The sequence below is a fragment of the Larus michahellis genome, chromosome 9 (genome assembly GCF_964199755.1).
Source record: "Larus michahellis chromosome 9, bLarMic1.1, whole genome shotgun sequence".
NCBI classification, from domain to species: Eukaryota; Metazoa; Chordata; class Aves; order Charadriiformes; family Laridae; genus Larus; species Larus michahellis.
In genome coordinates, this window is record NC_133904.1 from 4,125,371 (window position 1) to 4,599,930 (window position 474,560).

General features: G+C 41.6%; 6 protein-coding genes across 29 annotated transcripts; 4 read left to right on the forward strand and 2 right to left on the reverse strand.

The window, feature by feature from the left end:
• Positions 1–5,612: 5,612 nt before the first annotated feature.
• On the reverse strand, positions 5,613–36,365 carry ASB7 (ankyrin repeat and SOCS box containing 7). Of its 6 annotated transcripts, none has more exons than XM_074600977.1 (6): positions 36,199–36,365; positions 35,258–35,352; positions 29,710–29,796; positions 25,138–25,398; positions 17,438–18,043; positions 5,613–7,164 (listed from the first exon to the last, which is right to left on the reverse strand). In XM_074600977.1, exons 4-6 carry the CDS (start codon positions 25,346–25,348, stop codon positions 7,025–7,027), a joined length of 957 nt encoding a protein of 318 aa, XP_074457078.1. In that variant the 5' UTR covers positions 25,349–25,398; positions 29,710–29,796; positions 35,258–35,352; positions 36,199–36,365; the 3' UTR covers positions 5,613–7,024. The 6 variants fall into 6 exon arrangements, 5 of the variants coding, with proteins under 5 accessions (XP_074457078.1, XP_074457079.1, XP_074457080.1 ...); XM_074600978.1 differs by having other exon boundaries at positions 35,169–35,352; positions 36,199–36,359; XM_074600979.1 differs by lacking the exon at positions 36,199–36,365 and adding an exon at positions 35,489–35,518.
• A 156-nt stretch (positions 36,366–36,521) lies between these two features.
• Positions 36,522–53,679, forward strand: LINS1 (lines homolog 1). Of its 7 annotated transcripts, XM_074600053.1 has the most exons (8): positions 37,057–37,675; positions 38,249–38,321; positions 40,881–41,424; positions 41,524–41,613; positions 42,787–42,928; positions 43,197–43,787; positions 47,108–47,288; positions 48,263–53,672. In XM_074600053.1, the coding sequence occupies exons 3-8, from the start codon at positions 41,017–41,019 to the stop codon at positions 49,197–49,199; spliced, it is 2,349 nt and encodes a 782-aa protein (XP_074456154.1). In that variant the 5' UTR covers positions 37,057–37,675; positions 38,249–38,321; positions 40,881–41,016; the 3' UTR covers positions 49,200–53,672. The 7 variants fall into 7 exon arrangements, with proteins under 7 accessions (XP_074456150.1, XP_074456152.1, XP_074456153.1 ...); XM_074600049.1 differs by lacking the exons at positions 37,057–37,675; positions 38,249–38,321 and adding an exon at positions 36,522–36,642; XM_074600051.1 differs by lacking the exons at positions 37,057–37,675; positions 38,249–38,321 and adding an exon at positions 36,688–36,751.
• On the forward strand, positions 52,047–102,251 carry CERS3 (ceramide synthase 3). 2 transcript variants are annotated; one of them, XM_074600056.1, is made up of 11 exons: positions 52,047–52,176; positions 67,272–67,454; positions 69,339–69,456; positions 71,485–71,603; positions 75,336–75,393; positions 76,287–76,337; positions 77,566–77,658; positions 77,934–78,062; positions 79,804–79,910; positions 81,321–81,477; positions 98,050–102,251. In XM_074600056.1, exons 1-11 carry the CDS (start codon positions 52,172–52,174, stop codon positions 98,179–98,181), a joined length of 1,152 nt encoding a protein of 383 aa, XP_074456157.1. In that variant the 5' UTR covers positions 52,047–52,171; the 3' UTR covers positions 98,182–102,251. The 2 variants fall into 2 exon arrangements, with proteins under 2 accessions (XP_074456157.1, XP_074456158.1); XM_074600057.1 differs by lacking the exon at positions 52,047–52,176 and adding an exon at positions 57,934–58,060.
• A 16,199-nt stretch (positions 102,252–118,450) lies between these two features.
• ADAMTS17 (ADAM metallopeptidase with thrombospondin type 1 motif 17) lies at positions 118,451–305,924 on the forward strand. 2 transcript variants are annotated; one of them, XM_074601294.1, is made up of 24 exons: positions 118,451–118,589; positions 119,299–119,660; positions 129,768–129,933; positions 145,870–146,042; positions 157,461–157,544; positions 158,132–158,289; positions 164,011–164,054; positions 192,215–192,320; positions 212,212–212,352; positions 213,666–213,816; positions 228,282–228,383; positions 230,077–230,222; positions 235,377–235,543; positions 238,243–238,370; positions 249,064–249,184; positions 251,715–251,789; positions 257,615–257,695; positions 264,289–264,446; positions 268,742–268,901; positions 270,874–271,009; positions 282,727–282,931; positions 287,273–287,425; positions 302,949–303,126; positions 305,459–305,924. In XM_074601294.1, exons 1-24 carry the CDS (start codon positions 118,520–118,522, stop codon positions 305,608–305,610), a joined length of 3,417 nt encoding a protein of 1,138 aa, XP_074457395.1. In that variant the 5' UTR covers positions 118,451–118,519; the 3' UTR covers positions 305,611–305,924. The 2 variants fall into 2 exon arrangements, with proteins under 2 accessions (XP_074457395.1, XP_074457394.1); XM_074601293.1 differs by lacking the exon at positions 251,715–251,789.
• Positions 305,925–330,009: 24,085 nt separating this feature from the next.
• Positions 330,010–339,837, forward strand: LYSMD4 (LysM domain containing 4). Of its 5 annotated transcripts, none has more exons than XM_074601511.1 (3): positions 330,010–330,074; positions 331,816–332,103; positions 336,175–339,446. In XM_074601511.1, the coding sequence occupies exons 2-3, from the start codon at positions 331,831–331,833 to the stop codon at positions 336,721–336,723; spliced, it is 822 nt and encodes a 273-aa protein (XP_074457612.1). In that variant the 5' UTR covers positions 330,010–330,074; positions 331,816–331,830; the 3' UTR covers positions 336,724–339,446. The 5 variants fall into 5 exon arrangements, with proteins under 5 accessions (XP_074457612.1, XP_074457611.1, XP_074457614.1 ...); XM_074601510.1 differs by having other exon boundaries at positions 330,051–330,109; positions 336,175–339,837; XM_074601513.1 differs by having other exon boundaries at positions 330,051–330,078; positions 336,175–338,370.
• A 1,345-nt stretch (positions 339,838–341,182) lies between these two features.
• Positions 341,183–432,242, reverse strand: MEF2A (myocyte enhancer factor 2A). 7 transcript variants are annotated; one of them, XM_074601509.1, is made up of 12 exons: positions 431,820–432,242; positions 395,018–395,216; positions 389,032–389,235; positions 367,736–367,867; positions 367,533–367,670; positions 364,200–364,419; positions 363,958–364,017; positions 353,639–353,829; positions 351,973–351,996; positions 348,186–348,312; positions 343,346–343,472; positions 341,183–342,843 (listed from the first exon to the last, which is right to left on the reverse strand). In XM_074601509.1, exons 2-12 carry the CDS (start codon positions 395,069–395,071, stop codon positions 342,468–342,470), a joined length of 1,653 nt encoding a protein of 550 aa, XP_074457610.1. In that variant the 5' UTR covers positions 395,072–395,216; positions 431,820–432,242; the 3' UTR covers positions 341,183–342,467. The 7 variants fall into 7 exon arrangements, with proteins under 7 accessions (XP_074457610.1, XP_074457603.1, XP_074457604.1 ...); XM_074601502.1 differs by lacking the exon at positions 367,736–367,867; XM_074601503.1 differs by lacking the exon at positions 367,533–367,670.
• Positions 432,243–474,560: the final 42,318 nt, after the last annotated feature.

Below are 474,560 nucleotides of genomic sequence, written 5' to 3' on the forward strand. Positions count from 1 at the left end.
GCTCACTAACCATTAAATCGCTCACACAGAGTAGAAAAGGAACAGACTCAAATACTCATGCAGATTATTTGATATTAAGGACATTCAAACTTCTGAGCCCAACAACCCACATACCAAACATTTCTGTAAGATCAAAAGCCACATTTTCTGCTCTCACACACACAATCCCACATCTAAACTTCATCCTCCTACCAAACATCCCGGTCACTTTATTTTCAGACTGACTGCTCTCTAAAAATGATTTGGTTTTGCTTCCTAGCGGCTATATTAAAACCCATTATGAGATGAGCAATATCCAGACAGCTCGGGGATGGATCTCAGGTTGAGCTGCTTAAGAGAGGCAAGGCTTGGAAGCCACGTTTCCATAACCCACGTCCTGCAGCTGGGCACTCTCTGAGGTTTACAAATCAAGCACTAGATGAAGCTGAATCTAAGCTTCTATTATCCCATGCAAATGCTATAGTCGGGTAGTAACAGATGAGAACCTAAAAATCACACAGAATTGGCTTGTAGCTGAACAGGGCAGACATGTAACTTTTCCCAGCCTTATTTTCGGCTAAGACATACGAGTGACGAGGGCAGCTCTAACCGTTTCAGCCAACAAGATGCTACTCAGATTCGCAACCTACTATTCTAAACACGTTGTGAACGCAGACTGCTGGCTGCGAGCAAGCTGCATTCAGCAAAGAACAGAAGAACCTGCTGTTACACTGACGTATATAGAATTTAATTTGCTTTAAAATTAATTAAGCCTTTAAAATAAAATGAGTTTACATTTTGCCACAGATCTACTGTAACTAATCTGCTGTATTTGAGACTAAGGAGGTACTTTAAGTTTCTCAAGACAGAAAATGGACAATCAAACTGAAATGTCTCTCACCAACTCAGGGCTAGATATCAAAGCATTTAAGCAACTCCATCAAAACAGGCCATGTTTTTACGGGGAAAAATAATAATTGTCTACTGGTTGCTTATAAATTTGGCCCCAACTACAGAATCTCTCTTAGTTCTCCTTCACAAAGTGTTTTGCAAACACTTGAGCCAAAAATAGTCTCCTCATTAGGCCATAAAGCAAGGAGCAGGACTGCAAGCTGGCCATCCAAAGCAATTATTTGCTCTTTCACAGTAGATTAAACGTTGAGTAACCACCACCTTCAGTGGAGTTACAATGGTCTAAGTCAGAAACGAGGACAGGATTTAGTAGAATATGTCCGTTAACTCTTAGTTACTTGTGACAAAACAGGAGGAGATGATCATCTGATGTATTTGGAGAGTACTAAAACTGCAAATAATCTCTTATTTTGCCAAGTCAGAAGAGTTATGACGAATTTTGTGGTCTTTAACACATAATAGATGTTATTTGCTGTACGTCAGTTGTTACAAACTTACAATTTTCTCTTAAAAGCATTTACCCTTGTATAACTTCCTGCCTATAAGCTTGCTTTCCTTCACCTTTCCCAGACCTTTTAGGAATACTTCACGGATGCTGAGGGGTCTGCAAAACACTGCATCAGATAAGTCAAAGCCCGGGAAACGCCCGCTCTCTGTAGCACCCATGGCTCTCAAACACACTTGTTACAAGACGACACAAACTCCACTATCCAGAAAAACGTAGCAGGTTTAGAGAGGGCATAGAAATGCTTTCGGATCCTTTACAAGCACCCCTGTAGATGTGTCAAACATCCTTCTTGCAAGCATGAAGACAAGCCTTAACAGCATTTAGAACTTACCTGGGACCTCACAAACAGCAGTCAGCAGCACTAGAGATCCCAGATGTGGAGGAAACAGCTGGAGTTCCGATTTCTTCACTTAGACAGCTGGAGATTTCCCAATAAAAGTCAATGCAGCTTTCGATCCCAACTTTTTGCTGTTCCAGCTGCACGTTGTGGATCCCTGGGGAATGCACTGGCTGAGGAATTCCTGGTAGCACAGTTTCATAAAGCCATGTATATATCTGGGTTGTTTCTTATCATCATGGGATTAAATCCCGTGTTGAGCTTTACTTTGGGTAATAACGTTAAGTCAAGAAGTAGAATAATACAGAAGAGATTCAATATGCCAGTGATATAGGAAAAGAACAAACTTCAGCCTTTCAATACTATTCCCGTTTCAAAGAACAGTATAAAACCTTCGAGGGGGTGGCACCCCAACCAAAGCAGAGCGGAGAGACTAGAGCAAAGAGAATCTAAATGCTTCAGCCCAGGCTGTTTGGGGAAAGACATGGCAGAGCCTGTTCTTTGCTCGTTTTCATCACCTCCGTTACCTTTGCTTTCAAAGGTACAAAAATTTTGTTATACGCTATGGTAAAAAAAAGTGGTTTCCCATATAAAATAAGTACGCTTCCTTATCGCACGTTGATACCAATATACGGGAAGATTGTGTATTCTGAACATGTCATTTGTCAACAGCTTGTAAATCAGGTTTTTTTTTAAGTAGTCACGTTAGTCATTAACTGTTCTAAACTTAACAAGTGAACACTCAAACAGGAAATATGATACATAAACAGGAACGAAGTCTTTAACACAGCATTAAGTAAATACGCCAGTCAAAGGCTGGCCAGTCTGTTAGTAACCACCATCAACAGTTCTAAACACAACTGTTGGTTGTACAGCGTAGGTTCTCCCAGCGATGTTTGTATAATTTGCTATTGAGCAATGGAAAACATCTTTTTTTTCCCCCCTGCTACCCATTAGCAGTAATGTCTTTACATCTAGGACCCTAAAAATTTGGAGGAGGAGACAAAATCTTACTGCAACTTCTGGTTGTACGTTGCTCTCATGACTGAAAACAAATGCTTCCCGTTCCCATCTGTGTGCCAAGAACGTTCATATACATCCCCCTTATTCAACTTTTATCAGTAGTAAATGGACACCAAACAGACTCAACTGCACAACGTGACCCCTGTTTGGTCCATTTTTGTATCTTAGTCAGTACATGAACTTGAGGAGGAAAGGTGAACCTTTTGGCAAACCCTGAGTGGCTGCACTGGAATCTGAGCAGGGAAAACCCAATTACTCATAGCTAAAGACCAGTTTGTTCTCCCTTCCAAAGTCCTGCTCTAGAGCGAGTTTTATGCTCGTATTTACTGCCAAAAAATCACATCAAAATTCATGAGGCATCCAAACTCCTATTTGCGAGGACAAATTTGAGTACCAAACGCATACGCAGCATCACGTGCATCGGAGAAGGGAAAAGGAGGAGAAGAGACAGACAAAGATTGAGAGAAAAATGTGTAAAGTGGTATTATGTTATTAAAACATTACATTAGAAATAAACAGAACATAAACCCAAAAGAAGGTTTTAACGAGGTTTAACTTTTTTTTTTCTTTTTCTTTTTAAATTCGAATTGACCCAAAGCAAAAACTTACATTGCAAAGGAAGAACAAAATACATGATGATATTGGTAACGCAGCGTTGCATGGAAGCCAGAGTCGTGGGTTGGTTGCAAGTTGCTCTTCTCACAATGTCATTGGGGGCTCTCGACAGATTAAACGGAGAAAGGTAGGATCCAATTTTTTCATCTAGCCCAGCTCCACCCTGGTGAACAGGCTACATATTCTCTTTTGCCTCCAGGTATTTATCTGATGAGTTTGTCCAGATGTGGTCTACAACTGCCAACCAGAGCCAGAAAACTGAATTTTCCACGCTATCCCAAGGAAGCCAAGAGTTATTCCAAGCATGAGTGATAATGAATTAAAAAAAAAACAACAAACAAACCCAAAACAAATAAAAAAACCCCACTCAAGAGCTTTTCAAACTAACAAGTATTGTCTATAATGTAAATAGTTTAGAAATATGGTAATTAAATAATCTAAAAAACACTCTTACTCTGCTGTACATTTATAAACATAAATATTTACAAAAACTTTCTGCTTTGTTTTAAAGGATGAGGTTTGCAGTTTGTTAGTGATCAGAGTCTTTTACTCATATTGATTCTTTGGTGTATTTGCCAATTTTTTAAGGTTTATTAAAAGCGTTCAACTGTGAATTTTAAGGTAATGGAACCAGGCTACATAACAAGTCTCTATTACGCACTTCTCCTTCCACATTCTAGTCCGAATGAAAACCAAAGTTCAGTTTGTTCTTCAAAGCATTTATGCACAATATTTGAAATAATAATAATTAAAAAAAAAAGACCAAATTCCCCATTATTGAAATTATTGATTATCAACGAATAATCAGACTTCACTCGCACTCGCGCACATGTACAACTTCAGATAGCGGACAGGACTATCAGGAAGTTCAGAGACACACAGGTGCTGCGGTGCTTTGCAGAATCAAGGTCAGAGAAACCAGCTACAAGAGATGGCTTAGCATCGTAAGAAAGGGCGAGGGCTTCCCTCCACCCTGGGGAGGGGAGAGAGGGCAGGATGAAAATTAATTTAAAAGAACGGCTTTTTACTGGCCTGAAATGTAGGTGTGTTCCCTTTAGACGTCAGTTACTTAGAAGAAATAACCAAAAAACAAACCTCAAACAATAAATAATGGAATTACACATTTCTTCATTAAATAGCATTCTTGTTACCAACAAAGTCTTCCATAATGTTCTTCAGTCACAGCAACAGACAGAACAAATAATTTGCCTTAATATAGATTGCAACTAAAATATACTCTAGATTACCTTAGAAAATATTACTGCAAAAATTCAGTGGGGAAGGACATTGGTTTAGACCAACTTACAAATGTAGTGAACAATACTAAGTATTTTTTTTTTAAAAAAAAAAAGAAAGCAATTTTAAGGTTCTGATCTCATGTCACAAAACTGAAGATTCACGCTGAAAACCCGCCAGTCGATTCTTAACGCCTGTCCTGTCTCAGTACTGGAGAGCTTAAAGACCACAACAGCTGATCTTTCCGAGGAGGTGACAGACACCATCACGCACACAAGCTCACACGCACACCCCACCCACGCTCTCTGGTTGTCCCCGCTACAATGCCACCAGCACTCCATACAACCTGGAGGAAGCACTCTAAAGCTCTCCTGCCCGGAGGCGACCACCGCTCGCACGGCGTGGTGCTAAGGTTGGAGGTACTTGCTGGCTCACGCTGTCGAGACGTGAACTTTTGGTCACTCTTCACAAGCAGGCTGGACTTGAACCGATACGAGGTGGAGATAAAAAGGTTCAACATCCCATTACCAATCCTCTGAGCCATGAATCCCCAAAATCACTTATTGTTTGGAAACCTGATGCAATGCCAGGCACAATAGGGAAGAGATAATCCTCCTTGCTCGCCAGAGTTCCGGTGCATCCATTATCAGTGATAAGGTTTGTGCTCGAGGAATTGCAGTCCAGGGTTATAAGATACTAAAAGGAACTAGCACAGTTAAATAATATGAGTATACCTGCTTCACCTTGCTTTTCATATTTTTAATATTAAATATTTTGAAAGTGACAGTGTTAAACTTAAAAGCCATCACCGTTCCTTTCATCTCCCCCCTTCCATTGGTATAATTGGTACAAAAGCACTCCTGATATTGGAGAGGCTCTTCTGGAGCCAGTAGGATGGCAAAACAAAAGTAGGGGACACTGGCAAGAACCTTACGACGATTCCGTAATCCCTTGAAAATAAAGAGAGTGAAACAACTGCACATTTTGGCCCAATCTTTTTTTGATAGCAAGAACTTCCTTTTTTTTTTTTTATGATCGGAAACAAAACTCTTCAACAGATCTTTTTAATACCTAGGATGAGAAACACATTCAGTAGCCGAACTTCAGTACTCCTTTCAGTTGCTGCTTTCAGATTAATTGCAAAATTTAAACTTTCCATATTGAATGGGGGTCGTTAGTGGACAGATAAAACGCATTAATAACTTACGTGCACTTCCCGCTCTCTAATGTGAAACAAACGGAATTTTAGAGCAACTAAAAAAAAAAATAAATAAAAAAATCCATAACTGCCTTTAAAATAAAAGGGTTTGGCCAATTTCTGTTTTTTGTTTTTGTTTTTTTTTTTTTAAGTGGACACAATTTGGTTGAGAACCTGTAGATAAAATTTCAACTGAAAGTGAAATAAAGCAGGTTATACATTCATGAAATTCAGGGAGTAATAAAGGAACAGCAACCGCCGCCTGACTTCAGCAACGTCAGGTCTCCACTGCAGCGAGGCAGCAGCTCCTGCTCTCACACATCAGGCACGGAGACTGCACGAGGAATGGCGGGGGGGGGGAGAATCGCACATAAAGGGAAAATACATCAGTAAGATTATTGCACAGGAGGCACTGTATGAGAAACAGAATACATTGGCTTCAAAAAACCTAAATTTGTTTACTCTTAAGTTAATGTAAAAAATACAGAGGCCATGCCTCTCTGTAGTGTACTGTCACTGTTAAAAACAGACTTAGAAACAGCCGCCCATTTAACAGGGAATGTCAGGAAAAAAGAGGGCCTGAATTTTATGGGCATCCCAACTACAGTAATTAGGAAAAGAATATCAAAAAAGCCAATGTATAGACCCTCAAATTGAATAGGGTAACTGCATTTTTTCTTTAATTTCCAAATTCTATCACAGTACCCTAGGACATGTTGATTATCAACTCTTCCCTCGATCCTGCAAAAACATACACCCTGGCAGAGACGAAAGTCCCAACAGACAACAGGGCTCTGAAGGTCTTTCTATTGGTACCCTTTTACCCTTTTGCAGGACTGGTGCCTTGATTTCCAAACTATTTTCTTGAATAATAGCTCAGCGTGCCAATTCAAACCAACCGCTTCCCTTGAGAGGCTACCTTCCATCTCCACTGCAAGTCTGCACACTTAATGTGAAAACAAACAAACAAAAAGCCAACAGCAATTTTTAAAATGTCATATCGTATAGAAAGCTTGGACCTTGTAAACTTGGACCAAGAAACCAAAAATTAAGACCTTCTAGCATGTGGTATAAAAAACCCAAGGAAGTGTATACCTGCCTTCTGACTTCACAGAAAAATCAGAATTTGCATAGGATATACTTTGTGCAAGGCAACAAGCCTCTTCAGTATCTGGAATATAACTAATCTTGCTCAGAGTTCTTGTCTTCATGGATATCAGATATCATCAAATTTGTGTTTTAAGTAGTCTTTCATGACCTTGGCAATCGGTAGTTCATCAAGTAGTTTTAGGTTTTGAAGGCCTATACACTGACGGATTTTAATTCGGCATAGATCTTGCAAGTTTCTGGGCTGTCCTGAAAAGACAAAAGGAACACATAGAAGTAAAATGATCACATTTTAAATGTAGTTTAAGAAAGCATTTACTCAGTAAAATCACAGATGTTTGCTGTTTTCTAAGAGGCAGAGGGAAGGAAAAAATTACAAGGGGAAAAAGGGTGGAAGTTAATACCTTTCTAATGAACAATAACTCAATGAAATCAACGGATGGACCCTAAAAACATTTTTTACACACACATAATTTTACTGATGCCAGGTTAGAGTGACATTATCCATGTGAGGATTCTCATGAGGTGGCAACATACGCTTATGCATTGTAGAACAGCGTAACTCCTCCATTTAACTCTTTGTGGATTATTTTTTTTTCTATCCTTTTAACACCTGGGGAAAAAAAAAAACCCTCAGTCTGGCTTTTTTTCCAACATTAAGACAAAAATGTCTACATTCCACTGTAACAGGACTGGGCAGTTTCCTTAGAGAGCGAGGATTTATAAAAGTTATTCAAGGATTGCGTGGCAGAGCTAAAGATTGTCTTTCCCTTCTAATGAAAAGACGAAGCCTTTAGGCTCTGGATGCAGCCCCAACCTCGTCAAACAGAGAGAGATGAAAATATGATTACCCGCTATTCACAGAGGAAAAGCTTTTACTGACACCACACGAACTTCAGAATTTCTGGCAAGGGCTTTCCAAAATCACTGGTTCCTCTTCAAACTCATTCTTAACAGGCAACTGTTCAAAGTCAGACACCTTGACAAACAGTCCCCCATGCAACGTATCGTAAGAAAGATTAATCTAGCCTTGTATCCGAAAGAACCCAGCAATGGATCCCAAGGAAGAAGAAAGAAAGAGCAGAACAACAGACATTGAGAAATCCTGTCCCAATATCCCCTTCCAGCTTTCAGCACCGGTGCCTTTGGGCCTTCCGAAACCAGAGATTGCACACAGATCTGTGTCTTTAATAGCTGTGAACGGCCTGCCCTTTGTAAATCTCTTTAATGTTTTCTGAACCCATTCATACTTTCAGTATCCAAAACATCCTGTGGCAACAAATTTCACAATATAATTAGGCGTTGGCTGGAAAACTACAAAGTGCTTTTATTTATTTTAGATCTGCTTCCTGATCGCTTCATTGCGTGCCTACCATTCTTTGAGTTACAGAAAAAAATAACGAATAATTGTTCTCACGCCAGTCGTGATTTTACATACCTTCATATTATTCTCCATCCTCCACTCACGCTCGGTACCTCTTCCCAAAGCTGAAGACATTTGCTCTGTTTAATAACCTCCCACCATGGGAACTACTCCAAACCTCTGACCAAACTAGCTGCCCGCCTTTGTGCTTTTTCCCCCCATTCTGCTATATCTTTTTTGAAATTACCCAAATAACACATCGAGGGTGTGCTAGTCAATATTTTGATCATCGACTTAACTATGTCATGGCCTGGAGACAGAAAAAAAAAAATTAAAAAAAAAAAAAAAAGGCACCTGATGGCCGTCCGAGTCAAAATACTCGGCACCATGAACAATGTAGGTGCTTACGCTGGTATCAAGATAATCTGTCGCCAACAGAGCAACTTATTGCAGTCTTCTATTATCCGTATAATCGTTAATGGTAAAAGACAGTGCTCGCTTTTGCAAAGAAAGGCATGGTGATTTTACTGAGCTGACTGCTTGAATCAATCATTTCTTTAAAAAGCAACACAAAACAACAAAAGTGACTTTAAATAACTTAGATGGACGTTTCCAATTAGCTTTCCTGAGCTGCCACCAATTAAGCAGGACGTTTTCGAAAGAGGAAATGCCTTCCGTACGGGGCTGCGATGCGGGCGGGCTCTACGGTGGACAGTGGATGCTGTCAGCTCACCGGGCACAAACCTGTTCGGAGGAGACGGGAGGGTTTTTCTTGCCCGAGTCAGCCCCAGAGCTGGCTTCGGACCCCTTCCCTTCTTCCATCCTCCTCCTCATTCAGCAACAAACCTTCTATCAGCTAAAGACACTGACATTATGAGTTTATTAGACTTTCCTGGTAAGCACAGAGTAAAGAGATTATGAAACTATTTCCTGTTTTCTACTTGGGGCATTTTGTACATGGTTTCCGTTACCCTTTATAGGGAGTTCCCCCTTTTTTCTCCCTGCACAGGTTCTCCTGTAGAAATGGGCTGACAGACAGGTATACACCGGGATTTATCTTAAGCACTAAAATTATCCGAGGTAAGCTAGCAGAAGTAACACATGAAAATAGTCACAGCCTGTTTTTAAAGAAATAAGATTTGAAATTAAAGAGCATGAAAATTTGAGTTCCCTTCATAAGTTTAAAATACTTTTATTACACTTATCCCCACGGTACCTGAATGTCAATTTATTTTTAATTATCCGCTTCAGCCATGACTTAGAATACAGATCATTTGTTACTTTGTCCACTGGTGGTTTCTTCTTAGCAACTTTTTTTTTTCCACCTGAAGGAATGAATTTATATAACTCGGATAACAGCTTCAGGGAAAGAAAAGTTACTTTTGGTAAGAAACCAAGCAGAGGAATCTCTATGGTGATAAAGAAATAGTTCTAATGCTTTAAATGTGAATGCAAACAGGGTTCAGAAAGGATGTACCTTTCCAAAAGTTAACTGCAAATAGCAGTGTTAGAGGGTGCAGAGAACTACAGATCTTTATGTGTATTTTCTGTGTTAGAGTACACAATAATACAGCTGTGAGACACTGATTTCTGGTTTCAGAAATGAATGCCTTTTAATTAACATCCTACGGGTTTTTTGAGAACAAAATGGAACAGACAACTTAAAATACCCGGAAGAAATTGGTCATCAGTTAATTCAAAAAGACCCGATTATCAAATGTATGACATTTTCCCCTGATAAGCCTAAAAATATTTCCTGGGAATGTGTTAACAATGGACATCGCCAGTGTTAAGCACCAGTTGCTACATCTAGTGGCTGTTAGTGTCTTAGGTCACGCCTTGCAAATTCCAGGGTTATTAATGCATTTGTGATTTATTAGAAACGGTGTCTAGAACACTTACTCATTCTTGGTTGCATCTGAATGAAAAGGAAAAAAAATAAAGGATTACAGACCGATGTCAGTGAACCTTGGTTTGGCAAATGAAAAATGTTATTAGTAATTTGGCAGAGTAAGACAAGTTAAATAATGAATAAAGTTCTGTTTAAAAACAATTAGGAAGTAGCAACTTTGGTTATATCCTACATCACAAGTCTGTAAAGTTATTTATGCAAATGAGCTAGAAAGGAAGAGAGTTAGAAAGAAAACACAAAAAACATGAAAGGTAAGTTTGACCTAATCACCACCATCACGCAAAGCAGTGATATAAAACTACTGATTGCCTTAAAAAAAACCCAACACATCCCTGCTCCGGTCTCAAAGGGACACCTCGATGACGGCAGTGCCGTTGTTCTGGAGCAGCCGGGTTATCGTTGGGCTGTTTTACAGCCCCAGTTACCATCAGGACAGCAAACACCTAACGCTGCCGTAGAGCTGAAGGTTTTGCTCACGTGTGTTCATCGGAACAAGTTAGGTAACTTCAGTCGATTTATTTTGCAGGTTTTATAGTGGTAATCAAATAAATGAGAAGTATTCATTACAGGGAAAAAAAAAAAAAGAAAAAAAAAAAAGAGACGTATCTTCCACAGCTCGTGCTACGTGCTGTAATGGAAAGCAGAAATCCCCACCACGGCGCTTCCTGCGCATAGTTTCCCAAACACGACAGAAAGGTTTCTTCCAAACAGAAGAAATGTAAAACATAGGGTTATAAAATAAAGAGGAATTGCTTTGTGATTTTTTTTTTCCTCTCTCTAGAGGTAGCAGACTTCAGTATGTACAAAATATAAACATTTTCCTAACTCAGTCCTTCAACTGCTAACACAGTAAGTTCCTGGGCTTCCCCCTCCTTAAATAATTAATAATTATTTTACTTAAATAATGAAATAAACCTTTCAAATTATTATTAATTGATTGGCCTTCTCTGGTAAAGCAAGGGGAAAAAATTGCACGTTTTACCAGCAAGAAATTATTACAATTAATCCTGAATTTCCACTCAATACTCCATTCCTTTCCTTCCTGCAGTTTCACGATTTTTCTGTTATTCTATCTGGGAGTTTGCTGGTTTATCCCAGAGACAGACAAGACTTACATTTAGGATTTACTACTTATACAAAGAACAGTATGTCATCGTTACAAATGCTCCGCAGCTTATGCATTTAAACCTGTGCCTGCCCCTTTTTCCTACGCAGACCATGCCCCCTAAGAAATAAAACACTAACTCGCTAACAGGTCGATATTTAAGGATCATTAAGGTGTAACATTAGACCTTGTACCTCCGAGAACACTGTCGGGACCCTCACCCAGTTTTAGGCAAGTGTTGTAAAGGCGGAAAGGGGGAATCCCTACCACTTTCCTCCGCTGAAGATGCAAGAGCATCTGCGCAAAGCACAAATCATGAACTGACCCGTTCTCTTACCCAAGAGAAAACTTAGGAGTAACTGAAATTAATACGCTTGTAGGCTGCGAGAAGATCCTCTCTGATGTATTGTTCTACCCACTTAAAAAAAAAAAAAAAAAGTACTTTTAAAAGCAAACAATCAGTGTCATTGATTTGAAGTGGATAGGCAGTTTTTGAAGAAGTTAAAAAATGAAAAATAACATCACTGATACATTTGAGAAGCCGCCCACAGTTTTCTCTGCAATATTAATACATTTCTCTAGAAAAAAGGCTTACAGTGGTATTTCTCAAACTGAGCCTCTCCCTCCCCTAGGAATTGTGAAAGGCTGAAAACAGTAGCAAGAAACCATTGGGTACTTTCTTTTTAGCTGCAAAGGAAACTTAAAAATAAAAGTTTTGTGAGACATTAAAAAAAAAAAAAAGTGGAAACCAGGCTGACGTATGGCTGGCAGCAGCTCAGTTCCTCTAGACTACTGGAATAAGTATTTATATCTGCAGATAACTATTAAATCCATCTCTTATTTCACAACTGTGAAGGAACTCTGTTACTGCCAACAATTTAATTTAGTTATGATTTTGTTGCCCTTCACCAGGCGAGAAACACATCGACGAGGATGCACAAAGAGGATGATACCAAAAGGATGCCATCACCTTGCAAATGGCTGTTGCTGAGCCGAACGGGAATTCAGCCGTTCACTGCAACAGGAGTCGCCCTAGGCTTGGGAAATGCATTCCCTTGTACTCCGTAAAAAACAACTGCAGAATTAACTCGAGAGGATATCTGGTTTCCCAGCATTCAAAATGCCAGAAAAAGCTAGTATCAAGAATCTATAGGTCTGAAATATATTAATATAAGACACGCAGGGCTGAATTTAGAGAGAAAGAGAATGACAGAGAGTTGATGGAGAAAGTGAACAAACTCCTTGAACCGGAATCTAGCAACCAGACAAGAAGCGCTTTTAAATCTTTTTAACTGGATAGCATACAAGTTATTTTAAAAGTTCTAGTTTAATTTTGTGTTCAGTACGCCTCCGTTAGAATACTTGAGCTTGAAGTATGTTTTCATTGCTCGCCGAAAAATAGTTCTCCACAATGAGTTTTAGATGTCTATTAAATTTCAGTATTTCTGGCACAGAAAATATGTACCAAGGAGGAGTGTATTTTGGACTGAAAATTTATATATGGAAAAGCAGACTGCCAGTAAAGCTCAATGTTAAGTATAACAGGTGTATTTAGCAATGAAATCAAGATTTGAATGCGCTTGTATAAGATTTTTTTTTTTTTAAATATTTTGTAACGTTCCTATAAATTCAGTCTTACTGAAATTGCTATGAAAATTCACCTAAGAATTTCAATACCATAACGTCTATCTATTTTTGGTAGACAGTAAGTAAAGTGCTTTGAACATAAAGACAGGTTTAAGCTGCACTGTTGCACTATTTTTATATTATAACAGAGTACAGGTTAGGTGTGCAAGTGCGGGGGGGTGGTGGCTCTACCTTACGTACCACTTGTAGAAATTTTAATTATTTTTTTTTCCCCACAGGCCTCTTCAAAAAAACCTCTTCCAAAGTATACGTCTGTGTATAGATATATAAAAATGACTCAACTGCTTAACACAGTCAGTCAACTGCACTCTGATTTAGTAGCTACACTGTCCAAGATCGCACAGTTAAACAATTATCTGAAAGGTACCTTCCCTCTTTCTAGAAAGAAAGAGCAGGCTATGTCTGTATAAGGGTATCAAAAACTATTTAACAAACAGGTACCTGTAATCTGCAGAAAGTAATCATGATTCAGATGGTATTTGTTTATCGCTGATTCAGATAAAATGAAAACTATAAAATAAGCCTCTTGCCCTAATTCCCTGCATAACTCGGGATGACAAAGCAGACCACATTCATTAGTGCAGGACTCCAGCAGCACCCAAGGAAGCAGACAAAGCTCGCAATTCCAGTAAAGTTCTTCTATGTTATAACAAACATGAAGATACTGTTTCCTTTGCAATTATCCGCGTACTAAAATATGTAGAAATCTACTTAATTCACTATGACATTTCCGTATTCATAAGAGTTTAAACTATGCAGAGACCCTTCTTAAAATGTTCTTCCAGTAAAACTAAAAAAAAAAAAAAATCCTACTGAAAAGTTATCTTTATTTAGCAAAGGAATAGAGACGAAGAATGTATAAGGATTTCCTTAACAGTACTTTTGTCTCAATTTTTCTGCACATTTACGCTGCTATATAAATCTAAACACAAATTTACACTCTCTAGTCAAAGCCAAAGATTTGCCCTTTGAAAAATAAAAAAAAAAAAAAAAGGAATGCAGATGAAATATTTGTAGTTTAATTCATTTAAGGACCTTTAGATCTTGTTCCAGATCTGCAGTTAGTTCTTTGATACCTGTTAACACACATGCCATATTACACTACCGTGGCCGTCTCCATTTACGCAGCTATTTGCCTCGACACAGACAAGCAACTCGCAGAGCTACTCATAGACTCTCTTGTCCGCAACATTATCTGAAGAGTGATTAAATTAAATGAGAGCTACGGGGAGGGCGAAGGGTTCAAGCTTTTTTATTCCCCTTTTTGAGATCATAATTGAATTTCTAGTATCTTAAAGTTTATTTAAACTTTTAAGTATTTTTCTAATACTCGTATTTTTTCCTACCTCTGATATTCTCTTTTTAAGTTTTAATATTCTCAAATCCCATTCAACTTCACCTTCAACATAAATCATTCCATCCGTGACTGTAATTGCATATGTTAATTCTGTAGACATATACGCTACCAAAAAAATAAAAAATAAATGTCTATATGTATCTCTATCTTCATATATATATTATATACATGCATCTCTATTTTAATTTTGCATTAGTGTATTCCAAGCTTAACCATCCACAGTCCTGACGAGAAGTTCAGATCTCATAAAACTGAAGCATTATACTGAAGTACTCCAAAACAGCTCTTTATCAGACTATCTCAGGTACTACAGTGGTTGCCAATAAACGGTTTTTGGAGTAGGAAACTGTAATACATATATGGAAAAGGAAGGTGATTAATAAAATCATTGCGTAATTTTCACCTTCAATATTGTCTTTTTTTTTTCCACAGGGAGACATCACTCATTTTTCTATTGCAAAAAAGGAGGGAGGAAAAAAAAGTGAAAAAAAAATAAAAATAAAAGGAATAAGACATGAGTGACTGTCTAAACACCAAGTCAACAACAATGAAAAACTTTGTTGTTCCTAACGTCCAGCTTCGTGCTTAAATAGTGAGACACAACTAGAGAATAACTTCCTCTTGGAATTATTCTAGGAGCAAAGGAATCTCTACCTGTAACCAGGAAGAATATCAGACCTTCAGGGTCAAACCCCAAAATCCAATATCTTCTTGCAGACTCTCAGGGCCAATACTGAGTATTTCTGAGAGTTGGTTTCTTGCCTGTTATTCACAACCGGGCACCTGGGCTAAAGGCTGCGATTATTACCGATTACAATACCTACCAAAACAAAAAGAAATTCACATATGATGTTTTCTGAAGAACTGAAAATGTACAAATACGTTTTCCGAGTATAAAAAAAAAAAGCTACTTACATGTAGACTGCTAAATAGTATCCCACTTATACGATGCATGCAACTGCTTTCACTTGAAGACACAGATCAGTTTGATAACTTTCCTAATTCACATATATTAACCTTTAAGCTTAAAAATATTTATCTACTGCAAAAGTGAAAAGTAATTCCTGTTTTACTATCAAATATACTCTTCAAAACTTCCGATGCACATATAAAACTTACAGCTATGGATTTCTATATAAAAGAGTTGGTAAAACATTCAAATAAACAAACCAGAAACTCCCGTTAAGTCCTACGACCCAAGGCACTGTTCCCAACCACAAGAGATAATTTCAGGAAGCCTTCCGCTAGAAGAATTCTCTAAAAATTTTGTAAATTTTTCTTCTAGTAAATATAAATTGCAATAGACTCAGAAACAAGATTCTTCCCCGAAGTGCTACAGCGTGAGATCTCAACAATTCCCCCTACAGAGCCTGGTCTAATTGGAAACTCCACTACCAAAATCCCAGCTCACTCTTTAGCCATTTCTTCTCTCCTACACCACCTTACTAAAGCGATTATTCATGAAAACCGTGGAAGACAGTGTTTGGATATTTATAATAAGGGCAACAGAGTCTGTTTACAGCTGTTTGTAAACATATATTCATTATAATTTTGCTGCAAAGTACAAAGCTGAAGTGTTTCTGTCAGCACTAGTCCTCCCTGCTTTCCCAGTTCTCCCTCCATCAGCACAAAACCGGGATAGTTCCAACACTGTTACATTAGCCACAAATTTAAGCGGCTTTTCTGTAGCAGAATTTACTTCTCACTTAACATGAAACCCTTAAGGTACGGAATCTGCACCCTAAAAGTGAGTTACAGTACCGGTTTCCAACTTTCTGAATTAGTCTTTAGACATTGAGGAAACACGGAAGCGGCCTGAGCCTTTCTGCTTACCAACGCATCCTAAGCCCGTGAAAATTTGGAAGTTTGAATATTGTATCATCTACTAATAACCCTGATAGTGCTAATATAAAGTCAGAGGCTTCCAAAAAGGAAACTAGAAAGAAAAGTGTTTGAATGAGAAGGGGAGGGCAAATTAAAATCTATTAGTTGCTTGTATTTCTTACTATCTACTTCTACCTTTCCAAAAATTCTCTCTTTAGGTCTCAGACAAAAGCAAAAACACCACCACAAATCACAAAGACAAAAATGAAACTCGAAATGCTTATTTGTGTCAGCTACTGACAATAGATCTCAGCTGATTCACCCCCAGTCCACAAGGAATTTCGGTTTCTTTACAGAGTACATGGGGTGCTTTTTTTTCATTAAAAACCACTACGTCCAAAAAAATAAAAGGCTCTGTAGGGGAAAAAAGCCTATATGAAATACCCCATCCTCTATAGCACAAATATCATCCTAGTAGGATGACAATTTATCAGGCCATCTTAACACATTTGAATTAGCAAACTCCTGCTAATTGCTAATCAACAATTCCTAAATGCTTTAGGGAATACTGTAATTATGAAACACTATTACAGCATTCCATGTTGAACGGGAGAGGAAGAGAAAACTTTCAGTAGATCTTATACACCAAAAACAGATAATCAAAAGTGACCAGAATATTAAGAGCCTAATACTCTTTTTAAATACCAGAAGTCACGATGAGTTAAAATCTCTTGCATATTTCAAAGACATCAACAAAATCAAATCAAAGCTACACAGCACATGAAACCCCTCCAAGTCGCAGGAATGAACTATGCCATTTTGTTGTCTGGTGCAAGGGAGAGCAGGAGAGAGAATGTGGGAGAACACAAAGCAGCAAAAACTCTTTTCTGCCCTAGTCGTAGTGCCAGATGAAAAAGCCAGCAACTGCAGAGTATTTGCACGATGATTAAGAAAAGAAAAAAAAAAAAAAAGACACTGAAAAAACCCAAACAACAAAACAAAACCCCAACCCCCCAAACATCTTAAGTGCTAAGGCCATTAATAAAATGCGATTTTACAGTTTGCTTTTTAAAAATGACTGCTCCCTGTAGATATTTAAACAAAACTAATTTAAACGAAATATACTTAACATTAGCACCTTTGCTGAGTAAGAGATTCCCAGTATCACAATCCCTTCACCTTCCCAGAAATTCTCTAGCGCATTTAAATAGCATCAAGGGGCAGAGAGGAAGCATTTTTTTTTTCTGGGGCTAAATTCAAAGAAGGCTTTTAGAGGACACTGTGTCCTGTGATTAACTTCTCTTACATACATACTTGTCACTTCTTGTAAGAAATCCAGACAGGGTCGGCTACTTCCAGAAATACTTATTGAAACAGCCAGTGGGGTCTGTCCTTCATAGTTCCTTGTGTTAGTGTCTGCTCCGTAATTATACAACATTTGTGCACAAAGCACATCATCTCTAAGAGCAGACAAGTGTAAGGGTGTCTGTCCGTCTTCCAAGCGACCCAAGTTTGTATCCGCCCCTCTCTGAAGGAACATTCGGCAGTAAGAGTGATTGCTTTTGATCACAGCGTATCGTAACAGGAAACCATTTTGAATGTCGATGTTGGCATTGTGATCCAGGAGGATTTTCACACAGCTTGACCTCTCCCGGATAATGGCCAGCTGAAGCGGTGTAGTACCTTTATCACTGAGCGGATCAACCTCAGCCTTGAACTCCAAGAGGAGTCTGACAAATGAGTCTCTGCCATAGTGGGCTGCTACATGGAGGGGAGTCCAACCATCGTTGCTTTTTGCATTAATAATGTCACTTCTATATTCAGATTCCAACATCAAGCGCGCAATCCTCGCTCGGCCATGCATGGCTGCATAATGCAGAGCAGTGAAGCCTCCAATTAAGTCCTTAACTGTGGGATCAGCTGAAGTTAAAATAAAATTAAAAAATAATTAGAAGGCATTACAGTAATCCAGTGCTGCAAAGAAAAAAATAAATAATCAAACGGTTGAATGTTAGTCTTTTCAGGCATAGCACGACAGGATTTTTTTGTACTTCAAACTAATTCTTCCTTTCATGAACATGCTATTTTTAAGAAAAAGTTAAATTATATATTTGAGAAAGTCACACCAAAAAAAAGACTTTGTCTTTCATATACATGTGTTTCTATTTGACAAATAGTTTTCCACATCTTCCTAGCACTCTTAGGCTAATTACTCGAATCTCTCTGTCCATCCAGTTTTCCTCCAGCTCTACAATATTACATTTCTTTCTCAATGTTCAGCTTTTTTATTTTCCCTTGTGTTGCTTCTTGGTCTTAAAAAGAAGCATGTGTAGAAACATCTGCTGTCCCAAACTGCGGATGTTTTGTGGTCTGGCAGGATTCTATTGTTTTTAGGGTGTAATACTGTATTAGGTAAAATGTTTCTCTGTGGTCTGCAGGATTTCCAAAGCATGTAGGATATATGTTATTTTAGATTATCTTGATAAAGTCTGTTTTTAAAGATGATGAATCTGTTCTGAATTTATAGTTTTACAAAAATTTAAGATTTTACAAGAATGTAAGCATCCACTTATGGAAAAAGTCAGGAAAAATGTTAGTGCAGAGTACAAGTGAATACAGAGATTATATTTTTCCCCCCAACACGGCACAAAAACTCAGTTTGATTTATGAATTTAAACATTTAAATAAACAAATCAATTTACTTCATTTCCTCAATACACCCGGACTTCAAAAGCAAGTGACTATTCCCATGTACCAAATTAATTACCAAAAGGAAAGGCGCCTGCCTCGTTAACGTTTCCCAGCTAGAGAACAAGCCAGGCTGCGAGGTTTCTCCTTCCACCATCTGTAGGTGCTGCCTGGCGGAGGCTAAAAGGCACAAATTACAGTTTGGAAGTTTGAGGCACTTTCCTAAACTAAGGCCCCTCGCTGGTAAAGAGAGATACTGTCTGCACAAGACATTAGCCTTAAGTTGACATGTTTTCGGTATTCCTGTGTATCTACTGAAACAACTGCTGGGGTCTGGCCTTCACAGTTGCTTGTGGTGGTGTCCGCTCTGTGACCATACGACATTTGTGCACAAAGAACATCGTCTCCAAGTGCAGACAGGCACAAGGGTGTCTGTCCACCTTCCATAACCTTGGCAGCCCTGTCCTAGCATCCTGGCACGTTGAATTCTTTTTCATTTCCTCATCTATACATACTGCATTTAGAAGAAAAGTAACAGTGGTCTAGAGGGGAAAAAAGAAAGAAAGGAAAGGAAAGGAAAAAAAAAGGACATTGTGACCACACAGGTTTCAAAGACACTTGCCCGAAGGCTGGAAACACCGAATGCTCACACACATTGCTCAAGAGAAGCACTTGCTCTCCTGTACTCACATAGAGAGGGCAGAGTTCTCTGCTCGGTTGCCACCACACTCAAAAAGGGTGAGAGTCTGCATCTCAAAATTCAGACTAACTGTAAGTTCACAATACAATGTAAATTGCAAGCGAGATTAGTCTGAACGCATCTGAACACACAAAGGTGCTAACACAAAACAACAGGAATAAGCTTCCCAGTATGGACCTACTGTGACCATATCCTGATAACACACAGAGATACATATCATACCAAAATATAATATACTAAATAAAAGGAATGGCAAGAAAGTGTACAGAATACAGCTGCAAAGGTGGTCCAGTAACTTTAAGGATTTTTTAAAATTTAAAGTGAAGAGTGAGGGTAGGAATACAAACAAACAAAAATAAAAATCCAACACATAAACTAATGCAGCCTGACTCTACAGAGAAATAAAATGTGAGAACTGCCTCTAGCATATAGAATAGGAACCTAGAAATAACAAGAGAAAGATTAAGGAAAGTTTAGTCCCTTAGTAGTGACAGCCTTCCTAGTCTTCTGTGAAAAGCAGAAGTTTCAGGACTCTGTCAAGTTGCACTAACCTGAGTTAAAGTAATTGCTGAAGCATCCATAGGTGGGCAGGAAAATGAAGTCAGTGACTGAATAGGTGGTTCCTAACCTCCACTATGATGAGAAGTCCAAAATATAGTAAAGAATCAGTACAACCCACAAAGTCATTAAAGACAAAGATACTATTTCAAAGTGATTGTCGCTGCTCCCAGGGTCTCTTTCTTTGCACTGCTCAGACTATTCTAGATTATTTCCTAGTGATAAATAAAGTGAGTAGCGTAAGCACGAGAATTAAGACGCAGAGGGATGATACATTCTGAGAGGCAGAATTAGGGAAAAAGATGGACATTAATAGAAAGGAGACAGCAGCAGCCAGGGCCATTTTCCACAAAAAAAAAAGTTAAAAAAAATAATTCATGTTATGCCTTCTCTCTTCTACACTGCATAGGGCATGCAAGTCAATCACTTCTGCCCCCCAAACTGAGGGGCAGGATACTGCCACTAGCTTGTTTAGTCTATGCTATTTCCAAATTTAACCAGACATGCCCCAACTTTTGTGTGTGCATATATATGCATTTTTAGACAAGTTGTTGTAATCCAAACCCAACAATGCACTCGCAACATAAGGATGCCCTTTACCTATGGTTTTAAGTAACTTTCTACACCTTCCCTCCTCCCAAGATTTCATCGCTTTTGACCACTAAAGGGAACCAAAAAAATACTAAGTCATGTAAGAGAAAATGTCTCAACAATAGGGGGAAAAAGCCTCTCAGTTGGGCAACTAAGCAACACAAACAACTAACCTTCCAAAAGTAAACCCGGTAGCAAAACCTCACGATAAGAATATTCTAATTCCTATTAAGATTATGCAGTTGTAGTGAGCTAATAATACCAGTCTTCCCCTTGATTGGGGAAACAATTTTAACAAGAGCAAAACTTTGCCTGTTGTTATTCATTCAATGTTTTGCTGCCATCTCCTGGAAAGCTTTGGAACTTCACAAGGGCTTTTAGCAGAAGTCGGACGCGCATGATGCTGCACGCAACTTCCATCCATTCAGTCCTTGTGTTAGTAGAAGTGACGCTACAAGGCTGATGTTGCCTTAAGAACTTGGGTTGTTGGGGTTTTTTTGTTTGCTTTTTATATGGCTTCGGTACTGGCATCATGGTGTAAAGTAACTCCCTGCCCCTAGGGCACAAGCAAGGTAGAAATGAATTTGGAATGATTCTTCTAGCTTCCCTTTCAGAATTTACAAGGGGGGTAAAAAAAGTACCTGGTACAAGCATATTTAACTAGGAAGGGATGGAGGCAGCACAGCACTTGCCAGCATTTCTTTATCTTGCCTCCATTCTGACCACCATCAATTACAGTTATTTCTTCTCAAGCTTCCCATTAATTTGGGAATAGCAGAACCTAGAAATAGGAACAGCTGCATTTGGTCACTTCTAACATTCTTAAATATATGGCTTAACACAGTGGCATAAACCTTTAACTGCTTATCAAGGGTACCAATTTACTGCAATTAATCTCACCTGAAACTGAAAGTTTGCAATACTGAATGATATTCAGATTATTTTATTTCATATTGAAGTTGGGCACCTAAACTAGTCATTTAAGCTCTACTGTTAATGAAACTCTTTTCTAGTACTGTAATCTATAGGATACATAGATTCCTCAACAAGAGTCTAATATTTTAGAGTTTCAATTTACAGCTCAGTGAAACAGTTTCCCTTCTTTCATGACACCTTCATTAGGTCACCGTATCATAGTCTAACTTGGGAAGCCAAGGAAGCAACGCTTCTGGCTTCATAAAGTACTTCTATTATTTCAAGCTTACTTCCCCCAACTAGAGCTTAATTCTGACCACAAGGTTTAGAAACATGGCTACATATAACTTCTGTTTTGAATTTTCTAGGACAACATTGATACAAAAGACCTCCAGGAAAGCATTACTGTTCAGACACCGAAACACTTTATGAGCTTATTTAGGGGGATGAGCATTTGGCATTCTCTAGTTTCTCCCAGATTCTGCATGACCCTACTGAAATTTAGATACCTTGCAGCCAAGACTAAAAATAAATAAATACGTCTGTTTGGCTGCTTCCTTCTGTTACTCTTCAATTTTTAGGAGCTTTAGTAAATCATTTATTCACTTTAACACAAGTAACCAGAAACCATCCTGCCCAATTAGTCTTGAGAAGATACTGCCAAGGGACAGCTAACTAGACACTTTCAAGACTTTAGCTGGTTGTAATGTTAACGGTGATGTTGGGGATTAATAAAACATAGTTCTTGTCCAGCGCTGGATTGTCTGTCTCATGTCATTTTGAAAGTAAAAAAGCAAAAAAAAAAAAACTACGCTAAAGGGGGAAAAAAAAGGTTGTTACACAAAAATCCAAGATTACTAAAAACTACACTCCCTATTTTTGTGTTGCTTTCCTGTTGATCTTTGTTTCTATGGACAGAAAGAGCTGGCTTCATAGAATCTTCACTTTATTAAAAGAAGACAAATACACTATGAAAGTAAAATTTACTGTTTTTCATGAAAACTAAGTTTATGCATGGTTCCGATCAACTTTCTGCATTTCATCACTTGCTAAAGAGTATTTATTATCTGAACCTACCACTTCTGCATCTAGTTGGTATTTCTGCTGGCTTCACCCTTTAGTCTGGACTGGGTTTTTTATACATTTTCCCCATCTATCCGTGTCTCCTTGCTCAGCAGATAATAAAAAGCTTCCACCTATTTCACCACCTCCACTCAAATCAGCCATTCTGCATGCACAACGCTCTCTCATGGCTCTTTTCTTTGATGGTGAGCAATGATGGAAGAGAAATAAAAGAGCAAAAGCAGGAGGCGGCCAGGTCGCGACTCCCATAAGAAGCTACCTTTTATTTCCAGGTGAGTGACCAGATTCCTTCTCAGCCCCTATTAGCCAAACTCCATCCCCATCCCACTACCATTCGAGACTACCTCAGTAGTCTTCCAGCATCTCAGATCCGAGGCACAGCACTGTACCCTCAGCAACAGCCCAGTGCTGTTTTCTCGTTCATGTACTACGAAAATATTTCCAGCTCTGCTTCATCATCTCTCTAGACAGCCACAACTATCACCACTTGCTTCCCACTAACATCTCTTCCCTCCAGAACTCCATCCACTCCCTCTGTAGTCGGTTCAATAGTTTGTTTGCCATAAGATTCACACCAGAAAATTACTTATTCCTTCACCCCAGTATCATTTTGGTCCATAGGGATGAAGCTCCAACATCAAAATAATCCACTTCTTCAGGAGGAGGAAGGTGGAGACTGTGTGAAGAAAGGTATACACAAACTTCTCACTAATGAGGCAGGCATGATTAACTTGGCTTTTAAGAGTTAGCTCATTCGCTACTTAATAGCTCATTTGCGACATTATTATGTTTTAAATACTCATTATCTTTTACGCCTCTGTTTTGAGGGAAAACAAGGCAAGGCACAAAACAGTGCCAATTTTCTGAAGCAAGGCTCAGCTACAGGAAGGCTGCTGTAGATGACTAACCCTCACACTATTTGTTACTCAACTTTCGAGTCCTGGTGATTAAACGCTATACTGCTTCCAGAACAAGGATGTTTCATTACAGGCAGTTTTCACGAGGCATCAGATTCAGCTGGTACTTCATATAGGAAAGAGTAAGAACAAAAATAAAAAACAAACACTGCATCAGCAGCTACTTAATATCAAAACTTATATAATGAAAATACATTGGAATACATAAGGGTTGGTTGGGGTTTGTTTTTTTTTCAGATCATCTTCAAGTTTACAGAGCTAAACCCAACATATTTCAAGACTTAGAGCCTAAAAATTTTGAATTATGAAACTAAAGGCTTGAGATTATCCACATATATTACATTTAAAAAGTAGAATTTAAAGTTATTTATCAGTGCAATTTGGTAACTTCTCCCCACCTTCCAATAAGGACATGAGGGTCTGCCAGTATGACATGGTTAGAATCTGCAGCAGGTGTATCAATGGGGCCCAGTTGTTCAGGCTGTATTTCACTATTCCTCTTAAGGAACATACCACTAATTGTGGAAATACCACAACCTATTAATGGCATTCAATTTTAAGGATGATCCATACATCTGACAAATACGGCGATACACACAGGGGGCCCATATGGCCTCAGGTACGTAAAGCATCAAAAAGGTAATTTCAGTTTCCTCAGGACTGGAAACATCTTAGTTCATAATTCCTTTGTGATAAGAACAGCACCAAAACAGAGGATGCTATTCTTTTAAGAGCACTAATCAGAATGTGGAGAACATCTATTGATTCTTATTTTTCCTCTCCAGTAACACATTAAAAGATTAAGACTATCCATTTCTAAAACTTTAGGTGGCCTCGAAAGAATATACAGCAAAAAGAAATTCTGACTGTACCATTTGAGGGGTAATAATCATCACCCAAGCGAGTATACCACTTACATCAACAAAACTCAATCAGTTCTTGAAATACAGCTTCACTACGGATGGATGCAGGAGAAGTATAAACTCAACCGGACTAGCTGACACTAAAGTCCTTGCACAAAGACTACTGTTTCCATAAAGTTTAGCAGACTACGTTAAAGCCAGTACTGAAACTCAGTCTTTAATGGGACTTGTTAACTTGCTTAAGAATTATAAAACAAACTGCCCTAGGATTTCAACTCAAGGACCTGCCTTCCTCTAATAACACCATCTGACAGAGAATAAAAGCACTCACTATAAGCGAGTGCTGTGAGTGCATTTAATTTTATAATAAGCCCTTCTGCCCCATTTTCATAACGCTTATTCATTCTTTGAACAATTCCTAGGCAATTCAGAAAAAAAACCAACCACCCATCAAAAACCCCCCAAAAGTAGTAAGGTTTTAAGATATAAAGCTAATCTATTACCTCATTCACTGAGCATGCATCAGAAGGAAACAGAGATGAAGTACTACTCCAAAGAAAGAAAAAAATAATTTTAAAAAAATAATCAGAAGTAGTCTGTCTAACCAGCTGTCTAACCAGCGCTGGAAAGAACCACAATGGAAACTGGGATAGAAAGCTGTGAGATGGGTATTGAGATTTTTCTCTCTAGGCAACTCACCTCCATGTTCAAGAAAAACACGGACACATCTCTCTTTCCCTCTTGCTGCAGAGAAATGAAGCAAGGTCCAGCCATTGGCATCTCGACCATTTGGAGAATATCCTTGCTCCAGCATCTTGCGCACGGTGTGAACATCGCCAGCAGCAACTGCAGCCTGAATCTGCAACTCTTCCTGTAGCTCAGGGTTTCTCCGACAGTGATGGTGTAACATCCTAGCTGAATCTGGCTTTTACAGAAGCGTCATGAGGTCACACTAGTTACCTTGAATAAATATATACCATTAATAAATTAGGATTGGGACCAGGATCTAGAAAAAAATTCAATACTACTGGAGAAACTGGCTGCTCACGGCTTGGATGGGCGTACGCTTCACTGGGTAAAAACCTGGCTGGACAGCCGGGCCCAAAGAGTTGTGGTGGATGAAGTTAAATCCAGCTGGTGGCCGGTCACAAGTGGTGTTCTCCAAGGCTCAGTAATGGGGCCTGTTCTCTTTAATATCTTTATCAATGATCTGGACAAGTGGATCGAGCGTACCCTCAATAAGTTTGCAGAAAACACCAGGTTGGATGGAAATGTTGACCTGCATGAGGGTAGGAAGGCTCTACAGAGGGATCCGGGCAGGCTGGATCGATGGGCCGAGGCCAATGGTCTGAGGTTCAACAAGACCAAGTGCCAGGTCCTGCACTTGGGTCACAACAACCTCATGGAACACTACAGGCTTGGGGAAGAGTGGCTGGAAAGCTGCCCGGTGGAAAAGGACCTGGGGGTGTTGGTCAACAGCTGGCTGAATATGAGCCAGCAGCATGCCCAGGTGGCCAAGGAGGCTGATAGCATCCTGGCTTGTATCAGGAATAGTGTGTCCAGCAGGACTAGGGAAGTGATTCTACCTCTGTACTCGGCACTGGTGAGGCCCCACCTCGAATACTGTGTCCAGTTTTGGGCCCCTCACTCCAGGAGGGACATCGAGATGCTGGAGCGTGTCCAGTGAAGGCCAATGGGGCTGGTGAGGGGTCTGGAGCACAAGTCTGGTGAGGAGCGGCTGAGGGAGCTGGGGGTGTTCAGCCTGGAGAAAAGGAGGCTGAGGGGAGACCTTCTCGCTCCCTACAGCCCCCTGAAAGGAGGGGGTAGCCGGGGGGGTTGGTCTCTTCTCCCAAGGAACAGGAGATAGGACAAGAGGAAATGGCCTCAAGTTGCACCAGGGGAGGTTTAGGTTGCATATTGGGAAAAATTTTTTCACTGAAAGGGTTGTCAAGCGTTGGAACAGGCTGCCCAGGGAAGCAGTTGACCCGCCATCCCTGGAGGTATTTAATAGACACGTAGATGTAGTGCTGAGGGACATGGTTTAGTGGTAACTTGGCAGCGCTAAGTTAATGGTTGGACTTTATGATCTTAAAGGTCTCTTCCAACCAAAATGATTTTATGATTCTAATGAAAAACAATGCTAAGATTTACTCTCTGTATGCAGAGCAAAGTCATCTTATACATAGGATAAAAAAAACCAAACGCTCTCACTGTTGCTAGCAAAATCACAGTACATGGTTCACATCACTGAACTGCAAAAGAAAGGGACACTTACAAATTATAAATAGCAAACATTTTCTTCAGAAATGACAGGATCAAACAACAGTCCACAATTAAAGCATCTGAGCAATAAGCAAAATGAAAAATCTCCAGAACCCAACGTATTTTTAAAAATCACAACATGGTTAGTATCACTAACTCCAGAGATACTGGTTAAACAGATGATCTAAACTGTTGCATGAAACAGCACTGAATTGCTAGAGCAACTGAACTATGGTGGTGTTTTGTTTTTTTTTCCCTAGAAATATATCACTTTTAAGCTTCAGTGAAAATATTTTCTTTTTACTAATATAATCTTTTCCTGTGACCTACTGCACATGAATATTAGTAACACTAATGCGCAAACTGAAAACTTTACTTTTCTTATTCCTTTTTCTCCCTTCCTTTTTTGTTTTTTAAAATCAGAGTCTACTGTCGGTATTTTGGCTCGTGGACTTCTTTATTAGTACTTAAAGACTGCAGAGGACCTCTACATTCCAAAAATCAAACACAAAGATGATAATATATGAGACTGAAAACACGTAAGTGCAGTTAATATAGCCCTGTCAAATACCATCAGAAGATATACCAGAACAATTAAATTTATAATTACCTTGATACAGGTAATTTACAAGGATATGAAAGAGCTGGGCCAAAAGGCTATCTAAAATAGCCACTGTAAAAGAGATGAGATACAAGCACACATTGGGAAAGAAAGAAGTACTTTCTCCATGCGCTGTTTGTAAAGTACTCATCTGCAGTTCTACTTGCTACCTAGCTGGGGACAAGAAAAAAATACAGGTATTTAGGGATTCTTCCACAGTACACAAAGTCTGCTAAGCATTTACATTTTCACATACGTTGTGTATCATATCCCATTAACAGGCATTCCTAGAATGGAAAGGAATATCAGAAGAAAGAGAATAAAAGCAGGCTATTAGAAAGGCAATGCTCAACAATAGGAATCTCAGAAAATATTCAAAAACTGTTGCAGTGGATATTAACACAGAACTAGAAGATAAAAAGGAGAAAGAAAAATGTATTTAGACTTCTGTAAAGTTAATCAAGATTAAAGTACAAGGAAAAGTTCTAAAGACAAAAATGAATTTTAAACAAAACTCAAAATTTACAGTAACCTTGTTTTATTAGGATGTCAAGCCACATCACCACCTAAACCTTCTTTTACGTAAATATCATAAGGATTTCCAGATCCTCATGATTCATAGGTCATTCAAAAGACACTGCAATCAACTCCCTATATCCCACCAGGTGCTTGTCTTCCTGTAATCCAGATATACACACAGACAAAAGCCAAAACATCACTCATTGCCATCTTTCTAGGTAAAGGCATATTCGTTCTTCTATACCCTAGTTGTGCCCATTGCAAAGAAGTTATTTATCTGCTTCTTGGATAGATGTAAACTCAAAATTAACAGGTAGCTACAACGACCCTACTTACATTGCAAATATGGAAATTCCATACAGCAAATGCCTGTCTTTGACATTTATAAATGCTTCAATTTACCATGTATGGCAACAATCACTATTTCAGCATAGGGTTATGAAAGAAGACTTTTTAGCTCAATAGGTTATACGTGGCTTAAGTACTGGCTTTGTTTTGTTTTATAGTATGAACTCTATTATCTGACACTGGAAGAAAAGGGGATTTACAAACTGGCAACTGCTAACTCAATAGTTCAGCTTTTGCAGCATATTCCAAAATCAAACTTGGTTAATCTGATGACAATGGAAGTATTTCTATTGACTCTAATACGCTTTTGCTAAGTTCTTTTCTAAACTCCAATTAGCACTTTGCAACACGCTCACCTATAAGACGGTGAACTTGACTTCGTTCTGGATCACACCACTAATAGTACTGTTAATGAAATTCCAACTACATGAACAAAGTCTTTCTTTGGAAAGCTGATAGTAGAAGCTGACTGATAGTAAGTATGAGCCAGGGGAAAATCCTTAAAAAAAATAAAATAAATAAAAAAAAAAAAAAATCAGTGTGCCCCTTTAGCCCTACTTTCTGAATGTGTACAAAAACAAGATATGAAAACTTTTCTCTCAAACTGAGAATATTTAATCAAAAGTTAATATAAAAAAACTTTCTACTGCCATTTTTACATTCCCTTCTTGTAAAGGGCTAATACTTGCAAGATCTGATGTGATCCCGAAAATCTGAAAATTAAGGTCAAACTAGTTGCTCAAAATGCTACAGGAAGACAGGATGATTAAACAGATAAAGAGAAATGGGATTTCTCATTTAACGGGACAGCAGTATCCCCCCTGCAAATAACTATGAAGACAGTTGGTTAAGAAAAAGCAAAGTGCTTTATATCACACTTTTCAGCTGGTGGGTATATTTGTAATGCAGCATTATAAAAAGTTGGCACTGGCCCCATATGTTGCATGTGACTAGCAGAGCATATTCAAATTAGCTAGTACTAAAGTACATAAGTACTAAAACATACAAAGCAAAAGACAAAAGTCAGGCATAAGCAGCTCCTTTTATCACTTGCACAGTTTCTGTAAATATCTACTCTTCTATCTCACCCCTACGGCAAGCAATGAAATTCAAATTACAAGAATACTGAACTGTAACAATAAAGGTTTCAGGATAGTTCCAGGTACACACCAGCTTTGAAAACATTTTCACTTCTGCTCCATAGATCATTTAAAATTCCTCTTCACAAATCCCCATTTACAGCATCAATCTTTGGAGAAGGAAGGGAGGACTACTGGAAGTCATTAGCCATTTGGCATTTAATATTTAATGTTTTGCAACTGTAATCAATCTCATTCAGAACACAGTATGCATTTTGATAGCTACATATTGGCTTTCTCCATGCAACTGAAAAAATGAAATGAAGCAGAGGGGAGGGAAAAAAGTACCTTTACATTCTCGGTTGTAGTGATTATATAGTGCCGCGAAAATGGAGGACAACAGCAGCTACTTAATTGATTTTGCAAGTACAATGGGATAAATACAATGTATTCCTGAATTACCTTGTTACTCTTTGATGGATGTGCCACTCTTCATTGTCTTCACTACTCATAATCACGTGTGCCCATGCGTGTCAAAACCTGCTACCCCTTAAAACAAAAAATAAATAAAAATTTCTTAGTTGCAAAGAGTAAAAGTGAGAAGTTTACTTATTTTTGCTTTGTACCTGTGCTAGAATGCTACATTGTAATGCAGTAATGCCAGAAAAGGCCCTGAAGTGTGTTTTCTTTCATTATCAGACAGTCCTCCAGAGGTTGGGGTGGAGAGAGTTTGCTTCTGCCAGATGAGGAAAAGGCTACAGAGAGTATTTTATAACAAACAAGAGAAACGAGAGATGCAATTGTATTTCTGGAGTAAACCTTGAAGGAACAGTCTAAACTCTTCTCTAAGGACTACGCGTATCTGCTCCTGCCGTGGAACAAGAATGGATGCAAAGGTTACAGTAGGTATTTCTGCCTGACTGCTCAATATCTCCCTGCAGGAGCCAGATGCCAGGAAAAAACTTCAGGATCCATTTAGTTTCTCCCAACCCATTTTTGTGGTGTTTTTGGTTTGGGTGTTGGTGTTTGGTTTTTTTTTTTTTTTTTAATCTCCACCCCATCTCTGCTTCCCTATCTAAAGAATAAAACCTCACAACATAGAACATTGATTTCTGTGTCCTTCAACTGGGCTTCTGGCATCACCAGACAGTCATGTCTCCCTCACACAACAAGTCAGGCTAACACACACTGCATTCCACAAACATAATACAAGCAATATCACCACCTCAAAAACCTCCCCTCTTTCCTTCATATATAAAAAACCGTCCTTTCAGTATCAAAGTTTGCTGAACTCCAGTTACAACCTCTATTCAGTTTCCTTCTTCAGACTAGCCCTCCTTATCCTCCTTCCTTGTGACCTGCAGTTAACAGGATCAGTCCCAACATCTGACCATTTCTCACAGAGCTCATACTAATCAATGTTATTTCATTAATTCTTTGTACACCTCTGTCTATCTGACCTTTCGTTCACTTTGGCTGCAAACTTCTTGTGACAGGACCCTTTTATCACGTGTGAGCGCTGCAATAATAAAATAAATAATAAAAGCATTAATTACTTCATCACATAGCAGATCACACAAAACCAACAGTGACTTGTTTCTCCTGCAAATGTGTTGCACCTGAACAATTATATGAACTGTGCAGCTTTTAGCTTGAGTTAAAATTTCTGTCACTTAATGCAACATAAAATCTTGCTTTCCTCATGATAGCTCAGAAGAGGAGGATGAAAAAAAGCTCTTTTCATCCCTCTTATGCACATTTTCCAAGAGCTTTGCTTCCCAAGATAAAACATACAAGGTCTGCAGATACGCTCACAGCCCTGCACAAAATTGCACTGCCATGACCTAATTTGATCACATTTCTAGCCTTGTTTCTTTGCATAGATGATCAGTCGTTAGTTCACCTTTTTTTTTTATTTTTGCATGATTTTCACTTTAAAACCCACACATTTTTTATTAGCTGATGCAAATTAGAATTGCACTGACTTCACAGACTACAGACAAGGTAACAGATTGCTCCACTAAAAAAGTAACAAGCTTTTTTCCCCCCAAAGGAAAATTAGCTGCATATGGCAAGAGTAAGATCTGCAACTTTAATAAAAAGAAGTCATATTTAGTGAAAGTAAAGCTCACTCACTCAATGACTTAACGAAGTTTGCTTAAAATACTAATAATTGTAGCAGAAGTAGCGCACTAAATAAAAAAGCCAAACACTTCATTATCTATTGATAATGTCTCATGTTGTCAAAGAGATCTTAGACTTTTCTACATCAATGTGTCACTTCATTAAAGTCATTGCAAACACCATGTGGAAAATTAATTCCGACATATGTATATATTTACTTTAACGAAAGTTCAAGGTTGGTTCTAAAAGCCAAACCTCATAATACAGTATTTTGCTCATTCAGATGAGCTAATAGATAGACCTGATTCCTGAACTGTAAGATTACACATCCAAGAGCAGAATAAGGACCGTGATTTACAGATGTTAGCCTAACCCTATACAACAAGGAAAGTGTACCATTACACACAGCATTTAATATCTAGCATAGACCTAATCAGCGTAGATCCTAGTTGCTGTAGTTGAACTATTACAAGACATTAAAATCAAATAAACAAAACCAAAATAAAAAGCCCTGTGGAATAAGGACAATCACATTAGCATGCATTATTCTCACAACCCACTTCTCCCACCCATTTCAAAACTCCAACAAGCTAAATGTGTTCTCACTCAAATGGCATTTTAAAAATGGTCAATATGTGTTTGACAAAGAAATGAAATGCGACTGTCGTCTTCATATGTTGCTCAGCTTCCTATTTCAGCAGCTCTTCAGAGAGGAGAGTCAGGCAAACAATCACTGTTATTTGTGTTCTCATATCACAATGGTAAAGTTTGCAAATAACATGTGAAATATTAAAATTTCACAGAGCCTTATAATCCTGAATACATTTTCTGCTAGATGTTCTGCACTACATCCCAGACAGACATCAAGCGAGGTATCCAAGTGGCTGAGATGAAAATCACCAAGCAACACATGCGAATTGCTGGGTCTGAAAGCAATGAGTTAACACCGCATGAATCCAAAACATTGCAGAGGAACTGCTCCTTCAAAGGAAAGAAACCTTCACTCTTCATAAGTGGTCATTAGAAGTTACACATTTTTCGTCAGAGCTTCTGTAACGCCATCTTATAGCTTGGACGTACTAAATTTAAAATAACTAAGAGAGTTAATCTAAAAGTCCTCCAACTTCAGGTGTTTATAGCACTGCACGATGCTGACTGATGGTGTTATATACTAATAAGCAGCTGTTGTGTTGTTACATTCTGCAGGTGGCTGAAACTGAAGTACAGAGGTATCATTTTACCATTATCCATTTCACAGAGAGATAGTAAGGGCTGACTTTTGGGCCTGGTGGAGAATTAGTGAAATCACCCAGCTCAAACTGGAGAGCAAAAGAAGAGACCTCACCTTCAGCAAGCACTGGTAACGCATCAGCTATTAACCATCCTCAAAATTCCCACCTGTGCGCTGGCAACCTTAGGCACAAGCAGAGTCCAGTGAAGAAAATACTGCAAATCCTTCCAAATCAAGGACCTCAATGCTAGTGCTAAAGCAAGGCCTTACGGATCTCTTTCAGTAGAGAGTGCCGCATCAGGTTCGCACAGCCTCAACTCTCCTCCCTCAACATGTGCGCTGACAACCTGCAGGGAGCGTGTGCTCTGCAGCATGCTTGGAGATCCTCTTGTACCAAGCATAAAACACAATCTCTCTTCTGACTTACAGAGCTGCTGTTTCTAAGTTTTAACCAGTAAAAGTTGAATGAAAGCTCAGCCTTAGAAGTAAGTAATAATTCATAGCAAGTGTTAATGCATGAGATTTATGTATTTTAACACGACTCGATGTCACTAAAGAATCCAAACACCAATATCTCATAGAATGACAGAAGCAGAAAGCAATGGATAGTTCAAACCACATTAAAACAGCTACTTCAGTCGTAGCTCGTAGCACAGCTGATCAACAAAATGAGCGCCACTTACGGAGTTTAATTCATTCAACAATCTCTGGAAGACTTGTATTTGCTCTGTATTTCTTTTTAACATAGCCTAAAAGAATCCAAGTGGACAAAATTCATTGGATGACTTCAGTGGATAAAGCAAGTTTTTCACTGCGATAGTATCATTCTGTAAGCAAATGCTGGACAATGAAAAACAACCTCTCAGACAGAACGTTTCCTTTAAGGATTTAGAATTCACAACAAGGCAAAAAAAACCCCAAATGAGTATATAGCCTGAAGATTAAAAAAAAAAAATGGATGTGAAACTTTATCTAAGGGGCTAGCTATACTTGCAATATCCTGAATTTCTTCCAGAGATCAAGAGCAGGACTTCAGCGTATCATTTATCTCTCTCCCTTGTTTTGACCATGTGCAAATTTCTGCCAGAAGCTAATTCCCCGATTCCTGCGAACTCAATTCTAGTCTCTGTATCTGAATCAAACTTTGCTGCACTGGCATTTCACATTAGGAAAGAGTTTCACAAATCTAATGAAAATTTACATTTCCTTCCGTTAATAAATCCCAAAGATCTTATGACTTATCAGCACCAAGAGGTGTCCTGTTTGTAGCTACATTAACGCAAGCCCTGATGTTAGATGCACCGGATGGGTTGTAAAGAAAGTGTTGTAATAAACCAACTTTGGATGACACAAGTGTGTCATAACTGTACTGGTAAATTTGTACAAATGTGCATCCGTCTCACCTATTAGCATAAAAATCCCTCCTGCAATCACACTGGGCATGTTCCACTATTACTCGTGGCTTTGCAGTATGCCATCAAAATAACATGGAATATTTCTTCCCTGTACTTCCAAAATGCATCTCAGAATTTGTTGCACTTGGGTTACTGGGGGATTTCCTATTTAATCCTTGATGCATAGCAGACACTTTTTATCATACGCGAAGGACACCTATATTAGAAAAATGATCCACCCTTGACAAGACTGTTGGCAACAGGTACTGCTCTTTCCCCTGCAACTAATGCTAAAAAGTAATTTATTGCTGACAATAAAAAACATTCTGATGCAGTCAATGACATCTCTGATAACGTGACAAAGACCAGAGGGACCTACATAGAGGATATATTTGCCAAAATAACATAAACTCATCTACATTTTTAAAAGATTAGAATGGATTCAAGACAGACTTTGCATTAAAAGAATGCGCAGAAACTCCATTATTTGGAGCACACAAACAGTAGGATGCAGAAAAAGGCGAACTGACATCATTCACCGCCCCACTCTCTCTCCTTCTAGAACGCATCTCTTCATCTTACCACGTAAAACAAGCAATTCTCCCTACGAACTGCTCTCCCCCTGAAACCAAACCTTCCTCCTACCAGCAGGATTCAGTTTTGATGACTCCTTTAATTTTTTCCCTTAAGCACCTAACAGCATTATCTCCTTCTGTGATCTCAACCCAAAAAGTACGTACTTGAAAACAAACACCATCCAATGAAATGAATTTCAATTTTTGCAGCTCCGTTATAATACAAACACCCACACAAAAGTTAGGTACGACTAAACTAATACAATGCAATTACCATGACCTACTCAAATATAGATTTTAGAATAAGAACAGAAATAAATCCAGTGTTGCGCCCTTAAATTTGTGAAAAGGCTTTAATAAAAGACCCTTTTTTAACTACTGGGGGTGAAGTAACTTTAAGTGACCTTCCTGAGATGAGGAGGCACAAAACACCATTAAGTAGCAATTCATAATCAAAATAATGTTTGCAGATTAAATTTAGAAAATGACAAATCATTACAAGAAGAGGAACCATACTTCAAATGGGCTTCAGAGCTTTCAAACTTTTAAAGCTCGATAGCAAGTAGGTTTTAAGAGAACAAAGAAATCTAATGCTACCTATTCAAATCCATCAAAAACACAAGAGGCCTCGGTCGCATCCAAACCACGTGTCTAGGATGATTCTGAGAGTCTACATGAATTATCACCTTTCTGGGGTTTTTTTGAGTGCCGTTTTCTCTCTTCAGTCTTACTTTGTTCTTTGGAGCTACAATTTTTAATTCTCCTTTAAGGCAGCTTAAACCTGAAAAATAAAAGTAGAACTGAGCCACACACTGTCATAAAAGAGAGTAATGGAGAACAAAAATGGTTAATACCAAAGCAATAGTGGGTCAAAATAGGAAGAGCCTTCAAAAATTAGGAAGGAAAGGGTTATTTACCTAAATCGGGATCTTAACTGGCAAAGAAGGGTGCTCTCTCAGGATACTAAAGAGTTTGGGAGGGCAATAACGGCAGGACCGCTGCCCTGTCAAGGCAGCTCCTGAGGGAACTGAAGTAAAAGATAAGTACCAAAGGATGGGACAGGAAGTAACCCAGAAAGCAGAGCTGCTGGGAAATCAAAATCACTCCCGTGCAGGAGTTCGTGCTTCAGGGACCGTCAAGCGCCGACACACACACACACACACCCCGACACACACACCACACAACAGCCGGCCGAGCCCCGGCGCAGAGTTTCCAGGCCCGGCGGCGGGGAAGCCAAGCCCGGGCGCCGCCGGGGGTCGGGGAAGCGCTCCGGAGGGGCCCCAGGGTCCTCACCCACCGCCCGGGGAGCCCCCGACTCCGCCGGCAGCGGGCCCGGCGCCGGCCGGGGTGGCCCGGAGCCCGCCCCCCGCCGGCTCTGGGGGAAGGAAAGCCGAGCCGGCGGGGGGGGGGGGGGGGGGGGGGGCAGCACCCCCTCCCGATGGGGGGGAGCCCCCTCGCAGCCCGCCGAGGGGGAGCGGGACGGAGCAGGCCGGCGGCGAGCCGGGCCAGGGGAGCCGACGGGCAGCGGCGAGGGGAGGCCCCGCGGCGGGCCATGGGGTCGCGCCTCCCCCCGCCCTCCCCTTCCCGTGAGGGAGCCCGGGGGCAGACGGGGCTCCGCGGCCGTTACCTGTCTGCCGCCGGCGGGGGGGCGTGTGGGGGTTCCCGGCGCTCACCCATGCGCTGCCGCCCCCCGCGCTGGCGGCGGCGGCAGGGCGGGGGGAGCGGCGGGGCCGGCGGCGGGAGGGGGCCGGGCCGTGTGGGGACACTTTGCACCGAGCCGCCCCCCCCACCCCCCCTGGCTGGCTCCGCGGGGTCAGCGGGCAGGGACTGACCCCCGCCGCCGCCAATCCCCTGCCGCCGCGCTGGGCCCGCCCCCAACCGCCGGCCGCCGCCAATGCTGATTGGGCGCCGGGCTGACGGCGGCTCCGCCCATGTCCCCTCCCACTTGCCGTAAAGGCTCAGGGGAAGGGGGAGGGCTTTGCGACAGGGGAGGCGGGGGGTGGTTGCGGCGGCTGCCGGCGTTTGGACGGAGGAGAGTTGTGCCTTACGGCGTCCTGTCTCCCGGGGGCGGGTGAGTCGCGGCGGTTGCCTAGCAGCGGTCGCCTAGCAGCGGGGGGGGGCGGGGCCGGGCCCGTGAGCGCGGCGGCTCGAGGTGACTAAGCGGGGCCGCGGGCTTCCAGGTGGGGCGGGGCCTGGAGGGGGTGGTCGCGCGCCTTAGGGGGGGAAGGGGCGGGGCTTGGGCCGTGGCGGCCTGAGGGGAGCTCTGGGCGGCCTGAGGGGGAGCCGGGCTCTTAGGGGGCTCGGGGAGGGTTGAGGGGGCTCTGGCGGGGAGCTGGGCTTTGTCGGGGCTCGAGCGGCCTGAGGGTGCTCGGGGCGGGCTGACGGGGAGGTGAGCTCTGACAAGGAGCCGGCCTGAGGGGGCTCGGGGCGGGTTGAGCGGGGTCGGCGGGCAGGCGAAGGGCCGCCAAGGGGTTTAGGCGGGTTGAGAGAGCTCGGAGCGGGCCTGGGTGGGTGAAGGAGTGGGGAGCTGCCCCGGTTGAGGGGTGGAGGCGGCGCTGAGGGGAGCGGCGGGGCAGAAGGCCTCTGCTAGCCGTCAGGCCGGCGTTGTGGAGGCTGACGGGCCTTCTGGAGGGACGTATGGAGGAGGGCCTGCAGGCCCCTCTCTTACCTGGCGGAGGCAGCACTGTGCTGGGCTTTTCCTCGCCGTTCCCGGGCGATACTTGCGCCGGCTGTTGTGGGGCGGTGGTTATGCTCTCACCCCGGCTCCTGGTCGGGCTGGAGGGTGGCTTTTAGCGAGGTTTTCCTGCCACTAACCTAGTGCTGTCATTTCTGAAGCGCCGGTGTGAGAGGAGCCAGTGAGGTCAGATTGGGTCTGTCTAGTCCTATCTCTGGTGGCTAAAGATGCTCACAGAAGAGCAGATCAGGCATCGGGCACGTTTAGGTATCAAAGTTAACATTCAGGGATTGGATAGCTCGCAGCAGAGGTTATTTGCAATCTTTGGAAGGAAATTACATTATTTTAGAGGCTTTTACGGTGTTTCGTCATTAAGCAGAAGCATATTTATTGAGAAATGAGCCTACGAAGTCATTGCAAGTAGTCCAAGGTATATTTTATTTCTTGACTGGTTCAACCATTGCGTTGTAATGAGATCTAGAACCTTCAGACTCATACCCAACAGTCGTGGCCTGTGGTTTCATTTTGCTTTATCTGATTTAATTTTTTAAAGAAAATAGGGTTTTTTGATAGCTTGTTTTCTCCCAGTTGCTACTTGTGCAATGTTGGTCCAGGTAAATCAGTGCTTTCTATGACTTTGTGCTAAATTAAATATCCCACCCAGGAGAAATATACATATTTTATAATTCCAATTTAGGATATTCTGGAGGCGTTCCCAGCCACTTAAACTTCCCTTGCTTTGTTTCTGATGGTCCTTAAACCTTACAGGCTTCAGCTGCAATCTCCAGTTCTTTGTTTCCTTTTCTGTCGAGTTTTTTCTCTCATTCTGTTTGCAGCTCCATGTGACTTTAGTTTTGCTATTAAAGCCTAACTAAAGAAGTCATGAAAATAATGTATAGCAAAATATTTATTTGTGGGTTTTTCTGTATAGCTTTCCTTTCTGTCTTTTGCCTGATCAGTCTATAGATAATGCTTTTAAAACTGTTTCATACTCTTTATGCAGGAGTCTGGCACTGTGAGGCATTACCTTAATTGGTTTTAGGTGCTGTCATGAATAACTCAAATAAATAATACAAGTAAGCGTTGGAGTTTGTCATTTCCTGTGTGTGACTGTGATTGCTTTTCTTTATTCTTCAGCTTTGAGCTTTTCACTGTGCTCTCTTACCATGTCTGAAACAAATTTAGTGATTGTCTGACATTTTCCCCCTCTTTGAAGTACTTGTCTTCAAAATAAGCCCCCTCATTTAACTTCCTTTAAAGATTTCTATTCATGAACCGTTGTCATATGTGAGTGAGACATATCTTATAGATGTTTTTATAAAGTGTTCTTCTAATTAATGGTGTAATATAAATGTATTATGGTAGAATCGGGGAAAGCGTAACCAGTATCACGTGGTGAAGGTAAAATCTCATAGTGCATGTCCTAGAGGAGTTCTGAATCTCATCTGCCTTAACAACCTTGCTATATCATATGAATGTGCCCAGGAGAGATCTGTTCATTTACCATGTAGGATGATAATTCAAGTTGATCTTGGAACACAGAAGTAAATGCATTGAGATAATTTTACTTTATTAGGGGTTCATTTAGGAAGAAATGAAACTCAAAGATAGGAACAATAGCTATATAAAATATTCAGAGTGATTTCTGAAGAAATTTTACAAGGTTTCAGGTCATAAATTTCCACCTGAAGTAGAATTCCAAATAGATTCTGCAAATGAAGAAGAAAATTACTGTCTGAAGTATCAGATTCATTCTTAACATCTAAAATGTGGATTATGGGGAAAGGATGAGAGAAGGGTTCTTAGTTCTGTCAGATGAGGAACATTTTGGAGTTGTCAGGTCAGCCATTGCTGAATATGTCTTTAAAAATACCATACCAGATTGAAGGGTAGATCATTCCTGGTAGGCAACTTCTTATTGTCTAATTTTAAACTATCTTCTAAATACTGCCCAATGGTAGAAGAAGTGAGGAGTCTGGGTAGCATATCTTGGTCTATCCCTAGTCCTTTGCAGCTTTGGGAAACCATTTTGTCAATGCATACTTCAGTTGCAGTTAAAAAATCAAATTATAAAAATGAAGGTGTAATTATCAATGTTTTACAGTGTTTTAAAAACTTCTGAAGATTATAAAGTAAAAAAAAAAGTCTCATATACTAAATTCTATAGTTTCATTGTTTTCTAATATTCTGCTACAAAGCAATAATAATTTAAAATATTTGGTGTGATGATAAATGCAGGTGTAATTGATACGTAGATGGGACAACATTTAGAATTTCTTACCAGCTGGGAAAATGAGCTGGGTTCTTCCTTTGGTAAGAAAGGGGAAATGTAGCATTAAATAAAAGCCGACTATAGACAGATGGCTTCAGGAGTCTACCTGGTTGATTATGCCAGACTTAAAAGATGGGAATCCAACAAACAAGCAAAAAGAAAATTCCTATAAACAACATAAGCCCCACTCCTAACTTTGCAGTAGATAAAGGTAATGAATTCATTTTTGTGTTTTGGTTTTGTTTTTTTTTTTTTTTTAATTAAAAGGATTCTGGTTAGAGAACATGTTAAAACTGTCCTAAAAAGATAAATGTTACAGATTAGCATCAGTCTTAATATAGATCAAAAAGAAACCCTGATGTTCTTAAATATATCCTTTTTGTTTTCTGGGGAGATAGGTTATATGTCTAGCCATTTACACAGTGGTTAGAAAATTGTGGGTACTTAGGTGCTCAGACTTTAAAGAGAGATTTCAATTCTTCTTTTTAAGCTGTAGTGAATATTCCAGTGTTGTGATTGGAAGATATGTTCCATTGACTTTGTGATAAAGTTTGGGGTTTTTTGTACCTTTCCCGAATATGGTTAAGTATTTTCATTGGCTCTTAAGTTTTACACTGTGGTTTTTAAGTATTTTTTAATTTTAAACTTCTCAGTCACTGGGCCCTTGAGACCAGCCCTGTGGCATTGTTTGTCCTTTGCATTGTCTGAAAACCTATTTTGGGTTTCAAGATTTAGATGCTCAGAACAAGAGTTCTGCACATGTAGACATAAGGGAATTCTTTGTTCCTCAATACTAAATTCTCCAGTTCTCCCCTCCTGTATGTTCACACTACTCACCTTGAGCCTATGCGCAGCCGAAGATGAGACTTCGCCTTTGGTTTCAGTTTTTTTTTTCTGGGAGGTGTTGGCATACCCAGCCTTAGTGTAGTGGAGCAATAAACATTGCCAGTTCAGGTGCAAATTTTCAATTGAAATTTTGTCCCTGTTTTTGGAGGAATCTGTCAGAAAAGAAACGAAGTTTTAGCAACATAGAGAAAGATTTGATCCAAGTTCTCATATCTTTCATAAGTAGTCCCTAGTAATAATTATCTTTGGTTTTGTTAGTTCCAGCAAGTCAATGTTGGTGTCAGTAGTGTAATACTGGAACTGTAAACTTCTTCACCACGTATCCATTCTTGTATCATTTGAATGTCTCACTGGGACAGTTTTGGGCAGCTATGACTCTTGCTGTTTTTAAACAGTGAATTTATATTTTCAAAATAAGTTAAATAATGGTAGTATGAACTCTAAAAATGTGTGTTATTCTTTTGTATCTTTCTAGTTACCCTGTTAAGTTCAGTAATAGCAAAATATTTATTTCTAGGTAACTTAGAAGAGAAATGCCTGATAGACCTTCTATTTCTCTTGCTGGATAAAAATAACTTGGAACCTGATTTGCAGTGGCCGTGGATAATCAGTGAAAATATACAGCATTTTCTGGAATATTGAATGTTCTCATAATGAAGATCTCTCTTCTGCAGCAGATGTATAAGGACGTACTGGTAGGCATTCCACTAGCAAAGGAAAGCCATCATTATACCTCTTTACTTAATCTGTGTATTGAGCAGTCACTAGAAAGAGATGAATCATGTAATGGGATGCATCTGCTGTCTACTAATGGTGGTATTAGGAGCCATCAGGACACTGATACGTCAGATGCGGTTGTCCCTACAACAGATGATATATCAAATAGCTTTGCAAACATGAACCCCTCATTCTGTCCACGAGAAGTGATGCTGCTTCAATTAACCTTGATCAAGATGATGGTTGCTAAAGCAGAGTCCCAGGAAATTGAATTCAATATGAGACAGAAGTACAGTGAAATCTTTGTCCTTCTTCTGAAGGAGGCAAAAATTGACTCAAAATTGGTAAGCTTTTATAAACTTCTGAAAGATTTTTGCAAAAGGAGGGGTGTGGAAAAAAAAAGGAACATGCCTTAGATACTTTTTCTTTCTATGTGTCTACAGATTTGTCTGCTTGGTAGTTATGATCGGCTGTTATCTCACATGGCTTCAAAAAGTTTAGCATCTCTAGTGTATTTCCAGCTGAAGGAAGAGGTAAGTATGGCATAACTTTTCACAGCTTAAAAAATGACTTTTTGAGTATGTGCCTTCAAGTTGTTCTATTTAACTCCAGAGACAACCTTTTATAGTGTTTATACGTCACAAAAGCAGTCACTATATGACTACTGTAAAATCTAAAAGTATTTCCAAAGAGGTTAATCTCCTAAGTAGACTCACAGAGTAAGATCAGAACTGCTCCTTTCCTCCATCTGTTGCCTGCGCGTCTACTCTGCTCCATCCAGCCTTCTGAAAGGCACATCTCCAGTCTGCTGATGGTTCAGCATACAGACTGTTAGTCCCCTCAAAATGCCACGCTGTTTTGTTGAAGTTTGTTTAGCTCCAGTGTCAGGAACAATGTGAAGGTTGCACAAGGCAATACTATGTGATGTCTTACGGGGCTTTTGGTTGTAAGTGATGGATAGGAAAAACATGTAATAAATATTCCAAAAGAGTATTTCAAGTGTGTTTGGAGGGGTATAGAGAGAAAGGAGATAGATGTGCAACAGAAGTTTGTAATGAGAGGTGGAATGTCTTTCTATATAAAAATCTGGAGTTTTATGAAACTGTTTAAAGGTAAAATGTGTCTAGATGACAAGAAATATTTTCTTTAAGGTTGTAAGACAAGTGTTTCAAAAACTCAATAATCTACACTATCAATATTTTTCCAGTTATGTGATATCTGTTAGGTGATGCAGTAGATAAAAATAGGTAATAACCTATTGAAAGTTAATCAAATGCTTTTCTGTATTTTCTTCTTTCAATATTCCAGTTACTCGAGTTGTTGTTTTTCTTTTACTTGCTGTATATTGTAGCCTCCATGGTAGCATCTCTGAGCATGAGAAATATGTTTGTAATATTTCTTGCAAAGTTGTCTGGGTATTATGAATTCAGGTATTGTCTGTCTATAGTACATGGCATTAGGAGGTTTGGTTTTTCCTTTCCGGACAATACAGATAACTTCTATTGCATGTGTATGTGATTTCACGTTTGTAAATACAGGCCTATGTACTTAAAAGGCTCTGGACAGATATATTGTTTCTACCTGTGTTTTGTCTATGCCTACATTTGAGTCTTTTAAATGTACAATTTTAAATCATTGTATTATGGTTTAATTTGCATAGCAATTGTAAAGCATACGTGATTGTTTTTTTGAACTAATTTTCTTAGAACGCATTAAATGTCACCTGGCTCACCTTTAGTTTGAAGACTCTCTCAGGATTCCCTGTGAATACCCAGGTGGCAGAATGTCTGTGGACTCTTGCAACTGTTATCAAGGTCATACTGAAAGATAAAGTTTTACCCAAAGCAGGTATTGTAGCAATGTTATGATGGTATCGATACACGTGTGCCCACTAGGGGGAGGAATGTTACTTGTAATCTCATCTAGGTTACATCTAGCCTGTCTAAAAACCACTATTTTTTCGTTATAAAATGGGTGACAAAGTACTGTTAAAAATGTAGTGGTTTAAACATGCTTAAAAACTGAGAATAGTCACAGCCACCTGTCTTCTGCTTACTTGTTGATTTAGCTGACTGTATTACACTCCAACTCCGTAACGTTCTTCTTGTTGCTGTAGGTATTTTGAAGAAGTTGTTGGCTCCTCTTGATGCTGTGCTTGAAGGATTTTATAATTCCATTCTGTTCCATCATTTTGACAGTCACCACTATACTTCACCGTATTCTGAAGCTGCAAACAATTTGATCAGTTTTATAGATCTGCTTGAAGCACTTCTGGCTTCCAGAATTGAATTGGAACTACCACTCAGATGCCAGAGAGTATTATTTTTGAAAGTTTCTTATGTCCTGAACCTCATTAGCTCATCAATTCACTATTTAATCAAGAAGAAGTTCATTATGCTCCTTAAAAAATGTGTCCTTTACAAGTCTAGAGAAGATGCCAGAAGTGGATCACTCCTCTTACAAAACCCATCTTTATGTGAGGATATGCTTGCACTGAGTGATGCTGTTCTGCAGGTTGTGAATTTGACTTGGCTTAATCAGATCCCGCTCAGTGAAAAGGTCAGCTACTTTGGAGGCAGCGAAGCTGCTCCTGGGGGTGATACTCAAGGTGGTTCTGACCAAACTGTTCTTAGAGCCTTAAGTCTGGTTGTGCTTAAAGCACTGGAATTCAAGTTTCAGAACTCTGCTACAGAACCTGAAAACAAAGGTAATAGTCTCTTTTAGTTTTGTTCATTAAGGAGCAAGAGTTCTAAAGCTTTCAGATTTTGTAGTCATAGCTCATTAAGACTGTAAATAGAATTCAGCTGGATTAGTGGTGGTGGGAGGGAGGGACAAGAAGACCCACCCAGGAAATCTGCTATCACTGTGTCTTGCCTAATTAGTTGTCTCCTTGGATTTTATCCTCTCTTTAGCCGTGCAATATGGGGGGCTTGAAACAGCTACATTTGGGATTGGAAACTTTTCCTGTTATGAACATGTGTTAATATCTGAAATAGTTGAGCCAGATTATGAACACCAGGCTCTTCTCTGTTTGGAAAAGGAGAGAGCCCATAGCACAAGTATCTACCCTATTCGGGGTGGGGAACTAAGAGGTACTGCAGGTAACACTTTCCTGTTTTCTAACGTGCAGGTAGAACTTTAGTAGTGTTATGTACTTGTCTTGGTTGAAGGTACTAGGCATTACTGTCAGACAAGTAATGTAATAGGGCAAAAACAGTGGTAGTAGAAAAGGTAAAAATAATGAAGCTAGAAAGTTAGAGACAGGAAAATTATGTGACTTGGCAGAGTATAGTGGTTGTGTTCTTCACCCTGATTTACAGGTCTAGTCCTTTGAATTAGTAGATGTAAGGCATACTTCTCATACCTGCTTACGTGAGTATGTTTATTCTATTGAACAGATGAATTGGATTATTAGTAGAACAGATCTGGCTCTTGTGCTAGGGCTATGCCACAAGGCAGGTAGTGGGATGGCATGGGAATGCTGTGTAACTTGCATTCCTGATGGAAGAGAATGCATTGCTGTGTCACACTGGTAGCTAGTTAGTAGTCTTCTCCTATGCTGTAATGAAGTGTTGGGGTGAGGCTTTTTGCTTGAGAGACACTCCTGGAATCCCATCTTCCCACTTGCCTCTTTACCTCTGAGAGGCACATGATGCACATCTTCTGATGCTAAACCATGTGAACATGGATGTGCAAATCCTATGATCAAAGCAGCTTGCTGTCCCTGGATTACAGGCTTCATGGCAGAAGTGGAGAGGCGGTTCTGAAGCAGTGTTTCTAGGCAAATACAAGTGAAAATGTGTGTTCCTTATGTCAGCCGATTGATGATGTGGCAAAAAGTAAAAAATTATTTATTTATTTTTGAACAAGCCCAAAAGTTTACAGCATTTTAAATATATTGAGGCATTTTAATACAAGTTCTAGATGTTAATGTTATTTTACTTTTTATATGTCTACATTATATAGCAAGCATAAAATCAATTTTTAATTCATCTGACTGTGCAAAAGAGCTATGGACTTCTGTAAGATAGCTTCTGTCACTTTTTCCGGATTTTGGAAGATGTTTTATTTGTGATGCCAGTTGCATTCTTAGATTAGAGTTTTATAAGTATTTGTAGAGAATATTTTACTTATGATCCACCTTCTGAAAAATGTATAGAGACTGAGATTGTCTAAGAACAAGTGAATAGGAAAAATGTAGGTTAAGTCTATTAGATGTCTTTGGGAAAATTTTCTCAAAGAAAAAATTCTCCTTTCTTTTCTAGATTCATGACACAAAAATGAGTTCTCTAATTAGATTCAAATACCTCAACTGTCAAGAGGAATTTCAAGTTGAAAGGGATGGTGCTTCTATTCTGGTGACATTAAATTAAGTGGTTAAAACAAGCACCAAAATGCTTTAATATGCTAACTTCCCTTCCGGGTACCTGGTTGATCTTATCTTTTTTTTTTATTAACATGAATTACAGTGGCTTAACTTTAATTTATTTCAGTTTTGAGAGTAATTTCCAGATAGCTTTGATTTATAGGGAAGAATTTCAGTCTGAATAGTAACTATTAGTAACAAAGATTATCTTCTGTTCCTATTATTTACTAAGAGGAAAAGCAAATCTTAAAGTCGAATATTAAGGAAAACCACATAATGATGTGGTAAGTAAAATTGATTCCCATGTTGCAGGAAATTTTTCAAAAGCAGTAATCACTGTTTTATATAAATGATGCAACTGTGCTCTTCAAGCCATAGTGTATGTCCAACAGAATTAGAGTTTTTACTTAAGGAGTGCCTGTGGGGTAAAGATATATGCCATTATATCTTTTCTGTTTTCTAAACATTGAACGTATGCTGTGTTACATGAAAAACTGCTACCTGGTACCATGCTACTGTATGTCATTAGTATTGAAGAGACAAGTTTCTTGACTTAAGGGAAAGAATCTGTGTGTCACATGAATACAAAGTTATTTTTAAGAGTAAGCTAGTGCTCTAAAATGGCTTAAATTTTTGAGGTGCTCTTCCCACCCAGGAATGCAGAGTTTAGAGGGAGGGGAAAAACAGATTTGCAGGAAAAATGCTGCTTACATTAATCCTCTCATGAAGGTACCTTTATCCCAAGCCTGTATGTATGAAAACATTCATCGTCTATGAAGAACTCATTTTATAAAGAATATGTCTATACTACAATGTTCATACTTTGTTTTATTGTAGAAATGACAATTTATTCCCATCAACTACAGATCACTGCAGTGAATTTCTACAGTGAATCGCACTGGGGGATGGGGGTGTGTTAGCTTCAGTCCTATCAAAACATTACAGTTATATTATATCATGTGTGGAGAAGTACCTGAGATGAAATCTCAGCAAAGTGCTCTTATTGGATCATGGCACTGACTTGATTGCAATTCGCCTTTCTTCAGTTTGTGGTGTACCAGTGAAGCTACCTAATTGGGTTGCTAAAGGAAAGTACAAATCCCAGCTGTGTAGGTATAGTCACATTTTTGTAGGTTTCCTGATATGTACAAATTTTTGGAGGTATAATTTTATTCATTAGCCTGCAAGCTTTGGTGTGAGAGGATTCACCCTATTGTACCTAAAACTTTTTAGGTCACCTCTGATTATTCTTCCTTGAACTCCAAGGAAATTAATGCTGTTAGAGGAATAAATTGTGTCCTTAAGTTTTATCGGTATTGTGGGGGAGAAGGGGGAGGAGTCCTGTACCTGAGTAAATTAATTTTCTGCAGGTTACTTACAATTGTTAACATTGGCAATTAAAATTGATACAATTAGCCATTCATGTTGAATTTAAGGTCAGATAACTGCTTATGGTTTTCTGCAAAATATTTCTTGATTTATCTGGTACCGAGAAGCAAGAATTAATCAATAAAATTTGATGCTGTGTTAAATCAGTTGAGCTAAGGAATGATAAATACATTCATGAACTGCGATGCGCTATTAACTCAAAAAATAAAAATTGGATGTTGTTTAGTAACAAAAAATATATATCAAAATTCATGGTTACTTCTTTCTTTCAGGATACTTTCAGAGTTCCATGTCCCAGCTGTTGATATTCTGGAGGAGTCATCTGAAGTCTTCCCCACAGTCTCACCCAGTTGTACATCACTGTGAATGGCTCTCCTTGATTTTTATAGAGCAAGATGATGATATGTGGGAAGCTGCTAAAGCTTTATTACTCATTTATTTAAAATTTGATAGGTTAGTGTGCATTTATTTGACAGAACTATGAAAAATTGTAATTTAGTGAGGTGGTTATGATATACATAACTTTTCCATTGATTACTTTTGCATGAAGAAAAAATATTTTTAATAATTAAAAAAAAAAAACAAACAACGCTGACCTCAGGACAATGTAATATTGTGTGGCATGAGAGCAGTTAACTTTGCTGATAATTTGAATAAGTTTTTTTTGGATTGAAATGAGGGAGTTGTGCAAGTGTTTCCTATTAAATACTTTATCATATCCTGTAATTCAGAATAATTGACTTAACAATCTAAAATAGTGGTTAGGCATAGATAAAAGGCAAGACTGTTTTCTTTCAACGCTGAGAGTTTGGAAAGAATGTGATATTATAATTAAACTTCAAGAATTCTGGGACTTCTGTCAAAGTAGCCCTTTAAGGATTGGACAAGCTAGTTGGTAAAACTGTTACTGCTAATAGCTGAACTGTGTTCTTCATGAATTTGTCCTGGACATTCACTGCTTCATTGTTGTTTAAATTAGATAAAATATTATGCTAATATATAAAAGGTCCCTCAAGCTTCAAATATGAAGATATGGCAAGTAGTATCTTAGGTAAACACAGTTCTTCTTAGACACCTAAATAAAAGTGGGCTGCTTTTTTCCAATGTGCTTGGCATCCTGAAAGTTAGTCTGTGTTCAGCTTTACAAAAATACTAAAACAACAATTAATGTATTGTAAGCATCTTTGTTTATTCCAGAATGTTTCCTAAGGAGGAGTGCTATTTAAGAAGTCCTGGTTTAAGTGCTTTGGCTTCCTAAATTGTCTGATCTACCTCCACTTGCCTTCATTCTAACATCAAAACTTCTTTTTTTGTTTTTACTTTTTGGCAAAATCAAAAAAGATCAATTCCATTTTCTGGACATACCTGGTTTTTATCAAACTGTAAACTTCCATTGAATTTAATCAATTTTATGACTTACTTTTCAGGTTATGGCATGATGCTGCTGATACCTTAAGCCAAAAAGGGGAGGAAACCTGGAACTGCCTTACGCATGCAAGTGGATATAATCCTCACTGTATCTTTTTATTTTTTCTAGAAAAGATTGCATTTGATTCCACGGTACTACTAGATTTTTTGATTTCATCAGAAACTTGCTTTCTGGAGTACTTGGTAAGGTACCTAAAGCTTCTTAGAAAAGACTGGCAACAGTTTGTGGATGTCTGTAACCTTTTTGATACCAAACATGGCACTTTTCAATCAATTTCTTCTGTCAAGTCACTTCATCAAGAAAAACAAAGCTATATGACTGATGAGAGTTTGCAAAATGCTTGTTGTGAACAAGAACCACAGACTTCAGTATCTTTGGCTTCTTCTCACAATTACTTTGTGTTTACAACAGAGCAAGGTGATAATGAAGTTGCAGAGTCTAACCAGTCTAACTCATTGATATGCACTGATAGTACATCTCTGCTGGGTTCTCTTCAAAGCCTTGTTAATTATGACAGCTCAGATGACTCTGAATTAGAATCAGATGGAAAAGAGTGCTTGGTAAACACAAAGCAGGTGCCTTTAAATAATGAGAGCAAGACGAGGATAAGGGAAACTGGATGCACCTACACAGATGATAAATGGAACATACACAAGTCTGAAATGTTGCCGCTGAAACAAAAGGGATCTAATAACTCATCCTGTTTGACTTGCATGGCGTCCTCGGATGACATCATTCCAGTAAGAATAATGTTTTACAAGTCAACAAAATGTTTGGAAGAACTGCAAAAAGCTATTTCTAGGTTGCAGAGAAGAAATCTTTTCCCATATAATCCATCTGCATTGTTGAAACTACTGAGCCACATTGGGAAGATCAGTGAGAATATGAATCCCCAATACCCAAAGAAGTGTACTAGTGATTATTTTTTTAACTAGTACACTAGTGGATGTTTCCATTACATTAATGACTGCTAAAGCTTATGCCTCTTGCACCTGTCAGTGTATTTAACCTGAAACAGGATAAACGTGTGTGACACCTTTAAAAATCTGCAGTTGCACTCAGTGATATGACCCATTACCTTGGGGTCCTAAGCTTATTCATGCTGTGTATGTCAGTGTACGCTATATAAGGATTAATTGTTAGTTATTCAAAATTTGATGTGAAAGCATATCAACAACATATGATACTTAAAGTATTGTCAATTATACTTAATGTCATTCTATATATGAAGTCATTGCCAGATTGGTAGTGATTTATGGACTACAGTGCAGTGTTAATGCAACACTTGACTGCTTAGAGGTTGAGCTAAATAAAATATTTTAGTTGGTGAAAGTTTTGATGTTTATACCATGAGTTCTGCATCTGTGCTTTTAAGTGGACATTCAGATGTGCTACCACAATAACACATGCCACACTTTTCTTGGCTGTAGTGCTTAACTGATGTCTAGGATGTACTTTTTAGCTGTTACTTTTTGCCTGATTTAATCAGCAGTGTTGTCATTTCACTGAAAATTGCATTTAGTTTTTCTTAATATTAATGGTATATTCCTTTAATTGAAAGGTAGGTGTGGGACTGATGCATGTATTGCGTATTTACAGAGCATTTTAGTGGAGAACTGTATGTAAAATCAAGCTTAGGTAATGCAGCAGAATTCCTTGTATCTATTATATATTTTGTATAAGTATAGAATATCTACTTAGTAAACTTGTTAAATCAGAAACAGATAACTAGAAATTAAGTGTCTGCAGTGCAGTGACATGGATATTGAATTTAAATTCTTATACTTACATCTTTTATTAGATCTAATTTGAATAACCTGAGAAGTAAGTGTCTAAGACTTTGCCTGGGGAGAGTTAGTTTAGAATAGGATCTAAAACAGTGTGTGTGCTTAGCAGGAAGCCATCTAATGTTGGTGTGCTTAATGTGCAGCGCGTAATGATCTTACAAGGGTTAGGCAATGGGAAAGTACTGACAACAGGGACTACTGTAAAAATTTCAGACCTCATCAGAATTGTAAGAAGCAGTTTTCCTTTTAGGATCATCTCTTGAAGGTAAGTGCTGTATTCTCATTGAGAACCAAGTAAGCTCTATCTTCTTTTTAAATAGCTATGTAGTGTTAAATTAAAATAGATACTGAGTTAAGATGAACAGTCTCTGGAGCAGGTGACTCTGACCCCCAAACCTCCATGTCCATATTCTAGATTAGTCTTGAGCTCTGAACTGGTGAATCAACGCTGCTGGTAGGGGAAGAAAACCAGGTGAAACTTATGGGATAATTTAGCTAGAAATCACAGTGTTCTCAAGAGATGCTTAAATGGTGTGAATTCTCAGACAGAGAGATTTGAACATCAGTCTTACTGTTTCAGGATGACAGCTGTAGTCACTGGGCAGCTCTATAGGAAAGAGTGATCCCCTTCACTGGCACGTAGGAGATCTGAGTATTCTGTGCATTCGTTGTGAGTTGTTTTCTTCCCGAGGGAACTTGTGCATGGGAGTCAGTGAGAATGTCAATGAATGGAAACTTTTCCATTCATGCTTATAGTTACTTCAGTTAAAACCTAACCTCTGAGTTGCCCAGGGCAGAAGAATGCTTGGTTTCTCTTTACTGTTTGAACTTGGTTATGCTCTAGATGCTGAGTTGCTCACTTCTGTCACGAGTAAAATGCCTCTGGGCATGTTCAAAGATGCAACTCTACACAACTTGGGAACTTTTCAGCTCAAACAAGGGAACTGCCTTTGGCAAGGCAGTTGAGCAAGAGTTTCTCAAGATCACAATTTTAAACGTAGGTAGATATTTAGATTTCAGTGAAATCCTTTCCACTATCCTCACTTCTTTTCTAATCTAGCCTTTGCTGACTAGTTTATTTTAATTGAGTAACTTCATTGTTTTCACTGAACACAGTTCAGCATTTCTTAGTCTATACTTTGCCAGTGGGAAGTATCTAAATTACAACAGTAAGTCTCAGACAATGATAAGATAAGCAGGATGGGAAAGGTAGAATGGGGAGATTAGTTTGGTTTTGTTAAGTGCTAGTTGTCTTGTTTGTCAGTGATTACTACCACTATAAAACCTTTTTTGAAGTAAAAGCTTAGACATCTCAGAACAGTGTGTAGAACTTAGCAAAAAGTGTACGAGCCATAATTTTTGATTTTTGAATACAGCAAATCCAATTGCACTCCAAATGTGTTTAATTCTTACAGGCATGAAGTTGATTGTGTGCCCAGTTGCTTATTAATAGTGATCATTCCCACATGTTTCACTTCTCAGAAAGCCATTGTTTTAATTCTCAGAATGTTTTAGTGATAAAAATGGGTAAATGTGGTTTGTATCTGGCAACTTTAATGCGTTGATATTTTACCAGTTATGAACTGTAGGACCTGAGATGGAGTAAAACTGATGTGAGTCAACTTTTTTTTTCATTGCGCACAAAATGAGCGTGAGCAGTGAAGGTAGCTGCTAGTTCTATGGCTACATTCAAAAAGTCTAGCACAAACAAAACACTTTGCAAAAATAATTTGTATTTTAATCCATTGGTGAGTATGTAAGGTGGGTGGTTGGAGGGTTTTTTGGTCTTGAGTTTTTACTATCGAAATCTCTTAGGCGGAGCTGTTATTTCATTTGCTAGAGCAAATTAACTTATCTGCAGAACCTGTTACCAATGTTAAATTAGAACTTCTGAAGCAGGCCAATTGTACTATTACTAGGAGGATGATAGGCCTCACCTTTGGATATTGATATCTAACAACTTTCCTTTTATTATTTCAAAGCAAGACACAGAACAAATCAGGTGACCTGTCTGGAGACAGTTTTCTGTTCTATCCTGAAATGTCCACAGTCTCCACTTATGTCTGTGCAGTTGTTTTGAGGAGTTTACCTTCAACATCAATAGAATAAATTATGCTTTAATGAGGTAAGCAGTTAGCACTAGAAGTTGCTTACAGGATGCGCTTTTTAAAAAGCAATGTTCTTGAACTGGAATATTTGTAGAGCTTGATTGCAATTACAGCTGAATCCAGGTGGTTCCTTGCTTGTGGTTCTTCGGACTGGATTTCCTCCAATATTTTTATGACTGCTCTCCAGTCTAGTTTTAAGACTTGTAATACGAGTTTTAATCCTGTAATACAAGAATAAAAACCAACCTTGAGAATTCTTATGGTACTGTTGTAGAGCTGGGAACAAGGAGCCTTGGTTTTTCCTGGGTTTATCACTGCAGGGTAAGTATTGTTTGTACTTTTTGGAAAGTCAGTCTGGGATGGTGTCTGAAGTCAGTGTCAAGTATTTATCACAGCCTTTCACTGTCAGTAGGAGTGAAAATACGGTGGTCATTACAATTTTACTTCTGTGTATTTTCCTTTAAAGAGTTGTCCAAATTAATTTGTAAATTCTTGTTGTATTTTGTACAACTCTTTTAGACTACCTGGTTCACTCTGAAATCTTGTTAGAAGCCAATTGTGTGTCAGAATGGATGACAGCAGTCTTTTACTATCACTAGCTCAACAGGCATGGACCTGGAGTTGATTGAGTAGTATCTCAGGGTTTTAAGCTTTTCCAAGTCATTGTCTTTTTAAAATGTTGTGCAAATGAGTTTATTGCTGATAACTGTCAGAGACACTCTTTATTAGACAAGCTGCTTTGATGCTGGTTTACATACAGCAAGGAAGGAAGGAAGGAATACAACACCACATTTTGTGGTAAAAACCTTGCATGGAGAATTAAAATGTCCTTAATTATTTCTGGTTCCTACTCACCTGTGCTGCAAAACATGAGTTCATCAGTCAGCAGTGTCATTTCAGGGGGAAGATCTTAAAAATTGTGAAATGTTCAAAAAAAGTAGCACACGCGGCCTCAAAAGTAATTGCACTGCTGAATGTTGGCTCCCTTTGTGTGCATGTGTCCTGAAACTGTCAGGAGTTCTAGCTGCTAATTGTACTTGCTGACTATTCTGCACATCTCATCCTGATGCTAGGGACCTGAAACCTGAAAGATTTTCTGTGGACCTTCAAAGAGTTTCCAAATGTCCACAGCTACTTTGAAGTAACTAATAGCTACATAGAAAACAACGGATAAGCTTTTAAAGCCTGTTTTGCAAACCAGCGCGTACTGATTAAGTAAAAAGATTTGCTGCAAAATGATAAAATGCTGTGTGCTTATTCCTACATTCACAATGTTTATCCTTCGCATGCTAGCTTTATCTTCAGTTGTAATCTTTTGGAGTTTGACAAAGTCTGTTCTTAAAGTAACTTTGTTACTACATGCTTTTTATAGCTATTTCACGTAGGGGTTTAACTGAAACAGAAGTTAATGCTTTCTGCAAACTTACCTCCAGTACTTGGCTTCCTTGATAGTATTTATATTCTTCAAGAAAATCATGTCTGAAATGGTGTTCGGTTTCTGCTGAAACTGCTACCAGCTGCTGCGAGAATTCGGCAAAGGTCCTTATGCAGCAAATATAAAACTCACCCAATTTTTTTAAAATTATTTATCTCCTCAGAGAAGAATCTAGTACTTGGTCATCTTCAACAGAACATTGGTCCCTCTAAAGGGGACCGTTCGTTCAAGGCCAGGCTTGACGGGGCTCTGAGCAATTTGATCAAGTTAAAGTTGTCCCTGCTTACTGCAGGATGGTTGGACTAGATGACCTTTAAAGGTCCTTTCCAACCCAGCACATTCTGTGATGATTCTAAAGGAGTGTTTCCTCACCTAAACTAAAAATATTGACTAGTTGATGCCAGTGTTTTCTGAAATTTTCACTCATGAGCTGGCGCGGAGGGGGAAATTGCTGGCTGTGAAGCATCAAAGGGTTTGCCTTTCAGTTTCACCAAGCAAATGTCCATATTTTGTGCTTGTGTTCTGTGTGGATGGATAAAGACTGATGCTCGAAGAATCTCCTAGTGATGTAATCAAACAACATTTGCAGCGTTGTCTCTATGTGCAAGTGTTACAAGTTTTTGAGGTTTATTTTTATATGGTTGTTAAAGCAGTGCTTCCAGCTCCAAGGATCAACAAGGCATCTTTTTTTAACCCTATATTATTTGGATTGTTGGAAATTAATTAAAAAAAACTCTCTGAAGGAATTGGTTGGACTAATTGTTAAATCTCTAGTGTTCCAGCCAGAATATTTTATATGTTAGTCTTCTGCATCTTAAAGTAGTAATTGCACATGGGAGTTTTGAGTGCATTAACAGTGCTGTATCTGGGGTGGAAAGGGTGAACTATACAAGTCAAACCTTAGATACAGTTGTTCTTGCTAAGATTTTGTGAGTAGCATGCAAGCTTTAACACACTGCTTACTATAAATGTGAGCAATCAAAGTTACTCTTCTTGCTAATTTACTCTTTCAAACATATTAGAATATACTTAGTAAAAGTACCTTATATAGATATGCGGTTATATTTGAATTGCTATAGTGTTTCTGGTTATTAGAAAGGTGAATTTGACAAGTATGGACAAGATGATGCTAAATCAAGAGGAAAGAAAAGCATCTTCTCACCAAGGATGATTTAAGATAAAACAGACTAGGATTTTGTGTAAAGAATGCTGACCAAACTGTAACCAGATGAATTCACTAAATCACATGTACATCTGTGTGCCTCTGGATATGACAGCATTCTTAATTGCTGTCCTGGAGGCTTATTGATACGCTATATGATCAGTATTTAAATGAAATACAGCCAAGAGTTTGTGACAGCTTGAAAGAGAGAGCATAATTGTGGTATTTGTATCCCTTAATTGCAAAGTGTGCGAGAGAAATTGGTTAGAAAGCAGTCCTCAGGTAATGCCAATATCTTTTCCTGGAGCCTTTTTTCTAAGGCATATTTGAAGCCTATTAATGATCCTGTTCTTTGAATTTTAGTGAGGAGATGGCAGCTTGGGTCAGCAGTAGAGTTTGTTAGGGTTCCTTCACTTCTCCACTGTCTTTATCCTTCCAGTATTACTATAGACACCCGCTTTTTATCCAATTGTCATCTTCCTTCTTGTTAAGGCCTGGATTCTCAAAGTATTGAGTTTTCTAATTCTTGTTAAAATTCACAGGAAGCAAGTTCTGAAACAATACTTTAAAAATATTTAAGCCTTTTGAAGATTTCAGCCTATGTGTTTACATTTTCTGTATTCCTGATTTAGTCCTGCAATGGCATTCATGTACAATAAGTATTTATTACCTTTAATGCTTGCTGTGTTCAAAATCGGGTATCTAGTCTTCAATTATGACAGGTGGCATTATTAATTAATTAGAAATGAACCCCTACTTACCTAAAATTCTGTATGGGTTATGAATCAGGTCATACTTCCTAGTAAGAAAGGTCTTGAGGAGAAAGGTTTTTGAGAGAATGTGAATGGACTTCTTCATCCCTTTTATGTAGGGGAAGGTTGGTATATTAGGAGAAGATACGAATTCATGTGAAGAAGAGGAGCTTAACTTTTAAAGTACAGATTGCAAGATTATGAGTTATGATATTGATGTCCTTGAACATGTGACTTGAAAGGATTTATTTTCAGATACGTGTTGATTCTTGAGGGGCAGAAAGTATAGGAATACCAAGTTTTTTTACCTTAGTCTTGAAGGAATGTCAGATGGCAAGCAGATGGGTTTCACTTGGTGGTAAAACAGAATTCAGAGTCCTAATTATTATTAGATCAAATTGATTCCTCGTTCTTCTCTGTGTATACATATGACTGAGATTTGATTAACTGCCATTGAGATAATCAGTTAGCAAAATTATTAAGTACTAATAGGCAATGTATTTAAAACATCTGTGGGCTCTCCAGGTGAATTTTAATATTTTTCTATAAAGGAAAACAAAAGAAACCCTTTGTATTTGTGGGCTTGGTTTCTTGTGGCTTTTTTCTTCTTCCCCCTGCAGGTGCCATCATACACAACACCTCTGAGTTTAGGAGATTAAGATTTAATATAGTCTCAAAGACTTGCCAAGAGGGTTTTCCCTGTTGGGAAACTTAACTAATACTATAATCTTTCTTATGTAACTGATTAGATGCTCAGGTGAAAGCTCGCATCCACTGTCAGGATTCACTGTAATTTAATATATGTGTTTAACTGGCTGGAAAACAGAAAGAAGTGACTTTAGTGAATTTTTCTTGGTTCTATTTTTTTTTCTGAAAACTTATACATCATTTCCAGTGATATGTGAAATAATTATTTGGGTCAAATACGTGTCTCCGTTATTTACTTGCATTTAATTGTTCTATGACTGAGTAGGTGTTATGCTGCAAGTAAGGAATAGTAATGTGTTGTGTTTTTTTTTTCTCTGAGAGACATACAGACTAAGATGCTTTTTGTTGTTTGGGTTTCTTTTTTGCAGCATTCAAATTTAAGATACCTGAAAGGTAAGTAGTATCAAAGTGCAGTGATAATTGAAAGGTCGGTGGGCAGCTTTGATCAAGAGGGTATGGTTAGCTTGTTATTTACCATATAATATCTTTAATCTTGTAATAGAGTCCTATGTAGGTGGTGAGTGCTACCTAACAAATTCTCCTCAAAAAATACGGAAAGGCATTTTTCCCATTTTATTATTTGTAGCAGCCCCAGATTTCCCCCAGTCAAACAAGCATGGTTTTTTGCAATTTAGTGTAACAGTGAAGAAATTGTGGATTAAGGCATAATAAAGAGGTGTTTCTGCCAATTACCTATTACATTACTGGCACAGTACTAGCGAAGTGATAGATGAATCAGCTTGCTCTAGGCTTTCCTAATTGGCAAAGTGTTCCTAAATGTTCTACTTAGTTCATACTAGTGGTTCAGGTGTGGGAAAGTATGGAGATAATTTAAAGCAACAGCAAAGCCATAATACTACCTTTCTGAAATAATCCTTCATGTTTAATATTTCTCTGGTGCATTGGTTTATTGAATACTGCTCCCACTTTTATGGAAGGACTGAAGACTTGCAATAGCTGCAAAATATAATATCTAAAAAAAAAAAAAGGCAACTATATGAACAAACCCACACTTCTCTCTGGAGGGACACGAACAGCATCCAAATATTGTCTGGGTTGCGTATTCTTTTATTGCAGTCTTATGGATTATGATGGAAGTTTCAATACACTCAAAAGGAGTTGTGGAAATTAGGGCTGGGTGGAGAACCTCTCCAGTGTTATTTACATAGACACCATCTGTGGCTTAGGAAGTCTGTGAGATCCAAACTACTGATGGCTGGGGGGTATCATCAGTTACTGTTTTGTGTTTGTTCTGTTCTTGTACTCTTCCATAGCCATCTGTGATTAGCTTCCTTCAGAGACAGTATGCTAGGCAAGGTGAAACTTCGGTTCAACTGTGACATGTCTGTTCCTATTTCATGGGTTGCTGTTTGACTGCAAGCAGGAAGAAAGGGCTAAGGGTTCTCTGCTCCTGGCTTGTCGGTGAGGTTTTCTTGTTCCTTTTGAGCAACATTAAGGTGTCCTGCCCATTAGAATGCTAAGTAATGCCAACACTTCTGCATCCTGTTACTTATTATTTGAAACTGGAGGGAGTTGGTAAGGAGTAGATTTCAGCCTTATTCCTTCGTCATGGAACTTAAATTAATTAATTAAAGATCACGTAGGGTTAAGTAAAATTTCCATGTTCATATGGTATCTCTAACCAAACATATATGTGAATGTTTCCCTCTGCTTTAGGAATTTCAAAAATTCTACTTTATATCTTCTGAGGAGCTGGAACACTTTGTGTAAAACACCTAGTTAATTGAAGGTGGAAGTATTCCTGAGGCTGGTCAGTAGGAGCGGAAACCTTTCTCTAACTTTATTTGAAAACCCATACTTCATCTAATAGTGCATCTGAAAACGTGAGTGTGAAGTGATGCAATTGGGGTTTCTCTTTCTGCATGATCAGCAGGCGCGGCATTCTCCCGTGCATGTATAGAGCAATATAAGTTGAGACAAACTCTCATCGTGCAACAAAATACCATGTGACTTCAAACATTTCTTCATCTACTATGTTGAAACAAGCACAAGGGAAGGCACTCGGCATTACTACTCCCAGGTTTCACTGACTGGATACATATGACATCAGGATAGCCTTCAGTCAGAAATCTTGAAGTGCAACTTTGCTGGGTGGGTCTGTGAAGAATTTGAAAGAGTTCTGTAGATTGGGCGTGTTTACCTTTGACAAAGTAGTGAGCGTAATGCCTCTTCCCTGCTAATGTGCTTATGTTCTCTTTGACTGCAACATCATAAAGGTAGGAATTTCTTTTTCTTTCCTTTTTTTTCCTGTTTTTTTTTCTTTTCTTCCCCTACCTACATCAGATTATGGTCTGAATCGTTCGCATGTGCTGGTCTCTAACATTGCGTGTTTTACACGGGAAAATTAGAGTAACTCTTTTGATAGTCTTCAGATAAAGAGTGGGATAGGTGTTAATGAGACTTTATTTCTTGCTACTAAATATTCCAACCTATGAGAACTGCTTTTTATTTTAAAGAAAAGTAGTACAGGTTACAGTAGTCACTTTGCTTTTCTGCTTCTTGTATCATTATTCTATTAAGTGCTTTTAAGATCACTTCTTTCTGAACTGGAAGGGAGGAAAATTTATTAACAGGAAAAATAATGTTAGCTAATGATGTAAGTGATTGCATAAAAACCTTTGAATTTAAGTTGCTTGAAAAAGCTAGTTCTAATTTTGTTCTGTAAAATGCTAAGAAAAAAATGTTCTGTAAGAAATTCAGTTTAACAGAGGTTTTAATTACGCTTACCTGTTGAAGATGTGAAGAAGCTAGGGCTTATAAATAATACATATAAACAAGCTGCCAGAAAGGGTTCTTTCATAGTAATGCTATAACATTCAGATGGAAGAACCCTGTTCATTTTTTCCCCTCTTACTTTTTGTAATGTCTACCTATTTTATCTAGCTTCTTAGCTTGGGTCAGATCTTCAGCTGGGATGCCAGTGTTGATGAAAAGGCTATGCTGGTACACCTTTAGGTGAAGGTGTCTCTCTTGCATTTGTTAAGACATGAAAAACATGCGAAACAGTGGCTGAAATAATGAAATAGTAGTTATGTTCTGGCTCCTCCTTTAGTTGTCTCTGTGGGTGGAGAATGTCTGGCAGGTTAAACTGCAAAGGAGGGGATAACCTACGGGAGGAGAACTGAGAACAGTGGAGTGCAATAGACTTGGTTTAACTGCTGTTCAGGGTGGTGTAGAGATCGTTAATGTCAATGTACATGTTTGAGCCCCTGTGTGTACATGATAGCTGAAGACCCTGTTTCAGGAAGGTGCAAATAGGACAGTTTTCCAGAGTGCGAATGCACCAGCCCTGTCCCTTTCCCTACCTCCCAAGGGCTAATTTAAAACTTTGAGTCATCCACTGTGCAGGTGGAGAAGCCAACAACCTCTGCCTCTGTACCCTCAGGTCCTCTCTCTGGTTCCTTACTATTCTGCTGTCTTCACATGTTTTGTGGTACTGTTGTACTTCTACTAACGTGCTTATCCTGGCCACTGTGTGCCCATATGCTGCTCTGTTCTTCTCTGCCCTTAACCCTTAACTTAAATAAGTGACCAAGAAGGCTCACAACTCTGGTAAAATCTCCATTATATAACTTAGCATTTTAAGTTAGGCTTCAGACTTTTATTTCAAATAAAATTTTGGTAAGCTACAAAAAATAATCATTTTTGCATCTTTCCCTAATAGTTACAATTTGAAGAAAACTGTTGTACTTAAAAAGGTTTTTCCTTACATTGTGACAAGTGTTACTAACAAGTTCTTGAAGCAACCGGTATTGTCCCTCTAGGTCTGTTTAAAACTTCTTATGAATTAAGCATCTGTTAACAACCTTGTAGTCTGGATAGAGCACACTTTTAAAGAACTATTTTTTTAACTCAAAATTATTGCAGATATTTGAGTTATTTCATAGCTCTTTATCCAACACTGTCAATGTTAGGATTTTTAAAGCTTAAAATCAGACATAGTTTGCACTGTAACTGTACAGTGGGAGAACTGTATTTCACTTTCCTCGGCTGCCTGCAATCAGGTAAAACCATTTTAGCTGGTCAAAAGTGATTTACCTTTAAGTAGAGACAGCATGGTAACTTTCACCCAGAAAATGAATTCTTTCAAATGGTTCTGGTTATCTTTCCCTCAGAGAACAGAGAAAAATATAATAAAACTCACTTGCCACCTTAATTGAGAATTATTCAAAGTGCCTGTTACAGTAGTAGCCAAGTTACAAGGTAATATGATAGAATAGTAAAAGACGTAAAATACTCTTAATTGCCCTATAACTAGGCAGTTAAACTGTTTACAGTTGAGATTTTTACAAGATAGGGAGTAAACTTGCAGTGAAAGGTCTCATAGCAATCTTAATTCAGATGTTCTATGTGTATGGAGTATTTCAGTGTTTCATCATAAGAACCTCTAATTCCAACAGCTCTCTTATTCTGTGCTGCCACTGCTTCTACAAGATATCGTCCTTGATGGGTGAGGTATCATTCTTGCTGTGGCTCAGGTTGTGTGGAATTTAACTGGAATCGTCTTTTCGCATTTGGATGAACAAGATGAGAAAAGAAAAGATGCAAAGAGATGGTAGCATCAACCAAATATCCTTCATTCAGTTCTTTCCTCTGCAGACCATAGTTCAAATCCTTTATGCCAATTAGGTGCAAAACACTGTTCAATCAAATGTAAAAGACGGTGCCAAGAAGGAGGAATAAGCAATGTCTCCAACTGGCAGACACTTACAACTAACTAATAACTGATGCCTGAATGAATGTGTTTGGAAAAAAACAGTGGAGGTCAGGGCTGCTCTTATGGCCTTAGGGACTAATGATTATTTTTTTTTTTAGCATAAAAAATTATTAGTGGAAAAGCTAATCTGGCATTGCATCCTGTGATTTCTCGAACTTGCAAGTTGCAAATATGTCCAGAAGATGTATAAAGCAGCTGTTGTACATTTGAAAATCTGTATGGCATGATATCAACTGTCAACACTTGCACGAATGCTAAACTATTAACAAGTTATTGTTTGTACTTACGGGTTTTCTTGATTTTTATTAAAACTCACTTTTCTGTGCAATTGAGATTTTTTTTTTTAAAAGGTATCTCTTAGGTAGTGCTTCTACTGTCCTCAGTAGGAAAAAGGCTGCACAACTGTTAGGAACAAAATGCAGGTCCCCTATTTTGTCACCTGTTTAATGGTGGTGATGGCAGTTGGGATTCTTTAACAGCATGATATCTATTTTTAGCAGAACACAAATCTGCTGCTGAAACTTGTGTGTTAACTGTTGCATGTATTAGTCTTAAGCAAAACCAAAACCACCCAAGATATGGTGGATCTGATCTTTATTTACTCTTTTAAACCACTTGGTTTAATGTTGATGAGTAATAGCCTGGAACAGCTTTGCTCTCTCTTTTGATATCTATGAGACTTGATTTTTTTTTTTTCCCAACAGTTGTTGCACCAGCTTGACCAGCTCTACCAAATGGGGAGAGAAATAGGAGAATTACGTTATTCTTGCTTTTTGCTCATTTCATTCTTTTCCTGTCGTGCCTCCAGTAGACAGTCTAATAAGATGCTTAGAGAAACTAAGGTTTCTTTCGCTTGCATGTTTTTGTTAGCGAATTTTGGGTTTTCTAATTTATGCAGTAAATAAGGATAAGAAATTCTCGCAATCCTTCAAAACTGAGTATTGCCTTCCCTTCGTTCTGGTTTTCGAAATTCACTTTTTGCAAGCGAGAGCTTTTGCTTGGAGAACACAATCAAAGCTTTGGCTCTCTTTCTTTTTATTCATTCCCCAGACTGCAGCAGCCAGAAGTTCCACTTCAAAGCAGCTCCTGAATTTGTTTTTCAAAATGTAGCCATGTAGCTTTTCTCAAACCAAAATTTGTCCTTTATTGCTTAATGGCATTAAAAATACCAGATTTTTTTTTTTAACTGACTATATCAAGGATCCAAGGAACAAAGCTTTGAAAGAAACTTCACACTGGTACTTCCCAACTGTGTAGGCTCTCCTTTAATTATAAAGGATGTAGTTCCTGAAGTAATCATTCCTGATTTTCTTGTTTCGCACTAGCCCATTTAAAACTAGATTAGCCTACAGAGGAGATCCTTCCTTAGCAAGGAGGTGATTAGATTTCTTCATTTGGAGTATTTAATTTCCATGATGCAGGTGAAATTTCCAATTTTCTAAACCACCTTTTTTATTGTTAGACTGACTTCTAGAGCGAGGGCAACAAATCTAGTTTTGTCAACAAAAATAATACCGGTGCTGCTGGTCTATGGATAGGAATCTGTGAAGAAGCAGGGGTGGCTTGGGTTTTGTTTTGTGTGGTTTTCTTTTTTTTTTCACCCTACGTTGGGCAGAATATGGGTCACTTGGCTGTTGTCACTTCTCACTCAACACATTTTACTGCTTGTTTGGTGCTGTTCTGAGCAGGAAGGAAAAAAGGCTCTGAGCTCAGCACTCTGAGGAACAGGAGGTTCAGGCTGGGTAGGCTTTCAAGTTTCTTGTTAGAGCTGGTCCCAGATCAGGATAAGCTGGGCCTTTGCATCTGCTGCCCATTCTTTGGAAGCAGAGTGTGTGTGTGGGGAGGATAACAACTTGTGATAGTTTACACAAACTGAAAAGATCAGCTGCCTTTGAAATCCAGCATCTATGGCCTGATCCCAGCACTGGAACTGGTTGCCACCACTTGTGGTTACACTGGAACACGTGCCTTTGTGTAGTAGCAAGCTGCTGACAAAAGTTAAGTGTACTCTAGTTTTACGCTGATATACTAGGGAAACAAACTTGGGTCCCAAGGAACTGCAGTCATAATGCTTCTCGGAGGTGACAATTTCTCGGCAGCGTAAAATGACGCTGTTGCAAAACACACTCCACTGACCCAGTTGATAAGAAACTGGTTCTTCTGTTTCCCACCCAGATTTCAGGCACTATATGAGGAAATGCCTGCGCCATCACTGCTCATAGCCCCTGGGTGGCAGAAGGGACAGCTGAAAGACTTCTAGCTATTCATTAGTCCCTTTCACAAGAGGACCTGTAGTGGAGGCCTTCCCTTTCCCACCCATGCTATGGGCGCTTGGAAGAGGTGTTCTCAGTGTAAGGCTGTATGGCCGAGGGGTTACTGGCCTTCCTAACCTGTTAGGATTTAACAAGTTGCCAAAATTCTTTTGGTTAAAACCAAAACTAAACAGTAGAGACATCACTTAAAATATGTATAAGTGCTTGAGGTTGGTCTATATGTAATATGCCAGAAGAATAGCTTTTGTGGAGACCAAAACCTTTTTTTTCCAGAAAAGGTTGCATGCAAACAATAATGGGAAAATTTTCTCACCTGTGGTACTGGCAATGTGCCTTTAACCTGATGCGGTCTGAAAGCAGGGTTTGCTCTCTCTGGCCGTTCAGTCTCTGCCTGGTGAATTGATACAGATGTGGGATTGAGGGTTCTGAGTAGTCACTCTGGCAGAATTGTCCCAGGCAGCTGGTAATTGGAAGGAGGAGAGATTAGCAAGTGGCAGCTATGGTTTTTCTAACAGACAAAGCTTGCTAGAGACAAATGACCTGTGTGCTCTCTGTCTGTCTCCTTTTCTTCATCCTCTGGCCTCTTCTTTCACGATTTACACAGCCATTGTTTAGGATCAAAAGGATTCAAAGTAAATAATTTAGAATGAAGTGGTCAAGTTGTAATGTGGAGAGAGCTGATAATGAGGATTAGCATTTGGGACAGTGGTTGCTGAAAGCGGTGAGTAAACCATAGAGCTGGATTATGTCTACGTGTGATGCTGTGGGAGCATTGAAAGAACCTTTTTGCAGAGGGTATGGGATAATAGATGGGTTCATCTTTTGTTTAACACTAATTTTAATTCTAGGAGGTAGAAAATATGTATTTGTGGAGAAGGAGACAATAAATAAAGCTAGCACTGAGTTATTCCTGGTTGGTTTGTCTTGGGTGGTGCTGCCTGAGATGGAGACTTCTGTCAGGTATCAGCTTCCTTGTCATCCAGAAAAACATACAAAGTGTGTGTGTGTTTCCTGAGAGATTTCTCAGGAAGCTGAAAGGACCACGGCTTGTTTGTAGTACAGGAGAAGAGAACCTTCTTTGATGTATGCGACAAAATAGTATTTTTGGAGTTCCTGTATGTTTCAGGATCTCCGTGATTTGAGGAGGGATAAAACTACTTAATCACACAGCTACAGCTGTCAGCCATTTAAGAGCCAAAAGGACAGAAAGAGAAACTGTAAAATGCTCGGGTTGCTGCTGCCGAGGTGTGTTTGGAAGGACATCCTCACCATCCAGGTACCTTATGATAAGAACTGAAGCTGAAGGGAGACAGGAAAAAAGCCCAACTACTCAAACAGCTGCTATTAGGAAGATGGAAATCTCCAAGATTGCCCAGGGAACGGCCTGATTTGCTGCAGTGAAAACATAGGTTAAATGTAGGGTGAACATCCAATTTAAAGGTAATAAAACATAAGAATAGGTTGCAGACAAATGTGGAATCTCATCAACAGTTTTCTAAGAATTACTTGGACAACGTTCATCAGGGATAGTCTAATCCCCTGTGTGCCGGGCAAGATTTGGGAGAAATACAGGGGATTACACAAGAAGGAGTTTCAGAGAACCCACCTTTCTATGAGGCAGGTCTTCGACTGAAATCCATGGACTCTTCATCAGACCCCAAATTCCCCGAATTCCCTTAAATTTTAAGATTAAGCATATGCTTATGAGCTTAGTTTAATAGAGATCTATTAACTAGTTTAAGACTTGCGAAGGTAGTTATACAGTAAGGCATCCATGCGTGGAAGGAAAACGTGAATTAGTGAGATTCCAATAATCCAATATGAAAATATGCACTATAGAGTTCTTGTAGGATTCAAGTATTTTGGGTGCATATTTAGTCACAACACATCTCACCATAGTCCAGCTGTTAGTGCTCTTTCTGCTGTGTAATAATAGACTGGCCTGTTTTTACTACAGTTACAGTTTGTGATAGTTTGCAATGCACAGTCTAGTTTAAAAATATACACGTATTAGGAAACAGAACTGTGTAATGAGTCTTTCCCCTGGTCTTCTAGGGCCGTTTGTCTGCAAGCCTTTCTGTCTGACCTAAAATGTCATGTTTCAAAGCCCTGCTTCATTATCATGGCGCCTGGTAGCTGTAGTTAAGGGTCTGTTAGCAGCCCCATTATAAATCCCTACTTCCAGGAGTTTATAATTCAGCAATAAAAAATTGCTCTAGGCTGAGACTTGGCATATAAAGTCTTGGTGCAGGAACAATTGTGATTTCTCCCTCCTTTATTTTTGCATTTGCTTATACACACACAATTCATTCAGTAAGTTTTTACTGTCCCCTTTTGGCACTTAAAAAGATTAAATGGCAGGGTTATTAATATTTTAATACTGACTACTGTGCTTGGCCAGTAAATTGATTCACAGTGTCTGTTAACCCAGCTCTGTTTGATGGATATGAGTCGCTGTTTCACAAACCTGCTGCAAAACTTCAGCTTAGTGGAAACAGCCCACTGTGGATCGTGGCGATTGTTCGTTAGCTATTGATTAAAGTGGGCTTCAGAGCCAGCCGTGTCCATATCTGGAAAGCCAGTTTCGGTGCACTAATCTGGGTATCCTCATCCAGCATGGGTGGAAGCTACGTCTGGCTGCAGGCAAAGCTAAACTCCTGTGGCCCCCGCCCAAATGCAGAGGAACGTGAAAAGGCCTGAACAATTGTCTGTCCTAAGCATGATTTGATCTTATCGCTTGATCCAAATATATTGCTGTGAGATTTTCTGATGGGATGTCTAACGCTTTGAGGAGACTTGGTTGATATTCTCCCAGCTCAGCTGTTTCTTCATTGAAACTATGGTTCAGTGAAACCAGTTATTTCCTTGTATTTTTTTTCTGGTTTACGGGAAATTTTAGTATGAAAAAAGTCATTTAAATTTATTATTCCTAGAAATTATAGAAAAATTACTTATTTCAGCCTTATGGAAAACATTATAGTGACTTCTATTTTTATTCCATTTTAGAATATTTTTGTAGGATATAGAACATGATTGTACTGTAAAGTCCTTACAACTAAATGAGGAATAACAGAAATTTCTAAAAAATATAATGTAGAATACAAAGGTTAAAAATTAGTCTTTTACAAAAATGAAATGTTTTGTTTTAAGTGAAATATTTTTTTTTCTTTCAAGAACTGATTTTAGACATTTTGTTCTGATCTAGTATTTGGTCACAATTAAATCATAGTATTTCCTGAAAATCCGAAAAAAAGCTTGCTGTGCACTAGTGTTTGCAAAATCAGGATCAAGGTGCATGTTGCTGTTAGCATATTAAGCAGCAGTAATTCAACAGCAAAATGTCTTCGTTATTACGGGACTGAGTCACACCCTGGACTTTCTCATTTCTTTTCCACCCTTCCAACCACTTATATTTAATTTATGAAGGCAGCCTGGGGAAAATCATTCTCGTTAGTATCTTTTGTGTATTGTTCTGATGGATTATAAATTATTATTGCAGAAGATTTGACCAGGTACTAAGCAGTCTAATGGGAATGACTAAAATGAGACAGCAGGTTACCTCTTCCCCCTGCAGATTTCAAAGGCCCTGTATTGGTTTATACCAGCTCAAAATTTGGCTCTATTATTTTATCTTCTGCTGAATTATAATCCCACCTGCATGCTCTAAATCAAGGGGTTTTCAGCTTCCTGTAACTGATTTTTTTCTTTTTTTTTTTAATTTTTCCTGAGAAAACTGACTTTATTGTCTAGGTCTGTTTGCTGTTGATTTATTCTGGGGACACCTGAGCATCTCTACAGTGCCTGCAGGATCTCTGTAGAGTCCCTCTGTTGGACCTGCAATACCACCGCAACCCATGTGGGCCACGATACCTTGTTCTTTTGGGACCTGAACATCATCTGCTATTTGCTTGTACCTTATCTTTAGGAAATGTCCTGCCAGCTGGGAACCACTATTCTATGCCACAAGGTTCAATATGTTTTATTTCAGGCACTTCCTTTTTAACATGTCAGGAATAATTGTCAATTATCTCTTCATTTGCTTAGCATGGCGCACATATTAAAGACGCTCAACAGCTGGTTCTGGTGGGAGAATATATGGATGCCTATCAATTGCACATGGGAACATTTTGTAGACCGTGATGGACTTGTCTTTCCAAAACCACATCAATTATATGCCACAATACCATGTGCTTTTGTATTGCTGATTATCCGATTCTTCAGTGAAAGGTAAGAAACATGAACACATTTCATGCTAATGTTAATACCCATTAATGCTAAAAAGTTGTTAAAAATAGGATATCTTTAGATAAACGTTATTAAGTTTTTATAAAGGAGGATTAGTTGGTGATTTGCTAGAAAGATCTAGTGCAGATAATATGGCAGGTGAAAAATTGGGAAATATTTTCACTATTAGGAACACGTGGCTGAGGCCAATCTAGAAGGAAAAGATTTCTATCTAGAATCATAGACTTGTCAGGGTTGGAAGGGACCTTAAAGATCATCTGGTTCCAACCCCCCTGCCATGGGCAGGGACACCTCCCACTAGATCAGGTTGCTCAGAGCCCCGGCCAGCCTGGCCTTAAAAAATTCCGGGAATGGGGCTTCCACCACCTCTCTGGGCAACCTGTTCCAGTGTCTCACCACCCTCATGGTGGAGAACTTCTTCCTAACATCCAGTCTGAATCATCCCATCTCTAGTTTTAATCCATTCCCTTTAATCCTACCATTACTATGTTTAGCTTATCTAGAACACCATTTGGATAATTCTAATTATCTCCTTTCGCTAGAAATACAATTAATACAAACCCATTTGGATTTCATTTTGCTTTTTCTCCTTTGGTGGATGGGTAGAGGTATTTGTCCACCAAACCTCTCCTTTCGTTTGGTCCTTCACCAGAACATTTGTGTGAGGCTGATAGATCCCAGGTGTTTAGCTGTAGCAAAACTAGGCAGATTGGAGGGATCTCAAAGTTTCACATGAACATTTTATGCAGATCTAGTAATGCTGATTCCTTATTTTTCTCACTTTGGCACTGAAAGATGGATTCCTCCAACAGCTGGAATCTTGTGGGACAAGCAGAGGTTGGCTCCACAGAAGAAAGCTACAAATACATTGAGATTTGCAGTGCTTTGACTAATTTATTTGTGTATTTTTTGCTTGACTTTCTTTTTTTTTTTTTTTGCTCTAAAGAATGTGATTAGTAGGTTTTTATAATTATTTCAGGATAGAATGAGGAAATTTGGAATGTCATAAGTTGGACAGACTTAAAACAGAACCAGATACGATCATTCATATTAGAGATCAAAAGTAATTTGGGTCATATGTTTATAACCATTCACAGTGTCTCCTGAGTAAATGCTTACCCAACTGTGTCTCACTGCGCTGCTATTGGAAATCATTTGTGTGAATAATTAGCCCACACATCTGGCCTGCAGCGAATCTGCCCATGAATAAGGAAAACTGACTGTTGCTATGAGTAATAAGGAATCAATTGCTGATATTAGCGGGAGGGAGGGGGGCGTTTTCAGAAAAAAAAAAGCCTGTCTGAGTAGAAGAGTGAAGCATTTGGCATGCTCTGCAGCAATTTGTATCGGAAAATGGAAGAGAAAGAAAAGCCTTCAGTCTCTGGGGGAGTTGCTGTGTGCCACAAGCTGGAGGCCGCAAGCAGAATCCAGTGTCTTGAGCAGTGGTAGCCCTGTGAAGCAATGTGCTAAGTGACTGTCTGACACTAGGAAAAAGTATCCCAGTAGCAGCTCATGTGGAGACAGCATCTGTCCTTGTTTCACTCTCCCTAAACTGTTGCTTAATGCCAATCATAGAATCATAGAAAAACACAAGGATGCAAAAATCAGGATCTTTCCTTTAGTTTTATAGCATTTCAGGACCACAAACTTAAGTCCTTGGGTCTGCTTTTTTGCATAACTGCTAAAATGCTATGGTTCTGTCTTGGAATGAGCTAGAGAGAGATTCCTTTCTCTCACAGTGCACCGTCATATCCTATGGCAGATTAAATTGCTTCAGATTTATTTTCTTCATAGCCTGGCATGAAAACAGCTAAGGTCTTGTAACTGTGTTGTATTTTTAAAGTTTTTCACGATATGTCTTTTCAGATATGTTGCTATACCTCTAGCAAAAGCCTTAGGTATAAAGAATGTAAGACGTGTGAAGCCACAGCCTAATCCTGTTTTAGAGAGTTATTTCCGGGAGTGCTCAAAACATCCATCCCAAGTAAGGATTCTCATTCTTATAAATTAGTTTTGGTTTTGGAAAACCCCACCCTTACTGTTTGAATCAGCTATCAGCAGTGACATCATGGGATGAGTTCCAGCTGATTGACAGATGACTTAATTTATTTGGGTTTTTCTTGCTGTTCTGCTGACAAGGGTATATGGCATCCAAAACAGAAAATATGTTTAAGATGTTTAATTTTCTGGCATGCTGTTCGAGGTTAGACTGTTAATAATATTTGCAGTGAAGATCAGTGTTCCATCTTTAACTCATTCTGTCTGGAGAAAACATCAGCTGACATCTGTTGTTGGAAAGTGGTATCATATTTATTGCAAGCAATAATATTGGAACACTGGCATGGAAGCCTTTTGATCTGTTATATTGCTGCACACTTAATCCTGGCTTATGTGAGAAAATCTTTCTAGTACCTTGCTTTTTGTTTTTAAAATTGAACAAGAGAAAAATAATAGTCAATGTTTACTATCTCAAAAAATGAGGCACCTTGATTGTTGATGGGAAACAGGTACTTTGCTGTGAACGCAGTGTCAGCAAGTTCACTTACCTAACTACAGTTACCAAACAGTTGCAGTGTTACTACATTGTTTTTGAAAATAAGTATGTGTTTTCTAGTAATAAGGGATATTGGTAATTATTGGTACATGGAACTTCGCTTTCTATCCCTAACTCTGCTATCATATCACTGTGGCTTTTGGCTGATATCACCAGGAACAGACGTATTTGCGTTCACATATAAGCTCTTCTCTATCTGGGCAAGTATCCCAATCTCTGTTTCATACCTTCCTTCTGCACGAGTACAGTTTGACAATTAATCTCTGAAAGGAGGCACAGCATTTCTATACTTGTTGGTACATGGGAAGGATTCAGGCTTCCTCCCTTAGGTGTCCAGCTTGGGGACCACTGTGCTTGGGAAAGCACACAGAGGCCTGGCTGGCAATTGAGGGTGTCTCGGCTCCATTGTCTGCCAAAACAAAGTCGTCATTCCTGCATGGCAAATAGAGAGCTCTCAGGCCAGCAGGATGGGCTGAGCACAGAGGCTGTTTGCACTCCTGCGCTCCCTGGCAGCTGAGGTGCCTTTGCTCACATACCAGAGCTTTCCCTGAGGGTAGGAGACCAACTGAACTAGACTTACCTTGGTGGAGGCAGCGCTGCTGCCACCCACTATTTGCATACTAGACTTGCAGGGAAAGAGCTTCCCCAGGGGTGGGTCGAACAGATACCTCCACTCCTGCAGCAGCAGGGGAGGTCAGCCCGCACCTTCTGCGCTTGGGATGGAGGAGAGGGAGAAAACCTGCAGGCTGCTGCACCCAGGGTACTGAGCACCCAGCAATGCAAGAGTCATGCTGCCTTGTGCTTAGCACATGCTAGAATGGCAGAGCCACTTCACCTTCAGAGCACACATGAAGTAGAGACACCTGACTGCACTTGAATAACTAGGTGCATTTCTAGGCAATGCTCTAGTGCTAATTTATTTTTGGTTGTCAAAAGGCAGTCTGGATGTTGCTCGGTAAGATTAAACTGACTTGCCCTGTACCACAGAAGGACATTAGTTTTGAGAACAGAGCTTAGGTCATCTCAATTCCAGGCCTGGATCTCACCTGAGACACTTATTTAAATATAATAATTATAATTAGTAAGATATTAGATACACTGTCCATGTATGTTGATACCTGGCACTTTCCCCTCCAGCCCAACCTCTTGCTTAGCAGTAGAAGTTGCATCTTGGAAACAATCAGAAGCCACCAGAAAGACAATAGCACAGTTTGTGGATCTGTACATTTCATGCCTGCTTTATTTATGTAATTTAGTGTCTCAAAAATCCAGGGTTTCCCTGAGTGCCAAAATTAAACCAGGAAGCCTGCTGCAGGGTAAATGCCCATAGATATTTAATGTTAGTAATATTTTTAAATTAAGACCTTACAACAGTGCAAAGATGATCTGTGAACTACAAAATTAATGAAAAGTACAGTGGAGTACAACTTGTTGCTAACACTATTCCATTTTTTGCAGTCAGAGATTCAAGGCCTTGCCAAAAAGTGCAACTGTACAGTCCGTTTGGTGGAAAAGTGGTTTAGGAGACGGCGAAACCTTGAGATCCCAACAGTGCTTCGGAAATTCCAGGAAGCTTTGTAAGAAAAGACAATGATTTTGATTATTTTGGATTTTACTGTTTTGAAAAAAATGATTTGAGGTCCTCAGGTGCCTTTTAAGGGCGACTCGCTTCCAGAAAGCTGGGTCTGTCTGATGAGGGGTTTGGTTTGTGCATACACAAACAAATTGAAAGGATCTAGTACTGTTTCTCAAAATGGTGTGACTTTAAAAGATTAGGTTAACAGTTTGTCCTGAAAAAAAAATCACAAAAATATTTTACAGTTTTCTTCATTGTTTAATAATGGACTTATTTGTACACGCCTGCTACATAGTGCTTTATGAAAACATGCAGAGAATAGGAAAACGCTTTTCTGTCTGCCAGTAATCATAACGGAACAAAAATGCTTACTCAATCATTTTGTGTATATACCCATGCTGTCATTTTGGGATGCTATTATGTGTATGGAAGTCAGTTCAAGAGCAGGAATCTTGCCATCTAAACTAAATGATAGGTGTCACAGCTTGAACGAGGGGTACTGTGCAAAACCTGCAAAAACACTGAGTGGGCCATTGAGCAATTTTGAGTGGTAATAATCAATATGTAAAAAGTTTCAAAACCTTCTGCATATAATTGAAAACTGGAAAAGCATTCAAGAGTCTGATCTTACACAAATGTGTGAGAAATTCTGTGAGCTTAAACATATTGCTATTGAACTATTCCAGTGTCGTCCAAAACATCATACAACTTGCAAATCCCCAAATGGGCATAGCGTTACTTACATAGCTCATCCCTTTTGGATACTGAAATTGACTGAACCAGTATAAAACACTTTCCTAATGTCCTGTGTATTTGGATTTTTGACTAGCCTAATTACATTCGCAAAAATTCACACGACTATGTGTGAATTTGTAACCTCTTTTGTGTAGATTAGCTTAAGGAATGAGACTTAAAAGTACAGCTACAGAACTCAAAGTTGAGTACTTTAGTAAGATTATTTTCAGTGTGAATCAATATGATAATAATTTGATGTCCTCTGTTGGACATAAATCCAGTTGGTAAATATAGATGTGTTGCTCTGAATCCTCACTGTTGAGTAAACTGTCCTGGCAAGCTGACATCCATGGTTTATTTCTACTGTTGTTTTGTGGATCAGTTAACTTTGTTTTACTAGTGACAATAAGATTTCCTGCTATTGATAAAAGACCTACCTCACATGGATGCATGTCTCTAGTAATACGTAGCCAAAGACTAAAATTAAAATTTGCTTGGCAGCTTGAGTGAGAAAGAAGCAAACAGACTTCTCTTCTGCAATTTTGTGAACCTTGCTCTGCTCTTTGTCAGTGAATTTAATTGAATATAATTCTCAAGGCAACAAATGAGGAACAGAATTATTCCACGTTAATAGTCTGTTAAGAGCATTATGAAATTTTTGAAAGCCTGCAATCTCCAGGATCATTTTTCTGCATCACAAGGAAAATCTGATGAGCCAGATCTAAAGCCATGCTTAAGCTATTAATGTGCCCAGTTAAGCAACACTGGGGTTTGGAAAGGCCTTTGCATGAAACCTTCACTGCCTTAAAAGACTTACCAGCCTTTAACTTCACCTACAGAATTCTTTTTTGTTAGACTCAATTGAAGAGAAAAGATTCCTGAAGTTAAGTAAGAAAATCCTCCTGCATAGTTGTTGTTTGGTGTTCTCTCTGGTGGCCAGGAACTCGGGTAAAATTTGGTGAATTTAGATGAGTTTTACTTTAGGTTTTGTTCACCAAATTCATAAAGAAGCTTGGCTAAATGCAAAATGAGGTAGTGCTCTGGCAGTCTTGTGTGCATAATGAGTTCATCTGAAGCACTGTTTATTGCTAAGTGCATTCAATATGTATTTGTAGTGCTGGGGACTAATGGCACAGTCCTGTTAGGTGTTCTGTGCTTTGGATCGGAAAATCACTTACACTTTACATAGAATCTGTCCTCCTACATCCACTGGACTACTTGCTTGAAATACGAGGCAGGAGGGCAGAATCAGCCCCTGTGTAAAAAGTCTGTCCCGTGCCATGGTGGTGTTTTTCATAGCATCTCTTGGTTAACTCTGAGCCAGGTAATACTTGTGGGTTCCACTCTCCCTTTCCGTTTGCTCTTCTTATTTCCACCACATACCTTTGAATTTTTCTGTCTGCGCAGTGAATGTTTTTGAAGTATTGTTTTCAAATCACCTGAGGAAAAATGCTTTAAAGGTGAAAAGTAAAACAATTGTTTATTACCAGTGTATCAAGTGGCAATTTTATAATTGTTGCCTTGGCTTCTTCCGCAGGCGTGAGACGTATTATCTTGTCTAGCCTCTGCCATTCTATTTCCTCATCTTTTGTTTGCTTGCTTCCCCGTAAAATGCTGGCTCGGTCTTTGAACATCTAACTCTTTTACCTTGGGTTTCAGCCTCCAGGTAATGTAGGGCTCAGAAAGGAGCATCTGCTTTTACCAGACAAGCTACCATCTTCTCTCATGTGTCACTTCATTAATGTTTGCCAAAGACCACAATCTAATTTTTATACGTCTCTCAATCCATTAGTACAATGTTCTTCTTGAGACTCTCACTCCTCCTTTTTTAGCAAATTTAGCTTTTCTGGGAGGCAGTTTGCTTTTCCCCTCTGGGGTACCTCTTGTTCTACAAAATGTTCTCACAGGGTTTGTGGCCATGTGCTTGTCTCTGTGATCACGACCTTTCTCACCATGTGAAGTCTCACGGTGTTTTCCTACTGATCTTGAAGAGCTGCTCTGGGAAAGGTCAGGCCTGTTCCTGTCAAGGAGGAGAGTGGAAAGGAAGAAGTTTTCCATCACCTGTAGAGGTGGGAGTGGGAACGCTCTGGCTGAGTCTCCAGCCGCACCCAGTCCCAGGGACAATACCTCCCACGCAGGCTCCAGAGTCATTACAATGCTGATTGCTGGCTCCAAATCACAGCATCCTGCTCTGACATATAAAAGCAACAACATAGTTTCGGTTCACTAAGATACACAAGAACTTTCTTCCCTTGCCGACTTACCAGTTCGGTGGTTAAAACCTGAAAGTTTTATCTGCCTTGAAGAATATCCATTTAAGTCACAAAAACCTTAGATCACACTAATGCTGGCAAACTTAGTCAAAGATTGATGTTCATAGTTAATTCAGACCTCTCTAGTAAGACATAAACTAATCCAGTAGTTGTTGTTAAAGCTTCATAGGGCTCCCCTATTTTCAACAATCAGTGTTAAGACAGATCAAAAGAAATTAACCCAGCAATTAAAACAAGTCAGTGTTGGTGCTCACAGTGTTCACAGTGTTTGAACTGATTGGAAAGTACGTGCCACGTGGCTGAAAGTCCTTCTGGAGTTAGGGAGCTGTGAGATGTTCTTAGTCCAGTGTGCGTATTCTAGAGGGATTGATATAGCAGGAAAGGTTGGTGTTATCAAACTTAATCTTTAGGGAACCTAGTACGTTTGCTGTGACTGTTCTCTTGATCATGCCTAGCTGGAAAATTACTGCTGTAATCACAATCAAGATATCTGTATTGAGATAATGTAAAATAACTTACTACTTTAGCAATTAGTCAAAGCTTAAATATTTAATTATCAATAATTCAGATGTAGTTACTACGTGACAACCCTTAATGTAGAGTGTGAGGGCACGTTTATGTGAAGATTGTATGTGGTATGCAATGATTTGCAGTAATTCTGGCTCAGGACAATATCTATAAAAAATATAATGCTTTGTTCTTATTTTTTCACTTTAATTTTGCAGCTGGCGATTTTCATTCTATCTTACATCCTCCATTGCTGGATTTATATTTCTGTATGATGTAAGTTAATTTTCTTGAAAGAATTGATATTCTTGTATTTTTAACAAAGTAAGGACTGATTTCTAGATCTTCTTGAAGCCCATTGAAAGACTCACTGGTTTCAGTGGCTATTTGTGTTCTGATCTTTGAATGTAATCTAGATGATAGGCTGCAATATGCACTGAGAATTTTTCTTAACTTCTAAATTATCTTTTGAACTTCAATGATAATTTATGAGTAATCAGTATTTTTAAGGAAAGATTTAAGAAGTCATACAGATGTTTTTACAACATGCCCTGTTAACACCTACAAATGTATTACATGGCCGTGTTTTTCTCAAAGGGGGCCATAAACTTTTTTCTGGCAGCATTTCTGGGGGTCACAACAATGGTGTAATTCACGGCTATTTATTGAGGTGCTGCTGCTGAGTCAGAAGTTGGGAATAACAGAGAGAGTGCTGCTTGTAACTATGTGAGCACTGCCTGGGGTGTCACTAATGCTTCTCCTGAGCAGCAGAACAGTTCTCAGCGTGTCTGCATTCATCTGGCTCTTCTGCCCAAACACTGTTTATCATCATGAACCAGTGGCGTGTGTGGCTGGTAAACACAGCAAAATCTAATCACTGTGGCAACATATCTTGAGTAATTGCAGTAATAAAACACACACCCACTGCTTTAGATGATGAAATGATGAACTGGAATGTTTCAGGTGTCCTGAAAAGAAGCCAAAAAGCTTGGACCAATATAATAAATCTGGGATGTAAGATCCCTTTAGAAATTGGTGGGGAACAGTTATCAAGACTTATAGCTTCTTAGCTTGCTTCACTTAAAGAAATTTTAAGTATTGAAGATTTTGAGTTAGGATGACTTATTGTTGCTCAGCTGATCAGTCTCTGAATCATCTCTCTTCCCCAGAAACCTTGGTTTTACGACATATGGCAGACGTGGGTTGGCTATCCGTTTCAGGTGAGCTTTTTGGCATTGGGCCGTTGGCCTTGAGGCATTCCAGGTATTTCCCCATTGGAAGGGGTAATCCGCAGAACTCCCCCTCCCAAAGGGCACACCTGGAGAGGTGTGGCACCAAAGCCTTTTGCTCTTCTTTGGTACCTCCTGCTGACTGTTGCAGGACTTCTCAGTGATCTGCCTGTGCTGCAACTCAGCCCTCCAGCCAGACCGCTCTTATTTCCACCCATCACAGGTTACCAGTTTCGCACAGCAGATGCCATCTGTGTTACGGGTTTCAGGGCAGAACCCCTCAGCTTGCACCAGACCTGAGGGTGCTTCGAGGCACTGCAGAATAGCATTATGCAGAGGGTTACACCGAGCAGCCCGAGTGCCGTGTGCCTTCTGGGCCCTATTGCTCAGTAGTGCAGGTGGAGGGAGCTCTGCAGTGATTTGGTTTGGCATAATGTGAGTCCCTGCTCTGGGCATCGCTGCTCAATACTCTGGTTGTTCCCATGCCCCCATGAGGCTCTCGTTTCTTCCTAAAATATTTTACTAATGGTCCCATAATAGATGACTCCGAGCAAACTGCCTTCTTGCCCACCTGCCAGAGGTTCTTACGTGCTCCCCACTCCTATTTTTATAAATCTCTGACCCATCACACTGCCTTCTTATTCCTGCCTTAGTCAAAGGGCCAAGAATAAAAAGAATCTTGCCTCCCAGCCGAGTTTTCCCAGCTTCTCTTGCCCATGGGATCTGATAACCAAGCCTACTTCCTGCCACCTGGGAAACTTATTGAACCAAGGGAGCAGCCAAGCTCAGCATCTAGCCCTAAGCAGATGCATAGGATTTTAGCATAAATAGCTGATATTTTAGTCATGGGATGTGTGAATGTTTAAAATGTTAATTGTTCACCAAAATGGAGGGCTTCGTTTATTTGCAGTTGTTTGTAATTAAATGCAGAAGCACTCTGCGTGTAGTTCTCTGACAGAAACATAGAAAAAAGCACGCTGAAATTCAGAGGTGGGGGAGGAACTGTAGAAACTGAGAGTTTGGTCTGAGTAAAGGTTAAAATATTTGGCTCCCAGAACATCCTTCTTAATGAAGCCCAGAACAGGGATTTAGTTTAGTTTAATTTTTTAAGCAAGACTCAGCAGAGGAGCAGAAAAAGTGAGGAAAGGAAAAAAGAAGTAATTTCACTTGGCATTCACTTTTTGCTATTCTCAGTTAACTGTGGTTTTCTTCATCACAGACTCTGCTGCCATCCCAATATTGGTACTACATGGCTGAGATTGGTTTTTATTGGTCTCTCTTATTTACACTTGGGATTGACAACAAAAGGAAGGCAAGTGGTCGTACTTGTTTGTCGCTTGAACCTCTGTTTCTGGGGGGGGGGGGGAAGAGTGTCTAATAAGGAAAAGCACTGTCTTAATACTTGGATTTAGTGTAGCCACATGAGGGCAGCATCAGTCTGTCCCTGGTACACCTGCACACATCCGTGCTCTCTGGCTGCCAGGGCATCTCTCTCTGTGTGACAAGTCTTGCTTGTCACTTCATCCGCTCGGAGAGCCTAAAGGGCTGTACTTGCTTGCATCTACCTCTTTCTTCCCTCCTTCACAGGATTTTCTGGCTCATGTCATTCATCACTTGGCAGCCATTGGGTTGATGAGTGGCTCTTGGTGTGGCAATTACGTGCGTCTTGGAACGCTGGTGATGTTTGTGCACGATACCGCAGATTTCTGGCTCGAGGTAACCCTGCCCTCTATCTTTTTGTTTGTTTTGGGTTTTTTGTTGGTGTTTCGGGGTTGTTTTTTTTTGGTTGTTGCCCAGGTTATGTTCAGTGACATCTTTTTGCCACAAGGTTCGTATGATCCCTTCCTATCCCCACAGAGACAAGGCTTCACAGATTCATAAATTGTAAGATAAAAAAAGGGCTTCTAGGTAGTTTAAGCTGATACTCTGTTACAGAATCCATTGTGAGAGAAAAGAACAGAAGAGAAGTTCTTCAGTACAGAATGGGGACTGGAAATACAGCTGCCTCCCTGGATTATTCTTGTTTTACTGTTAAAATTAGACCAAGTTGTCTAGCCTGTGAACAGTTTGGCATGATACCAATTCTCAAGCAAATTTAGCAGCCAAAATTTTGGCTAATTCTCCAAACTGGCTTAATTTTGTCAGCATTCACAGAACTGTGGTGACCCAAGGGGTACATCTACATTATACGCTATACACTTCTGGCTGAAGACACTCAACTTCTCCCTGAACGAGATATCACAGGTATCTAGTGGCAGAGGAAAAGTTTCTTCCCCTGGACTGAAGGGGAAGTCCCTTCTCTGAACTGAATATCAATGTTTAGAAATGTTTAAGATTCAGTGTCTCATTCTGCACACAGCACTGTGGTCATAGAGGCTTGCTGCTGGGTTTCTTGGAAGACAAATGCATGCTGTGTTTCCTTCAATAGAGTTATCCTGGTTTTATAACACCATGATTGAGAGCATAGTTTCATCACCTCTTTTGGTGGACGTGCCAGTGTAAGCAGCCCTTATAGGCTGTTTTCTGTTACTGTTTGTTTCTGCTCCTGATACTCTGTCTGTTACATTGGAACAACTAGTTGGGGGGTCGTGCAGTTGGGATTGGTCCAGATCAAATGTGTACCTACCAGGATACTTTTAATCCTGAGCTGCTCTGTGGTTCAGTTAACTGTGTGGCCTTACAAACAGTTGAACTGACAACTGGTAGGACAGCACTCAGACAGAAACTGAAGTTGGGTATCAGAATTATCTAATTCAGCCCTGCCACTCAAAAAAAAATAATTAAAAAAAAATAATTCATCAAACCGCTGTTTAAAACCTAGGCTTGGCACCTGAAGCTTTGCTCACACTTGAGAATAGCTGTTTCATTCAACAGTGCCCAAGGTGGTTCCAAAATGAAGCATTGAGAGTCACACAGTTCAGCTAGGGGAGAAGCGGTGACTATAATATGCATTAGCGGGATAGAGACCAGCACTGGGATCTCCAGCTCTCAGAAAGGAGAAGACAGAAGCTGAATTAGGCACAGAGAAGGGTCAGTAACGCACATGCACCGGGGTGTCTGTGTATAAGGGGTCACTGCCGCTCCTGAGCGTGCAGATGTGGCCAGCAGCTTCTCTTTGATTCAGCCCATTTTGAGTCTGGTACAGGCATGAGGGATGAACCTCTGTTTTCAAGAGCACTTTGTGTTTTCATGACACTTTTATATTCTGATCGGAGAGCTGTTCTTTAGGCCTTTGATACAGAATCCTTTCCTTTAAGATAAAAGGAGAAATATAAACGAAGAATCTGTTTTGATACTGCTTTATTAGGTATCAGTAAAATGATTGCTTTACATGTCAAACAGGAAGGAAATTTTCTTCCTGCTCAGGTGGAAGATGAGTCCTTGTTTATGAAAATGCAGAAAGGAGCTTATTTCAGAGAATATTTGTAATATGTTTGATGGTTTTTATTCATTGCAGGCAGCCAAAATGTTTAATTATGCTCACTGGGAGAAAACATGCAATATGCTCTTTATCATCTTTTCTATTGCATTCTTCATCACAAGAATCATCCTGTTCCCCTTCTGGTAAGTAATGTTTAACGTAGCCACAGGCTTTTATTTCATTCCCATTTCCACTGAGAGGTTAGTATTGGTTGTGATGGGAAAAGGAAAGGAATGGATTGTACTTTAAAGAGCAGAAGCAGAACTTTCACTGTTGGCTATTAAAAGCCAGAGAGAAAAGTTGACAAAAACTGTTATTTTCTTTAGAAATTTAATTTAAGTAAAAATAGCTTTTAGATGAACCTCTTGAAAATATGCTAACTGAAATAAAGGCTTTTATGTATTTAACTTATTTTCATAAATGCTAGTTAAATGCTATGAACTCCTGCATTTTCAAGGGGATTGAGCTACTTAACTAGGAGAAATAATTTTCCCTTTCATTCCATCCCTCCTGCTGTACCTGCAAAGTTAGAGTACAGTGTAAATCCTATAAGACTGTAGTTAATTTTTGTAGTGCCTTCTTTTTGCTACGTAGTCCTTGAGTAGTACCTCACCTCACTTGCTCACATGAGGAACACTCAGAAAAGTTAAGGTGAATCAGTTAATTTATGAAGCCAATGCAAATAAATCATAACTTGCTAAATACTTGCATGATTCTGGAGTGCTATGGTTTAAGATGCTTTGGAGTATCCACAAGGGTGCTTAGTGTGCTTAATGCTTAACATGTTTAGCTTTTAAAAAGCGTTTAATGTGTTTCACATCCAGAGTTTCATTGACTTGCTCTAGTTTGCCTTCATGCCCCTCCCTGGATGTGGACAAACCCTTGGAGACTCAAACTGGTTAAATTAATAGTTCTGAACATTGATCAACACAAGGTTTTAATTTCCTGTAGTATTTTCTTTCAGAAATGCTGATGTCTTTTACTTTCTTGTTATTTTTTGATTAACTATACAAGTGATCTCCAATCATTTTGCTTCACTGAGTTTCTTGTTCTTGAGCTTGGAACCAAGACGTGATGAGATTAAAGGGACTCAAAAAGCCTCAAATAATATAGAAGTAGTGAAGTCTGAGGATGGACAAAACTTATGTTAATTAACAAAAAGCCCTGTTGCAAAGCCTGTAGTATCTTCTCTGGAGTGTGGATTTCAGATTAGAAAGAATTTCCATTAAAAAATAAATGGCATAGACAAGCTCTGAGTTGCATAGTATCTAGACCACACAGAGCTCAAGATGAAAAAGAATGGGGTTTTTTTTTTTAACTTTATTTAGAATACTTTCATGCAAGACTCAAATTTCTCATCATCTGAAGTCTGTATTTCAACGGAGATGCATAATCTAATTAAGACAGGGCTTGTTAATTAATCTGTCATCTTTGCAGAGCTTTTTAATATTTTGTGGAAATAGTTAATCAGTCTGGAATGTGAAATTGCAAATAGTTGTTAATAGCGTAGAGAAGAAAAATTGCACCATAACAGTGACCTTTATTTTTTTTAGGATTCTTCGTGCCACGTTGTATCAACCTACATACTACTCCACAACTCCTGTTATAGCATATTTTTTATTCAATGGACAGCTATTGATCCTTCAAGGCTTGCATTTATATTGGGGTTACTTAATTTTCAAGATTTTGAGAAGGTTCCTTTGCTTAAAGGTAAGTGACTTTGCTTCTGCGGAAAGATGTGCAAAGTATCAAACATTTGCAAATACCTCTAATAGATTTCCTTGGAATTTCTTACTCTTTTCCTGAACTTTTGTGTCAGCATTTTTGATAAGGGTCTACAAAGTATAGAGATGCTCAAATGTGCTTTCTACCTCTCCTTGTCACACCTGAGGTCATAGATTAGAATATCAAAACTTCAGGTAGAGCCTTTTCTTCCCTGTATCTGATGTTTTACTCTGATAGTAAATAAGTGAGCTGTCCCAAAAAATGAATCCCTAAGATGGTGCAGAATTCTTTAGAAATTCCTGTGTTCTGAGTGAAAGCAATCTTTTCTCACTGGACTCTCTAGGGGCACACCAACAAAGGAGATGAGAGTTGAGTGATGAGAACTTTAAATACTACAGAAAACTTGTAGTCAAAGTTCTTTGGGTTTGTCTAAATCTGAGGTCAGCTATGCTTGAACACTGGGTTTGGATTAAGAAAACTGTATGAAGCTGATCTGGTATTATATTATGACACAATGAAATGCTGTCATACTCAACTGGAGTTGAGAAACGGTGCAACTCTGGTGCTGCCATAATCTGCTTTTACCTTGTAGAGAAAATCCATGTGGGAAAAAGCTATAAAGAAAACCTTGCTGCAATCTAGGTTGTCTTTGATTGTCTGTAGTGATGTTTTCTCAAGGTCTCTTGCCATGAAGTATGCGGTGGGGTGCAATGTTGATAGGACATTTAGCAAAAAGCATTTAGAAAAGGACTTTGGAGAATATCTCTTTAGACTGGGCATAAGCATTGACAGGTATGTTTTCCTAGTTAAGGTGAAACTTAAGTTGTGCTATTGAAAAAGGTATTTCTTTTGAGGATCAAGACGAAAAAATTTGAGCTGATTCTGTCCTTTTATCTGAAGCAGTTAATGTTGTGAAGCATCTTAAAGTGAAATATTCCTTTCTACCCGTATTAATTGTTTTTTGATAACAGAAACCATCCTACAGTTCTTGGAGTCCCTCAAACCTTATGCAAGTAGACAGCTGGATATCATAGGGAGACCAAATGTCTTCCCTAGATGAAAACTGCAGTTACAAACTCAGCCCTTGTTAGACAGCAAACAGCTGTACGTAAGGGACAAATCTGTAGAAGGAATGGCTTGCACTGTTCTGCTTCTAAAATATGCTTCTATATTCTCTAAGACACTGAAAAGCTTGTATTTCTTGCATGTCACTTATCTCTGTTAGATTAATTGCAAAATTATTTCTGGCCTGGCTTAGTGAGTGTTAAAGTATTTTACTTCTCATTTTCTTCTTTGATTTTTGGCCTTTTCTCTGCACTGTCCTCATACAGCTCTTGTGGTGAAATCAAAAGGGACATCCCTCTGCCTTCCAGCTGAGGAGGAGGAAGGCTTTGGCATAGTTCTCATCCACATTGGTTGAGGTTATGAGTACAATGCAAGAAGGTCTTCAGATACAGGGGTGAAGAGGACATGACTAGGCCAGCTATATAAGGCTATTCTGCCCTGCCTGCTTATATGCCTTTGTAAGGGGCAGAAATGTTTTATTTTGAGATAGGAGATTTTTCATATTAGTCATTGCTAAAAAATGGAAAAGCATCAAGCCTTCATCCCTGCCCTGGATTTTTGATTCCTTATACAGCTCTCTGAGAAGACGGTTTCCAAATAACACTTTTACAGTGGTAGCAGCAGCAGCCCTAGCCCTTTTCAGTCTGTATGACTTCAGCTGGCTCGCATGTGCAGCCTGTTTTCCATAGCAGTGGCAAACTTGGCTGTGAAAGCAGCCAGCACCTCCAAAGCTGTAAAGCCAACATTGAAAAGAATGGTGTTTGCAAGGCAGCATTTTTGTACCGACATATTTGTTATAGACATACTCCACACAAATAGCTGTTGCTATTTTAGTGAAATACCAGTCAACCATCATCCTTGTATTAGGAGGGTTTTGTTTCTCTGCCCAAGAGTCTTAAGTTTTCATTCAGAAAACAAGTAATTTCTGACATTTTTCTTGAAGTGAGTTAGCTACTTCAGATGGAAAAATGAAGTCGTCATGTAACTGGGAATAGGGACTGATGTTGTTGTTTAACTGAAGGAAGCACTGAACATAGGAATGTTTTCAGTGTCCTCTGTGCCTTGAGACACCCTGTGTTCGTGGGGTCAGCAGCAGCAGTTCACAGCCCCTAGCATCCTTCCAGGGGCAGGTGTCTCCCCCGATTATAACCTTCTGGACCATGTCATCGTACTGTCTGAAAGTTAATGGGCATGAATGTATTTATTCTTGGTGGGAAGTGCTGTTGTGCCTTGTTGAAGGACAGGTTAAGGGATTTGTCTCGATCAGACGTGAAATGTGTGACTTGGTGGGGAACGTAAGCAGGAGGGCCCAAGTCTCTAGGAAGTCACGTGCTCACCAAGTCCCCTCTGCTGTTATTCAGAGGGTGGCACAGAGCTGTGTCACAGCTGTGAGTCTAGGTTCAGTAGTCTTCAGATTGTGGCAGGAGGCTTTGTTAGGCAGGAATTAATAGAGAAATGACATTGAGTGCTGCAGCCTTGTGAGCTTGTAGGTTCTTCCATGCTTTACTCTTCCCCCTCAGGAAGAGATGGCTTTCGTCTGAGACTGGCTGGTCAGGAGCTGTTCATCTCAGGCATCACCTCCCCTCTGTGCTAATAAAGGGGACCATTATCCTCATTCCTCTGGGATAACTGCTCAGCTGACTGACTTGCTTCAGCAAAAAAGGACTTGGACTAAAAATCTTGTCATTTTCCTCCTCCCAAATACAGCAGCCAGAGAATAATAGAAATGAGGAAAAAGGGAAGAAGGGAGGAGATGATTTTGCTCTGTCCCTCTGTGTCCTATTTTCTCAGGCATGGGAGTCTCTGTCACTGGAACCGGTGGCAGAGAGCAGCGCTGGTGTCCAGGCTCAAGGGACTTGTTGCCACTTTTTCCCTGGCCCAGTCCTCCAGAAACACCCTAACAAGGGGGAAATCTGCATTGACAATCTAAGCTGTGCTCAGCTACTTTGCATTAAGAGCTCTTTTATTTTCTATGGGAGTTAACTTGAGAGGATGGGAGTATTATATTTTTCAAATCAAAGATTGTTCTTACTTCTGGAAAATACAAAAATACCCAAAAGGAAACCCAAATGTCCTTTGTCATATGACATTTTGTGACCTTGTATATGAGGAAGGCATACGCACGCAAGAAAAGCCCTTCAAGGTCAGACCTGTAGCTGTGTATCTTAGATGAGTTCTGCTGTGAGAGGAAGAAGGATGTTTTTCAGTATAATTTCTTTTCAAGTTAGGTCAGGCAATTGCAATGTTGGCTGTTGGCTGCCATCTTGATGTCCAAGGCCTTTTGTTGCTAGGAAACTCCTTGTGTTTCTGTAATATTGTTCAATTACATGGTTAAATTACCCACTTGTATCAAGTTTCAAGCACCACTGAAACATGTCTAGTCATCATGTCTGCACATATGAGAATATTTTAGGAAAATTGAAAAAACATATAGAGAAGTATGTACATATGCACTGATTTAAAATATCTCGCCAGGAAAATCCCATGGAGATTAAACATTTTACTTCCAAGGTCAGAAAAAGGGAGCGAATGACAGCAGCTTATAGCCACATTATTATGACAAATTAAGATGTAAAATATATGTTAAAACCATTACACTCTGAGTTAATGTTTTGAGACTACAGTGTTTTAAATCTTGAAAAATATGTGTAAGTTGTAGGAAATGGGCATGATGTCCACATGACTCAGATACTTCAGGGCTGATGCAAAGTCCACCAACAGCAGAAGGTAATGGCAGGTTTTTAATGGACTGTAATGTGGCCAGGAATATGTTTTCTTTCTCTCTTAATTGTTTTGTCACCATCAGACTCCCTTCAAGTAAGACAATGAGCTTACTAATGATCAGCATTATCTAGGAGTCATCAGCTGCTGTTTTATTTGATTCACCATGGTTCTTGCTTCTTCCTGAAGCAGAGAAGACCTTATAATGCTGTAGAGCAGGCTTTTTAACTTGTCACTCATATAAAAAAAAAAAAAAAAAAATTAAAAAAACCAAGCTGGGTCCCACCTAAGTGTCTTCAATATTCCTTTGTTATTTTGTACTTGGTAACCAGGCTTTTTAAAGATTTTGTTTGGGTGTATCCTTGTTCATGGTTTGTTCATTCCTTATTTGGTCCAAATTCCCAAAGGCACAGTGAGACTTAGCGTTTGAAGAATGACTAATGACAGAGTAGTGGTAGCTGAAATCGGTAAGAAAATACTATTTTGGGGTTGAAATGAGAGCTGTGAAATACTTGTTAATGATACTTCTGCCTTTTCCAGCAATCGTTCTTCTACTTCAACATTTTGTTCTGTCTCATACCGAGAAATCTCTGTTAGTTCAAGTTAACTTTTTCTTTCATTCTTTCTTACCTACTGATACTGGGATGCCAGTAGAGTGCTTGCCATGAAAGTGGTTAGCCATATAAAGACTCCTGAAATCAGTTACTCCCTTTTCTGTATCAAAAGCAGATATACTACTAGAACTGTATCCCTAAAAGTGTGCCCATGGACTAGAATACTTGCCTTGTTTTAATATTAATGTGTAGGCAGGGTCTGTATTCCTTTGGAACACAGACATAATATGCTCTTATAAAACATTCCCTCACTACTTATATTGAAGAGTAATGATTCTTTACACCTGCAGAGGTGCTGGCCTATATTACTTTCTATCTTGTTGTGAATTTATCTCTTTAAAGACTTGCTATAACCCTTTGTATTAGTTTTTAAATTAAGTTATATGGTTCCCAGAGGCTGTACTACCTGTTCCTGACGAGTGCCTTGAGCTGAGTTTAGTCTGAGGCTATTCAGGCTCGCCTCAGCTTCTGCAGAACTTTCCTTCCCTGGAATCTTCTTATTATTTTTCCTCTTACTTTTTTGTGCTTGATCTGTTTGTGTCAAGCAGAACTTTTATTTTTAAGAATTCATTTGAATCGTATATTTATTTTGTAACCACATGGGTCCTGGGAGGATGGAATTTCAAAGCTGAACTTGGGTGAGAATTTTCATGTGAATTTTCTTGTTCATAAAACACAGGTCCACAGCATGTTGTTTGAAGCAATGGGTTGGGTTTTTGTTTGCAGTTCCTTAAACACTTCACCATGGAAGTACAGACTTCTGAATAACAAATTTAAGCCCCTAGGACTTGCTTTGTTTTCCTTAGTTACCTTTAGAATCAGATCTATATCCTTTAAAACTAGACCATAGATCCACAGTGGTTAAAATCTACTGGTTTACCTTTATTAAACGAGAGTCACTCTTCAGCCTCCGTTCACCCAGGAGTGCTGTGACTGCGAGCACTTCGCTGTTCTGACAGCTGAGGCAGAGCTGACTTTCTCACTGAACTGTGCAATAACTTGAGATATTTAATCCTAAACAGAAACCTTACTTTTAAAACTACAGAGAGGTAAAAAGCTCTATGTAACATGAAAGTAGAATGGCCTCTAAAGAGATTACACTTAAGTCTTTTGTGGCAAATAGAATCGGATCCAGTGTTCATGTGCCTGAGCCATGTGCTGTTTGGTGTGCACTAAACACACCACAGGTGAGCTGAGCCTGATTGCTCCCAGCTAATAAACTCTGACTTTTAACTGCAGCTGTGAGGGGTCATCAGATGACCCTGATCATGCACAACAGTGCTGAGCTTGCAGCATTTGCTGGGATGTGAAAATGAAGCATGTATATTCAGTTCTGGCAGGCACAGCAGTTTATTGGATTCCTAAAAGTCAGACTTCCAGCTGATTATTTTTTTCTTCTTTCTAAAGCAGTAAAAAAAAATCTATTTTCAGATCAGAAAATGAAATTTCATGAGAATTAACACATTCAGTGAGAAGTCATTAATTTCAGAAAACGTCATTCTAGAGGAGCTAAACATGGGACAGGGTTTAGTTTCCTAAACTAGAGGCATTTAAGAATTTTTTGTTTTCTTTTACTGACATGTTTTGTTATGCCTGTACTGCACCCTTGGCTATCAGACAAATGGGCATGCTTGCCTTAATTCCAAGCAGTCGTTTTAAAAGCAGTAATATGTTTTAGAGGATAATGATAACGCAGTTAGTTACAATGTCATGACTCTCTGGGACTGGGAAGTTGTGGAAAAGCTGTGACTGGAGATCTTGTGGTTGCTTTCTAGACTGGTAAGGGCCAGTACACACTGATGTCCTGCTTCGGAGTTTGAACTAGATTAGCAGGAGTTGCCTTTTCCCTGTTTTAAAGGAAAATGGTTTATGGAGAAGTTGAATTTGTTGGTTCTCAACAGATAAATATTTATAGCAGATTTTCTTGTGAGGATAGCTTATTAGGGGAACAACATAAGACAAACGAAAGTTTTTTGGTTTTTTTTTTCTCTTAGAGATGAAAACTAGTCTATCTGGGAACCTTCCCAGTTGATCCAAATTACTGCCTTTGGGACATGAGCTTTTTAATAGCCTGGAGATGGGAGGAAGCCAGCCAGGTCAGCAGCATGAAGGCTCGTGCCCTAGTAAAGGGAAATTACTTCCTGTTACGACTTTCTTTCATCTGCGTATTTCCCATTCTGCTACAGCAATCTAGCTAAGCTCAAGGCCTGGCTACATGTCTCACTTTATGCTGCCAAATTCATCTGATGGAGGAGGGGTGAGAGGCAGGCAGGAGAAAGCTTAAAAGAGTAAGAGGTTTGCTGGCTGGTGTTTACAATGATAGGCAAAAAGGAGAAAAGCCGCTGTATGCACGCTGGGGAGCTCTGGAGCCCTACCCTTACTGGGGATTTGAAGTCAAGGCTGACCTCAGTAATGTATATTGTCAATATTGTCAAAGTATGTAGCCCAGCAGAGTCTGTGGAAGAAGAAAAGCTACCAGTTCTCTACTGCGATGTGTTACGTGCCAATCCAAGAGCACTGTCTGGTCTCCTTTGCCTCCACCAGTTCATTTCCTGGCACTGTGAGTTAAAAAGCAAATTGCTATTTCGATTTACTTTTTACTCCAAGTTATGAAAGGGGTGAGCAGCTGAGCAATGACTTCCTGGGAGATACGTTATACTATATGCCCAAATATAATTCTCAGATTTCAAAACAGCAGAAATGTTCTTTGCATTTTTTTAACAAACTCTGCTTAGAATGCCCATAATTCCACACCACCTTTCACTAGTAGAGTAGAGTTTAGAAAACATAAGTTAAGGACTGCTGAGATCATTAGGGAGAATTAAACTAATGAGAAACTGAAGAAAATAATTTCCAGGCATTTGATCGGAATAGATGGGCTCATGAACCTATGTTGGAGTGGGAGCGTTAGGACAAAGTGCCATCCCACAGCCCTGTTACGCACACAGAAGACTACAGGAGAGCAGGCTCAGTCCTCTGGCCGCAGTCCAACAAACTGGGTGTGCGGACGCTTCCTCTGCCTCTCTGGCATTAGTTGTGCCGTAAATGGGGCTGTGTGGGCCTCGTCTGTGCTGCAATAAAAGTCTGCTCGTTCCAAAGCTGCTGGGTTTGACTTCAGTAGGAGCTGCAGTTGACCGCTGCCTCTAAGAATAGAAAATCAAAACTATATGTAATTCTGAAAGCGAAGCTTCCTGCCCTGGCCAGTTCAGCAGAAGTCTGTGGTGTTGGTGCAGGGCCAGGTTCTCAGCTGGTATAAATGAGCATGGCTCAGCTTGAGTCAGTGGGATTGTGTTAGTTTTCACCAGCAATGGATCTGGCCAAACAAGCACCTCCGCCCCCCTCTCTGCATGTACGTCTGACACGAGGCAACTCTGCTTGTAGTAGAATCCTGATCCAAATGACTCTCTTCATGTGGAAGTTCCTAATTCAGAGAAGAGAAAAATGTTGGTAAAGCTCTTGCTTTAAGATTAATTGGCTTACCTTGCTGTTCACAGAAGGGCGTTTGCTGACAGTTTTTCTGGCTTCCCTTGTTAACTGCTCATACCTTCTAATTTTCTAGCAGGATACTTATGAAATGTTCTATTTGTTGCTATATATGCATCTATATAAAAACTATATATATATAATAGCGTGCATATGTATTTATTTTTTCAACTGCCAAAATCAATTCACAAAGCAAACCCTAGACCTTCTACAGAACTTTTGATGCCTTCATTTACTATTTTTAATATATGCTGCAGAGGTTTTAATTGTGACTTTGTTACGAGTTTTTGTTACGACTTTGTTATGAGGTAAGTAATTCTCACACTTTCAGAGGGGTTCACAGTACTGCAATCTGCTGAATCAATTAAAAAAAAAAAGGGAGTGGGGAAGAGCTTGAAATAAAGCTAGTTAATGATAGATTAATATCAATTGAGAAAGGAAGTTGTCTTATCTTGTATTTTAAGAAAATATTTCCCTAGGAGGACCTGGGAGTGCTCCATGATCATTATATGCAAAGAAGGAAGAAAAAAGGAGCAGTCTGTCTTCCGTAACACAATTTATTAACTTTTGATCAGGCACAGCACGCTGCAGAGTTCCTATTGTTAGAAAAGGAGAAAAACAACCTGATCAGTCCATCAGTCTCATCAGGCAGTGATGGCCGTGAAGCATGTGGAGGGTAGGATTTGTCTCATGTAACTTCAGCTCAAGTTCAAGGATCCCTCTGTCATCAGTGGAGGAAGAGTGGTGTCTCCAGTGTTGTCACCCCAGCAGTGGTGGGGCAGGTCACCCTCTGGGGAGACCCATTTTGCTTTCTGTTGGTTACGGAGCAGTCCTAGATAACAACCTTTGAGCACTTACCTGACTTTCAGAATGCTGAACTTCAGTGAAGTAAATACCCCACCAAATGCCTTAAGCACACAAGTGTCAGGGACTTCTATTGCTATTTAAAAAACTTCATTCATTAGGTACTACTTAAAGTATTCCGTATCCAGCCTCAATATAGGGCGTTTAGAAATACTATATTGAAAGGATTTTAGGTATTGTGATATGAATGTAAGATGAAAAGACATTATTTCTTAGGTATGTGACTTGGGAATTAGATTGATAATGTTTAAGAATGGAGATAACCTTTAGATATACCACACAAGGAATGGAATCCCTCCCAACAATGAAAGCAGAGAAACGAGCACCTTAACGGACTTGTTATAGAGAAGCGCTTGTCATTTACATGGCTGTATACTTTGTGGTTTCAGGTTAGTTTAATAGCACTATAAGGCTTCTGTAGGAATATTCTTTAGCAGCTGTGTTGTTTCAAAACTTTCATTTTAAGTGCAGTATCATACCTCACTGAAAAAAGTCCAAGTGTCTGATCAGCTGTTTTGTAGCCAAAAAAGCATTTATAAGGAATAAAAGTGCATGTTCTGATAAAAGTTCATACCACTGAACTCTTTGGCTTAATGCAAGTTCTGTCCTAGGGTAAAAAAAAGTTCACTAAAGAGAACAGCATCAAATGCCTATTATATTGTTCTTTGTTTCGTTGCCAACTGTGGATTTAAAATTGGAATAATTCAAAAAGCAGTGGGACATTATGACTCACTCAGTACCTCCTGGGCTTTTGACATTATCGTAAAGCCGCATACACTTGAGTGCAAGGTTTAGTTAGTGGATTTCAATAACACAGCGAGCAGACTTTATTGAAACCACAGAGTACCTGATTAACTGTAAACAATGATTTATTCCTTCTGAACAGTCAGGGTATTATAGCTCCAGTTACAGGTGTGTTATGCTGAGTGACAACATGAGTGATATTTTTTTTGAGGTTAAATTTATTCCTTCAATCAAAATCAGGGACATGTTCTAATAGTAACATCTAGTTTTATGAGAGTATTCTTTTCAATATTTGTGGAATTAGTGTAACTTTTCTTTTCATTTGGTTTTCACACCCCTTCTGTGAGTTCCCTCTGAAAACTCTCAGTGGAAAGCTTGGGGAAAGGGTATTACATAGAAGCAAGAGATTGAATAAGAGGAGTTTTGACCACAAGATGTCCAATACAATTAATCTAGAAAGTCTGCATCTTCATTTAAAAACTGCAGAAAGCAGAGTCCAGCAGCACATCTTCCACTGAAGAGCAACATTATTTATGTTATCTAGTGTGTATGAGTTGAAAAGGGAAATATATTTTCCAATAAAATCTTCCAGGCTGAAAATATAGAACAGTTTGCTTGAATCCAAATGTATATTGCCTAGTCTCCACAGGAAAGTAAAGATGTATTAAGTCATATGTCAGCTGAGTTGAATTATTGATGTTGAATTAAACATGTTGAACTCAGAGATTCATCAACTTTATAGTATTATTTGTTAGAAAAGTACCCCCTTCTATCTATTTGGACTGACTTTTTATTATCTCTCATGTTTATTATCTCTTTTATTTGAGTCAGTGGTTGCTGACCTGACTAATAGCTTTCATCTTTGTACTGCAAGCTGTTTCCATATGTGCAGGTGCTGTGGAATTTATTGTCTTTACATTGAAAAATCAAGAGTTAGTCAATATGTTTGTAGATACATAAATGAAAATATTCTTAAGGTAGAATTAAGGTATAAGATTTAGGACGTTCGGATTTGAATGTAAGATAGATTTAAGAGTCAGGAAATTCCAACTAAAGGATAAAAATAAACACTTGAAAATCCAAAAATCAAAATTTCACCAAATCAGAAAATACATAATTAGAATTTCAGAATCAGCTGTGAATTGTCTTTATATATATGTACCTGGTAGAAGAAATTCAGTTAACTGTGTGCATGTAAATTATGCTTAACTTAAAAGGCCCAAATGTAAATCCTTAAGCCCCGCCATCTTCATGGGCGACCTGGCTTCCCTTGTGCTCATGATATCCAAGAGGCTACCTGTGGACTCAGTGATTATGCAGAACCATGCAGCTGTAATCCATATATGAAAAAAATGGAAGAAATATGTCTTCTGTGGCACCTATTAATTACAATAGCTTATTCCTGTGTAAGCACATGACCTGACCTATCTCAGGTGCAGGTCATTCTCAGGGTCAATCTGTGATGAGCTGACTGATGGCCTGACTGCAGTATGTGACCTCTGTTATCTGGAGAACGAACAGACCAAGCTGTGTTACACTGTCAGCTGGCATTCTGTTGGTAGAGTTAAAAAGTTGTACTCCCAAATAGGTGCAGTTAAGTTACATGAACATGCTCAGGGTGACGCAGTCATTGGATCCTATGGAGACACTCGCTGTCTCTCTATAGAGTCATAGGCATCTTCCCTGTCAGTGTCCCAGAGCGCCCAGCAGGGATTGGGTATGTCAGTCTGATACAGTGAGTGGGAATGGGGAAACTGGTCACCAGTCTGTGCTGCCGCTTTCCTAGCAGCAGGAGTGAGCTCAGCTTCCAGGATTAACTGGGTTTAGTCTTGTCCAGGCAGGGGCAAAATTGAAATCTCCTTATGCTGCTGAGAAATCCTGAGTCAATGTTGATCCACCAGGTGTGTTAGGCCTGGTAAATCTCCCACCCCACACACACAGAGTTGTACCAGTCAGAGAGAACCCGAACTGATACGGAGCCTGTGGTAAGGCTCAGGAGGCCTGTATCATCCGCTTTCTTTCAGCCGGCTAGCTGAAAAAACAAACAAACATCCCCCATGCCACCATGAATTTATGAAGTAGACACTACACTATTGCCTTCACAATGCCAACAGAACTTATTGCATGCCTCCTGAAAAGTATGTGCCTTTGTCAGGGAGAACCAGGGAGAAGCTGGATTGGAAGCTGATCAGTGAAAAAAATGTTACAGCAACTGAACTTCACTGCAGAAACCCCTTCTGCTCAGGTGTCTCTCAGCCAGATTCTTTTTCTTTTTCTCTATGCTGCCTCAGTAGGTATTTCTGTTTCAGAGCGTGTCATTACAGTAACAGCTTACCTTTTGGGACCTCGGCTTGACAATCTGCAGTAAGCCACGCTGACCCAACGATGGGTTTGCTGACAACTGCCTTTCCCCTTCTGAGAAAGCAGAAGGCACGTTGCTAAGGCTTCCTCACTGTTTACGGGATTGATCCACATTGCTACAATACCTTTTTTGTCTCTCTTTTTTTTTTTTCTTTTATATCACCTGGCAGCATTTGTCCCTCTGCTCGTACACTTTTCACCACTTTAACCATTGTGTAGCAGGTACGAAACCCTGGCTGCATGGCGACCTCAGCATGCGTATGGAGAAAGATGCTATGTGCCCAGTAAAGGAGGAAAGGGTGGCGTCCGCCCAGTCCCCCTTCTCCAGTGAGCTTCAGAGGGTATCACCAGCATGTAGGGACTGGAAACCCACACTTCATCTGCCTTCCAGCACAGCCGTGTCCCTCTCCTGATGCTCTCTTCAGCTGTAGCAGAGAGTGCAGTGCCAAGAGCCTGTCAAGAGGGAAGTGATTTGAGTACTTTATTGAGAGACAAACTTGCACAATTAGGAGTAAATTCTTTGTTAGTTTAGATGGAGATTTGACCAATGTTTTTCTGCTTACAAAAGGCTGGTAAGTCGCCTATGGAGTTTGCTAGTGTCTTAATTTCAAGGGGTCTTTTTCCTTGGTGGAGTCTCTTGGAAGGTCCTTTCCTGTTCATGTAATAAGATGCGGTGCTAATGACTTGAATGATACATGTTCTAATAGCAGTGAAATGCAAGAAGCCAAAACTACCTTAACAAATACGGTTCATTTCACTAAAAGAGGCAGACTGAGCAGCAGGTGGAAGGGTTAAACAAAAGGAAAAAAGATTATAAAAGTTTGCGGCTTTGGCTTCACTACAAATGGCTCTCTTGCAGACTTTATAGCATTAGTGTTGCTTCTCATAAACCTTGAAACCATTCATCCATTTAGAAAGATTAAATTGGTTAGTCATCCAGAACATAAAATATACACATCCATTTTGTCTGTTACCTTAAACCATCTGAAGTCGATGCCATTAAACCAAAGCATTGAGTATTAATGATGGCCTCTGTTGTGGTATTTACAGTTTGCCAGCTCTTGCGTTCCTGATAGTATATTCATCTGTTGTTGCTCAGGGACAGTAAGAGCAGAGCCTTTGAGTTGGAAAACACAAGTATAATATATGATGTGAGGAGCTCAGAGAAAACATCTTGGTATTAAAGCAAGGAAAATCCTATAAATGTTACAATTTTTTTGTTATTTTAGAAGGTTGAAGTTAAGAGGCACAAACTTCACTCATGATATCTTAATATATTTATAATGGTCTGTTAAACAGTTTGCCAAGATAGTTTTGTTTGGTTTTCTAGTTATGGATGAAGCTATTGCTATTTAAAGTTCTGTTCTGTTGTGACTACTGTATTTCTGTCACTTAAGCTAGACAAAAATGGCCAGGCCCTTATACAGCAGGAATTCAGAGAGGCATTTGGTCAGGAAGCAAGTTTGTGATTAAAAATATAATAAAAACTTAGATTTGATTTAGCAGCATTTTTTTTTCTTGATTAATGTCAGGATTTCAGAAGTAGTACTCTTTCCCAGAATTAAGCGAATTTACAATGGTTGCTTCAGACTACAAAGCAAGTAATTCCTGCTGCTTTGAAATACGTAAGACAGTATCTCAAATGCAGGGATTTCCAGTGTGAGGGAAAAAACACTTACATGTTTTTCAATTACTACATCTAGGGCCTTTAATGAGAGCATCCAGCTTGACAGCATTAAAACTGGGAAGCAAATCCTATCCGAGTTTGCAGTTCCATGCTGGAAATGCCAGCTCATTCCTATAGGAAACAGAAGCTGATGTCACCTATCAGCTATCATTCAAAGCAAAGTAAATTACTGGCTATTCTTAAGCATGTGCTTGAGTACCAGCAGCTTCTGTGGACCGTGATGAGGTACTCAAAACGAAATACGCACTCGCGAACTTTCCTGACTCAAGACTCTCCACACGGAGCACAAACACTCTCCTCCCCCGTCACTCCCCACGTTTCAGCCTCAGCCAGGGACGGCTCCAGAAGATGAGAGCACTTCCAGTGAGTGGCAGATTCTGCATCAAACACTGGACTTGGGTTTAGTTTGCTTTTTTTTTTTTTTCCTGAAACATTCCTCGTGGCAAAAAAGTATCGAGGCTCCCCCCACACCCTCAACATTTGTCTTTTACTGCAAATACAAGTTACAAAACTACCAGGAGCAAGAGAGGTGATCTGAAAGAAGCAGAACCTCATAAATTGTTTGTGTGGGAAAGGCTGTCTTTCCTTTTCTCTAACTGATGGCATGCCAAGTTTATTTTACAGTATTTACAGTAAGATTTGTTTGTTTTGATACCCTTTGCGTGTTGTTAGGGAAAAAGCAAAAGAAAATCTCCAGGAAGTTTATATGATGAGACAGAGTTTAGGCTTTAATTTTCTTTCTAGTCCTATACGTTTTATTGGAAGCGTAATATATAAAGGGTTATGAGATTGCAATTGGGTGAGTTATTACTGAGCTGTCATTTATTTTCTCTGTATGAATTTGCTGCTTAAGACAGGCATCAGACCAGCAGGCTAAGAAAGTGAAATTGTTAGTTCACTCCGAGAGCAGATACAGGATGGGCAGGAGCAACGCTGGTTTCTCCTTTCTGTGCCTCATCACTGACTGTGGCACATCACTCCAGGAGCAGGAAGAACGTGCAGTCTCTGCCTGTTTAGCTGAGGTCCAGGCAGATGACAAGGAGAAGAAAATTATCCATGATGGAGCGGTCCTCGGTGGGGCTGTACAGGCAGCCGATGTCTGCAGAAGGGCTAACGTGCCTGCCAGCTCCAGCACGCAGCTCTGGGGGCAATTACTCTGTTAGGAAGAGAAGCCTCCAGTCTACATCACTGTCTCCTGAATCGCTGGCTGTTAAAATTTGGGAGTTCCCATTAACAAACTAGATATGCTCATGCTAATGGGTAAATTGTCAGCCACGGTGTGAGGGCCCAAGTTTTCATCCTGAGCTACAGGGAAACTCCTGGTTTTAAGTGAGAGGTGGTCTATTAAACCATGAGGAATGGGAATGGCTATTGTCCTTCTCTTCCAACACAAGAACTAGAGGGTATCGTGTGCGTCTACCAGGTGATATCAGGTCTAATAGGCACCTTCCAAGTAACGAGAAGAGATAAGCAGTGGCAGCTACTAATCACACATGAAACTGATGGAGGTGTCTTAGGTGCCCGCTTTGATCTCATTTCCATTCTCAGTCACCGCTCAGGCAGAAGTGTTTATTTGATTTACAGCATCTCTCACTAGAGCATTCTACCCTGAGTCTGCAGAGCAGGTCATCGGTTGGGATGGAAAGTCCTTCCAGGGAGGCAGGTGCTGTTCGTGTGAGCTTGTTGCACTGAAAGGGAAGTAGAGGCGTCTGGTTTTAATGTGGAAGCCTCGATTGTTTGAACCAAACTTCTGAACACGTTGTAGGGTCTTGGGTTATGGTAGGAGTTGAGAAATAGGAAAGTAATGGTATATTTTACATACCGTGCCAAAAAGCACAGAATTGTCTTGCCTCTCCCTAACCTTTGCTGTGAAATACGGGGTAAACACAATGTCTTTCCTCTGTGTGGAGGAAACATGCATTACCAAGTGCCATGTTTGACCGTCTGGGGATGGATTATGGTTGCCAAACGTTAGAGGCTGTTCCTATGGAGGATGTTCCTCCGAAAATCCCTGGGAAGGGATTTTCGGAAGGGCAGGCTGTCTCACTGACCCCATTTCATCCCTGCTAACGGAGCAGCCATCTCCTCCTCCCTGGCAGATCCTTAGCAGGATGACGTACCCAACGTGTATACGATAGCTGTGCAGACATGGCCTCCCCTTTGCAAATGTTGACGTGATGTATACACCATCAAGTAAGGAAGAATATTTTAGGGTCAGTAAGTCTCTCCGAGCAAAGTTAATACCAGGAGATGCTGGCACAACTAGTCACTGTTTAGTTTACACCTGTCAGAAGCAGGCAGCCTCTCAACTCCTGTGTTTGGGCAAGTGTGTTCATCATATTTAGCGTTTATGCAATGTTCTTTTCATCTTCCCCACGCTTCACCACTGTTAATTAATCGCACAGCACCCAGGGATTAATAGTAACGCTTTACAAGGGAAAGTGGAAACGAGCAAGAAGAGGTCAAATGACTGGGCCAAGGTCATGGAAGAAATTTTGTCTAAAGAATGTTACCTTCTGCAAAATTAAGGTGGCGTTAACTGGTCTCTCCTTGGATGTCAGCCTCCATTTTTGGGGAGGGCGTGTTTCTGGGGGGCAGTTTTGATAGTCTAGTGTATTTAGAGCTTCCCTGTCATTTGTTCCCTTTAGCGCATTTTTTTTTTTTTTTTCCTGAGGCAAATGGAGGACACAGGAGTTTTGCCTTCAGAGGATGATGGGGAATTTCCAAGAAAGGAATTAAATTTTCTGGAACTTCTATGCACCGTCTTTTCATCTTGTAATTACAAATGGGGGCACCTGACTAATGAAATTAATTGACTGTTTTTTCAAAGCCATTGCAAAGATCCAGATGCACAGTTCATGTTAAAAATAAAATATTTGCTTGTCTGGCACCCATAGGCCTTTTTAGAAGGTCCAGACTGCTGGACTGATATCCAGACTGATAGTAGCAATCTGGTAACTTATCTGATAGTAAACACTGTAAGTATAGAATATGCTCATGGCGCTTTCTTTTCCCTAGGACTTGAAAGATGACCGGAGCGATGAAGAGGAGGAAGATTCTGTTACAGATAATGAAGAGGAGTCCACAAAAAATGGCAACAAGAACGGCTGTGGGTCAAGCAAACATCTCCTGAACAGCAGTCACCACTAGCTCCCTCCTGCCTTACCTCCTGCAGGGATTTCTGCTCTGTTTTTAACCCAACCTACAGGATAGAATTTAAGTCAAAAGGCTTATGAGAGACTGTGATTGATTTATTGTTGGCTACTGGACCTGGAAAAAAGCCCAGTTTAGAGGGGAGGGAAAAGCTGCATAACTTGACAAAATGTGTTAATGACCCACTTTCTGAATCGTTGCTAAGTGTTTGGAAAGGTGTGTTTGGACACACTGACTGTTCCACTCTGACAGTGCTCAACAAGGTCAAAGCTCAAGAGCATCAGATCTTTTAGCGTCCTATTGATTCTAACGTTGGTTTTCATTCCGATACAAGGTAGATTTCACCAGGCAGTTTAATTCACAGATGTCTTGTGGTAGGTAGGTAGGTAGGTGGTGTGAACTCCATTAGGAACCAAAATTACTCAATGTGGGAAAAACTTGACGATGGTGTGCAGTGACTGGCATTTTAGTCTTTACTTGTCAGTTTAAACCCTCATCAAAATGGCTATTTTTTGTGGGTTAGATCTCATTTCCTGGAGGCCAGTGAAAGCTAACTTGGAGGAAGTCGAATTATTTGCTTGTGAAGAGCCCACTTCACTGCAGAAGTATAGTCTTTCTCCAAAATATGCTGTATGATAGCTCAAATACTGTGTTTTAAGATTTACCTATCAAAAAAGTCACTTTTACAATAGCAAAACTCAGCCCCAGTTCCCCATTGAGCACCAGGTTTCACAAATATCTTTCATCTCAGTCATTTTGGCCCAGTGTTAGAAGAGAAGATGCAGTGGGGAGGGAAGATAGTGAGTGAAAATTGGGTCTTCTCACAAGTTCTTTTGCCCTTTTTTTTTGTCTTCAAAACTGCTGAACACCTCCTGCTCCTGACACACCTACAGCCCAGGAGATTAAAAATACCTCTCATCCATTCCCTTCTCGTGAGCTTGTCTCACGCAGCGGCACTGGATGACTGGCTGCTCAGGAGCCAGTCTGCTAAATTCTGGTTTGTGGTTCCTGTGCGTGTTCACTGCAGGTAGCTGGGCAGCGGGGGAGCATGGGGCTAGCAAGGAATGTCACATCCCCAGGGCCGTGTAGTCATTTGACGTCAGGATCTGTATTTCCATCTCTGCTCTTCTTGAAAATTGGGAATAACATCAGCTGGAGCCAAACTTGCCTGTGAGTATGTGACTTAGGCCACATACCGTTGTTTATGCTGCAAGAAGTGGAGGAACAGTGGATGTTTTGTCAGCTCCTCTTACCAAAAGTGCCTCTACCCTGCGTTTGCATTGTTGTTCTAACAGCAGTACAGAGTGCAGCAGCGTTTCCAGTCCTGGGGCTTTCCGAGGAGAGCCCAGGCCTTCTAAACAGGGTGGTACCAGTCTCATTTCCAGATGCATTTAGCTCGAAAGGTCATAAATGATTTGTGTCATAAGTTTTAGGGGTGAGAGGCTCTCCGCGTGGTTCTACAGTAGCTGAGATCATCTGGTGAACTAAATCCAGTAGCTCGATAGAGACCGGGGGACTGCTGCTAAAACAGCCTCAGTGCAGAGCCTTTGGTTGGGAAAGGCTCTTTTCCCCTTAAGGCTGCTCGGGCAGGAACTCGGCAACACACGGGAAGCACTATATGGCTGACTTGTTTTCTCAAGATTTTCTTGGCAAAGGGGGATATAATTCAGTGGAAGAATGGGAAATGTTTGGGATCTCAGATATGAAGAGTGAAGTGTTTTCTGTGCAGTTACAAGAAACCGTAGGAGTACTTTGTTACCCAGGCTGGTAGCATGAAAATACCTACATACGGTCTGTTGAACTAGGATGTGCTTAATTTTTATCTATATTTTGGACCTTGTAATATCCCGAATGGTTGCGTTTTACTACAAGGAGAATTACACCGAGAAAGGAGTACAGCCTACAGCTTCTGAGCGGGATGGGAAGCGTACAGTGGTGGGACTGGACTCCTGAAGTAGTGCTGCTGGGGCTGAGTGGGCAGAATTCCCTCAGTAGTTGCTGTAGAGCAGCGTGCGTCCTTACATCGCTGTGGAGAATACCTTAAATACTGCAGCGTGGGTTTATTGGAAGTGTAAGTACTTATTACATCACCTAAAGCAACTGGTGAGCTTGGCAGGGTCACGGTTGCTTATCGGGGCCTGTTTATTGCCTACATGAAAAGAACTGGCTTTTCCTAACAAAATGTAGAAACCCGACGTCTTGGAGGCTTTACACTCCCTTTGAGAGCAGTGGAGACAAGGATGCTTCCTACAAGACATAACGGGGGTTTGGGAGATGGCCAGGGTATTGTCATTTGGTTTTGGTGCCAGAAAGCTTTCCTGCTATGACTAGGAGAGGAATTCAGCAAAGGAAACAAAGAGCGATGTTGTCACAGGAGCGAGCCTCTGAACAACTACTGAGTTTTAAACTGGAATTTATAGTCTCGTTGAGGCCAAATCCTGCCCTTCCTGCTCGGACAAGTCTCCCACTGAAGCCAATTAACTCGATTGGAGCTTTGCCTAGGAAAAACGTTGGAGCGCAGTATCCAACCTGATTACAAGACCTGTTGTTTTAAATCGATGTGAAACGAGGGTCTTAAAGGAAGAGTAAAAGACAGACAAATATATTCAAACGTAAAAAGTTGAGGCAAATTTTGGGCGAGTACAGAAGAATATAGAAGAAAATAATGTCCTGAAGGTGAAGATTAAGTCTAAGCACAGTAAACAACCGAACCAGTACGTCACAGTGCAGTGAGGGGGTGGAAGGAAAGCAGGCCGTGGGAGGCCCTTCCGGGGTGCTGCTGTCACGGCCAACCAGAGCGATGAGACCTAAAAATTCTGAACGTAAACCACGAGGTACTGGAGATAGACACCCAAAGCACAGAAAGAAGCGGGAACAGATTGTCACAGTGGGACTGAACACGTGTCCTGCGTTAACATCAGATTTGTCATTCCTGAAGTTACACGTGTTTCATCTTCCACTTCTTACTGATGGAAACTGGGAAACAAGAAGCCGAGGTCATGGGGAACACGATTCATGCTAAAGAAATTAATGTCATGGTGCTTCAAGATTTTGAGTCTATTTGGTAAGGGCACTTTTTTTTAATGTTATCGTGAAAAGAGTCTCAAAATGCCAGTGCAGAACAATTGTAGGCCACGTATACGAGCCCAGCTGACGGACTCTGATGCATTATTTTCACCATTTCACAAAATGGGTCCTGGTTTCATGCTTGGACACTGTGCATCTGGTTTTGCTATGTCACTTTGATCATGGCAAATTATTTATGACAGAATTGCAGAATGAAAATGAAATCTTAGTCCATTAGAATCAACGGAAACTCTTCTGTTCCATTTAATTTCTCTGGATTTTGTTCAGGTCCTCCTGTCCGTGTATCCTCTGCTGCCTCTGTACTTGGTTACCACGTAGATTTACCCCTCTACTCTGGATTTGATTTACAGATCTCCTCTACTCCACAGAACTCATTTTGCCAATTTGTATCATTCAGTATAATTACCTTTTTTTGTTCTTAATGCCACTGGATTTGTCTGGTCAGTTATGCTACACGCTATAAATAAATATTTTTTAAAAATAGGTATCTATGTAAGGATTTCTTTGTTTTCCCCACCTTGCGGTCTCCTCTCCTCTTTCCATTCCCTCCCAGCTTTCCAATGGGGGCCCATTTGGGAACTAATTCCTTACTCTTCCGAGTTTTTCCCCTTGCCTGGAAAAGGCTGGATGACCCACCCCCTTCGTAAGGTAACCCGCGATTGCTGTAAATGAACTTCCCTTTTTTTTTTTTTTTTTTTTTTTCCCCCCTGGACAATTCAGGAGTGGAGAGGAAGCAAAAGTAACGGGTGCATCATCCATCACTTGTGTTATTCAAGATTCATGCCTTGACTAAAGCACTGGAAAGTGGTCCTCTGTACACCGGGAACTACTCACTCCAGAATGACAACACGCTTTTGTATCTTCACTCGCTTGGGTTTTGTTGTGCGTATTAGGGCTGCTTCTGAAGTTACGTGTATTTGGGGAATGCTGGAATAAGATGGAAATACAGAGATAACTCTTTTTTTCCCAGGAGCGCTTATGTTTATAGATAGGCTGAGGAGCTGTTGCCTGTTTGATTGCCGTGGGATTACTGCCTGAACACCTCATCAGAAGCGCACCGGTGACAACCTGGACGTGGCTCTTAAGCTGGCAAAAGCAGGAAGGCTCTACAGAAAACAAGGGAGCTGTGCTGATTTGTGCTTGTTTTAAGCACAACAAAAAGAGCTTCTACAAGTATATTGGAAGCAAAAGGAAGACCAGAGAAGTTGTAGGCCCACTGCTGAATGAGGCAGGAGTCATGGTGACGGAGGATGTGGAGAAGGCAGAGTTACTGAATGCCTTCTTTGCTTCGGTCTTTTCTGCTCGGCCCAGCCCTCAGGAGTCCCAGGCATTGAATAAAGTAACAGGGAAAGAAGACGACTTCCCTTGGGTTGAGGAGGAGCGAGTGAGGGACCAATTAGATCATCTAGATATTCACAAGTCCATGGGCCCTGATGGGATGCACCCGAGAGTGCTGAGGGAGCTGGCAGAAGTCATTGCTGGGCCGCTCTCCATCATCTTTGAAAAGTCCTGGAGAACAGGCGAGGTGCCTGGGGACTGGAGGAAAGCCAATGTCACTCCAGTCTTCAAGAAAGGCAAGAAGGAGGAGCCGGGGAACTACAGGCCGGTCAGCCTCACCTCCATCCCTGGAAAGATGATGGAACAGCTCGTTCTGGGTGTCATCTCAAGGCATGTGGAGGAAAGGAAAGCTATCAGAAGTACTCAGCATGGATTCACCAAGGGGAAATCATGTCTGACTAATCTGATAGCCTTCTACGATGGCATGACTAGATGGATAGATGAGGGGAGGGCGGTAGATGTGGTCTACCTTGACTTAAGCAAGGCGTTTGACACGGTCTCCCACAGCATCCTCATAGGGAAGCTTAGGAAGTGTGGGTTAGATGAATGGACAGTGGGGTGGATAGAAAACTGGTTGAAAGATAGAGCTCAGAGGGTTGTGATTAGGGGCACAGAGTCTAGTTGGAGACCAGTGACGAGTGGTGTTCCCCAGGGGTCAGTACTGGGTCCAGTCCTCTTCAACATATTCATCAATGACCTGGATGAGGGGATAGAGTGCGCCCTCAGCAAGTTTGCTGATGACACCAAGCTGGGTGGGGTGGCTGACACACCGGAAGGCTGTGCCGCCATACAGAGAGACCTGGACAGGTTGGAGATCTGGGCAGAGAGAAACCTTATGAAGTTCAACAAGGGCAAGTGTAGGGTGCTGCACCTGGGAAGGAACAACCCCATGCACCAGTACAGGTTGGGGGCTGACCTGCTGGAGAGCAGCTCGGTGGAAAGAGACCTGGGAGTCCTGGTGGACAACAGGATGACCATGAGTCAGCAATGTGCCCTTGTGGCCAAGAAGGCCAATGGCATCCTGGGATGCATCAAGAAGAGCGTGGCCAGCAGGTCGAGGGAGGTCATCCTCCCCCTCTACTCTGCCTTGGTGAGGCCGCACCTGGAGTACTGTGTCCAGTTCTGGGCTCCCCGGTTCAAGAGGGACAGGGAACTGCTGGAAAGGGTGCAGCAGAGGGCTACAAAGATGATTGGGGGACTGGAACACCTCTCTTATGAGGAAAGGCTGAGGGATTTGGGTCTCTTCAGTCTGGAAAAAAGACGGCTGAGGGGTGACCTTATCAATGCTTATAAATACTTAAAGGGTGGGTGTCAGGAGGATGGGGCCAGGCTCTTTTCAGTGGTGCCCGGGGACAGGACAAGAGGCAATGGGCACAAACTTGAACATAGGAAGTTCCACCTAAACATGAGGAGGAACTTCTTTACCCTGAGGGTGACAGAGCACTGGAACAGGCTGCCCAGAGAGGTGGTGGAGTCTCCAACTCTGGAGACATTCAAAACCCGCCTGGACATGTTCCTGTGTAACCTGCTCTAGGTGACCCTGCTCTGGCAGGGGGGTTGGACTAGATGATCTCCAGAGGTCCCTTCCAACCCTATGATTCTATGATTCTATGATTCTATGAAAAGCTGCTCCGTGTTTCTAATTCTTTCCATTTCTGCCTCCCCGATCAGGAAGATCACAGAGGTTCTGACTTACCATCTCCTCCCACGGGCAAACAAACATACGGGAAGGTGTTTTAGCCCAAATAATGAACTGCAGCAGAATACTTTGGTTTTGTTATCTGAATTCATTTTTTTTTAAGCTTGTGAGTAAAGCTATAAAGTAGATGGAAAACAAATCGAACAGGGACATGTGAGTTTTGGCTACAAACAACTTGCAAACTGTGAAGAACGAAAAAAAATCTTGCTGATTTAGAAAGAAAAACACCATCTCCACAGGCACTTCCCCCAGCTGTGGGTTTGAAGAACAGCAGATAACCAGCGGGCAGAAATGCAAGTCCGCGCTGAGAATGAGGACACAGCCCGGTTGTGAAAAGGCCAAAGCGAGCCGGTTGCTGGCTGTTGGCTGCCCGAGAGCTGAGGAGCCTTTTTATGTGGAGCTGCACGTGAGCCAAGAACGTACCTCTGAGCCGATTTTGTTGGTCGTGTCCAAAATCACCGAAAATGTCTGTTCCCGTTTTCCAGACAGTTTTGTGGGTTCTCTCCTGTCTCTTTCTCACCTGTTGAGTTTGAGCTTTGGCTGCCCAAGGCATGGACCTAGTATGGAGGTAGATGAACACCTCTGATTTGTTGAAGGTCACACGAGACATCTGTGTTCCCACTGAAAATGTGATTTCTGCTATGAAATTTATGAAATCTACTCGATGTCCATGCTTTAGAGACAGAGTAACCAATGTGTGCCAGACAGTACGGAGGCACTGCGAGTGACCAGCGCCACAGAGAGAGAGCTGACCTTTCCTGAGCAGAGCTTCGTGAAGAAGGAGAAGAAAAATCAGCAGAGGGCATGGCCAACTCATCACACAAGTTCTTCTTACAGCCATAGGTGTGAAAGGCTCATTTAAAGGCTGCTTCCTCCAGCTCTTTCATGGGGAGCACTTTCTCTCACTCTTGTCTCCATATTCCTGCGTGGTGCTACTTGCTTTATAGAATCATAGAAGTTGACAAACGAGGTCAGAGCAGCCATCGCCCACTTGTGAGAGCAGCCAGCACCAAAAGCTTGAGAGGTGGACAGCAAAGCAGCAGCCCCGGGAGACACCTCTCCCACTCGGGTACGAGGCAGAGGTAGGTTCGTGCTCTGAAACACGTTCCAGGGGAGGAAGGCTGTTACCGCCAACAGTTGCAGCTCTGGATGTTCTTGCCACGCACGTGTACAACAACCAGCTGCTCTGTGCTGCAGGGGTCGGGCACACCCTGAGTGCGGAACTTGGATCATTTCTATGAATTCCCATGGCCTGGCTCACGTTTGCCATCCAGCTTGCCACCCGCAGCTTTTTGGTCACCTGCGTGGCTGCTGAACCTCCTCATCAGAGGGTTCTCCATGCCCCATCTCTGCTCCAACCTGTAGCGGCAGCAGTGTTACACGTGCTGCCAAGGTAGCACACTTGCCTGCTGAGGTGTACGCTCTTTGGTATAGCACACACGAGAGGGAAAACTTCACCAAGTACTGGGACGTGCTGGGGGAGAGGGAAAACCATTGGCCAGAAAACTAGGACTCCTGAAGAAAAAATAATAGTTTCACTTTCTATCCTGTCATCCACGTGTGTTAAGATCGTAAGCAGCAGAGAGGAGGTAAAGCCCTGACATTAATCCCTTGTCAAAGGATGGGATTCCCAGTCGAGGAAATGGAGGTGATCAAAGCAATGTAATCTTCACCCTGGCTGGCTACAGAGAACCTCAAGTAGGGCTCTGGGAGTTTGTTTAACTGAAGTACCCTCTGTGGGGTTACTTGAAGTTTCCAGCTTAATAGAAGACAAGGCTGGAAGCACAAGTCTAAGCTTCAACATCTGACTCTGCAAATACAAAGTCATAACAACCCATGTAGGATAGTGGTGTTGATGTTCCGATAGTCTGAAGATTTATGAAAATATCTTCTATTTATTCAGCTGGAAAGAGCCCTGGTCTTCTGGACTTTTGTTACCCCATAAAGCATTCAGAGGAGACCCCATAATCATTTCAAAGTCAGAAAAATTAAGTGGAATAACAAGTAAAAACCCTGTCCACAGTGACTTTGAAGTGCAAGAAGCATGTCCTTATAGCCATAGAATATTACCCTGCTTTGAGCCAGGGTGGGAAGAAACAGCTCCCAGGCAGTTGTTTCAGGTGGTGAAAAGTCCATATTTTTCCTACCACAAGAGATGCTGGTCTAAAAAAAGTTGGAGTTGATCAGTGAAACAGATGATTAAATTCCCACTGAAATTCACAGGAGCTTTTCCCATGATGCTGATGAGAACAGGATCCAGACCTCAAGCGACCAGCTAAAATGATAAGGGCAGCATGGCGCTGCGTTCTCCAGCCATCAGGGCATGGCCTCAGTGTTTCCTCCTCCCATAGCCCAGGGGAAAATCCTCCCTGGAAAAGGAGATCTTCTGTCTGCAGGACACTCACCTGAACACAGCTCTGCCTTTGCCTTGGCCCAAACTGGGCACGTGTCTCTTGAAAGACACGGCTGGGACAGTAGTCCCTCCCCCGTCAAGCCAGAAGCTTCCCGTTCTGCAAGCAGTCTGCCTCCTCTCCTTCTGCGCCCTTCAAAATCTCAGCAGAGACTGGGTCGCTGACGCTGAAGCCTGCGATCCAAGGCCAAATTTCCCAGTAAGAGGCAAATGACGAGCTGTGGTCACCGTGACCACCTGAGCGTGTGAGTGCTGAGAGCGCTGCTGAGCCGGGGGAGAAAAGGCAGCAGAGAGAGAAACTGGAGCAAAATGGCTGTGGTGACACAGCAACAGCTTAAACACAGAACTGACATCACCAAGAAGCACAAAGCAAAGCAGTAACAAGGCTAGGAAGAAAAAAAAGCCCCAGGAGGAGGAGGAAAAAGACAGTAGTTTGGTCATACTGGGGATCAGCCCTTTGCAAGCAGCAGAGGCCAGCTTTGACTGGACGCCGAGATGAACTCTGTCACCGGGACAACTCCTCGTCCCTGAGCACCAGCAGTTTCAGACTGAGCCCAGCCGATGAGCTCCCGAGGCAGGAGCAAAGGCAGCAGGACCTGGGAAACGCTTCTTTTGAAAGTTCCCAGTGCGCGAGCGAGGGGACAGGGAGGGACTCAGCTGGGGCCGGGCCAGGGCAGCCACACGTGAAGGCCAGCAGACCTGCAGCTGTGGCAACGACCCTGTGGTTCACCTGCAGTTGCTGGACAAGCCTGACTCCCCCTTGAATCTCAGCGTTGGTTTTGTGCTTTTCCTGGCCGATTGATACTCCACAAGAGCCCTAGACGAGTCCTGGAAGATTTGCGTGTTTGCTTTCTATACCAAGGAGCAGGAGACAGCTGCTAAAAGGCCCTTCTAGTGCCAGCACATCTGGGTAAGTTTCTTGGTTTATGTCACGGGCTGCGTACAATGCAGGAGAAGTCCTAGTGTTTCAGCAGAAGAATCTGTGGGAAGCAGGAGCTAAATCTTATCGGGTTGTGCTAAATCTTATCAGGCTATGCAAATCCTACCTAGTTCCTTTGCTATTTTAAAGGAGGAATTATTCAACAACCAAAGAATGTTTCATACATTTCCCTATTGCAAGGGGCAGTGAGGTCAGACAGCGGTTGCATGTTTGGATCTTTTTTTTCCCCTTTGAATATTTTGGGTCCCGCAAGGACGGCACTTGAGCGGCGAACAGGCCGCTGTAGCAATAGCCCCTTTTGCCTGAAGTGAGGACCATCCTGTGACACACAGTACACAGCAGGGCGTGCACAGCATTCACTGAACTCGGAAACTGCCCCACGCACCCACTTCTGTGCTGCAGCTTCCCCTCCTGCACCCAGTCGTGACCCTGCTCTGGCATAAAATCCAAGCAAGAGTGAAGCTGGGATGCCTACCCCTTCTCCTGCCCTGGCACGCGTGGCTGAAATGAGGGAAATCGTAAACCAGCACCGCCACGTTTCTGCACCGTGAAAGGCCAATATGGCTGCTCCACCTTGTGTGGGCAACGGTTTGGGGTTTTTTTAACATTTAGAGAATTATACAAACCAAACATTGGCGCTCAGCCACAGCTTGTGGGGTTAGTCCCGCATCTTGACGGATGCAGGGCGCCAGCAGCAACAAGGCAGTGGAGCTGCCAGCCGGGGCTGAGCATCCTCGTTCCGGGCCACGGAAGGGCCACGCTCCTATCACTCAATGTTCGGGAGAGGAAGACGAATTCCTGCTCTGTAACACAATGCTGAGGACGGAGAATCAGAGAATGGTTCAGGTTGGAAGTCACCCTAAAGATCATCCAATGCCACCCCCTGCCCTGGGCAGGGACACCTCCCAGGCTGCTCCAAGCCCCGTCCAACCTGGCCTTGAACCCCTCCAGGGATGGGGCAGCCACAGCTTCTCTGGGCAACCTGGGCCAGGGGCTCAGCGCCCTCCCAGCCAAGAATTTCTTCACAATCTCTAATCTAAATCTACCCTCTTTCCGTTTGAAACCTCTCAGTTTCTCCGTTTTACCCATCACAGAGGATTTTACTGCCTGCCAGGGGCAGAGACGCTCCTCTGTCCTGTCGCGTGGTAGAACCGGGGGTGCCCGTGTGAAACGCGCGGCGAACAGCGCTGCTGGTCCCCAGGCGAAGGCAGCCGGCACCGGGCAGGGAGGAAACGCCTCGGATGCGGGAAGGGAACGTGCCTCGGGGCTTGTCGCCCGTCCCCGGCCGGCGGGTCCCTGGGGCTGCGGGGCTGCCTGTGCCCGCCGCGGGTCCGGGCGCCCCCAAACCCGCCCGTGTCGGGCACGCGGCTGTTGCGGGCGGGGCCCACGAGGTGGCGATGGCAGGACACCGCTCCCCGCTCCACCGCCGCTCCCACGCAGCGTTTTTGTCCGCCTTCCTTTGAAAGATACCGATTCTACGGAAGATGGGGGTGCAAAAGCGTTCCTTGCAACCGGCGCTTCCCACTCGGCCGGTCTCTGCCCGTGAAACAAGTGTCTGGCACAGCCCCGGTAAAAACGCGCTGCAAATTGTACCGAGGGCGAGCGTTTGGGACCAGACCGGAGGACCGGCGTGCCCGTGTCCCCAGGGCTGGCACCTACCTGGGTGCCACCAGTGAGCCTTTCCCCGGCGGTGCAGCGCTCTCCTGCCGAGTCCCCTGGGACCAGAGCTCTGCCCGGTGTGCCCGGGGGTAGGGGCTGGGGAAGGAAAGGTGTTAAACCTCCGGCTTGGCTTTACTGCTTGGACTTTTTTTCATTACCTATTTAAACTACATATTTATCAAGCCACAGCGTCTGCAGCTGCTAGTAAGTGAAGCGTCTTTCTCACCTAGATCTTTAAGGTCTGTTAATGCAAATAAGGATGATAAAACTCTCGGAATAACGAGGGTTACGCTGCCATTCCACCTTAGGAGACAGACTCTCCACCCCAAGCTCTGTGTTTTGCACCTTCACCAACAAAAAGCAAAGCTCTAAGGGTAGAAGGGTTTGGGCCGGGCTCAGTGTGTGCATGTGCAAGGAAAGGAGCAGTGGGACGTCACCTCCCAACCACAGAAGGAGGTGGAGACTGAGGAGCATCTCACATCCTTTAAATCCAACAGGGGTTGAGCATTATGGCCAGAGCAACCCGAGGATTTGTGAATACCAAGAAGTAGCTTTGTGTAAGAAAAAACCCCGTGAGCATGCCCTGGGAGGGCACCCTACAGCATGTACTAACCCCAGCCGTGTTCAGCCTGCCTGCCTGGTGCCCTCATCACGGGAGGATGGGGGTGCCCAAGGACAGCCTGCCCCCAGAACTCGGTCCATCCCCACACCGCTGAGTGGGTCGACCAGAGAGAGGGAGAACACCTGTGCTCGTGGGCTGAGGGCTGTGAACAGCCCGCCCTGCATCACCTGGCAACACCTCCCCACCAACAGCTTTTACCAAGGCAGAAGGAGGAATTAATCGGGTGCTGGCTGTGTGCTGGAAAAGACAAGGTACAAGGCAAGCTGCTCAGTGACTGGGGGCTACAGCACCCTGGCAGGTACGATGTGCAGGGGCACGGACTTAGCTTTTGGGTTTTGCACTCCAAGAACGTTGCCCCAAAACACTTCCAAAACCATCGCAGTGCGCTGGCAGGAGGCACCACTGAGAAGTGCTCTCTATAGAAAGCTGTGCCCAAACTCCCTTAATGCAAATAAGTAGCGGCTACTGCAGCCCCAGGTTGAAGAAATCGTTAAGCAGTGTTAAACGCTGGACAAAGTGGGCTTTTTACAAATGCAGAGCAGAGAGACAAACAATTAAGACCAAAATCTAGCAGTTATAGGAGTTTTCCCCCTAGAAACCTAGCGGAGGGGCACAGTGCACACCTCCTCCCTTACTGCTGGGTTCCTGCCCGGAGGAAGTTTTGGGTTTGGGTTCCATGAAGAGCGTGCAGAGGAGCCCGGCGGCTCCATAGCTGTGCTAAGCCCTGGCTGAAACAGCCCACTGAGCCGAGCACACAGCCTGTGCACCCCCACGCTCCCCTCGAGCGTCAGCAGGAGAGAGAGATCTGTTGGTCTAAACAAGGTTCTTCAATCCCATTCTGCACAACCCTCGTCGTCAGGCTGCGCTCAGCTGTGGCTGCGGAGAGAGCTGGGAACCGGTTTGCTTTGATAGCGGAATGAAGTGTCTCCTTGAGCTCCCTCCGTGCGTGGCTGAGGATGAGCAGGAGGCACTCGGGAGCTGTAGACTGTGGGTGGCAGCCCCCCTGGTTCCCACCTGACCCCAGCTCTTCTCCAGGTTCCTCTCTCAGAGCCAGGAGGCAGCTGGATTTGGCTTGACTGTCCCAGCAGAGACTGGAGCTTCGAGGTTGCCTGCCTGGCACTCGCTGTGCCTGGGGTTTGCCATGGGCAGGTACCCAGCTGTTGGCACAGTTTCCTCCATCACAGCTCACAGACGGTGCCGGTGGGACGCCTCACTGCCAGCAGGTTAATTGAAACGCATCTCCACTCACTCCTGTGGGTGTCCAGCCCAGAAAGCCCGAAAGCAGGCAGTTATAAAAGTCCTAGATTGACGCTAATATTTTGCTTTTATGAACGAATACTTGCAACCAAGCCAAAGTCAATTGCCAGCTCTGTTGGGAGAGAGGATCTAGCATCAGAGGAGGATCCCGATTCTGTTCTTGGTTCACTGTACGACCTTGCAAATAATGACAATATTGGCCCCAAATGGACTGGGATGAGGTATTGGTGGCTGTTGTTGATTAAAGAGCAGGATGTGTTTCAGACTCCAGAAGGGTTGCTCCCTCCAGACCTCGTGCTGGCCCTCCGTCTGGCCGGTTCTTACCTAGGGACTCCGAGCAGACTTTGCTGACGTGGGCAGTTGGGTTTCCTTGAGGCTGCGGAGGAAAAGGCAGCCCTTGCTGTCGCTTAGAAGAGCGTGACTCGCACAAGTGCTTATCAAAGTGCACGGCATTACAGCTGTGGCAGTGCGACGGTCACGGCGCATCCTGCCTGCCCTGCTCCCTTCTCCCCTGAGAACAAAGATGCTTTTGCTGCTTTGGGTCAGCTCAAGAGCCCAAAATGTGGGTCTCTTTCCCCAAATAGGTGCTCCAAGTGACCCCTAGACTAGACAACTAACATAGATAAGCAACACCAGTTGACCAAACGTACCAGTTTGCATCTCCAGGTTGTGGAGCTCACACTAAAGGCTGTGGGACAGCATGTGCTGGATGCTGGGTGCCCGCAGCTCCCTCCCTGCTGGGGGTGTTTGTCCCCCTGGGACAGCGTTGGGGAATTTGCTGACTCAAATGGTGGGGAGGGATCACCAAGACTGAGTGGTCTCGAGGGGGAGAAGTGCAGAGCAGCCAAGTCTGGGGAGAAGGCTAGCAAAACTGTATTGTAAATTTTTAAAAGCTCCAGGCAGCCAGAGGTTTTGGGCTGTGAACTCTGCACTGCTTCTGACGGTGGCGTTACAGTAATGCTTCTGCACAGCTCTGCATCCAAAATGGGAGCAACCAGGAAAATTCGCACAAACTTGAGTGAAATATTGGTCCTGTGGGGAAAAGTAACTCTGAATGCTGTTGCGTTGTTGGTCCTATCACTGCTCATGGCTAAAAAGTGGAGGATTTTGATTGATGAATTTGTGTAAAAGTTAGTTCAAGTGGTTTAACGAAGCTTTGAGGGCAGCTTGGGAGCAGCTTGAAGATGAGACAAAAGAAGAAGGTTTAGACTACAAAAGTCCAGAGCAACAATTACCTGAGCACACGGGCTTGGGGCTGTTTCTCAGACCCAGACTGGGGGGCTGCAGGACACAGTCCTTCCTCAGCTCTGTGCCACCATCTAGTGGAGCTTGTGCTTGGAGGACAACCCTCTCCACCGTGGCACGTTCCCCCCGCTCGTGGCCCTGCAGCTCTGGAGGGCTGTGCGGAGGGGCACCCCAGCCCTGCAGTGTCTGCTTGTGGCGACTGTGGGCCCCCTCGCTCTCCAGGGCCGGGAAAGTGCCTTGCTGGCTGGAGGAGAGCCGACTCCTGTGCCGTGACCCACCTCGGAGCCCCTGCCACAGCGCTTGACGAGGGCCCCTGACCCCTGGTAATCCCTGCTCGTGGGGATATTGAGTTTTCTGTTTGCTTTGCAAGTGTAATTGGCCAAGACGCTGTGAAGGGGGGAGAGGGTGCTCAAGGGAGAGGTGTTAAAGAAATAGGAAAACATTATCAAGAGGGTTTTAAGCCGGCAGTTGCCCTTATTAGTACTTTCATGATGGAAAGAAGCCACTTTAGGTCTGTGCAGTTGCACTGGGCCACCACGTCCAGGCCCCTGTAGACATCCACGCTGATGGCTGTATTGTCTTGTGCATCCCTTCGGCATCACCTCTGTTTCTCTTCCAAGTCATGCACCACCTTCTTGGCTTACAAATCTCCTCCTTGGGCTTCTTGTGCCCTGCTGCAAGGAATGTGCAGAGAAGGAGGAGCCTTATATGACATATTTGATTTGGGGGATGATCCTCACCCAAGGCAAGTGTTGGATACAAATGGAGATGTTTGAGAAGAAGGGGAATGCCAGATGTGGGATATGACCAGCGAAAGGCCCATGCCAGGGAAAGAGGGAGGTGGTGCCTGCAGGAAGGGCTCTGCTGTTGTCAATGCCAAGCATTCAGAAAATCTGCCTTCACACCAAAAAAAGAGATCAACAGCATCATTTTTTGAAAAAGGATTATTTTAAACAAACCTAGGATTGCGAAGCTCTTCATTTGCTCCTAGGCAATAAGCCTCTAGGCTTCTCGCAGCTCACATTTCCCAGCCTGTCATGGGGTCAAACACAGAGTGATGGAGTTAAATGAGAAATCAGTCTCGTGATTGCAGGAGCCAAGGCCTGTAGAGGAAAAACCCAAACAAACCATAAAACAGAACAAAAGAAAGTGCCAGCTATTCCCAGGTTCCTGATAACATCATAAGAGGTGGCAACGCTGGACTTCATAAAAAGCCTTGCTGAACTTTAGGGTCAGCCGCAAAAAAGGACAGCTCTTTCCTTTGTCCATTTGTTCCTGCATGCCTGGGGAGTGACGTGTGGCTGATTATTATTGCCTGGGTGATGGCTATCTATGCGCAGCTCTCAGATACCAAACAGACCCCGGACTAGCCTCGTCTCTGTTTAAAAATCCCAGTGTGGTCTGGATGGAGGTGGTGGTACACTTAGCTTTCTGATCTCTCTACGTGAAGCACTGCCGGCACTGGAGGAGTGGATTCTCCTGGCACCCTGCAGCTGTGTTGGGAGAATTGGGAGCACATTCTTTTATATTCCTGGCTTTTCTCACCCACAGTGGCATGTATGCGATGTCATTTTCTGCTCCTGACAGTGTTGCACCCCGATCCCTCCAAACATTTGTGCCAAGGCAGCAAGATGCCCCAGGAGGTTTTGTGCAGACAGTAGTGGCACCAGTGCGGCGATGTAGTGAGATCTCCACTCTCACCGGGGCAGGCATGAAGTGACCTGGTATTTCAGGAGCCCATTCCTCGACCCCTATCCCACAGGAATATTTTTCTTCTCTTTTCTCTGTATTCCATGGAAATAGGATGTTTTTCCCCATTGCAGCTGGGTGAAACTGTGAGGCCCCTGGAGACAGGCAGAGGGGAAGTGTTTAGAGAAAAGATCTCCAGGGAAAACCTCGTGCAATGCACTCGCTGTTTGTGAGACAAGACGCATCTCAACCAAAGCACACTCCCTGTGACAAAAGGGAACCCTTGTCAGCCCATGAATAAAGCTCCCTGCTAGGAGAAAGAAAGGAATAGGTCTCCTGCCATGGACTTACCTGAACTGAAGCCGGCTGCGTGCTCCTATGAGGACAATAGGTGCTGGTGGCTCCGCTCTGTGCCTGGACACCTCCAGTATCACAGTCGCTTTTCCTTCTGCTCTGCACTGCCAGGAGCTCAAGAACAGGCTGTCCATTTTCAGCCAGACTTGACAAGATGTCCCAGAGAGAGTTTTTCTCTTGAGGGCTCGGGAGAATTCAGGCTGCTGGAAGGAAAAACCTCATAAGTGTCTTTGCTGAGAGCTGCCTCAATGGTACTAGATCCTGGAGACTCCACATAGAATCATCTAGGTTGGAAAAGACCTTTAAGATCATCGAGTCCAACCATAGGAAGTGAGTCCAACATGAAGAAGCACAGCCTTAAACACCCTCTGTCCAGGGAAGCAGCTTTAATCAAACCTCTAGCTCACTGTGAAAAAACGATCTGTAGGAAACCCACTTCTGGCACCTACAGAACTACTTCTTCATATTTGGTTGATTGTTTTAAATGACAAAAGAGCTCTTCTTGGTCCCTACCTGTCATTAAGCTGTCTCTGGCTTCTTTGGGGGAGCATTTGCACGGGTAACAGCAGCACCCACCCAGTCGTGCCCGACCATCCTGGCCAAACTCTGCAGCGCCAGAGCAGGTGCAGCAGAGGAGGAAATCCCCGCTGCCCAGAGACCCAGCCAGGCGAGGAGCTGCAGGGGGAGAGGGGAAGGCATCGGAGTGTCCCAGGCAGGAAAGCATCACCTGTGAGGCTGGGACTGCCCGCTCAGGACCAGGACGGGAAGGGTTTGGAGAAGGGGTGGTTGGAGAGAAGGGAGAAGGCTGAGTAATGGCTAAGTTAACCCCTCGCATGCTGGCATTTTCCAGGCGGCGAGCCAAATGACTGCTGGGGAAGATGTATATAACACATGTCTGCAGTCTCCAAAGGGTTATTAACTGTGCAATAATGGCCATGAAACTTGGCTTCCTCAACGTACTTTTAAAATTGCAAAAAAATAAAACACGAGTTTCAGAGGGGGAGAGGGCTTGTTTCCTAGAAACCACGGGGCCAAACCCCCTCTCTGTGATGGTGAAAGGAGAAGAAACCCCCACCACCCCCCGGGCTGGGGGCAGGGGAGAAATGCAATCACCACGACAGGACCACAGCCTGCTCGTGCCACACGTGTTATCCTTATCAGTAACAATTTTGAGGCATTTCTGAAAAGCTCATGGTGTTAAATTAATAAAGAGAGCCCGTGTCTCACTGGAGCTTTGGGATTTGGATTCAATAAAAACACTGCTGCTCCTAAGACAGTTTCCTCCTTTGTTGTGTGGGTACCTCTGCGGGGGCTTGTCCCTTGCTCCTGGCTCCAGCCCCTGCCAACACCAAGGCCTGCCTGTGATGTTGCCCCTGTTGTGGGGTGTTGCAGCCTCCTGGGCCCCTGCCCAGACACTGTGCGACTCCCCGATGCTCAGCAGGGACCAGCCCTACCCCGATGCAGTCTGTGCTGGCCAGCCCAGCCACCGAGCGAGCCCTTCCGTGCAGTAAGTTACAGACTTCTCTTTATTAGTGCCCCTCTTCCCCCACACTATTAAATTTATTCTTTCACTGTATCGTTATTATTATTTTGGCACAGGCCTTTGGAAGGTGGGAGAAAGGGTCTACTAAAAAGTTAAGCAAATCTAAGGCCCTTCATCAAACTGTTTTGAGGGAAGAGATGAGGCACCAGGTTTGGTCCCTCAGCAAATGAAGACGGCTGGTGGTCTGGGTTTAAACATGACTGTTCAGGGCTCAGGCCAGATTTGGCAGCTCACAAATCAAATTGCCTCTTGGTTCTCAGGAGTGGAGGATTGCCACGGGTGGAAGAGCCGTGGGGGAGCTGCTGCCCAGAGCTGCTGTGCCAGCCGGGGCCCCAGCCTTGGAGGGAGGCACTGAAATTGTTGGTTCGCAACAGGTCAGGAGAGTTATTCAGGCTCTGAGGTTTTGTTTTAGCCGTGTTATGCTACACTACTGACATAGACCAAGGCAGTCCCAAACTGAGTTTTTGTCTCACTTGAATGGGTTCTGGGCCAGTCCTTTTGCTTTAGTAACTTACTCCTTGTTAGAGACCAGACTGAGCCTTGAAAGAGGCAGGAAAACACAGAGCTGTTAAATCTCACCTGATCTCATGTTAAAAAAGTGAATTTGAGCCATGGGTCTTGGCTTCACTCAGATTTTGTCTCCTGGGAGCTGGTTGCAGGTCCTCAGTTTCGCTCTTGCTGCTGACTGCTGGTAAGGTCCTCCAAGTGCCACCGCACTGGAGAGACGAGGAGCTTCCCCAAGACCGCAGCGGGAGGTAGGACATCTGCGTGCGCTCATGCCCATATGGTGCTGCAGAGGCCCCGTGCAAGATAGGTCTTTCTGAGGTGCTACGCCAGCCCGCCACGTGCCGCAGGGTGGCCCTCGGTGCCCTGGAAGAGCACAGCCGGCAGGGTGAAGGGCTGGAGGCAGTTCTAGGATTCTGGCTCTCAAACAGCCTCTCTACTTGTCACGGGAGGAGATCGCAAAGAAAACATGGTTCTTGTTGCCGGTCCAATGCCTGAAAGAGAGAAAATGGTGTTAACCCACTCATCTCTCTTACCAGTCCTTTTCCTAGATTCAAATGCCCCTTTTCTTAGCACTACTCCTGTTGCCTTCACTTGCAGGGATGAGCATCCAAATCTAATTCCCCTCGCTTGCGACTCAGAGCCATTACCGCTGTCAGTACAACTCTGGACAATTCTTGTGTAAGTGCTGCACGGAGATCTGCCAGAGTCATTCACACTCTTTTATGGGTCTTCCTTTGAATTCTTCTACAATTTCAGTAACAAACTTGTAGATTTTTGCAGAAGTTTAGACTCCGGGATGCTGCTCTGCTGGGCCACAGCAGTTTAAAGCCGCCAACATATCGGGCCTTTACTGCTTTCCACAACTCAGTCACGCCAGGAGCACAGGATCCGATCCAAAGCCCACCGAATGCAGCGGAAATCTTTCCACTCTTGGAAATCACCCTACTGCTTTCAACAGCCCCTGGACCAAGCCGACTTCTCCTGACCCCTGGGCAGCTGAGGACACACAGGACGTGCCCAGACCATCAGGTAGGAAGAAGCTCTTATGGCTGCAGGATCTCAGGAAAATGGTTGCGCCTGGGTGAGGATGTGTCTTCCCCACACAGAGTGGCAAGGGAAAGGGAGTTGGCAGGTAGCTTCCTCCTTGTCTTCCTCTCCCAAACTGCCCTCTTAGGTAGCTTGAACAACTGGTCCTCCCTGCGTTAAATTAGCGTCCCATTCTTGTCCACCACTGTAAAAATCAATTTTTAGATCTGCTGAGCTTTGTGCACTTGTTTCTTCTTTTCAGACATGTGATGAGTGCTTCCGGGAGTGTCACTGCCTTAAATCTTTGTGCGTTTGTATATTGCTAACCTTGGTTTTTTCCTGCTCTTCTGAGTCCTGGGGTCAGTACTTCAGACGGCAGTGGAAGGACATGAAGGGATGGGTGAGTTTTTCAAGCAAGCTTCTGTGTCAGCGTCTAAACCCTTTTGAGTGGGGAAGACGGGGACATGCAGGAGACAGGGATATGCAGGAGACACGCCGGAGGAGCCCACCTGCCAGCTGCTTTTTGCCAGCCCCACCATGCCTCTCGCTGGGCTCCGTGGGCACCCACCCAGTGCCGGGTCTGCCCCCGCGCCCGCCCATTCCCACCCCGGACAGGGGGGGCCCTGCCCCGGCGGGGCCCTGCCCGGGGGCGCGGGCGGGGAGGGGGGCAGGAGAGGGCGCCCCCTGCCGGCCGCCCCAACCCACGTGCACCCCCCTCCCCGCCCAGCCCAGCCCAGCCCTCCGCCCGGCGCCTTCAGCCAATGGGAGAGGTCGTGGGCGGGGCCCGGCGGGAGCCGGCGCCAATGGGCGCGCGGGGCGGTGGGGAGGGGCGTGGCCGGGCGCCCACCACGCCGGGGCTGTCGGCGGCGCCGATTACTTTTTCCGAGGGCGGGGAGGGCTCAGTCCGGGCCGCGCTGCCGCCGCCGCCGCTCCGCGCTGGGCCCCGCCGCTGCCATAAAATGTTTGACGGCTGCCTCCTGCCTCTCGTCTTTCCCTGCCTGCTGCTTTGGGGACTGGACGCCGGCACAGGTAGCGCTCCCCTTCCCCCGGCGTCCCCCTTCCCCGGCAGCGCTGACAAGGGTCGGATCCCGGTCGGTCCCCGGCGGGGCGGGCGGTGGGCGCCGGCCCGGACCGCAGGGCACGCACCGGATCCCCTGCGTGGCCGCGGTCCCAGTCTGCAGGATGAATTGCTCCAGGCTTTTGTATTTTCTTTTCCTGTCCTCTCGCCGCTGCTGCTGTAACGTTTCATGTGGAAAGCTGCTGACTGTCCTTGGCTGCGGCTTCGGCTTGCTCTGCTTTTCCCCTTCTCCCTGCAGATTTTTATTGGGGTTGGTGAAATGCGATGCTTGTGTCTGAACTCTCTCTATATATATTTTAATGATACAAGTAGTTTTAGCATTTGCTTTATTCCTCTCTTCCCTGCACATTTTTGCCTCTAATATATATATATATGTGTGTGTGTGTGTGTGTGTGTGTATATAGAGAGAGAAATAAATCCCTTTCTTCCGCTGGCTCCATTGTCTCTGCAGCCTGTTCACAATTTCCAGTGCATGAATCTCAGCGCTGAAATCCGAGCGCAGGGCTGTCCTGCCCCGGCAGGACGGGGCGTCCCGGCGCGGGGGTGGACGGGGGCACCGGAGGGGTACGGGGGGGTGCGCCGGCGGGGCACGAAGCCCCCGGCCGCCCCGTCGGGCCGCGGGGGTGCGAGCGCCTGAGCCTCTCTCCTTCTCGCCTGCAGCTGGCGGAGCGGAGCTGGAAGTGGTGATCCCGGAGCGAGTGGCGCTGGAGAAGATCCACCTGCTGCCGCCCGCCGTGCGAGGGGATCGCGGCGGCCCCCGGCGCCGGCGGGCGCTGCCGCGGCAGAGGGCGACGGCGGAGGCCCTGCTGCTGCGCCTGCCCGCCGCCGGCGCCGAGCTCTACCTGCACCTCCGCCGCGACCTGCGCTTCCTCGCCCGGGGCTTCGTGGTGGAGCAGCGGCGCGGGGAGGGGCGGCGGGCGCCCGGCTCCCAGCGGCCCCCGGCGGAGCGGCTCTGCTTCTACACGGGACACGTGCTGAACCGCAGCGACTCCTTCGCCTCTCTCAGCACCTGCGCCGGGCTGGTACTGCCACCCCGACCCGCCTCCCCTCAGCGCGGGCCGCCCCCACCGACCTTCCCCCGGGGCTGCGGCCGGACCCTCCGCCGCCCCCGCCGGGCTTCTGTCAGCCCCGGAGCTGCCCGACCCGCTCCCAGCTTGGGGGAGGCGGGAAGCGGCCGTGGGGCCCCCGCCCGCTCCTCACCTCACCTCGGCGCGGTGCCCTTCCCGCCCGCTCCTCACCTCACCTCGGCGCGGTGCCCCTCCCGCCCGCTGCCCGTCCCGTCCCTTCGCCTCCCCGGGCGCTTGCGAGCGTCTCTGGTGTCCCCCGGGAAAACTTTCCTGTCAGTCCCGGCTCCTTGCGCTGGGAGATGTCCCCAGCTGCCCCGACTGAGTGGCCATGGGGCCCGTGCCCGCGCCTCGCCTCAGCGCGGTGCGCCTCCCGCCCGGCCCCTCGCCTCCCCGGGCCCTGGCTAGCATTCGCCGCCGACACACTGTGGGTTTTCTGTCCGCCCCGGCTCTCCGCCGTGTGGGAGCTGCCCCGGCTTCAGCCGTACCTCAGCCACAGGCCACTGTGGGTGGGCGGGCAGCAGGGCCTGAGGGCGCTGTAGCGGAGCATCCTGGCTGACGGGCCCTCGTCTTGTCACTGTACCCCTGCCATCTGGCTGGTGGCTGGGTCCCGCTGTGGGGGGATTTGGTTGCCCGCCCGCCTGTCTCAATCCTACAGCTCCTCGGCTCTTCAGCCAGCCCTTTCCACCCAGCTCGTGCGGTCGGTGTTGGTGTGTGTGGGTGTTTTGTGGGAGCTGTGTTGTAGGGACAGCTGGTACTCCGGCACAGCCATCCCGCTCATTTTCCCACCTCATGAATCAGGGTTTCTCTCCCTGAGGTTGTCACGTTTTCTGGTGGCTCTGCAGGGCCTGTGTTCTCATCTGAGCGTCCTGCTAAGAAGGGGTGATCTTGCATGGGAGAGCCTTTCTGTTTCTCAGTGGTGAAGACTTAGATGTTTAAGGTGATGTCTAGTTTGTAATTATTGTTGATAACTTGAAAGTACTTCAGAAAGTCACTGGGGCATTAAGCATACGTATTCCTGGGATGTGTGCTTAACTTCTCGGTACAGGCCTATTGATGGAGATTTTGTTTTAAACTTTGCAGTGAGAAGCACTTCATGTGCTCTGCGCTTGGGGCTCAGGCCTTCATTCCTGAGCCATTTGAGGGCGCTGTGCCTCAGGTTTGGGGGGAAAAAAAATAAATAGTGGCTCTGAGATGCTGAGTATTTGAGTGGCCCTGTAAATTGAGCTTTATATCACCAAGGGCCTTCTCAGAGTTTAAAACTGATATCTCCAGTTCAAGCTTTAAATCACTAACAGCTCTACGCTTTTGTCACTAGGCACGTTTTGTTAATCCCGCTCATGAAGTGCTGGGCTTCCAAAGCTACCTACTCCAGCAGAGCTGAAAAGCACAAACAGGCAGAGAAGGAACCTTTTTAAAAAGAGGAATGTAGTTGTAGGCACAGTATTAACTGCCTGAGATCAGGGAATGGAGGAGGGGGAGTGGAAAAGATTGGCGATATTCCCAGTAGAAAAGTTGGAAAAGAAACAAGACTAGTTAGTCTTTGTTCATTACTCTGCAAATATAAGCTGCAATATTGCAATATCCGTTTGTATCATATGAATTCTAAGCAACAACTAAATTGACATAACTCAGGTAGATGAACTTGGGATCAAAAAGTGGCAAAGCTGCTCATTTGTGGCACCTCTTGGGGACCAAGGCCAATACTGCTGCATGTGTAAGTGGCAGCATTGGTAAAGCTCTGCTCACCTTTGCCTGTGGATCTGGTCCTGAGGGTGGTGTGGGCAGATGTGTTGAGGGAGATGTGTTTCTGCATGTTGGAATACTCCTTTCCTGTTAGGGAAATCTGTTCACTTACTCTTCATTCAGATAATCGCCAGGAATGGGAAAAGGGCTAAAAGCAGGTGCATGATACATACGAGTGAGTTAAGGTTTATAACACCCTTGTGAACTAAAAACTAGAGAACAGAAAACTGAAGCGTCTTTGGGATGAACCTAAACTTAGGATGAACCTCATTAACTTAGGATGAACCTCATTAACTTTTGCAATTGTTTGATTAAATTGATCCACGTCACCGTGTAGATAGACCTTCTTATTCTAGCTAAATGGACCTTTTTGTCTTCTTAGTCTATTCTTAAACATGAAACATGTCAGATCTTAGCCTGCTTTCAGTGTTTACGCAGCCTTTTGCAGTGACCACACTAAATCAGCATACCTGTAGTGAAATCTATGCAATTTAGTGGTAAGATGTTTTCTGGGATCAGAGGAATTAAGAGTTTGCCTCAAATTATCTAGGAAGTCTTGAATCTGCCATGAGTGGAACTGAGATCAGGTGACTCTAGAGCCCAAATTTTTTGCCTCCTAGTCTGGCAATTTAAAATATCAAGACCATCACTACAGTGGGTTTTGAATTTTCCCATTGCTTCCTTAATCCCTGTTTTTAGCAGAAAGAACAAGGCTTTGCCCTCATCAGCAGCACAGCTTCACAGGTGGGGGATACGGACAAGGCCTGCATGCTGGGCTAGAAGAAAGACCTTGGTACTGGAAACCTTGCAGCCTATTTATCCTGGCATTTGTCTTCTGAACAGTGCTAGCGCTGCAGTGGGAGATTTCCTGAAAACTCCAGTGTGGGAGTGCTCGTTGGACTCAAACTGGATGATCAGGACATCTCGTTTGAAAAAGATGGTTGCTGAGAAGTAGAGTAGGTAATAATACTGTATCCTGATCTCCAGCTGGCTCAGACTTTGTTGTAATCGTATTCCTCAACTATGCCATAAATCACACAAAAAGTGATATAAAATGATCAGGGCAAGTGGAGTTCTAATAAAAACAAAATCCTGACACAGTGGCATGAAAACTGAGCTACAACCAGACCGAGCAATTGCTTCCTGGTAATGATATCAGATTCACAGTGTGGCACCTAGAGGTTGTGTTTTGTTTTTTAAACTCTGTTTGCAGATGCTGCTGTTAACCAGCATGTGGTCTGTTGTAGTTTCCTGCTTCAGCTTGCAATTGCATTGAGAAGGGTGGCCGTACCCTTGTAGCTACGTGAGGCTGTAGCACGTTTAGGACCGGTGTACCTAAGGTCTCATCTGCACAGTTAAAGTTCCGCATGTGAGGATACTCCAACCCTCATTTTCCTTTTGAGAGCCTGGGATTTGCAGTGTAGACAAGAGGTACCATGTTCCTGAAAAGCCCTACTGCCTTCAACTTGGCAGGACTGTATTCCGTCTGGGGCACGCAGTTGTGTGAATACTTCGATTCTGACCACGCTGCAGGACTTAACTGTCCTTTCCTGGTGCTGGGGAGACACAGGTAGGAGCAAAGTTCTGCAAATCGACTGACCAACACTAGAAGACAGTAGGCAGTACAGGAAATTGCCTCTCTTTTGGAAAGTTCCGGCTGTGTTACCTTGAGTTGACTTGTGTAGTAGACCAAGGTCTCTGCTTCTAAGTCTGAGATCAGTTCCTAGATGACATATTGTTAGGTCTCCCTCCAGCAAGGAAATTCTATTTTGCTCGAGACATCTCAGAACTACTCATCTATTGCTTTCAGGTGCAATTTCACAGCGGCGTTTTGACTGTTGCCCTCTGTGTGCTGCCCTTACCCTCTCTGTCAAAGTTTGGCAGAGCAGTGTTACCTTCTGTAGAGCTTTTTTGACTGAAGCCTGGAGAGCACAGTAGAGGAGGCCTTTTCAGCACCCTGTATTTGTGCTGTGATTGCAACATGCTTTCTCTGAGTCCTAGCAGGTCTTATCAGTCCTCTGGACCCAAGATAAGAGAGGTAGGCAGGCTTCTGTGCCTTTTGGGGAGACTTCTTCCACAGTTGTAATGTGGGATTCCCGAAGACTTCGTTTGATGTATTAATTTACTTTTTTTTTTTTTTTCGTACTAGGGTCACTTTCACATGCTGAAGTGCTGGACTGCTATCCACTCTGTTGGACTGCAACGTCAGTACCTTAAAATTGGTGTAGACTTCTTGTATTTCTTGTACCTAAATTTTTGAAACAGTTACAGCTTTAAGAGGCTCATGGGCTCATGTTAAAATGAGCATTAGATTTTGACTTAGAAATGAGCTTGAAAACTCTTGTCTGTTCAGGAACCTTATCTGAAAGGTGAAAATCACTGGGATACATTTAGAGGCAGATGTTTAATTAACTTCTCTTTTTCATTTTGAAATCTGGAATCTCTGACTTTGGGTTCAGGACTGCCTTTTGACCTGTCTCTAGTTAAAATGGATTGTGCTTCTCAAGTGAGATAAGAGAAGAGGTTGTGTCTCCCTCCTGCTCAGGCTCGTTCATTTAACTTTTTCACACCATGTCTTCATCTCCTTTGAATTCACTGAGACTTCCTTGTGCAGACTGCATCGGTGGAAGTGAGTGATGCACATTACAAGGGCTCATGAAATGAGAACAGTGAGGTTCTCATTACAGGATGGAATAGAGTAATTGAAGCTACACTGTAAGAAGTACATGCTGGAAGTTGGGAAGCCTTAAACATTTTGTAGCATAGTCTCATTCAATCTACAGAGAGGAGAAAAGGGCTTCTTTTCTTCCAAGCTTCATGTACGTTTACGTTTGTTAAACCTCATGCAGCTCCTGGTGCACAAATCTTCCAGCTTGTTGAAATATTTCTGAACGTTGGCTCTTCATTCTGGTGCATCCTCTTCACTTGTTACCATCCACAAACTTTCTGAGGGTGTAGATGTAGACAAGCTTTGGCAAGTACAGGCAAAGAGAGATGATAGGGCATCCATCTGTATTTTGTGTCAGCCAGGTGTTTGCTTTTTTCAGGAAGGCTGGGTAGAGATGCTGTAAGTCTGATGGAAGTGGTAAGAGAAAATGCTGATTATTATAAAGTCATGACTCTGCATTTGGGTACTAAACAAGGTTAAATGCCAGAAATGCATTTCTCAGCTAGCTGCAGTAACTGGGAAATTCTGCCCCTGCTATTGCCCACATTGCTGGTCACCAATGATGTTGTGGGACCAGATACAAACTGTTTGGATGCATAGCTGCTTCTAGAGTCTCTGAACTCCCACTGATATCCAGGTGGGCGTAAGTGCCTACGTAGGATGTCTCAGTGTGGTTTTGGATCCAATATGGAAGGTCAGTCAGGGCAAAGAAAACTGAGTAGGTTGGACTGCAGCCTCCAGGGAACGAGCAATAACTCAAAGGACTCCTAGTGAAACGGTAGATCCGCTCTGTCCTTGGGGAAAAAGAGGAAGAACAGAAGAGGCATGGTCTGTTGGTTTTAAGCCTGGCTCTGGTTATCAAGAGGAGAGTGAGCGATGAAGATGGCACTTGTAAAGAGCACTGGCCCTGGTGGTTTGTTCTGTTTCTTAGGTGCTTTAGATTGGTGAATTGTCACTGGGGAGGGTATTTTACTTTCTTCATTGAGTGTAGAGGGAGACGATGCCTGGTTTAGAGCAGACATCTGAGGCTCGGCAAGCTCAATCCCTGTCCAGTGGTAGTGAGTGTTTTCTGTGTGCAACAGGGCGGTGCTGCCCTCCAGGTGACTGCAAGAGCCTCCGCTGATATGGGATGCAGGGCAGTGCAGTCATGGTAGGATTATAAGATGATACGATATCCCCTGAGGAAACCTTCAGCTCTGCTGAATTCTCTTGTCTGGGAGAGGAGCTGTCTGGCATTCATCCACAGCTGGTCCATGAGCTGGAAAGTTAAACCTCTTAAAATTACCATGCTGGGTTTCTTTGTGCTGGGATTTTCTTTCCCCTTCCACAGTGGATGAAAGGGAGAGCATGTTGTGGTCTCCTTGTTTAGCAGTCTTGGAGGCTGGGGCAGGCTGGGACAGGCTGGGACAGAGGTGCAGCCAGATATTCTGCATGTGATCTGCTCTCGGACCTGAGTGTAAACCTGAAATGACACTGGAGCAAGACCTAAGACTCTTGTTTTAAATTTGCTTGAATTGCACTTGTAAATAACAGCTAACTTAGAGGCGAAGCATGGTTAATAAGGACAGGACTAAAAGCCACGTGAAGTTTATTAAACTGTATTTGTGTTATTTTTTGTTCTTCCCTTTAAATATTAACTTCCTTTTAACTTTGAGGAAATGGTTAAACTAAGATTTACAGTGCAACAGTGGAGAAATTGAGAAGGGGATGGAATCCGTCAGATGTTTAAAACTGTTCTCTTTTCAGCTTGTTCATATGTATGTAACTAATGAACACTTAGGAGAAAAAGAAAAATCTGTTAAAGATTCAGCATTTCGCATATCTTGTTCAAAGATGTTGTGAAAATAAAAAGGGCTGGAAAAACAGTGTAACTGTTGGAGAGTATTAACATGTGGGAAGGTCCATAACCATGTGCAGAGAACACTGAAGATTTGGATTCCTGTCCCAACTTAGCCCTCGAGCCATTGTAGCTCCTCCAGTACTACCAGAGGACAGAGACAGAATGGTGAAGCCAGCGAAGCAGGATGATGCGATTACAAATGCTATTTGAGTGCCAGCACTAGCAGTCCCATTATTACCATTGTAATTCCAGTGATCGGGTGTGAGGACCTTCCTCCTTTCCTTGCTGTCATTTAGCTGGAGGAAAAACTCCAGTAGCAAGGAAGATAATGTGTAGAAGAGTGAGCTACTGGTAGTACAAGAGTAGATTAAAGAACGAGCAGATTGCTTGTGTGACCAACGTATGTGTAAAACTCCGGATAAGAGCATGGGAGAATATTTTGGTGGTTTAGAGAACAGGGACTTTTTTGCTAGTGAGCAAGGTTGAGCTGACTTCTAAATTAAGGATTTGAAATATCCTTAATATGAAAGATGTAGCCACTGTTAAGCACAGTGGTGAGTGGGGCTGTAGTGGGAAGTGTGGATTATTGTTTATTTTAATGAACTTGTCAGTTTGGTTGCCTGCCTTTTGAGGCTGAAATCATTCCAGCCTTTCCTGTTAGCTGCGTTACATGATTCTGTCAGCTATATGGTCTCGTCATACCAGCTGTAAAATCCAGGATAGATTAATAATGCAGATGATGATGAACTTCTATGCCCCTCTGAATTTTTTGGCTCCTGATGACTCCTGTGTCTCAGGTGCTCTGGGATGGTGGGGGTGGGCAGCAGCTGCTTTCCCGGACGCTAAACAATACTGGGGTCTGGCACAGTGGCAGGTCCTGTTCGTACGAGCTCTCACAGTGAAAGAGGGATGAGAGGGAGTATCCCAGCTTTTGATATGCATCTCCCCAGGCAAACGTGAATTGGCAGATCCAAAGCATTTTATTTAATTAGAATGATTTCCAGAGATGTGGGAAAAATAGCTCTAACAGTTACGTGGTCTTCTGTTTTACTTCTTTATCTTCAAAATCCAACTTTTTGCTGTTGCCGAACATCACACAGACTAGAGAAGAAAAGCGTAGAGTATTTGTCTAGTGCTGATGTCTGATCTCTCTCTCATGCTGAGATTAGCACAGTGTAGTATCTGGTAGTTGGAGGATTTGAGGGAGGCAAAATGAGGAATGCATTTCTTATGGAAAAAGCGAAATAATGACCAGAGTATCGAAGTTACCAGGTCCAAAAGATCTCATCTGGGCCAACAGGTTTGAGCACTCTTTAGAACCCAACTGGCAAGTTTGGGGAAAACTTCAACTCCCTAGGAATACTTTACAGGCCCAATCCTGCAAATCCTTCCTGCTTGAAACTCTACTTGGCTTGTCAGATTAAACTTGAGATTGCTTCTTAACCTATTCCAGGGTGAAGACGCATGGCTCTTTCCCTCTATAGGTTTCACAATTCCAAACCAAATGTGAAACATAAGTCCTTTCCAATGGTTTAAATTATTTTCACACTTGATGCCAGAAAGTTGGGATAATGTCGGGTGGTGATGAAACTGACTACTTCTTACATATTTTTGGCACCAACAAAAATGGTTGGCAGTCTTTCAGGAGCTCTGGTGTGGCTTTTAGTACCATGGCACCAGATTTACAACCCTTCTTCTAAATAATTAAAACCTATATTAAAAAGGGGGGCTGGGGCTACCTCCCAGCTGGAAGATTGGAACAAGGAGGGGAAGTAGTGGAGAGCATCGTAAAGGAGGCTGGAAGAATAAGTCACTAGAGCTTTTGCTGTCTCTGAAACATTCTGACAAAGCCCAACTTGTAATTTAAATGAAGAGGCAGCCCTTTTGGAAACTGCAGGGCAGAGTGGGTCTTGTAAACAGGTATGCTTTCTGCAGGGCCAAGAAATAGTCAATTTTTCTTCATACATGGGGGCCCTTCTGGGAGATGTCAAGGCATTTGATACTTAATCACTGACCTGTCCCAAAGGGCAAGGTCTCTTTTGAAAGACCTCCAAAGAAGTGTCTCTTGTCTCTTTTGAGGCAAGGGACTAGTTGTTACCGTCATGCTTTGCAGCCGTGGCAAATAGAGACACTGATTTTTATTTTTTTATTTTTCTTTTTCCTCCCAAGTGCACTTTTGAAATTAGTCACCCTTTCTGAGAGATCCTGGTTTCCCCTGAATGTTCAGTTAGTATGGCTGTCAAAAGAGGATAGCTCTCATTTCTGCTAGCAGAAATTCCTCTTGCTAGAAGCACTAGGCCAAAGGGATTTCCTGGGTGTACGTGAGGACTGAATTTGGCAGGGAGGTGTGGAAATGTACAATATACAGTATGTATGTAATGTATATTATAAATCATATTAGTACAGTCAGCTGTTGAATATATAGTATTTGCATGTACGTGCAGAGCATTTATTTGGATGGTTGCCTGGCTGGCACAGAACACAGTGGGAGGGGCAAAAAAAACGTCTGGTCTCTCTTTGTATATATAGGATGGGTGTTAGAGGCATGCGACCTAGCAGGACCCCTTTGTGAGCTCCTTTACCTATAAGGTGTACCATAGGCACAATCTGATGCCTCCTGGCAGGACAGATGAGGCTTCCTGTTGCTAGAAGGAGAAGTTGGGTCAGACCTAGCGAGTTCTCTCCGGGGGGTATACAGCAAAGAGCTGTATTTTGAGACTTAATGGCAATACAAATAATCAGTTGATTTGTAGAATGAAAAGTAAGAAAGAAACCCTCATTGTACGTGTTCACTTTCTCCAATGTGTTATAACCTCACTGTTGATTACTAAATCCGGAGGCTTTGTTAAGTTTCAGGGTGATATCTTTCTTTTCGCTCTCTCCTTTTCATGCCAGAAAAGGAGTGGAAAAGGCATAAAAGAACCTTTAAAACTCTGGGTTGCAAGCAGAGGAGGGCTCTCCTGGGGCAGAAGCTGCCTTCCAAAGATGTTCTTGCCAGCCCTGGTGTAAGGTCTGGACTTGGTGCAAGAAAGGCAGGGGTTTAGTGCTCTGACCTGTAGTATATGGAGTCTACAGGGTCTTTCTCTTCCTTGTGTTACTTATCCTGGGGATGGTGGAAAATCTTGTAACTGGGAAGGTACAACAGTCCATTCCCAGCTTGACCTCTGAAACCCGACCCATGGATTGCAGGGAGAGCAGTGCTTACTATGTGGCCACTACTGTAGTCAAGAAGAGGTACAAAAAAATGGGGGTGGCTCTGCAAGTGGCACTTCCAACATCACTTCAATTCACTTAGTGTTGTCTGCCAGAGTGATATACATAGGCGGCCTCCTGTTTGCAGGCAATCTCACCCTTTTGCTCACTGAGATAGTAAATGCCATTTAATAACAATGCAATTCTAGCTGGCAATTAGAAAGGTGATTATGAAAGGATTTCTGTTGATAGAATTCATTTGTCCTCATGTGAGCTGAGCATCTCGTAAGACATACGTATTTATGCTTCCAGCTAGAGTGGTGCTGTAGCTGGAGGGAGAGGAAGAAGGGAAAGGAAAGGTGTTGACAAGAACCCCTACCTTTGTACATGTACAGTGCACAATGTTTCTAAATAGTACTCAGTGATATGAAAAATAAATATGAGAAGCAGATGAAGTTCTTTAGTCTGTATTACGCAGACTAAATACGATCATAATCACTTTACGTTTCCTCACACTGTAAATAATGATTGCAGTGAAGTGGTCTAGGTTCAGACTGGGTTGATAGACAAGGTTAGGATACCAAACTGATGGGGTTGTTTTCTTCTCTTTTGTGGACAGGTTGGCTATATCCAAATTGGATCAGAGCACATGCTAATACAACCAGTGAATACATCAGAGACCTCATTTAGCGGAAAAGAACACTTCATCAGGCGTAGACGATCCACAAAATCAAGCCATCCCATGAAGTCGCACATTCCTGATGAGCACTGCAAGGTTGTAGCAGGTGAGCTTGAAGTGGCTCAAGAGAACAGCCATGAGTATGCAATTATATTTTTAACTGTTATTCTGCCAGATATGTCTGTATTTTGTAATTCGAGTGTTCAGGCAGCTGGAGCTAGTGAAAAATGGTATGTGTTAATGAATCCTTCTGCTACTTCAGGCAGAAGGAGACCCATCACAAATATCAAAATTTTTAGGACCTATGCTGTACCATTCAATTTGTAAGAAGATAAATTTTATGATGGGTCAGAGTAAACTTCTGCTTTAATCATGCAACGTGACCACTGCTCAGCAAGGTATTGACAATGTTTTTAGCAAAGGTCCAGGTTTTGAAACTGAAGTCAGTGGTGAGGCGTCCTCTTTTGTCTGACTTTTCTACTAGAGTTGTGCCAAGCAGGCATGGTTAGGATGGTGATCCTTGTGTTTCAGAATGCAGAAAGGGTCACTGCAGATACTTTTGTATAATTTAATCAGAAGTATCATTTGTGGAGTCCAGCTCCAGGGATCCAGCTCATAACAGGATGAAAAGATATCTGGAGAGGGGAAGAGATGCACTGTTTCTTTTGTACAACAATCTACTTTCGTTTTCAGCTTCTCACATGTCATCATTTTTACTTCTGTCTAGCAGAGCACACCATCCGTAATAGAGTATATCAGGGTATGCAGTCAACTTTGTATTTTTTTTTTAATTGCTTTTGTATAGGCTTATATGCATTTGAAACTGTCAGATGTAGTTGAGCAAGGTAACTTTTTTAACTAGGAGCTTGGTTTTGCTTTTTCTTTCTGGTGTTTGACTTGTCAAACTTAGGCTCCAGCTGTCATGCTATAGGACTTTTTGTTTCTTTGAGTGGCAGCTTTTAAACTGCTTGCTTGAAGGTTTTGTGAGATAAATTAAACTGTTTTCTTTTAGCTTTTGCCTTGCGTTAGAGGAAAGGAGCTCAAAGAGACAGCAAAGAAACTTTTAAGGTCTCTAGCTTTCCTGGAGATGTGTGAACACAGGTTTGACATCTGAGTCCAAAATGCGATAGCAACTCGTATAGACATCCTTAGGCTAACTTTAATCTAGCTGGATTGGGTATTGAAGGAAGTACCTCTGTGACAGCAGGGAGCTTGTGTGAGTGAGGTGGTGGAGTGCTTGAGCAGTTCTTGTCTGCCATTCTGTTTTGCTGTCTGTGGATACAGTAGCCACTGAAATGCAGATGTGCCTCATGTGTACGAAGCTATTCTGGACCAAACAACAACCTCTCAAGCAATTTCTAGTGCTTTTATCCTTAAATAGCAATATGAGGTAGATTGTTTCAATGGGACTTCCTAAGAAATGGCAATGACTTGGATTTTAATTATGTGCCTGGCATTCTTTAATGCTCTGGACTCAGTTTCCAGTGTCATGCTGACACACCTTGCCAGTGTTAAGATCCTGAACTTACATCCTATGATTCTCCATGGATATAGGAGGTGCTGGTGGCATGTTCCAAATTGTCAGTCTTCAGTTGTGACCCAGCGTGACACTGTTAAAGTTGTTTTTTAAATTAAAATAAATTAAAAAAAGTCATGATTGTGGATCTGATTTTAAGCCCTAGAGTCCCCATTGGAATGGGAGAGTAATAATAAGGAGATCTAATTATTTGGTAATGATCTTCTGCCAATACTTTTCTCCTGTCTTTCATATTCCTCCAGCCAAGGCACTGCAGAAGGTCAGTACCTTTACTATATTTTTGCATTTAAAGAGTGTGTGCCTGTGAGCTGCTGCAAACTTTGCTGATGTTCTAATGCTTCGCAGCTGAAATTCTGAAAAGATGCAGCTGTCTTGCACCCTTTTTGTTCGAGTGGGGATTTTTTTGTTTGATGTTAATAATAAAACAGCTGTTGATAATATTATTTCCTACCATTTTTCAAGAGAACATGGCTACCCCTATTCACTGATCATGTCCTGTCTTCTCCCATTTTTAAAGCCAAATAGTCAGATTGTCAGCTAGTATAAACTGGCCTAGTTTTTGGCTTCTTTGGAGCAATTGAATTTTATCCTTTCTGGAAATCTGTGTGGGTAGGTTGCATAGAGGGTATTTTTTATGAACTCTGTGAAATCTCTTCTTCGGGTTTCAGTGTGTCTGTATGTTCTGTTCCTTTTATTGCTCTCCTGCCCCATTACCCCACCAATATTTTAGCTTCTGCCTTGTACTGGATGGGCTGCATGCTAAATGGAGGCTGCGGGGCAAGGCATCTACGCAGTCTTCCACTGGACTGCCAGAGGGACAAAATGGGAAGCAGGATGGCAGATTTAATGGGTGCAAGAGTAAGACTTGCTAGTATGGGAACAGTTGAGCGCTGTTGTTGGACACAAAAGGGACATGGCAACAGTGGGAGGCACAAAAGGCTTTCCTTATTTGCAACACCAGTGGAAGCAGAAGTCTGAAGGAACTAACTGGAATAGGCAGTCATGAACTTAGTTTGCCTGTATCTCTCAGTTTTTGTATCTCTCAAGTTTTGAATTTAACCAAGCCTGTGAACCAGCAGAGATGACCCGTGCTTGCTCATAAGGTTGCCTCCTAGCTGGCATTGCTTGTTGGTAAATGCTATAGCCAGGACCTTTATTTTCTCTTGTGTGGAGTTGAGCTCTTAGTAGTTCCGCAGGTTTATCATTCTCATGGGTTCAGACCAAGCCAATCTTCTTTTTGATTCTCTGAGTATGAATTCTTGGTTCTGCTTAAAGTTACAGATCCCCTATGTCTGTTTTAGAGGAGATATCAGAATTCAGCACCGTTCTGATTTCCTAACCAAGTACTGTAGGTGCTGCAGCACGGTGTTCATAGAAAATTCATTACAAAATGCTTACACTGTAAAATAAGAGAGCCATTAGTTAAAAGCTGAATTGAACCAAAATCAGTCCAGGAAATCTTCCTCATCCTTTTTGCCACTGAACCTTCTGTCTAGGGGCAGGGTGCTGCCTGTCCTCGGCAGAAGTGAAATTCCCTCCCTGAGAAGAGGGACTAAAGGAAAGGAAATTGGGGAGACACTGGGTAATAATATGGGATCACAGATGGAAAGAGGAGGTGAGTACCAAGGTATCAGAACCATAAAAATAAGACACTAAAAGGAAACGCTGAAAAAAAGTGTTTGCAGTAGCAACAACTGCTTCCTGAAGACATCTGGGGACCCACTACACGCTGCTCTTGTCTGCTTTGTGAATGTGAATAGACCCCACGGTTGCTGGGATCCTCCTTGCAAGCTTTTTCCTCCTCAGGTTGCCCCAGAGGTAGCTGACAGGCAGGTCGTGAGCTTGGGGAACATTATGGCATGAGGTACGTGGACCCTTGGTCTCACATGATGTGGTTGCCCCATGCATCAGCAAAATTAATTACATACCTGTTAGGTTCCTAATCCACGGACAGCCTGAGGAACTAGAATTCCCTACTGCAAGAAAAGTCGTTGAGAATCTCCATATTTGCGGGGCTAAGAGCACACATGCACACACTGCTACTATAGCTCAGCTCGTGCAAAGGTGGTGGCCAGGCCACATGGGCTGAGTGAGTATCTGAGTTCAGAGGCAAAGGGAGACTGGTAATCTGATGTAAAATTTATTTAAGGCTATGGATCTTGTTCTGTGACTAAGCTAGGACTGGATTTAAGGGGAGAGCATGGGCTTCTCTGACTCTTGCATGAGACCAGGATAGCTTTAATCCCTCCCCCAGCAGGTAGATGAGGAAAATCTGGGACTGTGTGATTCCCTGCCCTTCTCCGAGATCACACAGGAGTTTGCAAAACAGCTGGGAATGGAATTCGTATCCCTTGGGTGCTGATTCTTTGTATGGACCGCAGGCTGGCTATGCTAAAAAGTGAGCAAGTCACTGGACTGCTGCACAGTGGGGAGTGCTGCTTCCTCGTGCAAACAGCCACTGCTTCAAGTAGCCGTGTCATAAAATAATGAAATTGCTCATGGGCTTTGCCACTTAAAGGCAGACTCCAGAATGTTTTTCATTGTTGCGGGAAAGAAATGTAAGTCATGGTTGTTAATAGGCTTAGCACGTTAACGACCTAATTGACTCCTGTCTGGTTTGGATTAACTTTTGTGCACAAGGAGTTTAGAAACAAAGAAATTAATCCTGTCTGACACACAAAAGGTCCATTCCTAATGAAATTGTGTGGAACTGATGATCTAGGGGCATGCTTCCAGAGTTTCTCCTGGGATAGGTCTCTTTACTACGGTACTCACCAACATTGTCAGAGGGAAGGACTGATCAGATTTGAACTAGAAGTTATTTTTCACCGGCTTGTAATTTGGCTCACCCATGCTAAAACTTGGCAGGAAAGAATGGAGGTTGTAAATACTTAGGAAATATTCACATGCTAAGCATTTTAGATACACATCCTCTATTGTGAAACAACATAGACAGAAAAATACATCTTTGTGTAAATACAATCAATATAAAACAAGTATTTTTCAAAGCCACAGAATTGCCATGCTTGGGCATTTTCCAGTCCTTTGCTGCTGTTCTTGTATTTTCTGAACAAACAAGAATCACCTCTAAAGATATTTTCTTCTTAAAATGTTGTAATTCAGCGGTACCTGGTATGATCTGGGGTTAGCTGGGATTCAAATAAAATAGAAAGCATCAAATACTGAATTTTTAATGTTAGTTATTGATCATGTCATTAAAAATTTAAACAGGGCTAAATTGCTCAATGGCCGATTTCTGCAGGCAGCAATGATATATGATATATGTGATATATGAACTTAATTGATTATAAAAAAAAAAAGATGCACAGTGATGTAATGACTTGTGTGAGGGTTTGTAGGGGAAAGAAGAAAGCATTTTGAGAAGGCAAAATTAATTTAATCAAGAAATGCCATGTGTTTGAGGGGATAGAAAGCACAGCTTTCCAAGAGCATTCCTCTTGTGTTCCACCCAGAAGTGTGGTACTGTCCTCACAGGTCCCAGCCATGGGAGAGGGAAACTGAGCTGAACAGTTCCTCAGGGCTAGGTAATGCTAGCAGTCTGGTTTGGGAAGTGGTTGTTAAAATCTCTAAAACAACTCCTTTAGTCTAAGTGGCATAACATGTCCTACAGCACTTGAAATTATTTTTAGAGCTGCAGCAGAACCTTGTGGGAGCCAAATTTCTCCTGGAATAATCTGTAAAAGAGGATTAATCTGGCTGTAGTTAGGAGTGGGAAAGTACTTAGGGTCTTGCATGACTGGATCTTTGAGATTTGAATCTGAAAGTGCCTATTAATGGGTTAAAAAAAAAAAAATCCCAGGTCTGTGGATTCAGGGCTGATGTTTTAATTCCTTTGTTTAAATTCTGAAGTGCTCCAGCAGCAAAGGACGGATCCTCTCACCATGGGCCAGGTGCTATTGTTAGTCATATGATATGTGTATACATATTATTTTTATCACCTGTCATCCAGCAGGAGAAAGAGTTCAAGTCACAATGCACATTTCTGCTCAGGCATGAACATGAGCCCCTGTGAGGCAAACAGAAAACCTATTAAAAGGTTTCCAGGTGCATATGCTGTGAGGGGGAAGGAAGGAAAGGTTGGGTTTCATTTGCTCTGAAGCATGGCATCATTAGGAACATGGGAAATAGCTTCACACCAGTGATGTGAAACACTTCTTCAGTTCTCATCTCTAGACACTGGGCTGCATCTGGGATACAAGCCTGCTATCACACGCTATTCTGATTTTAAAGAGTGAGTTTGACAACTTTCTCGTCAAAGGTCCCGGACTAGTGGTCTTTCTGGAGAAAGAATGGAGTCATAGGGAGTTTTGTTTGTAGGTTTTAATACATGTAAGTAAGAATTTTGCTACAGGTTAGCCAAGTGGGGAGAGAAAGAGATCTCTTTTAATGCATCATACGTGATTTTTGCAGTGCCCTCAGGTTTGGCCTAGACCTCCATGAATAGCCTTCTCAATTTACTTGTGGGGACAAGAGGTAGCTGCAGGGCTAATCTGTGTTTCAGCAGTATCTGGGATTCCCGCCAATCTCTAACCCCATAGGAAGAGCTCATGGCAAAGGGGAAATGGGCAGACCAGAGAGGACCACAGGGAAGCTATACCATCTGCTTTATTAACCTCCTGTACCTAAGAGTGGAGGTAGAAGACACCTGAGATAGGGCTTCTTTCATTGCCGTGTGTCTCTGCAACCTTATAATATATACAATAAAGCTGTTTCTGCATGACAATATCCACCACACGCTCAGCTGCAGTAAATGGATATAGTTATGCTAACTATCATGGAACAACAGTAGTTTAACTAATTTGCTGAGATTTGGTCACATATTTTGCATGTTTCCTATGCTATCAAAGTCTCTTTTCTTGGTGAGAGAAAATACCAATGTTAAAGACAGAATCAAACCATGTTTTGAAAGCACAGGAATCTCCTTTAACCGTGTCATAAAACTTCCAATTTATTTGGGGAAAGTAAGTTCTGTTATAACTTTTCCAAAGGTCTCCAGTGATGTATTAAAGTCCCCTTACATAGAAGGGATTTGATATTAAAATATGGTCCAGGAGCATGAGAGAGAGCAGCTTGTCTTTAGAGGGAAGGTTGTTATTTCATGTTTATGATACAGACCTCATAAATTACTCTTAAATGTGGGTTTGCTTTAAACCCTTTTGTCAGTTTAAATGAACCAGTTTTCACTTAATGCAAATGTGCTGCATGGAGAGAAGCATATAGTGAAAAACAGGAAGATCAACATTTTAATTCACAAAATAACAACGTGTTGCTTCTCTGTCTAGTTACTGTTTTAACAATTGATCAAAGCTGGTAATAATTTAAATAAGCGCTCGTATGCAGGTATCAAATATAGGGAATGTTTTCCCCGAACAGGTATAAATCCTAAACACATGTTACTGCTACGTTGTATTTCCTCCTCTTTAATCATTGTCTCTTAGCTGTGTTTTCTCTGCAGGTTTGACTTGGCCTGAAATAGCAGTTATTATGGCCAAAAAACACGTGCACTAAAAATAGAGAGATGTAATGCAACCTGTATTAGTCCATATTAGGAAGCATCTGTTGAAGAATTAAAGCAAGGATTTCAACAATGGGCTATGCAGAAGATGTAACGTGATTAGGTGTTTGCACACATAGAAGTATTCCCTGTATCAGAAATTGAGCACTTTACCCATGGGAGTGTGTCTCACTTGTGTGGATAAATCCCTTGGTTTTTCCAGGTCCCTGGTCTTCCAAACAGGGAGTCTGGATTTTCCGTGTAAGTGTGTGATTGTTTCCTTATGGCTGATAAACAGCAGCCTTTTGGAGCAGCCTACCATTCAAAAGTGTCCTTTTCCATCACATGTGGCAAGTGAAGTTTTATTGCTGGTCTGTTCTGGATGAAGCCCTCAGCATGAGGGCAGCATGGATAATGTGGAGCACGAGGGACTCCAGTTTCTTCTTCCTCTACTGTCAAGGTGCAAAAGAGACAAAAAAAGAGGACATGCAAATACACATAGTGTATGGATTTCTTCCTCTGGAAGTAGAGCTGTGCTGCTCCTTCACTTGGTTCCTAATAAAACGTAGTGCTAGTTTCCATTAGAGTTTAACAAAATCCAAACTTCCAGGTGGTAGTGAGCTAGGTTGTCTGGTGTATGCTGTCCTTGTCTGGGGCCGTTCACAGCTATTCCAGTGGTCATTCTGGCTAGAAAGGCAGACAGGTGGCTCTAAGGAGTCTAAGGTACATCACTTACCTTTTAGCTGTCTCTGTTTTTTCCATATTATCATAAATCATAGCTCAGGGTTAGAGCTAGGAGTTGGGAATTGGTACTCTGTCGGCATCAATTCCTAATGTTGTTTGACCTTTGATCTTCATCAGATCCCTTGGGGTATCACTTAAAAAAGCTACCAAGTGTTGGACACCTACATGTTTGTATGGCCAAGATGGGAACACTTTGGGGCAGGTTTTGCCTCTATTCAAAAGCTCCAAGCTTCCTTTGAGGTAGTTTCTAATTATGAGTGATCAGTCATAGATGTGCCAAACTGTGAACTTGCGACTGAAGGCATAGAAAATTAGAGGTCCTTTAGACTAGAACCTCTAACTCTTAAACAGTTTCTTTATTTGCTAATTAGGGCTACTAACTCTGAGCTGGTAGTAGTACCAAGAACCTGTGGATCTGAAAGTTGCTCTATAAACTGCCAGTTTCTTTCTCAGCTGATCTGTTCCCTGTGTAGTTTGACATATCTGTATACATTAGGGATTAAAAATAACTATTATGCTACTTTTTACTTCACTTTGACCTGCTGAGCCAACACTGTTATGGGAGATGAACTTGTATTGTTTACTAGCTTTTGCAAATCACCAGAAGTAAATTGCCTGGCTTTCAAGGAGGTCCGTGCCGCCTCCCTCGAGATATAGGTGTAATGGTGAGGTCAGACTCTAGGAGGGGAGGCCCTGGTTTGGTGAGTCCCTGAGCTCTTCCAGCCTCAGTAGAAGTGATTGAGTTCAGCTTCCAAAGCCCAGGATGAGTTGGTAAGGCTGGCAGTTGTAAAAACATGCTTTGCAAGCTAAGCACGTTTGCTAAAGGCTCATTAAAATAAAATAAATCTGGAGGCCAGTGATGCCATTTTTCACAGTATAACTGCAGCCAAACATTTTGTAGTCTCTAAAGCCCTAAAGTGGATTAGGACTGTGTTTTGTGACTGGTCTCAGATCTGCTGAGTTTAAGTGGTCAAAACTGAGGAGTCTGAATTCAGAGTCTTTTGTACATCACTCCTTATCACTTGGACATAATTATATTTGTGTTATAGGATCTTCTCCCATTGCCCCAAGCAAGGTGGAATCTTTGTGTGTCTGTCACAAACAAGGGAAATAAATTCTGCTTCAGAGAATTTACAACTAGTAACGGAGAAAATCAAATGTAGGATGACAGACTGAGGCACAAAGGCTAAGAGGGAGTGGCGGAGCAGATATTTCCATTCCCACTTTAACGGTCATACCATTAAGCCATGCTCACCGTGCCTGCTTTCTGGACCATTAAATTGTCTTCTGTGTCTTACACGAGTGAGTCCGTGTTTCGAGCTGGATGGAAATCCTACAATGAAGGTGTGCTTTTGAAAGGAGACAAGTGCACATTGTTCAAGAGGTGGCAATCTTTGAGACCCTGCTGCCAAATTGAACCAGCAAGCGGACAGCGAATCATAGTGCTTATCCTGTGCTGTCTTACAGGCCTGCCATTAAAGACAAAGTCCTGATGTGTTATATTGACGACTGAGCATGTTTTTGCAGAAGAAAAAGGTTTTAACTGATGTGTCCAAGCCACAGACTAACTTGGATAACAATCCTTGCAATAAAATGTCCGTGGTGTTTTGAGATGCAGCACAGAGTTCATGACTTCTGTGTCAAATTATCGTTTGCTGCTGTGCCAGACAAATAGTCATGAACTTGTGATTTGCTATGAAAGTGGCCGTGTGAAAAAAACAAAACAAAACCCAACAAATATTTTTGGGAGTTGGATTAGGGAGCAATGGATCATTCTGCTATGCGATGATTTTTCTACCAGTTGATGCATGATTTTGTCAGCCATTCTAGTCAGAAAGAAATTGAAGGTGTATAACCATTTTGTAGCACAAGGCATTAAAAATGAGAGGGCAGCTCTCAGTCTGCAATCAGCTGTGAGTGTTGAATGAGCAACCATTTTTAATCCCTGAGCTTCAGACCACGCACTGGCATCAGCTACCTGTGGTAAATCTGAAATCCCAAGCTTTTAATAGAGGTATAAAAGTCCAGTGCACAGGGACAACTTTGTGTTGTGTCCTGGCAGAGGTGAAGTTCCCATGGCTGGAAATAGACTGGGAGGTGCTGACTGTGGTGGTGCCTCCAGTAGGGTCTGTTCTTAGTTTCCTTCTTCAGTTCTTGCTTGTCTACTCCAAGGTGGATGCCACAGAAAACGTGTCAAGGAAGCAACTGTGTGGAGCAAGGCCCCTGGAGCTGAAGTGTGGCTTTTTGTGTGTGTGTTTTTTGTTGTTTTTTTTTTTTTTTTTTCTCCTTCAGGAGATAGGTGCTTTGAAAAGAACCTCTTTGCTGTTGTATGGATGAGAGTTGCAGCTGCAAGGTAACCAATGCACAGAGCTTTGGATTTAAAGCCCACAGGAGACAGTCAAGGGATGTTTCTGGTGATGTCCATGAATTTTTGAGCTGCCCGCCTTTATGTGCCTGTGGTGATCTCACAGCTCTGAGCTGTCCTGGGAGCTGTGGTTGCTCTTATAGCTCAGGCTGTGTTAGCACATATCCTTCAGTGGGCTGACTTCTGCAGCCAATGTTTTGTCATCCTGGAAGTCTCACAGCTCTAAACCTGTTCAAAATTGTCTTGCTTTTAACTGTGAGCAACCTAATCTCCAGTCTGAGCAAACAAGGCTGCTGACTTCTATAGCTTGTGTGCATCCACCGTGGTGATGCTCTGCAGTCAGTCTTTTGAAGAAGCTGTTCGATAAGTGGTTTGGAAGCCGCTCTGCTGTCAGATACAAACATGAGGAGTAGATTGACTTAACTGTAGCATATTTCTTTTGAGGTGTTTTTAAATAACACACACTCTTCTCTATGTTTCAACCCACCACCTCTTGATCTCAATTCAAACTAAGAAAGAAGCCTGCCTGTATCCTCTTTAGGTTTTGCTTTTGCTTAGGACCTGGGATGTAAATGCTGCTGCTAACTTCCACTTTCTGTTTCACTTCTTTTCTGGGCTCCACCTTACACCTTGCCTTCTTGATTTGAAGTGAAATCAAGGCATTATGCTAGATTTGAAAATTTCTTTGAAATTAATGTAGTTTCTAGATTAAATAGCAATGTCTAAGAGACATAGATGCAGTATAAAGATTGTTTAAACACAGAATTGATAGCATTTTGAGAGGTGTTTGCATCCTATATCTAGTATCAGAGAAACTTTGTGACATCTTCTCCCTCTGATAATTCAGCAAACTTGCCCTTCCTCTGATTGGTGTATGGTTGTAGGTTAACTAGTAAGCATATACCGCAAGAACTTCCTTTCTTTAATTTCTAGGCTTGATTTGTGTGCAAGATCTCTTTTTTTCTTTCTCTCTTGCTTTGGAGAGGTGATGATTTTTATTTTTAAGTGAAACCAGTAAAACCCACCTAATGTGAGTAGCAGTGAAAGATTCTCTAGAAGCTCCTGGGGCACAAGGAAAACTAGTGTTAGCTGTTTGCCCCACTCACATGCTCTTGCCTTCTTTTTGTGCTTCTGAAGTAACAGTGTAAAGGAAAACACAGCTTGCCCTCCGTGTGAGGGTATGTAGAGATGTTAAAGGGGTCATGGGTGGAGAGAAGTTAGCAGACGGCTTCCTGAGGAAGAACCAGAGAGGATTTTTAAGGCAGCAATAGAAAAGAGCTGCTAGGGAGAAGCCTGGCCTTGCAGAAAGGACTCTGCAATTTTACTTTTATTTGTGGCTTTTGTTGAACTGCATCCAGAAACTTTCGTAGGTTTAACTAGAATGAGGTAGCTAAAATTACAAAAGGAAAGATTAGTGAAAAAAAAAAAGTGCAAGGCTATAGGAGAAGAAGTTTCTTTTCATATGAGCCTGGGAAATACTGTTGGAAGGGAGGTAGGAGGAGCAGGAAGGGACTCTGCAGTTATAGCAAGAATGTGCCAAAACCCAGACACTGCTAGACAGGGCTTTTGGTGTGTAATAGGAAAAGGTCATTTGGGGCGGTTGCTTTGGAATTGTACATCTGTCGGGTTGCCATAAAAAGCACTGAACATAAGGAGTTTTCTACTGAGGCTTCAGAAGAGCTCCGTTGTGCTTCTGATTACAGTAGGGACTATATATTTTTTGCCATTCTGAAGAAGATTGCAAAGACTGCTAGACTGCAGAATGTGATAAGATCATGTTGCTTTGTAAGTGGCTAGACAAGGAAAAGTAAAAGCCTGTAAATAAAAGCCGGCCAATGAATTTGTGCAATGTTACATCCATTTTATACTGAGGATCTGGGGTGTACTGCCCTTCTCCCATCACCTAACAGTCCTGAATTTTGTAGAATCTTTGGCCAGATAGACTCTGTAACACACTGTCAAAGTGACTGGCAAAAGAGTAATATCCCTTGTGCCTAGTCACTCCTAGCATATACGTGCTGTGTTGTAGATTGACTGTTTCAGCTCATATTTCACATCAAATTGTCTGACCTCTTAAGCAGGGAACACCTGACTCCTAAAATAGTGTGCAGTGTGGATATGTATGCTCCCCGCAATGTAAACTCCTCTGACAGGCTCCTTCCCATGTTTTATGGCCTCTTATGCCTTCACACTAACTTAACATCTGCACCACAAAATTTGTAACATCAGTTTGTTCAAATAAAGAATCCACCAAGCATTTAATCCTTGTTTTAATGGCTGATGTTTATTTTACTTTGGGGTTTCGTGTACTCATGGAGGGATTCTCTGCCCATAGTCCATAAATCATGTGGGGCAGGAGTGAGACTTCTCTGGGCTGGCTTCTTTCTGAAGTGAGGCTCTAGAGATGTGGGGGGTTTTTTTTGATACCTTCATAAAGTTGACTTACCTCAGGTATGAGTTGCAGATGCGTTTAATGAGGATTTTTACTCTTGGTTTTGGATCTTTTTCTTGTCTTCATCAAATGTCTACAATAGGGGATGTGTGTATTTCTTTTGTTCTCTTTGTGATGGTTCATCCATGTAAATGATAGTTGTGTTTTCTCCATGTGCTTGATTATGCTGGAAAATTGTTTGCATGTGTGGTAGGCAGGAAGATGCAAATAGAGACCACTCCGAAAGTATCCCTCTGGGAGGACAAAAAGAATAAAGACGAGTTAACCTATAGAGGAGCTATAGGTTAAAAAAAAAAGTTTGCAGGGCAGGGGGACACAACACATGCCACCTGTTCAAGTAGTTTGTGTTGCTTTCCCTTACCTCTTCCGTAGTGGATCATCGGTGACCACCTGAGCTTTTTGTAAGCTCCCTTGAGTCCATTACACGTTGGCCGTTTTAAGTGCTCTGTAAGCTTACACTTGGACAATGTGAGGGAGAGGATGAGAGCGAGAGCCCAGATTCTCTAAGTTAGGTCACTTTGGCTGTGTTTCTAGGCAAGCCTGTGGGGTGATAGTTTTCCACACACAACCTCTAATCCCTACCACCCAGTGGAAAGGAGCCAATCCACAGCTTGAAGTAAAACTCATGGAGGAATGGGGGCCAGAGGCTTTGTGTGAACCAAGACTACCCAGCAATTTGCCAGGAGTCCCTTTACGCTGCTGCTCTCCAGAAGTCACACCTTTCAGAGTTTTGAACAGCTGCCTTCTGCAAAGAGGTGCCAAGTTGAATCGGCAAAGCTTCGCCAATTCTTTCATCTGCCTCTGGAGGAGAGACCATCCCGGGCAATCCCATGGCAAATGACCATGGCATGACCTCTTCTCCACAGAGTGTCTGGCATAGTGGGTTGCTCCTCTGACACAAGTGTATAGGTAGGAGATTTACATCAGCTGAAAACTTTTAATTTATTAGGGGATTACCAAAATAAAAATTTGATGAGGAAGTGCTTCCATGAAGGTTCTGATTGCTAGCAGCAAGACTGGAATAACTTGCATTCTCTTCCTTTTTCTTGGATTTTTCTCTCTGGTATTTAAATGATAACTTTGAAAGTACTGCAGCTAAAGGTGCATGGCTGTGCGGAGGGAGGGATGGGTGGATGAATGGAATGGAATGAAATGAATAAGCAAACAAACAAACGTGAGCTTTTTCACAAAAGTTTGGTGAAGTCATCTCCATTCCATAGTTGGCAAATCAAAGGTGCATTCATCTTTTCTTCTTTCTGGTATCGTGACTCCATTTTATTTTATTGCCTTTCTACAGCACTTGGAAATATAAAGATTCCCTGCTCTGTGGCAGCCTTGTCATGATTGCACAGTTTTCTGTAGCTTTTTTGCAGTCCATGTGAAAACAAGCCTTGAAACTATTTTCATCTTTGCGGCTGGCATGTAGCTTCCGTTATTTATGAGCACCCAATTTTTCATTTTTTCCTTGTCCATGGGCTCCTGTCTGTCTTTTTAGACCCAGGGGGATATTTCCAAACTCTTTTTTAAAAGATTCAAATCAAATTTCATGGTTGTTCTCTCAGTTTAAAATGTTCACCCAGTGTTGACAGTTGATGCCTTGGGCAGAAAAGCATGTGCAGAGCTATACGTGATGACTGCTAGACAACTCAGAATAGGGATATGGGATGGACACGTGCAAATGTGTGTATTGACAAGACGGAAAACATGTGAATGAGCAGAAGGCAGGGAGTCCATTTCAGGTGGGCTTTGGGGGGCTTACAGCTGATGGAGTTTATCACCCTGAACACAAGAGGGTCCATCAGGGAAAACTGATGATCTGGATGTGAGTGCATTTATGAGCCTGGGAAAAAAGGGGAATTCAGGCTGAATATATGTTAAGGGAGCTGGTAAACAGGCTGTGGAAAAACAGGATCAGTGAATGCTAACTCAGATCTGCCTGCTGCAGAATGGTGCCTTGCTAAGAGAGGGCCTCAAGTTAAATCCACAGAAAATGAGAAGGGAATTCTCTGCTCTGGGAAATGAGCAGCAAGTGTAGCGTGACATGAGGTATCTGTCTGATCATCCATCACAGTCTATCCCATGTCACTTTTTCATTGAATGTTGTGTTTATGCTGTTTCAGGACCTGTTGTGTGTTCTGCTCCCTATTTCATTAGAAGAAATCAGCGCTAATACCAGTGTCACTATCTTATCCATAGTATGTTGCAGACTGACCAGTATGCAGATGTGATTTCAATGAATCTTGGCAGTTTGTTTCTTATTGCAAAATAAATTTGTTTTAATGACTTCATTTGCTTTTCTTTCATTTTACAATTGAAAACATGAATACGTTTTTTGTGACTGCAACGAAGTGAGCAGATTCAATTTCAGATCTGAACCTAATTTCTCCTTTGTTCATACCTCGGCTGCTTTGCACATCTGCCTTTGAGCTGTGAAACACATTTCACCTTTCAGTTTAGAAGAGGAAAAATTACTAATATGTTAGTCTCTTAGTTTGGAGGAAGGGAGGTTTAACTTCTGTGTTTTAATTTTTGAGTTAATGGTAGCTGACCACTGCTTCACTTCATAGTCCTTAGAATGGGTCCTTTTCACAGGTTCTTGTAACTTAAGCTTATTAAGGATCAGCTGGTCTAGGGAGTCCCCTGCTTTTGGTACGTGTACCACAATAAAGAGGCATGTGAGCTCTGCACGTAGGTGGCCAGTGACTGCAGCTGCTGGTGCTGGCGCTTGTGCCAATAGCAATAAATGAGCAAAGAAAGCTTGAGAAGGTTTTATCTAGCCTGACCTTCTGCACTTCTGGGTTTCATCCAGAGACTTCTGCAGTTGGCCAATAGTGCATGTTCCAAAACAATCTTACTTAATTTAAAATTTTTGAGACTCTATCTTGTGTTCTGTTACATTGCTCTAATAATGCTCGTAGCAAGTAACAATGCAACTAATGGAAATACTGACTCCAGGAATATCTTACAACTTCCCTGGCGAAGGAGAACCTGCAGACTCTAGAGTGCACATTGCATCCCGAAGCATGGTCTCCTATGCTAAAGTTTTCTTCAGCGGATTTTTCCATAATTAGCACTTGTTCCATTATAGTGGAATGTTACGCTCTTCACAAGCAGGATTTCCAGTTTCTGAAACTTTTGAAAGAGTATGACTTCTTCTTGGTTTGAATTACAGCTCATCTTTTACTGTTCTGGATTTCTTCTCTTTTCCCATCCTCTTTTCTATTTGCATGTAATGTGGTAGTCTCATGCAAATCTGGATACAGAGGTACAGATGTACTTGCAACAGAACCTCTTGGTTTCTTCTTTTAATAAACAAAGGACACTTTAATTAAAGGTCATTCAATCTGAATGTGCACATGAAAGTTTGTTGAAAAGAGTATAAATGTTTTATTATGATCTGACAGCCTTAATAAGTATTTTGACTTTTAGAAAAGAAGAGACAAAAGAAAATGAAATCAACCAGTGACTGGAGAGAGAGGAGAAATGCCATTCGACTTACCAACGAGTACACAGTAGAAACTCTGGTGGTGGCAGATGCTGATATGGTCCAATATCATGGTGCCGAGGCTGCCCAAAGATTCATCCTCACAGTTATGAATATGGTAAGTAGGCGCTTTACTCTCAAAAGAAGAATCGAGAGTAAACATATCATATCAAGGGTAGGTTAAAGCTGGCTTCCTTGACAGTTGAACCAGGTAATTGTTTTGACCTTGAGGTAGGAGGAAAGGTTTTGGTTTTCTTGCATTGTGTGCCTCTTCTCCCCCGTTGGTGTGATTCCCTGTATCTGCCTAAGGACATCACAATAAAAAGCTTTTTTGAAATTTTCAGTTAAGAAATATTCCATAATTGTTCAGCAGTGGTGTCTTCTACCATGTTTTTGTACTGCTGTTGTTTACCTTGGGAGAGAGTGTCCCGGAGTGGATAGATGGTCTTGTCTCACGTGTTTCTTGGGCTCCTAAAGAATTCCATGGCATGCCTGTTTCATAAGAGATACTTCTCTGTGGGTCGTTGTCATAGCAGGCAGTCAAATTGTTACTGAAGACAGCAGTCATACTGATTTCCAGCAGAAAATCTGGCTTTAAGTCAGTTAGAAACACTTTTTATCTCTGATTTTTACATAGTGAAAATGGCTGCCTCCCTTGCTGTGGAAAACATGGCAAACTTATCACCAAACTGCTAGCTCATCCCATTCTCTTTACCCCAGGACCTCCTGCGCTACATGAAGTGGCCCCGATCATACCTCTGAATAGTCGATGGAGTTGGGTTTTAGAAGCATTCTAGAAATTCTGCAGAGAATCTGCCAGGAGTGAGGAAAGCCTTTTGAAACCGCAAACTCGTATGAAGCGTGGGTGTTAATTTGTTAGCTGTCCTAGTAGCTAAGCCTTCAGTCTCAGCTGATAAGGGAACACAAAGCCTCTCACAATGAATGCTCACTCAGTCACTTGTTGGCAGTGCCAATAAAGAGATAATGGCTTAACTGATGTGGACACTTGGAAACTCTACTTAGAGACGGCAGGGGTCCTTCCAGAGGCATTTGCACAAGGAAGCCTTGGAGGAAGCGTGTATTCCTCTGCCCATGCTATTGTAACATCCAGGAACCGTTCATTCTCCTGACTACTGCTCTGTTGTTGTTCATGAGCAGCAAATTGGCTTGGGAAAAAAAAAAAGAGCGGTTCATAATAGTAATTGACTGGTCATGCGTCCCAGTGAAGAGCTGAGTGATGGATGCTCAGTGCATAATCCTGCTATGGGACAACAGCTTTTTAAGACGTCTTGTATTCCTTTCTCAACCACTGGTGTGAGGGAGCTCTCCTGTAGTGAAATGCCTTGCTGATTAAGCAGGGCATTTGTTTAACTAGCCTCTTCTGTTAACAAGCTGCTTTTCTATGTCACTTCCTCCACCTTTTATTTTTGCCTTGTAGCATGCTGTGACAATAGTCACTTAATAGGGCTTCATTGTGTCTCTACATTTATTTGGGTGGGTTTGTCGGAAATGTCGTCTTGCAACAAATCCATTCATGTCACCATCACTTTAGGGTCTACTTACTGGCTTTCTTGCATTTAAGGATGTGTTTGCTGGCGGCATAAGAGCCTTATTCTTCTCAAAGCCACGGTCCTCCACCTTTAAATTCACATACCAGCTTTGCAGTGAGCAGGCAGAACATAAGTTCAGCTCGGAGCAAATTTGCTTCTCAAGTCACTTTTTGAACTAACAGAAGTGCATATTCAGGTGTAACATATGTGTCAGGTCTGAGTTTTTCCCTTATGTCAGATGCTTGGGACCTCAAGAGGGGTGATGGGTGCTTTTTTTCTTTGCAGTGGCAGCCCAGGGGTCCTCATAAAATCTGTTCTGCACTGATTCATCAGTGAGATAACAAAAATCTGCCATTGTGCTCTACAGTCCTGCCAGGGCTAGGACAGGGCATTACGCTGTGAGGGTTTTTAAAACATGTGTCTAATCATCTATTTTGATGATCCTCGTGCCAACAGGTCAATTATTTCAGTGTAGCCATTACTGCATCTCTATGTTGTATAGTTTATCAGCCTGTGAATATTGTTAGGGTTCAATACATTGATAGACCAAGTCCTAAACAAAAGATGGCCATGAATACTGTTGTTTGTCCAGGCTGAGGAGTACTGGAGAACGTCTCAGCAACATCAGCTTGCCAGGTGTGAATATATATGTGTCGGGAGGCGCTGATAGATGGGTTGGGTTCTCTAAACCCATCTACTAAGCAAATATTGAAGCTTAGTTTCCAATGGATTTGGCTGATGGTCTTTTAAGCTAGGTTCTGATGCTGTAGTGTGAGCTCACCCCTTTATTAGACACTAGAGAGTGCACATGGAAGAGGACTCTTGGCTGAGGAACACATTTATCTGACATCTCCTAGGGTGCAAAGTCCAGCTGAAATGCTTCCCACTGTTAAGTCATTGCTCCTAGGGGCTCACCCATGTGTTTTTTCTGATGTCTGATAGGATTTGAATTTATGTTTCAGCTTTTCAGCCTTCAGAGGAGCACCAACAGAGTCTCACTCCTTTGTCTGGCCACCTACATTCCCACACTTGTAGGAACGTAATATCTTTCAGGCCTCTACCTCCATGAGGAGACTGGTTGTGAGCATCTGGCAAGATCAGAAGATACCAAGGAATAATAATAGGCAAACACGTAGATGGCATCATTGCATAAATCCTTTATTCTGAGGTTATAAAACAAGGTGAAATTCAAGGAAATCAAAGGGGATTTTAACATTCCATTTGCTATAATGAAAACTGATCTTCATCCCAACAAAAGAGGCTGAAGAATAATTCAGAAAATGTATTTCAGGGAGACAGGATAGTCATGTGGTTTAGGTAGGCCTTAGCTGAACTCGTCACTCAGCCACACTCTTTGGGTAGTGCCTGAACCAGCCATGCTGAATCTTTTGTGTGGAAGTTTCCCATCTGTAAAACTGTGATATGAGGAATAGTACAACCCTCACTCCTCAGGGCAGCATCTGTTACATCCTTCTCTGGTGCAGGATCGGTTGTGCTCTGTGTAACCACACAAACGAAGACCCTCCTGGAGGCTTGGGATCTTTGTTTCCTGCCTGCCTCGGTAGGACTTCTGTCAGCCTTCTGTGACCGTTTGTTTGGGGGGCAGGATTTGCCCCATGATATTAGGCAGTGCTTATTCAGCCACACTGCAGGATGGCGGGCTGCCTCTAAAAGAAACCAGAATGTTAATTTTGGCTTGGATGCTTGCATTTAAGCAAATAGAACATTACTGGTCAGGGGTATATTAACTTAACTCCTCTCTGTAAGCCATTACGTTTACTGTCAAACCACAAAACAAGCATTAAGAGGTCTTATTAATGCATTTTATATTTATAGACATTTTAAATAAAGTGATCTGCCTTAAAGTATTTAATATCTATTTATGTTACAAGAATTTCTGAAGGGAAAAAAAGTCAGCATTACAAAATACTGTTTTATTGCTCCCTTGGTAAATGAGAATCTTAGGGGAAAAAAAACCCACCACCTCCTCTAGAATAACAGCTAAGAAACACAGCAAGCCCCTTTTGCAACGCAGAAATAACAGGTAGTACTTCAAATAGCAAATGCTGTGTTTTCAATGAAACTCTGTGGTTCTGACCATCCCCTTGAACAGAGAATAGATTCGCACTAAAGTTACTTGTTTACTTGAAAGTCATTGTAGAGGTGCAAACTCTTCCATTTAATAAATTAATATTTGAAGTTGTAAGACAGATTTTTTTCAAGACCATGGAAGAATTTCCCTCCAAGGTACTCTGTAATGTATGAGTAGGAACAAGCACGGCTCCAGGGCTTTCAGTTGACTATTTTTAAGTCACCATCTCTATAATGAAACCTGTTCTTGTTTTCTGGCAAGGTATTTGATTCAGCGTGACTTTCCTAATGGCGATTCCTCATGGCTTTGTGATAATAAAAAAAAAAGCTGATAAAGAAGTTGTCAAATGCTACCATTTACATCTGCAGCCGCAGCAAGGCAGTGAGTTTATGGGCATGCTGGATGTAAGGACATGGACATAGAGAGATATCAGCAGAATTCTAGAAATGCAAAACCAGCTACTTAAATATATGTATGTGCTGATTTATTTTTCTAAGTTAAACTCCCTTGGTATTGAGCTTTTGCACAGTGTTTCAGTCTTTGCATTTCAGTTCTTGTCTCCCCTTTGCATCCTGCCTTTGTTCATGCCCTTCTTCAGTAGCCACCAGTGTTTAGAAGTTCCTCTAACTTCTAAAACAAAGTGCCTTTGTGGTAAAACATGCTTATTTTGCTCACCCATTCTGTTAGTCTGCATCTGGCAACTATAGTTTCTCATTGCATTTCATCCATGTGGAGGCTGGATGGATGTTCTGTTTCTTATGAGGTTCTGTGTTGCTCTTGCAACACTTCATGGCTTCATCTAAACGGAACTTCAGGTTTCTCAGCCAGCAGCTAGAAGACCAGTGCATTGGCTTTGTCTTTTCCTCTCCCCTGTGCTTCTGTGAATCTGCTCACAATAGCTGCCACTTTAGGCTTGGTTCCGGAGCAGGTTTTGAAGCATGAGGCATTCACCGCTTTCTTGCGGGAGCTTTATGCTTTTGTTTCCTCATGTGTTTTCATCTGAGAGAAATGTCCAGTAAGCCAAAAAGAATTTCTCTGTCCCAACAGACCAGGCAAACTGCACTGGCGTCTACTGTGGCTGGTGTTCATGGCTTAGGCCTTCAGCTTCCTGGAGAAAACTCTGATTCTAATGATTCTGAAGCATACGATAAATGTGGTATGAGACCGTTTGGAAAATTCTGTCCGTGGCCATAGTGTGTTTGTAAAGTTGAGGATGACTGGTTTGAGCTAGTACCTGAACAGCAAGTTGTGAATGTTGGCTCCTTGCAATTGTGCAGGGCTTATTTTGCAAACCCAAGTCCCACTCAGACTGACCCTCTGAGCATTTAGCGACAGAGATGTCTGAATTTCCAAGACCACAACATAATAATTTAAAACCTGCTTTCTGTGTGTCTGAAAACCTTAAGAAAAAGGTTGTTTGGGTTTGTTTTTTTTTTTTTTCTCTTCTAAGTGCATTTTTTGTGGTTTTGGAATAAATTACAACTGTGGCTTGGTTTTTTGCTTGACTTTTTCTGAGAGAATACAGCATGCAGCGGTAAGTTACTGTACTATGTGTTAGTTTTCCTGCAGCTGTTGCTAAGCCATGCAATTAGTGTGGAAACCCTTTGGAGCAGCAAGCAGTAACTTGAAGTTAGTGATCTTTTGGATGTCATTAAGAGGGAAAATTTTTATGTTTTTCTTTAGGAATAATACTGGTTTACTCTCTGAAGCCTTTACACTCTGCAGATCATTTTTCGTTTTGGATTTCCCCTGTGAGATATTTTTCTATGTTAAAGAAGCAGATAAAATCATTTTTATCATGCACGCATTGATGGATTTATATGTCTGTGCTCTTGGGGACTGGCACATAAAGGTTCCAGAGCTGCCACTGATAATTGGCTCCCTTACCCTGATCTGGAATTTTCATGATGGGAACAGGGATGTAAGGGAAAATGATATAAATATTTGATCGCTGTCTACAGATTTCTCTTTTCACTCCAGCAGCCCCAGGAGAAAGAGTTATGTCAACTGTATCTTATAAAGAGCCATGAATATGTACTTTTTTTATAATGTTTAATTGGGTAATTTGAAAGCTTGGCTTTAGGTGGGTGTTAGAAATCCTATAGCACTTTTCAAAACAAGTGAAAGACAACCTCAGTAACCTGACTAATGCTTCTGCTCTCCAAACGTCGTCCAGCAGCCAAGGCAATGGGGAGGCTCTCACTTGAGTGCAATGCTTAGGAAAGAAAAAAGTCAATTAACCCTCAGGGTTGCTGTTCTGAACTCCAAAACATCTGAAACACACACGTCTCCCTCCCACCGTCCACCTGCAGAGGAAGCTCTTGAGAATTAAAAAAAAGTAAACTGATGTAGTTTAGTTCCTCTCTTAGTCCAATTCCTCATGTCTAGGCTGTGCTTTATGCACGCTGGGGCAGGCCTGGACAGCTCGTGCCAAAGCTGCATTTATTCTGTCCCTTCCTTGTCAAAGCCATAAGGAGAAAGGCAGGCAGGAAGAATGCAAACAGAGGAGGAGGAGAAGGATGGTCCAGGCTTCAAGCTTTTCTCTTTTCTTTAGGGCATTCTGTGCAATAAGGTTCTGTCAGGGAAACGCAGATGAAGGAGGGGGATGTCAGAGATGGGCTTTATTCTTTTTCTTGCTCTTCTGCACTTCCCCTTCCATTTTACTGTTTTGTATGACTCTTTACCATACCTCTTTCTGTTTCCAACGCGTATTCTCTCTACTTCTGATGACTCCTCACAGAATGGAAGTCAATACAGCGTAGAAGTTCACCTGCAACAGAGGAACCAGTGCTCATGACCACGCTTCAGCCACACTGACAACTTTTCACATCCCTTCTCTTCAGCCCAGTGACCAAAAACCTCCATTGCTCTTCCAGCCAAGCTGTTTTCTGGCACTGTGCTGACGTCCTAAAACAGCAACCTTTGCATGTTGTTCCACGGCAGTGTGTGAGTGGGTTTCATGTAGCTGACGCTTGTGTTCCCAGCTGCCTTATTTTATTAAAAGGTTCTAAAATACCCCAAATATTTTTACTTTTCCCCTGTTGGAAGTGGTCACAGCAGCCTCAAGGGTGTGATGCAATTGCAGGCTCGAGGGAGGGTGGCCCACGGTATTGCGAGTGGGATGGGAGGTGTCTGTGAGTGAGTCAGTCTCTCTGTTAATGCATGCTGTCCGCGCAGCAGGAAACCTTGAGAACATCTGCACTAGGAAATCCAATTCCCCCTCCCCTGGTACCAATTATCTCAGCCACCTCGCTTGGCGCCGTTAGCTCGTGTGCCGATGATAGCCGGTTGGATGTCGTGTCTGAACAGCTTTGACACGCCAAGCTTGTGGGTGATGGTTTCCTTGTAGGCTGGGTGGGAAGGGCACAAGGTGGTCGCTGCCACGATGGAATGCAGTTCTCAGCAGGAAAGACCTATGGATTTGAATTCTTTTATTTTAAAGACACCTGGATTCCATGATAATGCATCCCTTGGGCACAACCTACCTGGCACAGACTGGTTTAACACTGGCTGCGTGCTGCCAAAATGGCTGTGAATAACCTGTGCTGAACTCGGTCTCATATTTTTTCATCAAGTCATTTCAGGTCTGGTTGTCTTCTCGCTGGGGTTCCTTCTAGCCTTAAAGACCACTATTTGAGACGGTTTGGGTTTTCATTTAAAAGGATGGTGCGTTGGGTGCAGGTGCCCTGGGGGCTGCGGGGGCCTCTGTGAGGAGAGACCCGGGGCTGCCCTGGGCTGGTCACAGCCGGTTGCAGCCGGTTCTGCAATGGCCCCACCACAGGACTCCGCCGAGCCCCTTGGCAAAGCTGGCAGTGCCCCTGTGAAAACGTATTCAAGAAAGGGGAAAAGAATGCATAGGCAGTGAGGAAAAAAGTGTGGGGAAAAATCCATGTGAGCGCCCAGGCCAGAGCAGGACGAGGGGCAGGAGGTGCTCCAGGTGCTGGAGCAGAGATTGCCCTGCAGCCTGTGGAGAGACCATGGTGGGGCAGGTTAGTATTCCCTGAAGAATATTGTGGCCTGTGGAGGGACCACGGTGGGGCAGGTTGGTATTCCCTGAAGAATATTGTGGCCTGTGGAGGGACCGTGGTGGGGCAGGTTGGTATTCCCTGAAGAATATTGTGGCCTGTGGAGGGACCACGGTGGAGCACGTTGGTATTCCCTGAAGAATATTGTGGCCTGTGGAGGGACCGTGGTGGGGCAGGTTGGTATTCCCTGAAGAATATTGTGGCCTGTGGAGAGGAGCCTGCGCTGGAGCAGGTTCTCCTAACAGGAACTGCGGCCCATGGGGATGGGCCATGCTGTAGCAGGGGAAAAGTGTGCGAAAGAAGGAGCAGCAGATAGGAGCTGTTATGGGCTGACCACAACCCCCATTCCCCATCCCCCTGCACGGCTTGGAGGTAGAGGAGTCTGGAATGGAGGAGTGAAGTTGAGCCTAAAAAAAAGTGATGGGATGAGGTGAGGGCAAGGAGTTGTTTTAATTTATCTTTGTTTCTCTCAATGCAAATTATTTTAATTGGCAATAAATTAAATTTTCCCAGGGTCAAGTGTGTTTTGCCTATGATGGTAATTGATAGGCGATCTCCCTCTCTTTACCTCAACCCACCAGCTTTTTCATCTTATTTTGTCCCCCTGTCCTGTTGAGGAGGGGTTGTGAGAGAGCAGCGAGGTGGGGTCTGGCAGGCGTCTAATCAGAGAAGCTCAAGTGCCGCATGGCTCGTTGCCTCTCAGCCTCTGTGTCTCCGTTTCGCAGTCCTATGTCTGGGCTAAATGCAAGGTCAAATCACTTGTGCAGAACTCTCTTGCCCTCTGTTTTAACTGAGAAGGCCTCTCAGTATAGTGATGAGAGTATACATATTCCGTATTCAGTTGATGAATAAGAGCTGTGTTTGCTTGCGCAGACCAATTTGCGGGCACGCTTTTAGTCTGTTTTCTTGCTAATTTGCCTGCAGATCTCAGCTCATTTTGAAAGACAAGTTTATTTGTGGGTGGAGTGTGAACAGTTCCCAGCTAAATCTATGTAGACCTTTCTGTATAAAACTTTACAGGGGGCTTTTTACTAACAGGAAAAGAAATAGAAGAATCAGTGAAGACAGATGAAACTGGAGATGTTTCTCTACTCTTCAACTTGGTTCATGAAAGAAGATTGGAAATTATAAATGTGATATTTTGACTGTGTCCTGCAGTTCTGATGCTGGACCATCTTAAATCACAGTGCTAATGTCTTCTTCAGCTGAGCTTATGATCACACTTAAAATCCTGAGAAACAGTGAGTGCAGAGTTGCATGAAACAAAACAAAGTACTGTTCCTCTGGCAACTGTCTATCCATCTCTCAGAAAAATTTTTGAACCTTCATTAAGAAATTATTTACCCCAACATGTTGGTATTTTTAGCTATTGTACTTTCTTGCCTTTTGCCAGTAATAAACGATCTACTTGGAGATTGATCCTTGTAGTTAAACAACTTGCTATTACACCTGGGTTTGCGCTGCAGCGTAATCAGCATCCTGTCGTTATCAGAGTCTCATGGGCCAGCGCTGTGGTGTCAGGCACGTTACAGTATGTTTACCTGTACACACATTAAAGTACCGATTGCAGTGCAAAGGAACCAGTCTGACTGCATTGAAGCAAGCGTCTCCCTTCTAATCCAGTCAGATCTCATGGACTCAAAAGTCTGGTTCAGCCTCTGAGGTATTCAGAGTGGGGGATGGAAGCAGAGCTAGCTGGAGCAGATCTCTGATGAGAAAGGGTCTGTCTCTTCTCTAGGTGAATTGTGTCTGAAGGCTTTAGTTGTGCTGAAGTAGAACAGCAACTTGTACCAGTCAGGCTTATTTAGCAGAGGGAAAGGTTATTGTTCCTACTAGGGAACACAAACTACCATCAACCTGGGGCTTCTTTGGGCTCCATTTAAGAGAATAAGCAAACAAAGCTTGAATAAACAAGCAAAGTAAAGCCTCTTTTGCATGCCTAGTGTATTTTGGTTTAGAATCCAATTGTTGCTGCTGCTAGCTAGGTTGGGCTCTTCTGAGATCAGTGATGGATGCAAATACAAATGCAGTCAAAGTTATCCTAAGGATGGAGAGCACTAGAGAAAAGGAAGAGGGGCTGACAGCTAAACTCACCAGCAGCTGGTTCTTGCTATGCACGTTTTACCAGTGAAAACTACCTTTTGAAGTCAGTGGTGTTTGGATCTCTCTGTGCTGCGTCTGGAGGCAGGCAGCTTGTCTCCTCTGGGGGAAAGGCAAGCACCGTTATCCATTAGGCTTAATGATAAGAACCAGTTTGCTGTATTCTCATTTTATGAGTAAAATCTTTATGGGATGGTCAGAGCTAGCAGTGATCTAGGCAAATCAAAGGCATCCATCACAGGCAAATGTTTGTTAACCTCTGTAGAGGCTGACATGAGAGGCTGACTTGATGAGCATGATGCCCCATTGACCCTCTCAGCTGAATGTCCAGGTCTCCATTTACACATAAGTCCACCATCAGAGCCCTTCTCTGCAAGTGTCAAGTTTATCCCCCCAGGTCTGTAGTGAGAGGCCTTAGCTACTCTACCAACATACCCCCGAGCTAAGCAAATAGTACCAGCGCTTGTATGCATTTGTATACCAGCCACAGGGAAGATAAATGGCTTATTGTGCTCATGCTAAAGGTCAGTGGGTCAAATACTGAGTAGCGTCTGTCTTGCAATCTGTGCCTAAATTATAGGAAACATTTATGTGTGTGCTTAAATCAAACTCCAAACACTAAAGAGCTTAAGAACACTCTTACACTGAGCACATTCCTGAGTATTTGCACAAATAGGAAAAATACCAAGCGTTGAAAACATAATATCCAAAATGTGTTCAGGTCTTGGGTTTGTTGTAGGAAGTTAGCTGAGCCTGTGTGATATTTCTAGCCAAAAGAGATGTGAGTAAGGAGTATAGCTTACCTGAGGCCAAATCCTGCCTCACGGTAGTCAAGAGTCTTTCTTCACTGATGTTGATTTTATTTTTTTTGACTGAGTAGGGAATACAATATTCATCCAAAGGTTATTATGATGTATTTTAAACCTTTTTAAAAATAAACCCCGCCCTCACCTTTTTTGATATAGTCTAGATAAAGCATTTGTACATGGAAAAATTGGTGGAATAAAATTCTGGCATCAATTAAGATCTTATGTTCTAACCTATAAAAATGAGGTGAAGCATCTGAACTGGAATGCAAAATCTGGAGAAAGTAGTAAGGTAGTTTCCGGTGCTATTTTTGTATTTCCTGAGGCTTGTGTCATTATGTGCTGCCTTATTACTATTCTCTTATATAAGATATGAAAATAACAGAGGGAAATTGCTTTTCCATTCTATTTCCTGAAGTCTAAAACACACCATTATTTCCTCTTGCATTCAGATATCTCTGATATTTAAATGCTGAAGATCCATATTAGTTGGATGCTTCATAACGTATGTCCGTGTTCCTGAGACTTTGGTTTATGTTTACGGATCCTTTGGAATATTTCTCTCCTTTGCTGCTGAGGAACCCTTTTCCTCTTGTTTATTCCATTTAAAAGCATTTCTTTGTTTTAATGTTTTTTGCCTTGAATGCTGAATCTTGCTCAGATTAGTCTGTGACAAATTTTTCAGGTGGTGGAGCCAAAAGCAGTACGATAGGAGCAAACCTACTGTGGTTTTGCAAGTGTTTTAGCTACACTGTAGTATGTGGAACTGTTAGAGTGGTGACACAGTAGCTCTTAAAAATTCTTTGTTTTGTTGAGTGTAGTAGCACAACCCATTTGGGTTTGTTTTGGGTCAGTTTTTGGAAGGATAAATGTCTAACTTTAGTCACAATTAGTCCCTTCAACTATTACTAGGTTTTGGTATTGTACTGATATACTGTGGATGTTTTATTTGCATTTTAACAGGTGTACAACATGTTTCAACATCAAAGTCTTGGAATTAAAGTCAGCATTCGAGTGACCAAACTAGTCCTGCTCCGCAACCGTCCTGTGAGTTCTAACTCGTTTTTACCTTGCTGCTGTAATTGTACTGTGATAGTCTCACAGGCAGAGCAGGATCCTTGTGCTGGGGTGGGGGGGAAAGTGGGGCAGGTCTGGACACAGGATCATAAATTGTAAGCAGTGGGAGCCACGCTACACCAGGCAGTATTAAAGGTGGGAAGTACTCCACACTATGGGAGTGAAAAGAGCCCTAATTCTTTTATTTATCCTTCCTGGTAAATCTTTGTCCGCCTAATAGTTGAGAACCAGTCTCAGGAGTTAACTGTTACAAAGATTAAAAATTATATGGCTCTGGTATCGAATATATAACTTCCAGACTTACGAGACTTGTGAATGTAGTTCTGTATTAGAATCTTATGAGTGCGGCCAGCTGATGGAGTTTGTTCTGTAGATCAAATGATGGAAGTTGGTGTGGAATCCAAAGTCCCTAGTTCACCTGCTCAGATGAAGCTGGTTTCACACTTTTCTTTGTATCACACTATGTCTTTGAGCCTCTGGTATTTCATCAGAAGTTTAACGCTTTATGTAAAGACTGTGACTGATATTTCTTTTGTATCCCTTTTTTTTTCCGAAAGGCGAAATTGTCTATTGGGCATCATGGAGAGAGATCTCTGGAGAGCTTTTGTCAATGGCAAAATGAAGAATATGGTGGGGCAAAATACCTTGGTAACAACCAGGTTCCTGGCGCGAGGGATGACACCCCTCCAGTGGATGCTGCTGTTTTTGTAACCAGGTATAGTAAGGTCTGGTTTATCAGTTTACTTCAACGAATAATGGCCCACAGTCAACGATGGGGTTGTCTGGTCTAGCAGTAATCCAAGAAAAATATCTGTTGATGATGATACATTTGCTACCTACACACTGTTTGGATGGCTCAAATGACTCCGATGAAAGTGATTTGTCTTGCGTCTGTGTATACTTAACAAGGTATGCAAAAGCGTGTCTCCTCCTGAGCGTTGTCGTGCTGAGGATACAGGCAAGACATGGCTGCAGCACAGGTGATGATATTTTTTTAACACCAGCTGGTACAAGTAGAAAAAATAGGTGAGGTTTTGGAGGAGCAAATCCATGGTCTTTTAAGTTGATTGCATACTTTAAGATGTAAATATAGAATGCATGGCTATAGAAATGATCTCTGAGTAATTAAAGTGAGCACAAAAATATAGTGTAAGATGGATGTTTTATGTGCTAGGAAAACACTACTTGCTGCCCCCTTCTTACCCAAATTTGAGACAGGAAATGTCTGTACGGCAGTTCAATATTACTCACCTCTTTCACCTTTTTTTCTCTGCCAACAATGTAAGTAGAAATGCATGGTTTTGCATAAACTGCCATTCTGATTGTAATAATCTATTGTGTAAATAGTCACATTGCAAACTATCCATGGGATTTTGGTGAGTGTTTAATAAAATAGCTGGTGAGCAGGGCACGGGGCCAGAAAAGTTCCTAAGAATGCACCTTCACAGACATGTGTGCAGTTCCCCCAAATCCTTCTCTCTCCTCTGTATTCAATGTAGTCCAGCCAAGCACTTAAGCAGATATTTAACATTTTAGACAGGGTGAATAGTTCCTTTGAAGTCAATGGGCTGCACATCCTGGTTATAGTTAAGCATGTGCTTCGTTGGATCAGAGCCTAAATAAATAACTAACATTTTTGTTAAACTCATCTGCGCATCCAGTTGTCCTGCATGACAAGCGAGGCATACAGAATCTCTTCTGATGTGCTTTAAGCATGGGGTGGAGGGAATGAGCAGAACATTTCATCTGTGCAGTCTCTCTGCAGCTTATAAAATTGAATGCATAATGTCAGGCTAAATGAGTTGGACTCAGGCATCTGAGGAAGAATGGTAGAAAGAATGTGTAGCAAGAATTGTTCAATAGATTTGCAGGGGTCTGCAGCCAGAATAGCTGGTTTGATACAGGTTTGGTTGGTCTAGAAATTAGATTCTGATTTTATCAGAAAGTTCAGGCCAGGGAGCACATTGCTGTGCATAAGAGCAGCATTTTTCCTGTTTGATACGCCAGCAGTGGTTGACCCCAAAATACATGTAGTCTTTTTCCTTCCTTCTTGCTGTGTCTTGTCATCCTTAACCCATCCTGCTTCTGCTGCATAGAGGATGCAGCATTGTTTAGAAGACTTCTGGCCCAGCAGCCTGATTCCTGCATCAGGAAAATGAGGTTTTCTACTCTTGGCTTTGGAAGTGTGTGTGTGTGTCCCTGGACCCTCCCCAGACTGTACAGATGGACCAGTGGTAGAGGATATGGGAGCAACAGCATGTCCAGCACAAGTAATTGTGCCAGAAAAAGCAGAAGCTGAATTTTCAGCAGCTGCAGCAGCTTTAGGACTAGAAACAGATTCTTTGGGGTCAACCTCTGAAGAAATCCCTCTGGTTCCAATCTGGCTCTGTTCATTTGAAACACCAAGGCACACTTGCCTTTTGAAACTTCACCTCTAACTGATGTTCCCCATGTACTCATTTGTATGCAAAAGTAGGTTACCTAGGTGGCAAGTATCCCTTCTGTGGGATTTTAATAGTATCCACCTGATTGAATTCCAAACAAGAGGCATACTATGTCTGTGAAATATGATGATCCAGTTCAGTAAATAAATGAGACAGTGAGAATAATCTGTTATAGCTCTGAAGGTCTGAGTATAGTGTTGTGGTCTCTATAATTATCAGACTTTTCTTGTTCAAATTCTGGTTTTGAACTTGCAGAAATTCAGATCTCTGGCATCTATGGATAATGTCCTTCATATTTCAATGGGCAGCTGAACAGAATAACTTCTGTCTGCAGAATCTGTGTCTCAGTGATTTTAGAAGCATGTCTTATTTGAAACACATTCCCCCTGTTGATCTTCTGTCTTTTGCATTCCGTAGGAAATCTTCAGACATTCTCACGTCTCCTGGCTGTAGGTGTTTGGGTCACTGACAAGGCTATAGGTGATGTGATAGCAGAGCAAAGAATGACACAACACTGATAGGAACAAAATTCAGAGCTGTCATTAAGGAAAGACTTGGTTTTTTCCCTGATATGCTGGTGTAGTTATTCTATTTGCAGCCTTCTCCTCCCTTCCACATTTCTCCACCTCTTTGCCTTTACATTAAATGTGCAAATGAAGCAATTCAATGTGCATTGAGGAAACTGGGCGCATAGTGCTATTAAACGTATATATGGATGGGGAAGGCATTTTTTGGGCAGATGTTTGACTGTACCAATTTCCTCTGTCCTTTAGCTTTATGACCCTGCAGGGTTAAACTGGTCAAAAGATGTCATTTGAAGGATGCTGGGAAGTGGCCATTAAACAGAATACTTCTTATTCATGTTGCACAGTTCAACTACTGTCCTTCTTTCTTACAGGAAGGACTTGAATTGCAGAATTTAGCTTAGCTCAGTTAGGTATTTTTTTCCAGTTTGTGTAAGCCAGATGGAAGAGTGACTGTAGGAGGAGTTCTGATCTCTTTTCTGGCTATTTTCATTGAACAAAACAACTGACTTCTCATTTATTTTAGAATTGTTTAAGTCTCCTAATGGGAACACTCTGCACAGTACCACAAGTGATAATGACCAGGAATTTCACAGGTCCCTAGAAGATGAGAACACATGTCCTGCTTGATTCAGTCAGTGGCTAAAAGTGAAGAGTAAATTTGCTTCACAGCTACAGCGTGTGATTTCAGTATATTATCCAAGACTTAAGGTGATAAGGTCAGATCTCAGATTTGAACTGCAGTAAGAGTTTTATTCCAACATAGCTCTATAAAAGATTCTGCTAACAAAACTATGTCTCTGTGATAAGAGACCTCTGCACATGCAATGAATATTAAGATATCTTTTTTTTATATCCTTGAAGTATCATTATAATATCATTCATGACAAGCTCTCACTTCAGAAATATAGAGGCAGTCAAGCTCAAAAATGCTCCAGAGAGAGACCTGTGATTGAAATCTTTGTAAAAGCAGATCAATTTCAGTGCCATGATGGGGCTGCCTTACCTCGCTGGTGTGACTGAGCCACAAGTGAGACAGATCTTTCTAAATGGCTTTTCAGGCCTTGGCTCCCCTCTGATTGCCAGGACAGGACTGTAGGAGTTTTCAGTATATAGGTTTTGTGGTGGGGTGGCTGCTTGCCTTTGGAAGAAGACTGAGACCCACCAAACTCATTTGTGACTAAAGGTTTGGATGTGCTTTTCTGTTTGGCTGCAGAATTTGGGGGTAAAATGTTTACAATAGGACTGGATGATTAAAGCCTAGCATTTTGATACAAGATCTTTGAATAGAAGGATGGTTTCTTTTGGACTTGTGTTTATGACAGTTTAAAGGATGTGCTGAAGAGGTTTCATACTTGCCGGCCCACATGCAGTGAATTGGGCAGCTATGTTCAGTTCTTCCTGCTGACCTGTTTCAAGTCCTTCCCTGACCGGACAGCATCCCAGCACTCCCTTTACAGAGAGGGATTGTTCGACCTCTGTAGGAGAGTCTGCAAGTTGTGCTGGATTGTTTGCAGGACCCTTTATTTTATAACACGGTGGTAATTTCTCCAGGGTGCTGCCTGAAAGTGCCAGACACCTTTCAGTGTAGAACACAAAGTGCAAGGAGCAAAATTGCTGTACTTTATTTGCAGAGCTGGCCAGCCCCTGAAGAAAGATGCTTTTCTAGCAATGGCCTCCTGCCATCTACTAATAGTTCAGCTATCTGTTGTCACAAGAAAAGCATCTGTTTGATTTACCAGTTTATATAACATAATAAGTCCTTAAATAAACCTCCGTCAAGCTAGCTCTGGGAACTCAAGCAGGCGTGCTTGTGCCAGCTCTGTCAGGAGACTGTCATTAGTCTTCTTTGGAAAGGCTGGAATGCCAAGGTGTCGAGACACAGTAAGGCTGCAGTGAAAAATGAAAGCTGGGGCTGATGTGTGGTTGTAGCTTCCGATTTTCTTTTGTTCCTATCTGATTTTTTAACACTTTGATGGTTGTTATGGTTTTTCTGCATTAAAGCATGGTTAGTTTTCAATGTCTGCTTAACAAGAGCTGGTAATAGCTGTTGTTTCTCTCCTTTCAAGCCCTTGGCAACTTGATTTGTGACTTTCAAAGGAGTTTGGTGTGAAGGCCTTAGGTTCATCAGCCACAGTCCTGGGCATTAAATTCCTTTTCCTATAAAACCTACTTTCATATTTTGCTTCAAGAAAAAAGCTTTTTTAATCTTTCTCTAAGTATTTTCTTTTGCTAAGTATTATCTTTCTCGAAGTATTTTTAATCTTCCCCCTGCCAAACTCTTAAACTCAAAATCCCACTGGGGACTCAGGCATTTCAAATGACACACTTCAAATGCACTAATACGATTCTCTCACTAGCCTCCCCACAGGGTGAGGAAAGCCATAATGATAGACATTATGGTTCCTTGTCTTCCCTTGGGTTAAGGAACTTCTGAAATGTTTTAGCACATGTGATGTTTTTCTCCAGCTCCTCTTCATAATGGATAGCACTGCAAAGCAGGTCTGGTCAAGATAGCTCCTAAAGTTTAGGTCTAAGTGCTTATTGAAATGTATTCAAACCATTAATTTAGTTATAAACTACTTTTCCTCCCACACTTGTTTTTCTGTCATGAGGAATCTCGGTTACAAAATCTCACACGAAGTGTCAGCACTTAGATGGTGAGCTTCAAGGCTTTTTATTGTATTTAATACAGCTGCATGGGTCCCTGGTTGATTTGTGGGTGCCAGTGGCATATGTAGTATCTCTTCCTGCCTTGATGAGATCTGGGGAGAGTGGTTGAGATGTGGGGAGTAACAGAGACCAAATGAAGTCTCTTGAACCTCTGTGTTGGATTCAAAACATAAAATAGCAAATCTGACTGTAATAAGTTTAGCTGAAGCCAGTTCACCTAGCTGTTACCTGGCAAATCCTGAAATTCTCTTTCTTCTTCCTTGTCAATGTCTGTCTTTCTCCATTTAGTCCTGCTTCTTTCTTGTCTTTTTCTATTCCAGTGGAAGAAAAAAAGTGAAGAACTGAGAATTTCTGGGTATATACGATTAGTCCTGTGTCTCCAGGAAGTGTCCCCAGTATCTCTTTCTCCCACTTTTAATGGTGCTGTTGCATCACAGGGTGTCTGCTCCTTTTTGTTACGGTTCTCTTGTGAAAAGAAGAGATTCTGTTTTAATCCAGTTGCTGAAGAAGTCTGACATCGTAGAGTGAGGCAGGACTCTTTTACATGCTGAATCATAAGTCTGTTAAATTGGACTGTTAAATATGGAGCTGATTCACATAATTGCTTGTAATCTTGTGGTAGCAATCAATGTTGCTATCTCTGTTGTCATCATGTAGACTGCACAGCAGTTTTTTAAAAAAACAACATTCAAACCTCAACACCCATGATATGTGAGTCATGCATCACTGCTTTTTCCCTGCCTGAAGTCTGGAGGCACAGGATACATTTCAATTCTGTTCTGTTTTTCTTTCTAGGACAGATTTCTGCGTACACAAAGACGAGCCTTGTGACACTGTGGGTAAGTCAAAGAAGTAGCGACAGTGTTTTGATAGCCAAGTCTGCTAAGAGGAGCTTTCTGGGCAATCTTTCATTCTTTGGTTTGCCTTAATGTTGCTTTTGCTATTCTGTATACCTCTGTGATGCAAATATGGATTAGTTGAGCAGGGTATGAACTATAAATAAGCCATTAAATATTAACCCCTTCAAGCACTGGAGGTCTCTGAGGTCAGGAAGTAATCTTAAGTATTTCTACTTCTGTAGAGCGGATGTAGAATTAGATGTTTGGAGATTATGTCTTTTGGTGTGTCTGTATAATGCTCCTTTCAGTGCTCTCTCACCTAAACCAAGAATTTGCTCACTACTGAATGTATTTCCAATTGCAAGAACCTGTGTAATACTCCCAGATCAAACTGGCACTCAGACACCAGAGAAGAATACCTCATTGTAGGAAAGCCAAGTTAAATCTTCTCTTCTGCCTCCTACTCCTCCTACTTCCTAACTGCCTTTAATCGTAACCAAACCCTGGGTACACAGGGTCCTTACATCCTACACATTAAATACTTTGTTTATTTATTTATTTAACATAGGTAGCAGTAACCTTCACTGTACCTGTTCTTTTAGTATTTTTTTTTTTAATCACCACAGTAACAGCAGTGTTTGCAGGCATAGCTCAACATCCTCTGTATGATGCTTGCGTGACTTTTTTTAAGACTTGCCTCAAAGTCAAGTGGCCCCTTATCCTACATTCTGTGTAAACTTGGAATGGATCCTGATTTTCAGCTGATCTTACGCTCCAGTGCTCAGAGAGATGCTCGCAGACTAGGGTTCGTTATGTGATGACAGTGGGGGATGAAGAGCATGGGGGAAAGTGCCCTGCGGGAGCTCCGAGACTACCTACAGAAGTCTCATCTCAGAATGCGGGCCTTTCCCTCTCTGTGTTGTGGACTGATCAAGTGAAAGGAGGGGAAAAAAAAGAGCTGAAAAATACATACATTTTCTTTTTCAAACACGAGCAAGGACTGGCCTCTACGTCCAAGTTTTCTTTCCAGTGGGAATCCCTCACAATGTGTTTATTCTGTGTCCAATGGAAAACACGCTTCCACTGAGGGAGGTTTTTATACTGTGTACCTGCATCTGGAGATGGCTGTGGTAAGATACAATAAAGAAGTGGGGGGAAAAAAAAAAGCAAAGCTGATGGAAGACACATGCTGTCTAAGGTCAGAGCTCTTTCCATTTTTAAAGACAGTATTTTGAAGATTTCTATTCAGGGAATGATATTACCATAGACAGCATGACTAAGGAAATATTTTTATGACTTCTTTTCTGTTCCTACAATACCCAAGTAATTTCTTGTGCTGTGACTTGCTGCAGGCTGTGGCTCCAGTGGAGAAAGTGGAAGATCAGAACAATACAGCTTAAAATCATTTTTTTCTCTTTCTAGCGTAGTTTTTTCCAAGATATTTAGAAGGTGAATGTTTCTGGGACAAAACCAGTCTGGCCTCTTTGCTCTTTTCAATCCTACTCTTCTTTCCTTCTCCCCTGATGGTTTCATTATGTGGCAGCAAAGCACTGTCTTCACTTACACGTTTTCTGTGCCCCACTGTTTCTGTTGTCTGAACCCAGAGGCAGTATGCGTTATCTCTGAGTACAGATGAAATCCTCCATCATATGATACCATCTTTTCTTAAATACTGTTGAAATAAGTAAATATTTTGATAACATCAATTTTCAAGCACTACTGCCTGTACCCACATTGGTGAGTTACTGCAGTTTTCTCAGATCATCTACAAATTTAGACCCTTATCTCTGTGTTGTATACATTGGGACCTTATTTTTAAAGTTTTCTTCAAAACCATAAAATTAGGAACTATTCCAGTAGGGCTGCAATCTGAATGAAGTCTGCCCAAGTTACACCACACACTGGTATCTCATCTGTCCCTGCCTTGAGAAATACTTCTTGTGCTTAGTGACTGGAGGTAGAGCCTTAAGAAGGCAACCAGTTCCTCTGGTCATTGGCCTGCTAAGGACATAGTGCAATATCAAATTGGAGAATGCTGGATTTTGATGTATTCCTATCCGTAAAACAGATATTTCATGTTTCTGAGTCCTTACGTGTGTCCTGAACCCATAGGACAGTATCTGATAATTATGGACAATGTGTCTGAATATATCAAATATTTGTGATTTACATAGAGATCGTTGTCTCTGCCTTCTATGCATGGGTATAGCACTGTATTAGCTTCATTCCCCTTTCTCTGCCAAAGGTATTGGATTAGTGACATAACTATGTGATTTTCCTTTACTGATGAAAGTTAGCCCATATGTAACCCATTCGTATTACAGATGTTAGACCAGAAGGGAATTTGACCTTGTTGTGTCGTTTGCATATGTGTCACAGCAGAGGAAGAATTATTTAAGGAATATACTTCTGTGGCATGGTTTGATAAAGTGGTTAGCGTTAGAATACTAAATTCAAATTGTGTGAAAGATTCTCCAGTTTTCCTCCTTAGAACAGGGAAAAATAGGTGTCAGTCATAGAGAAACAGGTTTTCATAGCCACCATTCCATGCCCTCTGTGTGTGTGTGTGTGTGTGTGTATGTATATATTGGTTATAAAAATAGCAGCGTAGCATAACACTTACTTGGGCTTAATATGAGTGCAACAATCGAAGTAGGCTGTTGCGTATTGGTAGACCATACTGGCTTATGAAGAATTATGTTGATGTTTCAGCAGTCTCTATTGTTGCCAGATTCCTATTCCTCACTCCAGCTCCCACAGGTAGTCCCCTCCAAATCATCAAGACTGCCTGCGAAAGCAAGAAGCTAGCCCAAGGAGTGACATGGCATTTGGTCTTGATGGTGATGCTGAGGTTATAGCACTCTCTAAAATTCTCTCTAACAGCAACTTGCTCTCATTTTTTGCCTTATACTTCGCTTTTATATATGAAGAACGTGGCCTCAGCAGATGCATATGTGTTTTTATACCTGCTTATGGATGGAATTGGCCATTGCAATGTGGTACACTGCCATCCTGTAAAGGAAGAAATGGCTTTCTGGTGAGCAGGCACGCTCCTAAACTAGGAGACTAAGGCTACTGCTCTATATAAGGCAGAGAATCTGGACTCTAGACTCCTGATTTCTATTCCCAGCTCTGGCACTGACTCATTGTGTGACATTTGGCAAGTCACTTACATTCTGAATGCTTCTGTCTACCTCTGTGAAATGAGGATTTTGAGTGCAAAGCTAAAGGAGATTGCATAGCCTAAGAAGTTCTCATATAAAGCAGTGTGATGTCCTTGAGTATATGATGCAATACAAGTCCGGAATCTGATGTTGCTTAGTCATGTTTAAGAGGCTATAAAGAATCTATTAGATTAAGCGTATTGAAATAAGAGGACTCAGAGCGCTGTAGGTAACGGAGTTTTTAGTGACAGTGCCTTGATTTTCTTTACCTTGTGAGAAATATGGAAGCAAAACTTTCCCTGATGGAAGTATTGAGGCTCAGCAGTTGTTCGGAAGTGGGATTATGAAGTTTAAATGGCTTATAAGAGGTGTTCATTTGTGCTCAAAAAGATCCATATTGAAAAACCTGTCTGGAATCTTTGCCTGCCATGCAGACACAGAGAGAAAACAGCAGCAGGAGGTTTGTATTTGTGTTCTGGCAGGGGCCCCTCACTGAAACCAGTTGCTCTGGGGACTTCGTTCAAATTTTCTTGGCCCAGCTGCCAAGGTAGTGTGGAAGGTTACATAATGGCTGAAACAAGCTCAAAAATGGTGAAAATATGTAGGTATGTCTTTGTGGGGTGATACCCCACTGGCTGTGTCAAGAAACAGAACCACATTTGTTTAAAAAATAGTTTATAAATGCTCATTGCCCTACTTGATTGTGTAAGTTAGCCCTAAGAACGAATGAATTCAAAAGGAGGTGGACGGAAGGAAAACAAGATGTCTGCGCGCAATACATTTGCAGCAACTGTGTTTCAACAGCCTGAGTTGCGGCACCTCCGGTGTGCTCTGCGGTTTGAGCAGGGCAGCAGGTTCACTTTGTGCGACACCAGCTCGTCACACACCAGTCACAAAGTTTGCAGTCTGCTGCTGCTTCAGACTCATCTCTCGTGATGTGACTCTAACCAGATCTGCCGTTTCCTGCAGAAAAATCTTTGTTCCAATTGAGCTGCCTCTAAGCCAGCCAAATTGAGAGTTTAATGTCTAGCTATTAATATCAGGCTGCAGCTTGGAGCCTTGCACGTTGTCAGAATCCAACCTTTCTGTGACATAAGCAGATTGAGAATGCCCCTTTCGTTCAATGTTTCCACTGCTAGTGCCAAATAAGCAGCTTTACGGTTAGTTAGGAATGATCCTGCATATTTCAAGGCAGAGCTTGGCCTTGATTCCTCAGTGTACATGTTACCCCAGATCCAAGCTGAAGCTTCCCTTTATTCAGCTAATAATAAAAGTGGGGGCACTGTGGAATTGGGAAATGGAAAATGAGAATGTGTGTTAAATATCCTTAAATTGCCCTGGTTAAAAATGTCTTTACCTCTGCTGCAGTCACATGTGCTTTTCTGTGGCTTGATGTCGGGGAAAAGAAAGCAGAGTATAGTGCATATACTGCAGATGGGCAGGTTTAGTTAAAGGAATAGCTGCCTGGAGAAAACCGAGCATCAGAGCGGAGGTGATTGAGAAACATAGTTTTCCAGACTGTTTCCACAAGCGAATGTTTTGTGAAAAACATTCCCATCTCCTGTCTGGCTTTAATTAAAGGGCTCAAAGATAATTTGTTGAGAGTCCTGAAGATTATAAACCCTTGCATAGTTTGTGTCCTTTTTCTTGAGTCTTCCAATCACTGATATGTGAATGGGGAAGTCGGGTTTTGGTTTTGCCACTGCACTGCTGGGTGACTGCACAGATGACATCCTCCTGCTGTACCTGTGTCTTCATATCTTAGTCCTTTCCTTCTTTCAAAGTGAAAAGTACTATCATAGAGAGCTGCATATTATGCTGCTATTAGCCAATGTCCCTCCCTTTGTAGCTACACTCTGCTTTCTTCTTATGAGTTTATCATAGCAAAGTGTTTCAAAATATGCCCAAGTATTGCAAATTTACTTGGTCTGTGTCTCCAAGTAGATTTGATCCCTTTTTATTCCATGTAAAACACCTGAATAAATGGCAGCATATTTTTCCCTTTTCCTTCGGTGTTTGCTTGTGCAGTCGGGTGGCCTCCTGTCCACAGCAAGTGACAGTTCTTGTTGGTCCTGCCTGTAGTGTGTACTGTTCATTTAAATCTTCCTCCCTATGTAATACTGATTCCAATCCCCTAACAGTGTCACAACAGAGAATTAATCCCCAAGGAAAGGGAAAAGACTAACTGGTTTGCTGTGAGTGGAAAAGAAAAGGAATTCTCACATTAAAAACATTTTCCATAGTGGTTCGTGTTGAATGTTTCTGTATATTCCAGGGCGGGTTTTTATTTGATGCCAGAATAAATAGAAATACCTGCTGCTTAAAACAATTCATTAGAGAAGCAGTGCCTGGCTTTAGCAAAAGCCTTGCTGGGACTGTCCTTCAGAGCAAAATCAAACTCACTTTAATGCATTAAAATTAACATACTGTAGGTTAAAATGCCCCTTAAAGAAACACTGCCAAGTTGATTTGGTGTTTGTGGAAGAAAGGGACCTCGCAGCATTGCAAATTTTTATGTCACTTGTGGCTATGTAGGGCAACAGAGAGCCAGGCTGCTGGCTTTATGAAACCAAGGGGAGCCATGGTACAGTGCAGTGGAAGACTTTTTCCCTTGCCTTTTGGTTGCTAGGGAATAAATGCGCAGCTGCACAACCCAGACAGTGCAGAACTGTGCTATTGGGCATATTCATCACTACCATCTCTCAGGCCCCACCCTACCCACAACGGCCTTCCAATTTCTTTTCACCAGCTAGCAATCTCTCCTCTTCCAAATTCCCGCTAAAAATTTGTGTGCCAAGTGACTGTAATATAAGATTGCATAAATTTTAATAGAAGCACTGGGATGAGCGCAGCCACTCAAGTAATCAGGAATTCCTGCTGCCGTAACCCTTGCTCTTCCTCACTTCAGTGTCCCATGTGCGCTTTTCCTTCTTTCAAGTTTCAGGGGCATGGCTTCAGCCAGGCTGTTTCACATGTACACAGCTGTTCACAGGCTCACAGCTAAAGACCAGAGGAAAATCCCGCTTACACTGGACTCAGAGAGAGTTTTGTTAGTGATTTCAGTGGGGTCAGGATCCTCGTCCTGTTCTTACATGTTGCCTGAGACAAGCAAACACTCCTTTGGGCCTCTGTCAAAAAACTGGCTGAGGTTTTTTCTAGAGAGACTAGTTGGTTTGGGCTACCTGGGACATCTTTGGAAAGCCTGATATCCTAAAGAGGGTGCTTTGTACTTTCTGAAAATCAGTTGACATGTCTATTAAGCTATTTGAGCTTTCAAAATCTCTGAAATATTTAAAAATCTTGCAAAAAAACCAATAGGCTATGAAAGCCAGAAAATGAAACCCCACTGAAGGTGACCACTCTGCTTTTGGTAAGACAAGTACAATGGAAAATACAAACAAAGGCCATATATACACAATCTACTGCCCTCCATCCAGTTTGCAAAAAATAAAAAAGGTGGGCTTCCCAGTTTTAACAGACTACATGTTTATTGTTAAATACATCAACTTTCTGATTGATTTATATGAAAACTTACAATGTGTGTAATGTAGTTGGTTGGGTGGAGTGCTGATATTATTTTATAGAGACTTATTTTCTCTTTTTATTGTTACAGAAAGCAGAACATTTGAATTTCATTTGCCTTTGGGTTTGTTTTGCAGCTCAGTAGTCTTGTTTAGGTTTGTCTTTATTCATTCCATATTCTAAGGGCAGTGGTGGATTCTTGGTCTCCCTAGATGAAAAATGACTGTCTTTTTGGAAGGGACGCAGTAGCCAAACACAAGGTACTGTCCTTAGTTTGGAGCTTGTATGGTCCTGTTGCAAGGTCTTTTTGTAGAAAAGAGGTCATTGATCAGTCTGTTCTATTCTTAAAATGTATTGATTTGCAAGTGCTATCAACTGAATTTCTAGTTATGTCAACTTTTTTCTTCCATCTTCTCTCTGTTGTTTCATGTCTTGGGGGCAAGAATTAACTTGTGTAATTAAAGTAGACAAAAACGTTTAGTGGAGGAGGGGTTAGTGACAGATTTTCTGTACGTTTGTCATTGTTCCGTCTTCCATGTGTCTCCAATCCCTAGTTCTGCAGTGTCACAGACCCTCAGTTGCTCTCATGATTAACCCCCTTCCCTTGCCTTTTTGCCAGGAGTCTATTTCTCTTTGGTGGTAGCTCAGAGCTCTTAGAAGCTCTTGCTCAATTTTGTTCCTTCTTCTTCTCTTTGTTCAGCTGGGCCTGGACACCAAGAGCCTCCTCTCCCCGGAGAGGCCTGGATGGTCTGTCTTCCATCACTCTAACCGCATGGCTTACCCACTGAGGTCATGGAATTTCCCTACGTTTACTACACTTTGTTTTTCGTAAACCTCCAGCAGTTCCTTATTAGTTCCTCTCCATACATCATTCTCCTTTTGTAGCCCCAAAATGTGTTTCAAGCACTTTTATTTTCCAATTATTTATCTGTCTGTCTGTCGTCTTAGTAAGCACCCATCCCACAAGATAAAACAATAGGCCTCGCAGTGGTGTTGTATGTTTGAAGCTAGCTTGTTCTCAGCAATTTGGAAGTAAACACTGTCAGCAGGGAAGAATAACACACTTCCTGCTCTGTACCTGGCCTTTCATTTCCTCCACCATTAAACTGCTATTGGTAATTAATGATCATAGATATTTAAGCTGGCTTGCTGAAATACATACATAGTCTTTGTCATCTCTAAGGCAGCATGTTCAAAATCTTCTCATCAGCTTACCACCCTGCTTTTGTTTGTTAGTGTATCTTTGCTGGTCTTAAATCTTGCTTTTCTTGTTGCTCCCTCAGACCTTCCGGCCAGGCTTTATGCCAGAGCTTTTGTCTTCCTTACTGTGACTTGCCCCAGAGGTGCTGCAGGATGTTTAAGCTTATCTTAAGTCAAAAACTTTACCTTCTCCCATGGTTTTATTGATGGCGCGTGGTAACGTGTTTTGATAAATACAAGAGAACAACTGTCTAAAATGCAACCTATTTCTGAGTAAATATCCTTCAGGCCATCACATCTCATTGTTGTACAAGGCGGGTGCTGATTACTATTTGAGTGAAAGATATCTTCGGAAAACTCACTGGCCACAAGAACTGTGTTATGGTACTTCCCCATCAGGCATCTAGGACTTCAAATCAAATCCTAGCCTAATGTCAAACCGCTGTGTAACTAAGCTCCTTTCTGTTGCCTTTATTAAAAGGAGTATGTCATGAGGGAAGATATTTGCCGTGACTTTGTTGATATTTGTTCTGATACTCTGACTTTATTCTTTCATTTCAGCTCCATGTCATAACTCACTTTATGCACTAAATCATTGTGCAGTTTGACTGGTACGGGTGCAAACATGTGCTGCATTCCACTCCAGGGCCATTTATGTCTGTGTGAAATTATATAGACATGTACACAAAGCACCTGGGAATTTCAGTCTCCTAGCTCAAAGGGCAGATACCTGCATAAGATGTTCCCTTCCCCATCTTTTTACCCCTCACCCCCTTCCTAGGTCTTTGACATGCAATCATTGTGGGGAAAAGCACTTGTTATTACACTTTAACTAAGAGTTACCAATGAATTTATGTGATAGTGTCCCTCAGAAGAAATAGAGTAGATTTTCCTGCTAGCTTGGAATAAAAAACAATCAGAAACATAAATTTATAATGTTTCTTTTCTTTTGTGTGACAGGCAATTCTTACGTTTTTGGTTCACCTGAATATACTACGCTAGAACTTCTGAATTATAATCCCCTAGGCAGTTTTCTGTCTTGATTATTTTCTAAATTAGAGATGACTTGTGGGACACTGCCGAAAAGCGAAGGCTTTGCTTATGGCTAAATACTATTTAATCATGATTTAAAGAAATCTCTGCTGTTTATCTCTGAAAGTGGTCATTGTGTTTGCAAACAGCCAAGCTGGAGGCAGAAGCCTAATTGATGTCCAGCAAAGCACACACGGCCGAACAACTGTCAAGAAAAGCTCTGGAACTGCTCCTTGCTACTGTGTGCGTGAAGCTGAGAAGCCTTTGAGGGAGACATGAGCAGAACAATCTCATTACATTAGGTCCGTGGACAGACCGTTTCTGTCTTTTGGGGTTTATAGTATTTTTGCTGTTGTCTCTCACCTCGTCCGTATAAGTAGAGACTTGCAGATTGCAGATTTTACATGCTTTCTGCACTGCTTCACCAGCTTTACACCCAAGCTCCATCCACTTCCTTTTGCTGAAGATTTGTTTCTCTAGGGGATTCTCAAAAGAATGAACATTAAAAAGTAAAATCACCTCTTGTGCTTTCATAGCTCATCCTGCTTACTCTTCTTTTATATAATATAAGGCTGTGGAAAGAGAAATAATGTTTGTTTTCTACAGTGTCAAACCTGCTATCAGTAAAATAATGATTCAGCCCTTCAACAGGTCAGAGGTTTGTGTTTCTTCTTTCCACTGCCTGGGTCTTTATTTTTACCTCTGTTTACGCGTTCCAGCCAGGTCAATTTGCTGCAGACTGCAGCCACATATTGTTTAAGAAAGCTGACGCATTTATAATTGAGAAACCTCCGAGGTTTTTCTTCTCCTCCTGTCAGACATAGATGGCTTTTATCCAGTTGACTGCTTTACAGTGCCTTTATCCTTTACTGGCTTGAAAACATTTCAGATAGTTTCTATTGTTTTATAGACCCTGTAGCTAAAAAACCAAGCTGTGTAAAAACATCTGTACATAGCTGTGCAATAGGCTACAGACACGTAGGGTAATAAGGCATGATTGCATTCATTGTAGCATTTGCTCCACTGGATAATCACATAGAAGCATTCCAGTTGCACACGGGATATGTAAGACCAAAGGAAGGAAATGAAGGATAGTTGCCTACTGTACTTTTACATTTCTTTTGTCTTGCAGCTGCCAAGACTAAATGCAATTTTGAGAGCAAGTTTTAAATAATGCAGAGATGAGATTTTACTAGTGATAACCAAGAAAACAGCACTGGGAAGTGTGCATAAAACTTCACCCCCCATCCCCAAGAAGGACGCTTGACTGCACTGATTTTCATTTGTTTTGTTTTTTTTTTTCAACTTTGGTTAACCATCTGGTAACATGACTTAGTATAATACTTAGCCTATTTTGTGGGGTGTCTAGTCCTGGAAGGATTTTGCTACACCAAGTGCACTCAGTAGATTGAAAGTCAGTTTAAGTCCTTGGAATGTTGTAGGGTTTTATTTAACAGTTCTCCCACTTCCACTGCCTCAGCACAAGCTCCAAGTCTTTCAGTTGTGATTGTGCTACACATAATGCAAATAGGAGCTGGGCATGTAACAGGACTTTGCACCACAGAATATCTTCAGAAATACAATCCTATTTTTAGAGGTTCTGTCCCACACAGTAATGGTTAGAATGCAGCAAAGCATAAGTGATATAATTGTATTTAATAGTTTCTTGACTCCAAGCTGATCAGCTGTGACTGTTTTGTGCTATAATTGTAAATGAAAAAGTGTGTAAATTTCACCTACTTGGAGGTTTCAACTGGGCCATTAAAAGGGGTATAAATGCTCTGTTGCCCATAGTGGAAGTGAATTTAAACTTTAAATGCAAATTTATCTACACCTACACCTGAAAAATCATGCCATGTAAATAAAAATCCATCATATTTCAGCGTGCCCCCTTTTTAGTCCTTTATACTTTACTGTTGGACAAGGATTCTGTATGTCAGCACCGCGAATCCTGTGGTTTATTAAATGGTAGATCATAAAACTGAGTGATCAAGGAGCTAAACTTCCTTCAGTAGTTGTTGCTTGTAGAAGCGGAACAGACATTTAGAGAAGCACCTAGGAAGTTGAGAAAGAGGATGACACAGTTACAGAAGATTAAGATGATTTACCATACATTTTTTCATTAACATGTAGGATTGTGAACCACGGCAGTTCAGGGGAATACAGGATGCATTTGCATTACAGGGATGGCAAATGTCAGGGCCCTGAGAGCATCCCCAGCCCTGCTGGGAGTTTGGCTGCTGTGCCACCTTAGGTAATGGTTCAGGTGTCCAGCTTTGAGGAAAGCACTTCAAGAAAGCTCCGCTAAGAACCTCTCCGCTCACCCTGCCTGGGTGCAGTGGGACTGCGCCTTTTTCAGTGAGGCCATTGCCTCTATTGCCTGATCATACTCAACTTCAGTGCCCCTTCCCTTTTGGAGAAGCGCCTGCCTGAGCTGTTTCCTGACAGCAAACTCTAGAGAGGGTCGATGCAGATAACAGGTAGTAATCATGTCAGCCATCTCAGCTGATTCTCTTACTCCACAGGAGACTGCGTCCAAAGATAAGATGGTAACTTCATAATTTGCTCAGAATTTATGTCTTTGGGGATAATTTTGGTCATCTTTTGGCCTCACCTTAGAACATCTGGCGTAGAGCTAATGCTCAGCTGAGGATTGGCCTGCTGAATCAGCAAATTCACATTTCTCTGTTTAATGTCCAGAAAATCCAGAAGAATTCTTTCAGCCCCATTTCTTGGTAAAGTTTAAACGGGTAGAGGTGAGCAAACTGGCCAAACAGATAAAAAGAGATAAAAGAAAGCCAACATGGTTTCTAGGAAAGGAAGCAAGATCATGGTTCAGTGACTTGTTGGAATTCTCGAAGACTCTTCCTGCCAGAACAGACAAGGAGAAGGGGGAGATGCAGTAGGCTTCACATTCCTAGCTTTTTCTAAAAGCTTGTAACGGAGTTTCATTGCAGTAGTTAGTGTCTGAAGTTTGTGGTCATGGAACATGAGAAATAACTGGTTTGAGTGGCCTGAAGAGTAAGTAGGAAAGAGTACTGATAAAAGGTCCATTGTATTTCTGCCAATTCAAAATTTTTATTTAGATACTACAGGGAACAAAGGTTGCCTCTGTGCTCGTGTCTTTTGAGAAATGGGTAGAGCAATAAGGCCAAAAAAAAGATTTTGCAGTTTTGCGCATCCTTGGGAGGGAGGAGGCACTAGTGATCAACAGTGCTGGTATACAGTGAAAGATTTAGATTTTGTAGGATCATTTTGCTTTTCAGCTGTCTTGTAGATTGCATGGGTTTCTAGCTGAGAAATTACACTGATCTTCATTAACCCTGAGTGAATACAACGTGGCACTTGTGATCAGTGGCTCTGATGATAGTCTTCACTTGTAGCTTTCTCTTTCCCCTGGGCAATTATTTATTTTGAAGAGGTATAATGATTCTCTGGGTTGGGATACAGACTAGAGAGAAATTGGTCCTTTGTTTATTTTTGCGTCCTGGTTAGATCAATGTAAGAATATGTGACTATATCTGTGCATGTGTTTGCATTTCTATATCCATTTATGTGAATGCATACACCTTTTGATAATGCCCGTTCTGGAAAAAAAATACTGTCTTTAAATGCATGGCAGAGTATTTTGAATTTCACATACCTGATTTTGACCAGATTTTCCTTGTAGAAAATACTGGAGTTTCCTCATCAAGTTCTCACCGATTTAGATAGGAAGGTGACTGTAGGAGATGGCGAAATTTTAGCCTAATTCTCACTGAGGTGTGTGTATAGATATGTTTTTTTATATATAAACTGTCCTTTGAATGCCTGGAATTTTATTTGGACACAAGCGTCCTGTTAAATACTTATATACAGGTTTAAATTTCAGGTTCAGAATCCTATAATCTGGTAGGGTGTTTGTCTGACAAGTCTTTTTACCTTTTCAATCAGCAGATAGAAATATGTTGAACTGATTTTAAAAGAAAAATTAAAAAAAAATCCTAGACCAAACCCATCAAATATCTTCCTCCTTCTGTACTGTTTCAGCATGATTTGTAGAATGCTAAGGATTTCTGTGTTTGCTTAGCTTGGAATTAGCCTTGTATTTCTACTTTAGTTAGTGGTCATGAGCAGTCAGCAGGTTGAAGATATTTGTTGGTTTTGTGTAGTTGTGTCATACATTTTTGTGTAGCTATTTTGCCTGATCTGTTTGTATTAAGGCTCTGTCTGACCATAATTAGACTGCTGGGTACACATTAATGTTCTGCTGAGGATCTATTTGTTGGTTTTAATAATGTCATCCATCAAGCTCTAGCATGTACAGCAATATTTGTGCTGTAGTAGACAAATAGAGTAAACACCGCAGTTATTTATAAGAAAACTGGCCAGTAAATTAAGAAAGTCTGTGTGGATGTTTTTATTTATTGGAAAGTTAAACTGATGGTCTAAAATGAGTCCATCAGTCTAATCAGATTTGTTGCTCTTGAAACGAGAGGAAAGTAAGAGATTGAAGTTAAATTTCTGTTTAGAATTTATATTTTGTATCTGTTTAAGAAATCTGTAGACACGTTTCCTTATCTTCGATGCCCTCGTTTGTCTTCTTTTCTAGCTATGTCTGTTTGTCAGAGAGAAAGTACCATCTCCACCTTGGTCTTGTCTGGGCCCAAGTATGGATGAAGTTCCTGACTACACCTCTATTGCCCTTTGTCTTGACTCCTGATAGGTTCTTGGAAGTCCTGCTGCTCCTTCAAATGCCTTTGGTGGCCTCTTATAAGTGTCTGTTGACTTGGACTTCAGCAAAGCAGCACTGATCACTGGAGTTGCTCTGTCCTTGCAGGTGGTTTTCTCTGTGATTCTTGCCTGGCCCTCTGTATCCAGATCGGATCCTGCCACATAAAATGTTGCTTAGGACTATTGAAGTCCTAAGCTTTGTAGTTTTCTTTCGGAGATGTCAGTTGCCTCTTGAGAGTCTGATAACTTGATTATGTTTCAGTTTCGTGTCTCTTCCTCCCAGAGAACGAATGTTCTCTGATTTGCCCCAGGTTTCTTTCTATGTCTTTCTATGTGTTTATCTGCCTCACTTCAACCTTCCCATTTCCCTTCTCCCTCTCCCGAAGGAGAAGAGCTCTCTTGCATGTTTGCTTTCTCTGTGATGTCTCTCGGAAACTGGGGACTGGAGAAGGGTGCGATGCTCTTGGCTCAGAGCAAAGGCCCTGGATTCTGAGAGCATCTGGTCCTTGCCATGCTGGGCCCTGACTCTTGACTGCTGCAGTTTGTGATGCAGTGCAGAGGTGCGTTTGCTGTGATGGTTAGATACCTTGTCTGAGTAACAGATTTAAAAGTAACTTTTGATGAAGTATCTCAGAAGATCCCTCTCTTTTATATTTTTATCTTTATTGCTTGTTACATTTTCAGACATGGGAAAACTGTAGTCCATATTTGTTCGATGAACTACTGTGTTTACAGAGATGCAGAATACCCCCTTGTGCACCAGTGTCTGTGAGCCACAACATGATCTAAACACTGAAGTAAATAAAGCTTTTTGGCTTTGCATGGAACTAAAAAAGACCAGCCTTCTGGGTGTGGAACTAAGTAAAAGAAGCCAGGAAAAGTCTTAAACCACCTTCTCCAAAGCCAGTGGTAATACTCCTCTTGATTTCAGTCAGATTTTGATCAAGCCCATCGTGATTATGATAGTGGGTACAATTACGTCAGATGTAATACGTATTCAGCTTGTTTTTTGTGAATGCCATGAAGCTGTTGATGCTGTCATTATTCTGGTGACTTTGTTGGGAACTGCATCTCATTACATGGCAGCTGACAGGAGGCCACTGGGCACTAAAGCAAGCTTATACAAAAGTACCCTATCTGCGTAGCTGGGAAGCACAGCTGTTACCGTTGCAAATTCTCTCCACGAGCCACTTACTGAGTGGGGTTGACAGCTAAAAAACCCCTGCAAACCATGGTGCAGACTCAGCACATAGTTTTTAATCAGGGACGCATAGATTTGATTCAGAACTGGAAATGTCACCCAGACAGCGTACAAGTAATGGAGAAACTTCTTGCACTTCCCAGGGGTATTTTATTTAGAAGCACGTGAGACTAGAAGAGGCGGTTCTCCCTTTGTTGGTCCTGGTACTTTAGCATAAAGCCCTAGAACAATAACATGAATACGCGTGCATGGAAATGTCCCGCTGGATCCTGCAGGATACTGACAGTAAGTTTCTTTAGTGCTGCCTGCAGGTGCAGCCTCCCCACGAGCCTCACATGCTGTCATTTCTGAATTCAGACTGTAAAGGCCTCAGGACTGGGACTGTGCCTTGACTTGTGTCCGTGAGGCACCAGGGACTCTTCTGGCTGCTGTCAGTCATCGCAAGGAGCTCAGTGGTATTCATGCAAATTTGTGCTTTCTTTCACAGGAGCTCGAGTTTGAACATGAGAGATTTCTTTTTATTATGTGAGAGAAAAAGCTCACACTGGTCTCTTTTTTAGTGAAAATTTCTCTCTAACTTGTGTTACTTTAAAGGTGACATTTTATTTTTGAGTAATTTAGAGAAAGAGGTACTAAAGAAAGTACATTCAGGACATATTAAAAACACTTCCAGCTACATTACCTCTGAAATTACTTCTCTTCTGACAGGCTGGTGCTGTGATGTGGTTATGTCTATGTAAAGTACCATGCGGGTCCTTCCCTTCCTGTGGGGTGGAAGTTGAAACAGACAGCTCTGTTTGGGAGCCCAGAGGAGAGCCCTTTAGGTTAACGGCAATTCTAACCTGATTTGATGAGTGTGTGTATGCAGTGTGTGTGCTTTGTGCTTATGTCTGTCTACCCCAATGACAGTCTTTCCCAAATAGCTTTTGAACTCATTGGCAAATTGGAGTCACATTTGAGGATATGGATCTCAGAAATAATAGGCTTTTGGAAGTTTTCTGAAAACTAGGAAGCTGACTAGAGGAGAAAGCCCTCTCCCTTTGATGCTGCCGCTGAGGGAAAGGTTGTATCACCCACACTTACATCCAAAACCCCAAGTGGAAATGCAAATGTGTAGGAAATCAAGCCATTAATTTTGCAGTAAGTTTTGAGGGTTTTTTACATTGCCACCTTCCCTTCCACCATACCATCATGCTCTACCAGAATAAATGTGTTTACTGTGGTACTGTGTGAGGAGAGAAGCAGAGCCATGGCACTGCCGTAGTCTCCTCTTTTTGCCCACCAATGTGGAAGGATCGTTTTCGCTCCCTACTGCTGGAGCAGAGGTAGTAGCCAATGCTGAGGTATTAGGGACCGGCTTCATTCTCTTGCATGGTACAAGCTTTCCAGCCCAAGATCTGACTTCGACAGAGTAACTCAACCCCATTAACATTATCAGGCAAAAACCCTGTGTTTGTCAGTTTTCTCAAGTCAGGCACTCAGCAAAGAATTAAAACAGAAGGGCTGAACCAAGAATTGCTAAACAAGTTTATCAGTGCGTGTGTTGGCTGGCAGCTTGACAGAGTGAAGCCAGGAGCTAAGACAGCCCTGTAAGTCAGGATGTAGAAGCTGTAATTGAGAAGTATCACAGAAGCAATTTGGAAAAGCATCTGTTCAGAGTTTGATTTCTGTGAATCATCCCATTCTGCTGGCCTGCTCTGCTAGTCGCCTGAGTTGCTCTTATTTTGCCAAGAGAACAGCTTGACACGCATACAGCGCCTAAAAATAAAATACGCTTTAAATATTAACATGTTTCAAAAGTATAGATTCATTCACTTTTTCAGAGTAACAATTGCTTAGTCATTCTTTAAAAACATGGAAAGAATTTAATTGAGAGCCGTGGAAGAATGCCATTCATCAGCAGCACAGGTGTTCATCTCCAAAACTGTCCTGTTCAGCAGACTGTGCTGAAACTCTCCAGACACTGAAACATTGTTCATGATACATTGCTGAATGCTGTTGAACGATTGCAGGACTGATCCTTGCTCATGAACCCACCCCCGACTAACACCACGGTAGGCTGAGATAGGCATGGCTTAGCAAAGCTCTTGAAACTGTTAAAAGTAGCTTTTAATTTATTTGAATAGCTTCATGAGTTTCTTAGTGTTTGCAATTACGAAAAAGAACTGGAACTGAATGCTGGACCCTGACTGTTAGCTCTTAAAGCAGATGCTGTTTGGTACAAAGACTCCAAATATTTTTTCTGATTTATTGCCAAGTCTGACCTTGTCTCTTCATTCTGGAAAGGAGATACTGAGGAATTTGAAGGCTCCAGGATCCCTGCTGCTGAATTCCGTGTTCCTTTTTTTTTTTAGCAGTTTCATTAAAAACTCTGATTTGATCTTTTTCTTCATTGCCCTTCGTTCTCTCTGAACTCAGGCCCTCTGTTGAAGCAGATGGCTCAGATGAGTTGCAGGGACAAACTGATGAATTCAAAACTGGAAGTCACAGAACTCATCTGAAAAAGCAAGATGAAAATTGTCTCAAAGCTGATTTTGGAACCCCACACAGTTTGCCAAGTTGTAGCTATTGCAGGTAATGCCAGGATTGTTTTCCATTTCTTGGAAGATTATAGCTTCAGATGGGAACCCATCCTGTGAACAGGATGGGTGTTAACGGACTAACATAGGCATGTGTCAGAGTGGTAAGCATGGGACATGGTAGCCCTTGGGCACTTTCCTTTCTGATGGCAGAGTTGTTTGTTTGTTTGTTTGTTTTGTTTGGTGACTTATTGATTTCCTGATAGATGCAGCTTAGGGGACACTGAAGCAATTCTTGAGTTCAGGCCTATTCCACCAAATAGGACAGGTCAAAATGAAAAAACTGAAATGTTGAAATAATTTTGATTTTTAGTAACATCTGAGAAAGTGAAAGGTGAGACTCGTGAAAGCTGTTCAGAGAAGGAACAGGTGGAGCACTCTGCTCTTGTCAAGCCATCCAGCAGGTCAGAGGCGTGGATTCATTTCTATCCCATGTCTTGCTCCTTCGGCCATTGAAGTGAAAGTTATTCACCAGCTGCACAAATCCTGAATCCAGTGCCGAGTCCTCCTGTTGCCTTGGCAGGTTGCCTGTCTTTTGCATGTTATCATGCCAATATTTGCATGCATGTGAGAAGGGAAGATCCTGCTCGATTCTACAACAGGTTGTAGAAAGGACCAGCAGGTTCATCTCTGCAGTGCAGTCTACATCTGTTTAACAAAATGAGGCCAACAGAAGACTTTCAAATCCAAATGCCTTTGAGACCCAGGCAGAAGTGACTTTCAAGGGCCAGAATCCAAATACTCTTTTACAGTTTCGTTTCATAGTTGTTGGTGATGGTGTTTTTGAGTTCACAGTCACATGTTCCTGTAGTCTTTCAAAAGCATCAGATCTCTCCTGACTTCTGCTAGATCTGATTCCTTTTTGGTGTAAGATACCCTTGAACAACCTTGTGCCCTGTGCCTGTCTCTTTTTCTTTCAATAACTTGTATCCCACTGATTTCCATTGTTTTTTTCTATACCAGTTCTAACAGCTGTGCTTTCCTATGCTATGTGCCACTTTTTTTACCCACACTAAGGCACGGGTCTCCTTGCCTGAATACTTCAATGTCCTCATCAGGCCTTGTTGCAGTCCAGCTCCTACCTTTCCTTAAGTGAACCCGTGATGCCAGAAACATATGACCCAGGGCTGTAGATCCATTTTTCTCCAGCAGTAAGTACACACAGAAGTTCTCAGAGAGCTCATCTTCCCTTCTGATCTTATCTCATGCCCTCCTTGACCCCTGCCTCCCATGGAAGTGACACCCCACTGCTTATGAGATCAAAGTCATGTTTCTTGAAGACTTCTGGAAAACCCATATTACCTCCATTTGCTACTTTTCTGTCCCTGTCTCCTCTGAATCCCTTATCTCTTCCCATCTGTCTTTCCCCCTTGTTCACTAAATTTGAATTATGCCAGGCTTCTGTATACTTCCCTGCACTATATGTTGACTCATCCAGTCAATCAGTCCCTCCCCAACTGGAGTCCTTCTCTCAGACGCACTTAGCTAGCTCTTCCTCTGCCTTTCCTCTTAATGGGAGTACAGCTGTTGTAATATATCTTACTTTGGGTAATTAAGCCCATGTATTTCCATGTGTGTGCATGAGCATGAAGACTTTCAGCACTGTGTAATGATGCCTATAAACAGATGGTGAATTAGCTGCCAGGGTTTGGGAACCTACATTCGGGAATGGTGGTTTGATTTGGACTAAATATCCAAAACTTCAGATTTAACTAGAGAAACAGGAATGCAGAAAGGAACTGCGTTTTCGCCTGTTTGAGATCTGCATTCAGCAGCAGCCCAGGCTCCTGTCGCTGGGGAGTATGTGGGAGAAGCTCTCTGGAATGTGGCTGTTAGCATATCAAAGTAGAGTAAACATGTAGATGATACCCTGCTTCCTCTGCTTCAGTTAATTAAGCCACTCCTCATGTCACATTAGATGGAGAGGATTTATTAATGTGCTGTCATCTAGGGAAGCAAGGGTTTGCTGAAAGGGAGGAGTCATGTTAATGGCATAGAGGATGTCATGCTGAACAAAGAGCAGATGTCAAATAAACAGGGTATTTCTTTTAATCTCCTTCTTTGCTGAGGTCTTAGATCCCATTGTTTTATTGTAAAAGCTTAGAAAATTAGGGCTAGAAAGAGCTTCAGGTGGTCTTTTAATGCATTCTCTTGCTCCAAGGCAAGATCAGTGATACCGTGTCACTCCTGATGGATATCTGCTCTATGAGGCTAACCAGTATACTTGTTTCTAGCTTTCCTTGAATTACTGTGAACGCCATACCTCTCCTCAGGTATGGTCAGCGTGGTGAATATTTAGGCTTGTGATCACAAATCTTTGTTGTATGGTTTTGGAAAGGAATGTGGTTTTCAAAGATGCCCATGCCAAACCTCTGGGGGTTTCCGAAGGTTGTCTGCTCTTTGCTGGCACAATGCAGTGGTAATAGCCTGTCTGGCATGTTTTTGTAGGCCTTGGTCAAAGCCTCTTCTAGGCCAAAAAGGTGTTAGAACATCTGTCATCTTTCTTCATCTCAATGCATTTGGTATCTGAAGTGACCTTTTACTAGCTTGGGTGAGGACAGTTATCCCTAAAGTCAGGAATGGTCTCGATCACTAGGGCTTTTCAACTGTCTGGGCAGCCCCTTGTACACTGGGAGAGGCTCTGCTTAAATCAGTGAATTAGCACAGTGTAAATCCAACGCAAGTAGCACTAGAATAAGGCTCTTGACATCTTGAGGAATGTCTGCATGTGGGTGAATTAGTAAAGGAGGAGATAAATGATGCATCCATTAAACTCAGAAAACCACAGGAGGGTTCCCAGGAAACATAAAAGCCCTGCAGAAAGACTGAAAGCTAAAGCTGAGAGTTGGCCATGCTGGGGAAAGGATTCCACATGTTCCATTAATTGCTGTCCTGCAGGGCAATTAAACAAAGAGAAAAAGAAGATAGCAAAAGCACTCCTTTAAGGTCTAATGATATTCAGAATCTTGCCTTCTTTGCAGGTTTACAGACATGAAAAGATCTGGTCTGATAAAGGCCTTTTTATCAGAAAGGTGTCAAGTAGGGCAACTTGCACAGACAAACCCCAGTTACGTGTCAGCTGATCTGTTTGAAAATGGGGGCAGCACATTCCTGTGCAGAGTTCAGTGTGGGATGAGAGAGCCAACTGAAAAGTTGTGATGAGCTTCAGTGGTGCCATGGCTAAGATTTGGGTATATCTGCATGAATCACCGTCATTTCACAAAGACAAAAGCTTGAATTTGGCTCTCACAAATAGACTGCTGGTCTTGTGAAATGTTATCCAGGGCCAGTTGCTAGACCCTTGGGTGCCATAGCAAGATTTCTGTACCAAGTATCTTTAAGTATTCCCAGTAGTCAGAAAAGTATCCCCTATAAAACATATCGTGTATTTCATTCATTTGTGCTATTAGGACCTTGTGTTCTGAGCAGTATTCCATTATCAGCTCTAGAAACATCACATTGTGAATATCAGGGTGAGATGTTATTTGTTAGTCTTTCAGGGTGTGTGTAATGAAAATCAAGAGATTCAGAAAGTAACTACACTTTGTGTTTCAGCTATTTATTTTTCTTGCTGGGCTTTTGGGATTCTGACAGCAGTTGTGTATACTGGAAGTGACAGTGTTTTCAGAGTTACAGGGAAGAGGAGATTTTATTGGGCACTACAGGACAACACTCAGTCCCACAGGGGAGGTGTCCAGCCACAGAGTACACTGAGTTCTGGGAAACGTGCTGCATCGCTGCAGGTCATGCTGGTTTGGAGGCAAGGAACAGAGTTTTATAGAGGTCACCTTGAAATTCAGGATAAGGTAGATTCTCCAAAGCAAGAAGAGGATTCTGTGATGATGGGCATATTTGCAACAAGTTGGCTAGGTACAGAAAGTCAGGCTCTGATGTGTATTCTCAGAATTCGTGGTGGCTTGTGTGATCTTACCAGTTACTTGAACGTTGTGTCTTAGCTCATTTTTCTATGAAGTTGTTGTAGTACTTGCCAGTTTCTCGGTGAGGCAGGGAGGAATATATACAGGGACTTGGATACCGGTTTGAAAACCTCATATGAAACCAAATATGTGCTGTAGAGTTGGAGGAATGAAGCTCACATGCCCTTAGCTACAGGTTTCTTGGGATTCCTAGGAATCGAGATCATCTTCTGCCTGCAGAAATGGCATGGGCTTACCAGTGGTCAAAAAAACTAGTGCTGGAAGCTACTTCCACTACTTTCCTCCATCATCTAAAAGGAGGGGAGTCGTATACACAATACACCTGCCTGGATGGTATTCTAGCTTAAATTCTACAGAATTGCAAACTCATTTTGAGGTCTTTTACTTTGCCTGTTCACTTGTTATCTGAGTGCCTACCCAGTCCTGTGTAGAGGGTTGTATTTGGACCAGTCTTATGTTGCCTTGTTTCCTTGATATGGTTCAACCGCCTCCCACCCTGGAGGGAATTTAAGCCCTCAGCAGGGAGTGGATGTTCTGCCATTCAACAAGATGAAGAGAATTGTGAACCAGTTTCTTCCCTGGACTCACTTTTGTCTCTTGTACAGTGCCAAGAGAATGAGACAGACAGTGAGTTATATTCTCTGTCCTTTGATTAAGTACAAACAGAGGAAAAACGGTGTCCCTGTTGTCGGTGTAGATTTCTTTCTCAGGCACATGGAGATTGAGTTTATTTCATATTTCACTTTCCCTTTAAGGGTAAAGGCAAACTTATGGGCAGGCCTATTTGAAATAGGCTATGGCTGACTTCTTGCAGTGCCTGGGACCCCCCTCCATCAGATGGTCCATGGCATCTGAAGCTCTTCTGATATAAAGACTTGAGTTCAAAATATCATGACTTGCACCAGGTACAGCACTTGGCATGGTTGTTAGCTTGTTTTCGTACCTGACTGTAGCTCTCTCTCGTGCGTTGGATGGTTGTACTATAATTCCTGTACTTGTGATTCATAATGAGTGTATTGTTTCCAGCTTGGTTTTCATTAAATACAGTGACAATGAAAATTATTGCTAAGGAAAACAGTTTCCATCCATGAATATTAAATTCTAATGGAAACCATGTTGTTACTGCAAGATTAACAGAAATTGGCATCTAGATGACTATGCAGCATTAAGCCAAATTAATCTGTGCCACTAAAATTGCATGTCTGGCTTTGAATTAGCACATTCTCATAAAATGAAGGAACATCTCACCCTGTTAGCTTCTTCTGGATAATCCCTGTAAACCAAATTTTGAACTAGAGGCTCAGTAGGGCAGTCTCTGTGTCGTACATGCTGGAGAGGGTCCTTCCATGGATACTGTTCTTTTTTTTCACCTGGATACCACTGACTTCTTGGGACCTCTGTTTATTCAGCTGTAGAACAGGGACTGTGTTATTACCTATCTTGGAGGCAGTTTAGTGGGTACTTCTTTAATGTTTTTTAAATTTTGGAACCTTTTATATATAGGCTTTATAGAAAGGAAAAGTATTTTTCATTTTTAAGTATCATAAGCACTGAAAGATTCCCTTGGTGACTGACTTGATGTGTAAATACAGGCAGGGCATCTCTGTCAGACGTATCATTGCCATTGAACGGAAAGGCAGTGCGTGAATGACTTCTAGGTTTTCCTGATTTTACTTATATGTAGGATGTTAAGAGAGGCTGCAGGAGCGTAATTGATGGCAATGTGCGATCTGAACAAATTGAAAATCGTGGGAGGATGAGAAAAACATCAGCTCAACACCAAACTAGTAATGGTGGGGAATGGGAGGTTTGCTCTGTGCATGTGGATATGCAGTGAGTCTCCATCTGTGCCAAGCAGACTTCAGGACTTCAAGTTTGGCTCCCTTCCCAACAGCAAATACATTGAGAAGAGGAAAGCTAGCCAAGTTTTAATCAAGTAAAAGTTCTGTATGCAGAGGTGGCTGGCAAAAGAAGAGATTAAAGTATTAGGAGTGCAATGAAAACAAGACATTAGAGAGTTGAAAGCTGGAGTACCTGGATAAACCACTTGCTGAGTGAGTATTCCACAGTCATCAGAAGGAAGCCCTGCGTGTTTCAAATAGGATGAAATGTGAAGCCACGCACCAGAACTGGTCTTCTTCCAGCTTTGGCTATCACTGTGGCAAGTATGTAATATCCTAATGCCTCGCTGAGCTGGTAGGATAAATGTAATCATTCCCCTTAGAGATACTGCTAGCAGAGGGCTCATTAGCTGGCAGAAAGGCCAACAGCTGCAAACTGTTTATGTATGACAACTTTTTGGAGAAATCTGAGTTTACACAGTTGCCTGTGTCCTAAGGTTTGCTGTGGAAGTGCAGATAGCTTTGCGTGTTCAAACCCAAGCACAGAAGTTATGGGCTGTAATTATGCAATTTCTCATGAGAGAAAGGAAAAAACCCTCACACTTGGTAATAGTAAAAATAGTAATTGGCTTTCCTTTCCCTCTACCACTGATGCTTCTGCTTGACTTTTTTTGATATTAAAAATAGATTTGTGGTAATTGCTGGCAGTTAGAAGTGTACCTGGAAAGATAAGGACCTTTTTCCCCCCTGAAGAAAACCACTCCCCGTCTACTTGCATGAGCACAGAAGTGTGGTTTTTTGGTTTTTTTTTTGTTTGGTTGGGGTTTTTCTTGTGTTTTAAAAAACAAACAAACAAAACCCCAAAAACCAGTTCAACTTTCTTCAGCATTTTTAATTTCCACACACTTGTCTCAGAAGTCTGGCCCTCAGACAGGGCCAGAAGCAAAATTATCCAATAAGAGAAGTTCCCCTTATATTATTCTCAGCCTGGTAGAACCACAGCATCCCAGGATTTTCACAAAGATGTCTGAATTCATGAAGGTTCTATTCCAGTTCTGCAGCCTTGAAATGCTCAGATAAAAATCTGGAATTTTACAAGGCAAACAGCAGTTTCCGTTCTTCCCAACGAAGAAAATAAATCATATTAAGGCAGGTACCAAGGCATTGTACTACTGTCATTGTTGGTTAAAGGTGTATTTTTCTGTGCATGTCAATTATATGGATCATTGTATTAGGTTTCAAAAAAGTTGCATTTGCCTTAATGGTTCAGATATATTTACTAAAGAACATACATTATGTATGCAGATCAATAGCATATTTGCCATTTATGTTATAATGAAAGAATTAATGGTAAAATGTATTGGTCCAAAAGAAAATTATAGTCTTAGGAAATAGCTTTGATAGAAAATACATATTTCAAAAACATCTTTGAGGCAGGCTTTTTCAGGCTTAAAATGTTATTTGTTATAACTGGTTTGCTCTTCCAGAATGACTCTTTATTAATAAGCTCTCAGCAGTTCATGAGCTGGACTTCTTACTGAGGTCATCTCGCGTACTGCAAAGTTGTCTGCTGTCTGCTCTTCTAGGATTACTGGTTTCCCTGCCCAGTCCACTTCTGTTCCTATATTGTCTGATCCCTGGGCTCCACTCCAACAGAATTGGAGCGGTAATTGTAACAATGTTATAATCTAATAATTGTAACAGTAAAGTAATTTTAGATTTCTACATTTTTAAATTAGTCATTGCAAATAGTATAAAATGGCCACACAGGGGTAATATCAAGCATTGAAAATAACTAATAAAAATAAGGTGACTAAGAGTCTGTAAGTGAGCCACAGTCACTTTTTCAGCCACTGGTGGATGTAGAAGTCCGCAGTCATTAGTTTTCCGCCTTTGAATAATGATACTTTTAGCACAGAGCAGTGTTACTGCCAGTCAGCTGCAGTGGGGATTAGAACCACTAAACAAAGACTTCAGAAGAATTGCCATTTGACATAATGTATTTGACATTCTAATTGATATTTAACCTCTTTTAATATATTGACAGAACTCTAGATTATTTTGCATCACCACAGCTCCCAGACATGGAAATACTTCCCTCTTCCATCTCCAAGTGACAGCAAATATTGACTCAGCCTCATTTGATGAAAGTTATCAGAAGGAGATTAGCATGAATCATTTCAAGCTAAACTGGTTTGCCTGATGGACCGCCAAGCTTGAGATGCAATACTGTTTTGTTGCTTCTCAGTTAAAACCTCGTGTGTCAGATGCAACTGAGATATATATTAGCACTGGTTAAATGGAAGATAAAGGCAGAATAATCAGGTTTAGTAGTAGGGATGAAACATTTTCAGCAAGAATCGTGCTCTGGTCGTTGCTGTTGGCTGTACTTAAAACTGCTGAAAGGTAACCAAAATGTCACTTCCTATTTAGTAAAAGCGTATTTCAGCTGAGTTGGGTCAGTGCATTATGAGCTATGTTTGCCTTGTCCCCAAGAGGCAAAAGGATCTCCAGGAGCAACTTTTGATTAGATGGTAGTTGTGCCACAGGGTCACAACTTCTGTGGGAAGCGCCTGGGCTGAGCAAGGCTAATGAGTGAAGGTGAATTCAACAGCCCTCACTAGATTTCCTCTCTGACAGCCAGGGATGAGGGTTACCAGCAGCCAATGGGCCATCACAGTTTTGTCTCCTCTGACAAGACAGTATGCTTCGGTGGAGAGGCAGCTATGGAGTGGGTTAGCTACTTGACGTGAAGCATCCTTCCTCCCAAATACCCCGTTTCATGTATGCACACTGGGAGAGCATTTAAGAACTCAAAAATGCACAAAGGCACAAATCTAAAGACGCAGAGGATTGGCTGAGTCACCTGATTGTTCCTTTTCATCTTCTGTGACTCAAATATTCATTTTTTTGCTTCCCTTTAACCAAAATCTGGCAATTCCTCTTAATCTGAGACCTTCTGCTATTGGCTTTACAATAAACTAACATTTTCCCAAACAGTATTTTTCTTCTGCCAAAAGTATTCCCAGAAATTGCTGATCCCAAGTAGAGTTGGAAGCAAAAGACTGTTATTGGTGAGGGTATTATTATTTGTAAGTCACCATAAGGGTGCATGGCAGCAGATATAAATCAGGAGAAATATCTACTTTCCTTTCAGAAATTAACCAGAAATGTTTGGTGATCTTTAAAAGAAACAAAAGGCATTTTCACAGCCCAAGACATACTGCAGCACCTACAGCTGAGATTCTGTTCTATGACCTGTTCATTAGGCCATCCATCAGGTGTGTGGACTGAGGTTGCAATCGCTTTCTCAAAGTAGCATATTAATTCCTGAGCAATTTCTTGGCGTCTTTATGAATATTCTGCGAGTAAAAAACAAGTCAGTTTAAGAATAGTGCTGAAATCCAGCCTTCTATGATCATTGATTTAAAAAGATTATATCTTGATTTCATTTTTTGCATGTGGTATGAATCTGGCCTTCCACCGTCAGCACTTTTAAAGTAAGCAAATGTTAGTGTCTGATTTCTGCACTGCCTTCGCGCTGCTGCTAGTGCTGAATGAAAAGGCCATCGCCCATCCCTTCATTCCATCCCGAATCCTCCTGTCAGTAAATATCCATATCCATATTGTTGTCAAAATTCATAAAAACAGAACTGCACTTCTTCCAGGTCCAAAGTTTTACACCATTTGCACCCTGATAAACACAGCTTTGTCAACTCTGACAGAAGGAAAAAAAAAAAAGAAAGAAAGAAAGAAAGAAAAAAAAAAGAAAAAGAGACCCTGTCTCCATTGCATGATTGTCATGATTGTGGTCTACTCACTAAAGGCAGCTAGATCCTAGCAACACCTGTGAGAACAGTATTACAGTGAGGAAATAGAATTCTTGTTTTCTGTTAAATGTAAGCAAATATATCTGCTGTGAAAAAAATTGAGAGATGTTTGTGGAAGGTCTTTAAGCTTCCCCTTCTTCCATCATGGCAGAAGGATGTCTGAAGTGGCAAGATGAACTCAGCATTTAGGTTGCTGCGTGCTATCTGGAAATGTTGTTTGTATGCACACTTGGGCTGTTTGTGTGGCTTTTGAGATGCCCGTTTAGCACTGGAGGACTTGTATAAATAGAGACATCCTTACGCTCTGTCTTTAATCTTTGTGCATAACTCCCGCTGCCTTAACTGTGGTTTCTAGGTGCCAGATGAAACAAAATCTCATCAGCAGATTGTCCTGTGCGTGGCCTGTGATGCCATCACGACATATCCAAGTACAGCGGCGCTTTCTGCGGGGGACAGTCTGGGTGCAGGAAGGGCATATGAGGACTATTGTTTTTCCATAGCAGAAGTTTCATTCCTTTTTTACTTCAGCCTCCAACCCACACAAACAGGCCTAGAGAGTACTGTGCAATTGTCCGTGGGATCAAATCCTAAATTCCACTAAGTCATAGTAGACTTCTGCCACCTACACTGGCTTTGTGACTCACCTCAAGAGTTTGCCAGCTTTTCTGACTCTGCCACTCTTTCTTTCTTAAGTATGAAAATAAGGGAAAATGTAAGATCTTTTCAGAGACTCTCTGCTTTTTTTGTTTTATTTCTTCTCCCCAGCTTTATTCTGAAAATCTGGAGAAGTCCAGTTAAATGCTTGTTAAGGCTACTTCACTGCATCTTCTAACATTGTAATATGGGGCATTAATAGACAAGCTTAGGTGAATTTTTGAGTCTGTATGGACAGTGAAATGTATTTTCCAATGAAAGCAGTGAAGGTGAGTGCATTTAACTTGCTTCCCGTCTGACAAAATTTGAGACTGATTTTTTCAATAGGCTGATGAACAAAATAGATGATTTTATGTGCAAACTGATCTAATGTTTTTCATACTGGGCACATTTTTTATCATTTTGGTTGAGTTACTGCTGTATGTTTTGAGTGAAAGAGCTGTTTCACTGATTCTGATGGGAACATTCCCTGTGCCTCTGTTGCAGGAATTGCTTACCTGGGAGGTGTCTGCAGTGCCAAGAGAAAATGTGTTCTTGCTGAGGACAACGGTCTCAACCTGGCATTTACAATCGCACATGAACTTGGGCACAAGTAAGAACTCGTCCTTCTGTTTCTTTCTTTACTGATGCCACTGTAGCATACTTTTATTTGAAGCCATACAAGTGAAATTACTAGTGTGGCATGTTTGTTGTGACTTCATAAACTAGCAGATAGATTGATAAATAACTTAATTTTTAGGAGGCTTATGTAAACATTACACTCAGCACACATAAATTTTTCTATTTCATCCTCCCCTATTTTCCATTCTATGTTTTGATTTTGAGTAACACAAAGAGGCCTCATTCTCTTCGATGATTGATAGTAATAGTTAGGGACAAATTCTGCATTTGTTTATGCCGTAACATAGGCCCACAAAAATTATACCAACTTCAAAACCTTTGAACCTGCTAAATTTTCTCTGAAGTTCAGGTGTCTATGTCAAGGATTTTAATAGTTAAATACTTTGGTAATGGCTTCACCTCTGCATGTGAAGTAATCTACTGGGGCTGAAACATCAGTGTTTTGGAAATGCCCTTAAGCAGTATTATTTGATCAACAGAAAGAAATCGTATAACTTGATTTATCAGCTCAGTCACAGCTAACTAACATGCTTTGAACACTGACTGGAAAAAACAGCAAATAACATGATAATTCCTAGTCAGACAGCAATGTGCAGAATGAGATTACCAGGTACTTTCTGCAGGTGACTTTGAAGAATTTTTAAAGCTGCCTGTAAATATCCCATGGACAGAAGCAAACAAAATTGACCGGAACTGTCACCTACATCGTCTTAGTGCAGTTAATGAGTTAACCCAAAGGTCATCATCCCCATTCACTGCTTTCCTGGCTAAGTGTAATATGCACTTACTCATAATACTTATGAGCTTTTTTCCCTTTCCATTGACATCACTCTGGTTGCACAGTGTCACATTTAGACTGTGTAAGGTATATAATTAGACCAGGAACGCATGTATACAGGGGCAAGGGCTGTACCTATGGGATTTTCAAGTACTCCTTCCTTTAGCCTCTCTGCAAGGAAGGTTGGAAATCCCACCATTGTTGCTATGGTAAGAAGTTGTGCATAAGTATTGTCTGCACCCTGCAGGACTCATACTGTTTAGGTGTCTGCTGTATCCTCCTTTCCTACAGTATTTGACAGCTAAGTCAGAGCCAATGTGTATCGTGTTCAGATTCTGGCCAATCTCATTCTATGACAAATAATTATTTTATGGCAATATATTTCAAAGTTGCATGGAGGATATTTAGGTTACTACCAAAAATGACAAGACGAAAATGAATCTCCTGTTCACCCTCCAGTGACACCAAAGGCAGCCGAGCCAAACCGAGGGTGGTTTCAGCAGAAATGAAGGACATTTGGTTTTGATTTAATTTAAATTGCATGCCAAGATGTTAAACTGAGCCTAAACTTAATAACAAATTAACCTGTGGGTAACGTTAAGGGAAATTCAGCACTCATCTTTGGATGGGCCAAGAGCAGGAGGGAAAAATAGTTGAGCTGCAGAAAATCCAGCTGTGTAAAAGAGTGAGACTGGTTTGCCCTGGTGTTTGCCAAGTTTCCCAGCAGAGCTGTCAAGCTTCCTTCTAATAATGCCTTGCGAAAAATCCACAACATAAATAGGGAATATAATGCTTTTGGATACAGCTCTCCATCTCTGCAGAAAATAGCAAACTCTATTTTCTTTTCTGAGTGTAATTTTGGTGGTAAGACCATGATGTAGTTTCTCTGCTGGTTTACTTCCTTTGCTTCCATCTTGGAAAACTATTTCAAGAGGTGGGAATGAGAGGTCTAAAGGCGTTGACAGAGAGCGGCTTGGGTTTAGTACTCTGGAGGATTTGGACAGTGAATGTGCTATTGTGCAGAGAATCTTCTGCTTCAGGAGAGTCATAGATCCAATTGTGGGGAGAGATGGAGAGCTTAAATGAAGATTACAGGTGAAGAAGAACAAAAGACAAAGGAAACTGCATTTTCTAACAGAGCTGCCTCATGAGCCACGTTACTGAGAGAGAAGAGACTAGGACAGGGTCAGGCAAGAGAGACTGGGAAGAGTACTTGAGTACCAGAGGGGCTTGGAGGGTCTGTAAGAGCCAGTCTAGGGACCTAGGGTGTCTGTGTCTGGGGAATGTAGCTCCGAGAAGGCAAGTGAGCCCGGAAGGCTCCAACTGAAGCAGCTAGCTGGGTAAATTAGAGAATCTGCTGGCAGGATTCTGGTGCCACAGGTGTTTTGGGGACATGTTCCAGTTACAATGACTTGCAATTCTCTATCACCCATTGGAGCAAGTCCTCCAGCCCTTCTGCCCCCTCTTCCCTTGCCATAACCATGCGTAATCAAACTCCAGTGTGCCAAATCAAAACAGAGGGGAAAAAATGCCGTCTGTCTCTCATCACCCAACCTGAGTATCAAAATCATCCCTCTATACTGTGATCCACCAGTGGCCTAGTTACTTAGTTCAAAGTCTGGTCAATTTACTGGTGCCTTTCTGGCCTTGAAGTCAACAGTCGTCTTTTGGTTGACCTTACTAGGTGTCAGACCTCTCCGTATTTGTCTGTCTTTGAACTGCAACAGGATGCTCCGAGCAGTCCTGTTTCAGCGCATCTTGTGCAAATAGAAGGAACGTTTGCGTGCTTTACTTACAAACTTCTAGATTTTGAGTGACTGTGAAATGTAAGGAAACACATTGCAGAGATGAAGACAAAGAAGCTGACGTTCAGGTTTAAAAATGAAAACTAAGGAAAACTAGGTGCAAGTTTCTGAATTTAAAAAGAAAAAAATCCAATCAAAACTTACATCCATACTGGCAAAAATATAAATTTTGGAGAGCCATAATTGTGACTATTGAAGGCTTATTTTCTTACGAATGTAGAAAAGCTGAGATTTATTACTTCTTACCCTAAGACTAACAAATGTATATGGAGATCACAAGCCCAGTTTGGCATTCAGATAGTTTCTGATGTAGACTTTGGAAAAAGTGAATGGATTACTAATTGATGTGTCAGATCCCCAATTTGCCATTAATGTCATTTGGACTCACTGCAAAAAAACACTATTACGGACAGCTGCACTGTGAAAACATGGAGACATCATTAAATAGATCCGTTAGGGTGATGCTTATAGGTCCTGTAGAAGTTCATCTTCAGATTTAACCTATAGAGTTGTTGTTGCTTGATGATGGGGTGAGTTGTGGAGTCCCCTTCTCTGGAGACTTCCAAAACCCGCCTGGATGCAGTCCTGAGTAATGTGCTCCAGGCAATCCTGCTTTAGCAGGGGAGTTGGACTAGATGATCTCTAGAGGTCCCTTCCAACTCTGAATTTCCGTGATTCCGTGAGTGATAGGACTTTTATCTGTTGCATTTATATCTTCAAATCTGGAGCAATAGTTTTTGTCCATGGACAGAAAGGGAGCATCCATTTGTATTTAGATACAGTTTTTCCTACAAAGTGTCCAGGAGAAGAATTTTGCTGTTACAAAAAGGTAATAGGCAGGGTACAGACCACTGAATATGTGATGAGGCTGCAAATCAACTTCTTACCATATAAGAGAGGACCCTCAGCAAGCCTTGTTCCTTCAATCAGCGTGGTCAGTAGTGGATGCTTCTTAAGATAACACACTTCAATGTAACCACAGTTAGTTAGGTTTTATCCAGGGATTGCTGGGTGGAGTACTGTGTTCTGACCTACACAAAAGGGAAGACAAAATGATCATAGTGGTCCCTGAAGTCTTAAAAAGTTTAAGTCCAGGGTCTTCATACTGTAAACAGCTTAATATGCTCAACACTTTCTTACTCTCCTTTTTCCTCAGACTAGCAGGGCAACTCCATCAGTTAGAGCTTGAAAATGCCCTACTGTTGTCAACAGGATCCTGAATGGTGCTTCCCTCCTTCTCCATGAACCTCACCAGTGTGAAGTTGATCTGAGATTCATACCCCAAAGACCACCCTGAACAACTGTGACTTTTAGAAAAATAGCGCCATTTCCACTCACTCCCCCCACCCCAGTTCTTTTTTTCCCTACAGCAGTGACATTGTTACCATTTTCAAGTCATTCTCCAAAGAAAAAGGCAAATAAGTTTTTTAAACAAAGGCTGGGATTCATTCTTATATCCGTTATCCCCTAAATGAAGCGGGTGAGCTGTAGCCAGTGGTTTTTCAGGACAACAATGCCAGCTTTGTTGCCATTCCTGTTTCTTTCAATAGCCTCGGCTTTCCTGTTGTGGGGTGGGGGGCAGGCTTGGGTTGGTAGGGAAGATTCCCATTCATGAGCTAGCAGAACCTGGCACTGTCTAGATGGTGAGAGAATAGCTGGAGGTGGTATGGCTGGAAGCCACGCCGTGTCAGATGCCCTTAAGAAAGTGAATCAAAATCAACTGACAATAAGCAAGATGCAGTCTGTTGCCAACAGTCTGAAACCGCATGGTCTCAAACTTGAAGCTGAAACAGATGAGGACAAAAATGAGTCCAAAGGTAAAAAGCCTATAGTGCACAAACCAAAGAGCTCTGGATTTGGAATAAGCCAAGAGAAGAGTTTAGAACTGGCAGATTTCTGTCCAGTGTGATTATTTCCTTTAAGCATTGGTAGATGTAGCTTGATTAAAATGACTTTAGGGTGCATAATTATTTGCTGCATAATTAAGTATGGCCTTTGTGGTCTGTCTCAAGCAATAGTGGTGTTGCAGGTAAGGGAAAAGCACTCCCTGGATGTTCCCTTTGTGTCCTGATATTTATGCTAATAAACTAGTGAATAAACTAATCTATTTTTGCTAATAGAGTAGTGAATAAACAGTCGATTCACTAGACTAGTGAATAATCTGATCTGTCTGGTGCAGCACCCAGCAGAGAGATTCTGTCATGCAAATAATTGTAAGGCAGAATGCGAAAATATTGCAGGCTGAGGGGGAATGTGTCTTGAGCAGATCCAAGAGGCACAGGATAATGTCCTGTGACAACTGACACTGGCAAAGCCGGGTCAGTGTGGTGTGGGCATACAAACTTAATTCCTAAGAACCAAACAGGAAACTAATGGTTCCCCTCCTCCCCGCACCCTGCCATTTATAAAGATTTGGTCATAATGCATTTTAAAAATGAAAAGTGTCATGTGGAAGCTGAGGACGACCAGAGTAAATGGGACACAGATCTGAGCAGTCAGGCAGTGCTGCAGAGCGCACAGCGTGCTGATGTAAAACTGTTTCTTTTTCTTAAGCAGTCGGTTTTGTGATTCCAGTCAGCACAGTGCTGTCAGCGATGGAGCCAGCCAGCCAAATCATGGTCATGGTGCAAGGGGAGTGGTACTGGAAACAGTATGAAAATGGAGAGATCTTTGCTACAAATTGTCCCATTTTATCCTGGGATTATAACATTTAAGTGCAGGACGTGGGAGCAGAGAAGCTATTTTGAAAGAAAAAAAACCAAACAACCCTCTCTGTCTTTTTTAGAGCAGCTCACCATAGTCTAGCCTTGAACGCACAGCTCTACTGATGTAGGCAGCCGAGCGTAGTTCATATCCTGGCTGACTTTAAACATTAACCCTATTTTTCAGAAAAGCTCCCATCGGGGCTTCTTTTTCCGCTCTGTGTTGCTTTTTCGACCATCTGCGTTGTAATGATGGCAAATGCAAGGATTTCTTCATAGCATTTGTAAAGAGCTGGTTTTTAGAAGTACGAACAAAGCAACCAGTGGGATCCTAGAGTGCTATGGTGCTGACAGCGAGATCAGTCACAGAAAAGAAGGCAGACCTTGCAACTGCTATTTGAAGTGTAGCAGAGGCATGAGTTAGTCCCACATTTATCAGGCAGGTTCTGCCTGCCCTGAATTTCTGTGGAATGTTTTTCTTCATTGCTATTGCAAAAGTACACGAACTAATTGCCAGGAAGCAATCTGTCCCCAGATTACTTCTTGCCTCCCGAAAGGCATTGAGACCGGCGTTACTGAAGTTGCAGAATCAAACATGTAGAACCACCAAAGTCTCAGTTTCAGGGTTATCTGGACAACTTCAATTTTAACTCTAATCCCTCCGTCTTGCAAATGAAGCCAAACTTCCATGCATAGGGTAGTATTTCAGCATGTAGTTAAAGACTAGTTTAACACATGCCCACAAGCATCTTATTCACTCCTGTGCATGAGTGTTTTACTAGAGAGAGACCTTGCAAAGAGGCGTCGATCCTGTGGGCCTGTAGGGTAGTATCCGTTTTCGTGATGGCTCAGGGATGCAGCCTGGGGCTGACAGGATCTGTCTTGCGACTGACTATACCTCTCCAATGCCATTGCTGGCAGTTTGGATGTAGATTCTGTCTTGTGGTGAAGAGCTGTGGTGCAGTTCCCTCTGTGCCTTTGTAAAACCCTGTGTGGCTGTTTTGACCATACTGCCAAAGACAATGTGTTGGAATTCGTATGTCTGCATTTGTAGGGGTTTGAAAAGCAAGGTCAGTTGGATCCCAAGGAGGACTGGAGCCAGAGGCAATCCCATGCAAGCTTTACTCTAGCAAGCTCAGGTACTAGTCACTGTGTTGCTGCACCAAGACTTCCCAAGTAGCTGGGTAGTATGATTCAGGCAGTTACTGCCTCAGTTATATTCTACTAGTACCAGCACTCTCCATTTTAAATCTCGCAGGAGTATGTCACTGTTCCCGTATATTGCAGTCGCAGGATTCCTGGGAGTGACTGACTGCCGTGTAGACGTACCCTGAGGCTGGCCAAAAATGCTGGCAACAGTCCGTACCCACCCTGGAGTTGCTAATTTTATTTTCTGCCATTTGTATTGTAAATCTGTTGTGGAATGTCTCTCTCTGTTCCCAGGCTCCCTTTTCTTGTTCCCCTCCTCCCAGGTTTCATTCTTCTTCCACAGATAATTGCAAGCACATTTTCACAGTTAAGTTGCCCTTCTCTGTACAACTCCGAAAGGACATAATGAACGCTATTTCATCATATACGTTTGTACATCGGAGTCAGCATGATCTAGTCAAAGCAATTCTTTAATAACATATTCTGGTTTTGAGAGAGAACTAGGTATAGCCTAAAATTATGGGAGATGCTTCTTCCACTTTTGGTAACAATACGCAGGGGTCTGTTTTAGACCAAAAAAAATTATTATGTATCAGTGTAGCTTGATATTAGTAGCTTGATAATACTTTCTGAAAACCATGTCTTAAGTTAGTCAAAAGTAAGCAGAGATCAAAGACAGATACAGATTTAAACATATGTAAATTAAAAAAAAAATCAGAGGGGACTTCTGCAGGCATGGATGGTTTGACCTGAGGAGGAGGTAGTGATGGAGCACCGCTAAACAGAAGGTGTGTTTGCCAACATAATACAGTACGTGATACCCGAGTAAGTTAATCGGAATCCCAGAAGTAGAATATCCCTGTCCTATTAACCGTGTCTGGGCAAGCTGTTTTTGCAATGACAGTAGGATATCACATAGAGAAAAGTCACAGAAAGAAAATCACATACAGAAATCAAGCAGAGAGAAAGAAAATTGGGAAGGCGAAATAGAGAGGTTCAAGTAGTATCATGTGCCAGACTCTGGATAATAGGCCTGGGTTTGGGTGGGTTTTTTTAATTTTATGTAAAACTGCAAGATACTTACAGGTGCCGTTACTGAACCCGCTAATCCTAGCATGGTGGTGGGGTACCTTCCCTCTATCATGGCGTTTCTTTTCTCACCCTTGTATCTTCCAAGTTTAATAGTTTGTTTACAGTATTGGAGTGTAACCACGTTGGAACTGGGCGTGGGAACGTCCACCTCCCATTGCTTTCTGGACTCCTGTGGCAAGCATTAGTGTGGTTCTGGGCAAGGGTTTCTATGGTTTTACTCTACGCTTTGTGGAAGATTTCTGTGTAATCCCTAGTGAAACAACATTCTCTTGCAGTCCTTCTAATTTCTTTGTTTTTGAGCATCTTGTACAGCTTTACTTAACATAATAAAACTGCACCAAGCAGGCAAACAACAGTCATTTAGAAACTCCCAGACAACACAATTTTCGCTTAATCAATAGCTTTGTGGCTTTGCCAGCTGTCTTTCTTTTTGAAGGCGTATTCTGCTGAGTAAGCCAAGGCCATGTTAAATAGCTGAGCCATAATGATTTGGCAAATCTTGCATATGCTTCCTGCTGTAAGGGTTCTGGTTTCATACTTCATTGGCTTTGCTGGCAGCAGCCTTGTGCACCCAGTGACCCAAAACACAGGGACAGTACAAGTCCCCATTGTGCAACCTCTACAGTACACACCAACACAGGAAATATTAGGTTTGCAAGTGCCATTTACCAAATAATAATAATTTTTTTTTATATAAAAGGGCAGCAATCTAGCTGAAATATTTACTTTTCCACTAGCAGTTGGGTTCCAATAGCCTGTAACCTATGCTGTCTGCCTGGCCTGCTGAATTCAACAGGTTCCAGGTGAAAATGACTGCAGAGCTGGGGAAGGTGATAAATCCCAGACTGTCACTTGGAAAAGCCTTCGGTAGTAATTCAGCAGCAGCAATGCTAGTGGAAATGTTGTTGCCTTTAAAAATGTGATTCCCTTTACTGTTATGTCAGTGGAAGGCTGCACTATAGTGGAACAAGATTGGCTGCCTTTTGGCCAACAGTTGTGTTGGGGTATAAAATTCAGCAAAAAGAATTTACTAGACAAACGAAATAAATGGGCCTTCTTTGTTCTCACTGATCCCTTTCCACTTGCAAAATCCTCCCTACATCAGATGCTGGGCCTCTTTCCATTGCTAGATGCAACCCAGCAGGGTTTTGTCGTCTATGCCTTTACTTGAACCCCACTTTCCAAAAAAGAGGAGAATAATCCACAGTTTTCTCAGTTTTCTGCTTTTGTTCTTGTTTAGGTAAAACAAATCAAAGCAAAAGGAGTCTGATCGTAGTGGTTTGTTCTCACATACTTGAAAATTTTCCTTCCTGCTGGGCTCTAATTAGCTTAGGGTGTTGAGCCTTAAAAATGAGTATTTTTTACTATACCTTCTTTCTTTGCTCCAAAGTCTGCTGAGACACTCATTTTGCATGCCAGATCTTATTCATATATGGGACAGTCAGACCTTTCAGAAATTCCTGACGTCCACGCTCTGGTATCTGACTCTTACCTGCCAGGAAGAGTCCAAAGGCTGCCTGTCTCTTCCACCTGCTGCCAGCTGGCCTCCCTTCCTACCACCCTGCTGTTTGCCGGCATCACTCTGGAGATAGCTAATACAGTGGCAGGTTTCTAATCTGGCATTTTAAATATTCATTTTAATTATACATGTTAAAACTAGACAGGATGAAGAAATGCGCCCTAGAAACAGTTCCCTTCTTAGTTCAGGTAGTCTTTTTACTTAGGAAAAGTATCTTTCCTTCAAAGGAAAAGCACAGCTTCCTTTTTTCCTCTCGAAAACACAATCGCTAGTACCTTTCAATGGGTAAATTCTTTCCTGTCTGGCACTTCCTTTATCTCAAGGAAAGATGCTTGCTATGTAACATGGGACAGATTTAGCCCCAGAGAGCAGAACTCTTCCCTAGTAGCCGTCAGGAGCAACTATGGTTGATTTTTGATGAAAATGTAGATTGCCTGGGTTTAATAAAGTAATGTGGCAAACTGGGTTTTCCTACAGGAGCTGAACTATTGCAGACTGATCCATTGCTGTATTATAACTGCAACTAATACAGTTGGATCATGCATTTCCTGTGCAAAATTTTTTCTAGACAGCTTTTTTTTCTTTAATTCTTGCAAGCAAAAGAGAGCACACAGGTTTGTTACTGTCCACTACAGTCACCTGTCATTTTGGTGAATCATTGTAAGAGGGTCACATAGGATGGAGTTTTTCTTGCACTGAATCTGCAAGCCTGCAGTGATTGGCAACAGAGACCAAGAAAGAAGAATAAAAGAAAAAGGCTGAAAAATATTTCCTTTTTGTGAATGAAAAGGACTTCTGCTGCTCTGGGAACCATAAAGTATGTATCCACTGGCTTGTCTGGGGACTTCAGAAGACTTGATGCTGGTAATATTATGTATATTACAGTTACTTCACGCCTCTTTGTCTTTTGATATTGGCTATCTCCTCATTCCCACCTCCAGGAATGGAGAATTCATCTCCCAGTGTGGAGAAGACAGCCAGCATTCCTGCCTCCTACAGTGCATTTCCCAGGCTGCCCCGCTTCCGTCAGCGCTCCGCAGTGGGTGGCTTCCTGATGGAGTAGAGTGTGGGACAATTGTGGTTACTTGTGTTGCACAGATTTGGCAAATATGCTCCGCTGTCTCCCCCTTCTCCTTGCATTTTCTTTTAAGGGTGTCTCGTGTTGTATCTCTTCATTCAGATTTGACCTTCGGTCATTAATGTGGTTGACTGGAGGCTTTCACTGGTTTCACAGGAGTTTTAGAAAAGCGGACTCAAGTGATCACTTGCAAGAGCTTCCCCTTAGGTTGCTAACACTTCGAGTGACAGACCCGTCAGCCGTTCTTACTGAGCTTTTGTCTTTCTTCCCTAGTGGGTGGGAAATCCCACCCAGCTATCCCAGGGTTTTGCCTTTTTTCCACCCTACAATTTATATTCCCTTTTCATCTTCTGAGGGAAATGCATGTCACATTTTCTGAGGTCTCGTTCTCACCCACTTCAGGCAGTGCTGAAAGCAAACAGCTCGTTACCCTTCAGCATGTTACTTCTGCGATGCACCAGGGTGCTTTCTGCATACAAGGAGCTACAGATGGAGCAATGGAGCACAGCAGCCTCTGCTCATCAGAAGAGAGAAATGAGCAGTCTTTCTTTGCCCACCACTGTTTCTTTCATAGTCACTCTGCCCCTTCTTCAACAATTCCCTGTTTTCTGCAACCAGACTGAAGCAAGTGAGAGAGCATTTTTTATGTCCAAGAAGTAGACTAAATCTTCTGGAGGGCAAGGAAACAGCTTAGTGCATATATTTTCCTGGGGTTGTTACCCTTTGGCCCTCAGATAACTTTATTTTTTCTTTAGGGTCACAGCTCAGCTCTGATCACAAGTAGCCAGTGTCTCTTCATTGATAGCTTGAGAGAAGTGATTCTCAGTAAAGAGTAACTGACACACATTTTATAGTGAGTGTTTTTTGATATAGTTGTGTTGACCTCTTCAACAGGGGTCAGTCTGTTAAAGCAATCCATGACTCTTACTGATGATGTTGTGTCAGAAACCTGTTGCTTCTGTGGGTTGTTGGCATGTATCAAAGCCTGTGAAAAGGGTTTAGAAATGATGAGCATCTGGGTGGGTGTCTGCTGTGGAGATGGGGTAGTGCTCTAGGAATGTAAAGGCCAGGAATCTACATGCCGTGTGATGTTAAGGTCCATAGGGCCAAAAAAGAAAGGCTGGAATGGAAGCCATTGCAAGCTCTCATGAACACAAAAGACAGTGAAATTGTTACTCTAAGCGTAAGTGTGCTGAGCTCCTGATCCTGTTGGGAGAGTCTGAGGACAGAGAAGGAGCGTTTTTAGCCCTGGGCTGTCATTCCCATGTGATGTTGGGCAATGGTCATGTGATTGCATTCATTGTATGAGCCTTTCCCCTGACTCCAGCACCTGCATAGGTTGAGGTAAGTCCCTTCTCCATCAGCACGATAAGACTGGACCACTATGGCCACTTTTGAGTCCTTATGCAGTAGGGGAGTGGGCTGTAACAGCCATTACATGCTCACCTCTGATAACTGGGAGTTGTACCTTATTTTGCATCTTTAAAAGTCTTCCTTCAGAGTGACAGGATTCTGAACAGGACAGGACCCCACCTGTGCTTAGAGAGTTGGTACTGAATGGTTCACACTACGCTGTGTAATCACAATCCTTTCTGATTCTGAATGCATACTGCTGGAGCTACTCTGGTTGACAGCTCTCAGGTTTAGAGATTTGTGTTAGATTCTACATCGGACTTGGAAAGGAGTGAGCATTAAGATTAGAAAGAAGAAGGATGTTTTCTTGAGGTAATGCTAACTCTTCAATGTGGAGTTTTTGCCAACTTTATTTGTACGCATATTGATCAACTTTAGCTGTTTCTAGGACTTTGTGTTTGGTGGAGCACTCCTCTTTCTGCTAAATGGTACACCACCGTCTGCATTCTCAGAATCTGGTGATTCTTACTAGAAACACTATGAAGCTTTTTCAGGAAAAGGTTGCTATGTTGGGCCCACATCCTACAAATTCGATGCAGTGGAGGCAGGCCCTTAGCACGGTAAGTGTTCAGTTGCATCGCAACTGGATTCCTGCACCTTACCAAAAGTCTTAGAATACATCAGGCAGTGCCTGCCCCGCTGTGAATCAGCCACTCTGCAAAAGAGGCAAGGATTCTCAGGAGAGAGTCACATGAGCAAATGTCTGCTGGAAAACGTAGTCAGTAGTGTGAGCGTGTGATATTATAGCTGAGGAGGAGATCATAAGATGATTCACCCTGTTCTTCACGGCCCTGGTCTGACTTCCATCGAACCATATAAAAGGACTGCCATTGATGTCGGTGGGGTTTGGCCAGCTCTGTTGCAGGTGTCTAGGACCGCATGGGCAGCAAGCTTTTAGATTAAATGTTTGAGCGAGTAAAAGGTCACACTGCCTGTTCCTGCCATGTTAGTCTCTCATGTGTGCTATCTGTCCCTTGCAGCACAAGCTCATACTTGCTGCCTTCCAGATTCCATGGCAAAAGAACTAATTCTTTTTAAATGAAAACCATATCATAAAGGGCTGGATCTGTCATGCAGCTGAATAAACCACAGCTTTCCACCCTGTTATTCACTATAGGCGTTCGTGTGTTCTCACTCGCTGTTGTTGACTTCTTGGCTGCTTGATGAGTAGATAACCATATAAAATATCTGGTTACTTCATTATTGGAGAGTGACATAAACTTGGTTATGAAAACAAGAGTCCAGTAGTCATGGCTCCCTTTAAATGTTGTCTCTTCTGATAAAAAAACCCCAACAACCAATAGCTCAGCAGCCATCCTGTTCTAGATAACATTGTGTACACAATGACCATCTTTGATTACTTCAGATGTTTTTAGTGTCATCTCTCTCTCTTCATCACAACTTCCCAAAGTACCTCCTAATAGCTTCTGAAATAGTCGAGTTATATTTAAGTGACTGTGTTTACATGTTTAAAAAGCACAAGGTGAAAAAGCCTGTTTTCCATTAAGCCAACAGTCTTAGTGACCGTTGTTTTTGTAAGAAGGTTACGCAAGCTGTTTCATTGCCTCCTCCCCAGCTCAGCTCACCTCAGCATGTTTCCCCAGCATTTGTTAGTTTGCCCTCCATCCGAGCCTCACGTGGATTCCCTCCTGACCCCTCTGGCTGTCTCTGCCTCTCTTCGGTGCTTTGCTCTCTGCTTTGCAGATGCAAACTTTCCTAGGTCACTCTCTTAAACTTACTGTCCTCATTTTGCACTGCAGCTCCTATTATAATTCCAGCTCTAACGAGCAACCCCATTTCAGTTCTGCCTCTCTTATGCCTGTATTCTCAACTGGTTGGAAACCTCATAACTTGCAAGATATCAGCATTTTATATTGAAATGTTAAACATGTTGAACCAGTTCAGAAGTAGGCATCTTTCCAGTGATGCAGCTTCAATTTCAAACGTTAATAAAAATTCCTAACATTGAACTCGATTTGGGACTGGACGGCTCACAGGCTTGATTATGTGATATACTGTCTCCCACTTCTAAGTTGCTGGTTCAAATCCAGCCCAAGTCAGTAGCTGCTGAGAACTGTTGACGTACATTCTCTGCTTAGTGACCTATATTGATTTGAGTTTAATGGCCGTGTTTAATGTTCTCAGCTGTCAGCCACACACCCTGTATAACCTCCTTCCATACCAGCATCTTCCTTTGTGGTTGAGATTGGATGGACTATAGAGACGGGACTCCCTTCTCAACCATTCATGGAGACCCAATAGGAAGTGGGAAGAATTTTGTCCTTCAGTTATGTCCTTCATATAGATAAACAGAAGGCATTTGTGCCCACAGTGTGTCTTAATAGCAGCTTTCCTGGAGCACTGTCATCCTGCCCACACTGAAATGCCAGAGCAGATAAACTAACAGCTCCAGCTCCCCTTCTCCCTTCCCTCTTGCACTATGCGAGGATGTTGTCCGGTCAGCCCTCCCTTTGCGTTTATATTTCTCCAGTGGGGTTTAGAAAGAAATTAATTGTGGCTCTGCAGTTAATGCACTTAATGCCAGATTACCTCTGGGTGAGTCGTGGCAAGCTGGGTCACAGGGAATGACTTCTCCCATGTGCTCTTTTGAGAAGGTCACTAGTGACCTACCTTGCTGTGACATGTAGTTCCTGGTACTGCACACAGCTCTCAACAGTTCACTGTTGCCTTGCAGAAACAGAGCCTTTTAGAAAACATCTGCAGGCTAGGAGCCTCCTGTTATAAACACAGGTAGAGAAAACATGCTTCCCAGCAAAAAAAGATCAGCTAAGAATGTAAATACTTTAGTGGCCCCACTGAGCTTTTCACTTAGAGCGAGAGATCACTGCCGTCTGCTGTCCCTCTCTGTATTTGGGACATTGCTGTAGCAGGCCCTTTGCTCAAATCTTTGAGTCCATGCTGGTCTGCAGGGCAAGTGGCCCCAGGGAGCATTTTTTAACGTCTTGCCAAGCTTACACGTTGCAGGAGTTTGTGAGTTGGTTCTTCAGGAAAAGAAAGACTCTCCTTTGGATTTTTCTGTCTGTAGAAGTGAGAGACAAACCACTGTCCTCATTTCTTTCTCGGTAGCTGGACAGCCTCGCTGCTCTTTGGAGAAATGGTGACTTTGAGGTTAGTGCCAATTGTGCAGAGAGCAATTGATTGTGTGCTGTGCAGAAGTTTAATAAGCAGCTGGGGTGACAGCCAGGTCGTCTTGGGTAGGCTTGCTAGTCCTAAGTGTCACTCCTTTCTAAAGTGAACTGGCGTTTGACTCATCCTCAATTACTTGCAGACAAATGGAATGGTTTGGCTCTCATGGGAGGCTACGGAGAAGCTCTTATTAACAGCCAGCTGAAGTACTTATTTGAAACAGAGGGATTGTAGAAGCTCACGGTGTTTCCACTTCTGGGTGTGGTTTTTTTGTGCTTCCCTTCTGCATAATTTTTTCTTTCATTTGCCACCCTCTTTCTGCCCTTTTCCGAAGAAAAGCCCTTCTTTTACTGTTGATAGTATTTTCTATCAAACTTGCCTTTTGCCCCTACTTCATCATCTCTCCCCACCAGAGGGGGAGTGCACAATAATAATCCTGGGGATTTCTCAAGTGGTCTGTTACCAGCCACCATTACAGCTGTTGAAAAAATTTAAAACATCTCCTAAATCAGTTTCCCCCAGCCCTTGGCGTTATCCTTAAACTCAGATTCGGGGCTTTTAATAGGAAACCTATTGAGAGTCATAGTGGTTCTGATGGAGATTTGTATACATGACCTTAAGAACTTGGAGGTGCAACGCACAGTGCATTGAAGGCAGTAGGAGGCTTTCCACAGGCTTTGGTGCGCTTTGGCTCAGGCTTTTAAAGAATAACAGGAAACATTGGAAAAGGCACCAAGGGTAAACAGAGCAGTTTAGTTACATTAACTGTCTAGAGGAGAAGCTCCACTAATGACTGAAACAAACAAAGCAAGTGCATTTATTTAGCATTGCTGTGAGAAAACAAATGGCTGTTAATTGTATTTAGCTAAAAAGGGTTACACAAGAAATTGGCCTGCTCAGGCCCAGAGTGTAATTCTGGCGTCCTGACGCAGTTCTAATTGCTGCATAGACTCCGACGGAGAATAGCGTCCTGGAAAGGAGCACAGACTTCAGAAAGGCCAGGGCACTGAGAGACTGCATGCTATTTTTTATTGATAGCAATCCTACTTTAAAGTCTTGTTCTACAAAAAAAACAGCATCAAAGAGATCTGTTGTTGCTGCCTCCCTGCGATTCCTGATAAAATTTGCCTTGCTGTGATTATGTTAACGGTCAGAACTCAAACTGGTCAGTCAGCTTGTTTCTGGACTCACATATGATGAGCAACAATAAATATGCTGCAGGACTCCTTCGGTGACGCCCTAGTGCCTTTGACTGATAACTAATGCATTATTTATATTAGAAAAGAAGCTGGAGTGTGAAACCAGAGTCCCGTTGTGCTTACTCTGAATAAACATAGAATGAAAGGAGTTTAAGGGCTGACAGTCTAAGCTGTTCTTGCTTGCCTTTGTGGAATCTCATTGTCTTCAGGAGGAGAATGTGATGAACCGAAGGCTGAAATCTGCCCCGTGCTTAGAATGGAGATAGTGACTGTGGTAGTAACAGCACAAAGTGAAATCAAGTCCTGCTCATCTGTAATGGCTCTGCTGGCTTTTGTGGTGTAAAAGATAACATGCAGCACGTGTTCACTGCTGCTGATAAAATGGATAGTCATGACTCGGTGAGCACTGAGGACAGTGGGTTGGCAGGGTAATGTAGTGCCATTTTGACATTGGTGCTTCTAATCTAAGAGCCATTCTTATCGGCTCTTTTTTCAAGATCTGTTCATGTAAGAATAGAACTCCTTCCCATGGCAGAATATTTCAAGAGACTGATTATCTGCTTCTAATTCCATGTGAACTTCTGAATAGCAGGTAAGATTAGATGATCACAAAGAAAATGCAAAGTACTGAATCAGCACTTGCACTGCTGTTTAGTACAAACACATAATGCTCTGTCTGATTTATTTCTGTTAAAAGGAAGGGGACTATTCATTAGTGAAAAGAATCAGCGTGGCATTACGTTTACTATGTGTTTAGGAAAAACTGATCCCTTTGATGTAGCTGGAGACCCTTGAACTTCAGAAAAGAATGTGTTAGCATGCGAGGGTATGCCTTAGTCCTGCAGGTCATTTAATCCTTTCCTCAAGTGAGTCATTGTGAGGTAAAGTAGATGCTGGGAAAAGTCCTGTACTGCCAATTAAAACAGGCTCCAAAGGTGTTGCTGGTTTCATTCTACCAGAAACTCATCACAGAGAGGCCCGTAGAGGTTGCTTATGTACCTTGAGGCCAGATCCCAGGCTAATATAAACTGGCACCATTCTTTTGACTTAGCAGAGCTTCTTTGCTTTATACCAATAGCTCAGGCTCAATTCCTTTATGCTTATGACTTTTTAAAGTATTTCTGTTAAGAAATCAGGAATGATTCAGAAAGGTGTTGGTTTCCACACATGTAAGAATTGGACGAATTTCAGAAGAAGCCTGTAAATAACTCTGAGATATGAATTCTGACTCAGTCTTTATAGAGAATACATTCTATCTGCCTCAAACACCCCTGCAAAATCAAAGCTGAGTAATGAAAGTTAGCCTCAGCATTTCTCCTAGGCAGACATCTTTCATGAGGTCAGGTTTAAAATAAAGTTAAGGACAGGAATGTACTAATTGGTAACCGTTCCCCTTGGTGTTTGCCGACAAAAAAATCCCACTTTCAAGAAATTTAACAAAGAATAAATGAAGTAAATCAGAAAGCTAAGGTATTTCTTAATTAACAACTCTGGACCAAACACTTGTCTTCTGTGGAAGAGATAAAATCAGGGAGCCTAAAACACTTGGAAAGTCAAGAAGATGGTTTGTTTTCACCCTTTTCAAGTGGAACAGCTGAGGTGCCGACCAGGAGGCCATTTAGGAAGGTGCCGGAATGGGGGGGCTGCCAAGTCCTGTCCCACAGAAGCCCTGACAGAGTGGAAACCCGAAGGACTCAACTTTGAGCCTCAGCACTGTGGCAGTCACAAGGGAGGCAAGCTGGAGGAAACTGGGGAACCCTGTCTTGTTTCCATTAGGGAAGTTAACGTGCTAGCTGCATGCCCACAAGCCTTCTAAACTGGCATTTTTGGGCAAACTTTCCTCTGGAAGATTTCCAGCAAGCTCACATACTTTGGCTTCGTGGCACTTAGCCCTTCCTTTCCTGACTTTTAGGAATATGAACTTTAGATGGGCTTATTTGCATTGGAGGAATACTGCTGGAACTTTCTTCCTAGCATGTGAAGTTTTCTCTGTGTGTAGAAACAACATGGGTAAAATATTTGGAGTGAAATCCAGGCTCCATTGAAGTCAGTGGCAAAACTCCCATTCACTTCAGTGGAGCAGGAATTTCACTCTTTACTGTTTTGAAGTTAGAGTTACTAATAGACTGTTAAATTATTCCTGCGTGCATCAAACAAAATGTGCCTGATTTTAATGTTTGTGCTGTGTTCAAAACCCACAAATGTTTAAAAACAAGAATAACTAGGAACTTCTGAGTCTAAAAATTATGTTAAATGTAGTTTTGCTAGAAATAATAATGTCCCTGGAGATAAACCTAAAATAATAGACTCCACCATATAATCTTCACTTTAAGCTAAAAATAGCATAGATGGTGGTTTAATCTAAGCCATAATTATCAAACTGCTGAAGTCGGTTTTGGTTCATTGCAACTAGAAATGTATGTTGTGTTTAGGCTTTGAACAGTTGAGTCCCAAAACTGGAGAAAAGCAAAGCCAAGAGCATAGTCAGAAAGCAAACAGGAGCCTCTGGTTTGTAGAGAAATAGCATGGATTACAGAGTGTGACACCATATTTAAAAGGACTGCTCCTGGCTTGCTCCGTCCAGCCAGCTGGAGACCTAGTGAGTTCCTACTAATGTGTGTTTTCAGCCCCTAATTGGTGACTGTGATTTTGCTAGAGAGTGACACTGGCCATATGAGGCATCTTTTGTCTGAAAGCCATTTTCCATTTCACAGTGGAATGGAAGGAAGAAAGTTAATGTGTCAAAATGTTATTATTCTGTATGATTAAAAAATTATTTTAATGATCACTTCAAAGTAGGAGGGGAAACCCTTAACTCACTTTTGCTGCCAGGCAGCATGGTGCAAAGGGCTGAGTGTAGGACTGCCGGTCAGGACTTCCGACATTTCACTGATGTAGCAGGTGAACTTGGTCACATCAGCTATCCCGTCTTTGCCACCATGAAGGCTCTTCACAAAGGCTTAACCTCCAGCAGAGGAGTATCACCTTCCTGTAGTGGCAACAGAGATTTATTCTGAACAGTGATTTACTGTAGCAGCCCAGCGGTAGAGATTCCACTAACGATAGAAGGGTCCTGAGTGGAAGCTGGATGGAGGTTAAAGTAATACTTCTCTATTTCTGAATACTTTTTGAAATCCTCACTGAATGTGTTTGAATTCTTCCATGTATGTTTATACTACACAATCTGCTGTTTGTTTAGATGGTTTGTTTTGCTGAGTAGGTCACATTCTGTTCTGGCTGAGACTGGCATGGGACAGTCTTGGTGCTTGTTTGGACAGTGCGTGCAGAAATGAAGGCTTGATTGTGCCGCAGGCTCCTCTCTGAGCATTGCTGTTACAGAGTCATAGACTCATGTAGGTTGGAAGGGCCACTGAAGGTCATCTGGTCCAACCCACCACTCAAAGATGGATCAGCTTCAAAGTTACATGAGACAGAGATTGTACAATACCACAAATCTAGAGAAATGTTTTTCCTAACGGTAGAGATATTCCAAATTCACACTGACACAACAACAAAATTCGCCCATCTCTAGTATTAATTTGTTGACCATTCTCTTAGTGTGATTATAGGGACCATATCCACTAGATTTGGGAAAGCAGTCAAAAATTTTCAATAAATACTAGCTTTGATATTCTCGCAGGTATCCTTCAGCTGTGCTACATCTTGTCTCCAAGTTCACTTCTCATGAACCCTCAAATAGTTACATTTCCTGTCAGGAAAGTCCGTAAACATTTAAAAGTTTAAAACACACAAATACTAGAACCTTTGTGAAATTAAGGAAAAGGATAAATTAAAGGAACCTGTAGTTTATTCGTGAAGCAGGTGCCCAGAGCAGTAGGTGAATGATTCTGTGTTATATGTGCAACCTGTTTTAGACTTGTTAATTGCTAAGACTGTCGTTACTATGTCCAATTGGAAATGAGAAACCCACATCGTAACTTGATAGATTTTTTTTGTCTTGTTTTGTTTTAATCAAACAGCATGGGAATGAGCCATGATGATGATCATCAGCCCTGCGCAGGGAGGTCTCATATTATGTCTGGAGAATGGGTGAAGGGCAGGAACCCAAGTGACCTTTCCTGGTCTTCATGCAGCCGCGATGACCTTGAAAACTTCCTAAAGTAAGGATTGTGCTGATTAACAAAAATCCTATCAGGCAAGAATCCAATGCGTTATTTGAAAGTGAAAGTCTAAACAATTTTCCGTAAAAAGAAAAAAAAAAAAGTGTGTGCATGTGTCATTAGGGCGTGCAAGTTTGAATCTGTCTCCATTACGGTAGCCCCTTTGAAACTGAGGTTTGCAGAGAGGTATAAGAATTATATGCAGTTGTCAATGTACTAATAGTTTCTTAAAAACAATCCCGGATCACTTTCATTTTACAAAAAATGCCCTTCATATTTGCACTGACAAAAATCTGTGGTTAGGTAGCCTGAAAAAATCTCTGCTGCCAGCTTTGTGCTGTGGCTTTTACTGTCATTCTTGTTATTAAATAACTTTTATTTTATGGAAACTTTACTTTGCCTGGAGGTAATTCTCATTCCTCAGTGAGCGTTGGTCTTAAACAGTTCACTACAAATTTCTTGCCCAATGCATCCATATTTCAGTTCATCATATTCAACAGCTGAGGAAGGATTTCTATCCTGCTGCTTGTTAACTCTCATGTACTATAGCAAGCACTAGAATTGTCTGAACTCTGTAATTGTGATCTTAAACCTACAGTGCAGCTCTCTGACAAACAGCGTCTGGCACAGTGGCCGGTGCTTTTGTTGTTAGGAATGGGTTCACCGTGGAAAATTTCCCACTCTGGGGATTAGAGGTGAGAGAGAAAGGAAAATAATAAAAGAAACTGGGGTATCTGCTGTTACTGTAAAGGCATGAAGTTGAAAAAGAAGTTGCGTCTGAGCTCACTCTGGTCCCTTATAGAGTGGAGATGACAAAGTGATATTCCAGTTTGTAAAAGGTTGTTGTGAAGGCAAAGGGAAAAATCTTTCCTTCATGTCTGTGATGGATAACAAAAGAAGTCAAGTGGTTAAAATTCAGCTAGGGGGATTCAGGTGAGCCATGATAGAAGACTTTCTAGTAGTCATTGTAAGGCTTATGAAGCTTTGGACGAGATATTCTGAGGGCAGAATTGAGACTCCATCAGATTTTTAGCAGTAATTTAGGCGAATGTTTAACCCAGAATGATGTGAACATAGCTGGTTCTGCCTTGAGGCCTGGGGCCAGTGGTGAGTTCCCAAGGGCATTCCTATCCATAGTTTTCAATGATTTAGAGGGCTTCCAGACATACACTGTGAAAAGTCACCACCATTTCAGGGGAGGTCATCAGATTCCCTGTTAAAGAGAGGACGACAGCTTCTCTGCAGCAGTGATCTAACACTCCAGTTCAAAGGTGCTTTCCCGTAAAGGCGTATTTAATTCTTACACTCCACAGGTCCAAGGTCAGCACCTGCTTGCTGTTAACAGACCCCCGAAGCCAATACGCAGTGCGGCTCCCTCACAAGCTGCCTGGAATGCACTACAGTGCTGATGAACAGTGCCAGATACTTTTTGGGACCAATGCTACATTCTGTAAGAATATGGAGGTAAGAACTCGTGGGGTGTACCTGGAAACAAGGTGGGAAGTGGAAATAAAGCTGTCAAGTACTGGGGAAGAAAAGGACTCTGTACTTTCCTCAGAACTATTTAATGGGATTTTCAGTGTGTTCGCTACTACTGGTACAAAATCAGTAGTCAAACTCCCATTGACTTTCATGTCAACAGCACATTCTTACGCAGTCCTCCTTCCTTCCCCGCACTGGTTTTATTAATCTCCTAGAGCAGACCCAGGAAAACTTTTGTTTGTACTTGGTCTTAATTTACAGACAGTTCCCTTTTGACTCTGTTTTGCTGAAGTACTCGGTAGAGATTGTTTTGCTGGCAGTTCAGCTGAGGTCAAAAGTCTCTTCTCACAAGAGTTCTTGCCTACTTCCACAGAGTCGGCTTAGATGACTGGATCTTTCAGTAGCCCTCACCTTCAGACCGCTACAGTGTTCTTAGGAGCTGACTGTAACTCTGTGCCAAGGAATTATTAATGACTGCTTGTTTGATTAGGCCGTTTAGAGATTTGTGCAGAATTAGGCCCCTTCCTGTGTGTTTTCTAAGCAGCATGATGTTTAGTCAGGATGTGGGTGCAACATGGCTTATATCACATGGTTGGTTGGCAAAATGCAAACACTGATTTTTGGTGTCTCTAAAAGTAGGCCGTATTTGAGATGAGGCTGTCTGACTTGTCCTCTGGAATTTAGGTAGCTAAACTTTTCCTAAGGTCTTGTATATAATTAGATGTCTTCATTCTGACCAGAGCTTTTCTGCATCGCACTTTAGATAGGGACTGGAGAAATATTTACTTCCAGCGTGGCCTCGGAGGTATTCAGGAGAAAGTAATGAAGCACTGTGTCCTGTCACCAGCACCAGCTGGCAGCATTCTGTCCTGTATAGACGAGCATGAAGCAGGCAGGTTTCTTGCTGTCATTAACTAACCATTTGTATGTTTTAGATGCCTCTTATTCCCATTTAGAACAGTCTTGGGATCTTAAATCAGTGTTAACAAAGAAAATAATACTTAGTGATAACTGAGGTCTCTAAGTGCCAAATTACTAAAACTCTTGAACACATGCAAGTCCTGGAAACATGCTCTTAATTTAACATTTGCTGTTTTATTTATTTTGGATTTGGAAACTAGCTAATATAAATCAATAAGAAAAGAATCTGGGTAGGTTGTATTTTCCAGCTCCGTCAAGAAAATGCAGACCACCAGGACTACTGTACTGGAAGCAAAGTGTTAGACTATAGGTCCGTAAAGAAAACCCCACATCTACCCGGGATGATTCAAGTTCTTCCACTTGTGTGGGTGTCACCCAGTCTGACTGGTGTTGGAATAGCTATTTGCTATTTCCCCTGTTGCAATAAAAAACGTTCTGTTTCTGGATGGTCCAGTGTCTAATGAGAATGTCAGCCTATTGGTAGGTGGTCAGCATTTCTCATGCGGAAAGTGCATGTCCAGTCTGGAATTGCTTCAGGGACAAGTTGCTCGCCAGAATAACAAGCCAAGAAGCCCTGTCCTTCTCTGTAAGATACAGACAGCAGGTGGTTGTGGCTCCCAAGATTTGTCACCGGTCTTATTATTTGACATCTTTACAACACAATGAAAACTGTCCTCTTTCCCTTCTTCGTTCCTTTAGCGTATCCCAAAGAAAAGCATATTTCGTAAGGACTTTAGTACTTTCTAATGAAAAGCCTTGTAGAACTTCAGCAGATTAAAAGCAGTTTGCAATCATTTATTTAGAAATATTTCTGTTACAGACATCCGTTAAGAGTTAGTATTCACACTGTGAAGCTTTGGATCAATTATGTCACATGCCATTAATTTAAGTAAATATTTGCATCCTGCTACACTACTCCGAATTGGTGTTTGAAGGCTATGGAAAGAAATTCTTTACAGGAAATGATCAGCTTTAATTTTTAAACCTTCAAAGTTTTTGTTCTTTTCACCTTTGCGTTTCTCATGCTTCATCTGCAGAATACTTGTATCCTAAGTCTCAAAGCTGTCTACAAAAATATGAACCAAAAAAAATTGGCACTAGTCATTGGCATTAGCTGTAGAAATTATTGGCAAATATAGCCGTCTCCTCTTTTAGCCAATGGTAATGTGGTATTTTTAATTCAATAAAGTATTAAAAAAATCCAAATGTAAAAGTAATAAACATTTGACAGTAAATATTTGTTACGAAAAGGAAATAAACTTCAGGAAATGAGCCTGCTCAATCTTTTTATGATTACGTATGTCTACTGTCTATTTTCTTATTTAATAAAAGAGTTACATTATAACGTTTCATTGGAGATAGTTGAGCTACATAGTTATGTCAGGCAAACTAGAGGACCTATATTCAAAAATGCCACATAATCTGATTGTAGAGTGAATTTCAGAGATTAGATGAATCCAAAATTTCGACATTTTTGAGAAACTGCAGAGACTTTCTGTGCAGTAAACCCTTTCCCTTAAAGGCATCAAGGCTCAAATTATAAAAGGAATGTAATCTGCTTTGCCGTCAGAGAGAGTCAGGTGCCTAAATGCTTGGCAGTGTTTGTCCCTCAGACACTGGTCTAACCAGATAGTTAATCCGTGGATATTCAACCTTATCCAGACCTTTCAGGTTGAATCTCCGAAATTATTCTTCCATGTTTGTTTTTAATGATAACTCAGATGCCCTAGTACAAAATAGTAGCCCTCAGAATGATAAGTTTGCCAAACCAGCTATCCTGCAGCTACTGTGCTCCGAATTTGCAGAACAAAAATGAAAACATATGAGGTAGCCTCAGCTTTACATAGACTATACTTCTTGACATTCCTTTTTAACTTGCTCGGACACTGCACCTATGTTTTAATGTACTGAAATTTTAAAAAATGAACTAATTAACAGCATAAGTATACAATAATCACCTTAGTCATAGCCTATTGTTGGTAATCTATGATCTCCAAGATGTATAATTTAGGATCTGGTTCTGTAACATCCGTGATAGGTAAGATTTACTGGTGCGTGCCACCTGTTTGAGGAGCTGTGGAATCAGGCTTTTGGACTGGATGCTTGTTAGGCAGGGAATAATCAATTTCTATTTGTTTGAAAAGCACCGTTTCTATTATGATACTGTATGTATAATAAATGGCAAGATTACCTGCCAGCCCCTTGAGGGAATGCAAGTCCATTTTGGTGTGTGCCCTGCTCGTAGTTTACTGGCTTGAGATACGTCAAGGTGGCTGGGTTTGGATTAACTTTAAGCTGAGTATTAGATGGGTGAGCCCTTCCTCATCATCAGGAAAGTACATGTTTTCATGGCTCTGTGGAAGTATAGTTTTGATCCAAGGAACTGAATAAGAAAATAGAAGTTGGGCAGTTCTCAAGTGAGATGATTTCATATGTGCTAATGAGTATCTCAAGACCCTTCAGTAGTTCCCCCTTCATATCTAAGTTACATAGTTTTCTGCAGTAATATGTCAAGGGATCAAAAGTGCTTTCACATGGTGCTTTCTGTTAATCTTTTCCATTGCAAGTGTTGGCATTGTCTGATCAATGAGAAGCTTATCTAGCAGGACATACAAATGTGCTTCTACCATACCAGCCGTGCTGCCTGTTCTTACGTGGGACATGGTACAGTCATGCCCCTTGCAGGGCTAGAAGAGCTTTTGGCCCACCTAAGAGTTTGCGCCGTGATCTTTATTTTGAGGGAGATAAGTTACTTTTGGTAGAAATTAAATAGGTGTCAGTATCATGCACAAACTCAGAACAAAATCATGGTACGAGTTGCGGAAAAAACTGAACAGCAATGCACATTAGACACCGCATAGTGCATTATCAGCGTGCCCCAAACACAGAGATCTTTTGGGATTCTGGTTGCAAAGTGTTGACGTGAGTCCAGGGCTAACGTGGTAGGTTGTGCAAATTACTGGAAATTGAACCTGTCTGACCTCTGTTCTTCGATCCACACTGCTCTATGAATCAAGTCTTGTGAATTCATTTGACCTCTACATGAGAGGAAGCAAAAACCTTCAACCCCACTCAAGCAATGAAGACTTCTGCAGAGAGCAGACTTTAACTCTTTGCTGTCCCCTTTATTTAGCAGTGCTGTCAGTGAGAGAAAAAGCACACAGATGGTTTACGCTGAATCTCTCACAGAGCAGAGATGGTGCTTCTCCACGAGAAATGCCTAAAAACACATTATTCATAATCTCACACGAAAATATACTGTGTGTTTAATCAGAGCACTGGGTTTATTTTTCAGACTGGCATGCCTACTAACAGAGGCTTTTGCACTGCAATTATATTTATGGAAAAAAATGTGATTTCTATCTCTTGTATCCAGTGTTTGGCTTTTTGTTTTATATGCCTTTTGGCTTATTTATTATTAACACATTTTTGCGGGTTTTTACATAACCATTATCTTTCAGTCTTGTTTTGAGTCAAAACTGTGCTTAGGCTAAAATGGCATGTGGAAAGAGATTAGCGTTGCTACACAGAGATTTTTTTCTGAAAAAGGGACACTGTCAACTGGGATGTAACTGGGAATGTGAATTTTGACATGACACTGTTTTTAGAAAAATTAAAACAGCTAGAATTGGCTCTACTGTTTATTCTTAAGTTCAAGTTGTTTTTTAACAAATACATTTATCTCCCAGTATCTACGAGCCACGGAGCAGCAGCACAGAACAAGGGAGAAAAGTTGATTGTAAGCCAAAGGAGACTGACTGTATTTCTGGGCTAAAATAGAAAAGGAGAGGAACCAAAAAACAAAATAAAGGAAGAGCAACAATTGTAGTAATCAAATGGATTTTACATATCCCTTCAGTTTTCATATTTGATGGTATGGTTGTGAATATAATTAAGCAATTGTGGGTCTCTCTGTGGTCTTGATCTTGCAAAGAGACTGGTGGAGTGGACTCTTGGACTCCATGCATGGGAATCAATGGGCCTCTGTCTGTTTTTCCTTTGCAGAGTCATTGGCAAGATCCAGACAATGATAGTAAGCCCTATTATTTAGTAATGTATAGAATATTTACAAGAACATGGTAATTAGGTTGGGAGCTGATTTATCCTGAAAATAATAGGTTGCATTGTCATTTTCTGTACAACCAAGGACTTTGTCTACATAATTTTCCATTACACACTCTAGCTTCTGTGTAAATATAATAATAATAACTCTGGAAAAGGATGGGTTTGGTTTTCTTGACTCTTGCAGGACAGAAGCCTGGCAATTCTAAAAGAAAATGAGAAGATTTTCTTTTTTAGAAGTAAAGGTAACAATTTACTTAATTGCCATACTAGATTTTATAGCTTTCCTAATGTAGGTTGTTAAAATTCAGACTATTTTCACGTTGCCTGTTTCACATGAAACTGAAGTGTCCTATTTCACTGCTGCTGTATGTTGCAAAAAGACCTTTTTCTCTTTATTTTCAGTGGAAATACTTTTTGTTTGAGAGAGAGAAAGAAAGAGAGAGAAGCAGAGTTCCTGCCTGGGCAGCACAGCCCAGTTTACAATTATTGGAATGCTTCAGAAATTTTTGTACGTGTTTCAGTTTGGAAGATGGTCAAAACACATTCTGGTGCAGTGGTTTAAAGAAAAATAAAAAGAGAGAGGGGAACCAGAATAAAATTATAAAAATACAATGTGGAAATTTAAGAATATAAAAATAATAAACTCTTAAAAATAATAGAGAGTGCCTCTTAAGAATCAAGCACTTGAACTTGGAAATCCTACATTTCTTATTGAGACACAAGGGGAGGGAGAAAGAATTAGTGTAGCCTTGTGATGTGGCATCTACAGCTGAAGTCTGAACTTAACAAAATTAGCCAAAATGCGATTGAGTATCAGCCTGAAAATAGTGTATAACAAGCTTGAAGGGCATTCAGACCTCTCCCATTGGCCTTCTGGGAACTTCCCATCTGCAAAACACTTCAAGAGAAAACTCCCATAATCTTCACAACCACATCTGAACAGTGTGTGTACGTATCTATATTTATTTTACTGTCCCTTCCTTCTCTTTTCCCACAGCCAAGAAACACAATCTGTGATTTCATTCTTTAAATTTCCATTTTTTTTTTAATGGACAGCACTGCCTGTTGTTTAAAAGATCAATACTTTCCTTATTCTGCAATCAGGTGTTACGGCTCAAGGAGTTCACTGGAAGTTACTGAGTGAACGTTACTCTCACTGAAGACAATACGAGATCGATGTTGCAAAGTGCAAGGTCAGAATTTCAGGCTCTAAGTTGGAAACACGATATTAGGTGGAAGTGATCAGGTTGATTATGAAACTTGCCTGAAGCTCTTGCCCTTCCTTCATCATGGTCAGATATTTTCTCCTCAGCTAGATGATAGCATAATACTGTGAACTCATAAGCCTTTTCTTGGTGGGGGTACCTGTAGTGTGAACCTCAGAGCAGCACTTAACACACGGCGTGTGCAATCCCATGCTAATATGGCTGCTCTGGTTGTGACATAGTTGATTAGCTGCAGCTCTTTTAAGCATACTGTGGGAGAAATCAGTAATAAGTCAAAGTACAAAATTTCTAACGTCTAATTCAAAGGAGCGACTCTGTTCAAGTGCCTTGTACCACATCTCTACTTCTTCCAGGTTTGACCATGTCAAGATAATTCCGTGATTTCTTCAACTGATGTAACATGTACAGTGGAATTCTCTCATTTAAGATGCTGAAAACTGGGCTCAGCAAAACTGATGAGCACATACAGCGAGAAAGAATTCTGTGTTGGTAGGAAGGTGGATAAAGCCTGTCTTTTTCTACTTGAATTTCTGTGTCTATGAATCATAGACCCACAGGAGCTAGTTTCGTAAATGCCCTAAAGGCACTGAAAAGATTAGCATAGGCTGCTTTGCCACAAAATTACTTTGTGGTCTCATTAATACTATCTTTCCAATCTCTTTCTTGTGACTATTACTTTAATTCCAGGTATATAAAAAAAAATTAAACAGAACTGGTGCTTTGCAAAGAAATATTTCAGACAGTGGAGAAGGCATTTGTTTGCCTTGAGAGCACCGGAAATTGCTAAAACCAGAGACAGTGATTTTGTGTTTCATTTTTTGCTTCCCAATGTACAGTAGAAAAAAGTATTTCTATTCACTTGTGCCTTTTCTGGCAGTATGGGAGTCTGCCACTGCTCTTCTGGCAGGATCCGTTCTGGTTTATTGAGCTTCTTGTGACCAGCTTCATTACTAGCCCTTCATATTTGCATTTCTGTGCAGTGTCCCTGCCATTGCTGCTTTTGTCAGTTTTTCTTTCATCCCGACGCATGCTCAGGATCTTCAATCATGGCCTAAACTTTCAAATGAAATAATGGGTTTGAAGGTGTCCATTTTTTAGCATCTGATTTCGAGTCTCAGGGAAGCTGCGTGATTTTCCAGAAGCCCTGAGCTTCTACCAGCTTCGAAAGGTTGCTCTCCTTGAAGTGTTTCCAGTCAGGCATCTCAGTCCACTCTTCACTTCTTAAAATACTGGTTTCTTGTATCTGCCCCAGATTGGAACAATTTCCAGATACTGCGTTGCACATTTCTGGTATAAAAGTAATTAATTCCAATTTAACTTCCTCACAGGAAAGGGGTGAAGAGCTTGCAGTCGGCCAAACCCTTCTCAAAAGAAGAATTTTTATGTTTCTCTGTCTCTTACCATCTATCCTGCAGAGCCATTCATAGAGCCCTAGGAGCAGTTTTACTCTGAGAGATGATGGCACACTTGGCAAAAGATCCCTGCTGCATCCTCTCTAGAGAGGTCAGGGCTCATCTTCCTGTCTCTAAGTGTGTTGTGGGCAGCTCTTGAATAGCCTGGTTTTCCTTTTGCTAACATTGTCAAAACATGAGCGCTCTGGATTTTGCCAGTCCTTCGGCTTTCGTCTGCTGTTAGAAAGGCTATTTGACTGAAGATTATAACCAGTTAATTTATTTCAGACCGTAGACATCCAGATCTGTCTGTGGTGAGCCGTGTGTCATGGTAAGTTAGTGTTCTGGAAGCTGACAGAGATTTTGCCTTTCTCCCTGAAAGACAAAGGGGAAACATTCTTATGTTTTAACTGTAGATCACAAAAGCTCTTGGCGTCACTCCATATATAAAAGGGTACATTTCCTGTGGGATCCTTGTGTTGGTAGTTGGAGTGGTGCAAATCAAGCCATCTTGCTCAGAGAACCAAACCCAGCGTGACACACTTCATGTTTGTTAGGTTCAGTTTGTTTTGTTTTCTCTGATACAGAACATTAACAAATCTCGGAAATGACTATGTTGAATTTTTTGTACTGTTCTCCAAGGAAAAGAGTAGCACCGGAAAGCAGTTAATTCTCAAGGACCATTTCCTTAAGAGTTCTTTAACTGTCAAGGGCCATTTCCTCAAGAGTTAAAACAATCTTGTTGCTTTTATACACTTGTGTCTGATGTTGGTGACTTTCCACCCACACAAGTTTTGATGAAGAGGTCGTTCATTGAACTAATAAAGTGAAAAAACTAATATAAAGGGGAATGAACTCTAAATTCGTTTGTTGGCTCCAAGAAGGCAGGTTAGTGGTCCATCCAAAAAGCATAATGTGCACGTATGTTTCTGCATGTTCTGAAGAAACAAGGTGATCACCAGGTAGTGAAAATAGGGAAATGTTTTTAAGAAAGCTTTTCTACTTGGATCTAAGAAGATTATATGATTTGGGTTTTGTAATACAGTCTGAGATACTTTCTGTCCAACAGTAAAGAGATCCATTCTACATTGTCATTAATGAATAAAATTACACATTATGAATTTGTGGGATTGTTGCCCAGTTTTGTTAAAATGAGAAGTTAGTGGATATTGACCATTGCCTGAATATTCTAGGATAGCCCTTGTGATTCTTTATCAAGCCTTCCCTTGACTTTTGGATCCGGTCTGTCATTTGGACAGATGGACAGATACTTCCACTACTGGACCTACCACTTGTTCCTTGGAATATCAGCTCTAGAGAAAGGTCAGCAGCTGGCCACTGCTACGTGTATCCAAGCTTCACAGTTATCTCGTCTGGGGCAGCACATGGCTCCTTTTCAAAAATGCCTTCCAATTTTACAGGATTCTGATTTTGAGCACTTTTCATCTAGTTTTCGACAGCAAGAAGCTCCATCTAATAGCAGTGGCAAACTTGTGATCCATTCAAGACTGTCAGTTATGTACCCAAAATTGAAGGCAGTGACAGTGTAGAAATTGGAGTCGTTTTTTCTCACCTTGTTGTGTAAAGAATTCCTCCTCAGAAGCATGCTATGAGGCTTCACGAACATTTACGTAGTGTTTTGAACAGGAAAGCGTGTGTAAATTGTGTGTTTATTGTACTTAAGCGGTGTTAATGAGGATTATGTTTATAAGCACGTTTTCTCTCACGGTTAGCTATATGCCAAGCCAAAACCTTGGCAAAAGAAAAGAGATCTGATACTTCATTGAAAGCCAGCCTATTTATAAGCATGCCTGCGTGTTATGTGGTGTCTTGCTCCTCTTCCTTAAGGATATTTACTCTTTCTGAGTCCTTCTTGATGATCCCCTCATTTTGACAGCAAAATTGGTTTCACGGTGGCTTAATTCTGCTGCTAGAAATAAGAGGTTCCTCTTTCCAGTGGGCAATAGGCAGCAAGAACAAATGAATTCTCAGGAGAAATAAGTGTTTGTTTTTCTGGATGAATCCAAGGTGTAGGGAGAGAACTAGCTTCTGTAGAGTTATTCCCTGATGGGAAGAACATCTTTATTCATTGTATTCTCTTTGTGCTTTGGAGATTTGGAAGCTCCATCCTATAGGTAATAATCTGAGCCTTTGAGACGGGGGAGTATTGGGAGCCCTTTCTTTTCACTGAGCCCATATGAGGTCACTGGGCAGAATCACGCTGATTTTAGTAACCGTGGTGATGCAATAGGTAGCCCAGAAACTAGCAGACTCTAGACTTACTGCCTGTGGGCAAAGAGCTGGCTGAATTAAGTCTGGCTTCTTCTCATTTCCAGCTGCAGCCCTGAGTTAAAGAAACTAAAACAGATTACTTCCCTAGAGCCGCGTGTGAGTGGTCGTAGTGGTTCACACGCTGCGAGTTTGTGCTGGCACACGGGTGGGATGGAGTTACACGTAAGGTAAACACCGTCTTCAGAAACAGTATGTGTTGTGACAAAATATGAAAAGCTGTGAAAGGTGGGAAGGCCCACAGCCAGACATGTTCCTGGGAGTATCCCAGGAGTTGTTTCTGGTTTTACCCTGAAGTTTAGCCAGAGCAGGCAGCGTGAGCCCGTGGCTGTGACACTGAGCAGAGGACTCCAGAGCTCTGAGCAGCATTTCTGCCTGTTTCCCAGCAGACTTTCAGCAAGACATTTAATCCCTTTCTGTTCCTCATCTTCCCTCCTGTAACAGAGGGATAAAGCCTCCTTTATCTCCAGGCTCCCAGGATTCTGTTTAGATTGCAAGTTCTTTGAGGAAGAGAAAACACCTGGCACAGTAAGGCCCCGTTCTCAAATAGATGCCATTGTAATACCTGTAATCAGAAGCCGAGCAGATATCTCTTAGCTTGAGAGTTTCCGGACTGTGACCTCTCTCGGGACTGGTTTCTAACAGATGTGCAGACAAGTTTTCCTGTCTTCCAGGAGTCTTTGGGAGTCTAAAATTTCCACCTTTATAAAATTTCCAGGTTTATTTCAGTTTTTAAATTTTACTTTCTGTCTGTTTAAATTCCTTAAGGTTTCGGTTGAACAAGCATTTCAATTAAAAAAAAAATAATTTTTTATTTAAACATTACTTTCCAAAAACCATCTCACTTTTTTTTATTTTATTTTGCTCTTGGAAACATTTCAAGCTGGGAGCTGATCCAAAGATGACCTTTCCCCACAGACAATTTCAACAAATCGGTATTTCTCCGGTGAAAAATATCTATCATTGGAAAATCCTAACTGGCACTTTTTGACTGCTGCAGGGAAGACTTTGCAGGCAGAGACCTGCCTTCTAAAAGCTGGTTGCTGAATTTACCATTAGCAGTAATACGGCTCTTTTGATGGCTTCTTCTGTATCAGTGCAAGCTCTGAACTGCCACTCATATACAAGCAACTTCCTTTCAAGTCCTGCCATTTCTCACTTTGATATTTCCCCACAAAGCTGCCTGTTTAACTATTAAAAAGTCGGTCACTGCAACTGGTTAGCTATAGGACTGTTTAATAGGGATTTTTGTTTGGGTTTCTGTTGTAGCTGAGGAGGATATATGATCTCTTTTGAAATGAGCTATTAACATGATAAAACGTCTTGGGAACATACAATACTAAAGCTGATGGTTTAATCTTTGCTGGGGTATCTGAATGCTGTATTAAATACAGGGGACTGCACTAACGAGTGTTTGAGCTTTGTAGTGGTATGGCACTAGAACACAGAGCTCAAGCGCAGTTACCAGATTTTTCTGTAACTGTTTCCTGAAATATGCTTTGCATTTAGTGTTCGGAATCAAACACAGGGATACTATAAAAATCCTATGTTTTCCATACCTCAAAGATGGGAAATTTCAAAAAGGTTGGTGTTGCTAAGAGAGATTTTTCCTCATTTATCCGTACATGTGTGTGCGTGTGTGTATACATGTATATATACTCACAAACATATATACACATGTGTATGTGAATATTTGCGCCTGCTGTATCCGTAGCTGGGCTCAGTTCTGTAGTTCTGCTGGTGCAGACACCCCTGTTTGAGGTTATCTGTGCCCATTGCTTCCCCCAGGCCATGGCTCTTACCTGGGCACGCTAGCTGGGTTTATCGCCTTCCACCTTCTTCTGAGCTATGGAGGAATCCTGGTTGGCAACCAAAATTTTACAAAAAGTTGCTTCATTTTTACAATTTTCTGTTTCCACACACCACCACCCCCCCTTCTTCCTCCCAGTTTTACATCAAAGATGGGAATTTAACCCTGACTAATTTAGGTGCAACTTACAATCAAGGGACTTGAAGCTGAAGCTTAACAAATACTGGCCTTGCAAAATGTACAGATATGTAGCAATGGTGCTCATGTGTGTCTAAAACAACGTCTTTAGGGATGTAGTGAATTCCATTACATCTTCAGCCAGGATGTTCTTTCTGGCAGAAGGCAGAGGCTTTCCTTTTGGAACCATGAGGCAAAATTTCTCTCTGGGTCATTCAAGAGATCAGGCTGAAAGTTTCTCATCAGATTCTGCTCTGAAGCTTTGTGGTTATGTGTAAGAGAGGGGCTGAAGCCTAGAAAAGTGAAAATACATGCTATCTCCACCCTTCATCTCTGAAGCCTCCCTTCGTTTTATGATCAGTATTCCCCAGCCACAGTTTGAAAGGAGGCACTGCTGGTAGTGCTTTCACAACATCACTGTCCACAATCATCAAGGGAGAAGAGACAGTCCAGATTGTCAATTAATTCCTGACCTTGGCTTAACAGTAACAACATTTATAAGTCATGAATAAAATTATTTGTAATGGCAAAGAAACTGTTAGAGTTTAGTAAGTCTATCATGTTCATAGACTGCATTTAATTGTGGCGTGTAGCTGCATGTAGCATGTCCTGCCACTGTGGCTAGAACCTCCTATGATACCTTCCACTTAGGTCCGTGACGTGCTCTTTAACATAGCTTAACTGGTTTTGAATCCTTTTTAATCATTCCTATGTGTAGGCTTAACATAAAAAATCCTCACCTTTAGATCCCAGTGAGTTAAACCAAATACAGGGGTGCTGTAGCTGTACAGCTAGGAAAAAAGGAGAAAAGCTTTTTCAGTTTAAGTGGTTTATTGCCTAGATTAGCGTTCTTTCTGTGACACTTGTGGACGGTTAGTTGATTTACTTTTTGATTTTAGTCCTCTCCAGGGAAGGCAGGGTTTTGAGAATCTGGGAGCTGCAGTGTGAACAATTGATTTCTCAGTAAGCCCTGAAATCTCTGGCTTGTCGATTCTTCTGCCTCAGTATACCTATCTGTACAACAGGAGGTGATGTCCTTATGGCTAATTACTGCTTAAGTGCTTTCAGAGCCGTGGGTGAACCACTAATTAGTCACAGTCATTTAGTCAAAATTACCAAAGTCTGGTATTTTCCCATATGCTCTATTAGTTTGGGGAAAATGTCTTGAAAATGCGTTGATTTAGGCTTCCCTGGTGTATTTTGTTTGTTTGTTTGACGATGACTTTCTGTGTTGTGGTTGAAAAAGATGTTGCTGAATTGTGTTGTCTGCTTCTAGTTTTTGTGAATGTTCTTTTGGTTTAAATAGTGCAAAATCCTCTTTCCAGAAAGAAATGTCAAAATAAAACAGGATGCAGATACTGCTGCGATAACTATTTTGTTTCGGTATGTTCTACATCATCACTCTTGGTATTGGGATTTATCTCGTCTGCACCCTCTGCTGTACAGATCTGATTTATGTAGACATACCAACATGCATGTACACAAAACACACAAGCACCCACAGTCTCTTACATTACATTGTGAAAGAACCATAAGGTTGAAGTGTGTTGACTCAACTATTTAATGAGGTGCAATAAATCTTGACAAGACCAGCTGGCACTAGAGTCAGGCTTCTCATCTTTTTACCATTACATAGAAATGTGAACAATAGTGGAAAGAAATGTAGCTCTTCTTTTTCTTTTTTTTTTTTTTTTTTGGTACTCGATTCTGTAGCACTGTATTGAAATCATCCACTTTCATGGAATGCAAAGCACGGTGGATTCTGTGGAAAATGTTAATGATGTAAAAGCCCCTTTTCCTGGTTCTTTTTCTCAAATTCTGAAAATGTTATTGATCTGACAGATCACGCAAGTGTGGTCAGCATTAATATCCCTGCAACACACACTGGCTGAGCAGAGCAGCAATGTTGAGTAGTGATACCCAGAATGTGTTTCAAGTCTGGTAGCGAGATGTGCTGTACCTCGTGCTGCTCTTAACCTCACATCTCACTTTTCACCTTCCCTAGCACATTGGTCTCTAGCAGTTACTTCTCACCACCAAATCTTTATTACCTTTGCCCCTGCCTGTCACCAAGCTCCTCCTCTGCTCCATGGCACGCCATGAAATCCTTTCCTCTTTCTCATTCTGCCTTCAGGTCGTCTTCTCCCAAGGGGCATTGCTGGCTGATTATAGCTACCACCAAGTCCAGCAGGGCTGACCTGAGTATTACTTGAATATCTTTTTAAAAAATACAAATAATTAAGCAGCTCGGACACCTAAGCATGTGGCATGGTTCCAAAGCATCTTTTTTAATGGGCCAGATTTATTGTTGTGAAAAGAAATCTGTTTAAATAATGCACTTCTTGTTTTGGGTGGGTTTTGTTCCTGACAGTGGCATCTATCAGTCTCTTTTCTGTTTCTAGCCCCACAACTTAATGCCAATCTATCCTTAAAGAATAATTGCTCCCAAACCAACTAGATCCTTCTGGATTCACTTGAGAAAGACTGCCTGGGCTTTGCTGTGTATCCCGTAATGATAGCTGACATCTCCAAAAGTAATAACTGCACCTCATTGCTTTGTGATTACAGCATTTGATGTGTGCTGGGCTCTGGTGCTTGGTGGAAGGAGATACATCGTGTAAAACAAAGTTGGACCCCCCTCTGGATGGCACTGAATGTGGCGCAGACAAGGTAATCACAATGCTCCGTAGCAATCACTTTGTTTTTTCCAGCATTGTCTGTGGAATAATGTTTCCAAGATGTTCAGTATTTACCATAAACCCATATTTTATACTGATTCTGTTACAGAAACTGCACAATTAACAGCTGGATTGGGTTAAGTCTTTCTGATTTTATGTTACGTGTATTTCGGTAGCCTCTGGAGACCTCAGTAGTCAAGTTCTTGTGGTCTAGGCATTCTACAAACACTGCAGGAAAACCCTGTGCTTCACTCTTAAGTGCACAGGCCGAGTACCCCGTGAGTCATGTTAGGTGCTCACTCCTGTCACTTCTGTTCAATGCTGCCAGTGGTCGTTCATAAGTGAGGTTTTTTTCCGGGTAAGCTGAGGCAGTAGTCATCTTGGCTATATTTGAAGTAGAAAGTGTGGAGAGCATTTAGGCTGACATTTGGGAAATGGAGAAAGATGGGGAAAGGAAAAGAGGCTACTTCTAAAAGTAGCTCAAAATGTGTTGAGCTCAAATTCAGTGATGGTGAGTTATTTTTGAAGTATCATTTGCGGTACTGTATCTATATACTCAGATGACTAAGGCATATCTGGGCTTTCCAGAATCCAGGTTGATGTAGAAAATTGTTATGAGAAACGCAAAATAAACTCTCAGATTGGTGGATCCTCCCTCCCATGAAAATCACCATTCCAGTAACTGGCTTCAATGCTAGTGGGATTTCCTGTGGGTGGGAGTTACCGAGGCGGAGCTGCTGCCTCCCAGCTCACCTGCTGTGCTAACAGAAGGTGTCTTTAGTGAACACATTTGACCTCTGAGATGGGCTGTGATAGGTGGTATGTGGTTCATAAATGTATGTATGTGGGTGATTCTCCCAGTGTGGCTGATAACTTGCCAGGCTGCAAAGGAACCTGATTGGTTTGGTAACTGCCAGCCCCCGACTTACTGGGTTTGGATTCTAATATTTTTTGATTGTTGTACCATTGGGGAGGTACGAAAGAGTAAAATTAAAAAGTTCGTTGCTAAAATCAAAGATTAGAGGCCTTTTCTTTGCTTGCAGATAAACAATGACAAGAAAAGCTGGGTCATGGAAAGCATGACGAGGAAACTGAGACAAAAGATTTTTAGATAAATGTTTTTCTAACTACAGGAGTCCTGGTGATTCTTCCGTGAGACTGCTTAGCAGTGCTCACTGTGTCGTGTACTGGACAGAGCAGAACAGGCCAAGTTTGCTGCTTGGTCAGGAGCCAGCGCAACCTAATAGAATCAAAGGTTGTTTGGGGCTTTAGCCAAGTTAGGTCCAAAATACCTCAATTATTTTGTACATACTGGGAATACTGCTGATGAAGACATTGCTTTGGGGTATAATTTCTTGGACTCGGTTTCTGTGAAGAGTGTGGCTTTAAGTCTTAGCGCTTAGATAATTATCTGCTTTATAACGCATGGGGCTCAATTCTGTGATTATTTTTTTTAATGACAGAACTCCCTTCAGGGCTTCGTCGAAGGTGACACTTAAATTTCTGTGTTTCACCTTCTCCCTTTCTCGTCTTCCCACCTCCATCTCACTGAAGCCTTGAATCTCTACAGACTTGAACATGGGCTTGTTGTAATGTCTCAGACATCCATTTAAGTCCACCTGTGCAGGAATGTTCGCAAGAATCAGGGCTTCTTTCCAGCCTGTGCTAACACAGTTGCATTTCAGTGGTGCCGAGCTGGGGAGTGCGTCAGTAAAACTCCTATCCCTGAGCATGTCGATGGAGATTGGAGCATGTGGAGTCAGTGGAGCATGTGCAGCCGGACGTGTGGCACAGGAGTGCGATTCAGACAGCGGAAATGCGACAATCCCCCGTAAGTCTTCACATCATGCTGATTTCTCTTTGCATATAGCACTTAGATGATCCTTGCTGCAAGAGTGCAGGGAAGAAATGGGCAGCAGAGCTGTGCAGAGGACAAAAGAGATTTCTTGTTCACAAGCAGCAAGGACCAGGTCAAAATCCTGGAGTGACTCAGTAACTTCTGTGGAAGTGGCTCGAAGTGTTACCATTGGAAGTGGCCCATTGCAATTATTCAAACATAGATACAGAAAATGGCAGAAAAAATGGTGCTTTTTCCTCTCCAACATTGCAGTGGATGAGGAGGGGTTGATCTGGATCTACAGACCAAACTCAGCCAATATGTCTTAGAGCTCAGTTTTGCAGGGTGTGCTGGCTCTGGGCTTGGGAAGTGATAGAGTGGCTAACAGTGGTCATAGTGTCATATAGCTGTGTTGGTAAAGCACCTTGAGATATTCTGTACATCAGGGAGTGCTCCATACGGAAAGGAAGTTTTCCCACACACAGATGCAGTGGGTGCTGTTTAGCTCCTGCACAGTGACTACAAATAAGCCTGTGCTCTCTGCTTGGGCTTGGATTTTTTTTCTGATTCAGGAAGAAATGCAAGTGATGTTATCTCCCATGTGCCATCCTTCATCCTCAGGTCAATTGAGGCACATCTGGAAGCCTTTTCTTCTTATGGGAGGCCTGAACAGGTTTCCACGGTGGTCATTTAACTGACCACCCCTGTTTGTCTGCATTATAACTTCTGAGATGAATGAGGGTGCTCATGATCTTGAGAGCAGCCCTCCAAGTTGTGTATCTCTAGCTTTATTCATATTTTAAGGTCTTCTCCACAGACAAAGCACAGGTAACTTTTCTTTTTAAATAGGGGCTGAAATTCTGGCTAGCAACATAGTCACTTTAAAGACATGCCTAGATGATGGATAGGCACACCCTGGCTGCTGCTGAGCTGTATTCATGTGAAAGGGATATTTTTGTTTGTTTGTCTCCTTAAATAACGCTGAACTGCAATTGCATGTCTATAATGTCCAGGTTTGATTTTTACCAGCTCATATTCCTGAACAAGGGACTGAACTGGTTTCTTTGCTGCCAGCCACAAAACGTCTCTTTAACCACAGTGCTGACCAAACCTAAATCCATTCATCATCGTTCCTTAAATTACAGGAAATGCTCCCTCCAAGATTGCACACTGATTTTAAAATTCTCTTGCTCATATACATTCTTGGCTGGGGATACACACGTGATCTTCTTTTGCTTCAAATTCCTGGCGTCAGCCCACTTCTTCTGCAGCTGGTTTATTCACTGTCCAAAAATATTGGCTAAGGGATTTATCTCTTATTTTATATATATTTGGTCTTGGGATTATTATTTTTTTTTAACTGGAATCTCTGCTCCTGCCAGCTGACTTTTGAGCCTATGGGACTATTAGTATTTTTAAACCAGTTGCTTCACCGTTTGATTTGGTTTTTCCTCTCTGTGATTTCTGGGAGTATTTGCATGCATTGCCTACAAATGGTTGTAAGGCAGCGTGTCATGAGCCAGTTTGCACATGCAGACGTTTGAGTTGTACGGCCTTGTGTTCTTGTCTAGGCTGTGGACTATTGTCGTACAGTGGGATTGAAGAGAAAACCACTGGCTTAAACAGAGCATCAGAATGAGATCTTCACTCCTTTTCCAGTCCCCTCTTGTCATGTAAAAGGGTCATGGTAGTATAAATGGGCTTTGATTTCTTCAGTTCCATTAGTGGGTGGATTCTCTTGGCACAAATACAGTGGAAGATGGCCATGAGGTTGTCTACCAGGAGATCTTGCACAGTCACTTTTTCAGGCATGTGTCAGGGTGGGCTTGAATGATACTGTTTATTGGAAATCAAAGACAGTGCTAGAGCCCGTATTATACAGGGCTTGAGACCTGGGATTACAGGGATCTTTCCTTTCAGATTCTCTTGCAGAATCTGATAGAGATGAAGCCCAGGCTCTTGGCCTCAGCGTTTGGAGAGGTGGAAGTGATGAAGCCACAAACACGAAGTGAAGCAGGAAAAGAAAGGCATATGAACAAGCTCTACGTAACTGTGTGAGACTGGAGAGAGTGACTGTCATTTTTCTTCATCTTACATGATGAAAACCCCCAGTATCCTGTTGAAACATGCCAAGAGGTCTGTAATACTGAAATGCTGTTACAGAGGTCCGTTAAGTAAAAGATTACTGTCGGTAATTCTGCATTCCCTACCCAAACAGTAAGAGCAGAACATAATCAGCATGGCAGAGCAATGTCTTGTCCGTTTCTCCGACTGCCTGCCCATGTCTGTTTATCTGCTTGTTTTTGAACCCATTGAATAGACGCTCTATATTCTACTAGTGTTTTACTAGAGTTAGTCTAGTAGAAAGCAGCAACATACTACCAAATAAAGTATGATGCTGTCAGACAGAGGGGAGCTGAGGTGGGAATGTCTTGTTGAGTGTATTGTTTTGTGTTGAAATACTGGGAATAGAAACATCCCCCAGATCTGTAGGATGCTCTATCGTTTTGTGGCTGCTGAGATGAGCACATCCAACTCCTTGATTTTGGGAGACACTACATCAGCTGGAGGCAGTTCATTTTGCTCCTTAATTAGAAAGGGAAGACAGGTCAGACTGCTGAAGAGCCTGGAGAGAGCCTGCACACAGAGGAGTGCAAGTCAAAAGGCACTATGTTCCTGTAACTCCCACTGACTGGGAGTGGTGGGTGCTCAGGAAGTCTGTCTCCTAATGGATTTGGCTATTACTTTCTTATTGCCAGTGACCATTATGACCAACAGTGAGAGCTTCTTGCTTCCAGTCTGCATTGGCAAACATAGAAAGTTCCTCACAAGTTAACAACATCTTAAGATTAAAGGCAAGGCAACAGCTGATGAAGACAGCAAATAGCAGTCCTGCTGTGGCTCCTGTTTCATGGCCATCATCTTGATACCCTGCTCTTGAGAGAGTGTTCTGTTACTCTTTGGGTATTCTGACTGATTTCTTTTTTGTTTTGTTCTTTTCCTGTGCATGTACACACAAATATGTAGAGAGTCACTTGCGTTCAATGGCTACATCTCTTACTGTAGCCAGAGAGATGGTGCTGACACCAAAGTTCGTGTATTTGAGTGCAGGATTCACGTGGGAAGAAGCTTGCATTGTGCTTCTAGTCATCTGGACTGAGTGTCTGTCTCATCCAGTCTACGGCAGCAGACACAATCCTCCCAGAAGATTTCTGGATCAGTCTCAGCACATCTGCTGCCTTGCACGTGTCCGTGGCAGAAAAGAGGTGTTAGCAGTGCAAGCAAGCAGGCGTTTGTTCAGGCTGTTTTTCTGGTGACTCTCTGTGATGTTACAGTGTCATTGGAGACCAGCATTTCCATTTAAGAAAAAACAAAACACTTTTTCTGGGATTTATGGAGCTACTGTAAAAATTTGATCTAGGCTGAAATTTGGCATAAAGCTCTTCTTTGCAGAATCAAATGTTTCTGTTGCACCAAATGCTGAATTCATCAAGTCCAGCACAGCTAAGAAATCAAAGACCCAGTCCTATAGCCAGCATGTAAATGAACAGGGCAACTCTTCCTAGGACCACTGACACAACTAAATGATATACAATGAGGGCCTTGGTTTCTAATTAGCTGAGTGATACAACTTGATGTTCATTGCTCTTCTGGGAGGGAGGGGGAAAGAAGCTTTTGGAATGAAATGCCATACTGCTAAAAACTGGAATTTGGCTGGAGGTCCTTTTTGTGGCCATCTGTTAAAGAAAAGCAAGAACGTATCCGTCTTTGCTGATTACAGCTGTGGAGATAGGTACGTGACAAATTCAGAAGAGTATCAGTAAGTAGCTAAAGAAATTATCTGTTAGGATGGCTAAGTCTTTTGCTTACTTGGGTTTTTTGTTATTAGTGGTTTGGTTTGGTTTGCAAAGAAAATATAGGCTATTGTTCAGAGTTTGAGTTTTCGTTCTTCTCTGGGGAATCATAAATAAGAATAAATAGATTTTGCAGGTGCTTAATCCTGATGTTGGATTAGTGGCCTTTCCTGCACGTTTAAAAACCAAATGTGTAAAATGGCACGGTTTTCGTGGATGGAGATTATCTGCTGCACTGATTTGTTTCTGGACACCCTACTTACGGTACAGGTTATAGCTACTTCTGTGTTATTTTAGTTTCAAATTGCTGAAAACAGAACCTTAGAGGACATACGCTGAAGAGGTGTTTGCTGTGTCCCCGTTATTGAGAGTGTTTGAGGCAGGGGGCAAAGCGAATGGTGGGAAAAGAACGGTGAAACATTCCGTGTTGCCTGCCTCTCTCTTGGGTATTTGGTGTGATCCTGGGCACAGCGGTGTCACCATGGTGCCTCTAGGTTCCCCATTAAGAATATAAATACTTAACTTTGATATCTCTGATGGAACTACAAATTATCTTCTGAACTGCCTGACTGTGCAAAAGTAAATAATACTTAGACTTTAGGTGTCACGCTCAGTGCACCTTCCAAAGCCCAACCCTCACAAGTCAGCATCAGTTAAGAAACTTGTCCCATATCACAGGAAAGGTTAGTCAGAGCTCCGGCCTGATGTCAGGGCAGAGCCCAAAGTTTGGGAGTACCTTACTTCAAGTCCTGTCCTGAAACTGTTGGTGCACACAAACACACAGGCACACACACGCGCACTCCTCCCTTCTTTCGCAGTCATTTACCTGCTCCACCTGAAAATATGTTAGGACACGAATGAATTGCTGTTGAAGTCAATGAAGAAATTTAGGACAGCAGTGTAAAATTAGTCAAATCCCTTGGATCGTGACCAGAATACAAACAGTTAAACACTCTGTATCTTCTAAGAAGACTGCTTAGTGCCCACAGGTGAGTAGCATTACCTCTTACCTGAGGTGTGCACTGTGTAGGCAGCCTCTATTTATTGATCTGTATATGGGATGCTACAAAGAACATGCTTCTGTAACAGACCATCTGTTATGATAAGCCAGTTATGGATCCACAATGGAGCTTGAATAGTTTTCTGTCAGGGACACTGACAGCAGGACTGGACCTCTAGCAAGGAACATTCCTACTATTTCCAGAGTTGCCTTGGGCAGGGAAACTTAGGTGAAGGTGTGCCTGTGAGTAGCTGTGCTGTTCCTGCTGACCCTGGTTTGTCTTTCCTGCAATAGCCCGGGACCAGGCGGGAAGAATTGCCGGGGAGCCAGCGTGGAGCACACTGTGTGTGAGAACTTACCCTGCCCTAAAGGGGTGCCAAGCTTCAGGGACCAACAGTGCCAGGCCCACGACAGATACACCAACAAGAAAAAAAGCCTCCTGACAGCTGTCATCATTGATGGTAAGTTTTTTCGTCTTCCTCTGTACGACCTTGCTGTTCTTTCATTGCGGCTTCTCAACCCGTCTTGATTTCATCCACAATACTCGCATGTGTTGGTGAGAAGGCTGCAATATGTTCCCTTAGCTACATCTGAAAGACTAATTACAATTAGTTGTTCTTGGTTCTGCCCTGCTCGTCTTTTAGCCTTCTTAACAGAAGATACAGAGCTGTCAGTTCTTCACTCACCTTTTTGTAGTACTTGGGGAGAGGTGCCTTAACTTGATTCCCAGTTTGAACAGGCAGGTATTTGGGAATGGGAGCTTGAACATTCAAATGTTCAAATTAATTTGGAACTGAAAAAAGAAGGGTTTCCTGGGACATTTTTGATGTGTGTCAATTTTGGGCATTTCGGCATGATTGCCTTACTTACATTCCTTTAATGCTTCCTGTGCTGGATTTTGCTGTTCAGCTTCTATTCCAGCAGATGCTGGGGGGATATGAAAAAGGATTGTAATAATGTCCTTTCTTGTCCTGGTTTGAGGTAGAACAGAACCAATTTTCTTTTCAGTAATTTTACTGAATTTCTGCAGAAACAAACATCCTTTGCGGCATTCTGCTGAAAAACAGACAAGGCTGGTTTCATTTGGTTATCTTAATGACAGGCCTGAACAGAGGAGGGTGGTATTGGAAGTGATACTAGAAGACCAGACATTTGATAAGCCCTTTTGTGTGCTAGCAATGACAAGTTAGGTCTGACACCGGGACAAGCATACGGACAGCATTCTACTTCTCATAGCAGAGCCTCCAAGAGCACAATTCCTTAAGATGCCCCAGGAGACAGTCTGGGTTTGCTTTTTATTCCTCTCTGCTCCCCTCCCCAGATAGTTTTGCTGGGTGAATGCACAATGCGGAGCTACTTTCCTGACGAGCTTCAGTCACAGAAAACTCTCCCAGTTTTTTCCAGAGGTGTTTCACTCCTTTCTCCATTTACAGTCAGAAACTACGGGTTGCTGAGAGTCCTGTAAATAGGAGAGGGGAAAAAACGGATGATTCAGTGATCTTCTCTGATCAGTGCTGCCAGAATTAAGTAGCATATTGCAGTGGGAAGTTCATTCAGCCACAGAAAGGGAATATGCCAATTTTTGGCCACCTGAAGACTCAATGAGATATTGCTACGAGATAATACATACAAGAAAACAACATTGTTCTCACTGTCTACCAAAGCCTCGCTTACCTGAGCCATGTTACCCCAGTTTCCATGAATGCAAATTAGAAACCTCTCCTGGCCTGTAGCAGATCTTGCTACGAGAGGCTGTCCAGAGGCGGTCAGGCTACCGGTTTCCTGCACAAGCTGCTCTTTCAACAGCTTTCCCAGCTCCTCTGTTCACTCTGCAAGTGAAATCAAAATCCAGCCTCTGTGAATTTGCTTTGCATCAGACACAAGGCAGGGAGTTTGAACATCCACAGGATATGCCTGTAGATCCTCTGTCAAGCAAGACAGATGGACAGAGGGCAGCTCGGTTTCCCATCTCAGTGTCATTGTTTATTGAAGCGTGTTAGAGCACCTATGCAATGTTCTCCAGTACCTTTTTTCAGCATATCAAAGCGCCACACTCAGAAGCATTTAAATAGATACAGATCTAAACAAACCTGGAGCTAATCTCCACTGTACTTGAACTCTACTTACATGTTTTAGTGAAGTGGGAGCTAACTGCAGGTTTTTGATTGCATTGGAAACTTAGAAAAGGCCTATGCCACTTAGCCTTATGTATTGGCAAACCTCCTCTCTTATGTCTGAGGAGTGGAAGTACTTGACTGTGCAGAACAAAACATGTTTCCATTTGAATGTCTATAGGTTCTTCCCTGGATGAAGTCTGTGAGTAGCGGAGTCAGCTTAAAAGGAAAAACATTGTATTGCCTAAATATCTGTTACTTAAATGTATGGCAAATGCAGTCAGTAAACCTTGAGATCTGTTGTATGCTGCCAGCTAATAATACAAATGTTTGAAAAAGCTTTTTAACTCAATTCCTTCTCTAGCTAAACACAATGGTAGCTTTTCCAAAGCCAGGTGTAATATGTAATATAACAATTGCTATTAGCATGGATGAAAAATGCAACTTTTCTCTACTGATGTATTTCGAATTAATTTGGGGGTTCTTTCTGTCGATATTCTAGCTGCATAGTTTGCTGACAGAAATGTTTGTAGGGCCACAAATATCAGTTCAAGGAAATAGTAGGTAGTATGTATGCAAGAATGCTTTAAATTTATGTATATAACTGTTCTTACGGGCACACTGATGTAAGAAAGTCAGTCCATCAAGAGTAGAAATGGACTGGAGAACTTGTTCTTCCTAAATCACTGGCTGCAGCCTGAATTTTGTCTGAGACACTCACACAGTGACTTAGTCATTCATATCAGGCTGCTGAATGTTCCCTGTAACAAGCATGTTCCGTTCGCAAACAGATACATAGAAATGCACTGACTAAATGGTTTTCTGTGTCTTAAAAGACCAGACTCATCAATGTAACTATTTGAATATTGATATTTTAAAGTGGGGAAATGACAGGCCTAAATTGAAAGGCTCATGTTTCTTCAAAGATGAGAATATCAACAGGTATCTTTCCAAATCCATTCATGTAGAGACTGCATCACCTTTGCCTTGAAAACTCTTGTTTGTGCTGTTCCTAAAGGCAGTTGCTTTGGTATTTCTCTTTCCAGATAAGCCCTGTGAGCTCTTCTGCTCTCCACTGGGGAAGGATTCCCCTGTGCTGGTGACAGACAGAGTCCTCGATGGTACTCCATGTGGGCCTTACGAGACCGACCTCTGTGTACATGGCAAGTGCCAGGTGGAGTAACTTTCTTTTGTTTTATTTCTAGTGTTACGTGTAGTCTGGGGCAGCTGTGTATATCCTAGAAGAACAGGCGTCCACGTGGGTGGCTGGGGGGCTGTCTCAGAGGTGAGAGGGCAACCCTATTTTATAAGACCCATTGCAAGAGCCCCACAGCCCCGTGTCTTGGTCTGAGAATTATGATAAATGCCCGAGGTACGAGCTTCTTACTGAACAGCTGGTAATGTTCAATGATCACATTTGCTTGTGTGTAGTCATCAAATGGCTTGGGTGGGAAGGGACTTCTGTTGAGGGGAGCAGATGGGAGTGGAGATCTGGCTTGCTTAACTGCTCCATTTTGGCTATTAGAGTAATCACTGAAAAACCACTGATGCTGCAAACTGGATTATAAATTGTCACCACCCTGTTACAAGTGTTACATCGCCAGCATCATGATGCTTTTCAGGTCTACCTGATTCCTGTCTAAAAATATTGAGGAAGCTTTTTAATACCAGTTGCTCCTTGGCTCCTGCAGCGGTATGAGCCAGTAGCTTCCCTTGTGTGATTTTTATCAACTGTATTACTAGATAATGCCAAGGTGAGTTAGTGTAGGGACCCATCAAAACTGTTTGAAAGGCCTTTTCCCTTACAGTAAGAAAAAGGTTCCCTTCCTCCCACAAACTAGGTTTTAAAACTCCACGCAATGGAAAATACAAGTTTAAAGGAGCAGATCCTGCAGCCCAGAGCACAGCCCAAGGCAGTTTTCTTTTGCTTCTCATGTGCATTGTTTTGCTTGGGTCACATAAAGAGCAAACCAGAGAGAATGCAGGGTGGGCTTCCCTCTGCTCTCCCACAAGGGGAAAATCAGTGTCCCCTTATTAGTCCCTGGATGGGCTGGACAAACCCTGAACATGCTTGTTCCCTTCTGTGTCTGGTCAGACAAGTCAAGAATGGAAATGAAGAGGACTCTGTTCAAGAGCCTTCGGATTTGGTCCCTTTTCCTGGAGTGAAAGTGGGATGGACTATAATGGTTACAGTGATAATTGTTTCTGTCTAGCCAAATTACACATAGAACCAAAATCAGGTGTGGGAGATCTTTGTAATACAGCTCTTCAGGGTTTGCTGGGCAGTGAGACAGTTTGTAACGCAGCACATCGAATGCCTAGGGAGGCCATCTGTTAGAGCTGGTATTTCAGATTCCTTGCAAAATTTAGTGGAGTTGTGTAGACCCATACTAACTGGAGATTTAGGGTTTGGACAAGCGAAAGGAGAAAATAGAATGTTTATTTAAAGATCATAAATTACAGGAAGTCATTTGTAATGGATGCTTCTAGCAATGTGTTGCAGTTGGAATCAAGTCATTTGTCATGGACACTATGACAGGGCAAACACTTCGTGGTTTGTCTCCTGATCACGTAGCATGTGTTCGAAGTTTGCTGCACACACATTAGTGATGTGAAAGACAGTTGAATTGGATACTGCAACCTTACCAGTGCTGGATTCTTCCTGGCTGATCTTCCTCTAAGTTTATCCTCATCCAGATTTGTATCCTATGCTAGGAATGCCTCTTTTCAGTATGCACCAGCCTGTTGTATCCACCAGAACAGCTTTCTAGAATCACCCTTGAAATCCACAAACTTCACTGGAGATATGCTGGTTTGCCCTGGGGGCACAAGGCATGCCAAATTTGGCATTATTTCTGATTTGTGTGAGCAGTGATTAAGAACTAGCAATTTTGAATGTTTTGAGGCTTCCAGGCAGGGAGATAGGTGAACACAATATTCACCTGGGTATATGAGAGGCTTTGGGGGCATAATGCAGCTTTACTAATAGCAATGCAACGAGATAAGTGAAAAATCTTTGCTCGGATTGAATTTTGCACTGCTGCAGGAGACACTGTTCCCTGCCAATTGCTGCTGAAGAGGCGTGTTTAATTCAGTCCTTCTAATTTATTCAAATGAAGAATCTGAATAGTGAGCTGCTGGGGAGCCAGCACAGGTTTGATTCTTTATGTGTTCTTTAATATACAAAGTGCTTGCATAGAGCCAGGTTCATGGTGCATCCCAAGTTACTTAATTTTTCTCTGTTTTCAGCTGTATCTGAAAAAACTACAAAATCCATTAATAACCTTTTATAGTAAGGCCAGCTGTGCACCTCCAGCTGTGTGCCATTGGCCATTACTCTGGGCCAGCCAGCTTTACTGCTCCAAACATTCAGATCAGCCACAAATGGTAAATCAGACATTATGGCAATGTACATTTTCTCCTTCCAGTGAGGAGCAGTAGCCAGCTCCCCTCCAAATGAAAACCTTTATGAGCACAGAGCTTTGGAGGTACGTCATGAAAAGCAAATTGCACTCTAAGTCGGGGGCAACTGCCTTTAACTGTGCAGAGAGGTGATGACAGCTGCAGAACATTCAGTCCATTTGCATCTGGCTGAGAGAAAATGCGAAATGATCAATTCAAGCCGAGCAGATTTGAAAGCCTTGTGAACTCATTTATAATACTCTTCTGCCTTATATGCAGTTTAGCGCTGAGAATTGCCATATGTGACTGTGTACCCCATTTGCCACAGATAGATACTTGTCTAACTAGCTGCCTATTAAACCAATTTAATCGGCATATTCATTTAATTACTCTTCTCCTCATTTCTTTACCCAGTGTAGACAAAGCCTGGCAACAAGCATTGCAGGGGGCCTGGAGAAAAGAATAAGTGCTGAAATCAAAGGGTGGTAATACTGTTATTTATTTTCTTGTGTAATTCTTCTACTTGAAGGCTCTCAAAGGCAGGAATGACACATTGACAGTGTAACAGACAAATTAGCAGTAACCATTGCCTGTGAACATCTAGTCCAGGAAACATAATAGCTCTTTTCCCTTCGGCAGTAGATGCTCCTAAATGAAACATGCATCCTTGTTGCATGATGAATGAATGTAGATGAACATGCCAAAGAAAAAACTGTTCTTGCAAGGAGAGGGGCGTTTTGAGAAGGTAGGCAGGAACAGATTCTCTGAAGCCTCAAAATATCCTAACTGCATTTGGGCACTGAGGGAGGAGAGTTTTCCTTCAGCTGTACTTTCTGAACTTACTACAGTTTCATTTTAAAGCCATGAGCTGAGATCCAGTCTAACCAGTGTGAATGAAATCTTTTGGTCTCAGCCTCACTATCCTTGAAACAAAATCATCTTAAGCAGCAGCATCCCTGTATTTATTATCTCTTACACCTGAAGGTAGCTGGCGTAAGTAAACTTGGTTAAACTTTGGTCATGCACAGAAGTACCAGAGAGCAAAGTCAGCTCTAAGTTTAGCATAGGAGTTCCTAAGTCACCTAGACTTTTTATAATCTTCCTTCTTGTCTGTAAAACAAATCATAAGGTTTTCATTCAATTTTGTCCTGTCCTTGTTTATTAGAGTTGGTTTTGAGGCTGAACATTTCATTTGTGATAGTGATAGAAGTTTGCCAGAATGAGGACAAAATAAAAGCTACGTAAGGGCTTCAATAGATGGTCTCAAAAATAGAAGAGCACCTTATAAAGCTAGGCCTTTAGAAGAAATATTGTGGAGTAACTACAAATGCACTTATCCTTACCATCTTCTGAGCAAACTAGATGCTTTGTTCAATGTGTGTGTAGGTCTTTGATCTTTTCTTCTTGAAATTCACATAGTCTTCTAGCAAGGAGAATTTCTTTTCTGCTGAGATTTTTCAGAGACAGAAAATCTGTGGCAGGTTGGAGAACAAGAGCAGTCTGATGCATCTGAGGAAGAGGAGGGTGAGTGCTCATCTAAGCTTTGCAGCCTCTCTTTCTTGTCTGCTTCCACAGTTAGCTTTCTCTAGCATGGACATTGTGGTCATGGTGAAGATGGGGTAGGGCAGTGCAACCTGCATCTCAGATTGCTTTTATCTTCTCATATTTCTCTTCAAGTGACAAATGGCTTTCAGAGAGAGGATTCCCTGAGGGTTTTGTTCTTCTTCAAGACTAGTCGGTGTATGTTTCATGAGTCAACGTTCATGGAAGCAGTGTGCTTTCTAACCTCGTACAGCTCTTCACTCTCTTTGTGCTGCCGATGTTAATAGAAAAGTGCTGGCAGAAGTAGAGCTAAAAAAGGTGTCAGATGTCACACAGCAGTGGTGTGGGGAGAAGACAAGCTGCTCAGCTGACTGTTATGACGCACATGACTTTGTGCTGGCTTTTCTCAAAGGAGGATTAGTCTGAGGCTCATGATAGCATGAGAACTTTCCAGTGGGGACTACAGATTGTACTTCAGCATGTAATCTAAGGTCTCTTTGAAAAGAGAGGCCTCCTGTATGGCGGAACTGAGCTAGAGATCAAGGGCAGTCTTTTGTGTTAAATCACAAGGCTGTGGTTTAACAATTTAAGAGGTGAAGATGTTTGGCTCTATCCACAGTTTCCTCATGATTGTTTTGTCGTGTCACAGCTACTTTTAACTTGCTGATGAATCCACAGTACATTCAATGATGACAAGACACACATTAGGCTGTCCTGGCAGAACAAAAATATTATAGAACGACTTTCTTCCAAAAGCGATTGTCATACAGTATAAAAGAGGAACACAAACTTGAAAACGGACATGTTTTCAAAAATAGTTTTGGCAAATTGGATAGGCAGAGTGTCAGGACGGGGCCACAAGTGGCAGAGGATAAATTGCAGTTGTCTACTGGACAACTTGCTGGCAAACAGTTTTCTATGCACTCAGTACCCACTTCTTGCATTTGATTGATGCATTCAGTTCTGGCTTTGCCTCCTCACTTGAGTATTTTCCATGTATTATTCATATTTCTGCATTACAAACCGTGGTACAAGATGTTCCAGACTGGGTGGCTTGTCCCCATACAGCAGCTTGGCTTAGCACTGTACTTTGATAGATGATATAGTATATGTGCACAAAATCCAGAAGGATTGTTTGAACTACAGAAACCTGTTGTATAATTACCTTTTTTTCAGTTTCTGGGTTTGTAGCAATGTCATCTGAGGCCTAAAAAGAGTATCAGGCTTTTGATGAGTAAGGTGCAGCGGCAAAAAACAACACACTGTTGATATCTTACTACCTTCTTGGTGTACTTTACAGTGGGATAGGAAAAAAAATCATGCTGTTTCCCCTGATTTTTCTTCTATGTTAACCCACAGAGAACATGTAATAGACAATTCATCGTGATATCTACATTGGAGGGGTTTAGATTTTGCTTGTGGCGTGAGCAGCCAAGAATCGACCAGAAGGGAGGCTACAGATCTATCGCATACTGATAAATATATATAATTTTCACATCCAGAACTGACATGATAGATGCCTCTTCTAAAGAATGGGTGCTTGATATAGAATCCTCTGGTATCTGCAGCCTTTGGCATTTGTGCAAACCAGGGCAGAGGCAGGGTGGAATCAGGTCAGAGGTGTTAATTCAGATGAAGCTGGTTTGGAAGGATCAGAAAGGGGTAGCTGCAGAAAGCAACCAAAGAACAGAAGCAAAGGACTTCCTGGAATGGGAAAAGGCTGTGTATTATTTGCATGTTCGCTCGTACAGCCTGCTCTGCTGCCAGAACACAGGGGGTTTGACACACAACCTTCAAGCTCTACATGTGAAAAAGTGGTTATCGAAAATATTCATATCTATCATCTCTGTGAACTGCTAAAGGATCTAAACACAAAGACAATGGGCAAGTGTAATTGCATATCTAATGCAGATACGATAATGCTAATTTAGAATAGGCTGTGCATGTCTCCTGTTTGAACAGAGCTGCTCTGATTCGGATAAAATCTGAAGGCTTGGGAAACAACAGGATATTTGCTGAACTAAATTCTACATGGACTTCAATCCATCACACAAAATTTGTTGTGGAGGAGAAATAGATGTAATTTACAGATTAACTACTTGATTAGGGATCCAGGCTCATCCTCGTGTACAAATCCTGACAGGCATCCATAACCCTCCACAAGGGCAGTCATGTTTAAAACAAAGAAATAAGAAGTGTCTTACCCTCGGATCTGAATGTCAGTTGCTCACGTATGTACATTCCTGTTTCATGTGGCCCATCCCTGGAGGTATCAATGGACACTGGATATTATGGACAAAAAATTGGCAGCGTAGATGAATCTGTCATAACCAACATGCTCTGTACATGATTAATTTGTGAAATGGCACACGTTGCATCAATATTTATATTTGATCCATTGAGACAGCTAGTTAGTTCAGCATATGGGAAGCATTACAGTTTTGTGAGCCTACAATGTCATTTCTTGCACAGGGTGGGTGTATATAACAAAAATAATTGTGTTTATGTAGCAAAACATACTCACGCAGGCTGTATCAATTGAGCTCTTGCACAGCCATTGTAAATACAAATAAAAATATCATTAAAAAATATCCAAGAAGAACAGAAAATAGTTCACACAGAAGAATCCAGATGATGTGTATTCAGAAGAGAACAGGAGTTTTCCTATGCTGGAGCCAGCAGTGACTGAAGCTGGAAATACCACCCAACAAGCAGTATTTTCAGATGTTTAATTATAAAAATGAGAAGAAGGGGGAGGGGGAGAAGGAAGGGTGGATTGAGATATCAGCTCAGAGAGAATGAATTTCAGGCCTTTGGCTCAGCAAACCTGCGGTTACCTGCCAATTTAAAGGTCAATGTATAGTTCCAAAACATAGTGTCAGAGTAGGAGACTGCCTGGGTTGAAGATCATTAAGAAACCTGTGGATATAGTTGTGACTGTCCATGCTGAGGACTTGAAGTCCCAAAAGACTATCTTTAAGTTTCTTGCCAGCACTCCCATGTTTTAACATGGGCAAGGGACTGGCTTTGCTTAAAATCAACTTCGTCTTTGTCCAATTGATGCTGTTAAGAGCAGTACTGCGGCGCTGCAGGCTTTCAACAGCTAGTACAGGCAGGAGGTGGAACTCCTGGGTGGTGTCAATATCAGTCCCTTTGCCAAAGTTATGGATATCACTGTCCAAATTCATGTTGGATAGTACAGGGAAGCTCCGAGAGTCCAAAAACAGGGCTGACAGTGGCAAATGCTCCCATAGACTGCTAAACAGGTGGTGGTAACACCAGGCTGGCTTTTTACTTTTTATTCTTCCTTCTGAAGACAAACAAGCTCCAAGTGCCCTGCTCACTCCTTAATGGATCATCTTGGTAAGAATACAAAACTGCTTCCCTTCTCACCAGTCCATTCAAGACCGATGCCACTGAAAGCATCCAGCTATTGCTGGATGGAATGGCCTATGGACTCGTTCTGCTCACCTGCAGGATAACTCTTGGGTCAGAAAACACACAGGATGTTATTGGCAAGGTCTGTCTTTCCTCAGAATGTAAAGCTTCCCCTTTCTGCCTTTCTGCTTGTTAATTAAAAAAATCACCTTACCCTGGTTGGTGTGCTGGACTGTACAGGAAGCAGCGCAAAACATGTTAGAGATGGTAAAGATCAAAAAACACAGTCGAACTATTTCGTTTTAAGGAATTGTTTCTGCACTATGAAAACTTGACTTTTGAGCAGTGAGAGTTGGGATTTTCCCTTTGCATACAGTTAATTAAGCCCACGCTTTTTTTGAAAGCTTTCTGCAGGTTGAGGACAGCTCCGTCTACTCTAACAATTGACGGTGTAATGCATACAGCACACAGCACAACGTCAGTCTGAAGCTGATGAGGTACAGACTCTTTCCCCTGGTCTGGTGGGGCTTAGGCTTCCTCTGGCCCCCAGTTCTGGAATTTCAGAGGCTTTCTCACCTTGGAGGAAGCTGGACGTGTTTCTCAATTATCAGTCCAAGGCCTGCTGCAGATCCTTTCCTCCCAGGAAGGGCGATGCTCACTGTGTTTTACTTCCTCGTCCTTCCAGCCCTATCTCTTCCCCTTTGCTGCTTGTTTTAAGAGTGGCAGTATTTTCAATGTGCGGAGTTTTCAAAGGATCCAAGTGACCGAGGTGGTCACTGTAATGTGTTTCTAAATGACTTTGCAGCTTTTGGAATCCATTGTCAAATCTTAACAAAAGCTGTTTCATTATGTACTGTTATTAAATACACCTTTACTTCAGAAATGATTGGAAGGCTTGGGGAGGGGAGAATGGGCTCAAATGTTTATGTAGATGAGGGTAAAGTGCTTCGAAGGTATTTTTCCCCCATGAAGTGGCAAGAACACACCAATTTTCATCTTGAAGCCAAGAAAGAAAACTGTTTTATTCTCTTAAAGATTTTCCTTTGTAAGAAGCCATTTCCTGGCACAGATCTGATGGGGGCTTTAATCCTCAAGCCCTGGACTGACAGTAGAGTTTGCCCTGTGGATGGGAGGGATGGTGCCATTGAACGCTGCAGGGGCCATTCCCAGATCCTCCACTCACAGGGAATTAGGGTGAAGTTAAAAGGTAAAAACCAGCAAAGGTATGTTTGTGGATTCAGTGCGTGCCCTTTCCATGCCTTCAGAAAGGGTCTCTCAAGTAAAAGTCTGTCAGTGACCTAGTAAATGTGGGAGGAAATGGCTTGTCTTGAACCCCAGTGTCAGAAGAGGGGGGACTTATTCTTTGAGAGGCTTTGCTGGCTTGCAGTGGTTTATATTATCTGGGAAACTACAGTGTAAATGTAAAGCATGTGATTGCTGTCTCCCCATTCTTTGCCTGCCTCCGTTATAGTCCTGCAGACTCCTCATGTAGCACTGGGAATAAGTGTGGTTCAGCACTTATTATACTCCCTTTATTCATTTGCGTGCTCACATAGTGCTAATAACAATGCAGTACAATAAAAGATAGCACTAGAATCTTAAATTAAATGCAGCCTTTCCAGTGTCTCAGCAGGGTGGCAGGCAGGCATAGTTTTCCAGCTGCCTTTCAGCAACCCCATTAATAAATCATATTTATTTTCCTGGAAGGAGAACTGCTGGGACATCCTTCTGTTTTGAGGGCAGAATCACGTTCAATACCCCATTATTGTTTCTTGGACATGGGTGTGAAGTTTAGACTTCAGAATTGCAACTGACAGAAACTCCACGGTCTTCTTCATACCTTCCTTTAACTCCCATTTATTAAGGTTTTTTCCTGTAGCTCTTGTCCACCAACTTACAGGCTGTTCTACTTAACGAGCAGCATTTCCCTTGTATGTGTTTAGGATGGTCACCCTTTCTTAGCAGGTGTCTGTCTCTAATGATTTACCCAGGCAAACACTGCCGTCAGAACACGTCTGAATGCTGGCAGTCTTTGATCCCTGTCGTGCATCTGCACTTAGGCAGTGGCCAGTGTCTTCTGAAACCAGGGGAAAGTTTGAGTTCGGGTCCAAATTACTTTGCTTACACACAGACAGTCTGAGATCAACAGGCCAAGTTCTCTTAATATTTCACTGCTTACCCTATTTTTCAAAATGTTTGTTGTTTTGATTGTTCCCTAAGATATCTCTCCAACTTTCCTCTGGCTTTATTATAAGAAGGCAAGGATGGGAGAGACCCAACGGCCTTACTCAAATAAGTATTATTAGTGACAGCCCTGCTCACTCGTTTGCCAAGAAACTGTTTATCTACAGAGAATAAATCTTCAACATATTTTTAATAGTAGAATCTCTGCTAATAACTTGCATAATGACAAGTCTTATTTCAGTAGAAATTTAGGTTTTAAGAGTGCATTGCTGATTATTTTGAGGGTCTTACATGGACAGAAAACGGTTTACATAAACTAACGACAATAAGTCTTATCAACCTCAAGTTCTACAAATGTGCAATTGTCACCATCTTAACCTGGAAATGCTTTGTGAATAGGGAAGATTACCACGCCAGCCTCTATAGCTACAGGGAGAATACTGTGACTGTTCTAGTAATACCTGTCTGCAGATTTTTATTGGAAAAAGTTTAGGAAGGTATAGAAAATTATGAAAATACCATTTAAAATGAAGCTTTCGGTGAAATTGTTAGTTTTTCTTTTTTTTTTTTTTATTTTTACAGTTGAATATCTAAGCTTAATACAGTGCAAGCATATGGAAAATTTCATACTTGTGTAAGCAATCGCATGGTACAGATTGACCAAATATGAACCTAACCTGCTTCCGTTGAAGTGCTTTTGCATTGCAGGTATCTGAGGAGGCATTTGATTAATGAGATCTTTTTTCAGGTATTGCAGGAGTGTAATCAGAACTGAATGTTACACTCCCCGTTAAGATCCCAGTGTGAAGCAGAGCTCATTCAGTGCTCCGGAATTCAGTGAGCAGCACACTGGAACTTGTAACAGCACTCTGAATTTTTGTGTGGTGAAGGGCTGTTACCAGGATTCTGGATTAATTTTCATTTTCAATTTTCATTTAAGGAAGTCGCATTTTTCCCTTCTCTGAACTAAGAATCACAATAGTGTTCCATTTGTCTGGGATGTCTTTGACCTCCTCAAATGGAAATCGCTATACAAACATAAACCATTGGTTTAATCTGTTGTGTTTGAAGGAAGTTAAAGAGGGTTAGTATGAAATCTGTGGTGATATCTGGAATAACAAGTGTTTGTGAAACTCTTTTCAGTTACATCTTCTGAGTCAAAGTTCATACTCTTAGTGTTAGAGAAGGGGGTTGCTGAATAACCAACTCAACGCTGTTCCGAGTGAGTGCCCCTCTGATTCACAGTGTTCTCTTCCCACTCAGGTTTTCAGCCAGATGTCTATCTTAGTCTTGACTTCAATGTTTAGAGATACTTTAACCTTGCAAACAAAATAATGGGGACCTCTGGTTGTTGTCATTAGAAAATTGGCTGCGATGGAATCATTGGCTCAGCTGCCAAAGAGGATCGCTGTGGAATCTGCAGTGGTGATGGCAAAACCTGTAAAGTGGTGAAAGGCGACTTCAACCACACCAAGGGGATGGGTGAGTAACCCTCAGCAGCATTTTAGTGGAGTGAAGGTTCTCTTAACTGCTTGAGGAGAGTTGAAGAGTGGTAGTAATAGCTCCTCTTGGATAGTATTGGACTCATCTGCTGTAGTAAATGCATAAGAAACACAAAACAAAACCCAACTCAATTCAAATGTGATATTCTGAATGCTTCTTATTCAGTTGTCCAGATACCAGCCATTGCCTCTGTCTGAAATTCAGAATGAAGTCGTGTTTCTCATTTTGAATGCTACCGGTGCTGTTAATTTTAAATAAGAGACAAAATCAGGGTATCTTGTCCAGTGGGAGGGAATTCTGATTTCAGCACCATCTTTGAGCCCTTTGAGAGCTCAGAATGATGCATGTTGCAGATGATTCGTGTTACAATCAGGATATCTCAGCTAAATGAAAGAGCACTCCCCTCTGAACATTTTTACTGATTCCCTGCCAGCAATAATATCCGGTATAGGATACGAGAGCTTCCGGTCTGAGTTAAAACTTTCCCTGTCTTCTTAAACATTAATGTATATACAGCTTGGTGTTTGAATTAGTCTTTGTTCCAGAGTTTCTGTGTTGCACTTCTGAGAAACCTGTTATCCCATGTCCTAATCGGGCAAAGGGAGGGAAAGCCAGATTCAGCACTTGCAAGCTGCTCCAAGAGGAAGGAATTGTCCAGAAAAGATAATTTCACATTCAGTGAATATAGAATTGCCATTTCTGTATGGAAAAATACATTCAACATGTGCTACTCCAGGACTGACTTCAGCAAAGCACATAAAGATTCTCTTTAAGCACACACAATTCTGTTAAGTTACTAAAGCAGCACCAGGGCTTAGCAACTTTCTTGAATCAAGGTCTCAGTACTGAAGTCTGAGGCTCGGATTTTGTTCATTGACCAATTCCCCTGCACCCTTCTCCTCCTTACCTGTGGAGCCAGCTGTGATCTGTCATCTCCTCTCAGATGCAGGTAGGATTTCCCACCTGCAGCACATCTTTCTGGAGCGCATTTGTGCTTTTGCGTTGCTAGGCCAACCCGTTGAATGATTTCCTGCATTCCTGCCTTTGACTCTTTTGTCCCAGTTATTTTCCATCTACTTATGTCAAGGCATTTGTATATGATGCAAATAGTGGGAAAAGGTTCTCGTTTCCATTGAAAAAACTATTCTTCATTTCTGTAGTGGATTTTATAGCTGCTCATGAACTTCTTAATTGCTCCTGAAGAGTAACTATCTGTTATCCTTTCCAATGAGACTACAAAACATCTTGTGCAGATAAATAAGAAATTTCTGGGTCACTGCCAGGAGGTTGCACCCGTTTCCAACTAGACAGGCTGCTTGAGGGTGGTAACTTTACAAGGCTGTAGGAACAGGCTGTAGTTTCAGCCTTAACTGGTTGTTTGGCTGCCAGGACACCACAGGAGGCTTTCACCCCCAGCGCCTTGTAACCTAATATTCTTATTAGTTTGACTGAGATGACTGACTGAATCGTAGCTAGTGTTGAAGCATTTATTGATCTTTTTTCTTTGCCGATCATTTCAGAAGCACAAGCCTGTCAAAACGTTGCTTTATCAATGCAGTGTTTGCACCTTTACCCATCTCACGTAATCTGTAAGATAATTATTTATATAATTATAATGTCATAAACATTTATTAGATGTTTTGGTTTATTAATTTTAAAGCGAATTGAATTTTATGTGGAATAGTTTTTAAAAGTGCCATCTGTGATATGCCAAACAATCTTCATCTAGGTTGAAAAGTATCTTTGCTTTTTATTTTTTTTTAAATTATGCTCTTCTAATGAGTGTCCCAGACTACTAAAATGGAAAGAATATTTACAGTCTTTGAATTTTTCATTGTTCATGTTCTCCTGCTTTTGGATTTCTTTTATGTTAGATGCTGAAAACAGACTTGTTGATTCCCAGCCCCAATTCTGCAAATATTTCATGCGTTGTGAGTTACTCCCATCAGTTTCTGTTCATATACTGCTGTTTTGCAGAATCGGATCCTCAGGTTAACTTACTGAATCTTATGCAGTAGGCAAAGCTCCAAGGCTGTGTTCGAGATATCACAAGTGAACATGAGGTTACTCAAGAAAATAATTAGCCTTTTTTCTTTAAATTGGCATTTAAGCAAATACGTACAAAATCTGAGAAAAGCTGGGGCAAAGGTGAACACAGAATATGACTACAGTACCAGATTCAGGGTTTGGATATGTAAAGGATCGCACAGGTCAGTGGAAAATCCCCATGAACTTGCTGCAATCCACGTCAAGGCCAACACACTGCGTCAAGTATGTTGATTTATTATTTCAGAAGAGAATAGACTTCAAATATCAAGACACTGATTGTTTTGGAGTGGTATCTGTTTTGGGAATTGCAGCTGCAACCTTTGGGCCAGTTCCTCAGCTGCTCTGCACGTGGGACTCCACTGACTGCGGGACTGGTCCCTATATGTCCTGAGATTGCTAATTATGTTGTCAAGCCCTATTAACTGAACTAAATCCATGCCAACTCCTTTCTGTTTCTTAGTAACCAATAGTCATTGTAAGAAGGTTTCCACATGTGTGATGGCAAAGGCAAAGGCTGTTCCCAAGTGTTTCTCGTGTAAGATACTTGAATGCTGTTTGCAGTGTCAGTGGGTGTTGGTGACATCCTTTGGTGTTGGTTCTTTGTCTCCTTTTGGTTGGATTAGATGGGGAGATTGGTATCGAAAGCCATGGGTAAACTTCAGGTCCTTTTACTGTTTAGCTTGGTTTGTCAAAGATATCAAGTGCAGATCCTTTTCTTTTAGAAAATCTATCTGCATGAAAGAAAGTCAAATTTCATTAAGTAAAAAGAACTGGGCTTATTTCTTTTTTTTTTCCCCAACCTTAATGTCACAGATGAGGTTCTGCCACCCTGGTGGGGCACAATGGTGGAAGATTCAAAGTGCCTCATAGGAGGTCCAGCACTTCAGGTCTTGACACCTGTAATCCAGGGTGATCCAGCTAGAAATGGATTCCATTTCTCTTTTGGGGAGGAGGTCAAAAGCCTTTATTTGAGTTGCGAAACATCACATACACTTGCGTGCAGCTGGCTGTCTTCAGTAGGCCAACTGAATGCACTGTTTAGACTGAGGTTTACTTTGGACTGGCAGCATGCCGTGTACCTATTTCTACAATATAATTTTTTAAAAACAAACACAGACTTGTTCTGAAGTCCATCTCTGTCTCCCTGCCACTATACAGGGTGGCTAGAAATAAAGGACAGCTCTTTGGCTTGTATCTGTTGGGTAGCTGTTTTATCACTGACTTCTGTCCAGACTCCAAGGCTGCGCCTGTAGTGCTCAGAGACCTGGACTGAGAATGAGACCTGCACCGGCCTCTCTTGATTTTTCTCTGCCATATCAAGATTTTTGTTGCTGCCGTTTGCTTGTGATCCAAAAGAAGAACCACAATTATTTGGGTTTTTGTAGTGGCAGAACATAATCAGGTTAGATATGCCAGTTGCTGTAACTATTGTTTTGGGAAATGAAGAGTGTATCTTTGCTAGGAATTTTTCTTTTTAAGATGGTCAAAAAGCAGGCTTTTTATTGTGTACATTACTTGTCCAGCACATATTTAAAAGAAAGAAAGGATATTTTGACCTGTAGTGCTGGCTGGGAGCATCTTTAGCCAACACAAGAAACGTTTTTTGTCAATAGGATGTACCTCTAAAAGATGAGAAAATAGAGCCCTAGGACTAACTCTGGGATGTCCTGTAAGGGTTTGAGCAGAACATGCAAGTTAGAAATCCCAGCAACCAACTTCTCAGCAATAGTAGGAGGCTTTGAAATCTATCCATGGCTCCCCAGTGAAATGATTTTCTTCCGAATGAGCTATCCCATGGCTGGAAGTGGACAGATGCTGATGGAGGAATTACTCTCAAGCTAACAGCAAGTGAGAATCACCACAGCTATTCAGAAAATGGACATGTAATTCTCGCTGGACATATTTCTGCTCCACTGCAACAACTGGCACTTGGCAAAAGGTGCAAGGTGGGGAGGGTCGTGGTAACTGAGATGCCCAGCTGGTACTTATCCCTAAAATACTAAGGAAGCTGTGCTGGCCCTGACCAGCAGGTAGGCAGGACAGTCTGATTCCCTTGACTTCTACCCCAAGCTCTTTGTTCAAAGCACTTTTGGGAAGTTTGATAATTGACTTTGTCATACCTAAGTTTCATGTGTATGCAGGGGTAAGATATGAAGGTACAGTGCCCAGAGATCAGTACTTTCAGCCATGGGATAATTTTTCCTTTACCTCAGAGTCCATCTTTCATTGCAAAGTGAACAAGGAGAACAGTTTTGTGGTAGACCAGTGACGTTCTGAAGTTCACACTAAACTTTCTGTTCTTTCTGGGAATAATAACAATGGCTAACAATGGATTTTCTTGTGTGAGCTGCTTTCCTCTTGCAAATCTCTCCAGCATTTAAATGAAGATACAGTAGCCACTGTTCACATATTAATCTCCTTGATGACAAAGCCACCTCTTTGTTCTGGTGTCTCTCCTAATACGAGTTACGCCATAAAATTTGTATCTAGGATTTGCTTCAATCACGGTCTTACATTCCTGAGACACTGATGTAATGCAGATTATCCAGAAAGATTGGTGCGTGCCAAAGTAACTGTTCCCAAGGTGGAGTATACTACATACAGCACTATAAATTATCAAATAATGAAGTTCTCCTGTTGTACTTTCAAAGCTTCATCTTAACAGGCTGATTTATGGGTGAAATTACTAGAAATACTGCCTGATAGTTGCCAAATCTCATCAGTCTTTAACCAGTTCCTCATTTTAAGCAGAACTTTAAGCCCAACCTTGCAAAACCCTGCATTGCAGACAGTTATCCTAAGACCTAACAGATCTTTGAGAGTCCTTGACTCAGGGCCAACTCTGAGACTTTTTTTTGTCTTACTAGCTGACGCTTGATAATCTTTCTGGCAATCTGCAGTTACGGTTTGCTTAATAAAATGTGCCTGGAAAACAATGGAGGTGTTTTCTGGTGCAGTTATCTCAAAGATCAGGAATATTCTGTGACCAGAAGCGTCACATTAGCTCTAAGGACCAGACTGGAGCGGTGGTATCAATCTGAGTTTTTACCTGTGGCAAATTTGCATGGGTGGTATATAGTATGTTTGCAATAGGATTTGACCACTAACTCACACAATATTGCTGGAAATAATGAAGGAGAGTGTCAGGACGCTCCCAGTGGGACATGCCCAAGAATTCTGCATCATCTCTGAAAGGACAGGTCAGATCCATGCAACTGTGAAGTGGTTCGCAGTTCCCTGACAGAAGAAGAGAGAAGGTCAGCAGTCAGGTTTGTGCCACATGATCTCAGGGAGTTGCACAGTACGTTTCTTCTTGTTCAGGAGCTGTGAATACAACCCCCCAAAGTCATCAATCAGGATTAGAAATTACAGGAGGAGAAAAATCTGGTATAAGACCAAACTAAACAGTCTCCAGAACTAATACGCTATTAATAACTTACACTCCACTATTTACTATTGTAAAAAGTAACATAAAAGTCAACTTTTCCACGTGGTGTTTCTCTCATGGCATAGTGATGAAATGAGAGCATATTTATGGCACTAGCTGAACTTCAAGCGTGGCTCCACAGCTCGCTCACCTCTAAGGCAGAGTGACACACTCCTGGCTGCTGCTAAGTCAGGGGACAGATCCAAAGTTCCCCGGAGTCAGTGACTGGCTTTCCACTGAATTCAGTGTAACTTTGTATCCAACCCCTGCGTGATTTAGCTCTGGCCATTTGTACCTGGCAGGTGATTTAAAAAATAAATAAGTAAATAGTTCCCCAGTAGGTACATTAAATCACCTGAAACTTGGGCATGTTCCAAACTGGCTTCCTAACAGGGGTGTTCGGGTGTGTCATAGGGCCTGTTTCCCCATGACGGACTGTCATTAATCACACCTTTGCTGTGTGCTCCTGTCTGGTGGTAATTGTCGGTTGGGTTTATATGCAGATGCATGGGGTGCACTGAGGATGTTTGATTCCTGAAACACTCTGTTTTGACTGTAATTTGGTATCTCAGCTGAGGAAAAACCAACTCCTGGCAATGTCTAGAATAAAATCCAACATCTGTTTGCTTTGATTTCATAACAGATTTCAGTATTGCCTGAAAAAAATCGACCCTGGAAGTAATGATTTTTCCCAGTGAAACCCACTCTGTAATAGCAGATGGGAGAGCCACTGCTCTGGCTTCTGTACACAGACGTGGTTTGCAGCTCTGCTCTCCCTCTTTCTCTTTTTCCTGCAAGGGATGACTGACTGTTTCTGAGATACCCTGAGGAAGGGAAGCGTAAGTAAGGAGAAACAAGTGCAAAAAGAACGGAGCTGAAGGGTCAAATGGAAATTGTCGTTCAGATACAATGATCAGGGAAAGAGGGAGGGTGTCTGGCCCTAATCAGCGAACCACCCAGCGCACTCATGAAACCCAAGAGCTCAAGCTGTATTCGTAGCACAACAAAGGGGCTGGGAACTCTGCTGATTCAGACAGGTAGCAATGCATCCACAATCTGAGACCCCAAATCCCCATCTGTCTCACTCCATGTCACAGTGGTAAGGCAATCACTTAGTCCTGAGATGCATGAGGCTGTCAGCATCCTCCTTTGAGGCCCCTGCATCAATGTAGCAGAAGCACGGCCGTTCAGCTGCACTTGTCCCTCAAATAGGTCCCCAAACATTGCTGAATGCTAGCGGAGTCACTGCTCCTTATGCCAGCACTTCTCCAACCCAGTGCTCTACACTGCCCACAATTTCCATAAAGGCAGGACTGACACAGAACAGTTTCACACAACCCTTTAAAGCAAAAGAAGGGATGAGGGAACGTACAGGATAAGCTACTTAACATCTAAAAGAAAGGGGAGAGCAATAACCCAAAAGAGGTGCCAAGTTATACACTGCGAAGTAAACTGGGTGGCCAATTAGAAGGAATCAAGTCATAGTTGTGATGAGATTAGTGTCATTTACAGGGGCCTGATTCAGATTCCAATGAAGCCAGAGGAAAAACTCTGCCTGGCTCCCAGTCCTTTGAAATCATAGAATCATAGAATCCGAATCATTTAGGTTGGAAAAGACCCTTGGGATCATCGAGTCCAACCGTCAACCCCACTCTACAAAGTTCTCCCCTACACCATATCCTCTAACACCACATCTAAACAACTCTTAAACACATTCAGGGATGGTGACTCCATCACCTCCCTGGGCAGCCTATTCTGGTGTCTGACCACTCTTTTTGTGAAGAATTTTTTCCTAATGTCCAGTCTAAACCTACCCTGTTGCAGCTTGAAGCCATTCCCTCTTGTTCTGTCGCTAATTACCCATGAGAAGAGGCCGGCACCAACCTCTCTACAATGTCCTTTCAAGTTGTTGTAGGGAGTGATGAGGTCTCCCCTCAGCCTCCTCTTCCTCAAACTAAACAGTCCCAGCTCCTTCAATCGCTCCTCATCAGATTTATTCTCCAGGCCCTTCACCAGTTTCGTTGCCCTCCTCTGCACTCGCTCCAGCACCTCGAGATCTCTCTCGTATTGAGGTGCCCAGAACTGGACACAATACTCAAGGTGTGGCCTCACCAGTGCTGAGTACAGGGGGACAGTCACCTCCCTCCTTCTGCTGGTCACGGCAGAATGGACCCTGATGTTCCTCAGCTTTATAGTTTAAAGGCACCACTTCCACCCCGTAACTCCACATGGCTCTGTGGTGCGGGAAAATAGGCTACATTTCCTTTCAGTTCTGTTGTTGCTTTAAATCCGAGATGTGGAATTCTGTTTAGCAGCCCAATGCAAGGTGACTGTTACCATTATATCCTCCAGGCTTTTTGTACGAAGCTGAAGTGTAAGTAAAAAAAAAAAAATTTTCCCCCAGTTGTCCCACTAATTCCCTTTGTTTAGTTTTAGCATCATCAAAATGTTTTGTGGAAGTGAGTCCTTTTCTGATACATATCAAGGCTTAAGCAGGCTGGTTTTTGGAGGGGAAAGCAGGAACATCTATTGGAAACTTTATTTCAAATCACAGACATCTGTTTTGCAGTGTTGCTCCTGACAGTGACACCTTGCATCCGCTCAGGAACACTCCTCATGCATCCCTATCAGTACCGCAGGAGAGCCAGGCTGATTCGAGGGAAGAAAATCTAATTAGGCCTGAGCACAAGCCTTAAGTCACAATTAGGCAGCACACGTGCATTTCTCTCCCTCTTCTCAGGCTGAAATGTTAGTCATAACCATGCATGTCACAGCAGTGAAACTTGGCTGCCAACGTAGGGATCTCATTTGAAGTGTTTCCCACCCCTTCCCCAACCTGGCAGGAGTCGATTTTTCACGGTGAGATACTGAATGATTGATGCCTCTGGCTGGCTGTGGCGTGCTCTCATCCATCTGCTCTCTTGTTGCCATAGGTTACATCGAAGCAGCTGTGATCCCTGCAGGTGCCCGGCGGATCAGAGTGGTTGAGGATAAACCTGCTCACAGTTTTCTGGGTAAAAAGACAAAAGAAAAAAAAAGTTTTGATTCAAAACTGAGCTCTGCTTTCTGTTAAAATGACCTTTCTCTAAATGACCTGTAAGATGATAGGTTTGTTGTTGCCAGGAAGCAGCTGTTGATTTCATTCTTGTTGCAATCTCTCTCTGCTTTCGTGGCTTTATTTCGTGATATTTGCTTCATGTGATAGTATGTGACACTTACAGGCCCTGTGCAACCTGAAAGAACCAGAGAATTCTTTTACATAGACAGAAACGTTCCTGAACAGAACTTGGCACTGGGTTGAACATAGCTGCCAGGAGCACACAACGCTTTGGGGGGAGCGGGAAAGAGAACAGTGCATATAGAGAAAGGAATGACAGAGATACAGATAGGAAGGTGCCCAGCTCAGACTGAAGGAGAGGTGGGACAGGGCAACTGATATCCCTCAATAACCTGACCGTGAAGTTGTCTATGCCATTTCCTGCAGCAGCAGGATCCTACAGCATCACTTGATGCTGTGCCCAAGACCTGATCCTGCACTCTGAGATGGGCCAGTTGCAGCCTCTGGTCCACTTGCCTCTATTTTCTCAAGCCAAACAATTTGTTTAATCCTCTTCTCATTTCTACTTCTTCATTCCTTTTGAGGGGAACAGGCTTCCTCTCCTCTTTTCCCTGTTGGAAACAAAGTTTTAGACGTGGGTGTTGGGTCAGATTTGTATGTGAGGTTGTTGTAGGGCAAAGCCCATCAACAAATTTGTTGTCCAGTTACAAATTGCTTAGATTAAAGATTGGAAGGGCATTTGTAAAATGCAACCAGTCAGCTACCATATATATATCTGTCAGTCTGGTCTTCTGCTTCTTCTCTTCAACGTTACAGGTGTTTCTTTTTGTGTCATTACTGTGCAATAGATGAAGGGCTTTATCTCCTATCTACTCCTAGGCAGACCGAGTCACAGAAATGCTGATGCCCCGTTGCCCTGAATTCGCACAGCAAGCCTGTGGCAGAGCAGGGAGTTGAAGGAAAATTGTCCAAGGCCCAAAAGAACACTCAGCACATTGAAACATGCTTTGCATACTCAGAGCTGCATGTCCACGTATAAATGGGGGAATTCTGTCTCTCTTAAGTTCTTTATGCAGTGTGGGAAACAAAAGGATAAGAGAAAATCCCAAACTTCCTCCTACGTTCAGTGAACCTTTTGCAGCTTATAGGTCCCTGCATTGTCAAACCTAAGCTCTTCGTGCTGTTGATGAGCTCATTAACACATGATTTTTGTCCTTCCATATCAAACAGTGTTTCAGCCCTTCCACATGCTGATATTCTCATTGCAGTGGTTGGAGGAGGTGCATGGTCCAGCTGTCCCTTAGCCTGGGAAGTATTAGGTACAGTGTTCACTTGTGCATGTTCTGGTTCTCTCAAAGTGAGCTTCTCAGAGCAGAGACACAACAAGGTTTTGGGATAGAAAAGCATTCTGAAAGATGGAATCGCTTCCAGAGGTATATCAAGCCTGTGGTAGGAACTCTGAGAGGATTACGAAGCTTGTTGCTCTCTGTTTTGTGAAGGGGGAACCATGAGCAACTTGCTCATGGCTATGCAGGGAGTCAGTAGCAAATCTCAGACTAGGACCCTTGTTTTCTGATTTCCATGACTTTTGCTTATAATGCTTCATCTCTGCAGCCAGAAGGAGACATTAATATCCAGTACTGGGACATAGGATGCCGCTGAAAACATTTACATAGTGATTGTGTCTTAGATTTCAGGTCTAGTGCTATTGGTTTTCTGTCTTGAAACGCTACCAAAGTTGGCAATATCCCTGGGAAAGATGCTTTTGTTCTCTGTCTTTTATTCCAGATTCAAAGGGAAAAAAGAGGGTAAATTATGTCATTCTGCTGCCCTTAGGTCAAAAGCATTGGCATTTGTGCCACTTCTTGGTAGGAAGCACGCATCACTACTGCTAGTATTTCCACTATTGCTGCAGCCAGCTTCCTGGGAGAGAATTACGCCTACACGTAAGATATTTGACCTAGCAAAGCACTGGTGGAACAATGAGAGCCACTGTTTCCTTGGGTCTTTCAAATACTCTGCCTTCTGGAAGCCAGCCTTTTTGATTGTCTTGGTGGGATTTGCACAGGGTATTTGTCCGGGGCTTGGGCTTTGGCAGATAGCTGGAGCACTGAGAGTCTTACGTGGAGCTAGGGACTGCCCTTTAGTGTGACCACATAACCTTGACTAAAGCAGGTATTTCCCCACTGGGTGGTGAAGATTAGAACTGTGTGTATTTGAGAGCAGGACTTGGCCCTGTGTGCATCATATAAAGATAGATAAAAATGTGGCTATTTTAAAGCTTCTGCGTGCTTTTAGCTCTTTGTTTCATGGTCAGGAAGCAGGAGAACCTCTCTAAGCTTTCCAGGGTTTTCTCTTTCAAGGAACGCTGGACACAAAGAAAAGATTCCCAATGTCTTGCTAACCTAAGCTGAAGAATAGCAGCAGGAATGTTCCAATAGGATAAAAAAGGTGACCAAGAAAACAAAATCCAATCACTCTGACAGGCCTCATAATGCGTTGTAAATCCAAGTCTGAGTATGGAAGGATTTTCTATTTCAATTACACCGACACAGGTGAGTCCGATCAGGTCCTATTTCCACTCAGAACCGGGTACAGCACTTTGGAAATGAGCCCAGCATAATTTGGAATCATTATTCCATGTGCTGGGAGCAGTGCCTGAAGAATTTCCCTCCACCTACAGGCAACCCACGCTGGCTGCCTTGGCTGTCTGTAACACTTAAAAACCACCTTTAACAGGAAATGCCTCGGCAGTTTGTGTCCACAGGCTGGGAAGCAAGCTGGAGGGACGCGAGGTGGAAATAAAGATCTGACTAGATGCCAGGTTTAGAAATAGATTGGTCAGTTCCTGTCTTCCAGCCAACAAGAAAAAAAGAAGGTACGGGTTGTTGCTGGGGTTCCTTTTTATTTTGCTCTTCTGCTGTACAACTTTGAGCCAGAAAAAGCTTAAGAGATGTAACTGTGGATTCTTGCTACTGCCTAAATGAACCCACAGTGGGGAGAAGAGAAAGAGCTGTGCTTTGCTACCCTATTTGAGCCACAGGAGAACTGCAGCCAGCCGTCCAAGGCAGAATAAATCCTGTGGGTGCTAGCTTAAATCAGTGAGGACTGTTTGGCAAAACTGCTTTCCTGTTTGGGCTTTTCCACCACAGTTAGACAAGTTTTGTCAGAGAAGACTGCGTGTGTCCCAGTCTCCACAGCTCCTACCACTGAGCTCTCAGGGAGGCTGGGAAAGTCTTCTTTGTTACATGCTTTACTTATTCTCTAAAAGGGCAGTAAGGATACTAGCTGTCTTTCAAAGTGCTTTTGCAATGCTTGGATGAAAAGCACAGCATTCAATAAGAGCAAAAGGCCCTATTCACCCCACTGAATTTAGTACTATCACCTCTGGGGCTAGGCAGAGCCAGGCCTGCAAGAGTTGCGTGTGACAAAAGCCATTGCAGAAAGAGCAGTACCCTGCGTCTAAGAGACGTAGGGGTTTTATAGCTGCAGCATTGATCTCTACTGGTGGGGCACTTGCGTGCAATGAAGACAAACAATGGCAAAAAGTCTTCGACGCAAATACTCTGCTGAGTCTGCAGTGTAATTCCTGCAGTCCTGAAGGAGCACCTTTGGGAACAGAGCTGATTCCCAACTCTCTGTCTCCTCAGTCACTAAGGGAGCAGTGCCTGCAGCAATCCAAATCAAACCTTTCCCAGGAAAGAGGTCCACAAAGATTAAAAATTTTGGTTTTCATCAGCAAGCTGTCTTCCTTTGATGATGAGCTGGAACCAAAGCATGGGTTTAGTCATTCAAGCTCTTGTACACTGTTTTGAGCATGTGCTGTGGTATCTTTACTAGTCAGCCATACTGCATGGAGTTAGTTCTATCTCATGACAGCTTTGATTAGTCATGTTCACAGCTCCTCGAGGACAGCGTGGTGGCGGCTTTGATCTGCCTGAAAGCCACTAGGCTTTGGCAGAGGAAAGCAATCCTGCTTCAGAATTTTGTCTGAAGTTTGCAGAAGGTACTTTTTAGATCGAGGAACAAAGCAGGAAGAGAAGTAAGCCGGAGACAGTTATATTGCTGTAGCGTGCAGATACCAGGACATCATCATACCCCTTGTCTATGTGCCAAAGAGAACCTCCCTCAGAAAAAACACTCCCCCACATACATCCCACTCCTCCTGGGGTAACCATACCTGCAGTTTCCTTTCACCCTGTTTTTGGAACCTCTAATGATGCTCAGTTGGTAAATTGAATGTGCCCTGAAATATTTCTGGGCACTGTGCTTTCATTCTAACGTAGAAAACACATAAATCCCTAAATCAGCTTTCACTGACAAGTCAACAGTAATGTGATGTCCCTATGGCTGGAGCTGTCTTTCAGTGTTGGAGGGACATCAGTGATGCTGATGCAATAGGTTATGCTGGAAGAAAGGACGTGCTACTCCAAGTATCTTTTCTTCTCAATATTCATCTTACAGGGCTTCCTTCTGCAGTAGAGCTTTCCTCATTGTCCTTACTGATGCATAGAGGCACCTCCTGACAGGACGGATGTGATCATACAGTATCTGACCCTATCTATGCATGTGTGTCCAGCTCATGGACTCTGAAGGCAGGGTGGCTGTGGCAGGCTGTTCCTTGCCAGCTGTTGTTTTTTATTTGCGGCCTGGTTTCCATCACACCTGGGGGCAGATAGTATGTCACCTGCTTCTGCCTTTTGAAAGCAAAGAAGGCGTCAGGAAGTATCCTGACCATAACCTCTGCTGATGGAGCTTTATAATGCCTGTCTGGTTTTTTAACTCTTAAAAAAAAGTCTCAGAAGTAGTTTAGAACAACCTAAGGGCCACTCTAGATTGCGCCTGTAGGTTGTGCTTGCAGGCTGAAATATTCTGCCCTCCAAGTGTGAGCACAAGCGGGTGTTAACACTGATCTGCCAAGTTCGCATTCTGTCCACTGACCAGTCTCTGCTTTGTAACTTGTCTTCTCTTTATGACAACTAAGTACTAACTTGTTCAATGTTTGCATTATGGAGCACACACAAACTCAGGAACAGTTTCATTTTGCACTTGCAAATCTTCATGCGTGTATCAAGATTTGATTGATCTTTTTCTCAAGGAAAGTTTAAGAAAATACAGTTTCAGAATCTGGTTCTACTTGGAGACTAACAAAAATGCAGAGTTGTCTTGCTACATTTGGAAGGAGAGTTTAGAGATAAATGATCTATGAATTTTATGTTAATGCTTGAAGATCAGCATAGGTTTCCTTATATACTATCTGAATGAGAATCTTTGAACCCAACTGCTGCCAGACTTTAGTCAGCCTCAGGACGGGCAGTCTGCATAAAAATATACAGATCTTGCCTTGCAAACCAGGCTTCAGTTTACCAGGCAGCCACTGGTGCTCTCATACTATGTCTCTCCAAGTACCATTTTTAATAGCTGTAAGAGTATAACACTGCAAGTATGTAAGTGCTTTACCAGAAGTATCTTCAGGTCATACTCAAGCAGCTACTCAGTGGTATTAGATTCTTACGCCACATCTGCCAATTTGGTATATGTGTCCAAATTTATGGTACCATCCATTTTTCTAAGATGAAAATCTAAATAGTTAGGTTTGAGAATAATGTTTAAAGTGATCTAAGTTTTAATTTCCGATAGATATTGCAGGCATGTTCATTTTACGTACACGCCTACATGTTTCCTGTGTAACCTTTGACAAATAATATTCAGGTTATTCTAGGAAGAATTATGTCCCTGACTGATTGTTCTCTAATTATGCTCTCTGTTTACAATTTGCACTCCGCTCAGCTTGCATAAGGAAAATGGGCTAGTAAGTTTTGCACTTTCCTAGTCAGTCACCTCTACTCTGTGGTTCTTGCTTGTTAGCACAATGCTGTAGTATTTTAATATTAGTTTTAGATCCAAATTAAATCTCTCTTCACTGAAAATCCAAGAAAAACATTTCAGTTGTGCAAGCTTTCCTTTGCAAAAGCAGAGCTGTGTACGTAACTGAATTCAACAACATGCCATGAGTACGTGTGGGTTTGGGACACGCTCCTGAAATAGGTCAAACTGTGTTCTGCCATTTAGCTCTAAATTAGTAGTATTTTTCAAGGACAGTGGGTAGTTACCTTTCCTTCCTTCTGTTTCCTTTATAACTCCTTCTGCACAGTCTTTTTTTCTTCCTTTTAAATTTTCTGGCAGTGGAATGGCACAGAGAATGTCTCAAAGTTTTGAAACTGCAGAGCGTTGCTTATTCAGAAAGCAGAACATAATAATTTTATGTAATAAAACCTTAGTGAGACCAGTTTGTATGACATTACTGTTACTTAATAGCAATGTTAATATAATTAGAAATGCCTTCATCAACTGAAATACAGAATATGCCCAAGTTAGAAACATTATGACGAGTCAACTAAAATTATACCTTTTTTTCTTATAAACTCATGTCCGTTACAAGGCTACTGCATCTTGTACTTCAGGTGGGCTGAGACAGAAGCTCAAGAGTCTATACTGTAATTACAGATTCGCTTAATATTTCATTCCATGGTGTTTGATTCATTCCAGCTTTAAAAGATTCCAGTAAGAGATCCATTAACAGCGACTGGAAAATTGAGCTTCCTGGTGAGTTTCAGATCGCAGGCACTACTGTCCGGTACGTGCGAAGGGGTCTGTGGGAGAAAATCTCTGCCAAAGGACCAACTAAAATACCACTGCACTTGATGGTAACTTTATATCCTTTGTTTGTGTTTCTTAAGTGATGCAACATAAAGGGTTTATATCCTAGCTAAAAGTTAAATTTTGATTGTTTGCTTCTTCACCAGAGTTTTTTAAACTGCTGTGGTGCCTCTTTGCCTTCTTTTGCTGGAGAAACCTATGCTTCTGTGTTTACAGCTCCCCATGCAAAAATAAATGATGCTCTGTTGTGGGAGAACAAGCAGTGTCCCAGTAGGCTCGTGTCCAGTTCAGGATACTCCTGTAATGTGTTGCAGACAATGTGACAGGTCCATTCTAGCAGACATAGGTTTCCAGGGGTCTTCTTTATTTCATGGACATACCTGCTCATAGAGAGGAAATGATATTTGCTGAAAAATCTTCTCAGTTGATGCCGGAACATATTCTGTATTTAAATACACTGTTGCTCTAACAGAAGAGACGTGCATTTGGGATGCGCAGGTGATGCATTTGAACTTGACCCTCTGTAGTGACTTAGTTGCACACAGAAATGTTCTGTCTTTTCTTTATATTGTTTTTTTTTTAATTTTATGTATTTTAAGGCATTCTTGAAAGTTTTTCATAATGTTCCACATAGTCCTGTTAGCCAGGCATGTCATTTTATGAACAGTTATATGGCTGCTATATGAGAACATGAGTGAGAAGTCCACAGCGGTGAGCAGACAAGGACTGTAGTCCCAGTCCTGTCACTGATGGGTGATGGAGGGACTCACGGGCCAGTCCCTTAATCTTGGTGGTAACCTTAACGTTTCTGCCTGTAAGATAGGTGTCTCATAATGCCTGTCTCATGTATGTGTTACTCGTTGAAAGTCTGCAGAAAGCTTTACGGTTTCTATAGTGAGGTTTGCATACAAACTTAGAGTATTTTAATGTATGCCTTGTTTCCTGAAACTTCTTTATCCAATTACATTATTCTGTGTACTGTTTCTTTTCCTTGTGACTTTTTGCCACGTTTGTTCACTGAAGGCTGTCTGTAAGCAATGCTAAAAATCAGAAGTCTCTGCCTTTCCTCACTGGAATTTTTTGGCTTGCTGCTGTTCATTGTGCAACGTTTCATGGCCCGGTTTGAAAAGCTCAAAAGTTGCTTGAACTTTTCACACACACACACAAAATAATACTAATACTCTGGTTTGTCAGTACTTTCCCTGTGTCAAAATATGCTGCACAGGAACATGAGGTGTTTTTTCTTTGCTTTCTCAGACAGATGAGTGAGTTTACCGGGTTCACATACAAACCACTGTAAAGCTGAATTCAAAGAGGTTACTACTGAAATAGTGGTGCAGATTTGGGTACACCGGCACCTTCCTGACTTAGCCATGTCATTCAAGGTCTGCCCACACAAGGGAAGTGTATACAGGAGCCATCGTCATCATCAGAAAAGTCAGCTTCTGCTTGACTTTGGCCTTCCTTAACACAAGTCTTCCCTCCTGAAACCAGGACTCTGACAAAGCATCTTGTACTGCCAAGGTCTTCCTAACCTCATGTAAGAAAAAGAAGTTGCCCAGTTACCGTTTGTGAAGATGCTGTGTAGGGTTCCTTTGCCAGGTCTTGGAACCTTCCAGGGCGTTACTTCGTTGAGGTGTACTGCGGTAAAATCTGGTACCAGAGTTTGCAAAATTCAGCATCAGTAGAGCTTTGTTTTTAAAGAAATACTCATTTCCCCTTCATTAAGGAGTAAGCAACTAGCATAGGAAACTAGTGATTATGAAGTTCTCCATGACTATCCTTTTCACGTACAGACTGGCGTTTTCAGCACTCATGAGCAGAGGAAATTTTCCTTCTTCACCTTCCACCCAGAAATGATTAAAAAGGAGGAAAGTAAAAGTTACCAGACCATTAAAAAAAAACATGTGGCTTAAAATCGCTGCCAGTCATAAACAAGCACACGTGAAGTCTTTTCTTCAAATCAGATATTAATCTTTTCCTTGATACAGGGTAGTGGGTTTCATTCTTTCAACGCCAGAAAGGCAGGATGGTTACCAGTTACCTCTAAATAGAAAACTGTTGTTCAAACAGTGGTGGAATACACTGGACTGACAAAGAGCCAGAAGCTTCAGTCAATCCATTGTGACCTGCATTTGAAACCAATTATACACACATACACACACACCCCAATTATATATGGCTACGAAATTGCATGAAATTGGTTTCATATGGGCCTTTAGATTCACTAGTCTTGCACCCATATTGAGATAATAAGGATTTCTTTTTAGGAGCTGGTTTTTAATACTTGAGGCATTTCTCCAAGTGCATTTCTCTAAGTATATTTCTTGGAGAAATTAATGTTTGTGTAACTAGGCCTGTGCTAGACCTCCTCTCGGCAACAGAGGACAACCAAACCCTCCCAGAGCATAAAGATGCTTTAGACAAGACTTATTGATCAATTCTGTAGAACAAGCTGTTCGTCTCTCATGCGCTTAAACAAAGCCAGAGCAGGACTTGAGTTCTTTGCCTCTGACTGCATGGTATTTCAAATTGTGTTTAAAAAAAACAACACTCATCTTTGAAACTGTAATGATGACTGGCTAGTTCCAGCCTTGATAGTCAGTTCTGGTAGTAAGGCTCCCTCTGTAGCTGAAGCAAAATCATATCTTTGCTCCCCACATCTTCTGGAAGCTGCTTTTCTGCCCAGGGCTATGCGCTGTGCAGAGCAACTCAGGGGGGCTGAGTTTGTGTAGCCCCACAGTGTTCGCTGCACAGGCCTCCGGGATGTCAGTGGCTGCAAGCTGGACCCCTTCTTTCAGCACATACGGCTATTTTTTTGGTTAAATGAGCTTTAGTGAGATATTGGTTAAGTAGGAGTGATATCTGCAAATCTGAATGGGAAACAACTATTGTTGGGAGAAAATAGCATTTGCAAATTTGCTTTTAATCAGGCGGCTGCTTGCTTCACTTATGATAGCCCTACTCAAAATATCTTATTTGATAAGGTGCTGCTCCTGTTTCAGTAGGTGACAAGAGCCAGCAGAATTCACCTGTCTAATGCTGCCGAGATTATGGGATAATAAGTCTAAGTCTAAAGCCACACCATCAGCATTACAGTAGTACTTCTGTGGCATCCGTTAATAGTGCGGTAACTCAGATTCCATGGACCTCATACTCCACTGGGTATCTTCTAGACACTTCTGACTCAAGCCAGTGAAAGTGAGAAACAAATGAAGCCCAACGTGAAAATCTAAACAGGACCAGAACTGTCACCACTGTTTCACTGGGGTGAAAAACTAAGCATTTTTCTTTGTTCCTCTGTCTTTGTTAATAGTCAGTGAATTTTTGAGTAATAACACTAGAGACATCACATGTGACTCCATGGGAAATAAGCAGCCTGCTGCTGGAAGCAGGTTTCACCTTCCTCTAGCAACATGCAGGGTATGAAAATACATGTGTTGACAGCAGCTGTATGATATGGCTCTTCCTTGTCATCCTCAGGTTTCTGAGACAATAAAATCCTGCTCCTACAGCTTGTCAGCAGGAAGAGTCACGCTCACTTTGAGCGCCACATTTCCCAGGAGGCATGTGATTTTTTGTTTTGCATTAGTTATTTTTGCTTTGAGAAGGATCACCTTGTTCCTTCAGATGTGTTAATAAAGTTTTGTGCCTTCAAACTATGGGCTGCTGCAGCCCAACTCAAATGCAACAGTAAATGTTGCAGCTCACAAAATCACCGAATGGTTGGAGTCGAAGGGAACCTCTGGAGGTTGTCTCGTCCAAACTCCATGCTCAAGCAGGACAGTGTAGAGCAGGTGGCCCAGGACCATGATCCATAAGCAGCACAGTGTTAACCCAGAACTTCCTCAGTCTCTACAAAGGTCCCCAACCATAAACCTGAGTCTCTGCATGAGGCTTGCAGACAACTTGCTTTCTGGAGAACAAGGGTAGGACAGGTATGATGAGTGATTTTTTAACTCTAGATGCTCATTAAAATAGTTATTATACGCAAATTGCTGATTTAATCCTTCCTGTTGTCTCACTATTTCTCTTTAGATAGCCAGTGGCCTGCTCATCACATTTGAGGCTTAAACAAAGTTATGCATCTAATTCCAGGTTTAGACATCTCCATGACTGTTTTAAATATTCACAAATCATAGGCAGTTATTGCATCCTGCAGATGCCCTGTTTTACCAGTACCACTGTAATTTCAGGTTTCTAGATAAAGATTTGGTTGCCTTTCACAAGGTACTTGTATTTTAGAAATAATTGGCCCGAGACAGCGTTACTGTCTCTGCAGTCTGTTGGCGTTCCCAGTACACAGTGTGTTGTAACCGCCTTTCTTTTCCTGCTGAACCAGGTGCTGTTATTTCATGACCAGAATTATGGAATTCATTATGAATACACCATTCCTGTAAACTATACTGCTGAAAACAGAAGTGAGCCAGAAAAGCAACAGGATTCTTTGTACATCTGGACGCACAGCGGATGGGAAGGGTGCAGTGTGCAGTGTGGAGGAGGTAAGGCCATTTGGAAGCTTGGTGGGACTTGCCGTACGGTGTTTGCAGACACCAGCCGTTAGAGAGGTGCCTGCAGAAGACAGTGTTGCCAAAGCATAAAGGAGGCTGGCCATGGGAATGGGTGTTGCTGTAATGAACTCAAATGAGACTCATTCTCACCAGCTCTCCCAGCTATCATCCACAGCCCCACAGTTAATTTTCACCCAGCATTTTGGCAGGGACACCGCTTTGTCGGCTCGTTACCGTAGGCTGGAACTGCACCTGGATTAGTGCTCCACGGATGGCTCAAGGCGCTGTGTGCAGCCCCATATCTCAAACCTCCGTCACATTCTTGGAGCAGAGTTCTCACAGGTGTTCAGGCATGTTCACTGAAAGACACTTCCTTCCCCGGGGATGAAATGGGGGCAGTGCTGCTGTGACAACTCCTGGAGATTGCGTCAGGCCCTCTTAATGTGGGGTGGGCTTTTTGGGAGCACATGAGCACATTGCAAATCACACTTTTCAGATGATCCCTAGGATGTGCTGCAGCAGATTTGCTGAAACCCGAGGGGGAATCGATGTCTGTGAAACCAGAGACTGGTTTGTCAGCCACTGTCCATTGAATTTTCAGGGCTGGAAGAAGTAGGTTTTTCCCTGAGGAAAAGGGATCATTTCCATGCATTCTGGCCAGTCTTTCTTCACCAGCAGACCAAATTATTTATCATATTATGACACGAGGAAAGAGTGTTCATCTTCACTTTTGAAGGCTCACTGCCCTCAGTGTAGTGAAATCATGGATTTATTTTTTACTGTAAATAGAACTCATTTTAAAATGGACACTTACTTTTACTCGTGTTTTAAAACAGTAATTTCTTAGAGCCATTAAACCCTCACATGAATGAGTAGGAAATTTATTTGTGACTCTTGATTTGTGTTGCAAGTCTGCCACATATTTGAATCAGATCAGTACCTGGCAACATGGTTCCCACCAGTAGTAGCTTGGATGGCAATTGATCTCTTATATTTTGGTTGTCAGATGCTTTTACTACTTATCCAAGCTGGGAGGGGCCTTTTCCCTTCCCTACGGACTTTTACAAATTTTTTATTAACAGAATTTGAGTTATTTTTTGTTATCTGCTGCAGATCATGAATAAACTCAATTTGATGCAGAATCAGGGTTAAGAAGAGGATCTGAGAGACCAAAATAATTAGCAGTAATGCAAAGTCATGGTGCAGGGATGGCATTGCATTTGTCACACCTGGTCATTGTCATGCCGCCCTGTGGCACAGCTTTCCTGGTGTCACACAGTGGAAGGCTGAACCCTGAGGGCCATGCTGCTCCATCTCGGTGAAACTCCGAGAAGAGCTGACTACTCCTGAGACGTCTCCTACTGGCAGGGGTTTTAAACTAACATACCTGGAGGACTAGAAGATGAGAAATAATTTATTTGGGTGGCTTAATTTCACCTCTTTGTGAAATACAAACAATCCCAGTTTATCACTCTTGAACCCCGGTCGCTCCTTTTCAAGCTGACTCTTTCTGAATGGGGAGCAGCAAGAGGCAGCTGTTCTGTCATTGTCACTGAGGGGTGGACAGTTACACAGCTGGAACATCTGTCCTAGGTGATTACAGGGCACAGCTACATGTGGAGGAGGAACCAGAAGTGAAAGCAAATTGTTTTCAAGGTCGTTTTCACATTAAACACTAGGAAGAGAAAATCCAGCATGTTGTTCCTGGGAAACAGTCAATTTCACAATTATTGGAGAAAGATTTACAGCTTTTCTGAAAAAAACCAAACCAACCCAGAACAGTATGAAGGTGAGACAGAAGTGGGAAATAAGATTGCTTGCAGAGGTGGCAGGGCTGTATAGGTTACGTCTTGTAGAGAAAGTAGGGAGCTCCTAGGTTTTGAGTTTTGGTTAATGAGTTGATGTAATTTTGTTCTTAGCCACGGGTTTCCTTTTTCAGAGTTGTTTTTTATATGACTTGTAGGTGAACGGAAAACCATTGTGTCCTGTACTCGAATTATTAACAAGACCATGACACTGGTGAATGACAGTGACTGCCAACGAGCGAATCGCCCCGAGCCCCAGGTCAGGAAATGTAACACACACCCCTGCCAGTCACGGTAAGGAGTTAAAAAATAATAAAACCCAATATGCTTTTCTTTCACAAATCGCTTATTTCCAAAGCCTCCCTCTGGTGAACATGGTGAAAATGTCTAAAAGTATTGGAACGTATTGTTAGCCCTAGTAACCAGCTGTAATATTCATTTCCTTTTGTTGAGCAGGTCAGATTTTCATTACCTCTGAGTCCATTTAATTTGTGGCCAGTAAGGTCAGATTCCATGCAAGCTGCCTTCCTGCATTGCTTGGGGATAGTGTCCTTTTCCCCTTGGCTGCCTCCTGGGTGACAGAGCAACTTGAAGTATAAAGCTAGAGAAGAATGCAGTGTCTGCATATCTACATTTTTTTTTTTTCTAGTCAGCACGGAGTAGGGTCTGATTAATTGTCAAACAGTGCTACAAAAACCCTCGCAAACAACCCACAACCTTTAAGCTACTGCAGCTGACCTGCTGTGTTGCATGCCTGATCTGTTTTAGCGTAGTTCAGACTGGGATTCTCTCGGCAAGAAGTGTCTGTTCTTCACGTGCAATTTGTACAGTGTCTAGCAACACCTGTATAGTTTTGGAAACATACCTGAATCTTGCTGAAGTCAAGAAGTTATGATGAAACACATTTAAATGCTTTCCTCAGGACGGGTTCTTTTCCTCATCAGTAGGAGTAATTAAAGTTCTAATAGTAATAAGTTCTAAAAGTAATAGAAAGCGCTCCCTTTAATTTGGCAAGCACTTTTAGCTGAATTAATTTTGATCTGCATTGTATAAAAGAAGATGTTTCTGGCCAAAATGACAAAACACAGGAAGGCAAATTAACTTGTTCAGCTTGCGAACAAAAAAGTTCACTCTCACTCTGTAGTAATGTTTTGCATTGTGGAGACTCCACTTTTGATTGTAGTTAGAACATAACATCAATTTAGGATAAAGCTCAACAATATCTAAAAAAGCATATTCAAAACAACCTGTTAGCTGTTGCATCTTTTATAATCAGACAAGCCGGGGAAACGTACCTACAAAGCTATCCTCCTGGCAGAAACAATAGGGAAAATGAGAAAGAACACTCTTCCTTCTAATTAGGCCTGCGCTCTAATCAGAGTGCCCCGAAGCAGGGAAATCCGGTGTCAGGTAATCCATCAATAAGGCCGAGCTGTTTGAGGTTTCATTTTCTGTCTGCACTGCCTGTTATTGCTGCTGTACAATATCGTGGCCATGCTGCTTTCAGTGGTACGGAAAGGTATAATGAGATACCCCACATGCTTCTAGGTGTGTAAGGAGAGCCAAACTCCCATTTACTTCAAGGAAACAACTGTCATTTCCATGAGGAGGTTTCCTAAATTCAGTGATGCTCAGATTTCTGTCATGTCATTCTCTCAGAAAGACAGAAACAAGGAGCATCTGCTTGTTCCTCTGCCTTGGCACAAAATATTTCTTCTAGTCCTTTTGTGAAGCCATTGGGAGGATACTGGAGTGACCCCAGGCAGGTATATGGAGGGGCTCCGTGTGGAACTTACAAAGTTCTGGAAGAAGTAGGCAGCTTCTGCCTCTACTAGCTGACAGCAACAAAGGGAGGTCTTGGCCATCAGGTCTGTTAGAGCCGTAAGACCCACAGTGCTGTTTCTCAATGGGATCTCCGTGCCCCCAAGCCCTGGGTGAAGTCTCCTGTTTGTTGCACGCTTTCACCATGACGTTGCTGCCTGTCCAGAGCAGTGACAGTGGGTTATGTTAAATCACACAAAACCTCCTGAGAACAGAAGACTCTCTTCCTATGTCCAGATTGTGTTCTTCTGTGGTTTCAGGTCCAGCCCTTAATATTATTCCAAGATATCTCTTCTTCTATATGGAGTAAGCAGGCAATTTATAGCCACAATTTAGCACAGTTGTCCCCAGGAGCAATTAGCACTGGTACTGTGACACTCTCATTGGTCCTTTTTTTGTCAGAGCAATGACAGCAAACACCAAATGTGCTTAGAACCCGGAAAGGCCACAAAATCCTTGCTGATGATCTGATAGACCACACTCTCTCACTCCCTCCGTGTAGACCACACTTTCACACTTAACATGCTTTTGACTGGAAACATTTTCAGAAGCACATTCTCTGTGCCTCTGTAGAATTTAAATTTCCACTTGCGTTTGCCCACCCAGATATTAGAAATGCATGCTTAGCATATTCTCTGACCAAGAACATCTTAAAGAAACCATTCTCTTTCACCATGTCAATGCTTTTTTTATGAGCCCTGAATTTGTTTTAGGGTTTCAAGTAAAATTATTGTAGCATCTTGTTACAATAAGGTCCTTTCCCGTTTCCACTCAGACCTAAGCCCTTTACCTGAGTGTAGAAGAAAGAACAATGCTGTCCTTTCTGTAGTAAATCTGCTCTGTGTTGCGCGTTTTGACCTACATTTACACTTCTAGTCAACATTTTAAAAGAATCGCCGTACAGAGAATTTATCTCGAGGGGAGGGTCTTATGGCCAGCACAGGACTGGGTCATAGGACACTCAGTCTCTGTTTCTCTTTTGGATGTGTTGTGTGACTTTAATTCACTGTCCCACACTGTCCCTTTGCTTCCTCTCTCCATCCATGTGTTATCAGGATTGCAAACGCTTTGGGATGGGGTGAGATCATGTTGTACAAATGGAGGAAGAGGAGGAGGGTATTGCTGTTGAGATTGTAATAAAAATAAAAAAATAATAACCCGCGTTATATATATATAAAGTGATCTGGAGGGAAAAAAAAGGGTATGATATTAATAACAGTGTCTTTCTTCCAGCACGATCCCAAAGTGCTTTGCAAATTATATATCCCTTTGAACTTCAGCCACCTCTTGGGAGAGCCAAATAACGTGGGGCAGGGGACAGTGTTTTCATGAGGCCAAGGAGAAGATTAGAGCTCTGCAAGTGCAACCCAGCGTCTGAAAAAAACAAAGCAGGATTGAAAAAAGGATTGGATACACTGACATGTTTTAAAATTAAACGTCAGAGAAGAGAATTTTCTTAAGGGTTTTGTTGAAACTGGCAAAATAAAAGAATCTTTCATTCTTTATTATTGTTACTCTTTCACCTTTTAAAAAAATGCCTCTTTTTCTTCCTATTTTATTTTTTATGTTCCTTGACCCTCTTTTTCCATTAAATTCTTTACAGCTTCCTTTCCTGTCCCAACTGCACCCTATTAGCACCTCTTTATTCTAATCCTTTGCCTAGCTCTTTGGATATTTTTTACAAAACCCTGCTGTAACCAGATGGAATCTGGATTCTTGCATGCGGTGCGTATGGGTTGTTTCCAGCACACTGAACACCAACCCAAATATATAGGCAAACCCAGCACTCATGTTGGCACAAGACTCAGAAATCACAGATCACATCAGCTGTTATTACTGAAAACATAGGTCGGCCAGTGGCCACACACTTCAACATGCATGGTTGGGTCTATGAATATGAATCTGCTCTCCTCTAATGCAGGAAGAGAACCGAAAACACGTGAAATTTCCCAACTGTTAGACTTGTAATGGCCTGTATGCAAACACTGTTAATTTACCTCCTCTTTGCTGTAATAGATTTTAATAGAGGTTGAGTTCTTACAGGGACCCGCTGTGGTGTTCCTACGCAGATGCTTAACAGCAGCATAAAAGCCAGAAATCCCTGCCTTCATCTACAGAAAACCACAGGAGACCCGAACCCTTATTTTCACTGTTTGGGACTTGAAAGTATCTACTGAGTCCAAGGGTTAGTTTTCTGCTACTACCAGCAGCATCTCGTAAACTCCTTTCTGATTTCGCTCCACAGTCTCCTTCCCTCACTGGAAGGCTCTTCTGTGACCTTGCTGTTCCTGCGGGTCAGGATCTTTTATTTCCAGTCTTAATTATTCATTGTCATGTTTCAGCCATTTGTTCTTGCACCAGCTCTGTTCCTTTGCTTGTACAGTATTTTCCCTCCCTAGCTCTTTGCCTTGGGCTCAGTGCCATATGATACAGCAAACCAGCGTATCTCCTCCTTCCATCATTTTGCTGGGCTAAATCCATTACTTTTCTTTAACTTCTTATTGGATCAGAGACTGTGCATCAATTCTTCATTCCCTGGGTCACCTTCTCTACTGGTGCTCTAATTTACGTTATTTGCATTCATAATTTGAGTGCATAGGTGACCAGAATTATATGGAAAAACCCAGTTTCAGTCCAGTCTAGCCCTTACACGGTTGTGTTCGTACTCTTCTGTCTTCATTGGCAGTAACTCTCCTGACACATGCTTTGTCTTTTTTCATGGCTGCATCATATTTGTGGCTTACGGTCATGCTCGATGTTTTCCTCCTCGTTTGTTTCAACACGTGAATCCTACTTTAAAACAGAAATGCTTGTTATTAGTCCCTAAGCACCTAACCTTGCACTGTATGCTAATAATTTTCATCCTGTCTCTGTTATTGCAGTACTCAGGGTTATCCAGTTCTTCCTGTATGACATCCTAATCCTCCGTTGCATTGACAACGCTTTTAGACTTTGTATTGTCAGAATTTTCCCCGATTTTTCGGCAGGTTTTGTTTTTTTTCTTTTTGTGCCAAGGTCATTAATGAACATATTAAATTAGATCAAATGCAACACAGATCTTTCAGGAAGTCCACTAGTAACTAACCTAAATTCCTTTCGTACCTGATATTTCTTTACAGCACTCACTGTGGCCAGCTCTTGCCTACCATATAATTTACGCATTAATATCCTTGTTTCCCAGCACATCACCAGTTTCTCCAACTTGCATAAGTATTTCCAGCGCAGCAAAAGGAGCTCTTTACATTTCCTTTGTCTGTAAAAGCATTTATTTTAATCAAAGAAATACAGCCACTGAGTTTTTCCTGGAGGACACCTATGTTGCATCCATTTACCACTATGTCCTTGATTACTGTCTCCCTCCAAATCTGCTCTAAAAACTGGCACACTGCTGAGGTCAGGTGTGTGGTTACACGGATCACTTCTTTCTTTCTTCTATTTCACTTACACTTTTCTATCTGTGGACTAGAATCCAACACCGTGCTCTTCAAGGGCTCACACACCACAGTAATGCCCGCTGGGGAGAAAATGAAGCTAGTTATAAGTCAGCCAAGGTCCCAGCTGGCTCAGCACCTCACAGACCAGCCCAAAAGGTAGTGACCACTCAAAGCACGATGCCTCACTGTGTGATGGTTGATAGTGCCCATTGCTTTAATTCCTGGTGTGATTTAGGCTCATGGTGCTTATCTGTATGACCCTTGCTGTCTGAGAGCCCACCTCTGCCTTTATATTCCACCATAGACCTGTGACAAGGCTCTGTCTGTTGAACAGTCCAAGAATATAGAAATCGGTCTGTCTCCCTAATTCTGGTCTGCACCATGTTTATTTGTGTTATCATCACATGGAGATAGGGAGCAGAACAGTTTTGAATTTATTTTGTGAGGTGAAAGTCTTGAAAACAGTAGAATTTGAGGGGGAGCAGTATGATGGAAAACTCCTGAAGAATGTTAGCAAATTACTTGCAGGGCTGTATGGAAATTATACTAAACTGGAGGGACTTACTGGGAGTGTCTGTTAACTGAAGGGACTGAGCTAGACATTTAATGGTTCCAAATGGGTATGTTCTTTGCAGTCAGACTCTTTTGGAACCTGTACAAATGTTTATCATCCATAAAGTCCAATGGCAACGAGTTCAAAACCTTATCTGTGCCTTGTGCTAAGAAACATCTCCTTTAGTGTGTTTTGAATTTGGTTACATAAAAAAAAAGAAAAGAAGGAACAGCCATGGGGAGGCTTTCAAATCATTTTAGCCTGGAAATCTGGCATAAATAGTAATGTTAGCACCCTCTGATCCAAGGAGGCACCACGTAAGAGCTCATTTTGAAGTACTTCCCAAAACTGGAGTTGGGATCTCTAGAATCAGTTTGAGCTTAATGAATTTGCCAGGACTGTGCTGGACACTGTGCAAGACACGGTGGCTGCAGGCGGCTGAGGGAGCGGGCAATGCTGCGCCCTGGTGGCTGCTCTTCAGGGAGACCATCCTGGGCTGCCGGCGGTTGGCAGCTGCAGCAGGTCTCCAGCAGGTCTTGCAGGGGTAGAAGCCAAATGCTGTAGACCAGAAAGCCTGTGACTCTTCTGGACACCTTTGTGAGTCCTGTTGTGGACACCTCTGGTTATCACGATCCACTAGAAGAAGACAAAATCCCATGCATTCCAGGTTGTAGGCAGTTCATCAAGTACTGCAACAGGCAGGCAGTAGGTAATTAGCTACTGGAAGACAAAAGGATATTTTCAGACAAATCCAGCAACTGAACTCAATGAAGCAATTCTGGAAGATAAGTGAGAGAAGGCTTGGGAACAGGCAGAGAATAGAATGAGGAGGCCTTATTGGCTATTTACATCAAATAATTCAAGATGACTTGCTAGAGCAGAAGTTAATTTGGCATTAGTTTTCACATGGAGTCATGACACAGGTTTCTTAGCTTTGCTGCAGTCCCCCAGGCCGGCTTACATCAACGTTTTTCCCATTATAATGTTTGACTCAATAACCTTAGGGTTGAACATTTCCTTGGTTTAAAATGTTAAATGATCTGTGCTTCTTTGGTTTGAGATTCTTCAGGCCAAGTGCAGTCTTTACCCACAAAGAAGGATTAGCAGGATAATCTAGCAAAATACTTAATGATGAAATTCACTCCTACTGCTGCCTGCTGTAATGTTCTTCACACTCTTTGCATCGTGTGGTGTGAGCTGAGGAAAAGGCACTGCCTTCCTTGAAAGGCAGGGAATGGAGCTTGACGCCAGTTGCCCCATCAAAGATACACCAGCCATGGATCAGGGTAGGGGTGCCTTGCTGCAAAAGGGCTCTGAGAGTGCTGATACTCGGTGTCTTAGTGTAGTGAGGCAGCTGCCAGCAAGACGGACACCTACTCACACCAACACCAAACCGAGTCCTCCAAAACTGAGTGATCTGCTCAACGTGGGGGAAGGAGGAGGGAGAATGCAAAGTTATCCATTTAAAAAAACTTCCCAAGGTACATGTAAATTATAAAACAGTGTTCTATGGTTGATCTTATAATTGGTGGGAAATTAAAAAAAATAAAGCTGTCAAAATGATAATCACTAAAGAGAAAAAGCAACCTGTGTGAGTGAAAGTTGGCAAGTCTGTTAGCAGAATGACTACTGTACTGGAAAATTACTGAGCACTGTTTATAAAGGCAATCAGACAGGAATGTTAGTCTTGGAGTCCTACTTTCGACATCAGCAGCTGTATTATTCTACTAGATTCCTTGTACTTTTTTCCCCAAAAAAACCCCACCTTCTAGTGACTGGGTGTGGCACAACCTGTTCCCAAAAGTCATGATTCACCTGATTATTTTGACCCCAGTATGGCAGAGATGTGGTGGAGAGTTTCAGAAGTGCGTAGGGAAAGATGCAATAACAGAGTGTGCGTATTTCATGTAAATCATGACTCCATTTGTAAACAGTGTTTTCTTGCTTCTACGTATTCAAGCATGAACTTGGTTTGATAGCTGTAAGCAAAAAATATCTGACTGTCAATTCCATGTGACTGATTCTCAGAAATCTTTTCCAGTTCTCCTTGCTAAAATTATCCAATGTGAAATCCTGGCCCCACTGCCAGTTGGTCTGAGTTTTGCCCAACATCAGTAGAGCCACAGTTTCACCCAGGTGCCTCAGAAAGCTAAGAGCAACTTCGACATGATTTTGCACCACAAACTGGTGCTAAAGACAACCAGCGCTAACTAGACATGGAGTTATCCTCACCTCTACATTAGTGCAACAATGTATGTTAAACCCAAAGGTATGCAATAAAATCTATTAGAAATAGAACCCTCGGATTACGCTGCTTTAGATTAGCTTCTGTCACAAGTGCTTTTTCAGACAAGCTATGTCTTGTTTATTAGCAAATTTCCTCTGATACTTTATTCAGCAGTAGTACAAGCTCTTAACTAGTTGTATTTAAGAGCCAGTTCTAAAAAAATAGGTTTAATAGAAACAGAAAAATTTGTGTTATTACAAACGTCTCTTTGGTCACATCCAAGCTACTATTGTGAAAGCAGGGAAATTAATTTCACTGTAGCGTTAGGGAGGGAACAAAAGTAACACAATCCCTGTAGAGAGTGGGTGCCTGTGGGAATACGTCATGGATGTTCAGCCAGAGGAACAGAACCAACCTGCAGGCACTGGTCTTCTGCAGGGCTTGAGACAGAAATAACCAGGTGAAGCTTAATGGGCTGCAGTATTTACCCTAGAACATGTAATGGCTCTATGTTATAAGAGGCTACAAATCTCTGAAAAGTGACCTCATGTCGTTTGATTGCACTCCTCCACCCCATCCTTCAGCCTTGACCCATTTTATCTTCATAGCATTTTTTCCCAAGTCCTTAGCTACAAGGCTTCATTTGCAGACATTCATCTCCCCTGGGTTTATGTACATAGTGCTGTAGACAATTTTTTCCCTAGAAAATGCGGGAGTCTCAGGCAAGTAGGTAGAGCGGATAATTCAAGGTTAATGACTAATCCAGACCATAGAAAGATCAAATGATGAACTGAACCTCCAAAAGATATTTCAAGTTTGCTCCAGGGGCCTGCCAGAGGAGCGTTGCCAAAGCAGATTAGAAGAAGAACTCCCGATTCCTCAGCAGAGATACAGAGAGGTCAGAGGTTGAGGAAGACTCAGAAGACAAAGATTTAAAACAGCCCTCTCAGATTGCACGTGCTGCCCATCCCAGCCTTTTGAGGCTGTAGAAAAATACACCCTTCTGGGCATTTTTTAGCTGGAAAGACAGCTACTGACTGGGTTAAAAAATCTGTGCTTAAAAGCTCATCACTTTCTTCCTAAACCTAACCGCGAGCAGGGATCATCTAGCTCTTGAATCTTCTATAGAGGTAAGATTACAAAGAATAATACCACGGATAAAGCCATCCCTGTGGTTGTGAGAAAGATGAGCGTGTTTGTCACATAAATCTGTACTTGTTGGAAAAATGAGAGGCTCTCCAGGGACTCTGGCTAGAGCACTCACATGGTCCAACAGAAGATAGGTTATAACCTGGGAGGGAAAAACCAAACTGAAAAGAACTGTGGTGTCAATAAATCCCTAAGATCAGTTTACAGGCTTAAAACATAACTGGAAGCCAAATGCTCCATACGATATACACAGGGCTTAGTGTACAACAGTTAATTGGCTTTGTTAATAATAGAGAGCTAGCTTGGATTTTTGAGTTAGAACACTGGAATTATTTTTTACGTTGTCATAACAAAAATACTTACCGATTTAAAAAAAAAATTAAAAGTAAGTCTCAAACACATTCAGGTGTTTTCAAAAGGTGTAATGACAGTGTAGAGAGGAAAATCTGTCTATAGTGTAATTTAGTAGTAACCATAATGTGACACTATTTGTACATCACATTTTTCTTTCTTGTCTGTATATTACTTGCAGATAGTAATTATGCTAATAACTTGCTGCACACTACCAAATATGAAACTGGCAGGAATTTTCGTATTTAATCACTTTATCCATAAATCCCTTGTCTTTCCACTTGGGATGGATGTAGTGGATCAGTACCTGAAGCTGGCCATACAGATGCCACTCTGTCAAAAAAGCTGGAGATTTCATTTTCACCATAGGCACAGCATTGTGTTGATTCCCTGGGTTTTGGCTCACGCCCTGTGCAATCGTTCTTCTTGTGATGATGATGATTTTTTTTTTTTCTGTGCCAGTTTTCCAGTTACACTCTGTCATATCAGTGCGAGAGTAGCACTAACTAGAGACCACCAAACAGGGGAAGAACGAGGCGATTTCTCCCTTCCACAAGAGCAACCAAAAAAAACAAAAGAAATTTTCCTTCCTGAAAGGAAAGTCAAACCTTACATCTTAAGGCATCTTGGAAATAGCTGGCGTGCTGCATGCTGCCCATCCTAAATGCAAGCTCACAGACAGCCTCTGCCAAAAATGTATTTTTATCTTTCTCCTTTGCTTTCAGTCCCTTTCCCTTTCTCTTTTGCCGGTAGCTGTAGATCACAGTGAGAGTACAGTGCTGAAGTGAATATTAATTCAGTGGAGCCTGTACAGAAACCATTCCCGGCCCTGTGACTTAGACTCAGGTCATAAAGCAAAGTCACTCTTTCCCCCTCCACGCCCTTGTTGAGCAATTCCTTCACCCAGATAGATAACTTGCTCCGCGTTTGGTCTGACAGGGCAGAGCCCTGATATCAAGGGAGCCCGGCTATTAATTTTCACGAACACTGATTTCTGCACTTCAGGGCTATTTTTGTCACCCTTTCACTCCCAGTATTCGATTACCCAGCTGGCATTTTCCCATTCCATAAGCAAAATACCAAGCACTCAGCCCCAGAGATGCGCCAAAACTACTGTCTGGAGAAACAGGTTTGGTGTCTTGCCAGCTGTTTTAGCCAACGGAAATTCACAGATGTGTCAACTGCTTTAATGCACAGAAACATTTGAGCGGGGCCCTGTTTCACAAAAGACAGGTGGCCAGCTTGCCCAATCCCGTCCTGCTCAAACCAACTGGCTTCTGCCTTCACTGTCAACGCAGTCGTCAGTGCTGTCACACCAGGTCATCAGTCACAGCATTTGGCAAATGAATTCATGACAATTGCACTGAGTGAAGATGTTCCTACAAATTATGCTGGACTGATTTTTCCCCGTTCAGGAGTAGGAACATGGGGAACAGTTGTTTGATTCGGGCAGGAGAAGTTACGTGGCAAATTCAAAAGAAATGTTGTTAATAAATTGGCATGCGTGGTGCTCTGCCTGGACTACGGGAGCCTTCAGCAAAATGAAATAGTATTTCCCAGCAGACTTAGTTTTGAGAAGTCTTATTTGAGCCACGTATCATAATAGACAACCCAGGATTGGGTGACAAGTAAAAGATTCATGGTATAAGGTACTAATCTAGATGATAGTCCTAAATAACAGGCTAGAAGGTCAATTACCTGGTGAGAAAGGCATGATAGCCTTCCGGTGCGCGGCGCCTACACAGTTATTGTTCCAGTCTTTCACTCCATCCAGGAATGCCTGTAATTAGAGGGAACGTGTTCCTCATTGACAGATTGCAGGAAGCGTAAAGATCGATGCAGCTTGTCTTTGGGAAAAAAATTGTCCCTCCCTGCATACCTCCTAATTCAGATTCTTCTTAGACATTTTATTCACTGCCTTGTAGCCCAGCTCTAACCACAGCGGTGCTTCCAGCATTTGCTGGAGTCAGGAGGAGTCTTTTAGTTGGCCTTACACTGAGCTGGGAGACAGCGGGGTGAGGGTGCCTCATTCCCCTTGGGTGTCCACAGCCGGAGACTGCTCACAGCAGCAGTGCGGTCCTTATTTTGGAGGAACCCAAACACCTCACAACCTTGTGCTGGGCATTTGCCAAAGAGCCTTTAAAGACATAGCAAAGCAAACAACAAAAAAGGCCGTGTATTTGTTCCCAGCACACTTTGATCAAAGGGGAAGGAAATGGCAACTGAAATGTGCTTACAAAGTAGATGAATCCCAAAGGCTCAGAGGAACGATGAGTATAAGGAAATACCCCCTGACCCCATCCAGACTGGGTTATGGCACATCCTTGTGAGCTACGGCAGCTTTGAAACAACATTGTAGGATCCTTTCTATAGGGAAAATCTTATCTTTTTTAAGTACTCGAGCCTTGACAATTAAGTGAAGCATAATGTTTTATCTCACCAGTTTTTTAACATTCCTTCTCTGCCTTCTTCCCAGGTGGGTGACTGGCCATTGGAGTCCCTGCTCTGCTACTTGTGAGAAAGGTGTCCAGCACCGGGAAGTGACTTGCGTTTATCAGCTGCAAAATGGCACCTACGTTAACACAAGAGACCTCTACTGCCTTGGCAACAAACCAACAACAGTACAAAGCTGTGAAGGACGGGACTGCCTTTCTATCTGGGAAGCATCAGAGTGGTCAAAGGTAGGAACCTGATACGAGAAAGGAGCCAGACTGCACACAGCTCCGGATACGCTGGCCCTAATCCAGCTACATGCTTAAAATTAAGCGTGTTGTCACAGTCAGCATACTCAGTGCCACTGGGTAGGACTGTCATTTGTTGAGATGATCGGTTTGAAACTGAGGTTTTTATTCCATACCAGAATAGTTATTAAGGCGTGTTTTAGATATCATGCTATAGTAACTATATCTTTCCATCTGAAAACTCTGACCAGCAAGGAAAAACATTTCACTGACCGGAGGCCAAAAGTGTAGTGACCCACCAGGGCTTCTGGCTCCATTTAAATGCAGTATGAAACAAATACCAGATTTATCAAGCATCTGCATGTTACAGAGAACGTACAATCTTTGGGCCCTGTCCAACCTTCTTTTGTGTAATTCCAGGAATATGGAAAAGCTGGTTATACTTTGTATAAAAGGTGATCTCCCCATAGTTGCAGAGAGTTAAGAAATTATTCTCAGATATTATAAAGGCATTTCAGAGATAAATGATGTGTGGTCTAGACGGTTAGCCTAGATTTTGTTTAGCAACAGCGTGAACTGGGAGTACGCCCGCAGTTCACAACCAGGACTCAGCTAACGCAGGACAGCTTTGTCTGTGCCTAGTGAGTAACAGTCCTAATAGGATGTCCATGTTAGTTCTGATATTGTGTCTGCTGGGCGAATCTGAATCATGATCCGTTCACTCTTGGTGCAGTGCTTACAGCTTTACCAGTCTCATTCCAGACTGGCCGTGTGTTACGGGACTGTCCAGCAACAGTCATTTCTGTAGGAAGGACCTTTCCTTGTTATTCATCTCTGTTTTGAAACAGTGAGCTCCTGTTTCAAACACTGTCAAAGAGCTTTTGCAAAATATTATTCTTAGAAGTGTGCGTAAAAGTCACAGAAGCTCAGGATACAAGGAGTCTCGCACTGAGCAACAGTGTCTCTTAACAAACACAATGCGATTCCATTGTCCCCCTTTTGAACAGGAAAGCTTTGGCAAGTGAGATGACAGTTAAGTGAGAGGAGCGTTTCCTTTCAGTAGGGCACTGTATCTGTTCACTACTGCGTGAGATTCATTTTCTTTCCGAGTTCTTTCATTTCAAAAGATGTGGAGAAACACACCAAAGTTTTAATAAGTTGTCTGGTGGGTCTTTTGTTTGTTATAGAAATAGCCCTTTCAGATGATGGCCTCTTTATTTCTTACAGCTGTACCAGCTGAACTCTTTATAGCTGAGACTATTCTTACGGTGCAGTTCCTACCTGTTTTACACGGGGAATTTTTACATGGGGACTTTTGTTAACAATCCGAGGTACTTCTCTCTCCTTTTTATGAAACGGAGTAAGTAAGTTACAGAAGACTTTTTCCAGAGTAGACATTTTCCGTATCTGTGACCACATAACTCACTTGCAAATACATAATATTTTTTCAGTAACTGGCTTACTTTTCCTTTGATAAATTTATTAACCTTTTGTCATGCCCCCTTGTGATTTTAAATTCATTCTTTTTCTGGCACATTTCTGGTATTTTGTAGCACAGTTGACTCCAGGACACATTTGATGCTCTGCCAGTTTGAACACTTCTCATAACTAGGACTTTCTTCAGTGGTAATCACTTTAATCCTTAACATTTTAATCTCATGTTGTGGAGTAAATATCACAGTAGTGGCACCATTTTATAAATCAATTTTCTCATGTATGTTTTTGAACTTTTTGGTTATACAACAAAAAACAGGTGACCACACTGATGTCTGGTCCCCAGTCAAAAATGTGTGTTTTCAAAGCAAATTCCAGTCTTCATTGGGGAAAAAATTAAGTTCCCCTTTTATTGCCAAACACTTGAGATTGTTTTGAACAAACCATTTTTAATGACAAAAATAGAGACTGTCAGAAAAAGGTGAATGTTTCTACTGTTGGGGAACTACAGTAGAAGAAAAATATGGATTTCCTTCAAATAAAGGAGCTGTATCTTAACTGCAAAGTTGTGTCGCTCCTTTACAAAACCTTGTGGGATTTGACTAAGTAATTTGTTAATAAAATAAGACTTAATGATCTCAGCTGGGCACTCAGGGACTGCGCATATTATTTAGTAGACCGCTTTGTTGTGGAATCTGTAAAATCTATATGTTAAGAAATTCTTCATGAAAACAGAGGACTTGAGGAGAGAAAAAATCTCTTAAAAGAGGGTGATTTATATGTGACCACCAAAGATCTGTTGGAAAACTTTTGCAAATGCTGTTTTGTCTAGGAAAGTATATGCCGTATTAATCTGTGAATGACTTAAAAGCTTGTGGGAAGAACAAACAGTTGGTGTTTTTCCCAGACTTGCTTGTAAAACCCACCTAGAGATTTCTCCTACTGTGAAAAATACTCCCACTTCAGTTTGATTTACTTTGAGTAAATTGAACCATTTGAAAGATTTTATATATTGTGCTTTGTAGTTAGAGATGAACAAGTGCAGCCCTGAGGAGTCCACCCTGAGGACTGAGGAAAACGATGTGTAATTTGGGAAAGTCTGTACAACTTGGGGCAAATTCATGGCTTTTCGGTACCTTTTAGGGAGCTCCAGCTTGGGATCTCTGGCAACTCCTGTGCTCTGGAATTCTGCAAAGCCTGGAAGAATTCATCCCTGTATCTAGCAGAACTATACAATTGTGCTTGTTACAAAGATGTTACATCCGTAAGGAGGTCACGCCATGAGCAGCACATAGTAAATTAAGTGGAAGGTTTCCCAGATTTTCAAGAAGTCACTTTGTAGTGCTCTGAAGTATTTAAAGGCATGTCTGTTTGCTTGCCAGCTCATAAACGCTTGTCATTCATGTCCTTAACAAGGCCAGCAGGTCAGAACTGCCTGGATTGTGTTTTTAAGACAGTTAGACAGGCATGCTGAGATTTGTCCATTTGATGTAATTTATATCAAGCTGACGCTTGTTTCCAGCATAGACCCCCTGGATGGAGAAGCTTCTTGGAACATGTTCAAAAGACCTCACAGAATATCTCATATCTTCACTATTTATTCAGTGTCAAATCAACTGTCTTTTGCACGCTGATCCCCTGAAGGGGAGAACTTGACATGCTGGAGGAGGTTAGTTTTTATCTCAGTTGGTACATATATCATTTTTCCACCCACCTGTCCCCAGTGGCTCTTCAAGAAAATTTCTCACTCGTAACCACTGCAATGGCATGAAAATGAAGAGCAGAGAGACTAGCTGTGCTGTTGTGTAGTGGCATGCACTTAGATGGCTGTGACTCTTTTTCTGAACTGGTTATTTAAAACAGGAATTCTGTTTCAGTTCATGCCAGTGTCCTTTTCCCATAAGACAAATCAAGACAAATTCTCCAGTAAAATGGAATTTCCAGCGAACCATTGGCAGAGGTAACAAATGGGTGACCAGGTAGCCCTGCTCTTTAGAAGCTACCTTCATAGTGCCCAGGCACAAAAGCATTTGTGGGCAATTTGTGCTCACTCGCGTGAACATTTGTTAGAGCGCCCAAATGTTTGATTCAAGTCTTCCTTCAGCGACTGATTCTAGCAGCTCTAGTAGCCTGCTGCTTCCTCAGAGGACTTCAGACAGTCCCTGCTTATGCTTTTGGTGTTGAGAGATGTCTGTGTCAGAAGTCTTCAGACTGTCCCTGCTGATGTCTGTGGCTAGCTTGCTGGCCACGGTTGGGAGCTGATCACAACACCGAGCTCACTGAATAGTGCCTCTCCTGAGCTGTCCCCTTGGGACATTTGAAGTTCTTCGTCACTAACATAGCGATGAGGGTAAGGCAAAACAGAGAGTGAGGGTCACGTATGTGTTTCACATGAGAACATGTGTGAGAACTGTGACTTTGCCATCATATGTGCAAACTGTACCGCAGAAATGTGGTTGTAACAGTGGCCTCACGCTCCTGGGATTTAAAAATGCATTTATCGCCACTATTTTACTCCCATGATATATCAAGGGATGTGGCAGTTCTGCGCTGTAAATCTTGATGTGTCCTTTTTCAGTATGAATGATGAGCTCTTAAATACAAGATTTAGTGTTTTTTTCTTCCATAACACCAATTCTAGCAAAATTCCAGCTGGTATTTTTCAAAGAGGGTTGATTTTCAGAATTGCCATTTTTCTTCAGTAAAATATTTCACAAGCTGATATCATGCTTTTCAAATTACTCTTTTGTGTTTGAAAGGGGCTTAAATTATTGGGAGAAAATCTTAGGGTTATTAGTTTTCCTCTGTGTTCATAAAACCAGCTTTTCCTTTTAGCTATGTTAGCAAGATAAAAGTTATCATTTCTCGGCATCATGTAACAGAAAACAAATACCTGTTGTTTTGCAGTGCTCAGCAGACTGTGGCAAGGGCATTCAGAAAAGAACGGTGACGTGCACAAATTCGCAAGGAAAATGTGATGCAGCCACCAGGCCAAGAGATGAAGAAGAGTGTGAGGATCACACAGGCTGTTACGAATGGAAAACAGGCGATTGGTCTAAGGTAACAGTGAACACTACGTGGTGTTTTCTTTCCAAGTGCAAAGACGTTCAGAGTGCTATGCTTCCATCTGCTGCCTGTGTTAATTTGCAGTTTACATATTTGGAAAGGAAGGGTTTAACTGGTTTTGACTGGAGCTTTTGCTGTGATTTAAACTCCCCTTGTGCCGTTTATAACCCAAACGTTGCGACACAGGCTTATGGATATGACCCAGCAAGTCTTAGAGAAGTGTCACTGAGAAAGAGGGAAATCTCACAGGGGGGCTGTGGTGAGAGTTTTGTCTCCCTCAGTGCATCAGTATGGAGCTGAGAAGAGAGCTGGACCTTAGTCTTCTTATCCCACAGGTGATAAATCTGAAGGTTTGGGAGAACTGTTGTTAAACTGAACACTACTGGGGGGGAAGCGTGGGGAAGCCCAAGCAGACTCACACAGAAACGGAGGGTAACTGAGAGCACTCACAGCTGAATTCTGTTCCTCTGCCTCGTGCAGGTCCTGCGTGCCGAGTCTGACAGTACACTATTTTATTACCACAGATGCAAGACTAGAGCTGTGCAGATGAATTTCATGTTAGTCTGAGACCTACACAGCATAGTCCAGTCCTAGACTTATTCCAACCACCTGAAATGAAAGAAAGCCGTGAACTTAAAGGCAGAGCCAAAATAATCAGTCCCTTCCTCTGGGCTGGATTTTACCTTCACTTAGGCCTGTCTAAACTTTGTTTCTCCAGTGACATCAGTGGAATTAATTCCCGAATACAGTGGATTAAACCAGAGCAGAGTGTGCTCTGTATTTGCATTCTGATCTTAAAGTAACAGGTAGTTTTGCTTGGGAAGGAGGCCTGGCAGTGTGAGAAACTCAGCCTTTGGCAGTGTAGTTCATAAAGCATCCTCTACATTACTGACTTCATGTTTGCATAAAGAACTAAAATTTCCCAGGAATATTATATTCCAGTTTGGTTTTATCTTATCTTTGTAACTGTACTGTTCTTTAAAAAGAAAGCCTACTTTGTGTTCTGGAATGTACGGCATGTGCAGAAACCACTGGGATACAGTAGTTGCGTTTTGCTTTCCAAAAACCCAAACTCCAGCAAGCAAAATCCAGTGAAACAGAGGCCCATAATGGGCAAAGTGGCTTATTTGTGATTGCATTTTTTTTACATTGTGATTAGGAATTACACATATTTATAGATATACTCTGTCATAGATACATGAATTTAGTGGTGTCAGTGCTGGGGAATGCATTAAGAACCTGCCACATACAAAAGGTCTGTATTTAAGCTGAGCCAGGAATTTGTATCACAGAATGTTTAGAGTATTGAACATTATTTTATTCATAACCTGGCACATAGAGTCTATGAAAGCTGGCCAAAACAAACAGTTCCCCTGTGTTAACAGGTGAAATAACATTATTTATTTATTTGTGGAATTTTAAAACATTTTGGCATGCAAATTGACCCGGATTCTCTTTATAGGGAGGAATATGAAATAATTGTGTATTCACTGATTACACAGATTGAAAGTTCAGTATTGTGTGAATGGTTCCAATCTGATAAAGATATTGGCTCACTGCTAGAAAGTCTGCAATCATACATTGGCCACAATAAATAGTGTTGTTGATGGATTTAGTGTCTGCATGTGAGCAGGACAGGATCAGTGCAAAATCACTTGTTATTTGCCATTCTTAACTCAGGCTCCGGATCCTCCCTGTGCAGAAGGGCACAAAAGCTGATGTGCTGCATTTGTGGCCTGCTTCTGTCTGTAGAGAGCTTGTGCCAGCTCTCTGCTTCCCAGGAATTTCACCCTGTGTGAGTGCAGCAGGATGTTCTTGGACTTAGGTTTGGTTTATAATGAGCATTTAAAATTCTAGACGTATTGGTTAATTCTGACTGGACACTTAGATCACACAATTAGATTCTTATTCTCTGAGTAGCGGGGTAAACAAAAGGGACCACTTTTCTACCTTGCTAGAAAAGGGTATGGGTAGATACAATTCTGTGAAGAAAGTGTATTGTCCCAGAAACCCAGATAGCTGAAATGTTTGGTGTGGAATTCAATTCTTTGCAAATCCTGAGCGAGGGATTTTCATCATGAGGATCCAGAAGCTTTAACGCAGGGCTTAGACTTTGGTGGAGAGCCTTTACAGCTATCAGCAACTCCTCTTTGGTGTAGTCCGGCTTTACACAGTTCTTCCTTTAAGCAGAAACACAAAGTCTGCAGCAGTTAGGTTATAGTGAACTCTTCAAAATTCTAACTTCCAGGGTAAAATTCCATTATAAAACATTTGGTGCCGGTGCTGTAAAATCCCTGTGAGAGTGCTTTATGCTGACTAAGGTGGAAACCTTTTCATTAATACAAATTGATCTCAGAACAAGCAACAACTTTTTGCAATTAATGCATTGTACATTTGTTACTTATTGTTAAGAATCATCAGGGAAGCGAGACTTAACCAACAGTAGTAATTATCACAGATTAAAATAAGGGGCTGTGATGCTTTACGTGCAAACAGCTTGCGTGGTGACTTGACCTGCAATCCTTAATTTCCCAAACCAAGATCATTTGAAGATACCAGGAAGTCAGCTACGACAGAGAAAAAACCTCATTTAAAAAGTCAAGTCCAGATACAGATTGTAAATAGAACAGGCTGTTTGGGTGGTAATGGCAGACTTATGTTTATATTCTTAGCAGTAGTATTTATAGAATACATGGACTCCGTGCATGAGAAGACAGGTCACATCCCTAAAGAGCTCCCAGACCTATACAAGTAACTCACCTTGCATCCGACAGCAATGGACATGGTTACCCTAGATAAGATCTTGGATCCTGTTGCATTCAGAAGGTGCAAGAGTGGGCAGCAGTAAAAGCTCCATATCTATGCCAGGCACGTTGTGGTTTTATGTTCTCAGACCCTGGATCCACTTCTGTGTAGAAGAGGTGAGCGCTGGAGACATGGCCGTGCTGAGCTTTAACCTGCACCTACCATCCAAAACCTCATTCGCTGGCCTTAGTAACGGCTCTGCAGTCATTGCCTGTCCACGCTCTGAAGAAGAGGGATTTTGTTCCATTTTCTGACAGGTTTAGTTGCAGATGCTCCTTACTGCATGTTATAGCTGGGGAAAGCATTTGGAGCTAACTGAGCAGATGCAGCCAACAGTCTTGGCCGTGATATTTGTGTGTTCCCAATGCATTTGCAGCATAGTTCAAGTGTTGCATGAGGAACTGTTATGTGTAGTTCACTTTGCAAACACATAGGGCCAGGTCTGTAAGGTTATTTTAAATGTCTTTGAAGTTACCTTTGTTAATCCAGTGCTTGAGATTAACAGACTTTGTACTGTAATTCTAAAGACGGAGTATTGTTCTGTTACTAGTAACTAGTAACCAGCAACCTCCATTACTACTGCTATTGCACTTGGAACTTCTTGGCACTACTGCAACTTCTCTTTTAAACCTCTTGTCTTAAAGGGATGTAATTATTATTTTTAGCATTTAACACAAATGCAGCACTGGTATTATGAGATACATAACTAAGCTGTTCCTGGCCCGAGAGTCTTCAAACCTCATAGAAAGACAGATTGCACAGCAAGAGAGCCACTGAAGGTGTGTTAACCTGAAATCGTATTTTATTGTTGCCTGGATTCTTCAGAATTGCAATTCATTATATCATCCTTTTTTATATCTGATGCAATATACAAATGGGAATCCAAGCCATCTCCCATTCAGTCATTTCTTCCACAAGGAAATTCCACATCCAGTTTGCATTCAGTTAAAGAAACAAACATCTCATACACTCTTTGTACTTTGAAATAGTTCCTCCTTGTCTGAAATCTGAGCTGTTAAACGTTCTAGCACTGGAAACATTTTTACATTTTTGTTGTAGTTGTGCTAGTCAAAAGAACAAACTTGGGTCACTCAGTTTCCCAACAGAAACTGAGCGACCTTGCCTCAGACTCCTAGACTGTTGAAAATACGCCTCTCGATGCTTTAGCAAGACAGTAGTTCATTCTTTCGTGATGAATTGTATTTTGCTGACAAACTTTATGTCAAGGATTACATTCCTGTGAAGAATGCAGGCAGCTAGGGAACAGAATGTGGCTTTATGTGTGTGGCTCTCCCGGAGGGTTAGCAGGACACGCAGCCTGAGTCTGTACCCCTCGCCTGCTCTAGGCTGCACTCGAAGGGGTCGGCTGCGGGACTCCAGCTTTCCTCCAGCTTTCCCTTGAAGTCTGCCCTGACTCACACAGTTCAAAGCATGTGTCCCAAGTGATGGGGGGGTGCACTGCGGGCCTGCTGCAGCGAGATGCGGGCTTGATATATTGGCTAGCTATGGTGGTGACAGAGATCAGATGTGCTTGAAGGTGAACAGCAGCAGGGACTCCTTTTTCGCTCCCCAAGGTTCCCCCCATGTCCTCAGCTCTCTCCCCTTCTGCTCTAGTAACAGTGCAGCAGGGAAAGCACTCAGGTGCAAGTGTACAGGCCAAGGCCCTATTGTTTGAGTTCCTTTTCTCCAGTTGGCTGTTGGACTCATCTAGGGTGTAACTGAAGAGGCAAGATTATATGGCAGGAGCAATTCTCCACAACATTTTTACGGATCTTTCTTCATTTCCAGTTTTACTTAATTTTTTCACTATTTTATATGCCTTGACATACTCTATTTCTGTCCTGTGACTGAAGTACTGTATTTCAAGCCAATAGCACAGTTCAGGGATCCCAGTTTCATTTTTTTGACTATTCTCCTTTTAACTGGTATTATATCAAGGAAGGTACAATTACAAGCAAGACACATTAGCTCGTTAGTGCTGATTTTCACAAGGGTGTATTTCAGCTTTGTGGGCAGAAGTTAAACATGCAACTTCTATCCCTCAGGCAACAATTTAGCTCATTAACCTCTTATATTACATAGCCCAATGAAAAGATTTTTAGAAGAAGAAAAGATACATAGAAGCCTTGTGATATATTGGCTTTGCCATATTTTTTCTTTGCAGTTACAGTAGATGCTCTGTAAATACTAAGGCCTATATTAATTTCAGATAACCCAGCGTAAAGCCAGGGTAACTGTCTTTCATTCTTCCCTACAGCCCGTTGGCCACAAGCCAAGGATCTCACTCAGCACAGCGGGTCGGATATCGGTCTCCCTTACATTAGTGTAAATCCAGATTAATTCAGCCACTTAAGTTAATGCAGGCTTATGCCAATGCCATGCAGAAAAGAATCTGACCTGCCGGACTGCGCAAGATCTTTGGGTCTTGTGTAGGGACCATCCCAGATTCATGTTCTCAGGTGAAAACAGAAATACGTGACATGTCAAGCTGGGCTTCAACTAGGAGAGAAAGTAGAGGAGAAATCTTTTTCTATCACTTTGCATCTTGTATAACCGCCTGGCACAACTTTCACTGGATCCAGAAAGATTGTACACTCCAGAAACTGGAAAGTACCAGTAAGGATCAGCTTGGCAAAGTGTGATGTTAAACGATATTCTTGTTGCCAAATACTGTCAGCAGTGATAAAGCACATCTGAAAAATTACCTATAGCCACCTGCCCTCCCTGGACATCAATAGTTGCCAATTTTTTTGCAGTCTTTTGCTCAGCCTATGAAATGCTGGCTATGGGTTCTCATCCCAGGAGAATATTAACAATAGGGAGGAAAAAAATCTAATTTCCTACAAGAAAAATACTGGGTTTGTGCCAGACATTGAGGTGTTTCATACTGACGATCAGCAGTCATTCATCACAATGGGTGGTAACAAGGATTTTGTAATTGCAAATTAATTGTTTTGGCAGGATTACAGTAGATTGTTGGGGTTGTTTTTTGGGTTTGGGTGGTTGGGTTTTGTTTTTGTTTTTTTTCAAAAAATACTCTATAATCTTCCAGTGCCAGGAAGGCGTGTTTTCCGAGTTCCAAATGTTTGGGAACATCAACAAAATCCTCTATACGCCTCACTTTTAATGATTAATTCACATTACATGATAAGAAGAGTAAATCAAGGACAGCTGTGGTTTGAGAGGTATGTTCAGAGCTGTTATAAATATAGAAGCAAACTCTTCTTTGTTCTAACATTCATTACAAATTCATGGCTTGACCCGCCATCTGTTTATGATAAAATATGGACAACTTGTTAATTCTTCATAAAGGTCATAACTAAGTTCATCTTCTTCTACCTTGGAGAAAATAACTTTTCTTGATGAATTGAGAGAAAACTCCGCAGGAGGGATGGTCGCTTAAAACTGCAGTCACACATCACAGCTGACAGACCCTTTTCTGCCGCTTACTCACTTTGGCTCAGCAAACAACTTCAGGATTGATGGCTGCTCGTGAGCATTCAGCACCACAGCTAGAAACTAATGTTGGAAGGTTGTCTACAGGCCTCATTGATGCGAGTCAGTTGTTCTCCAGAAGGTGACAGAGCTGGATGTGACGGGAGAGGACCCAACAAGCTTTAGTATTCAAACCCTCTGCTTCTCTGGTCCTTGGCACGACCAGGAGCCAGAGCATCAGTGTCCTAAAATTAACTACTGCCCCTATAGATGCTCTGAGTTGTACTGCTTATTGTGGTTCCCCATGGTTTGTTCCTCTGGTGCATGATCGCTGATGTGCCAACAACAGCCTTTCTTGCCACCAGCTAATCTCACAATACCCTTGGCTACAGAGGATGAGAATAAATGGCCCAAAATTGGTTGGATATATCAGCCGAGGACGCTCCTCAGTTTGGCAAAGTTGTTGCCAGTATCCTAGTAAAAATTTCATGCAGCCCTTTAGAAAGGAAGATGAAAAGTCATAGCCCTGCGTTTCTGAAGTAGAATGGTACCCTCTTGAGTTATGATGAGCTAAAACCATCGCCTTTAGTTTAGGAAGGTGAGGAAATGCATGGAAGAAAATAGATATCTCTGTGAGAAAAAGCTAGTGTTTGTTTTACAAAGCAGAAACCACCCCTCTCTTCTGCTGCAGTGAAATCAATTTTGTTCGTAATACTGTGGGACAAATCACTGACCCACCAAAGTCAATGGCCAGCTCCCAATGACTTCAGCGAGTTAAGGATTTCAGCATAAAATGAAGATTCTGGCACATGGCTTGCAGTTTACACGACAGAGCTCCAAGGCTATTGGTTATTTTTTTGTCATCTTCACTGTCAGCGCAAGGCATGCTGGAGTATTCTCTGTTCCCTTTATGATTGTATTCCACAAACTGAAGTGGAAGAGAAATGAACCATCCTGAATCCAGAACAAGGGTTCTGAGAAAAAAGACTTAGATCTTTGAAGTAAAAGCCTCAGAAGGGGGAAACAGGAGGGGAGACATCTCCATGTTCTTGCAGCCAAATCTGTCACCTTGGGCTGCGAAAAGCCCAGCTCAAGGCCCGTCTTCTGCCTGCTGATGAAGTGGCATGTCGAAAAGAGGTTGGAGGCTTCTAGGAATGTTTGTTGTACTCCGGGCATCACTTTTAGATAATCCTTTACTCTTAATACGTATGCTTTAAGAACAACTTTTACCTTGGAATTTTCTAGGAATGTGGTCCCTTAATTAACTGAAATGCTAACCATTTCCTCATCTGAGAACTGCATGGGTTTTCTCATGGAATTTCCATGTCTTTAAGGTAATTACAGCTTTAAGAAAGAAAATCTCCCAGAGTAATACATCCTTCAGGAGTTACAATCAAAGAGCTCCCTGGGCTGTCATGAATGGTCTTGCCACCGCCAAGTAGAACTGATTGCTCTGTTGTGGACAAACTTAGAAATATCGTTTTCGTACCTCCACTGGAAATATGCACTTTAGGAAAGAAAGGAAAACTTATGTGAGTTCAGCTCGTACTAACTACGGGCTTCTGTACGGTCATGGGTCCATCACTTAATTGAATTCACATCACTGAGTCCTCGCCATCGGACAGGTAGGTGCCTTGTTTGGGGTAGTTGTTAGGCTCCATTGTCAGTCATTGTAACACAGGCAGCTCCAGGTAGTAGTTTTATATCACCTTTCCTTAGTAAAGGCTGAATTGCCCTTTGAAGCGGTGATCTCTCTCTGCTGACTGCAAAGAGAACCTAAACAGAGCTAGTTCAGTAAGACGAATCCCATCCCTTTTGCTCTTTGATTCTCTCTCCCCGCATCTGTGAAATGTCTTTAGCTATGGTCAGAGGTGTAAATATTGCGTAATGGCACTAAAACAAGGTTGAGCCTCTACCCAGACTTGCGCTAACTGCCAGCCCCAGTCGATGCAGCCGTAGTTGGAAACCTAGGCATGGAAAGCGAAGAGATGCTGACTACAATGGTGGCTGGCCGTGTCATTCCCCTGGGGACTGTGAGCTACAGAAACCAGGTCCTGCTCATGCCTTTGAGGCAGTGACTGCTCCTTGTTTGCACAACAATTCGCACAGCTCATCTCTGCTGGAGTTTCTGGGAACTTCCATAGTACAAGTTATTTTGATGGTTCCTTAGTAAAGGAGAATGTGCTGCAAAAAGACCATATTCGTCAGTGTTTTGTTTGAAGTGGAGCACGTTCTGTCACAGTGTTATTGTCTCATGTTCCAATACAGACTCCAGTGATCCTATTAATTGGAAGAATAACTTTTCCTTTTTGATATTTTATATTTAAAAGCCTAGTTCATTAAGTGCATTTTTTTTTGTTGGAGAATTAAAGCCTCCCACCAAGATCAGTGGATTGGAAATGGAATTCCATCGTGACCATTTTACTCTTTTTTTTAATGTGAAAAAGAAGAAAGCATGAAAGACAAGCCTGTTCAAATATTGGCATTCATTTTCTCTGAGTTACTCTGAGATGTTACAGTGTCTAGGATCCTGTTTTTAAAAATATTAACAGTAGCTAATTCACCATTTAAAGTTTGTACTACTCACCTGAAGAGGTTTTTGCCACTTTTTAATCCTTACGACACGCAGTATGTATCACTAGCAGTCTTCCCAATAGCCTTTTGAGATTTATAATGACTGCTAAGGCGTTAAGGTGACAATTTTTCAGCTCATCTTTGAAGAGCAATTAGTATCAGCCCGCTGGTGATTGATCCCTTGTTTGACTGTGCAAAGAGATGAAATGCAGCGTTAGTTCAGCATCATATATTTCAAAGCTGAGCAGCTCCCTGTCTAGAGAATGCTCAGGCGGGACTGAGATAATGGAGATGAGCAGCCTCTTGCTGAAGTTCAGTAATCCTAATGGAGTCCTTAGTTTAATTACTCTTTTTAATAAGTTGCATTTTGATAGCACTGATCGTTAACTGATGAATAACTAAAATATGTGTTCAGTGGAGCTTCAGTTCCCAAGATATTCTTTCAGGCTAACATCTGCAACAGGAGTCAGTATCATTTCCTTGCAGTTTTTTGGGTGGAATAAACTGTGGAATATTTCCACTTTGCACCTGCCACAGATCAAAACATGGCACAGGTGCTGTAGGTGGCATGCTAGAATATCGTACCCTATAGGCAATCCCGTACCATTTCACATTGCTGCTTGATCCTGGTCTTGAAATCCAGTTTGAACGTTTGTGAGAAGCAAATTCTGCCTGATTGGTATAATGAATCGGATGACATTTCCTCATTAGCATCCACCTGGGCTGCATTGCACAAGTACTTAGGGGCACTGTCACTCCCCAGAATATTCACGTATTCAGCTCTTAATCTCTGAACTCTCTGTACACAATGGAACTTTTCAGAATAGCAAAGTCAAGCTTAATTATTCAGTGAGACGTGCTGGATGTACTGGTCAGGTCTTGTTCCTTAGGGTCATGTGTTTGAAAGCACAGCTGTAGGCAGTTTGCAAGGATTGCTTTTCTCTTTTCCTTCTAAGATACTGTCACATCAGCCATGAGCATTTTCTGCTATAATTTATTGTTTCTTCCCATACTGAGTCAGAAGGGTATGCATTTTTTCTTGGCCAAATTAAACAAATCAGTCATTTCACAAAAGTTTCCAAATGAAAGATTGTTGTAAGCAAGACCAGATATGTTCTCTTTACAGATCTGGGGTTCAAAAAGGAGAAAAAAAAAAAAAAACCAAAGAAAAGAAAAGAACAAGGAAGCTTGAAAAACAGCCTACAGTTTGCTTTGGGCTAATTAGATCTTATCAGAGAAAAGACAGGAATTTCTTTCTTTAGCATGATGCCATGGTGAAAATTGAGCTGGTGTTTATGAAAGCAAGTTGCATGCAGCTTTTCAGCTAGAACTATAGAGTTTAAATTAGTGATACTCATAAAAAGCCTGATGTTAAGGTGTACGGAGCACTGACTTTCAGAGCACACACATGCATGCTATTAAGGTCTCAGAAACGGAGCAATTACAGGACATTTGTCATTCATCTCAGATGCCATGTTAGAATGTTATTAATAGGAACTTATCTTGCTTTCTTTCGGACTTTCATAGAGGCAAGAAATAAGACCCCTGGGGTGAAAAACACTCTACCCTATCCTTAATGCCTTGAAATACTTGAACTCTGAAGTCAGTAAAGCATGACTCTGAATATTGGAGCTTTAGCCATCGTGTTATCCTTGGCTTCAGCAGCTTTCGGCAAACTGGGGACAAACCAGTATCTTTAAACATCAGATGACTGCAGACTGATGAATCAAGAAAAAAGCATCTTGCCTTCAGCTTAGTTATGACAGTCATCTTGAACTATATCTCCCTCCCTCCAATATCTAAATATTGGAGTATGTTTAGGATCGGCTGAAGGGATGCTATGACCTTCTGCTGGGAAAAGCAAGTCTCTTACAACAAAGACTAACATCTATCTCTTAGAGGTCAGAAAAGTGACATTTTTAAAGGTGACGTGGTCTAAATGCATCCCTGCCTAGCCAGCAGCCCTCAGCTAAAGCATAAGCAATGCTTCATTACCCCATTCAGTCCTGAACAGATCACAGCCTGTCCTCTGCAGTGGTAAATCTGTACCTTTTGCTGTCCCCATTAAGCCTCAACACAGGGATTCTTTGGACTGGCTCTCGTACGTGCTCCTCCTGCTGCCCAGCGGCAGCCCTGCCCTGGCTTCATTCGTTCTTATTCCTCTCTTTCTCTGGCTATCTTTTGGGGATCAGGAGTTGATGAAGACCCTGACAGATCTCAGCACTTACTGTAAATTCATTCTATTTTAATACCTAATATTCTCCTGAGGCATTTGCTTTCAAAGCAATTAGACATCTGTCAGCGCCTTTGGTGGATTTCAAGCTTTCATATCAGTATCCTAAGGTGGAAATAGCATTCCAGTTGAAAAATCATAGCTTGGTCTTAAGGTTGGAGTTTTTCAGTAAGTAAATCTTCTTTAAGCTGATGAATGCAGCTGCTGCCTTGACAATTTGTGAGTTTATTTCCTTCTGGATATCCCCACCGGCTTGCATGCTACTGCCAAAGAATGTGAATGGAGGCATTTTTGTCTTCGTTTTGCCTTCTCAAGCAGTGTTTGAACTGGGAGTTACAAAGGCTCTCATTAGGTTGGCTTTTTGTAACTGTTCATTAACCCCCTCTTTTTTACAGTGCTGAACAATCCTTTGATCTTTGTGTGTGGGTGGATTTCCAATTTACAATGGCTATATTGTCAGTTTAGTGCATTATGGTTAAATTTTGCATATGCATTTTTCTGATATGCCGGATGGAAGGAAAAAACCACTTCTTTGTTTGACACTGGCATCTCTATTCAACCTCTTGTCCGAGTCCCCAGCTTCCCGGAGTAGGCAAGTTGCTTGTGGGTTTTCTCTCAGTACTTGCAGAGCAGCTCAGGTGGCAGGCAGAGATCCACACAGCTCCAAACTAGGTTCCAAAACCGGTCCTCCACGTTCACAGATCACTTTACCCCCTCATGGCATCAAAACATGAGCATATCTTGAGAGTTACATCAATACTTTTCAGAGTGTTTTTGTTAATAACAGTGCAACAATTGAATATTTGCCAAAAAGTCCATTGTCCCTCAACGGCATTTTAAATACAATCATCGCGGTTTCACCATGCAGCACTGGAGCCTCCCCGTGTTCTGTACAGTGGGACTGTACCAGTTATACAGAAGCTGGATCAGGTGCTGGGCTATGACAGTACTTTTGCCCCCGCGGCCCCGGCCGCACTCTGCCACAAGCGATACGTTCTCTCTGGCAGCTGTTGGCTGCCTGGAAGTTCCTCTGGTTGCAAGAAGGGCACAGCACCTTTCCTTACTGAAACTGCTCATAGCCTGGGTCCAAGTCTGAGGGTCCTGTATCAGAGGGCACAGGGTGAATCTAGACCTGAAAATTGTTCCGTGGGTATGCTTACTTGCTCCATAAATATTTGGGAACAGAGAGACCATAGCAATGCATTTAGCTGTCCAGAGTAGGAGGGAAGGTATTTAGGGGAATTTGCTGTTCAGTTGGAGTTTGATTTTTATGCCTCTTTTAATGATGTCCTCTCTTCATAGTGCAGCATGAGTAACAATTCCCCCTTTGTATGTATTTTGTATCTATTCCTATTTCCTATTGAAATTCCTAGGAAAGAGGCTATCCAAGTACAGAGTTGAAAATTTCGTCTTAAAATAAGCCAGATGTCCAACCTTCCTTTAGCTGCCAAGCCCAAAAGAGTTCAAGAAAGATGTTAAAATCTGTCTTCCTGGCTGTGAAAAACTAATTGCATAGCATAGGTGATGATCCCAGTCTCCCAGGAGAAGGAATAAAACTGCTTCGGGCAAAAACTCTGCTGTTATTTGTCTAAGGATTGGAATTGGCAGTGTCTGTGGAAAAAGTTTCATTGCTTGCCCTCCTTGCTGGTTAACAAATGCAGAGACAGGAACACAGACAAAGGTAGGTGAGTGTCTGTACATTGGTATCTGAAAACCTTATTCACCTTATGAGAAAAATGCTCTTTTCGTTCTTTCCTTCTTTTTTTTTTTTTATTTTTTCCTCTCTCTTAAGAGCATTCATAAGCACGGGGAGTGCCTCAAAGCCAGACGCAAAGGTTTCAGACTCACTATTTTACAATCACGTGAAGGAACCCCATGGCCTGAATGGGTTATTTTATGCCTAGGTGATAAGAGCTATTCTGATTGTAAAATGGATGTACAATTCAGTCCCCTTGCAAAGAGTTTTGTGAGGATTAAGATTAGTAAAGCACTCCAAAGACTGAAAGTGCCGTTGAAATCCTGAGGATTAGAGGTTGCATATGACTAGTGAAGCGGAAGGGCCTAATAGTTGCATTTATCAGGATAAAAATTGTTAACTTTAAATCCAAATGTAATGGCCATGCCTGACTGGCTTCCAGACTGGTAGAAGTCACTGAGGGCACACTGTGCTGGGAAGAGCAGAGGGACACCCAAGACTAACAAAATGCCTACATCTCACTGCAGAAGCTGAAGTTATGGAGGGGTTTTAAATAAGGGACTGTGACGATTGCTTTTTGTAATAGCTCACTGTAGGGTATATAAGGGAAGGGCTCATTCAGCATAGTCCTAAATACCATAACCATTGTTGAGGTATTAATAGACAGTGACCAAATTTTGAGGTAAAGTCAACACCTGAAAATCTAAGTGCAGAAAATCTGTCGTAAACTAGTGTGTTGACCCTAAATTGAACTAAGAAGGATGTAAAGGAACAAACAAACAAACAAAAAAGTATTTAATTTAAAATAAGCAGTTACAAAATGCATGTACAATTTTAATATCGCATGACTGCTACCTTCAGAATACAATAATTGGGTCCTGGAGGGGGCTGCGTAGCTGGAAACACAGAGGTAAACTGCTCACCAGGATGCCTTAGTGGCAAAGTCCAGAAAGAATATGAGCCAGAGATTGTTCTGAATGGAGAAGCTCAGTCCTAGAGAAAGGCACTGGGAGAAAGAATAGGAATACAGAGCTGGTGGGGAAAATGAAGAGAAAAGCAAATACAAATTTGATGAGTACTGCAAATACGAGAAATCTGTTTAATAAACAGTCATTAATGTGAGTGACTAAAGAATAAAATTAGATAGAGTCATCATTCTATTTGACAACAGGCTTCACTGATCCTACAACTCCTGCTACCCAGAAATAAAGAGTTCACATTGTACAAATGTATTTCTGCACTGGGTTGTCCGAAGCAGGACTCCATCAGCTCTACTTGACATGGTCCTGTTAATCTGAGGCCATTTTTTATCAGGCCTTTCAGGGATTCACACAGGAAGCTCCCTGTGCTCCAGCCCCGAACAAGCTATACTTCTTGCATCAGATGATCTTTGAGAAGCAGCAGGGGTTTTTGTGATACTTACAGAACAAAATGACCCCAGCTTTGCTGTGCTCTCACCCATAGTTGGGAGAGGTGGAGGCCTGTGTACATCCATGAGTTCTTTTGCCCCTGTGTCCTAGCCTTACAAGCATCCACACTACTTACACATCCTTCGTACTTGGACTTCAGCCCAACCTCAGTGGTGCACATCTTTTGAGCCTCTTCCATGTTCGGCATGCCGTTTTTAAGAAGTACCACTCTGAGGCGATAGTGTTTTTCAGGGAGAGAACTCCAGTGCCCTGACTTTGTTCAGGAACAGCAGAGGAGAGAAAGCATGATCTCTTTGACATCATCCTAATTATATCTCCTGAGTTTTCCTCCACCTCCTTCTCTCCCCACACACAGCTTGTGTGTGGCTTTAGCAGAAATAGGAACCGTACCAAAGTCCTGCAACCCATTGTTTCTTTATTTTAAATACAAGGTTCTTTTATTAACTCCAGCTGGTGCACCTCACTGTGCTCACTGTGTTTGCTTTATTAAAATTGAACAGCGTGCAAGTAGGACATTGTAAATCACAAGTGACTGGGCCAGAGGAAGAGGGAGGGAGAGGTAGGGACTCCAATTGTGTGACAACAAAGAGAGCATATAAAGAGGCTGGGCCTCCTGACTAATAGAAGCCAAAACTCGTGGAGTACAATTTGCAATTGCTCCCAGGAGGACAGACAAGTGCCAGACAGTTAGCAAGGATAGATGAGAGTGAATACTTGAATACCTGATGTGTTCTCCCGTATACTGGAACAGAGCTTCTCTAGAGGTCCGGGCATATAGTAGAAGCTGCCTGCCTCTGCTGTAATCTTTGGTTTTATCTTGTATTGGTGCCTGGCAGTGGTCGTCATCTCTGTGGAGGAAGCCTTGTTAGACCATCCAAGTCTTGGAGAGAGCTTTTAAAGCAAGGCAACCAGTACCACTGGGTCCCTCATGGAGAGGGAGGTGGAAGCTGCTCATCCATAATGAAGCAGTGTACGTTTTCCAGCTTTGCCTCTTTGTGGAGGGAATTGCATTTCTGCCTGCTTGAACCTCACGGATATCCACAAGGACAGTCAGTGGAGATGGACTCAGAGCAAGTCCAGACAGAAAGACAACAGCTTCCTTCCCTGTGCCAGGACAGTTCCTCTGCTCACAGCACTCCCTGAAGCTGCAAAATCGTCATGGACAAATGCTGTATGAATGGTCCCTGGTTGACATGATGTGCCTGTTGTTGAGTCCTCAGCACGACAGCGAGCTGCCAGCCTGCTGCAGACTTCAGCTCTGGCAGGGATTTTTCAGGTGTATGTGTGTGTGTGGTTTTGAAGCTACTCTGCTTGGACCATGTCTCAGTGCCTTCTCTCCTCTAGTGCTCCTCAACCTGTGGGAAAGGCCTCCAGTCCCGCGTGGTCCAGTGTATGCACAAAGTCACCGGGCGCCATGGCAATGAGTGCCCCATCCTGTCCAAGCCAGCGGCCTACAGGCAGTGCCACCAAGAGGTGTGCAATGAGAAGATAAACGTCAACACAATTACGTCGCCCAGACTTGGTGAGTGAAGGGGGTGGGGGGGGAAGATGCCACCTGTGAAGGAGCAGACAAAGCCCAGGGTCCCAGTGTGATAAAAGTGGGACTTCAGAGGATTGCCCAAGGCCAGAAATTAGGAGAGCCCCCCGGCCCCCTGTCAGACTCTAGACTAAAACTCTAGTGTTGATAAGTCCTTTTATCCATCAATCCCTGCCTCAGACTTTGCCCAAGCTGGAGCGCTCAGCCGTGGATAGACCTGAGAGACCAACAGGAGCACACAAATGGTGGGTGGGTAATTGATTGATTGATCAGAGAGGTGAGGGAGCTGACAAGCGTATCTTTCTCTGTCACAAACACCTTCACCCCCTGCTTTCACTGTGGTGAGTGTAAAGTACGATAATTTATTCATCTGTGCCCCAAGAAAAGTACATGACCGTGATAAGTAGAGCATTGCTGTTTAGTTTTCTTCTCCCTTTTCATTTGCTGACACGAGAATGTGGTTTGATGAATTAATTTGCCCAGGGAGGCAAGAGAGCATCCAGCCTCCTTCTCTGAACCCTTTGATTTTCTATCACTGTCCTTTTCCTCACCCTCCCTGCATCCCCTGTGTACCTGGCTGAGATGAGAGTATGGTGATAAGCCATCTGTTTCCTGAAGCACCTTAACACTGTATTTAAGAAATGGCTCTAGTTAAGAATGCTTCTGTTAATACAAAATTGTGGGAATCCATGATTTTCCACATCACTTTTGTTTAGTTTATAAGGGGATAAAAATATATTTTCCCAACTTCAGCCCTGTGTGTTCAGCCACAGCTCCAAGAACCAAGCTGGTTTCTTTACATTTCACACATCATCACCAGTCAGATGAAGCTAACTAAGCCATCAGCTACACTGACACAGCCTCATCGGTGCCTCCCATTACCTTTCAGTACAAGGGGCTGGCTTGTAAACAATGCTGCGAAGAGCTTACTGGAAAGAACAGCCTTCACCCTCTCAGCAGAGCCAGTCTTCCAGGCTAAGAAGCCTCCCATACACATGAAAAGGCAGAGCTGCTAAGTAATAGAGAACCATTTTCTAATAGCACTGTCCAGTATTAAAATAACACTTAAAAGTAGGACTGGACCTGAAGCTTCTGAACTGAAATATGTTTCCTAAAAGTTTAACAGATGTTTAAAAGAATATGGGAAACTTTATTCTTGCAAATGCAGTCATACTGGGGAGCTTCTAACCTCTTTTGTTCAAGAACATATGAGAGTACTTCCCAGATATTTTAGCACTAAGAGCATAGTGGAAGGAAAACATTTCATTTGAGAAGTAAGCCCTTGATACACTGATGAGACAAGAAATCCATCCTAATTCACATTTTAGGACAAAGCAATAAAAAGCTCACGTGTTTAGAAGACTGAGGAGGCTCAAGTCCCTGCTGAAAGTAATCTGCAAGTAATTTGGGATGCTTTTGTTTCTAAACTGGTCTTGGAATCACAAGGGCCAGAAACAGTAATATTTGATATTAGCAGAAAGATATATCCTTGAGTGTTTTGCTCTTCCTCCTTATAAACAAATTCTCATTGGATTATCTTTAAACAAAATTTTCTGTTTTCTGCAATGGAAACCTCACAAAAAAAATTATACAGAAAAAAAATCCAGTAGTCTACAAACCACAAACCCCATGCTGCCTTGTCCCCGCTCCAGAATGTTCTTCGTCCCAGTTAACAGTTTCAGAAGTATCTAAGTGTGGAGTTCACCTCAACGGGTTTTTACATCTGTGGCCAGTGTCCCTCAGTGATGACAAATTCAGAGGGGGTTTATTCTGTTCCTCAGGCACCTGACCCATGTCGCTTCCTAGACATGCTTACTTCATGTAAGTCTACATGTCTTCTCCTACATGTCTTACTTCACAACCTATGAGGAACCTTGGACCTCTAAAATGTTAGAGTCCTAGCCTTGGTTGTGGCTCAGTGTCCTTCTATTATATGAAGTCTCTCATCTCAGATTCATAAGGTCTATCTTAGATGTTCTTGCAAGATGAGTAATTTATTCAGCCACGTCATGTTTTCTGAACACTCTGCCTGGCTGGAACCATAGTTAGTGGGGAGTGCTGCAGATCTGGGCCTGTTTGTCACTGAGGCAAAATACGTACAACATGAGGAGGCTTGCGCTCCCCAGCCGTGTCCAGCTACACCCTTGCAGTAAGCACTTCCAAGAGCCTGGTATTTCAATAGGAAGAACATCATCTGATCTCCAGTGCTGACAGCGAGATTGGCCCTTTCTTCCCTCATATGCAGTGATTTTGATCACACCTGCAGTGCTGTTCTCTGGCTAATCTGCTAGTTTCTCCTTTCTTTTCTCGTCCAAAGCTGCTCTCACGTACAAGTGCACAGGCGACCAGTGGACAGTGTACTGCAGGGTGATCCGGGAGAAGAATCTGTGCCAAGACATGCGGTGGTATCAGCGCTGTTGCCAGACTTGCAGAGACTTTTATGCAAACAAGATGCAGCAGAAGAGTTAATGAACCTGTGCTACTTCTTAGGGTATTACAGCTATTTGTATGTAAATCACGGACTAGTAGGTCTGAGTACTGGAACTTCATGAGTTGCTACAATGTGGTGGATTCCAAAGCATACCTAATAAGACTTGAAACTAATTCTATAGACTGGATACCAAAGTAATCCACTCATCCACCTTAAAAAAACAAACAGAAAGAGTCATCTCAAGGAGCCAATCATTCTATCGTATTTTGACATCCTTACATTTTTCATTAATGCTTTTTACTTTAATATATTAAATCACCAGCCACTGGATGGCTTGCTACCGTTACAGGACAAGAGTTGCAAAGTGATTACATTGACTAAGGTTATGGGTACCTCCATGGAGGAAGGCCTCTGGCAAAATAATTCAGCAAAGGTAGAGACATTACTTAATCTTTTAATCTTGGCTTTCATCTGATGTTTTCAATTCCCAACAGTTATTCCACTGTGGAGTGGGCTTGGGGTGACACATAAATGAAAGGCTTAATTTATAGAGAGGATTTGCTGTAAAAGCTTGTGAAAACTGATAGCAGAGAATGGATGTCTCTGAAATTCCTGCAGAAAACTCAGTACAATTATATCCAACATTCCAAGTCATATTTTTAGGGCAACTAATAGGGCCTGCTCTTCTTTCTGATTTAAAAAAACAATCCTCTCTCTCTTTTCCCCAGAATAATATAGTTTCTTTTATGAAACTTAATTTTTCTCTAAGCTTAATGAAATGGAAGCTTATTAACAGTGGTAGATAGTTATTTTAAGCAAGAACCGTTTACATGAGATGTGAGAAGCCAGAAATCATTTCATCCAGAAGAGTTTACTGAGGGATCGCTTGGCCTAATTTCTCTCCAGTTTTTAGAAGTCAATCAGATAACGAGACTGAATGTGGATTTTAAGAGGACCATGAAACTGGATAGGGTCGGTACAGAAACAGGATTTGGAACAACCTTTGTGTGAAGGATGGAGTGGAGAGCAGAACAGGTGTTTCCTGTCTCTTGCTCTTGTATACTTCTGAGGTTATGTAGCCTTTTGAGGCAAAAGTAGTCAGGGATATGAGACATTCAAAGTGTAATCTTGAGCTTGTTGAAGCCATAAGGCTAAGACTTCCATTGCCTTCAGTAAGGGTTAGGATTTTACTCACTGTGTTTTAATGCTTCCTGTCTTACTTTTGTGGTGCTGTCAGGTTTGGTGCTATCAGGTTGGTGCTATCAGAGCACTTAGCAAGTGCTGTGTACATGATACCCTCTTCCATGTCTCTGCACTTTAAACCAAACTCCTCGCTGAGATGTGAGACTTGAAACAGGAGCTCTACCCAGGGCAGAGTTTGTCCCCTCCGTTAGTCCTACAGATGAATGTCTCTCTATCATATCTTGCTCCAACATGTATCATTTTCCTTGCCAGGGTCCAAGGCCAGTTGTGCAGTGGTTAAGTTACAGCCCACTCTTCATGATACGAACAGAGCCGTTTGGATGAATTGTAGCTTTGTACTCGCTCTAGAACTGCGTGTTACTGTTTTATTCTTCGGAGATGGGTGCAGAACTAAGCCCAGCTACTTCCCCCAGCCCCTGGGCCAGCCTGGGTTGCAGCTCACACCTGTCCTCAACTTGTCTTTGTTGCTGTTGCCTCTTTTTTTCAATGCAAGGAGGGCTAAACATATGTTAGTACCTAACATATCTTTAAAGCAACTTTTTCTTCCTTATTACAATCCTTTCAATATCCAGGACCTCACTGGAATAGCTCATTAGCGTTTTATTAAGGGCTACGTTTTTTTCAAGCACAAGGAGCTAATGTTCATCGACAGGCTAATACTTTGTGGGCTTCACATTCGCATCTGTGCTTAGTGGTGCAAATGAGCGTGTGTGCACACATTTGCTGGCCTGTATGCACAAAGGCACATTTGCACACAATTTTTTCTCAAGTGCCTGTCTCAAACAGATCTGCTTTCCAATGCCCCAGATGATTTTCTCTGTCAGGGAAATGATTCCAACTTGTTTTTTATTATACTGGATGTTCTTTTGACATCTCGTAGTCAGGATCAGACCTCCTTCTGTTATTCCCACCCTGTAGCCCAAACACAGAGGTTGTGTAACTATTTAGCAAGTAATCAATGGAAAATGTTGCTGGCGGGGGTGACAAGGAAGATTTAGGCAATACCACAGTGATGTTCAGTTAGGCAAATTAATAGGTAGATGAACTGCTAATGAGAAAGTTCCAGGAGATCGGACAGAACCCAGAGGACCTAATTTATGTTGGTAATTCACAGTGGTAGTTTCGCCCCTTGCCTGCTGTCATACCCTGCAGCAGCACAGCTCTGCCTATACAGCAGGGCTGTGACTGTCCTTGCTGCCTCCCTGCCACCACCCCACCCCACAGCAGTTGGACTAAGATGGGTCCCCTTACGTCCTTCACTTGTTTGGAGTTTGCTGTTTTTCTTTTGATGGGCAACGCTTGCCCATGAAGTGGCCTGGCCTGATGAAACGCCACTCCCTTGCTGATCATTTTTGGCATTACTAATACTCACATTAGGCTGTTGAAGGATTTGCCACCGAGCTTCTCTGTTATCTTCGAAGGATAGTATGTGCATTTACTATTAATAGAAATCAAAGGTGCTTTTGAGTAGCAGGTGTCATTTTTCCTTCTGGTGCTGATCTGTCACCCTCTCTAGGCAAAATGTGGGCTCCTAGAAAGGTGCACAGGAGAGGAAGGATTTTAATTCTTATGGTTTTCACTAATAATTCACTACTGGCCACGGTCCAGAACAGGATACTAGGCTAGTTAGACCTGTGGCCTGTCCCAGTATGCTAGGTTGTGGACTTAAAGGACATTTGTATTCAAGTTCTTGGTCCTACCTAAGGAAACATTAATTTACAAGGAAGTCTTTTGAATGTCTGAGCACTGAATAAACCACCTCACTTGCTCTCACAGCCCACAGATTAGCGTGTATCAACCTTTTTTTTTTATAATCAGAAACCATCGTTAATTAAAAACTGATGTCACAACACAGCTCCATTTTATTACATTCTCTTACTTCATATGGTGACAACCTTCCCATTTTATAATAGCCAGGAAATAATAATAATAAAAAAGTTTAATTCTGTTCAATACTCCTGCACTTCTGTTTTATTTTATAGGAGCTTTACTATGAATTTACAGCTATGCTCTGCCCTCAGTTACTACATACTGGTGAAAAGAAAGCTGTTTGTTTCCGTGTATCTATGACAATACTTTTTTTAGTTGTTCGTAAGAGATTGACGCTCTTTTGATTACAGTGGTGGTATTTCCATATTGTAAACAATACTCTGTACTGTTACTCAAGTACTGTACATTTCTAGTTGCACAATTGTGTTATTGAGTGTAGATTCTCACTATCTCATGTATGGTGCTATTTTTTGTTGGTGGAAAAGAATCTTAGCAGTCGATTATTGCTTGATATTTTATTATAATACAGGGATATATTCTCCATGGCAATAATATCATTTAAGTTTTTCATTACAGAGTGAAATGTATATATTTTTCCATTAGCTAATTTGCATATGTACTGTATCCATGGTAAGTTTCTTTTTGGTGCTGGTTATAAATAGAAAAGATAAAAACAGTCAAACTGAATGGAACCGGTTGTAAATGAAAACCAAAAAAAAAGAAAAGAGGATCATTCCATTTTGAAAAAATTGAGTATGTTGAATAATAAATTTATTTTTTCCATAACAACTTTAATAAGGTTTCTGAACTTGAAAAAAGTGCAAAGGACAAAATAGCTAGTATGAAAATTAAGAGAAAGGAGTGAAGCTGTAGGTAGCACATTACGCATCTGTCTAATACTGGACTGAGACTGGGATTCGGTTAAGTCTAGGCCAACTGTTTGATAGCTGTGGTAGGTGTAAAAGGTCATTTGTCACTAAAATTCTGGCATCTCAGAGTTCCCAGTGTGCTAACAAATCAAGAAATGATGGGTCTTGTCCCGGTCGGGTTGCAAAATAAAGCACAGGGAATGTTAATACCTGATTAATGCCTTGCAAGGTCTGTGGTCAATGACACAACAGTAGAAAATGCCTGTCTGGAAAATGTGAGCCAGGCTCCCTTTGAGGTATCGCTGCGTTCGCCGGAGCAGGCTGCGGGAGGAGGGTGGGAGGAGGGCCATTTTGCAAGTGCTTTTGAAAAGGGTTGCTTTCAATGTATGTTGGAGCTGAGATGAAGTGGCAGCTTGCTGTACGTTTAATGGTAGCTGCTCCGCAGGCGCAACCTGACAATGAAGGCTGCTGAGCATGTGGAAATTTATTTTGGAGCAAAATTATCCCATCCATTGGAAAGGTATCTACATAACCTAGCTGCACACTTCCCTGGTGTGAAATAAACAGAATTACTTCAGAGCCAAGTGTTTTGGATGTCTTTGTTGTAGGCACTAGCCAGAAACTTTGTACTATTTAATTCCCCCTTCAGCATGGTGAAGATGTTTTTTGCAGATATGCCTGTAGGATCTTCTCCCACCCTGTCTTACAAAGATGCCGTCGTCCATATCCCATTCTAGCTCAATTCTTGTTAAATGGACAGTTCCTGGAGATGGGAGCAGCACCTTTCTAAAGCAGCCTTAAGTACGGTTAGTGTGAGAGTCCTCCTCTCAAAATGATTTCCAGAAATTGAGTTTATACTTATACTAAAAATAGAGCTCATTTACTGATCTCACGCTGGCTTCTTGGTAATGGCACAGCACTGATTGATAGGCTTCCTAGTTTTCAGAGGTAGCCTTAGGAGATACCAGCCCAGCTGCCATCATACCGTTAACAGCAGCAAAATTGTAGAAACTCCATCCAAGTGTTGCTGTATATTAACACATCATCGTGTTTGTGTATTGCCTGGAGTCAACATATGATTGCAATTGTTGACCTGTTCAAACAATAAAACATAGCTGTAAGCCTTTGGAAGCCAAAAGGCTTTACATTAAGCTGGGATATGGCAAAGGGTGGGAGCGGTGTAAGGAATGTTGTCATACGTTTGGCTTGAAATTTTCCTGGTATGTGCCAATATCTCTTCTATAAATCCAGTAGTTTGCCTATTTTGCATGTAGCTGTTTGCTGGTTTTCTCTTATTCCTAATCCCCATCTCCTAACCGAGGAACCAGATGATTTGAAGCTGTTGTCATCTCAGTTGTCTTTTTATTCAAGACACCTCAGCCAAGATCATTAAAGCCAGGTGGAATCAGATGGCTCTGATGCTCTGGCGTAAAAATACCAGAAGGAAAGTATAATTTCTCCTCAGCTGCTTGGAGTTTAGTTCTGCCTCCATCTACTCCACCTGCTTCCTTCCTGCACCTCACTGTCTTGCAAGTCCTGGTGTACACAGCAGCCTTAGCTGTCTCTTGGTCCCTTCTGGCGTGCTAGCAGAACCTTGTTTTCTCTGGAAGGAAATTTCTTTCCAAAAAGCTCTATATGGATTACCATACTCTGGCGTCAACCCCGTGCCGTCACCCAGAGTACTGCTGTTGGAGGACTTCGCTCTGTTGGTGCAGTGAAAACCTCAAGTTCCTTTGTGCTTTCCCCAACACCAGATGGTCCATTAGGAAAGGTATGCTTTCTTCTTATTGAAGAAGAGTGTCAGCACAAACACCAAGATGCCGTGGAGTTCCAGGCAGAGAAGAACCATGCCAGATGCACCCACGTTCAATGCACTCGCACTTCTGACGGTGTAAGAAAAGAAGCCCTGGTAACCTGCTTGCTGGCAAGTTACTTCCCTCACTTGTTGTCCTGCTGCTGTATGAATATAGTGCACCCAGAAACAGGCAGGCTGTGGGAACTGCTCCTGAACAGCATTTCTTCTGCGAGTACTTGGACCTGTGCTGAATGTGCTTGATAATACTTCTCCATACACCTTGTACTTCAGAATGCTTCTGTTTATCTTGATTTGGAGGCAGGTCAGTAGGAAGACAGGAGTTCCTCAAACACTACTTTTGCACAAAGACCAGTTATCTTTTCTGTGTGCATTTTTTTGTCCTTTTATGATGTCTCTGGCTTCTCTTCACACTCTTTAGAAATGGGCTGGTCTGCCTGGAGAGAGACTTTCTAACAGCATAACTGCCTTGCACAAGCAGGACTGAAGCATCTTCACTTTGGATGAAAAGGATTATGTGTTTATGAAAGGAGAGTTTAAACAAGAGGGTAAGCAGAGAGGGACCACAAACTCCCCTTAGCAGTAACTACCCAGAAGGTAATCAGAGAGTCTCCAAAGCTGACCTTCATGTGTCTTGCATCACCTCGTCTCCTTTCATGCCACTTTCATGTGTCAGACCCCACGAAGAATGCCTGGAGGCTGCACTGTACCACATTTATTATATTGTCAGAACTGCCGTGTCTGCCAAATGGTGGTCAGACACTCAGACAGACTTTCACAATTAGCAAAGTCCTGAGCTGATGTCTGGGGCTTGCATATGTGTTCCCTGCGCATTACCACAGCCGAGACGCGGGCCGGGTCCATGGCCTGGGGTAGGTATCTGCCTCAGCCACTGGGCTGGAGAGAAGCAGCTGGGCTTTCTTGAAAATTGTGGTTTCCCTCAGCTCCTCTTGTTTGGCTGTGAAAGGCTCCTGTTTGGGTGTTTCATCCTTTCATCCCTCTGTGGTCTGGGTGGAGCTGGAGCCTCCAGCGTGACTTGTCTGGGTCATGCCACAGACCTTGGCATCCTCCTCGACCTCGGGAGAGAGCGACTCTGCACGCTCACCATGGTGGAACCTACAGGACGCCTGCTTGTGGGGCCGGCTGCTGGCACGACTCATTCTCCAGGTGAGCCCTTGCATCCTTGGCATCTCCAGCCTCTCCCAAGCCTCAGGGACTTACAGCAGTCTCAGTGTAACTCCAGAGATGCTTGCCTTGTCCTTCCTCCTCTTGTCCCCACAGACATGTTTCGTGGCCTTCCCTTCCCTGCATGATCGTTGTCCCTTTTCCCTCTTGCTCTGCTTGCAACTGCTTTGTCTCCCACCAACTTGCTTTGCACCTGCTAGAAACTTCACCACCTTTGCAGTCTATACAAAATACCTCCCATCATCTGCTTAAGCGCATTTAATCTCCTCCCTCAGCCCTCTGAAGAAAAACATTTTTCTCATCATACTCCTGTAGTAGCTTTATGTCTCCCCTTTCTGGGTGGTTTCTGGCTGGGCAGCTTTCTGGCTGGTTTTTGTTCTGAGGTCTTTTATAATGATTCAGTGTTCTTTGTGCAGCGGCACTTAGAAGCTACACCCAGACATGTGGATGCTGGAATGCCATGCCCAAAGAAACGGTCCTTCTCTCAAGAGCTTGCAGACCAGAGGTGGTCCTGGGGAAAAGGCAGATTCCCAAAGCAGCTAGCTAGGTTTACTGGCAGCAGCAATCTGAAAAGGCACAGAGTTGAGTATAAGCTGCTTCATGATTGAGTGAGTGAGCCTGTACTGCAGTTAACGCACTGGCAGGGGAGGGAAAGGGATATTCCCCACTGGTTTTGTATCCTCATACACATTTTTTGGTATTGGAAGTAGCAGAGGGTAAAATTCACATCACTTCGCAGATGCCCCTTACAGAAACTGGGCTGCAAGATCCAGCCCCCAAGCCTGGATACTGCTCAAAATGTGGACTGGCAGAGAGGGAAATGCTCATTTGTTCAGCAGGAGAGCACTGGTAGCACGCCAGTCTGTACGGCTGGCTCCGCTACCCCAAAAAACAGCAGCTGCTGAAAGATCACTGACAGTTTCTGTAAGGTCACTGCATATTACAACATGATTGTGCAGCCGTCCTGGAGACAGGCAGTGAAACTATTCAAACTGCCGATGAATTGGTGAAAAACAGGTATCCTCTGACAGCATCTTTAGGTTACACAAAGATCAGTGCAACCACGGCCTGGCCAGCAAAGCCAGACAAGCCATTCTTGGGTGGTTTGGGTTTTTTTTCATTTTCTTGGAAAAGACATTATTTGAACATTTTGCAGCTTCCATTTATTTCCCCAGCTCTGTATTTTTCCCCTTGATTTTGCCTCTAATGGCAAAAAGGGCCAACCAGACTGCAGCTTTGTTTGGCACCAAACTTTCCTCCTGAGATGATCGCACAAGAAGTCTTTTATCACTTCAGCGGCTCTGAGCCAGAGCTGCTTGTGGTGGAAGTCGCCGGGACTGTAACCCTGGGCTGTCGTGGGACGAGAGTCAAGCTCGGGCTGTCAGCAAGGCGAGTTGCAGCAGTCGGAGCCCCTGCCAGGACACGTCAGTACTTCTGAGCGTGCTTCCCCCAGTGCTGCTCTCATTAAGGAAAAGGTATGAAATCCACATCTAGACTGAATTCGACCTTTAAAAAAATTAAGTGTTGTCTAAAATATAAATCCTGTCCAGAATCATGGTCTAATTCCTTAGGAAATCACTATAAATCAAACCTACCCTGCTCCCCGCTGCTTAATAACATCATGTCACATTTTGGTTTTCTCATAGAGCTGATTCACCTCCTGTGCCACTTGTGCTGCGTTGGCTTCAAGCATCATCAGATCTGCTTTATGCCCGGTTTTGTGTCAAGGAAGGAGGGCCCTGCTTGAACTAACAGACTGCGGCTCTCTTCAGACATTGGCAAGCCCCCAGAGCTGCCAGCCGCTCTCGCTTATGGCGTCTTCCCCACATCGTTTCACAATACTGGCCAACAATACCTTGAGGAGGGGACTGTGACACTGAGCCCAAGAAATGCTGTCAGTCGCATTTCCCAGAGGTTAAGGAAGATTCCAGCTGCTTATTTTCCCAACCTTGTTTTGCTGAAGAAACAATTTTAAAGGGGAAAAAGAAAAACCACATTATTGTGTAAGCAAGATGGAAAACAGCTTTCTGCGGGTTCCCAGGTATTTATGTGCCATTCTCTCTGCAACGTTATTAGCAGCAACATTGCCTGTGGCTGGCTTACTATTAAGTACGGATGGTTTTGCAACAGCTGCGTGCACAGTACCTTCCTTCGCAAGCAGTGCCTTTTCCCTGGCTGTCCCCATGGCTCGGTTTATTTGTATGCAAGGCAACTCCGAGGTTATCGAGGCTTTCCATCAGCTGTACAAACTCACAGCAGAATCAGCTCTGCGTGTGTCCCTTTCTGAGAATTACAGTTTTTGGGTAGTAGGCTCTTGGGCAGCTCCTATGAGAGATCTGGTCTTTTTTTTTTTATCTCTCTAGAGGAATTACTGCCTATGCTTATACTACAAGCTATGGAGTACCTATAGCCATATGTATAAGAAAGAAAAAGCACATTTGCTTGTTTGTTTTCCAGCCTCCCCATAGAATGGTTCTAAAAGCAGAAGCATCTTTCACTATGGAAAAAAATTGACGAAAATATACTCATATTTGTCAAAATTTTCATAGATGTTTTTCAGGATACTGCTAAGACTTGCCAGGCTCCTCCCCTTTCTTCCCCGGCCTTACCCCAAATACTTCCATTTTTGGCTAAAAAATCTCAAGTTTGGGATTTTTGTCACCAACAATGTCAGCCAAAACCCAGGCTCTTTTCTCTAATTTTTCCACTTAATTTTTAAACTATCTTCTGGCAAAACAGAAATATTGTTTTGATGGAAAATTTTCAACCAGTTCTGCTCGTTAGTTTCTGCTAACAGTCATACGGGCCAACCAGTGCATCTTCCAAAAGAGGAGACTGTCCGAAGGGCCAAACATGAGGCAGGCGATGACTAACGCTTCTCTCCCCAGCTCTGTGCCCCAGCCAGCGCTGTGCTCTTTTGCAGGCCTCAGCCCTTAATGAGAGCCATCTTTCTAGAGATGTTTCCAGCCTAAATCTCTCTTGGCAAGTCAGCTCAGCAATTCAGGTACGTTGCCAGGTTAAAAGATGTGGGTGGCATAGAAGGATCTCCTCTGACCGAAGGACCGCGGGATTCAGAGAAGATGTGTTGTGCGTCTTTTATCCGTGTTGACTAATATTTGGATCCCTCCAGGTTCCCAGTTGGCAGGGAAGGGTGGGGAAATGGGGCTAGTCCAGCTCACTTTCAAAGCAAGCTTCAGTGTGCTGTTGTTTAATGGACATGTTTAGATACACCAGCAGCTGAGCCATGCACAGCCATGAGCAGTCTCCGTGTAACCCTGAGGACCCCCAGGGACAAGATCCTGAAGTAGCTGATAGGCTGAAATGACACCAGTCGCATCACTGCTGTCTATCTATTACCCATCTGTCCAGGGGGAAGGAGTTTTTCACACTGAACCTGGAGCGTGAATTCCAGGGGAGCCCGGCTCCTCTTCTTACATGGGTTCCAGTGATGAACTGGGAGACGAAGAAGGAGGATGTCCCTGCAGAGGTGGGCGGAAGTCAAATTTCAGTGTTTGGCCTCTGCAGCTAAAGGACCATCTGCCCATTGTCTACCAGTGCAGTCTCCTCAGGGGACAGCCATCCCTCAGCGGCACCTAATATTTGCAAAGTGCTCTGAGATCGTTCAGTGAAAGGCCTTGTAGATGTGCAAAAGTTCATAGCCTTTCTCTGGCCATTGCTGATTTTAGAGGGTTAAGTTAGGAACAGGAAATACAGTGACTAAAGGAAAGCCATTAATATTAAATTCTACCCTCTGCCAGATAGTCTTGTGTTATCTTTGCTCTTTCATGAAATATTTTCCAGTTTTCCTTGCAGGGCATTCTTTACAGGGGTAGCAACTGAGGAGCTGTAACTTGGCACATCTCCACCTGCTTTTCTGTAGCAGTGCACATTTGTGCTCTGGGATTTGAAGAATTTCCTTTGCCTCTAGAATTGATATGCAAACAGTTAGCTGTACAGACATCAATCTGTCCAGTAGACATGCCGCGTGACCTAAGAAATAATACAGGTGGTCAGCACCATGCTGGTGACTCCTGAATTTCTGGAGCACACAGACTCATTTTACTATGTCTAGAAGACGGGAGGTCCTGTATACACCCTCCAGTAATGTAGTCTGTTGTGCTTGACTGATCACAAAACACTCACCAAGATTTCCCTAACAAAATTCTTGAGTTTTGCCAAGGAAAGCAAAGATGTGCAGGAAATGAGAGCCGTGACCTTACCACCTCACAAATAGCTTGGAGATCTCAAGATGCTCATCTCAGCAGAGAGATGCTCGTGCCAGAGCAAACGTAGAGCCCTGTGTGGTCAGTACACAGCTCTTCCAGCATCCTGTTCTTTACCTCCTCCAATAGGCATTGACTCTGTTGTGATAAAAGCAGAAGTGGGCCAACTAAGTCTCCTCCTGCCTCTTTGCTGCTGTGTTGCGGTAAGTCACACTATGTATAGGTCCTGTTATGTGAGCAGGTATGGCATGAGGGATGTGTTAAGACTGGGAGAGATGAGTGTTGCTAGCTGCATAAGCCAGCTCGTACAGCCAAAAGCTGTATGGCAGCTTCAGCTGCTGTGCACCCTGTGGGCAGTTAAAGCCTAAGGGGAAAATTCCAGAAAGAAACGGGGCTCCAGAGAGCCCCATAACTCTAAGTTGTTCACTAGGGCAATCACCATTTCTGTTTAAAAGAAGTCTTTTGTTTCCCATTGATACTTCTCAGGTTGCAAGGAGAGCCATTCTTCTGCTCCTGAAGGCCCTAGCTGCAGACACAGCCTTGGAAGGGAAGCTTGCTCTCATGGCTACAGCAAAGGAATGGGAAGCACGAGATCTGGCATGAAGTCCTGCTCCCATTGAAGCCAGTGGGATGTTTGCCATTGGCTTCAGGGGAAGCCAAGATTTCACTCTGCAGCCAAATTTGCTGGTGTGTTGAGCTATGCTGAGAGCAGGACCAGAAAGGGTTCTTGGTTTCCCGATAAAACTGTTCCTGCCTCAGCGCCTCTGCTGCAGATAGCTGGTCTCTCACCTCATGTTGCCCCCTGTTTGCTTTTATGTTTTCAAATCTTATTCTTAGGCCAGAAATTCTTTGAGGAAGAGACTGGCTGCATGGTTTATGCCTGTTGTATTGGCCCATGACTACAACTCCTGGACATCCCCACCAGCAAAATCATCCCCTTCGTTATGGATTACGGACAGTGCAAGAGAATGGCACAAAGCAATAGCGCAGGGCTGGGATAAGTGGCTTAGATGAAGTAAAACGTACAGGACTTGTTCCAGGTAAATAACTGTGCCTTTTCCTTCAGGAAGCAGCTTGATTTGGCTCTAGAATTAACTCTGAGTGGTGCAAGAGAGCCTGAAGAGATGGTACAGGTGGTCCAGGGATGGGCTTCCCTGCCTCACACCAACGACTGTTGGGAATCTTGATAGTATAAGCACCCCTTTTTCTCGTCTCCTCTCTTTCAAGGTTAGGTGGATGCCAAATTGTATTAGTGATGAGCCATGGTATAGGTACTGACGACCCTGATAGTAAACCTTTCCCAAATTATTATTGTTCCCCTTGCTAATAAGCCAACTCAAAGGTTGCCGTGCTGCTGTAGTGACGTAAGTGTTAAGAGGTGCGTTATATAGTGCTCCCCGATGCATTATGTGTCCTTGTGCCAGCTCTTGCAACCCACACAGCATCCATGTTTGGGCAGGGTTAGTGCCTTCCTCCGAAAAGCAGGTGAAGGAAGCCACCTCGGAGGGGACTGAGATTATTGTGTTACACTGAGCACCCCATTTTGGCCTATACAGGTCCCGTTGTTCTTATTTTAATGGACACATGGTGGAGCCTCTATATGCCAAGGAAAAGAAACATTGCAAATAATTCTCACTATTTATATTTCTCTCTGATCAGGACATCTCTTTCTATTCATCCTGTGGGTTTGGTCTCTACTGCCCCTTTCTGGGAAAATCTATAAACGCATCACATCTATGAAAAAAAAGGCATGAAGGTTTATCTCCTGGACCAAGGAGCTGCCCTGGCTTCCTCACCTCTCCAGATACCACGTTTGACAGCATCTTCTCCTCCTGGCTAGCCATAGCTTGTGTTCTCTGGCCACCTGGAACTTGATCTTATTCCTCTGACATTTCCACAAAGAGTAGCTGGTGAGAGCAGCTTTCTGGTAAGTTGAAACCATTGTGATATATATTTTTCCCCACAAGCAGGGAGGTTGTAAGTGTAGATGCTTAAAGTCCAGGCAATGTTGATCATACAGAGATCCATAGCTAATAGTTTTACTATGATTTTCTCCAGCAAGTTGAAGCAAAGCTACCCAGAAGTTCAGCACTGGTGCAGGAGCGCACCCCGGTGTTACCTCTTTAGGCACAAAGATTTTTACAGGCAAAAATACTACTTCTAGTAATAAAAGGGGAAGAATTGGGATGAAAGAAAAGAAAAAACCCAAACGATGCAGTATTCTCTCCCGGTTGTTTAGCTTGGCTCTGCAGCACCATTTCCCATCGGTCTTTCACATCATTCTGAGATTGTTCCCCAAGGGTGTCTTATCAATAGATCCTTTCTTAACTTAGTGACTGCCTCTAAGCCAACTTTTTTTTCTGGTTCAGTGACTGGCACAATGTTTGCATGAACTCTAAACTATCAGCTTGTTGCTCTTCTATTTTCTTTGCTAATATGATCCCCACCAGCTCTCATGTTTCCTAGGGCAAACACAATAAAACAAAACGAATCAGAATAAACAGAGAGAATTAGTTCTCATTCTTTCTTAACAACATGCCTGTGATTTTTTTTTTTCTCCGTTAGCAAATTCAATCCAGCTACTTTTGCTCATGTTAATTCACTGTAGCTGCCTATCTACAGGCTCTGGGTTACAGATAGCAATGAGATGAGGGGACGGTGCTTTGCTTTTAGCAAGACCTCAGCATTTGTGTGTTTTGAATTTTAAGGAATGGGGCAAGGGGGTGTTACCTGATCCAATGCCACCTGGTTGTCTGTGATATTCATTCTGTTGCTGGTCAAGTCCCACCGGGGAGCATGAAAGAAAAATTACACTTTGTACCTTTCGTCTGCTCATTTGTCACTTTAATTCTCCTAACGGTTCCTCTCCCCCCTTCTTTTTTTTTTTTTTTCTGTTGTACTTGCTCTGATTTTAGCACTCCAAGAGGCAGCACAGGGTCCTGGCACAGCTTCCCCAGGACCATGGCAGATTTGAAGGCCAAGCATCATGGCCAACATGCTCCCATGCAGCCACATACCATGTCAACAGTCTCCTCATGGGCATGACCCTGGAACCAACTTTTCATGGAGGAGACTATGAGACATGAAGGAGACGGATGAAACTCCCGTCTTGCATCCAGGACTTGGACCTACAAAGTCTTCCCTGCGAGGTTGGTGTCTACATGGTGAGACTGGACTGTGGGCCCGTGAACCTGGCCTCCACCTCTGCGGCTCCTCAGGCTGCCTGCCCGTCACCTGTGTGGGCATACAAAGGGCGAGGGCTCCCGCAGCCACTGTGGGTCAGCTCTATCCTCAAGCCCTTCAGTCCTGGTCTCCTGGCTGCCTGCGCACTGGGCCTGGGCTGGCAGTTGGCTGCAGGACAGCCCTCGGATACAGCTCAGCTCTGTACAGATGGCTGCTCGCTTGTGCTGAGAGGGCCGTACGCAGGCACTGCTGCAGGATGGCGCCTTTCTGTTCTAGGTGAGATGTGAGCTGTGCTTGCAGCTGGCAACTGCTTTGTCTTTGACCCATTCTCTAGGACTATTCCTTGAAGATCAGCATTTGGCCCTTGGCTTTTAGGAGACTTTCCTAGCACTTGCCTCACAACAAGTGGAAATGCTGCTCTCCCGCTTTGGAGAGACCCTATGCCAGGGCTATGGGTGGGGGTTTTTCTGCTTATGAAGCTTTTGGTGTGTCTTTTTTTTCTCCTCTCATGTGAGAAGGTGCCTATGATAAAAGCCCCCACTGCCTACTGGCGCCCTTCTCCTTGTGGTGAACATGATCCAGACGGAAGGCAAAGGTTTCCCCAGAAGCACATACCCATTCCATGGCTCCAATTAGAGAAGATTTGTCCGTGTTTATTGCTAACAATGTTCTTCCTTGCATTTGGCTCTGCTGGGAGCCCAATTAGTGACTTCCCAGTGACCTTGAAGCCCAAGACCCACGTTTCTTTAATTTTGTCAAATCTGTTGGATACTTAGGGAAAAGGCTGGGAATATTGTAAAGCAGCTTCTGGCAGTGAAGAGTCCCAGCAAAGGATTGCATAGACTCCTAGTAATTATTCTCAGCCTGTCCATCTAAGGCCTGCCTGTGCAGGGAGCTGCAGCATTAACCAGCAGGGACAGAGCCCACATAGTAAAATACATTGTTTTGCTCTTCTTCCTTTTCCTTACAAGAAACTGATGTGGCTAGTTGTGTTTTCTTTGGTACCTGCTGATTATGCTGCTAGTGTTTGTGTCATTTTGCTACTGTTCACAGTTTGCAATTGCAGCTTTTCTAAGTGTTTATTGACAGCCAGATGCATCTTCCATCACTTAATGCCACTTAATGCAGCCTTGGGTGAATCAGTTCACTTCCCTGTAACTCAGGGAACCACTGTGCAGTAGCAGAGGTACCATTATTAGCATTGCTCGGCTGCAGCTTTATAACACACTTTGAGCTCCTTGGAAGAACAAGGTTAAGTGCAAAACTGTCCTGTTATTCTGCAGTTAAAGGTTGCCTGAGATTATGGTTTGAAGTGAGTGGAAAACAACAGACATCAGAGCAGCTCATATGTCCATAATGGTGGTCAGTTAGTGGCTTGGGGCATTTTCAGGGGCTACTTCACAGCCCAGTTACTGAAAGGGCAGAACCACCTTGGGGCTGGGACCCCTTTGTTGGGCTGTGTGCAGGACACAGGAGTTCTATCAATCAGGGCCGCGCTTAGCCTTAGCTTCTGCTGTAACAATTACAAGTGACAAAATGTCAGTTTTCTCAATTTTCCTCCCCACAAGTTGGTTTAAAGAGGATGAAGGCAGATCCTGCTATAGCTTAGTACATTACTAGCCAACTCAAATGACTCCCCACTGTCTTTTCATCTACATGAGACTCTTAATGCCCTAAGTCTTTGCATGTCCTGGCACATAGCCCAATTGAAGCATGAGCTCCAACAGAAGTTTTAAATTTAAAGCTGTTCTTTTGGCTTCAGAAATTCGCAGATTGAAGCTGAGAAATGCAATTTGGCTGTTTACTTGCAGATCTGCAACAGCCCTGCTGTGCGATTGCACTCGCCTCGGTCAGGCAGTTGTGTTAACAGCACTTTCCAATTAAAGTATAAAAGTAGTAGCCTCAGTTACAGAAAAAGCTTTTCCTATCTGGGCATTTATCTGATTTTTTTTTTAAATTACGCATGGAGCACAGGGCTGTTTTGTTTCCCATCCCTTATAATTAATCCGTCGTAATTTCTGGTGACTGGTTTGGCTTTTGCCGTTTTTTTTCATTTCTTGCCATTTCCAGCATCAGCTTGGCCAATACCACTCAGATGCCCCATTACTCACCCAATGGGGAGCACTGATGTGAGCGGCCAAGCCACTCAAGCAACTCCTGAAGTTCTGCTCACCCAGAGCAAGAAAAAAGACACCCTGTTCTGGAAATAGCCCTGCCAGAAAATCCCAGAGCCTTGCTATGTAAATTGCGGCCACTTCCCTGACTGCAGTCTTCCTATTCTGAACACTTGGCTTTTAAGACCTTCACAGCCAAAATCAAAGCTTTTTTCCCCACTACCTGAACATTGAGCCTCTAAGACAATAAATGGTATTAGATGAACCCTGCATCTTTCTTCATGGTTCAGTCAGATAACAGCATCTTTTTTCGTTTCACCTCACTGAAAGGGACATGCTGGGCTCCATCCTGCCTGTCGTGCAACAAGCTCAGCAAGGCTTGTCCCGTGGGATGCAGTGGAATCTGAACTGAGACCTGGGATTTTCACTCCAGCCATATTTGCCGTTGCAGACAATGCTGTAACTGTCTGCCTGTTTAATGTGCTCTGTAACACGAGCACAGAACTGCTTGGGCTGGGACTGCAGGAACCGGAGAAGGACCAGATGCAATGACAAAAGCACAGGTTTCAGTGCTGACATCCTGTCCCATGAGGCCACAAAGCCCCTCTCTCCTACGATGTGCTTTTCCCGTAGTTTGATCAGCTGTAGCTGTCACTCTGGCCTTGTGCCCAGCACCCTCAAATCTTGGAGCACCTCAGGTCTGCAAGATCCTTGCAAGGATGCTACAACCAAGGGCTCCCAGATTGACAAGAAAGGAAAGCCTGCTGCTGCCCCCATGTGTCACTTGCTCATTATTGTTGCCAAGCACTGGTAAGGATGTGGGAATCCTATCTGGAAGGGAAGGAGAGCCAGGCTAAGCACAGCACGGCATCTCGGCTACTGAGGTCAAAGATCTTGCATTGGAAGACCTTTCTGGCTCTTCTGATCCTCCCACAAACTCAGGGCCTTCCCTGGGGCACCTTATATTCAAAGAATTGCAAATTCAGATTGGACATGTTTGGAAGTGAGACGAGCTGGAGCCAGCATGGAGGCACGCGATACACTGGGAAGCACAGCGGCGTCATCGTCCCGTTCTGAAAGGATGCGTGTGCAACACTCAGAGGCTGCCATGCAACGCTGAACGATATCAGATATCAGCACAGCGCGTTCAGGCTTGTTGGCTGAGACCACAAGGAGCACAGAGCGAGAGACAGCTCTTGGCAGGCTGAGCTCACATGATAAGGTCATTGGAAAGACAAGTGGTGCTTTCATCAACCTGCCTTTCCCCCGTATCAGCACCAGCTTGAGCAAGAACTTACTTTGCGCTCCTGTAATATTCTGCACGCCGCATGGTGCCAAGGACAAAAGCTTCCTCACAAACACATGGAAGCTGTGCTTTTCCAACCAGTGTCTCAGCCCCCAATTCCCATCCTTCTTGGCCCTGTCAGGTTCCAGTTTTGAACCATTAAATGGCACCTTTTGCAAGAGTTACATTCCCTCTGGGTCAGTGGCACCTCTCCAGAGAAGGGAGAACAGGCTGTAGTTACTTGCTCTCTGTCTGCTGCTGCGCAACAGTTATAATTTACCTTTTGGACATCCATTAGGGATTTCATGCTTTTGTCCTCTGTTGGGCAGTACTTTGTTGGGGCTGCACGTGCTAATTATTCTGGAGTTCATCAATCCTGGAAACTGCCTGCCTGAAGCCTGGGGTGATAGGTTGGTCGCAGCGGCCAAACTCTCACTGGCCCAAACGGTTTGTGGCTCAGGGGGGTCACGCAGACCAATGGCTCTGACCATCACTAACACAGCTTCTTGGAAAGGTAGGGTTGGCTGTTTGCCATCCTTTCACTGAGAGACTTTTTGGCCCTGGCAGCATTAACAGATGGGCCGAGGAGCAATGCCTCAGCTAAACATTGTCCACAGAGTGCCCTGGACACTGCCTAGAGCTCTCTGAGAACATCTGAAGGGAACAACATGCGCTGGCAGGGCTTACGTGCACCGGCAATTGGGGATTGCAAACACATGCTTCAGCTATGCAAGAAATCTTTGACTTGTTCTGAATGCGATTCTGCCTGGGTTTCTTCCCAGGAACATTCCTGTTCTTCACAATTTACCAGTTGCAGGAAGGGAGAAGAGGAGGGGGGAGGGATTTTAAGAGTAAGGGAGAGGAAAGGGAACAGATCTTACAGTGCTTTCCCTAGCCAAATTCCTCCAGAAGGACAGGGTGTGGAGTACGGACTCCAGAATTTGGCACAATCCCAAGAAAATATGAACTGCAAAATTAAAACCACTTTTAATTAGTCATTCATTTTTATATAAAGAATAAGTCTCTGTTTTTCTGAAGTAATTCAGTGTCTGCTATCACATAAACCAGGCAGCCCCTGCCAAATGGTGCCGCGTGATAGAAGGCAAGCACAGAACTAGGTCTCTGAGCAAAGACACGTTATCTCCTCCAGGAGACAGCAGTGCTGCTCAGATCTGCATTCTGGTTCCTGAGATAAAAGTCTCATTCCTAAGAGTCACAGCATACGTGAGAGAGTTGCAAATGTAGTCCTCGTAGGTGGGAGTAATTTGATGTCTGAGCGGGAGACGAATGATGAAGCTGGGTCTTTATTATAACACCTGATACATTACAAACGGGAGAAAAAGCTTGCGAGGGTGGAGGTGAGAGCTGTGCTGCTGCCGTGGAAGAAGTCAGGGGTACGGGGTACCCAGCACCTCACACCCCGACTCAGAGGGATGACAAATCCCTCCTCATTGCAGGCAACAGCAGAGTCCTACCTGGGGAGGGCCACAGGCCACAGCGTCTGCCACGTGCTGTGGCCATTCAGGGGGATGGGCTAGGTGGGGGCTGCTGGGCTGGGTGTCACATTGGGGGTACCCTTGAATAAGGAAGGCGTAGGCCATATCCAGGGTGGGTCGCCCCGAGCCGGGGAGACCCCCGCAGAGAAGATGTGAAGCTGGCTGTCAGCCAGGTCTCGGGGCTGCTCCTGCGCAGCAGCACAGGCACAGGCTTTGTGGTTCTTCCCAGACACGGCCACCTAAACCATCCCCTCGTTCCTGGGAGTGTTAATTTTCAGCCCAAGACCCTTCAAGAGCAGTCCACGGCAGGAGTAGCACTCCTTTGTGGAGTTGCCCATGGCTAAGTTTGGAACCTGCTGAGCTAGACAATCCTGCTTCCAACAGGAGAAACCATTAAAAGTGGGAAGGTGTAACCCAGTGCTACCAAACGTGCACTCAGAGTAACCTCCATAGCTCAATTAACTATATTAAGTATATGCCTATAATTAATTTAATTTAACTGAGGCTTTCTTCTCTGTGTTGTGTGCCTACTGTATCAACTTCTTAAACTTATTGCTGTGTATATAATTCAATCAAATGTACACATGGTACCCACATAAGATTAGTCACTCCCGACACCAGGGAGAGTATCGTTTTGTTATATTTGGCTCATACTTCTGCCTTAGCACAGGGGGTAACTTCACTGAAATTGGTCATGCTACATTAGTCCAAAACCCAGAGCAAAGCCCAGCATTTATAAATTATTTGCCATAGAGGCAATTTCTATAACGCCATGGCCTGAACATGGCTGTGGTTTGCTACAGCTGCCTTCCCGGTCTCCCACTAGGAAACACTGAAATAAAGACAGAAAGGAATACTCATCTTTTTCTTTTTTTTTTTTTTTTAATATAATTCAGCAATATCAGAAAAATCAGCAGATTCCTGTTGCCTCACAGTGCTGTATAGGAGCCCTCCCCTGTATATGCTAAATTAAACAGGCATAATTGGTTGGTACAAGAAGCAGACACTCAAGAAGTATTTTTTTAACTTGTGCTGTATGTAGTGTCAGGACAGTAGTTTGCTACTTGTGAGGGTCCCCTTCTTCATCTTTTATCGACTGCACATTCTACATTTTTATTGTTAATAGCCTATACGGTGAAGGAAACAGGTGAATGATTTTACTCTGTCTTGCTTTTATTAATCCCAGATCATGGATGAAATCACAATTAATGATGGTCCTGGTGATTTATGAATTGCAATTTTTACTCCTACTAGTCCTTGGCAGTTGGAAACCATCAGATTCCAGCCTGAGCAGCTGTAGCCTGAGCATCAGTTAGCGCCGACGAGCAACGTGTGCATGGATGTGTGAAACGGCCCATCTCCGGGCAGGTGAGTTAATTGAATACCAGTGCAAGAGAGACTGGAAATGCTTTCTGCGAGTTGCTCATTAAGTTATTAGTTTCCCAGGGATGGAAGGCAGACTATCACTGAGTGATCTGAAATCCAACTAATAGATTTTATTGCAGAGCTTAGAAGGCTGCTTAAAGAGAAGCAAAGAAAGACACAAGGAATACGTGTCTGACGCCTGTGACACTTCTGAAGTGAGCCTGAAAAAACAGGGGCAAAACCAAAGTGATGAAGAGAACAGCGATTCTGGATCTGAGCAAGAGCTTACAGGAATCACAGGGACAAAAGAGGAGATCCCTATCCTAGATTATGCTCCCTTTGAAAAGCCCCAACCAAAACCTTCATTAAAGTTTTGATTCTTTATCACAAAGTGATTAACTCTGACGTTCCCTGGGAAGGAGCTTGCATCGATGTGAATGCTGACTGGTGCCCAGCATCATGGACACATTGGTACTTTGAATTAAGTGAAAATGAACAGGTTTTCTCAGTTCTGTTGCCCTCTGCATTGACGTAAGTCGGGGGTAGGAGGACTTCTTCCTGAAATTCAGGGGATGTAGGACCCTTATGTTGGCTGAATGTGTATAATGACTGAACTGTTCAGCTCCCACGCAGACTTCAGTTGTTTGGGGCTTTGCAGCTCTCACAATCTATCTGCTAACAACAAAAATATTCCAATTATTTGGAATGATTACATCATCCATGCAGCTGGCCCAGAGCCAACATCAGCTCCCCTACAAAACGGACAGTTTATTTCTTGTTAAGGGGCCTCGTATTCTGCGTACTGACCACAGTTTGCATCAATGGAGCTTCAGCACAGCAAGGCCACTGGAAAGCAGTAACATTTGCAGTAACAAAGCCACTGAGCAGACGCATCTCTCAGTTCACGTTGGGGACCGGGTCTGAAATGATGTATCTGCTGATTGCTGACATGCCACCACGTCTCTCTACTTTGGCTTGAACAAACCTGGCTTACACAAAACGCAGTCAAGCTTGGAGGAGCAGGGGGGATGAGCTGTTCTGAGGTGCAGAGTTGAGCTATTCTGCTGCGAAGCGAAATGGTTCAGGAAAAGGCCAAGGGGTCAGCAAAAGCTGCTGGGAAATGACACAAGGCTGAGCTTCAGCTGTTGCACTGGAAAGATCAGCGGAGGATGCGCACACTGAAAAAGCCTGGAAAAAGCTGATAGGTACCTAGAACATTTTGAAAAGCCTCCTGTTGTGGTGCTTTTTTCAGTGTAATAAATCCTAGCTGGATTAACGACCTAATAGCGAAATTATCCCACTCTGCTAGAAGCAGGTTTCTTGCTGAAGTGAGAACAAGTATAATATTTTAAGGTAAAATATGATAGTTTGAAGGTCCCAGAGGGCAGAAGGGGCAGGGCTGCACTCAGTGAACGGCCGCTAATTCCCTGTCATTTCCCTATTCAGGCCTGGTAAAACTATCACAGCTGCCGCCTGAATTTTAGGCCAAGATAAAGAGAATCTTGTATACCCCTATAGCTCAAGAACGATACATATTTAAAGTAGTAAATTCTCACGAGGACTGGGATCTTTTTGCAGCATAGCTCTCTTGCAGACGCACTGCTGGGAGGGAGAGCAGAGTCATGTCATGGGACCACAACAGCAGCAGGTTCCTGGGGTCCTGCTGCTGCAGGCAAACGGTGCTGCCGCAGGGCTGGTGTGGTTTATGTCCATGTAACGCCTTAGGTCTAGAAACCACCAGAAAATGGACTGGGAGCTTCTCCGTGTCCTACCTGAAGTGAATTTGTCGAGATCCATCCAGGTCCTATTTAGGCACCACTGGAGTTGTATGTCAGGCTCCTGGAAGTAAGAAAGGTGAAGGACCTTTCCGTGAGCTAGCGCAGAGTGGGTCCCTGCAGAATCTTCCACAGACAGTTAGAAAAAAATCCCGAGCTGTTTTAATTTCCCATAAAAGGCAGGGAGCAAATTGGCAGTGTAAGTGCCTATGAAGGCAAAAAAAGAACCGAAACAGGCCTTTCTTCTGTCCTTTCCACTTGATAATGAAGGCCTGAAAGGCTCTAAATTGGCGGGTTTTGTTCTGAGCCTTTCGTTCTTTCTCCATTAGGACCTGGAAGACTTTCTGACGGACAGAAAAGAGGTCAGAATGTATGAGAGACAGCGGAGAAACCTGCAGTGTTCTCTGTGCGGGGATGTTTACATCTCAGTGACAGATTACCCCTTTGCAATCAATTGATGCCAGTCGAGTACCTTGTGTTTACGATTTGTGTAGACAAATCTGAGAAGGGAAATGATTTTGAGTCTGACTATTAAAAACATTTTTGCTTGATTTTCTTAACAGCTGTTTCATCCCCGCAGTTGGGAGAAAACCACCTTTTCATAAGGATTCTGTAAGGATCTTTCAGCTGGAGGATGAAGCAATTTCCCATCTACATTTCGTGGTGTCTTCCCATGAGATTAATTAATAATTCTTCCTGATATTTTAAAAGTTAGAAAAATAATAAGCAGTAAATGACAGTTAAGTAAAGTAAGCCAATCCAGACTTTAGCTCTGTCAACAAAGTTTGCTTGTTTCCCCTGTGTTTCCAGATCACCTTAGCAGTTGTATTTTCCAGGTTCGAGTAGGTCACCCTGAGTAACCTGTATTTGTTTGACAAAGTGTGATTATTACTCATAACTTTTGAACTCAGTAGTCACAGAGAGATTATAAGTGGCTCAGGGAAGGCATTTTGGCATGTCTCATCTAGTCCCCACTCTTGTAGAGCCCTCTCCAGCACACTAAATCCATCGTCTGTTGGGTCAGAAAGGTATGTAAACTGGCTGAGCCCCAAAATCGTCTGCTCCTGAGACAAGCTGGCCCAGGGATGGAAAATCAGGATGGAAATCATAACACCTGCTCGGGGATGGGGTGCTGGCTGCTCGGAGGAGCTGGGCTCAGCCGCAGTCCTGCCTGGCCACTCTCCTACCGCCCTTCCAGCCCTGCCGACACCACTCAGCCCCACAAAGATGCGAGAGCCACGAGGAAGCAATGGCTGTTGCTTAAGAAAATAACGTCCACGCTCAAGGAGCCTTCCTTCCTCTCCAGTGTGTGACATTTCCCAACTGATGTTGCATCCAGCCTAGCGGTAGCAAGAGCTGGAGAGGAAATACTCTCCCCTCTTGCCTTCTCTGCCTCCGGCACCCGGAGAGAAGGCAAGGGGATAGCCAGCAGCTGCGCTCAGCTTTAATTTAACTTAGAAGTAGTAGCAGAAGTAGTAGCAGAAGTAGTAGCAGAAGTCCATCTCCTTTGGGACCTTCACGCCAGCCCTTGGGGCCAGCGGTGCCCGGTTAATTCCTGCAACCAGCTACGAGGAAATACTTCTCCTCTCCCACCGCCCTGGAAAAGCTTTGCATGTGGAACTTGTTAAAGACTTGTCCTGAGCTTGTTTTTTAAACATAAGCCACGAGTCGGGATGGGCCAAAGAAAACATACCAGTGCAGAACGCCCCCCACCGGCTCCGCCAGCCGCCCCGCAGCCTCCGGCCTCGCCAAAGGCCAGCAGCGGGAAGGGACCGGTGCCCACAGGCCCCCGCCGGCCCTGCCGAGCACGGGAGGGCGGCCCTGGGCCCGCACTGGCCGCTCCTCGCTGCTCCCGAAATTTCGGGCCAAGTTTGCTGTAGATGGGATATATTTGTGTGTATAATCAATCTACTGACAATGTAATCACTGACACTTTATTATAGCATTATGTAACCCCAGTATCAGGTATCTAATTAGGACGACACCACCCGCGTGTGCCCCGGCTCCCGCGAGTGCTCCGCGACGTCCCGCCCGGGCCGGGGACAGGGGCGCGGGCCCTTTAAGTGGGGCCCGCCCTCCCGCCAACAGGCTCCGGCGCTGACCGCTCAACCAACCTCCCTCCACGGGTTTTTCCCGCCGCCCATTGGCCAGGCGGCGCTGAGGGTCCGCCTTTCGGCGCTGCTAGCCAATGGGAGGAGAGCTGGGCGAGAGCGGGGGCTAGGTTGGTGCGTGTGGCCGATGGCCGGCGAGCGGCGGGTCAGTGCAGGGGGCTGGGGACAGGGCCCGGCCGCCTCGCGGGGCTGAGGGGAGCGGGGCAGGACAGGGTCGGTCTCGCCGTGCAGCAGGGGCCCGGCTCCCTCCGGCGCTGAGGGGAGCGGGGCCCCGCGGGGATCGGGGCCCCCTGTGAGGAGAGGGGCCCTGCGGGGATCGAGGCCTCCTGAGGTGCTGAGGGGAGCGGGGTCCTGCAGGGAGCGGGGGCCCCTGAGGCGCTGAGGGGATCGGAACCTCCTGCGGCGTTGAGGGGAGCGGCGCGTCGACACCCCCGGGGCTGAGGGGGGCTGCGGGCCGCCGCCTTGCTGTGCCCCGGGGAGGCACCGCCGGCGGCCCCGGCCCGGGAGCGGAGCGCCGATCCCGGCGTGGGGGTGGCCTTGCGCCCTGGCGAAACAGGGAGGGGGGCGCGGGGAGGCGGGCTCCTGCCTCCCGGTGGTTGCCGGCACCCCGTTCGCCACGTGTGTTGGTGCGGGGCGGGAGCCAGGCTGGCCCCATGCCGGCCCGACCCAGGGCTGCGGGGTTTGGGGCGGCCAGAGCCGGGCTGGGGAAGAGTTTTGTCCCTCCCTGAGGAGAAGCGATAAGGGAAGAGCGTCAGGAGAGCACCTTTGGCTTACAGCCTGTCGAAGAGCAGAAGTGTCCCACAGGAGTGGCCAGAGAGACTGTGGCTTTCAGTCTTAAGCTCTCCTAGCCCAGCTGTGACCCTGCCTGCAGCCGGTGGCTGCCATGCTGAATACTAATGAAATCCGTAAAATGGTAGTGGTTTCACCGTAACAATCCCTTATGAGTAGATTAAGAATATTAAGGTCAATGGGGTTCTGTTCTTACCTATACCTATTCCTGACAACAAACCGTGGAGCTGAGGATTGAAGGAAAAAAAAAAAGTAGCTATCTAATAACTTGCTGGTGTAGACCTATCAATAATTAAAACAAAGTGCTCAGGCGGGTTCTTACCTTTATGCAACAAAATGACCTTGTCATTCAGGTTGAAATTAGGTGTGACTTGAGCTGTCCTTATTTAAAAAAAAAAAAGTGCACTTCCATGAAATTAAAATGCGGATTCTTAAAGTGTAGAGAACAAAGGACTTCTGGAAAAGTGATGCGAAGGATAATTTTGGCCAGTTTTTAATGTGTATTGGTAGGAGAACTGATGTGGTTCCATGGATTTTTTTACCATCATTAGAGACACCTGGCTCAAGTGACTCTTTTTTATGCCTTTTTTTTTTTTTTTTTTTTTACAAAATCTAGTATTACTTAAGATGTGTAGCAAAGTAGGGGTTTGTCCACAGGTGGACAAAACAACGGTTTGAAAATAATCTAGCCATTATTGAAGCTTGTGTACATAAGGCTTCTCGGGTCTCTGTCATTGCTGTTAGAGTGGCATCTTTTGGGTTTGCCCCCGAGAAGATCTGGGTAAAAGGAAAGCTTTGTGTGTGTGTACACGCATGCAAAAACTGTGTTTTTTGTCCATTTTCCCAAATCTTACATTCTAAGAAACAAACACTGATATTAAGGAAATTCCACCACCAGAGAGGTGGTGGAAGCCCCATCCCTGGAAGTTTTTAAGGCCAGGCTGGCCGGGGGCTCTGAGCAACCTGATCTAGTGGAAGATGTCCCTGCCCACGGCCTTGTCCCTTCCAACCCTGACAATTCTATGATTCTATGAAATTCAAAATGTCTCATTTTTGTTACAGGCGCTGGTATAAAAGATGAGGCTGAATGAGAGCCGGACAAGATCCTTCCAGGCTCCTGTCACCATCCACAACTATCCAGGCAGGCAGGTGTATGTATTTCCCAATGGCCGATCTGATTCAGAAGAGTCATCAGAGGAGGAACTCAACGTCACGGAATTGCGACCGAGGGGCAAGGAGCAGCAGCGATGCAGCACTTCTCGGGACAGAGTTGGAGATGTGGTACTTCTGGAACGGGAGATTACAGAGGATGATAATCTTAACAAGCTAGCCCTGCAGTATGGTTGTAAAGTAAGAGCTATCTCTGTTTGGTTGATTTTAATTACTTTAGAGGAATTTTACATGTAGCTTAGTTTCCAGAATTACAGGGAGGCATGCTGTTGTCTAGTGGTTTTGACACTGAGAAGTGTTTGCCCTGTGTAAGTCATGAATGGTCAATATCTGGGTAAAACTGAGCTGGAGACAGGCAAAAAAAAACCCCAACAACAACAAAGAGTGCTCACGGCCTGGGAAGATACTGTCAACCCCACACCCTGTGTGACCTGCTTTCCTGTTTAATTTGAATGACTAAGTGCAGCGCAGCAGTCATGATTTGTACTTAGTTATTTAAGTGAGGGCAACAAGTAGGTAGCTGAGTGCAGAAATGAGAGTGAGAGCCCTGCTCTCAAGGAGCATACAGTTTTTGAAGCAAGAAGCAAACTGAACAGTGCAGAGAAATGCCACTCTGATGGAGTCTGGTCTGGAAGGCGTGCGTGTTTATTTTTTTTTTTTGAAGGTATGAGCTTACATATTGCAAGGAGGGTCTAAGTCTACACAGGTGGACTGGGAGAAGGAGAGCTGCCAAAGCTCAGGTCACAGAGTCCAGATGTATGTGGGCTTTAATTGCCATCGTACCCAGAAGTGTGTGCGGTTCAGCAATCTGCGGGCAGCAGGGAGCAGGTGTGCACGGTGAATTTTCTCTGGAGTTGGGACATACTACAAAATACATTTTCTTTGTTCCAATGCAGAGTTTTATAGAAAAACTGTTGAAAAGTTTAATTACCTGATATGAATGTTAGAAGTACCCTGTTGTTTAGCAGTTAAAGCTCTATTTTTAGACCCTCCTTTATCTGCAAGCTAGACTGTGATTAAAAAGTTCCATGATGCAAACCATTGGACAGTGACCTGGATGGGGATAATGATACGGTACTGGCTCAACCGCTGCAATACTACTGCAGTCTGTCTTGCTCAACAACACAGCTGTGTGGTGCAGCTGAAGCAAGAGGACTTAGAGGAATTGCGACAATTCCTCCCTCCCATTCCCTTAGAAACAAAAACAAAACAAAGAAGAAACCCTTCTATGTTCTGCTGACAAGCCCGATGCGTGTGAAGAAACGAGTCTGGTAGGACTTGAATAAGCCTTGATTGGCACTGGTAGAATGTGAAAACACAGAGCTACAGCAGTTGACTTTGTAGTCATGACTATATGCTCATCTCTAAGCAGGAGCAATTGCATCATTATTGCCACTTATGTCAAACCACAGCAGTTTGGTGAGCTCAAAGGAGGAAGATTCTGAGCAGCTCTTTTGGTTTATGGCATGAAAAATTCTGCTGTGTCCCCTGTACTGTAATGCAGGAGGACTCGGTCCTGTCTCTGCCATGGCTGTTCATCTGCCTCCTCTGCTGCCCCATGCCTGGAGCCTGTCTGCCCCAGTGCGTGCAGGTAGATCTACTCTGCCTGCCCCACTGAAGGCTGCTGGGCTTGGCCAGTGGAGAAAGCAAGCTGATGGCGAGGGATCAGATAATCAGTGTTCTCCTCCCTGCCATAAAGGGCACTTCTGACTTGTTATTATTGGAGGTCTGTGCATTTTTCTGTTTACAAGCTGGCACTGATAGATTTTGATGTATTTTGTTTTACTTGCACAATTAAGCAGCTCCTGAAAGGCTACCAGAACATCAATAAGGAAGATTTGTAGCCACAAATACATGCAACTGTATTTAAAAAAACCCGGGATGGGCTTTTCCTTGAAATCAATGAGAACTTGTCATTGGTTTCAGACTCGTCAGGGCCTAATTGGGGTGGGGGTATTAAGACAGTGCAACAAATAGCTTTGTGTATGCTGCAGATAACTTGGCAGAGATGCAAAGCACTTTAAAATTCTCATTTTTACTCTTGACCATTTATAGTCCTGGCCTGCTTTTGGCATTGTTCTTAGCTGGGACAAGAGGAGCTCACGGCAGCCAAAAAAATGAGTACAGAAAATAAGCCTAAATGGCTTGTGCAGCCAAGTGTTCTCGCATTCTTCCCATCAGCTTTGTTTGTTTCTGTGTGAGTGCTGCTCCACTTTCTGTTTCTAGAGCCTTAGCACAACATTGCAGTGTTTGATTGCAGACACTGCAGGGGATATTTACTGTCCCAATAATTTGTTTTCATTGGAACAAAACCAAAAATTGAAGCACCACCCCATTTAGGAGGCTTTGGGTGAGATTGTTATTTCATAACTAAAAAATTTTGCAGGGTTTAAGTCCTGATGTTAGGCTGGGGCAAGCTGTGAGGAGTCTGAACCAGCAGCTGAGGATTCCTCTTGCCTCAGGGGCACCAGATTAGGATCTAGATTAAACGTCCCATTTTCCGATTTCTCAAGTGTTGCGGAGTGGATGTGAGATTCAGGCATTCATCTCAGCTCTGCCCTTCAGCAGGGTCTTGCTTGCTGGCTGTGAGGTAGCAGACTGGCCATCTTTCAGAGACTGCATGGTAGATGTGTGGTTCCCTGATGGCCCGTAGGGGCTGGAGGGGAGATGCGGGGAGGGAGCGCTGCAGGCAGAGCTGCTGCGGCCCCTCTCCTGCGGCCCAGTGCGAGCTCCTCGATCCAGCCCCTGGGAACTCCCTGCAGGGAGGGAGGGAGGGAGGATGGCCTTCTCCTTGGCACCTCCTGTGCTGCTGGGGTGGTGCCTGCCCGCTCCTGGCAGCCAGCTGGCAGCAGCACAGCCTACAAGTAGCCCTGAACATTTGTTGCAATGGGAGAAGAGGTTTTCACGCTCTCCTCTGGTGTATCATGTATTGTCTTTTAAAAGATCTTTGCCCTGAACTATCAACGATTTTGGTGCTGATGGCACTTAACGTGTTTGCTTAGGAAGTAAAGTGCTTTGTTGTTTTTAGTTCCCCAGTTTCACTGGTAGCCTCAAGCTTGTGAATGCAGTTCATACAGTAATTTGCGAGATTTCTAAAAGAACAAATCAAACTTTCTCTGAAAGCACACTCCTTATACTGTGTCTCTTCTGTGTGATGTATCAGAGGTGGGTAACTTGTTCATGTTGCCTTTCTCTTTGGTTTGGGGTCCTGCTGTTTTCTTTGTTTTGCATCCTCCAGCTTTTCCCTTGAGCTCCTTTCATGTCTCCTTGGCTGCTGTGGAGAGCTCCTTGCACTCACTGACGGTCCTGTTCATTTTCTTTGACAGAGGGTTTAGGGCAGCTGAGAAGTTCATGTACTTAGGTTGTTGCTCGTGCATACTGTATTAAGCTGTCTTCTCTTTATTTAAGATTAAATAAATAAATGCTCCCTCGCCTTTGTCTTTTCTTTGATACCAGCTGTCCTTGTGACTTGTGCTGTACATCTGGTTTGTTCTTCCTTGCTGTTCTCACTATTTGCATCACTGAGCTGGGTGGGAATAGCGGACCCTACACACGAACCACCGGAGATGATGCACAGAGATTGTTGCTGTAACTATGCCTTCAGCAGGAGCATTTACCAACAGTGCAGAAATGAGCCGTGTGGAGCTGCTGTCGTGCAGAAGAGGGGTGGTGCTTGGGAACACGAGCAAAGGGTGCTCGTGCCTGTGTGGGAGAGATGCTCGCCTGCTCTCTGCCAGGCTGTGGTTTTGCTTTCAAAGCTGCCGTATGCTCCAAGGATGGAGCTCTGTTCACTCTGAATTTGCTTTCTGAGCAGGGGGAGGGTTTGGCCTGCTCTTGCTGCCATTGCCCTCTCACCTTAAACACTCATGCATTGTTTCAGGTATGAAAACTGTTTTAAAAAGGATCTGTTATAAAGACTCTTCTTGCTTTAACTTGGATTAGAAAGTAAGTGAGAGAAGGGTAAAGAATGCAAAAGGGAGGGAAAACCAGTAGTGAGCGAAATACAGCATGTATGAGGTGCAAGAACACTAGAGGATGTTATAGACTGGTTTAATAGGGGACTGTCTCTATCCTGCAGGACCTGGAGCATCCCCACAACAGCTGGGAAATCTCTGCAAAACACTGAGCCACTTGCAGCCACAGCTTGCTTTTATTTTCTGGCTGCTGCTTGCACACTACTTTTATAGCTACTTCCTGTTTCAGTACTGGGTTGTGCTACAGTAATATTCGTGTCCTTTTTGGATTCTGTAGGTTGCGGATATCAAACGCGTCAACAACTTCATCCGGGAGCAGGACTTGTATGCATTGAAGTCCATCAAGATCCCTGTGAAGACCCACGGGCTGTTAACGGAGAACGGCAGAGAACTAAGGCCGCTCCCGACTGCGTCCTCCCAGACCGGCCTGACGCTCGTGGACTTACCGGAGCCTGATGATGGCGCGAGCAGCTCTGCTGAGGGCAGACACCTGAGTGACTACTTCAAGGGGATTGACAAGAACATTCAGGACGCGGTGCAGGCGGAGGTCCAGCTAAATGCGGAGTTTTGTGTGGAGGCACCGGAGAGGCCACGGCCCGAGTCAGGGAAGCAGAAGACAAGTAACGGCGCAGACTGTGGCATCCAGTGGTGGAATGCAGTTTTTATTATGCTCCTGATAGGAATTGTCTTGCCAGTATTTTATATCATCTATTTTAAAACACAAGCCCTGGTGGCCCATACCTCCAACACAACACTAGCCTCAAATATTTCAACAGAAGGATTGGAAGGGAAATTACCAAGCTCAGGTGTAGAAAAAAAATCCTAAGGGGGAGACGCAGCCACGTACAGCCTCTCCTCCCAGCACTGGAGCCTGTACGCCAGTGACGCTGACTCGAGTGCATTCAGGGGGACGACAATACAGATTGGTTTTAATTTTTTTAAGTAGCTGATGTTATAATCCTGAATGTGACTGAAAGTGAGGTGAGGTGATTTTTGGGGGGGGGAAAAAGGATGCTGCTTATAACGATCATCAGGCAGCTGGCTTACCATTCGTGAACTCTGTTGAGGGACAGGATTTTGTAGCAATTTACTGTTGTTTGCTTCGGGTATTTCTTAATGCCTCGTCTAGGAAGCAAATCCTTCGCTGCTGAGACAGAGAGTGCAGTATTAATGGAAAGTTGGGGTTTGTTTGCATTTTAAAGAAACACATTTTGCTTAGCGTATAAGTGGGGACTTTTTTTTTTTTTTTCCTCTGTACTGTCATTTTAGCTCTTGCGGACCATGGCAGTGTTGGCATACTTAAGCCTAAAATGATGGCGTCCGGTGTATTAAGCTGGGTGTGCCACGGCACAGGGGGCGCTGGCAGCACCTCACCTTTTCATCCTTCTCAGTAAATGTTTATTAAGATGCTTCAAGCCCACTGCCGGGAAGGGGGAGCCCAGCCCTCTGCTCCTCGATGAAATCCTTCAGAGATGGCTCTTGAAGTCCGGTGTCTCTGCAGGTGGAGCTCATTGCAGAACCCCTGCTTTTGCCAGGGTGCTGCTCGTCCAGCGCCAAAACATCAGCGTGACCACAGATGGCCAAGGAGTATTGGAAGAGGCTGTGAGAGGAGCGTTAAGCCTGTGGTATCACTGCCCTTCTCAAAGGCTCGTTTGCTGAGGGGAGGTCAAGCCAGTGTTACTTTAAAAAAAAGAATACTATCTCCATAATGGTGCATCTCAAACACCCAATTTCAGACACGGACTGGAGGTCCTTGGTTGTAGTCTTCACGTGAGAGAGCACTGCTGAGCTGCGTTTAATTTGCAAGGTCCAGGAAAGAAGCCCAGCGTTACCTTAGACAGTCACAGAAAGAAGTGGAAATCCCTCATGGGATGGGGACGGTGAAGCTGCTGCATGTTAAATGTTTCTGTGAACTGCTGCTGTTGCATTAAAAAGCTTCTGAGCACATAGGCAAGACCAGTGAAGCTTCGGAGGCTGGTGGTGTCCCGAGCCGTGGGTAAGTCAGTCTGAGGTCACATCAGTGAACAGTACGCACTAGAGGGGTGCAGAAACGAGGCTTTGGGGAATTTTGCTGCAGAGAAGAACGTGTCTCAAAAATGTAATTCAGCAAATTGAGGGCCTGCGGGCAGAGGTAGATGCTTTCCTGGATCCTGACGCTAAGGTCTGTGGCAGCTCAGGTGTGTGGAGCCCGACCAGGGATGGGGCAGTGTGTGACGGCAGCAGCTGAAAGCTGCTCTGTGCAGGAGGGGCCCGGCAGCAGCTGCTGAGGGCAGAGGTGGTGGGCAGGGGGACAGAGCCCTCCTTTGCCCTCCCTTGAACTATCTTGTACTGAAAAAAAAAACACCAAACACCCTTGTACTTTTTCTTCTGTGAAGGAAATGTATCGCTCTCTTTTTCAGGATGGGATGGGTTATGACATTTTTAAATAAAGCAAAATGAAATAAAAGCACAAGGGGCACCACCCACCCCAGACAGCTTGCACTTTCGTTTTTGTCACCGCAACGCGACTGTGTTGTGTCACAGCCCTTGGACAGCCCCATGCCCAGCCCCGTCTCCACAGGACACTGGGAACAGCACGCCTGACTGTAAACTCTTGGCAATGCGGTTCTCACATGGCATCAGTTCTTAATTTGAATGTAGTAGCAAGTATATGTATAATCAAGACAGATTTTGGGGGGAAAAGAATCATTGCTGCAGTTTAAAACCAACACTTCAAAGCCGAATGTGAAGAGCGTTTCAGACACGCGGAGCAGGAGGCGAAGAGGCAGCCCCGAGGAGCATGATCTGCAAACACGAGAGAGGCTGGAGTACACAGTAAAAGCCAGTATCTTTACTTTAGTGAATGCAGGATACAAATATTTTACAACAACCTCTAGCATTTTCTTAACCATTTGATAAAAAGTTCACTAGAATATTTATTGTATATTGAAGAAAAAACAACACATTCAGGGAAAAAATTGAGATTAACTTATTTTTTTCTTAAAAGATTCGTCTCAAGGATGGCAACAAAGTCCAGCTTGTGCCGCCAAACGGCTTATCATCATTAAACCGTGAACAGCTTCTTTGTGAACTGTTGACTACAAACATTTACCAAATACATAAATCTCTTTTAAAAAAGCCATTTTAAATATAGCAAAGCAGTGTTCTCTTGCACAGCAAAGTGAAGAAAGTTTCTACTAAGATTTAAATGTTTACATTTGTTAAGTCTTTCTTTCACATTCTAATTTAACTTCTTCCCATGATCAATTGTTAGGAGTTATTTTGTTCCTTATTTACTATGTATTTCTTGTGCGCACAGTAATTCGCAAGTTTCTGATGCATTAGTGTCCTCTAAGTGAAAGGAAAGGCTAAAGCATTTTTCTCTGACGAATCCCTGATAACGTGTATTTTTAAATCCTATGGTGAGAGCTCAAAGATGGAGAGGTGATTTGTCACATTAGAAGATAAAAATCTCCAATCATTCAGACTTGAATGGGATCAGACCAGGACCGGATCCACTTGCAACTTCAGTCAGTACAATTACTTAAAAAAAGTATTTTTGAACCTGTTGAAATATCTGTGCTATGTCCTCTTTTTATTTTTTTTATAAAACATTTTTACAATTCCTAAAAAAAGTATGTTCCAAAGTTAGTTACTTGGTATTAAAACCCAGGATTCCCGCTCATTCAGTGGCAAGGAGACGCCCCCCGAGGCGGAGGCGCGGGGAGGTCTCTTCTGCCCACTCTGGTGCAGGGTTTGGGGCAACACGGGACCAGGCCCGTGGGCAGCTCTTCAGAACCGATTATTAGGGTTTTTTTTAATTCCTTGGTGCAATTTCAATACAAACTCTAACCCTTATGTAGCTTTTTTCTTTAAGAAAACAGTAATAGTACTGTTTAAAAACCTGCATAGAAATAAAGACTATTGAGATACAGTCAGCAAAGCCATCTTATAAGGCACACAAGAAAATAGACAGTAAATGTGAATGCAGAACTCCCACTCTGATGTACAGCAAAGTTCATATATGTGCATAAATAATGAAAAAAATCACATAACTTTTCAGAGCATTAAAAGGTTCTCTGAAGTGGTAAGTGAATTCAGTCGCTTTGGAAACAGCATTGCCATTAGAAGTCTCATTTTCCTCTGCGCTCCTGTAAACCGACAACTACCTACAATAAATGAAGCGGAATTTCCAAAGGTAAGTGGCTGGAACGAACTGAAACCTGTACGTTTTTTAGAAGTTACCATGACAACAAGAGATGGGATTTGGAAGCCGCAGGTACTGACTTTGCTCTTCAGTCACCCACTAAAGCGAGCAGCCGGGGAGAGTGCTGTCCCCGCTGCATTTCCATTTCTCACACTTCTTACTCAGCATCATTTTTTTAAATTACTAAAAAAAAAAAAAAAAATTTAAAGCCCAAGCAAGAATTTAATAAATATGAGGGACAACTTCAGGAGTTTGGATAATAAAACAGCACTGTAGTTTCTTCCCCAGAACTATTGAGTTGTATCTCGTTACTTTGGTTCCCAGCACAGGCGGCCACATCCCCCCTGCAGGACGGGGGGACGTGCAGAGGGACCTGGGCAGAGGCCAGATTCCGACAGGGCTCCCCAGGCGGCTCCCTACCGCCCCGTCAGCTCCACCGCGCCAGGCTGGCATCAGCCACCAAACCGAGTTTGGCTCCTGAGACTTTTCGCTGCTCAAACCCAGCCCAAACCCCTCAACGGAGTGGTGTGAGCGGGGCCCACGCGTCAGCGGGAGGAAGGCCCTGCCCTCGCCGGCCCCAGCCCCTGCTCGGCCCAGCCAGGCCCTGCCGCGTCCAACAGCTGCCAACCCTCCTCCTGGCCAGGCCTCTGCATCCCTCCCTCTTTCACGGCAGCAGCAACGAGGAACACAAACTTGTTTCTGAGGCTGAGGCTTTATCCCAAACCACTTACCAACTGAAAAAACCTTTTGTGCTCATCTGATATGTGTTATTTCCCTATCATGAGAAATTAGGTCAAGTTTTTCCACTGTTTTGTTTTTTTTGTGGTTTTTTTTTTTTCCTCCTCAGAAGAGGCAGCTTTAAAATGATGCCTTAAAATGTGTTGTAACAGATTTTTTATATTTATGCAGGATGAACTTAACACCGGATTATTTTTTTTTTTTGCCACTTTGCTATTTATATACATATATATAAAATGTATAATGAAGCTTAACCATACAGCACAGAGATTACAATTTAACGGCACACATTCACCACCAGTGAGGGGGACAACCCCTTTATACACCCTCTGAAAAATCTGGATAATAATATTAATAATAATTAAAATCCAAAGAAAGTACAGTATATTTAACAAAATAGTAAATATTAAACAGTGAATACTCTACTTAATAAGGACCTCGCCTTTTTTCAAGTTGGCGTCAATCCACAAAAATATACTTTTTAATCTGGTGAACGTACAATACATAGGTACTTACACCAAAGGTGATAATATATTTAGGATGCTATATACACAAAGAGTTTGGCTCAAATTTAAATTTACATATAAGTGTTCATGGCTTATTTTTCCCCCAAGGTTCCGCCTGCAAGTTTTTCCTTTTCATCTTTGAAAGCAAAAACTAGAAAGTCAAAATAAGATAAAACTATACTCTACAAAAAAGCTACAACATACAGCTTTGGCTTATATAAATAATTCATAGCAGAATGTGTTCAAAAGTACTGTATATAACTTTATATATAGTCTTCAATTCATTAGGGTATTGTTTTCTTTAATATAAAATATACATGAGCTAAAATCCGTTTCTATATTTTTCAAAGGTATGAACGTAAAAACAAATTTGTCAAACATATTCCAATTATAACTTAATATATTAATTTTATTTTGTTAATGTTCTATTTTCTAGGCTAATATTTTCTGAATATTTCATGCGAGTTCTCTATGTCTCTCTTTCACTCATTAAAAAAATCACTTCTTTGACCCAATACACTATTTTTTTTGCACGTGCAAAACAGGGTTTTTGTTTTTGTTTTGTTTTTTTATTATTTCTTATAGCATCAGCCCTTCTCCATGCACCCTCTGCAATAGAGACCCATGCCAGGTTGGGTAATATAAAGGTCATTTTATGTACAGTATTGCTTTCTTCTTCCTGCTTTTCTACTGCTCTGCTGCTACAAAGCATTATTTCTTAACTACAAGTAACCATACAGCTTGAATAAAACACACAGGGACGTTACTACAGGCGAGCCCTCTCGGTTTCTGCAATCTAGTGTGGTAGGATTATAATGCGGGTACAAGGTTTCTTTGCAAAACAGGTTATATTATTAAAACAACGAGTCCAGGTAAGTGCCAGACTAGATCAATACCTACAGGATTGTTCTGTTACGTTTTACCATGGGACATCTGCAGCTATACAAGAAGTTTGTCGTAAGTGCCTGATGATTCTGTGTATGCTACACACACTAGCACATATATATGCATGTGAAGATATATATATGCATGTATGTATATACATATAAATATACTTATTTCATGTCCTTATTTATAAATTTAGATATGTCAGGACAGTTCATTTTGAGAACACAAAACTGAAGAGGCAACACCGCAAGCTTATGTCACCCACGTGTCCATCCTCATTCGCTTTACCGATGGACTCTCCCTATCTTCGGAATTCGGTGGCCTTCCCAGCACCACGGGTGAATGGAAATCACTCCTCGGGTCTTCCCGGTCGCTGCCGTCGTAGGAGCTGCTGGAGCTGCTGAGACTGTCAACAGGAGAGCGGCCCATTTCCTGCCGCGACTGCGGCGGCTGCGGCTGCTGCTGCGGCGGCGGCGGCTGCGGCTGCTGCGGTTGTGGCTGCGGCTGCTGCGGGAACCCAGAGGGAGTTACACGGTCCCGGGGAGGTGAAATTGGTTCAGATTTTATGTTGATGTTTTGGTTGGTATTAATGGATAAATTTGAACCCTGAGATAGCTGGCTGCCAGTACTGGGAAAAAGAAAACCAAAAAGGCAGAAATAAGAAAACACGAAAAAGGAAAAGAAAGTGACAATTCATGTGTCTGTGTGATGGTGTGGCCTTGTGGTTCAACACCCTCAAAATGAGTATGTAAATAAATGCAACTTACTGAAGTGAGGAAACAAAGTTGAAAAAAGCATTAATTAAAAGGTCTGAACTGGATTTATAGAAGTTAAAACCAAACAGAAGCATTGCCTATTTCCAAACATTTAAGTTCATCAGGCAGGCGACTCCGCTGTAAGAAGCTGGGCCTGCAGGGACGCAGCTTGAGGACTGAACTGACAAAGGGACACACAACATGGAACACAGACGCTTTTCCAGCCAAGGAGCAAACCTGAAAGGCAACGCACTGTCACCAGCAGACAAGAAATCAAAATGGTCTTGTGCTGAATGTTCCCCAGTGCAGATTATTCAGCCTGAGGTGGCAGAAGCTGCCGAGCGGGTGCGGTACTGTAACACCAGAGGTACTTACACGAGAGAGCTGAGGGCTGCTGGACCGAGATGGTGCTGTTGCCAGGCAGAGACCTGCCCTAAGGACAGCATTCCCGGGGAGTTAAATCCCTGCAAGGCAGACAGGTCTGCACTAGTCAAGGAGTAATCTAAGAAGGGGAAAGACAAATAAACAAGAAAGTAGTTTATCAATTATCTTTTTTGTTATATATACATACATATATATATATATGTATAAAGACATGAGAATGTATGTGATACACACACAAATATAAAGGCTTTCTGCCCAAAATAAAAGGCAATTGAGCCAAAAGGAGTCCAAACATGAAAACTGCAGTCCAAGAGCGTTCCTCCTAACTTCACAAGGAGCTTAACAGGACAAAAGCCTCCAAATGACAATTTTTTTTGCATTCTGCTTTCAATTCCTACATGTTGCTGTCTCACGTAGCTTATTCTAAACCCACAGGTACAACATATTTATGCATTTTTCTGCAGGCACAGGGGCTGGGACTGGACACCTAAGGGGTGCTGTGACCAAAGTCACTGCATCTGGGAGCCCTGGTGACCCCTCTGTCCCCTCCATTTGTGCAGTCCCACTGTAACCCATCACATTTTCCCTCTCCCCACAACAGCTTCACCCCATATTTTGTCTGATTAAACTGTCATCTCTGTATCAAATAAACAAAATAAACCTCTTTATTTAGAGCAAAACCTGTAATTATTTAGAAATACAACTTAAATGGATAATAAAAAGTACAATATATTCCTGATCAACAGTCAGCGACGGGCTGTTACTTTTGGTGAGGCTGTAACGCTTCGACAGTTCTCACTTCATTCACACAGGGGAAGTTATTTTCATTTTATCATTATCACTCATGCTTTTCTTTCAGGTTTTAAAACAGCTGCAAACACTTCTCTGCTTTTAATTATTTTGTAATATAGCTTCCTTAAAACAATTTCTAGTCTCCTGAGAACGCGACAAAATGCTACAAGCCAAACTTATTGTACACTGCCGGCTCATCAACCAAAACTTCTGCTTAAGTAGGGTTTGTGTTTTGCTTTAGTTTGGGGTTAGTTTCTTTGGTTGTGGAGGGTTTTGGGGGAGGGGGATGTTTGGTTTTTTTAGTATTGTCCTAAAATGACAACGCCATTATGATTTGTCTCTTGAGATAAGCTTTCCTGAACAACTTCCCCATTCCCACGCACCAGCTTGTTTGCTGTGGACAACTCCTTGGTTTCTCATTTTAACAGCCTATGCAGGCAGGAGAGCGCGGTGCCGGTGGGGTATCGGCTTTTCAGCGATGCCAGCGCGTCACGGGAAGGATCTTCCCAAAGCCCGTGTGAAGCCCAGCTGTGCCCCGGCAGGTGAAGCTACCTCAGCTGCCTTTTTGCTTTTGTTGGATTTCTTCTCAATTGACATTTTTATTGGAACTCTGAAAAAGCCTCACAAGTATTTCTGCAGATTCAGAAAGATTTTTCCCAAGCTGATCAATCCAAAGCCCTTTTGCAAGACTAAAATAAAATCTAAAAAATAAAAAATAAAAAATACAGCTCTCCAATGACTAGGACACGGGCTCAACCTTCAAAGCAGCCAGGCCTATGGCAACCTGCAAGTGTAGGGAACGTAAATGCTCGAGATGGATGCACTCTTCTGTGCCAAAGGGATTTCTGTAAGAGCAGACCTGAATAAAATGTTTATAGGAATTCAGTTTCCATGTATTTTTTTCTTTGCAATTATAGCTTTTATGATAATGGACAATTATCTTCTGGTAATTTAGACAGACCGTGTCTGATGACAGGGGTTTGAGGAGATACTTTTCCAAAGAACACATATGCCACCACTACACGCAATTAGCGGCGTTACCATTTCCCTAAATAATCATGTATTTGCTAGCAGTAAAAGCAGGACACCAATTTCTATACATGAGTGGCCTCATGCAAAAGAGTGTCTTCTCCGTGTCGGAAACCATCACTGCTGTCACCCTAACAACAAGATACCTTTGAAGTTTGTGCCTTTGCAAAATAACACGCCTAAAGCCAGTAATATAATTTATGGCTAGATATGCTCTGCTCAAGTGTGAGTTACTATTTAACTCATCTCTGTGGGTTTTTCGTATTTTTTAAAAATGCCTGTTTCAGAACAAGCAACTCCATTTGTTCTGGCCCTTCCTCCAGTAAGCTGTAGAAAGAATACTTCTCCAGCAAAACAAATTATATAAAATAGTGCCTTTGTGCAAAATTGATATCCAATGTTTTAATTAAGGATCTAAGAGCTGAGTCTATCTCTTCCAGCACTACAATAAAGCCTTATAAATCCAGAAAAACAACTCAGGTATCTAAATTTTATCTTAGTCCTCAAACTGCGAAACTGAAGTTGCTACTTAAGTGGTGACTACCCTGACAATACCCAGATGACAATTTGGTTTCAACATGAAATTTCTTTTTGCAAATCCCCTGAAAGGCTCAGTATAATAGAAACAATTTTAAAGTGTCTGAAGAACACTAAAGGCTAAAAGCTTTTCACAAATTATTGCATTATCAAAGGAAAAGGGCTGGTTTTTAAAATCACATCCCAGTGATAACAGCACTTGTCCATTGCGCAGGACACCAGTTTCAATTGTCTTTGCCGCTTCCTGAGATTCAGACTCCAGCCCTCTCATCCTTTTGATGTTTTAGCCATCAGCTCATGGGTTATTCTGGATGAGGGACACACACCACACTGCATCCCGAAACAGTGTCAGACTGCATGAGAGAACGAAGGGATTTGTTAGGTGACAGGTAAAACTCAGGGTGGGTCTTCTAAGCAGGGGCCAGAACTACTTGTTTACTTCAAACGGCCGCTAAATACTATATATAAACTATTTTTGTGGCAAGTATCAAACCAAGATCTGTATGTCCAGCAAATTCATACTGAAGTTTATAATCCAAAACAAGTCACCAAGCACAATTCTTCACTCTGCTCATTATACTGTTACTGCAACCCCATCTCCTCCTTCCTTCATTTCTTTAGACACTAACCCCCCCTCAGGGTGGTGATTATTTCCATAAATGTTCAATAATTTAGTCGGGTGCTACCACAGTATGAATATTTACTGTCACCGATGACTAAACAGTCCCTCTCAAAATGCAAACCTCACGCACGCCCGTAACTGCTGGGGGCAGCGCTCTGAGGCAAACCCGCGCAGAAAGTGCTGCAGGGTAAGAAATGGCAGTTAATGAGCACGTTAATACAAAAAGATACAAATAACAAGAGATGTGAGTTGTTTGGCTGGAAGATGGCCACAAGTCTGAACGAAAAACTGTAGCAAAGACTTCAGAAACTAAAAAAAAAAAAAAAAGTATAGAAAATGTATAAAATCTCCTATTTTTTTAGGGGGGTAATCATTATGACTGGATGGTTGCTCTGTCTACTCATCCTCCAACAGTATAGACTCCTGATGGCGTCCCTCCTTGCAGAAAATAAAAATAATTACAAAACCTCTCTATCAGGTTTTGGCCGTTTTCTACAAATGTTGAAGGGTTTTTTTATTTGTCCTGACCTTTGCACAAGAGTAAGAGTAAGGTCCAGGGAAGAGATGCTACTGGGGAATCTCCTCTCCCGGAGATGTGGATCTCCCTAGATTCACAGAAAGAAGAGAACACCACCCTCGGGCGCTTCTATCTAGCCAGAGCGCCGGTGTTGAGCATTAGAAATGGAAGCTCTCCAGTGTAGCTCAGTTCCTAAGATCTATCGCTGCAAGAGAGAGAAGCAATTATATATTTTTAATTTTTTTTTTTTATTCTTTTTTAATCTGAAAGCCTACCAAATAAGACTTAAATATTAACGCTGCCAACACAGTGGTCCCTCATTCAGAATTTCCTGTTTTAACAAATTATAGCACTTATATTTGAATGTCTTAACTAGACCTCACCTAAAAAGAACAGTGAACTGGGGAATTATTTCCATTGTTTCCCTTTTTGCTTTTAACCAATAGCTGGTTTAACTCTGGCTTACAAAATTTATTGACATTATCTGCAAGGTAGCTTCTCTGCAGGTGCATTTGAAAATATAACTATGCATCACAGATCAACAGTAATCAACCTGACACCATCAAGGCTGCAGCCTTTCAAGGAAATGATTAAAAAAAATTCCTTCACTGATTACACACAGGGTCTGTTACAAATAGAGAACATTGAGATTGAAGTCAAAATTAACTCTATTGGTACGGAGACAAAGGGGGAGGCACCACATCATGAACTAGCTTCCATACTGGCAAACTGATAATCACTTCTATTACCAGATCCCTCGCATCGTACCCATCTTGGATAAAAGGTAGTTTTAAGGTCCTTCAGATAATAAAAGAGTCACAACAGCGAAATGCTGACAATGTCTCCCCGTGAATCCCACCTCACTCTCGATAAAACCGCTGAAGAGGAGAAGGCCCTGTCTGGGTTTTGTACATCTGGGCTTTCTCGTGCATTGAAATCCCCTGTAGAATCCCGATTCCCTCCTGCTGTTGGAACTGAGCAGAGCGGAACAAAAAGGACAGCATGCGCTGGACTATCAACTATTGCTTAGAAGTGAGCTGTTTCAGTTCTCAGATGGATACTTGACTACTACTGCTATGAGCGATGCATTTTACTGTGTCTCTCTGTATTCAGCTGTGCACAACCTGACTGACTGAAAGCTCCTTCCTGATTTAAATCTCAACATTTACACATTTTACAAGCTAAAGGCTCATTTTTGATGAATAAGAGCCTTCATTTGAACTGTACAGGAAAATAAAGTGAAGTGTCACAGAAATGCCAATTTTCTGGGCTTATGAATCACAAAGGCCTTGTACATCTGACAAATCAAGCCACGTATTAAAAACAACGCTTACCAGTGTTGTAGGCAGTAGGCATGGCCGAATACACCAATCCCTGCGGAGGCAAACTCGGAGTTGTCACAGACACCACAGGGGTAGCAAGAGGCTGTGTAGACTGAGAACTACTTATCCTTTGGGTATTCTATAAACGATTAAAAATAACAACACGTCTTGTGATATCAGTTAGAACAATGGAAAATCAAGCGCTAATATAACAGCGTTCAGTTAAAATGTGTTTCTTTGCTTTATTTTTTAGTTAGGAATATATCCTTTTTGTTAGGATAGATAGATTTTCTAAACAAGCCAAAATGTTTCAAGACAACCAAAATGATCTTCGCAAACTGGAATGAAAAATAAATTAAAATTCACTGGTCGGCTTCCCGTGCATGCAGATTTCAACAGTGTTAGAGTTGTAGGACATAAAAATAAATGCAATTTCTTAGGGATATACACAACAATTCTCAGAAGTTCTTAAGTGATTTCAGAGTTTGTAGTCTTATTTTTTGAAGGGGTTTTAGTGCAGATGGTGAGATGCAGTTCCACCAGAAAAGTCTCCCACTTCCCAGTTGTTTATCCAATTTTCAAAATTGTAGCTGCCAGTTTTGACAGTGTGCTGACTACACCTGTCCTGAAAGGAACACAGAGATCTTCTAAATTTGTGTTGATAAGACCTCAGCGATAACTAAATCTTGGCTGTTCCCATGGTTCCTGAGAAACTGAGAGAGTACTTGTTACAATGCAGATACATTTCAAAGCAAATGACATTTAAGTTCACACAGAGCAACTGTGCTTTCTAACAGGAAAAACAGCTAAACTAGATTGTATCAGATTATCTGTTCTAACTGTAGGCACGATGTGGCTTTTTAATAACAGAATGCACTTCTGTAGCACACACATCACTCAAATTAAGCTCTTCAACCAAATTTGCTGTTAGAAGACTTTGTATTAACTGCTGTGGTGAGTGCCACTAGGCAGCAGAGCTGCTCTGTCACAGAATGCGCTACTCTTCATATTTTGAAGAAAGATTTAAAGTTGCCTCTGTGAAGTTCAACACCATTTAGCCATGCCAGATACTGCCAAGAACAGGAAATGCTACATTTTTTTATTTTTAAATAACAGATACTTAGCTTTACCTACAGAAGTGTTTGAAATACTAGAAGTAGCAGAAGTCTCCACATTCTGTACTTCTACATTCTTACAGAAGCATTCCCAATTAAGGGAGCTAGATTTCAAATTGCCGAAAATGTATTTTTAAAGCAAGGTGCTCTCTATCTCTGGAAAAATATTTGCTACAAAAGTAGTAACTTTCCATCTATTTGGTAGTTCCATTTCCTAGCCTTTAAAAGATTGAAGCTACTACTAGCTTTTTCCTAATTTCCGACAGGTATACAAGTATTTCAATATCTGCAGCACTCAGGAGACTGAGCAGTATTAAAAACGCATTATTCTCTTGATAATAACAGAATGAGCAGGTACAGAAACATGGCTCTATTCAATTTTAAGCTTAAACTTGTGACAATGAGTTGAGGGCTGTCAATCCTTGACCTCTATCTCTCCCATTTAAAGAAAAAAAAATGTACCACAGCTACCACGTTAAAATTAGCTACAGTCTTCCACTGGCTACCAGTTTCTGATCTCTGTTTTACCAGTTTCTGATCTCTGTTTCATCCGGCTGCTGTTGAACGCTCATCTTTGAGCCTTACAAGAATTTGGAGGTTCTCTGGCGTTTGTTCAGCAGATGCACCCACTCTGCTGCAGAGCTCCCAGGGAAAGTCCCACCAATTTTCTGTGTAATTTATCCCTTTAAATCACTTACGCACTTCTGAAAATCTCCACTAGACCAACTTTATCTGGCATGAAGACATGTTATTAGAGCAGATTTTTCTATCTGTCAGGAACTGACCTTTTTCCAAAGCTATCTTGGATGGGAGCCTATGAAGTTGGGATTACTGTATAATGGAAAAGTTAAAGGAGTATACTGGGAAACAATCCAGACCAAAGGATTTCCCCATGGGATTTTTTTGTTGTTGTTGTTGGTTTTCCTTGAGTGGCTAATAAAGGTGGTTTTCTGAGGTAATTTATTTCTGAATGTAATTCCTGAACACTTGGCCATACAAAGACACTAAGAAATATTTAGGTGTGTCTAATATTTGTTGTACTCGCAGATTCAGCCAAAGATTCATGACAACTTTCAGGATCTTTTTTTTTTTTCTATTATTATTTTTTAAACTGGTGAAAATTATAGCGGTAACAGGAAGAATTCAGTACCTTTATTTCATGCTATGCTACCGTTCCTGGTTCTCATATTCAGTGCTTAGTTCCGACCACACAGAACGCATGTTCACAGACATGATTTGGAACTGCTTTCTAGCACGGGAATTAGCATCCGAAATGTGCATAAGAAGAGACGTAACATTGCAGGTGTGCTTCCTATTTCTTTACCGCGTTTGAGGAAGCCACTAACTCCGTTTTCTTTGTGTGAGCTTTCTCCTGGGAACAGAGGAGCCCGGTTCTGGACGCCACTAGAGGGCCCACGCTCCACACAGCATCTGGGAATCCACCCGCGCCCCCCCCCGTCCCACCGTGTCACACCGCCAAGCACACAGCGATTTGGAGCAGGTAGGAAATACCTTCACTCAAGCGCTTTTGCATAATTCCAGTTGCGATGCTATTTTGATGAAGTGTTTTTACATTGAATTAAAGCTCTATTTCTTGCACTGGAAACCAGACACTCCTCTATAAGGGTGGGAGGAACATGCATGACAGCCATTTATAACTGCAAGTCATTCCAATAACCTTAAAAATTTAAATATTGACTTTCAAAAATCATTTCCCCTTACTTTTGTTAATCTATTGCTCATGTTTAAGGTAAAAATCAACCAACAGCATGCATTCATCAAGAAATATATCTAAATCACTACATTTTCCATGCTTTCATGCAATTAGAGCCTCGTATTAGCAACAGGTCCATGTTCCAAACCAAATCAAGGTATGTAACAGGCAGACTTCTGTGGGGATCTTTACAACCACACTCTGATGCAGCACCTTCTGCACGGTTTGCGCTACAGCAGCTAAACAATTTGCAAATTGCTCTAAAAATAAGTTACGAATTATTTTAGCCTTACGTTATTTTCCAGACAGAATGCCAAATGTTAAAACCTTTTGGAACGAAAAAAATAGAAAACGCACAAATCCCAAGAGTTTCCTTTCAAAAGCAGAATATCTTTCCACTGGAAAAAGGTAGAATTATTCATCTGCAATTCTCTATTCCTTTTGGTAAACAGGGAACACCCCTGTGGTTTGATAATCTCACGCAGGATGAAATAATTCTAAACTCCAAAAAGGTGACCTCACCAGCAATGATGTAATCTCCTTGAAAATAAGAGAAGTAATGCAGGGCTTGTGTTACAATCTGAAGAACTTCGTGAGTGAAGCCACCTTCTAAAAATATGCCAATAGTTTAGGGGATGATAGGTGGTTATTTGTATTTTACATAAAAGACAGTAAATATCATATACACATGGACAGTTACTCTGTAAGGCTCTTTTCCACTGTTCCCTCCAAGAAAAACAGAAATATTTTCAGGAAAAAAACCCAGAAGTTTACAAATGGAAAGCACTAGACTTTGGATGTGTTTTCAACTCGGTTGGGTTTTGAGTTTGATAAAACAAATGTATTTTTGTCTGCTACCAAGGGAACACTGGAATTATTTAAAATATGTAACGAAACTACAGTTAAAAAACTGTAGTCAAAGACATTTTCAGCATCTTGCTCTCTCTCATCAAACAGCAGCCCAACTCACCAACTCCAATTCATCCTCCTCCGACTGTACTCAGCAAACAAGAGGGATAACACAGTTACTAAAAATAGCATTGCTTTCAAAAATGAAAGAAAAAGTCACATTTCTGCTTCAGGATTTTTATATATTTTAATTAGTAATGTGAATTTTCCACCCGATTCTGTAACTAATACTACTAGGAAGCATAATATTTTACGTAATTCGGGTCAGTTAAAAAGATACCATACTGAAAGAACAGACACTTTAGCAAAACTCCTGCAGAAAGAGCTTAGCTAAAACAAGGACACAGCTACACACTGACGACACATGTAGATAAGGAGCACAGCAGTTTCTGGCTGGACTGATCCAATAAACATCCAGCTCAGTAACAAAGTATTTTCCACATACAACCATCATACGATCCCAGCACCTCTACTCTGAAATCTCTTTCCAATTTCCTCAGAGACAGATAAAACCTAAATTGAGTATTATGTTGTTCTTAACAACACAACAGTAAATAGACACTGTAGACCACTAACATGGGAACAACTGCATTAACAAGATCCTCTTCTTATATCTTATTTCACATTAATTTAAAGGTGTAATTTTCACTTTAATAATCAGCCAGTCTGTTTCCTGTCTTCTACACTTCAGTATTCCTAGAAAAAAACCTAAAACTTCAAGAATCATTTACTCTGAGGATAATTATAGCTTTCGTTACTTGGATTAATTTTGTATTATTCATCATGAATACCAGTTAACAAATGTAAGTACTTGTGGTAGCTTAAAAACAAATAAGAATTATACTTGTATTGTTTATATCCTGCTACTCTTGGTTGTGGTTCATTCTTCCATACACAGAAAACATACACATAGACATTTAAAATTTCTACATGACAGTGAAAGACTAAGACCAAAGGATCTGGCCAACCAAATTAAAGGAAAAATAGAGTAACTCTTCCTGAAAGACCTGTTCTGGTCTCAATGCTGTCGTTGCCTCATGCCTGACACGAAACTTGTGTGCTATTCCAAATCTAGGCTGAACAAACATTACTACCAACATGCCAAACTGCACAGTAGTATTGAAAAATACACAAATAGGGACTGAGCCTGATCCTCATGACTCTTTTATGCCTTCATTGAAGGCATGACGTCCACCACAGGACACACAAGACTGCATTCCAGCACACCACATCAAACAAGTGTTTCTCTCAGACCATCATCACCACTACGTTTTACATCCCACAACCATTACAACCCAGGAAAAATAGGTACCAAGTGTGCTTTAGGGCATGTTAATACAATTCACATCACCAATAAGATCAGCCATTCCTCCACAGAATAATGCATAAACCTTTTTCAAGCTCACATCCTCCAAACCAACAAAGTTCTTGGTACCAAGTCAGTGAGATGTCGAATCAAAAAAAAATCCCAATCTGTGTCTCTAGGATTACACTCTAACAGCATTTAGGTCAGACTTGCTATTTTACTTTTAAAAAAAGATTCCTTACAAATTTAACTACTCCCAACATAACAACTTACAACTTAGATCTTCATTAGTGAAATTTCAGAATACAAACACCTTTCTATTACTGTCACCTATGGTAAGCAGATGAGATTTCTCTACGTGCATGGGGACAGAACACTTCACTTTTACAAAGTCAGTCATAAAACAAATGTCTTAACTTACCAATGGTGGCATCATACCCTTGCTGGAGGGTGGGATGACAACACGGAGGTCAGGCTTGCGATTGTTCATTCCAAGATTACCACCTCCAGGTGGAGGTGGAGACTTTGTAGGCATAACTTTGCCCAAGCCATTCCCACCACCAGTAGTTCCGAGTAGACTTGGTGAAGCTCGAGAATTCACAAAGCCATTTCCTGAAAGAGGAAAAACAAAATGTACTGTAAGACTGAAGAGAAGTAGCAATACAAAAGTTTGGTGCACGTGTACAAATTATGAAGTATTTCTTTTGTACAACTTCTAATAACAAGCTTCTCATAAGAGGTGTAGTATTGAATAATCGAACAAACAAAAACCACTTTCATCAGAAGATCAATATGTAAAGGTAATATCACCTCAAGGGCACACTGTGGCAGCTTAAACGCTGAGAAGAGCATTTGTCAAAGAACTATTTCCAATAACATCTGTTGTGCTTTTTTATTTTGCCCTTTGAAGTTCTTCCAGGCTGCGCTTGCAAAAAAGCATGTGCTTTTGCACAGCCCCACTTCATCCCCACCCCCATAGAACATCAACTATACATAACTGTTGCCCGTGAGAATAAAGTCGCTATTTCTAAAACACATTCTTCAAATATCTTCAAGATCTGCAGGACACCAGTACCTACTCTCAAATAAAATTAATTTTGGTCTCAAAAATACATACTGATTATTATATTTAGCAACAATGAGGGGAACAAATCCTTTCCCTTGAAATTCATTCCAAGCTCTGGACACAGATATACACACCGTTTATTCCCATCGATTTATTTTACACAGGTCTTTTCTCTACCTTACTCCTGATACTCATTCTAAGTAGAATTAGACAAGCCAAAGCCTACAGGTCCTGCCTTCTACTGACAAAAGCACCAATCACATTAACTAAAAATATATTTCACAGAAAAAAAAAAATTAAAGACATTCCAATAATTTTATCATATTTATAGCAACAATTCCCAAAATACACACACCTTATTCAGCTGCAAATGAAAAAAAAAGTTATTAAGCAAGGGGAATTTCATAACAGGGAACCCTATAGTTCACACTACAGAACTCGTGTATGTGTGTGTATGAATAAATACAATTCACAGTAAGATTATGTTTATACTAACACCGCAGTTCTGAAAGCGGCCTTTATAGTCACAATTCAGGGAAAGGTCTATTACACAAAGTTCACTGTCTCCTCTTCTAATAGCCTGTAGCGCCATACTGGCACGAATTTTGTATTATTATACTAATTTGAATAGGCCCCTATGCCCAATCCAATTTTATTACATTAAGTACATATTAATCTAAAAGCAATTAAAATAAGAAAGTTGTCAGTGTCAGATTCTACCTTCTTTAGCAAAAACTTTAATGCCTTTAAAAGCTTAGCAAGAATGAAGAACAATAAGGCGTTATCAGTAACAGCACAACTCGTCACGAAGGTGACTGGTACTGATCAGATACTTCGTTAGTATTTATGTTGAGACCCTGGGTGTGAATTCAGCAGGATGCTAATGAGGAAGCCGCCTCCATTGCTACTGACCCTAGTTACACAGTGGGGGAATTGCCAAATGCAGTCCTCCCCTCTTCCCTGTCCACCATAAATGGAACCCTACGTATCATTTTATCCATTTAGAAATGGAAGAAGCAAAGATTAACGTAAGAATTACAACAAAGCTCTTGCGCTGATCTGAAGATATTCTACTGAGTTTTATAAAGGTCTTTTGGAAATGAAGTTATTGCTAAATATTTTTAAAGAAAAAAATGTAAGTAGGTAGAACTTACTAATCTGGAATTTGCAACCACAGGATTCTCGTTCACATATGGATGAGCAGTAAATTCACAACCTTAAAGCCAGATTTACTTTCTTTGCAGACTTTCTACTGTGCCAAAAGCCTGACCGTACATGGATGATCTGATACGTCCCTTGAGGTTTTCAAGGCTAACAGAGCAAGGAGGAGTTATTCTCATTTAGTATTTTCCTGAAGCATTTGTATGGGAGGTATGGGAATACCTTTTCTGAGAATTCTACCATTTAACTCAGAAGTTATGGGGGAAAGAAGGAACACAGCAGAAAGAAGAAAAAGCTCTGTATATCAGCATTCTTCCTTCTGTATTAAAAACCACAGCAAAACCACATTTCACGAGTAAGTCTTCTACATTCCTCTGCAGAAAACAGCAGAATTTATGGGGATGCTTCTCGGTTAGGAATAAAATGTAGTTAAAGTGGTTGGAAAGTTTAGCTGGAGCTGAGAATACATACTAGAGCTAAATATACTCTTAACTGCTAGGAGAAAACTAGCTACAGCTAGGTCACACAGAAAAACCAAACAACAAAGAGAAATTAAATTCTGTTCTACCCCTAGGGTTCCTGAAACTGAGACAGTTTTCACAGAATCATAGTTTTGTTAAGTACAGTTATGTATCAATATCTATCCATTATAAATGAGTTTAAACATTAGTTACAGACAGCCTAGATAGCATCAGATCACAAGACAAATCTTGCACAATGGACACAGAGTAAAAACTAAGTAGATTTGGAAACAGATACGAGGGAGGAAAAATAATTAGAAAATAGCATAATTTTCACCAAATCATATCTAAAAAATTGTTACAGTATCTTCCATTTCCATCAAAAATGCCAGAACATTTAAAGAACTTACTGATATGAAATAGTAAAGTCTGGGCTTTAATCTAGTAATACATAGCATTTTATTACTCACTAGGCTGTCAGTGTTACCTTTTATACGCCAAAGCTGCCATGTTCTGAGTTGAATTTAAACTTCAGAACAATAACACTTTGTATAAACAATGAAGTTCTGTATAGCATTTTAGTCTATCCTATGATACCATTTCCTGTCCTCTGTTTTCAAGTATTTCGGTAGCTCGTGTGTTAAATCTGGACAGTGTCTTTCTTCCACACCCAATACAGTCATTTCCTGCAGCCCTTATTACAAGGCTCTGCCAACCCTGCAGAAACATTTCATGCTTTTAGTGGTGCTGTCAAAAACAACAAAGTCCTTGCCATTGCTTCTCTGCGCAGTATCGTTCAGCGGCAGGGCAGAGTCAGAGCATTTGTTCTGACAAAAGGCTGAGCATTTCTTAAAATGAATGTTTAGAAAAATATATTAAGAATGGGAGAAACAAAAAAATGTCGTAAGTGTGCAATACTATGGGTATTAATCCAATGGCAGCCCTTTGTTATAAATAGCAAGCATTGAACATTTAGCAAACACTGAAGTATCTCTATTGATTATTTGATGAATCACATGCTGGGGCTGCAGTAAGACTGTAGAATATTCATTGTTAATATGAAATTTAAAGCCTTTTTTCCTGTTAATAATCTAATAAGAAAATCAAATTACAAGTTAAGAGCGAAAGGATAACTAAGAGCGTGGTATTTCTTAGAGTAAGGTCAGGAGCCAGAAAAAGATAATGATTACAGGATGATGCAACTATACGGCAGTTTGCCAAACTGAAGCTTCAATAACCCCATAAATTCTACTTACTATTTTGTATAATACTGAAATTGTATCTACCCCACCCACTATAGATCTTTCCCAAAGACAATTACTGTATGTTTAAAAACACTATCAAACTGAAAAATGGAAACAGAATATAAAATGGCACATAACTGCAAAATAAGACTACTGCTTTTACTTTCAAAGGAAGAGTTTTATTCGACTCAATCTTTAAAACAGACTATGAAAGCATTTTTGAAACACTTATTTGGAAAACAGACACCAATGCAAAGATGATAAGCTCTTAATTATATGAATCACAGTTTAATTAGATTTTATGATAACAAACATTGCCAATGTGCATTAGTCTACTTCTTGTTTAGTCAGAAAATGTTTAATTTTGAAATAACTTCTTTTCTGAAGCTAAATGTTAAAACCCACCCATTTTAACAATTGTATATTCTGCCTTCAGAAACGTAATACAGCTTAATCTCATCTATTGTCCTGCAGCCCAAGACGTAGCATGCAATTACATGAGCCAGACTCATATTTCACTATATAAATCACATCAGCTGAAACAATGAACACACGTGGCTGGAAAGTACTCCATGTACTTATTACTACTCAAGGAATAAATTATAGTCATTGATGCCATTAATCTTTTTTTGTGGTTCACCTTTGGAGAAACTGAACGGTTATACAGAGTTTTGGAAGATAACTGTAGACAAGCAGCTAAGCAATGTAAGATTAAGCAAAAATAACAACAGTAGTAGATAAATATCTATGTCTCAAGTGACATCATACAGCCCAACAAATGTCACACAAGTAGAAGTAAAGAGAAAATTGTGTTTGCAATAAGCCATTGATTCACTGCATATGTAGAAGACTGGATAAAATCTATTTAAGAAAAACATTTACACGTAGGACCTAGGGCAGGGAGGGGGAACAAATGTACTGCAAGTTAATACAATAGCATTTCTATGCGCTTTAGATACTCAATTTTTTTTTTTTTTAGTATGACAGCTTCAAGTGGAAGTCAGGAAAAACAAACCAAACCAAAACAGCAGCATTTGCAGTTCATGCCATTTTCAGTTTTGCACAGAAATCACTGACGATTCTACCATCGTTTCAAAAAACTTAAGTCCTCTGCTAGCTTTGCAAAGATTTTACTATAACATCTCAAGGAAGATGAAGTAAATGTATTTCCACTGATCCTCACCAATCAATACTTCAGGTAGTACTATGACTAGAATTAAAGTATTCCTTTGACAGCAATGTAAGATTTTGAAACATGTCCGACTTAAGATTTATACTTCTAAGGAGGTACTTTAGATACTAAAGCACAGCAAAAAGAAATACAAATGACTAAATGTCAAGGGAATGCTCACTCATGTTACAAAACTAAAATCTCCCCCATTTCCCAGGTTGCTGGAAATTATTTTTTTGCCTAAAGCTACATAAAAGGAGACAATTGTCAAGGATATTTAGATTTTAAATGAGCCTTCTTCAAGACAAGGATTATTATTCAGAACGCAGCAGCAAACCTAAAACAAAGGCATACTGCTTTTGTATCTAAATGTTATTCAACTTTGTGTGAAACATTAGCAGTGGCAATTGGATGCCTTTTAGGTCCTTTTGTCAACTAAACAGTTCACAGTTAATGAAATCAGAGTTCTACTTTCTGAACTTGTTGACTTCTATGTATCTAAACAAATCCAACATAAAGAATGGTAAAGAACCAAGGACAGAACAGAATGATATGTTTAGAACATCTAAGGATGCGTGCTGTGGTAGCCTGGGCAAGGTGACATAGAAATGTTGAGACTTCACACAAACAGATATAGCGCAATACTTTTAACCCAGCTGGGAGAGTAGTAATTTGTTATGTGTGTGGCAAATTCTAACCTGAATTGTCCTGTATCTCTTAGGAAATAACAAATTATGATAAGATAATGAACACACATAACAATGTACAAATTTCAACTCAAATCTAAGGGTACTTCAGGGGCTGAACAGACCGCATGCGGATGGGTGGTTTCCAAGGAGATCTGGCTACAGTTAAAAAGAACACCTCAAATGCTTTCTTCTACCTGCATATTTTTCATGCTGATTTCAGCTCATTTCTTGTGAGCTGATCTAATCAGAGGGTGATGGATGGATCAAACTTTGTTATGTGCTGACAGCATCTAGCAAAGGAAATGGGTTCAGCTTGCAGCCCTGTGAACCAGCTGCTCTGCAGTTCACTCTCAGTACCCCTTTTCCTCGCAGAGAGCTCGGAAGCTGTTAAGACTAAAGAGGCTGTTCTCAGTGTTCTTCGGGGATCCTTCAACTTCTTCCTTGAAGAAGGGTGAAACACTGACTGTTGTATTTACCTGCATAATCTTAAAGATCAGTGCAAGGCAAAACATTATGCCAGGACTAACAATGCTACAGAGCAAGGACCTTTGCCCGCTGCATTTAGCATCAGTTGAACACACGTTAAGTCAAACTCCTTTCAATACAAGCTAGGAAGTGAGGAGCTCTGCCTAGCGAAAGACAACTTGTGACATATACTATCTGTCACACTGAAGAGAGAGTATAGCAGATCAGAAATACCCCCAGAAATGCATAACCGTAAGTAGCAATATGCTCAAGGTTTACAGCTGCTTTACTAAAGTGGCCATCTGCAACAACAGCGCCAAGCTTTTTCTCTGCTGCAGATCATAGAGACTGGGGAGTGGGGGTGGAGGGAGAAGAAAGTCTGTTTTCTTAAGGAAGAGGCTGATAGCATCGATCCAGTTTCAAGCAAAATTCCTGCAAGAGCTATGTTCTTCCAGAGTTACTTGGATACCTTTCATTGGAGTGTCTCTCATTTAATAAACAAAACAACATGAATAGAAAGGTATGCACAGAAAGCTGTTTTGTAATTGAAGCTTTCTGGTGTACTCTTAAGAACTGCAGCATGTTAGCCACTTGATTCAGACTTGTGAAAGAGCAAGCTGAAAAATCCTTTATCATCAGACATGTAGAAAAAGCTCTCCCAATCACCCAAACCCTCAAGACAAAGGGAGCCATTTACAGGTGTGGCCTTTCACAGTTCTGCCTTGACCCCTTTCTGGCACTATAGAAGCAGTTTACAGGTGCACGCCAAGCTGTCAGTCACGCCTCTGCACAATCCTTCCTGAGGCCAGGACAAAAGATCACACATGATCTAGACTGGCTCCTGTTAGGGATCCAACAGCTCACAAGACACAGTTTTTCAAGCAGGTATATCCTTTGGCTCTATTCCAAAGAAATTCAGTATTCTTAAAGTTACTTCACATTCCCTGAATCTGAAGATTAGCAAGGACATTAGAGAAGACGCAGCTCTGGAACAAAAAGGAGAAATTCAGTACTCAAGAAGACTAGATCTTTCTTATCCATTTTCCTGATGATAAAATTGTAAGAGGGAAGATAATTTCCCAGAAGAATAACTGGGTCCATAAACTGCATTACTGACCAAAAGGGCTACTTCACTGACAAAGAGATGTATAAACAAATAATATTCTGTCCTTGAAAGATCATAAAGACCTTCCGCTTCCAACAGCTCCTTCAAAATTAACTAGGTCTGGGAAGGATTTAGGGAGCTCATCTTAATCCAAAGGTCTCAGGGTTTATGGTTTTCATGCAACCTTGTCAATGAAGGCAGCTCGGGTCCCTTGCACAATTCTAGCTCAACATCATACACGAAAGTTACAGAAAATAAAAGTAGAGACTGGGTAACTGTGGCACTTCTTTTGAGCCCTTCCGATTCTCAGATTCCGCAAGGATGGGACAACTTCACCAGAAGTGTGCTTCACTGGCAACCTCTGGATGATTTAAGGTATAATACCGAATCTACTGGAACACAGCAAAGCAGACCTCATGACAAAATTGAAGGTGATCTATCCATCAAGTCCTTTCAGTTCCATTTCAAAGAAACTCTCTCCCATATTTGGGTACTCAGAGCCAGTGAGGCTATACTTTGCCTAATTAGAATCCACAGCCTTTTGAAGGCAGTAATACAGACGTGTAGCATGTGTTCAAGCCATGATGATGTTGACAACAAACAGCAAGTTGTACACATCCTAGTGATACGAGATTCTTGAAGCATATTAGAAGCTGAGCACAAACTGAACAGGGTTTAACACTAACCGTGGGCAATAGGATCATGAAAATTTTAGCTCCAAAACATTTGATCTAATTAACAGGAAAAGAAGATAGCTCAAAAGCAAACGCTGTTATAATGCTGGACATTTTTCCCCTCTCAAAACTGATATACTTGCCAAGTAAAAATTTTCAGCAAGTGTTTTTTATGCGGTAGGTAAAATTTTAAAAATATTAAAAATACTTTTTTAGGGTTATGGCAGCTGCATGTGAAATAAGCTCTAATTATTATAAAATGATCAAAAAATTTTCTGTTCTAGACATAAAAAAAACCCACCTACCAATCTTTGCTACAACACACAGATATTTTTACTCAAAGTTATTTTCCACAGCAAAACTGTTAAATTGGCAGATTGACTGCTAAAGCAAATCATATCTATTCCAATCAAGTTACACAGGACTTGAGAAGGAGACTCATGTGAACTAAATGTGAACCATTTTCTGCAACACCTTTCTTTGAACTGGGTCCCAACTATGCAAGATAACCTTTACTTGCTTTTTACTCAGAGGTGAAGGCGTATAAGTATCTTTCGATGAAATGAGAACAAAGTCTCAAATGCTCAAAACTTCGTAATATCGAGTAAGACTTGTTTTTTTTCCTTTGTCTATAAGAATACCTGAGAATATGTGTATGCCAGTACTCCATCTTTACCTTTGACATCTCTCCTATAAATTGAGAGCTGCAAAATTGACACATGACTTGCCACAACTATATCCACAGGAGAATTCTTCCCAATCCTGAGAAGTTTAAAAGAAAAGACTGAAAGCTAAAATAAGAAAGTATGGGGTTTTAAAGTGAATTTGACAATAAATGTAGCAAGAAACTAAAACCATTGTTGTCTGCAGACATAATTAACTTGATATACACACTTCAATGGCAGCTGCCAAGCTCAAATTGACAAGTTAGCAGATTTACTTAATCTGGTTATATATCGTTTCTTGATTTTAGTTGCAATTGAGAAGGTTACTGCACACCTGACAGTGTTTAGAAGAAGCCATGCCGTATCCTAGTAGGAAGTGGAGCTCTGACAACTTAGGGTACTCTGCGGCTTCGCATTCTGGTGTTAACCAGGTGTCTGAGTTTCGCTAGAGGTACTTCTTATAGATGTTCCACTGTTCCTGTACAGCCACAACTCTTACTTGTATGAAAAGTCTTTCTGGAAATGAGTGGGTATATATATATATATAACATTTTGGGTGTGATGTTCTGGAAAGTAAGAGATAAGCGATGCATTTTGACTTTCCACATAAACTATTAATAAATGCAAGAAGGGAACATTTTACTGCATTAAATATGTTCACCAAGCTGCTGCAACTGGGTATTTCTGCAGTTTAATATTCTGTAGCAAGCACTGTAAACAACTGTTTTATTTGCTTATTGAAAGAAGGAGTTAGATCTGAGGCTGCTGTTATTAAAGCCTGATTTTGGTAAAGAGGCCTGAAATGGCTTGATAATAAACTTACTTAGTCTGACTTGAGAAACACTATGGAAATCAACACCTGACCGTCACAGTTTCTAAAAATAGTAATCTTTTTTCAACTGTGGAAGTTTCTTCCATTTAAAATCTTGCTTACCCAATGGAAACCACACTTTTAATATTTCATATCTTTGCTGCACATAGCCAAAGAATGGATGAAGAGTGGAAAGTCAATCCTGTGCTTTCAGCCTTGTAGTTGCAGCATTTTTTTATTCATAAATTGAATAGCCTGACTTTGTCTTCAAAGAACTTCTCGCCAGTTGCTGCACTAAGTAGCCACTGGGCAAATACTGAAAGGTCAACAGTTGCTTCTCTAATTCCTTGCTATGAACGCACACCGAGGAGAGTTATGCAAATTTCCAGAATCGACCTTCAATTACCAAGACATCTTAAGGAATGGAAGGAACATGAAGGAAGTGGGTGAACTGTCATTTATTTTGTCTTTCTGTGGCGTGATAGATTTCAAAGGTTGCCTGCCCTCTATCAGAGTACCAGATTTTGTTTAGGGGAGACAAACATTATTTAAATGAAAAAGTGCTATTATATCTTTTCACTGAAGATAAAAAAAAATACTGTGGATTTTATTTTTGGCAAGATCACTAATTTGTTTTTGAAAGAAATTCTGATCATCTTCCAAAATTAAGACAGAACCTAGCTATCGGCTTCCAAAATTTATTGTTTTCTTTGTGTAACTGCTAGAAAATAATTAGCAAGATACACATGGCGATACAAACAATACAGTCTGTATTTTCTTCATTTTCATTGGCACCACAACCTGTATCAAACATCCAGGTCTCGGGAATACTAAAGTTGAGAACACAGCTGAGTTGTCTTTACTGTAATAGTTTAGTAAGCGCAGTGGATATCATACAAAGTAAGAAATTTGGCAAACATAAGATCTCTTTAGAATGCTGCAATTACACCTGTAGAGAAACACAGAAGGAAGAGTGTGCTAGTACTGAAAACCACTAAAATAAAAAATGAAAATATTACTGAAATGGAAAGGGCATGGCAGTAAAAAGTTAAGTGCCTGATAAGAATTTTACAAGACCTTACAGTTAAAAGGTAACTAAGAAAATTATGAGCTTTGTTCTTCCACAGCCACTTTTTCAAAAGAGTCAAAATAAAAAAATTACTTTTGAATAACTGTGGAACTAAAACCACAATACTATTTTTCAACAAACACATGATATGACACTTACCAACTGGACTGGTACCAGCTCCATTTGGCACTGTGAGGTCAGTTGTCCCCAGCATTCCGCCTAAATAAAAAAAGCCAGAGCATTAAACTAACTTGCTGTCATTACAGTATCGTATCACTTTGTACTTCAAAATTTAAGCTACTAAAAAAAAAAAAGCACCAATACCATTAAGAACTTGGTTTTTTTAATAAAAAAAATAAAAGAGGGTATCAAAGGAAAACACAATAGTACTGAAATCTTACCTGCATTGCCAGTACTTGGTGGTCTCTGAGGGGCCCCAGGTGATACGTTCCGATGCAGGGTGGTCTGAGGTGGGGAGAGCATGGTCGTGTCCGTTAATGATGAACTGGCTGCCAGTGATGGGGATACGAGGGAACTCCCTGGGTTACTGTAGGTTAAAGTGTTGGGATTGGACACTGGAACTGTAACCGACATCGAGAAGTTCTGAGCAGGCAAGCCAGGCTGGAGGAAAGATGACAAGGAACACAAGACAACAGCATTAGCATTAACTACATTTGCAGAAATAGCACGTTGTAAAAATACACATTAAAGTTTGCCAAGAATTACGCAAGTAAAAAAAAAAATTAATTATGTTAGTTTTTAAACTATCAAGCATACAATTTTAAAACATCCATTTGTTGTAGAGTATGGTGTTAAACACTTATACATCATATAAATACAGTTCCAAAAGAATTACTCATAAAATACTGAAAGTTCAAATACAAAAAGTTGAAGATATTCATATGAATTCGCAGGCTCAGAAATACAACAAATTTATCAGTTAATTTGAATTATTACAAAGCAATGACAAGCTAAACATAGCTACAAATCAACAAACCATTGCACCTTCAAAATGTAAGCATAAACATGCACATTACAAAATAAACAGTCAGTTATTACACAAAAAAGAAGAAGTTAGTAGTAACATTTTTTATTAATCACCTTGCCAAAATATTGCTACAAATTTCTAAAACTTTCTTTTTCAACACTCAAAAGAGTAAACAGATCTTTAGAAATTCACTAAGTTCAGTAATTTGAATTTAAACATTTCAATTGCCATTATTCTGAGCTGTGTTCCACAAAACCCTGCTTTGAATAACCACTCCATCTTTCTGGTTTGCAAATGTCATTTTTTTAAATCCTCGTTTTTACAGCGTTATTTAAAAGGCAACTATTTTTCTGAAGTATATATGTTTGTTATTCAACAACTATTTGAATCAAAAGCTTAGATGCCTGCCCATCTATGGTACTCATTTGCTTATGACTAACTTCTTCGGCCTTTGTCTCATTCCTATCCTTTGACAGTGATGAGAAACAAAAGGGACTATTTTCTTTCACAACTCTCATAATTACTGGAAACAAACCCATCACAGGTACAATTTAAGGGTAAAAATTCAGTAGCATTTTTTGACAGAAGAGAGGGATAATAGTTTTGATTTAGAGGTCAAATGCAGATCACAAACATTCATGACCTAGCAAGTATATTTAAATAAGATGCACTTTTGTCATGTGCAGCTTAAAATTTACTTAGAATGATCCTTCTGGACGACATTGTTGCTAGTATTAGAAATGCAACAGTAACTATACTAACAAAAAGAGCATAATACATTTTCTACAAGAAACAAAATCTCTCACTAGTGAGAGCCAATGACACTGTCCCTACTGAAGCATTCCTAAGAATAATTATCAATTTTTGGCACAGACGGAAGGAAAAAGTAATGAAGCACAGTGACGTAATGCTAGCAAATCATTCACAGTATCTAACTAATGACAAGCTCTACTGGTATTTGTTTTCACGGGAATCTACTTCAAGAAACTATTTAGTATTTACAAAAAAAGGTTGATTTTAAACAGCATGCTGTCAAGTAACTCAAACTAAATTTGAGATACCTGAAATAGGCTTAAAACAATGCTAGAAGCAAACAGTTGGAACATTTTTTCTATAGGCTTCTCAATATAGAACTAATAAGTGACAGCTTTCCCCCACACCTTACAATAAAGGCTGCGCCTCTGCCCATCTATGGTACTCATTTGGTTATGACTGAATTCTTCACACTTTGCCTCATTCCTATCCTTTGACAGTAATGAGTGCACTAGAACAAAAGAAATTATGTTCTTATACAGGCCCTTAAATACTGGAAATAGAACCATAACAGGTCCGATTTAAGCTATAAATACAGAACCATAGAGCTAAAAAATAATGTTGCCTTTTCTATTTACACTGATGTTCACACAGACAATTCAGGCTGTTCATGAAGACCACAGAAAATCAAGGGTGAGCAGTTTAGCTGTATCATACTGAGAAATTAGGCCTGATGATGTCTCAACACAGAAGCGCTGGATATCAAAAGCTTCAAAACAAAACAGGAACAAAAGATATTGGCTTCATTCAAGCATAAAGAACTTGCTAAAAGAAGTGATGCTGGGTGTCATGACCGTCAGTTTGCTGTTAACTCCCCAGAGATGGTCTTATTGCTCTGAACAATGAAATAATTTCTATAATCAGCAAGTCATTTGGGGACGCACTACACAATTACCCCAGGGTCTGTGCCGATTAACCTAGCCAGTCCATTTACTTTAATTGCTACAAGATTGGCAATGTTAAAAAATTCAAAGGCTGTGGCAGGGCTCTGTATTAGTTTTCTTAGAAAATACTTCCCCTGTAATACTCAACACTAATTGGTTTTTGTAGGTAGAAATTAAGTGTCATGAAAAACATGCAAAATTTACACTACTGTTACCCTCAAACTTCTTGAGTTCTAGAGGCCATTAATTCTCTTCCAAGAGTCCTTCTCCACTAAAGCCTCAGACCCCCAAAACTGAAGAGGATATATGATACTGAGGAGAATGTGAACAATCTGCCCAGTACATACGTGGGGTTCAGACTTTTTTAATTAGGTAGCACTAAAATGAAGAACAATCCTCTGATCACACTATAGAAAGATATGATCTCCTATCCCAAAGCAATTAAGTGACTTAAGGCTGCAAATGGATCAGGCACTCGGGACAAAATTATTAAGGATCTTTTCTGTGCCCATGGAAGTACCTATTGGCATCTCAACAAGAGTAAGACACCAATCTTTTGGGGCTCCGATTCTGCAGAAGTCTCTGTCTAGTCTTCAGCAAAATAAAATTCCACTGATTTAATGACAAAATTAATCCATTTCTATTTGCCTGCTTGTAAAAGACTGTAAAATCCTGATTAGCAGACAGATAAACAGCTACAAGATGTAAATAAACTATCCTACATCCCACTCCAAAAATCTGTCTTTATAAAAATATTTTAGGTAGGATTAGGCAATGTAGCTACGCTCCTGAAATTCAGAAACGTTACTTCATGTTCACAAGGTATGAAAAATTGAGAGCGTGTGAGAGAAGCTATAGATAAATCTTCTTAAAGATAAAATGTATTTTAACGAGATCAAGTATCAACTTCTCATTTCTCCTCCAAAAAGATATATTCCCTTTTCAAACCATTACATCCTCTTGTCTTTGCAGTGGTTTTCAGGAGTAAGCAAACACCGTGAAAATTCTCATGCACGTAATAGAAGCACAAACCATACTTTAGTACTCACTGCGATTTTATGATTCCGCATCATATTATCAAACTCTTCATTAATTTTTTTATATTTTTCTTCTGTATGTGGCGTGAGCACATATGAAGTGTCAGGGTCCGGGCTGTCGCACCCTCTGTGTTCCTTCTTGTTCAGAGCCTAAATAATGAAGTTAATAAAAAGGATCAACAAATAAAAAGTAGAGATAAAATAAAAGTACTTACAGGGCCTCGCTTGAAAATAAAATCACTATCTTCATTTAGTTTGCTGAATCTGTCCTCCGATAGTGGACTGTGCTCAAAGTAATCGTCAGCATCAGGGCTCTCACAACCATTAAGGCCTTTCTTTCTTAAGGTCTGAAATACAATTGGAAAATTCACATACAAATCATACTAACTTGCCAAGAAGTTCTGTATACTACTGAATCATTCAGAGCCACTGAAACTACATGGAACTTTCACATACAAAACTCACTGTTCAACAGACAGGCTTAGTCTTTCAAAATAGCGGCATTGTACACAGAGAGAAAAGGTTCATTTGGAGGCACAGACTCTTCCAGGTGCCACCTCACAGGTAACTTTCATGTCTCCACTGTTCCATACAAAACCGTTTTTAGATACTGGCTGATGGAGTTACCTGACATTCAAGGAACATTCAAGCCTATGGCAAAGGAGTTGATGTCATCACTGGTAATTAACAGCCAGTTTACTGGATCTTTAATAAATTGATTTTAGCATCCCAATTTTAATATTCACATTTTAAAGAGCATACAGTTAAACTCTGAGAAACACAGCGGCTAAAATTTTCAATCAAATTCAAAAAGTGCAGTACATGAATATATGTAACAGCCTCAGTAGCTCATAAAGGCAGGATTTTCCTGCACTTCTGTCATCCTGCATGATAACGAGAACTGCAAAAAAGTATAAAAAGAAATTACATAATCCCTCTCTAAAATGACTTAGTTTGCTAAATATAAGTTTTTTCAGACTCCTTTACACTTGCTTGATGCAACTGCTTTATTGGGCTACTTCCTGTTTTCTGATGGAGAACTCACATCAACATCTCCTGGAAAAAAAAAAAAAAAAACAAACCAACTTGTCTGCAATCTAGGCATTACAAATAAGCTACTGAAAGAAAGGATGTGAAACTACCGGTCTCGTGACCAAATTTTGAAAGATATTTGTATTCCTTGTTGTTTTTCTTTTTCACCCTATTACACAATCAGAAATCATTCTTTACCAGTTCTCATTTATAACGAAACAAGATTTAAAACATTACCTATGGAAAAGTCTTCAATGTTTTAACGAAGTTTCAAAAGGAAAGCAATATAAATTTTTTAAGAAGTACACATTAGCAGTACATAAGGCAGCAGTGGGACTATACAGGCATGACGGGGGTTGTGTGTTTCCTTTTTGTGAGAAGTTATCTATATTCTATGAATTTTACAGTAAAAATCCTAAAGATTTGAAATCTGCAAGCTGACATTCTCAGCACCAAAAGGAAATTACGTTTGTTTTCCTATAGAAGCTACGTTTCCATAACACACTGAATTTCAGATTAAAAAAAAAATAAACCACCAACTATTTTGTTTTAGACTATAGTATTCATCAGCATTTTTTCTTGAAGTGCTATCTAGTAATTTTTAGTACAATAAAAAAATACAAAAGACTTCCTCACTATTCATACATATGCAAAATACTGCCTATTTCTATTTCAGTTTTAAAGCAGTACTTGAAAATTCAATTATGCCGTCCAAAATTCTTTAATATCACAGGTCACCATAAGCTATAATTCCTTCTCAAGTTTCTTGGCTTGCTCCGCGTATCCCACACAGTATCTGGAACTCCCACAAAAATGTAATCACTACATCAGCATATGGGGAAAACAGGTGTAGGTTCCTCCAGCACCTGTCACAGCACCAATCCTGCTCCTCTGCCCAATCAGCTGGACACGGATAGGGACTTGGCCATACAAGGGCCGGCTGTTTGGCCTCTCAAGGTCGGAGCCTGTTATCCCTCTCCCAGCCCTTCCTAACAAGTCAGCCTGCCAGTCTTCCACACTTTGATATCAGTAGGAAAAATGTTAACACTGTATAATCTGGATTACACTTAACCCCCGCAACCCACAGAAATCTGTAAATAGAATCCAAATACGTCTTTACATGGTGCTCAGCGTCCCTGTATGCAGCATCCAAAACACAATTAGAAGCTGTATTTAGATACTATAAAGTATCTTGCAAGAAATACACGTACCGTCTAGTTCACCTCCTTTCAGAAAAAATTAGAGCAATTCTGAGTATTGCAGCATGGGAGTTTCATTAGTGCTCCTTTCAATATTCTAAAACAATCAAGTGAAAGCTTTTCAGTGTAATGCTGCCAATTCATCCTCCCGGATCTGTCTGAAAATTATACTCAAAGTTCTAATATAAAGGAAGAGATTTAGTTAAATATAAAAATGCATCCTTCCTCTTGACGACCGGTTATTTTTATTTTTGATAACAATGGGGTTAACTCTGCTTTGACTCATGAGGAAGGAAAATGCCTCAGTATCTCCCATTTAAGATTCTGGAAACCTTCACTCCAGATGGGGTTCCTGTCATTGTGGAAGGATTTAAGCCACGGTTCACTGTTACAGATAATAAGTCTGGGTCTGATATCCAAAGCTCTGTCTCCTTATCACTAAAACACGAACTGCCACTTTGAGGACCTAACCATAAAAAGCCTGCCAACTTTATCATTGCCCAGTAACATAATAGTAAAACATTTCTGCTCTGCGGCTCGTACTAACAAGTGGAATGCTGTAATCTGTTCACAGGGCCAGGCGAAGCCTACGCGAGCCAGCCCAGCCTCAGCTTTCTCACAGGCTGCGGAGTGAGCCACGATAACAGGCCCTTGCCGCAGGGAAAACATGGGAGGCCACGGCTGCTGGGAACCACGCTGTGGGGGCGCAGGAAAGGCCAACTTCATAAACAAGGGCTGACTCCACCCTCCAGATTCTCTATAGCTAAAATTTGTTACTTCTCCAATTAGTGTAACTCTCCCTCCTTAAGCTACTGACAAGATAATATCATGGAGACTGAAATTTTATTAACTCTGACGATAAGAAGGGGAATACCAATTAGCGAGACCAAATAATACTTGTGTAACGTGAAGATAATTTTATTTCTCTGGTGTGATACACAAGCTTGTTTGGAATAAAAATCGGAGGTTTTGCAGTTGAGGTTAATAAATATATAAGTTTTCTTACTACAAGAAGAGGGAAAAAGAACATTAAATTTCAAGTTTTGCTATTAGATGCTCACTGCAATTACCTTCTGGTGTTAAGTCTTATTTTCCAGATCATCTAAGGAAATGTGTAGCCTTTTGAGTTAATCTGTGTTACTTTCCACTTCCTCTAAGATGTAGGCAAGATTACTGGAAATTGTTCCAACATGTTTGCCAATGCACTATATTGTGCCTACAGTAATTGAGATTGTGTAGCTTTGGTATTAGATAGGATTAAGTAACCGATAAGACAAAAGTACTGATTTTTCTCAGAAAATAACGCGAAGTATTTATAAGGAACCAAGGCAGGTACGAAATCCTTTTTGTAAGAGAATCAAGCAAACACAACAATATAGTTGTTGACATACAAAGTCGCTACACAAGTGTTACAGGCAGCTGTGGTCATCTTGATATTACAGAATGACCCAGAAGTTTTAAACCGCTTCTGTTACACTGTGTAAAACTGAAATAATCAAATATTATAACTATTAGTTTAATACTTCTTTTTTTTTAATGTCAGAGCTTAGAAAACATTGTATGAGAACAGCTGGACTAGCTATGCAAGGTTTAAATACTACATTCAAGCACATGGTACAAGAGCCCCAATATTTTCCTGAACTTCCCCGCACATATGCAAATTTTTAATTGCACCGCGCTTTGCTAATTTAAGAAAAGAATCATGCTTTGGCAAGAAGCAAGTAAGGAACAGAAGAAGGGCTTCTTGCAAAATAAAAACAACAAAAAAATAATTAGCTTCTCTCTACATTTCAACGTAAATTTCACTGAAACAAATAATACAGATACCAAAGACTACAAAAATACAATAAAGTTATTTATTGTATGATCCATGAGGAAGCGAAGATGATCTTCAACCTTCATAGTGTAATTATCTTAGCGTAAGTTTCCTTCTACAAAAATCCAACAGAGAAGCATGAAATGCAGGAGCTTTAAGCCTGCTGAGCCTCCACAGCATGAAATCAAGTCACCACCTTCTCCCGAGGCTTGTTCCAGCCCAGCTGCACGCAGCTTCTCTCACACAGACTTACACTGGCTCAATATACTGGTCATCAGCAGTTCTGGAAACCAGAAACTCTGAACTAATAAACACAGCTTATTGCTACCAGAGATGGAGTTAAGTGACAGCCCCCAACTGTCCCCCTCCCCATGAAAGATCCTGGGTTTGATATCCGACTCTGACAGGACACATTGCTAATGGTTAAAAGAGCACAACTGCATGTTTTGTGCTCCAGTTCAGTGAGTGTGGTTAAAAAGCCAAGGCTTCTGATATTAGTGATCTGGGCTCCTTACCAGCTCTGGCAAAACTGTAGAGAACTTGATTATGTTCATTGTCACCTCAGGAAATAATATTTTTCTGCCTTAAAGCACAAAAGTAGGATGACCTCATATACAAAAAGTGTTATAAAGTGCAAAAAGTGTCAGTTCATTCCAAACATTTTCAGTGTTGGGTTTCTTGTAATGTTACACAAAAAGGAAATGGCTGTTGCTCTCAATGCTACTACATATCGTGTTAACAGCTTTATTTTTGCACTTGGTATCAGAGCTGGCCAAACAGGATTTTTGTTGGTGTTTCATCCCAAATCATACAGAAAAACATTTCCAAAAACTGACTAAGACTGAAATGAAAAATTATTTCCTTGGGAAAAGACAAACCTTTCGCCTAAAATCAGTGGCTAGTTCTGTTTCTGCTGTCAGAGCCCAGTAAAACTGTGAAGCAGCACAAAGCTGTAGCAGACGCTTTTTTAAAAACTGTAATTTTAAAAAGCGTAAGTATTCCTCAGGCCTGAAGTAACAGAAAGGCTCCATTAGTACTGCCAAACATTACTGCTGCTCCAGTAGGCATGTACACCACGGTTATCAAAAGGATAACCAATGAAGCAGTTTCCTGATGCTCTAGAGAGCTGCCACGCAATAGCGAGGCGGGAGAGGACACTGCTGCCACTTGCACCAAATTCCAAAAGCTCCTTGGCCACAAACGCAGCCACCGAGCACTCGCACAGATCTGTGCAGGAAGGACAGGACTGAGCATCACTGTCATCCATGATGGGAACAACATTGCTGAGGCAAAAGATTGTGAAGTTGCCACCTCACGCCAATAAAATGGCAAAGCCAGCACCATTAGCCCAGGTTGCAGCAGTGCCTTTCCTATCAGTCGTCAGGGACAAAGAAAAATCATTCCTTAAACAGAGATCCAAGGACAGCGGAGAGGTATTTAGCAATACCATAGCCTTCAGGATCAGTGTAACATTCCATCTCTGCAGATATTCACGTTTTAAGGTTATTTCCCTGTGTTTTAAGGGAACTGCTGAAGTCTCTGTGGGTGCCATTTGACAACCTGACTGACAGTAACAACTTACTGCCACAGAAAGTGCAGGATCCTAGAGGTGCCCATTACGCCAACTCTGATGTTTGCTTGGCCCTGCAATAAGTCATTTTTTTCTTCACTAAAATGACAGAAAATTCTCCTTGGCCATTCTTTAACTTATTCTTGCCAGGTTCATTTTCAATTGTAGCAGGAATAAGGTGGCTTTCCAGTGCGTGGGCTGAGCACCACGGATAGAAAGCAGGCAGAAAGAATGGCCTGTCCATTCTGGCATTAGCAAACCATTCCCTCAGCCACCACTGATAATCACAGCCTACTTAAAAAGCCACACCACTTTTCTGAGATATTCACAAAATGAAGGACAAATACAGTAATCACAGCACCAAGCTCCCACCCACTTTCATTCTTATTACGTGAAACATCAGTGAGAGAAAAACCAGCATACTCCTTTAATGGAGTTCAGCTCCTTTCCCACTGCAGAGAGACTTCAGCTGGCAAGAACTACAGGTATCACTATAGACTTTACATACAGCAAAAAGTCATGCTGAAAGCACGACAACTGCTTAATTATTTGCTTCCTGTTACATACTATTGCCAAGAAGGTGAGCCTAAAACCAGGCTGGACTTTTCTTCTTCTATAACACAAAATATTTCACTTTCATCACTAACAATACTACAGTGTATCATCCTTTACATATAATAATTTCTCCCATACTATGTGTAAAATATATTCAAGTATCCGAGGAGCATTCTTAATCACTGAAAGCTATTCATAGTTTTTCAACTTCCTGCAGGTCAGTCTGGCTTCAGAAGTATCAGAATTTCTGTTTCTTTCCTCTGAAGAAACAACATGGTTCTGCAAACTCAGTGCTTGACTCTGCGGTGTTCGGTACATGAATTTTACCACTGTCTAAAATACAAGCAGGAGTGAATCCTAAGTGCAGCGTACACATCAGAAGTGAACAGCCAGAAAAAAAACCATGTAGTTCAACTCGGTGACGGTGTTTTATGTTTGAAGCTCACCAGCATTATTTCTGTAGGCTTTAATTTATTTGTTCATAGTCAGATCTATGGGGTTATTTTATGTAATGTTTACAAATTTTGTCAATTTTCCTCAGGCTCTATTAATATTCTCTAGTTCAACCACTGAAGCATCTGCAAATTTCATTATGAAGCTGTTTTCCTTTCCTTTGGGTGAGGAGACTACTTAAATTTAGCCCTAACACTATTCCTTTCAGTACCCTGACACATTTTCAATTACATTTTGCTATGCTGTCAGTTAGAATTTCACATGCTCATTATAGCCACAAATACATACAGCACAGTAAAGCAGAGTGGTGCCCAGCTTTCAAAACTTCAGTGAAATGCATAAGAGGTCAAATTAGATTACAACAGACATTTCCATGAGCTAAGCAACTTGCAGAGCTTAGCTTCTTAAATAACACCACCCCACTAGTCTTTCTGATAGGGTCTCCAACCAAAATAATGTATACTAACTAAAAACTGAAAAATTGACATACTCTACTTTTAGCTTACTCAAATAATATTTTCCATACTTGTGCTCAATTAGTAGTAGTACTGTAAGACTAAAAAAAATTCAAAAGTAAATTTGATATTATGCAAAAATACCCAGACATCAAAAATTGTACGTACAGTACTTTAACAAAACTTGTTACAATGATGACACTTCTTGGCCAAATAGTATAGAATGGGGGGGGGGAGGGAAGGAGGTTTAGGATTCATTACTTCTTCCAGGGTTTTATAAACAAAAAATTAGAAGCCTACCTAGCAATACAGCCTACCTAGCCTTTACGCAATGCTCTGCTATGTTCAGTTTTAGGCAAAGGTATTCTTCATTTACAGACAAAAAATGTTCATGATTTGAAGTTTTATCGGTGTCCCTGTTATATACCACTCTAAGAAAAGACACGGTCTTGTTTCAAATGTTGGAGCACTTCCAGTATCTGGCAAACTTTAACATGTATCCCTGGCTTGCCAAACATGAAAGCTAGCTGTCAAATTCCTCCAAGATATGATAAAGATGGCACTCAGGATTCAAACTCTCATTTATATAAAATAACACATACAAAAGGTTTTTAGACGTGGTATGGTATGAAGCTTAAATTCTAGCTTGAACCATCTTTGCTGTGAAATGTTATTTTAAATAGATAAACCACAAGCAATTACTAAAAAATTAACAATTTTATGGGCTATAAAACCCACTGTCCACCCCCAGAATATTACACAATGCTCTGGACTAGGAAGCATAGAAAAGAAAGCTCCTTATTTGTATTTGTGATTTTAGAGAAACACTATCTGTAAACTGTGGACTTTATAATTCAGTTGTTGACCTACAAACAAGATGGATTGTTCATTCCTAAATGAACTTCTTGAGACTTAAAATGATTAGTAATCCATTAGCACTGATAATACTGTTTCCACAGTGAAAGCTAAGCCAAGCTCTCAAATCTGATGTTTGATGCTTTTGCCATTGTTTCACTTTCTACACAACTTAGAGCTTATTAAATTTTATACTGCTGATCAGGTTTTCATTTTACCTGTTTTATAGGAAGTACCATCAACTAGATTTTTTCCATTAAAGAGTACTAAATTGCTGGTCTAAGTCAATCTTATTCAATCTTTTTATTAAAAATAAAAGACAAAGCAGATCTATGTTCATCTTCAGGAAGCAGAAACTATTCCTTAGCATAAAAATTTAATGTATTTTATAGTCCTTTCAGGGAATGCAGTCTGCAACAAACTAAATTAATGGTAAAACCAAACAAAACAGAGTTCTACGTTACAATGTTCAAAGAGATGCTTTATGGTACATAAATGCTTTTTTCAATCCTTACTCAAGTGACAACATATAGATATATCTATACGTACATACACATCCTCCCATATATACCCTCTTCACATCCTTGCAACGGTTAAAATATAAATCAGCAACAGCAGTAGCTGACTGAATGCCTCCTTTCAGCAACAGTATATTGCAGATAAGCCATATGGAACATGAAAAGTTTCCAAGTGTAGCAATCCATCTGCATAATATCCTTCATAATCTTTTAGAAGTTCTTTAGTAAAAATATTATCTCCTACTCATGGTGTGCCAAGAAAAGTTTTCTAAACTCTGATTACAATTCAAAGACATAAAAAGAATGTGTTTCTTTTGGTCTACCTGCCTATGCCATAACATCAAATTTCTATTTCAAACATTTCTTGTCCTGAATTTCTCCTTACAGATTGAAAATTGGAAAGGATAACAGAAACTATTTCAAAGTCTTGATACTCAAGATAACTCGCTATTGTCAAAACAGTAATTACAACGCAAATAGCAACTACTCCCAAAGAAAATGTTTGGTGGATTCTAAGGGTTTACACAATTACTAAAATATCATCCACATGTAAGATTATGGGAACTGGCTACAGTAATGTCTATCATAACAAGCTTCAATTACCTTTAATATTGGTATGGAAATGCCATTTTGTTTCACCTAGAAGGTGAACAGACAGACAAGTTGCTAAAAGTATACGTGGGCACACGTGTGGGCACTGAACAGGTGTGGTGTGTGTGTGCACAGGCATACAAGCATTACCCCAGCTCATAACATTACTGCAGAATATTTACCATAAAAAAAACAACTCCAAAAATAAGCAAGTTGAGTAAAACAACTGAAAGCAGGTACTTGAAAATGCCAACTGAGATAAGTATGTACAAAAGGAAGCAGCAAGCCTCTCCAGAAACAGAGAAGTGGGGTACAAGCTGATACATCTCTATTTTTACTGAATTAAAATCATTAGAATGTAGGGCTTCAAGACACAAAGGCGTAGTAAGTATTTCACAACTCATGTTTTGAATACTGAACTTCTCAAGTATGTGTCAAAGGAATATACTTAATACAATTTTCTTTGCATAACCGTCACTTAGAGTCAATTATTCAAAAGCCAAAGCACCTCTTTGAAGACTGTCCTTACCTAACCTGAGAAGAGGATGGGAAATCAAAGGTGGGGGGAAAATATCAAAGGGACCTAGAGAGGTAGAGAGAAAAGACTGTATGGGAATCAGGGACAGCAAAATATGAGTAAACCTAACTCTATCATGCGCAATTCATGTGGATAAAGACTAGCTCTGGCATCCTTGATTTTTATTTTTTTTAAAAAAGTCACTACGCTCAGCAAGCATTGAATTGGAAGTTAATGCAAAAAACAGCAGGGCATTAAAAATGCATCGGTTTGTTACAGTTAGAAGAGCTTTCAGTGGGACAATATATAAGAGCTTTGGTCTAAAACATCTTCACAATATTCCCAATGAATTTGGGAGTTTTTAATTAAAAACATATTATTTACTTCCTATTGAAAGCAACTAATAAATAATTCCAGTAAAACATCACCGAAATGTTAAAATTCACACTACTGCCAATTTAACTTAACTAACATTCCATAGCCTACACTATAAATTACAGACACATAAGCTCCCACGTGAACTATTCCATCACTGATATGACATTAACAAGATGTAATAACTATCACTGCTAAGTCACAATGAGACATTAACACTGTCTGTCTATTGATTGGTAAGTATTACGAAGAACAAGAATGATATATGATATAATAAGGGCTGTTAGGAGATTCATAGGTCTGTACCACAAGAACTACCACCATAAATACTTCCTTTATTCAGGCAATAAAACAGTTACAGGTGCGCAGGTACCTGATGAAGGGAGTACCAGGTGGAAGGATCAATGCGAAGCCCTCTGTTCAGATGAGCGCTGAGTGTTACAGCCAAGATGGGCCACTCTACTTGCAGTAAAACATTAGCAATGAACAAGCCACAATCTTCATCATACGACAAGAGTATCTCATCACACCCACGTGTCAGTTACACGACTGCGTGCTTTTATGAGGGCACGAAGATCTAGGCCAGTGTTTCTTGGAGGCTAGAGACTCCTCCAGCCCTCTTCTGCAGGAGCACCATCAGTTTAAGGCCCAAACATTAAGATGAGTCAAAAGCAAAGTATTAGAAACTTCTCAACAGAAACACAGCATGTAAACACACTGAGGCCCAAAAGGCAACTAGGACTGAAGGATCCTATAGTTGATCCTCTCCCTCCTTTTTGACAGTTCATGCTAGAACACTGGTTGATGAACAGCAATGACCAAGCAGATAGCACTTCTGCTGCCCCCTGCATGGTGGTTAATCACTGGCAGGTTGTCAGGGCTGGCAGCTGAAGACACTATTAAACACATGAGCTTGAAAGTCAAAAGCTGGGGTTAGATTAACTCTCCACTGAAATCAAGAGTAGCATCAGAGAGAACAGTTATTTATCTTACTGTAGGTTCCAGGAGATGTATTGTTCTGGGGTCTGTTCTTTCCACGCACAGCTTGTGCAAAGCCACTCACTCTCGATTAACAGATGCCACAGTCCTCGCTTTGAAATTGCAAAGTAAAAATATACTCTTCTAACTGTCAATACAGAATTTCAAAAGCACAAAATTCTGCAGCAACACAAGGGCTGCAGAATACATGAGATCAGCACAGCTTGAAGAACTTGTTAATACAAGTAAATAATTATGCCTTTGTGTGACTGCCTGCATGAACTCCAGCATTAACAAGCAGTGAGCTGTTACAGATTTTCTTGAGAGTCAATTTTCAATCCTACTTAACACAGCGTTTCCAGAACAGTTACATCCAGAACCAGATCTTTGACGTGTGTTTCCAGAGCAGTGGGTGTGAGAACTGGACTTTGTGTGTCTTACTCCGTAAGTTTCAAAACCAAAACCATTCTCCAAACACACTGCAGAATCAGTTTGAAAAACACCACTTGCACAGCTGGGAAATAAATACAGGATTTCATAAGAGAGGAGAATCACTCCGTTTTAGAACAGAATACTTGGTGCTTTATTACTCTCATCTCTGGTACAGAGGCATTCTCAATTGCAGAAGTCCTTCATCAGTCAATTGTAGTTATCTATGAACTATTGTCTGCTTTATCATACTAATGTCCTAGTGAATACGCGGCTGGCAATGATTAGCTGACTCAGAATCAAATGGACTTAGACAATACGTTTACAGGACACCATTCCTTAAAAAGGACTTCTGAACATACCTCTGTTTTTATGTAGCTGACTAGCAGCACCTATTTAAACAAATACTAAAAACAGTCTCCAAAGAAAGTGAGAGGTATGCATTATTCACCAAGAATGGAAATTATATGCAGTAGTAAAAAAAATATCTGCTTTCATTAAGTTTTGATTCTTCCGAATGTGTTATCCAAGTCTGTAACTCCAACAAACCCTCACGGGCCAAAGAATCACAGATGCAAGATGGATCCTTACAGAATCTCTCAGAACACTCTCAGTTACTCCACTTCAAATTGCCTCTTTATTTTACAAATGTCTAAAACATTTGACATATTTTAGCTTCTAATACTATTTCAAAGTTTATGTTTTAATAAAGATTTGTGAGGAGGGGTGGAGTAAATATGGTACTACATCTGCTAATTTGCAATATAAACCAAAGTCAAGGGTAGTTTTCATAGGAAGTATGTGAGAAATACTTACAATAGCCATAACCTAAAAAACCACCACAGATTCCGCCTAATGGCAAGTTCTACATCGTAAGGCCTCAGTCTGAGACAAAAGTCTAAGTTTTCTACAGTAAAATGAGAAAAAGCATAAGTTTTCTTTACTCAAACCTCACCTTAATAAGTTACAAACATACAGTGAAAACAAGTTTTGCTCTTACTGCTTTGGGCTGTTGAATATTTTGATTTATTCCATTTACAGCTACATACTGCACACTGCAAAGGAAAGCATAAAAATCACACAAATTTAAAGTAGTTAGCATTGTGTAATTAAAATTCAAAATATTATATTCATTAGCATTGTTAGCTATTTCTATCTTTAATGGTTAGTACGTCCAGAGTTCAATGAAACACTTAAAATTCTGACATCATCCAAACGGAAACATTAATAACTCATGGTACCACTAGAAACCCAGGAAAGAACCTTTAAATAGTACTACTTTCTACTTAGATATAGTCTACACTTTAGGATTACTATGAGAGGCTTATACCACGGACTGGCAGGACAGGACACTGAATAGTCATGGCCATAGTCATGTCTGTCACGTTCAGAACTGTTCTAAGAACTACAGCACTTCTCTGGGAACTTTACTGATCGTGAGTAGCTTGTAGCTACATATGCAGGTAGTGATGGGAACTGAATCAAGCCACGCTTTAAATTTTTTCAAAGAAAATGGTTATCTGTGCACAGAAAAAATTGCTACTTAAGTGCCTCAACTAGCGCTACTCCAGCTCTGTTTAGAACTGTCATCTTTCAGACTGTGATGTTAACAACTCATTTACTGTACCTATTAAGCTACATCTATTTATTTTTATTTTGGGTTTCATGTCAAATTCAGGAAAAAAGTTAATGGCATTTGATGGAAGCAGGAAGGAGAAGAAGGGGAAAAGTTTAATGTATTAGTTACATTATCTCATCAGATAACTGTAAAAAGGTGGCGGAAAAGGAAGAGGGAAAGAAATGATCTCTGGTCCATGAATAGAATTTAAAACACTGGCGAAGCATCTAGCTCACAGGACAATTAACCATTTCATTAAGACAGCCAGATCAAAACACCGATAGCTTGTCATAAGGAAAGGAAAGATTTAGTTATTTTCTTTTTACTAATGATATTTGGACCTATGGTATCATCCACTCCCCTTTAAAGAGAGATAAACATAAATGGGGAAAAGAAATTCTCAAAGACAAAACCATGCCATTATGAGCAACTCAAACTCTTCGTGTATCTCCTAGATGAAATACAAAGTTATCTTGGTTCCTAAAATACATCCACATCCACTATTAGCAGGGCTGCTTCTGCAGAGATTTCGGTAGACAGGTACCATACAAAGGCCCCCTACTAGTATTTGATGCAGATTTAAGGTTCTGGTCCTCACAGCAGCACAGCTTCCTGAAGAGCCATCTGATTCAATTTGAGATTCTACTAATGTACAGCCAAGTAAGCTGTCATTCATCAATTAAGTGATTATCTTTTTCTGTTCATTTATTAAGAAAAAAAGAAAACATCACAGCAAATTTTATTTCACAGATTTAAAATAATCTCACTATTATAACTGTCATAGGACTGTCGTAGGACAGAGAGCAATCTGGATTGAAAATACATAAAATTACTAGTGGTAATACAACAGCTAACCACAGCCATTATTAGCAAGAGACTTCAGACACTAAATATAAAGATGCATTCCAGACAAACTTCATATATATATATATATGTGTGCGCGCGCGTGTGTGTGCATGCTTTAATTAGTGACTAAAGCTAGAATTCATAAAAATTCAGAATACCAGTATGGCATGGTAAGTTTAAAACACCAGCACTGTTTTAAAAGGTAGAAAAAAATTTAGTGTTCTTAACCCTAAACCACTGAATTTAATCACTGGTTTACACATAAGGGAAGTGTAGCTTTAGACTGTTTGCAGGCAAGCCAAAGCTATTAAAAAAAAAAAGTCTACCCTACTTCTGGTAATTCTTCATGTATCATAAATTAAGGAACACAAAATAACATTAAATAGGAACAAAAACTAGCATTGTCAGCTTTCTTAAAGTCACCAACAATCTGTAATTTAAAATAAAAAAAAACCACAGAAAAAAAGAAAAAAAGGCATGTCAACAAAGCCATTTCAGCATAGCCAAAGAATTAAAAGAATATTTTAAAATAGAATAACATTAACAAATGCAAGAAGGGGCAAATTAATGATAACAGTACACAGCTCAAATAAAACAACATTGGGGATTGACTGTTGAACTTAAATCTCCCAAATTAAAAACAAATAAAATAAAGGAGAGTGAAGAGACAGACACCATTATAAGCAGAAACTTCTGCTCAACACAAAATACACAGGTGTCTTCTGTCACTGTATTCGAAATAAATATTTGCCACCTTGACCACACTTTAAACTTTTCAAGGAAGCCAGTTCCTGAACCCTGAGTGGGAAATAAAACCCCAAAGCATAACATGTTGACAAGCCAGGTTTTTAGTAAACACTTCTGCTAGAAAAAAATAGATTCAAGTTACTGTACATTTATATATAAAAATATATGTGTATATGTTTTTGATTAATAGTATTCCAGACCACTTCAGGTTTTATGCATTTTCTCTCTTTTTAAAGTAAGCTAAGAGTGAGACTTTAGTCCTTAACCATACATAAATCCTCCTCAATCACCTCTTTAAAATGTCTCAAAGGCATGTGTGTGCTGTCTCAAATTATTTGAAATTTTATATGCAGTATAATTACATTTACATAATCATTTAGCAAATCAAGTCCAATAATGCCTACATTTTCTCAGCATCATGAGCAGGTTACAAAGTCACTTCCTTACTTCATTGAAACCATTTTTAAACTTCTTCCTTCTTTTACATGTATACCACTTATTTCCACAGTATGGTCCATGCTATTTGGAGACCAAAGCAAGTGGTCCAAACATATGATAGTACACAATCTTCTATCAGCCCATAGCGTTTTGCTTTTTTCTTTCTCTCTCTCCACCCTCCCCTTAAGTCTAGCCCACTTCTGGCAATTCTCCATCTATCAAATATGAAGGAATGCACAACAACGTTAACTAATCAGCTTTGTCAACCTTCCCACAAACTCTAGTGTCCATCTAACCATCAACATTCACAGTATCGCCTCTCGGCACTAACTCAGTTCTATAAAGCCATGTCGATATTTCATGTAGATTTGGAGGAGATTTTAGTCACTTACATTAAGCACCAGTTTTCACTTTCAACTGAAGCTAGTTGTAGAGCATTCTCTTCCTTTGTAACCGTATGTTTATAACTTACCATGTAACTTCTCTATTCAAACATTTCAAAAAATATATTTTTGAAGGATGTGATCTACTTTCCACCACCTTACTTTTTAGTTTTAAATAGCAAAATATGGCAGCCCAAATTCCTTGCTAAATGCATATCTAGATTGGATACACCAGGTATCCACGAAGGAAGGAAACTGGATCAATTAACATCTTCCTCATCCAATTCTGTATGTGTGCATCCATGTATATTGAGATACAGTTCCCAGATCTTCGATTTCATATGAGGTTCACCCAAACTTTAAAAAAAAGAAGCTAGAACTAATTCAAGTGCCACCAAAATACCATAATGTCACATGGTTAACAAACTACTATGTTGTATGATGCACCAGGAACAGTTCAAAAGACATTCTGGTAATCCATAGCCTGGGAAAGAAGCAATGCTGGGGAGGTGGAGAAAACTGGATAAAAAAAAAAAACAAAACGAAAAAGCTTTTGGTTTATAAACACAGTGTTTCAACACCAACTTTTCTGTTTATGCTCCCCACACTGTTACACTTGTCTCTTGGCATATGCTCCATCTGGCTGTGGAGATGCATCTGCTTCTTTATGCTGCAGGCTCCACATGTGCAGATGAGCTCTACGTGCTTACTCAGAGCTAGGATCTGACAATCACATCTCTGATACCATATATGTGTATAACTAAAGAACACATACTGCTCCTGTAAGAGCTCTTCATTAAAATTTTGTGAAAAGGCAGAGAAACAGAGTGCCCATTTGGTATTTTAATGCAAGATGACGTCCTGAATACAGCTTCTGTAAGATTATAGTGGTTCACTTACACTACTGTTAACATTTACCTGCTTTTTGCCCCTTTTCTGTCAAAACTATAACATGACCACTATCACACTAAGTCATCACAATCGCGCCTTCCTATTAGAGTCAGCATTTCCCAAGTTAAGAGATTCAGTACAAACATCCAAATCACCTGCTGTAACTTAAACCAAGGAACAATTGTAATTATTCCAATACAGCAGTCTTTTCACAAGAATATGTTTACAGTAATTACACGACAGTTTAGGATGGATTTTTTAATACTTTTTAGTTATTATTTTTATTACAGATTATTGCATATTTCAAGGACAGCTGTCAATATCTGGGGTATAACCTAAGCCTTATACAGCGCATTATATTATAATGAAAACAGCATTAAACTATACAGCACAGAAGAGGCTCATTAACTGACACTTATCTGAAATTCTCATGGGCACAGACACCAACCAGCAAAGTAGGTCACATTTTAGACAGGCTCCTGAAAATCAAACCACCTCAGTTTGATGAGGTGATACGACGGAATATGCACAACCCATCCAGAGCCAAGCGTAGGTTAAATAAACCCGGTTTTGCTGTATCACTCAAACAACATCAAAATGTGGAAACAGGATAAAAAGGTCACACTAAACCAGCAAGAAGAGCCTGTTTTCAGCCCTTGACTCCCAGAATAAGAAGAGAGGGAACAAGTGAATGACTGCTGCTTTCTGAGGTCCTCTTGAGGGACAGAAGAGCACGACATAGAAGTGCTGCCTTGTAGGGAATCTGTAATAATCTTAACATCCCCTACACTAAGGAAGATTGAGTATGAATGCCTGCTCATTTCTCTCTTTTCCTTTGGATCAAAAAAGGATGAACGTTCCAAGCTCTGAAATTGTCTTTTATACATTAAAACATTCTGTTGACCATATGGATACAGAATCCTGATAAAGCATGAAATTCTTCCCATTTTACTCTGCAGAAGTACTCTACTACTTTCTTCAGGAAAAATTATTACTCGTCAAGAATAATGTGTTACAGAAAAAAGTCCATGAACATTAAAGCATCACATGCTGCAACACCTACGGTAAGTCCTTCAAATCACAGACAGTACTTCAGTAAAACAATCTTCAACTGTGCCATTACAGCTTTATAAAACTAAATACATGATCCTAATTTTTCAAGAATTCAAAGCACACAATGAATGAAAATTTCACTTTTTTCAATATCCCTATATATATGGTCCACCTAACCTGTGCAAGAGCACTAGCTTTCATTCAAATAACTATGAAAAAATAAGACTTATTGTACAACACAACAAAACCCCTCATCTAATAAGAACAGAACCATATTCTCCAAAAGCAAGAAACAAAGTTTTTTTTTTAAATGATAATTTATATTACTGAAATCATATGAGGGTTATTTTGTAATTTCAAAAGAAGATATATTATTTTCCTTTCATGAGACTTAAACTAAAAATTTCATTACACTCACCACCTCTTCAGTAAAATGCCTTTTACTAAAAGTTCAGGAGATCAGCAATCATAAGCAAAGTTTCACTGTCCTTAACAACATCAGCTGTGTTCACCTTCCACATTTCAGAGGGATGCAGAAATTCACCTAAAAAACCCACTAGACAAATCACACCTGATTCTGATAACCAAGGAAGTTTTTTCACAGACCTACGTTCTGAAGATTTTGAGTATTTCAAACAATCCTGTTTTCCCTATTCACCATTTTTCCAATGCTGTAGAACAGATTCAAACAGCAAAGAAGTTGAAGAGGTTGTGTTCAAGCTCAAAAAAGCCACACAAATTATCCTTTAAAACTGTGTGCAGGCCATCTGTTACAAGATCTTCTCCCTTAATCTTCAAAGTACCAAATGGCAGGGAACAGACCATCCCCAAGTATACTACTGATACTTAGAAAACTAAGCTTACATTAAAATGAAATTTTGTAACTTCCAATTCCAGCCTGTAACTCTGCCAAGATGACTGAAAAACCACATTCCTTACATCCCTATCAGTTACTAGTTACCAGTAGCTATGAAAGAAAACAAAAAGAAAATTATGAAAACAAAACCCCATGGTAAGAAATAGATAAAAAAGCCAACAATTTATTGCTAGGTAGACCGTTTAGAAATTGAATAAAAAAAAAAAAAAGAGGGGGGATGTGGGACAAGGAAACGTTAACAGAAATTACAAAGAAAAATGGGACCAATGAAAACACATAAAAGGGATAAAAAAATTAGGAAAGAATAGGTATAAGACAGCAACAGAGCATTCACATCTACAGTAACACGTACAGGGAAAGACATAAGGGCATGTATCAAAAAAAAATTCCAGCATTCATTTAAGATGCCAGTACTCTCCCTCCTACTATGTTTTCACACAAACGTTCCAGCAGCAACAGAAGATACCAGGCTCCGGGCATACAAAAGCAATTCCTATGCCAAAATTGAACAGGAGCCAACTATAAGGGGAAGATGTCTCATCAATTTCACTTAATCATTTACAACATTACCATCTACCCAGTACTGAAAATAAGTAACAGTAGATTTGTTTCTTCTCTTATACAGCTTCTGAGCTGTGTAGAATTAGCTTTCCTTCTAGCACAGCAAAAAACCCCTCCTGTCATGCATATCAGGAACACAGTGGGTCAAGACTAGTTTCACGGCGAGCCCACATCACAATAAATACCATCTGTCATATCCAAGGAGGCAAGTGACTTACCAAAGTGTTAACTAAGATGCATACATCCACTATAACTCCATAAAATGGAATTACTTATTCTAAATTGGTTTAGTATATATTTGCCAGATTGGGGGGGGGGGGGGGGGGGGAGAGAGTAGGTTGTAATTTTTATTTGTTAAAATAGTATTTCTACATAGGCACAATAAAGAGAAGCCCTTTTAGGCTGTTCTTTCAGAACGTTTCCAAAATGCTGGTGCTGTAACTTCACCTCTATCATGCCACAAGCACCTGTCAATGGTGAAACTGCTTGAAGCAGTGAGCTTTTGGCAACCTGCTAGTGCTAAAATACAGGAGCCTTACTCTTCCCCCATCTCATCTCTTCTCCCACGTTCTTCCCTACCTATGCTGTAACTGTCACTGCGTCTGCTCCAAAGCACATCATATTCTCCACTGAACCAATTCAGCTCTGAATTTTCCACTGAAAAGGCATGTTTCTCTAAATTAAAGACATTATTTACATAGTGAGAAGCAAACCATCCAAACCCAAGCATGAACGATATCTCTTAATTGCATAAAGAACAACAGCTAATAGACTACAACGTTACCACGTAGGCAGAGCAAATCTAAAATGCAATCAGTTGCGAAAACTGAAGCTGTGGAGTATGTCCCTGAAATACTGTACACACAATTTTTTTTCCTTGAATCCAGAGAGAAGACATCAGTCTACGTTACACATATATTGAGCTTGTAAATATTTCATTCTACTGACTTAACTTTCCCATCTAGAACGCAGTCATAAGCTTAAAGAACTTACTTTCCCTGCAAAAAGGTATACACTCCCCTCTGGCTAAATAACTTTTTACTAAGAAAGAAAAAAAAATATAAACCAAAACATTTCAAGCAAACTAAAGAACACACAGGCCTAACCTGAAGAGACTGGGAGACGCACTCCTAAATTATACTATGTTTGAAAAATGAAAGTCCCAAATCCCACACTAGTATAATACAGTAAACCTATAGAGAAAAATTAGACAGAATCTGCAGACAAGCCCTTGGATGTTGCCCCAGGATAGAAACCATACATACACTTGGCTACCGACTGCACTTTTTTATGTAGTTGCCAGGGGTCAGACACTTGACCTTGGAAAAAAAAAAATTGAAAAAAAGACCCCAAAAAACCTACAGGCAGCCTTGCACAGCAATTATTTTGGAAGAGGTTCTTAGTCCTTATGATGTGAAGAAGCTCTATTTCCACAAGTCTTAACACAAAGAGGCTTCAGATGCAGAACAAAAGTCAGCCTGGCTAACTGACTTGCTTGTATTCCTTATCTCGAATTCATATCTGTCACAGTCAAAAGCTCATCTCCAAAGAATTAGGTTTTCCCTTCCTCTACAGAGGCTATACCTTATTTATACTAATCCAGTGACTAAGCAATATTCCTCCAACTCTTTAATGCTTGTATCATCCCTCTTATTAGTACTCAATGCTAAGGACAGAAGTTGGGGTGGCTGACAAATTAACAGAGAATCTTCTGAGGAAGAAATACAAGGCATTTGTTTATTTCTCAGTTTTCTCATTTAATTTTTGTTGAAAACTTATTTACAAGATCAGCTAGTATCCCTCTCTGTACTCTGTGATCCCCTTGGCAACAGACTCTTCAGATATATAAGGCTAATCACTATTCCTAAATTATTCCTAAAAAGCAAGGCATTTGTTCGGAAGACAACTTCAGAATTTAAATGAAACACTTAAGTCAGCCACCTGTTTTGGTCTATTTACAGGACTACTGGAGACATGACTCTTATCTGAAATGCAGTTACAGTACATAAAGGCTCCAATTGCCAAGAAAATCCTTGATTTCTACTGCACCTAATTTAGAAATTATGTACTGGAAAGAGTTTCTATTTAAAGCACAAGCATAATAAAAGTAGATGAAACCACTACCTTTAGTAAATATCTATCTCTGCAGAAACTGCAGTCATTCTACTGCTATGTTTTACCTGACATACAGAGTGACTGGACAACAAATTTAATTAAGTTCATTTGCTCCACAGAGTCGCTTTTTTGGGTGTTTTTTTTTTTTTGGCTGAACAAGGGTCAGCACAGGTTGTGCTTGATTTGACTGTGTGCAACATTTGACTGGTAAAGTGGCTACTACCTCAGAAGAGAAAAGGGGCGACTGTAATTGTCTTTTACGCTGAGTGCACTCTTTGGACCTTATTCTCCATCCAATTGATTTTTTCCATGAAAACCTTGAACGTTTCCCCTCCTCTCTCCCCCAGAAAAAAAAAAAATATATCATCTTTCACACCTCTATTTCCACTGCCAAATGTGGCTGAAATCAAACACGTCTCCCAGAAACTGGCAGGGGGTGGAGGGCAGATGGGAAAAGAACATGTCTGTAAAGACTTATTGCCTTAGACAAACCAGACTAAAAACAGTAGTTTACATTTTTTAACAAGGTTTTCATGTTATTAAATACATTTGGTTAAAATACCTTAAAATACTCTACATTGCTCTATAATTGAAGTATTAAGGAGACAAGAAAACTGATGTGTCTTTTCAAATTGTTACCTCAACGATATCTGAGTTGGTTCTGCTTTCATGGGGCTCATTGTATTCTGTGTATTTAAGTAGAACTTTGTCCATATCAGTGCTGGCATACTGAAAGAGTTTGTTAGAGCTGTTAAAAATGATGAGTGCTATTTCACAGTCACAGAGTACACTCAACTCATACGCCTTCTTCATTAATCCAAACTTCCTCTTTGTAAAGGTGACCTAGAGAAGAAAAAAAAAAATAAATCATTCTTTAACACATGACAAGGGTTTGAAAGACTATAATCAAGTATTCAAGGAATATACCAATTAAGGAATATACTATTAATTCCTATTAACAAGCAACACAACTGAACGTGTGTACAAGCTTAAAAAAAGAGCTGCTTCTCATATCTGGGTGTCACTTCTAGGGCCAATGATCTATATTAGACTAAGCTAAACAATCACACCCCCACAACTCTTCCACTGGTATATAATTACCAAGGAGAGTTAAAGTTTGTATGATCCTCTAACCATATTTCATTCTGTTCAACCAACACTGACTTTCCAGGTATCACAATATTTTCCTCTGTGACGATGAGTTATCCTGTAACTAGTTTACAAGTTACTCACAACCTTAATTCTAGTAAAATCAAAGAAAACAGCAGCGTCAATGGACGCAACGCTGTTACTATGCTTCTATGATTTCTAATTATACAATGCTAAGAAATATGCTTATTTTGTTGCTACTAAACCATCTAATCAGATTTACTTATACTTTTAAGCTGTTTTCTGCCACTTGGGAGCATCAGGAAACAATCATTCTGTCCAATTAGAACCGCTGTGGGGAAATAAATCCATTACAGACCATCACAAAGGAGCATTTGCCCACTGGGGAAGGGGGAAAGACAGTTATAAACATCACCATCAGTTATAAAAAAAAGTTTTAAAAAATTATTCCTTCCACAAGATTTCAGTCAGTTAAAGATATAAGAGTATCAACATATCCAACATCAAGCTGAATCAGACACAGGTCAGATGCTAAGGCCAGCTTTTCTTAAAGGACAATATTTTTACTAAATTTCCTCTTAAGTGTCTCAAAAAGGCACTTAATCCACTTCTATAAAGTTAGTATGATGAGACCTTTTCAATAAAGATGCTATTTTTGGATCTAGCCTTTCAATGTGAGCTTCAGTATTGAAGGGAACACCTCTGTTTATGGCCATATCCACATCCCCATGTTACGATTCAAAGTATACACCTCTACAACAGATGACTGACTGACAGGCAACAGTGAGAATACTTTTGCAAGATCAGAATGAAGTAAACCACAAGAAACTATCAAACCTGTTTAATAGGTTTCTATAGCTTAACTAGGTGTACATCAAGTTTTTGGGAGATGGATGGCAAAGTTCTGTATATACACACCTCAAGGCATTTTTTCCAGAGATAAGTATCTTAGGCATATTACTTTTTGAATACTATCCATAATACAAAATATGTACTATCCTTCCCACCACATAAACAGCCTCAGAGGGATGCAGACAGATATAGTAACAACAGTACGTCCACAGAATGCTGACAGTAACTGTACTATTAAAACAGTATATGCGTACTTTGCTCTTCCACCATAAATGTCTGCAAAGATACTGTGGACCTGAGATTCCTCCCCAGCTATTTAAAAAAAAAAAATCCACTTCCATAAAAAAAAAAAGTGCACTGTGCCTATGACTTTTGAAAACCTGGATTGTTAACACTTAGCCACAGCAGAAATGAAGGTAATAAACAGAAGACCTACAAAGATGAGAATACGGAGTGTCAGGCATATTATAACCAGAGTTCCATCTAAGATCCTGTGCAGTGTTTCTAACTTAGAAACTTCTTAGGGTTTAAAGACCACTAATCACAGAGCCTCTTGTGAGGCTTGAATATTCCATGTTCAGATGAAAACTGAGTACTCACCATAAACTTTTATTCAACCCTTTTAAAGCACATTTGGCGAGAAGCTCCATTACGATACAGCACTATCTCAGAAACAATTTTATGTAAGAGTGCTGTAACACATTCAAGATTCAACTAGGGTAAGCAGATCTTTTTACCTACTTATTGTTTAACAATTACAATACATTAGTGAGACAAGATCCCAAAAAATCTGACAGGCTTTACCCTAATGCATCTTCTGCTAGTATTTTCAGTTATCAATTCAACAAGTTGACCAAGTACAATCATAGGTTTTAATGGGCTGTAGTTTTCCCAAACGCAGGTGGAAATTGTACTACCCACATATATACATCTGCTTTTTAAAAACAAATCCTGTATAAGCCCCCCAGCAGTTCTGTCACTTTATACATCCTTCTTTCAGAACACTTGGGATTTATTTATTCTATCTTGGATGGGACATTAAGAATTACTTTGTCTGGGTTCCTTTGGGGATTTGGGGAAACTGGGTTTTTTAAATAGCTGTTGTTCTTCTTCTGATACCTCAATTACAACACACTTAAAAGAATATTACCCGAGTGTGAGCAGATATAGACAGGTACTACTGTTTAGTTTTTGTCAGGAAAAAGGCATCATAAACAAGATGTGTGTGTGCTATATTACTTTGAGAAGTCATTAAATGAAGACTGAAGGCTTAGTTCCACTGAGGACCCGCATGATCCTGGGCAAGGGATCCTAACTTCTCTACTGAAATGTTATCTTTCTCACCTCTTGTAAGACTATTTCACTTAATGAGATTTTTCATTTGTGAGATTCTCAGCTAGCATCAATTTCTCACATTGTATTTGGACAGTGGTGAACCCAAACCCCACTATGGCTAAAGTACAAGCCTCACGTAAATGCACATAGATTATTATCAACTCACTTGTCATTTAAGAACTCAGAAAGCAGAATATTAGTTCTGCAATTTTTTTTTTTCCTTGCCATTTAGTGTGCCATTTAGGACCACACTAAAACCAAAAATACGTATCTTTATTGCAGGCCAAAGGCTTCCTCAGCACTATTTTAATGTTACTTAGCAAAAAAGGGAAAGGAGGAGAGAGCAAAGGCAGCAAGACTGAGCTCCTTTGATATCTAATTTACCGTACTTTATTCTCTTCGGCTTAATGAAGATAAGTGTCCTACAGCTCATTCGAGCAGATAAGACCGCTTAATTAATAATACAATGACAGTCTCATGACAACTGTAATCCCCCAGAGTAATGGTCTATATATTCTGTTTTGAGCTCGCATACAATCCCATCAGAAATAAGATGCTTCTGATAGAACAATAGCTTTTCTTCCACATAAGTTATATGAACTTGCTCTGCAGGCAAAGCTCTATGCCATTCTGCTTGTATTTTCAAATAAAAAAAACCCCTAAACATCACATTAAACATCTACACGGGACCTCATATGAATGTTCATAAGTGACATACTAACCAGCTATATATGCCATAAAAAAACCTGACAAACTATACTTTTCATTTGGCAAAACAAACCCTAAATACCCTCCTTATCCGGGTCAATAACAACAAAATCTCAGAAGTAAATTAATGCCTAATAAATATCCTTGCATCAGGGCATTTCAGTATGTTAAGACTCTATATACTAGCTATCGAAACCACAGGACACCAGTGGGGTTAAAGAACACCATCAATACCTCTATGCATAAATAATTTAGCTGCGCTAACAAAAGCTATTTAATCTCTTTAAAACCTTTTAAAAACAAGATGCAGTATGTTATCATCTCTGGATTTTCCACAGAAAAAGGATAAGGCAAGCCTAATCCCATTTTTAAGTTAGACCTTAAAGCCTCTTCCTAGTCACTAAAAAGCCCCAAAAAGTGGTAGCCAAAAAAAAAAAAAAAGAGCCAAAACCAAAATCTAATCCCCATTATTTTGCTTCAGTCATAGCAATAGTGTAAGTGGGTTAAAAATTGATACAAATACACTAATCCTCCTCCTCTCCATTGTTCCAATCTGAACAATGAGATGGAGATCCAAAAAACCCAACTCGTCCTGAAAAAAAAACCCACCACACCAAAGTCAGGGTATAGTATAACACTATTTGTATTTCAAGCAGAACAAAAATAAGGTTATCCAACTTACTCCAAATAAGTTAAAAAAGGGGGGAGGGGGATCAATTTCCACCTCTTCCACATGCCCGTAGTTCTAGAGCAAGATTTGAAAGAACTGAAGTTATTAATTCATCTGCTTTTACTACGTGTACTTAAGACATTTATCTACATCAAACATACAGTCACTGCACGATTAAAGCTGTTCAAACACAATACTTGGCTTTCTCCCAAACTCCAATAATACTTTTCTTGCTATATATAGTCTTCTCAGAGTTTACATTGCTTTAAAGTGATACAGGGAGAAAAACAATCCTGATTTCACAAACAAAACAATGGGTTCCGAGCTGATACGTCAGCAGCAATGGTCTCAAACAGTCTCATGGAATTCTGACGCTACACTAACATCAAGTTGGTGCTCAGGAGAAGTAAAAAAAGAAAACCAAAAACTAGGAAGAGAACAGAGAACAAGGAGAAGTAAAAAAAGAAAATCAAATACTAGGAAGAGAACAGAGAACAAACATCAGCACACCACTATGTAAGTCCATGTTTTGCCTGCATCTTGAATGCTGCACAGTTCTGGGTCCCTTTGCCACCAAAAATAACACAGCAATACCCAAGAAGGTTTAGGGAGAAGTGGTGAGAATAGTCAAAGGTGTGTAAAAAAATTATGCATTAAAACAAGTAAGCTAGGGTGCTTCAGCCAGAAAGAGTTATTTTAAGGGAAAATAAGAAAACATGGCAGACGTCCACAGAACAACAAGCAAGATGGACAGACTAGATAGGGAGTGACTGCTGCCGCTTCCACACAAGAGCTAAGGAACTAGCAGAATTGTAAGTACGCATAAAATAAAAGGTGTTTCAAGAAACAATAGGTAATAGACCTATAGAAAATCCTAGACAAAAGATGTTGTAAATGCTGCAACTTTATAACAGCTCAAAGGATAACCGAACAAGTTCACCGGCAGGGGGTGGGGAAAACAGAAAAAAAAAATCCATTAATGGCTACTAAATATACGGAAACCACATCCAGCTCAGGAAATCCCTGAGCTAAGAATAGTCAGAAGCTGGAAGAGGATTACAGAGTAGTGTAACGTGCACCTCTACCCTACACTTATTTGCTTATGACCATCATTGGACAAAAGACACTGGCCTAGCAGCATCTTTGGTCTGACACACTATGACTATTCTTACATATCCTAAGTCGTTCCTACAGTACTTTTCCTTAAAAATGCTAGCTTCCAGATACCCCATTATATATTTCAATATCCAATTAAAATCTTATTTCATATCTCATGTAGCAATTTAGAAGTTAAAAGGAAAAACTAATTCTATACAGAGTCATAAGCTTTGGGTACTTTTCAAATTCACAGGACACCCCTTTATTAGGGCAAGAGTAGCCAACTAAGGAGCTTTCCCTAAAACAGCACTCTTCCCTTTTGACTGACAATTTTTAAAGACTGTTGTAAACAGTTCTTACAAGGAATATAAATCAATGCTTTTAAATAGAATTATGTTAACAGAGTTAATTATTATAGCCAAACCCACGGCAGATCATTGTCCACAGCTATGTCAAACTCATCTGTCAAAGAGGCTGCAGCAAATACTTTTATGACATCCCTTCTGAATTTCTCATCCTTTTCTCTATATCTTCATTACTAAGTGTTCCTAGTAGCTATTAGATCAAGTAAGGTGTCAGTTTCAACACAATCCTCCAGTGTACTGGAAATACAGACTAGGATACCATTTAAATTTATAGTAGTAATTGATATTGCTTATAAATAACAATTTTCCCTCGAACAGTAGTAAAACCATTGAGACACTTCTTATTTGTACTCTGGTAATGCCATCTGTAGATACATGAAGACAAAGTTCGGCTTCAGAAGAGTGAATGAAGATTAACGTATTCAAAATTTCCATTCATTTTTAGAATTATTGATGAACTTGTTCATGCAGACTCCTTGTTTCTCACCTGTCTGTTCCGTTCATCCATTATTCTTGTGATCTGTATTTTCTTTCTCCCCATTTTCAGCCTCTTCTTTCTTTTGCTTCACAATCCAGAAATATACTAATCCAAGAAATGTCACTCTTCAGTATTCTAACACATGATACAGTTTTCTTTTACTTTGTCTTCAGCTTGAGAAAAGGTTCCTATTTCTTCTTATAAGCACCTAAAGAAAATAAAATTTTGAAAAAATTAATTCACACATTACTAAAGCAGAAGCATCATTAAACACCTGTAGAGCCGTAAAACATGTGCAAGCATAAAATAATTTCAGTGAAGAACTGCGTATTCTCATTAGTAAAATATTATATTACATACTTTGTTTCAATTAAATAAACTCCAACTAGTTTGCTAGATCCTACCTACAAATTACAGATTTAAAATGACCAATAATTTCATGCACTTTCAGTTGGATGTCTTAAAAATTTACAGTTGTCAAAGGGGGCAGTGCTGACCACTCTCAGCTTTCGGCCCTGAATTATCTGAGGTTTCAAAAATTTATCCACAAAGTTTTAGTAAACTCCATTCGTTATTTTAGAAAACCTTATAGAGATACTGCTTTGTGTTTCCTGTTTCTCTCGTAACATTATCATCACAATAACAAAACCAAGCCATGGTAATAACAAGTTTCTGTTCCTAAACTAAATTATATCTCATTTCATAAGCTGGTATTTGAGGGTTCATTGGAAAGCAGGAAGGAGAAGGGAAGAGGGAATATCTTTGCTTAAAATAGATAAAGATCACAGAAAATGTTTTTACAACAGAACCATTTCACAGCTACCAAGACACCAATGAATAATTAAGACATTCACACAGTTACTCTCTCTCCAATAACATGCAAGTTACACATTTGCCAATAACCAATTACCAGTCCAGCACCTGTTTCATTTTGTTATATTGTTTAGAAAGATACAGGTGCACGCAACTTGAAAAACCAGTGTGCCACCATAATATTTTAATCTGGTACTAATGCACCAAATTGACTTGTAAAACACTGACACTTAAACTTTAAATGCATTTTCAGTAAAAAGAATTGCTAAGCCGTATTCCAAACATATGCCTTGAACTGTAGGATAACATTAATTCAACAAAACTGGAGCACAAGTGAAAATAAATAGCTTCTGGAACATCAACTGTAGATGTAGAATGTATAAACATGAAATAGGTATGCCTTATTCTATTACCACCTAATATTCATTAAAATAAAAGGGGTAAAAACAGCCACAGTTATTAGCTTATAACCTCTCTAACTTTCCAACCCAAAGCGTCTTTTGAAATCAAGCCTTGCATATTTTAATATGGGTGTCACAATGCCATATCCTTGAGGCCACGTGTAGAAAGTAGTGCAACCACATCACCATCAGACAGTTAATAAGTAGAGACAGCAAGAGGCGATTAGTCACAGGCTACACTTCACAATGCATTCAGTTTACGCTGAGGAAGCAACCACGACATTCTGATACAGCTTGGGAGGAAAAACAGAGGTGGAGGAACATCACAAAATGAAGGGATGTCATTTTATATTTACCTGATATCAACAAAGGACTGCTTTGGTAAAACATCATAAAACGCCCAACAGTACTTAGACATACTATTCCATGGAATTAAAAATCAAATCACCACTAAGATTATGTGATGTCCATTGGTCAAAAGGATACACACTAGACATTGTTTATACATCAAAACACTTAAAACATATGTCAGCCTTACATTCCTTTTATTTTCTTCAAGACAAAAATTTCTTCCAAGGTGCTGCCAAAGAAGTATTAACAGCTAGCTAAGGTCTGATGCACAAGCCTTTACACAACCAATAGCACGCAGCAAACATTTTACACGGAAAGCAAGAGCTGGCATATAAATTTATAGCTTTTTTGTTAAAAAAAAAGGAAAAAAGAAAAAAACACCAAGAATATCCACTGGCCTCTAAGCTTCAATTCATAAAACATTCAGTCTTCAGTCAGTGCCCCACTCTCTTAAAATTTAAAAAAAAAAAAAAAAAGTCCTCAACTCATGCTATGGTCATACATTAAATTTAGTTTTGCAAAAATCTGGTTGCATTCCTTGAACATACCTAATAAAAGGGTCTCTAATAAGCAGCTGTTAAAATTTGTTTTCTCCTTCATGTGTGGCTTCATTTTTTTTAGATGTACCATACATTATTGAAACAGTTCTCTGAATACAGAATTACCAGGTTCCTTCCTCTGCTTTTTAAAAGCACTCACCATCATAACTAGTACATACAAAGAGCCACCACATGTGAGACCTGAGATCCATCTGATCTAGCATTTTCTCTGTGGCTATTAGCAAACATCACTAGGATGGTAAAGGAGGGACACAGGAACAGAATAAGCACATATCACTTAAAAGCAATATTTAGAAAGCATTTTCTCCAGATATTCAGTGATTTTTGAATCAGAAACTTCTGGAATCATAGATTTAAAGCTGTTCATCAAATTTTCTTCCATGAATATTACTTCTGAATCTGTGTAAATTTTTAGCACCTGGAGTTCCACAGCTTAGTCATGTATCAGCGTAGAAGACATACCCTTACATTTAAGCCTGATCCTGCTAATTATATTTGTTGTCTGCATATTTTTAATTATATGAGGCAGTAAACAGTCATCTTCATCTTTCGTGTCAGTCCTGGTTTTGATGCCTGTATCGTATCTTCCTTCAGTTACCTTTACTCAAAACTAAAGAATCCCACACCGATCAATCACTTCCTACGCAAAAGCCATTCTCTGGCCAGCCATCCTGTCCCTCCTCCTCTACCCTTCCAGTTACACACTGTTCTTTCTGAAACAGAAGGACACACAGCGTGTACAATATACAACATATGAGGTATATAAAATTTTATGATAATCTACCATAAATTTATGCAGAGGCATAACAATATTTTATGTTCTACTGCATTAGATGTACACCTAGGCAAATTTACTGGTTCTCAAAATTTTCCTGAGGAAACAGACCAGTGCTTCAAAACACAATTTTAAAACCACTTTGTGGGACCACATGCTTTCTTCATACAGTCCTATTTCATTTACCCAGCTCTTCCACCTTCTGCAACAGATACTCAAAAGCAAATCTATGCAATGAATAACATAAGGAGCTCATGGGAAAACAGGATAGAGAGGAACAGAAATATGATGTGAGATTATGCTATATATATATATATTTTCACTTAAGGACACAAAATAAAAAAGATGCACAAACGTTTTCCATGAACTAATGGAAAAAACAATAGCAGGGAAACACTATTATGTACTTCACGTACCATCACACAAAGGGAAATGGGAAAACTGACAGTAATTTTGACCAACATTTTGCTATTCTTTTTGGGGTGTCATTTCAGGTCTTTTAAAATTAGCATGCTCTACTAGGCATAAATACGTCAACCCCTTTCCCATTTATGACCTCTGCCTCACCCCCTTTAATCAGTCCACTGTTGCCTCATCTCAGGTCTGCTACTTTCTTCAACCTCAAGCGCTTTTCTCACTTAGCAAATTCCAAATTTCCATTTGCATGTCTGTCCCTGTCTAGGTCCAGCCAGCAACAGCCTCTCCTCCCTCTGCACAGGTTGCCATGGACACCAGAAACCTGGCATTGAAACACATTTGCCAAAGGCAACCCAGCTTTGAAATACAGCATCCTTTCATTTTGAAGTCACATACAAGATGATTTTCAAAGCTAAGAATTGAAACATAAGTTTGGCATAAGGTTAGGGTAAAAAGGATCTTGACACTAACTGCAAAATCAGAGTAAGTTGTGCAGTAAAAAGCCACTTTTCATGCAGGCTCCGAACATCCAAACGGGAAGTTACCACCAATGACAAACGCGTATTGTATTTCTCAAGGGAGCACTGACTTTTCCTTTTTCTAATCCTCGATCATGTCGGAGTTGCAGTTTTATTTTCCTTCCTGACTGACGAAACTATATAAGATAGAAGACTGTTCACTATGTGGTTACATCAAAAATGTAATTAGCAAAGTTTTAATTTTGCTAAATCATAGTTGCATTGCAAACATACTTAGGTATTCTTAAGTTACAAAGCCATTTTGTCTAGATCATCAAGAAACTTTTGCCCAAATAAAGGAAAATTAGCAGACGTATGATTATCAACGCACATTTACTTCTGAAAAAAAACCATGAAACTAACGTTAAGTAACCTCGCCGAAGGTAAAGTCCTCCTTCCTTAAGTGACAGAATCAAATTACAGCCACCAAAACTGCTTTACATTTCAAAGGCACATATAAATAAAATGATGATGATGATAATAATAATAATAATAACAATAATAATATTATTATTTCCAGGCATCTACTAAAATAATAAAAGTAAACAGAGAAAAAGAAGGAAAAAAAACCTGTGTGCCTCGTGATAAGCTTTAAACAGAAAATAATGACAGCTTGCAATAATAGCGAGAAAAATTCTATTTGTAGCTGTCCAAGTAAAAGCCTCTATTATTGTATAAAAGTAGATTTTATTCCAAATTTTCTGGATTTATTCCCTCCCCCAACACATGTGAAAATGCCACACCAAATACTGAAAGACAACAGAACCATATGCAAAAATATACCCTCATGACTGCGTATTTTCAGCAACTCAGGTCAGTTTGTTTGTTGTCAAGGTTGCTTACGGTTTCATAAACAGTGAGAGTTATACAAACTTAAAAGCAAGGAAACTGCATTTGACCTATTTAAAAAGATTCTTTCAAGGGTTCAGTGGAAACAAATTATATCCGCGCTGAACTCCACAAGGTCTTGAAGCCTTCTGGCAGAACAGGTTAGGAAAAACCGTGTCAGAATTATACTCCTTCCATTTATTTTCCTTTTACTTCCCTCTGCCTCTCTGTTTTCTCGGAACTTCATTTCACCATCATGGTTACAGGTTACACTTGACAGTAGCTGCCTATCACAGCTCATTTACTGCAACGCACACCACGAAATGAGTGTCATGACGTCAGACAATTTGCATGATAACTCTCAAAAGCCACAGCTGCATGAAAACACAGATCTGTATAGATGCATCTTGCACTGCTAAACCTTAGGTAACTTTTAATAAATAGCAGACAACAATTTTGACTAAATCAAGGTTAACAGGTCTTTTTCCAGTCTTAAAAGAGCCTGTGCGCATATTTCTGTAGATTTGGCCCCTAAACATGAACTGATGAGCACAGACTGTGCAAACCACAGCTGAACTGCACATCCACTGGTAATTCTAACTAGCACTTTGCATGCTTACCAAGGATGTGACCAGCATATAAATATTCCCATACATATCAAGATGGAGAAGAGGCCCATTACCAGGTGTTGACTGTTTTACATTAACAAGGCAGATAACACAGAGTATTTCATTTTTCCATAGCACCTATAAACATGTAAGGGTCTTTCTCCCTGTCCCATTTGCACTAAGTGGAAACAGCTAGAAAAAATTAAGAGTCCAATAATGTCTTCACCAAAATAATTAATCAAAAGTTTAAAGGGCTGCATGGACTCCATTTCACTGCCCAGAAGTAAGGTAACATTTACTTCTTCATAACCTCAAAGAGAATGCAAACCCATATAAAGTAAGCATACAGCTCCAGACACCTCTTTTTTTCTAAATCCCAAATGATACAAAATATATTCACTCAGATTTGGATGCGAAACATGTTGAGAGCCATGGGATGTCATTACTGTGCTCTAGACATTGTATCGGCCCTGCTCCAAAATTCATTGCTACCACTTTGAAGCTAGATTTTAAAATTAAGATTCAAGCAAAGGGCCTCTACCTATGTATATGTTTGCACTTAACAGAGATCACACGCAGATTCTTGCTGGGGGTTTTGCAGAGGTGTGCAAAATAGTAACAAAAATGTTTCCTACAGCCACATTTCTATAGCCCTGTCACCATACACCGCAGCAAGTAATGCAAAATGTAAGCATGAAACAATAGCACAGCCTACCCCTTCAAAACAAGACTACATGTTGTCATTTATGTCACACTTCTTGCTGAACCACAATATTAGGAAATAAATCTTTTTTCCATCCTCAGTTTAGAAGCCATTCTTCTACATCCAAGTAGAGCCTTACAGTAAACGAGCCTGGCCTCAGCGCTCCAAGGTCCTCAGCTCGCGAGTGATACACAAGCATTGTTATAAAACAATAATACAACCCTTAGCCAAAATAACTTCTTTTAAAAAGTGGGACAACATAAAAAACAGGAAGCCATAAACAATTCTTTATTGATATTCTTTTTTATGCATCATAAAACACTTGTTTCTTTCAGCTGGAAAGAAAAACGCACATCTTTGATACTAGACCATTTAAGTAAACGTCTAAAAGTGGATTTAGGGAGTTTTGCAACTAAACACGGTCCTCGGTTTCCACATTAAAATCAAATCTATTTTTGACCTTCTAATTTGTAAGTTACACAGCTTTTCAAATTAAGTTTTGAAGGCATATTAGAAAAGACCTCAAAGTCCTTTCAAAAAAAATACAGTCTTACTGAAGATCTGCAACTCCCAAACACTATTTAAATATACTGTTGCTCAAAATGGCCTTTTCTGCCATTCTTTTCCATACAGTAAGTCCTGTCCAAAACAAAGCTGAATAACTGTATTTCCTTGCAAACAGAACTACAGAGATCAAATATGTATGAAAAATGAACTAAGATTCAAATGCCTGTTTTTTAAAACAAGTTTTAATACTCCTGGAATGCACATTTTTTTAAAGAGAGATCTTTCCTGAGCTGATGGACCAAACAGTTTTCGGGAACTATAAGCATCACCTACGACAATACAGGCACTCCTAGATAACAGGACAAATGTGGCTTTGTCCAGGATCAGAGACAGGATGGAATTCTGCTCTAGTTATTTAAAAGTAAATGGGTTCACATTTCAATTAAACTCAACACCCAAATATTTTTTCACACTGTTACATTGCTAGAATTTTTTTTCCTTGGCCTACTCAAGTTCAAAAAATACGTATCATCCTATTCTGAGCATTTATACTCTCTAGAAGCAAAACAGCCATTATCAAGGCATCTTTACAACATATTTTCAAGTGACATTAAATTCTATTTTATTATTCCCATCCATAAATTTAGTCTTGATATTTTCTAAAATAATTTATCTTTGCATTCTCAAAAACATATTAAAAAGAAGTTGGAAAATTGGATCTGGAAACTGATGAGCTAACAGTGGAGAAAGAAGACGACGGAAAGAGAACTAAACTTTCAATACTGGATTAAAATCCAATTTTAGATAGAAGCAGAACTTAATATTTTAAGTAAATCACGCGAATTCTGTTGCCAGACTTCTACAAACAGATTAAGAAAACAACTGTCTGACTGAGTAAGAGTCTGGAAACCATTCTCCGGAGAGTTTCTCAAGAAACTTGTTCCTAGTCTATCATATAATTTGTTGAAAGAAGTGACTTTTCTATGGTATGCAAAAATAGCCACAAAGAAAGATGATTCTGGACACTATTAACAAAATAAAACCCAATACTTAAAAGCTATGGCCAGAAAGACTAATTTCTTAATGAATGAACCACAGCTTTTAGAACAACCACATCAGTTTGGTCACAATTTTAAATCTTTTGGCCAGATAATCCTCCCTTTTTTTTCCATTTACAGCTCCTGGAAAATTAATGAACTGGATGCAGAAATCTAAACTTAAGTTTAGATGTGATTGCTCCACAATAAAATAGAAGAGCATTTGCAGGTATTTAATTAGTTTAAAACTTAGTACGTGTTTCGTAACAACAAGCTCAAAGTGCAACTAAAAGCATTTAAACACAGGTTTTGAACCCACAGACCTCTGCGCAACATAAGCCACAGAAGGAAGATTTCTTTCCTGAAGTAAAATATACATATAAAATATATTTAAGTGTTTTTCAAGATCAAAAACATCTGTCTCTAGGTTATTATAAATCTGTAATGGCTGTGGAACCTAACTACCATGTGGCAATAAAAAAAATGGCACACACACGTCTTCTGCCTCAAAAGGGAGCCACCAGGATGTACCTTACCAAATACTGACAAGAACATGTCTGCTGGGGATGGCTTTAAATTATACACCATTTCACCCACAACAAAAAGAGCTGCTAGAGAAGAGCTCTCCTCTGTTACAGAAGACAAAACAGAACCCTGTGAAACAAACTTTTTGCATTCACAGAATCACAGAATGGTGGGGTTGGAAGGGACCTCTGGAGATCATCTCGTCCAACCCCCCTGCCAGAGCAGGGTCACCCAGAGCAGGCTGGACAGGAACGCGTCGTCCAGGCAGGTTTGGAATGTCTCCAGAGACGAAGACTCCACCACCTCTCCGGGCAGCCTGCCACCCTCAAAGTAAAAAAGTTTCTCCTCATGTTTAGATGGAACTTCCTATGTTCAAGTTCATGCCGGTTACCTCCTTCATCGGGGGATCACTGAAATGGTGCTTATATTCTCAACTGAGAAAATCATTTCCACTCTTTCCACTCCTTAAAGCTAGCCTAATGGTTCAGTAAGAATCAGCTGAAAAGACACCTTCACAAGCATTGGTAATTAACTAAACAACAAACAGCTGTGTGGACAATGAAAAGGTTCATTTTAATGTTTTTCTTCATCTTACAAGAGGAGAGAATAAAATACATACACAGGACTGTTCAGTTTCCAATTAATATGTTTGCCAATCAGAATGGAGCTTTCTTCCGGTTTTTGCAACATCTCAACACTTCATCAATCTTCTTCAGGCTCATTGATGCATCTTTAGATGACACTTAAAACGTGTTGCGTATCCCTAAGTTAAGTCATGGCTTTCAGAAAAAGTATTATCATTGGGAAATCTATTTCCAGAAGACTTCATATTTCATCAGTTACCACAGTGGCACTCAAGCTTTAATTACTGCTATCTTGGCTCTTACTTTTCCCATCTCAACTTCAGTTTATCAATAGATCAGGGGATACAGATAATCTTATTTTGCATAACAACATGCATTTGGCAGAGGTGTAGCTCGCTATCTCGAAGTTCTCACAACACTTCTGACCCACTTGTCACATCTATATTTATCTCCAAGGAAATCAGGAGAGCAAATTGGAGTATGTACAGTGAATAAGGCTGGGGACTGCAAGTGGACAGAAGATGTTTTCACAGTTACAAGAGCTGAATAGTGTACTAAAGTACTACATTGATTTGGTCAGATTTCCATGAAATTTCAGAGAAGCTGCATCACCTGTTTTTTTCATTTATGTGGTCGCTCACTATTTTCATCATTTTGTAGATAATTAAATTGAAAGCTTTGCTCTCTTTTTTTAACACAGCCATGCCAAGCTGAGTTCAGTGGGAGCAGCACTTTAAACATAAGCAAGAACATGTCAAAGCAACCTTAAAAAGTCAGGTTCCTGGCATTTCTATTTGGACATCCTTATCCATAAGGAGTATCCTCCTCCTTTTTGCCTCCGAGAACTACACGATTTAAGAAGATTATCTTTTCTGAAGAGTACTCAAGTTTTTAGTGGATGCTTTTTTGAGGGCAGCTAATTTTACAATCATTTAGAACCTCAACAAATAACCCACGTGTAAAGAACTGAACATCCATAAACCAAAAACTAGACAAAAATATCCCTCTATATATATTCTGACGTATTATAACCACATCTCACAGCTACATTATTCAGCAAAAAAAGTTAAACAAGGTGCCAAGTGAGCTAACTCAAACAGCATCCTGACATAACATTTAAAATTTATAGAAATGAAGACAGGCAGAAAAAATATTGAGAACATAGCACATACTGTAGGGCAATGTTTTGAGATTTATTACTCTTATCCTTCAAATACTCTCTTTAAAATTGTATTCAAATTTTGCAGGCTGCACTTCAGTTTCTTTGTAGCAAATGCCAAATAAGCAATTCTCCAGTTAAGCAAAACAGAGTCTGTTCTCAGTATATTAAAACTGACTGGTGTGTAACTGGCACAGTTTCCCAAGGCAACAAACCACAGCAGATTTTTTTCCTTAGGAAGTAGGTTTATAAAAGGCACTTGATTGCCTCTGTTTTTTAGTTTCTTCTACTGGAAAAAAAACAAAGAACATAAGTTATGAGGTAATCTTCTTTAACACTGTTTTTACCTGATGTAGAAAACTCTGCTAGCTTGGTACTTAAGCAAACTGATTTTGTGATTTGCAGCAAGACTTCCAAAATTCAGTTAAGTTCTGAACACTTATCAGTGACCAAACTTCTAGTGTTTCATTTTTACTTTTTACGAAGAGGAAAACTGTTGACTCTGCCTGCAAAGTACAAACTGGTGAGGTAATACAAACAACAGCCACAGAACGGCAACTCCAACACATGTTACTGAACAAACATTACAGCAATCAAAAACATTTACAGCTGACTTCAGGAATGTCATGAGATACAAAGGCAGCCATAGCTTTCGCATGGCTCTGCTTATACCTTCTCCTTCAGAGCACTTACTTAAATCAGACTTCAAACTAAAAAGTACCAGATTTTATTAAAGTTCTTAGCAAGGGACAAAGGTGAGTAGATGAGAGAATGGAAATACAGAAGGATTATAAACAAGATTCTTCCTTGCACATTGTGCCCTTGCAAGACAGTCTTCGTTTCCAAGTTTGGCTTCAGTCAACAGTGGCTTTGTGACACAGAGCACTGTACGCTCCCATTTTGTACTTCGGAAACTCTTCCCAAGGTTTAGCTCATTCTTAACTAGCTGTTTCTTCCTGATCCTATATATCAGCTTTTCTTCATGCTCTGCACAAGCTGCAGGCTCCAAGCTTCTTGACCAACTCCTGTTTGTGGGGTTGTTTGGTTGGGGTTTTTGGGGGGGGCTGGTGGTAGAGGGGGGTTTTTTACGTGCTATGAGAGGTAGTCTCCAGAACTATTTCCCTCCTGAGCATACTCTCTTTCTTACCAAATCCATGCTTCCAGCCTTCCAGAGATTCCACAAGATACATGCACCCCCCCTTTTAAAGGGAACAGGACAGGAAAACAGAAGACAAATAGAAGAGATATCACACATGAAAGAAACTATAAGAAGCTTTAAATCACTGAACAATTATCCAGAAAGCTTTCTTGATAATTTATTCAACGTCTGATTAAATGACAGCATGCAGTCATATTGTTGAAGTGCAACAATTATGAACCAGACAGACATGACAACATAATGCTTCAAACAGCCTGCATGCCTCAATAAGACATGCAGTAAACCATAAAGACGCCTACATGTTTTTAACAAAGATAAGTGGTAAGATTCTTTTTCTGAAGCTGCCATAGCCTTTGTTCAAAAGTCAGTCTATTCTTTCAAAATTCAGATACACCACCAGTTCAAACTTCTGAATAAAATTTAAAAGAAAAAAGTTATGCTGTACTTCGGAGAGATTAAAACCAAATTTCAGTGAATTATTCCCTTCCCTGCATCCTTTTAAGTAAATGAGTTGTTTTATATTTAAGTAAAATAAACCACCATTACTGTTGGGGGAGGGTTGCAGCAGATCCTTTCCAAACAGGGAGACTGTTTCCTTACAATCTAAAGGTTTCAGAATCTGTGGCAGACAGGTGGCAAATAATAAAATAACATACTGGTGAGATGAATCCACTCAGCTACATCTCAGGAGTAATATAGTGGAAAAAGCTTAAACACAGGTAGAATACAGGCAACATCAATGAACTCAGGAAGATGGTGCTAGGCACCCACAGTCAAGAAACAGTCTGATTCCCATGAACTGTCTCATTTCAGCAGCCACTTTTAAAAGCAGCCTAGAATGAAATTATGAAATTCCTTACAACCTAAACCATTTTATTGATCCAAGTACTTCATAACCCTCTTTCTCTCCCCTGTCCCCAGCTCCCCCCCAGGGCTCATGTTACTGCCCTCCATTTGGATGTCTATATCCCTAAAAGCAATCACAAGCTAAGACTGTCCAAATCTAATATGGGGCAGGCCGTTGAAAACAAAAGTTAACTATATTAAGATATATACCCCAACATCTAAACATACCGTAGTAAACTCAGTTTCTACTAAGAAAAGGAGCAAGAACATTATTCAGAATATTTTCTTCTGCATATAAATCTTTTCCTTTATCAGCAGGTGATATCTGGTAGTCTGGGTGTTCATACATCATTAGCACTAATCTAGCCACTTTGATTCATTTGCAAAAATGTTACCGAAACTACATTGATTATAGTACACTGAACCTTCAGAAAAGAACTGTTTTCTAAATAGAAATCTAATTCTAAAACTAACTCTGAAACCATTTTTTTCCTTAGCAATGGCAACAACCCAGCATACACAGTTAACATGCAGCAGATCCTCCTGAAAACTATACTAGTTTTCTATATTAGCACTATACTAGCACATGGAAAACAAGGAGGCGATTGGTGACAGCCAACATGGCTTCACAAAAAGGCATTACAGTACTGGGGGATAAGGGAAGAGCAACTGACATCATCCGTCTGGATTTGTGCAAAGCATTTGACACTGTCCCACGTGACATCCTTGTCTCTAAATTGGACAGACATGGATTTGACGGATGGACCACTCGGTGGATAAGGAATTGGTTGGATGGTTGCACTCAAAGAGTTGCTGTCAACGGCTCGATGTCCAAGTAGTGACCAGAGATGAGTGGCATTCCTCAGGAGTAGGTATTGGGACTGGTGCTGTTTAACATCTTCGTCAGCGACATGGAAGGTGGGATTGAGTGCAGCCTCAACAAGTTTGCTGATGCCATCAAGCCGTGTGACGGCCCAGAAAAATTTAATCAAGGTCCCAAGCAAAAATCAATTAAGTGATCCATGTGTAAATATACAAAGGCCTTCTGATAACCTAATACATCCCAAGATGTATTAGTAACAAGAACAAGGAATATTGAGAAAAGCAAGATATTGCAAAAGCTGTATCTTAATGTATTTGAAAGGCAGCTGGCCTATTTTCAATTACATTAAGTAGCCAGGAATCTGAAGCAGACGCCTGGACAGGCTCAAATTATTGTAGACTACCCTTACTGAAAATCTCTTCCATTTAAACAAGTACATTCAGTTACCTTTGACGTGAAACATTAGATGCAAACGCAAGCTTTTTGAAATTGGAAGGTAGACGTCTCCATCTTTACTACGTAGTCAGCCAAGTACTATCTGATGCAATGACTGCCTAGATCTGACAATAACCAGGACTGGTGAGGAATCAGAGACTATAAATATAGCTAGCCACCCAGATTTGCAATTGTGCATTTAAAAAAAAAAAAAAACACCACACACACACACAAAGAAAAGCACCACAAAGAAAACCCACACACCAAAAAACAGTCACACACAGTTTACTATTCTGATTTTGGAAAAGGAAAAAATAATTCTCCTCGCTATCAAAGAGACTGCCAGAAACGCCAACAAGCAGCCCTGAAATCACTTCAGAAGGGAAGACTGCATAATCAGCCTCAGCCTCTTGCACTATTAGATGGTCAAAGTGGACATCTCAGCATTTAATTACTACATCAATGATTTTCACCTCCTAGGAAAATTACACAAAACAGTGCCCATTTCACACACACTGCTGGATCCCTTCTATCCATGCTGTCCTGTCTTCTTGTTCATCTTTTGACAAAATCTAGCAAGAGACCCAGGAACCATATTTCAGTTGTAGAGCAAATACGTAGCAGTCAGGCGTGAATGACTTCTCCTTGAAGGTATTAGTTCTAATTGCCACACTTAACATTAACAGCAATATCTTATTTTGGTAAGAGTAGTTGCATCCCATTATAAAACTCTGATACTGCCTGTAGCCATAGTAGGTGAAAGTGTGGCATGTGCAAGATCAAACACCTCAGTCAACCTTTGAGCTTGGAGAAACGAGTGGTTAAAGCCAGTGTTAAATTGCTGCACATGAAGTGATACTTACTTAGACATAGAAATGATTTTTTTTTTATTCTAACAGCATCACTGCAGTACACAAGGAAGAATCTGCAATCTTTTCTGTTCCTTTCTGGTATGACAATAAACCACTTTGTCCTCATGAAAAACCCTATATACTTATTGCCTTAAGCAAAAAAAAAAAATATCTTGCATATTAAATGTATTCATGAAAGTGGATTCTGTATACTAGAATCAGATGCTAGCTTAATTATTTTACAGCGTCTTATTGTACTCATTCTAAGTAAATAATTGGTGAACATGATTATATGGAATTATATGAACAAAAAAGTGAACCATGGCAAACTGGCATGCACTTTATACACAATTTTAAAGAACCTGCTTAGAAGCACTCTTGCACCTGCAAGAAATCTTGACTCCTCTTAAAAAAAGTTATTGTTGAGTACTTCGGGTCTTCAGGACATTAAAACCGCCTTTCTTTTTCATGCTGACTGGAAGCCTTGCAGCAGCTGAAGCAATAAATATTGACAGCTAGCTGGCAAACAGCAGAGATACCAGTGCTCCTCATCTCCAATTTCACCTGCATCAGCAAAGACAGAGCCTAGAAGGGACAGCGCAACTAGGACCTAATATGTTCATCTGCATTACTGCTGCTTTTGCCTGTATTAAAAGCCTATTTTCCCCTCAATAAGACTGGTGTACCTTTGAATATACCTGCTTTCATACGCCACCCCAAAAACTTCACTTATCTATTAAATCTCATTGCAACATACAGATATATAGTGACAAAGTTCTAACTCTGGATAAATCGTACAACAAGAAACTTCCAGCATCCAGTTTCATGCTCTTACATAGGTAGCTCAGCTCCTTCTCCCCTAACTGATGCTTCACAAGTTTTGCATGAGGCCACACATTGCTTAACAAAAACTAAACAGCCAACTTACAGCAAACACGGCAAAAGCTGTATGCCAAAATATGAGATACTCCTGACCACACATAAGAAATGTAAGGAAGACTTAGTAAAGTGGACTTTAATGAAGAAATTGTATTGGTGACTCTCAGTTCTCATCTCGTATTCTCTACTTTGAGGCAGTATTACAGAAGCTGTAAGGAAATGCATTCAGACTTGCTTAAAGGAAAGAAAATTCAAAACAAAAACAAAACACAAGGACAACAAAATTCTGCCTGATTTCCCACTCGAAGAAAGGTATCTTTCCAGCAATTCACTCTGCAGTTCAGACAAACTTCAGACTGATGGTTGCTTTTAGCAGATTTCATCCTGCTGCCAAGCTAAACAGACTTTTAGACTGAGATTTGAAACAAAGACTTCTTAGTATAACCCAAAATGTTGACCACTGAGTCGCACCTAGTTCTCAAAACTCCAGCTTATGATTTCATCTGAAGCTAATAGTTTTTTACCCCTGCACAGACACACCTATGATTATGGTCTATGTTTAGATTTGTAAGAATTCACCAACATACAGTGTCATCATTTTCTCCAGCACTCAGCTTCACTGGGAGGAGGGGTGGAGACATCCTCCACACAATAAACATTTGCCTGCTTGCAAAAGGAAGATATGAATCAAAACAAGCTTACCCTGTACTTTTAGCAGGCACTACTCTTAACATGTTAGATCAGCCAATACTTGTGGAAATTATTCTTCCTAGCTTCTTGTAGATTTTGCTTCCTCTTTGTCTACCACTGAATATATTTAATTTTGATGGCAGTATCTGATTAACAACATTAGGAAGCCTTTACAGATGGCAGGCACTCCCCTTCGTATGCATCACTTACTCAAAAAAATGCAAACCCTTCAGTATTCCACATCAGAAAAAGTACTACATAAAATCTTAAGACTACCATAAATGCACAGTTCAGTAATAGATACTACAGTAATAGCACGCATGAGCTAGGTCTATCGCATAGCTATACAGCGCCTACAAAGCAGCAACACACTGAGCTTTGGTTTAAACACAGTAAACTAAGATTTCTGCTCTTCTGTTTTAATGCTGTCAAGTCAGTCCATTTGCATTATTTGCACGATGTCAGTTTGGGCATGGAAAGGAAGGAGTACTTAGTCTATCTAGTGAATCCTCAGACTCAAAAACTCATTTCATTCAAATGGCCACCCCTGCCTAATTCTTTCAGTACGTGGAACTGAAGCCAAAATATTCCTAAATGGGATGGTAATACTCCCTATAGTCCTTCCATAGAGAGGTGAGATAGCTCTCAAGTCTCACTGGTTTGTTCTTTTTTGGAATGAGTCCAAGTTTGCTTCAGTGAAGATGCTCACCCCATGCAGCTGGAAGAAAGCCATTCAAGAGAAGGGGAAGTCCCCAAAAGCAGAGGAAAAAGCGTGATGGAAGACAACAGCAGAAAGAGTTACCAATAAGTTTATCTATCTGTGGCTTTTTATCCCATTTGATGCCATGAAGTGTAGAACAAAGACATGGCTTTTTAAATTTAGTAGATTCAAACAGACATTAAAAAGAAACTGGTTCTCGTTCACTTTTAAGGATTTCACCTCCAGGGAAGGTCCTTCAAGGATGCAGATGGTATTCTTTGGCATTCTGAAAGCAAAATCATTTAAGCACAAGACTCAGTTCTTGTAGCGAAAATTTATTTAGAAGAGCCATGAGAAAAAGCAAGCTAAATCATGATACTGAACTTAGTAAGTATTTGTCAATAGCACTGACAAACCCACTAAAAACAAGTCACAGCTTTTGCTATAGATCTGAGTTTCCACTGGTGGTTCTGCAGTGTCTCAAATCCAGCCTGCTATGGAAAAACAAAATGGGAACCGTAAACGGACTTCGTTGTTTTCATATGCTATTAATTCAGGAGCTTGGGCAAGAGGATTATTGATATTTTGAAACACTTAAAAGACCAACCATAGCTTCTGACACAATTATATTTTGCAGGGCTAAGAAACAGTATATATGCTAAGCTATGTAACTCTGAGTGCAGAATATTGTTATGCTTTATGGAATAATTTCAGTTCTCTATTATGTTTAAGAAAATTTAATGTTGCTTTACTACATGTGTCCTTGAAGTACCCAAAAGAAAGTCCACTGGGCTTTCTTGTAATTTTTCTGCAAATGCAGTATCTACCAAAGCTAAAGAATTCAATAGAAAATATCTTCAATCTTTGAAGAAGATTACTAGCCCATAATGATAGTACATCTAGAGAGATACCATCAAAAAACAAAATCCAACAATCCATTATCTGGAAGAAAGTGCCTACATAGTCTTCTCAACAGGAAGAGATACAAAAAGTTACCCGCAGGAAGACATACAATTTAAATCACAGCTGGGGGAGGTGGAACCCTTCATTCCTCTGCTTTTAGCTAAGCCTCACTGGCATGACGCGTGACCACTGGACCTGAAGAAGAAAGGAACTCCCAAAGCATTCAAAACCCACTTGAATCTTCAAGCTTATGGAATGCAATCATGCAAGTCTGAGACAAAGTAAATCCCTTAGCAATGGGTTATTAGAAATATGATGTCCTGTATTCAGTATTAAAGCTGCACACTGTTGCTCAGATTCAACCTAGGACATTTTTATTAATCTGGGCCTATAGCTACAGTGCAAGAAGAATCCTGCTACTGCATAGTAAATGGTATCATGCAACAAACAGGAGACAACAAATAAGCCATCTCAGTCTTTCTGCTCAGCATAAGACATCAAAAAAACCTTAAACAATAAACCAACATCACACTTTCAGCAACAAACCAGCAGAGAAAATAGTATTAAACTTTATTAGGATTTTGCATGAGATTATATTCCATTAAAGAGATTATCCACCTTGTAACATTCTCTTGATAGAGGACTTACATATACCACTCTTCCTTGCTCATCATCTCCCAAATGGTGACCTCTCAAATCCGCAGAAGGCACGTAACTGACACAGTAGCTTTTAAGCACAGATAATACCAAGAAATTCTGACAATATCACAGCACTGGCAAAATTTACACTTGTAGATTTTCTTAAAGATTAACTACCTGAGGATCAGATGGCTGTTTTCAGATTTCATTTAAAAATTAATCTTTAGTCATAATGGCAGCACAAAACTGAAACATAACAGCATGAAAAACCCAAACAAAATACTGCAAAGATTATGGTGGATTAAAAAAAATCCATCTACTTTTGAATTCTCAGTCCTCTCTTACACTGATATGCAGACACAATGCTGCAGTGTTCCAAATTCTGCAGTTGGTTACATCTTAGTTACAAACTGAGTCTCTTCAAACAGTCTGATAACATTTAATCAACAGAACTCTGAAAACATTCAGAGAAATTATAACCTTTGAGAGTTTCACTGATTTATTCACTTCCATAAGATCACACAGTTACTAGACACATGCATGCTAAATATATTACATGCTATCATGGCAGCAGGTCAGTTCTGTACAAGCTGCTTGTATTAAATTTCTTCTATAAGTGACACTAGAGTTCAGCTCTGCTACAGCAAATATAGGAAGAGGCCTCACATTCCAAACAACCATCTGAAGGGAAAACGATGCCAACAGAGTATGCCTGTGCTACTTTGACCCATTTACTATTTTAAAACACACATGTAAGCCTTGCATTTGTTATCTATATTATGAATTTTTAAGATTCAAAACTTCAAAGCTAATCGGTTTGTCTTACTTTCTTGCTATGAAAATTTAAGGAAAAGGTCACGAGACTATAGTCTATAATAGGTGATGTGTACGATCGATGAAATTCAAAACAGTCCATTAACCTGATCGGATATTGAACTACATTTGAAATGCTTTACTGGTTTATTAAACCAACTGGGTACACAGTAACTAGTAGAATACATTTTAAATAAGTATCATTGCATAGTGTTCTAACAATTTTATAGTAAATGTTCTCTATAAAAGATACTGACATATAAAAAACCCACACATTGTCTCTACATATATTGACATATATAGAAATATACACACTGGCACATAAAAAGTACAAACAAATCTGAGTTGTCAAAATTAATGGAGCACACTAGAAATATTGTATCAACCTCTGTCACAATGCTTTCCTATGTAATACTACAAAAGAGGATGCTGCTACAGAGAATGCCAGCCTAATCAAGAAAGGAAGGCAATCTCTTCGAAAAGCTGCCTATAGACTAACACAGGGGGAAACGTTGTTTCATGGCTTCAGACTGCTGCCTCAGAAAACACTAAAATAAAAGGCGAATAGTCTTGAACACAGAGGTCAAGAGAGATTAGAAAAGTATCTGTATTCTGCTGGAAGAATACACATTAACCCTTTTCATAAATCTAACCCAAATTCAAATACTTATCAGTAAGAATGTAATCACTTCAGCATTGAAGTTGGAGGCAGGGGCAATCATACAGACCTTTGGTAAGTATTTAACCAGCTAGTCCTCATAAAAATCTCAGACTGTTGCTACTCTAGTGAAACCATATCCACAGTGGCTACTTCAAAGTTATCTCATATACCTACTTAAGCTGCAGCTGCATGTTTGCTGCACACTACAAGCACATCCTGACACTGTTCCTCTTAAGTAGAAACTTCACGAGATTTTTCATACATCACTGGTCCTCGCTTTCCACTGGATGGGGGACATCTGGAAACCAGACAGAACTATCAACAGGTAACTGAGTTATTCACAATAAAGATATGCTATGGGCATATCAAGAGAACAAAGAGAGGCAAAAGTACAGATATGTTGTAATGAATGGTTGGATTTTGAGTAGATGATACTTTAAATTGGCTTATTATTCAGTCATTCCTTAATTAGTCTGCAGAGAATACTAGTATTTATCAAATAATGCACTGACAGAAAGATACAGAATACCACATTTTTACAGATGAAAAGCATTATAACACTTGCAATTTTAGTCACGCAAAACTTAAGCGCCAAACTACCTGAAGTCTACAGTAGTCCTGATATATTGACCAGGTTTCATTTTGACATTAGAACTTCTGCACTAAGGGACCATGTTGGAGGTATCAAATCATCTCTAATATAGAAGAGGTTTTTTTAATGAACCAGGAGAAACACTTATATTAGCTACCCACAGAATACGTATTCATACAGCATCACATAGAAGCACATGATTGAGATACTTTATCTGGTCAAATAGCACCATATTAACTAAGTGCCAACACACAGCAGTGCTCTGCCTGGTAGCTTTAACATCAAATCTGGGCCATCTTTGCACTTACACATTTCTATGCAACTGCTGGTAGGAATTCCAAACCAGAATTCCAAGATTCCAAAGAATTCCAAACATCCCCCAAACCACGGGAGCAGAAGCTGTGACTGCAAAGAAACAAAAAAACAAACCACCTCCTCAAGAACCATGCTTCACCTCTGCATAACCGTCAAAAATGTGAGCCTAGCTGAATTATAATGTTCCAATTGTCTGCTTCTGATAAATTTTGCATTTGACTTGTTACTGCTCAATTATTTAAGCCATCACTTCATCTGCATCAGACTTGAACCCATTTTTTCATTACATCTTATTTGAAAACTTTTTTCCACCTTGATGACTTAAGAGTTACATACCATTCTGACCTGCTATTAGCGAAGTCACAGCATTGAAGAACACCACAAAAAAAAAAAAGTACCAGCACATTAGAAGTATACAACAGTTAACACATTTAGCACAGTCTTATACTGGATTCGTTTCACAAAGAAAAACCACATAACTACAAACAAGAGCTACACTGATAAAAAAACCCCAGAAAAGTAGTGAAGTAACTGAACCAGTACACTTCAATATGAAGACAAAACTATGAACTGGGATCAAGAAATACAACTTGTCTACAAAAAACGTGTTTTTCATCCTTCTACTTAACATGTTTCTGACTGCACCACTAAAAATGTAGCTTCCAAATTTCACCAATATATATAAAAACTAAAAACAAAAAAACCACAAAATTTTACTGCAAGCAAATACTATTAGGGTCCTTGAGAGAAAAGTTACAGTCTTACAGATCATATGAAACATATTTTGACTAAAAAAAAAATAAATGCTCAGTATTATACAAAGCATTTAAAAAACACTGAGCTTAGTAGAGGACTTGTAAATAAATTATCTGCAACCGTTTGATGCATTACAGGTTATTCTTATTTCAGAATCAAACAAAAACACAACAACAGAAATCAAAACCTACCTAACACGATTATCAATAAAATCACAGCTTGCATAATGTAAAACTATGCAGATGGTCTGTTTTTAAGATCAGACAGTAATTGTTTTGATTCTCCAAAAGCATTGGTACATAAATGGTCAGTTTCGGAGCTTCTACTTTTCAAGACCCCAGGTGAGAAAAAAGGAACAAAAATCTCAGCTGACTGGTCTGTAACTTTAATCATGAGAGCATTAGAAGACAAATCAAAAATGGAAGGGAAGATATTAAGATAAGTAAAAATGAGATACTGACTGAGAGTAGAATTCACAAGACTTTCTCTTTCCTCCTCAGGAGAAAAACACTAGCACTTTAACAGATAAATCTGACAGAACACTCATCATCCACCCACTGGGAAGTGAAATGAATGAAAGCTCAAAAAAATAGCAGAGAAAGACAGAAGGGGCAAGGGGGGCGAGAAATACTTCTGGTTTACTTGCAACCAACTCTCAAAAAAAAAAAATTACAAACAGCTTAAGTCTGACATATTCACTCTTCCAGAGCCTAACACCAAAAATCATATAAAACATAACTTCAATTGTTTACATCACTTCATTTTAGCCCAGTCACATGGCATGCAATGCCTCCTCTTCAAAATACTGTTATGCCCTGTCACACTGACAAAGAACAGTACATGAGATTGTTAAATTGCACTTAGGCAGGGAGACAAGGATTAAGGCGTTTGCACCAGGGTCAGAAAGCAATCAACCGGCTTCAAAGACAAGGCACCAATCTTAAATTTCCTCAACAGCAAAACACTCAAAAGGCGGCAAGGTTTGCCAATAAAATAACACTTGCTGCTAAAGCAATGGATTAGTAGACAAACTTTGAGGCACAGACGTCCTCCACATCACAATTTAATTTAACCTACAGGTATCAATTGGAAAACTGAAAAGAAATAAAAATGCATCACTCTCACTAGAAAATTATTTCTAATTTTTTTATCTTCCATATTTGTAAATAGCAGGAGCTGATGGAAGTTATATTTGGCAGAACAAAGTCCTTAATTAAAGTTAAGGCTTCTCAGAGTCAGGCATCCATTCAGTGAGGTCAAATTACAACAGAGCAGAAACTACCTCCACCGTCATCCAACCATTATCAACACCACAAGATCTGTATGCTGGACAGTTCAGAAGTCCTGTCATACACACAGATCAAAACAAAACAAAGTTTTCTACCTCCCTAGTTTTCTTTATTTGTTAAAGGCCACTTGAGCCAAAACTTTCTTCTTAGAACAGAGGCATGAATCTAGGCCACAGAAAAAATTTGTACCAAAAGTTGTCCTGAAAGCCACAAACTTCATTGTAGTCTAATCATCTAAATTAAATATGTAAACAAAAATAAGATTATTTTTTTTTTAAGGATGACTCACTTAAAGTTTGTCACACAATAACAATGAGGAACTTCAAGCCTACTTTTGAAAGCATTTCAAGCAGCAAGGCTTGCTAAATCAAAGAATCTTAATGTTCTTACAATATGTAAAAAAATAACCAAACCACATTTAATAAAGAAACAAATGGAAAAAGAATAAAAGTTGGTGGGTGCTGACTGTCATCTGTCTTACTGGAACATACCAAGTAAGTTTCAGTACTCTTCTGCTAAAGATACGATGAAAAGCTGAAACAGGAATTCACAGCTACAAACCACATGAGACCACGTGATAAGACATGCCCACCTCAAAAATGCAGGTGCATTGCCATCCACATCTCGCTAGTGAACAGTCGTAACTGAACATATTAACTGAGTTTCTCAAGGACTTCATAAATGACAAACATGACTCTTTACGACATGTTCTCCATTAAGAAACAGGTTTGCCCCATTTATGTACAACAATTAAAGAGCATTTTGTGACACCATGGATTTTCAAGTGGTAGGCGTAAAAAAAATAAATGCCTTCTCCGTGTGGGTATCCTAACATGCCATTGACTTACACAGCTACATTAAAGAAGTTTAAAACTAGCCTGCATACACCTATCTACATACATCTATCACAATATAGCTTTACCTTTGATCTAAGAGGGGATCTGAGGAATTCTAGCTAAACAGACTAAAAGGCTGTTTTCCTAATTTGGTCTCTAATCTGTAAGACAGATGTAATTTGTAATATTTTTCCCATCTTATCTTGTTCAGTATGCTACCTCAGCAAGTCTTTCAAATGTGAGCATTAAGATAAACCAAGGAAGTTGCTCTATAGGAAATACAGGTAAGGCCTATAAGCTTGTAACATGTCTAAGCATATGGCACAGACCTATCAGATGCACAGGTCTAAGGTCTGGGAGAAGAACATTCTGGTTTTAGGAAATTCCTTACATTAATTGCTTGAGACTAGCAAACCAGCACTTTAACCCAGAAACACCTTTTCAAGAAAAATTATTAAAAAGATACAGATGTTATCTTCCCTCATTATCCAAATGACTCTGAGCATCTCTAGATCCACTGCATCTTCCCCTGGGCAGAGTATGAACCCTGGGCAGTAAAAGGGCTGAAACCCCCTGTGACAGGCACAGCAGACAGAGCAGGAGAGGACTAGCCACAGGCTAACTGGGCTGGGAGGGCAAATGGCGCATGCCCTTCTCTGCCACTAAACTGCAGCCAGAGCTCCCTTCACAAACGTCCTGAAATTCCAGAACAGAATTCTCAACCCGCTGGTGCATTCTGGAAATTAAGAGTGGCAATGAAAGTGCAGATCTAGAGCTACATTCGTTAGATTGAACAGTGAGACTTCAATATTTATTGTAGCTCTCAAACAGAAATGTAGTTTCACAATGCATGATGGCAGACGTGTTCTCCAAACAATGATAATCCAATTAGGTATCACTCATTTAGACAGATACATTACTTTATTTTAGCAATAGGAGACAATTTGAGCAGAATTAAAAGTTAAATAATTTAATTTAGTACAGGAATACAGCAGAGGAGAAAGAGACAAAGACTTGGATTAACGAGCTTATGTGAATGCCAAAAAGAGGAAAAGATGGTTCCCTACATACTCAGTAACCATTAGAACTCTAGCATTTTTTGCCAAACATGGTTTTATGTATTATTTTTTTATAGTGTTTTAGAAAGTTTTGCTAAGGCAACTTGTGTATTGACTACAATACAGCCAACATGCTGAATTATAAAGAAGGCAATAGCAAGATCTGACTAATGTGTATTAAAGAAGACACATTTACTACCATGTGAACCCCGTTAGAATTCACCACTATTTCAAGTAGTCTACAGGAAGCTTTTCTGTGCTGGACTTCCTCTCCTAATAATCTCTCTACTAATACTTCTAAGACATAAACATTAATAGTGTAACAGGGAACAAGCACACAGGCTTACAGCATTTTCATCTAAATAGGTCTAACAGACACAAGGAAACATGGTAGAAAGAATACCAGAATAAGATCTTCACCACTTACACCATCATCACAGCCAAGGATTTAGCTGGAGCATTGAAACTAATTCACTGAAAACTCATTGCAAGCACAGTTAATGAATGTGGGAGAAATGAGGGAAAAAGAAAAAAAAAATCCAGACACAACACAAGAAAAGCAAGCATTAGAAGACTGTAAATACCAAATTCAGCTGAAAGCTGACTTCGTCTAATCTGTTCTAGAAGTTTCACAAGAATAATTTTGTTGTAAGAAACTGAATGATACTAAAATAGTGCCTGTACCAAGCCTTTGGGATGCACAGATCTAACAGGAAAAAAGCAAGTTCCACCTCCCAATCTTCAGTTATACTACAACTCTATCTGCATATGTAAGAGGACCAGCAACACCAGCAAAGTAAAACTAAGGTTAGTTTAAACATTAAACTACACATAGGACTTGCCAAGTTATTGCCATTTACAGGAAATGCTCAAGAAATCTTGCAAGATGTACAGTTAAAACTACTTTTCTCACTTCCTGCATGGAGGTAGTATGTGAAATCCACCTGAAAGTAGAACTCAAACATTATCAGGAGTATTTGCTTTTAACTACATCTTACAGAGTCCAAGTTAGTCTTTCAGTGACAGTCTGCAAACTCAAACACTACATAATAAAAGCATTTCTTACAAGGGTTTTTTTTGCAGGGTTTCAAAAAACAAAACAGGACCTAAAAATGTCAATACGAAAGTCTTATTAGACTTCCAAATGAACATTTATCAATCCAAAAATAGAACAAGCTTTCCCTAAAAAGCGTTTTACACATTGAAATAATAGAACTACATTTTCTGTTTAAAGTCAAGAGCAGCCAGTATTTGTATGCATAGCATTAGCTACTGAGGATCTGAACATTTCACCAAAGGGCTAGTTGTATCATACTAAATGCTGAAATCCATTTTTAACCAACAAAAAAAAACCAAAACATGGCAACTTGGCACCTGATTTGGGGGCTTTTTTTTTTTTTTTTTTTTATGAACTTCAGAAAAAGAGCTACTCTTCTACAGAAATCCATATAAAAAGATGTCTTCCAGAAAATATGGAATAAATCACATCACAAGCAGCAACCTGAATGTATTGTAAATCAAGTTCCTTCTCCTGCATAGTAACAAGAAACAAAAAGTATTCTAATCCCTTGAATGTTGTGACAACCACAAAAACTGCAGCACAAGATCTTCCAACAATATGCATTTTAAAATACAGAGCTTACCCTTCAGAATTAACACACCTACAACAATTTTTTTCATTAATGTCTGCAATTCTTTCCTTGCCCAAGTTTGTGCTTGTGTCGCAGGAGATGGAAATAGAAAAAGATGACAATCACAGAAAGTAGTCAAACCCAGATACAGAGTCTCAAAAAGTAGATACATTAAGGGTAGGACTCTTCAAAGTTTAAAGGTCTGAGACCAGAAATACTCCTAAATTTGAAACAAGGAATCTGAGGTAAGAGGAGAGAGGCTCACGCTCTCTCAAGCATTGAAGTTGACAAACCTAGCCAGACACACTCAAGCTACAAGGATAAAAAACCAACCTATGCAAAGAAACACCCATGGAACTGAATTTTAGATCTTCATTCGACTTTACTTGCATCTCAGTTGAAACAAAACAAAGAATGCTTTCTAGTTACTTTAACTGAAGGAAAATATCTGTAAATACTAACACAAGTGGGCTGAAGCATTCATGCTCAAGATCCAGTTATATCTTTGAGAAATTCTCACCTACTCCTTCCTTCCTCCCCTGTGGCCCAAACACTGACACATCTCTGTGGGTGCACTACATGAAACCCAATGATTGTTGGGCTGGCTGTCCCTTTACTGTTCCAATATCGCTAACAGATCAGACTATTTTAAGATAAGCTAATTATGACAGTGAAGTATCTTATAAGCCATTAAGATCAAGCAGAAGAGACCATGAAGAATTAAAAGCAGTGAAGTACAGATAAGACAGAAGCAAGAATTGTGATCGCAGCTATTCAAGATAAGCCTGGAGGATTCCTTGTCAGATCACAACTCCAAATTTTAGTCTGTACTTACTTTCTCCTGCTTCTAACAGTTGTAACAAGCGCAAAAGAAACTTCACGTGAAGGGCTGCTTTTCCTTACACCTTGATAAAATTAGTCATTCAGGTCTTAGAACAACACACCAAAATCTTTGTGCCTTGCTTGTAGGCATTATCTACATGCACACAAGACAGACAGCTACGGAAACAAACATAGACGCCTTAAAAGAAATAGATCTGAATAAAAATCCTCAGACTGAGTTTGTTGCACAGAAAGTTTCAAGAAGTTTATCAGATCATCTTCTCATTAACATTTCATTAAAGGAATGCATATTGGAAAAGCAGGTTGAAACCTCTTTTGACAACTAGTCAGCCAGTATCTTCGGGAACATTGTGGTAGGTTTTATTACTGAACAATTCAACCTTAAAAATGCCATGTTTGAAAAAAAATAGCATCTAGGAAGTCCTCAATGAAACACAGACATAAGCCTCACATGGGAGGGTGGGGAGAGGGATTTTAAATAGATTTATTAGTATCTCTTAAGAACAAAAGAAAATAGCCCCTCCACTGCTCTGTTCCTTGGGGAAGGGGGGCAGATTAGACACAAGGTGTTAAAATTGAAAAATCCAGATGGTTTCTAGACAAACAGGTCTTCTGACTTTCTTTGATGCCAATAAGCTCCTGTTCCCCCATCTCCAGAAAACAGGCATAAAAGTAAACTGCTGTCTGAAACTATATACAATTATGGTCCAAAGTCTGGCAAGGGAAAAGCAGGGGACAGGGAGTTGCAATCACAACCCCTTGAGCTTCTATTCTAGATAACAAGAATCAAATCCTGAGTACAAATGCTGCAGAGTCAATTCTCTGCACAAGATCCCCAAACCATTACAGAATTTTGCAACTTCCTGACCAGCGCTCTCTGGGTAGGAAGAAATCACAAACGTTCTACACAACTATCTTTCCATATACTTACAAACAGGCATCATCAAAACAAATATCTATTTAAAATTTAACTTTTATTCTGCTGAACGAATGAATCACAGCCTAATATGACATTTAAATCAAATCAAATACATTAACAGAAAAGCGAATTAAGAAACTGAACACAGTTTTAAATCATCCTACCTTTAAGAGTTTATTTTCACAAAGTTAAGTAAAAACACTTAAGAAAATAACACTGTTTACTGATACAAGATTAGAGCTTTATTAATGATGGTACTAAAATCCTGAAGACGGAACTGTACTACCCACAGCTTTTCTAATAAAATGAGGTTTACATGATCACAATCTATTCTCCCTCATTAACAGCTTCTGGTTCAATTGGCCAGTTTCAGCCAAGTGCATCGGTAAAACTAACAATTATTTTGAAGACTTTATATAAAAAGTGCTGCAGAACTTTTGACCTGGCAGTTACACACAGCCCCCAAGCAAAGCACCTGACCTGCAGTGAGCAACCAGTGAGACAGCAGGTTCTGTTGGACTCCAACTAGCCACAGCTAGCAGGCCATTTAAGATATTTAGAGAACTTGAAGAAATACACTGTGTAGAGGGGATACTCTGAAAGATCAGGGAATAACAGAAGACTTGAAATATAAGGGAAATGGAAGTTCTGTAAGTTTTATTACTTGCAAAACTACTACTTTACTATTATTGCTCAGACTATTTTTAAATTTATCTCCACCACTTCTCCAAGCTATATTTTAATATCATAAATAAAATGGGCTATAGTACACAGAATAAAAATTTTCATATACATATTGTCTTTGTTCTTCCCTCTTCCCCATACCATACCTGAATCGCTCCTGAGCAACCCAGCCATAAAGCTGGAATCCTTTTATCTCATGCAATCACACTGGTTGTGCTTGCCTAGAGCCAGTATTAACAGGACAGTCTACAGATCCTTTAATGACTTCCGTCTCCTCTTAGACAAAAATTAGAAGGTAAAGAGAAAAAAAAAAAATGGCAGCAAAACCCAACAGCACCCATTAGTAACATCAAGTTGGTTGTAGCCTAGGCTTGTTCTAAAGTATTTCCTCAGTCCTGTACCAAAACCCGATGGTTTTGCTCATTCAGGAGCTCAGCCAGGACCCCAACTACTGCACAAGCATGCCTGGATCACCAGAGGGTGCTGCAGGGGCTCATAACATGACTACACAGTAGATCTGGGCTTGGATCATAACCTTCTAACATTGGCCAAGTCCTTTTAGCAGCTTCTTTTTAAAAAAAAAAAAAGAAAGAAAAAAAAAGAAAAAAAAAAGGTTTTTACTTGGTTCTCTTCCCAGTCACAGCATTTCCATCTCCTATCCAATCACCTCTTCTGAAGTGAATGACCACTGTTTTCTGATAAGACTGGTGCAAGCTTTGTATAAGCACCTTGTGCTAACACACTATTCATTGTAAACACACATGTACTTGACAACAACAGGATTCATTGACTAATTCTACAGCATCTTCAAAAGATAACTACGAAAACAAGCATGTCACCACCAGGCTTAACTTGACAGTACAAGAGTCCATCCGCAAAAAAACATATGGGGAATCTACAAATAGATAAAAAAAGACTGCAACCCCCTGAACTAGAGAAGTCTCACACATAGGGCGTGCTAAAAGCATCTGCAGGAAGATTTACTGAAAAGCAGCTAGTGGGGTAATGGTGGGCTATCAGGTTGCATTTCATCTTACTGTGAATCCAGGCCTCCTATGTAGGTAAACCTGTAAAAAAAAAATTTCAACTAGAAGTCTCTAGGAGCATCCTTCAGAATACTAAGGCAGTTAAAAATTTCAACTACTGTTACTATTCCATGACCCTATCACATCTCTTAAACAAATCATTAGGCTTTTAAAGTACTTTCCTCCTATTTTGCAGGAAGCATCTAAATGACTCCAGTATTCAGGAATATTAATCACTTACGTTTTAAAATCCAGAACTTTCAATCATTTAAACACCACATTTTACTAATTCTTTGAAGCTACTGAATTAACAGTGATAAACAGAAAAATTCACCAATAGCTTTTTTAAAAAAAAAAAGGAAAAAAATCATTTTACAATTATCTTATGATAACTCTTGTTGTTCCCCTCTCCTTCAAATTTCAACTTATATTAAACCAATGACAATGTCTGGGGGACTTTCTGAATGTCTCTGTGTCCTTCACTGAACGTTCTGTATTTCTATCCAAATTTGTAATATAGGTTCGGTAAAATAAAATTTTTTAAATGTTACTTAATTCAATATGTAAGTTTCCCGTTACTTTTTTGATGGCCACTCACGTTAGCAGTCTTCATATTTGTGACAAAGAAAACAACAAGCGGCTACTTAAAACTGAAAATTATTCTTTGATATTCAACAATCTTATTACGTGCTCTACATACTCCTCACAAATTTTTAGACTATTTTTGTTAATAACCAAAACTTCTGCAAAGATACCCATATTCTCTCTATCCAATATCCAGTTAATACCTGCCTGCACCTACTGATCACGTCTCTCTTCAGCCATACAGGATTGTCTCCTTCCCCTGAAAGAGTTCTTCTAATTTAGTGCTTCCTAATGGAAACCATTAATACTTTTACTGATTGCACTTTTTTCACAGTCAAGCCCATCACCTCTCAAAGCAAACATCTTCACACATGTTTCAGTGACAAAAAGTTAAGACACCAACAATTCGAATGCCATGAACAAAGATAAGAACAACAAGACAACAAAACAAAAAAAACAAAACAAAAAAAACATCACACAAACGACAAAAATCCTAATGCTCCAAAAGAAACACAAGAGGATATTAAGGAAGTCTCTCAGAGGAAATCCTCCCGCACCCAAAAGCTTCAAATCCCAAAAGCCAACTAGCCAAGCTAATACGTGCATTATCAAACCCAGGCTAACAAACATAATTTGACAGCCTATAGGCTCAAAAATTTTACCAGAAAGTGCTTTTTACTTGACGTGTACAGAAAGGGAGCAGCGTATTTCTATGCCATACCTTTTACTGTGAAACCAATGGGCTTCTAAGCATAAATTTAATACAACTGAATTCCAATTGAAACATTGTATCATTACACAATAATTTTAACAGCTTCAAGGAAAAAATAAAAATATTTAGTTACTGAAATATTTAGTTTATTACCCTCACTGCATGACAAGGTAATACAAGTGCAGTGATGATGGAACATACCATTTTCTCAAATATTCTCAAAAGACTCAATGCTTTAAAGCTCACACTGGAAAAAAGTAACATTTTTTAATTGTTCTATACACCAACTTATTAGCAGTCATTCTTGTCAGTTTACAGTTTTTAAAACAGGATGCATGCAGTCATATCAGGAAGAGGGCAGTTGCTGTGAAAGAATGATACCAAAAACAAGATGTCCTTAATGTTGATAACCTCACACAATGTTTCTGAGCTATACTTCACAAGTTTTACACAACAGTAAGATGGTCAATTAAATACAATTCAAAACATCTGGAGAAAAATGACCAATTAAAAAAACTGTCACTTTTTTTTTTTTTTTTTTTATATCTGAGGGGAAAAAAAACCAACCCTATTGCAACTTCTTTCTCAGCCTCCTGGACTCAAGTATTGCAGATTTTGCGTGATCCAAGGGGGGAAAGTCCCTTATCCTAACACCTTTACACAGTTTCTTTAATCAACACTGCCAAGGCAAGTCTCTTCTGCCCTTTATGACCCCTCATCTTTTTGTATGTGTGCGTATATCTGTGAGTCTCTCAAGGTTCAACTACTTACTTACTCTCTTACAACTGTAATTCTTCCATATCCCAACTTTTTACAGTTACAATACCTTCCTACGCATAAGGGATACTAAAATCACCTCTGAATTCTTTCTCTCAACTCTATATGCCAATATTTTCAAGAAAGAAATGTTTAACTGCAGAGCCCCAGCACAGCCCAGTTATAGATATGCTTACATAATGACATAGCTAAAAGTTTAATAATTTATGCCCTTTGACCTTCCAAACATTGTAAGTGATTACAGAAAGTTACAAGCTCAGGCCTGTGTATATTGCTACAGCACTCAATACTGATACTGACCACAGCTTGCAAGTATTACTGCAGGTATCAAGATGACATATTCATTTTACATATTCTCACATGTCTATGGTTAGCTTTCAAACAATAAAAATAACATTAGTCCAATCCATGAAATCCTAAATGATGACGTTGGAAGCAATCTGGTTTTCAAATTAAGCTGAGTGTCAAAAACATTTGAAAGGATTTGAAGTAAATGGAAAAAAATCCTTCTTCCCCCCTATTATCACCATAAAAGTACCACGAGCACAAACCCATCCATTCTACACCCCACACCCCACTCTTTTAGGTGACCTCCAACCACCACAGTGAAGGCAAACACATTTTTCTCCTAGTTATTTAGCTCGTTATTAAAAAAAATGAAAAAAAGTAAAAAAAAAAAAACCACACCAGTAAAAGATGCTCTGTCACCAATGGCACAGATACTTAACTCAAAGCATGCACCTTTCCACAACTATGCTTGGCTGATAATTCCTAATATGTTTTACCTTGGTATATTTAAAATAGGTATGCAACAATACTTAATAACTACTAGTGAAATCCAGCTGAGCACAAAGCAATACAGAATGCACTTTTAAGTCTCTAGGTTGGCCCATAAGGACTTTGGCAGAATTCAAAAGCTCTTCAGGGACAGAGACAAATATAACTGGGAGACCTACCTAATTAAGCATCACTAACATTTTGAATATAGAGTAGTTAATTCCCTGCAAAATAATTCAATTAATCACACTCTTATTAAGACGGATGTATTTTCTTCTCATTATATAGGCACACTTGTACTGTTACAACACACAGGGAACAAAAACCACAGTGCTTTCTGTAAAAAAGGTTCTAATTCCCCTGCATCAAAATTTTGAAAAAAGACTGGCCACAAAATTTATCTGTCTTTACCCGACAGTCATTTCTACCTAATTCTTCACTGCAGCCTCAGATTAAGGAGAAAAGGAGAAAGGAAGATTACCATATACACCACTTAAAATATTCCAACTCGGTGACTGTTTTGGCAGGGGGGATTGAAATCTCAGGAACAGAGTCATCTTCCAAGACATTAATTCCTCTTTAGTGTCAAATGGAAATGAGAGTATACAGTACAAGGGTTTATGTTCCTTAAGAAAAACATATTTGAGTTAAGGATAAAGAAATCTAAAAAATTCTCACAGAACCACTAAACATAAATCTACACAATACAGTTGATAAATAAAAATAGAAGTCCCTTAATATGGAAGAAAAAAATCCCTTCCTTTCAACTCCATAAGCAGTAACTTGAAAAAATCAGGTGTTAAAATAAGAACGCACCGTATGAGGGGAGTTAAGAGGTAGAAATCTAGATCAGATACTTACTTTGAAATAAATAAAGCAAACTACACTACTGCAGGCTACAAACTTAACCCTCCATAGCATTATTTATTAGCTGGTACTCTACCACAGAACACATGCTGGGGGAGGGTAATTGTCATATTATGTAGTTGGAGTCTGTTTTTTAACTCTTGTAATACTACTTTGTTCGTTAGATACTGTATCAGTGACCTAAAATGTATTTTGATTAGCTGCCCATAAGAGTTCCTGAAATCTTTTAATGGAAGATGAACAAAACTAACTTGGGGGAAAGGGGTGGGCAATCAAAATAGTGTCTTGCTGTAATCTTACAACCTTTGTAAGACACCAAAACATATTGTAAACATTCAGGGGAAAAGTCAGCTATATTTAGTTATTTCAGGGTCTGACTGCACCTTTGGAGACTTTATTCACTTCACACGATAGGAGAAAGAGTTAAACTAAACCCACTTTCAGTACCACATTGGCTACTCCACTCAAATAATTATTGCATTAGTCTTTCAGCACTAGCAGTAAAGCATACAAGAAAATAGAGGAATACTGCAATTTTCCTCGCTTACACTACCAGAGCTGAAGAAATCAAATTTGAACGAAAGGCAACGGCACCAAAAATCACCCGTATTAGTCACAGAGAGATTTTGACTTTTGTTCCATTTGATCAACAGAAGAACACGTTATTACACATGTGAAATAAAGCTTTCAAATACAAGAAATGTGAAAACTTAAATAAAGCCATTTTGCACATTAAGAAGCTATGCGGTATATACATTGACACATAATGTTCAAATTAATTCAGAGTAAGGTTTATTTCAATGTCAAGGAAAAGTATTTCCCAGTGTTTTACACACAGTATCAGGCTGCTCTCATACTGAATGGGCCCAAAGCCTAAGAGTATTTAATCCTGTGGCCTTTAAAAATAAAAATAAGAATTTAGTGAGGTGAATAAAATGTACTAATGTTGATTTTTAGAAAACATATTTTTTAAAAATTGAGCTGTAAACAAAGATCTCTCTCATGCAAGGCATAACAAATTAGTTATTACAACTGCAAGATATTTCTTATTTAGGCAATAAACTTGCTTCCCAAACTAATACAGATTTGCACATTACATAGCATTATACTACACTACTTTTATTACTGTTAGAGAATTAACCAGATGTGTTTTGTTATGCATGGCATGACTGAGAGCAGGCAAGGTACCATGGCATTGTTCGCAGACTTGCATGGTGCTTCTAGTCTCTCTGAAGCAGAGCTTAGGCCCAGAATACACAGAATGACATCAACAAGTTATCCAAGAAACTTGGCTAACATTCTAAAATAAACCCCGTAAAAGCTTTGCTGCCCACATTAACCAGTTTAAGGTAAACCGCACACACTTCAGCTCAAATAAGGTTCCTAAATAAGATAGATCTTCTGCCATAATGAGCCATTTTATTCTCCAGAATTATTTCAAGTTTTAATTCCACCAAGTCCTCCTTATCTTACTAATCCACATGACTCAATTCTGTAGAATCAATTTACCTAGTTTCATAAAATTCAGTGTTAACTTATTTATTCATCCCTTGTTTTGCAGAGAAAGCGGCATGTTATGTGAAATTATAGGAATTTAAATCCAGATACCTACGTATATGCAAAGCATTCTATGGGCCCACTCATTTATAGAGGTGAGGTATAACCACATTGGTTTAAAGACACACTTAAAAAATGGAGCAAAACAAGCAAACATACAAGCTAAAGGCTAATATATTTCTACCATAGTTTACAATCTGTAAACGCCTTCTCACAAATAAATCATGAGAAATGCTAGAATATTAAAACTGGTTTAGATGAGCTGCACCGGCAGAGAGACCGCCATGTACAGTAAAATTGTTCTGAAGCAGATCCTGTCCCTCTTATTGAAGGATTCTTCTTGTTTATTGATGATACTCCTCTACTACTTCTGGAAGACTATGTCAACTACAGATTTAGAAAAGAATTATGAAGAAGAAAGATAACTAAGCAGGGCACTGGGTTATTTTCCTTCCTAAATCCCAAACTGAACACCTTCAATCAAACAAGGCTTATCTCCAACTCGACAGCACTATTAAAATCCCTTAACATCAAGGCAAATTGTTCCTTTCTCTCATTTTTGTTTTGCTAGCTAAACAAGTATAGAATTTTAACATATCATGTTGTAATTATGCCCCTTGGTGACCAAAGGTGTTAAAATTGCATGCTTTATTACAATTCTTCTAAATTATGTAACTGAAAGACGTCATTTTGCACATCTTCTAGCACCTAAAAGAGAAAGATAGTTCAAAAAAGGAACCTCACACTTCTCCCCCAAACGCAAATCACTTGTTAGAGAGGAGGAAATAACCAAAGATTACATTCTTACATGTAAAAGGTAAACATTTTAAATAATTTTAAAAACAGACAACATAGACTATAAGAACGTTGCACCGACACCTTTTGTGCAGGTTGTTTAAACACTAGCTAGCAATAACAAGACAACAGAAATATCTATCAAAATATAGATACCTAGTTCCTAAAAATGAAAAAAAAAACCACTTGTATAAGGAACAATTATGTATAGACAGTTAACATAAGTAAGTGTGAAAGCTTCTAGCCCTCCCTTATGCTACATAAAAATTCAGCAGACTGTGAAAAAGGTTTAAAATAAATACTGTCTATATTACCAATTCCATAGCAAACCACATTTTTTTTCCTTACTACTGTTTTTGTTGCTTCCTTTGTGCTTCCCAGAACCTCTTTTCCCCACTGTTAATAATAAATTTAGTCCTTACGTTACTATGGGACACAATGGTTTCACACTAAGCATTAAAAGAAACCCTCTTCTTACATTGTCTTTTTCCCCCTACAGAACTCCAGTTTCTCAACTCTGAAATTAATCACTTGTCAAACAAGTCACTATGGCTCAGTTTTTCTAAGCAATTCTCTTCTCTTCACCACCTACCATCTCGAAAGCAGGTAAAAATTTACTGGAAAATACAGCTCCACGAACTCAAAACTCCACGAACTGTCTTTCCAGTCAGAAACAGAACAGTCGCTTTTCCTTATCCTCACGACTTCTGCACAGAAGTGCCGAACGCAAAATCCCACTTACAGTACAACACAGCTGTACCTTCAATCTTTTCCTCCCTCTGGACAAAAACATCCTCCAGTTTACACATTAGCGAACAGTTTCTCCTCCCCTTCTCAACACACCTTTATGCAGCGTACAACTACTTTAACTATCTGTACCTTCACCTCCTCCCTCCCCGACCCCCGACCGTTTTCCCCAGCGTATACCACGGATAGGCTCCTGGGGCGGGGGGGGGGGTGGGGGGTGGTTTGTTTTTAAACGTGATGTTGCTTACCCAACGTGGCTGCCGAGAAGCAGGACAAAAGGTACTTTTGCTCCCCGCCTTTCCAGTCACACACACACCCCGGAGCGGAGCCGGCCACCCAGGCGAAGACGATCTTACCTCAGTGTTCCCCGAACGCCAGGGCCTCATACCCCACCCTCTCTCCCCGGTGCACCAGCCCTCGGGCAGACTCCGTCGGCCTGGTCCATAAATGTCCATCCTCTCCCTCCAGCCAGCAGTAAGGGAAGTTCTGGAGAGGTCCCGGCCGCGGGGAACTTGCCCACCCGCGGGACCCCGGCACCCCACCGCCCCCGCCCCTCCCCCGCCCGCCCCCCGCACCAACTTCCCCGCCGGCACCCCCCGCTCCGCTCCTATCAGTACGGCAGTGCTGGAAGGGGATGGCGGCGGGGACCCTCCTTCTCCCCCCCCACTCCCGCCCCGAGCCGCCCCCCTCGGCGACTGCCCCCGCCCGTCACCCCCTGCCCCTGCCTCCGACCTCGCTCACTCGCCTTCCGCTCCTCGCCTCCGACCCTCGGCACCTTCCAGAGCCGCGGGGCTCGGGGGACGCTCCCCTGCCCTCCCGCTCGCCCCCAAAAGCGGGGACCCCCCCTCCCCGCTCACTCACCCGCCCGCGTCCCCTCGCCGCCCGCCGCCGCCGCTCCTGCCTCCTCCCCGCTGAGGCTCCTCAGGAGACACTGACACCGGCGCACGGATACCCGCTGGGCGCTATTTTTGGGAAACAAGGCCCAATCGGGGCCGGAACTACTTCCTCTGTCACAGTCTCTCTCCTCAAGCGGACGGCCGTCTCCGAAAGATATCCTTCCGCTCCTTTCTCCTGTCACCTCGGACGTCGCTGCGGGCGTTCACCCGAGCCGGGCAGGGGCGGGACGAGGGGGAAAGCGTGGGGGAACCCGAGGTGAGCCTACGGCCGGCGGCGGGGCTGCGAGCGCCCCGCTCTGAACATCCAGCATCGCCGGATTATTTTGTTTTACCATGGGGAGCGGCCGGGTCTACATTCTTCACCGCCGACCCAATCCTGCGGAGCAGCGAGCCCATAGGCCAGCGCGCCGGAATGAAGGGGCGGCAGCGCCAATCAGCGCCCGCAGAGAAGAGCAGCGCCGGCCAACCAGAGAGCAGTTGGTAGGCGGGGCGTAATGAAACGTGAGAGCCTTGAGTGACAGGCGTGCACCCAATCAGGGACACCTCGAGGAAAGCGGCGGCCAATCAAAGCCGAGCGTGCGCGGGCCTACCGCGCAGGAAGCCCTTGGCCGTGCCCCCTCCACCCCAACCTTGGCGACAGCGCCTGCGCACAGCGGCCCCCGTCCCTCCCTCCGCCGCCCCAGTGACGCACGGAGCCGGGCCCGCCCTACCGAGAGAGCGGCGCGTGCGCCCACGCGCCGGGCCCGCGAGGGCAGGGCCGCGCGCGCCCGGCACTGAGGGGTTGCCGGGGGCAACGGCTGCAGGGGGGCCTGAGGGACACGGCGGGGCCGCAGCCCCTTCCCGCAGCCCGCCTCCCTCCTCAGGAGGAGACACCGTGGGGGGAAAGCCGTGCAGCCAGCAGAGCTGCTCCCCCCTACCCCCTTTCCTGCCCTCATCTCTCCAGCAAGGCAAAGCTTTGCTCTCAGGGCCCAAATCCACGTACTTGAGTTAATTAAAACAAGTCGCAATTAAGTGGTCCCTCATCCTCTTGCAAGGCCTGATCACTGGAGGATGCAGCGGGAAACCAACACCAGCTCTTCCACCCACAAACTGCCCAGCTACCTGTCACCAGCGCAAAAACCACCACCACCTCCCCACTATGCATGTATATTTTTTGTTACTATGTTCTTCTCACTAGCTTTCTGTGAAAATCACTGTTCTATGAGGACATGAGCTCCGTCTTCGATTCCAGGCTAAGGTGACAGCCCACCTTGGTTCCTCCTCCATCCATCTCCACCTGACATTATCTTTGTCAGAGTTCCCATTAATTTTGCTGGAAGTAGCAAAGACTACTCGGGAACGCATAATAAAAGACATAAAATTGGCGTCTTTCTCCTTCACAGAAGGCAGCAGCTGAAGAATGACCCAAAAATAAAATTTTAACGATAAAAAGATACTTGCCAAAAATCATCTGCGCTCTACAGCTTCTCCAGATTTATCCTGCAAGATACCGGAGTGAAATGATGGGAGACATTTCGAAGCACTAAATCACTGATGAAGAGGGCCCGTCTCTGCTTCTGGGCATGATAATCAAAAGTACTTTCTCTGGAAAATCCAAATGAGAGGGTGTTCTTTATGTTTGGAAGACTGTATCATTAACTGAGTACAAAAAGTAGTTCCACAAATGGTTAGAAAACAGGATGCAAGAAATGACGACGGAAACACCCAACTGGCAGTGTGATAACCACGGCACTGGAAGGGAAAAGGTAGATCCTCCAAGATCATTCCCAAGAAATGAATGTAAATTTCTGTTGTCTGTTTCCAAACATTTAGCTCAAACTGAAGCAGTAATTCACAACTCACAGAAATTTGGAAGTTTAGGATTTATAACGTACAGTTTACTTGGGAGTTAAATATCCGGCCAGTAAATAAGTTGAACAACTTATGAAACACCCACCTTCCCTTCAAAACAGAAGTGCAAGAGTATGCACTTCTTACTGTGGATCTCAGAAAAAGCTAATAAGAGGTGTCAAAGACAAAGACATAACAAAATACAGTAATTGCCATCTACTGTGATATTTCCAAGCTGACTGTTATTGACCTATAATAATCGGGAAGAGATTTAAATGCATACAGTTTTCTTAAAATTCTCAACATGAACAGTCCAAATGCCATTGATTTTTATATGAATATAGTTTATTCTCTTCTTCGTCACTATACCTATCATCCATAATATCTGTGAGGTCTATTACTATAATCTAATGATTAATACCATGAAATCCTCTCATGACAGCAATATGCTGAAAATATGTTAGATAAAATCCTGAATTCTTCATTTAAGTTACAAAAGTCAGTGGGAATCTGAGTAAGACACCGAAGCAAGGCCTAAGCAAGGACTTCTGGATATACTCATGAATTATGTTCAGTGTGAAATCATATTATTCTAAGCTGGCAAAAACAGAGCAGGAAGCCAAAAAGATAAATAATTGGTTCTAATCTGTCCTTTTCAGTGGCAGTACAAGAATAAGCATAGTATGTGTTGCTCAAGGGATTTCTATGTATGCCTTACAAACAATAGTTAAGGGGTACAGAGCAGCGTCTTTCCCACTGAAATGCATCCCTCCCTCAATTGAACACTGCCCTGTGTAACAATTGAGAAAAGGAAGTGCAAAATACGGCATCCAATTGAAATTACAGATGTTGTTTTCCATACGCGATGATGTGCTGTGACATCTGCCTCTGCAGACCCCTCTTGGGACTGCTAGTGAAAAAGAATGGGTGGCGGGGAGGTCACAGATGTTCTCACATGTCACAATAGCGTAAATGAAAAATATCACCCCTTAGGGTGACACAAAATAAAACCATAGAAGAATGCCTAAAACCACTCCATGACTCAATGGCCCCGTTCTGCGTTAGGCTTAACTTCCAGGACAACTGCAAAGGCCAAATGCACCTGGATAATCCAAAGGATGCAAAGCTGTAGGTGATTAAGAAAAATCCACACTACAGAGAAAAATTATGATCTTTATAAGAGCGTAGAAGCACCAACATGACAAAGCCTTAGAGAACATCACACTTTAGTGTCAATATGACAAGTGAAAAATTATCACAAGCATCTGCTAGGATCACTCTTGACATGTAAGAGAACAACCACTGAACACATTTCTGCTCATCTTACATACAACCCAGAGACTGAAAAGAACCACCTGAAATCTCTTCCCTTGGCCAAATAGCAGACGGTGTAATTTCCATGATATCCAAGGAGAAATAAACCCTGAGAAACAGCAAATATGAAGAAAAATATGGGAAAAAAGACACGAGTATTCTTAATTTTAACTAAATAGCCTCACAGTTGAATATAGTCATCATCCAGCAGTTGTTATGGCAATAAAGCTCTCCTTTGGATCTCTATTCCAGTGCATTTCCACCCACCCGTTCAAGGTATTTTGGAGGCACTACCACCAAAATCATATCTCCACTAACTTTTAACTTACATTTTAGGACCTTCTTACAAAACATTCCAGAGATGTACCATGGCTGTTCCTCAGGCGTCCTTTCAAATGTTCCTTATAGTCCAGAAATCAGCTTTTTTCATCTTGTTTTCTGGAGAAAAAGTCTTAGTCACATGCTTCTAAAGGTGAACTTTGTATTAAAACAAAATGCAGGACTTTTAAAATTCTAGGTAAGAGGAATAGGGGATGTTATGTAGCTTTTGCATATTTGCCAAACAATTAAGTTATCCTTCATAGGGAAGGAGGGTCTAAGAACAAGCTTGTAAGAACAAGGTTTCTTAAAATTGCAGGCCAGATTAATTCCTAACATTGTTTCACTTACAATGGTGGAAGTACTCTATGAATGAAGATTTTGTGAGGGACTGCTTATTGCAACAAAACCAAATTGTACTCACAGCATTTCAGGATGGGAACTTGCATTAGAAACAAAGGAGACGGGGGGACTCCCACCTAGGGAGCAGGAAATCAGAGAGGAGCAAATAATGGTTCCTTTCCATTAACACTTTGGGTAACCCTGTTAACCCCATAATGACCGCTTCAGTACAGACACAGACTTTCGCTCTCCGAAAGCTGGCTTAGAACAAACTCCCCTGACATCCCTGTCCCTGGCTGGGAGCAGTGCTGTTACCCTACTATTTGGCTCTGGTGTTCCACTAAAGACAGATATAATCAAGAAAAGACTTCCTTATTTTAGTTAAATCCAAATTACCTGACAATGCATGAATTAAATTCACTCAATCCATTTCATAAACTGCCCTCTGTAAACCACTAATATTTCCACATCGTTATATGGTACGTTCAGTAATCTGATTGCCTTGGGAATATTTGTTTTTCCAGAACTTGTGGCCAAGGTACATAAGATTAGATCAGACGCAGCTTGTCTAAGAATGCTGTAATGTGGGTGTACAGTATATTTGCTAGTTTTGAGTTACAGGTAAAAGTTCTCTTTCAAACTTTTCCAGCCAGGGGTTCGAGCTAAGTTATCTGAAGTCGTCTGTCGCAGCATTGGCACTTTTCGTTTTACTTTGCTGTTGGCCTTCTAATACCGGAGGATCAACACGGGAAATATTTATATTGCATGCCTCGCTGACTGCACGCCTGATCCATACCTCAGCAAAACTTGTGATATTTTATAGGTCCTCACAATGACAGAACACAAGTCTCCCTGGGATTCACGCTCTTCTGCAGGGATTTTCTCACCATTCTACATGTTAACATGAACCAACAGCTGGGTTTAAGAGATCTGATATAAATAGTAACATCATGCTGCGAGCGAGCTTCTTGGAAAGTAGAAAATACGTTATTTAATGCACTCTGACATTTGCCGTTCCTCCCCTTATTCCTAAGCTGCATTTCTGTAAACACCCATAATGACAAATGCAAAGAAGCTGACTTCTTCACATAGACATAAAAAGTGCTGCCTTGAGCCCAGGAGATGATATCCAGAGCAGCTTACCTCTCCCCTTCGCCAGACAGCTGGCAAATTCTGCACAGTAGGAAAAGGAGTCAGAGCGTGGATGGAAATTTCTGCTTCCAACAGCATTCAAGATTACAACCTTTGGTATTTTATTTTCATGGTTGCTCTATGTTGCTTCAGAAACTCCCTGCTTTTGCCATATCTTTCCATTCATTAACATTGCAGCTTGCAATTAAACATTCTGACATAACATAGCTGAGATTTTTTGGCAGCTGCCTTAACCAGAGGTTTTCAGAGTTTCCTGCAGACAGCTTTAAATTTTCATATCCTCATGAATGCTTGCCACCTTCTTTTAATAACTTGAAAAAATAAGCCTCTCTTAGGAACTGCATTGTTTCTGTATTTCCCCAGCACTCATTTACTGCTTTTAGAAATGTGTCATGCACATGTATATTTATAGAGAGAGCAAAGTGTACATATGCACAGTATAGTTTGACATGTTATACAGAACACACAGATTGCTTAGCAGATCTAAAGAAAAATAGTTACTTTCAATATTTTTGTTATTAAAATGTACTTTTCTCTTCTGATGGTATTGTATGATTTCACCCCTCTAAGAAACCGATCATATTTACTACATTATTCAAAAACTGCAGGTCTTCATGTGTTAATAATTTTGTAGCTTTATACATATTATGACTGTCATATATTGCAACACTAAACTATTTTTATTATTTTTATGCAAGAAAGTATTTCTTAGGATAGATCTTGCCCTTTTTCCGAAGAGCTAGAAATCACTTAAAGGGATTTTAAAGTTAATTGCATTTTTAAGGTGTAGAATATATTTGGAGATCTGTTCAAACACTGTTTGCCATTATCTCTAATATAGATTTGAAACTGATTTAAAAGGGTGTCTTTTTAATGTTCAAACTGACCTTAAAAGTCTTTTTTTTCTTCTAACATTACCTGGCAAATAAATTCTTAAAGGGATATTATCAATTTAAGAACCATGCTTTAGTCTGGAAAATTTTCCAAGAGATTAAAAAGAAAATGTCTCCTTTTTTCTGTAAGTTTAATTTCTATATTTGACAGCAGTATGTGTGGTCAGTATCACATGCTGTTAGGAAACAAAAGGGACAGAAATAGATATAGGAGACCATAATACCTGAAAAGTCTTTGAACTACGTTTTGAAGTAGATTTGAAGTTGATGGAGCCTCTTCAAGTGACAAAAGACTCACGGAACTCTTAAAAGCCAGCTCCTGACTTGTGCAGAGCACCCTCAGCTCCCACTGCAATCAGCTAGCGCTGCTCTTAAAATGTAAATTTAAGCATTATTTTCCCTGCATTTTTTCTGCTTCACTGTAAACTGTTGACCAAACTGAATATATGAAAAGGCACATTTTATTGCCCTGATCCTGTAAGCTTCATATACAGAGCCCGCAATGGCTCTGCATGATCTGTTGTAACGTTCAAGGCATAACAAAGAAACTTTTAAAGCAGTTAACTTATATAGATAAAGTTTAATTCTTAAACTTGGGCAGTTTTCAAGGTGCATTTTGGGTCTTTTATAATGGTGTCCAGACTCCTCAGTATGAATGTGTCGTTGATGTATCTCCCATTGATTTCTTTGCGGGTACTTGTAATACGATTGTTCTGCGTCCCACAGGATAAATAACAGACATCAGCTATCCCACTCCCTCTGGCCCTTCCAGGTAAAGGCAAAAATGCCTTTGATTCTCTGTTGTAGGTTTGCTTTAGTTTGGAAAACAAGCCTTAAAAATTTAACCAGAGTGTTAACATGGATCAACTGTTCCGCGATTCTGAGTTCTGTATCTGAACAGGCATTTGTTAAGGGGTTTATGGTTTTCTTGGCTGTGATTTAAGATTATTGCATACTTTCTCAACCCTTTACTAAAAATATGCTCATGAAGTGCGGTAGCACATTTGTTGCAATCTCTGAGGATGGTTTCTTATCTGTCAAACAGTTTAGAAGACAAACTGGCAGTGAGACAGCTCACCTGTTTCCTATGGTTACTCGATGATAAACTATTTCACAGCCCCTGCTGTTGCATCTAGGACAAGCGTTTTGAGACAGAGCCCCAATGCACATGTAAACAGGTCACCTCACGCTAAAATGCCATTTCATTTCCAAGCCAAGCCAGCTGGCTTTGGACAGAAAGTGCTTTTCTACTTGCGTGGGCAAACTTTATCACCTTCCCATCCTTTTTCTCTTGCTGTCACATTACTGCAGAGGTGGCGGTGGCTGATAGCAGAGTGAGAAGCAGTGTTCAAAATGTGTCCACGTTAGCCGGGATAATAACGCCTGGTCCTGCAGCCATGTGTTGAACCAGTCCACGTGATCTCACATAACCTAATCAAATATTTTTCCTTTCATTATATGGAAGTAGAGAAAGATTAACTGAGATTGAGGTCAAGTTATTGAATAAAAAGGAAAAGCATCCAAAGTTTTTGTGTTTGATCCTATCTTTCCTTGGCCCCAATCATAGTTTGAAAGGGTCCAGACTCTTCCTGGATTTGGAACTTTTGTATCTCCAGTTTCAGTTTAGCAAATCCTGTTGTGTTCCTTGTTGGAAAGAAGCAAATTTCTCCTTAGCTCTCCCACAGGGTGGAGTAAGAAAACTAGTGTCATCTGGGAGGAAAGCTGGAAGTTTGGGATTCTTGGGTTTCTTTTATTGCTCGTCCTGGGGGCTGTTTTTTAAGAAAGATGCAAGTTCATCTTTAAATTAGACTCTAAAATGAAGGGTCTTCAAATGTCTTCTAAAATACTGCTCTATAAAGTCAATGGAAAGTCTCTTATTAATTCAAAGATCTGACCTGCAAAGCTGCACCGCCTAAGCAAAGAGTAAAATACACAATAGGGATAGTTTAACTGGTGTAGAAGTGGTTTAAATCTGTTTTATTACACTTTAGCCAAGCTGAACTGTTCTAAACTAGGTTAAAATCATAACTGCAATGGAAGCCAGGCTCTGAATTTACCATGCCCTAGCTATACCTTCCTCCTGGGTAAAAAAGGATGAGGCTACCTCAAATCACATGGCATTTCATGCAGGTATGCATATGGAAAACGCTGACGCACAAAGACTTGTTATTCCCACGCTAATTTGTCCATGTGTCCATATCCATAGTTATACTTGTTTATGTAACACCAGTTTAAAATGATACTTGCAGGGTCTGAATACATGAATGAGTGATCTCATTCACGTACTGACATGCTTGACAACTTACCATGCATCAACCGAGCCGCGGTAATTGACCATGTGTGTTTGCTCTTCGCCCGTGGCAATCTCGGATGGAAGAAACCAGTTTAGACTTTTCTTTTTCTTGGCCCTGAGGTTAAGCTGACACATTGAACCTCACGTTGGCTGCAGGCTAAAGAAAGGCATGCTGCAGTTACCGTGCCTCAACTGATGTGCGGTAACTCGTTAAGTTGCTGGAACCGGACAGCATGCCTGAGCTGTTGGTTAAAATGGGATAATTGAGGGGCATAAATCAGGTGTTAGTTCAGTTCAGTGTAAGTCAATTAAGAATGGATTTAAGGTAAATTGACACAAATAATTTTTAGTCCAGAATTAAAATGTCTACCCAGAACAAGCTTAACTAAATCCAATACAGCTTAATCTAACGTAAATGGAAAGACTTTCAACTAGCCATAAAAAGAAAAAAAAAAAAATCTTATGTGCATCGCCTAGGGCACGTGCATTCACTTCAAGCAACAAATACAATTAGACATATAAACTAAGAAAGTGTGCAAAGTGAGCCAAATTCACAGCTATCTCCGCAGACAACGTAGAGAGAAGGACAGAGGTAGCTGTGAAAGCAGCAATACTTTCTCTGGCTCTCCTAGCAGATTTGGTACACTCTATCACTTTCAGTTGTAAACTGCTGGAGGTAAGAATGGGTATTCCACATTGTCTCAGAAATGTGCACTCTGCCATCATTTAATAACAAGTATGTAACAATGCTGACATGATCCTGGTAAAAGTCAATTGCGAACAAACATGAAACAGCTGAGTTTGCTTTCATTCCTTGAGCTTGATGAAAAGTACTAAGGATCAGAAGATGATATAGATACTGAAAAGTAAATCTGGGTTTCATAAATTTTAATAAATGAAGTGTTATTAGTAATTCAATCTAGCAGAAAAATCCCTAATGAATAAAAAGCAAATAAAGCTTGTTTCTCAAATGGCTTCACCCTTCATCTCTAGAAAGCGTTACTGAAATTAGGGAGGCATAGTTGGGATTAGTCATATAGCGACAATTTTTTTAAAATCCTTTACCAATGGGAGACTGCCTTGAATGAAGGAATTTGGCCCCCTAGTTCCCATTTCCTGGCTGAGCTCTCTCTTCTAAGAAATTCTTTTATGGAGAATGTCCGTGGGAAACTAATCTGAATTCTTTGTGTTGTGTGAGATTTTAGAAGACTCCGTTATGGATCAGCATCCCACTAGGGAGGATACAAGATGCATATGCACAATAAAATTATAGTCTTGCCCTATACTACATAGTCCTAGCAGCAGGCTGTGCTTCAAATTTATTCCTATGTGGCTGTTGAGAACCAGTAAGGAGTCGTCCTGCAGCCTGTGGGAAGAAATGCAGCCCCTTCTCATGGCGGTTACTTGGCTCATCCATCCAAGGTAAAAATACATTGTCCTCCATGTTTTGGGACTTCTGCTGTAAGTGCCCTTTGCTGTGGCATGAATTTTATTTACTGTTTTTCTCCCTCACTCCAAAAAGCACTGTACGCACACTGCACAGTTGCAGCAGACCACACATTTTGAACACAGGAAGAAAATAAGCATATTATTATCAGGATAATTGCGTGTTGGAAAGAAAGTTGCCTCCAGCACTTTGTCCAGATTAAAATCTCAATCAGTACCATTATCTGGGAAGTATCTGCAGTGACACGTGCATGCAACGCGTCTCAGTCAGCAATCTGGCCTATAGCATTTGCAGAAGCTTTAGCAATTTCTTTAATGACCCTTACAAGTCCTCCATTTATTCAAAAGCTGAAATGCTAGCCTATATGGGACAGAAACTTCTAAAACAGCAGATTGAAGTACTCCGTATAAATTGAGCAATTTCTGTTAACACATGTCGACTAAACCAGAGCTGCCAATCAGCCAAGCTGCTGCTCTGTGACAACAAACATCTGAGGTACCGGAGCTTGAAGTTAATCGAAGTTATTTATTTTATCATGCAGAACTAAGCCATTGCTCTCAGAGAGATGGTTTTCATCTTACCCCTCAACCAGAGTATACATGCTTTCTTCAGAAGAAAATAAACGTTATGTACTTAGCCTTAATATTAACCTTAAAAATTCAGCTATTACAGTTGATGTTTATTCTGCCTCTAGTACCAAATTATGCACACAAGCATAATTTGGGGATCACTGAAGGAAGAAAACCTAAACCACAGCTATTGTTAATTCAAGACCAAGCACTTTTGTTTGTACCAACATGAAGTAACCACAAATATAAGAACTGTAGCTAATACTGTTTTCCTCTCACCACGTTAGCGATCTGAAAGGTTCCTTCAGAGGATTTAGTATTTAAGAAGGGGTTCAATGGAAGAGTAACTGGTTTCAGAGTGTATACTACACGAGTCAGAACTGAGGGAACTATCAAGTAAAGCAAAGCCATTTCCCCAGCACCATTTCTATACCCTACCACCAGTTGTTTCTTTTTTTCTGGTGCACATTTTTGCTCCTCCATCATCAAGAGTGAAATTATCATACAGTTACATTGCTATAAATTTGGACCGGTTCCACTGACTGTTGATAGTCACTGCCTCCAAACGCCCTGGGGATGCATGTTATAGTGTGTGCTCTGTGTGGCTCCTTCTAAACAATGTATAGCTGATCCCTTTCTTCATGCCAGCTTGCTCATGAGCCATGCGGCAGTGTAACGGTTCCAACTTCCTTCTGTGTCCTGAAGATTTTGGCTCGAGTCTTGCTTGTTTGCCATGAGAAGGTTCCAAAATAAGAAACACATTCACTCATGCTCCCTTCTCTTCACATGGTTACATTTAGTCTTTCTTTTAGTGCTTTCCTCTGCTTACAACACGGGGAGTATGTGCTACCTTATTGCTTATGGAAAATATAATTTATGTACTTACTGTCCCAAAGATTTGCTCATATTTGAGCTCTTCTTGACTGATCTGACTTTATAGCCTATAGCTTTAGGTGCATCTGATTATTCCCTTTTTTCCCCCTCATTGTTTTGGTTTGTTAGTTTTAGCACTGCTGACACAAACAGTGCATTTCAAAAGGCATCTTTCCTGTGGGCTGTGTTTACTCGTTAATGTGGCTAAGTGTCATCTGAAGTCCTGGGTGACAGCTCGCTTTGCTTTAGATTGTGGCATTCCCATATATGATTTATTGTATCTGAAGGAAAGCACAGTTACATCTGTAGGAAAGTGAAGAGGAGTCATGGGAAAAGGGGAGTTGTTGGAGTTCTGGCTGCGAGGGGGACTGGGGAACTTGACATTTAGGTTCCTGCACAAGATGTAATTTCCAGCTGAATAGCTCAGGCACTTACACAGCTTCACTTTGGCCCCAGCTGTGCGCTAAGTGCAACCAACATCTCTCTTAAAAGCCGCTTACAGCAACCTGACTTGATGTGACTGTTTTGTTTTCAATAAAAGGCAGGGGGAAAAGTTGCTGTAGTAAAGTAGCTGATAGCCCACATGAACTGCATTGGAACATTTCATCCAGGCCACTCAGAAGTGAACCAAAGTAGCTGGGAAAATGGCAGATGAATCTGACAGCTTGCAAATAAAGTTTTACTGGAAACATTGCTTATTGAGTCGATGTCTGTGTAGCTTCTGGTACTGAATTATTGGTACAATCCCAGTGCTTTCCAATGAATCACATTTTCCTCAGTTCAGGATTAATCAACATGTCACTTAGATGTAGTCTCAGACAATAAGCACTATGATATGGATGTCAAACTATTTTAGGTCAGACTGTTTTCTATTTTTAGCTTATATCTGTTCTGCTATAGGACTAATGCCTCAAATTCAGAAAAGGCAAGTGTAACAAGATACGAGCAAAATCCTGACTCCATGGAGGAATCAGTGAGTTGTGCCATTGACCCTAACAGGGCCAGAATTTCACCTGATCGGTCTGTTTTAATTAAAGCTTCTTCCTGTTCAAATTGTGGCTCTGTCCTCAGTAACTGAGACAGTTACTCAAATTCCTGCTTTTAAAATGCCTTAATGTTCCAGAAATGTCGCAGATGGGGAAACATAAGAGCCAGAGAGTTTTTGAGCGACAGGTAAAAGAGGCCCCTGATTCACTGCACCGTGATGCTGCCTAGTACACAGTAGGCTGCATTCTTAGTTTTTGATGTGGATGCTTAATATCTTTATGTATCATTCTAAGATAAGCAAGACCGAATTTGGTGTACGTACTTATATATAAACATACCTGCTTTCTTGTATTATACATAGCACGTGTACGTATGCACAGAGATGCACATGCACACACAGCGCTTCCTTCATTAACAATAAATAGTAATACATGGTGAAATTTCTTAAGCAAAGCAGTCTTCAAAATTAAGACAATGAAACGGTTTAGGAGGAAAAAAACAAAGATATCCATCCAAAATGGAGACAGCCTTTCTTCTTAGTTAAGAGTTGGACTGCACAAACACACTACACGAGCACGTACAGCTTCACAGCTCGGAATTCAGTGTGGACAATCAGGTGTCACATTATACAGCTCATGCAGAAACTCACAGAGCCAGTGAAGACTGAATTCAAACCCTCCCTGTCCATAACAAGTCACTGCCATCCAAAACAGAAGAGAAACTCTGGGTATGCCTACGACAGGGATAGCCAACTGGAGGCCCACAGAATTTGGATCAAGCCCACCAAGCAGTTTTCTTTGGCCATGAGAAGCTGGCTGGCTCCGAGGCCAACCACGTGGTGTTGCTCTTTGTGCTTGGGGCAGGATGCACAGTGAGCTGTGGCTGCCTGATCTTCACAGGGTCACCTCACCTGCCCTAACTGATAATAAAAATGGCTTTCCAAATCCTATGCAAGCAGGCTGTCCTTGTCTACATGCTTTCCTGCATGCAGACGAAAACTTGCTTTACTTATGGTCTGAGCTGGCCAGAGCCCCGAGCCCAAGCTAATATCCTGCCTCTCAGCAGGCCACAGTAATTTGGGCATGTAGCACATTAGCTGCAGCTACATGGCTTCTGGTTCTCTTGGACAGCAGCCAGAGTAAGCTCATATCTGCCTTCAAAAGACCATGTAGACATCGCTTATGTAGCTGGTAGTCAGAAGACCTATGACAGGAGTGGAAAAATACTGCTTCTGCACAGTGGAAAGCAGGAGCGTAGCTTGTGCTTTACAGTCTCTCAGTGCCTTTTCCAAGTCCTGGGGATCTTCAGTTCTGACCCAGGTTGCAGAGCCTGACTAGTTAGGCCTAAAAGTCAGCAAGTTCTGCCTTTGCCATTGTATGCCAAATATCCAGTGCCCACGCAGCACATCACAAAGTACCTGCCTCCTTGAGATTCGATCACTCTGAAAACCCTGCCTAATTTCTCGTATTATGTTTCCTAATCTCCAGGCTATCATTCCTTTTTAAACTGCCCCATTGATTTAGTAGCGTCTTTAAAAAGAGCATTAAAATTATTCCCCCTCTGCAGCGCTGCTCTGGTTCATTAATTATTTCACATTACCAACATAAAACTTGTAAAGTGAAAGAAAATTGCAGCACTGACTTGCAATTGCTATCACATTTTCTGATCCCAGACTCGGGGACTGGCTGTACTCTGCAGTTACAGCCCCTGCCCTCAACGCTCGCTGCACAAACACACTCGGAGCCATTCGCCGCTTTGAAAATAATTACAACACCACATTGTGTATTAGGGCTCTTTACACTTCGCTCATAAGAAATCTCTTTCAAGATGTAACAATCTGAGCGTGAATCAGCTTTTAGGCTCATTTTGGATTCTTTTACATTTTCTTTCCTCCTTTCTCAGAGGAGGAGGAAACCACGTGGCCCTCTGATCCCTTTCCTCAGCCATGCAGAATTGCTCTCCTGAGTACACAAGTAATAAAAAAAAGATGTATTTTCTTTTAGAAATCTGAAGATACTGCAGACTAAGTGATGGCTCTCTTCATCTGTTAAGGTGTCCAGAGCCGGGCAGGAGGTGACACGCATCAGAACCACACTCCCATCGATTGTACTTAACTTCAAACCACAGCAGAGGTGGGTGGCACCTCTCCCAGATGGCACGCTACGAAGTCTGGCTCCAAGGAGTTTCTGTGCCTCGCTGGCAGCAGCAGCACTGAGAGCACCGGAGCCTTGACCCTGCAGCAGAGGGAACACAAACAGGTGTTGAAGTCTCCAGGGCAGAGCCTGGCTGTAGGAGCGGAACTGCTGCTCCACGTGCAGCCCATGCACCAGGGGGTTCTCCCCTCCGGCTGCTGCAGGTTCCTCCGCAGATGTGTCACCACTCAGGCTGCGCTTACCAGGGCTCACCTTTGCCTCTCACTTCAGTTTCCCATGGTATCCAGCTTCTTCCCTTCAAAATCTCACTCTCTAACCAGGGAGCTTGCAGAGTAGAGTGTCAGTCTTAGCAGAAAGGGAACAGCAGAGTGATCATCTCCCCCATGAGTCAGTGCTTCTTGCTGGAGGATGCGTGACTCACCGGTCCCCACACGGGCTTCCTCCCTCCCCCATCGCTCTGCCTCACCTCCAGCCTCTCCTGATCCAAATCCACCTTTGCAGAAATCATCTTTATTCGTTAGTCCTTCCTGCCATTACCTTCTTTGCTATAATAGGCCTGGAGTCAGGGAAAACTTAACAGTACTCCTGTTTTCATGCTAGAAAAAAGTGTTACTCATTTTCACCACTCAGATATGTGTCTCCCGGCCCCTGTGGACATCAACGCAAGCTTAGCCACAAACCTGTCTGCAAAGTGACTTTCAAGAGAGCCTATTAGAAACAGCAATTCCCTGCTCCAATACATTTGTTCTGGGCCACAGGTAAGATCCCAGTGTTCTTCAGCTCCTCTGCACCCTGTTGTTATGATTTCTCAGGGGTATTTCTGTTATGAACCCACTCCACTAAGTACTTATGAACCTGGATTAAGGAAAAGCAGTAACTGCTGATTGAACAAAGAGAAGAATCAATGAGCCAGTGTTAGAAATCAAGGAACAGAGTACTTTTCCCCCCATCAGTTCCAGTGCAGTGGTGTTCACTTTTTGCTTCCTGACTTTTACAGAGGCCTACTTATTCTCTTTTTACCCCACTGGGCTAATTTTTTTTCCTAGAAGCAAAGTACTGTCTGCTCAGGATCACACCGGGAAGCAGTTGGGACGCAAAAGAAGTGCCTGGATTTTATGCCATAGGAAGGACAACTGGCTGTAACGCAGAAACGGTGACAGGAGAAACTAGTAGCCTTTACAAAAGGAAGTAAGTGGCGGGGTTCTTTACCTTTTCGGACCTGCAGAAGGTACCAGTATACAACTTTTTGAAATCCAAGCTCATGGATTAGTCCTGGGTGCCAGATTTGCAACACAAACATGCCGACCACGGACTCCAACCCAAGCAGGGTGACAGTTAGCAGCCACCATCAGCAAGTATCTGATAACATCTGCTGGGTGGACTGGGGGAAAAAGCCCTTACCCCATTGTGGTGGGGTCTTTAATGGATGTGCTTATCTGGAAGGAGGTCCAGCAAGAGTTCAAGCTCTGCCTGGGGACTCTAGGTGTGACTGCCATGCAGACAGTTAACTGCAACATTCGCTCCGTAACAAAGGTGATTCCTCCACAGGGAGGGAGGAATGTGCCCTGCCTCAGCCCACGCTGTGTTTTCCGAGGAAGAAAGGCAGCTCAGCATCCCCTGCTCTTTGGAACACATTATCTTTTGCTGGCAATAATCACACGTTGCCATCGTTAAGAGCAAAACTTGACATTAGCCTGCCAGGCCTAGTTCCTCTAGAAAATAATCAGAAAACAGCTAAAAAACAAAAGCCTGGCACATTTGTGCGACGTTGTAGTGATGAGACTTGGCGACAGCCTGAGCTGGACCACTCCTGCCAGTTCCAGCACATACCCCAACAGCAGACAGGACAGACCCTGTTGGTGAGGGATCCGTAAGAGGACAAAAGCCACAAGATCAGCTCATCCAACCCCAAAGCCGGACAGTGGTTACAAGGAGAGGGCATGGCCAAGGCATCTGGTGGACAGAGTGATTCAGAGGAAATTCCTCAGCTTTTAAAACTGCCCCCGACCAGTGGAAATGCCAAATTGGTAGCAATCCTGCTTGCTTCTGTCTTGCAGTGAAATCTTTTGCCTGGAGCTGATTGGGATTAGCTAGTTACAGGGCAGCATGCATGACACATCTTTGCCGCAGCTTGAGTGAACCGAATGCACTCCTTGGGGCAATCCCTGCCTCTCCCCCAGTCTTGTACACCACCACACTCACAGTATAAGACACGATATAAAAAATAACTCTGTCTTCTTCCATCTTTAAAATGCAAGCAATTTAAAACAGAAGCCTAGCTCACAGAGAACAGCAGAAAGCCAGTGTTTTTAAGCCACTTTCTTCTCACTTGTTAACATTAAGCCCAGCCTTCTCCTCATAAATAATGCATAGGGCCTCTTTTTCCTCAATTACACAGTAGTGTCAGATTCCACACTCTGCCTTCCCAGAGTCACTTTCTGTCTCTTCTGGAGACAGCAAGGCCCACTTGGACGTCTGCAACAGCCACAGACTCATTAGACTTGAAGATGATCCTTTCCGTACACCAGTTGAAAGATACACAACACCTTTGTCTTGGAGTTTTGGTAATTATCCCTTGCTGGACTGAAATGCAAGGTAGGAATGTATTTACAGTAAATAGATTTTCCCTTATCCCATCATTTGTGGCACAGGTTCTAAACACGCTCCATGATGCGAAGATGAGCTGGATAAGAGGGTCACTGCATAGCTCATGAGCTGGAGTGCACACAGAGCTGAGAAGAGAGGAATTAAGACAGTGCTTCTGCAGGCCTAGCAGGGAGACAGAAAAATCATGGGGAATTCAGCTTGTCAGGTGTGTCAAAGATGTGAAAACAAAAGAAAACAACCCCTCTTTCTCTCCTACCCACCATCTTTTCCGATTAATTTAAACTTAACTTGTTGAGATGAGAAGCCAAGATTTCTTCTTCGCTATCAACAGCTTGCTGTCTATAGATACCGCCTCATTACAGAGAGGCTTTTATGCCCTAAACTAGGCAGCCAGAAAACGTTAGACTGAAGTATTGCATGTTATAGATTGACAACATTTAAAACCTAGATGGCCAAGCTACTGATATAATTTCCATACTCATTAACCGTGACATCTCCAGTTCTCCCCCACAGCATTCTGTCAGATTCAGCCGGACCAAGAACCTGTCTCAGCTGCCAGAAATCATTTCTTTACTCTTCCATGGATTGGCATCGCCTGAATGTACTCTTACCCCTCAGAGCAGAAGTTTATAGAAATCTCTTCCCCATTTCCCAGCTGTGCATCTTGCCTTCCCTGCACACACACACGGTCTATTAGCTGTCCACAGCTATGCCCGTCTAGCTGGCAAGCTGCCTGTTCACAAGCTGCTCCAACGATTGCCCTTGAGCACAAGCCAGTGCCAAGTCCCGTCTCAGGAGTTCATGCTCTGTGCTTAGCGCTAACACGATCGTACTGCATGGCTTCGCCCCGCACACTGCTGACAACGACCTCTTAGGGACCCCAGGTTTGCTGATGGCAACAAGCTCCTGAGTGTTTTCCAGGCTAATATTTGCCAGGTTGTATTGTCACAGCCGCCTCACAGACCAGCAATCTGTCAATAGCAGAGTTAGGCTTACAAATGCAGTGTGACACAGGAATCTAGGGCTCTTGTAGTTCTTGGTATGAAAGACTGTTTCACACATGATGTGGCACTAAAGAACGAGCACAACCACGGAGGCAAAAGGTGGGTGCTGGGCCGGGCCAGGAAACCTTATGTGGGCATTTTGAAAGGGAAAAAGTTTAACTGGTGTGCTTTAAAAGGGTGAGCGACAGCATTTCCAAATAACATTTCTTACAAGGAGAGTAACTTTACTCACTAACAAACCCCGCTCAGACTCCTGGATGTGGACAGGGTGAATGCCAAAGCGTCAGAGGGTGGCTCACCCTCTGTGCTTCACGGCTGAAGTACCATTTGCTTTGTAAAAAAAAACAACCCCAAAACATTGACTTCGAAAGAAAAGAAAGGAAGAGAAATAACTCTGTCCTGCCACCCTAGGGTATTCACCTGTAAAAGGGCACAACTAAATTCTGATCTTGACACTGCAAGAGTATTATTATTGCTACCAAGTGCAACAGCGTCAACAGGAAAAAAATGTCCTCACCCACCTTGTATCTCTCGGGAGAACAAATCATGTCAGCCTGTACAGTCAGCATCGCCACAACACATACGCCAGGCTATCAGGATGCCTGAGGTGAAGCTCTCGCTCGTGCTGTTTTGCCTCACAAGGCATGTTCCCTGGCATAAGAGGAGCAATATATTAATGGCACATATCACGTACCATTGATAACTGCTGGCCATCCCACACACAGGCTCATTGTAGGTCAAATTACTTTTGCTGGTGTCAACGTACTCTGCTCATGTTCAACAGGAAATAGTAAAAAGATGCTTTGCTTTACATTCTAAAGCTGGATGAGAGAAAATACATGTGGATCTTAAAAATTTTGCTTAAAATATGAAAACGGTCCAAATGCTTCAGATTGAAGCTGCTCAAAGGAACAAAGAAGAAGTCTTTCTGAGAGACTCAGAACCCAGTCAGGAACAATGGGGCTTAGATTTAAAACACAACCCAGAACTGAGTTCTTGCAGTTCCTGGAAAATATGAGTACTGGACTGGTGCATTTTTTTATTCACTATTATTATCTCCCATAGACATTCATCCTGATCTTAACATCTTTATTGTCCACATAGAGCAAGCTTCCTCTCAAACAGAAATGAATGTTCCAGTAAATTTCCTTAGACAAAACCACAAAAATCAAACAAAAAAGACCCCTTTATAACTTCTTAAAAAACATACACTTCATGTTGTGATTCAAAGTGCTCTTTGTTTCAGTTAGTATAAATACTGAATTTTACAAAGAAAAAAAGCAAAAGTGAGAGAAAGAAAACTTCTGTCATACATGGGTTAAATAACAATTGCAGTCTTAGTTCCAGACTGATTACTCCGAGAGGCAAATACTAGGTAAAGTCAGGGTTGTTATTTTGCCTCAAGGACAATAGATCTTTGTCCTGAACCCTGTCATAAAATTTTGAAAAACCTCTCTATCAGGGACACAAATATAAGACCTGCTTTAAAATCATCGCAGAGTTAAGTTAGAAGCTACAATTCACTTCTTAGAAATGGAAGACAATTGTTTTGCATGCTATTCATCTGATGTAAAAGATCTTTTTGTCTGCATTAGTCTTAAATCCTTTTAGCTGAACTCGTTAGCAACGGGGGCAGGGAGAGCAGCATTATCTTAAAGCCCTCCGCATGCCAACCTCTACCAGGAAAGGTAGACCCTCTCCCAGAAAGAGAGCATCAGGGTAAGGGCTCCCAGCCCCGGCTAAGCAGGGAGCTCAGGCACCTCTGAGCCTTCCATGCCTCATCTTTAAACGAGGCTCAGTAAATCAGCCCTCCTGCAAAAACGTTGTGTGACCTCTGGGGAGAGATGCAGTATAAATCCACATGAACATTTCCTTTTATTATCAGTAAATACTCTTGGATTGGTTGAAATTGTTCCTGCCACTGATATCACTGATCTCTGAAGAGATAAACACGAGCTGATTGATGACTTGTCTGCAGGATCTATTTCAGCCACCTCCAGGCAGGATATTTTCCATGCGGGTAATAATAAATCTTACTATTGAACGGCATCAAATGAAAGCAAATTATGGTAAAAATAGGCACAGATATGTATTTCTTATTATATAATATTAAGGAAGATTTTTCAAGGATTGGAGGATCTTGCATTTGCATGCACAATTTTTTGTAATGTAATCCTTTTGCCTACTTTTAATGTACATATTTTTAAAAGCCTTGTACAGTCAAACAATGTAAAGCAACTATCTCCTCAAAACAGCCTGTCATGTAGTCAGGTCTGCAAGGTACGTTTCTCATCGCAACTGAAACTGAATAACAGCAACGTCCGTTCTCAACAGATACTAGGGCTGCCTTTTACTACCACTTTTTACATGATATTTTCAGGTATCACTAGTACTATTTTATACATTTTATTTGCAAAGGAAGCAAATGGCATCCTTTCTTGTCAGTTAATAGAAAAGGTTTGAGGGGAGAGCTGTCACTCACTCTTATTGCTCCCAATTCTTTTCTAAAAGTGATTGTAGAGTTCCAGGGAAAAGTTATACCTTCATAATGAGAACAGCATTGAAAATGCTCGTGCCACTTTATTTGTGTCAAGCTCAGAAATAAAGATCTAAGCAACTTTCTAGGACCTGTTACATACAATAAAGCCATTGCTTTGTACCAGGGCGGCTGTGCTGCAGGGGAAGGAAAATGTGCAAATCCAAATCTCACATTCGAGATGTAAGAATAAGAAAAAGAGCTGTGAAGACAAAGATTACAGGTGGTCCACTTACCAAATGTTGTATTTCACCATCGTATTATCTGCACAGTATCAAAAAATCTTTGTCCCCAAATGCAATAAACCAGACAGAGAAAACGTGGAGATACAGAGAAAGGACTGGAGAGAAAAACTAATCTGAGGCAGCATTTTCCTGCTATCTCTGTCCTCAGTCTATGGAGGCCAGGGAGAGTTTGGGCTACAGAGCTTGGGGAGAAAAGTGACAGTGAAAGAAGCAACTTGAGGGAGAAGCAACAACTTGGTAGATTATGCCCTCTGGGATCTCTCCTCTATGCAAAACCTACTGCTCCATTCTGGGTGTAATTTGTGCAGAGCAGAGATGGTGAAGAGGAAAAGAGGAGAATAGAACAGAGATGGGAGACCTGTGTAACTTCAAGGGAACATACTGGCTCCCTTAGGGACCAGACAAGCTGCTGGATATGGCCAGCAGGACAAGTGCATGATTTTTAGAAAGACTGGGGAAAGCCAGGCCATGGAAGAAGAGACTGGTACTGCCAAAATGCCACACAACCACGGATTGGTCTCATGAATGGAACATCAATTCATTGCATAGTCAATTTGGCATTCATTTGGGGGTGCAGAGCACATGATTCATACAATAAACAAGAACAAATCAGCCTGAAGAAAAGGACAGTCATTTTTGTGATTTTCCATGGCAGCCTCAAGGCCAATGAAGTCTTATTTTCCATAGTTGAAATGGGGCCTGTTTATTTTGATATGAACCAGAATGCCCATATAAAAATTTCTAGGCTTTCTTGTTATAATGCAAGCACTGCTTTAGCGTCCAGGTGATTTCTAGCACCATAAATATATGTCAAGCTCCCTTGGAAGGGGACATTTTACTCCTTAGGTTTGAACCTACAAACTGTCATCAGAAGGAGCACAAACCACACTAGGTAAGCTTGGGAGTCCTCTTACTAAAGAAGAACACCATGTGCTGTAGCTTGAAAGAAGGCACTAAATTAACCCCCTAAGGCCAATTCTCTACCATTTACTCATTAGCTTTGTGCACCTGCACACTAAGAGAGAATCTTCATGTTTGTAACAAAGGTGAGAGAAGCATCACAAAACTCTCTATGGACCACAAAAAAGCTCTTGAGTTAACAGCTTTACACCCAAAACTGGCCACAGGAAAGCTAAAAAGACACCATGTGAAAGGGCAGAGAACAGAGGTGCTAAGTTCTCTCAGACAGCAAGACCATCTTCTTTATATATATATATATATATATTTTATATATATATATCTCAACAAAGCATTGGTGTTCTCCAGGACTGCGTTCATTGTATACAACCCGTGTGTGAGAGGCTTGAGGAAAGCTCTCTTTTGTCTTGAGCTCACTGGGAAACTTGCAGTGTGAACAATATCTGGCCACGCTCAGTTCCTTTTGGGCAGCACAGCTGGACATGAAAGCAGCTTTCAGATCTCTCAGATTTTGCTTGGACTTCCACATCTCGGCAAGCAAACCCAGGTCCTCCAGACCAGCCTGCTCCCTCTCTGTCTGTCACCATTCACTCATCTCGTACAAGGCCAGACAAAACCGTGCAAGCCCAGTACGCGCAGCCGAGTCACAGCTGCTGCCTACGGCCACGTGGGCATGGCAATAGCTCTGTGATGTTACACGGTGCTAAATATCCAGGGATAACTACAGACCAGAAAGCCTTCAGGACACTAGGGAGCCTCAGTAGGGTGGTCAGCAGCATCCTCGTCTAGAGAGTCCTATTCTAGACAAGAGAAAGCTATGGAAGAACTTTGGCCCTGCCCAAGTAGATTTAAAACCCACCCCAGCTGTGAGCTTCCAGGCAAAGCCAGCAAATATTTCTCCTTCAGCACATCTGACTAATGAAAGCTGTAAGGTCACCTCTGCAACTAGCTTGTGGCTGAGAGACAGAGGCACTTTTCAGAAGCCTTCAGCATACGATCTACGAGAAGGGTAGAAATAAAAGACTTTGGTTTATTAGTTTGTTATTCTCCAACCCCAACTATTACAGGACAGGCGCTATGTTTATGATGGATTCATTCAGAGAACATTTTCTCCCTGCCCACATAACTGTGCTTCCGACTGAAGCCAAAGCTGTATGGGGGGTTAGAAAAGCTGCAGACATTTTTCAGTACCGTGTACAACTCAGTGCTTCAAAAGCATATACGAGGAGATGAGCCAGTGATGAGGAGCTGGCTTGACCTGTGGGAAACTACATCAAATTCCTCATTGTACCATAATGTTCTCATATAGCTTTGGCAAGCCCCGCATTGCCAGGTACAACTCTGAGAAAGGGGCAGAAAATTCAGAAGCACTCACACAATCTGCCATTTACTCTTCCAACAAGCAACTTCTGTGTTCTTGGAAGGGTTTACTTTAGCCTCAGCCTGAATAAAATGTGGCGTTACACCCTGACCATTTCTGAGCAGCTCTCCAGAATCACTGACACATACTAGGTTTCCATGTACCTCACCTTCACCTGCAGTTCATAGCACATCGGACTCATCTCTAATACACACAGATAGTCAAAATCACTGTGCCCACAGGGACCAATTTATTTTTCCGTTACCTGTAGCTTCCTTCATTTTATGCAGGAAGAGCTGGCAGCTTCTAACGAGGAGTGTTATGAATAGCGTGGTAACGCCTTTCTTCATCCCTGTTAAATTTCTCATTTCATCTTGTGAAGTCAAACCCTGGTTTCTGCAAAGTCCCTAAAACAACCTACATTGATTATAATTGGATCTGCAGTTGGACTGCGTCTATTTTATCTCCAGTTTTGCAGATACATTGCCTACTACTGCTGTCTGCCTACATTTAGGTATTTATCCCACTGCCCTAAGGTTGTTGTGGCAGCTGGAGGTTGTGACAGTCCTGACACAATACACAGGAGAGATCCCTTCAGTACAAAAGTTTCCTTTCATTCCTATTCATACATGAATTCTGGCTTTTGCCTTGTCCCTATATCTATTATCATCCCCCCTCTCCCATTTGGAGCTGAGCATTCAGATAATGGCCAAATTGCAGGGGGAAAGCATGGTGCACAGAATAGGAGCCAATGTCTTTGGGTGGCCTGCGATTTGTATTCTGTGTTCTAGGAGTCAGTAAAAACAAGCCAGAATACCAATTTATGACTTAGGTCAGGCCATTTGCATATAATCTGAAAGCACAGTAATTGTGAAGTCATGTCTGACTCCCTATGCTGTTGGTGTGTAAGGAATAATATCACAGAATAAAACTCAATGAAAAATGGTGAGGCTTCACCTCGGCAGACAAAGCTGCAAGTTCCACTAAGATGGATCAAGTCACGGCTGTTGAGGATCTCTGAAGTATTCAGACACCCTTGAGAACCCTATGACGAATTCGGTGCGTTTTCTCCAACTGAAAACAAAAGCCAAGCAAGTTTCATTGGTATGAATACTCCTTGCATTTCTGTTACTTACATTTATAGTGACCAATGTGCGTTTCACACGGAGCTTCAGAAGGGCAGATGCTGCTGCCCAGCTTGGCACCCTTGGCACTACGCCGTCAGTAACTAACTGAGGCCACTTTACAGATTAAACAATGCCGTTATGGACCAGCACACCCTCTACATGTTGCTTCACCATGCTGTACCAAAATCACAACTTTCCAGAGGACCACAAATTTGTTCCCGTGTATTTTATACTGCTTTGTCACAAACATATCACAACACTGCTTCATACAGGTTTCTTATTGCTAATGCATCCCCTCATGGGATTATCTAAGTGCTCTCGGTACAAACCCTCTGATAAGCCCTGGACGCAGCCAGCAGCACATCTAGTGCTATCAGCAACGCGTTATGAAAGGAATGTCATGGCAAAGCACTGCCCCAGTCACAAGACAAAAACCACCCTGGTGTTTACAGCACGGTAGGAAATACCACACTAAAATAAAAGCATGACAAGGGAAGAGTGCACCCTTTGGGGCAAAAAAAAATAATCCAAACCACCTCTAAGCTCCTGGCTCCTTTGTCATCAAGTCAGTACATTACAGAGAAGATTTGTCTGGAGTGAAAGGCTTTTTGTGAAGCTTTATCTTGGCCTTTAGCAGACAGAACTGACAACCCTGAAGTGGCAAAAACCACTTGCCAAGTGCCATGTTCAGGGAACAAAGGAACACAACACCATGCACCCAACAGCAAACTATCAGCTTCCAGGGGGAAGTGTCGTTTTCACATCCAGTTTGCTATACCAGAGTGGGAGAGAAGCTCCAACTGTTTTGAATTCATGTGTCAAGTCAATCACAGGAACAGATAATATTGGAGTTATATAAAATTTCGGAAGGAACCCCCACCCACCACCTGTAACACTCACTCGCCACTGTCAGAACAGCTCTGTAACTGAAGACAGCACTAAAGAGAAGTCATCCTCACAGCTTTCTGCAAAGCAGATGATGGGATCATTACAATTTCACTTCACATATGAACCGAGGCAGAGAATAAGCGTTTATTTTTATTCCTATCAAAACAGCATCTAAAAGTCTCCACTGGACTCTGACTGTAAGTGCTAGTTGCTTGGTTTAAGTTTAAAAAAATTTGTATCCGATCCTAGAAACTTGAATTTTCGACAGACTCAGCAGGATCTGCATGGAAGGAAGGAAGGAAATACTAGCTGTCTGCCCTACAGATTGCTTCAGCCTTTTTTGCTGCAAGGCCTTGCTGTCCCCCCTAGGGAAATCAAACCAGATCTTTCTAGTTTCCTCCAAGTATTTAACCAAGACCCTCCAAATGGAGCGATTTTTATTCATGTAAACAGATGGCATCAGTGTCAGAGCTGGGAAGTCACAAGTCAAAAGTTGCCTCCAAGAGGAGAGTGGGTCCGAGGAGCCACAGCCTCCACGCCAGCAGCCAGGGATGGTCTCAGACTTTCTGCTGGGTGCTGTAACGAAACAAGCTTGTTCCTGCCCACACATAATCCAGCCAAACAGCATTAACAAGATCTTGGGCATGCACTGAGGAGCTGAGGCTCTCCAATTTTTCTCCCACAGAGAATTAGGAGCTTACACATAGGGCAATTTCTGAGCCTAGGTGTGAGAGCTTAATGTGCCTGGTACCCAAGAGCATTGATGCCAAACTCAGACCCATGGTCAGTGCACAAACTCGGGCTTCCTGATGCTCTAGTCTCACCCCTCCATCTTCCTAACAGCCCTCCTATCTTCCTTTGTATGCAATCAGCGCTAAAATCCATGGACTTGAGTTTTACACTCTGCTATGTCGTGGTACACCGAGGAGGAATCGCACCTGCCCTGATTTCCCCATCCACCATTACCCAAATTAAAGCTACCCCAGCCCTGTCCTCTTTCACAACCACTGTGTGAGAGCAAAGGGAGAAAACCACAAGGGGAACAGATGCTGTGGTTTGAAGAGAAAGAGAGAGAGAGAGAAAGAAAAAGATATCATTGCTCTCTGAAAGCATCCAGAAATGCTTCTATTCAATTCATTCAGGCCTACACAAGATCAGGGAGAGCACAGGACTACTGTGAGGAAAATCTAGGTCACATATGATCACAGCAGCACAGCTGCCATCATCTCAGTGGCCATGTGAAGCAAGGACTGCAGCAAGGACCTCTCTTTGCTGAAGAGGGCTTTTTTTTTTTTTTTTTTTTTTCAGGCCAGTTTTACAATTTCCCCTCATTAAGGTGTATTTTCCGGCAGGGCTGTGAGTACATTGGGTCTTCAATTGGGGTGAAGGATTTAGCTATAAATCCCAAAGATGATTCAGTAAGTGGAATTTCTGTAGGATCGTTTAAATAGTTTATAGGCTGCCAGGCAGGATTTTAACCTTCTAACAGTGACAGGAACAGTGTTACTTTCCTGCTCTTTTGAATGCCAACACGTTTCTTAGTTCTCTTTGTTTCATATCTGTTGTGGAAAGATACACATTGCTCCCATTTTCATTAAGGAAACAGGAATCTTATGCTATTTTAATACACCTGTGAAAACTTGAAATTTTCTCATTCAGTGCTCTCTTTTTGTTAAATACACAGGTCAGACCCTGTGGTCCCCCTGTCCCTTCAAACAGAAAAGTTAAAATAAATGCATGGATGCACACACACAGAAAAAAAAAAAAAGAGAGGGAGAAAAAAAGAGGAAGAAGTAGGACAAGGTAGCCCCAAACCATTATCTCTTTTCTTTATATTTAAACAGACCCTCCATCACCCTCCCTTCTTCTTTTTTCTACACCTGAATAAAACCAGGAAGGATCTAAAGCCCAAATACTGAACACTCCTGCAATTCAGAAGATTAGAGAGAAAGGACAAATGTTCATGGGTGCCATGAAGTTAAGCCAAGCATCTTGGAGCAGCATTCGTTAAGGAGCTCTGCCAAAACTCCTGGCGCTGGCAGCTGCAGCAGGAGCAGCTGCGGGGCTGGGGAGCCGGAGGAAGCGATACACGGCACCAGTCAGGAAAATAATGCACAGAGGGATCCCTTTGGTGGAAGCAGGGATGTTATAGATAACACATTAATACGGATTTGTTCCCCAAAACAAGCAGCCCAGACAGCAGAGCAACAGGAAACAAAATCACCTAACTGCAGAGCGACTGACTCATGCCTATTGTTAGACCTGGCCATTTGTCTCCCAAGGTTTCCTAAAGCTGATGATGCTGCAGCCCTTCCCAAGCCCTAGGACCAGTACAACTACTTCCAAGCTTAGGGGAACAGCGGCGACACTTGGGGCTTCAGGCAAGGACTCCTTTGAGTCATAACTAATTAAATACTTTCGTATGTGTTGAAAAGAGAAAAGACAGGCATTTTAAGGCATGGCAGTTGCAAGAGCAAGGACTTATCTTAGTATCTTAGGTAATATGGCTATTATCAGGGACTAGAAATAGTAATGTCCCTGCTATAATACTAAAAAAATCTGAAATTGATCCTGGATGGAGATCGTGTGTGCTAACTAACCCTGGCAGCATGGCCCCTCTGCCCTGGGTCAGCCTCCCCCTGTGGAAATTTGTGGGGATTCCAGTGAACTTTCCAGCATTTGCCTCTCTGAGATTTGGGGGGACTGGATGAAATGGACGGTTAATCTGTTCCAGTGACTCTTACGCTCAGATTTCACAAGTAGCTGAGGAGCGCTGTGCCTGTGCGTTAGCTGGTTTGAATTCAGAATTCTAATCAGATGAACTAAGTAACTTTCAATCTAATTAGGAGAACAGTAGGGCTTGTTCTTAATCCACAACCATTTAATCTTCCGACTCATTAGCTGTGCACAGGCTCTATGAATATGTATATCTGAAAGGAAAAAAAAATGCTTTGACCTTGATGAGAATGATAACGCACATATAAAGTAGGTGTGCACTCACCTTTCATCACACGCGCTTTATTATGTAGATTCGACAGTTCCTATCGCTCTGAATCAGGCTATCGAGAGTTATAGGCAATCCCGCAGCCAATTAGGCACCAGAGTCCTGATGAACCATGGAACCTGTAATGATTAGCACAGTATTTACAGGCAACCTGCCTCCTACCAATTTGCATGCAAATAAAAAAAAAACATATCTGTTTTAGAAGGCCGTACTAGGCAATGTGACTAGCTCACCGACAACTGGATTGAGGAAGGGAGGAAATACACTCAAAGACAAAAGATTCAGAGCACTAAATAGGATTTTGTTTAGGAGCTTGAATATACTGTTTCAATACATTGGTGTCATTCCTACAGTCACTTACGAAAAACTATTCATACAATTTTTTAAAGAATTTAATTTCACATACACAAATACTTAGCTGCGTTATTTCTAGTGTTGAATGAAGACCTCAACTATCAGAAATATTTCCTCAGTTTATGGAATTATTCCATACCCCTAAGAAAAATAAACTCATGGGCAAATTCTCTGATTTTCCTCTGATTTCCTGATTTATACTTTATTTCTCCTTTTATTGACATTGATGGGGGACCTTTCCTTTGACTGCAATAGAAATAGGATTGCAGAAAGCATGTCTTTTTTAAGTCTGTTTTGCTCCTCTCGCATTCAATTACAAAATCTCCCAAAATTGACCTTCACACCTGTCCGCACTTTCTGCGGTGACAGTTGCATAACTCCCACGGAATTCAGTGGGAATTAGGGCCAAGTACCTGATGTAAATTAGGCAACTACACCTGGAAAATATTTCAACGCAAAACATTTGTGAAGCGTGGACACTGGTTCAGGCTAGAGACAATCCTAAAGATCAGGGGCTAGGAAAAAAAAATAATCTGACTCAAGCATCCAAGTAGGACTGTTGTGTAACTGTTGCTGAAAATCTCCCTTTGGGAGCCGTAACAAAGCTGGGGAGGGATCAGAGAAAAGCTGGTTCCTGTTCCCTTGCTCACTTGGGTTTTCATCCTAGAGGAGACCAAGCTGTCCCATCAGAGAGGTCCAGAGGCAAGAAATGGGGCAAACTAAAGAACCCAGCAAAGGAAGGGACCCTAAACCCTGGTCAGAAAAGAAAGATCCCAAGAAGGACCATGTCAGGGGACTGCAACCTCCTGTTGCTTGCAAAAGCTGTGAGGATGAGGAGAAAAACGGGGATCTCTGCTATGTGAATAACCAGGCAAAATCCAGCTAAAATGGGGAGCACAAGGCGAAAAAGTCAGATGACACTGTAGACTGACATGTAGAAGAAAAACAAGGGCTATATTTACTTAGTTTTCTTCTCCTGTTCAGCCATTCTGTTTCTAGCCATTTGCTGGCTCCATTGTTTATTCAAAAAGCCTCCGTGGACCAAAAATTCAACACGCATCCCCAGCTTGTGACGTGAGACCCTGCAGAAGTGACTTCTTCCCTCGGCAATAAAGCAAATGCCAGCAGAGAAGAGGGCTCTCCCACCGCAGAGACAGCGCTGCCCTTAAGTGAACCAGCATCTACACGTGCAAAGCCTTCACCCCAAGTGGGGAAGACCTTTTAACTTGACTCTGCCAGAATCAAGGGGATTAAGGGTACCATTTAGCTCAGTCCAACTTCTCAGCTAACAGTATCCTTGCACGCACCTCCACTGCTCTTTTGCAGCACTGGGCAAGTTCACTTGAGCCAGCTCTTAAGGCTTTTATCTTCAAAGCCAATGTAGATAAAAAGTTTAACAGGCCATGGAGATGCAACCCAAAGCTGTCCCTCTAAAACAACAGGCTCCAGCTGCACAAAGGAACAGTAACAGCCAGTGCCCTGCGAGGTCCAGTGCTTTCACCGAGGGATCACAGCCTGCGCTGGCCCCGTTGAGCTCGACCTGCCACGTCCACAGCATTTGTCCACCTAGCAGCATCCCAAAACCCCGGCTTCTGTAGAGAAGTTGCTCACAAACATCATCCCTTTCCAAAGGATGGTTTGTGCTGGGGTGAAATGAAACAAGTCCAGTTGTTGCGTTTCTTTTTCCCCGTGGAGCAGGTTCAGGCCAAAGAAATTTAACCGCTACTCAGCTGTTTTCTGCTGACATCGCTTGCATTCCTCTCTCTTCTCAAATAACATTTGGAACTCCCTGCCAGATAGTGCAATTTGATATATGCCCTGATGATAGAGGGTGGAGGGGAGGAAAGTACATTGGCTAATATTTTTCCATTACAAATCTAAATGGACCAATCTACAGTTTAATCTGCAATAAAAACAGCAATTTCAGAAGGCTGGGTTACTGACTCAGGGCCAACACTTGTACCCAAAACCTTTATACCCAGATTACTTTTAAGAGGTTGTGATAAAATTACTATCAACTGTATTTCCCAGCTGCAGCTTTTGAAGCCACCCAATGAATTTTAAGCTCCAGACTTTTGGATCTCAAGACCAGATTTATTCTGCTCAGAGACATTCAGCTGGCACTCAACAGTACTAAAATCCTTACTCAACCCCAATGAGATTTTCCTTCCCAGGTACCTCTGAGATCCTTCAGTATTGAAACGGATGGTTTGCCTTTCATGAACCCAAGTCTCAGTGGCTGCCACCAACGGAGGAAAAAGCCGGCATTTACCACACAAGGGTTTTCCTATACTAATGGCAGGAAATACCACAAATACCAGGATGAAATAAAAATCCACAGCCCCTCCAAATGCCACATGAATTAGCAAGGTAAGGGCTTAGAATTTTTGGTATTTAGAAGTCAATGCCCCTCTATGTGTTTGGAAATTCAGGGGTTTATTACTGCCTCTTATCCACAAATATAAACTTGCTTATTTTTGCCTCCCGATCACGACAACAGTGCTCTCAGAATTATTGTATTTCAAACATACGCAACAGGGATGATCACATCAGGAAAACAAGAAAACACTGTTTTGGCTGTGCCCCTGCTCTGCAAAAGAGAAAAATTTAAAAAAAAAAAAGTCCTTTCCTTTCTGCTGGGACTGAACCATGCTGGGACACTTGGCTCCATTTACTTTACCATCTCCCTGCGCTTCTCTCCCAGGGCTGGGAGAACTAAAACACGATGAGAAATTTTACTGCGCTGTCAGCTGGCCCGAGGACAAGGAGGACAGATCTCTCTGAGGAAAGACAGTTCCCAAGGGGCTCACAACTAAGAAGTATTTCAGCTGCCCTGCTGTAAAAGCCTTGCTCTCCCCATAAGCACGGCCGCGGCTACTGGACGTGCAGCTGGAGCACAGCCCCTGTGAGCGGCACAGACAAGGGAGGGACAGACTGAGGACGGGCTCCTGGATGGACAGACAGCCCCTTTCATTCCTCATGCCCATGTGTTAGTGACTATTTGTCAAGCTGTGTGTCCTAAGAGATAGAGTCTGAACCCTGGTGAAGGCACTGACAGCATAAATACCCTCAAGCTAAACAAAACCGAGTAAATCTTAGACCACAGCAAGTTTCCCCTTTTTATATTACTTGAAGACTTATCACCTAATCTACATTATACTATCACCAATCTCATTTATTCTGCGATCACCTCTCACTCCGGGTGTCCAGGGGCCAAATATCACCGGAGCGTGACAGAATGTGCCAGCGATGAGTCCTGGGTCCGCCCTGTCCCTTTACAGGTCTCTCGGAGCTTCTACTCATGCTGCCAGAGACTGCTGGGCTAACCTGATACAGACATTGCTTCGTTCCAAGCAGTCACTAAAACATCTCTTTGTAAGGGATTTCCAAAGTATATTTATCCTGAGGTGTTCTCCAGTCCTTCACCCCTATGGGGACATTCTTTGGGACAGCCAATATTCAGTTCTCTCTATGCCTTACAGACAGGAGGCAAGTTAGTTGGCTTGGGGTTTCTATGAATAAATCAGCTTTTAGAGAGGATGAAAGAAAAACATGACAGAATTTGGTCCTTCTCATTCAAAAGACCTTATGTAGCAGCAGAGGGAGTGAGTAGGGCAGATTCACCTTCAACATGATAATCTCTTGCTAGCTCTCCTTACAGCATTCCCAGCTTCTGCCCTTCACTGGATGCTGAGCATGAATGTGGGAATGAATCACTGCTGATCTTGGCAAAATACCAGTCTCCCTCCCTTTGCTCCAGCTTGGAATAATCCCAATTTTCCAAATGGCTTCAGTGAATCCAGGATTTAAGTTCAGCTATTAAAAAGTAGCGGGAACCCATAAATCACAGGCTTTATATCAGCAAGCTCTTTGATGCATTTAAAACAATTACTGGGAAATATATGATCTTCCTAAAAATAACTATTTGCATGAACACCAGAAGAGAAGCTACTGTCAAAACATAATACACGGACAATCTAATCTCCACTCTCAACCCCAAAGGCAGGCGTGAAGACTCTTTACTCTCTTTTGCTGCTCACAGCTGTATTAGAATTGATAATATGCTGAAATGACACATGCTTACGATGATGTTAGAGCAGTATAAAAATTATGCAGTAAATTAATGTATGCCTGCTTTCAAGTCCAAGAGGATGGAGATCACTAGCGCATAGGAGGCCATTTTTTCACTCACATTGCTCACAAAATGGCTTGTAACTACAAACTTTTACACCAGGCTTGTATCAAGGGTGATATTTCATTCCTGCCACTGATAGGGACGTAGGAATGCTAGGAACAGACAGAAAGAGCTAATCTAGAAACAGGTCAAAGAAGAAAGCAGATTAATTTATTCTGCTGTCCACACCTTGCTAGAAATTTTCACCAGCAAAACTTTTCCAGCCTGCAACTGACAATGTTGCTCTGTCATGGAATGGGAATACAGTTTTCAGCTTTTGCTGATGTTGTTTTCTGGTTTACACTATTGCTATTGGTATCTCGCTATAGCATGACAGAGTTTGTGTAGCACACGGATGTGGTTCCCATAACAGCATAAATGGGAGTTACCATCTCTGCTGCACGTGTGGTGACAAAATATGACTTGTGTTAATTAAGTTTTAGAGCAGAGAACAGGCTTTAAACCAGTGTATCAGAGATGCCCTGCCAAATAAGTTAGAGCACACCTACCACCTGACCTGGGTTCGGACAGATCAGGAAACCACACACCAGAAGTACAAGAGCTCCAGGTCACAGGAAGCACCTGTGCTCCTGTGGCACCAGATGCCTACTCAATAAAGTGTTTGCAATGACAACAGAAACACATAACCTCTCTGCTATCACCAATTCTTTTGCAACGAGACAGGACCAGCTTCCACCATTGAAGCAATTTCTGTCACTAAACCTAACAAACCTGCAACTCAGCCGCGAATGCTCTGAGAACTAACCCTTGAGTGGCGGTGTATGGTGCAGCAGAGCTGGTCTAGTGAACCCCCACAGGAAATCCATGCTGTCCTGTGGATCCCCCAGTATGCAAATCCATGCTGAAAGAAATATACTGCCTTGCAGATGCTGGGACCAGAGACACTCCAGCCTGTGCGGAAGGCTCTTTTTCTGCAACAGTTAGAGCAGGCTGAAACAGGAAGAGGGAGCTCTTCCACTGTCCCCTGCAGAAACCCAAAGACAAGGGCGTCTTCTTGTCCTCTTCTTTCCAATCTCGTCTGCTCTTTCCAAGCTCTTGATCCCTTCACTCTGCTGCTTCCATCACCCCTTCCCCAAGAAAGGGCACATGGCTCACGAGCTCACAGTGCAGCAATCCAGCAATTTGCACTCCCGAGCCTCCCTTATTGCACCTTCCCAAGGCTACACGTGCTCTATGGTCCTCCTGGCAAGAAGCTACCAGGGAGAACAAACACAGATTTACCCTGGTGGGGGGCATCCAGGTCCAAATAAACACAAAGCTGGGAAGTAGGATTTACTGCATGGAGCACTGAAAGCCTTTGGGTTTGGCTTTCTTATGCATATAACTTTTTGACTGTATGCTCTGTCTACACAAGATTAGCATTATTGGTACAACCCACTTAGAAATCTCTGAAAAAAGATTCAGCCACTGCAGCATGATGAGGGAAGATGTCTTGATTTAAGAACACAGAGATTACTAGAAAGGGGAAAAAAAAAAATAAAAGGGTCCCTTACTGTTCTAACATATCAAAAGGAGACTAATGAACCACCAGTTCATAGAACGACCCTGCTCTTCATTTCAGAGCCAGGCTGGCCTTTTGTGTTAAGGACACTGAATAACAAGAGCAAGAACAAACAGAAAGAACCCTTTCCCCCTGCCCAAAGTAAATTTTGAAATGAAATAATTTAAAAACTACACCCTTCTGCCCTACTTTAAGGTCCACATAAGAACAGATGAAAAGTTTTGTTCCATTGGCAAAACGGAATCAAGGCTTTTGATCCTCAAAGATCTCTTAATCGCTTTGCACATCAGTCCTTTTCATTATTTCAAACATACTTGAAGACAGCTACTTTTTTTTCCCCCTCTCTCTCTCTCTTTTTTTTTTCTTTTAAAAAAAAAGAAAAACACTTTTCTGTGTTTGGGCCATTTCCCAGCCAACTGTGCCAGTATGGCAGACAGATGTTGGTTCTTTACTCGCTGTAGGTTTCAACATATACACACGTTGATCTGCCTTAGTAAAGTCTAAAAAAGCATGATCTTTGCCACCAATTGTGCTAATTCACAATATTCACCTCTTTGCCCTTCTGGTGCTTAAGAAGAGTTCCAAGGAAAATTATATGCTTCTGGTTAAAAAAAGAAAGTAGTTGGTGGTGGGATGATTGCTGTTTTTTAAAAAAAGCTTGACTCAGAATTGGAATCTCTGTCACAAACTGAATTTAAATCAAGGTTTCTCCAAAATTTCACGTGTCTGCAATTCCAGTAAGTCAAATCCAGCACCAAATCGCCAATTCTTAAAACAGGGACAGAATTTGCAATAAACCCAACCGTCTTAGCATCCCTGTAAGCGAGACAAGTGCTTAACTGGACTCAGTTTTCCAACAAATATGCACAGTATCCTACAGTTTTTTATTAAAGTCTTGCTCCTGTTTTTTGGCACATTGACCAACCGAAAGGGCGGAGACACTTTCTGAAACGAAGACTGTTCTTTGTCTGTGCAAGACTTCACAACAAGAGCAGGCTCCCGAAAATTATAATACAAATTATAGACAGGAGAGATGGGAGGTGGAGTCAGAGTTAGCCGGCTCACAAGCCATCGAGGGGGATGGATAACATCAAAAACAAACTCCACCTGGAAAGCTGCATGTAGGCAGCAGAGCAGAGCAACCGTTTAATGCGTTCAGAGCCTGAGGCATTGTTTAGCAAGTGGGTGGATGCTTTTTGAGCCAGCTTCATCTATCCAAATGGTGTCAAAGCCATTGTAAACTGCCTTGTTAAATTCTGGTCACAAAGCAATTGAGAGCCAAGGAGGGCCAGCAACAGAGGGCTTCTGGCAGCACCAGCACAGAACAGGCCTTGTCATGCTACAAGATGCAGGTAGTAACCGTACGGTGCTCTGCAGACAACCTTCGCATTCGGTCCAGTCAATACAACCAGCCTGAGACCCTCAGCTGGGCACTGACTCCATCTGGTCTGGGCTATCAGTCAGACTCCTCCATGTTTCCTTGTCATCAATAAGAGGAAAGACAGTCTTTCTGGTAGGCGTCAAAAGCTCTGAACTTCTGCCCCCTGCGCGTAGCTGTCAAACAGTCCAGCCTCTCTGAGCCTCCTCTGCCTTGCCTACTCTTTCTTTCCTGTGCTTATCCCCTAAAGGCAGGGGAAGTCTCTGTCTGTAAATAAATAAGGTAGCTAACACAACACTGTTTTCTGATATTCGGGCTTTCAAATTCAGACACAGTAAAACAACATTTAGATCCTGGTCATTTATTCCACTGTACCAGATGAGTCAGACGAAACACAGCTGAGACCACACCAGCCACCGCTGCCCCACAAACCGCTTCATCGGCATTGAATGGAGATGAAAAAAACCAGACCCTCGTCTGACAACTGTCCTCCCCGCAGGCTTGTGGGTATCTCACAGGCAAAGAGCAGCCCCCAGCACCGAGCCCACACAGACCTCACAGAGACTGTCCACATCCACACAGCAAAAGGAGAAAGCAGACCTGCTTTTTGGGAAGACAAGCTTTCTCCTCATTGGTTTTTAGGCCCAAACCACTGCCCAACATAGCAAACATGTTTTCCAGCGTTCACCAGAGCACAAAGCTTGACGAGAGAGGACTAAAAGGAAACCAGGGATTCTAGCCACCTCCCAACTAGCCTTCTGTAACAGGAATGCCAGACATGGGTTGGCAGCTCGCGTGTGGCAAGAGAGAATTACTCCTAAGAGCCTCCCTGAGGACATGGCTTCCTCACCTACACAGTCACAGGGGGCTACTGGCTGTAGGTGGCTGACATTCCGTAACACCTTCCTGCAGCTCAGGTCCCGTATCTGCCCCAAGCCACTGCTGAGTTCAGCGCTTCACATGGATTTCTCTGTATTGTACGTCTAGTGCCTCGGTGCTTGCAGAGTAATTACCAGCTCTGCCCTTCCCAGTGCACATTGTAACATTAAACCTTATTTTATTTGGCAGCTAGAGCTCACTTTTCAAGCAGCTGTGAGAAAAAGACCCCTCAACTGATGCAAATAAACACGGTTTTATTTTTAATTTGTAAATTAAAACAAACAACTTGTGTTCCAGGCTGTGCAGTCCACATCCATCTCAATAAAACCCCACACAGAGCAAAGGAGACCTTCTGGCCTCCCTGATGCTCTAATGAGATGCCTGGTTTTACCCTTACTATTGCACATTGATAAGGATAGAAACTTCAGACACATCTCTGACTCCTTTTTGCATACCCTGCGAGAAATCTGAGGCCAGCTGTGCAGACTACCATTTCCACTGAAATGTAAGTCTAGCCAGAGGTGGGAATTAAACCTAGAGCATAGGTTTAGCCTACAGAGAATTGAAACTACGGAATAGATCTGACTAGTTTTTATCCATGGTCTTACCCTTCATGGTGAGGACAGGCTTGTAAAGATGACATTTGGGAGCTAACCCACAGCAACAGCAGTTTGCTGCTTCCCCAAGAATAGCAGGTCTGAATGCCCAGTGAATTTTTATCCTAGCTAGCCTAATTGCCAATGGCAGTGGTCGTATTCCTAACAATCTTAAACTATTGAAGCCCAGCACTCAAATGCAAGTTTGTGATGACCTCACTTAGCACGGGTTATTGGAAACACACAAGCAATGACAGATAGACTGATGAAGCGTCTGCAAGCCTGGCGTCGCTGAGTTGCCACTTCACACACAGCTACAGTAATAGGAGCAGTAGCAGCAGATGGAGGAGGATTGTTCAAATGGCAGAGCTGGTCCTTCCTTCGGAGACATACGGCTCTAGCAACAGATGAAAACAACCAGTGAGGAGGTTTGAGGAGAGCAGTCCTGGAACACATGTGAGAAACAAATGCAAGGCTGAGTAGTGACTCTATTATCTTTTGTTGTTCCTGGCATGGCAATATGTTGGATATACAGGTTCTTTTTCAAGTAGAACCAAGTTTAAATGAAACACCTAATGAGTATTTTGAACTACGTCCTCAAGACAGCCAAAAAGCCTGTGTCCTACAGTCTCTAGAATGTTACAGGTCTCTGCCACAAAGTAAACCCCAAAAGGTGAAGATGCATCAAGTGTATGCAAAGCTGCCAACCTAGATGTGCCCACACATGCTGCTGTACTACAGAAAAATGCCCAGAGCAGAGCTTTTTGAGTTAGACAGGCATGCAGGCAGGCAATGAAAGAACTTTAAATTTGTGCTGCTCCCTTGGCATATAAATTACATATACACACACACTGTTTATTTATATACAGTAAAGGCACAAGGACTCAGGAACACTTGGCTCAGTTTATGAGTTTATGTCCCTCCCATAGGCTTTGTGTTTAGGAAACCTACTACCCATGTCTTCCTTTGGGTTGGGATGTTACATTTATAAAACAAAATGTTAATTCTTCACCTGTTTCTGATTAGGATCCACTTGCATCAGCATCTGTATCGATGGAGCAGTTCAGACCACTGATGTCTCTGTAAGCTAAATATTGCTACTAGCACCACTGGAGAATGGTGAGGGTTGCCATTCTGCAGTTGCTCTTTGATATCGTATTGGATTACTGTGACTGGGGGAAAGAGAAAAATCGCACTGCAAATTCACAAGTTCAGGATATTGTTGTATACTGAAGCTGATCAGCGCAACTGGATGGATTGGAAAGCTTTGCTGTGGAGTTTGGAGATACGAGGCCAGAGTTTTCATTAGTCCCTCCTGCGGATGCTTTAACACAGCAGAAGATTGTTTCCAGTACCTCTGCCCACCAGCTTTTCCCAATTCAGCCCATTGCTTGTGGGAGATTTATGCAAGAAGCCAATCTGCTATTCTAATGCAACTCAAAGCCAACTCCTTCAGCAGGCAAAATGCAGTCAGAGCAAATTTCGTATCTGCTTTCCCAAGGTCCCTTCTCTCAAACAAATAAACAAAAAAAAAAGTTTGTTTTTATAGAGCTTGGGTTAAAAAGCCAGTCTTGGAAATGTACTGAGTGGAGCAATCCTCCAGCACCACCCAAAACTAGCCAGCAAATGAAAGCTCGCCAAGGCTGTTAATTTGACGGCTGGGGGGGAAACGAAACCTATTGCTACCATCTGTACAAAAGAAACAGAGGCAAAGAAAACCCCTGCTGTGTGAGCAGAAAGAAAGGTTCAGCATAGCAGAGACAACACAAACCATATGAGACACTTGTTAAGCCCCCTCCCTGCTCTTTTTCTCCACCACTAAATGCTGCAGGACAATGATCAATCTATTCAATAGAAGCTCAAAACAAGACCCTCAGGACTGTCAGTGGTGCAGGTCTCTGTTTTCTTACAGATTCTGGCGTATTAAGGCCCTGCTCCCTGGTAAATCTTTAAGACAACATGAATAGTTTGCATACTCTGAGCCCCCACAGATGGTTTGGATCTAAAAGACCTTGTGCAGACTGCAGTGGTCACAAAACCCATCCTCACAGCTAGAGTTTGGGATGCATCACATTTTTACTGCTGTTTGTACTGCTCAGTTTGAGAACCAGAATAAACAAATGAGCTTTCAAAAAAGAAAGGCAGTTTGAAAAGAGCTTGATCTACTGCAAGCCCTTTATTCTCCTAATTTTACCCCAAAGGCAACCATGGCTATAGTGTGTGCCATTTCACAGGTGAAGAAAACATCTCTCTCAGTAATCCTCCTGCTATGGTGGGGGTTAGCCTGCAATCAGCTCTATCTGCAGAGCTGGCCCCTACAGCTGCACCAACATCTCGGGCTGGAAAGCTGGCAAGAATACCTTGGTAGTGCACCAGGAGGCTCTGGGAATTTCATTACATTTTCCACTCACCCAGCGTGTCTCCGGAAGGCCATCTACGGAAGAGAACAGAACTAGCATGTTGCCGCCCAACCCTCTGGAGTTTCTCCTTTCACACCCACTGCCAAAGCACAAACACCCTCACCCTAGGCCAGATTCTGATCTTCTTTATACCAGCAAAAAACAAAATCCAGTAATATCAGCTACGGACTCTTGCTGCAACATCTAGTGACCAGCAATTCGGAGGGGGCAAGCCCTTCCTCGCACCTCCAGCAGTCCTGAGCACTGATTCTCCCTTGTCTCAAACTGAAGTTCTGAGAAAAAAAAACCATCCCAGTGCTGTCCATGGAGCAGTATGGCTGGCATCCCCCCTCCCAGCCCAGGCTGCGACTCCGGCACATGCCCAGGCTTGTTGCAGCCTGTCTCACAGCTGACACTTGCCACGGTGCTGTGGCAGCCCAGCACTTTTATTTGAGCTTTGAAAGAAGCTGCAATTCACAGAGGTGGCAGGGGCAAGTGATAAAGAAGTTATCAGCTCTGCAGTTCATTTTAGAGAGGGCACACAGAAAATGCAGCTCAGCTGGATTCACTCATCTCCTCATCTGAGCAGATGTGAGGATATCCGGTGACCTTGCTGAGAACAGACTCACCTGGAGAGATTCAGAGGTTTGTACCAAAACCAGAGTTCTTCCAAAGAGCAGTTTTCACTTGGTGATTGCAAAGTTCTCCTTGTAAGAAAAAAATCCTTCTGCAAATAACAGATCACTAGCGGGCTCTCACGCACAGAGGCATGTCTGCGCTGAAAGGACACATGGAATTTCTGTAGGTGCCCAAAACAGGAAGAAAAGGTGTAAGATCCAGGAGTCCTGACTCCAATGCCCATTCCCCCATTACAGGAGGATATACGTCACCTTTTCAGTATGTTCACAAGACATGTGGGAGCTGGGGGACAACCAGGCAGACACCCTGCCCCAGGCATCAAAACACCACTTGGCACAGTAATGAGGGGGTCAGGGTTTGGTGTAATGCTGTACCCTACTTTAGGCCTACTGTCCAGGAGAGAAGTGGGACCAAACCCCAGGGGTTGCCATTGCGCGAGCAGTCACGGCGGTGTGCCCTGAGATGACGGACAGTTGTGGTGTGAGCAAACTTCTCTCGGCAGGACTGTCTAACTCCAAGTTAAAATTGAGCTTCTGTTTCAAGTCAGATTTTCCCCTGATGTGCCTCATCCTGCCCAGAGACAAAAATAGAGAAAGTGAGAAAACAGACCTTTATTACCAACTCCAATCCCCACTGCCCAGCAACCAGCTCTAAACTCCATGTTAACCTTGCATAAAGAGAAAATAATAAAACCCAACTACCCGCGCTACCCACAAAATAAAATATAGACAGCATAAGCCATTTATGCAGCTCAGGCAGCAATCACCATGTGTCTGCAAGCTGAGCAGAGAGCTGCAGTCCTTGTCCTAGACACTAACCTCTGCTCCTGCTCTGAACATGCTTCAGCGGTGCTGATGCAGGAGGTGAGCAGGCTGCAGTCCACATCGTGTCCTTAGCTAAACTGGGGCTGCACGGTCAGGTCTCCTCTTTGTCCTGCTGAATAGGATGATCCCTTTCCAGGATTCCTCATTTTTACTTACAAATAGTGGACCCCATTTGTAATTTTTTTTTTTTTTTCCTACTGGAAAAGAAAACAAAAGGTAGTGGATACAGCCATGACTATAACGAAATCGGTACATCAGGGTTAAATTGCCAGCCTGTGTGCAGTTGTGCTGGGGAACATGAGAAGGACTGCAGCCTGCTGTTGGCATTGCCTACCATAATTACCCCTAACCAAATCATGGTTACACCCTGTTCCGTACAACACTTTGGATTTCCATCAGATTCAAACGCATTTCTGACAGATATGGGGCCTGTTTCTATCCCTCCCGATGTCTATAGCGAGACTTCAAGGGTCCAAAGTCCAGACAGGACAGCTTATGCAAACTTGGTATTTAACAAATGATTTGGATAAGCCAAGGTAAATAGGCAATGCAGACACCATGGAAAGCAAAGGAGCGGTTTTAACTGAAGGAGCACATTATGCCTTCCACATTACTTTATGAGGAATACATTAGCCCTGAGGGAAATGTATGAGGAGACAAATCTCAAGTCATTATAAAAAGGCCTGGTCTTTATTAGGAGATAGACAAAAACCTCCCCAGTCCACCAGATACCCATGTTCTCCTGCCATCCACTGAGGAGGCAAGGGTAAAAATGTCTTTAACTGTCTCCCATCCCTTCTTATCTCCAACTTCTCCCTGCCCTGCAACAGCCGAGGGGGACTGTCCCCAATCCAGGGCAGCACTGCAGTTGTGGACCCTCCAGTTCCCCAGATGGACCAGGGAAGCAAGTAAATAAATGTGAAAGCAGCACTGCTCCCCCCTCGGCAAGTCCCTCGGGACAGACCAGCACGCCACTGCCGCGCAGTCGCCGTGACACTGGAGCCCAAGAGTCTGGGCTCCGAGGAGCACGTTCAACCTCTGGCATATAACCCTGCAATATGATCTCCATCATTTCCACGTGGGGCATCCCTTTCCGCCTCCCTCGTTGCCTAGCATGGGCACAAGCTTAACCCACCTGCTGTAGGCTGTTAGTTGGTCAAGTGGACTCCGCTAACATGAAATTTATATGCAGCTTCTGGGATGCTAAGCGGCCATCACAACCTTGCCAGCCTAGGATTTGTGGGAAGAAAGCCTTCTGAAGCTGCTGCAATGACAGGCTACAGTCCAGCCAAGCATTAACCCCCGCGACCACTCCCAAAACTGGCAGTAACAATCCAGTTAGGAATTTGAAAGCCAGCGAGGATCTTCCCACAAACAGGCCAGCCCTTTGGCAGATGGGGGCAGGAGGGGCAGGGCGGCACACAAACACAACTCACATAACGCCATAAAGAGCTTCTGTTTCCCGACACGCTGCAACAGAGGGACGGCGGAGGCAGAGAGCAAAGCAGCAGTCTCGGGCCACGTGGCAGGTCAAACCACCGCCCAGTTTGTTGGCATCCTCTAAAGTTTAAATATGCTTTGAGCCAGCAGTGAATCATCCCTGGCAGGTAAGAATGATGTTAATTTATGACATGCCAAGTGCAAGCAGATCTTTTGGTGTCAGTCCAAAGGTTTTAGTCTTATTAACACACGGCGATGGCTCAGGTTGCAGCTGTGCACATTAAACTCTGGCAAGTGGCATTTTAGACAATGACAAACTTCAGAACAATCACTCCACACATGGAGCCAGGCCAGGCAAAACTGAAGGGTGGCAGAATAAAGGTCAGGAGGGTAACCTGTTTGTCTGGGAGAGGAACAGGTGGCCCGCTTGGGTTGCTGCAGGGTCTTTAAACTGTCTGAAGGACACAGTCATGGATCATTTTAACCCATTAAGCTGCTTAAGCCTTCCCTTACACTGGTTTGAACTTCAAGAGGGTATTAAATCTTAAAAGAGCTTAATAATACATCTTCAGGAAAGCTCTCCCCTGCGTTTATGCATTCACGGTGCACATGCTGCACTATGGAAGTGCACATCCTCCCTT

Coding starts and splice junctions, on each gene's coding strand:
- ASB7 (XM_074600977.1), bottom strand. CDS start 25,348: ATGTTACACCATCACTGTCGGAGAAACCCTGAGCTACAGGAAGAGTTG. Junction 18,044..25,137: donor TGTTTTTCTTGAACATGGAG/GTGAGTTGCCTA, acceptor TTTTAACTTCAG/CTGATCCCACAGTTAAGGAC. Junction 7,165..17,437: donor TTTCTTACAAGAAGTGACAA/GTATGTATGTAA, acceptor TTGTCTTTTCAG/GACAGCCCAGAAACTTGCAA.
- LYSMD4 (XM_074601511.1), top strand. CDS start 331,831: ATGAGGCTGAATGAGAGCCGGACAAGATCCTTCCAGGCTCCTGTCACC. Junction 332,104..336,174: donor CCCTGCAGTATGGTTGTAAA/GTAAGAGCTATC, acceptor TGGATTCTGTAG/GTTGCGGATATCAAACGCGT.
- MEF2A (XM_074601509.1), bottom strand. CDS start 395,071: ATGGGGAGAAAGAAAATACAGATCACAAGAATAATGGATGAACGGAAC. Junction 353,830..363,957: donor AGCTGGTACCAGTCCAGTTG/GTAAGTGTCATA, acceptor TTCCTCTTTCAG/GAAATGGCTTTGTGAATTCT. Junction 343,473..348,185: donor GCCTACTGCCTACAACACTG/GTAAGCGTTGTT, acceptor TCCCCTTCTTAG/ATTACTCCTTGACTAGTGCA.
- ADAMTS17 (XM_074601294.1), top strand. CDS start 118,520: ATGTTTGACGGCTGCCTCCTGCCTCTCGTCTTTCCCTGCCTGCTGCTT. Junction 118,590..119,298: donor GGGACTGGACGCCGGCACAG/GTAGCGCTCCCC, acceptor TCTCGCCTGCAG/CTGGCGGAGCGGAGCTGGAA. Junction 257,696..264,288: donor ACCTGCTCACAGTTTTCTGG/GTAAAAAGACAA, acceptor GATTCATTCCAG/CTTTAAAAGATTCCAGTAAG.
- CERS3 (XM_074600056.1), top strand. Junction 67,455..69,338: donor ATCCGATTCTTCAGTGAAAG/GTAAGAAACATG, acceptor ATGTCTTTTCAG/ATATGTTGCTATACCTCTAG. Junction 71,604..75,335: donor CGGAAATTCCAGGAAGCTTT/GTAAGAAAAGAC, acceptor TTAATTTTGCAG/CTGGCGATTTTCATTCTATC.
- LINS1 (XM_074600049.1), top strand. CDS start 41,017: ATGAAGATCTCTCTTCTGCAGCAGATGTATAAGGACGTACTGGTAGGC. Junction 41,425..41,523: donor CAAAAATTGACTCAAAATTG/GTAAGCTTTTAT, acceptor ATGTGTCTACAG/ATTTGTCTGCTTGGTAGTTA. Junction 42,929..43,196: donor TAAAGTTTTACCCAAAGCAG/GTATTGTAGCAA, acceptor TTGTTGCTGTAG/GTATTTTGAAGAAGTTGTTG.